The 487,587-nt window shown below is 46.6% G+C and overlaps 1 protein-coding gene across 2 annotated transcripts; it reads right to left on the bottom strand.

The window, feature by feature from the left end:
* Positions 1–3,268: 3,268 nt before the first annotated feature.
* LOC138526861 (acetyl-coenzyme A synthetase 2-like, mitochondrial) lies at positions 3,269–303,536 on the bottom strand. 2 transcript variants are annotated; one of them, XM_069637614.1, is made up of 14 exons: positions 303,080–303,536; positions 294,320–294,416; positions 289,624–289,823; positions 287,596–287,771; positions 285,671–285,823; positions 179,783–179,930; positions 93,735–93,872; positions 75,222–75,314; positions 68,785–68,897; positions 60,760–60,886; positions 49,160–49,287; positions 46,542–46,605; positions 35,826–35,947; positions 3,269–3,690 (listed from the first exon to the last, which is right to left on the bottom strand). In XM_069637614.1, the coding sequence occupies exons 1-14, from the start codon at positions 303,390–303,392 to the stop codon at positions 3,496–3,498; spliced, it is 2,067 nt and encodes a 688-aa protein (XP_069493715.1). In that variant the 5' UTR covers positions 303,393–303,536; the 3' UTR covers positions 3,269–3,495. The 2 variants fall into 2 exon arrangements, with proteins under 2 accessions (XP_069493715.1, XP_069493716.1); XM_069637615.1 differs by lacking the exons at positions 60,760–60,886; positions 68,785–68,897.
* Positions 303,537–487,587: the final 184,051 nt, after the last annotated feature.

Raw genomic sequence — 487,587 nt, 5'->3', positions numbered from 1 at the left:
TTGAGAAAGCCTCAACTGACACACGCTTAATGGGTCAGATGACAGAGAAGGTTGGTGGCAGTGCAGGGGTTGGCTCAGCCTGAGGAGTAGAGAGAGAGATGAGAGGAGAAAGCGGTCACTCCAGGGGAGAGGAGTGGTGAGAGGGTTAGAGAGGGGGAGGTCTGAGGAGATCAGAACATCCAAGGTGTGTCCTGCAGAGTGAGTCGGGCCAGAGGGAAGAATAGAGAGAGAGAGAATTGCAGAGGTTGCGAAAGAGTCCAGAGGAGGGACAGGAAGCATCCATGTGGATGTTGAGGTCTCTGAGGAGGAGGAGTTGAGTGGTCGAGGCAAGGAGGGAGGAGGAGAGGTCCGCCCACTTGGGAGAGGAAGTAGGTTACCTGACCAGGCGGTCGGTAGATAGTGGCCACAGTAAGAGAGCGGCCAGGAGAGAGAGAGAGAGAGCCTGCAGACCAGGCATTCAAAGGAGCAGACCTGCATAGGAATGCAGAAGAAGGGATCCACTTCAGGAAGATCAAGACTACACTTCTACCAGGACGGCTGGATCTGGGTGCAGAGAGGATCTTGTAGCCATCAGGGAGGAGAGTGTCAAAACTCATGACAGATCTGGCCGTGAACCATGTCTCGATAAGACCGAGAACATCAAGGTCAAGTTGTACCAGGAGACGGCAGATGTCGGAGAAATGTTTGACAGATGAACGAGAGTTGAGAGTGGCAATGTGAAGAAGGTTGCCACCCTTGAAAGACTTCTGTGGAATGATACAGGTCAGTGGTATGTCCTGCGAAAGTGTAGAAGGTGCCCGAGAGTGGGCAGAGGAGGAAGGAGGAGAAGGAAAGGTAGCCATGGAGGTGGATGAAGGTGTCAGAGGAGGGAGGCAACAGGGTTAGCTGGATAAGTAGTAGTGAAAGCCAAAGAGGTGGCAGAGGGTGGAGGCAGAGGAGCCGGAGAAGGGAAAGAAGGGACAACAGGAGAAGAAAGGAAATTGATGAGGCGCGGGAGCGTCTATCAAAAAGGAGGAGGTTGGCCTGAGGGGCTTGGACCAAGACGGTGCCATTTAGGTAAACATTAATAATGGTGTTAGAGGAGTGGAAGGGGGCCATTAATGGGAGAGGAGGAAAAAGGAGAGAGCACAGAGACCATTTGTGGAGTCCATAGGTCTGGCGAAGGAACGTTAAAGAGGATGTCAGTGAGGGTCTGTCGGAGGAAGCGCTGGTGTAGGAATCAGCGACAGGGAGGCCTGTGTTGGGGACCAGGATATCCCTTTTGAACTACTTCTTACCAGACTTAGTAAGAACAGGATAGTCAATACAGAAGCAGTTAGAGAAGATAGAGACAGAGAGCACCATAGAGGATGCAGAAGGAGGGGATAGAGGAAAAAGGAGGGTGAGGTGGAGGTGAGGGGCGGGGGAAACAAAGGTAAGGGGGAGGAAACACTAGGGACGAAGACGCACATCAATCAATTCAGGTGTTCGGAGGACTTATGGTGCTTGAGGAGACATTCTGCTCACCCATCTATCACACCCATCTATGACCTGCAAGAGAATAGATGATTTGAAAAGGGCAAAACAAGAGCTGCAAAGTTCATGTTGGGAGCAGAAGCACCAACACAGCTGGGTGACAACTTCCATGGAATCCAAATAGGCTGAATGCTGGGACTTCAGAACACAGGCATACAATACACATTGCCGAGGTGAGCACTGAGGTGCAAGTTATTCCAGCAACCGTCTCCAAAATTTACAAAGAAGGTTCTGATACAGAGAGATTATCAGAGATGGGTGATGGTGCAGCATGAAGCACTGCAGAAGTGTCTAGGAGAAACAGCAGCCAAGTCTAGGGAGTAGAACTAGGCCCATGTTATTACGTGTTAGTATTGAGGAGGAACCTGAAGAGCAGAGAGAAAAACAAGTTTTACGGGTCAGGGTGATCTTTGTTCCAAGAGGTCAAGGCATGCAAGTGATGATAACCTGAGAGCAGAGCCCAGAGCTACAAGGGACGTGTGTGAAACAGATGCTTGTTGGGACATGTAGTCTGCTGTCCTAGCACAAAGGCTTTAACTATTGCATTTTTTGGGAAACTAAAACCATGACAACTCTATAAACCCATAGAGCTAGAGAGACTGATACATGTTGGGGTATGCAATCCTTTGTCCCTGATAAATGCTTGCATCACACTATCATGGAAAGGAAAAGCCAGTTCAAGTCTAAGGAATGCTAAAAGTAAGAGAGACAGATGCATCTTGAGCCATGTTGGGCAGAGCCTCAGATAAAGAGTTGTGGGATTGAAACGCCAGAAAGTAGAACTGGGCCAAGCTGAAGAACTCTAAGAAATAGAAAGAGTGATGCATGCTCGGCACGTAGTCCCTTGACTTAGAACTAAAGGACCTTGAAAGGTTTGCAATTCAAATCATGTCAATTTGTATATGTCTAACAGTTAGTCTCTTCACTACGTATTTCCGTTAAATATTTGTCTAGTTTAACAACAGCTATTGAAAAGATCCAAAGTAAAGTTGCAGAGTGAATCTTCTTCTAAGTCTAAGAGGCATTGAATGTACACAATGTAAAGCTGATGTTAAAGTCAAATAGTTTTCTTAAGCCACAATGATTACAAAGTAACCTCTGGTAAGAACCAGATCCAGTCATGTTCAAGGAATAGTAACAAGAACTAAATGATTTGCCTCTGTAGAGGTGTATTCCGAATAAAGACTGTCGCAGGTCAACCAGAAGTAAATGCAAGCACAGTGAGATAGTGAGTAAACAATTTCTTCATTCAAGGAAGACAGCCTAACCACAAACTGTTCATTCCTGAAAACTGAACAAAGGATGACAAACGCAGACTTATGGGATGTTGGAATTGGAGGATAATCACTGTGTTGGGAGACAGGGATAGGCATGGAAGCCTCCCAAATCCCATGAAGAAAGTGCTCTAAAGTTCAGGGATAACCCAAACCACCTTGAGTCTAAAAGAAAATTATCCCTTCCTTCTTGGCTATGGGGGATATGACTGATGTCCTAAACATCTATAGTGTCATTGGTCAAGGCAGTTCAGTGATCAACGCCTAGGGACAGGTGTGCTACATCCTTCAATCAAATGTGAGATGGTGGCAACACATTCAATTGACTCTTTTTTGCTCTGTTTTGAACCATGTTTCTACCATAAGCCCTTTTTCTGGGTCCAGGTTAATTATCCTAGTTACCTGTTTTTGCCCTCACCCTGAAGTACATCCCAAATCCTGCAATGCTCTCACTGTAAGGACATCATGATGTTAACACATTTTGGCCTTATTAGATAATTTTATTTCATCTTTGAGCGAAAACTGCTTCTCAAAGATAGTGATTCATCTCTGACTCTTCAGATATTTATCCTGTCAACTGATGGGCAATGTTCTGGCTGCCACAGGAAGGTGGTAGATGTTCCATTGTCAGTGGCCACCACAGCTTTAAAGGCATTTGCCGTTACTTGTCTGAGACAGCAGCTTGCTTGGCGGGATCCTCCACTCATCAGCCCTGGTTTCTGCCTTGCCGCACAGCGTGCTCTTGCATCAGTTGCTCATGACCTTCCACAATCTCCTCCACTGCTTCATGGTCATCAAGGGTGGTCAGATCTCCCAGTTCATTTGCTTTGTTTTCAACAATTTTCCTCAAGACACGACGCATGATCTTCCCAGAGCGGGTTTTGGGCAGCCGCCTTGTGACCTGTGTAAGGAAGGTGAAGATGTGAGTGTAAGAAAGCGAACAGCACAAACATCGAAGAAAGCAGTAAGGTGCACGTGAATCTTGTGTAATAGTTACTTATTGGTGTGCTAACACCTGCAAGCAAAGAATTAACAAATCCATCCTCATAGGGTTTGCTCTATTGAATAACAAAAAATTAAGTCACAAGTGAGCAATTTGGTATCTGCATCAATCTATTACATAAAACGACTTGCACACATCTGCCCGTTCATCACGCAAAACACGGCTAAGATGATAGTGCGAGCAATAATAGGCTGTAGTTTCCTTATTGGCATTCCTCAATCCGAAATCAACCATCTACAGGTCATTCAAAATGGTGCAGTCATGGAGATTAGGGAGAGACCATGTGCCAGAAGGGAGGCGTAGTCTGCACTGGGTGCCAGTGAAGGCAACAGTCCAATTCAGAATTCTCTTGATTACTCATAATGTTCTTTAGGTCGGATGCCAGCTTACCCGAGGGAGTGCATAGTGGAGAAACAGAACTCAAGGTCTCTTAGATCAAATAACACCTATAAATTGAAAACGCGCTGCTATAAAACCAGTAACGCCCTTAAGGGAGCCTTTAGTATAGCCGCCCAATGGCATGGAACCTGCTCCCACTAGATTTAAGAGACCAAATCCACTGACATTTTCAAGAAAAAATTGAAAATGCTATTATTTTGCTAACACTCCCGGTTAAGCCTGTGTGTCCAATCGTTTGCCCATTTTGAGGACTATTTGTGCCCGAATTTGTATTGTTGTTACGTCCAATCTATTACATGCGCGTCCTTAAGCCTCTGGGTATCAGGCCGCACGGTATAAATGTGAAAGTAAAGTAAAGTAAATCAGCACCCTAGGGTGCCACCAATGAGGGGCAGCAAATGACCAATAATGGCAAGAAACATGGCCTCATTTCATGGTGAGAGGAGGGAACACTCTCACTTTGTCTTATGGAGCAACACAGTCCCGGTCACTGTGGAGCAATCCCTTTATAGATGTTTCTAGCAGAAAACTAGAATGGACGTAATGGCCTTTATTGGACGTCTTATATTGTGCATCATCACACTTTTGCTCCTTCTCCGAACCTCACCCTACCCCCAGAAATTAGATACATTGCCAACAAGCTGTCATTCAAGGCTGCCCTCAAGGTTCTCTGGGAAGTGCTCCTGTACTATTGCAGCACAATATATCACACCCTAAACACACACAGCCTCCACTCATGATCCATAGTAACTCCTTGTACATACTTCCTTCTATATTTATTTGAGGACATTTTGCCCTGCATTTGTTTTCTCTGTTCCCTGCCTGTCTGTTTCGTCCCCATTTACCATTCCACCTTCCGACCCCATCTTCAACTGGTATATTCTATTTTTGCGAACTATCTACTGTAAGGTACATTCCCTGTACCCTTTTCTTATTTACATGTTTCTGGTCGAAGCACCATGTCTTTGCAAACAAAATACAATGGGCCTCATGCCGAGTTTGCCGGTCTGGAAATAAGGGTGCCGGTAAGCTCACTGGCACCCTTGTTTCCGGACTGGTAAACTACAGGTTTACCTGCTGGAACAACCAAATAGGACCATGCCGGGCACATCGGTCATGGTAGGCAAAGCCATCACGGAAGCACCAGCACTAACAACGGTGACGGTGCTTCCGTGTCTCCACTCCCATAGAGTCTTTTGGGACTCTATGGGAATGGGGATGGGGATTAACAAAATTACCTGCGCCGGACTTCCCGGCCGCCGGACTTGTAATAGCCCGGCGGCACTAGGAAGTCAGGCGCCAGTAATTTTTTACAGGTCCGGCAGGCAACCTGTCGGTAGCACCAGCAGGGTTACCGCAGGACCCGTAATGAGGCACAATGTATTATTATCCTTAACCTGCGAAACGGTGAAGCATAGCAATACACGGCAAAGAAAATAAATGACAAACTTAAGAAAACAGAGCATTGCATGCACCTTAAGGTTTCTGGTTAGTAAGTATGTCAATTTTCAGTTCGGTCAGAGGTTCAGTACAAAGCCATCATAACATATTGACATAATTAACAATCCTGAGGGTACAATGGGCAAGGTTGTAACTCCTCGTGTAAAATACCCAAGACTGGGGTATGTCTACCTGCCTTCTCATCTTATCCAAGTGGATCTGTCTGCACCAATACGATGCAGGGATCAGGCTTTGCATGATCAAAGGGGAGTGTATTAGGAGTGACTAAAGGTACAATATTATGTAGTACCTTGCCATTCATGGTATGTTATATGGCTTTCATACTGTGCCAAGTCATCACAGTTGTAGTTTCGTAGCCCCTAAACTGATCCAGAAATTGGTGTATTGTTCCGGCCAGGGGCTTTAAGACATTAGATTGCGAAATGAAAATGAGGAGGGGAAAGGGGGTTTAGGTGCCACAGAAGAACGCGTGGCGATGAGGCAGCAAGGACAGGGATATTTTGTGATGTGTGCATGTCAGTCCTGTTAGGTGGACCATACAATTATATGAAGAAATGAAGGGTAGGTGCAAAAGCATTTGGAATACATTTGTCAGTCTAGAAATCTAATTTGAGACCGCAAACGCATTTTGGTGGCCGTGGGCCAACCGTCTCATGCACAATACGACAGAATATAGGTTTTCGAGTTTGCCAATGAACGGCCTTTTTGATGTAACAATAATCGTCAATTTGTTTTCTAACCATTGCTCATTGCTTTCTGTTCCTATTCCTTCGCAGTATATTTTCCGCTTAGACTGCTCGACTGTGGAACATTGTTGTCTGTATATGAAAAGGACAAGGCCACAGGGCCGAGAGGATAACAAGAGTTTCGCTGAAACACAAACGTAGGCAGCGCCAGGAAGAATGCCCGGCTCCCTCCTTAATGTAGCCTTGAAGCAGAGCCGCACGGCATTTAATCATTTCACAGCTGCCAGCCAGTCTCGTTATATGGTAGAATATGTTAGAATAATACAGCTAAAGGCTTGAATTATGCTTTTCTAACGGCCCTCCTTTGCTGAGCCCGCTAAGAGCATGTCGGCTCCCAGGACACGAATAGCTCCTGATAGATGGCAAGGTCTGGAATGCAACTCCCTCTGTATGTAGTTCGCTTCCAAGAACAGAAGCGCCATGTTCTATTCAATAACCGAAAGATGCCTACACACTCACAATTGCAAATTGTTACTAGAATAGATGTTTGAAGGTGTCATAGTGGTCGGAGACGTCCATCATCACACCAAGTTCAAAGAAACCCAATGAAGAGGTGTGTTATACATGTCATAGCTGATTGGCATGCATTTTGTATATATGTAACTGATGTACGTAATTCGCTCTTTTGCGTCCCTCGAGGTCTAGAGATACACATTGCGGGCGTGAGACCGAGTTGGCCAACTGAGACTTTTGCTTTGCAATAAAACCCTAGCTTTGAGAATACAACCTCCTGTCTGGCGACTCTATTGTGTGTGGTGACCCGCCTTGTTTCTATAGACGTCAGGGTCCCCTAGGGGCCCCTTTCACATTGGACTGTGTAATGGGATATTTCGTATACACTTCCTACGTATGCAGGAAAGGTTTAAATGCAATGTGGTGTCAGGCTGGCCAACCTGCAACCATCCAAAGAGCCACATTTTGAACAATATGCAGTGAAAATGTTGCCAAGAAAAATGTAGCCAATGAAAAAATCATGGTGAAAATACCTCTGTAATATCTCTGCGGTGAAAAAGTCCCCAAGCAAAAAGAAGTCAGAAAAATGTAGTTGAAAAGTATCAAAAAATGCAGTGCTGCTAGGATAAGTGTTAGGGTTGAGGAGGCTGTAGTGGCTTGTGATTGCCTGGTTTAAGTTTAGGATTAGAGTAAATATTTTGGTTGTAATTAGGCTAAGGGTTAGGGCCAGGGTGTTGTTGAGGTTCGGTTTGTGGTTAGGATAGATTAAGTGTCAAGTATGAGGGCTGTGGTTACGGTAAGGCTTGGGATAACAGAGTAAGGGGTTGGGTTATTGCTAAAGAAAGGGAGTGGGAGGTTGGAGAGGGCTGGTGATGTTGGTGTAGGGTAGGGGTAGGATAAACCTAGGGGTTGGGGTAGGGTAAGCATTAGGGTAAGTGTTAGAGTTAAGGTAAGGGTAAGGTTAGGATTAGGGTATTAATTGGTTGCATTGTTTTCCTGAACATTTTACTGCATTGTTTTACCGCAAATAGGCAGATTGTGGGTTACAGTTAGGTATGTAGAAAGGGGGTGGAGAGAGAGGTGTTAGCTAAGTGGGGTCTGCCCCTGCATTTTGCAGTAACCCATTTGGTTAAAATAAATTTGATCAAATAACATAGCACCAAGATTAGAGCAAGGGTTTGAGTTCGGGCAAGGGCTACAGAATTCGGGGTCACCTGGTGATGGGGTTGGATTTAGGGTCAATGTTCATTTTCTTTTTTTTGGTGTTTTGTATTGAGTCACATGCAAATAATATGAAGTGTTGGGTAAAGGTTCAGGGTAGAATACGGGATGTAATTAGAGCTAGCCTAAGGGTTAGGAAAGCAGGTATGGTGCTTTTGCTAAAAATTGCACTCTTAATGAATGTTCTATTTTTGTTAATTAACAACCTTGAATGTATGACTTGTGATGAAAGATTATTACACATATCGATGATTAGATTGTATTTGTTTTCTTTAGGCTCTTTTTACATATGGTATTTGTATTGTATTTTGAAAATATTAATATTGCGTAAAGTTTATTTTAAACCAAATCACAAATAAAAAAATGCAGGTAGGCCGATTGTGGAGGTTTTGTTGGAGGTTTGGGACATTGCTAGAGTTATACCCTTGCACTTTGTGTATTTAAAAATTGCTTTTTGGTGACCTTAGTACTGGCAACATTAGGCCGTGACATCAAATGGGCAGAGACTCCAATAAACAAGTTGAACACAAGTGCAAATGGGAATATGTTGCTTTTCATGACAAACTGTTTCGAGAACTATGCTTTTCGAAAATGTGTTGAAAATAGTGAATTTTAAAGCATAGTTAGTCAGGAACATTAGCCAAAACTACCAGCTGCACATCGCTATCGGCCAGTCCAAGCCTGACCAGTGCCCTGTGAACAATATGTCACAGATGAAGAGATCACACACGACCCATGTGTGCATATAAACATGGAGCCCATTGTAAGAAACCAATAAGTGGCCTGGGAGACTCTGATAGTACAGATTATGATGTCAGTGAGCATCAAGTGAGAGTCTACAAGTACCGAGTAATAAACCACAAAGTATCCTTTCCGTCTGGTATCACAAATTAATAGAACGTTAAGTGACCTATAAGGATCCTTTCACAGTGTAAATAACAAAGGGGATCCTGGGAGACTCTCTGCCAGACATGAGTCCTGGTTTACAAGAGCCTTACCCAGAGTCTTTCGCTCACGATCTTTCACAGAGAAGAAATATCCCAAACATATCAGTCTTTGTCCTGCCCTGGGCAGTCCAGCACCGAAATGCTAGGCAATTCTCCTCTGAACAAGAGTACCAACAGCAACCCCAGACACGTGTTTCGGTCTGGTTGGACCTCATCAGTAGGGTATTGCTGTGCCTCTCTAAGAATAGTGAGCAAGGGGTCCACGTCTGGATTCCCCCAGTAACTTAGGGTGAGACCCAAAGTTACTTGAAATACGCAAACAAGGGGGGTCCTGGGAGACTCTCTGCCAGACATGAGTCCTGGTTTACAAGAGCCTTACCCAGAGTCTTTAGCTCACTATCTTTCACAGAGGAGAAATATCCTAAACAAGCTACTCCTCACTGTTGACGCCCAGCAAGGCTGAAACATGTCTGGGGATGCTTGTGATCTTGTGCAGAAGGGATGTGACCTAGCAGTTTTGGCTGGACTGCCTCTTTGGGGGTAGGACCAAGTCTGATTTGCATATGGTTTTTCCCCTTCTGTAATGGCTTGGCAGACTGAAAAACGATGGTCTGGAGTGTTGCCCAGAGCTTTGCCCGTGGTTATGATTTATTCAAAACCTTCCAGCCATCACCTTTTCGTTTTGCTCCTTTCATAGTGTGCCAGGACAGAGTAAGAGGTCCTCGAGTATCCTTTCATAGTCTGCCAGCACAAATTAAGAGACCCGTAATTGCCATTCCATAGTCTGCCAGTGCAGAGTAAGAGACTACCAGTACCCTTAACCCAGAGAAAGGCTGGAAGGCAGGGGCAGGTTTGTCAGGCACAAGGAGCCCCCGCCCCTCTCTCGGAGGAAGGGATGAGCAAATCTAATTTCCACATCAGGGCTCTAAACCATCCCCAGAGGCGGGGCCCGGTAGCCAATCCCCAACCCATCTATGATACCCAAGTCCCAGTACACCTGCACATGGCTGCAAGAGGGGCCAAAGCAGTATAAAAATCTAAGGGCTCAGTCAGGAGCTGCTGCAGGTAGGAAACGATATTGGGCCTCATTCCGACCCTGCTGATACCCTGGCGGTAGAGCCACCTGGATACCGGCAAATGTAGATACCGATTCTGGCACTCGGTCTGGCGGCATTGCTGCCGGATTCCACGTGCCGGTGTGACTATGTACATTCCCATTCATGGAGTCCCACAGGACTCCATGAGGGGATGTGCCATCATTACCACACAGGCAATGCCAGTGCCAGTAATGACAGCATTATATTGCAGGTAGGGCGCCTGCCTTACCTCCAGCCTTTAGTTGGATTTAAGGCAGGCGCCCCATCAGCAAACCCGTAGTCGGCCAGGTCGGTAAAGTGCCAGTATCCAGGCATACTGGCACTTTTTTACCAGACCGTCCGGTTCAGAATGAGGCCCATTATTTGGTACTAGATGGGGATGTGAAGTGAAGGTGCTGTGGAAGGAGCTGAAGACAGCTGGAGCACAACTCCTGAAGCCTGGGGGAGGCTCGGGCAAGGAGGAGACAGGAGGTTGCAGTGGCGTCCCAGGAGGCTGTGGAAACACGGGCCCCGAATTTGGAGGGTTACGATACTCAGTGGGCTGGGAGAAGAAGGACCCAGGAGTCTGGAGATAGGAAGGCTCAGAAATTGGCAGAGATCTTGGGGAGGCGGCAAATCTTTGTATTCATGTGAGAATGGCCAATGGGGTGAAGAAGGCAAGAGAGTTGGGGAACCTTAACTATTGTGAGAAAAGGGGCCTTAAGTGGTCTAGAATGGGCCAAGAGGGGTGAAGAAGACGAGAAGGTTCATAGACAGCTGGTGTGGAAATATAGTGATGAGAGATGACTAAGGAAATAACAGAAGTTGGTCGGGCAAGCGGTGAAAGCATAAGGGGAGTGGGGAAACATCAAGAAAGTGAAAGAGGAGATGACAGAAAGAAGAGAATGAGAAACGTTGAGTAACCTCAAGGAGAGGAAAGAGGAGGTAGTAGAAAGATCTGATGAGGTGAAGTGGCGCCCTGTCAAGGGACTAGCGAAGGAGGCTGTAGAAAGAACTGAGGAGGTGAAGTTGAGGACCAGTAAAGGAGATCAAGAGAAAAGGTGGCAGAAAGGATTTGTGGAGTGGAATTTTGAGAGGGTGGAGGACCCTAAAACTACAAGAGGTCCACCTAGGAAGGCAGACAACCTAGTGCCAAGCTCTGAGGGAGCAATACCTAAGGCAAGACGCTGGGGAAGAGGGATCTGACTGTCACAGGTTGCTGAATGGAAGACCAAGATCCTAAAGCTAAAGGGATGTAGAGAGGACTATGGCGAGAACCTTGACACAGATTTAGGGCAGCCTCCTTAAAACCTGGGACTGTAACATTAGTAGTGTTGTGTGAATTTGCTGGGAGACACCAGGTCCAAATTTACTGAGAACAGGAAAAACATTTGTTGCAACACTATATTACTCCAAGAGACACCTTTTTTAAGTGATCCCGGTGTACAACTTTGCTGTGGAGAATAACCACCCTGACATATTTTCATTTAGTTTAAACCCTGCTTGGTATTTATCCCAAACCTGCACATATTTCAAAATAAAACCCTGTCCCTATTCCCTTGGCGTTTGCTGATCGATATCTGACATGGTAGATAGTACAGAATAAGAGACCATTAAGTCTCATGTGACTAACACATAGCAACATTTTAACAAGTTTATGTAGGAGTCTAAATAGCAAGAAATCCTGGAGTGCCCTGGAAACCTAGCAGCCTCTTTTTAGAGTTCACCAAGTGCCCTGTGTGCACGTCGCTTTACAGCAGTGGTATTCAAACCTTTTCATACCAAGCAACCCCCACCCCCTCGAGTAATAATATTGTGTCTGGTCCCCCTAGGGGACCCAAAGGATGTCCAGGGGGGTCCCAGGCTCTCTAGGGGACCAGACCCCTAGTTTGAAGACCTCTGCTTTAAAGACAGAGGTCGTCACATATCATGGAAGAGTCTTTGAGCAAAGATCAAGATGTTAAGTGTCCAGTACTAGTCTACCCATCAAAAAGCAAGGCAGCGCTAAGCACTGCAAATTACATGCAAATGATCGCGATGTTCGCATTTAAGTGCTTAAATCTGAAACATTAACAAGGCGTACTGTAAATCTGAAGAGATAATCCAGGCACAATTGCCGGTACCCTTACATTTTCCTCTTTATCTTGAACAAAGGAAAACAACATCTGCGAATTATGCTTTGCAGCCAGTTTTTAGTAAGGGATTCATATGGAATCCCCCTGCTGTTTAGCAAGTGCTATTTTGAGGTGGATTCCAAATGCATCTGTTTGTTTTTGGGTGCATGAAACTCTCAGTCAGACGTAAACTGAAGTGCACACACCAAAACAAAGTTGCTCTGTTTCCCTTCCCCGTCTCGTGGTCACTCGAAAATGAGATGGAGCAGGAAATGGAGGCATAAAAGCATTACATCTTGCTTTTAACCCCCCCCCACCGTTTCTCACATCACATGCTTTAAAAGCCCCCCCCCCCACCCCACACAGAAGTAGTGGTGAGACTGCAGGCATAGTGCAACGGGTCATTATGCACCTTTCTGTAGCCTACCTGAACCCAGTGAAAGGTCATTAGGTGCCTGCTAAGCAGCTTCTAGAGAGGGCTGCAAGTGGCATGTTTTAGTCATTTCCCTGGCAGCATGTCGCAAACAGTGGCACTGTGCCACAGTCGCTCAGTGGGGTGCAAGTTCATTCCTACTGCTCACGTGTGAGGATATTGTAGCCCGGGTCTGTTTTTATTTACTGGCCCGGCTGAGCACAGTATTAAAAATACTCCGAGCCAGGAATGGACTGCACCGACACCGCCCCACCGTCCCAGACCAGCTGCTCCGGTGAGTCGCCGAGCACCCTGAAAATGAGAAAGGTTAGTAATTCGGGAGATGGGCCACAATGCTGAGTTCAGATCTTTAATGAGGCACAGCACATGTGGGCGAATTCTGGTGCCCTGCAGGATTTTATATAAAATAACATGCAACCCTTGGACATATGTTTCCTTCAAATCAAGCCACACCCCAATCCATAACTCCGTCCATGTTTGATGATGTATTAACATAGGCAAGGGACGCCCATTGCTCAAACCCCTATTCATCTTAACCTTAAGGAGGCTATCGATTACTTCACCCTGGGCATCACTTGTATGACATTCCCCAACACTTTCCACATGTACTTTCCCACTGCAACACTTTAAATAACCTTGGCAGACCCAGCAACTTACCCATAGTCGCAATTGGTCAGTCCTAAACAAAGTCAGTAAATGACGGTACCTTTTAATGGTGCTGCCACTTCTGTCCTGTACCCCTGCACTCAGACCCCCCCCCACTCTGCCGCGGGTGGCTGTTACCGGGCATTGTAAGGATATTTGACGTGTTACAGTACACAGTACAGCAATACTGCACAAGTAGCACAAAATTTTTGCAGCACCACCACCACAAGGGTGCAGTGCATTGCTATATGGGTTAGCAGATTAACAAGGAAAGACAGGCTATTCAGTCAAAAACGATTTTAACATATAAGATGCAAAGCTATTTTTACAGTTAAAAGCACACGTGTTCATTTAAAAATGCACACTATTTTTCACCTGAAATGCCTATATTGCTAGAGACACATTTGAAAATTAACAGCTAACCTATTAACCATTAACCTGACTAATAAAACCTTAGTTTAATATAACCCACTAATAAAATGTGTTCTCTACTGCAGAATTAGGCATACTCTGAAAACCATTTGAATGAGTGTGCAGATTTTTTTCTCTTCTCTTCTCTGCCTGATTATCCGTGTTGTTGTGCACAGTAACGGCAGGAAGGAGGAAGTCAGATTTGCAACAATTGCAAATGTATAAGCGAAGCTATTGTTGAAGAGTAGGAGGATGAGAGATGATGGATTTCATTGGGACACGTCATAAAGAGGGCTGAGAGGAAAGTTTTAGTGGGCAGTAGCAGGGAAAAAGACAGGCAGACATCTTTCTGCACTACTGGGGAGAAGACCTGGCTGTGGGGTCCTGACTGAATGCAGATTCCTGTGTCCTGCTGCAGTCGACATTGGGGAGAGCTGAAAGAAAAACCTGTCCACTGGCTGAGGCAGTCCTATCTGAAAAAGCTGAGAATTCCAGGCAATGACCCCGGCTTGAGAAGGCAAGCGTTCCTTTTTGCTGGAGTTAATCAAAGAGAGCCACATTCACAGAGAGAAGCCTCTGAACAGATAAGGTAATTACCTAACTGGGGGAGCTGTGTGTGTGCACGGAAATATGCAGTCAGTGTAGAAAAATGAAAGTCCCGTGCGTGTCTTAATCAAGTGCTAATGTTGCAATTTAAGTTCTGTTCTCCGCCACTATAATTGCAGTGTGTCATAGAAAATGCTTTGATTGTTCCATTTTATTTCTGTAAAGAATGAGATCATGTCTAAGTGCAACTTTTATAATACAGAAAATATTTGAAAACAGACGGGTGGTTTATTTTCTATTTACCATTACAATGCCAATGATGTGGGGAGATTTTTAAACAGTGCAATGGTCATTTTAAGACAGATGTGTGTATGTCAGAATCAGTATGAATAATTGTGAGTGACTGTAGTATAACTTGTTGGAGGTACATGAGCCAACGGGAAGAGAGACTCTCTGAACATAGCTCCCTACCGTATATAAGGTAGTGGAAATTACCACAAGACTACCACATATAGCTCTCTGTCGTAAATAAGTCAGTGAGTTTGCCCATGGTGGCGCACCAACACTATCACTGGAAAATGTGGTATCCCTAGAATGCAGGTCTGAGGTCTCTCTAGTGATCACACGAAAAATCTAAGCAAAGATAAGGGATTCTGGACATTGGGGCCACAAATAAAACAAGGGAATTATGCTCACCAAAATACCACCAACCACGTATACCAAATATGCAGGTCTGGGTGCTGAAATAATGCATGTCCATTGTATTATTGTTGCACATGGCCAAATCTGAATACAAAGAGTGATTATTGCTAAGTTATTTTTCGGCGGTAATAAAATACCGTCAGGCCCCAAATCTCCACAAAATACCCAACATATTTATGGTGCGTTGGCCGGGAAAGTGATCACAGAATACCTACTGGGCGTGGCAAGCGTGTCTCACACTGCCATTTGCACATTAAAGGGAACCCATTTTATAATAGCAGTGTGCCACTAAAAACGAATGTCAGAATGTCACAAAGGGAAACCACATTCTCAGATCTAGTGCAATATTTAGAGGCAAAGTTATTTGCACATGGGAATTGGTCTTCGAACAGTACCTTAGAATGGAGTAACCGCATTCAGGGTGAGGTGCAGAAAGAAAAACTAGACAATATTTTTGCAGAAGGCAGCATAATTCAGGTCTGCCTTACAAGATTATTGAATGCAGCCGATAAAAGTGCAGAGAAAGACTGTTTAATACGGCTATGCGGCAAAATATGGTTTATTTTAAACAAGTCACTGCGAATGCAAGAGAATGATACTCAGCTAATTAACAGGTTAAAGACTGAATTAGATGGGGCAAGTAAAAATCAGGAAATGTTGAGAGCAGAATTGGATGTATGCCAAAAAGACATGCAATTAAAATGCAGAGACTTTGATACTCAGTTATCCAAAAGCAAGAAACAATTTGAAGATAGTGAGCAAGAATTGACACACTTAAAAGCCTTAGTGGATCACATTAGGCAGGATAAAGATGAGATTGTTTCAGAAATGCAGATTTTACAAAAAGAACATTGCGAAAAAGAAGGTGATCTCCAGGGTGTAGAACAAGAAATGATTAAAATGATTCAAGAAAGAGACAAAAGAAATAAAGAGTTCAATGAATGCCAAATGCAAATGTGTGACATGCAGGAGGCGATTAATAAAATGAGCGATGAAAATAATTATTTACAGAATGAAGCAACCAGACTCCTTAAAAAGTGTAAGGACTTAGAACAGCAAATGTGCATTCCCAGGTCCCAGGAGAGGCGGCAGGGTACCACATTCAATGGAGTGGAGGTGAATTCTAGCTCTGCCCAAAGAGCTAGTGCCCCAGTGACAGGGCCGGTGACTGAACTTGGTTGCAGCGCCCTTGGGGGATTTGATACTCCCATTGGGGGCAGTCACCAATCTCATACACCTGAAAACAGGATTGACTCACAAAATAGTGCAATTCCATGCATTGCAACAAGTAGCCCCATAAAAATAATGAAATCCATTAAAGCCCTGATCAAACCATTTAAAAAGGGAGGTGAATGCTGCATTGAGGATCACTTAGAAGCGGTGCATGACATTTTTAAAGCACTCCAGATACCTAAGGAACAGTACAGACAATATTTTCATTTAACTTTAGATGCCCCGACGGCCAGCATCATAAGGGGATTAAATGAACAGCAGAATATGACATGGCTGGAGTTTGAAAAAGAAATTAGGCGTCATTTTTCTCCTTTTCAGTCATTGCAGGAGGCAAAGAAAGTCGCGTACACTATTACTGCTGGACCTAATACATCACCTCGCCAATTTTTACAAGACTTAAAAAGAGCATTCTCTCGCTTTGATGTATCTTTTGACTCAAATTCCAATGAGTTTAAAACCGCATACTTCTATGGGCTACAGAAAGACATCATATCCCAATTGGTCCGTGAATTTGACCGTGACAAGTCCCTTGAATGGATTGTACATCAAAGCACCAAGCTATATGAGGTACTCTATTGTCAGGGTAGAGAAAGTGATAAAATGAAAGATACTAGGCCTAAATCTAAAGAACCCTCAGCCACAGTAATGGAAATCAGGTCAGCCAAAATGTCCCTTGAGTCTGCTCAAAGCCAAGGTAAAAATAATGTGACACCTGAACAAAGGGGTAATCAACAAAGATCGCCATTTCCTGTACCAATGTTCCAATCACATGATCCTAGTAATAGAGAGAGCTACATCAGCCCTAGATATTTAGGAGATAGACCCCGGGTAAGATACCGGTCTGATATGGCAGGTATGAACAATAACCAGAGACAAAATCAAGATCAAAGAAATGATGGTCCCTACCAGTCATTGGGGACACAGAGCAGATTTGATCCCAGCACCATGATATATGGTAATCAGGATAGGCCCCGATATGTGGATCGATTTACTGATAATGGAAATCAACATAGGGGCCAGTACCCACAATCTGAGAGACAGGACATGAGGCAAAACGTGAACTACAGTCCACGCCAGTACAATGATTCCCCACCAGGGGACTATAATCAAAGGATGGGTGCAACCCGCTCCCCTCCACAAATGAATCAAGAGTTCAGAAACCATCCCAACCGGTATCAATCACCTGAGAGGTATCAGAATAGATCCAATCAGGGGGAAAACAACCAATATCGACCTAGGCCACAGAAAGAGGATCCTAGAGAGATGGAAAGGTTCCAGTGCCTTGAGGCCCAAGTGAAAATGTTAGCTGAGCAAATAGGAAAGCTCTATACAGCGCAAAAACAACCTTCCAAAGAGGGGGCTGATGGCCATAGCAATGACCGGGGGGCTTCCGAAAAGTGACTAAGTACTCATGATAACTGCAGTGCCAAAATGACAGATTGCTCTGATATAATTTTGCATAACGACTCTGAGATGTCTAATGGATTAAAAATGAAAGTACCAGTAAATGAAATTGTGACAGAAAGTGCAAATACTTCTAAAAAAGAGGTACGGTTTAACTTAGAGCTAAATAAAACAGTAAAGATTTGCACAAATGAAAAAGAAACATTAGGAATTCCAAAAGAACAAAGGGACAGATTTAAGAAAAATGACTCATGCATGGGGAATACCAGTGAACAGGGAGTAAGTGGGGATGCCATAGCTCCTTCCCTGGGCAAGCAAAACAATGACCAAACACAGACAGAAAAAGGAAATACTCACAAGGAGGGTACAAGTCAATCACCTGAAAAATTCTTTGAGCCACATATTTTTGAAGAGGCTGAAAGGGCTGGTATTACACTAAATGATCACAAATGCACAGAATTAAAAAATGACAAATTGCTGAATGATGTTGTTACACATGTTCAGTTGGAAGGTTGTAATGTGGTCTCTGATGTTACCCAGATGGATGGGCGAACGGTGGCCACACTCCAAAAAACCTCTGAACATGGAGAAATGAATAAAATACCTCGCACAGAAATGGGTAAAAAGGAGGGAAAAATGTCTTTTCATTTACCAATGTGCTTAGCCAAAAGTGAAAAAGACCTGAGAAAGGTGAGCCCTGAAATCAGTAAGAATTCACATTTCTTATGTGTATTAGAGGAAGTTGAGGACAGATATTATGCACCCATCACTGTAGAAGAAAAATGCCACACCTTTGCTATGATTGACACTGGCGCACAGGCCACAATTATGTCCAAGGAGCTGGTAAAGAGTATCAATGAAGGGAGGCCTCCACAGAGTCAGATCACAGTGAAGGCAAATCAAGGCCCAGTGCATAACTTTAATGGGGAGGAGGTGCCCATCATAGGTGTAACTGAGGTTGACATAAAAATAGGAAAGCACAGAATGAAACAAGAGGTATTGATCACATCTATTTGTGAAATTCCATTTCTGATGGGGACAGATTGCCTGAAAAGATTGTCTCCTCTCATAGATGGGGTGAATGGAGTGCTGTGGTCCTTAACCAAAAAACCATTGAGGCCTAAGAAACTAAAATCACAAAACAGCAATATAAAAGAATGTCACACCGTTGCCAAAACAAATGATGCTGTGGAGGTATATCTCCAGAATAGCTGCATACCTAGTGTCACTGTTATATTAATGTGTCAAGACAAAGATCAGAGCGACAATGAAAAACTACCTGTACAAATCTACTTGGACCCAAGGAAAGATTGGCAGACTGCTATAGATGAGCACACATTACGTTTTTACTTAAAAGAGAATACATGCAAACAGAATATTGTTCCTAAAACAGATTCAGAAAAACACATTACCACTCTGGCAGAGATACACATGGAAGATGAGCAACCATGGGTTCACGTTGGTATAAATGATTATCTTAAAACAATAAAAGCCACTTTAGCGCTTGAACATGAAAGGAGTTTCATTAATGAGAAATTGTTGCAAAAAATTATGGAGAGGGAAGAAATCCCGAAATTTAGGATTAAAAACCAATATGTTTCTGGGTTGGACAGTCCAGACTTTGAAAACCGAATTACAGGCAGATGCATGCTTAAAATTAGCATTGGGCAGAAAACAATTTACCATAATGTATGGATAGTGAGTGGAGCACAAAATGAATTTTACATGGGCAATGACATCATGCACAGAATGTGTATGGTGTTAGATTTCCTTAATCAAAAAATATGGTCACGCCTAGGTGGGCCGGCGCCTGAATTTGAAGACAAAAGAAGGGCTTATCATTGTGCACAACTAGTTCCTTATGCAGTCGAATTACAGATGAGGAAAAATACTATTGTTCCTGCATTTACAAAACAGTTTGCAATAACACTGAAATGCAAAAATGGACAGCAGATGAAAGGCTCTGATGCATTTGTATGCCTGAATGAATCCATAAAACAGCAAGGCCTGGATTATGAATACATTCCATTGGTAGACATTGGTGAAGGAACAGTAAAAATCATGGTAAATAATAAAGGTTGTCAGGACATTCATTTAGAGGAAAACTCCCCATTAGGAATGGCCATACAAAGATCACATTATACGGCAGATTTAAATAACATGGTGATTGGGAATATTCCTGAAAAATATGTAGATGCCAAGGGCGAGTTGCCAGAACACCTGGACTCTCAGCCCAAAGGAATATTTAAAATTCATTCTGTGTATCCTTATGATTCAAATGAGACAGTGTGCTGCCATCAAGAGGATTGCATAATATTTAATTTAAATGAAAATGAAACAGGAAATCAGCCCATTGAAGTGGAAGCTGATATGCCAAAATATTTGAAAGTGGCAGCTCTACAAAAAGACACAGCCACACAGTTAGAGGAAAGCGCTGAGATTCCTTTACCAGAAGAGTTTCCAGAATTTTCCAGAATGGTAGAAGAGCAGATCTCCTTAGCGGATGCATGTGACAGCGATGAGGATCGACGCAATCTGAGGGAAATATTTATGGAGTTTAAGGATGTATTTGCAAAAGATGCTTATGATTGTGGTTTAACTGATTTACATGTGGCCACACTACCAGAAGGTTGTAGCAGAAATCCAGTGTTTGTACGCCAGTATAGACTACCGCTGGCATGTTTAGAATCATTGGCAGAGATTATTAAAAATTTGGAATCACGGGGAATAATTAGGCCCATTCATAGCACATCCAATACGCCTATTTTAGGTGTGTTAAAGCCAAATGGTCAATGGCGGCTGTGTGCAGACTTAAGAGAGTTAAATAAAAGAGTACCAGTATCTAGATGGCCACTACCATTCATTGATCAGGGCCTAGCTCAGATACATGGTTCAAATGTATTTACCACGTTAGATCTCACATCTGGATATTGGTGTGTGCCATTGGCAGAGGAGATACAACACCTATTTTCCTTTACATTTGACAGGACTCAATATGCCTGGCTTAGAGCTCCGTTCGGGTACATCAATAGTGGGAGTGAATTTGGCATATTTTTGAGAAAGGCCATGCCAGATGCAGCGGAAAGAGGAACAATAGTTTATGTGGATGATGTCTTGATAAAAAATGAAAACCTTAAAAGCCATTTTGATGAAATAAGACATGTGCTTGGCCAATTGCAGAAAGCAGGCGCCAAAGTATCTTTGCAAAAAGCACAATGGTGCAAGAAAAAAGTGAACTTTCTAGGGCATGAAGTGACTGAACATGGGCTAAATCCACAAAGGAAGAAAATAGAGGCCATACAAAGATTAAAAGATCCTAAAAATGTGAAAGGAGTAAAAAGTTTATTAGGGATGACAGGCTATAACAGAAAGTTCATTGAGAATTATGCAGAAATCACTCAACCATTGACTAAACTGCTTAAACTAAATACTCCCTGGAGATGGGAAAGAGAGCAGTCTGATGCAGTGGCTAGATTGAAGGAATGTCTTCTAAAGGCACCATGTTTAGCATACCCCATAAAGGACAGGGATTTCTTTATAGAAATAGGCTTTTCTGAACATTGTATGTCAGCAGTGTTATCACAAAAACACGATTTGAATCACAAAACCATTGCATATGCAAGTAAGGCATTTTCCCAAGTTGAAATGAAATTTAATGAATGCGAAAAGGCCCTATTAACCACTGTGTGGGCGCTACAACATTTCCGCCCCATTGTTCAGGGAGAAAAGGTGATTATTGAAACAAATCATCAACCTTTGCAATTTTTAGAGAGTAAAAGAATTAGATCAGGCAATCTAGCGCAATCCAGAATCACTTCATGGACGCTGGCATTACAAGGTTTTCCCGTAGAAGTAAGATATGGACAAAATAAAAAGAGCCCAATTGCTCAAGGGTTAGCTGACTTACATGACTGTGCAGCTGAACAAATAACAAATGAAATGGATGTGGAAGCTAGTTTACAGGAATTTGAACAATCACCACACAAAGCTTTTGATGAAAAAACATGCAAGGATTTGCCAACTGTATATGTGGATGGTTGTGCTTTTCACATTGAAAATGACAGTAATAAACAATTAGTGGCAGGAATAGGAAATGTCTGGTTGAAATGTGAAGGCGTTCCTAGTATAGGGATGAGGATTGGAGATAGGAGCAGTCAGGTGGCGGAATTGGCAGCCATCTATAAAGCAATTGCTACTGCAGTTGATAAAAAGTTCAGTGAAATTGTCCTGGTGACTGATTCTGACTATGCACGGAATAGCTTTGTGGAGTATTTGCCTGGTTGGAAAGCAAGAGGCATGGTTACATACAACAAAAAGCCACTTAAACATGGAAAAATGATACAAGCCATAGACAAATTGGTGTCAGAAAATAATTTAACAATATACTGGAGAAAAATTTGTGGGCATTTAAAAACACCAGGAGAGGATAAGGAGGGAAATGATAAGGCAGACCATCTGGCTAAGATTGGGGCTGTGATGGGAGAATTGCTACCTATTGATTATTTAATGGGTGAAATACAAATTGATGCAGTCACACGTTCTAAAGCACCAAAGGAGGTAGATCAACCGGTGGTGCAGTGGAGTCATGACACGCCAGACCAAGATTTGATTGAGGCACAAAAGAATGATCAAATTTTGGGAATCTATTATAATCATTTGATAGATCCTGAACAAAATCCTTTAACAGAAAATGATTGTATGGGAAAAGAAGAGTTGAGGGTGTTATTAAAGAACAAAACACGAATTAGATTACAGGATGGGCTCATGATTAGAGAGTCCATAACAGGGCAAATACAGTGGGTAGTACCCCTTTCATTCAGAGGACTAATGCTACACCATGCACATGATGCCATAACTGCAGGCCATAGAGGTTCACAAAAGACATTAGAAATACTAAAAGATTATGCTTACTGGCCACATATGTCCCAAGATGTGGAATTATATACTAGAGGATGTCTAGTATGCGCCCAATTTAAACCTGCTTCACCAATGCATAGAGCACCATTGATGAAAAGAGGCCTAACTCTCCCATGGTCAGATTTGCAAATAGACGTTGTAGGTCCTTTAAAAAGGTCGAGCAGGGGACACCGCTATATTTTGAGTGTGGTATGTTTGATGTCAAAGTGGGGAAGTATTTTTACCAAGCATGTTTTATTTTTGGAAAAAGGATGAAGTTAGTATTGTGCTATGTACTTAATCTGTTTATTTTCTATTTTGATTTAGACAATTAACATTATTTGGTCGGAGGTTCCGGGATCAGAGGCCACGGGAGACGATGGAGTCCTGGAGTCCCCTGGATGAAGACCAAAAGATGCCTGCCTCCAGGTGGAGGTGAAGACAAAATAACCGGAATGCCAAAAGAGATGACTACTGTGGATTCAAGATTGCCAAGATGAAAGAGTACTCGAATGAACCGAATAACATCGCTGGTCGGGACATACCAAAAGAGATAAAGCAAAAGTTCCGGCATATGAAGTTCCACGTATTTATTATTTTAATTATTTATTTTAACTTGTTATATTACTTATTTGTTTTAGTTAGTTGTTTTATTTCATTGTTTTTAATTGACTTGGAAAATTTAAACTTAAAGTAATGCCACTTCCACTGAGAAGGCAAATGTGGAACATTTTATGAACTGATGGACTCAGGTGAAATGTTGATTGCAAATTTTCATTGATGCACATGAATATTCATTTTGTTGGATTGCTATATTGTAAAAAAAAAAAAAAATAGAACAAGTTGTTTTTAGGAATTGGCTTGGATTATAGCCAAGTTCTAAAAACAAAAGGAGGGTATATGTAAGGATATTTGGCGTGTTACAGTACACAGTACAGCAATACTGCACAAGTAGCACAAAATTTTTGCAGCACCACCACCACAAGGGTGCGGTGCATTGCTATATGGGTTAGCAGATTAACAAGGAAAGACAGGCTATTCAGTCAAAAACGATTTTAACATATAAGATGCAAAGCTATTTTTACAGTTAAAAGCACACGTGTTCATTTAAAAATGCACACTATTTTTCACCTGAAATGCCTATATTGCTAGAGACACATTTGAAAATTAACAGCTAACCTATTAACCATTAACCTGACTAATAAAACCTTAGTTTAATATAACCCACTAATAAAATGTGTTCTCTACTGCAGAATTAGGCATACTCTGAAAACCATTTGAATGAGTGTGCAGATTTTTTTTTCTTCTCTTCTCTGCCTGATTATCCGTGTTGTTGTGCACAGTAACGGCAGGAAGGAGGAAGTCAGATTTGCAACAATTGCAAATGTATAAGCGAAGCTATTGTTGAAGAGTAGGAGGATGAGAGATGATGGATTTCATTGGGACACGTCATAAAGAGGGCTGAGAGGAAAGTTTTAGTGGGCAGTAGCAGGGAAAAAGACAGGCAGACATCTTTCTGCACTACTGGGGAGAAGACCTGGCTGTGGGGTCCTGACTGAATGCAGATTCCTGTGTCCTGCTGCAGTCGACATTGGGGAGAGCTGAAAGAAAAACCTGTCCACTGGCTGAGGCAGTCCTATCTGAAAAAGCTGAGAATTCCAGGCAATGACCCCGGCTTGAGAAGGCAAGCGTTCCTTTTTGCTGGAGTTAATCCAAGAGAGCCACATTCACAGAGAGAAGCCTCTGAACAGATAAGGTAATTACCTAACTGGGGGAGCTGTGTGTGTGCACGGAAATATGCAGTCAGTGTAGAAAAATGAAAGTCCCGTGCGTGTCTTAATCAAGTGCTAATGTTGGAATTTAAGTTCTGTTCTCCGCCACTATAATTGCAGTGTGTCATAGAAAATGCTTTGATTGTTCCATTTTATTTCTGTAAAGAATGAGATCATGTCTAAGTGCAGCTTTTATAATACAGAAAATATTTGAAAACAGACGGGTGGTTTATTTTCTATTTACCATTACAATGCCAATGATGTGGGGAGATTTTTAAACAGTGCAATGGTCATTTTAAGACAGATGTGTGTATGTCAGAATCAGTATGAATAATTGTGAGTGACTGTAGTATAACTTGTTGGAGGTACATGAGCCAACGGGAAGAGAGACTCTCTGAACATAGCTCCCTACCGTATATAAGGTAGTGGAAATTACCACAAGACTACCACATATAGCTCTCTGTCGTAAATAAGTCAGTGAGTTTGCCCATGGTGGCGCACCAACACTATCACTGGAAAATGTGGTATCCCTAGAATGCAGGTCTGAGGTCTCTCTAGTGATCACACGAAAAATCTAAGCAAAGATAAGGGATTCTGGACATTGGGGCCACAAATAAAACAAGGGAATTATGCTCACCAAAATACCACCAACCACGTATACCAAATATGCAGGTCTGGGTGCTGAAATAATGCATGTCCATTGTATTATTGTTGCACATGGCCAAATCTGAATACAAAGAGTGATTATTGCTAAGTTATTTTTCGGCGGTAATAAAATACCGTCAGGCCCCAAATCTCCACAAAATACCCAACAGCATCTTGCTGTGAATTCCTCATAGTTACTCATAGGGCTTGGAGAGCCCCGATTCTCCTTTTAGGGCTTAGGGAGCCCTTATCTTCCTTCATTTCCTCGGTGGTGGTGGTGGTGTTCACAATAACTGGGCTTTGGGAGCGCTTTGCTTTCCCCCATGGTGGTGCACGTAGCCACTAAAGTCCCCTGGGCTTTAAAAGCCTTTTATTCCATTTCCTACGTGGCGGTGGGTTCAGTTTGGTTGGGGCTCCGGCAGCCTGAATGTTTATCAGGGCTTATAAGCCCTTCTTGACAACGTTAGGGTTAACATTCAGTCAGTGGCCAACCGGAACACTCCGCATTGAGCCACATAGGACATAGGAGAATGTGGCCGGGGCTCCAGACAAGTCCTGCCGACACTGCTCTCCTTGTCTGGTTTTGGGGAGAGCGGACATTGCATAGGGCCCAGGCAGTGGTGGCGGCATCGCTCCAGCCGCTGCTGCCATCGGGTTTCCCTTCATCTTCACCACCGCTCCACACCCCCTGGTGCGAGTGGACTTTCGCCATGGGCGTGCTGCATTTTCACCCGGGTCCCCACGCCTAACGCAGGCACGAGACTACACTCTTCTCCAGGCTGCCCGGAACATAGCTCTTCTTTTCTTTCTGTTTTTACTGCTCTTAAACTCCTATACTTTACTTCTCTGTCTTTGCCCCTTGCACTCCTTCCTTCCACTGTCGTTTTCTAACGGTCCTGCTCTTCAGGTAAGTCCAGGCCATAGCCACAGGCAGGGGAGGTCTGTCCATTGTTCCTCAGTTCCTCAGTCTCAAGGTTCCATGTGTCCCCCATGGTGGGGAACATGGAACAGTCAGGTACGTCCATACTAAACACAAACATGTTTAATAAAGACCTCCACTCAATAAAGCTCCTGTGTCCTGTTGTTATTTCTACTTTTACACACACACATATATATATATATATATATATATATATCCCCCTAAGTGACCGACCAAGCCCATTTGTGGGCTGGGGTAACAATATTGTTGAAATATTCAAAGTTTATCGTTGCCACAGGCTGGATGCAGTATTAGTCCCAAAAGGAAACAAGAGTGTGGGAGCCCCTCTACTAAGAATGAACGTGGGACAAATACCCTGCTCTGTGGAACTCCTTCCACTCCAGAGGTCCTACAACCACGTTTTAGCTCACTGCACCCTTCACAGAGGAGAAATATCCATTTTCATATTAGTCTGGTCCCAGCCCCAATGGCTTTCCAGCACCCAAATGCTAGGCAATTCTCTAAACAAGAGTACCAACAGCAACCCCCAGACACGTGTTTCTGCCTTGTTGGGCCTCCTCAGTGAGGTGAAGCTGAGCTGCTCTAAGGCAGAGTGAGCAAGGGGTCCATGTCTGGATTACCCTGGGTTACTCTAGTGTCTAACCCCAAGTTTTACAAATTAAACACAGGTGAGGGAGCCCCTCTACTCAGAACGAACATCGGTCAAATACTCAGGAGGGTCTGCAACCACGTTTTAACTCACTACTCCCTTCACAGAGGGAAATATTCATTTGCATATCAGTATGGTCCCAAAAGACACATGCCCATAGTGGCTAATGCCTTGGCCTCCATTTTCTTGGGAACGAGGCCATGACAATGCACCTTTGTGAGTGCACCACTTCTAAGTTGTTGTTTACATTTTATGCCGGGGTAAGCATGCCGGTTTGCATCTGCTAACCTGTAATTCTCTTGATGGAGTTTGAGAGCCAATACCACCTTATTGAATGCTGTTTCTCTTTAGTGTCAACCCCCTGTTGTGTCCCACGTGGGACACCGGTACAAGGAAACTGAGAGGGTGGAAACTCCCATGGCCTTTGTAGAAAGCGTGTCAAGGACAAGTGATATATATATGGTTAGGGGGGAAAAAGTGAGTTAGTATGCAGTGAAGAGATAGTGTTGCTGTCAGATGCAACACTCATGGGGACTCAATTTGGAGTCCCTGGAGCGTAAACGGAGGAGCTAAAGACAGGCGTAATGCAGTTGCGGCTGTCTTAACGCCTCCATTCACGTTCCAGGAGATTTTTGCTTTTGAAGGAGGAGGGTGGGGGCGGAAAGGGAGTTATATTTCTGCCTCCCGTTTGCCCACAACCTTCAAAAACAACTTGGTTTCCGAGAGCATGTGATTTTCATGCTGGCGTGAAACCAATGATTTTCTATGGAAACCGCATGCTTTTTAAGCCAACAAAAAGCAGGTGGTTCCCATATGAAACTATTGTAAATGCTGCCTGCCATGCGTACATATATGGCAGGCAGCGTTTAGTACATTTGCACTGCGGAGTGCAAACAGAGAAGTGTAAAGAGGCTTTTGTCATCTCTTTACATTTCTCATTCGCACTCCTCAGTGCAAAGGACGAAAATTGCCGGGAGGGGACATGAGTTGTGGTCCAGCGACAGAGCGACGAGAGGAAGCTACAGGTGCTAGCTGCACCTCACGAAAAATATTTTTTTTATCAAACAGAGAAACAAAGACTACGAACAATAGTTCGTTTACCTGTACAAACAACTTCAAGGAGAGACTATGAACTAGTTTATCAAGGGACTCCATAAACTAGATGTCCACTATAAATCCCACACCTTCTTTACTTTACTTTCATATATTTATAATGCATATCTGGGTACCCGGTGGCTTTAAGGGCGCACCATACAAACAGGAGACAAAAACGGATACAGAGGGCCAGGCCAGCAATCATAGGGGAACGTCAAGTCCATCATCTGAATAAAAGGGTCTTTAGCTTTTTCCTGAACACGGCTGTGCAGCTCAGTTCTGGAAGATCAGCAGGAAGGGCATTCCAGGCCCCGGCAGCTACCACATAAAAAGCGCATTTGGAGGTCTGAGTCAGGGTGCATTTAGGGATTTTAAGTTGGTTGGTCTTATTAGATCGAAGTTTCTTCATGTTGGATTTGGCGATCAAGGCATCCTTCAGGCATAAAGGACTTGGGCCCACCATGCATTTATGAGTAATCACCAGAAGGCGGAATTCAGTCCTGACCTTGATAGGGAGCCAATGTAAGTTGCGTCTGGCATAAGAAACATGGTCTCTCCTACCAAGGCCAGCAATGACCCTAATTGTCGCTGTTCTGTATAATTTGTAGCCTAGAGCATTCTGATTTATTGAGTCCTACTACAATTATCAATTTTAGGGCAAATAATTGCTCTACCCACAGCCTCACAGTTGTCTCGTGATATATTAGGGCGAAGTTGGGCTAAAAGCTTCATCTAGTAGGCAGTGGATGAGACTAGGCTGCTCACTTGGGCATGCATATTCAGGTTTTGATCTAAAAAGATCCCAAGTGTTTTAATTTTAGTCTTAGTTTCAATTTCACAGCCGGCTAGCAAAAAGGACTTGTAATCGGGTCCCAATTTAACCACTCTCTTTTCCATTCATACCACCATTATTTCCGTTTTTTCCTTATTAAGCGCTAGGTCATTCTCTACCATCCACATTTAAATCAAACATATATTTTATTTATGTTTTTAACATCGGCCTCAAAATTGCCAGAAAGTGGGATGATACACTGCGTATCTTCTGCATAGTTGGTAAATCCAATACCTTGCTCCTCCTGCAAGTCAAAAAGAGGAACCGAAAAGATGTTATATAGAGGGCGGGTGACAAGCATGCCCCCTGTGGGACCCCACAGTACAATGTTATTTTGTATTTTATTGATATTTATAAAGCACTGCACAAAAGAACATCAACAGTACATAAAATCATTGTAATCAATAGTGTTCACAATAGCCGGTAGGAATCAGGCAGGAACACAATGGGTCTCATTATAAGTATGGCGGTAAGGTAACAACGGTGCCGGTAGCACTCCTGGCACCGTTGCTACCGTACCACCATACTACGTGCTCTGCTCGCGGGTGCCTGTCAGACTGCCAGGTCTGACCTGGCGGGCAGAGCGGCAGCCGCGAGCACAGCAAGTCGGATGCACCGGCACTGTTGTAAACGGTGCTGGTGCATCCGACATCCCCATTCCCATTGAGCCCTAAGAGTCTCAAATAGGATTGGGGACTACCGGTTCCGACACCTGCGAAAGGGCAATCACCGGTTGCGAGTTTGGAGGTAGCCTTGCCGGTTTTCGAAGCAAGGCTACCTCCAACGTCGTAATGAGGCCTAATTTAAAATCTTTCAAAGAAAAGGGCCGTTAGTAATAGGCCAATAATTGGCCGGTGTTCGAGGGCATAAACCTGTCTTTTTTAAAAGAGGAGTGATCCAGGCATCCTTAAAAGTATCTGGCACATGACTTTCCCAGAAGGAGGCATTAACAAATGTGGTCCCAATCAAAGTAGGAGCAGAGGCCTTGAAAGTTATTCTCCGAGGAGGGATAAATAAGACTCTGCATCACTGAAAGATGCACGTCTCCCTCAATCAACAAGCAGCTGCTGGAGTAACCTTTCCTGCTCTATGAAATCTTAGACCTCACACAAGTGTGCAGGTGAGTTGATACACAAACCGTACAAATAGGAAAACTAGACCGAAATGAGGTGGTGGTGGAAGTAACCACCCGAAATTCAAAAGGAAAACCTGGGCCTCGACAAAAGGCGGTGAGAAAGCCTACAAACACAAACGTTGGAAGGCTTAGAACAGCGAATGCAAATGTGGGAATTATCATAAGTGCAGGTCCCTCTAGCAGCATGAAGGCCCATGCCCAGCCATGAGGTAGAGAGGCAGAAAATGTGGGTAAGGCAATCACGTCACAGCACTCTGTTGGGCTGCCAGACACATACCGCACCTCGACAGCCACCAAAACAATGATGCCAAACAAGACAGTGAGTCTGTCAAATGGCCACATAGCAGGCAGCAAGAACTCCACTGACGTCACGTCTAGCAGCTGAGGCAGCAGCCAATCTACTGAGCACTGAGATTAATGTCTATGCCATGATGAACACAAATGGCAAACAGAGCATCCCTGAATTCAATTTACAGATACACAGCTGACCAGTCATTCTTTTTTGACACAGAGGCCACATGGATGCCAGAATGTTCCACTGGTTGTGGGGGGAAAACTAAGCTGTGACCTTCAAGAGCAAGAATAGACCAGTTGGAAGTGGCAGCTCGGCTTCAATGTTTCGGCAAGTTCGCCTGCGCCCTCCAGCAAAAGCGAAGAACAAAATGGAAATGTCCTTCATAGCCATGCAGCAGGGAAATGCCTTCTTTGCTTCTGAACTGCCTTACACCTAAGGAAGAGCAGGGAGGTCATTTGACCAAAATGCCAAGGGTAGCGGAAGTGACATCACACGACCCTTGACATCACAGGAAGTGATGTCATTTGACCCCGCCCCCGAAGTGATATCGCGGGTAGCGCTGGAACACGACATTTCACCCATTGACAAAACAGGAAGTGGCATCACATAGCATTATACACTACGAAAAATATAGTTACGATATCAGTATGTGATGTACATTTCATGCAAGAATGGACCGTCATATGTATCATTAAGATCAGTGTTTGTAGGCCCATATTACCAAATTACTGTGTATGCAAGCAGACATCCATGACCAAATGATAATGATGTGTTATTATATAGCACTTACGCTTAAGCGCTTTATATAGACAAAATATACACCCAATATCACCCAACCTGTGTTGGTACTCATTTATCGACCTCAGAAGGATGAAAGGCTGAGTGAGGCATTTAAGAACTGACTAAATCAGTGACTCACCCCCTGAAGTGTGCCTAAAATAAACATTTAATGAGCCTAGCAATTATTGTATAGATATCCAGAAAGACACATTATTTGGTATTCCTATTCTTTCTTATTTAGGGTCAGTGCTGAAAGTGTTAGACTTGTGGCACTCCTGTTATTTTTTTATTTTCTTCTTTTTTTTTTTTTAAGGGGCCAGAACAAGAACGCCAGCCAACCCAGAAGTAAAGAGCCACAGGCCGGGAGTTTGGATTTTTTTTTTAAGAGGTCGCAAGGGAGACCTCAGAGGTCGCAGTTGCGACCTCTGGCGACCTCTAAATGACGTCCGTGAGGAAGAGTAGACATAAAATACAATGTACAACAGGCTGCACAAACAGCCTTGAGGGTGACCAAGAAGGCCCCCCACGGATGACCTAAAAGAGAATTACCAGGGCTGTTCCGCATGCTCAGAAAACTGAAAGTCCCACCTGTAACCTGCATATAATTCACAAAGCAAAGCCTGTGGCTCATCACCAAAGAATAGTAGGGGTGCATCTCCAACACAAAGTAATGGAAGGGATTCAGACCCTACAGCAACAAGGAATCATTAAAGAGGCCACCACCCGACACCATGGGTATGGCCCCTGGTAGTAATACCAAATCCAGGAGGAAAGATCCAATTGTGTGTCAACATGAGAGTCCCCAAATACATCCATGGGCAGGGAAAGACACCCCGGAAAAAATAACATCTGGGTAATGCAGAGAAATACCCACTTGCCATGAAAAAGACTTTTAAGACAAACCCGTGTTGGCTGTTCCTGCTAACCTGATACTAGACAATAAACTGGAATACTAATCAGCTGGAGACTTTCAGATACTTTATATCTGGACTATTATCACGAACTGTATTGGCCAGGCACGGAGCGCAGGTGGTTTTTCCCCTTCGATCCCTATCCCAAGTATGCCAAGCTCTGAAAGACACTGGCCTTATGTTGAATACTGAAAGTGTGTGCTGAACAAGCAGAACCGCTAATTCTATGGCTACTACTTAGCCGCCTATATGAGGCATGACTCTGATAGAGTAGAAGCTCTCCAACAACTACCACAATCAAAGCAACAAGCTCATGTTTTCAAATGGCAGGGTACTACCCCGGGTACATGCCAAACTATGCTATGATGACAGGACCACTATGGAATGTAGCTAGGATAGATGTGCCTTTTGAATGGTCTCACAAATGGCAAACGTTATTCAACGGCATCAAACAGACCCTGGTGGTGGCAAAGGAACTTGCCTATTTTGACGCCCGGAAGGGTACAGATCTGATCGGCGACACCAGCCCAGTCAGCCAGGATATCCAAAAAACATAGCAGTATATCATAGCAGAGCATTATCCTGCACCAAAACCAACATTTCACAATCATAAAACAAATGTCTTGCTGTTGTGTGAGCTTGAGACCACTTCCATCGCCTCGTCATCACTTTGTCATGGGAAAACGGTACACTATAATCACAGACCACCAAGCCCTCCTGTCCATCTTGTGCAATCCCTGGACCAAGATGCCCTTCAGGATACAGAGGTGGGGATCAAGTTATCACATCATCCACAAATCAGACAGTGAAGAGAACCCATCTGATTACATGTCAGAATATGAATGGCCTAGCCGAGTAATAGGTCACCTTTGCTGCCAGATGAATCATGCCTTGAGCTATATCTAGCGAGATGCAGGAAGTCTCCAACAGGGACAAGACGTTCCTGGAAACCAAGATTCTGCTTAACCCTGGTAGGTGAAAGTATGCCAACATGCTAGCAACTACCTCACCAGGAGTACACCTGATGAAGCTAGAAGTCCTCAGAGCTGTAACAAACAAACTTGCTGTGATGAGCCTTATGGTCTCCTGCTTCAAGGAAAGCAATTTGTAATCCCCAAACACCTACAGCAATATGAATAGTAAACGCAGTGCATGAGGGTCACTGATAGATACTCATGACAAACAACCACGTGTGGTTTCCTGACATCGGCAAGGCGTGGAATGCACCAGAAAGCCCTACATACTGTGCCAGCTGAGGTCAGAAGGAGACGAGCCGGTACTCGTGAACCCCTCTGAACTCCCCAGAGAAGTATGGCAAAAAGATGCCACTGACTTGTACAGGCCCCTACAGGATGGGAACTATTTACTTGTGGTGATCGAAGATTCCAGATTCCTGATATTCCGAGAGGTCACTTCCACTGCACATCCAATAATGGAGGCCTAAGTAGACACACTTCTAATGAGTGGGAATACCTGAAGAAGTTAAATCCGACAACAATGGACCCCTATTCAACCGCCACAAAATCAAGAGATTAGCACATTACCTCAGGAAATGTTGAATCATGCCGCTGTGACCCCAACACAACAGGTTGGCTGAGCGGTTCATGGCCACTCTCAAAACAGTAATCTACAGGACAGAAGCATAAGACATGCCATAAATCAGCCCTCTTCTGAGTCCTCAGACACAACAGAAACCACCTGAATGACAACACAGACCAGCAGCCCTCATGCTCGGCCAAACGGCGAATCCCAGGGAAATGTTTGGTCCTCCCCCACAGGGACACTGGCATACAGGAATGAGACAAAAGCAGGAAACGGAATAGCAAACAATAATGAGGACGAAAGCGACAGGCATGCCAGGTGACCCTCCAAGTGGGAGGTGATCATCAAGCAGTGGCAGACAAAAAATGATCCCAGTTTTGAGAGGGCCCCATTGATGGTCAGAGGTTAAAAGGGATGATGGTGACAGCATCCTCAGGCGAAAGACGAGTCACCTTTAACACATCATTCTTCACGCGATTCGTTGATGGAGGAAACTAGTATTGGCATGAACATTGCAAAATGTGTAAAGAGACTCCAACAATGGGCAGTAGAAAGATGCTGAGTCCTTACACCAACAACTAAGAAAAGGAAGAAACCTAGACCCTAGCAAGAGAAATCTCCTTTGCCGCTGGAAGGAGCTTGAGCCAAGCGGGAGATCTGCCGACTAAGGGATGTTGATGGAAAAGATGTAAAGCCAGGTCACACATCAAGTGGGGGGTTGTTGTGTTCAACAGGAGACACTGACATAAGGAAACTGAGGATTACACCCTCTGTCCTCCGTAGAAAGCATGTGAAGAACATGGGATTTATAGGCAAAGGGGAAATGGAAAGGGTTAGTATGCCGGGAAGAGCTAGGTGTCCCAGACCGCTGGTGTATTGGCAAAAGAGAATAATGCCTTGACGACTCCTCTCTTGCTGTCTCATCATTCCCGCTGACAGTATACTGACCTTCCATGCCTACTAGCATCTAGTCTTCTGAACCCATCTATCTTCAGAGAATATTGTCTGAGTTACCAGCTTCCAGCACCTATTTGTACAGGGAGACTTGCCCCTTGCCCCCACCCAGCCGACAGCACTCACAGTCCACTTACTAAAGTGACACAAGGAGTTCAGGTGCTCATGTCATGTGCATCCTTCGCCTTCACGCAGTTCCAGTATACCCAGTCCAAAAGCAGCAGTTAGCAAGGGATTACATTCTGTGACTTTTTAATTGAACTTAACTGCAAATCATGTGCTATCTGGGATATCGTATGAGCTGCAAGTTAGCAAACCAGCGTAATTCAACTGACATACATGAACAGAGCAAATTCATCCCTTACGGAAGGCTTGAAGAATTGCAAAACATACCGTCTGTACTTGAGTTCGGCAGATGGGTACCTTACATTGCTTGCCCGGAAACTTCTTTGGCTGATATTATCTCAAGATGGCAACAGTGTTTTGCATGGATATGTTCAGGTGTAACGAGCTCTGTGCATCACATGGATATGACCTAAAGGTTGGGCATGTGGGTTACTTGCATGTTATCTGGTGGTTTCGGCAGGTGTATTTCCTATATGTCATCTAGGTATTGAGCGCACGTGATACCTGAATGTTAGATGGTGATTAGACAAGTGTTACATGAATATGATCTAGAAGTTGGACATTGTGTAAAACTCAAGTCTTTGGAGTTGAGGACTGGGAGTCTTCCCTAGGGGAGGAAAGCCCTGAGGGTGTGTGACCCTCTGCTCCTCATATACTCAAAGTTCCTCTTATCCAGAGTAGAACAATTCAGAAACAATGTTTTATAGCGGGTGTCCATTTCACCTAGTATTGAATTTTGGACATGTGTTTTACCAGACTATTATATGGTGAATGGACAGGTCTCTCCATTACCTAAATCACAGCCAGGAAATATTTATGCCCACTCACCTGAACACACCCTTGTGGTACTGGGATGTGATCTGGTGAATGGGCATGCATGCTACCTGAATACAATCTGGTGAGTGAATGTATTGCTTGTTTGCAATCTACTAATTGGACAAACTTGTTGCATGGTTATGCACTGGTTTTTGGACACATATGTTACCTTGATGTAATATGCTTATTAGCCACACATGTTTCTTGAATGTCATCGGCTACTTTGACGCAGCTGTTACCAGGATGTGAACTAAAAGTTGGTGATTGGACAAGCACGTCACATGGATGTGCATTAACTTGATGGGATCTGTTGTATGTACGGGATTTATAAAGCACACGCCTAGCTGAGAAGCAATAGAGCGCTCTACATTGGGGGCGCACGCATGGGGTAGAGGGCTGAGTGTTGGGGTGAATAGATGAGTTGGAATGGGTAGAGGGAGTGGGAGAAGTATAGTGGAGTATCAATCAGCAATTTGCAAGATGTTCTTTGATGAGTAGGGCTTTCAGGTCTGTCCTGAAGCGGGGGATAGAGGAGGCCACTCTTAAAACGAGTTTTTAACTTGTTGCAGAGGCCGGGTGCTTAGTAGGAAAACAGTCTGTTTCTCTTTTGCAGTTTGCAGTTGTTTCCAGTCTGCTAATGTCGTGGCTTCTGGCGAGTGTCCACAGATAGTCAATTTCCCAGCTCGCTAAAGTGGTGTTTTGGTTATAACTGCTTTGTAAGTGATGCAGCCTGTCTTTAAAATAACATATACCTATAGAAAAGCAGTCGAATTCTGTTTGAAAAAAAGTGCACAACCAAAATGAAAACTTTAAAAAGTAAGTCGTTCAAAAACACAGTATAAAGTGCTTATTACCTGGATGAAATCCGGAGCAGCATATTTGGCAATCTTCTGAGACACAAGCGCTTTCAGTTCCTGTACTAGCTGTTCCCGGGGTAGGCTGGAACTCTTCTTCAGCACAATAAACACGTAGGACGCTGAGGAAAGCAAGAAAGGGAGACTGAAGACCGATGGAATACTGCCATTGTGCTGATCTGATTTGACCCAGGTTTTAAGGATACATTGAAACTCAATCAGTCTCATCACTTAGTAGGACAGTGGGCATTAGGATTAGAGATATTGCTGTCAGGCGTACCTTCTCTGAACATGCCTTCTTTCTCCTCCCTTCCCTTCTCCCTCCTTCCTACCTTCTACCAGCCTGCTTACCTTCTTCATCTTTGCTTCCATCCTCCCATCCTGGTGTTGTTATACCCTGATTACCTTCAGATTCCTGTTTACTTTCTCCCTTCTGATCATCTTCCACTGCCTCTTAGCATCTTCACTCCTGCTACCCATCCCTCATTTGCCTTTTCTTCGCCTTTCTGTTTCTTACCCTTCAGAATATATTATTTATTTATGCACGTCTACCTTTGGCTTAATTAAAAAAAGGTGGATGAAAAACTATACAGTAAATACATTTAAACATACTAGGAAATCACATAGGAGCTCACAATGAATTTACCGTTACATAAACAAAACGTGCAACAACCTTGCTGAGGCTTTTATGCTTTTTGCTTACGTTATGCCCCATTTTTAAATATTTGCATAGTGGAGAGGAGGGCAGAACGCAACTTATGTTTCCGCCGCTCCCTTCCTCTCCGCCATACAAGACCTCCAGCATTTGCGCCGGCATGAATTTTCATGCATGCGGCGCAAATGCTAGTGATTCCTAAACAGTCCACCTGATTTTTGCAGGTGCAAAAAGCCAGCAGTCTCCAGAGGAATCCATTGTATATGCTGCCTGTCATGCATTTATAATGGATTCCTGTGGAGTCCACCGTATATATACATGCTTACATGTAAATACGTTTGATTTATTTACATGCATACATCAAACAAGACTGGGACACACCTATAGAAGCCAATCACAGCCTGGCAACATTTCCATCCAGGACGTTGCAAAGCAAGACGCATCATATGAATGACTGTGGACAAACTAAATACAAATCATGAAAAGTCCCAGTCAGAAGAATATCAAAGAGCGGCCAACAATGGTCTCTCTTGTGAAACTAGACATTGCAGTGTTGGGTAGATCCAGATTAGGAAGTTTACGAAGAGTCAAACCAATTAGGGTCCTCTGGAGAACAACAATGGCACTGTCCGTGGCATAGGGGTTCCTCCAGATACTGCTTACTAATTTGCTTGCCACGTCAGAAGAGGTAATAAACAGAGTCTTGCCTTCATGAATGATGTGTAAATTGACAAGGTACATGGTCAATAACCTAATCTGTTCAGAAGGAAGAGCTTTCCTGACCTCTAAGAATGATTTCCTTGCGGCTTGTTCCATAGTAGTACAACGTGAGAGACCAATAAGCTTATATTTTAAATCACTTCTCTTTCTAGCAAGGTGCACAATAGTATTCCTATCGCTGTAGTTTAACAGTTTGGCTGTGAAAGGCCATGGTGATGCACTTAGGATCGGCCTCGCTTCCAAAGAACTGTGCATCATCTAGACAAAAGAACAACGATGAGAGCTGTAAATCGTGAACGACTTCTTTCATCAGTGATTCCACAAAGGATTCTATGGATTCTGCTATCCCCAAAATGATGATGTTCTACCTACGGGACATTTCTTCCAAATCTTCATTTTTAGCATCAATCAGCTTAATGTTAGCCTGCATCTTTTGGGTTTCCTAGGCTGCCGATGTAGAGGAGTCCTCCACAGGAGAAATATGTTGTTCTGCCTCATTAAGCCTGTTGCTATGTCCGTCTACCCTCGTCTGAATATGTTCAACCCTATAGGCCATATTGTCAAATTTGTCTTCAATTCGATCTATGCCTGCCTTGAGCTCCAGGAACATTGTATGTATGTATTGCGATTTGTAAAGCGCAACAAAGAACTGGAGGCATCAAGGCGCTGAGGAGGAAAAGAAACAGAGAGGAGAAGGAGAACCACCTGCATTAAAACAACAGTGTTTTTAGCTGTTTGCAAAAGCTTGATAAGACTCGATTGCACCTCATGCAGAAGTGGATGGCATTCCACAAAGACGGGGCTAACACTGAAAAGGCTCTTCCTCCTACCACCTGAGTGTGTTGGAGGTGGGGAACCACCAGCAGAGACTGGTTGGATGAGCGTAAAAGTCACTTTGGTTGATACAGGGAGCTTTGCTTGGATACATTCAGCTCCAACAGAGTGAATAGCACGGTGGAAACTGCAAAAGACCTTAAAATTCAATCAAGATCTGGTGGGCAGCCAGTGAAGGCATTGAAGAAGGTCGTAGGAGTGAGACAGTCTGGGGGTGCTGAGAGCAAGCCTGGCTGCTGCATTCTGGAGGGTCTGGAGGTGTTGGAGAAGCGCCTCAGGCTGGCCAAGGTCAATGCTGTTGCAATAATCAATTGACTTTATCTCCCTCTGACTATCTCGCTCTGTGCCTCCTTGGTAGTTAAACTGCCACATGGTTGCACTTCAAGGGACCTCCCACTCCCTGTCCTTCTTGCCTACCTACTAATCCCCCAGTGTGGGAATAGAGTTGCAAAGAAAGTTTATTAAAGGTTTGAATCCCACTGCCTACATCACAGGAAAACCACTCAAGAAGCAATTGTTGGTGGGGCCCGTTGACCTGGTTGTATGTTTTGTTATGTAGCAGGGATAGTGATGCAAATTTTTGGAGACTGACTAGCCGCACTCTTATTAGGCTAGTGGAGTCAAGGAATGGCAGCCGATAGACAAGGTGTTTACTCAGCAGTGAGCCTGCAGATATTATGGAGCCAATTCAGCACTGCATCAAAGCCACCATGCCCTGGCATCCACGATGTGGGCACCACAGAAAATGTAGACCCAGCTATTCAGTATCATGCGCAGCCCACCAAGGAGGAGTCATCGTCCAGGTCCATTAAGCCAATATAGGTAGAGCCAGGAAAGCATGGCTGGAGTATGGGAGCCCCAGCCCGGTAGAAGGGTTCATCATCAGGAGTGGAGACGATAACGGTGGTTAGCCTCCACTACTCAGGGTCAGTCACTACAGTTGTCCAACAAGCCACGCAAAAGAGCAGAAAGCACACTGTAAACCACCCGTAGGGGCAGCCAAACCAGCACACATTGTAGCAGTGGGAAGATTGCTACACACTCACCTACTCCTAGAGGGGGCAACTGCTTAATCACACACAATCCACAGCCCTTGAATGCACTACCAAATACGAAAATGAACAGCCAATCCCCGAGGGCTTGGCTGCTCCAGACATTAGACTGCCACTCAGCAGGCTCCCCACTGGCACCTGTCACCGCACCAGTGGGCCTTCATGGGATCGGCCCCTTTTGAGCAGTGATGACAGGCAGGTGCAACTCTCTAACAATACACAGCCATTTTCTCATTGTTCCTTGCTGTGATGCCCAGTGCAGCAGAAGCTGTCGAGGGGCGCCAAGTGAGTGGATGTTAACGGAGGGTGCATTATATTGGTAAAATAGCATAAAAAGTGAGCGGGTGGAGGAAGAACCCTATATGAAGGCGACCATTTTGCTCTAGATGCGGGAAAACCTCCCTTCCTTCTGACTATCTTCTTGTTTTGAAAATTTCCCACATGTCTTCTGCAGAGGGATTATGAAGCCCAAACAATAGCATGTGTACAGATTTCCCCTGAAATTATTCATAACGCTCCCTGTAGAAGCTGGCAGAGTAGTGCAGGCTTCACTCTTTTTATGTCTATTAAGATAAAGCTTAATTAAGAGCATGGTGGTGCAGAAAGACTTGGTGGTAACTTGGCAGTAATTCTGTTACTTCCACGTTCCTGCCGTATTCCAGCATCGCTATACTATGAGTTTGGGAGAGAAGTGGAGGATTCACCTCCAGCTGTTAGCTGGAGGTAAATCTGCCACCTTTCCGCCAAACAAAATGGCAAAATCGGTGGAATTACCCCAATCGAGTCCTATAGACTCCAATTAATGGGGACTAACACCGCCTACCACCACTTGTAATCCGTTGGTAATTCCGCCAGACCAGGTGGCAGTAACAGTAATTCAGTTTGGTGGTATCTTGGTGGATTTACCGCCGATATACCACCGAAATTGTAATGAGGACCAAACTCTACAATCACATGTAAATAATAAAAATCAGAGATGGATATAAAAAACATAAAATGTCTCTAATGAAAGCAGTAACGCTTTAAAGCAATATGCAACAAACATTCAAAGGTAAGTAAACTTTTAGATGCTTTGTCAAAGTTTTAAAGAGTTAGACGGTTTTGTCCACAGAATTGAGCAGGACAAGATCCAGAGGCAGCTCGTGGTTGTAAGAAGCAGGAGGTAAAATATAAGGAGGTTCTTCTTAGGAGAGCTGCATGAAGGAAGTCCTCTGGATGGTGAGGATGAATGACACCGCCAAAGGAAATCCAGACCCATGCGTGATGACCAGAGGCTCTTGAAAGGAAGACTGTCGAGAGGACTTCAGGAGTCGGGCACCGGTGGTCTCGCTGTGTCAGATCTGGGGAAAAGGTCTGCAGGAAAGGCCCCCCAGTAGTAAAATAGACCACCATTGGCTAATTCTGAGGCAGGAGAACCCCAAGTTGCTGATCACGCTGCCAGAGTACATTGAGGTGTCCCAAGGTACTTGGGTACAGAGGATATGTTTTGCTTTCTATTACAAAAGACTAAGTCAAATGATTTAAGCCCCTGTGTTAATAACATTTAATGTTATAAATCGCATAGTAGACTTAAGAATAGTGTAAAGATAACCTTTTAATTTGACACTACATATAAAAACATGGTTTTATTTAGGATTTTCTTATATTTAGTATTTATTTCTGTATAATAATGTATTTTAGAATTCTGCATGTGCAAGTTGTAATGTCTGAATGAACTGAATAATCTTACATTGATTGACTGAACTGACCGAGACCCAGTGGACGTGGTGCAGAGGCTGGTTCAGTGGTTGCGGTAGAAGTTCTGAGCAACAAGGACTGCTGGCAGCCCCTCTGGCAATTAATGGCCAGGGTCAGAAATGTACATGAGGCTGGAGCACCTCAAGACGCAACACTTAAGTCAGTAGATCCAGGCACAGCAGCAGCTAGGGGACACAGTGCGGATCCTTTGGACAAGTCAGTTCAGGCTCCAGTCAACATGGCAGCACTGCCAGTAGGATGAAGGGAGATCCCTCGGAGGAAGGATGCTGTGAAAGTCTCTGAGATGGTGCAACACTTAAGGACAGCAGCTACAATGACATCCATTCTCCAGCACTGCAACAGGGGATTCCCACTTCTGTACTGGTGAATCACACACTCCAGAAGCTTCAGAGGAGCACACAAGATTGCAAAGGGTGAGCATACGACTGGCTCCATCGAATCAATGGGAGGAATTGTCTGAGAAGGGTTGCCATGGTAGGAGAGAGGCAGAGCATAGCCTTCATGAGGATCAGGATTAAGCACCAGAGCTCTCAACAAGACGTCCTCTGTGGTGGCTTAGTGGCTCACCTACTTCAAGACCAGGTCCAGTAGTGGACTACAGAATGACTTGGAGTCCCAAATTATTCACACATACGGGTGGGGGTAAGCACAGTCCTCCAATCACAACCCATGCAGCATTTAAGTTTTAGTAGCCTCCAAACCTCATACCTATTTATGTAGGCATCAGCATGGTCACACACAAGGATAATAATGTGTGTTCTTATATAGCTCTTTATGCCAGATACTTACACCTCTAAGTGCTGTGATAACAGATGTTTTATTTTGTATTTTAATGTTTTTATTCATTAACGAACACACAAAATAACCAAACAAAACAAAATACAGACAAGTTTCACCATGTTGATGTAGTAATACAGGCACATATCAATGTGGGCTTTTCCCAGGGGTGTCAGCCTTTTACATAATCACACTTCGCATTTGTTCCCTCCATTACTTGTATCCCAATTCTTCCTAGACTTATGCCTCAATAGGGTCATCCGCTTCAGGGGCATGCCAAGCTTAAATTCCCTCACTTCTTTCATGCGCGCCTCTCTGTAGCGCTCTCTGCCACACTGCAGTCTCTGCCAGTGACCATCTCTTTAAGTCTGCCCACCAGGCCTCAAGTCTGGGGCCTTTAGCTGATTTCCACGCCATGGCGATTCTGCGCTTTGCTAATATACAGATCAAGTCTTTCATTTTGGTGAGGTGGGAATTGTTTCTCACGCCCCTCAGGAACATTCCCAGCAGGCAATTCTCTGGGCGCCACAGCTGCATTTGAATGCCTCCTCATGCCACCTTCTCCGCTATTGCTCCCCCATATTTCCGGATTACGAAGCACTCCCAAAACATGTGCATTAACCCCGCTCCCACCCACATGCATCTTGGCAGGTATGGTCGCATTCTCCCACTATGAAGTTCAGCTTATGTGGGCTCATGTATGCTCTGTGGGTATTTCCCTTTGCGGACCTGACCATTGTTTCTCAATCCTTTTGACCATACCGAGGTGCCGCAGGATCTGGTCTTCATGGATACCATGTTCGCTAACTAGGGTCTGGAAGGCTATTAATTTACCATCTCTCACTAAATCTCCAACCGTGGCTATCCCTCTGTCTTCCCAATATCTTCTAAACTGCGCTAGTGACCCCTTCTGCTCTCCTATGGCCCCTATCAGGGGGGTATGTGTTCAAAAATGGTCTGGGCTGCCCAGGTGTTTCCAGGTTCTGCGCCATATCTAACTGCAGCAGCTGGGAGGGTCTCACTAGCTTAGAGTATTTTACCCATAATATTGCTTTCAAATAGCACTGCTTCAGCAGCGGCTGTAGCAGCAGGGTGTCTAATGAGGTTTCATCTCCTAGCCATCGTGCCACATGTTGCAGTTTACCTGCTAAGTAGTAATATTCGAAGTGGGTTACTTTCATCCCTACGTCAGCATAGTCCCTTTGCAGAGTGCTCAGGCTGATTCTCTTCCTCCCTCCTTCCCACAGGAATTCTCTCATCTGCGTGTCTAGCTTGCGGAAGAAGGCTACAGGTATATTGTACAGCACGTTGGTAAAGCAATATATGAGGCGGGGAGTGCAACCAACTTCAGGAGAGCCGCTCTTCCTGCGACACCGAGGTGTAGCTTCCTCCAGAATCTCAGAGTTGGACACGTTATCCATGGCCCTGTGTGTTTTTTAATCATTCGAGGCCACTGGGTCATGCCACACATTGCTACTTAAGTAGCAGAATGTTTGCTTTTGCCACCAGATGCCTAGTTGGGGCAGTTGCTGTTCATCAAGACCTCTTAGTCCTGCCAGCGGGAACAATTCACCTTAATTCCCGATAGTTTGGCAAACTCGTCTATGACATCCAGCAGGTGTGGTAAATTGTCTGCTGGATTATTTACATATAGCAGCATGTCGCCGGCATACAGGAAGACCAGATGTACCGTCCCGTCTAATGCTATCCCTGCTGCTTTCCGCACTTTCTGCACTTGCCATGCTTCAAAGATCTGTCGGCCCATTTTCACCCGGGCCGTGGGCACCGTTTAAATCAGTTTCACCCATCGCAAAAAGGTTTTACCCATCCCGAAGTGCATCAGAGAAGTCTGCAGCCATTCCCAACTGACCGAGTCAAAGGCTTTGACCGCGTCTAGCGATGCCACTGGGCACTCCACCAACAGGTGGTTCATGCTGTCCATGATATGGTGTAGCCTCTGGAGGTTTCAGGTAGTGATTTTGTCTGGGATATATCCAGTTTGGTCTGTGTGCACTATATCACCTATTACCCTCTTCGGCCTGTTTGCTAATACCGTCATCAGGATTTTGCAGTCTTGATTTATCATTGAGAGGGGCCTATATGATCCACAGTGTTGTGGTGCTGTAACTGGTTTAAGGATTGGTATGATGGTTGCCTCCCTCATGCTGCTGGGCAGTACTCCTAGTTCGAATGCCTCTGCGAAGACACTCAGCAGTTTGGGCGTGAGGGTTTCTGCGTACGCCTTGTAAAACTCCCCTGGGAGTCCATCTGGCCCTAGGGTTTTGGAGGTCGGAAGCTGTTTTATCACCTCGCTTATTTCCTCTAGCGTAAGCGGGGCATCAGCTCCGCATTTTGATCCTCCCTAAGTCTCGGCAGGTCTATTAGGGCCAATGCTTCTTCTATGTCTTCCTCCTTTCCCACCTCCTCTCCAGTGTACAGGGACTTGTATAACCCAGAGAACACCTTGTTTATCTCAACCTGGGTCCTGACTAGGTTCCCCAATGTGTCAGTGATGGTGATTCCAGCTCTTGGTTCCTCGCGCTTACAGAGCCACGTCAGCAGTCTCCCTGGTTTGTCTCCATCTGTGTGCAGGTTTTGACTATATTTCGTAAAGTTTAGGCGTCCCAGTTTTTCCCATTTTCCCCATGCATTTTTGTCTAAGCTCTACCAACAGCCCTGGTGTTCAGGATGCTCCCCCTCCTGCGCCCTCTGCCGTCGCCATCTCATTTTCGATATCTTCAAGGGCCTTCTGCTCTAAGGCCTCCCATTTTCCCTATCGCCATACCCTGTATCACTACTTTAAATGCGTCCCACACCGTGCTCAGTTTTGGAACACTGTCTGTGTTGGATAGTGAAATACTCCTCTATCTGGTCTCTCAAGTGATTGTTGAACACCTCCTCTTATAGGGCTTCCGCTGTCAGGCGCCAGGTAGGTATTCGGGGTCGCTGGGCCGTACATTGCCATACTGCTATTAGCGGAGCATGATCTGAGAGTATCCTAGCTTTATATTCTATACTTTCAAAGTCTCCAAGTGTTGTGTCTTCTGTGGACATGTAGTCTATGCATGTATGTATCGTGTGGGGGGTAGAGAAGTGCGAGTAGCCACGTTCTACTCCATGCCTTTCTCTCCATATGTCTACCAGTCTCATGTCTCGCAACAGGCCACTGAGGGTTTTGGTCAGCAGCGCCGATTTCTTATACTTGGTGTTTGATCTGTCTAACTCACAGTTAAGGGTACAATTGAAGTCTCCTCCCCACACCCATGTTGCTCCCCTATACATGGAGCCTTGATTATAGCGATCTGAAGAACACTGTTGCGTCGTGGTTTGGGGCATAAGTGTTTACAAAGCAGACTTCTCTGTTCTCCCACCATCCATGCACAGCAATCATCCTTCCCTCATCATCTTTCTTGAACCCTAAAATCTGAAAGGGGGCTGTGTGAGATATTCAGACCAGGACCCCTCTTGCATATGCCAAGAAAGGTGGCCCTTATAGTTTACCTCCCCATTTCGATAACATATGTTATAGTTATCACATATTACGGTACTCGATCAACCTCAGGAGGATAAACAGCTAAACTGACTGTGCCACCGGATTTGAACTTGCAAAGTGCAGGAGGGTATCATGTCAAGCGCTTTACTACATGAGAGCTATAAACCAAGGGATGTGAGCTGATGTGTACTCTTTTATGCTGGATCCCATTCATTTAGGGATGCTTTTGTGAGCTGAGTCAGAGCGTGCATAGGCCAAATGCTGTGTATCGTGAACAAGGACAACAAAGAAACTAGGCAGGTGAAGGCACTTAAAAAAAACTCAAGTAGCAATTTTGCTCCTTTTCAGGGAGCAAGGAGTTTCTAATATGGGGGAAAAAAAGGCTGCAGTTCAGTGCAACCAAATGGACAATACACAGCTGTCACCAGCCTGTATTACAGCCACATTTCTGGATGAAGCTCACCCAAGGACACAATGGTGCATTTTGCGAGCACACTTGTGAACACTTGTGTATAGGCGTGTTACAAATGCCATATCATATCATTCATACCCCAGCACTAGTAACTTTCTGGGTCTCCCAAAGCAGAACATAAAAAAAAGAGTTGCAGTATTCAGTGAACTTCAAGAAAAAGCCTTCCTCTTGGCAAAAACAGTTAAAGATACAAAAATGGCGAGAGAAATATCAGGGTACTCACTCAAGAAAGAAAAAACAACTTGTTGCTTTACACTTCTGAATCATACCTGCCTTTTCCCACCTTCCTGTATACTGACTGCATGTATTCTGCTCTCCTTCCTATGTTCTTCCCTCCCTCCCTCTTACCTTCCTGCCTCTTGCTTACTTCACCTTCTTTCTTACATTCGGTCTACCTGCGCATATAATGCTTTTCCTGCTCTCGCATCCTCTCCATACTACCTCTCAGCACTCATCGACTACAAGCACCACTCTAAGATACAGTGCACAGCACCTCTGCCATTAGAATGCGGCTATCCTTCACAACACAATTCGGTCTAGCTGCACACATCGTATCTCTCCTGGCCTCACATTCGCTCCAGATTACCTCTCAGCTCCCATCCACATGCCTGCTCGACATGGGTGACTAGCAAGGATTAAAATGGCTAAAATGCACACACGCATATTACAACTCTGATGAATTTCCCATACCAGGACGCCTGTTCCCCAAGGGCGTTCAACCTACTGCGCGCGTTGGGACCATACCAATGGTGAAAATTGCTATAGAAATGCACATTACATTACACCTTTCAGCCTGATGATCTACTCAATGATGCCTGCCTTATTCCGCCTCCTCCATGCATCCCTTCCAGCTTGGTTCCTCCCCACCTACTCACCTGCTACCACCGACCTACCTCCCCACTTCCCCACCTACTTACTTTCTACCATTGTGATTACCTTCTTTCCTCCTGCTTACCTTCTCCTTTCACCTCATGAGGATATCCAATTGCTGCCGACTCCGCCACTGAGCTGTGCTGGTTCTGAAAAGGAACCAGGTGAATCTGAGTCAGGGAATGGACAAGTCTGAAGCAAGAAACCATATCTATATACTGAGAGGTCCTAGCAGGTTCCTGAGCACTGCAGCTGGGTGTGAAGCTCCGAGCATTCTCCAACAACACTAGGTGAGTTTGGATCTCATGGGATCTTTGTGTCCTGCTGTTTTGAGTGTGAGTTTCTTGGCATTATGTTGCATGTGTTGATGTCACTGTGGTCCCATCAGCAAAGGGAGATTTAGGAACTATGGGAGCTACACACTTTGTAATCAGATCCCTTAATGGAGTAAATGGGGGATCCCCAAGACCTCCCCCAGTCCTCCCAATGCTGGTAAGGAAGGTCAAGAGCACAAGTGCCCACTAAAGGCGGCGGTGGAGTATCCAAAGCCGGGTTAGAAAGGTTTTCCACACACAAGCAGGCAGTGGAAGAGTGGCGGGGAGAGCAGCGCGCCTTCTATTGCAAAGTGCTGGAACAAGAGAACCAGTTACCCGTCAATGCCAGGCACATCTCTCGTTCAGGAAGCATCCATACCCTAACATGGACGGCTGATGAAACGTAACCAATGGAAAACTGCCATTACATATAGATAAGGAGAGGGGAGTTACCCAGAAAATAAGAAAGGTGGCATATGGGGCCAGGATCAATCATGGCCAGGGAAATCTAGGAAAGGGGAGCCAATCAGAGCCCTTATTTCCCCAATCAGCCAATTTACCCAGACTACACAAGATGGGAGGGGAGAGGGCAGTGTTCCCGAGGGCTGATTTTATTGCAAGAGAGAGAGAGAGAAACTGAAGGTTGGTGTGGGAGGAGGAAAAAAACAGCAAGCAAGAGAGAAAGGGAGAGGCTGGAGGAGAAGTGCAGTGTGTGAGAGAAGGAGGAGGTGGAAGAGTAAAAGCTGAAGCAAGAGATGGCAGGACTGCAAGAGGAGGAGGACAAGAGCTGGGGAATTGGACTCACAACCTCACAGTAGAGGAGCACCAGTGACCAGAAGAGGGCCAGATACAGAGAATCACAGGAGTCCTGTATGCAAATGGAAAGCACAGGATGAGGCGAGAGGCCTGTTCAAGAACTGGGGTCAGCAAATGGCAGGGAATACTAGGATGGTTTCATACTAGGATAGCAGTGAGCAGGCCATCAAAACCTCACCAAGATTCCAGTGTTCACCCAAGTGGAGGGGAAGAGAATTCTACCCATACCAACCTACATAGGGGTGGGAATACCTACCAGAGTTACCATACTGGGGACCACGAGGTCCAGAATACTCTGGGGGCATGTGGGGGAATATGTATCTGCCATTTCCAGAAACCAGAGGACAGAAGGGGAAAAACAGAGGTGATCTATCATTCCAGGAGGAGATGTGGTTAAGCAACAGATGCTGAACTATAACATCGGTCTTGAGGACCTAACCCCACCAGAACAAAAGGAGTGCAAACCTTGCTTCTTCATCAGGGCCTGGACTTTTGGACTGAGGACTATTTGTCTGACTAGACAAATTGCTGAATTGTTTGGCTGATTCTGACACGGTTTATGATCTTTGAACGTCCCTTTTTCTTAGATCTTCCAGGATTCCACCGCTTCCTGCACCTATAGAAAACAGTGAATCCCCCAGTACATGTAAGCGTCCTCTTTGGACTCTTGTGAGATACATGACAATAGGGGAGAATAAAGCTCCTTACATTACAAGACACTTTACAAGTGTGATGCTTGCATCATGTTACATGAGAGTGTGTGACGTAGAGGCTCCTATCATATTCCAGCACACTGGGGTTGTATAAGGCTTTGATCACACTACATGGCATTTGGTGACCTTTAGGTGCCTATCTTGCTACAGTGGTACAATTGTGGAGTTGCGAGAGGCTCCCAGCACACTATAGCTGGATGAACTAGAGGCTTCTATCATGTTCCAGGACATAATGTGCATGCAATGCTTCCATCATGCTACATAACACAAGGTGAATCTGAGGTTCTTATGTCACAGGGCACTAGAGGAATATGTTATTGTTATTAATGTTGTGTCTTGATATTTCTGAATCACTTATAGTCCTATGTATGACAAGCTCACTGAATTCCTATAACTTTTAAAATGATCCTAGAACACTAGCTTAAGTTGTGATCCTTGACCTTACCACATGCCACTGAATGTGAGACCCATGATCTTATTCTGTTATTGAGTCTCAGGAGGATAGCTCAGGGGCAACGTGTTCACCTTGGAAGCAATACGGCACGGAGCAACACAGGTTCGAGCCCCGGGTCTGCACTTAGAAATCTCTGGGTATTAAGCGTGTTATAAATAACTAATAATAATAATAATAATAATAATAATAATTCAATTACACTAAGTGTTAGACTCTTGGCCTTATCCAAAGACACCGAATGTGATGCCTTCACAAGTCCACGTAACGCCTTCACATGCAAGTTGAATATTCTACAGCCTTTTCCCTGTGGGGAACCATTGAGCAGAGAGATAGTATAGTATACAACCAATACCCGAATGAACCCAATAAAGCACTGAACAGCATTTGGCAGAAAAACAGTTCTTACCACTACGTCCTCAATCTCTGCTGTGCCGAGCCTATGCCCGCTCACGTTGATGACATCATCAAGACGGCCTGTGATCTGGTAATAGCCTTCATCAGAACGGTAAGCCCCATCACCGGTGAAGAAATACCCTGTGAAAAAATTACCATCAATAAGATGTGCATCAATAAATAGCACCTCCATTCAATTCTGTGCTTGAACAATTTACAACACACTATCAAACACTCCGGCAGCATACAGCAACTGTACCACAGATGGGCAAATTAAGCAATATTCTCACAAGTATGTTCCCCTCTTGATGTTCCACTGTCAGAAACCATGAAGCCTGAAGGGCCCTTTTGATCATATCATAATGTGTGTCACTCTGGTCCACTGATTTCCCTACCGCACTCACCATCTTTTCTCAGGATCTCCTACTGAGTACCACACCAAGAAATGTCTCAGTTCATAGCATGCAATATTCTTTTTAAGGTCTGAGTAAACCGCTCTCCTAAACTATTGGTCTGGGAGTGGTAGACTGACATTCGGAGGTTTTTGATATTAAGCAACTCCTTTACCTCTTTCATTAGGCAGGACATAAAGGTGGTACCTTTGTAAGGCAGGATCTCCTTCGGAAACCCCACCCTGGATAAGCAAGGTAGCACGTGTTTCAGTATCTGTTGGCTAGTGTTGGCCCAAAGGTGAAATGTCTCAGCATATTGGGTGGCATAGTCCACAATGATATGATATGACATGATGTGCCATTTATAATACGCCCAGTGTTTCTAGGCGCAACAAGACAGGGAGGGGGAACAAAATAACAATCTTACTAGGCTCAGAGTCATTCAGATTGCACAAGTGTGGGGAAGAGGGAAGGGGAGAAGTACCAGTGGGAGGGGAAGGGGGAAGTGCAGTTAACTCACCGGTGCAGCCAGCAGGTGGCTCATAAGTGCAGAGAGAAGGTACTGTAGGGTTGCAGAAACAGACCCTTAAGTGCTGGGGAGCCCGGAGGCAGTATGAGGGCAACTGAACATACAGCAGCCTAGGCACGAGTTCAGAGGGTGCCCAGGTGACCAGTACGTGGAGCAGTCAGGGGCATCAGCAAGGGAGAAGAAGCGGAAGCAAAAAGGAAGGTCTTCAGTTGCTTGCGGAACCAGAGGTGGTTCTGCTCAAGTTTTAGAGAGGCAGGGAGGCGGTTCCAGAGGGAGGCCCCAATCAAGGAGATAGATCTGCCCCCACCTCTCTGCTTGGAGAAACGTCTGACCCTCAGAGAGTTGGAGGTGGATGAGCGGAGAGCTCGAGTATGAAGATGTTTTGGAAGAGAAAGTTGGATGTAGAGCGGTCCCAGGCCTCAGAAAGCCTTGTGGACAATGTAGAGGGTCTTGAAATTGACCCTTGTAGCCAGTGGGAGCCAGTGAAGAGATTTCAGAGCTGGAGAGATACGATCGCTGGGCTTATGGCCAAGGACAAGTGTCGCAGTCCTGTTCTGGATACGTTGTAAAGGTCGAAGAGTAGAGGCAGGAAGATTTAGAAAGAGGCTGTTGCAATAGTCCAGCCTAGAGAGGGCCAGATGAGGATCAGATTTTGCAACGTCGATGTTTCCAGTGGATATACTATGTCCATCGCTATCCAAGAGAAAGGGACCTCGATAATCGGTAGGGGCTGTAGGGGGTGCCATCGAAACAGGAGTTGTTGCTGTCCTTTGGAATATGTCACACGCCAACACATAATTTCTAGCAATTCGCAAAAACACCTGGCCAATAAAATCGAGGTATCACTTGATTCTGTGTTTTATGTATCCCCTGATGAGCTGCTGTCAAGTGTGCATTGGCTAACTCTAGTACCACCCTTCTATGGCTTCGGGGAACCATTAGTTCGGTTCGGGCTGAACCATCTTTCATCAGATCACCTCTATACAACAAGCCCTTCTTGACGAAGAAGAAAGGTCTGGCTTGGTTGTGTCTGGCTTTCTCAGTAGTTACCCTACCAAAGGCCTCTGTAGGAGATGGGACATTCCTTTGTGCAAAGGCTAGTTTGGGTAGAGGTGTGACCTCCTATTTCTTCCCAGCAGGTTTCTGCTGGTGGAATGTCATCTTCTCCTAAACCCGTTGAATCCCTCTCCATTTCTCCTAACTCTGTTATTTCTTGAGGTATCGAAATAATGCTTTTTCTAGAATCCCTTGGGCTATTTCTTCCCCTCTTTGATGGTATAGGCATAATTACTGAGATTGTGTAATAGAGCTTTGATGTCTCCCCTAAAGTTAGAATCTATAACACCTGCCATTAAGTCTAAACCATATCGCCAGGATAATCCTGACTTTGAGGCTATTCTAACATAGGTACCTCTAGGTGGGGCATGTGTAATTCCCATAGGTATCAATCATCCCTCGTTGAGAAGAATCAGGATCTCTTCTGTACTTTGTAAATCGGAACCTATGGACTCTGTCGTGACTACAGTAGGGGCTCTGGCTTTAGGGCTTAGTTCAGTAAACGGCACGGGTCCCCCTCTTCTATCAGTTGGTTGACATCCTACACCTGACACCATGTATGGCAGGTTGGAAAAAGGAGTCGGTCATGCTGAGGACATGATTCAATATCTTTATTAAATTACATGTAGAATGCCTAACATTCCCTATTACTAAAGGAAATACCCTATCTATCAAAAGAAACTAAAGGTGCACTGCTCGTCAATTGTCAGGAAAACCAAAGTAACAGTGTCCTCCATTCAAACTAACTATCTGACACTACCACTATATTTAACTAACTTAAATAGACCAAAAGAGTGTCTGATCTTTGTGTGGCCCTTTCTCCTCTTCCAATAGGCTTTTAATTTACAATCTTTCTCTGTGGTACAGATATTTCTTGACATAATCTCCTTGGATAGTCTCTGAGATCAGTAGTTCTTCAAGAATAGTCTTGGGTTATGTACCTTCTCTGGTCCTATAGTTAGAATATCTTCCCTTCAGATACTTTCTCACACTCTCTTGTCATTACCTGTAGGCTCTTTCCTGTCTTTCCATTCAGGCTTTTCTGAGGTAGGTTTATCTTGACGCCTTTATAGGCATTCTTCGTCATAACTTCTCTGTTTTACAATGTCTCTTCTTTTATCATGTTCACTCAAGAGTTTTATATCCTGTCCCTCATGACATGGTTTCTAAGTCAAACTTTCTCCAGTCTTCAATTCTGAGTTAGGAAATAGTTTCCTACCCGTAACTCCATTTCTCCAGCATTGGTATCTTTCATGGATTCACATGCTTAGAATATTCTCGTCGTCGGACTGGGAACCCTTGATATATTTATAAAGACGTTTTCCATAGGAAAAAATTGACACTTCTGTGTCCTATCTATGTCGTTTTGGGCCACGTACGCCTGCCCCAATAGGACGTAGCGGTATAAATAGCCCCGCCCCCGCAGCTCCCTTCAGATTTTCACCCCCAAAGCGGCGGGCACATGTGAATCCATGAAAGATACCAATTCTGGAGGAATTGAGTTACAGGTAAGAAACTATTCCCTTCTCCAGTATTGGACCTTTCATGGATTCACATGCTTAGAATAGATTGTATAGCAGTACCCTTAATTTGGAGGTGTTTAATGCAAACCAATATCATCATAGCCACACATGCATTTAGCCATGGAAGAACTTCCAGTCATGGTACATTAACAGTAAAAACCAATTAAGATACATTGATAGAAGGAAAACACCCCTCTATGGGGCTTACCTTACTGAAACAGGTGTCGTAGGACTGCTCGTCCCATCTGCATATCCTCTGCATGTTGCTGCTCGAGGCAATAATGTTGGGTAAATGTATGCGGCACCAACCAGGATGCCGCTTGACAGATACCCCCCAGCGGGATTCCGGACAACAATGCCGCAGATGACGAAGTGGATCTCGTTGAATGGGCCTTTGGGCGCTTTTCCAGCTGCTTCCCTGCTTTCGAGTGGCAAAAAGCAATCGTCGACAATACCCAGCGGGCAAGTCCTTGCTTTGAGATCGCTTTTCCCTTTGCCGAAGGGCCATAAGCCACAAATAGTTGTCTTGTAGCTCTGAAGTGTTGAGTACGATTGAGGTAAAACTTTAGAGCTCTTTTTACATCCAATGTATGGAGAGCTTTTTCCGCGAAAGACGAGGGTGTTGCGAAGAATGTCGGCAGTACAATAGAAGAATGCTTGTGGAATATAGTTGGAACTTTTGGTATAAAATGAGGATTGGTTGCCAATACCACTTTGTCTTTGAAAAACCTAAAGTATGGCGGATCGATAACTAACGCCTGTAGTTCCGAAAGTCATCTTGCCGAAGTAATAGCCACCAAAAGGCTAATTTCCACAATAAGAATTTTAAAGATGACGATGACATAGGTTCGAAAGGCGCCTTCATTAGTCCCACCAGCACTAGGTTGAGACTCCAGTTTGAAGGAAACTTTTTGGTTGGAGGCAATGTTCGAAATGTTTTAGAAAATGTTTAACTAATCGATCATTAAACAGGTGTTGAATGTCTTTTACGAGTGAATCTCGAAATGGCCGCCAGGTGAACCTTTATCGAAGAAAAAGATAAACCCCTTTCTGCTAAGTGCAGCAAGTATGGAAGAAGCTGCTCTGCCGCAATATTCAGGGGTTCTAATCCTGGTTGATCCTTGCACCACATGCAGAATCTCCTCCACTTACATGCATACGAAGTATTCGTGGACAGAGCCTGCGCTGTTTGTAAAATTCGACGACAGTCTGATGAAATGGTCATAGCCCCAAATTCGGAGAAGTCAGAAGCCAGGCTGTCAGGCTGAGGCCGTCTGGGTCGTGATGCCAAACTGCTCCCTTGTCCTGAGATAGAAGGTTCGGAATCTTCTGGAACCTCACTGGTTGCGTTATCGACAGCTGGAGTAGGTCGGAGAACCACGACTGCCTCGCCCAGTAAGGGGCCACTAGGATCACACGACATGGGTATTTGTGAATCCATTGTAGAGTCCTTCGGATGAGCAGAAACGGAGGAAGGGATACACAAACTTGCCCGTCCACAGGAAGGAGAATGCTTCCCCCACTGAGTCGGGTTGTGGCCATCTGCTCGCATACTGTGTGCACTTCTTGTTCTCTCTCGTCGCAAAGAGATCTAGGGAAGCATGGCCCCATTATCTGAAAACTTTCGTCAGTTGCTGGTCGTTCAACTCCCATTCGTGCAGTTGATTCATTTCTCTGCTGAGAGAATCCACCTGTACATTTTTTACTCCTGGCAGGTGGTAAGCCAATATGCTTATCTTCTGTTCGAGAGCCCAATGCCATATTTCCTGAGCTTCGGTCGAGAGAGTTCTGGAACGAGTACCTCCCTGTTTCCTCAGGTAGAACATTGTCGTTGTATTGTCCGTCAATATTCTTACGACCGATCCCTTTATGCGTGGCAAAAATGATTTTAGGGCCCAACGTACCGCCCTCAACTCCAGTACATTGATATGAAGGGTCGACTCTTCCGGTGACCACTGACCTTGCACTTGCAGGGACTCCAGATGGGCTCCCCATCCAGTCAGAGATGCATCCGTCACCACCGTCATCTGAAACTCTGGTTCCTGCAGGGACAACCCTCTCGTTAGATTGTCTAAGAGCTGCCACCACCGAAGCGCTTGCAGAAGCTTGTTGCTGATAGTCAATTTGTCTGACCACAATCCCCGACTTTGGGACCATCGGTCTGCCAGAAATTCTTGTATTGGTCTCATGAAGAGACGACAATTGTTTACTAATGGGATACACGACGCCATGGCCCCTAGCAGTGACATGTATTTTCTTACCGACACACTGGTGTTGGCTTTCCACTCCTTTGCCTTATGCCAGAGTTTGTGAACTCTTTCCAAGGATGGTTTTACCACTCCTGACTGCGTCAGGAGCTCCGCACCCAAAAACACCAAGTTCCTTGAGGGAGTTAAGGAGGACTTCTCGAAGTTGATCGCAAAGCCTACCCGCTGCAGAAGTCGCATAGTGGCTTTTAGACTTGCTTGTGCTATTATCGGAGACGACCCCCTTACCAACCAATCGTCCAGATAAGGGTAAACATGATGACCTTTTCATTTTAGCCAAGCTGCTACTGGAGCCAAGCACATTGTGAACATCCTGGGAGATGACTTTAGTCCGAATGGGAGTACTTTGAACTGATAGTGGGTTCGTCCGACTACGAACCTTAGAAATCTTCTGTGTCGACGCATTGGTATATGAAAATATGCGTCTTGCAGGTCCAACAACGTCAGAAAATCCCCCGGCTGTATAGATCGGATAACCTCCTGAAGCGTAAGCATTTTGAACTTAGACTTTTGAGTGTCTTGTTGAGATCTCGGAGATCTAGAATGGGTCGCCACTTGCCGTTGGGCTTTTTGACAATGAAGTAACGGGAGTAAACTCCCTGACCTCTCTCGGCCACCGGGACCAATTCTATAGCCCCTTTTTGCAGCATAAGCACCACTTCTTGTTGTAATATTTGAAGATGGGGTTGCGCCAAAAACACAGGTGGAATGTGCGGTGGCACGTTTTTGAACCACAAAGAGTGACCCAGTTTCACTGTGTCTAACACCCAACGGTCCGATGTTATTTTCTCCCACTCGTCGACGTGGCGAGTCACTCTTTCTCCCAGGACGTCCTGAAGCTCGTCATTGTTGGGTCTTCGACTGCTCGTCTTTCGTGGACGATGAATAACCTCTTCTTCTATAAACCCGATAGTCTCTGCCTCTTCTAGTCGCCTGGGCAGCTCGCCTATAGCCTTGAGAGGAATATGATGGCCTGCTGAAACCCTGGTCCCTGGATGACACAAATCGGTAATTTCCTGATGCTCCTCTGAAGGGGCGAAAAGATCAAAAACTTCTGCCGCTCTGTAGGGCTCCAAGAGAGCGTGCTGTGTCCGAGTCTTCTTTCATGCCTTTTAAGGCCTCGTCCACCTTCTCCCCAAACAATTGCTCCCCTTCACACGGCATATCAAGCACTTTGTACTGTACCTCTGGCCTAAAGTTCGTACACTTAAGCCAGGCTTGCCTTCTCAAAACCACTCCGTTGTTTATTTGTTTGAAACCTGCTTCCGCCAGGTCTATGCTATGTTAATTGAGTGGTTTGACGCCTCTTGCCCCTCACGCACCATCAACATAGCAGATTTTCTGTGCTCATCCGGAAGATGTTCCAGGATGGGGGATAAACGGTGCCACATTTATCTGTCGTATCTCGCCATTATAGCCAGTGAGGTAGCTGCCTTCACCGTCGCCGCTCCTACGGACAACACTTTCTTGCCAAAGGCATCCTGCCTCCTGGCCTCGTTGTCCGGCGGGGGTTGTGCATTTATGCTGTGACTTCGCCTTTCTTGCAGCAGCTGCCGATACCACCGATTCCAGGGAGGGCTGCGAAGACAAACATTTTGGAGTAGACTCCGGAGCTTTAAACTTCTTTTCCAGTCTGCCTTTAACCGCAGGCTCCTGAAACAGATGGCACATGGTTCGTAACCCTTCTTGCCAGACGTGGTCTAGAATGGGGACCGAGAATACCGACTTCCTCCTCTTCCCCATATGATCAAACAAGAAGCAGTGTTTCTTTTCCTCCTCCGGGGTCAGGCCAAACTCGATACATGCTTTACCCATCATTGCGTGGAAGGCACCGATGTCATCTGGCAGTGATGGTTGCACCGGACTTCTTGGAGCTTCCACCTCAGCTTCCGATTCCCATGTCGGATCTCTTGAAGGGGACAAAATGTTTGAAAAAGACTCTCCACGTTCTGAATCGGAATCCGGTAACTCTCCTTCTTCCGGGTGTGAGCGTGGAGGACCCTTGCCAACCTGACGGGCTGTTGGTACCCTGGCCCTTGATTGCAGGGCCGGACCTGGTTCGTCGTCGGCCGGCGTAGTAGGTACCACTGCAAGTGCACCAATGTGGGGCAACTTTGCGTCCAACCGGCTCAATAGAGTCTGCAATGTGGTAACACTTCCAAGGACAACACCGCCTGGGGATTCAGTAACAACGATGTAACGGGGAGACTTCTCCCACTCGAGACCGTCAACGTATTGACACTCTGTAATCCCAGATCCGTCGGGCCTACCACCGGTTCACAATCGTCTTCTACAGATGATATTGAGAGGGCAACTTCCTGTTGTAACAGGGCCTCTGGTAAGATCGGATCGTACACCTCCGGTTACCAGCCCTCCGGAGGGGCCACCGTCGACGATGCCAACTTCTCAATCGTCGTCGTCTGCATTAACGAAGCAATTGTAGGAATAATCTGCGCTGATGGTAATGAAGGCGTCGACAACCGAAATCACGTCGACGACAGCGGTGGTTGTGGCTCAGGCACCTGAGGCGTTCCCGCCTTTGAGCTCGATTTATGCTTCGACGAATCTCGACTCGAGGATGACATGTGATGGTCTCCTGAGGAGGTCTTAAACAGATCTTTTCTATCCTTTTTTGATGAAGAAGAAGAAAAAGCTTTCCCTTTGATGACGATTCCCTCATAGAATGTTTCTCAGAGGAACGCTTCTCCGTCGAACGTGGCTTCTTCGCCGGAGGCTCTGCAGATACAGAGCGGCGGGGAGCTACCGGAGATTTTGATCTCGAGGCCAAACTATGTGTAGAGCCTACCTCCAAAGGAGGGTACGCTACTGCGCCGTCATTTAGCCACGTCACCAGACATCTATTTTGGTCTCTCAGGGTCCTCTGTGAGAAGCCTTTACAAAACTCACAACTGTCTGCAGAATGAGGAGGATGAAGACAATACAGGCAATCCATATGCCCATCCCCTCGTAAACCTTTTTCAATCCGCATGTAGCACACGGATGGAACAACGCCTTCCCAGACATTGGGAATGAAACAAAATCAACCTTGTAAAATAGCAGATACCACAAGGTGATCTCACTACTTTGGTAGACGGTTGAAATCTGAAGGGAGCCGCTGGGGCGGGGCTATTTATACCGCTACGTCCTATTGGGACAGGCGTAAGCGGCCCAAAACGATGTAGATAGGACATAGAAGTGTCGAAATTCTTTCCTATGGAAAAAGTCTTTATAAATATACCAAGGGTTCCCAGTACGACGACGGGGAATATTGTAAGCATGTGAATCCATGAAAGATCCAATGCTGGAGAAATAGAGTTTCTCTGCTCCCTCCCAGGGAACTTGTTTCCAGTGTCTGTTTGTTCCCCACCTTGGGTGCTTAAATCCCTCTTTCATAGGCTTTTCACTTCTCTTCCTAATGGATTTCTCTTGTGATATTTCATCCTGGGATGAGTTTCTATTCTGATCTAGTAACACCATCCCCCAACTGTGTTATTCATGACTTCTTTATAACTCCAATTACAATGTCTTAGCATTACTTTCTAGTCCTTATGACTGGAAAGAGTTCCCAGTTGTCGCAGTTCCCCCAATAATTCTCTCTCTGCCGGGGACGGGTGCAGGCCTTGGCTCTCGCTCGGGTGTGCTTTCTCATTCTTCTTGCTCTTCGGCTTCTCGTTCCCTCATCGGGTTACAGCTCTGCACTCGTGCTGATGGTTGGAAGCTATCCAAGCTTCTCATTCTGCTGCACTTGTCGTCACGACACCACCGGATAGGTTGTTCCTTCCTCATGATGCTTTCTTCGGATCTGCACATGCCGTTGTCTCGTACTGGCATTCTCTGCCTCATTGAAAGTCACAGGCTCCGTGACTTGCCTTCACTCCACCTCCACGAGGCGTATTGATGTCAGGGGGCTTCCCCTGCACACAAGGCTCTCCCCCTTCTCTCCTATTCATCCCAGTTAAATATCCATCTCTTTTTAAAGAGACATCTACCTTTTCTTTTACAAATGGGTTTCTTTTTGCATTGTCTTCAGCCAACGGTAAAGATGCCACATTATTCGTTCCAACAGGTAATCCTATGTATGCGGCTATGGTAGATGGTCTAGGGAGTTCCTCACAGGAACGTCGGTCCTTGTCCCCAAAGAGGGAATCTCTCCCCGTGAGGTTCCACTTGCCTCTACCCCTAGGGAGGATCGTGCATAGCAGGTTCACCTTCCTAGTCTCACACAGGGGACTCCCCCTTGGGGAGAATGGATGACTACTTGCGATTTGTCACAGCACCTAAATTTACCACAAACTGTACAGTGTATCAATGTCTCTGACTTTGTTCCTCCCATTCCATTTATGCTCACTTCCTGTCTAGCAATATTCTTCTACATTTTACTGAAAATGAACTTTCGCCTTCTGAACTTTGCGCTTCTATCCATTCCAGAAAATCCTTTTCAACCTTGCCCTCCTCACAATTGACTTTCATCCTCTGACTTTATGGCTTCTCTTCAGTCCCCGCATCACTAATAAAGCCATACTCTGACCCACCTACTTCACCTCGAATCCTACATACTTTTTTCTCTTTTTGTCCTAATGCGTTCCATTCACCTTACAGTTCATCTTTTGTCTTTAACTGCACTTCCCCCATAACCTTCATCTTCTCCTACCTTGATTCCAGTTAACACTCCTCTTTTGCCCTCATTGACAACCTTCAGTCACCTCATCATTGACTCTTACCCTCTGACCTTACTGTCCCTCCTCAGCCCCCTCACTTTTGACTCTATTGCTCTGACTAAGCTTGCCATGCTTTGTGCTTTGTTCACTTCAGACCCAAAACATGCAATGTTAAGCTTTCCACAATTCAAACATCCTTCATACTGCAACACTATGGTGGTCCCTGTGACCCCAACACAGAATTTTCCACATCTGAATCTTCATCTACATACAACATTTATCTCTATGAGGCCAGTGTTATTTCTACCTAAATACATCAGTCAAAGCACAAACCATTCCTCTAATCTCTCTTATCTGGCCCATCACTCTTAACTGTAGCCCTCTCACCACACTGTCCTTTCTTATACCCTCTCGCCATTGACTTTAACACTTCCTCACTTCTTCCATTTGGCTCACTCACCTATGACTTTCACCATTTGGACTCACTTTACCTATCAGACCACTAACCTTGGACACACAACACCTCAACAGGCTGCTTCTCTTCGAAATCCTTGGCATTAAACTGGCCTCTGTGTTCCTCTGTAGCCCTTGACTCTTGCCCTCTAACCTCACTTCTCGGTACATTTGATGCTCTATCTGTGACTTCACCGGTCCCATGTAGGCCCCTCAGTCAGGATCTGATCTTTAACTGACCCAAGAGATACATTCTATTTTCAAAAGGCAATTTGCAATTAAATTGAAACCAAAGTGTAAATTAGTGATGATTATACAAATATGACATGTTGGTCTTACACATAATTGTGTGCTTTATAGGCTCTAATACCTTTTAATGGACTAGCTACAGAAGTGCAAAGATGGCACTGTGCATTCAGATATGGCCAGTCAAACATCCTCGATTGTAGTTTTTTTTAGCTCTGGCGAAGGGGGCTGCATAGCTGTAAAGCTAATTTATGTTATACTTCCCTTATGCATACATTGTCAGTGTATACAAATATAATGTATCCCACCCTACAAGATATTCATAAACCTTTAAAGAAAGTCTTCAAAATCAACTGAATCCACTTGCATTTGAAATTGCCATATGCTGAAGAGAAAGGGAAAATGGTATTTCTGGTGAGAAGAGATAGCCTCTCACACAGGCTCTATTAGTTTACTTTTCTCCGTGAGCACAGCAGCCCCTGAAAGTACCTGGGTAGGGAGCGAGGTAGGTCTCCATGTATCTTTTGTGATCCTTGTAAATGGTGCGGGCCATCCCAGGCCAGGCATGTGAGATGCAGAGTGCCCCCGACACATTATTCTGGGTTAGGAGGTTTCCCTGGAAAGAAAGAAAAAAGAAAGAATGTAAGAAAGAGTGCGAAATTAGTGTTTTTGTTAGGAAATGATGTCTCTGCAGACAGTGCAGAGAATGTTGGAAGGATTTCTATTGGCAGGATGTCTATTGCTCTTGAGGAGGGATGTCAGAGGGCTGCATATGAAGGTTGTAAACAAATGAAGGCTGTTGAAGGTGTATGATGGATATCGCTGGATAAGGGTATAGGGAGGATGTCTATGTTGGAAGGGGTAGGAATTCTGGCTCTGGAGAAGGGCACAAAAGAGTTGTCGGTAATGGTCATGGGTCAACCACTTTGAAATGTTCTAGTCCATTCTCATCACAAACAGAAACGTCGGGCAATACCAAGGGCAATAGGGACAGATTCTGTAAAACACAAGGTTTGAGTTTATACCCGGTTGTTCACTTCCTTTACGACTGTGGTCCTCAGTCTTTCCCTCTCTTTCTTAGCACAGGATGCCAATTCAAACAGTCAATCACAGTCACTAGGATTTAATAACCTCTCAGACATTTCCTTACTAGCATCGGTCCTCCTATACTCAGCTACAGGTACCACCACCAAAGTACCATTGGGTCATATGAAGGGGGTCAGCGTCAGACACATCTGGATGAGATGGATTCCAGAGTAGTGTGACTTTCCCCTCTTTTTGATCTTTGAAATTGCCCCACTCAGCTTAGTGCTGGACTAGGGAGAACCTCCTTTCTGGTCTGAGTTTACTACTCGCCCTTGTTCTGGCCCTTTCCTCACCAGTCGATGACTGAACTAGGCATGTCTTGCTCTGGTTTCTAGTTTGTTTGTCTCTCACTCCATCTTCACCAGATTAGGAGTACCCTCTTGAATCGCGTACAAAACGACAGCCCACCCTCCTTTCAAGAACTAGCTCCCCTCCTCACATCCTCTTAGACTTCTCATACATTCTCCTGTTGTCTTTCCCCTTTTCCTCTCCATCTCCCCTCTCAACACTTTGTCCTTTTACTCGCCTACTCCTGTGATGTTTTTTCACCTCCTCTCCCTTTACTCTGAATTGATGTTCCTCCTCGTTCACTTTTTCTCTGTCTAGAGGCTTCCCTTTCACCTACTCTCCATTACTATGTCGGTGTCCAGACATTTGGTCGACCTAAAACTGGTCGAATGACATTTGGTCGACGCAATTTGGTCGAAAACCAATTGGTCGAATTTTTTTTTAAAATTATATATTTATTTTTCGGGTTTTCGTTTTTTACAAAAATGGGTTTTTAGAAAAAAAAGGGGGTTGGGGGGGACCCCCCCCCAAAAAAAAAAAAAAAGTGAAAATAAAAAAAATAAAAAATTCGACCATTTGGTTTCGACCAAATTGGTTCGACCATTTGTCTGGTCGACCAATTTATTTCGACCAAATGTCTGGTAACCACTATGTCTTTATGTTCTTCTTTCATCTTCCTTCCTTTTCTTGAATCACTGCCTCAGGAGGAAGAGAAATCATGGCACGATTCTGCTCCATCGCCAACGGGTTGGAAAGTCTGGTGAATACATTAGCCTGTACTTCCCCTGTACAGGTGCTTGATTTTAAGCCCCCCGCCCCCATGCCAGAGTTGCTTTCACAGCAACCCGAAATGCTACCATTCAGACCTGAGGGCAATGGTGCAATCACAAAGGTATTGAAAACCTCATTGTGAGAGACGTTCGCTTCCTCACAGTCGGTTTTTGTCAGTGTTGGTTAATTCAACTTTCCCACCATCTGCCATCACAGACTGACCCACCTACAAGTTGCTAGACTACCCTTCCAGTGTTGACTTACTTCGAATGTTATACATGCTCCCTTGCTCACTTCCAAAAAGGCTCCAGCTGTTTACTGTTCACCTTGATTCTGCTTCACTCCAAGTTCAAACACAAACACTAACCACAATAACCAATGGTCTTGCCACGTTCCTTTTGTGTGTGTAGTGGTGTGTGGATTGCTCATTGTGGTTATATGCAGAGACAATAAATGGGGAATTTGCCAACTTGGAATCGGGCATCCATGTCATGGAGGCCGACTGATTCCACCATGTTTTTCCTAGGTCTGTGGAAGTGGTTCTTGAATTCCCTTCAGTCCTGCCTCTGATTTCCTCATCTACCTGTGGCTCCCCCATGGGCCGGTATGATCGTAATTACATCTGTGGGGCAACTGACAGGCTACATTCACTTTGACTCTTCCTCTCCAGGGTCCTATGTTGAACCCATAGTCTGGACTTGTGGACCATGATTGTCAATTATTATGTTCTGAGTCTACATCTAGGTAGACTGAGTGAGGAGGTTGGGGATGGGTATGAGGCCGTGGGAGATTCCCCATACTGCCACTGGTGGTCCGCAAAGAGGATCAAGCAGCATTCTCTGGCACGCAGGGTCTCTTTCACCCCATTTCCTGGCCTCTCCCCTGTGCCTTTGTTAAAGTAGACACTTTCGTGATGGAGAGAAGTGGAAATTCTTAACCATTCCACGTGATTGGGTCAAGGACAGAATCCTCAGTCCAGAAGCATTGGTTTGCCAGATTGTAAGTGCAAGCTGCCTTGTAATTGACTCTGAATGGTACAGCAAGTAACCTGTGGTACCACCTGTAGCAGCCAGAGGTTTCGGGGATAAGGATGATGGTGTGCCCCCACATATTTAGTGGTGGGAGAAGCGGTGTATGGGCTTGCGATCCCCTTCACAAAATAGGTTAAGACCAGCCTGATATAGATTGACAGGGAATGGGGAAGCAGATACTGAATGGCAGGAATCTATGTGCACAGCCGGGCTACAAAACAGCAAGTAGTTTTCTTACATTAACTTTACTTTGCAATATCTGTTTTACATCAACAAAAACAAACACTCCATATGTTTTTCCAACTAGACCAGGCAGAATGGAAGAGGTTCAACATTTTCTTTCTCTCTTCAACTATGAAAGTATTTTACAGGTATGCCTGGAAACCGACACAGAGTGTCCTCTTTCACACCGTTTTGCTTTATTTACCAACCCACATAGCACCTGGGACAGCTGTGCTTTCTGTGCTCTGGACAAGCTTGGAGATAATCAAGCCGACTCCCAGAGATTTGGAAAGCGCACACTGAATTATCTGGGGATATAAGATAACAAACGTAGGATGGCCATTAGCTTAAGATCACTTTTTAGGGCCAAACAGGGTTTTTAGCCAAAATTACACTTTATTTACAATTTCTAGGACTCCTGCACTGGCCGCTCTCCTCCCAAAACACTAACCAAGCTGACCCTCAATGCATAATTGCATAAACAGTTCACTTAAAGTGCTCCTTCTAGGCTTGTTTCGCAATGTCTTTGACTTTCACAATGAAGGGCTCCCTAGTCTAGGAGCAGTTGTCAGACCACACAGTCCACCCATCACAGGTCTCACAACCAAGAGCCCTAGGCTCTTCAGCCCACACAGGTTCTTCTGTATTTGCCCCTGTGCACAGATTCACATTCACTTGGTTTCTCCTTGTCAGCCTCTTGGCTTTATGTGTAGGGTAATAGCTTCCTGGCTTCTCCTGCTTAACCTCTTCGCTTTGCCACCATGTGTCACACACCCTATGCCAGTCTTTGGCCTTCCCGCACTGCATTCATTTATAAAGTTCACTTTGTGGTGGTCTTGTTGATTCCCCAGGCTCTTTCACCTTGTTGTGCTCTTATTTAATCTGTTGCTTTCAAATCAGCATTTACATATTTAATTTTCATCAGCTGTTGCTTTGCCCCAAAGTTATCATTCAGTTTGATATTCAATATGCATGATTTAACTTTGATGCTTAATTCTTATTCAGCCCGTGGCTTCGGGTTTATTTCAATCTGTACATATAATTTTATACAGCATTCTATTTTACTTCATACAGCACTTCCTTTTTTACTTATACGTAGCGCCTAGGAACGCCTGGTTGCGAGTGACTTTCCCCTGCCCTCACCGGTCCTCGGTGTTCCTCTCCGGTTGCTATGTCGCTCTGCTTCTGCTTTGCCGGCTGGCTTGCCGGTCACTGCGAGCACCGCTCGCACTTCAGGTGTTTCTTTGCATTCGCTGGCAGCTCGGCTTCCTTTCCACGGACACTGGTGGCGTCCTTTCTTCTTTATTGTTTCTCTGCAACTCCAGCTGCATTCTCCTCACCACGGAGGCTCCCACACCTGTGCAAGTCTAGTGACCCAAATTGCCTGGGTTCCACAGGTCCTCTGGGTCTTCTACCGGTGTCTTGGCTCCCTCTCAGGTCCCACCATGGCTGCCTCCTCACGAGCAGGGTCCTCCCTGTTGGTCGTCCTCCTGTTGCTCTCTACCTCTCCTCTTAAACACCTGCAAAAACTTGACAGGTTGCAGGTGTGAGTTCTCAATTGGACGTGCCTGACTGGAGTTAGACGGACATACCTGACCTTCACAGTACTTTGCAGGCATCTTCCTTGTCCCAGTACTAGAATGGTGAAAATAGTTACTAGTGTTCATTACTCCTAGTTGCCTCTTCCTCCTCCCAGTACTGTCCTGGGAAAAATGTGGGAAAATGAGGGGAGATGTTTTACAATAGCCCATAAAGGCTGGGGGAGGATTTGGTTGATTTTCAGAAGGGAAAGGGGCATACCAAGTCTCGCCTGTGGGTACCCCACTCCCAATCCCCAAGGATCCTCCACCCAGGTGATCCTCCCTCGCTTCTCCACCCCCAGGGTCAGAGTGATGGCCTTTCCCTGGCCACATGAGAAGAGGATCCAGGGCGAGTAGGAGTGGGGCCAACCTCAGGTTTCTCACAATATGTATCATAAAGAGGGAAATGCAAGGGGAAGACCTGGCCAGGCAGCAGACAACCCAGAGGGATATGAAAAAGGGGGCTGCCGAGGGCATGGAAGATACTCCCAAGCATAGATTACTGAAAACTGGGGGAAGCTTTCAATTGGTGCAGCATGCTCACATGAAGTCAGACCACAGCACCTCCAGAGATCCCTGCAATGACAGGATGTGAACAAACAATGCAGCATACTGGAGCACTCAGGATCTGCCAGGTGGACAGGACTCCAGCAGCAGGGTGGCAGCCCTCAAGCAGGACTGACGGCAGACACCGACTGACGAGGAGTCTCTCCAGAAGGTTTTTGAGGGAAAAGCACTGCAAACCCAGGGACATAGGCTCAAAATAGTCAAAGGGACAGCCCAAGTGGATATGGCGGTGGGGGGCGTCCAGGACAGTACCCCTGCCTATAAAGGGGCAGCAACAGCAGATCTATACATACCAACTTGCAAAGAAAGAGACAACTGAATGTTACATTTTAAAACAACGGTCCTAATTTCTAAATGACACAATTAAATGACTAACTACTGAAATTACACAATGCTTTCTGTGCCCATAAAATTAAGAAAATAAATGCAGTGTCCAGAAGGTGTCTAACTGCCACCATGCAGTTAAGGCAGAAGTAGGCCGTCTCTCCCAGAGGTGGTAAGGTGGTCTGGAACCTTCCGCCTTTATAGGGAGAGTGGAAAAAACCCAAGTAACATTTTCCAACTGTCACAACTGAAAAGTCTGGAAAACATAATCTGGGGGATATGGTGAGCAGCAAAGTTGGTTAACTGGACATTTCCAGTCCATTGATATCAATTCAGTTCATTAAATAGAATTAAGGAAATAATGGCTGTCCATAGAAATCAATGCAATTTAAAAGCGAAGTTTACATCAAAGGTTTTCTTTTTAGATAAAATCAGTTTTACAGTGAATAGGGCCTCAAGTTTGGCAGTATTCCGGTGGTAAATATGATAGATTACTGCCAAAGTGAATTACTGTTACTGCCACTTGGCCCGGCGGAAATTCTGCCGGATTACAAGTGGGGTATGGCGGTGTTAGTCCCCTTTATGGAGTCTATAGGACTCTGTCAGGATTTCGCTGGATTTGCGCTGATCTGATTTTGATGATTTTTGGTGGTAAGGCAGCAGAATTACCTCTAGCATTTTGTTGGAGGTTTTGACGCGGACTCACCATCGAAGTTATAGCACTGCCACACTTGTAATGAGGCCCATAATATTCTTTCAGCCTTTTCCGATCAGCCTCATTTATCTACAAGTCAAATGCTGCAAATGGGCAGCTTTCCAAATTCCACTTCCGCAGGGTCTGGGGACCCTGGGTGGAGTCACACACCGTTATTGGGGGGCAGGGTTACACACCTTTCCTGAGCTAGGCTCTGCCCGTCCTTAGCCTCCGGAGACTTTTGTCTGAGCAGCAGGAAGCTTATGGGCCAGTGTAAGAGGGCTTGCTTTCAAATGACATGTAAGAGTTTTGCTCTGGGGACATAAATACTGTAAGTGAGCTTCTGTGGGGGGGGGGGGCGGGGATGCATATCCTGTCGTAGTAGTACATGGTATATTTTAGTTGCACACTGCACCTAAGGGTTTGCTTCTGTGGCCAAGTTACTCCCAGAACCACAGAGGAACGGTGGCACCTATGCACCTGGTTGCTCCTGTACTGCATGGCAGCCTGGGCCCCTAGATGTGCCTACATTATACAGAAGAAATGTCCCTGTCCTGAAAGGGACCTTAAGCCCTCTATTCCTGGGGACAAATTATTAACATTACGTTCTTGTGCAAAGAAATGGAGCAAATGACTACTGCGCACATTTTGCTGAATGGCATAATAAGAGAATGGAGCAAAGCAGGCTTGGTCCCAATATAAATTATCTAGACACCTTGTTACTAGTGCATACAGGAAGCAGACTGTTTTCCGTTTGCTGTGCAATGCAAAAAGACGTACAGTAAACACATTTATTGTCATGTTTCACAGCAAACATGGTACAAAAACAACCGGATTCCTTTGTACAAACTGTAAACGTGTTTAGATATTACGGAGCTGGATAAAGCCTTTTTGCCCCATTCCGTATTTTCTAGGCAGCAAACCTACATTTAAGCACCGGCGCAAATATCAGATAATCTATTCCCTCGTAGTCACAGAACTTTATGAAACCCCTACCAAAGGTGCTCACATAAATAGAGCACCTAGCCCCTCTGCCTCTGGTGGCACCAACAGTGCCCTGTACCTCTACCATTCCCAATCCTGCGAATGAACATGGGCCCCTGATAGACATGGCGGCAGCACCAGCGGTGCCCTGTACCTCTACCATTCCCAATCCTGCAAATGAACATGGGCCCCTGATAGACATGGCGGCGGCACCAGCAGTCCCCTGTACCTCTACCGTTCCCAATCCTGCGAATGAACATGGGCCCCTCTCTTCCGGCGGCACCAACGGTGCCCTGTACCTCTACCATTCCCAATCCTGCGAATGAACATGGGCCCCTCTGTTTACTGCCGCACCAGCGGTGCCCTGTACCTCTACCATTCCCAATCCTGTGAATGAACATGGGTCCCTGATAGACATGGGGGCGGCACCAGCGGTGCCCTGTACCTCTACCATTCCCAATCCTGCGAATGAACATGGGCCCCTGATAGACATGGCGGCGGCACCAGCGGTGTCTTGTACCTCTACCATTCCCAATCCTGCGAATGAACACGGGCCCCTGATAGACATGGCGGTGACACCAGCGGTGCCCTGTACCTCTACCATTCCCAATCCTGCGAATGAACACGGGCCCCTGATAGACATGCCGGTGGCACCAGCTGTGCCCTGTACCTCTACCATTCCCAATCCTGCGAATGAACACGGGCCCCTGATAGACATGGCGGTGACACCAGCGGTGCCCTGTACCGCTACCATTCCCAATCCTGCAAATGAACATGGGTCCCTGATAGACATGGCGGCGGCACCAGCGGTGCCCTGTACCTCTACCATTCCCAATCCTGCAAATGAACATAGGCCCCTGATAGACATGGCGGTGCCCTGTACCTCTACCATTCCCAATCCTGCGTGCGTATGAACATGGGCCCCTGATAGACATGGCACTGCATGGAGACCATGGTCCCCCCATACCTTGTCATCCAACAGAGCTGGGCTGATTCCAAAAAAGGGCCGCATGGCCATGCCGGGCAAGATCTCATCGCCGCGGTTGGAGGGTCGTGGGGCTATACAGATGCCCCCGGTCTCTGCAGGAAGAAAACGGAAATAGAAGTCACACATCTCTAATGTTCTGTCCTGGTCATCATTCTTATTTGCAGCGTTTTTCTCATTAATAGTCCATGTTTCTTTGACTCCCCCCTGCACAGAAGGTGCTTGAGGCATAATGACCTTTTGTTGGTATGCTCAGTGAGTGGTATGTCAGATACGGCTGCTTTTCAATGGAAGCTAAACTTGCTTGACATGAGGATGTGCAGAATATTTCCACTGCTCAAGAGTCTGTGACGCACCTGCTCTGTTTCCCGCCTCCCTTGCGGTTCCATGTCATTTCAACGCCTGTAATTACTTCGAAGTAAATTACTTCGAATTTTCACTAATGTTTTATTTTTTTATTTGGAGGTTCCCTCATAACCCCCACTTCCCCTTCATTAGTCCCCTACCAGAGGCCCTTCCCCCTCCCCCTTTTTACCCCTTAAGCCACAACTCCTTATATTTTTTGAAGTCATTTCGAAGTAATTACAGCAAAGTAATTTACTTGGAAGTGATTGGTTGCGTTGAAACCACAGTATACCCTCCTTTTCCCATTAGATTGAAGCACATCTCCCAGCCCTTAATATCCCACTCAAAGAGAAGCCGTCCCATGCTGCTGCACTCAGCGAGACCCTATTTTAACCAAAAAAGATCATTCACCAATAAGATTCAGCTCATCATCGAAGAACATTTACAAAAAACACCAATCACTACAGGGCCAAGAAAACAACACACTGTAGATGTATTCTGCACTCACCAAAGGTATTGTGTGGAAAAAGGTCGACATAGGAAGAAGCGATTCATCTTTACTTGGTTTCATGCAATCTAGACACACTATAGAAACAGGACAGAAAAGGCTAGATGGGCACTGCAAGGGCTTAATGGCTAAACACACTAACAAAAAAGACTACGGGTGAGTCACAGTTCCAATCCCACCCTCAGTGTAAACACCAGAGTTCCTCACAGTATCTCTGTCTATACGACATGTTTGTCTCTGGCCGATCGGCTTCCAGGGAGTAAGTACAAGGACATTTGCTCTCGGTTCCCTTGTGCATTGTTTGAACATAGATTTCTCTCCTATGCAGGTGCCTCCCTCTGGAATGGCCTCCCTGCCCCTCTCAAACTTGAGCCGGACCACCTGAAGTTCCGGAAGCAGCTCAAACTTTCCTCTTCTCCTCTGCTTTCACTCTCTCCCTCCCCTGCTGACCTACCTGACCGACCTGTCTGCTGTACCAACTGGTTGCTTGGCTACCCTCAGTCTCACTGGGTAGCAGGCTCTTTCTTGATCAGTCACCCTTGCACTGCCTCTGGGCCTACCACACACTTAGGGGCTGTATATATAACCCTACAGTCGCTTAATCTCCTTGCAATACCCAGAGTCGCGCTGCCCTGGCTGCACTTACTCAGAGCATTGCTGCCCTGTTTTCCCCTCCCCTCTCCTCTCCCTTGCACTCCCCCCCTCTCCCTTTCCCCTTGCACTTCTCGTTCTCACACTTGCACAATCTGAATGACACGTTTGTCTTGTCCTCCCTCTGTCTTCCCTCCCTTGTCTTGCCACGCCTAGAAACACTTGTGTACAGGTGCGTTATAAATGGCTTATCATATTTTATCCCTGGCCACAATGACACCCTGGCATCTGGCAAGGCCTCAAAACCTGATCATCCCTGAATCAAAAACAGACCCACATCACTCGAACATTTCAGACAAAACGGTGCCAGGCTGCCACTGCACACAGAAACAAAGAGGAACAGTGGCACCCAGGCACCTGAGGCTTCTGTATGGGCCCCATCTCTCTTAGCATTTAACAGAATCTATTCCTGATTTGGGCATAATTGGTCATTAGGTGGGGTTGTCCCAGAATTACTATTCTGTATTGTTTTTATTGGTATAATTGAGTCGATTAGTCAGCCTTTCATACAAATGAAAACATGCATTTAGTATGCATTTCATCACATGAAACTTGAACATATCGATTAATTAATTAGCTAATTTGTACAATCTTAATTAAAACATTAAGGCCCTTATTCGAAAAGTGTTTTCCAATGGGGGTTTGCCATTAAAAAGCACTTATGTGAATCAGGCTCTAAGTATGCATTCACATGAGCATATTAAAAGGGAATATATCAATAAATTAAGTTTCCTGCCATACGGCCTCATTATAAGTTTGAGGGTATCTTGGTGGTAAATCCATTGAGATACCACCAAACAGAATTAGTGTTACCGCCACTTTCTCCGTTGGTATTACCACTGGATTACAAGTGGTGGTGTTAGTCCTCATTTATTTGGCTTCCATAGGACTCCATCTGGCATTTCGGCAGAATTAATTACTATGGCGGTAATTCCGCCAGCAGTAATTGCACCAAAATTGGGCCAAAAGCTGGTGGATTTAACTCCAGCTCATAGCTGGAGGTTAATTCTCCAACTTTCCGCCCAACTCATAGTTGGGTGATGCAGTAATGCAGCAGTATATAGTAATACCAGTGCATTTAACATGCTCTGCTCACCTCGTAATGAGGCCCTATGGGCATCAATGTTCATATATTCATTCTCAACAGCCAACCCCATTTGTATGCCTAAGATGATAGCCACGCCCACGCCCATCACTAAGGCTTTCCACACCTCACATGCAGATTTTTGATCTACAGGATTGTATTGAGCAGGTATGTAACCCGAAAACACGTAGCAGATGCTTAGGGGCTCCGGGGTGAGAACAGACCTTGCATATTCGACACCGCCTCGCTACTGGAGGCATCTTGCCCAAGTTCCCAGCAATACCAGTCTTTGAATGGTACTACATGTAATCTCGCCTAATGCTAATACAGGGACATTGTGTCACCTACTTAGGGTAAACTCCCTGCCTGGGAGCATATGGCAAAGAATCCCCTGCCAAGGATTTTGTAGCCAGATCTGCCAAATTCTGTTCATAATCAAGTTCTTCCATTTTCATTTTTATTTTGACTTTATATGTGGTGTATCATCAAGGTTCTTAGTTACAAAAAGCTAAGTGTTTTACATTCCTTATCATGGATGCCAGTGATTGGGTTGCAACATGTTATCATTTTGGGTACCATGGCTGCCTTAACAACACTGCATAGCGCGTTGGTATTGACCCGCTGTACGTTCAGCATGCACTGCTGTACATTACCCCTAGCTGGTGTAAGAAAGAACTCCATGCCTAGGTATTCAAATGGAAGACCACTTGGTAGTCCCATCAGTGTTTCAGGTACTTACCTTCGAGTTTATTCAGGGCTTTCTAAAATTTAGGACCCGAAATCTCAAACCCATATAGCATGGTGGTCATTATTAATAGTTTATAGGTTTCAAATGGTAGCCTTACACTATTCCCACCATACATGGGGAAACTACTTTAACGGAACTGCTAGTTTGCATTGCCATAGGGGCAATGTATGCAACGTGGTCATTTCATTTTGGTTTATAATCTATGACCACTCCTAGATAAGAACAATTAGTCAACATATCTACTCGTTTGACATCTAACAACCATTGATGTTTGGAAGACTTTGGTTCATTAAGGATCATAGCCTTAGTTTTAGTCAAGTTGATGTGTAGACCATGTACCTTAGAGTACTAACAAGGCTAAAACACGTGTCTGGGGGTTGCGGTTGCGACTCTTGCTCAGAGGAGAATTGCCTAGCATTTCGGTGCTGGACTGGCCAAGTGGGTGGGACCAGAGTGATATGCAAATAGATATTTCCCCTCTGTGAAAGTTACTGTGAGTTAAAATGTGGTTGTAGACTCTCCCGAGTGGGCACCTTCCAGGAGAACAGGTTATTTGGCTCTGTTTGGTACAGGGGCTCCCAGACCTTTTTTTGTATATTTAGGGGCTTGGGGTTCTCCCTAAATTACCCTGGGCAATCCAGACTTGGACCTGCTCACTGTGCTTACAGAGGTCCAGCTCCACCTCACTGATGAGGCCCCACTAGGTCGAAACACTTGTCTGAGGGTTGCTGTTGGTACTCTTGTCCAGAGGAGAAATTCCTAGCATTTTCAGTGCTGGACTGCACTTGTGGGTGGGGCCAGACTGATCTGCAAATTATTATTTCTCCCCCGTGAAAGGTACAGTGAGCTAAAACGTGGTTGTAGGTTTAGGCCCTCCCGAGTGGGCACCTTGCCATAGAACAGGTTATTTCAAAAAAGGTAGCAGGCGCTCCTCTCCAGAAAGAACAAGGCATGATAACCTGTTCTGAGATGAGAGTTTGCAGCACATGCTTTTTGCTCACTGTACCTTTCACAGAGGGGTAATAACCATTTGAATATCAGTCTTTGTCCCGCCCACATGGGCAGTCGAGCACCGAAATGCTATGGCAATTCCTCTCTGAACAAGAGTACCAACAGCAACCCCACACATGTGTTTCAGCCTTGTTGGGCCTCATCAGTGAGGTGAAGCTGTGCCTCTCTGAGCACAGTGAGCAGGGAGTCCACGTCTGGTTGCCTCCAGGTAACTTAGGGTGACCAAACCCAAGTTCCGTGCAAATATTTCAAAAAAGGTAGCAGGCGCTCCTCTCCAGAAAGAACAAGGCATGATAACCTGTTCCGAGATGAGAGTTTGCAGCACACGCTTTTTGCTCACTGTACCTTTCTCAGAACAGGTTCTCATGCCATGTTCTTATTGGAGAGGAGCGCCTGCTACCTCTTTTTGAAGCATAGAACAGGTTATTTGGCTGTGTTTGTTCTTAGTAGAGGGGCTCCCAGACCTTTTGTGTATTTTTAGGGACTTGGGGTTTCACCCTCAATGACCCAGGGTAAACCAGATATGGACCCCTACAAGCAGCAAGCCGTTTCTTGAAAGGGCTGTCACTCCTCAGTATGTACAGCTCCTTCCTAAGCTTTTACTGAGACTCCACAACCACCTTATATCTAGGTTTAAGCTTTACTGTGTTTGCCAGTGTGACCTTGCTGAAGGACTGGCATACAATTTTAAGGGCTACAAGCTTTATAAATATTCATTGATAATGCCTAATTGGTCTTTCAGAACTACCAGGTGTCATAGCCAGGCTGTCTAAAAACAGAGAACCAAGACAAGAGCATATCTACAGTATTCTAGAATGTACCCTTGGGAGAAATTAAACTATCTCTCTCTCTCTTTCTCTCCGCAGCTGCCCCATACCATAACTATAGCAGCTGAAAGGCGCATACTAATTTTCCGGCCTCTGTTGCCATTATAGACTCTCATAAAGGTCCCTGCTCATTCAACCCAGGGAGATGCCCATTGTCATTGCCCTACCTACTGCTAGTGGCTGCAAAATGCCCACTCTATAATTCCCTGCTCCTGTCCCCAGGAAATGACCATCTGTTGATTTTGTTAGCATCCTGCCATGGGTGCATTACTGCTGCCCACCCACCTCACCTACTGGTCCCAAGTAGCGCATGCTTTTGAAGTTGCTCTGAGGTTAAAGACCAAGCATGATTTATCAGGAGACTAATTAAAAATGTGGTCGGCTTTCCGTAGATATTTGCTCTTTAAATTCATCAGTTTCCCAAATGCAGATGTGCCCATGTAATCTTCTTCTTGCCTGAGACCCACACAGCTGCCTTCACCATTCAGGGAGGGTCACCTTGTGAAATGAACTCCACTGGGGCTGTGGAGCATGGATCTGGAACAGCCAATGTAATGTCCACTGAATTTTCTTTACTTTACTAGCGATGGGGCGTGTGTACAGGACCTCACACGGCACTTCCGCTTTCGGTTATCCTTTGTACATTGACATACAGAAAGGGAAGTTGGGGAGCCAAATAGGGCCAACGCTGCGGTGTCACTGCATTCGCCTTTATTGCCATATGGCAGAATGCCCTCTGGACATGATGGCTGTATATCAATGATCTGCAGAAGATCCACACTGCTGCCCTATTCACTCAACCCCTACTATATGACACATATATACATACTGTCCAGACAACAGATCTATGTGACCACCTCGGGAAGAAAGAAAAAAATCGAGGACTTAAATGCAGATTTGTTTTCATTTAAACACATTTTGCCGCAGATATATGTGGGGGAAGATCCCCTCCAAACCCGCCCACATTTATTATTACCCTTACCCACCCTCATATATACAGCGAAATGCGGCTTTGTAAATTCTGCATTTTCGTGCACAGCATTTTCACGCTCGGTATTTTGGTACGATACCCAGACATCCACACACTAGTATCTGTGGGATTCCCACACATCCTCTGGGTTATATCCTGATGCATTCATTGCCCACAAATACACACACAACGATAGTGCCAGCTGTCTACACTATTCAGACCCTGCCTCCCCTTGCCTGTGCCTTCATGGCTAAAGAATTCCTTCAGCTTCTCACCTGTTTGCCACCATGTATCCACGATGGGGCAGCGGCCATCGCCAACCACTCGAAAGTACCACTCCCACGCCTCAGTGTTGATGGGTTCTCCCACTGGAGAGGAAAATTAAAAGGTTATTCATTTTTATAACATCAGATTTAATAGTGTGAGCAGTGTCAAAGTGAAGTCTGCTCATTGTGACCTTCAGGCTGGGGCGCGCCACCACAGACAATCTGCAATATTGGGGGGTGGTTACGATGGACAGCCCCCTTTCACCAGTCTCTTTGACCAGGAATCCAGGATAATTCAGTTACTCAATAGCTGATTGGCGCATTAGCTAAACGGACACATGCACATAAGACCAAAACACATCCTTGCTTCACACTCAAAGTACCTCAGAAAAAGGTCCCTTGTAGTTGAACCTATAAAGAAAGGACTGGAGCCTGCTGAAACTGCAAACATTTGATGTATTCCCCCAGACTAATCTAGATCCACGGTTACAGTAGTATAGCCAACAGAATAGGAACAGTTTGTACGCATCCGAGAAGATTCAAGATGTCACTGAGCACCTAGGATCCTGCTGTGGCAAAAGGAAGCTGGGTCCAGAACTCTGTCTGCAATGGCAAATATAGGAAAGGGTTCATCATATACAGATGGCCAGCACCTCACGGTATGCCCCGAGCTTCCCTGCCTAGTAAGAATCGTTCTCCTGCTGATCTAACGGAGCCCCCCATAAGGTCCAACATGTGTAGATCACCTTGCCAATGCGAGACAGACCTGTCCCTGCACTCTGTTCCCTCTTCTGAATTATCAAAGAGCCCTGAGGAATTACACAGCTGAGGATAGGACCCAGAAGGAGGGGGGAGACTGGGACGGGCAATAAACTCCTCCCAAAAAGAGCCTATAGCACCATAATGGGAACGTCAATGAGCTTATCGAAGGGTGTGTGTCGAATTTACTTCTGCCCTACAAGGATGAGTAGAAGCTAAAGCACCTACTCAGCCCTCACACTTCGACAAACCAAGAGCCAACACAACCATAACGGTAAAACAGGCACAGTTAAGAGATATACCTCCTTTGCCTTTTGTGGTAACGTGGGCCGAGGGAAGGCTATACTCTCAAGAGGGATGTGAATGTAAAACAGAAGCAACCCAAAACAGTGATGTATAACGGTCCAAAATAAAGGAATGCCCAATCAAGGTCCTATCAAATATATATACATTAATTAAACACAACATATGTAATAATGCCTGAATATAAAACACTACAAAAACACTACAAAAACTCAAAATGCAGCACTCTGGGTAATGAGACAGGGGAGAAAAGGCAACACCACAATGTTCCGAAAGGATATGTTCTTGAGTTGAGCAAAAAGGGATTAATGTGACCTAACCAGTCTCTAGGGCCCAAAAGGGCAGTTGTCAGCCAATAATACCTTTGCAGTGTCTTGGCGGTTGGACTACAACGAGCCAGCATTCTCAGCACTGTTCAATGGTTCGATTTGGTTTGAAATGTATAAGTCCCATTAGTCAAGTTGGGTGGAGATGTTGAGGCGTGTTGTCGAACTAAAGCAGGCTGCGGTTCGAAGCGGTGCTTGAGCGATGCAGATTATGGCTTTCACCATGTTCAGTTTGGTGGTCGAGGTTCATCAAGGGAATGAGCTGATGCCAGGATGTGCATACACACCTGTTCAATGCTATGCTTGAAGCAGTCAGTTCGGAGAGAACACTAGGGTCAGTTCGATCGTCGACTGGATTGGCGATGAAGAGACAAGTGGTTCAAACAGTGGTTCGAGCCATGAAAGTACAACAATATTTCCTTGTTCGAGCTGAGGCAATGATGCACTTGAGCTGGCCCAGTTGAAAACTGGTTAGAATGGGCAGAACTGTGATCTGAAATTCGGTGAGTGCAAAAGGCAGCTATGGGGGGGTTCTGTTGGTTCAAAAAGGTGTCTAACGAGCTTGAATCAAGGCTTGCAGAGGTACAACAGGAAAGGGGCAGGAATCCTTGCAGTCTTGGTCCTCAGGAGCGGTCAGTTCCACTTCAGCATCTTGGCCAAGTGTAGTCCTTTTCTTGGGCTCCCCAACACAGAGGACGCTGTCACACACCTTCAGGGATCATTCAGTATAATGAAGTCCTGGGCAGCAGTGTGTCTGACCGAGGTGCAGATCTTGAACCAACAGCAGGTCACCCCCGCCCAGGTCCCCCTGTTAGGGGACAGATCTGGACTCTAACTTGGACTACCTGTCTTTGGTTTAGGTCTACTTGATCGGAAATATTGGACCTTTTCCAATTTGACCTAATTTCTTTTGGTCGTTTTTCCACCTTAACCTATTCCCTTACCCCTCCCCATATATTTATTTAATTTAATTTGACTGAAAAAAAACTATCAATTCAGTCCGATTGAAAAGATCAAATGTTTTTCGATCAAGGATGCTAATTGCCCTGTCTTTACCTCACAACTAGAGGACGTTGGAAAGGACTGCTCTCCCAACAGGGTCCAACAACATTTTCTTCAGGTTTTGAAGTCCAGAGATGATTCAAAGAAGGAGTGGTAGACCCCTTCTTTTAAAGGGAAAAGTCTACTACATGTGATTGGTCAATGACAAGCTTTTTAAAGGGTCCAATGCCTGTCCTTGAAACAAGTAGATTGTGCCTTCTGACATCACACCCAAAGTGCTTTGTGCTACATGAGTCGAGGGGGCAGGAAGGAAGAGAGATACAGAGAGAAAGTAAGGTGGTCTACAATAACCTTATCCCTTACCTTGTCAATAGCATCAAAGGTCTGTTTGGTATGCAGCACCCTGGGGTGAGACTAATCCTTTTGTCAAGGGTGTGCCCATTGACTCCTGCTCCCAGGACAGCCTCATGTGGAGTTGCTGTCTCACTAGGGAGGGTGCTACCTGCCCTCACAAAGGAAGAAAAAGAGGCCAACCACCAAGGCTACTGTCTTGCTGAGCAGCAAAGAGAGCCTGGATGGGGGAAGATAATGAACCCTTCCACTGCTGAATTGGCTCACAGGGTTTGCAGGTGTGTGATATCAAATTGATGTGGCTTGGATAATTATAATAGATTCCAGCCACCATACCTCAAAAACAGGTATGCCTTATCTTTACAGTTAATGTGTCACCAGGATAGCATTCTCATAGTTGCATTGTTTTTGGAACAGAGGTGTCTTCTGGCCACCTTAATGAGAGGATAACGTGGCTATGCCTGGACAGTTATACCATTTCTTCTCAAACATTTGGAACTCCCTTTTGTTGACTTACGGTAATAACTACCCATGCTGAAGCTAGGGCTACATGTGCGACATCACAAGGTTGTGATCTGCAAACTGAAGAGTTTGAACAGATAGTATCTACAAATGAAGACAGCCATGTGGTGAAGAAGGCAATGGAAGCCCTCATCCTTAATGATTGAATATAGCGCTGTCACTATTTCTGTATCCACATTACTCACACTGGGTCATGACTATCACCCGGACAGGAAAGGGCAGGGGGACTGGTCTGGGGGAAGGTATTCTGGCACCAGGCAGCTGAGAAATTTGAGATCTATGTTAAAATAACGATTTCTGAAAAGCTAAAGATTCAAAATGGCAAAGCTGACTTGAACCTTGAGCTTTTGGAATTCTGTTTAGTCCCCCGCTTCGCATTTAGTGTATGCACTGGACACCCCAATCCCATATTACGAAACTAGTTGAGCAGGGGACACCCCCACTCACCTAGTTCGCTATTTTGGGCTTATAGTCATTTTCCTTCATGCCCTGCCGAATGCGCAGAAAAAGCGCATTCAGCATTTAATTTACGTTATTGTGGCGCAATAGCAAAATATGATGTACGGATATGAGCTCTATATATGTTCCCCAAAGTGCAGCCTAGGCTAGTGCATGATACTTGCAATCCAAATAAAGTTAAAATATTAGTATTAAATATGTGCCCATGTCTTCACTGGCATCTGTTTTATTGAGGGTCTCTAGATCTGAAACCGGGAGGTGCGGTACAGAGGAAAAGGCTTCTGCAGCGACAAACGTCAGGAGTGCAATTATTTTGTCAAGCTTGCAAGGATTGACTGCTCCATGTTGACCTGGTGACCGTAAAATAGAGTGTTTGCTTCGTCAGGGTGCTCTCAGAAGGATACAATCAAATATACATGCAAGCATGTAATTTCACTAGAGAATGGCAAAAGGTGGTGGCCATCTTGGATTGGCCAACAAAGGGCAACTCTGAGCTTCGTGGGCAGTGTTCATTTTCAAGTGGGACGTTTGCTGTGCAATTGAACGTCCCCCATTGCGACATACTCGGGAAAACTCTTTTCATGAAATCAAAGTACTCAAAGATATTGTTGCTGCAGAAAACCTAATTTCTGCACTGTGTTAAACAATGTGACAAGAGCAATTGTCCTGGTCTTTCATGGGTTTGTACTTCCACTGCACAAATTATCCGTTTAGAGTGCAGTAATGTGAAGATTAAACAGTGTCGGAATTGTTTTTAAGTTTGCCTAAGAAATAGCAGGCTTCATTACAAAAGGGCTCCCAGGGAACACACACTCAGTGTGTAAAGCTCCGTGGAGTGCCCCACCCCTGAGAGACCACTTTACATGAAACAAATAAAATACATTAAAAGAGGGCTCATCCGCCTCAACAAGCATGACGGACATGGAGAGTAAAGGGGTCTCTGAATGTCGTCGCCTGCCCCCGTTTGATATGTCTGGCTCCACTGGGAATGCTGGTTTTGCAGATCTGAAAACTACTTGGACGTCCAAACAGCAAGGCTACGTAGATAAATATGGGAGACGGTCATTTGTTAAACTATCTGGTTATGAGGTGAAAGGTATGATTCTTACATTTTCACCATATAGACCTAAAAGAATGCCTGGAGGAATGTTCCAAGATACAAGAAACATCGAACATGAAATACATACTTTCACTTCAGCCTGCAAGTTACTAAGGGGAGGATGGATAGCTCAGGGGCAATGCTTTTGTCTTGCAAGCAAGACACAACACAGGTAGGTTCAAATCCCGATCCCGCGCTTAGAAACCACTCGCTGGTATTAAGCGAGTTATACATGAACAATAAAATAAAAAATAAGACAATCATTGGACATGCATGCAATGAAATGACGCCAACGTTCTCCTTATCGTGCCCAGAGCTAACGCAAGGTGGAGTCTCAAGTAGTGGGAATTTCAAGGAAGATAGAACAAGCAGAACCCTCTGCAGAGACAAGAAAACAATATGAAAGGCCAAATCAGGCAGCAGTACAACGTGCTTCAGATTTGGACAGCGGTTCCCACAGATTGGTGGATGTCCGGCACTAGGCCAGAAATGTAGCAATTGTGATAAAGCGAAGTATTTCACAAATGTCTGGGGCTCGACACGTGGGGAAACCTCAGAGAAGCTTTTAAAAACAGGGAAATCAGGGTTCAAGACTCCTCTGCGTCAGCTTCAGAGGGCAACTCAGAAGAGTACATTTGTATGATCGCTCATGCAGGGCAAGGACATGGAACCTCTGGTAGGCTATCACGTGACCAAACTCGACATTGACACAGGGTTGATGCTCAACATCATGTGCATAATGGAATATGAGCGCATGAAGAACATGCCAATCCCGTCATCATCCTCTCAACCAGTGTGGAGTGAAGAAACGTTTTGACCTTGGACAAATCCCGCAACTGAACTGCGCCATGTTTTTAGATCACTTTTTATCTAGTTTTGTTTAAATTGATAAGTTAGGTTCTATCTGTTTTGTCACTTCTTGTCTTGTGTCTCATCACAACTGGGTGATTGATATTCAGCACTACAGGGTTGCATCAGCAGATTTTAGGCATGTATTTCCTTCCACAGTCTGCTTTTATTTATTGCCAACCAAAGGTCAATAATAAGAACAATGATAATAGAATCAAAGTGAAACTTTGCAGCAGTACTTCTGCGAGCTTTCACCCTACACAGCTACTAAGATAGCTCATCGGGTCCAGCACACATTGATACAATGTGTGTAATCTGGCAGTTGCAGGTTCGAATCTTGGCAAGGTCAACTCAGCCTTTCATCCTTCCAGGGTCAATAAAGGAGTACCAACTTCAGTTGGATGATAATTGCATGTAAATATGTTCTATGCACAGCGCTTTGGCAAATTCCCAGAAAGCTTAGGGAATGCCATCAGACATGTACGCGTTTGCTTTACCTGCGACATGTGTGTGTTTGGAGAGAAACTGGAGCCACATGACAATGCTGCGGATAAGGTTTGCCTGGCACTGAAGGATACAAGATGAATGCGAGTTCAACAAGACTGCACAGAAATCCTCAAGCTTAGGGATGAGGCCAGCCCCAGACGAAGTGGAAGCCATTGCAAGGTCATGTGCCCCATCAGATGCCAGTGCAACTCAGCCTTTCATGGGGATGGCTAGTGACAGTGGTGAATCATTGGTTCACCACTAAGAGAACTGATACAACTGGTGTGTGCCATTTGAGTGGTCAGAAGAAAGTGCCAGGGCACTGAAGTACACTTGGGTATTGCGTCAGCACAGCATATGTCATACTTCGGTCCTGCCCTCTGCAATAAACCTCTGTGGACACCGATCGGATCAGGCATGGAGCTACATAAGTGTAGCCCAAGCCCCAGAGAGGCCTATCCTACGCCAGCTGGAGTCTGCCGTACATAGAAGGAAGCAAAACAAAGGAGGTGATGGCTGGAAGGTTTAGAATACATCTTAACCTCTGGCATTGCTTAGTGATGACGCCCACTGAGGCCAAATCATGTCTGCGGATGATTGTGGTGTTGTGTAGAATGGATGTGACCCAGCAGTTTGGGCTGGACTGCCCCTTTAGGGGTGGGACAAAACCTGATTTGCACATGGTATTTCCCCTTCTGTGATGGATTGGCCAGTTGAAGAATGATGGTCTGGAGTGTTTTCCAGAGCAATACCAGAGGTTAGGGTTAATTCCAAACCTTTCAGCCCTCACCTATTTTGTTGTACATAGAAGGAACCCACTCTGGGCAAACTCCTGGAAAAGCTGTCCATCTCCCAGCTTAATCTTCACACTGATTCTGTTGGTTGTCTCCACGACCTACAGCCTGGCTTTAGAGATTGCAGAAGCATGGAAACTGCTCTCCTGAACATCCATGAAGACCTGTTTTCCAACCTTGACTCTAACATCCCTTCTATCCTCATCCTGCTCGATCTCTCTTCTGCCTTTGACACGGTCAACCATGCCATCTTGCACAACTGTCTCCATGATAACCTGGGTATCACTGATCAGGTGCTGGCCTGGCTGACCTCGTTCCTCTTTGATCGAAACCTTCCCAGGTCCAACTTGGGTCCTTCCTTTGCTCTATCTCACTCTCCACCTGTGGTGTTCCCCAGGGGTCTGACCTCTCTCCCTGGCTTTTCAACCAATACCTGGCACCACTTGCCCACCGCCTTGCCGCTCTCTGCTCCTACTTTCAGTGCTATGCGGATGACTCAGCTCGTTTTCAGGCTTCCTCGGCTACCTCTTCTCCGTGCCTCATCTCAGACTGTCTGTCTGCTATCCAGGAGTGGTGTGCCGCCAACGATCTCTACCTTAACGCCAGTAAGACAGAATCTCCTCATCAGCACACCTGCTCCCTCCTTTCCTGTCACTCTCTGGCCGGCCTCCCTTGGCCCTCTTCACCATCCCACCTGTGAGGCTAAAATCCTCTGGGTCATCTTCGACTCCACACTCTCCTTTTCTCCTCACATCTCCGACGTCTCTAAGTCGTCAAACTACTAACTGCACCTCCTCAGAGGTATTCTTCCTTTCCTCTCCTTCCCCCAGAAGCTTACTGTCTCCAGAGCTCTGGTTCTCTCTAGGCTGGACGACTGCAACAGCCTCTTTCTAAATCTTCCTGCTCCTTCTCTCTGTCCTCTGCAACTCATTCAGAACAAGAATGAAAGACTTGTCCATGGCCTCAAGCCCTGGGATCGTATCTCTCCAGCGCTGAAAACTCTTCATTGGCTCCCAGTGACTGCAAGGACTAAAATCAAGACCCTTTGCATTGTCCACAAAGCTTTCTGGGGCCTGGGTCCAGAATACCTTCAACTCTCCCTCCGTAAATACCTTCCCACTCGAGCTCTTCGCTCCTCCACCTCCAACTACCTCAGGGCCAGTAGCTTCTCCAAGCAATGAGTTGGGGGTTGATCTCTTTCCTTGGCTGGGGCCTCCCTCTGGAACAGCCTCTCTGACACTCTGAAACTTGAGGAAAACCATCTCCGGTTCTGGAAGCGCCTGAACACCTTCCTCTTTGCTTCTGCCTTCGGTCTTCCTCTCCCCTGCTGATCTGTCTGCTTCGGCACCATGTACTTGGTTACCCTCTGATTCAGCCCAGGTCGCTGCCCATCCAGCCACACACCCGCACTGCCTCCTGGCAACCCATGCACTTGGGTCTGTATCTGTAACCCTACAATCCCCTTACCTGCCCTTATCAGACACCCCTTGTCTGTGCTTTAAACCTTGCACTTGCCACCTTGCTGGCTGCACTACCAGTTCTTTTTATCCCTTGCTCTGCACTTTCCACTTCTCCCCTCTCCTTTGCACTTTGCCCCTTCCCTGCACTTGCGCATTCTCAATGTCACTGGGCCTAGTAAGATCGTTGTTGTTTTGTCCTCCCTTGTTCACCTCCCTTGCCTCATCGCCCTCTGACACACTTTTGTATGAGCGCGATACAAATAAAATATCATATCTCAACCGCAGGACGCGAGTTTTGCAGTAATATGGAATGTGAGCACTATTACATCGTATTTTTTTTAAACTAGTTACAATAGTGATGAACCATTAGGACTTACTCGCCATTTATTGACCTCCCAACTGCAAGATGCTTCCAGGATTGAGAGATGGGGTTTCTGATTGCAGGACAGTTCAGAAACCTGCAAAATAATTCAATTCAGATTGTTTTATGTCGCGGCATCCATTAGACATGATCCTATAGCAGAAGAATATGTCAATTTTCTTACTCAGGTTCTCCACCAGTGACTGGTGGTACTATCACAACTGGTGGAAGATACAAGCATGATATGATCCTCTGCAAAGCTTTGGATTTGTTGACACAACGGTGGAGGCATGTGGCAGGCCCCTAAACGGCGATCAATATTAGTCAGCTTTCATGTATCAATATTCACGTTTCCAATTAGTTTGGCATACATTGTCAACAGCTGTGAGTGCTATTACTCTGCTAGATGATGACATGCTTTCTTCATGGGACATTCCTGCAGTTCTAAAAGAGGCTATTGGTCCTCTGTTTTCTGGTTATGGGTTTTAGGAAATACATGGGGAAAAGTTCATAGGAAAATAAGGCCGCTGTTGCCTGAAGTGAATGGCATGATGGAAAGATTCATAAGAACCCTGAAAAGGACTGTTCACCATTGTGAGGTCAGTGGGCTTTCCCTTAATCAGATGCTGTATGCAATGTTATGCGGCTACCCAATGTCACCTCATAGCAACCCAAGGAAATGTCCCGCGGAGCTGATGTTGTGTTGCAAGATGCACACTAGGTTACTGTGCCTGTCAGTTGCTGTATCCCTTGACCATGAGGTCGTCAGTGCTCGGGATTGTGTACGTAAGTACATAAGTACAAGAGGACGGGCAATCCAGAACAAAAGCGGCAATCCGAAGGACCTAATCTACAAATATGTGATCAGGTGCTAGTTCATAAGCACAGAATCAGATACTAACTTTGATAGGTCTCCAGTGGTAGCAATCCGCGTCACATGATCCACTGTGGCATGGGTAACTCCTGATAGAACCATCACAAGGAATAGATCTAATTTCAGGACATATTGTATGGAGGACTTGACCAACGGCAGTGACATGAGAGAACCAGAGGTGTAGTAGTGCAAGACCGGGAGCATCGATAAAACCGAGTAGGAAGACAAAGACAAATTACTCTTTTTCCTCAAGGTTAATTGAACGGAAGTGAAGCACTAATGCCACGAGATGTCCTGTCCTTTCACAGTTATACTTTTGTTGCTTCTTTCTTGGCAAACCCGGATAAGATGTAGTTAAGGAAGTAATGCAAGTTCCTACCCCTAGGGAGGGCATGTGGTCCTGTGTTCCTGTACCCACATTGTTTGAACTGGGCCGTGACTGGTCACCCCACATGAATAGTCGAGGGACTGGCGAGGGAGAAGGAATTTTGTCCCCAGGCAGCAGAGAATAATGAGGTAGGAGAGAAGTTTTGTATGCATGCCCCCTATATAGAGCACAGGCTAACGCATATATACTGCAATTCAAATAAAAATCAAATATAAGTGTGGACCAAACAACTATGTCTTGCTTGGAATCTGCTTTATTGACTAGCCCCACCTCTCAGGAAATGACAAACTAGGCACACTTTATTGGATTGTGGGTAGGGTGTGGCTCAGGACAAAGAATCATAAGGTTTGTGGGTCACAGGTGGGCATGGCTAGCTGCCATGCAGTGAACAAGCAACCTCCTTGAGCGCCTGCCTGATCCGTCTGTTGATTAGCTTTTTTGTCCCTGCTCATCGATTCTCCGACCTGATTTGGGTGTCGGAACACCTTAGGACCACTATTGCCGTGGAGGTGGCATATTTTGGTGTGGTGCGTGGACTCACGGCCCGCTTGAATCTACCTGACCATGGTGCCAAGATGGCACCCGTCATACGGAGTGGTGCTGTGTAGGATTTGCCTGTGGGCTGCAGGTTGCATCCAGCGTTCTGTGCTGACAGCTGCTGGATCCTGGTTGTCCTTGTACCAGCCAGCCTGCCTTATAGAGGCAGTGCCACCGAGAGCTATGTTCCGCTGCAGAGAACATGCTGGGAGCACCCCACAAGTCGCTGGAAGGCTGACAGAGGGTCTGCAGGGAGCGTGCGCCTGCAGAGCGGTGAGGCAGAAGATGCTGCCCTGTGTCTTCGCAGCCTTGGGAGATACCTCTCTTGCCGGTATCCCAACAGCGCCGATCACACGGACGGTGCCCCCAGGAGAGCAGCGACCCGGTGCAGAGGCACTTGGGGAGGCCTGCGGCTCCTGATGCCTGTTTTTCTGCTCTACACTGTCCGCAACAATAGCAGTCTGCACACCTCGTAACTTAAACACTTGCCATAATAAAAGACACTGTAGGAGTTAAGAGAGACCGAGTGGTGGAGACTGATCGTGGTGGAAACTGCTTAGATGAAATTTGCTTTGCGGAGGTGGCAGAAGCTTCCACGGGCTATGCCATTATTGGGTGACTGGCGATAGACCGGTCTGTAGCGTGGGTCCCTAATACAGAATCCCTCCTGTGAGGTCCTGGGGACACCTGGCACACTGCGTGGGGATCCCATATTGCTTGCTTTGGGGGTCCCGAGGCTCTCTGTAGCTGTGATTAGTGTTGGCACCTTATTTCTGCACTCATACCAGGGAAACACAAATAAAGGACACTCTAAGCAGACAATGATGGAGGCCTACGGAAGCAAGAACGTGGACGGCGGAGACACCTCGACTGATGACCAACTGGCCACTGTGCCCCCCCCCCTCCCATGGATCAGCATGGAGACACCCGGATCCTGACTACAATAGCAGCATTACAGTCGGCACTTGAGCACAAGATTGACGCGGTTATAGTAGATGTTGGCTTTCTCAGGCAGGATGTCCGGACATTGGCCGACAGAGTGAACACAACAGAAACGCAGGTGCATGAGAATACTACAAATGTTGCAAGTGTGCAGACGGAGGTTTGTGAGTTGTTGGATAAGTTCAGGACCCTGAAACACCATGCCGAAGACTCAGAGGGCAGGGCCAGAAGAAACAACGTCTGGATACTGGGCCTGTCGGAGGGTATGGAAGGTGACAACCCTACGGGATAAGTTGAGACTCTGCTATCACAGGAAGTCAGTCCTGGCACTCGCTTGCAGGGCTTTCAGGCGAAGCGCGTGCATAGATCCCTTGTCAAATGGCCCCACCATGGGGCCCCTCCACAACCACTGTGGCACGCATCCTGAATTATAAGGACAGGGAGAGAATACTTGCCTTTGGCCAAGATGGTGGAACTACTGAAAGGACCTCTGCGAGACTCTCCATTTTCCCTGATTACATGTTGCAGGTTCAAAGGAAAAGAGCTACGTTTAATCCCACCAAGGAGCTTTTGCGCAAGGCGAATTTGCGTTATATACCAATATACCCTGCTAAACTTAAGGTGCTGCACAACAGTAGGGGACCTTTCTTCGAGGATATGACTGAGGCAAATGCTTGCATTGACACAAACGGCATTGCACAGCTCCCAGAGAGACAAGTTGATGCACTGTGAATGTTACTGCACAGACGACGTAGATATTCCTTAAAAGATGTTGCAAACGACACCACAGGATTTGCTAAGTGCAAGAGACAGGGGTTATTACATTCTCTAGTCCGCTGGCTATATGGGGCTGACTGACCACTGCTGCAGCTGACGTAGCCCTACTGTTACTTTTTGACACCAGTTGGAAGGTGTCTGCTGCTGCTCGTCACCTGGGAGGAGTTAGTGTGTAAGGCGTGTGGGAAAAGGTGGCTGAGCCTAAATATGCTGTATGCTGTATGCTATTTGGCTATTATGTGGTTGGGGTGCAAGTTTTCTTTTTCTTTGCCGTTTTGTATTTGTTTTTCTTTTTGGTTGGTTTGTTTGGTGCGTTTTGCCCTCGCCAGTCCTCGTGCTCCGCCTAGAGCCCCTTGTCTATCACTGCTGCATTGATGGTGATGCCCCCTACCCAGACTGTGCCCCTGGCCCATTATAGTGTTGGTAGGATACCTCAGTGGGGTCATGGCGTGGCGTCTCCCCATAAGCAATATGTAACTCATGGTTCATTTAGTTCAGGGAGTCACATGGAATGTGCCTGGTCTTAATAATTTTGTTAAAGGTAACAGAGTGTTGACCTACCTGTGCAGGAAGAAGATTGAGGCAGCTTAGTTGCAGCAAACACACCTCATTGCTGAGCGGCAAAAGGTGATGGTTGGAAAAGGGGGGGGGCGTCCTTTGGCTCTACCTACTTCGCATATGACAGGGGAGTACTCATTTGGATAGCGCCGTCAGTGCCGTTTAAGGTACTACACACAAAAAGTGATGTTGAGGGTAGGATGTTGCTGGTTCATGGATACTTGGAAAATAGGTATTATTAGTACTTGTGCCCCTTATCATGATGCCTCTGATTTTTTCCACTCATTGTATCTTAGTTTGTCTCCTTACTGCGCATGTCTGTGGCTGTGGGGCTGTGACTTCAATTGTACGCTCAGACCCTTCATTGATAGATCCAACACCAAGTATAGAAGACCAGTCCCACCTGCTAAGACCCTCAATGCTCTATCACGTCACCTCTGGCTAGCTGACGCCTGGAGGTCATTGCATGGGGACACTCGTGGTTATCTGCGTTATTCCGCACCCCACTCTGTACACACATGCATTGACTATGTTTTCATCGGCAATTAATATCTGGGTGAGTTCAGTGAGGCAGAATATAAGGCCAGGGTCTTCTCCGATCATGCGGTGCTCGTGGTCACGTGGCAAAGGTCAGCTAATACTCCACTGTTCCCTACATGGAAACTGAGAGCTGAATCACTACATGGCAAGATTTTTAGGGAATGCATTCGTGACACGATTGTGGGTAGTTTGAAACCAACGCCGGCAGTGTGGACAAATTTAGTACCCTGTGGGATGCCTTTAAAACTGTGATCCAGGCGCAGCGATAGGGAAAATGGTGGGTATCTGAAGGACATTATGCATGCTATCTCTGGGTCTGAGAGGTAAAATGAGGCTGCAGAACATAGTAATATGCATGCTGGGAGGGGGTTGCTCGGGATCTCACAGAGCTGAAACAGAAATACATGGCTGACTGGGATAGGTTGGGCACGTTTGACTATGCAAAATACACAGAGAAGCTGCACAAGGAAGGGGACAAGCCGGGAGGCTGCTGGTGTTGCTGTGCCGTCGGGAAGACAGAAGGGAAATGATACTTGCCATAGATGATTAATGTGGTGGTACTTGGCATGCTCAAAACAAGATCAATTATATCTTCTTCAGGTATTACAGCTCCCTATATTCGGCAGATGATAGCAGCTGCGATAGGGATCTTGCTGATGCATTCTCCCAGATAGAGTTACCCCATTTGGACAGTGAGGTGGCTGCTGCTCTAGATACCCCATTGACTGTGGAGGAACTGCAGTCCACCATACGGTCATTGCCCTCGTGCAAAGGTCCCCGGCGGGGATGGGGTTCCTGGGGAATTTTATAAAGAATATTTGGTAGAACTAGCACCCAGACTCCTGGACACACTGAGAGAAGTTTATGAGGTGGGTCTGCTTCCCCCCAGTTTTAGAGAATCTATAATTGTGCCCGTGCTCAAACCTAATAAACCCAAGTTGGACTGCGGCTCTTACAGACCATTGTCGATGGTTAACCAGGACTGTAAAATTCTAAGGCTCTACTCGTGAACCGGTTACAGTCTGTGATTAGCACCCTGGTACACCCAGACCAGACAGGCTATATCCCAGGGAGGAGCACCACCTGGAACATTCCTTTGCAATATCTGGGAAGTTTTGCAATGACCTGAACTCAGTCGCCCGGGAGATTTTGTGGGGCAGAAGTAGGAACAGGATAGCCTTAAGCACACTACAGAGGCCCCATGAGGATGGGGGGGGGAGGGGATAGGAGACCAGAATATCACACTTCCAACTGCATTATCTCACTGGGCAACTGCAGTTTGTAATGTGATGGCTTTCTGATGAACCATCCTTGGGTACGTTGTCACTGCAGCCCTCAGTCCAACAGTTCTTCTTGAAGGAGGTATTGTGGGTACCTGGTGTCCAGCTCCCCGGCGCTGTATCTGCTGTCACTGGGGAAGATGCTGTGGTGCAGTGTCTGGAAGCTACTGGATGTTGCAGACCCACTCTCTCCAACACATACCCCTGGCTGCGGTGCTGGCGGTGGCGGACGGGGGGGAGGGGGTGGGGGTGGCAGTGTCTTAAGAAACATTGGGAGTTTAACAGTTGACCACTGTGGGGGATCTGCTTTTGGAGGGAAGTCCGGTTGGGTTTGAGGCACTGGCAGACCAGTCCACCATATCTACGGGTCAGTTCTTAATGTATATATGGTTGATCTAAATCATAGTGAACAAGTGGCCTGAGTCTCAATGCGATATGGAAGGGGACCCAGTCTTGGCAGCTATGTACGATATGTCGGAGGATGGCGATGTGATATCCAGACTCTACGAGTTGTTCCTTAGTGCTCATTTTAGGACAGATCTAGGTGTGAGAGCCAAGTGGGAAGCAGACCTAGGCAGGGAATTCACGGATGCAGAGTGGGGGCATGTACTCCTTCATGTTAAGAAGGTTTCCAGGAATCCTAGGTTCAAACAAATACAATTGTACGTCATGCCCAGGGCATATATGACTCCTTACAGGGTTTCCTAGTTTCGGAGCACAGAGGAGCTGGGCTGTCCCAGGTGTGCACATCTGCAGGTTGATGTTATCCATATGTTCTGCTCCGGTCTGGTGATACAGGGATTTTGGTCAGAGGTCGCAGAACGGATATTCAAGGGCGGCATAGATATGAGCATGGCCTCCTGAGACCTGCTTGTTGGGGCTATTTCCACGTAAGTGAGGTGCCATACACCTTGCCAAAATGAAGGATTAGAGCTGTGTGCTGGCCAAGCATGGAATCACAATGGCTTGGAAGTCTGCAGGAGACCCTAGTGTGGATGCATGGTGGGGAGATCTCTAGAGGTGGGCAATGGCAGAGACTGCTGTATGGCACAGGGCTCTGTACAGGAGGCTGAGAGATAGCAGTGCGGATGTGGCACCTTGGAACACACTGGTACAGGCCGTATTCGATTCCCGAAGGGTACGCCCTAGGTGGACTGACCACACCGCACGACCAGACCACTGAGCACATCTCACTGGGAACTGATGAAAGTTACGGGGGAGCGGGGGTTTGGTACGGCGCGTGTTGTATATGTTTAAATGGCTTAAGGCCGGGCTCAGGAATTCCAGAAAGGGCATTGTTGAGGGGGGTTTATGCTTGTTTATATATATTGTCAGGACCTTTTTTCATGCGCTGCGTGTGCTTGCATATGCACCAAATGTGCTCGTCATATACCACCTTTGAATGCTGCCATTGCACTGCATGTGTTACTAAAATTAAAAAAAAAGGTTTGTGAGGCACATTTGAACACAACCGTTGCTTGGTAGGGGAATTATTTTAACACGAAATCCCCTATTATGGCAATGTGGTCTACAATGTAGTGTGGATCCCACTTTTTCATGATTCTTTTCTCAAGCCTTCAGAATTAGGCTGTCCGTGGTAAGCATCATTTTAAATGAAAGCCCAGGTTTTATTTGCTTCGAGAGCCGAGTTGCTATTCTTTCCAGTTCTGCAGGCATGTGGGCCTGCAGAACGGCGATGGAATCTTTTAGAGTGAGTTCACAACAACTAGTTGGAAGGTTTTGTTCCCAAGATCTTGGTACGCCTGGGAACTAGTAAAAGAGGTGTTTAGGGAGGCGATCAGATTAGGGATTGGGCAAGAGGATTTGGGACAAGGAAAAGTCAGACAACACCCTGATACTAAACATAATCAGCAGCGGAGGTTGAGGCTCAGTAAGTGAAATGTTTTGTGGCATGCCCATGTATTCAGGGAGAGGACCCATCATATGGAGGAACCAGTGGCGGTGGCAATCCTGCATGGACTAAATCCTGAAAGTGAACAAATGGTCAATATTCATGAGCATGGTGGAAGGGCCCACTGGCAGGCACTTATGTGGGGCATTGGGCCCCGAGAATGATATCATTGAGAGCCACAGTTTGTTTTTAATGATCAGAAACTGTGCAGCAGAGTAGTGTGTCACTGTTGTACATACTCAGTGCACCTCTAAGCAAGGGGCAGAGAAGCTCTTTGCATGTGCTGAGCATTATATGGCGCAAGACTAAGCCTAGAGGTCAAGCGACACAAGACAGTAATACTAGAAGTTACAGTAGTATTACTAGGACAGACTTTTCGGGGTACAGTTCGAAAGCTATGGAGGGAGGAGCCATAGGAGGTTTTAGGCAAATGATACAGCTTAGGCGGGAAAATGCAGAGCTCCAGTTGATTAATTAGCAGGTAGACCGGCAGCTGTGCTGCTGTTGAACCAGCATCCATCTGAGTGTCGCACACACATGGCCTTCCTAGTTGCAGCGTTGAGTGCCTGAGCCAGCACTAGCGTTTGACTAACTTGCCACCTTCTGCCTTTCAATATGCCACCTAGCTTGCTGATGCATTGTGGCACATGCTTTGGGTCATCTTGTTGAAGATTGCGATAGGTGGCGAGTCTCCTTCTGATGCCGTCCTTGGATTTTGCTAGAGGAACCTTTGAAAAACTCTACAATTCCTTCACATAAGACAGATCTGGAGCATTAGGTGCCTGCTAAGCGCTAGTCAAATTGGACCCAGTGGTGCAATGGATTACATGATTTGCATGCATCATGTAATGACACGCTTTTGGTTTTAATGCACAGATGTGTGCACACTGTGCAAATGAGCAGTTCAGGAAATGTGATGATCTTATTTTCGGGGATGCTCAAGGTTCATGATCTGGGCCCACTGGCATGTGCTCTAGTCTGGCCTAGGCCCAGTGTTTTGGTGGACCTTTCGGCTCCTGTGTGCTCAAGTCTTGACATCAAAGAAATATGAAAGCAGAAATAACGAAGATAAAACATCCACATGCCCCATAATGCAACAAGCACAACAATTCACCGGATACCCCATCCTCTTATCAAAGATAAAGAGGTACTCTTCCGCTGGCCCCCACTGACACCCTGCCTCAATCTGTGTATGTCATTCAATTCTCCCTGTTCAATGTTTGTGTTCAGATCCTGATGTCATCGTTTTGAAGCCCTCTGCAGAGAAATTGACTGATTGGTCAAAGCCTTGGATGCAGACCACATTCTTAAGTAAACCCAAGTCATCTCCTCTACCCTGGCTCATGTGGGTGTTGGACCTCCGAGTGCTAACTTCAAAAGTCAATGACATGGAGCTCCTTACAAGAACTCCACGCAGGAGCAATGATCTTCACGGGCATGCTCTGACCTCAGTGCTGATCCCCAGATCTACCATTGACTGCACCTTTGGTATTTACCTAGTGCAGATGCCCACTAAATGCTGCTTCTGGTATAGAAGTCCGGAATCACCAGACTCCTCACAGAAGAAATGCCAAGCTGCCCATAGAAGAGATATTTTGATTTGCAATACTTTCCAATTGTATCAACTGTATTCCAATCTGAAGGCTTGCATGATTGCATCTCTTATGGATATGCCAAACTGGGCGTGGGGGGGAGGGGTAAAGGGCTGATGTTGGCACTATGGACCGGGAAGGATAGGTCTGCTGGATAACCTCTCCATGATACACCTGAAGCAATGTGTTTGAAGATTGTGCTCTCCATAACATTCCTGAGGCCGACAATAACCTGAAAGGGTTTAATGACTAACCAATCCAAAACGTACAATATACAGGGATGTTGATAGATAACCTTCCCATAATGCAACTGAAACAACATCTTTGGCCACTGGCCTCCCTAGACCGTACCTGAACCGAGGGTTTTGATGGAGGATCGGTCGTGCCTCGTCACCCAGTCGTCTTTGTATTTCAGCAGTAGGCGGATGGCCGTAGGCGCTCCATAGAACTGGTTGATCCGCAAACGTTCCACGGTCTCCCAGTATCTGCCTAAAAGAGGAAACTAGATGAGGTCAGACTACAGTACCACGACCAGTTCATAAGACATGCTGGCGGCTTACTTTATCGGAAAGGTAGACCAATGAGTAATGTGATTATTTATGCAGGTAAAAAGTAGCACGTAAGCTATCAGGAGGTTTCATGCACGAGGCAGCGCAAGAGGGAGTCCCCTCGCCGGTTCTTCACACGTGGGCCTGTATTCCTGCCTCAAGGCAGCATACAGAATCAATAGAGAACTCTGGATCACCCACCCGGCCTTCATCCCCATCCCAATATGCAGTGCTTGGAGGTCCAAACACAAACCTTTTTTAACACGTTTTCTTTTTTGTGGGTTAGTCGTTTACCGTATGGGTTTGTTATATAAAAAAAATCGAACTAGAGGCCCCCCCCTCCTCCACTGATTGTTTTTTTGTTTGTGCTGTAATGCTTTTTTGCTAATCCTTTCTGCATTCCGTACTGAATACATGCTTTCTCCCGTGTACCGTATGCATGTCCGTGTGTGTGCAGTCGTGTGACCTGTCCATTCTACTGTAATCTTTGGGGCTGGAATATGCTGCATCCCTCCACTTGCCCCACTGGTGTCTTTGGGATCCCCCCCCCCCCATCTACCCACTCTGTACCCAGGATACCATCCACCTAATCCCCTTGACCTTGGGATAGCACTTAGGTCCACCTACCTTCACCCTGGGGTACCAGCGACCCGTCTGCAACCTCTGTCCCTGGGATGCTACCCAGCACATGCCTGCCCTCACTGCCTCGTGTATATACCAGCTACCCTCCGTCTGTTCCCTCTTTCTGGCCCCTCTTTCTTTAGTCCACCACCCACCTCCTGTCTGCCTGCTTTGTCTATAGGATATCACACACACTCTGTCTACTTCCATTGTCTCTGGGATATTACCCACTTCCTATCTGCTACCTTACTGTATTCATTGAATACCACCAGCCAACGGTCAACCCTGTCTCCCCCTGGACTATGATGCACTCCTGTCTGTCCCCGCTGACCTTGCAGAGGGCCTGATAGAGTGCTTTAGACACAGTCACTATTTTGGGTCAATGGTGACCCTTCTGTGCATTACCGTGGCTGTGAACATAGCCTGTGGGTAAAAAACACACAAAAGTTGGTAGAACACGTCCACGGCCACAAGCCATTCAGGTATGCTTGTCACTGTAACAGAAATGTTATGGGAGCAGTGAGAAAGTGGATACTGTGTAACCCCTCAGCACACTACATAAGGTGGGGTGTGCTGGTCTCACAATATAAAATGTAGAAGGGATAACAAATATCCCTCTACCCTTTAGAACATGTGTTCTGGCAAGGAGAATAAAGGACTGTAACAAAAATGTTACAGTATCAGTGAGAAAGGCGAGTATGAAACCCATCAGCACTCCACATCAGGTGCCATGTGCTGATCTCACAATGGGAAGTGTACAAAGGTTAAAGGTTTCCCTCTACCCTTGGGAACAGTAGTTCACAAAGAAAATCAGAGAACATAAAAAGGGACGCCCAAAGGGCTGCTCTGCAACACTCAACACTACACAGAAAGTGCTGCGTACTGCAATAATAGAATGTAGAGGCCCAAAAACTTATAGAAAAGTAAGATTCCAAAAATAAAGTATGGAGATACATAAAAATGGGTCCCATAGATAGAGTAAAAGAAAGGGAGTGGGGAAAAACTTTCCCTCCCACTCAGGAACATAGAGAAAGAACCCACAGTCCAGTAAAAAGTACTGGGGGTCTCACAGTGAAGGTGATTTGGCGTAAATATGAAAATCTAGCCCAACAAGGGTTTCACTGGCGAGCCTGCTTTGCTGTTCACCTGTTATGATGCCTACCTCCAAGGAGCCAGGTCCGACCCAGCAACTCCAGAGGCAGGCATCATTTCCCCCAGGGGACTGCCAGCGGGCCCAAGCTGGGGCCCTTTGGACGCAGTCCTGGCGCCTTAGGCGCCAGGCTCATGTTGGACCTCTGTCCTGGCGCCTTAGGCGCCAGGCACATAAAGCTAGACATGTGTTCAAGTGTTTTAATGTGCACTTACCTGATGCAGACCATGCTGCCACATCCAGGCCCTCTTGAGGCCTGAATAGGAACTACTTTACCTGTGGGACTACTTTCCACCCAGGTGTGGTCGGGGAAGGATACATACCTGATCGGAGGAAGGATACACACTTGGAACTTCTTCCAAAGCTATTTAAACCACACCCGATCAGCAACTCACGCTTCGCGTTGTTCTGCTCCTCGCAGCTGGACGCTCACCGTGTCAGCGCCTGCATCTGGACTTCAGCCACGCCTGTCAGCATCCTGGGTCACCTGCAAAGGGAGACAAGAGACCTACCAGCTAATCTGCACCACGGAGACATCACCGACGATCCGGAAAGGGAAGACATCATTTTTAAAAGCATTTCGTTACGATCGCTGCAGCGCTGCTTTCACTCACCTTTCCTGGGTTCCTCCATCTTCAGCACCGATCATCCGGATACACAGCCACTTCCCAGAGCCTAGAGAAAAAGACAAGAATAAGAGGTGAGAGGAGGAAGGGAATAGGAAAAGCTCAGTTTCCTTCTAAGACTTACCTGTTGGGTCATTCCCATTTCATTTCGGGTCTTGCTGCTTCCAAGCAGGACCCCGGCCCCTATGGGGAAAAAAGACAAAGACATTAGATGAGCGAATGCAAAAACATTACCTGAGCGCTCATCTAGGACTTACCAGATCTTTACTGGAACTGCACGTTTCACTTCGGGTCGGCGCCATATCTCCGGAATTCCGAACCCCGGCCCCTATGGGGAAAAGACATCAACATCAGCGCTTTGTTGCAAGAAGTCTCCAAAGGAATCTTCATTCATCACCTGAAAAAAGACAATGAACATTATTATTTAAAGCTTGAACTTTTGAACTTGCAACAGAACTTTTACAGCTCCTTACCAGTATAATCAAGCTTACCTGAACTCCCATCCAACCTCAATCCAGTGAAGTAACTGGGTTCAACGCGCCCCTGCGTCAGAAGCAGGATGGAGAGCTCGTCCTTTCAGACCCTAAGGTGAGACTTCACGGGGAATCGTGGAAGGGTATCGTGGAGGGTTGGAAGAGAGTGGGAGGCTTGAGCATAACTCAGTCAGTAGGTAATACTCCCTTTTCACGCACAGGGGAATATTCCTGCGAGCCGGAGAAGCCAGAGTAGAGGGCCCTTCCTGTCCATCTTCAGAGTCCTGCGCTTCACCATTGAAGAAGCATCAGCACTCGAAGCCAGACCTGCGCCTCCGTGGGAATCAGGTGAGCGTTACAGAACGCAAAGCCTACCCACAATTTCCCACCCGGGCGCTATGGAGACTTCCGAGACTGACCAGCTGGCCCAGCTTTTGGGGGAATTACGGGCAGAGGTGCACTCAGCCCGCCAAGAGACTAACGCTCTCAAAAGAGAACTAATCTTATCTAAGGAAAGAACTGATGACCTAGCCAAAAGGTTATTACAGGCCCAGGCAGGGCACACTCCTTTACCTAATTCCGGAGACATTTCCACATCAATGGGTTTGAGTAACCCGGTAAAAATTAATCTACCTGGACACATGCCTTTGGCCCCGCCTGAACGTTTTGCGGGGATCCCAAGAAATATGCCGTCTTTATGAACCAATGTCGTTTACACTTTCTATGCAGACCCGGAGCCTTCCCTAACGACCAGGCTAAGGTAGCCTTTATACTATCTTACCTTAGTGGCAGTGCTGCCGATTGGTCTATTCCATTGGTAAATCAGGATGATCCCATTCTCCAGAATTTTCAGGGCTTCCAGGCCAGCATGGAAAGATTGTTCGCTCGACACTCTCAAGGACAGGCCCTTGATAACGAACTGCTATCCTTACGACAAGGTAATCAGGATCTTCTGTCCTACATAGCCACCTTTAACAGACTGGTTGTGGAAACTGGATGGCCAGAAAGCAAAAGGATCACATTGTTTCATCGAGGCCTGCGCTGAGAACTTAAGGATGTTCTAGCTCAGATAGTAAACCCACCCCAGGTCTGCGCAGACTACATTGACTTGGTTGTTCAACTTGATCACAGACTTCAAAATAGAAAAGCAGATCGGTTCAAGTATGAAAACCGAGCACCGATCAAAACCCACGCTACCTCCAAGAGTACTGACGTATCTGAACCTGTGCAAATCGGTGGTGTTAAAGGACCATTAACGCAGAAAGAACGAGAGAGAAGGCGGCAAATGCAACTTTGTCTGTATTGCGGGACTTCCGGTCACTTTCTTCGAAATTGTCCAGTTAAACCACTTAAGAAGGTGGTTGGGGCTACTGATAACGAATTAGTGACACCTGATTCGGGAAACGACCTAGCCCGGCAAGCGTAGGGGTCCGCTTGCCGAGCTTGAAAACTAACTCTTTGACCTCACATTTCGTCATGCCAATGGTGCTCGTGGACCCAAAACAGCCTCAGCAGTTGCATGCTATAAAAGCATACATCGACAGTGGAGCTATTGGAAATTACATAGACCGTGAATTGGCTTCCAGGATTAAGCTTCCTCTCCGCCCGAAAGTAACCCAAGATGTCATTACTACAGTAGATGGAACCGAAATAGCCTCAGGGCCTGTAACGCAGTCCACTGTTGAAGTGACACTGGTGGGTCAGGATGGGCATCGGGAAGCAATCGTGTTTCATGTGATCAAGGCCCCACAATTTCAAGTAATTCTTGGAATTCCTTGGTTAGAAACACATAATCCCAGAATTGACTGGCGAGCAAAGAAGATAAGTTTTCCTGATTGTGAACCAACTTGTTATCCAAGAAATCCAGCTATGGGTCTAGCCACCGCAACTTCCACCCCTGTACAGCTACCGTCAGAATACCAAGAATTCCAAGACGTTTTTTCAGAAAGAACAGGCTAACACGTTACCTCCCCATCGGTCTTATGATTGCCAGATCGATCTGGTACCCAATGCTCAACTACCTTGTAGTAGGATTTATGCTCTTACGGAACCTGACAACCTGCATTTGCGTCAGTATTTAGATCAGTACCTAGCCAATGGTTTTATTCGCCCGTCCAAGTCTCCTATCTCTTCAGCTCTGTTCTTCGTACCAAAAAAAGAAGGCAACCTTAGAACGTGTATAGACTATCGCGCCCTAAATCAAATAACGATTAAGAATCGTTATCCTCTGCCCTTCATCCCTGAGCTTATCGACCAGGTGAAAGACGCTTGTGTGTACACCAAGTTAGATCTCCGAGGAGCTTATCACCTGGTGCGCATAAAAGAAGGCGACGAATGGAAGACTGCATACCGCACCAAATTTGGGCTCTTCGAATATCAGGTGATGCCCTTCGGTTTGTGCAATGCACCTGCCGCCTTTCAGTACTTTATGAATGATGTTCTTCGGGAACTTATCGATGTCTGCGTCATTGTTTACATTGACGACATCCTGGTGTACTCTTCTTCAGAATCTGATCACAGAAAACATGTTAGGGCAGTTCTTGAGAAACTGCGCCAGCACAGACTATTTGCAAAACTCGAAAAAAAAGCGTTTTTCATACCACAGAAGTTGAGTTTCTCGGATTCATCCTGACACCTCAAGGAGTCCGAATGGACTCGCGAAAGGTGGACGCCATCCTCAAATGGCCATCTCCAAGCTCGGTGAAGGGAGTTCAGAGCATGCTCGGCTTTGCCAATTTCTATCGAAGATTCATCCCGGAATTTTCCCGAACAGTCCAACCCATCACCGCTCTCCTAAAGAAAAACAAACGCTTCAAATGGACTCTTGAGGCCGAACAAGCCTTCCAGGACCTGAAAACCAAATTCACCTCTGCACCTGTATTGAAGCACCCGCACCCAGATCTCCCGTACATAGTGGAAACCGATGCTTCCAGTTCGGCCATGGGAGCTGTGCTGTCGCAAAGAGACCCAAAAACTAACCAACTACACCCAGTGGCCTTTTGGTCCAGAAAATTTTCTCCTCCTGAAATCAACTACGCAATTACTGATAAAGAGTTACTGGCCATCAAATCTGCTTTCAAGGCTTGGCGTCACTACCTTCTCGGAGCAAGACACACCATCACCGTAATTACGGACCACAGAAACTTACAGTATTTAAAGACGGCCAAAGCTCAATCTTCACGACAACTCCGATGGGCTCTATTCTTTGCGGAATTTGATTTTGTAATTACCTATCGCCCTGGCTGCACGAATGGAAAAGCAGACGCCTTATCCCGGATTGGCACGGAGGAACCTAATTCAAGCTTAGAACCTGTACCCATCATACCTGAGCAAAGAATCTTAGGTTTAACTTCATTGCAATCTATTGAGGATATCCAAACGCAAGTAAAACAACTTCTAGACTCTTCAACCTTACTGGAATGGAGTCAAAAGGGTCCTCATTACACCGTTAAGGATGACTTACCCTACTTCCAGGAGCGGTTGTTTCTGCCAAGTAAAGAATTGCAAGAACTTGTTATTGCCCATCATCATGAATCTTTAATGGAAGGACACCCTGGTATCGCTAAAACGGAGGAAAAATCAAACGCCGCTTCTGGTGGCCTTCTTGGAGAAAAGACAAAGTCTTTTGTACTGTCTTGTGGAATTTGCGCCCAAAACAAGGCTCAAAAGAAAAGGCCAGCCGGCCTACTTCAACCCTTGGATATTCCACCGGCACCATGGCACACCCTGTCAATGGACTTTATAACAGATCTGCCTCCTTGTGCTGGTTACAACACAATCCTTGTAATTGTGGGCCTATTCTCCAAAATGGCCCACTTTATCCCTTTAAAGGGTTTGCCTTCAGCTTCCACCTTGGCCAAGGAATTCCTGGAGAATATAGTTTGCATACATGGTTTCCCTTCCATTTTAGTCTCGGATCGTGGAAGTCAATTTATCTCACATTTTTGGAAGAAGTGTTGCCAACTAGAACAAATAGATGTGCGGTTATCCACCAGCCACCACCCCCAGACCAACGGACAAACCGAGAGAACCAATCAGACTCTCGAGCAATATCTTCGGTGCATGTTACACCAATCCGAGTTAAATTGGAAAGACATCCTTTGGATCGCAGAATATGCATAAAACAATTCAGTGCATTCTGGAACCGGACAAACCCCCTTTTATACTTTGTATGGTCACCATCCTCGGACCTCTGATCTAGATCCACCTCTGACCCTGGAAATGCCCGCAGTAAATCATCTGCATTTCACAATAACCCGAGCCTTCAAAGAAGCTGCAACTCATTTACAGCAAGCCGAGAAAAAGTATAAAGAAAACGCTGATTTGCACCGAAGTAAAACTCCTCCTTACCAAGTAGGAGACCAGGTATGGCTAGCAACTAAACATTTACCCCTCAAGGGCCCGCGAACCTTCAATCCCAGATTCATAGGACCTTATCCCATCAAAGCTATAATCAACCCAGTGGCCTTTAAACTGGATCTACCGTCCAACATGCGTATTCATCCAGTTTTTCATGCATCACTTTTGAAGCCAGTACAACCAGGAACCCCGATTGTCCAAGCCTCCAGATCCAGTTCAAATTGAAGGGGAATTAGAATTCGAAGTTAAAGACATTTTAGACTCCAAGGTGTTAAAGTCGAAACTCTTCTATCTTGTTGACTGGAAGGGATATGGACCTCAGGAGAGATTGTGGGAGCCTAGTAACCATGTCCACGCACCTCGATTAGTACAAAGGTTTCACCGGAGATTTCCGAACAAGCCCAAACCCCCGGAGGGAAGAACCTTGGGAGGGGCCTTGAGGGGGGGTACTGTCATGATGCCTACCTCCAAGGAGCCAGGTCCGACCCAGCAACCCCAGAGGCAGGCATCATTTCCCCCAGGGGAGTGCCAGCGGGCCCAAGCTGGGGCCCTTTGGACGCAGTCCTGGTGCCTTAGGCGCCAGGCTCATGTTGGACCTCTGTCCTGGCACCTTAGGCGCCAGGCTCATAAAGCTAGACATGTGTTCAAGTGTTTTAATGTGCACTTACCTGATGCAGACCATGCTGCCACATCCAGGCCCTCTTGAGGCCTGAATAGGAACTACTTTACCTGTGGGATTACTTCCCACCCGGGTGTGGTCGGGGAAGGATACATACCTGATCGGAGGAAGGATACACACTTGGAACTTCTTCCAAAGCTATTTAAACCACACCCGATCAGCAACTCACGCTTCGCGTTGTTCTGCTCCTCGCAGCTGGACGCTCACCGTGTCAGCGCCTGCATCTGGACTTCAGCCACGCCTGTCAGCATCCTGGGTCACCTGCAAAGGGAGACAAGAGACCTACCAGCTAATCTGCACCACGGAGACATCACCGACGATCCGGAAAGGGAAGACATCATTTTTAAAAGCATTTCGTTACGATCGCTGCAGCGCTGCTTTCACTCACCTTTCCTGGGTTCCTCCATCTTCAGCACCGATCATCCGGATACACAGCCACTTCCCAGAGCCTAGAGAAAAAGACAAGAATAAGAGGTGAGAGGAGGAAGGGAATAGGAAAAGCTCAGTTTCCTTCTAAGACTTACCTGTTGGGTCATTCCCATTTCATTTCGGGTCTTGCTGCTTCCAAGCAGGACCCCGGTCCCTATGGGGAAAAAAGACAAAGACATTAGATGAGCGAATGCAAAAACATTACCTGAGCGCTCATCTAGGACTTACCAGATCTTTACTGGAACTGCACGTTTCACTTCGGGTCGGCGCCATATCTCCGGCATTCCGAACCCCGGCCCCTATGGGGAAAAGGCATCAACATCAACGCTTTGTTGCAAGAAGTCTCCAAAGGAATCTTCATTCATCACCTGAAAAAAGACAATGAACATTATTATTTAAAGCTTGAACTTTTGAACTTGCAACAGAACCTTTACAGCGCCTTACCAGTATAATCAAGCTTACCTGAACTCCCATCCAACCTCAATCCAGTGAAGTAACTGGGTTCAACGCGCCCCTGCGTCAGAAGCAGGATGGAGAGCTCGTCCTTTCAGACCCTAAGGTGAGACTTCACGGGGAATCGTGGAAGGGTATCGTGGAGGGTTGGAAGAGAGTGGGAGGCTTGAGCATAACTCAGTCAGTAGGTAATACTCCCTTTTCACGCACAGGGGAATATTCCTGCGAGCCGGAGAAGCCAGAGTAGAGGGCCCTTCCTGTCCATCTTCAGAGTCCTGCGCTTCACCATTGAAGAAGCATCAGCACTCGAAGCCAGACCTCCGCCTCCGTGGGAATCAGGTGAGCATTACATCACCTTCACCAGTTTAGAGAAGAGGGCTTCTGAAATGGTCTTGTGTTTGTTGATCATTGTGGTTGTTGGTGTGATTTTGTTGTGAAGAATATCATCGCTCTAGTCGAGTGCAGAATCTATTGCTTGCTTTTTCCCTTCTCTCCGAAACAAATCGAGATATCGTTGCATAGTCTTTTAGATGTAGTAGGGGGTCTTTCTGCAGGAATTCTGGACTCTCATCTCCTTGAGGATTTTGAACATTTATTTCTGCAGGTTGCTTGCAGTTCTGATGCATTTGGCATCGTGTAGTTTCTTGGTGTTAAGATTGCACCTTTTTAGTGCAGGGTCTGCTGCAGTTGCGCTTTTTTATCATGCGTGCTGTAGTCTTTCTTTCATGCTTATTATAGTTTCTGGCTAGTTTTCTTCAAGGTTCATAGTTGGAGTGAACCGCCATGCTGCTTCCTTTTCTCTGATGGAGTGACATGCTTCATAGCTCTTCGGATATCCAGAGATTCGCTATTCAATATACGGAGCATCGCTGCTTTTTCTTCTGGGTGCTAGTACTCTGGTGCTGATAGGATTGGATTGGTGTCCTCTATTACTAGTTCGAGTTCCTCTAGGTTGAGGACTTGCAAGCTTCTACTGCTAATCGTGGTCTGGCCTTTGTGAGTGGGGAACGTGTGTTTTGGTGCATTGACTGGAAATGGTACCATGAGGCGTGGACAGAAGGGGATGTAGTTGTTAGGCCTTATTTTCATAAGTGTGTCTGGTTGAGTGTGTTGGCCCTTTGACCTTCTGTCTAAGGTGAAAGCTGGTCATGTGATTTGGCTGATTTTTTGTTGGTCATCTTTCAACCAAATATTGAAATCTTGATCTCTTATTAGATGTTCCGGTTCCACCCGGTGAACAGTTATGTCAGAGGGGTGTAAGATTCAAAAGCCTTTAAGTCAAAAGGCACAATTTTCTAGTTTATTGAAGTTTCTTTGGTGTGCTCCATAACATTCAATGAGTTTTCACAATGAATACCTTCATTTATTTGTATATTCTTCCTGCGGCAGGAGAAACAAACACTCAGTGAAAGGTTACACACTGAGCTCGCTTATGCTTTCTGGGCAAACTCGTTATCCCCGGTTGTTGCCTGTGTTTGAATAACCTGGAAAACAGAATATGCAAGGTTGCGGCCCAATGGCCTCCATGCTCTTCCCACCCAAGCTAATACCTTACCCCTCTCCCTAGGCAAACTAAATGACAAACCTTTTCACTATAAAAAATGCACAGCATTTCATAGTGAAATTAGTCACCACCGGTGTCGGGCTGATGTCCGCAGTCTCTTACCTCCCCCCTCCATCGGGAAGAGGCTAAAAAGTAATTAAACATGTAGTTTAAACAAAGATTATTTGGTCTCTCTGTTATTCCACATGAGAATAGTGTCCAACGACCACTGGGAAAGGCCACATGCGCACTGAAAGGTCTTGAGCAGCAGTGTGCATAGCTGTGGCAGACTTACTGAGACGTTCTGCAGATATCTCAACCAAGCACCACTCAATGGCACTGGCTTCCCTCTAGGGTCTGCAGCAAACATAACAAGGCTATCTTCTAGTAGCGGTTACTACGTTTTCTGAACAATGCAGCTGTGAAATGTACAGAATATGTTGGCCTGATATGTTGCACAACATTTACTTTGCAACTATCTCCACCTCCATGTCCCCAGCTCCCATCTCCTTTCTCTCTACTACTTAGTGCTTGGATTTCATGGTTTCAGTAGCTGTCTGAGACATGTTCCTATTGGCCGACATGCAATGCCCCTTAGTCCGGATACAATACCCTTTCACTAGACGAGCGGAATCTGGAATTGATTTCTATTTTCCCATCAGACCAGGTTGGAGTTGAAGTGCGACGAGGTGGTCCTGACAGACTAATTATATTGTATATGGTGCTAAAGGAGGAACAGTGTGAAGCTGTTACAAAAAAGTTGTGCTGCTTTGGAATTAATCAATGTTGGCAAACCATCCTAACCATGACTATTGTTGGTAGTGATGAACAGAGAACCTGTTTAAAGTTGAAGACTTCTGTGCTGGAACTTTTTGTTGACAAGTTGAAGTAGCATCGCACTGTATTGGAACTTTGTTACAAACCAGGATTTCCTTGTTTTCCATTCTTGAACTGCGGAGCAGAATCACGTTTAAACCTGGGGGAGGGGAGTTCGCCCAGGTTAAGAAGAGAGACCGTGGTTACATTGCCATATCAATCATTATTGTTTTGAGCTGCAATGTATGTCCTTGTTTATTTATTGTATGTAATTGTGTGAGGGACAGATATCCTTTTGTTAGAGTGTTCCCTTTAGTTTATTTTAGGCAGGGAAATCCTCATCAGACTAGGCATAGTGAGGCATTCCTCCAACCTTTTAATATAATACAATGGTATTTGTTAAGAAAACTTCACCAAGTGGTTCCTCTCACATTTCTGACCCCTCACAGTCTTAGATGTTCTTAGCCTTTGGGATCACATTCTCCTTTGCCTTCTAATGTCTCTTTCATTTCATGGCAGCCACATTGCGTCTAAATGTTGGTCTAACGACAGTTAAGGTGCACACGAGCACTATGTGGTCTGTTGTGACATCAGCAGAAGTTCCATCAGGCATACTCACTTTTTCTGTTTGAGGTTTTGTCATGCGATTGTAGGTGTTCACTTTGAGGGCATCGATTAACATTCCCCAATGAAGACATTGCAGGATACTGGGGTTGAAACACAGACAAAAGTACACTCACTGGCCCTAATGGCTCATTAACTGTATGCTTCTGCCCTTAGTTTGGTGTGAGCGGGTGGGAGGTTAGCGCGGCTTAAAAGAAGCTGGTGCCTTCACTGTATCCAGCAGTGTGGAAAAGGGGTGCTGCAAAAGCTTACACTTGGTCCCACAAACGCAGAAAAAGACATGGGGCTTGCCCAAAATCCATCCACAATTGCCGGGAGCTGTGTCCAAACTTTAGTTTTACAGGGAAAATGCTGACAAATTACTCACCTTTTATGCACTGCATTTAGAGCAGGTGGTACAGCAAGTCAGACCTCAGATAGTTTATCCCAATGACCGACCCCCTACCCAACTCAGCAATGCTGGTTCTTTTATATAGATGTATAGGAATGGAGCACTGAGTATATATCTTTATGAAAAAATATTTACAAATATAACTTTTTGCGATATGTTCATGGGGGCCCCGCACTATAGGTTGAAAAGCCCCACTGTTTCAGCGGCACAGGTGTTAAAAATGTACTGAATACTGTATACACAACACATTTACTATACTGGAAGCCATTACCACAAAATAATGAGATTTGGATAAAAGCACACAGAGTGAAATACCTGTTAATATGCCATTGTACAGTTTCCCCGATGCAGAAAAAGGCAGTTAAGAAAGATGCATAAATAGCGTCAACTGTCTACAGTGACAAAACCAGATCAAAAACTGGTGCCTAGTTGAGTGAAGGGTTCACACGGTTGAATGAGAGGTTCACCAGGATTGAACCCTGCTTCCCAAACGATTGTACGTACCCCAGGCAGACACTCAATCTCGAGTTCAACAACGTTAAAGGAAACGACTGGTGCCTGAATGGCTATGTGCTTCAAAGGAATGTTATGTCTCTCATCACACCCTCCTCCTACAGGGCTTCTGTTAGGTTCTGCTCCAGGTGGAAGATTGGAACAAAGGAGGCCACACGGAGGATGTGCGATCGACTCGTCTTCTTTATTCACGTTCATACAATGTACTCCCTGCCTTACTTCCAGTCACGTATTTCCTTTCTTCCCAAGTCTAGACAGAGGAACAGGACAGACCTCTCTCGCAACAACTGGAATATCACAACAACTAGAACACTACAGCTTCCATGCGTGTTGTGGAGAGACAATGCAGGAGCTTCGACCCCCGTTAATTGAAAGAAGCCACCTAGTGGTGAAAGGTTAAACAGCGTCTCTGAAGGCTGTGTATGGCTTGTATCACAACTTAACTGGTGTCAGAACCTCTGTTTAACCCTTGTAAATTCGCATCTAAAGTCGATTCAGTTTGTAGTGCATGTGTTAAAAGCAAGCAACACACAGCATGTCCTCAGGTGATGACACCACAAGCATCACACATTTGCAATACCTTTGTTTTTGTAACACAGCTAGCCTACATCTCCATTTACAATCACACAGCAATCCTCTTGCCTCTTGAACCCTGTTTATTCAACCCAAATCTGGGAACTCCTCCACATTCAGCCACACCACAACCCACACACTTTCTTACTGCACGCTCCTTTACCACAACCAGAGCTCCCCTCCCTCTGCCACGATACCACACCACATCCATGTAATGCATACTCCTGTACCACAAACAGAACTAACCTCACACCCACCCCGTGCTCTGGCCCAACCCATTAGGGCACTAAACTAGCAGTGTTAAAGGACATTTAAAACGGCAGGCAAGAGTGCCCACTGACCCATATGGTCAGGGCAGTTTCTAGCCAACTTGGTGCCCAGGGTGAAACACCAGAAAGCGCCCCCCCCGCCCCCGACTGGCACACGTCACTCCCAAACTACACCTCTGTGTCGTGCGACAAAGCCCCTTCTCAATATGAATAAATAATTGATATATAAATGAAGCTGGCTGTATTACATTGTAATGCAAGTAATTTACAGAAGGATGCTAATGTGAAAACACAGCTGTTGCTGTCCAAGTAAATGGTTTTTCTGTCACCTGTTCCTAGGGAAAGCCTTGCCTTAATGCAGTTTCAAACTGGCCATACTGACATACTGTGTAGTGACCCGCCAACCGGGGTCCGAGGGCTCACTAACCACTGGTCCTGTGTTTCAGGTATTCTGTTCGTACCCACTCACTTGCATTTTGCAAGGGACAACACTAAACAACCATATGAATTATTTTCTGATGAAAGATTATCATTCCAAGTTGGACAGTCTGTATACTATTATTGTACTCTTTCAAAATACCTCATGAGAGTGGGAAAGGGGGCAAATAGCACCTGTGAGGGTTCATGTATGCTTTGCATTAGATCACAGAGCATTTCAGGACTATAACAGTGATCAGAGATCTCTATATTAGAAACAATCTATGATAAAAGGATTGTATGTGTGAAACTCTAAATTCATAACAGATGCATGGCTTGGTGCTCACATCACTGTTCACAATACTCACCCTAACATTAAAATGTTTGTAACCATAAACCATACATACTCATTTGGACAGCTTAAGTTTTTGGATGCGAGTATAAAATGGCTGCAACATCAGCCACTGAAATGGGGTACAAGGGCTCTTTTGCTTATTGTTTCTGAAGCATTTTAGACGAGGGAGGGCTGGGTCTCAGTGTGAGCATGTCCAACCCCAAACACAGAAACAGCTTTTGGGAATTATATCTATAGACAGGACAGAATACCGTAGAAGAAAGACCCAATAAACAATGCACAGAAAGGCTACACAAAGGATTGTACCTCTTACAAACTTTAGCCTGACCAGTAATGAGCTGTTTAAGCGTTTTAAACAAAACCAACTTCTAATGCATGGCTAAGGGTCCACAATTCCTCAGCCACTAGCTCCAAACTATTACGCAGGCCTCAGGTGTTATTTCTGCAAAAACGAGCGGGCTCAGGTTTATCCAACAGAGCTGGCATTAGCATCTCTTATTAGTGCTGGCCTGCAGCTAGTGAAAATCATGGTGTGGTAGTGTAGAAAGGGCGTTTGGCCTAGTGGATGCACAGTTTGGGGCAACGTCTTTGATTGCTTTATGTGTTGAAGTGTGGGCACAGTATGGCATGCTCGTCAGAGCCACATCCAATAGCATGCTGGAACGTTTTGTGTATGACTTGGGACACATCAGGCAAAAACAGGCACATGCGCTGTTACAAATGGGAGCACCACAGAGACGCCAATCACCAACAGGGTGGTGGCTTGTGCAGCACACAAAACATTGCTGCACACATATCACTGCATTGATTTGCCATGGACTACTGTCTGCACGGTGACACACAATGAACCCTGCTTTTCTAATCAAGGTGCCAAGTGACATTGAGTTTGTCAGCTGGTGTGCACTAGGCAGTGGCTGACTTGTTTAGAAAATTAAAAGCCCTTTGATGCTGAGTGGATGCATTTAGTCCACGTCCCAAATCAGCCACTCGAATACAGGAAAATGACTGGGATACGCCCTATGTAACTAAAAAGTGATATACAAAAAAAACCTTTTGCTGTGTCAAATAAAGAGACATGAAAAAAAAGGAAATTGTTTAAAATGTTATCTGTGTGGCATTTTAATTCTCTTTGAAAAATGCCTAGGTTTGGTCAACTAACTGATATTTGTACTGGCCTTCTGAATAAAAATTCCCCATGTTCAGTTCTTAACACTAAAATGTGAAGCACATACTCTGTATGCTTATAAGCATCACTTATAAATTGCCCCACTTGAAAGACTGTCAAGACAAAGAATGAGGGGCAAAGAGTGTGCGATTCCAGAGCATCTCCCACGCTGTGTTTGGAATATGCATTCCTTTGTTTGCATATTCCGAAGGCATCTCAGTCATCCACAAGTCGGCAGAGAGCAGAAGCCGAACATCTCAGAGGAGCACCCACCGGCACAGCAGACTGCCTAATCTTTTGTCCAGCTAGCTCAGAGTCAGCTTTCTGGGTGGGCCCCTTACTGCGCCCCCCTCCTGAACTATTTATCTCTGCGCCCGAGGCCGTAGCTCGCTCCGCCCAGACCCAGAAACGGGCCTGCATATGGTGGCCCATGCCATGCGCCTTCTGTAAAATGAAGGACAGGGGTTGTGACTCACACTCACTAGAATGGTGGCTGTGCAATGGTGATCGGTTGAATAAGGTGGACACTTGTTAAACCTGACCTGCAAAAGGCATACCAAGTGCACCTTAAAGAGGTGACAGGAGCCACAAGACACAGGGCCTCATTAGGACCCTGGCGCTAAGTGTTTAACGGCGCCGTAAAAGGCTGCGGCGCCGTAAACACTTAGCGCCTTACTACGAGGTCCCTTTGCGGGACCAGACCTTAACGGCTGGTCTACACCAGCCGTTAAAGTAGGGACCCGCAAAGGGACCTTGGTGCTATGTACGGTACCGCAGTTTGCGGTACCGTACTTACCGCCTTCCCCATTTCCATAGAGCCCTATGGGGTGAAAATGGGAGTGGGGAAGGGCCATGGTTCAATGGGGAATTACCGCCCGCCAACCTTGGAATGGGGTGGTAATTCCCTATTGAACCATGGCAGACCCGTTACAACACAGGCACCAACCATGGTGCTAATAGCGCCATGGTTTAGCGCCAGTGTTGCAATGAGGGCCACACTCTTCAAACTGGGAGAAAGGTGCAAATGTGCACATGTTAAAATCGCAAACACCCATGGCCAACAGAGGGCCCTAACATCCCTTAAAGACATTTTTGTAGAACAGAACACTGCGTGCAGAGAGCCAACACTGCTGGCCCTTGCCATCTGGCATATGGTCCACCTTGACAAAGCGTGGAGAAAAATGTGTCGCCGGATTTTGTTACAATCAAAGACATTGATACTAGAGCCCATAATACTATTCAAGTTTGTATGGGAAATTTGAGGAAGCCGGAAAAAGAGGAAAATAACCTGGTAATAAGCAACAACACAGCGCTAAACAAAACATGCGGCTCTGATATCTTGCTTCTTGTCATCTATTCTCAGGCCCAACCAGATGGCTCCTTTTCCTAGCTAAGCTTGCGCGACAGCATCCCATTCGCCGTACAACCTGCTCCCCTTTGGCTCATACCTCTAGAAGGCGCCACTATTAACCAACTTAGCGGTACTCTTTTTGTTGCCCTGAAACAGTCACAGGGAACGCTGACCCTCCGAGATTTAAACCAGTGATCTGCAGGGTGCACAAAGTTCTCGGCAACAAAGGTTTACGCTATTAGGCCACCCTGCCTGCTCATATGATCTATCGGCTCATTCGTCTGGGGTTCCACCCTTCCCTTTTTGGTGACTGGAACTCTTACTGTATGCCAGCAGAGGAAGGTTTGTGCCTAGCAGCAGCTTCCAGCTCCACAACACCAGCCATTGTACCACAACCAATAGACAACTCTATTAGCAAGCACACCAAAGCAGAACACTTTCGCATCACCAGATCCTGCGCCACAGATATGATTATGATAGGTTATTTATAACGTGCTTAATACCCGGAGGTTTCTAAGCGCGGACCCGAGGATCCAACCCGTGGTGCATTGCATCATCTTGCTTCCAAGGTGAGCGTGTTGCCCCTGAGCTATCCTCCCGATGACACACATTTCTTTGACAGCCATGCTACAGTCAGCACCACAGATCCATAAGAATAAACCTGAAGATACTCCTTTGATTAAACCTGAGGACATCCCCATTAGCAACCACAGCAAAACCGAGCATCTTTCCATCACCAGTTTTTATACCTCACACACACCTCTTTACAAGCCATAAGCCAGTACAAGCACCCTTCCATTATTTCATGCTGTACTAAAACCTATGTATATCTTCATTAGTAGCCCGCCATATCTAGAAAAGGACCACCTTTCTATCACCTGCTTCTGTTTCACAACCAACACGCATGCTTTCACTAACGAACACAGCACGAGCATCCATCCAACTTTAGCTACTAAACCACAAATAAAATGCATCTTGTTTCTGTGGTATCTTGCATGCAGTGTGAATGCATCTCTTGCTGTGCGAGTGTCAGCTATCTTAGGGATGCCTGATAGCGCATGGAATGGTGGGGACTGGAGATTCCAGGAAGGACCTTGGTTGGGACCATCAGGATGGGAGCTGGGCTTGGAAGGATGCTTACCCCTGCTCTCCTGTGTGACCTATCTATGAACTGAAGCAATAAAGTACATTTCCTTTTGTACTTACTGGCTCCAGCATGGTTTCTGTGTGCTGTCTCACATACCTGTGATCCTGGATACCATAGTTAGCAACCACACCAATGTTTGTATCTACCCACCAACAACTTCTGTGCCACAAGAACAGACATTGGGCCTCATTACATGGTAGGCGGTAAGGGTTTACCGGTACCGGTAAGGGCACTGGTAACGGTAAACCCTTACCGCCTTACTACGAGTTCCCTTTGCGGGACCCTGGTTTTATCAGCCGTTAAAGTAGGGTGCCGCAAAGGGACCTTGGTGCTAATTACGGTACCGCAATTTGCGGTACCCTAATTAGCTCCTTCCCCATTCCCATTATGCCCTATAGGGGCAAAAATGGGAATGGGGTAGTGCCTTGGTGAATGGGGAATTACCGCCCCTGCTCACCTTGGAGTAGGGCGGTAATTCCGCCATCCACCAAGGCAGACACGGTAAAATCCCGGCGGCAACCATGGCGCTAATAGCACCATGGTTACCGCCTACCATGTAATGAGGCCCATTGTATTAAAAACCACATCAACTCTGCCACTCATCCAATACCAGCTGTGCATCATCCATATCTTCATTAACAAACATGCAACATGCCATTAGCACGCAGCTCTACATCAAAATTACTGTATGACAACCAAAATACATTCCTTTGCAAATTATACCACAGCTAGTAACTCCCCAAGACTGATTTATGTGACACAAAAAACACACTTCATTTGCAACTGCACTAGTACCAATACTTCAACATGAATTATTGTAACAAGTCAAAATGCTCCAGCACTAAGTCTGCCACTAGTACAGGGCCCTAATTTTCGGTGCTCCACCGCCACCGCTGTGCTTCAAATCACGGGGGTCTCTAGGGGAATCTAGCAGAAAGCTATGCGCAAACTGTCAGCGGACTAATAGTTTGAGGAGGGCAGAATTCGCAGACAGCCCAAAGGATAAGGCCACCAAAGTGCACATTCAGGAACTACCTCCCAACCGTGCCCCATTAGGACCTTTCCCTCTATCCACTCTGCAAGCAAACGGACACCGTCTGAGTCACACTCATCCCCGCCCTGGCAATTACTACAGACATCAGACATTTCATAGAAACTGCAACTAAAAGAGGATCCTAAAACGAAACTAAACAAACACAAAAAGACAACAAGCCCAAGAAACATCGGAAAAGGTATCAGGGGTGGGAAAGAGCCCTTCAGACCCAAACACAATAACACACAATAAAACACTAGAAGACTTTAAGAGAACAGAATATACCATGCCACAGAACAGGAAGACGAGAGAGAAAACTACGAGGAAGGATAAACGAAATGGAACCACACCAGGCCACCACGCCACCAAATACCAACACAGCAACAAAGCAGACACCCATAAGCGCAATAGAGAAAAGAACAAACTCATAAATAAGACAAAAACCATTATACCTAACACCATACCCCACTACAGACCACTCACAAGAGGTGCATACGATCGCCAGAAATGTTGGACACCAGCAGCATACCAGGACCACACAGGAAAAGGGCAGAAACATGCAGAAGGGGTAAAATGGGAAAAAAACACCTTCACTTCATACATCACCAGGGGACTGACAGCAACTAGATACAGAAGAGGAACCAGAAGAAGTCATAGACCCAATAAGAAACCTAGCCAATCTACTCAATGAAGAAACAGACCTAACAGAAGGCATCCCACATACTGAGGATAAGGAAGAAACTCACCAATAAGACCACACAATGACGAAAGCAAGAACAAAACAGGGCACTATAAGAAAAGAATACACTACAATCTAATCAATGCAAGATGGATGTCCAAACACGCTACAGATATCTATGATCTACTCTACGAAGGTGGAATTGACATCCTATTCGTCACAAAAACCTGGCTAGATGACAACTACAAAGTCACACTACACAGCTGCCTGCCCGACAACTCCAGATGCATACAGGTAAACAGAAAAAGAAAAAGGGGAGGACTTGCATTAGACTATAAAGAACACCGAAAAATAAAAACAGCTGACCCACTGAACATCCCAAACTGCAAATCCCTCGTCCATTACCCGACATCGGACCCACAAACAAACCCCACATTCATACTCCTCTATAGACCACCGACCTGCGACGCAACCTTCATAGACACCTTCATAGAACCCGTCACAAACATGGCCATCAAACATGATCACCTGATCATCCTCAGAGTCTTCCACATATGGTTTGAAGAAGAGAACGTCAGCTCACAGAAATCACTAACTAAGCAGCTTGAGACAATGAGACTACGATAGATGGTGAAAGGAGCAACACACATGGCAGGACATACTCTTGACACAATCTTCGCCAATAAAAAACTGAACTCAACTGCGCCACTAATACTATGGAGTGACCCCCGCCTTATACTGTTCATGATCCAACTACCATCAAAAGCATCCAAACATCCCCAAAAGTACCCCTGATCTGGAAAAGAAACTTGAATACCGTCAAAAGTAGTAACTTAGAAGAACAACTAGAATCCTCAAAACAAATGATCGCAACCTTGGACCAACTGACTTAGACAAAAAAGCAGACCTAATCCAGAAATGGATCACCAAAACAATTGACAGCATATCCCTGGAAAAAACCCTCATCCCATCCAGAAAGAAAGCAGTGGCAAGATGTTTCACGCCCCACCTCAATACAATGGAGAACAAAAACTGAAACTAGAACAAGAATGGCAGAAAAACTATGAACAAGCCAAAATAATTATTTATCTCTGAAAGCCAAAAAGAAATACTACAATGACCGGATCACAAAACCCACCAGCACTCAGAAAGAACTATTCAACATCATAAACGAGATGAGAAATCCCCCTGGATGCAATAACACACTAGTGCCTTCACAAAAATAATGCAACGATCTTGCAGATCATTTAAAAAATAAAATCACCAACATACAGTGGATCATACAAAGTAGACTAATCAACCAGAGCGTGCACCATCTCCTACCTATCCCGGGAGCACAGAACTATGTTGGCCAAATGTCAAGAGAAAAACTCCAAGGCTTGGTGAAAAAAAGCGACAAGGCAGATTCCCCAATGGATAAGCAGCCCGCACGGACATGCAGCAGTTCCATGTGATTTCATCGCCTGCTTTTACATCGCCAGGCTTTTAAACATGCACATTCCATCGAATGTGCTCATGTTTTTTTTTTTTTCGGGGTGGGGGGTCCCCCCAAAACCCTCCACCCACACTTATCTTTTACTATTGCCCACCCGCCCAAACCCTTATTTGCCCTTTCCCACCGCCCCCTAAAAAAATTGATGAGCACATACGATGTAATGTGCACATTTAAAAGCCTGGCGATGAAACAGCAGGCGATGAAACAACATCGTACACATGCAGCACAGTGAACTGGAGAATGTGTAAGCTGCTCAAGACTGCATACTTGCAGATTGAAATACTCGGAAACTCTCTGGGTGATTGAAGTACAACAGTAACGATAAATAATTGACAGTGTCGATAGCCCTGACGATGGACGGAAGTCCGAAATGCATTGGCAAATAATAATGTGACACTGAGGAGTCAGGAATAAAAAATTATATATTTGAGAAACCATATATAGAACTGTGAATCTGTGATAGAACAGAAAAATTGAAGTAAAGAAAACAAATTGATTGAAACAACAGATAACCCCGGAAAGGTTTTTTTTTGAGCAAGCACACTCGGTAAAGGAAGCTGTCCAGTCCTAAATCTCAGACTCCCCAATGGACCCATGCTCACTAAACCTCTATAAATCAATCCTTACTCAGGGTACAGCATCTGAGTGCTACCTAAACCTCTTCAACCTATCAATCTCAATAAGGAATGTACTGCAAGTGTTCAAATATGCCTACATGAAACCACTCCTCAAGGACACAACGGGCGATGAGGAAGACCTCTCAAACTACAGACCGATCTCAAAATTTCACTATACAGCAAAACTATTAGACATTTATGTCTACAAACAAGCACTGCAACACGTAGAAAATCACCAACTCTTGGACCAGGCACAAGTTGGCTTCAGACCCATGAGAGTAATGGAGATGGCCCTTCTCTCTTTAAGGGATGACCTAAAAACCAACGCAGACTCCAACACAAACTCAACAGTGATACTACTCGACCTCTCTGCAACATTCAACAGTCACCCATAACATCCTCATGAAGAGGCTGGAAGAAATAGAGATCTTTGACACAGCGCTGCTCTGGATTAAATCTTTATTATCTGAAATAACAGAAACAGAATGCATAAAAACATTCAAATCCGCACCACACAACGCCACCTGTGGAGTACCACTATCTCCACTTCTCTTCCACATCTATTTGACACCTTTAATCAGCCTCATGAAACGACACAGCTTCACCTGCTACAACTATGCAGATGATATCCAAATCATCTACAAAACTGGCGATGAACACGAGGAGAACACAACGCTAATAGATTGTCTCAACAAACTCTACCAATGGATGAACACTAACAACCTCAAACTCATCCCGGACAAAATGGAAATCATGATCACATCCAAGGAAGAAACCAGTAAATCCCATGGCCCACAGAACTCGGAACAGTGCCCACACCATCCAAAGTTGTCAAAAACCTTGGATTCTTAATGGACAACAAACTAACCCTAGAACCGCAAGTAAACGCGATAATCAAGAAATGCTTTTCCCATCTACACACGATCAAAAAGATTCTACCATTCCTCTCCCTCACGCACAAAACACTGCCCATAATCTCCCTCATCATGTCCAGGATTGACTAAGCCAACAGCTTATACCTTGGAAAGCCGGAGTATATACTGAAGAAACTGCAACGTATGCAGAACGCAGCTGCCAGACTTCTCAAACCCTCACAAAGAGACCACATCACTCCAGCGCTAAGGATGCTGCATTGGCTACCAGCTAAAAACAAATCACCTTCAAAACAATGTGCATAACACACAGAGCAATTCACTGCCTAGGAGCAGAATTCAGACAAAATAAAATCAACATCTACCAACCAACTATAACACTCAGATCCAGCGACGATATCCGACTAGAACCTAAACTGTACACAAGGAAAAAACTTGGTGATCAGAATTCTCTTGCTTAGCCGTAAAACTTTGGAACTCCCCTCCCCAGAGAAATACAAACTATGAAGGACCAGCTAAAAATCCGAAAAAACGTCCAAAAACCTGGCTCTTCAACTCTGAACGGGACAAAAAATGAATGAACAACACCCACGCACCATGTTATCAGGTAATATTATCCCCATAAATAATGTTGCCATAATCGCCAGGAAATGGCATAGGCAACATTATTTATGGGGATAATATATGGGGTAAATGGAAGCGGGGGATGTGGGTGTCCCCCGCTCCCTTTAAAATAATATGGCAGGTTCCATATAGTACTATCGCTGCAAAAACACTGCTCCATTCTTGTATGGTGACATTTTTGCGGGGATGTTATCACATGGAACCTGCACCATGAAACGAACACACGACTGAGGGGGGCTGGGGAGTAGGCCGGAGTGGAGTGCAGGGAAGAAGAGAGGAGTCTGAATGGGAAGGAGACCTAGTTGTACCCTTCCCTATAGATGGTCCAACGGGAAACAGGAGAGAGAGATGGCTCTGACTTAATTGGAACATTGATAGTGGGCCCTAGAGGTATTCCGATCACAGAACGGATGGACCACAGGGCACAGGGAACACCTCCCCCATACCCGGGGAGGAACGCATAGGGGTAGTAATTGCTGCACACCAAAATATACTAAAGGGGAAGGGATACGGGCAGTACTTAGTCTGAACACTGGGGGCAAAAGAGGTACTGACACTGAATAGCCCTATTGAGGACCCACTCTTCTGCACTCAATATAGGAGTGGTAATTGTAGCACATCAGAATGTACGACAGGGGAAGGGATATGGGCCACAGTTAATCAAAACAGAGTAGGATAGGGTACTGCCACTAATCAACCATCCTAAAAAAAAAACTCATCCTTCTGCATACACCATATAACTCTGAACACAACCATACCTCTACAGCACAACAAACCACACCATACCACTACATCACAACAATGAAACAAAGCATATATAGCCTTGCCCAATAGCACATGGCTGCTACCACCGAAAAACACACCTACGCTCAGTGAACAGTGTCAACCAAACCGAAGCTGCCAACAGCACATCACAGCTCTCTTGCTCTTTTCTCCAGCTCAGTCCTACTAACTTAGCTCCCTCCCCCCTTACTTTGCAGATCCACTGGTGTGCAATGGGGCCACGCGGGTGGCAACAGTGCGCGGTGCAAGAACATTTAACATAACAAAACCAATGCATTTATAGAATGAGTAAGCTCATCACAATCAATACACATCTACACAGGTAACCCAGTTAGTGGCCATCTCCATCACCAACTACTCCCCGGCACCTACTTAATTGTTCCATTATGACATCCCAATCAGCACATCGCTAAAACTGGCTACTATACTAGTCATCATTCATTTATATTAGCAGCTGCTTCACCACAGCCACTACATGTCCATCACCACCTGCACCTAACAACCAGTATTCATCTTAAACACCACCTAACACAAATGGCAGGGAAACTTTCATCCACACACAATCCAAACAGGAAGGTTGGTAAACATCTTTAATGGAAATCAGCAAAGCAACACAGCGAACATCAACAAGACGGGATGCCACAAACAAATCCCAGACTAACTAACTCCTCCCCAAAACACAGCAGTTCTAACATTAGTTTGTATGAGAGAGGGGTGCTTAAAAGCCCACTTTAAGGAGTAACTGGCAGTTTCAATCATAAATCTGTCAATACTCCAACTCCTGGGCAAGATGGACTCACCCAGACACACAGCTGCATGAAGCTATAATAGGAGCAGGCCAGCTTTATCTAGTTTTGACTACAGTAGAGAAGCTGTCCCATTGGGTTCGGGCAGTTATAATGTTGCAAGCTAAAACAATGGGTATAGTGAGCAGAGCATTAGCCATACGATTAGCCATACGATAAGAGAAACTTCGTGCCTGCATGCCAGACGGAAATACGTCTGAGGTGAGTGAACATCTTGCAGAATACATGGGGTACTATCTCTACATTAACTAGGTCATTCTTATTCATAGCAGAAATATATTGGTTTGATTTAAACTGCACTAATTCATTTCAACAGTAGCCGAGGTACATTGTAAGGTTAAACCATCATCACTTTACAGGTTATTCTATAGTTCATATCACCACACAAATAGCATAGATGGGCAGCACCAATTAAACTAGATTGCTCCTACAGTGCAAGTGACCACAGCACATTCTGAACATTCATTTCTCATCAAAAACATCACAACAGCAAAACTACCAACCACTGTCACTCTCCAGCACTATTAAATTACCTCAACCTGCTTAAAATTTCAATGTAACTCACGCCTAGAAACACTGGTGTACAGGCGCGTTATAAATGACTTATCATATTATACAGCTATATTACCAGAATTATATTATCAGCATTCCCCACAGCGAGAGTGCACCCCTAACACCTATGTATTACCCCAATCTGAATATATAAGCAACGCCACTAATCCACTGCCATCGTACCATGAACATGCATCTCTGATACTACTTATTTATCACAGCCAAATAGCACCACTTTGTTGCTACAACCATATTAAATCTGCAACACTACAACAAAAAACCACTGTAATTAGAATACATTTGCAACACTTCCATCTTGCAACAACCAGCATACAAGTCCCACACAACTCAGAAAATTAAATTCAGCGTATTTCAGCCAAAACACTAATGCACCTCAACAATCATACATCTATGTCAACAATAGCTTACTACAAATAACATAAACCCACAATGCTATTAATTTACCACAGATTTCACACTCTCTAATACCATCAATTGTCCACCAACAACATAAGCCTCCAATGCTGCTAACCCATTTAAAGTGGCACACATTTGTAACACCAAACACCACCAACATGCTGCAATATGCATATACCGTCAACAGATATAACACAACTCTCAGCTACCCATGCCCACCGGACATCTCCATAAAATGACTCACCCATAAAACACCAGCCCTCTACACCCAACTACTAATGAATTTATCCCTAAACATGGGAATAGTACTGAAATCTATCAAATCAGCCTACATCAAACCTCTCCTAAAAGATGAGATGGGAAGAACAGATGACTGTGCTAACTTCAGACCGATATCAAACCTACCCTACCCAGTGAAAATCCTGGAGAACCAGGTGTACAATGAACTACCAATTATGTGGAAAGCAACAGACTACTTGACCAATCCCAGGTTTGTTTCAGACCAATGAGAGGAAACAAATCAGCACTCTTTTCCATATGGGACAAGCTAAATATTAACGCAGACAACAACACCCAATCAGCCCTTATACTACTGGGCCTATCAGCTGTCTTCAATATAAACAAACACAACTTTAATCAAGAGAGTGGAATAATCTGGTATTCAAAGCTCTGTACTACAATGGCTGAAATCTTTCCTCACTGACAACCGAAAGAACCCTCCTACCACTGTTTACATCGAACACAAAAAATATCACCTGCGGTGTACCACAAGGATCAAACCTCTCCACACTCCTCTTCAACATTTATATCACCCCCCCCCCTAATGAACCTGATTCAAACCCATGGACTGACAGCCCATAAATACGCAAACGACATCCAACTGATGTTCAAGATAGCTATGAACTTCAACTCTGACAAGGCCCTCAATAAATGCCTCACTGATATAAACACCTGGATGGCAAAGAACAACCTTGAACTGAATCCAACCAAAACAGAAATAATTATCACGCCATGAGAAGACAATCTAACAAAGACATCTCTCACCTGTCCCCCGAGTATGGGAACTCAACCGGAGAAGTCAAAAGTGATAACAAATCTGAGAATTCTCATGGACAGTGGCCTCACTTTTCGGAACCACAAGTCAATGTAATAGCAATAAAAATGTTCTACCACCTCCGATTAATAAGATAGATCCTCCCTTATTTCAATTTTCCACACAGAAGTCTTGCGATCATTTCCTTGGTATTATCACAAATAGACTACGCAAATGGTACAACGTCGTTTCATAGTGGGGCGTTTTTTGGCTGGGTTTTTTACCGCAAATTTTTTTGCCAAAAAAACACATCAAATATTTTTTGGGGGGGTTAGAAAATTATATATATGGGATGTGAGTGTTTGGGAATAGATAAAAACTGAAAGGGATTGGGAGGTTGGGGGGGGACCCCCCAAAAAAATGTTATGGGTTTTTTCGTTAAAAAATGTGCAGTCAGAAAACCTGCGAAAAAACATCCTGCGATGAAATGACATGGAACCACGCAAATGGTCTATACCTAAGAATGCCTGAATGACATCCAAAATACAGCGGCAAGACTACTCCCGAGACTAAAAGGAAGAGAACACATCACGCCAGCCCTGAGAAGTTTACACTGGCTACCAGTAAAGATATGTATCACGTTCAAAGCCCTCTGCATTGGCCATAAATCACTACATAGAGAGGGAGCCGAATTCCTCCAAGCAAAAATAACCCGATACCAACCCAGAAGAGACTTAAGATCTAGCACTGACCTCTGAATAGAAACAAGACATTTCGGGAAAACAAAATCTGTAACTCGATCCAGAAGGAATTTAGAATAACAGAAGACCACCTGATTTTTAGGAAGCAGTTAAAAACTTGACTATTCAACTTGCTGAGATAAACCTAGAGATATCTATACAACAACCATTCCCACGCACAGACCACTACATGGACAAGAAAGCCCCACCTCATCTACACATTTTAAGGCCAGAATATAAAAACATGTGACAAATGCCTGCAAAAAGAAATAATTATAACACAATACCCAAAAACTGTCAAAACCCCACTAACCATCTCCCCATTTTCTCCTCAACACCACCACACCTCTCACTCACTTACCACACATGCCCAAGGGGCTAGAAAAACACCATACCACAACATGCAAACCGCATATCACTCTCAAACCAAGTTACAAACCCAATAACCTCTGACACCAAACAGACACACTGGGTGCCGCCTATCCGGGTACAAGAAGTACCAGTGCACAAAACAAAGCACACCCACAAAACCCACACACACAGATGGCAGTTGCTCCTGGTTCTGCACGCACCAATAGGTGAGCACAACATCTATCCTATCCCTCTCCCCATCACTAACCAACCCCACCTTACTTTACAGAGCCACAGAGGCCATGGAAATGGCAGTGGTGTGTGGTATAAATCAACTCCACATAACATACCATAAATAGCATACCACTTTAACACCACTCGCACGTCACAATAAGCATAAAAACCCAATGCCACTGATAAAGCCCAATCAGCATACATGTTCAACACTATCAACACACTGCAACCTGCACACAACTTTAACATCATTAAAATAGGTGTACGTATTTGTTTATTAATTGTATTTCCACGGTGAGCTAGCCAAAGTTTTCTAAAACTGCAACAAAGACACAGATACATCAGAAAGAAAATGGCAACGACAGATAACAATGACACTATTGTGGTGGTGATGGCACAGACAAGAAACATATGCTTCAGAAAAAAAGAAAAGCCTCTGAATATTTGGAGAGATGGCAAAAAGGAAATTTCAGGTGGAGGAGAGTTCCATACTTCCTGGGTATTCAGACTGAAGTAGCAGAAATGAGTAGAGACACTTGGAAAGGAAGGGGGTGACAAGGAGAACTTGGGAAAAACATCGGGGCAAAACAATTGATTAGAGAGCAAGGCACAAGAGACCCATAGCTCAGAGTAAGAGTCAGATAAAAAAGAACAGAGATGCAGGCAAGAGAACAAGAGGAATTGGATCAAAGATTTAGCAGCAGAAACAGTGATGAAATGTCAGTAAAAAGATTGACAAAGAGCAAGAAAATAGGATTTAGACAAATGAACAAATTATGAGTTAAGGGTGCACAGGACAAAAATGTCCGAAAAAGATAAATTCATGTTTTGGAACGGTTAAGGTGAAAAGAGTGGGCAGACATCAGAAAGCCGAATATGGAAATAAAGTCAATAAAACAAGCAGGTAAATCTTGGACCAAATAGGATAAAGTTACTGACATAGAAATGGGGTGGAAAGCTTCACAATAGGCTCGAAGAAGAAGAGAGATGGGCTTTGTAAACCGATAAAAGCAGGGGGTCAATCACTGAGGCTTGGGGGACACCACTAAGGGTAAAAAGGATAAAGAAAAAGAGCCAGCTCATTGTGTTGACTACAAGGGTTTAGTGATTTAAGTTGATGACCACTCAAGGGCAGACTCTAAGAAGGGCTTATAAATCAGAAACAAAAGCAAAACTGGAAAGAGATGGGAATTAGGACACTGTGGAGTGTGAGAGAAAGGAGAAGGTGGTGAAAGGGGAAAGAGTAAGAGGTATTTTAGTTTGTAGCATCAAAATTAGCGGCATAAAGAATCCTGCATAAGGCGGGATCTGATGAGACACAGGGCTGGAAGGGACACGATAGATGCTAAGGATGGAGGTTAAGGATAGAGTAGAACAGATGCTAAAGATGAGTGAGGAGCCAGAAATGTGGGTTGGGAGGCGGGCAGTTATTCAAAACATAAAATCCACAAGAAGGACCAAGGTATATGAGTGGAGAGGAAATGCAGAGATTGACACAAATGAAAATAATCCACATGAGGAAGCAAAGGGGTGGGGTGCATGAGTAAATAATGTAAGTCGAATACAAAAGTTGAGGTTGGAGGAAAATCAGGCAGTGGGGTGGGAGGGGGGCAACATGCCATTAGCACACCATAATCAATCTATATATTCTCAACAGCAGGAATACACTGAAATCTGCACCCATCTTTAGTACAATGTGCTCATCAACATATGATTAGCTCTATAAAATCACTACCTTACCACAATCAGCATCTACATTGAGCAGAAATAGTAAACTACAATCAGCACATCTTTGAAAATTATCAGCTTCACAACAAAAAGCAGTATTATCTTGCAACCTCAATGTCAGAGATCCTAGCACAACCCACACATCTTGAGCATCAACTACCAATCATTCTCATCTTCAAAACCAGCCATTTTGCCACATAAATCAACAGAGCTTTTTTATGTCTTGGGGTTGCTCTTGTTTTGGTTATCTGTAATCATACTACAGTAGAATAGATCAGTGTTCCAGCTCTTTAGCTCTCTGTGCCACATTCCATAATAGAGTGTGTTAGGATGCTAGAGTGTTTGGATTTGAAGTTGTTGGGTTGCAGTTAGCAGCAGAAGCTGTGGCTCTGTGGGCCTGAACAAAGAAGCTTGTTCAACATACCCAAGAGTCATCCTTTCAATGGCAACAAGGATGTTGGTGCTTTGAGGCCCACAGAGCACCTTCCAGTCGCTCGGAAGGAGGGACCAGGAAGACGGTGTCTACCAAGTGGAAAGATAAGTAGGCAAGGGGGGGGGTCCCAGTGGTCCCAGCGGGAGAACAAGCGCCAGGGAGCTGTTCCCCAGAAGGGAGGTGTGTGTCAGAGAAACAGAAACTGTATGCACGCAGGAAGACGGAGCGTGTGACTTTACAGGCATACAACCCAATCCGAGTAAAGGACCCTAGCGTGCGCTGTGCATGCGCACGCAAGCGATGCAAAGAAAAAAAAAACGTTACCAAGGGAAAAGTGAGTCCCAAAGAGACACACAGAGCACTGGAAGCCAAAGTACAAGAATGGCACAGCGCACATCGATTAGATAGAAATAAATCTGCAATTGACACAGCGCAAAGAGCACCAGAAATAAAATACCACACAGCCACCACAGAGTGGAATTTTTTTTCATTAAAATTAAAATAAAACACTTTCTTGCTTTGACTAACAAGAACAACGGCCATGGCCACAGCAAGAATTCCCCATTACCACCTTTCCTAGCAGAACCAAGAAACCCCCCCCCCAATAAGGTCGGAAAGGTGGAAAAGAATGCTCAACACTTACCTGTTTGCAATGGAGGGGTGGGACAAATTTGCTTCTGCAAGGAAACATGACTTACTACTACACAATTTGGTAATTCAAGGACGTTGTGTATTTGAAGGGCTGTCTGAACCTACAAGTGAAGGTTCGGGTGATTTGGATAACTTCACAAAAGCACCAACGATGTTACAAAAACACTATGAGCCTAAGAAGAATATAACATTCGAGAGGCATACATTCTTCCAAAGAGGACATGAGTTTGCAGAACCAGTGGAGAGTTAGGTGGCTGCTTTGCGCACCCTTAGTCACACTTATGAATTTGGACAATTAACAAATTCTCTAATCAGAGATCAGTTAGTGAGGTGCACAAACAATGTCAAAATGCAAGAGACATTATTGGCAAAAGCTCTGTCACTTGCACAAGCAGTTGAGCTAACCCGCAGCATTGAACAGACTGCTCACTACATGAGAGATATGAAAATTGAGCAAGGAGGAAGCAGGATTTTTGCTCTGAGAAACAGAAGAAGCAACGATGGAAGGAAGGAATTACGTTTTTTCAAATGTGCTTACATTGGACATGTGTTCTCAAGCCTATTCTGCCCAGCAAGGAATGCATCTTGCATAAAATGTAAACGCAAGGGACACTTTGCCAAGGTATGCAAGGAAGGAATAGTGAATACCATTGAACAGACACCAACCAAGTCAGAACAAGAAGTGGCACAACTGTCCTGGATGGAGAATAAGAACAGAAATGTCTGACATGTGTTTGAAATCTCAGCTTTGAATGGAGGGAAAAATGGTCCTTCACATGAGTTTCACATCAATGGGAAACCATTTATTATGAAGGTGGACAGTGCTTCCCCTTGGATAATTATCTCTGGTGAAACCTTCACGAATATTGTTGGCGGAAAAGTACAACAGTTACTGGAACATGGAATCTGACCACATGGTTATGCAGAAGTTGAAATAGGAATGTTGGGAAAATTCAATGCTGAAATAGAATATAAAGGATGTAGTTGCGCAGCAGAAGTGTTTGTAGCAGAAAGAGGATCATCCTTGTTAGAATGGGATAAACAAGCAAATTTGGATATTCGCATTCAAGCAAATGCACATTAACCAATAGCAATTGCAGAAGTTCAAGACAAATGGGAAAGCAAATTCCCAGAAGTTTTCTCAGAGGAGTTGACAGAACTCAAAGACTTAGAAAACTGCATAAAACTGAAAGCCAACGCGAATCCGGTAACACATAAAGTACGTCCTGTACCTCACCATTTGTGAGAGAAACTGAAGTAAGAACTGGACATGTTACTACAAAAGGGGCATTATTGAAAGAGTAGAAGCAACAGAGTGGTTGTTTCCAGTGATGTTGGTAGCCAAGCAAAATGCTAATTTGAGACTTGTTGGATCTCAGGGATCTAAACAAATATATTCTAGTGGATCAACATCCCCCACCAGTGATCTCGGAGGCCTTAGCACTTTTGAAGGATGCTAAGGGATTTACAGTGATCAATCATTCTGCAGCGTATCATCAGGTACCATTAGCACAATCCTGCCAAGAACTTACATTGTTTATTACACCTGAAGGAACCTTCAAGTACTGCAGGATACCCTTTAGTTTGGCTTCAGCAGCCGCTGTATTGCAGAGGATTATGGAAAAGGTCCTTGAGTGTGTAAAGAACATCATAATATTCCAGGATGGCATTTTGGTATACTCATCATCAGTGGAGGAACATGACAACAGGGTGAGAGAAGTACTACAGAAACTAAAAGAGGCAGGACTAACTGTTCAGAGAAGCAAGTGGAAAATCGGAGTGCAAACTGTAGAATATTTGGGACATAACATTTCGGCAGAAGGGATTATCCCAAAGTACAGTCTGGTTGAGGCGATCAGGTCGGCTCCAGAGCGTAGGGACAAATAATAATTGCGTTTGCTCCTGGGATTATCAGCAAACTACCACAAATTTGTTGAAAACTTTGCAATTGTGTCCATGCCTCTCAGAGTGTTACTTAAAAAGGTGTAAAGTTTGCATGGTCTAAAGAGGGTGGAGTAGCATTTGAGAAAATCAAAGATAATAGATATCTAATGTTCCTTCATTGGGAACATTTTCAACTAAAAGTATAACCTTCCTGATTGTTGATGCTAGCATTTTAGGATTAGGGGCCTCATTGACCCAAAAGGATGGAAGTGGGGAGGAACGAGTGGTAGCATTTGTTGCCTCCCGGCCTTTGAGAGGTTCAGAAGCTAATTACTCAGTTGTGGAGAGGGAAACATTAGCAGCATTCTGGGCAATACTATTTCCTTTGGGATAAAAAATGTGTGGTAAGGTCTGACCACAAACCATTAGTACAGATGATGGCCAACATGGGATGGAGTAAAGCTTCTCCAAGAATTAGGGCTACAAGAGTATGATTTCTGTATTAGTTATGTACCAGGAAAGAGAAAATCAGTAGCAGATTGCCTCACGAGGATTCCTGTACAGTCAAATGTGCAGGAAGAATGTCAGCATGTGGATGAGTCAATAGTGGCAAGCATTTTGGAAGGGGCAATATGTGAAGATGAATGGGAAAATGCAACAAAGGATGACATTGTGTTGAAATCAGTTATAGAGTGAACGGTCATTGGATGGCCCGACAGGGATGTGTTAGATAAAATGTTTGAACCTGTTCTTCGAAGTGAAAGATGAATTATCCCTGGTAGGAACTAAAATAGGGAGGGAAGTGAAATTAGTGCCTCCACAAAATATGAGGAAAAGGTTGATCGAACTGGCGCATCAAGGTCATTTAGGGGCAAATGGCACAAAAAGGAAATACGTCGGTTATTGGTGGCCAGCTATGAACAGGTTAATTGAAAGGGAAGTAAGTCACTGTGTCACTGTGTAGAGTGTGCCTTGAGTGACAAAAGCAAAGTTGTGTGGGAGTCCTTTAATTCTAGTAGAAGTACCGCCTCAACTTTGGCAACGAGTGGCGGTGGATGTAATGCGTCCCATTCAGGGTTTGGGGGAAGATGCCAAGTATTTATTGGTGATGGTAGATTATCACTCTAAATGGGTAGAGTGGACAGGTGTGAGGGAGGCCACCGCAAGTGAACTAATCAGATTCTTAGAGAATGTTTTCTTTAGAGAAGGGTTTCCTAGCACACTAGTGACAGATAATGGAGTGCAATTTACGTCTGAAATGATGAGGACATTTTTGTGTGAGTACAGTATCAAACATGTGATGACAGCTCTATATCACCCCAGGGCAAATGGCTTGGTGGAGAGGGTGAATGGGTTTAGTAAAGGAGGGATTCAATTGGCGTTAAGAGCGGCTTTACCATGGAACTTGGTACTGATACAATTGGTTTGGGATTATTGCACCACACCACATTCAGTAACAAAAATGTCTCAATTTGTTTCATTGAAATAACGTGAGCCAGGGACCAAGATATGCCAAGGTTAGATGGGGTGGCAACACCTGTGTGGCTGGATCATGAGGAAGTAATGAAAGCAATTTGAAGAGGACAACACAAATTACAAAAGAGAATTTGATGACTCACATGGGGTGACGGATCGCCAGTGGTCAGTTGGTGACATGGTTTGGGTTAAAAATCCTTGCATGGGATCAAAATGTCTAGAGAGCAAATTCTTGGGGCCAAACAAAATTGCTGCTGTAAAAGAAGGGGTGGTGATTGTTGAGGGTGGTGAGGTGTGGTCAAAAGGAAGACTGTACCCGTGCAAGAGAGTGATGGGGAGTAGTGATGAGAATTAAGTAATAGGGTCAGATAATAATGCTTCAGGACAGGAGGTTGGTGTTAGATGTCTGGTTGGAACGAGAATGAGTTCTAGGGAAAGAAGAATGCCAAATCACTTGAAAGATTTAATTCAATAGCTCATTGTTTCTGTTGTTACACTGTGGGAAAATTTCACAAATGTTAAAATCTTCAAAACTGTATCATAGGGGGGATCCACCAGGGGGCGCAGAGATGTGCTGACGCATCTCAGCTCATCTCCTCCATTGGGCACCATTTGAGGGTCTTGAGCCCCCCCCCCCCAACACCCCCGGAGTGAGGAGCAAACCATACCCCCACCTTGCCAACGATGGTGGGCACATCACCCCAAAATTTAAACTTCTGCAGTGGAGCCGCTGCAAGACCGCGGCCCGTTGAAGTTTGGAGGGAGAGGGACCCCTCCCCCCATCGGCACCGCGGCTCCACAAGAAACTACGCGGAGCCCGGGCTAGAGAGCGGCCTGTGACTAGACCGAGCGACGCTGGCTGGCGCCTTCCCCCCTGGAGGGAGGTGGTGGTGGTGGCAGGGCGCACCCTGGATGTAGCTGGACCCGCTCCCCCGGGGACAGATGCAAGCCCCCCGCAACGTCCGTAGAGGGCCCAGAGTGGTGCCGCCAGGTCCCCCGGTGCCTGGAGAAAGCCAGCGGGGAGGCCCCCCTGAACACACGCTTCCCGGAGGTAGGCCTCTCGTGTCAGAGATGTCCGGGGGGGCCTATGAGCTGGAAGGAGGCACTACAGAGATTTCGCCGCCCGTCCCCGGGCCCCCAAATAAGCCCTGAAATGGCAGCACAGACACACCAGGAAGCGGCGGACACCAGCACTGTCACCAGGGGCATGGCGGCCCTCCTGGAGGAAATCAGAGGCTTCAGGGCAGATATAGCGCTGCGACAGGACACCCTGGATAAGAAAGTTGACAAAATAGACAATAGAGTTCTAGCGCTTGAGAATAACACTGCCTCCAACGACATCTTCGAGACCCAATTCGATATTCCCCAAGGCGGAGCTCGAAAGGAGGGAAGAGAAATTTTCCTTAAAGTTGGATGACTTAGAAAACAGGGAACGTCGGTGCAACTTGCGCTTTCTAGGTTTCCCGGAGCACGAAGGTGAAACGCAAGCAGAGATTAATAAAGCCGGCAGCGCAGTGGTTGGTCTGCTGTTCGAAGGAGCCAACACGAATGTGCCCACTATCGACAGGGCCCACAGAGCGGGCGCTTCCTCCAGAGGCCCCAGGTCCATTCTTGTTCGCTTTCACTATTTTGCCGAGAAAAGTAAGATCCTCGAACTGGCTCGCAAGGCAGGCCCAGTGGAATGGGAAGGGGCCCGGATCTCAATCTACCAGGATCTGTCGGCTTTCACACTGGCAAGACGCCGACTATGCGCTCCGTTGACAAAAATGCTCCAGTCCAAGGGGGTCCGGTACAGATGGGGATACCCCTTCTCACTCTCTTTCGAGCTTGAAGGCTACAAATACGCCCTAGTGACGGAGGATGACATCCAGAGAGTGTCCAGCGAACTGTTGACCGGTCCGAACATGGAGCTGGGCGACCAGGAGGGTGAGCGAGCTCCGACAGGCCCAAAAGGGACCAGGGCCCCAAGGGAAAGACGCAGGGTTCGAGGACAAAGGAAATTCAGGAGACTGGCCCCGGCATCCCCGGGGCTTCCGGACACATGAAAGGGACTGTGGTGATTAATGAAAAAGCCTGCAATCGACTTTGTGAGTGGATGGGGGAAACAATTGTTTATACCCAAGGACGACCTTGGGGGTGGGGGGGGCTCGAGTTGTTGGTAATCAAGAGTTATTGAGCCCGGAGGGGGAGACAATGGTGGCCTGGTTGGCGATAGGATGACACCAACGACCTGCCAGGCGATCAGGGGGAGGGGGGATGAGGGGGGGAAAGTAAGGGGGTTGGGATGTTGGGGTTACAGTTATGGAATGCCAAGTTTTGGGGTCTACTACGCACCCCCAGGGCTTTCACGAGCCTCTAAAGGGGTAGACAAGCACTGTGGGAACAGGAACTGTTGCTGTTTGTTGAGGGGAGCTACGAGCTTTTACCAGTGTATTAATGGATGATTTGCTCCAATACCTGACGGTGGGTTCGCTAAATGTGCGGGGGCTCAACTCGCCCACAAAGAGATCGTTGTTGGTGCAGGAATTTGCGAGGCTCCGGCTTCACTTCTTATTTGTACAGGAAACCCACTGGGTCCGGGGCAAGGAACCAAAGCTCAGGGCTAAAACTATTGATCAGGTATTCACGGCATCCTCTCAGGCAAAGAAGCGAGGAGTAGCCTTGGTTGTAGCCCCCGGGGCCCATTTTGTGCTTAAAGCCTTGAAATCAGATCCAGAGGGACGATTTCTCATGGTTAAGGGGGAGGTGCGGGGTCGGCTGTTTACGCTGGTGGGTATCTATGCCCCGAATGAAGCACAGGACACCTTCTGGGTTGGAATGAAAGAGATAATAATATCATTCTCGGAGGGTACACTATTGGTTGGGGGAGATTTTAATATGGTTCTATGCCCCGAGAGGGATAGGAAGTCTGCTAAACCCTGCCCGAACATGCGCCTTCACGGGAGACTTGCCGTGGCCTTTAACGAAGTGAACAGGGAACTGGGCATGAGCGACGCAAGCACCTGCAAGCAGGGTCGGAACCCCGACTATACTTTTTACTCAAGGCCTCACGCAGCTTTCTCTCGTATTGACTACATTTTGGTCGAGACCTCGCTTCAGAGGGAGGTCACTGACTCAGGAGTGGAGATTGTCCCTTGGACTGACCACGACATGGTAAAGATTAGATTGGGCCTCCCCCCTGCCCCAGCAGTAGGATCCCGGTGGAGGTGTAACGACCTTCTTCTGCAGGACAAAGAGGTCCGCCAAGCCCTTCTGGTGGCCATCGAGGACTACTTTTCCCTCAACGATAACGGTGAGGTGGGGGTTAATGGAGTATGGGAGGCATTCAAAGCTACTATCAGAGGTACCCTCATAGGGATAGGATCGCGGAAAAAGAGGGAAAGAGCCCTGGAGGAGAAATCACTAAGGGAGAAGATAGAGGCAATACAACCAGGGGGGAAATTAAAAACTCAGATGTTCCCTGGGAAATGGGAGGAATTGCAGAGGTTACGAACCAAATTAGCAGACCTCCTTGTGGGACAGACGGAGAAGAAACTCTCTTTCTTAAAACAGAAATATATGGAAAAGGGGGAAAAGGCGGATAGGATACTGGCTTGGAGGCTCTGTGAGTTCAGAAACAGCAGAAGGGTCAATTCCATCCGCACCCCGGAGGGGGACTCGACAGTGTGGGATAGTAAAATCGCCGAACAATTCAGGCGATATTATGAAAGGCTGTATAGCTCGGAATACGTGGGCGACGGGAACGAGGTTGACAGCTTTCTCGACTCCCTCCCGATACCAGGCCTCCACCCCGACAAAGCTGAGTTATTGGAGCTGCCCATAACCCCACAAGAAATAATAGATACCATATCCTCGCTGAAAAGCGGAACAGCCCCGGGGGACGATGGCTACACAGTCAAGTTTTATAAAACATATAGGTCCACGCTTGCCCCATACATGGCTAAGATGTTCAATGCCGCGCTGAATCAGGGCTCCCTCCCACCCACGATGATGTCGGCTTTGATTGTAGTGCTCCCTAAGGAAGGAAAAGATCCCGCCCGATGCCAATCATATCGCTCCATCTCCCTTCTTAACACCGATGTTAAAATTCTAGCTAAACTCCTAGCAAATAGATTAGCGAAACTCCTTCCCTCCCTAGTACATGGAGATGAGGTGGGTTTTGTTACGGGGCGCCAGGGATCAGACAACATTAGGAAAACCCTCGATCTCATGCATGAAGCTTCAAGACAAGAGGCGGAAGGCTACCTTCTTTCGTTAGACTCAGAAAAGGCCTTCGACCGTGTCGAGTGGCCCTACATGGGCAGAGTTCTCTGCAAGATGGGGTTGGGAGATAACTTCTGTGGGTGGATCCCAGCACTTTACAACGGCCCTTTAGCAAGAGTATTGGTCAACGGAGGCACCTCAGAGCCGTTTTCCCTTTCCAGGGGCACCCGACAGGGATGCCCCCTCTCTCCCCTTTTATATGCCCTAGCGATGGAACCCCTGGCTATAGCAATCAGGACCCACCAAGAGATCACAGGGATACGGTGTGGCGACTGCGACTTTAAACTATCCCTGTTCGCAGATGATATCCTGGGCTACCTAACCAACCTCCGGGTCTCCCTACCACGATTATTTGATCTCATACACCACTTCGGCTCCTTCTCGGGACTGAAGATAAATACGTCCAAATCTAGCGTAATGTCCATGGGACCAGGGGAACATGAGATTGAGGGCAGCACCGAAATACTGGGGGTAAGAATAGAGCGGGAATCCACCAGGTACCTGGGCACCACCATCCCCAGAGACCTCTCCCAACTATACCATTGCAACTTCCCGGGTACCTTGGCTCAGGTTAGTAGCGACCTTCAACGATGGGCTCCCCTTACACTCTCTTGGCTGGGGCGCATGGTTACGGTAAAGATGAATATCTTGCCCCGCCTCCTCTATCTCTTCGCGGCACTCCCTGTGGTGATACCCAAGGCCTTTTTTGAGGTTCTCCAATCCCGGGTCCTCCAATTTATCTGGAATGGCAAAAGGACGAGAATCAAGACTTCCACTTTGACCCTACCAAAGTCAGAGGGTGGATTCAGTCTCCCGGACTTCAGGCTTTACTATAAAGCAGCCCAGCTCCGAGTAATGTTGGAACATATGAGGGATGACATGGGAACATATTGGACATATATTGAGGACATTCACGCCCACCCGAGAAAAGTTAGAGACCTTTTGTGGGCCCCCCCTAGGGTTCTCCCCCCACATCTTAGGACTCATCCCACCCTGGCGGCCCTCTGGGCGGTCTGGAAGCCTAACACTGCTAACAAACGACTATCCTCTTGGCCATACCCCCTGACTTCGCTTTGGGGCCCCCCTATTGATCTAGGATCCAAGGGATTCCGAGACACCCAATCTTGGTCAGACATGGGCCTGGAGAGAATCTCTCAATTGTACCGTGAGGAGGGTTTTATAGAATATGATAAACTGACCGAAGCATTGGCGGATAACCCTCCCTCAGTCTTCGAATACCTACGCTTGAAGGGGATCTTGACCCACCCTCGCTGGGCCGATCGTCTCAAACGCCTTCTCACCCCTTTCGAGACAATCCTGACCATAAGTACAACGCGGAGAGGCTCCCTATCTAGGTTCTATGGTGTTTTGATTACAGCTGACCTGGAGGGTAGGCAACCTTTCAAGGAGATCTGGGAAACCAGGCTGGGCATGCCTCTGGATGATCATACGTGGAAGGCGATTTTCAAATGCATTTTCACAGGGTCTCTGTATACGGCTGCTATGGAACATAACTTCAAAATCCTCCATTCATGGCATCGCCCCCCGGCCACCCTGTCCAAAATATTTAGGGATGTGTCCCCCTTTTGCCCCAGAGGGTGTCTCCAACGGGGCACATGGTTTCATTTGTGGTGGGAATGCCCAGTCATTCAGGTCTATTGGTCGGAACTACTCAGCTGGATCAAGGAAATCGAGGGGTTCTGCCCGACCTTACTGCCATTGGAAATCCTCCTGGGCACCCCCGCACCCGAGGCAGAACTGAATGCGTTCCCTAAGGTCATTGGGGCCATGTTGAGAGCGGGGAGGCTAGCGCTCGCCCAAAAGTGGAAAAGTGTACTGGCCCCGTCCAAAGAGGAATGGCTCTGCAAACTCAGGTCGATCTTCATATATGAAAAGCTTACCGCAATAACTAATGACACCATGACGGACTTTGTGCAAGAATGGACTGCAGTTCTTCTCCACGAGGATTGTATTTCTATGCGCCTGTAGATTGTATTTTAGGTTGCCTCCACGAGATACCTATCTCCATTCTTCCTTGAGACTGTGATTGTATCCTTCGGTTTAATTCTCAAGCTGAACCCACTGTGTCAAGTGATTTGTCTGATTGGTACTTGGCAAGTAACCATTCTCCCCAGAGCTATTACTGTTCGTGAACCCTCAAAACTTGGTGTGTTAATTGTGGGTTAGGCTGGGAGGGAGGAGGGTGGTTAAGTTAATTTTGGAAAAACTGACAACCTGTCTCTCTAATTTTCTGTGTCTTACTGATGGAATGGTCCATTTCGTCTAGCCTTATATGTATGTTGTCAATAAAACAAATTGTTAAAAAAAAAAAACTGTATCATAGGGTGCTTCATCAATATGTGCTAGTTAATCATAAACATTCAAATTATCATCATTAGGATTTTGTGGAGGGGCATATGTTATGTTCTGAGGTTGCTCTTGTCTTGGTTCTCTGTAATCATACTTAAAGTAGAATGTATCAGTGTTCCAGCTCGTTAGCTCTCTGTACCACATTCTCCATAATAGTGTGTGTTAGGATGCTAGAGTGTTTGAGTTTGAAACAGAGTTGTTGGGTTGGAGTTACCAGCACAAGCTGTGGCTATGTGGGCCTTAATAAAGAAGCTTGTTCAACATACCCAAGAGTCATTCTTTCAGCTTTCTACCCCCTCAAACAAGCATCTTTAATACTAGCAAATCCAAGCACAGCCAATGGGTGGCAGGATATTTACAGCATGTGACTGATTACTTTTCTCCGAACCTAGCCCTGACCCTCACAAGCAAAAAGGGGCAACCCAGGAGCGTGGAAAAGAAGGTGACCTGGTATGACAGGGAAGTTCAGTGCTCCCGAGTCAGTCCTCAACCCTCATGCCCTTTGGGGCTGCCCATGCCCCGGCCTGCTTTAGTAGTTTTTGGCGCTTCAGGAGACATGCAGGGATGAGAAGCAGCCCATGTCTGGTAGGCGTACGGTCCATGGAAGTTTCTCCCCTGGCACCATGTGTGGGGGAGTGAAGGATGCTCCCAGGAGCATGGTGATAAAAACGTTGTAGGGGAAAGTAGAGTGTGATTCCTGCGCAAGGGTTCACGTGGACACTCTCCATCTGCCGCATGTATTCTTCCAAAGCCCAAATTGAAGAATGTGCACTAAAACACAACAGGACTGGGGTCCTACAGAAAAGAAAAACACCTGTGATTTCTGTTTTCTCCAATGGAGGGGACCTAGGGCATAGAGTCCGGCTATGAGGCTGAAGGGAGATGAGGAAACTTCAAAGGAGAGAAAGAGGAGCCTAGATAACTCTCCAGCTTCACCGCAGCCTTGAGTAATTACCGCAAATGCACAACGTAGAGAAAAACAGTGATTCTCCACAGGAAGTTAATTAAGAAGTTAGCTGGGCTAGGCTGTAGCTGGTAAAAATGGGATGCTCTGCCAGCAAATTTGTCTAGTAAGAAAACTAAGACAGCAGGAGGGCCAGAACATCAGGCATCTACGGGAGGACTCGGGGACCTTCTCACAAAGCAGAGACCGAGAGAGAGATTCCGGGAAATCAAACATATGCTAAATCCCCCCCCCCCTCCCCAGTGAGAGGAAGAGCAAGCGAAAGACAATGGCCCTCATTACGACCCTGGTGGAAAGTGACTGACCGGAGCGCCACAGCGTAAATAGCGTTTCCGCCATTGCACGAAGGAGCAAAGTGCGGCCCATTCCGACCCATCGGGCACGAGCACCACGCCACGGCGGAAGTGCAAAGTCCGCGATGGCGGAAATGACCCCCAAACGGCCCACACCGCCGCCGTACGGCGCCCTAGGTGCAATACCGCCACCCCTCTTAGCGGTCACCGCAGTGTGCGCCTACCGGAAAGTACGGTGACCGGAAATATACGGAAACGGAAGTAAAAACATGGGCCCGGAACGGGAAACATCCCGGCGTACACCTATAAAACCACTAAAACCACACAACCACTAAAATCACTACCCTGAAACACACCCCAACCCGTCACCCACCCTAGCGAAACCAAGACAAATGGGAAAAGTAGCGAAGAAAGCGTGCGACCGCAAGCGGCAGGTCCACTTCTCCCGTGAGGAACTCACGGTGCTAACAGAGACCCTCCAGGAGAATGCTGCCGTCGTCTTCTCCACGCAAATGACCAGAACGGCACTTGCAAACAAGAAGACCATATGGGCTCTGGTGGCACAGCGGGTAAGTGCGGTGGGGACCGCACCCCGCACCCCACAGCAATGCCGCAAGCGATGGGACGACCTGCGGATACGCGTCCGCAGCATACTCTCTGCCAACCGCAACATTGCCACAGCCACCGGGGGAGGTCCTGAATCACCCATCAAGTTGACCCCCTGGGAAGAAATCTGTGCCTCCACCATCGGAATGGAGAGCATAGAGGGAGTCGGAGGGATGGAGAAAGGAGTGCAGACATCCGAAGATTCAGGTAGGTGGGCCAGATAAAACAATGCCAAATCCACACAGTCCATCCATGTGAAGTACCATGCGTCCACATAGTGCAACAGAAACACATGTCCAGGAGAACGTCCACACACATCGTCCTGATAGCGCACGTTAAAACCCACAATAAATACATAAATAATTAAAAACCCCTAATACACGCACTACACGTGCAGCAGGCACACCCAAACTGCAGGCTGCCAAACAACTGCACCCTCACTCCACACACAAATCAAAGCACCTCCAAGGACCCGACCCAAATCACCCTCAGGTACCACCCCAATGCATGTGATACAATGCCATTCCAATTCCCACAGACCCATCAATAACCCTCGCCCTCCTTTACTCCACCACAGGGTCCGATCCAAACGACGAGCTACAGGACACCCCTACCAGCACACCTGCAAAGAGGGCCAAGACCAACGGCCAGAGACCCTCCACCTCAGCTGCACGCATCAAGACACGGCAGCAGCACAAATCAGGTGGCAGCACAGAGGAGGGAACATCAACAGGCACCCCAGCAGCCAGCATGCCCACAACACCACCACCACAGGTCCCCCCAATGGATGCCACAGAAGGCACTGCCTCTGGTGGCAGCAGCACCATAGGTGACACCCCATTGATGGCAGCATGCTCGGACACAGAAAACGGGGATGCCGAAGTCAGATCCATCCATGACCTGTCCCAATCCCCCTGTCTGTCCCATCCCGTACAACATGAGGATACCATGCAGGGGCACCCACAAGACGACGACTGGCCATCCCCCACAAGCCCTGTGGCAAGGCAACATGAGGACAACAGCCCCTCTGTGACACCCCCGCAAATGGCCATGGCCCAGCAGAGGCAACAGTCCCTCGACCAGTTAATCGTACAACAGCAGCAACTGGCCACACTCCTCAAGGACCATGCCGATGAATGTGGGGGCACTAAGGCAGACATAGAAACATCAACTGAGACACTTAGGGCAGAAATGGAGAGAGGTACAGAGACGCTAAGGGCACAAATGGAGAGTAGCACCGAGAGCCTGAGAGTCCAAATGGAGAGAAGCACCGAGAGCCTGAGGGGGGAACTGCATGCGACGTCCAAAGACGTATGTGCCGAACTTGCCGCAGTGCGCCGTGTGCTCACTGAGCTCTCGCAAACCCTTAGGGACATGCATGGACGTGAGCAGGCAGACACATCATCCGTTGCAAGTTCCGTCCAGGGCAGCCCCCAACGTAGATCTGGAAGGAACCTGCGCTCCACAGGCAGGGGTGCCCCTGATACCCGCAGAGGGGGCTTGCAATAGCGACAGCCCACTGACAATGAGCATCTTTGGACACTGGTGTTCGGGGGGGAGGTAGGAGGGTGGAGGGGGTGTGTTGGGCTCACTTGGGTGGCGGGTCGATAGGGTGTTCAACATGACATCACATATGCCATAAAAAGTGCACGATCAACCAATGAGATGTGTGGACATTGATCTTAGTGTACTAGGCCATCATAGGCGTACAGTCCATATTGTGCATGTCCCAGACACACACAGTGCCACGAGTCCCGTGTCCATGTATCAGCCACCAGGCGTGAGTGCTAGAAGCATACATCAATGAGATGCTGACGAATGTCACGGGCCTCCGGTGCCTCGCAGACTCCATGAGGTGCTGCCACATCCCCACCCTCATCATGACCATCATCAGGTGCTTGCAGTTCTGCGTCAGGGGGCATGGGCACATTTCTACGTACGCACATGTTGTGGAGCATGACACATGCCATGACCATCTTTGCAACCTTCTCATGGCGGTACAGGAGTGCCCCGCCAGACCTGCTGAGGCAGCGGAAACGAGTCTTCAGTAGGCCGAATGCCTGTTCAATGACTACACGGGTACGTGAGTGGGCATGGTTGTAGTCCTCCTCATGCTGGTCCCGTGGGTTCCGGACTGGTGTGAGGAGCCATCTCTTCAGTGGATATCCAGCATCACCTGTATGTGGACGAGAAACGTATGATGTGGAATGCCATTGCTACGTACGCACACCCCCGCCCCTTCCTGCCAGGTCATTGCCAAATCACATACCCCACATAATCATGCATGTAATGAGACTCACCGAGTAGCCAGGATCTGTTCCCTGCGTGTCGCTCCATCTAGCGTGGTATTGTAGAGTTCCTCAAGACCATAGAATCATGGGTTGATCCAGGGAATCGGGCACAACAATGTGTAATGATCCTGTTGGAGTCACACACCATTTGTACATTCAGGGAATGAAATTGTTTTCGGTTGCGGTACTGGGCCTCCATGGCATGTGGGACGACCAATTCCACATGGGTGCAGTCGATGGCACCAATGCAACCCGGTATGCCGGCAAGTGCATGGAATCCCACTTTTGTGTTGGTAATTTCCTGCTCCGAGCGTGGTAGAGAGATGTAGTCGTCTGCGTGCTGCAGGAGGGCATCGAGCACTTGAAATAGTGTCCGTGAAAACAGTGGCTGAGAAATGCCATGCAACTGTCCGACTGTGTGCTGGTAGGTGCCTGTGGCCAGGAAGTGGAGTACAGACACCACCTTCAGTAGGGGTGGGATGGCGGTTGGGCTATCTATCATGCTGACAAGGTCAGCCTGTGTCATGTCCACAATGGCGGCTATGGTGTCCCGGTCCAAACGGTAGAGGGTGTGGATCTGCTCAGCAGTGAGGTCGAACGGATGTGCTCGGAGGCGTGGGATTGCGGGCTGCCTGGGTGGTGGTAGTGGCTGTGCTGGCGGCCCTTGCTGGCCCTGCCTTGGCCTCCTCCTCCTCCTGCGTCTCCTTCGTGCGGCCGGTTGCAGTTGGTGTTCGTCTTCTTCTTGGAGTTGGAGTAGTTGCAGTGCTATCAGGTCCCCCAGGGCCAACATCGCGAGTCCTGCCGGTAGCATTTCGGTGTGGTTGTGGGAGGAGACTGGCTGTGCAATTTATGTGTTTTCAGGCTGTATGGCCTCCACCTGTGGTGATTATTTCCACCTGTGCAAACTGCTCTCCCCTTTGGCCGAGCATGTCCCGCGCACAACGCTGCAAATCGGGGAATGGCATCTTGCTATTGCAATCATGTATTTGTACCCGATGGCCGTGTAACATTGGTTGACATGTTCATTCTGCTGTGGTCCCATTGTTGCACATACTATCTGTGCAGTCGCGAACAGACTTGTGAAGGGTCAGTGGAACGTAGTACTCGAGTAACGGTGGGCCCTCATGCATCACTGTACCGAGTTGCAACGACGGGCGGGGCGTCCCATTTGTGGGTGAAGGCAGTTGCCATTTTCACACACAGCCGCACTCGATGGAATAATTAGTGATTTCAAACGGCCACAGATGCCTTTTCGGCGTGATGTTGCAAATGAGGAATTCGAAGGGCGGCGCTTTCGGTTTCCAGCTAGCGGCGAGGAGATGCCCACAGGTCTGACTGCAAATATAACGTTCTATTGTTCAATGTCCTTGAGACAGGGCCCATGGCGAGGAAGCAATGATTGATATGAATAGTTTGGGATGCGCAATTGCTACGTGGGCGATGAGGCCGGACGTTCCCAAATACATGTTACTTCACTACACTGGAATTACGGGCTGGGGCACTGTGGATTTTGCAGGCTGCATAACGCACAGACTCAATGGATGTTTCTAATGTTATGTGAGTAATTATTCAGGCGTTTTGATTCCGGGATGAGGGAATGATGAATGGATGCATGGGCAGGTGATTTGATACAGAGTTTGCCATGTACAGGGCTTCTTGGGATCTATCCGCCTCCCCTACGCTATGTGATGCAGGGCTGCCATAGTGGGACCATCGTCTATCTGGCCTTGTTGAGCCCTCCCTGTCTCGACGCGCCCTCAGACACTTGTGTCCATGCACGTTAACATTCCCATCTGATGGATTCTGTTTTGACAGACGCATGCACAGGTACACTCGTTTGTGATGGTGTTTGCACCTCGATATAGATGGTTATGAGTCGCAAGTGGTTTTGGGGTGGTGATGATCCTTTGGAGTGGGCTAGCATGCATATGGCTGTGGATTTCGTGTGATCATTGAAGTGAGTTGTTGGAATGTAGTTCTGATGGCCATTCTGTTCTTTTTCTTTTCTTTTGGTTGACAGGTATCTCCTCCCCTTTTGCCACTGCCATCTGTATGCCACTCCTGCAGATGGGTTTTACTCCCGACACCTGCTGCTTCGTGTTAATCAGTGGAGCAGCATTACGATCTTATGGGACGATCGCCAATGGCCCACATGCCCTTACGCAGTACTGGTGGCTCGGAGCAACATTTCGGCCTTTCAGCTGGACTAGTGCCTCCCCATTGGGACGGCCCTGCGGTTCTGTGCGCTTCCATGTTGCCTTTTCGTACGTGAATGTGGCTCTGTGTACCATGAGGGAACAGGGCGACACACAAGTAGTGGCTGGTCATTTCTTGCGGATGCAGCCCACAATGGTGATTGGTGTTTTGGAGTTCATGGCCTGATGGCTGTATGGGCTTGGTGACTTTGATGTGCATTAAATTTCTATTCTGATTTGGCCCGTGTAGCGTTTTTCTTTGCAAGTGATGTGGCATATGCCTATTTGGGGGGCGATGTATTGTGAGGAGATCTGCATTGGGTTCCAGCTTCGGAGTTTAGTTGCGTGGTACTGTACTGGGCGCGTTTGCCTACTAAGCCCGTGAGGTCAGGGATGGGGGCTGCCAATATGACAGTTTGAATGTTGTCATGCTCAGGGGCGGGGGATTGGGTTTTGTGTAACAGATGCCGGTCAGCCAGGTGGACTGGTGGAATGATGTGATTCTCGGAATATTGCTGGTCACAGGTGCCTGTGTTTGCGTGCGTTTCTTGGTGGGGGACTGTGGTCATGTCCATTGGAATGGCTTCTGTATTCGTGCCATCTGTGCCCTGCAGCTCCCATTGGCCCCTCTTGTGTTTCTTTTGTTCGTTGCCATGCATGGGTGACTTGTACATTTCAATGGTTGCATTGTGACTTCATTGCACCTACGGGGAGTTGTACTTTGTGGGCAGGGAGCGGTGTACAGGCACTCAGTGGGGCCGTTTATGGTTGATTCGCGATGCCGTACTTCTCACCATGGCGGAATGTTACATTACGCCATGCATGATGGCGTTAGGTACATGTCCGCTAGGGTCGGAATTGGCGTACCCTTGCGCCATGGTGGTGTTTGCGGTTTCGCATGGCGCGCGCGCGCGTGCTTGGTGCAGTTAGCGTTGGCGTTCACTACGGTGTCGCTAATGGCTTCGTACTTTGCGGTGACGGGTCATAGTCGCACCGAGCGCTATTCGATGGCGGTATTGCATTTCCGCCATCGTTTTCCGATTTCCGCAAGGGTCGTAATGAGGGCCAATACCTCAATAACAATGGAGCACTTTAAGTCACACTGTTGACCTAAAAAATGACCACAAACAGTTTCTGAAAGCTGAGATGACATACTTGAAAGATAAACTTACGGGAGCCAGCCAAGAAAATGCAAGAGAATGTGGGTCCCTAGGAGCAAAAATAGTGGATTGTGAAAACTGATGTATCTGCACTCAGAGGTAGTAGTGAAATAATGCAAAGAGCTGTTTGCAACTTTGAATCTACAGTTAATCCTTTGCACGATAAATGTGCGGACACGAAGAACGCATGGAGAGAGATATACACAGTCAAGCTTTGAAGGAGGGAGGTGAAGCAAAGGGAGCAGGACATGAAGATGTGTCTCTCACACTTGTTTGCAACAATAAATTTAAAGGAGGTCACCAACCTACTATGCCAACAGCAGAAGAGATAAAGATGGATCATCCCATTTGGACTTCAGTTTCGACATGGGGACAGACTGCTGACTATTTGTTCTCTGGAAGAGGGACTCGTCCTTAAAGGTGAGAATCACCCCACCAAAAGTGAGAGAGAGAAGAGGGGATGGGGTGGTCTCTTCTAATAAGAATAAAAAAAACCCTCATCAATAATCACTGGTCGAGAGTGGACCTCGAATTCCCAACGGCAGTGGCAAGCCCCAATGGGTGAGACTCTTTGGTAAGAGGTATTCTGAGATTGGACCCTGCAAGTTGGCCGGAAAATATCACTACAAGGCAGCAACTAAATGGTAGGATGTTGCCCCTACGAGTTAAGAAAAAGTGGGAGGGGGAAATTCTATGTGGGGCAGTCCGTTGAAGTCAGCTAAATATCCAAGATGATCATGATGATGAAGATAATGTAAGGGTGGTGGTGGAAAACACTGTGAAGACTGTACATGGGACGCAAGAAGAAGGTGGCAGGAGGATGAGGGGGTGATTGAGGCTGACGGGAGCAGTCAGGATTGGCTGATGCAGGAGGCGATATGGGTCATGCAAGCACTATCATGCTTTACAGCATTGAGAGGAGATGTTCAGGGTAGGGAGAGGGAGGGGTGATGCTGTTGCTCTTGCTGTTAATGTTGAATTAATTGTGTGGTTTTTGGTTGTTAACCAGTCACAAGAAAACCAACCCAAACAGAAAAACCATGGGGATTTCTTTTAATATTGGCACAACATACTGGAAGGTAACATGGAGATTATGCTTGATTAACAGACACAGTTAGAATATTTTCTATGAATGTCAGGGGACTCCATTCTCCTCACAAGAGACTTGTTATGTCAAAGGAGCTAAAGACGAAGTAACCAGATGTAGTCATGCTGCAGGAGATCCACTTGACCCAGCCATATACTCATAGATGTGCAATGAGGGATTACTCGACCCAATTCTTTGCATGCACTCTATCAAGAGAGACTAGTGCTGCTATTCTGCATGGTCAGGGGCTGACATTGTCATTGGCTACCGTCTTGAATCAGAGAGGATTCACTCAGAAAACCTGGCCTGGGGCCCCTTCTCACGTGACTATGGAAAGGCAGATGCTTTCTGATCCTGGCGCTGGGGTGGCATTTTGTGGGAGGATCACATCAGGGAGGAGGGGTGGTGTCAGGTCAGGAAGAATGGGACACCCCCTTGCATAACATTCCCCAAGACTCCAACCTTCTATTGTAAAATAGAAACCGTCAGAAAAGCACATTTTGACATTGTGGACTTCAAGTCTCCTAACTGCCAAAGTACTGGGACAAGGAAGAGGACTGCAGCAGTACGAGACTGCAAGTTGCAGCCTATTAGGGATAATGCCCCAAACCTGAGGTGCAGGCCATAGAGAAGAGCAGTAGCAGTCTGCGGAGTAGTTTTAACACCCCCATGTGGCAGTAGAAGCAGAAGTTGGATGGGAGCCGAGCCGCAGGCACCACCGTGGTGGTGTGTGCAATGGATGCCAGTCCTGAGAGGCTCTCTTATGCTCGAGACCTTCACTGCAGAGATTGAGCAGCAGGAAGCATTGGGGTGACTGCTCTCCCCCTGAGCATCACAGCTGTATAGGATGTGCAGTGGAAAGCGCACCATTAACAGTTTTCCCCATTGTCAGACAAGCGCCAGTGGCAGGCAATCACCGGAGAGCTGTGGGAGCCAGGAGGGCTCTGCGTTGACAGACGTGGGCCGCGGAAAGCCTCAAAGGAGAGGTTGCTGGACCATGCGGGGAAACAGAAGCAGAGTCCCTGGAGGCAGCGAGGCGAATGGACGCACACGCCACAACCGGTGAGTTCACTGTTAGATTGTGACCCCGGAGTGCTCTGTAACCAAACACTGGCCAAGTTCAGGAGTCTTAACCTCAGAAATAATATAAACAAAGTAAAGTTGAAGAAGAGGAAAGTTTTTGAATACCAAACTAATGTAAAGCAGGCTGATTCTTCTGTTGCAAACCAAGATGATTTATAAAGAAGCAGGCGGCAGAAAAATAACCCAATTTTCAGACCAGAAAGGTGTGATTATAACATTGTGGATCATACTAAAATCCAACAACAAGAGAGAGCAATAAACCAAAAAGGAACTACACACCACTTTTGCCAAAAGAGAAACATACCAAGCCAAATTATAAAGAATCAGTATTGTCCAAGACAAAAGAAGGCAATTGAGAATTTCAGCGTTTGTAAAGACTGTTGCCCATATTTAAAGGAAGTCATAAAAGGAAATGGCTTAAACCCACATTGCCAAAGCCAAAGAAGCGTGAAATTGAGACAGAATCATCAAAGGGGAGAGACAAGAGTGGCAGGAAGGTTACCCTTCTGCTAAAAGGCATTCAGGAGGATTGGAGCTTAACCTGCATAACGTGAGGCAATCACACGGGCATACCAGCCAGCACCAATGTGTTTCTTGTTCTCTCAGAAATCATACTGGATTTTGATGTTGTGGATTCAGAAGTGGGGAAACAAGAGTGGGAGGAAAGTTGCCCTTATGATGGAAAGTATTCAGAAAGTGTGGAGCATAACCTGCATAGTGTGTGGCAATCACAAATGTGTAACAAACAGCACCAGTGTGGCTCTGTTTCCCTTGACGACATTCTTAAACTTGATGCTGTGGAGGAAAAGACATTGCTAACCTGTTTGAGATTAACCCTTACCACAGAAGTACTTGCAGTTAGTAGCGTATTCTGGCCTGGCTGGAGAGTATACCAGCTCAGAGAACTTTGCAGCATTTTGATCGGTTCTGGCCAGAGAGTACACCAGAGCAGAGACCTTTGTAGTAGTAGGCCTGGCAAGTAGTGGACCAGGTGAAAGCCATTGAAGCACTGTGGTGTGGTTAGAGAATCTTGAAGAAGTTGAAGAACCACTAATGTGTCTTTTGTGGATTAATCCAGAATCATCCTGACACATGAATATCACTGAAGCAAGGGTTGTGTGAACTGCTGCAAAGTTATTAAATATTGTCAAACAAGTGGTTTTGTGATCTGGTGCAGAAATATCCTGAGAAGGACCCTTTTGATGAAACTAATGAAATACAAAAAATATTCTTTGCTGATGAAAAAAAGTTGGCTCAAGATCTTTGTTGCAAAGTGAAAAGAGGAAAACTTTATTGCACACTTGTAAACTGTTGGTTGAATTCAAGAAGGACCTTTGTGTTATCAAGTTGGACCAAAAAAAGAATTGAAGTGCAACTTGTGTTATGAGACAGGATGTCCTATCTTTTTGGAACTGTTGAACAAAATGGAAGGGGAGCTGACGCAGATTATAAGGAAAACCAGATATCACGATGTGAACAAACTGTTACATTTGCTATTTTTGAACTGCCATATAGTACCTTCTAAAGTTGGTGTATGTATAAGTGTGAGGGACAGAATCCTTTTGTTAGAGTGTTTCCTTTAGTTTATATTAGGCAGGGAAATCCTCATCAGGGTAGGGATTGTGAGGTGTTCATCCAACCTTTTGAGTTAATAAAATGGCATTTTTTGAAAAACCGTCACAAAGTTGTCCACCTCACATTTCTGACCCCTCACAATACAGAATTAAGACATAAAAAGAGTCCTTAATTAATATTGATATGAAAGCTGGGGGAAGAGAATGTACACTAGTGTAGTTTTTTTGTGCCAAAACAGGGGCAGGAGACATTCATGAGGTGGTGCCTGAAACTTATTGTAGAAAATGCTAGCGGAGCAGGGATTATGGAAGGCAATGCCAATGAGTTGGGGAACCCCGGACTGGACGGATCTAAAACTAGAGTATTTATGGCGATAAGGGCTATACCTACCAGACCAAAGGCTAGACTGGAAGCTCTGGGTTTGGTAGATATCTGAAGATACAGACACCCGGATAAGAGAGATAACTTGTTTTTCCCAGCGATGCATCATGCACACTCAAGAACAGATTTGATATTTCTCTCCACTGGAACAACCATTAAAGAAACAGAGATGGATAGTATCATGTGGTTGGACCATGTCCGAGTACAGAATGATCTCTCATAGGGAGGGGAATGGAGACAAAAAGGAGTGTGGAGATCGGAAATGTACCTGATAACAGACCAACAGGAAAGGAAAAGAAAACCTTTGAAATTAATGCAAAATGAGGGAAACCATGCACTCCCCTCCATCTTGTGGGAAGCCCTGAATGTGGTTCTGAGAGGGACAATCATTGAAAAGGTGAAGACAATCAAGGTTCACTGATCTAAAATACCATTATTCTGAAATCTGGCAAAGGTCCTGAGCTATGCTCATCATATGACCCCAAAGCACCAATTAACCAGCATGCAAAGATCTATATAAGAATATTGGCCAATTGGGTGGACACAGATTTAGCAGAGTTAGTGTCCCCAGAATAGGTGTAGTTTGTCCCTGTGGGAAGCATGAGTGACAACACTAGAAGAGATTTACATTTAATTGACAAAGTTGAGCGCACCAGAATAAGAGTGGTTCTCTTAGTGCTAGAAGAAGTGACAATGTTCGACTGAGTTTTTGCGGTTCCCGGCTTTCTCCCTGGGAGCAGGTGACTATGCGCGGCATTGCGTAACTGGAAGGACACATTCCAAAATCCAACTAAACTCACGGCAATTCTGATACCTATCGCAGATGAACAGACACTGCGACACAAATCTAGGCAAGGATGTGAAATGTAAACATTGATCCAGCACGTTCAACTGAAAGAGGAGATTGAATTGCAATCAACATCGCGTAGAAATAGATATGGCTAAGAAAAAGACACCCACCGACTGTGGAGATTGCCTTATCGAAATCTCATTGTCTTGGGGCCACAGATAGCAGCAAATGGAACAAATGGGACCACTTCCATCAACAGCTGAAAGCCCAAGAATTAGGAAACACAGGCAAGGCAGACAGGCTCAGTTTAAACTGTCAAAACACACAAATGTGATCACAAATGGATTCTCTTTATGTCCTGAGGATGACTGCGGTATGAAAATCACACTGAGCACCGAGCCGAAACTCGAATCGATACTTAAATGTTTCAAGCTCCATTAGGATAACAATTTGGACAGCTTGTACGACGTTTGTGGAGAATTACTGTATCAGAAATATATAGTGATACATGCCATGATTGTAACGTTTTGGTGTATTCAATGTTAGAAAACATTACTTTACACTTCAGGTCGAATTGTGTGACCCATTTTCTTGATTAATTAATCTTTCTACGTTTTTTGCACAGTATGAATGGATTTGTATGGGAATGAATGAAGTTGGTTTGGATGAGTTAGAGTTTTTGATCATAGTAGTATGTGTGTTTTGGTAAAGAAGAGCAGAAAGTATGCTTGTTTGCTGAGAATGTGCTCTTGACACTAACAAACTGAGGTGTCCATCCCAGGCGTGGTCGAGGTTATTGGCCAATTTTCAGAGGTGTCAGGGTTTAAAGTTAGTGAGTGAATCAGAGCTATTCAATTTGTTACTGCAAGAACGTGAAAGGTCTCAATATGAGAGGGCCTGGTCGTTTCAATGGGCCTCCAAGTCACTAAAATATCTGGCAGTTTACCACACCAAAAGTGTCTCAGGAATGTATAGGGTTAATTACCCGCAGCTTCTAGAAAACTTAGGTCCGGAGCTGGGTGTATCATACCAAAATACTGAAGCTGAAAATACATAGGACGAAAATGACGACGTTTTTCACTGCAATTATATGTCAGGGTAAGGGTAATACAAAATATGAGGGGAATATGAGGGGGTCATGCGGTGGTTCTACCCCGACATATAATTGAGTGACATGTGCATGTGCAAAAATAAAATTAAAATCGACATTTTTGTTTTTGGTCACATATATTCGATCTACGCAGATGGAAGAGGGAGCACACAACATGGGTAGACAGGATAGTGACATTAAAAATAAATGCTCCTTCTAGATTGTACTATCTTTTCCAAACACTTCCAAAAACGATTTCTAACAATGAACTACTGGCCTTACAAAACTGGCCTTACAAAATTACTATTTAACTTCATTTGGCTCGGCCAGAAGGCTAATTTTAATAGGAATTTACTCCTTAGATCTCGAGAGAACAGGAGTATACCAAACGATCCAACCCATGGGTGAGCGTGCATTGCAATGTGTCGCTGATGTGACTGCCAAGTGTGCATATTGATTTTGTGTTGCCATTGTGCTTGTGGTTTAGCATTAGGCTTGTGGCAGTTCAAGGGGGATTGCAGGGTCCTAACGGCAGCATAATACTTCATTAGAATTCCCTCTAGCCCAAGGTCAGGCACACAGGACTCTTCTGGATGGAGAAATGGATATTCAGGCACCCTCAAGGGACGGCAGTGTTTTGGAGATTGCTGATGTCATGCAGGACGAGGAGGTATTTTTCTTTACAGATGGCTATATATTACCACCATCATGTTTGTATCCAATATAAAACATGTGTACTGCAATAACCTGATGGTACAGGCAAGAGGACATGCGTTAAATGTATCTTTGACATATTTGACAATTGTGCATGTCATTTGCATCTGACTGCCTGTGATTAAGTGTGCATGGGTTCTACATGTAATGTTTTGCAGATCCCTTAACTGTAGGCAGTTGACCTATGGGTTGATGGACTAATACCCATTATCCCTCTTACGTTGCAACCAATAGAATACAGCTGAGTCTTATGAAAAGATGAGTCCAGCTGTCACATAGTCACTGACATAGCAGTCATCTCTGCATCTGAACAAAATGCTCTGGCTCTCTGCATTATTTTTATAATGTTTTAAACTAGTCATCTCTGCCGGTAATTGATTAGTCAACTAATTCTAATGACTATTTGCATACAATATAATGCTATTCTTATTTTCATGTTTGCACAGACTGAGGTCTTCCGAAGGGCCTTCCACCCCACAGCACTTCAAAGTTATAAAGGCAGTGGGCGCTATACAAATATCAAATAACATAACATATGCTAGCCGTGGTATATTATTGCACCCCAACTTAGGGGGAAAGTTAATACCCCTAAATAGGTTGGAAAAATCTTCTCATGTGAGTTGAATAATAGGGGTGCCCGAATGTTCACACCATGGCATGTAGATATCTTACTAGTAACATGGTCCCTACATTGCAAGCAAACTTGGATAGTAGTTTTGGTGTATAGTTGACTTACAATATGTAATCAATATAACAGGATCCCCATTTCAGTAATTTTGCAGACAAAAGAATTCCCACTACAAAATTGAACTCCACAGTTAAGTGAAGTCAAAGAACAGGGTGTATAAGGGAGACTGTCCTTTCTTTTGGGACCCTTTTATTAACATATTTAATATGAATATGTTATGAATCGCTGAGGATCCCTAATGAAAGCCGTTTTGCAAAGAGTATTTTTTCAGAAACTTGGGGACTTCGGTGATGTTATTAGTGCTAGTTATCAAGCGATAACATTTGTTGTCAAAAACATTTTGATAACCACAATATCTTTTCCAAGAAGCCATTTTAGTCAAAAATAAGACCGTGGAACGTATTTATCAACAATGTGGTGATGATTTAGCACAGTCCTGGGGAAGACCTTGAACAGAAAAGAAAACAGATATCCTTTCTGGACTTCTGGCAAAAAAACAGGAAACTCTCACTTATAGATGAGTCTGTGCAGGAAATCTTCAATTAGAAACACGTTAGTATCATTTGAAAGTCAACACACAAAGCATGGAAAGAAAATGTACGTTTGGGCCAGTTTCTTCACCCAAGATAAAACTATAACAAATAAACAGATTTTAAATAGGAATCTTGCAACAATGATGAAAAGAAAGTGGATATTCCTAACACTTAGGGGGGTCAATACAAGTTCGGCGCCAACAGTAAATCCGGCAGGATTTTCCAAATGCCGCCAGATTTACTGTCCTCGCAATTCCCAGTTGGGGGGACATACTACTGGCGGTATTCCCATGAAATACCATCCAGAAGTATTCCAAGGAAGGTTGTCAGCTGACGTCTGTCTGTTTCTACCTCCACTCCAGAGATAGCACTATCAATTTGAAAATGCCACCAAAACATTTTTTATGTATTTGTTTAAAAATCTTTATTTTTCAGCTATTAAACCACTGAACAACCCTTTCCCAAAAACAATACATTCTCAAAACTCACAATTGACCCCTTCCCACCCTCCTTTCACTGCTGCCCCCTGAGTGCAGGTACAAAAAGTAACCACGGGGTAATCATCGGGCTAGCAGTCCCCTTATAGTTCTCCACATAGTAGAAATTTCTCTCTCTAGTCGAGTTTCGGGCCCACACTCAAATATATCACAAAAACGTTAGGCTAACCTTTCCCCTCCATTGCAAACTATCACCTTGCCTCCTAACTAACCCAGTTCCAATTCCTCAAAGTATCCTTCTCCTTCCCGTACTTTCTTAAGAAGGGCAACCATTCCCCTTCCCTGGTGGCTTTCCCCTCATGCACCGACACAGTAATATTCTGCATCAAATATATTTCTTTCGCTTTGTTCACCCGTTCCATTTCAGATGGCATGCACTCCCTTTTCCATCCAATCACCAGGCAGGCTCTAGCTGCTAATAACAGGAAGTGAACCATGTGCGAAAGAGGTTTCCATACACCCTACTCTTCCTCCAACCCAAAAAGGATCAATAATGGATCCATTTGTTTTGGAAACCATTTCACTCCCCTTATACAACCCAACACTTCCTTCTAGAATGCTTGCACCTTGTCATATGACCGCCACATATGCCAGTAAGAGGCTCTCTGACCACAACTCCACCATCACTGTGGATCCACTGCCGGCAACATTCCAGATAGCCCCACCGGGTCATACTGCCATCTGTATCGTTTTTCTTTTTTTTGTAATGTTTATTGGTTAAACACAACCTTTAACATACACAGCACATAATTAAAAAACATTTTTATCACTGTAAATCATAAAAGATATCAATCTTACACAAAAAAGAAAAAATGCCTAAAGGGAAAGAGAAGAAAAAGAAGAAAAAAGAAAGAAAAAAAAGTTAAGTTAAGAATAAGAGCAAAAGACATCATATTCAGAAATGACCCAACTTCACAGTTCAACAAGATTAAGATAATTTAATAAAAGTTGTTACTACAACCACAGTAGAAGTAGTGTGGCCCGACTAACATTCAGACCAAACTTGCTTGCCCATCCCCATTTCCAAGGCCCATCAAATTTTGTTTAAATGATTCCATCTCTGCCCCTTAACAGCAGGGCAGGCTATCATTAGGTGAGCAAGAGTTTCAGCCTCCCCAACTACCTTACAGAAACGACAATCTGATTGATCAGCTTCCAACTGGCCACGTCTGATCAGGATTTGTTTTGTTGGATACAGATTCCAACAGAAGCACAAGAAGGCGCGCCTAACCCACTTAGCTGGGTATATACCCAGAAAGGGAGGCCGGCGTGCCTTATCACTTAAGGTCTCCCTTCAAATGACTGGATCGGGGTTGAAAGCCCAAGATCCAAATGTTCGAGGGAGAAAATAACCTTCAGTCTTTTCTCTCCAGAACATTTCCAACTTGGTCCCCGATTGAATTCGATGATCGGGAACCGGTGGTACCGCAGGGGCCTTTCCTTTCCTTTTTTTTGGGATGACTGCGGGGGACCGCCCTGTAACTCCCGCTCACAGTATAGTGAGCAAGGGTACGGGGGACACCCCCGCATCCCCCAGCACCGAATGCGTGATCTGGTCAAACTTTTCGGTCGTTTGGAATTTTCAATGGCCGAAATTCAGCCAAATCATGCATTCGGTCATTTAAAATCTGACATTTTGGACGATTCCAAATGACTCCGCGACGGATATCCATACATTCTATCATTGGTATTAACCCAGTCAGGTACAAATAGGAGGTTTTTCAAGTTCAGTCACAGAACTGTTTCTCAGACAGAAGTGGATTACAATAATAGAAAACCTAATTTATCCAGGTACACTTCCCGGCAACAAGAATTATTTCCAAATCCTTAAACTATGAATCAGGCACTGGGCATAGAATTTTCCTTAACAGTGAGAGTATTTTCCACTGTGCACGTGCTAATAATGAGATAATGCCCAGTTCTTAACGAATTACAGCTATAGGGACACAATTAGGAACTTGCAGAACCCGCTGCCACACCTGGGCCTAAAGGCTTGGCAACATAGACGTCAGAGCAAGGGGGTAAATATCCATTCCATACAAAATTTTCAGGGCGTTTTTGCCCTCATAACATTTTAGAGTAGCTTTCAAGGAGAACGTGCCGCACCGGGCCTCTACCCTCAACAGTTGGTTTGTTAAGGATATAAGCCTGTGCAGTGATGGATTAGCCAAAATAAAAATCCTACATATATCAAGGATTTACCCTAGTCACTGGTTCTGCACCTTTGTGCCATCGAAAGTGCGATTTTATACGGCCCTTTGAGCATGGCAAGATCCTTGTTTTGCTAGGATTCATCTGAAAGGAGTGATTATCCATAAATAGCGCAAAGGCATTCACCAACCTCTGTAAGCCCACGGGGTACAATTAAAGAGGATGTAATCATCTGCATAAGAGAGCCAAAGGGAACTTAAATTATGTATCGCTGGCATGATTAATGCCTCTGCTTCTAGATGGTCCCCAATATCAGATAAATAGAGGTTGAACAGGCAGGGTGCGAGCACGCAACTCTGCTCGGTGCCCCTAAATGTCCAAATTAAACATGAGAGGGTACCAGAATGATTCAGACGAATTTGCATTTCAGAATGGGAGTACACACCAATGATTAGTCTCGAGACCCCGAGGGACTCCCGACTTATAAAGCTTAGACCACAAAAGTTCCCGGTTCACAGCATCAAATGCAGCTGATAAGTCAATGGAGGCGATATAGACTGAATCATATTTACCCTCCCAGGCCAGATGTTGAATAGCTTTGACTATCAGCCCATTCAGCGATATGCGACATTCTTGCAGAAACCAATTTGCCAGATTGACAGTCGCCCTACTTCTACTGCCCATGCCCCCAGATGGGACAGCAAGATCAATGCAAAGACCTTTCTGTCTGCATCAGAGCAACTGGCCTGCAATTGAGGGGTCTGGCTCTCGCACCCTTTTTATAGATTGGGATGATGCGCGTTGTTGACCACGAAACAGGAAATTTGTCTAAAGATACAATAAACCCCTGAACAAAAAAGTAAGGATCCCTGCCCAGGATTTAGGATTAGTCTTAAACACAAAGTTTGATAACTTGTTAGGACCTTGTGCCCGAGATTGACTGCTATTCCTTACAATATCTAATATACAATCAAAGTTGAATAGTTCTATATCCATCCAATCCCCCAAACCCCAAACTGGGGCGGCATGCTCCATTAGCACCCTGGGCATGCATATAAGGAGGTAAAGTGTGAAACCCAGTCATCCTCCGATACTGAGTTTATTTGTATCCCTGAGTGCAGGGGATCCATGCTATTCAATATTTGCCAGAAAGCCTGTATGTTTTTATTTCTTAAATCTAGGAAAAGGGCTTCTGTGTCCACCTGTGTTCTCCTACAGGAGGTCTGCTGCACCCAGTTTCTATATATTTGCCATCTTTGCCTAATTAGATTACACTTGGCATCTAACAGAAGGTTCCCTCGCTGGACTAAGGAACTTATGTCCCTCCTCAGTTGGTGCTTTCTGAGTACCACTTTCTCACCATATACATGTGGGTGAGCTTTTATTCGTATTGGGCTGTTCGGCCTGTCATTTCTTTGTACTAATTCATTAATGAAATGCTCAACGTTTGAGGGGGAAAACAAAACATTTCCACTCTATTGATGAGTACTCCAAGGCAATCATCAAGGAGTGGTTCACTCTAGTTGCAATGGCCTGATTCCAGCGAAGGCAGCTCCCTGTTGAGTTAGCTACAAAATCCGGTGAGGCTAGACCTTCTCGTTTCTCAGGGGACATCCTCAATATAAACACAGCCATCACTTTAGAATGATCACTGTGGGGTGGCGGATAGATATTCAAAGAGCTACATTTCCCAAACAACTAGTCCCCAGCAAAGAGATAGTCAATGGTAGAGTGAGATTTCCCATTCGACCAGGTTATACATGATGGAATATCCCCCTCCACAGAACCACTCAGTGGGTATAAACCCAGGCCTCTCATGCAGCTCAGCCATTGTTGGCCTCTAGATTGCTTTTTTGTTAAAACACCCACTTCCTCTGTGTGATCCATATTCAAGGTGGGGGCCCTACAATCAGAGTTAAGATCTCCCGCCAGAAGAATCTGGCCACCCACACAAGAATCGCACCATTCGTTAACAAAACATCTTAAATGTTCCAAAAGCATCTCCAAATCAGGAATGTTTTCGTGCCAGTATATGTTGACAAATAATGGTGCATTTTCACCATAACTTTGATTAACACATGCGTCAATAGGGCACCGAAAAAAGAGTCATCATTCAGGACAACCTTGAGATTATTCATCGATTTAACCAAGGTCAACAGTACTCCACATGGCACTCTCCGTCTGGCAGCTTGGAAAAGAACATTAAACCCGTCGAACAGAAAGCACGTTTGGAGCCAAGTCGCTTGCAAACATATAATCATTTGTGATTTCAATTTCAAACCCAGCACTGGGTTAGAGAAAAGGTGAGAGTGGCCACGCATGTTCCATGACCATAATGCAAAGGGGGTCCCTTCCCTCTCCCTGATGCCCACAGCTGGGTGGATCTTAGGTACTTGTTGCACCGATCAACCAAGACCAATCTATTGTTTCTTTGGATATCCTGATTTTTGATTTAAAGTCGTGACCTCTGCACTTAATTGTAGTTGGGGTGCCAGAGTGTTCATAACAACTCCTGTTTGTTATCACTGTATTTACACAAGTCAAAGCCAAAGACGCGAGGTGAATCCCTTTCTTGTAAGATAATGTCAGCCTCCAGCTTAGAATTAAAATAGACCACCGAGCGGTCTCGATTCAGGTCCTCTGAAGAAATACCCGCTAAGTTGGGAACCTCAGACAATAAGCAAAGGATGTTAGTACAGCTTAGGTTCACTTGTCCATTTTCTGGAATTGCACGCTCAAATAAAATACCATTCAGTGGATCCAACCTTTTTGACTCATAATAGGAAATTCTCTGGGGAGTTCAGGCCCGCCCCAAGCACCTAGGACTCACAGGACCTTGCTCCTCTTGTCTGGTCCCATTGTTACGCCTTATTTGTAAAAGGCACTTCAGCTGAAACGCCGGCCTGGATACTGGCCCCCCCAAGATCTTTGCCCACCTTCGGGCCAGAGTAGTGTCCTGTGTCTCACAGATGGATAACCTGGGGGCAGAAGTGGGGAGGGGAGGATCTCTCGGGGCCTCCCTCGGGGGCACTGGAGCTGTACCTGTATCATCATCTCCACGATCAAGATCTTTTGAATGTACAAAAAGTACGCTCTTGTCAATCATACTGATATCAGAGTCGTTAGGAGAAGATGCCTTTGCTTCTTTGTTCTGAGGCAAGAAATCTCTATCAGCCACTTTTAACAGAGCCTTTTTACCACAGGCTGTGATAATTTATTCAAAAATTGCCTTAACGCATGCGGGTTGGCTTTCTGAATCGTGGCATTTCTGATGGATCTTTATTTCTTCAGGAGGGACCCTTTGTATGGAAGTCTTATTCTTAAAGGTTGAAAGGGGCTTGCTTGTGACAGCTGGAGAAATTTGGATACAATCTTCCTCCACTTCGAGAATGGCAGGCACCACCCTACTCGCGGCCTTCTGGTCCGTTATCAATTTCTTGTAGGTGGTTGGGGGGTATATTGCCGTTCTTCACCAGGACGGGATCTTCACTTTGCGAGCCAACCTCTACTTCATCATTGAAAGGGACCCTGGTTGGGGCAATGGCTGCCTCTTCACAAACAATAATGCTGTCACCCAGTGATCTCCGCACAGTGGCTGCCTCCTGCTATTTAGGAGCCACTTTAGTTACTGCTGGCACCAGTTTTTGAGCCCGTGTTAGGAAGAATTCTCTGTTTAGGCTGAATTTCCTAACCTAGTGAGTCCCCCAGCAGCTTTGCTGGATTTTTTGGGGTTTATTTTTTTCTCCTGCCAAGAGTGAGACTCTTTTACCCTCACTCTTGGACATGACTTGAGAGTGTTTCTGTGACTTGCTATGTGCTTATGGGCTAGGGGGTAATTTTCCCCATAGGCCATCATTGGTTTTTGAATGTGTGTTACACAGCACCCTCAGTGCAGTAGCACAGGGGTGTCCTAGAGACCCCCAAACATAGACTCCACACCCTGGGACTGACTACTGTCTCCCTGGGTCTGTAAAGTTGCCATTGACTTTACTAGTCTTAACTTAGGAACTTAACCAGTACAACCCATCTTACTGTGGAAGTACTGGTAGGGGCAATTAGATTGCCCCTGGGTCTGTTGTCGAGGGGGTACTGTCCCGTCCCCCCTCGCCGAGTTCTGGCTGGTGGCAGTGGATACCACGGAAATATTCCACCGGAATATTTCCCAATGGGATTTCCCATTGTTTTTGATGCACCACTTTTTGGTGCAATGTTAAAGATACCGCCGGTTTATTTATTTAATATAAATTCACCGGTTGGGATTTTTTGCCGGAACTCGCCGCCAAAATGGCGTCTAGGTTCACTTCAGTAACCCTGAACCCGAGTCGAGCCTTTGTTCCACTTTTGGCGGGCTTCTGCACAGAAGCCCTCCAAAGTGGTGCCATTCTGTCTGGGTACCATAGGGAGTGTGGGAGGGGGTTTAGGCACCCTGGACTGAGTTGCCTTGCCAACTCATGTCGCACTCTAGTGTGATTGGCCCAAGTGGTGAGCCACCCCGCTCACCACTTAGCATGTTTGAGTGACAGCTAGGCTGTATGAATGGGGGTTTGCTGCATAAAAGCAGGGTTTTTGGGACTGGTTCTTCAGAAGTCGCCACAGGACCTAAGAAGCCGAAGAGGGAGAAGCCGAGCCGACCTGCCAAGACGACACCACCAGTGAAGCCCTGCAGAACCGTCTCACCACTTTTCCCGACGACAGAGGAGATCTCCCGCCGGAGAGTCTTCTTCCCTTAACTGGTGGGGACAACCAGTTGCTGCCTTCTTTTCACCGTCCCGAAGCATCTCGTGGCCGCCTTGCCTGTGCCAAGCACCCTGGCAACCGGGATACCATTTTTTACCTCAACCGCGAAAGAGGGGAAAAATCCTTTGTGACCGGAAAACTCCACGGCTGGCCTCATCCCTGGTAGTGCAACGACCTGCAGCTTTCCTCTACGTCGAGATCACCTCTTCCTCGGGACGACGCCGCGACTTGCACCCACTACCAGGAACGACTACCACCGCTGGAGGAATCTTTCCACTTTTAAAGGTACTGTGTTCCGCCCGGCCTCCCTTGCCACCGATTGTACGGGGTAGATTTAGCCCTCGGCTCTCGAACCTGGGTAGGTCTGGGACACCCTAACTAAACTTTTCAGAACCGTAGTAAAACCTTTTTTGCTCACCTGCAAAGACTTGTGACATTGTGTGATCTTGGGCACATTTTTCGCCTGGCTCCCTCTAAAGCGGGCCCCAAACTAATTCCCCTTGTTCCACCATTGACTGTCTTTGCTAACCTTATGTGGAAAGTGTTTTACCTTACTGCTCTCTTTATTTCTGCCTTTTCCCTCCCTTTTGATAATACTTGTTGGAGTACCATCTAACGTTAAGCGCTCACCTCTGGTTGGAAATAAGTGGGGTTAACTTAGAATTGTCCAACAAATGATTAGGGATGTACATATGAGTAATAGTAACTGCGTTTGACTTTCTTACCTTTTCTAATGTGCTAGTGTAATTTATGAGTGTACCTTTAATAAATAAGTTTATACTTTTACACCTAGCTCTGGTCAGTGTTTGTTTGTACTACTGTGCCTCTGTACCTATTGTGTATCCTCTGTATACTGCCTAACTCTTCTTGAGGGAAGTCTGACTGCTCAGCCACAGCTACCACAGTGAATCTGTGCGGTGCAGACTGCTACCAAGTGGGTTTACTGCCAACACCTGTAGTCTTAAATCTTTTGCAGTGGTCCCAGAGGGAACTGCACAGGTTTCTGCCTAACAGCCCCGCTCAGACTACTTATAGCGTGCTCTGCTGGGGGGCCCGCTGCTGAAATCTTATATGGTTCAGCGTTAACCAAACCACAAGAAAACAGAAATTATTTTGCTAAAACGTGCAGCTTGACAATTTAAACACAGGAGATTCCAATATCACCGAATTTGCTTTTGTCTCCATTTTTTAACTTTAATATATAGAAACCAGGATACATAGAACCTGGTTTATCTCTACTAAGGAATGTTCCCATGGAGGGCTCTCCTCCCTGCAGGCCGTAAATGGAACATCAGGCTGCCCAGTTGCACACAAAAACAGCAGGGAAGACAATCGATGCAAAAGTGGAGTCAAAATCTGGGCTATATAGCTGGCCAAGTGATGGCAGAGTGCCCAAAAAGCTTAAGTCTTTCATTTGATCTGTGGAGTAACAAGCCTTCCGTAGCTGACTGAGAGATGACATTGTTCTTGGGAGTGAGTGATGAATTGTCAGGAATAGACTCAGACATCTTAAGAGTCTTAGCCAGATGAGCAAAGGACAGTAAAAAAGCAGTAATCAATTTAGGATCCGCTTTACACAGTGAAGGTAGCCCCTCACCACCAGGTTGCGGGCCTAACTTCATCCACAGGCATCCTCACACACCAGGAATGGTCCTCTCCAGTACATTGTTCCAAAAACAGACTCCCTTCCGGCGAGGTGGGAAGCGGTAGATTGATGGCAGTCAACATGTCTGCATCAGTTAGTTCTATTAAGGGTGTCATTCCTTTTGAGCCGCTCTGTAAATCATACATACGTGTAGATTGTTTTAACAAGAACCCGCCAGGACCTATTACAGTCACAGTGAGCAGAAACAAAACAGAAAGTTCACCAATCCACACGCCGAAGTTCACTGCTTATTCAGAATTTTCCAGACCCGAGAGGAAATCCTCTACTCCTCGCAGCTTGTGCAGACTGCCAAGACTGCACCAGTCTGCTCCACTCCGCAGACTCCTGGCGATTTTGAAGACTCTGCCGCCAAGAAACTATGGCCAGCAAGGTAAAACCAAGGTAAACAGCAGCAGAGCACCATAGACTGCCGAGATTGCACCTCTCTACTCCACTCTGCTCTACGGACTCATGGCTTTTCTGAAGGAGACTCTGCCTCTAGGAAACTATGGCCAGCAAGGACAGACCAAGGGAAACAGCAGCACAGCACCACTGATAGCCGAGACTGCATCACTCTGCTCCACCTGTATCATAGCTTAATCCCATGCATTTTATAGTGACATGCAATCAACGTCTTATGAGCTCCCCTACACACAACCCCCCACAAAGCCTTGTCTACTTTCTTACCCATATCCTGTTCCCACTTAGTTCTGAGGTCTTCAGTATTATTCCCCTTGCCTTCACCAGTGTCCTATAAAGTGAAGAAATCATACCTCTATTTCCCCTGAATGTGTCCAAAACTGATTCCACATCTTTCAAATCTCGCTGCACCTTCTTCCATGTCTCTACCATCACAGCTCCCTTCAAATGCAAATACTGAAAAACAGAGTTTACCAATCCCTAGTGCTGCTGTATCGAGATATATTTCCCTTCAACCCACAACTGGCCCACTCTTTCCAAATCTGCTTTGTATCACTCCTGGAATCTCAACGGATTTGGCAGCTCATCTCTAATCGGTGGTACTCACAAGTGTCTCAGGGGAGATGGCAACGACGTAACACCATTCATCTTCGAACATGGTCTCCAGTTATCCCATAACAGCGCTGAGATATTTTGTTGCCCAACCAGTATTCGTATTTTATCTCTTGGAGCCCATAACCAATCTCCCACTATGACCTGTCATAACTTAAAGCTTTCTAAGAATACCCATGGCTTCGGAGAGTCTATCCTCAGCTTCAGCACCAGTACCCTCAACTGTGCAGCCCTATAATATATACCCAGGTCCGGAAGACCAACTTCTCCCATATCCTTGGGCAATATCAATCTTGCATAAGTCACCCTCTGTGTTTTTCCCTGCCAATTAAAACATAACATCCGGCCCTTTATCTCCTCAAATATTCGCTCCAGTATCACAATAATTGGCAGCATTTGGAACAGATATAGGACGCTGGGGAGGAAGTTCATCTGCAGGGCATTTATCCTCCCCATCCATGAAATATGCAGTTTACCCCAGAGGTCCATCTCTTTATACAGGGACTCCAAAACCGGAGGAACGTTTGTATCTAAAAGCCCATCCATGACAGGGTCACTCTAACCCCAAGGTATACAATATTGTGCAGGTGGAGCTCCAAGCCCATTGGCTCCACACCGCAACATCCCTCTCCGAGTTATGACGATTCACCAGGTATTGTCACTTCTCCATAAGGGGGAGCTCTTTCCCATGAGGCTAGGGAAGTGTGGTCACTACCCAATAGTTCCCCCTAGGGGTGGTTTAATGAGGGAGGACCTCCTGGGGAAGGGCTCCCCCTCTGGGGACAAGGACGATAACCTAGAGTACAGCCTGTTCAACAACGTCACACTCCAACCTTCCCTAACCCCCCCAACCCCCATTCAAACCACTTCCTTGAGAGTAGACCAATATATTAGTGTAGTACATGGGATACAGCCATAACAGAAAGAAGAGCACAGAAGACTGACTGTACTAGTACTGGTACAAGGTGGCCCAGAGGAGGCATGAAGATCAAGGTGTCAAAAGAAACAAAGGACTTTGACAATCCACCGAGGGGAGGTGGGGCAACTGGAAACAATGTATAAGAATGAACGATGTACTAAAGAACTTGTCAAGCCCAGCCGGGAGAAGCAACAGGTGTGGAAACCACCCAGAGTGGGAACTTCAAAACCTGTCAGCAGACCGGAGATACAGAAGACTGAAGGGCGCTGGTGAATCACTAGGGGAGTTCTCTGTGAGTCCAGCTGGAGTGGACCCAAGCACAAAGCAGAAGAGAACTAAGCAGTACAGCAGAGCATGGAGCTGCTGCAGTAGCAGAGGAGAGAAGTCGAGGAGCCCAGTCCACGGAAGCCCTGTGGCATACTGAAGTGCCAAAAAAGGTAACGGGAGGAATGAGAGACCCTGAGGGGCCGCAAGGGGTGGAGATAGGCAGGCTTGAACAGTTCACAGCTCGCCCAGTAGTAACAATCAAACTATTGGGAAGAGTGGCGTGAGCATCCAAGGTGAGCTTCCTCGTTGCAGTGCCAGCAATAAGCTCACTGACCAGCAGAGACGAGTCGAGGACTAGAACACTATTAAATCATGCATCTGAGGAAATCATCCTTGTTGCAGTGGTAGCAATAAGCCCACTGACCACCAGAGAAGGGTGTGTGACCCCAACATAAGTGAACTGAGCATCCTCATCACAGTGGCAGAGATAAGACCACTGACTACCAGAGAAGAGTCTAGGACCCCAACGCCAGTGAAACGGAGATCTGAGGAACTCTTTCTCGTCGCAGTGGCAGAGATGAGTCCACTGAAACCCAGAGAAGGACATGGGACTTTGCCAATAGCGTGAGAGAGTGGCAAAATAAACATTAAGTTGAAAGATATGGAAATTAACTCTCAAACACCAGGAGAAGGGATTCATTCTCCTTGTGAAGAAACTGAACCCCCTTGAATATAATCGAGATACCAGCAGAAGGGAGTCATTCCCCCTAGCTTTGTTGGTATCTATAACGGGTTGTGTGACCAATACCAGGAGAAGGGAGTCGTTCTCCTTGTCCCGAAAGTTGAGTTGTACAAAGTATTTGATGGAACCACAAGCCAGGGGAAGGGAGTCATTACCCCTGGCATCCTTTTGTAAGAGAACATTTTGGGAATACCACCCGAATACCAGGAGAAGGGAGTCCTTCTCCTGCAGAAGGAACTTTCTGCTGGATTATTCTTTAGTTGTTGTGTAAGGGATAGAAGTAGGTTGTGACACACGACAGTGGACATTGACTGACATTCTGGCAGATCCTTTAGTATTAGATTGAGGCAGGGAAACACCTTTTAGAGATAGGGATAGTGAGGTTCCTTTTTTCCCTCAAATAAATGTTTATAGCAACCACCATGGTACCTTTGTATCAGCTTCCTTCTTCAACACCATTACAGAGTCCAAATGAAATCGGAAGAGTACCAATTTACTTTTATTAATTTTAAAACACGAAAATAACCTGTACCTTGCGATAGTTTCAAACTCAGCCAGAACTGACCTACAAGGGTTCTTCAAGTGTAAAAGGATACCATCCACATACAATCCCAGTTTAAACTCCCTATCACCAACCCATAGGCCTTCCACCCTTGGGGAGACTCCAATCCTTTCCACCAGTGGTTCCAGCGTGAGGGCAAACCTCAAGGACAATAGACAACCTTGCCTCGTACCTCTATGTAAGTCAAATTATCTGGAAAGCTTCCCATTTACCGACACTCTCGCAACTGGGGCTGTGAAAAGTGCCCTTATCCCGTTGAAAATTTTGTTCCCAAATCCAAATGACTCCAGAACAGTATAAACTCCCACCTCACCTTGTCAAACGCCTTCTCAGCGTTCAAAGCGTTCAAAGCCAATAAAACCGAATTACCTCCTTCCATCTTGCCCAATCCATGAGGTTAAGTATCTTACACAACGTAGTATCCACCCCCCGTCTTCCCGGTATAAATCCCATCTGGTCTGAATGAACCATTAACAGCATAATCCTTTCAAACCGTGATTGCTATTGTCCATGTGAACATTTTGGTATCTACGTTGAGCAGCGATATTGGCCTATACGATGCACATGACTTCAGGTCCTTGCTCATCTTTTGGATGACTGCTATCAACGCTTTATCAAACGTGAGGAAAGCTTTTCCAGTAACCAATACTGAATTAAACAATTTCACTAATAACAGAGTGGTGAAAACCACAAACTTTTTATAAAACCCCACAGAGAAACCATCTCACCCTGGTGCTTTACCCGACAGCATTGTCAATATCACACTTTGAATTTCTTCTGGAGTGAAAGTGGCCTCCAAATTCTGTACCTGATTCACATTCAACTTTGGGAGGGGAGTGACATTCAGGTATGTGAACATGCACCCCCTATCCATTTCCGACTCAAGCCCACAGAGGACTGTGTAGAAGGCCGCAAAACCTTGTGGTGTTTCACCTGGTTCTCAACTGATTCCACCCTCCAGCATATCCATTTCATCCACCCATCTCTCACCCCGTTGTGCTCCAAGTCTTGCTGCCAACATGGAATCAGCCTGGTCCCTCTTCTCGTAAAACATTTGTTTCCAGAATTAACATTTCCGGAACCATCTCCCCAATCCGTAATTCATTAAGTTTGTCTCTCTTTCCCTGCACTTCTGCCAGGAGAACATCCTCTACTACTGCAGAGCTTAGGAGCCTCCCTTCCAGGGTAGCCATCTACTACGCAAAGCGTCATCCACTATCTGCCATTCTCTTTTTCTCCTCACCCCTCTTGAATCAGCGGACCCTTCACGTAGCATTAGCCGCCTCCCAAACCGTGCATATGTCCACTTCCAAAGTATCATTATACACACAATACTCCTCTATACCTTTCTGTAATTCCTCTGAGAACACCCCATCATCTTTCCAAAGGAATCATTAGATCGCCATACTGTCTGCCGCAAGTCCAACCCTCACAGGTCTGCCTTCAGGACCAACATGTCATGGTCCGACCATCCTATCAGAATTACATCACATGATGCAACTCTGCCAAGCAACTCCCTAACCACATACAAAGAATCAATACTGGTATATGTTCCGCATGTTGGAGAGAAAAAGGTATATCCTGCCGACTTCGGATGTTTCCATCTCCACACATCACCGAACCCCCGTGCTCGAACATCCCTACCAAAATATTACAACGCTGTGTTTCCTTCCTAAGGCCCTCCATTCTTAGCACCCTCCTATTCAGATCCGGGTCCGCCCACATGTGAAAATGCCCCCCTATCATCAATGGACCCGAGCCTCTTCTAATATTAAGTCAAATGCGGCTTTGTGATGAATCTGATGGACCCATCCCTGTTTTCCCGGCCGTGACCTACTCCCATGTGGCCTGACCCTGCAGGCAGTTGTATGAGGGGGGATCACATGGGGTCAGACGGCCTCCGAGGAGATATCCTAACTCCATTGGGTGAGACGCGGTATCCTTTCCCTTTACAGGATGAATCCCCCATTTGTGAGAGTCTGGTAGCCAATTGTGATGGCTTTCTTCTTTCATCCATAGAGAGTAGTGGAAAGCTTTGGTCACATTCAAAAAGCTAACTGTCACCTAACGGGCCTTGCAGAATTATGAAAGACATGTTTCCCAGCTCCACATATTCTTCTTCCAACCATGGTTTGACTTTGAAACCTATGGCAAACATTTATACAAAATTCTCAAAAAGGGACTACTGTTCCCACAATCCCTACAATAGTGGGAAGAAGAGAAGAGGAGTAATGATGATCACTTCTGACTGTCAGCAGTCTAGTCCCAAATCCTATTGGCCAGCGCCAATATGAAAAGGAGAAAAGACTCAGGAAGTGTGTGAGAGGCCCTGCCTGGAGGACCTAGCTTCAGGATTCGTGTGACTGAAGGAAAGGAACTGTGGACTACAGTTTGGGCCAGAGGAGAGGGGAACCTTTGCAGCGCAACTGCCAAAGGGGAGCTGAGAAGTGCTGGAGGAGCCAAGAGGACCAGTCTGGCCCCTGCAGAAAGAAGGAGAACCCTGAAGCATTAGCAGGGTGCCACAGTCCAAAGGGGGCTGCAGGCTTCATCACAGAAAGGGAAGCCACAGAGAGATTTTCCTGTCCAGGCTACAGCAGAGGTGGTGCAGAAGAAGACATTGGCCCCTATACCGAAGCTCACAAACGCAAAGATCATGTACCGGTGTGAGGCTGCCAAGTCAGAGGGAGAAACGCTGTGCTGGAGACAGAAGTGATGTGGAGATGATGGAGGCTGCGAGAGAGGTCCTGGGTGCTCGGCAATTCGAGTAGGAAGTGTTCTCCATTCCGGGACGTGAAGAGAAGCAATCATGTGACTGCAGAGCCGTGAAGGTAGCCAGGAGGATGTCTGCACACTTCAGTGTGGAAAGCGGGTGAAAGCGCAAACCAGACTAGATACGCTAGAGAAAACAAGTGAGTCTTCTCAAAGCCAGTTGGGACACTGGGGTGTTACGGTGACCACACCAACCACAATTTGAATGTGATACCATTGATAAAACCACATGAAGATTGTTTGATGGCAGAAAAGGCCAAGTACATTCCCCAATGAGCTATGGATGCATGAAATGCAAGTGCGGGGCAAATCTTGAACGAACCTTACCGCAAACATATATACCAAGTCAAAAGCAATGCATGCAGCATTGGTGATACAAAGGAAATGAGAAACACATGAGAAGCACTGGCAAAGCAAGACACCAGGCAAATGAAACACATGATAAGCCCTGGCAGATCAAGACACCAGGCAACTGAAAAATCAGAAGTAGTCCTGGCAGGGGAGTATACCAGGCAAGTGAAAACCACAAGTGAAGTCCTTGCAAGAGAGTAAACCAGGCAGTGGACATTACATAAAGAGTCCTGACAGGAGAGTACACCAGGAAAATGGAATTGCATATAGAGTCCTTGCAGGGGAGTACATCAGGCAGTTTGCAAAGCTTCCAGAAATACAAAAAGACAGTATTTTCTAAAAAGAAATCTGTATTAAAGAAAAACAGTTACAGAACTTGTTGCCTAAACAGGAACCTTGTGAATCAAGGAGAAACACAAAGGAACTGTTTGTAAAAGAGACTATTGCCATCCCACTTAAGAATCAAGGGGAAGGGGGGCCACCCTCTGGATCCAAGGGATTCCACCTTGGAGAACATTTTTGTAGGAGCTATTCTTACTTTCAGTTGTGAAAACTTTTTGCCAATATCAAGTTGAAGATAGTTCCTTGCACATTTTATTGTTTTATTTGTAGTGTGAGGGTCAGTATAGGAGGCTTAGGGCTCAGGACGGCTTTTCAGTTATTGACATCCTGACTCAGACAGATCCTTAGTTTTGGCTTTAGGTAGGGAAATTGCTCTTTAGAATAGGGCCAGAGGGGCATTTTCCCAACCCATTTTTATATAATAAATATCTTGGACCAAAACATGACAGCCTTGTGTCCAGCCCTCATTGCTGACCCTTCACAGCTGTCTACCCTTGATTAGGGTAGTATACAATAGCTACAAACATTCCAACCTCGCCTATCTAGTCCTTCACCATCAACACTTTATTTATTTGTTGTGCATTTATTAGGCACTTATACAGTAAGGCAATTCTGTTTCAAAGTGCCCACAGGACAACAGGGAGGGAACATGGGATTGAAAACAATGATTACAATGGACGATAATAAACACACCTATTATGCCTTGTGAATATTCAGAACATGCAAGTGCAGTGAGAAGAGGAGAAGTGGGGAAGTGCTCGAATGTCGTGCTTGTGGGTGAGCAGCAGATGAAGTGCATAGTATGATAAGTGCTATGCCATCTGGATCCGCATTGGGTAGAAAGTGCAAACCTACAGGAGTGAGGCCGAAGGGTGCCAAGGCAAGTGCTGAGAGGTAAGCAGAGGCTGAGGTGATTGGGTATGGGAGCCATGTTCCCGAAGGATACATAAGGGCCCTGGTGACAAATTACAGCAACTGAGATTAGCAGAGGAGGGACAAAGGGTAAGAGGAAAGTCTTGAGTAGCTTCTGGAATTTGAGGAAGTCCTGCTCAAGAGGAAGAGGAAAGGGAATGCTGTTCCATAAGAGAGCCAGCTGAGGAAAGTGATAGGCCTACAGCCCACTGTTTAGCGAAACGCTTCACACACAGTGAGTTGGTGCCAGAGGACCACAGAGGAAAAGTATTTAGTAAGAGAACGTTGCAGATAGCGTGGTCCCAGCCTTGTTGATGATGCAGAGGGATTTGTATTTAATCTGTGCCGCAAACAGTAGCAAGTGCAGAGTTGTTAGGGCAGGAAAGATGTGGTCCCTGGGCATAAGGCCAAGGATACGTCTTGCTGCCCTATTCTGGATTAGCTGGAAGGGTTGCAAAGTGGAAGAAGGTAGATTCAGGAGAAGGCTATTGCAGTAGCCAAGCCTAGAGAGAATTAGGGATTGGGTAACATTGAGCTTCTGATGGAAAGTGAGAAAAGTGAGAATTCATTTGAGAAGGAAGATTTGAAAGTGGGACTTGTTGGCAATGTGCTGAGTGTGAGGGAGAGGAGATGACTCCAAGGTTTCTGACTTCAGAAGAAGGAGCCAGGGGAGAGCCCATGGAGGATGGATCCTTTGGCTTTCACCGCCTGCGGGTCTGACACTCAGAGCCTTTAGTGAAATAATATTCCTACTCCCCTCTTCTTCACCTTTCCTGAAACTCAATAGGATTGCCCTATGAATGCACACAGATATGCTGTTGCTCACTTTCCAAAATCCTTGTTTCCTGAACCATTAATATGTCCAAACGCAGCCTCTGAAAATCCCAGGCCACTAGTGAGCACCTCATTTGAGAGCTCAAGCTCTTCACAATCAGTGTGCCCACCTTGAAGTGACTACCACCCTTTCCCCATTCCCAATCTATCACCAGCATTTTGAGGCCTTTGCATTTCTCCTGACTGTCCTTTCAATACCTTTTATATACAAAAAGAAAAGTCCGATATTTCATTAGGTTTGAGGTTTAGTTATAAAGCGCAAACCAGGCCCAGGGGCAACCGGGCACATAATCTTAACAGGTTACAATAACCAGTACATACCTAACATCTTTACACAAATATACAGAAAATGTACAGAGAAGTAACATTGGCAAATTGAAAATACAAGTGCAATAAGAGTGTATATACACAGAATCAGTATTAAACTAGAAGCAAGGTCAGAGTGAGGGGATTCGTAAATCATGTGAGAGCAGCCGGGTTTAAGTGGTGATCTTGAAGGTTTGGAACGACGGTTCAGTTCTAATAGGGGTAGGCAACGTGTTCCACAGTTTGGAGGCAAGGACCGGTAAACTTACACCACCCGCTTTTTGGAGTTTGAATCTGGGCAAGATGAGGCTATGAGTTTGTGCTGATCTAGTAGGTCGAGTGGAGGAGTGAAGTGTAAGGCGGGCGGAGAGGTAGGGTGGGGCGTTGTTGTTCAGACATTTGTGGGTTAAGGCTAGTGTTTTCAAGGCAATTCTTTGTTTTACCGGGAGCCATCGTAAGTCAGATCTGACGGTGGAGATATGAGATTGTCTCGGGATGTTTAAGGCTGAACTTATGGCATTATTTTGTACAGTTTGTAATTTATTGAGGTTGGATTGACTAGTCCCTAGGAAGAGAGCATTACAATAGTCGATTTTGGCCATAATGAGTGTTCTAGCGAGGGTGATGCAGTTGATGGTGTTTAGAAATGATCTACAGGCGGTGATGAGCTTACAGGTGTAAGCTGAGGCAGCCCTTACTGCATTTGTTTGTCTGTTCAAGGAAAGCGTGGAGTCGAGATAGACGCGTGTCTTTGGAAACCTTGATAACATTGCCGTCTATGGTGAAAGACTTGTAGATTTGATCTAATTTGTTAAGGCGGTGGCTTGATCCTAGTAGTAAGAGCTCGGTCTTATCGTCGTTAAGACAAAGTTTGTGATGTGCCATCCAGGCCTGGATGACCAGGTAGACATCATTCAGGGCTTTAGTGTCGGCTGTGTAGTCACCTGTGATAGGAATGAGTATCTGGGTGTCATCCGCATAGTTGGTGTAGGATACACCCAGATAGTCAAGCACATCAAAGAGTGGCTTGGTAAATACATTGTACAACGTAGGGGACACACAAGAGCCTTGAGGAACGCCACAATGAATGGGAGAGGGGTCTGCCGATGCTGTAGGTGAGAAGACCCTCATGGATCTGTTACTCAGGAATGAGTGGATCCAAGCATTAGCAGAGTCAGAGAAGTGGGCTGCAGATTTAAGATGTTGGCATAGTATTTGGTAGTTGACCAAATCGAAGGCCGCGGAGAGGTCAAGGAGAAGGAGTAGGGCTAACTTTCCATTGTCCTTTAGTGTGTCCATCTGAGTTTTCAGATCAATCAGGGCTGATTCCGTGCCATGTTTAGGACGGAATCCAGATTGTCTTAACCCTAGAAGATTGTTGGATTCGAGGTAATCTTGAATCTGCAGGTAGGCTGCACGATCCAAGATCTTAAGCAGGAACGGGACCATGGTGATTGGTCTAAAATTGGTTGGGATGTTGGGGTCAAGGGACGGTTTTTTGAGAAGTGGTATAACCCACATATCCTTTAGGTTATCTGGGACTATGCCCGTTTCAAAGAGGCATTTATGAATGCTGTGATGAAAGGGGCTAAGTCATGAGATGCTTCCTTAATGATGGGTGCCGGGCATGGGTCGCCTTGGCAATTGGATGGTTTGAGGGTGTTTATGATTCCTTGTACTTCAAGGGTGGTGAGCGGGGAGAAGGAGAAGGGTTTATGATCAAGATTGGCTTGGTGAGCATTAAGTACAGGTATGGTCCAAGGTTGGTCAGACTGTAGAGCGTTTTGTTTTTCTCTAATTTTGGTTTGGAGGGTGGCAATTTTACCCAGGAGTGCTGTCTGAATATTGGTGCACCAGGTGCTGTCTTTAGTACAGGAGTCAGGGTGGGCTGCAGGTGTCTCAAGTTCCTTAAGTATTTTGAAAAGTTCCTTGGTGTTAGACTTGGCTGACACAATACGGGTGTTGTAGGAATCTTTTTTTGCCTGGAGTAAGGCATCTTTATAGGTAAGAGCGGCAAGCAGAAGGCTGTCCTTGTGGGTGTCAGAAGGGTGGCTTTTCCAGCGTGACTCTGCCATACGTTTCTCTTTGCGTAACACTCTGAGCTGGGGAGTGAACCATGAGTTAAGGTGCGTGCATTGTTTAGGTCTCCTGAGTTTAAGTGGGGCAATGGAGTCGATGGCTGCTAGCACTGACTGGTTGTACGTGTCGGCGAGGATGGTAGGGTCCGAGCACGAGTCAGGAGCCATGTTAAGGGTGGGAAGAATAAGGGGAAGTAGTTTTGCTGTGGTTATGTTCTTTTTATTTCTGGTAAGTGTGGCAGGGGCGACAGGAGGCGAGGGTAAGGAGGCTGAATCAATACTGAAGGTGATAATATAATATGGTGATCCGACCAAATGCAAGGGGCATTTGAAAGTACGCGGATATTGCAGTTGGTGTCACTGAGCCAGTCAAGGGCGCGCCCTTTGATGTGGGTGGGTTCCTGTGTATGGTGTGAGAATCCAAGATCTGTTAGGGTGTTGGCGAGGTCGAGGGCCGTGGAATCATTGGGGTCTTGGTGGCCTAGATTAAGGTCATAGAGAATGATAGTTTGAGAGTTAGCTTTTGCTTTATCAAGTACTACAGCGGAGATGTCATCTATGAAGGTTGAAGGAGGACCAGGGCGTCTGTATATTAGATGGATGGTGACTGTTTGGTTGGCTGAAAGTTGGAGTTTGACAGAGAGTAGCTCTGCGGAATCCACCTTAATGCTCGGGATGGGTCTAAGTCCTAGAGCGTTTCTGAAGATAAATGCAGTTCCGCCGCCTCTCGAGGTACGGTCGCATCTGATGATGGAATAATCAGGGGGGATAGCCAGGGAGAGTGCAGGGCCGGAAGCGGCGTGTAGCCAGGTCTCAGAGATGGCGATGAGGTCAAGTTCCTGAGTCTTGATAAGATCAGCAGTGTCCAGAGCGTGGGCAGCAATGGACCTTGCGTTGATCAGGGCAGCCTTGATCAGGCCGACGTTGCTGATTGAAGCAAGGTTAATCTGAAGGCAATGGGGCGTAGGTGGGGTAGGTGGAGAAGGGTGTGGGCTAAGCGTCGGGGTTTTTGAATGTAAGCTCGGGTACATAGGGTGACCCTTCTTGCCCGAAAGTTTAGAGCCTAATCTTATGTTTCTTAGGGCGGTGGGACAAGGTTGGTTCGGTGTAGGTTTTTTGGCAAAATGGTCTAGCCATAGTGCCGGGGCATTAAGATAGATGCTGTGGTTTTGAGGTACAGTATTTGGATACATGTCAGTAGGTCTGTAGGTAGGGGCCATAGATGTATCATGCAAGGTATGTTGATGAGAGGTAGAACGTCCAGGTGGATACCCACACTAAAAATGGTACTTGTAATAAGGGGAGGAGAGACCTTAAGGTGGACAGGCGTGGAGACATTACCACAGTTGGATGGGAGGTGGGCACAGTGCAAATGCGCAAATGGCGGGAGCACTAGTCAAGCAACAAGTGTAGGCAGACAGTCACCTAACACTCTTCCCACATCAAGTGGAATCAATTATCAAAAAATGTTATTAATAAAGATTCAATACATTTCATAAAACAATCATAAAAATGATCATAGTACATAAAACATATACATTATATTAAAACACCACAAGTAGGATAGCAATAAACGCTGTCTATTTGAGATCATTTAAATATAGGAATGTTCTTAGCCTACAAGTCCCAGAATAACACGGGTCTGTCAGAATCCCATCCGCGACACGTTGGGTCGGATTTAGACGTGCGCGCAGCGTCGTGACGTCATTACGTGCCGTGAGCGCGTGGTGACGTCACGAAGTCACGTTAGTACGTTCTGACCCGCGATTTCAATACGAAATTGCAGAGCTCTGTAGCACAACAGGAGCAATTTGACCGTATACATCGTGAAAGAAGAAGACTTCAAAGTAAGTGGGGAAGGACCTATAGAGGTGTTAGGGGGCCATTGGTTTGACAACCAGAGATGAGAGGTGGGACTTATGAAGGGTTCTGCACGTTTTCTATCTTCAGAGTTTGACCCTGAGAGGGCAGTGGAGATGTTGCACTTACCCTTGCATTCAAGAGTCCCCCGCTGAACACTGAGATGGGGTGGACCCAGATTTCGAGTTATTTACAAGTGAGTTTTGCTTGATTCTTGACCTTTTGTGAACCACTGCACGAGTTTATTCCCCCATATGCTATGATTTGTAACAGTCTATTAACTCTGTTACACAGGGTGGCGATCATTCATCATAATCCTGTATTGAGAGAAGCCAGAAAATACTAGACGTTTGGAGTTGTCCAGATAGGTAAGCTTGATCACTATAAATTTGACCTGACATTCAAAGTTAATAGAAATGGGAATATGTAGATGTCCCAAAATATTAATTTGTCTTAATTATACATTAGCGAAGAGAAGAGGAAGCGCAAGAATTCCTGAAGAAATTGGGAATCTGCAGCAAATACCAGAACAGGCCCAAAATGTATTGATGGGAAAGAGAGGTATGTAATTAAAATCATACTAAGATACCCTTTGAGGGATGAGGGTACAGTTTTATGTCAATAGAGATTGATACTATGTTATTAGATACTAATAGGGTGTCCATTTTTTGATTAACAGGGTTCTCTCCCCAACAAAAGAAGATTTTTAATTCCAGCACAAGACAATGTCCTGAAGAATGTCCTACATGATTGTATATTAAGGACAGAAACTTGTACAAGTCGGGTTGTTGAAATACACTAACAGTAAATAGGCTAAAAGTAGTGAGGCATAGGAATCAGAGTGTGATATGTACACACATTTTGTGATCCTTAAGGAAATATTGAAACATTACTCACCCATGGTGTTCCTACTTGTGTTGTTTTAACATAATGTATATGTTTTATGTACTATGATCATTTTTATGATTGTTTTATGAAATGTATTGAATCTTTATTAATAAAATGTTGTGATAATTGATTCCACTTGATGTGGGAAGAGTGTTAGGTGACACCTAATGAAATATCGGACTTTCTTTTTGTATATAAAAAGTATATGCTCACAGAGCAAGAAGTCTGTTGATCCCTACCTGTGACTCAGAACCATTTTGAGAATAGAGAAGTGTCCTTTCAATACCACCATACCATTTAACCGCAAAACTAACCATTTTACCCTTGCCCCTCTGTACCTGCCGCCTTACCCCCTTCCCTCCACCTACACCCCAAACCCACCCCTGCTTACCTATTGAGACGCCCCAAATACTAGCCACAACCACACAAGTGAAAGGCTTGCTACTATTAACCCCAACATCTTTACTCTAGTTATAAAATCAACTTCAACTGACATACGTGCCAACTCTCATACCCCTGTAACGTGTTACCTCCCCTCTCCCCACCCATATCCAAGCCAGGTTTTGTGTAACCATCCTAAGGTCTTAGGCAAAGGTGTATTTAACCTTCTGAATTTCATGCTTCCCAGACTTTTCTCCCTCCTCCCTATGCTTCATGAACCAACTGTTTACATCCGCCTGCTAAGGGATCCTGGCTTGACGTCATCTCCTAGTAATTCTCCTTTAAGTGTGTCAGTGACCCCTCTGCTTTTTCTTTAGTTATAATATGGAAATCCTCATTCCCCATTTCAAAAGAGAAAAGGGGTATCCCCATCTATATTTCACGTCACATTCTCTCAACCACTGGGTGAATGCCCTACAGTCCCGTCGACTCGCCAGGGTGAACGCGAACAGGTCTTTAAATATAGTAATCTTTGCGCCTTCAAAAGGTAATATCCGGTAGTTTCCTGGCTCTGTCCAAAATGGCCATCATATCCTTGAAATAGTAACATTTGGCCAGGATAGAGAGCAGACCTCCCGGTGGCCCCCCTCCTCTGTGAATTCTGTCAAAGCTAAAATCGCGCTCACGCTTGCCATCACAGAGAAAGAGGGATCCCAAGATTGCCTTTCCCTTTTGTTCCAAGCCCTGGGAGTTTTCACCATCTCCTTCTTTAACACCCATGATACATATATTGCCTCTCCTTGCTCGATTTTCCAGATCGTCAACTTTCAGGGAGATGTCATATTCCTTGACTTCCAATGTATTAATCCTGGCATCCATTCTCATGTCTAACAAGTCAGCCATCAGTTAATTATTTTCTAATGCTTCAATCTCCTCCTCCACTTTCTCCACTCTGCCTCTCAGTGCATGCATTGAAGCCTGAATATTCCCATGCATGAATTTAATTCGTAGCAATATGATAGTAATATCTGCCTTGGTTGCAGCCTCATATCCAGAAGGCATTCTAATCTGTGGCATTCTGTTGTTGCCATCCCTTCCCCTCTGTTAGTACTTCTCTTGAACTTGTGAAGTTGCGCTGCAGCCCTCTTTCAAGAGCATCAGCCTCACAGATATTCTCTTCTCCTCTTTCCCCCTTTCCATCTGGCACAATGTCTTCACTTTTGCTCCCAGTTTATATGCCGTATTCCACTTAGCTTCACCCTACCAAGACAGTCAATACCTTGTATCAGGGCTGCCGACCATCTCCATGATCTAAAAACCTCCCTGTGCCTCCTATCTTGTCAAATACGGGAATCTCTGTGCCGAAGAGGATAGGGTTAAGGAGCTTGTATTTGTTTGGCTGCATCTCTCTTGGGATTCATTACATACTGCTCGGCAACCACTTCCCTCGTGGTAAGCCTCAGCCGGCCTGATAGCAGTCATGAAAAGCCTGCAGGCTCCTCTCCAGCCTCACCTCCTTTAGCAGACAACAAGCCTGCTTCTGCTGCGGGGTTCACAGACATTCTCGAAAGCCTCTCTAATCCAGCGCCGCAATTAGCACGGCGAGTGGCCTCCCTCACATCCGATAAGTGCTCTCAGCTGACAATCCTTATGAAGCCTGTGTGTCCCAGTTGATCTGTGTGGTCTGCTTCAATCCTGCGACGGTTACCAATGCACCCTCGACCGTTAACCGGTGGAGTGCTGCTAGGCTTGTCGTCACGCTGAGACGGCTCCCTCCTGGAGTTGCGGCCTGCCATCCCTGTCCTGTTTCATCGGTCTACCGACCACGTCACCCTTCCACACACCCACTACTTGCTCGTTCCACTGTTTATTGCCGAGCGTTTAACACTGCTCTTTGTCAGTTCATCATTCTCTTTTCAGGGCCATACAGAGGATTTAAATGCTCAAGCAACCATCTTGCCTGTGCCCCCTGGTGGTCTCCCATTTAGGTTTTTAACACTGTAAAAATGTAGCGCTTACAGAAAAAAGGTTTTAACATGGTGACATTGGATAGAGGTTAGAAAATGGCTATATCTGCGACCCACCCTGACACCGCCTTTGCTTGTATGCATCTAAATAGTTCCATATCCATTTTCACCATATATATGATGGTAGAAATATATACATATGAAAAACATATTCCAGTGTTTACCATTGGGTGGAAGTACGGCTGCAACACAGCCACAGATATTCTGCCAGTTAAAAAACTCTGACTTGGGAGGATTTACAGACACAGCTAGCAGAGGGGTATTGTCCACTGGTGGCATTTCATCCTGAAAATCCCCTCAACTAGTAATAACCCTTCTACAACAAAGTGCAAGGGTTTGGGTCAGAAAGGTCCCACTTATGTCCAAACTAATTTGTAAGAACAAAGGAGAAGTGTCTGCGTCACAACTTTCAGCAGACATAGCAGCTCAATCCACAAAACCTTTTAAAATAATCAGCACTTGTTAGTGAACCACGCAGAGCTAAAAGAAAAACCTATGTGTGCATTTAAAAGATAAAAAAAACTCTAAGATGTTTTGTTAAGATCCACACAAAAGAATGCACACAGCCAACATCAATCACTAGATGCTGTGACCCACCGGACGTGGCAGGCCCCACATCTTTGGGAGATCATCTTGCCCATTCAAATAAAACCTACTTAATTTAAAATTGAGAAAAAAACATGCACATACAAACATTTTTCTAACCTCAAAAAACGGAATGTAATTTACTGCATCACGTGCACTTGCAATACGATCTTTGGTGGGACGGCCATTAAAACAATGAGCGTGACTCAAAATTTACAAAATGACATTGCAAGCATACATGATGCACTTTTTGAAGGATAAACCCTCCTTGGGTGACATTAACCGGACCATACTTATCTTAGTAAAAAGTACCCTAACTCAATGAAATGTAGAAACACTACTGAATCATAAACGACGACTATGGATCCTACTTTTTAAAAGCCATATTCATGGGCTTAATGAACATGACGAATGGCCTAAATCTTAAACACTTACACCTTTATGCAATCTCTAAAATCCTCCACTTCTATTTACCTTCTAAAAAAAGACCTTCACAAAAGGGGCAAAGTGTGTCTTATTATAATTGCTTGTGCTTTTAAGCAATTGGAAACTTGTTTTAATGGCAGCTTTAAATCTGTTACCCTTATTCCTACATTGGTTTGCCAACATGGCCACCAGAACTCCACATTACCTGTCTGGTAGCTGCACCTACAGGCTGAAATTATAGAAATTAAGATTGATGCCTTCACTTTATATTATACACTGTGTCCCCCCTTCCTTACAACTTAGAATTGTTCCAAATCACCTATAGGCTGAACATATAGAAACTAAGATGGCTGCCTTCACGTTACATGTTGCATCACCACCGTGTCCAGTTCCTTACAACTTAGAGTTGCTCCAAAATCAGACAATTCCTTAACTGCCCATTTTTCACAGGTTTGTGTCCCTCCTTCAAATAGTTATCCTACAAATTATTGGAAAGATATACTAATCTTTGCCACCCTTTTCATAGGAAGAAACTATGCACTGCTGTGAACGATCCATAGAGATATTGCAGCCTCAAACGCTGAAACCTGTGTGCACTAGATCTGCCTTATAAAAAAACAACCCTAAGTTCACTCTCTGCCTGCTAACGCACACACATACCCTTCGTTGTATTTGGTTACTACAGATGTGGCTGTGCTTTTTGATTTAACCTAGAGCCCTGAAGGACCAAATATACATCCATAATGACATTAAACTTCGAACCACCTGATCAAGATTAATTCACACAAAAAAAAAATCAGATAACAAATGTTGCAACAACTCTTTTATTTGAGCATGGTTATCACACTCCATTTTACTTCACTCATTCTGTTTAAAAAAATAAAATAGGTCCTATCCTATTATATGTTGTCCTTCCTTTTACCACCTGCAAGATCCTTCCTCCTACCTATGCCACGTTAGCCCCTGTGGGGATGCGCCTCGGCCGCCTCGGCACCCGCAGGGGGTGATGGGCGCACCTGGGGTTGGGGGCAGCGGACCGGCCCCTCCTCTCGCGGCTGTCACCGCCGCACTCACCTGCCAGAAGGCGGCCCGCTGCTCGGGGACACGGCGCGTCGCTGCCGCACTCGCCTGAGCGGGGACCCGGACCCAAGGACAGGAGGGGAGCGCAGACCCTCCATGACAAGGAGGGGGGACGACCGACCCTTCAGCGTGCCACGGATCACGGCTGGAAGACGCACGGAGCCAGGGCCCGCCCATACCCGACGCGACCACGTTTTTGGTCACGTGATCGCCTCAGCAGTTCCCTGGGGCATGGATGGGATCACGCAGGGACGGCAGCCTTTATGGGAGGCGGGTCAACACGGCAACAGCCAATAAGATGTTGGCTGGTCAGGGCTGATGGCGATTGGTGGGGGCTTGATTCTGAGGTAGTCCATAAAAACCCACCAAAAGAAACTGACAGGGTTCTCTCATTTTACAGGGAAGAGAAGAGGAGGAGGAACGAAGACCAGAGTGGTGGGCCTATCCAGACACCACGGGATAGGACAAGCTTGAGGAATGCCTCACCGTATTCTGAAGGGGTCAAACACTGGTGAAGGAAACCAGAGGACAATATACTTTGTTTTGTTAAGGACCCTTATCCATTTGGAATAAATATAAATTCTGCTCTGTTCAGCAAAACCTTTTATTCAAAATAATATTTTCGAACTATCACTTCGTGAACTCCTTAAAATAATACATGGATGGTACCTTTCCAACTGATAATTAGCCTGCCTTGGGTATATTTCTTGGATGGCCTCGGATGGCCTAAAACATTTTGTTAACCCTGATGAAGACTGGGCTTAAAGCGATCACCTATTTTGTCTAGGCATGTCAGGTTGTTTAAAGTTCCAATGACTTGCTAAAAATTGTTCAACAAGCACCACACAAAATGTTTGGGTACTTCAAGTAGCCCAGATACAATAAATTTGATTTTGTTTCTAAAAACGGAATATTATTCTATAGGTGTTCTGTTTGTCTCTGTCATATACATTGGATCGGTGAAGATGGAGATACGAATGGTCGGGCTCTAGGTGGGCTCTTACTGGTCACACACAATATTCTAGGAAGCATTTAAAAGCAAGGTATACACCTTTTCATATGTTTGTACTACAAACTGCCCTATGACATTCTTACAACATTGTGTACGCCTACACATGCTATGCGCTAGTTCTGCTATATTAGAGATTAAGGTACATTTTTATAAAAGTCTGATAGCCTTGTTTCCAGGGAAACACAAGGCACCCCTTCTTTCTTTAACATGTGATCCTGATAACAGATTCATGTTGCAAAAAGCCAAGGAGGTCACCAAATCCGTATTTGTTCGTTAGTACCACCGGAATCATCTTAGAATCAATTACCTCACCACTGCCATATTCCAACTTCATCCCTAGCCATCATATCACAACAAACATAGGCACCAAACAACACATATCTCACACACATATCTCACAACTGCCCACACTCTTTAGAAATACAACTTCTCTGGCATATCATCGCCTATTCTCAAGATACATCGTCGTAAATGCATTACTGGGCCTCCTACGACAAATGTTTCCTCCCAGCATCAATAGGAATGTGCGTTTCTCTCCTTGATTATTTGCCCTACTAGACATAGATTGCCTGCAACCATGAAATTAATCTAGTTGAGATGTGAAATATGTCATCTGCTGCGCATGCATTCTGCCCAATCACTGGCTAATCATGGGATCTGCAGCCATGATCTGTACCCATACTATGATGCAGGAAGCAAAGAACCAGATGACAGGCCTTCTCGGTCTACGCCCCAAGACTCTGGAGACTCCTCCCCATCAACATCAGACTCGTCGCCCCATCTTGCTCCTCACTATTTGCTCTGGTTGCTTGTAGATCTCGTTCTGCCAATTGCCCGCCCGACCCTGTTGTAAGCACCCTGACCCCTTTTTCTCTGATTCCCCCACTGTGTTGTTCCCCCTATGATTGTAAAGCGCTCCGTTCCTCCCCAAAACTAGGTCCACGCTCAATAAATACAATAATAATAATAATAATAATAATAATAATGTGCTGCTTCTCCATACCAGGATTGGGGTACACCGGGGTGCTCTCAAATAGGATGGTTGTGGCCCCATTGCAGAGAGGACCATAGACTACGTAGCTGTGCCCAGTGATCCAGCCGATGTCTGCCACACAGCCAAACACGTCACCATCATGATAATCAAAGACGTACTGTGAGAGAAGCAGAAAAGGTTCATTGTACTGAGGCATTCTGCAAGGAGGAGCTGAGCACATATTTCAATAAGTATATTTAAGGTCAAACATAGTAATGGAACATAATCGTAAAAGTGGTTATGAGACTCAGAAAACACGACCCTAAGACAAGGCTTTCCAAATCCTCAGGACAAAATGAGTATCTACCATCCCGTAATACAAACTGGCTATGATGTGATAAATTGGTTTTCTGGAAATCTACCATGTGAGACAAGTCAGCACAGGAGAAAGTGGCAATGATCTGCTAAGCAGCGATGATGCACTTCAATAACTAAGCATGGTGTAAACTGGCAATAATGTGCAAGCTAGGTTCGAAAATTATACATATATATATATATATATATAGGTCAAAAAAGTAGACAATAATATGTAATCATCAGATTATTTGGTGCCTTACAGTTGCATGGCCACTTTTATTCTATTTTTAGTTGTCATATTAATTTTGTACATAACAGTGTGCCAAAGTAGTGGTGTTATCATGCTTAATCGCTAACATCAAGCAACAGATTTTAAAATTCATATGGCAATTAGTGTGAGATGATTATTTTGTGGGAACTTGGGACTTTACCACCTTCAAAAGGAATGCAAATTAAGGCTAAGGTTTTCCATGTGAGCGCAAGATCCAAACACATTCTTTCCATGTGCCCAAACTTACTAGATGATCCATTATCCATTTGTTCCAATCTTGTGGCAGTTGTCTGCCCGCGTAATTCATACATTTAACCTCTTAAGTGCTACGGCGAGTATGTTTGTCCTGAATTCCTTTCTGGAATCATAATAGGCTCCACCCACTCCCCCTGCCTATCGACGAGGCCCAAGCTCTTCCCTCTGTATCCATGGACACAGCAACTCACACTGCCTGCAACGGTGCACCCAGGGGCATAGGAGACAAGTAAAATCTGGAGGGGAGAGGGGACACCTTGGGGACTTTGCTTTCTTTATTTATTGTGTTTTAGTCAAAGAACTCGACTTTTCACAACATTAAAATTAAAATAGCAGTACGTATTAAATTACAAATATCACTGTATAAAACAAGAGAAAAGAAGAAAAGAAAACAGAATACAATTAAAGGATGCAGCAGCAAAGAACATGTCTTTATATGTTGCATTACTTGATTTGTCATCTGACTATGAGCTCATGGTACGAGAGAGGAAATAACAATTACTTCCAGTGGGCCACAGGTAGGACGCCAGCTCGTTGAGAGGCAGATCACCTGTAAGTGGATTCCTGCCAAATGAAGGAATTGCTGCCTTTTCTACCAACTGCAAATTGCTACTTTTTAGTGTGGGGCAAGGAGACGTGTGTCTCTCTTGGAATGGAAGGATGGCCGTTTCAAAGAAAGAGGAAATCTTGCTTATACCTCTGAGTAAGCCCTGTTATTGGACAGAGGGACCAGGTGTGTGATGTTGCTGCTTTGACTGTCCTCCGGGGGGTGGGGAGTACAGCAAACAAGGAGGATGAGCGATCGCAAGCCCACCCCCTTATAAGCACTCCCCAGGTCCACGGCCGGATGCATCAGACCCGGGGGATGCTTAGTAAGTGGGGTGTATGTGGACCCAGGGGGGTGGCCAGAGGGGCAGCCCGCTATGTCGGCTGCCCCTCTAGCGCCCCTGCGAGGGCCAGGCCAGCCTCTCACGATGAGTCTGGTCCCTCTTTTTCCATCTCATGCTGGCTTCAGAGCCTAGCCTTTCTTTGCCTTTGTTATTCTGAATGCAGAGCTGGACTATGTTCCTTTCTCGTTTAACATTTGCTGCAAAGCCTGATCCATTTGATTCTCTCATATGTTACTAGGACGGCAGAGCATGGGTCCTCTGCCCTGTCACACTATTCAAAGAGCCTCTCTGGCCTTTTTTTGCAGCTCCCTTGTCTCACTGCTTGCTTAATACATACCTCCTTGCTTGAACACTCAACATATTCTCCCTAACACAGCAATGCCAGCTGCAGTCTGTCTTAACTGCTATTTGTTCCGTGTTTTGAATTGGCCTCTTATTTCCGCTTTACTGTCTGCCGGGGGAAGGCATTTGCCAGTCACTGGCCATAAGAGGGCAACAGCTAGCCAATATTGGAAGAACATGGGCATATTATGCCAGAGGCTGGCAACTGCCTTCCTTATGCCTACACAAGAGACACAACTCTTTCCTTTGTTTCTAACAGTAATTCAGTGGATGAAGAAAGGCAAGAACACACATATTGCTTATAAATGAAGGGGATGATGTCACACTTGGTTAAGACATTTTGATCACGCCAGGAGCTCATTTCCAGCTGCAATTAAGCGATTACCTTTTAGACTTCTGGCTTTAAATAATGTTAGTATCACCTGGAAAGCACAGAGGTTGCTCAGCAGGGTTCCTGGAGCACGAGGAGTACCCTACTCGTGGGTATGGATGATTGGAGGGCATTCTTGCCCTGGTTTGGAGCCTGGCCCTTACAGCCATGATGGGGTGAGGGGCCTATTACTTTTGGTCGTACGTACCCTTTGAGGGTGGGCATACATTGCCTTCTGCTTTAGCTCACTAACAGCACTGCTTTGCAACTTTATCACACATACCTGTCAGATGGCATGTAACTCAATGCTACTAATGTTATCAGCCTCGGAAGTCTGGAATCCTTTGCCACATCATCTAGGGTACAAGGCTTGCCACCTGAGACTTATACATGTCACCCTGTGGGGAAGACACACAGAAGGAGTAGGGCACGGTGCCCTTGTGGATTTTTCACACTTCTTCCTCGGGGTGGGCACAATTCACTCCGCAGAGAAAGTGGCACATTCTGGGCACCATTCTGCCACTTTGACAATGTCTCCCAAAGAGCAAAATTGGCCATTTGAAATACCTTTGTCGAATTATTATTGCGCAATCCACACTGATGGGTTTAAGCACCTGTTTAATGTGAGATGGTAATTATGGGCATTTGCCAACACACCCAAGAAGCACAGACACCCTCTTACCAGCGACATGCCATGCTCACTCATTCTGATCACCAATTGCCATTTATCTGGGGTCAGGTTAAATGTATTTATTTATTTATTACATGTATAGCATCACGCAAAACCCACAAGCATCAAGGCGCAAAGTAAATGCATGGAGTGGACCACTTCCATTGGCGCAAGTTTTTACTTTTCCGCCACAAAATTGAAGATTTTAGTGTAAAAGGCAGGTGAAATCACATTGCTTTTCCACTGTGGAAGAGTGTAAATACCTAGCAAAATTAGCGATTATTGGCGGAATTGACAATGGCTTCCTCTGGACTCTGCCTGCTTTTACCAGGTTTAATTTCCAAGGAGATCCCAGAGGAATCCCTTTCCTTATTTCCAGCATGAGAATCCATGCTGGCAGTAAGGCTGCATTTGTCTGGTGGAGCGAGAAATACAGGGGGTCCTGGTGTGTCCACTCGGCTCCCGAACTCCACCCAGAAAATGCACGAAAATCCGGCCAATTAGAAAAGGCGACAGTAATAGTGTTTTCCACCACTTTTTCGCAACCAATTGACCTGGAAAATGCTGTCTTGCATCGGAAGCTGAATGCATTCACTCCGCATATTATCCCACCAGAAGATTAAGGCAGGTGCTGAACACAGGTGTTACATATTCCTGTGTACAATCTGCATTTGGAGCATTAACTCACTGAGCTACCTTACAAATGATATCTCTTCTGGGGCTTTACCGTCTTAACCCCTTAACTGCCATGGGTATTTCTGCCAAGGCCTTTTTGGGTGATTTTGGTATTTCGCCATTCAATCCCTTGTAACTTTTTTGTTACATAAGATATCTCGGCCAAATTTGGCCCCTTTTTTCCCCAAATATAGGCGGTCGTAACATTTTGGACTTTGCCGGGGATTGTGGGTAATAAATTCTGGGGCAATTCACGCAAGTCAGACCTCTATGGATTCCCACGGGTGTCCTCTTTTCGGAAATGCATGAGGTTCCCTGTTTTCCTTGGTGGCTTCGACACCATAGGCCCAAATCTGTATGTTGTCCACATGAGCAAAATCTGCTCTGCCGAAAGGCTTGGGGTTACCAGTGGGTTAGCCTTTTCCCTTTGCGCCCAGGTACGTAAACCCACACATGTGAGGTACCGTTTTTGTTGGGACACCTGTGGGAATGCAGGATGGTAGGATGGTAGGACATGTGTTGTTGGTGGCGTGTTTCGGTGGATGGCCAGAGTGAAATGTCTGAAAATTGTGTTTTTTTCCACCAAATTTCAGGGACATTTCCCTCTCCCCACCCACCGAAACACGCCGCCAACAACGGATGTCCTATCTTCCCGCATTCCCACAGGTGTCCCGAGGAAAACGGTACCTCATTTGTGTGGGTGGACCTACCTGGGCGCAAAGGGAAAAGGCTAACCCACTGATAACCCCAATCTAGCAATCTGCCCCCAGGGAGGGCTACATGAGATGCCCCCATCCATTTGGGGTGGGGGGAAGAGGGCAACCCCCTTTCCACTAATAACATCCATGGTGGTTCAGTGGCCCCCCACACCCATCCAAAACAAGTTATAATTTGTTTTATTTTTGTTTTGCCCCTTTCCCAGGGGCAGATGGGCACATGTGTGTGGCCATCTGCCCCCAGGGGGGGCAAAACGTACTTCACCAGGCTTGGGGGCCAGATCTGCCAATATTTGCAGTGGCCTCTCCCCCCCAACCCTAATGGATGGGGGGTATCTCATGTACCCCTTCCTAGGGGCAGAAATCTGCCCCCAGGGAGGGCTACATAAGGTGTCCACTCAAGGTGGGGGGGAGAGGGCCACCCCCTTTCAAACACAAAAAATCCTGGTGGTCTAGTGGGTCCCCCTGGTCCCCGCACCCCCATCCAAAACAAGATATAATATATTTTTTTGTTTTGCCCCTTCCCTAGGGGCAGATGGGCACATGTGTGTGGCCATCTGCCCCCAAGGGGGGCAAAACATACTGCCCCAGGCTTGGGGGGTGGCTCTGCCAATATTTGCAATGGCCTCTCCCCTCCCACCCCAAATGGATGGGGGGCATCTCATGTACCCCTTCCTAGGAGCAGAAATCTGCCCCCAGGGAGGGCTACATAGGTGCCCCCATCCACTTAGGGTTGGGGGAAGAGGGCCACCCCTTGCAAAAATCCCTTGTGGCTAGTGGCCCCACCCGCACCCACCCCCACCCAAAACTACATTTAAAAAATATAGATTTTTTTTGTTTGCCCCCTTCCCTGGGGGCAGATGATCACACATCTGCCCCCAGGGTATTGCCCCCATGCTTTGGGGTTGGGGGAGCCCTCCCCCCACTTCAAAAACAGATGCCTGTATGACACACCAAACATATTTTGGGGGGATAAATGACATTACATCCCCCCACTTACAATAGAGGGGGGGGATTTGTCCCCCCTGCCCCCCCCCATGTCCTACGCCCATGGGTGCACCATGGAACCTCACATTGTCTATGCAGATCTTCTCAGTGCTGTCCATAGTTTCCAAGATACCTCTCACTTACGGTCCAGGTGCCACAAAACAACCTCACACTTACTGCCCATTCACCAGAAACCCAGTCTCTCTCAATGTTCCCTCCTAGTTTACCCATCCCGACGTCCATTTTCCCTTGGTCAAATGGGCTGTACATGTACGGCAATCTGCTCACACTGCTGATGCAGATCCCAGAGCACCTAACATTATTTGCCCTACATCCCTCATTTTGTGCACTTGTGACCCAAGGTCCTCAGACTGTTAATCCAAGTCCCCTAAGTGTATGCAAGCAAGCAGGTGGTAGTGCTGTGCGTCTGTTTTTTTGTTTTTGTTTATTACTTATATTGCGCACCGAACTTAAATGTAACTGGGCACTTGAGACTTAGTAGTTACATAGTTACACAGATACATACATGTGTGGAATATTGCAGTGGCATACATAAAGGAGAAATTGCATCGACAAAAAAAGGAGAGACTTGGGTTACAAAGAGGTCAGAAAACAAGGGCAAATAAGGCTGGTCATAAGGACAGGACCCTGGTTACAGAGTGGTCAAGTGGACCAGACCAGGCCATAGTGCATTATCATATGATGGCTGGGAGAACAACTGGAAGTAGAAGTGCTGTGAGTATTCAGGATAAGGTAGGTAGCCTCTTACTGAGGCGGCTTGTTGTTGAGCCAATTTTTTATTTGAGATTTTAATGTGAGGAAGGAGGGTTCTTGTCTGAAATGGATGGGGAAGGAATTCCAGCATTTGGCAGCTTGTACTGGGAAGCTGGCTCCTCCCACAGCCTTTAGCTTGTACCTTGGTACCTCCAGGCTGAGTGAGTGAGTCGATCTGGTGGTGTGTGAGGGATGGCGAATACTTATTTTGTCAGACAGGTATTATGGGGCTGTGTTAGAGAGACATGTATGTGTGATAGCCAAGGTGCGTAATGTGATTATGTCCCAAATGGGGAGCCAGTTGGTGTTGTGTCGCAAAGAGTAGATTCGGCTGGATCTGGGTAAACCTAGTGCTGCTCTCAGAATTGTTCTGTAGGACTTGGAGCCGGTTTAAGTTGAGTTCTGAGGAGCCCAAGAAAAGAGCGTTGCAGTAATCTAGTTTAGACAGTGCAAGTGCTCTAGCTAGCGTTAGGCAGCTGCTGGTAGATAGTAATGATTTACAGCTGTAAATCAGTTTCTTGGTGTATGCGGTGGATGATGCTAAACTACTCACTTGTTTTTTGAGGGATAGTGTGGAGTCTAGATAGACCCCCAAAGTTTTTATTTCTTTGGATACATTAATCGCATTACCATCAATATTGAAGTTTGAATTGGGTCCATTTTGTTCAATTGTGATTAGGTAGCTACGATCATTAGCTCGGTCTTATCGTCATTAAGGCATAAGCTATTGGTGGTTATCCATGCTTGGATTTCAAGATAGATGTTGTTCAGTAGGAGAGTCTTGGTCGTAGCAACCAGTGAGAGGGATGAGGATCTGGGTTTCAACAGCATAGTTGGTGTAGATGACACTCAGATTGTCCAAAAGATCGAATAACAGCTTTGTAAATATGTTGTAGAGTGTAGGTGACTCACATGAGCCTTGAGGGACTCCACAGAGTATGGATTTTGGGTCTGCTGCGACTGATGGAGAAAAGACTCTGGTGGTCCAATTTGAGGAAAAGGAGTTGAGTGTCACCCCCACAATGATAGATTCATGGTAGCCACCATTGTCACGCCAGTTTAGATGAGTGAGGTGTAAGATATCTACTCTCTCCCATCCATGAATGCCATCCTACACTCCACAACCCAAAGGGAAGAGGTGGACTCTATCTACTCCCCGAAACCCATGGAAGCCATTCTACTTTTCACATCAAGGGAGTGGGTGGTGGAAAAGTCTACTCTCCCCCACGAATGAGAGCAATGCAGAATCCATCCCACTCTCTCCAAACCATGGCGGCCATCCTACAATACTCACCCCAGAAGGAAGAGGTGCAAGTCATCTACTCTAGCTATAGATTACATTATACTCTCACATTTTAGGAGGGATAGGTGGAAGCTTTCTTTTCTCCCCATCCATGAGATCATTGTGGAATTCATCCTACTTTCCACATGCTGGGGAGGGAGAGGTGGAAGCTATCTACCTGCCTTGACCGTGAAAGCCATACTACTCTTCACACCAAAGCAGCAAAATGTGAAAGCTATATACCCTTCCCACCCAATGAAGACCACCTACTCTCCATCCACACCTTATGGAGGGAGAGCTGGAATCCATCTACTCTCCCCTATGCATGGGAGCCATCCCAGTCTCCACACCAAGATTGTGAGTGGTGGAAGCTATCAACTATCTCCCACCTATTAGAGCAATATGGAATCCCATCCTACTCTCTAGGATCCGGAGTGAGAAGTAGAGACTATACTCTCTCTGACACCCAAGGGCGCACTGTAGAATCCAACAGACTCTCCACACTGCAGGAGGCAGAGGCATGAGCTAACCACTTTACCCGGGCCATGAGCATACTGTCAAAAACATCCTACTCTCCACATCACCGGACGCAGAGGTGTAAAATATCTATGCTCCGCCACCCTACTCTCCACACCCCAGGAGGGAGAGGTGGCAGCCATCTATTCTCAACCGCCCTTGGGAGTCCACCTACTCTCCACCACAAAGGAGGAAGAGGTGAAAGCCATCTACTCTGCCACATCTATAGAAGCCATCCTGCGGTCACATCCTGGGATAGGGAGATAGAAGCTATCAGTTCTCCCCAAAAATAGAAACAGTACTACTCTCAAAATCCCAGGAAGGAGGGCTGCAAGTCAACTACTCTACCCCCGCACATGGAAGCCATTCTACTCTGAACATGCCAGAAAGTTGAGGTGGAAACGATCTGCACCCATCACCTATTTGGAGCACTGTGGAAGCCATCTTACCCTCTACACCCCTGGAGGGAGAGGTGAAGCTATCTCTCCCACCTACAAGATTTATGTGGAAGGCATCCTACTCCCCACACCCCATGTTGGAGAGGTGTAGATTATCTACTTTACCCCACTCATGTAAGCAATCCTACTCTTAGTACCTCAGGAGGAAGATGTGGTAGCTATCTACTCTTCCCCACCCATGGAAGTCATCTGACTCTCCACACGCCAGGAGGGAAAGGTGGAAGCCAAATACTCTCCATAGCCCCAGGAAACGATCCTACTCTTCACTCTGCAGAGGGATACACTGAATCTATATACTCCCCATACCTAGTAGAGCACAGTGGAAGCCATCCCGCTCCCTACAACTTCAAAAACTGAGATGGAAGCCATCTATTCTCTGCCACCCATGAACGCACTGAACAGCCATTCCACACTCCACAAACTGAGTGGGAGTAGTGGAAGCCATCTCTCTTGGGCAATGACAAAGCCTAAAGGTGAAAAGTTCAATTTTCGCTTGCCATATTGTGTTCAATATGACGATGAAATCCAAAGCCTCACAATTGAGAGGTCTGAATCATTCAGAAATTCCACCTGATCAATATCAGTTGTGGTTATGTCTTCCAAGGTGGGTATGTCTCCAAAAATGCCCAGTGCACTCATTCTACTGAGATCATACAAGGTGAACGGTGCTGGCCTGCACTTCATGATCAAACAATGATTGTTCTGCTGGATTATTGGGTTTATAGTCATGGCTCCGTCTGAAATTAATCTCTCTTTGTGCAACGGACACTATGGGGGAGGGGTCTTGCTGTGCGTCTGAACAAGTCGCATGGTGAAGTTGTTGACAGGGCAAGGTGCGTTGCCTATGACTAATGCCCTGATCTACCAATCCTAGATGTGCCAAACTTTGTGAATTTACGGATGTGAAGCTTGTTTGCTGGGATGACAAGTGTAATTCTATTGATTTTTGAATTTCTGCCCGAATTTGTAGTAGTGATAGTTCACCCTGTACTGGTAGGACAGTTGCATTAGATTTGACTGCTTGCGTCGTGGCTATAGGAGCTGTTTGATAGCTCATGTTAGTTGTTATAGGTGCAGTCTGAAAATTAGCAGGCTTGTTCTGATCAGCAGCTATAGCCATAATCAGATCATCTAAGGGAGGGTGAGCCTGAGGAGGAGGGGCTTTTTTTTACTAGAGACCTCTATCTTGGCATGAGCCAATTCTTTGTATCTATTGGTAATGGTCCTACTGGCTTTCAGAATTTGTTTCTTAGGTATATTAATAGCATGTGGAAACTGTCTAATGCTTGTCTTGGAAAGTGTCCTCAGATTTTTCTTATTCTTGTTTTTTTAGGGTAATTTTAAAGGATGTATCTAAAGCTTTGCTTTTCTTTTTTTTCGCAAACATCCATCGGCTGAGCCGCATCATTATGTGCCTCTGATGACTCGTTAGTGATAACAGTGCTTAGAGGGGCATCTGATTGGGACATTGAAAAGCTGCTTCTACTCCAACATTTTCAATCGGACGAATAATCTGTTTGAAGGTGGGTAAAATTGTCCGCTCTAACAATAAATTGGCAGGCTCACCATGAGCGTTATTGTTGGTTCTCTCCTTATTTTGTGTTTAATTGTCAGTAATAGAGACCAGGGCTTGAGGTAAGGTAGCTTCTTTGATACGCACTGGGTTCTTTTGAAAATGGGCCATCCATTTTAATATTTGATTCATTTGTAAAGACTGTTTGGAGATCTTGGCGTCGAGTGATTCGAGTAATTTTGAGAGAAATGTGATGGCCAGGTTCCTAGTGGATAGAGTAGTTTCTAGTAGAGAAGATTCTGAAGGTGTGTGTGATTGTTTGTAAGGTAGTGTGGTGAGAGGGCAGAGAAAAGGAGCTAATTTGCGGGGAGTCGGACGGCAGAAGGATAGGGACATTGCCGAAGACTCATGGACAGAGTGACCAAACATGATTGGTGATTGTGACAAACTGTGGGTATTGGGGAGCAGCTCCATTATCATGGATACCCCCAAAGGGGAAACAGAATTGTACAGTAGGGAGTTTGAATCATTATTTGGACAAGAAATTGTCAGAATTGGAATGTCAATTTGGTCGGACAGTGAGAGTAAGCTAGTGTGGTCAGTGGCCATTTTAGAGATGTCTGCCGGCGATTGCTGAGGGTGCTGCATATGGCGAAGTATTGCAAAAACAGGCGATTACGAGTGAATCCGGTAACTGTGTGTTTTTGCTTGATTCGGTACGGCAATACAGCTTAGCAGGGGTCGATTCCACTACAATGGCGGAATTACTGACACTGCCAGGCAGTTTAGGGGCGTGAGCTGGAGGGTCGCGTGGGAGACAGAAATCCCTGATGTCTCCCGCTGGAGTTTTGTTTCTCCAGATAAGCACTTTCGGCGTCATGCGTCTCTCTACTGCAGTGAGAGCAGGAGAATGTTTATGAAGAGTGCTTTTGAGAGAATGTGACGCACTTATGATGTTTGCTCATATTGGCATGCCTTTTTTAAAGAGTATACGTGACTTTGGAAATAAAGAGGAGACAGGCACTTGTTGTTATAAAAAAAGATACTCACATAGTGAGTCAGAAGTAGGTACTGTGGGCTCATCTCAAATCAGCGTGTCTCCAATGCCAGCAGAGCCATATGCCGTTTGCTGCACAGCAAAGCAGCACTTTCCGGCACTTCTGCGGTTTCGCGAGCGTGACTGTACTTCTGGAGACGCTGTAATTGGGGGGCAGGGCTTCTAATAAAGTGTAGTAAATCACTACAAGACCAGCAATTCTCAGCAAAATAGTTCAATCAAACGTGCTCACAGAGAGCAAAGTCCTCAGCAGCAAAGCAGCACTTTCCGGCACTTCCTCGGTTGTGCGCCCGTATCTTCTTTCTCCCACCTTGAGGACGCTTGCGGAAACCATCCAAATCTACACACTCCTGCATGGGGATGTGGGTGCCAGGTATTTCTGTCCCGCCCATGGAAACCACACTACTCTCCACACAGTAGGAAGGAGTGGTGTGAAATATCTACTCCCCTCCACGCATGTGTGCATACTTTCAACAGTCCCGAAAGGAGAGGTGGACTCCATCTATTCTTCCGAACCCTTAGAAGCCACCCTACTCTGCACACCCCAGGAGGGACAGCAGGAAGATATCTACACTCCCCTACCCATGAGAGCAGTCTATTTGTAATTTAGTGATTTAGATAGCGCTTCCGCCAAAGCACTGAGCACATTTAAAACCGTACAATAAACATGATTAGGGTGATATCAGGAAATATATACTACATTAGTAGGCAGAAGAGAGAGAGCGAGAGAGAAAGGGAGAAGGAGAGAGAGAGAGCGAGAGAGAAAGAGAGAAGGAGAGAGAGAGAGCGAGAGAGAAAGAGAGAAGGAGAGAGAGAGAGAGAGAGAGAGAGAGAGAGAAAGAGAAAGAGAAAGCGAGAGAAAAAGAAAGTGAAAAAGAGAGAAAGAGAGAAAGAGAGAGAAAGAGGGAGAAAGAGGGAGAAAGAGAGAGAAAGAAAGAGAGAAAGAGAGGGAGAGAGAAAGAGAGAGGGAGAGAGAGGGTGTCCAATTCCTTTCCTTTCCCCTCCTCACCTGAATGGTAATCCTCCAATTCGTCTGTATTGAGACGCCGACGGGCGCAGAGATCTCTCCTTGAGGATGAAGAAACTTGCCTACCACGAGAGGAAGCCACAGTGAATGCTTGAAAACAAGCAGTCCTGGGACTCCTCTCCCGTAGTAGACGACAAGGGAAAAAGCCTTCTTGGCACAAAAAACCCTTGCGAGACAGGAAGTCGAGCCGAAGTCTTTCTTGAGAAGAATGATGGTCCAGCAGTAGACGAAGTGATGGGTGATTGTCACTACGGGCTGAGGTGGCGGAGCAGAGCCGCAGGCGAAGGCGACCAGAGAACGCTCTCACAACAAAGGGGAGCGCCTAAGGGCGACTCAAGTAGGAATACTCGAGCGGTCACTGTACCCAGGAGCAAGAGAGGGAGAGAGAAAGAGAGAGAGAGAGAGAGAGAGAGAGAGAGAGAGAGAGTCCGCAAGGAGCATGGGCGAGCTGCCGGAACAGAGAGAGGAGCAGACCCCAGACCAGGAAGGGAAAGCGAAAGAGAGGGAGAAAATGGCGGTAGAACAAGAGGTATCGCGAGGAGCGATAAAATGAAAAGACAGGGCGGCAAAGCCGCAAGCTGAAAACTAGCGTCTCACCCAAAAGTCAGAAGCGGAAACTACTGAGGGTTGCAACGCAATGATCGCTGGGAGAGGAAGACTTAAGTACCTCCCAGCGATCGCCAAGCTATAGGAAGACTAGACCGTGACTGCACGCAAACAACACAACGTGCTGGACACTACGGTCGGCGCCGGAGCTTCCATCGCGGAAGTAACCGCCAATCGGCTCGGCGGCGCATGACAGTATGCCCCCTTCCAGGACGAAATCCCCCAGGTTTACCTGGAAAACACTGATGGAAACCTCTCAGCAATCGGGGGGCATGGATGTTGGAGACCGGTTCCCAGGAGTCCTCCGACACCGGGTAACCCTTCCACGAGACTAGATATTCTAATCGACCTCTGTAGAACCTGGAGTCACGGATAGCTGCAACTTCGTACTCCTTAGCACCCCCAGAACCCTGAATATGAAAACGAGGAGGGAATCGTTGGTGAGGATTTTGAGTGAAGGGTTTGAGTAGAGAGGAGTGAAAAACAGGGTGAATGCGATTGAGAGGAGGAGGCAGCTTCAATTTGAAAGAAACAGGATTGATTTTAGATAGAATGGAAAAAGGTCCTAGAAAGCGAGGAGAAAGTTTGGAAGGGTGAACCCATCGAGGTAGGAACTTGGTAGAGAGCCACACCTTGTCCCCCGGTTGCCAATCGGGGCAAACCTGCCGGTGTTTGTCAGCCTGTTCCTTGTTTCGGATTCTGCTCCTTTGTAGACTGCACTTAGCCGTTTTATGCGCTTCCCCAATGGACTGGAGAACTGATTCCGTAGTGGGTGAATTGGTGGGCACCGGAATCAGAGGAAAAATGGATCGAGGATGCACTCCGTACGTGCAAAAAAAAGGAGTGAGACCTATAGCGGAATGGGTGGAATTGTTATACACAAATTCCGCTGTGGGTAATAGAGATACCCAGTTATCCTGATGTTGGTTAATATAGCATCTCAAATATTGCTCTAGGGTGGCATTCAGTCGTTCCGTCTGGCCGTTCGACTGAGGGTGAAAACCAGAAGAAAGAGCCCTTTCTATGCCGACCCTAGAGCACAATGCTTTCCAGAAGTTTGAGACGTACTGACTGCCTCTGTCGGAAATGATCTTATCTGGTAGGCCATGCAGTCTAAAGACGTCTCTAGTAAAGGTCTCCGCCATTTGAGTGGCGGTAGGTAGTCCAGGTAGCGGAGAAAAATGTGCCAACTTGGTGAAAGTGTCAATCGTCACCATGATGCATGTACAGGAATCAGACATTGGTAGATCCACAATGAAATCGGTTGATATGAGACCCCATGGGCGTGTTGGCAATTCTGCTTGAGTAAGTAAGCCTAAGGGTCTCCCAGAAGGGTATTTGGCTCTAGCACATATCGGGCAAGCCTTGACGTAGTCTTTAGTATCTCCTTTTAACTTTGGCCAGAAAAACCTTCTTGCGATGAGTTCGGTTGTGTTAAGCACTCCTCTATGACCCGCCGTCAGTGAATCATGGCACCACCGAATGATCTTCTTGCGCCAAGGACCCTCTGGAATGTACAGTCTGTTCCCAAAAAACACAAAACCTTCCCTCTCCGTATATGCCTTTCCTTGTGGTCTCGGAGATGTCGATCTTTCTGAAGTTATAGCGGTCTTAATTTCTTGAAAGAACACATTGGTAAACCCCAGGATCTTATTCCTTCTGAACATGGTCTCCCGATGATGAAGGGCACTCTCCCCGGGAATCTCTTTCCTGGACAAGGCATCTGCCACCTTATTAGAGGTGCCAGGTACATAAGTGATATGGAAGTCGTATTGGGCAAAGAAATAAGCCCATCTGGCCTGCCTAGAATTTACGCACTCCATGTTTTGTAAGACCTTGAGATTCTTATGATCGGTCCTAATGATAAAGGGATGGCGTGCTCCCATCAGTAGATGTCGCCACTCTTCACAAGCCAGTTTCATTGCGAGCAGTTCCTTCTCGAGAACGGAATAATTGAGTTGGCTGGGGGACAATGTTTTGGAGAGATATGCGACTGGATGTTCTTCAGTATTGTAGGTTTGCAATAGTACTGCCCCTATAGCCAAGGCAGATGCATCCGTTTCCACGATGAACTGTAGGTTTTGGTCTGGATGACGAAGAACCGGAGCTGAACAGAACAATCTCTTTAGATCACTAAAGGCCTGTTCAGCTTTAGGTGACCACAAGAAAGGTCCTGACTCTTTCCTCAAGAGACTTGTGATGGGAAGAACTACCTCAGAAAAGTTTGGTATGAATCTTCTGTAAAAGTTCGAGAGTCCAAGAAACCTTTGTACTTCCTTAACGTTACCAGGGGAGGACCAACCCAGTATGGCCTTAACTTTGCTTGCATCCATTGAAATACCATCCTTGGAGAGAACATATCCCAGATAGTGCACTGAGGAGGCTGCAAACACGCACTTCTCTGGTTTAACCAGAAGTTTGTATTGCTGAAGACGCTCTAGTACTTGAGACACATGAAGGATATGGGAATCCAGATCTGATGAATAAACCAAAATGTCATCCAGATAGACGATGACCGTGACCAAGAGTAAATCGGAAAATATTCGGTCCATGAACCGCTGAAAAACAGCCGGGGCATTCACCAATCCGAATGGCATAACTTTGTATTCGTAAAGGCCGAACGGGGTGCGAAACGCCGTCTTCCATTCATCACCCTTGGCAATGCGAAGCAGATGGTATGCATTACGTAAGTCCAGTTTGGTGAAAACGCAAGCCCCTTGAACAGCCTCTATGATTTCAGATATGAGGGGCATGGGGTAACGATCTTTTATGGTCACCTTATTGAGTCCTCTGTAGTCAATGCAAGGACGCAAATCGGGAGAGTCTTTTTTTTTTAATGAAAAACAAAGAGGCTCCTCCCGGAGACTTGGAGGGTTGAATAAGACCGTTTTGCAGATTAGTATCCAAATATCCCTTTAATACTTGTCTCTCAGATTGAGTTAAGGAGAACATCCGGCTGAAAGGGACCAAAGCATTTGGTTCTAGTTCCAAAGAACAATCTTCCCGTCTATGAGGAGGCAGTTTCGCCGGTATAGTTTCCTTGAAGACCTCCTGATAAGGTAAACAGAAATGTGGTAAAGCATGGATACCCACATGGTCACTTGTTAATATAGTTGCGGTCTGATGAGTGTTCAGGAATGACTTTGAGAAACAATGCTGTCTACAAAAGTGAGACAAGAAACTCAACTGGTTACTGGTCCAGTCTACCTGAGGATTGTGCTTGCGCAGCCAAGTTATTCCTAGAATGATCGGAAAATGGGCTGCTCGGATGATGTCGAACTTGAGCACCTCGGTATGTTGAAAAATGGTGACTCCTAGTTCCTCCGTGGTATGTGTGATTGGACCCGAAGAGAGGGGAGACCCGTCCACCCCTTCTACTTTTTGATCCTCCTTACGGGCTACTCTATGAAGACCCACCTTCTCAGCCCATAGAGTGTCCACAAAGTTACCAGCAGCCCCACAGTCCAAGAGGGCGAGAGCATCTAGGGATTTCCCCCGGGATTCGATACATACCGGAATCACCATTAGTCTGGAATCTTCCTGAGTGTTAGGAGTGCTAGGAGCAGATACAGAGAGAGAAACGTAGGGACGTAGGAAATTGCAAGGTGATCCTCGGAACCATGTCCCTACTGGCGCCGAGGATTTTCGTTTCCCTGTGACTTAGTCGGTACCACCGGGCACTCCTTAATTAGGTGTTGCTCTGATCCGCAATAGGCACACAGTCCTTTTTCTTTTCTCCGTCTTCGCTCAGCAAACGGAAGAGGACCTCTGGTAGCCCCAATCTGCATTGGTTCTTCGCAGGAATGGGAGGAGGAGTAGGAAGAGGACGTAGACGGAGTGAAAGCTGGTGAACCCGTTGCGAGGCGGTGCTTGCGGCGTTCAGCTCGGCGTTCCTGAAGGCGGTACTCAATCTGTAATGTGGAAGACAGCAAATCAGAGAAATTTGGTGGTCGGGAGGACCTAGCTAGCTCGTCTTTAATCTCTTCTCGAAGGCCCCTTCTGAATATGGCGTACTGGGCTTGTTCCGGCCACCCTGCTTCTGCAGCCAGAGCCTTGAATCGTGATATGTAGGTAAGAACATCTGAGGCCTCTTGTCTTACATCCAACAAATCCTCGCTGGCAGTAAATGTTAGTTCCGGTCGCTCAAATGTCTGTTTTAGTAGACCCTGGAACCCTGTAAAGTCATGAAGTATGGGGTTGGCACTGGTGACCAACGGTGTGGCCCAAGCAAGGGCATTGCCCGTCATGTTTGAGATCAAAAACCCAACTTTGGATTGATCGGTGGCAAAAGCACGAGGCCTAAAGGTAAAGTACACCACACACGCTTCCAAGAATTCTTTTATCTTCTTTGGTGAACCGTCAAACTTCCCTGAAGGGAGCGTCATGGGAGGTAGTTCGGCAGGCGGAACCTCTCGGGTAGTGGCAAGCTGTCGTAGGACTACGTTTTCAGTCTTGACGGTCTGCAACTCTTGGGATAAACCCTGAACCGCCTTCCAGAGTTCCTGGATCTGTTCCTCTGCCGACATCTTAGTTTCTGGGCGTTGCAATCTGTCCAATTCCTTTCCTTTCCCCTCCTCACCTGAATGGTAATCCTCCAATTCGTCTGTATTGAGACGCCGACGGGCGCAGAGATCTCTCCTTGAGGATGAAGAAACTTGCCTACCACGAGAGGAAGCCACAGTGAATGCTTGAAAACAAGCAGTCCTGGGACTCCTCTCCCGTAGTAGACGACAAGGGAAAAAGCCTTCTTGGCACAAAAAACCCTTGCGAGACAGGAAGTCGAGCCGAAGTCTTTCTTGAGAAGAATGATGGTCCAGCAGTAGACGAAGTGATGGGTGATTGTCACTACGGGCTGAGGTGGCGGAGCAGAGCCGCAGGCGAAGGCGACCAGAGAACGCTCTCACAACAAAGGGGAGCGCCTAAGGGCGACTCAAGTAGGAATACTCGAGCGGTCACTGTACCCAGGAGCAAGAGAGGGAGAGAGAAAGAGAGAGAGAGAGAGAGAGAGAGAGAGAGAGAGAGTCCGCAAGGAGCATGGGCGAGCTGCCGGAACAGAGAGAGGAGCAGACCCCAGACCAGGAAGGGAAAGCGAAAGAGAGGGAGAAAATGGCGGTAGAACAAGAGGTATCGCGAGGAGCGATAAAATGAAAAGACAGGGCGGCAAAGCCGCAAGCTGAAAACTAGCGTCTCACCCAAAAGTCAGAAGCGGAAACTACTGAGGGTTGCAACGCAATGATCGCTGGGAGAGGAAGACTTAAGTACCTCCCAGCGATCGCCAAGCTATAGGAAGACTAGACCGTGACTGCACGCAAACAACACAACGTGCTGGACACTACGGTCGGCGCCGGAGCTTCCATCGCGGAAGTAACCGCCAATCGGCTCGGCGGCGCATGACAGAGGGAGAAAGAAAGAGAGAAAGAGAGAAAGAGAGAGAGAGAGAGAGAGAGAGAGAGAGAGAGAGAGAGAGAGAGAGAGAGAGAGAGAGAGAGAATGATTTGAAGGGGTAGACCGTTCCAGTGCTTAGGCCCTGGGAGTGTGAAAGAGCAAAAGCGAGATGGGGCACAAGAGGGTTTTCGAAGTACAACCAGGAATCAATGTTGTGAGCCGAGAGATCCGGATTGGACATAAGCAGAGAGGAGAGAAGAAAGGTAAAATGGAGCAAGACCACGTATACACTTGAATACAATGCAGAGAAAGTGGAACAGTAAGCAAGATTCTTAGGCTAGCCAAGACAAGGAGCGTTAGGAGGGACAATAGACATATGAGGAAAAAGACAGCCAGGGTGCAAATAGAGGAGTTAAAGATAGCGGAGCAGAGTGGGGCGAGATAATAGGTAGGGAGAGCGATGAGCAGTGCAGAACAGTAGTCTAGGCAAAAAAGAAATAGTGTCGAAATGAGGAATGTTCTACAGATGACAATGACACGAGCGGGCAGTATTAGACATATGCGTGGTAAAGTAGGCTGAGGAGCCAAAATAGACCAAGACGAGGAGCCAAAATGGAAAAGGTAAGATTAAATAGGTGAAATTGGAGGGGCTGCGAAATGTTAGAAGAGGGGAAGAAAATAATCTCGGTTTTGGGAGGGTTGAGATGCAAAAAGTTAGTATGCATCCAAGGTTGGACTCTAGATAGGCAGGAAGAGATAGTAGAATCAAATGAAACGGTGAAGAAACAGAAAGAAGCAAAGAATTGTGAATCATCAGCCTAGAAAAATGGGAGGAGAGGCCAAATGACGATACAATCGAGGATAATGGAGAGTGAAAAGGGGTAAAGGATGAACTACTGACCCCTGGTCCTCAGGAGGAAGAGAGTGAGAACAAGCTAGGAAGCAATCTGAGAGTAGACGACACGCTCTGGTATTTTGGAAAGCAATGGAAGAAGAGAGATAGGGCGAACATTTGCAGGCAGGGAAGGGTCAAGGTAAGGATGTTTGAGAATAGGAAGAAGGACAGTGTGTTTACAGCCCTATGGGTAAATAGCTGAAGAAAAAGATGGATTAATAAGTGTAGCCGAAGGAAATTAGGAAAGGCTTTGGCGAAAAGACGAGTAGGTAAAGGATTAGGAGGGGGAAGCGGTAAAATGAGCACAAGAGAGAAATGAGGTAGTGCCAAGGTCAGAGAGGCGAATAAAAAGAGATGCAAGAATGGATTAAATGAAGGGGGATGTCAGGAGGTGGCAGGGTGAAGAGAGATGTTCACAGCAGGGACAATGTTATTAGTAGAGAAATTAGCAAAGTGAGAGGGTGAGATTTAAGAAGACAGCAAAGGGTCGGGGGTGCGAGGAGGCGATTGAGGATTTGAAATAAGCGCTGAGGATAGAGGGAATCAGAAACATTGCATTTATTTCTGCGATATGTGCTGAATCCTAGGATGCATTTAGATGAGATAGGAATAGAATAGAACATTTAGATGTTTTCCAATGTCGTTTAGCACGTCATAACAGTGAATGATGGGTAATAAGATCAAGGGCAAACTAAGGCACTCATCAGCAGCAGCAGTAGCCAGGAAGGGCAGGAGCCCTCCCCGCGGCCCCCCGTCGGCTTCTGGAGAAGCGCGACCTCAGAGCCAGCCATCACCACTCTTGATTTGTTCACCACTGGGTAGGCGCAAAGTAGCCACCATCAGGGTTTATCTCCATTTGCCACCCACCTTCATTTCGTATTTAGCCCTATCCGGTCACCCGACCATCTTATTTCATCCACGGCGTCCAAAATGGCGCCTCTGCACTGTTACTAGGACGCTAAGCAACCTGATGAACCTGGGTTGGCTGCAACGAAGCATATACGTAGAACACTGTCACCGGATGGCAATAGCCGGCCCTCTTTGTCCAAGGCCAGCCTGTCTGGCTCCGCAACTCACTCGGCAGTAGCAGTAGCAGTAGCCAGGAAGGGCAGGAGCCCTCCCTGCAGCCCCTTGTCGGCTTATGGAGAAGCATGAACTCCGAGCCAGCTATCACTGCTCTTGCTTTGATCACCGTTGGTTAAGCGCAAAGTAACCACCATCAGGGGTTATCTCCATTTGCCACCCACCTTCATTTCATATTTAGCCCCATCCACCCACCCGACTGTCTTATTTTGTCCATGACGTTCCAAAATGGCGCCTCTGCACTGTTACTAGGTCGCTTAGCAACCTGATCAGCCTGGGTTGGCTGCAACAAAGCATATACATAGAACGCTGTCACCGGATGGAGACAGCCGGCCCTCTTTGTCCAAGGCCAGCTGTATAAGGCCAACACCTTTCTGGACCTGTCTGGGCCAGCCGCAGGGCGCACCACACTGCCCTTCCCTTGACCTCACTGGACCGTGACTCTTCTCTGCAATCCCACACCACTGGGTAAGTGAGTGATTAATCCATCGTCACCATGAACGCCTAAAGTGCCCTGATGCATACGTGCATCACCAGACCCTATATACCCCATAAAACACTAACTTAACAATCTTCCATCTCATAACTGCCTTGAGCAAAACATCACGCATCCTCCTTAGGGCGCAATCAACCTGCAGCTCTAGTACGGCAGCATAACTAATTGGTAACTACCCACGATGATTATCGCGGCCCTAAGTAGCGCGAGTATGCTGTGCATCTGTACTTTGTAATTGCCTACGCTGTCCATCTATGCCCAAATAGCTTGCCAGTACCATTTTGCAATTCGTTTGTATCTCACAACTGCTTATGTTGGTTATCCATGCCCTAATAGCGTGCCAGTACCATTATGAAATTCACTTGCATTTTGCAACTGCTCACGTAGTTGTTCATGCCCTAATAGCTTGCCAGTGCCATTTCGCAATTTGTTTGTATCTCTCAACTGCTTACGTTGGCTATCCATGCCCTAATAGCGTGCCAGCACCATTTTGAAATTCACTTGTATTTTGCAACTACCAACAATGAGTATTTACGCCCTAATAGCACGGCAGCACGTTACTATTTATCACAAGGATCTTGCCAGTTATGCCTTGCATGACAAGCCGCCACCCAACAAACATGCTCTGTTACTTGCCGTGCCACGCCTCGCCTCTCCCAGTTTAGCCGCTCTACAATTCCATACAGCTTGATTAGCCAACCCTTAGCTAACTGCTCACTAGTTTGACCAGCCTATTTGGCAGTTCAGCCTTATCTAGCAATACCTACCTCCCTGTTCTGCTCACATAGGTCTAGTCGGGCTTATTTCGATTGCTCATCTAGGCAACCTCGTCCATTTTGGTCCTGAACTGCCCCATGGTTTACTGTGAAAGCCCAGATTTTGCGCTGTTGTGCCCCTTGCTCAACCTTCCACAAACTCAGCAACTACACTGCTCGGTCCCCTTGCTTATCATCACCTACTCCTCAACAACTGCACGCTTATATATACTGGCATATGCCTAGCTCTACTGGCCCACCCACACCACATCTATGCCTACTTCTCTTCACTATTCTCCACACACTATGCATCTTACTAATACAACACGCTGCCTACCACTTATACTCTGCATCGTCGTACAGTTCATCCTGGATGCTAAAATACCCAGCAACCACTCACCCAAGCTCACCTACACAGCCTATAACATGCCAACTCCATCCGCACCATGCATCAGATCGCATTCCCCCTTCAACTTAACTACCATCCTGCTTACATAATGTCTTTAAAACCACACAGCCCAGCAAGCCTCCACAAAATAATCCCCATCTAAACTCACCAGCCCTTTGGCTCAAACAATTCGCCATGAAACCTACACCCAATATACCCTGCAATTTGTAATACAGGAATGACAGACTAGGTACCAGATTCCTTCCAATCCCACCTCCTCCAAAGACTTCCTCCATGACCAATCCTCAGACAAGCTCTTCCCACCGAGTTGACCTACCCAACAATTTACTTACTAAACAGATCCCACTGAAGGAAACCTCCTCGTCCGCACAGAACAAGCACAATCCTGACAAAACCACCTCGCCCGCAAACAATAAACTGAGTCCTGACAAAACCTCACACCCTAATCAATGCCAGATCCCTACCAGCCAATGCACTAGATATCGCAGAATACATCACTACCAATAACCTGGACTTCTTAGTCATCACGAGACCTGCCTGCATGCTGCAGCCGGGCCCTCTCTCTCAAACTCCATACCAATTGGGCATTCCATCATCAGATGCGATAGGGACTCTCACCAAACCAAAGGGGGGGTTGCATTTATTCAAAAAACCTCCCTAAGCCTCAGGCCAGTATCTTGCCACTCTCTACCTTCGGCAGAACTACTGTCTGTCAAACTCCCAGTCTCAGCCACCCAAACACTTATTATGCATCTGATTTATAGGCCACCAGGACCAATATCTACCTTCGAGGAAGATATCGCCACCCTTCTGTCCACAAAAACTAAACTGAGATCACAGATCATTCTACTAGGTGATCTCAACCTCGGCTTCCAAGACACCAAAGATGCCAAAGCCCTAGACATTGCTAAAACCATAATTGAACTTGGCTTTACTCATCGCATTTTTGAACCCACCCACATCAAAGGCAGGACTCTTGATTGGCTAGCGGATCTTAACTGCAACATCAATATCCTAGCTAACACACCTTGCGTTTGGTCAGACCACCATTTGATCTCCTTCACTATCAAGCACAACAACCAGCGACCCAAGCTGAACCCTTCCCCACCAATACGTACTAGAAACAATAGGGACATGAGAAATTGCTCCCTCTTATACTACCTATCATCAACAACCATACCGAATCACATACAGACCCCACTGCATTAGTGGACCTGTACAACCAAACCCTCCTCAAGGCCATCAACTCCATTGCCCCCCTCAAATTGCGCAAGCCAAAACCTCCCGCACATCTTAACTCGTGGTTCACGCCACAATGCAGAGCCTTATGCAAACTAAAAAGAAATGCAGACGACCTGTGGAAAAGCCTTCCCATAGCAAAGAACAAAGATAACTTATTGATAGCTACCCTCAACTACAAAGAGGCGATCTTTCAAGCTAAAAAAGACTCATACAATAACCGGATTACCCAAGCCAACTAGAGTACAAAATAACTCTTCAACCTACTCAAAGAACTTGAATCCCCCTCAAGGCCACCCGACACCTGCACCAAAGACTTCACTTGGTGCGCCAACATTAAAAAAAAAAGCAGTCCTAGGTAAAATCACAATGCTCCAAGAAAAAAAATCGAGTCTAAAAAGTCTAGTCTCTCATTCGCCTCACCACCTAGTACATCTCTAACTTCAGCCCAAAATACCGGTAAGCCTTTTAACTTTTCCCCACTCTCAACTAAAGACGTTGAAAACATAATAACCAGGTTACTCACCGTATTGACCACCTTACTCCTAGTCCATAGTCCCCTTTCCTCCATACTTAGGGGACATTCCTCCGTCCTGTGGGACGGGACCGGAGCACTTTGAAAAAGCATAAAAATGTTGTGAACATTTTAGTCCTTCCTCTCTTTCTACGCGGGGTACGGCATGCGGCTGTAACCCTGCCCATCTTAGCTCCGCCCCGTGCATCGCCCATCAGTCCTTTTCTATTGCCAGGTCAGAGACCTTTAAGCGATAACAGAGGAACCTTATTAGAGAGGACGGCGGGTGGGCGTATGGAGGAAAGGGGACAATGGACTAGGAGTAAGGTGGTCACTACGGTGAGTAACCTGCTTATACTCCTACGACCTGTCCACTTTCCTCCATACTTATGGAAGATTCCCAAGCACTCCTTACAGGAACTACGGGTGGATGGAAAGCCCCTTACTGAAACAGTTTCTTCAGCATAGCCTGGCCAAACTGAGCATCAGATCTGGAGCTCAGGTCAAGACAATAATGTTTACAAATTGCCGATGGGGAGGCCCATGTAGCCGCTTTTGTGACGGTCTCCCAGGGGACATACTTTTGAAAGGCAACTGCAGCTGCCTTGCCCCGCACCAGGTGTGCATGAATACCTTTAGGAGGCTGCAACCCTTGGACGGTGTAAGACTCCGTAATGCAAGCAGTGATCCATCTGGAGATGGTTGCCTTAGAGGCCCGTCTACCTTGTGGATTACCAAAAGTCACCAATAGTTGAGAAGAGCTCCTAAATTCCGATGTTCTGTCTAGATAGAACTTAAGTGCCCTTCTAACATCCAAACAATGCAGAACCCTTTCTGCTTCTGAAGCAGGGTTCGGAAAGAAGACCGGGAGGGAGATTGACTGATTCAGATGGAAATAAGAGACCACCTTTGGCAGGAAAAAAGGATTTGCCCGTAGGACCACCTTATCCTTGTGGAAAACCAAGAAGGGATGCTCCACCGACAAAGCTTGGAGCTCACTCACACGCCTTGCAGAAGTAACGGCAACCAAAAAGGACACCTTCCACGAAAGGTGCTTAAGGTCCACCATGGCCATTGGTTCGAAGGGTTTATGGCACAACGCCGTAAGGCCCACATTCAGATCTCATGTCGGTACGGTTTGCGAACCAGGCGGTAAAGGCGTGACAAACCCACGAAATGCCTCCTAATCAATGGATTAGCCAGAGAGTAAGAGCATTGGTCTGCGGATAGGTAGGCGGATACCGCCGAAAGATAAGTCCTGCATGACAGAACGTGAATGCCCGACTCTGCTAGGTGGGATACGAAGGACAGCACAGTGTCAATCATAGCCGCCCTGTTTGTCTAAGGACCAATGACAGAACCTAAGCCATTTGTTCCTATACAGAGACCTGGTCGAGGGTTTCCTGGCTGCCTGAATAATGCGCATGTTATCAGCAGCCAGGTTCAGATGTTCTAAGGACCTGAACTCAGGCACCATGCCTCCAAGCTGAGCGATTGTGGAGAGGGGTGCCACAGCTGCTGGCCGCCCTGGTGAAGCAGGTCGGGAGTCACCGGTAGCCTGACCAGTGCACACACTGACAGGTGTTGAAGCTCCAAGAACCAGAACCTGGCCGGCCACCACGGGTCTATGAGCAGAAGCAAACAGTTCACCGTGTTCTTTAGCTTGCAGATCGTCCAATGAACTAGAGGCAGAGGCGGGAAAGCATAGGCCCTCATGTTGTGCCAAGGAATCTCAAGAGCATCTCCAAGAGAGGAGACTCCCAGGCCGTTCCTGGAGGCATACAGAGGAAGTTTCTTGTTTACCGCTGTCGCCAAGGAGGTCCACCTCTGGCGTGCCCCAACGCAAGAAAATCCATGAGAGAATCTCTGCCTTCAGCTCCCATTCATAGCTGACCATTGTCCGCCGACTGAGGGCATCTGCCGTAACGTTCAGCTGGCCCGGGATGTGTACTGCTACCAGCCAGAGACCATGACAAACCACCAACTCCCAAATCTGGATGGACAGGTCCACGAGCGGGGGAGACTTGGTGCCCCCTTGCTTGTTGATGTAATACATTGACACCACATTGTCCGTGCGGATAAGGACCACTTTGCTGGCAATGACCGGTCTGAACGCTTTGAGCACTAGAAAAATCGCCAGGAGCTCCAGATGATTTATATGAAGGAGCTTGTCCCGAGGCGACCAAAGGTCCGATACCTGAAGAAGATCCAACATCGCACCCCACCCCAGCAAGGAGGAGTCCGTCATGACCGTCACCATCGGGGTCGGGTCTTGAAACCCTACACCCACCGACAGGTTGCAGAGAGACGACCACCACTCCAGGTCCGCTGTCATGGAAACCGGAATCAATATCAACTTGGAGTCCGGATCCACCCCCTGGCGCCAAGAACTCTGAAGAGCCATCTGAGTCTGCCTTATCTTGAGACGAGCGAGAGGTAAGGCCAAGACACACAAGGCCATGAGGCACAGAAGCCGCTGGAACCACCAGGCCGACATGCTCTCCGACTGCGCAAAGATCTGACACGTGGCCAACAGATCCGCCATTCTGTCCCGGTCAGGCAAACTCTGCAGTCGATCGTGTTCCAGCGAAAACCCAGCAAAATCAAGTCCTGAGAGACCGTCATGGAAGATTTCCGCCAGTTCACCTACAGCCCGAGATGGAACAGGAGCTGGAAGAGAGACTGCAGATTGCACGTGGCCTTCACTGGGCAAGGGCAGTGTAAGAGCCAATCGTCCAAATACCGATACACATGCATACCCTGCAGACAAAGATGAGCTGCAATCACCAACAAGATCTTCGTAAAGACACGCCGCGCTGAGCTGAGGCCAAAAGGAAGCACTCAAAACTGGAAATGCTCCTCTCCCACAGAGAAACGGAGGTATCGCCTGTGTGGATTCCAGATCAGTATATGCATGTACGCATCTTGAAGGTCCACCACGCTGAGTCAATCGCCCATCTGTCAAGAGGACCGTATCTGGCCGGGCGTGATCATCCTAAATTTCTCTTGGGGTAGGAAAAGATTGAACTGGGAAAGGTCTAGGATGGTGCGCAGACCAGCCTGGTTGGGTTTGGGCACTGTAAACAGTCGGGAGTAGAAGCCCTCCCCTCGTTCCCCTAAGGAAACGGGCTCCACTCCTCTGAGTTCCAGCAACTTCTGAATCTCGGCTCTGAGGGAAGGTGACCCCGACTGCTGGAAAGGAGGGTTGAAGGATGGGGTAGGGGGTAGAGGTAAGCGGAAGCCCGCCCGAGCGACTGAAAAGAGCCACCGGTCTTCGGTGATGGTCTGCCATGCCTCCCAATGAGACGCAATGCATCTTCCCACCGGGGTCTCATGCGAGCGCGGAGAACCCTCATTTAGCAGGTTTTTCGGTGTTACCACCTGAACCTGAGGAGGAGGCTGAGGAATGGGAGAAAAACCGAGTCCGTTGCTGCCTCCGGTGGGAATTCCCTGAAGGGGTATCCACTCTGTGAGATTTCCTATCTAGAAACCCTCTGAAACCAGAGGAGGACCGGCTTTGTGACAACGGTATCCGAGTCCTAAAAGGGGTTTTAACCAGGACGGACAAGGGCTTAGCTGTCTGGGTGCTGTCCTTCGTTTTGGTGAGCTCCACATCCATTGAGGAATGAAAAAGCTCCTTACCGTCAAACGGCAGGTCCAACACTTTGTCCTGCACCTCTTTTGAGAACTTGGTAGCGTGCATCCAAGCCTGCCGAGAGGTATCAACTCCGAGCATAAGGCCCCAAGCCGAAGTGTCAACGTGATGAGCCGCGGTCTCCAGCAGATCCGGGGCCAAGACCCTGGCATCCGACAATCCCGCCTTAAAGTTCTCCAGCTTCTCGACCGGAATAAACTACTCTAACTCCAGACCTCTTCATATACGCCCCCGCTAACACCAGTTCTGTATTTGCGTGCCGTAGCTGCAGGGCCGAGTTAGCAAAAAATCTTCCTTCCAAGTGAGTCGAGGAGCTTATCCTCTTTCCCCAGGACCCGAGTAGCCGTCGTAGAAGAGGATGCTGCAGGCCTGGACTGTAACGTGGCCGCAGCCACCACCATGAAAGAGGGGGCGGACAAGATGCTAGAGCCACCTCTTCCGAAGAATGCAGCCTGTAGCGCGCGTCAATTTTCTTATTGACGAAAAGAGTGTGGTTTCTCCCAGACTCTACGGACCTCACCCAAAACGTCCTTCTGCAAGAACAGGCTGGTACGCTCTGAAGGAGACAAGGTGAACGCCCCCGAAAGTACAACCTCCAACAGAGCGGGTGCCTCAGGCACTGGGACATCCAATAGACACATCATGTCCAGTACCCGGTCGTGAAAGGCTCTGATAGAGCGGGGCTGGTCTTCGCTGTCTTGATTGCCCTGCGCATAATCCGACAGGTCAGGGCCCTGCTGAACCACGTCGGGCACCGCTTTGTCCACCAGGGACAACGGAGGCAAGGGCGGAAGGGTAGAGGGAGGCCCGCAGGCAAGGGCAGAACCAACAGAGGCGCAAGTGGAACCTGTGGCGCAGGCGGGCATATCTCCCTAAAAAGACCCTTGAAATACTCTCTCATGGGGTCGGTACGCATGAGTACCTGAAATTTGCTGAAAAAAGCATCCTCCAGAGAAAGCTTTAGACCCGCCGGAGAAGGCATCTCATGAGGGGGATAGTTCCAAGGACGCAGAGGGGAGGGTTGCCAAGTGGGCCCATCCGCAGAGGTGTCCACATAAATCAAAGGGTGCCTAACCCACAGGCAGCGAGATGTTGTGCGGAAGGGGCATCGGAGCGTTCCAGTTGTAAACCGGACGGAACGGATGCGCACAAGGAACCTTATGTTCACCAATCCCTACAGCTGGGGCTGATGGCGTAGTTGCAGAGGAAGCGCCCGAAATGGCCTCCGTGGTCTTGGCGGGAATGGCCACCATTTTGTCATCACCTAAGGGGAACTGCAGCACATGTGGAAGAGAGGCAGGGGTCGCCACCGGTGTATCAGGGGTCTTCATTTTAGCCTTTACACAAGGAACCTCGGCTGAGCCGGTACTATGCGGCCTGGGATGTTTCTGCGACATACCAATAGCCAAACTAGCCTTCACTAGAAGGACCTCGGCACTGCCGGTAAAGGAGGAACTACGGTTCGAAAAATCACTCCTTGTCCCCTCAACTGTTCTGGCGTCGCCACAACACCGTTCACCGATAAGGCTTTCTCAGGCCTCTCAAAACTGTTGGTTGCCTTAGCCTCTGTACGAGGGACCTCGGACCCGTGTCCGGTAGAAGCCTCTTCACGGCAGGCCCCGAACATATGTTCGGTTTCACCAAACCCAGCCGAGGCCTCGGAGCGCACCCCGGTACTTTTGAGGGAAGCTCCAAATAAGGCGGCCTCGGAGCGAGTTCCGTAGAACTAGGTCTACAAACAGCCCCCACAGGAGGGGCCTCAGGGCCTCGGATTGCAGTCTGGTGTCCACAGGCCCCTTATGGAGAGACTCAGAGAAAACTCTGGTGCACTTTTTAGGCCCAGAAGGCATCTCAGTGTGAGCCCCGGTGACAGAGCGGTCAACGCTCCTCCTGGACTGGGAAGACCCCGGGAAGCCGTCCCCCGGCCGGGGTGCCCTAAAAAGTAAAGAACTCACCGGGCGTTTTTTCTTCTCTTCAATGAACGTTAGAAAATGCGATGGGGGAGCGCGTTGGAACACCTCCCCCCACCACTCCAATCGACGTTGAAGCGCCCGGACCGAAAGAGAATCGCAATAGAAACAGGGGTCCCAACGGTGATCGGGACCCAAACACTCTAAACAAAGCGGATGGGGATCCACCCTTGCGAAGCGCCGCTGACACGAAGAACAATTCGGGAAGTCTAGCTTAAACGACATAGACCGACTACTACGCGATCGCTAGCGAGAGCCAGAGAGGAGGAAAAAAGGAAGAAATTCTTAAGCAGATGCAAGTGCATCCAGTCCCGAACGAGAGGAGAAAGGGACTGATGGCTGATTCGCGGGGTGGAGCTAAGATGGGCGGGGTTATGGCCGCTTGCCGTACCCCATGTGGAAAGAGAGGAAGGACTAAAACGTTTGCAAAATTTTGATGCTTTTTCAAAGTGCTCCGGTCCCGTTCCAGAGGACGGAGGAATGTCCCATAAGTATGGAGGAAAGGGGATGGGACGTAGGAGTATACTTAAATTAAAAACACCCAAATGCCAGGGAGACACCTGCCCTCCTACCATCATCAAGGAGGCTTACAAAGAACTAGCGCCATTTATAACATCATTAATCAATGCCTCATTCAACACTAGCATAGTCCTCAATAACCTTAAAGATGCTTTGGGTCTCTCTCTACTCAAGACACCATCATTAGACCCCAGTATCCCCACAAATTACAGGTCCATTACCACAGTCCTCTTCCTCTTGAAAATCCTGGACAGAGCAGCTTACCTGCAGATCCAGGAGCACCAAGAAACTAACAACCTCCTCGGCCGCAGGCAATCAGGCTTCTGACTAAGGCACGGAACGGAGACGGCCCTCATCGACCTGAAGACTCAAATCTATACACTCAAAAGACCATGACAAACTTGCCCTGCTCCTACTGCTGGACTGATCTGCTGCTTTCGACTTGGTTCATCACCAAGTCTTATGCAACCATCTCATCTCTGCAGCCCATTTCTCCAACAAATCCACCAGATGGGTTCAATCCTTTCTTGAAAACAGATCTATGAGGGTCTTCTCCCCCTCAGCCGAAGCAAACCAGGCTCCAGTCACATGCAGAGTTCCCCAAGGCTCATGTGTGTCACCAACTCTATACAACGTGTTTACAAAGCCCTTGTTCGACATCCTCCATCATGAGTGCCACTTACACTTACTATGTAGATGACACCCAAATACTCATCCCCATCACAGGAGACCACAAAGCTGATTCCAAAGCACTTAATGACATTTACCTTAATATTCAGGCTTGGATGGCACAACGCAGGCTCTGTCTTAACAACGATAAGATAGAGCTACTCCTCCTTGGAACACAACAGACTTAGTAAAGTAAGCTTAGCATCGACTTCGACTCATTCGTCATAGATGGTAATTCCATCATAGTATCCAAAGACGTAAAAACTCTCGCCATCTATCTAGATTGCGCTCTTACCTTAGACAGGCAAACAAATGCCATAACGTCCACAATGACGTCCACATGCAAAATACTCAATTTTATTTACGCAAATCACAACACACCCGATTTCCCCGAGGGCCAGTCTGCCAACTCGTCCTTATGTTTGGGCATACGATCAACTTCACATGATCTCAGCCTAACGGTGTTGTTCCTGGTTTTTGTTTTTTTCTGTCCTGCAAGCGTGATCCTGCGGCCATACGCACACCAAACACGCGGTTTCGTTGTGCAGACTTCTACATCATGTAACTATTCTTTTGAGAAGTAATGCCACTAGATTAGGTCAAATCAATTTGTGCCTTCTTGAGGGATTAGTCGTTGTACTATCCCTTACCCCTTATGGTACTCATTCATGTACCTTTATGGCCTGCAGATATCACAGGTTCCCATCATTACCTCTTGCCTTCTTGCAGGTAGCCATCAGCTCATGTTCAAATAATAATAGAGATCACAGAAATCATTTGCGCTGATGTTTTTGCAGTGACCACTACATCATGCTACCACCTATGCAGGAATGATATCTGCATATTGGGTAAGACAGATTTTGTCATCCTGGTAACTGTTAAAACGGTTTTGTATTTTGAACATCAACACCAGACCCAATACAGATGTAACAACAGCCTTGGTCCTTTTTTTCAACAGATCCGACTCATGCATTAGATTCACACTGTGCTTATGGCCAGGACTCATTGATATAGTCCTCTTAGTTTGCCACCACCTAACGTGGTATACCCACATCATGGTAAGGAGCCGCAGACTTTTCTCCTTTGGAGTTTCCGTTAATAGCATGCATTGACTGCCTTTTCATAATCACTAATAATTGTAGTTGAGATTCCCCCACACACTCCTCATATGCCCTCCTGTCTCATTCTGTTGACAGAGCCTGCAGGAAGCTTCCACAAGCACTTTATCCCATCCTGATGAAGGCCACCCCAAGAACAGTTGCCAATACAGTGCTTTAAGGATGAAGCACTGTCATGTTGACCATATGACTCAGAGCCCCAGTACTCCTTCCACACTGGTTTCATTTTTATTGCACTTAAGCACCATCTACTTTTTGATTATATTGTATTTCCTATGTGACCTTTTGAGTTTTTCAGGATTTGCACGTGTACATTAACCAGATAATACTTGACTCTGGCTTTGTACTAAATTTTTATTTTGTTCATTCTGTATAAACACTGAGCACCCTGCTATGATGTATAGTAAAACCTGAGTATAACCAACAAATACTGAGGCTTTCATTGTATGTTTGAGGGGAGTGTGTGTTCTAGGTGTCTCTGACCCTGTTCACTTTCGTCTTATTGAATGTTAAACCTACCTGGTAAGAACAGGGGCATAGCCAGGAGCCCAATTTAATTACTAGGTCTAAACTACAGATGCCACTCATTCATAAGGGAGCGGGAAGGCCCCATTATGTACCCTGGACACCAATGGACAGAAAAAATCTTCTTAAGGCACTCTCACCACTTTCTGGGGGAGCAGGGAAGTGGATCTATGCTTTTGAAAAGAACACAGCAGGGGCCCCACTAGTGATTTGGGATGTCAAAAGCCTTTTTGGTAACAGCAGTGGGTGATCAAGTAGGCACAGTATGGGTGAAGGCGGGGTACCCAGGAGTATCGCTGGGAATTGATGTGCATAATGGTGAGTCCTTTCACAATCTACGAGCGCCGGTATGGGATGCATTGCGGAGAACCTTCCCTGATACACCCGATTTACACTGAATAATGCGATTTACACTCAATAATGCAATACACTATCAGGGACGCGGAGGATGCTGCGCGGTATATTCTTCGGGTGCAGGAGAAGTGTCGGGCGGAGACCGGTACGGTTTGGGATCAAATCCACCTCCCCATTTCACTTTATCAAAAGTGGCCTCCCTAAGGAAGTACAGAAGGCACTTGATAAAATAGCTGGGATAGAAGCCAAGCATTGGGCAGAAATACAAAACATCATAGTGCACCATTGTAGGAGGATCAAAGAAAGCGAAAAAGAAACGGCACAGCGGAGATTGGCCAAGGAGGCAAAGTTAGTACAGAACAAGTAAGTGAAGGTTGTGGCTGTTACGGCAACGCCATCCCCGGAACAACTAGGAGGAGAAAGGGAGGTGCCTGTAGCACTGCAAGTTAGGATGGCTGCAGCATGGGCAGATAATGGACAGGAACAATGGGGCAGAGAAGAGCATTACATGGGACCCCAGTGGCAAGGAATGCCCAGTAGAGGAAGAGGAGGGTACAGAGGACAATGAGGAGGAGGAGGAGGAAATGGCAGACCATGACCAAGGGGGTAGGGGGGTGCCCCAGGACAGTGTTGGTCTTTTGGGAAGTGGGGGCATTTCGCAAGAGAATGTCGGAATAGGCCCATGGGTAATTATCAGAACAATGGAAGGTATGGAAATGAAACAGCAGTATGGACACCCCCACCTGGGCAATCGTCATGATCTGCCTGTGGGAAATAATGAAAGAGACGGCCAAGTAGAGAGCAGGCCCCCACTCGGGTATAGTACGTTCAGACATCCACCACACTGCATGCAAAGCTGCCCTACCCAACAGAACCAAATAACGCACACTCATGTAAATAGATTTGCCTCTTGTGCTAATGGTGCACAATTCCAGGGAACGTGTGTGCTCTGTGATAATGTTTTCACATGCCCAGGGACCGACACCTACCCCAACTAGGACAACCCACAGAGAGCACTTGCGTGTCCCGTACTATCAACTACCTTACGAACAGATGAGGAATCACTGGTGGGAGCAGAGATAGGGAATAAACAATTCATCTTTATGGTGAACTCAAGGGTGGAAAAATCATGTTTACGTGAAGACAATTTTCCACTTTCTGGTAAAAATCTCAAGACGCAAGGTTTTTCTGGGGCAGTGGTCAGGGTTCCATACACAGAAGAATTGGATGTCAGGATAGGGGGTAAACAGTTCGATCACCCCTATTATATCATGAAGAATCTCCCATAAACTTGTTAGGTCGAGATTTCCTACGTAAGTTAAATATGACTGTCACCTTTACTGAGAGAGGCATAGTATGTTCCACCCCGGGGATGTGCACACTCTGAGCAATGTTAGTGATACAGACATTAGCAAACGATATAACAGTGCGAGGAATTCCCATAGATGCCGACATGTTCATCTATGGACTACAAGTGTTAGCTCAAGCAGTACCTGAGCTAACACGAAAAGAATAGAAAGCACCTTTCAATTTTTTGGTCTTTCGCCCGATAGCTACATCTGAAATAATGCCAGGGACAGTGATCTCCCTCGATTTGCAGGGATTGCAAGTATCAGCCAGACGCATTGTGCCAATAGGATTAGATACCCACGGGTGTGAGTTGAGAACAGTACTGTGCCTATAGCCCAACACAATGTTGAAGTGTTTCTTGCATCTGCGCTGGAACCATGTGCTTTTAATGGCATTGCCATAATATAAAAAAAAAAAATATATATATATATATATATATATATATATATATATTTAATTATGAAACGCAATGCTCGAGTGAGAACCAGTAGTGAGATTCATATAGGCGCTGAGAATTTCGTTTGGTTGACTGTTTATGAATGCATAACATTGTAGTGATTTCCTTGGTATAAAGCTGGAGACCACCTTTAAATACATTTTCAAAAACTGCCTGTTTTTCTTGCCCAGAATTGTGGGGTGGGATTGTATATCAGGGCGCATGAAACTGATTGTGCTGCCCTATGTGAACGTATCAATTAATAAATCAAATCCAATAAATATTTCTACAGAGTATCCCTTTTTAGTTTAGGTGGAAAGCAAAGTGTTATGTGGCTTCCTGCGAAGTCAATCCCTGTGAGGCCACATACCATGACATCACCTGGGTCAAAGGTTGTGCCATACGGTTCACATTTCCCTTCCTTTAATTTTAAACGTTGGCATCCCTGTCTTTGACGGTCTTCCCTAGCATTGTTTTTCCAATCCATCTATGTGCCTGACATCTACATTCCGGTGTTCACACTCTGGCTGATTGCCCAGCATCCACGGTCTCATTTTCCCTATTCATCCACTGGGCGTGGTCCCCACTGATCTGTTGTCCATATTCAAGTTTTTACAGCCCTCACAAACCTCTCTTGAGTCGCCAGTGTGGGTTAGAGCCCATTGAAGCGCATGGACGGGTAGCACGTTTTTGAGGGTGGTGACTGAACTCATGCATGGTGAGTGACACCTGCCAAAAGCATGCCATTGGTTATTTATAGCATGCTTAATACCGATAAGTTTCTAAGCGCGGACCAGGGGATCGAACCTGTGTTGCTCCGTATCGTCTTGCTTCTAAGGCGAGCGCGTAGCCCCTGAGCTATCCTCCCGAGACATGCAAGTTAAGGGGTATTGCATTTTCTCTCCATGGCTAAACGTTACATTTTCTAAATTGGCCTCCTTTTCCTAGACCAGTTGTTCCGTACACACCATCTGTGCCCAGCCTCCACAGTCCCATCTTCCATATTTACCTAGTGCTTGGATTTCACACAGTGGTGTAGACGCAATTTCTCGACACGCTGGCCCCATAAACTAAGCTATGCATATTTAAGTAGAGTGTTTTCTTTTGCATGCTCAGTCACTAGGCATACATTAGAGCTTCTGTGGGCTATATTCATTGTATTGTAAATAACAGATGTTACTATGTATCCAACTAAATCAGGATTATGCAACATTTGGCCCTCCCGATGTTTTGGACTGCAAATCCCATCAGCCCTAGACAGCAAAGCCGATGCCGAGGATCGTGAGAATCATAGTTCAATATATCTGTAAAGTCCTGGGTTGCAGACACCTGAACGAAATGGTACTCAGTTCAGTGACTGTGCAAGGATAAAAAACAGAAAATACAGTGCATTAATTCCAACATGTGCATGCTGGGTTCGCGGATGGCTCGAGATATACATTTATGTGAACTGGGCCCAAGGGTTACACCCTATTAATTAGCCTCTCCTCACCCATCACTCTCTGTCTTGCTGTCTCTTTAGTCGCCCTCTTGTGTGGGAACCAGCACATTGCTTCCTAGTTAGGTATAACTCACATACATACACAGGGGAGCCAACTTATGAATTTCCCGGGGGGGGGGTTATATGACTGCAAATTTGCATGTGGTCGTCCACCTGGTGCAACGGCGTGCGGGGGGAGGTGGGGGCACGCGCAGCGCAGAACAGTGGAAACATTGGCTAGCATGCACTGCATATACTAAAGTCAAGTAAGAAGGAGATTTAAGCCATCGAGTTGCATTCCAGTAAGACATCACTGCCCCTACTCCACCGCTCTATAATCATCCAGGTTGTAGTAGCCCTCACTCAAAAGGCAGAGCAACACAACTAGGATAGGAGAATGAAATGCTTGCTAAACAGAAGGTACAGCTGCAAGGTGGAGTACCACCACCACCACCACCACAAAAAAGATCCCAATTCAAGGGAAACGAGAAGTAAAGACGTTTCCCGATTAAAATCTACCAAGCAAGACGTGTGTGGTGCCATAGTTCAGTAAAACATCAACAATTCAAACTTACAATAGTGCTGCTGTAGAGTGGCCAGCCACAACTGACATTTGCTAAGATGTTACCTCTGGGTAACCAGATAGAGTTAGGGATGTAGCTTAATCTTAAACCTTTCAGTGGACACATCAGATGTTCTGCTGAAGTATAATGCAATCCTCGCTGAAGTATAATGCAATCAAGTGTGGTTTCAGACTTGGGGGGGGAAGAGTGTTAACTGCTTTTAACATTGTAGTTCACCAGAAATTCTGGTAAAGTAGTGTACAATGTTAAAAAGCAGTCACCCAGGCTCACCCTGCACCCAAGTGATGTTTGGGACTGATGGAAGCACTTGCGTCTAAATGTTGTAGCCATGGTTGTCTCCATGTTTTAAAAATTCCCACTTTCCTGGTTTTCAAAATTCATTTGAAACACCCCTTATTCAAAAAATGAAGAAGTCAGTTAAAAAAGTAAACCCCACTTATGCTTAATAACGCCTTACCTTCCAAGAAATGAGCATACACCTCATTTCTCAGGGACTGCTATTAGAGGCCCTCGCAGGGCCAGTGCTATCACTAGGCAAGGTTGGGCGCTTGCCTATATGTTGGAAATGTTAGAGCTGCAAAATGCTTTTTTTAAGACCCCCACACTACTGCCTTGCCTGGTGATAGCACTGGTCCTTTTAGTTACTGTCTGCAGTAAAGCTGGCTGCAGCAGCAGACCAGGTTGCGCAGTGAAGGTTGGGACTTGGGGCCGGGTCAGGGTCACGATGGGTGAATGGGCGTGGTGGCAGCGCTGGCACCTGCGCAATGTGCATTAGCACGCCACCAAGCACCACAAGTGCCCCCTGGACCGATACGATTGTCAACTCAATGGTATGAATGCTACAGTGCAGTGCGACGACCACGACGCAGGAGTCAGGACAGGTGAGGAGGACCCCTGGACCGAGGTGCCGTGCCGACTACACTGCCAAGTAAGTAGATGTACCAGTGCGCAAACCCACGTTAAACATGCTTATTTACTTGCAAAACACACATGCTGAAAAACTGCATTGAAGGGCTATCTGGCGGCTCAAGAATGGGTTCCACATCAAGCCCCAAGCAGACTATTCAAATCAACAAAGCCATAGTCAGTGCCTGTGAGATATCTCAGCAAGATTGGGGGTGGGGGACTGGGGTGTGGTTGCTGAAGATGGCAGTGTGTCGGTGACTAGCAGTGCCGCAGCCAGCAAGACGAGGCCCAGTGCCAGGCTCAGCGCTGCCACCCGTCCCCGGGGCTCCATGGCTGGGGGCGCAGGGCATCAGGGGCTGAGAGCGGAACTACTGTGGGGGGCAGTGGACAGCATGGAGCCTATGGTCCCCCCCTGCAGACTGCAGTCCTCACTCAGTGTGGGTAGCTCTACCGCTTGCTTCCCAGGAGTGAGCGCTCCAGGTCCGCCTAAACCACAGTACTTCCATATGTTGCTCAAAGGCTCTGTCAACCTGTGGTAACATAATATTGCCTGAGCTTTGCAAAATGTCATGTCATGAGGGTCCGTCTGAAGTCTCCCAAAAAGTGTGCCCCTACTGGTCCCCATGTCCCAGTGTGTGCCCCCACTGGTCCCCTGCCCCACTGCTCCCCTTTTCACACTGTGTGCCCCCACTGGTCCCCATGTCCCACTGTGTCCCAATGTGTGCCCCCACTGGTCCCCGTGTCCCAATGTGTGCCCCCACTGGTCCCCATGTCCCAATGTGTGCCCCCACTGGTCCCTGCGTCCCAATGTTGTGCCCCCACTGGTCCCCGAGTCCCACTGTTGTGCCTCCACTGGTCCCTGTGTCCCAATGTTGTGCCCCCACCGGTCCCCATGTCCCAATGTGTGCCCCCACTGGTCCCCTGCCCCCACTGGTCCACGTGTCCCAATGTTGTGCCCCCACTGGTCCACGTGTCCCAATGTTGTGCCCCCATTGGTCCCCATGTCCCAATGTGTGCCCCCACTGGTCCCTGTGTCCCACTGTTGTGCCCCCACTGGTCCCCATGTCCCAATGTGTGCCCCCACTGGTCCCCGTGTCCCAATGTGTGCCCCCACTGGTCCCTGTGCCACAATGTGTGCCCCCACTTGTCCCATTGTCCCACTGTGTCCCAATGTGTGCCCCCACTGGTCCCCGTGTCCCAATGTGTCCCAATGTGTGCCCCCACTGGTCCCTGTGTCCCAATGTGTGCCCCCACTGGTCTCTGTGCCACAATGTGTGCCCCCACTTGTCCCATTGTCCCACTGTGTCCCAATGTGTGCCCCCACTTGTCCCATTGTCCCACTGTGTCCCAATGGGTGCCCCCACTGGTCCCCGTGTCCCAATGTTGTGTCCCCACTGGTCCTCGTGCCACAATGTGTGCCCCCACTGGTCCCCATGTCCCACTGTGTCCCAATGTGTGCCCCCACTGGTCCCAGTGTCCCACTGTTGTGCCCCCACTGGTCCCTGTGTCCCAATATTGTGCCCCCACTGGTCCCCATGTCCCATTGTGTGCCCCCACTGGTCCCCTGGCCCCACTGGTCCCTGTGTCCCAATGTGTGCCCCCACTGGACCCCTGCCCCCACTGGTCCCCGTGTCCCAATGTTGTGCATTGTTATATTGAGTGTGGGAGTGGCGAGCAGGGTGCGGTGGGAGTGGGGTGCAATGGGAGTGGGGCACAAGGTGGGGGGGGCGTATTCCTAGTGTTTCACCCTAGGCACCAAATGGGCTAGAAACTACCCTGCTGCCACCACCCATAGTGTGACAGAGGCTGGGCCTTTGTGGGGCCTCAGGCTCCATTAGGAGCCTATTCATGAAGAAAATAAAAAGCACACACCTTCTTTTGTCTTCATAAATAGGCTGTTAATGGAGCCCCAGGCCTCACAAAGGCCCGGCCGCTGTCGCCCTAAGCATGTGTGGCAGGGGCCGTGGATCGGACTGCTGCTTGTTGATGAAGCAACAGCCCGATCCTTTGGTAATGTATCCTTTTTTTTTCCAAACTGTGGATGCGCGCCCCCCCTGGGCATGACGCTGCGGCCCACAAGAGGGGCGCGCCCCACAGTATGAATACCGCTGCCCTAAGCCCTCCCCTCCAGGACCATACACCAATAGGAGTCCTAGAGGGGAGGGCTTAATCGGACATGTTCGCACTTTTACCCAGCCGGGGAGAAGTGATGCAGTATCGATGAAAAGGGCCATCGATGCTGCATCACTTCTCTCCGGCGGGGAGGGGGGGGGGGCTCAGCCCCGACTTGATTTGGCTGGGGGGGGCTCAAGCCCCAGAGCCCCATACTCGGCGCCCCTGTACATACATGCATCCATATATGCCTACTGTACATACATAACCAAAGGTTTTCTGCCTTCACTCAGACTCACCTAACACTGACATGCTGAAACTGAGTTCTCAAATCACGTTCTTTAAGTTCTGGCAGTGTTCGGATGGCGCTTTGCATTCTTGTAGAGTTTACACATACAGGCCTGCAAGTACCAGAATGCAACATGGTGCGAGATATAACGCAAAGTCCGGTTGATTTGGGACAACTAAAGACCATGGCTGCGGTTCTTTCAAGACTTAAACCCACGCCAAAAGAGCCAGTCTGATGATACATGTACATGTGTGTAGTTATTGTCTGACAAAGGCATACAGCTTGTTTTATGCCGAACGTGCATACTGTGGATAACATTTGCAGTTCCACAAAAAAGGATTTACATATTTTGTATGAATCAAACAATAATTGTGCACCCTCATCAGCTTTCAAGAGCAGGACTGTAACAAGAAGTTTGGTACACATCTGAGTCGTGTGCAGTGTTGCGCCTGCTCTGTTCACGCGCTCTGTGGCGCGCAAAGGTGCGCAGAGTGCACGGGCGCAGGCATAGCCTATGCAGACAAGGAGCTGGGGATTGATGGGGCATCATTACTGATATATATCTACATAATAAAGAGATCAGCAGCAACAAGCAGCCTTCATTATTTATCAGTAGTATGTATCTTCACACTGTGACAGGATAGCAGATTCGGCCCTTAAGCAGTAGGGTTAGTCTTTCCTCAATGGCAGCCCCTGCCTACCTCGCTGCTCTTCTCAGCCACCCTAGAACAGCTATCTATGTTTACCCACTGGGCGCTGCCTCCCCAGTCTGGTTTTTCCATGATGCTAAAAGCATTCCCGAGTGCTTGTTATCGCAGTGGAAAGAAAGGAAGCCTGAGGGAAAGTGCTGCAATGGCCCTCAGCAGAGCTATATATAGAGTGCTTGGATCTCTCCCAAGAATGGGTAGATTAACAGACTTCGCAGAAACATGTGCAGTGTAGACATGTGAGACCAGATGTCATCATCCTTCAGTAAGTGCGATCAGTGGTGCCTGGGGAATTTTTGAACTGGAGGGGCATACAAGTATGCAGGAGTGACCGGGCGCAGCAATGGGGCCTGAACCAACCCAGAGGTTAAATGGTGCATTTTACAGTGCGTTCTGTGAGAAATGTGATAAAAAGCCAGACAGTATGGAATCCTTTTTATATGGTAGCACATGAAAAAACTTTGTCCACAACATACTCCAGTGTATAAAACATGTTCATGCTGGCTGTGCCCAGATATGCCAATTCATGCTTCACCAATACATACCAGTATTACTCTAAACGGCTTCCCAGCCAGTAAAAAATGTCTTGCAACAGAAAGTATATCCGACTGGCTATATAACAAGATAGGCCAGTGTATCATGCAATCACACTTATATTCAATGTTACCCTTGATGCAAAGTACAAAAATGCCATGACACACAAAGTATATATGGCTATACCAGAGCCACGAATGTAAGTCAGTTTAGCCATGTAATAACACTCATCATGTTTGCTTTACCCTTAATGCTAAGTAAAAGGTAACACATGCCATGCTACAGTAAGAAAGTAAAGGCACATTGACACTATAGGACAAGCTAACCAGTTAATAACACATACCATGTCTGCTTTACCCTTGATGCCAAGTAAAAAATGCCATGCCACCTTAAGAAAGAAAATGCAGACTGGCACTAGTAATATAGATCAGTCTAGCCAGGTAATAACACTTATATTTGCCTTTCCCTGGATACCAACTAAAAACTAGCATGCCACACTAAGAAAGTAAATGCAGACTGACACTAGACGTGCCAGTCTGCATATCTATTCTTAATGTGGCATGGCATTTTTTTACTTGGCTTCAAGGGTAAAGCAAACATAAGTGTTATTACCTGGGTAAACTGGCCTACATTCAACGTAGGCCCGTCTATCCACGTTATAGGACTTATGCTTGCTTTATCAAGGGGAAAGCAAACACAATACTAAGGTTTGCTTTACTTGTGACGCTACTTATCTTTGCTTTACCCTTGATGTACACTTGTGCATCAAGGGAAAAGCAAACATGTGTTATTAACTGGCTAGACTGGCCTGCATTCAGTGTAGGCTGTGTAGCTTCCCAATAACACTTATCATGCGTTTGCTTTATCTTTGATACACAGTACTGTGCATCAAGGGTAAAGCAAGCATGACAAGTGAAGCATTATCACATGGCTACATTTGCCTACATTTAATGTAGGTCATTATAGCAGAATGATAAAGTTTCACTTATCACGTTTATTAAAATACCATGTTCTAAGCAGTCACCACCCCTAAATTAAGACTCCCTCTTAGTGGGACCAGTAAATTTAGGGGTGTGGGCTGAAACACACACACACACACTTTCATCTGTGCATTCACTCATAATTCATACAACTCCTTGCATGCACAGATTCAGATAAAAAAACACACCTACATACATACACATTACATTAAAAAACAGACTTACGTGCATGCACTCTCCACACACTCCTGCACAGTCAAGGGGAGGACCGGGTGGCCCTCCCCTCCTCTGCGGGACCAACGCACTCTGCCTGACAGGAAAGGAGGCAGCATGTTTACATTTCCGATCTGCACAACGTGAACATACTGATTGACAGGAGGAAAGTACTCGTCCTGTAAGGCAGCATGCCTACTGCTACCTCAATATTGACTGCCAACGGGGCCTGGCTTGCGCCGCCCCACCGGCTCTCATTACTCTGTGCTAGGTTTGTTGCAGAGCCCAAAGGGCTCTGCATATAAACAAAAAATAAATTGCCTGGGGTGGCCCCAGAAAGCAAAAGGACTTAACTCCTACCATAACTGTGTGCTTGAAATCTGCACAAAGGGGCGGGTGAGACCACTTATGAATGTCCCAGGAAGTGCTGCTGCCCAGATTTAATGGTGTTAACATTATTAGAGATGTATTTTCCCGGGGGTGCCCGAAGCACCCATGTACCCAGAAAAGGAGGTGCCTCTGCTCTCAGTTGAGTAGTAGGCGGAGGGCAACGCTGGTGCTTCCTCTCCCATTGTGGCCAATCTGAGTGCTGGTACATGCAGAATGTCTGCACAGTAATCCCTGAACTGGGATTTGCTGTTTGCGTGTCCCATGATTGGGGCCTGCAGTGGTCATGGGCAGAGGACAATTGCCCAACAGAACGGGTGAGCTGTTGCACCCTGGGTCAGAGCTGCAAAATGCTCACAAAAAAAAAAAAGACAAAATCCTTCAGAATCCAGCCTGCCTCAAAGGATAGCAGTGATGAATGGCCAGCTCCACTTCTCTGTAGATGGGGCAAGGCACACATACTCATTTCAGCAATTTTGGAGATGTGCTTTGGTGGCTCTCACACATGGGCCTCCACAGAGAGTGAAGGAGAAGAGTCTAGGCTGCAGGCGCATGTTCATATAATACAGCAGCAATGTACACATTTAAATGACAGATTCTGTGACCATGGATGGTAATGTTGGTCCCACTGTGCACCATACTATTACAACCCACAGCACCTTAATCATGACTCCTACCTGCCCAGGAAATGCCCATATATTATTTGAGTTTATCCTTGGTTTCATTCTGTAAGAATGCTTCCCCTATGTCCTGGTGAACTGCTTGATCACCAGTGAGTTCATTACAAAAAGAGTTTAATAGCACCCGGAATAACACCCATGGATGTTACTACACCGTGGTTATAGAAAGGGCTGTTGGATTGATTATGGTACTAATGTTTGGGCACAGTTGAAAAACACACAGAGAAAGAGGTAACATTCAGGCATTAATTATAAGTTGTCTACAATTGTGTGGATTGTATTTAATGAAATACTGTTGGATAAAATTGCCACCTACCCTGCTGGTATTTTAGAAAATCCATCCTCTTAAAAGTTTACCACCAGCAAAGGTGGTATTTCTGGAATTTCTCCAAGCTATTCCAATACTACCACCTCAGACAGTGGTAATGTAAAAATGTTTTTTTTTATATTTCAAAATGTTTTTTAAAATATTTCTTTCAGCCATTTTTACCATCAATGTGAAGGGAGACATGGGCCCTCATTACAAGTCAGGCGTTAAGGGGTTAACGGCGCTGTAAAGAGCGTCGGCGCCGTTAAACCCTTAACGCCTGATTCACACTATAACGCCTGCTTTTTGCAGGCGTTAAAGTCCAAGGCGCTAAGCGACCTTGGTGCTAATTACGGCACCGTAATTTACGGTGCCGTAATTAGCGCCGTCCCCATCCCCATTATGCCCTATGGGGCACAAATGGGAATGGGGAAGGGCAAATGGTGAATGGGGAATTACCGCCCCACTCACCTTGGAATGGGGCGGTAATTCCGCCATCCACCATGGCGGAATCCGGCATGGACCATGGTGCTAATAGCACCATGGTCCACCGCCTGACTTGTAATGAGGGCCCTGGAATATGTGCAGTCGTGACTCCTAACCACTACTGTACATTTTTTTATGTACAAAAGGGTACATTCTTACATGGTAAAGAGGGACAATCAACTTTTTCCCCCATTGGCATGGCCCTTTGTAAAAACCCTGTTCACTATATTGAAGGGAAGCACCTGCACTTCTCTTCTGTACATTATGAAAACGTTTTTAAAAATATGGGGCCAATTTGGATTTATTTTTTAACTCCACCTCCTAGAAGATAAAGGTGGAATACCGCAGATGGTATTTGATCAAACCCTGATTTGGGAGGACAGTACAATCAGCGGTACTTGCCAAATACATCTGATTTTACCGTTACCACCCAACTCTGAATGACCCCTTAATTCTGTGATTGTTTTTCATTTTCTTGTCCAGAATATTCTTATCGTATGTGACCAAGAAAAGACACACATGCAAATTAACAACAGATTCAGATATATAGATACAATGTCACATGAGCACAGAGCCATCCTTCCACCTATACTTTACATAGGGCCTCATTACGACCCTGGCGTTTACCATGGTGCTATTAACGCCATGGTTGACGCCGGTATTTTACCAACTCCGCCATGGTGAATGGCGGAATTACCGCCCCATTCCAAGGTTGGCGGGGTGGTAATTCCCCATTCACCAATGGCCCTTCCCCATTCCCATTTTTGCCCCCATAGGGCTCAATGGGAATGGGGAAGGTGGTAATTATGGTACCGCGAATTGCGGTACCATAATTACCTCGAATGTCCCTTTGCGGGTTCCTTACTTAACGGTAAAACCAGCCGTTAAGGTCGGGACCCGCAAAGGGACCTCGTAATTAGGTGGTAAGGGTTTAACGGCGCCGACACCTTTTACGGTGCCGTTAACCGTTTACCGCCTGGGTCGTAATGAGGCCCACATTCACAAATCCATTCAAACACATCACACCAGTCACAGAAACTGAAACAAACACACAAACACACACACACACTCCACCTTACTGAAAACCACACATGTAGTGTATAGCTTATGTTCTCTCTCCATCACCATATCCCAGGCGGATTCTGGTTGCAGTTTCCTCTGCTTCCATGAATTAGAATATGCAGCCAACTTTCCAGGGAAGTGCAATGTGGGAGCACAATAAAACCGTAGTCCCCTTGGCGTCTTTCACACTGTTTTGTCCAAGTGCCAACCTCATAGCCACAATTACTAGCAAGACTGTGACCATGGCCGTGTAGTCATGTCTGGCAGAGGCTGACTGGCAAATCACGGTGTTCTATTGTCTACATGTGAACCAGGGCAAAAGAATATGGTGAGGGGCAAGTAATGGGCTTGGTGTGATGGGCACTTAACAAGGAGTGATTGGCAAAGAATTGGTGACTGAGGAATGGTGGCGAGGGAAGGCAGTGCGTGCAAGTTAAGGGAAGGGGATTGACTTAAGGGTGAAAGGATGAAGCAAAAGGGGAACAGAGGTTTGAAATTAAATTGTAAGCAATGGGGGTGAGGGGCTTCGAGAAGGCAGTGTAAGGGAAGGACACCAGAGGGTGATGGGTAAGGGAAATAGGGTAAATTAGAGATACACATCTGGAAAGGTCAACAAATTGATAGACTGTTAATGAGATATATGCCTGACCTGCAAGCCTCTGCACCCAGTTGTGGGTCTGGCTCAACCTCTTTCCTTTATCTGACAATGTGATGTACACTTGCTTTATGAACATTGGTTTCAATTAAGACTTCTCTTACATTTTTCATGTTGCTTTGTCATGTGGCTTGGTGCTTTTAAAATACACCACAATTGTACAGGCTTAGATTATAATTATGGGGAGTTTTCATTTTAACTATAATCTTAGTCTGCATAATTGTGTGTACTCTCAGATGTGTTGGCCTCAGGTTACAGATGATTAGTACCTGGTGAGGGGCTGGGTGGTGGCCTCCCAGCCAATCAGGAGGCTCAGAATGGGGATTTAAGCACATGGTAAAACCCCAGCTCCTCGGAGCTGGAGGCCGCCATCTTCCCCCACTAGGTCCAAGGTAAGTATGCCATCCTGCTCCCCCAAGCCCCCTTCCCCCTACCCTCCACTGCCCTTTTCCACATTTAGCTCCTCCCCACCCCTGCCTCACTTACCTGGCGCCCTCTCGTCCTTCGGTGGCACCGGAAACACTACTGTTCCCGGCACATCCCTGACGCGGCAACGGCCACCAAGCAAAGGGAGAAGGGACTATGGGGATCATTAGGAGATCCCTGGTATCCCTCCAGCAAGATACCGGGCAACTACCGTATGGTCTCCACCGTCCAATATCCTGTTATTACAGGGATATTATGTGTGGCTGGTTGGGCAGACAGGGTGCCAGGTGTGGGTTTTGTGTTGTTGGCTGGGGAGGCAGGAAGCAAGGATTGGTTCTTTTGCCATGCCAGTTCATGTTTGGCTGTGAGAGTGAAGCCAGGCCCCCTGCTTCAGCAATGGCTCCACTCTACCAATGAATTCTCTATCTTCATCACCTCTTTACATTGGTCTGAAAGTAAAGGTGGGATGGAAGGAGATGTAGCCTGCTGTCAAATTGCAAACTGGTACACAATGAAACCGGAGCTCAAGTCCCAGCTTTCCCATTTCACCAATTATATCATTCTGTTGAAATAATTTTACAATGTTTGGCATGTGGCAGATTTACTGTGGTCCAAGCCTCTAAGAAAGCACAAACAGAACGGAAAGATATGTTGCATAGAAGGGCAGTAATGCCAACAATATCTACTATATATACTTGAGAATGTGTGGGGCGACAGGTTGGTATTGAATTTACTTGATCTGGAAATTGGGGCGCTGCATTGTGGCCTGGGACCACTGCACTATGGGCCAGAAAATTACACTTGCCTCCCCAGGCTAAATGTTACCAATCCTCCCATGGCAGCATGGACATCATTGGGAGTCGCTAGTTCGAAAATGCACGTGAAACATTTCAAAAATGCTTTTTTGTTTGAAGAAAACTCAGAAAAGAGGGTTTTGTGTGAGAATGCAGTGCGAGTGAATGTGAGAAGGTGTATGGGTGAGGGATTGATTATGCATGTGACTGAATTATCTGGGTAGGTGGGTGCATGCATGCATAGAGAATGCAGTGCAAGTGAATGTGAGAAGGTGTATGGGTGAGGGATTGATTATGCATGTGACTGAATTATCTGGGTAGGTAGGTGGGTGCATGCATGCCTGCATAGAGAATGCGGTGCGAGTGAATGTGAGAAGGTGTATGGGTGAGGGATTGATTATGCATGTGACTGAATTATCTGGGTAGGTGGGTTCATGCATGCATAGAGAATGCAGTGCGAGTGAATGTGAGAAGGTGTATGGGTGAGGGATTGATTATGCATGTGACTGAATTATCTGGGTAGGTGGGTGCATGCATGCATAGAGAATGCAGTGTGAGTGAATGTGAGAAGGTGTATGGGTGAGGGATTGATTATGCATGTGACTGAATTATCTGGGTAGGTGGGTGCATGCATGCATAGAGAATGCAGTGCGAGTGAATGTGAGAAGGTGTATGGGTGAGGGATTGATTATGCATGTGACTGAATTATCTGGGTAGGTGGGTGCATGCATGCATAGAGAATGCAGTGCGAGTGAATGTGAGAAGGTGTATGGGTGAGGGATTGATTATGCATGTGACTGAATTATCTGGGTAGGTGGGTGCATGCGTGCATAGAGAATGCTGTGCGAGTGAATGTGAGAAGGTGTATGGGTGAGGGATTGATTATGCATGTGACTGAATTATCTGGGTAGGTGGGTGCATGCGTGCATAGAGAATGCAGTGTGAGAGAAGGGGTATGGGTAAGTGATTGGTGGGCCAATGGCTTTGTGTGTAAATGTTCCGGGTGGATGCCCATGTGGAGACTGCAGTGTTAATGTTCTGGCATGTTGGTACAGTTCGTCTACTCATTTCTTACTGTGACATGATATTTCTTTACTGGGCAACTATGATAAAGCAAACATGATAAGTGTCCTTGCATGTCTAGACTGGCCTACATTGCAGCCAGTTTGGACATGTGTTCTTATTATGGCATTGCATCTCTAATGGCAAAGCCAACAGGCGTATGTTATGTAGGGCTCCTGGCTTAGCCAGCTTGGACATTTTCTTATATTATCATTAATGGTATTAAAGCCAACCTGAGTATGTTCTTAAATGGGAACACAGCACATATTTGTGCAGCAACCATGGACCTCACACACAACTGCTAGTGAGCAATGTGGGTGTGTGGCAGGCCGTGGCTCATTATGTTGGCCTAGTCTCCATGTGGCCTGGAGTTAAAGGGGAGGACAAGAATGAGGGTCTCTCTATCTGCGTTCCTTGCCACACTCAATATGTGAGAACTGTCTAACAAATGAAAATGCTTCAGAAAACTTCCAACAGCTGCAAATATATATAACCTGCGACACACTTTTTATCTTATTTTGTGCTTATTCCGACAGGGGATGACCGTAGCTTTGCTTGGTTCTAGCTCAGTGTCTAAGGGTTGAATTTGTTGACACCTTACTTCATTTCATGCAACAGCCACGTGTATTTGTTTCCATTGCATAGCATCATTTGGCCTTGGATGTCTGCTTACATTCACAGTCATTTGGTAATATGGGCTTATACACTCTGATATGAACACTACATATGATGATCCATTCTTGTATGAAATGTATATCATATTACAGTGATATCGTAACCATATTTTTCCTAGTGTACTGAGGAACAATGTTATGTGATGCCACTTTCTGTTTTGTCAAGGGTTGAAAGGTCATATGTCATCACTTCTCGTGATGTCACTTGGGGTGGGGTCAAATGACATCACTTCCTGTCATCAGAGGTCAATGGTCATGTGATGACACTTCCGCTACCCATGGCATTTTGGTGAAATGAAGTCCCTGCCTGGCAGTGGTGCCACCATTCTGGTTTGAATGATTTCACTTTTTGTTATGTATGTGTATTACATGTTTGACTTAATTGTATGTACAAATATTTCGTATTAAATATGTTTTTTGTTTTACACAAAATTCAATTGTTATGTGAGGTTATGACTTTGAAATATACAAATGGGTGTAGTGTTTTACATAACCAATGAGGTTATTTTGGGAATAGGACCCATATAGGACTTAACTCCTTAGGGGTTTTCATGGGCCCTCCCCTGCGTTACAGTACCCCTTTTGTTGTGTATATATATCTAGCAAGAAAGCAAGAAATATTGTTCAACAATTGCATTCGTTGGATCGTGTTTAATTTCTTACAATACACCCTGTATGTGAAGTTGAACACTTTACCGTCGTTATTTATTTCCTCACAACACAAACTTAACATTTCAAACACTGCCCCGATATTCGGTTTTGTCTTTAAAAGGAAAATGTTGGCGAGTGTATTTGCAAAGAGCTTTTGGAATTCAGGGACCCATGGTCCTGCTTCCTGCCAACGACTCATACCCTCTCTACATCAATCCACGTACACCAGGCCAAGGGAGGGGCCAGTCCCACTATTTGGGGTCAGTGGCAGTGCTGCGCCGGAAAGACACATTCGAAGTCAGACCTCCGAATTATGCGCATGGCCAACCTTGAAGACCAGCACAGTCCGGATAAGTAGGTAGCTGGGCATGGTCAGGCTGGCACAGAAAATAGGCCCGAGCCTCGTAAAAAGTAGTCCAAAATCACAATCCCAGTGTGTGTCCTTTTAGAAACTGTTTACATAATATCAGGAGGCAGACTTTGTGCAAATGTGGGTGAAATGGTGCCTTTTGTTGTGGCCTGAATGAGTACACTGGGCTAAAGTGAGGTGGACTCTTTTTTAACCTCTGCACAGGCTGCTAGATAGGGCACAGTTGCTCCACTGTGCCTGAACATGCAACAACATATATACAGGTAAGTGCGCAATTCCTTGAGGCATCAGCTGTGCAGTCTCTTCGGGCCTGATGGTCTTTGCATCTTATCAGGTAGGAGTGGCAGGATCAGTGTGCACACCACACTGTCGCGCGCTCAGAATCGCCTGCCGTCAATGGCCTCGACTCTTCATGGAGGTAGATTTGGTGTTATGCATCGCTCATGCCAAGTTTTGAAAACACCTTGGCCTCCTTTATCATGAGAATCAGCTCATCTAGATTTAGACTGCGCAAATCACTGCAAACTCGGATGTCTTCCGAGTGCTGTTTTTTTATCAGGACTACTGGCCTCAGCTATTCGGACAATTTCACAGTCTCAATCGTGCCGTCCTTTAACATTTTCTCCAATTGCCCTTGTAACGCTTCCCTCGCCTTTGCTGGTGCCGGTCTCTCTTTGAAGCTTCACCAGAACCGCATCCTTCTTTAGCACTATCTTGTGCACATCATCACATCATTCTTAATCTTCACCTGGTTATCGGAGAATAGCCGGGAAATTTCCTTCTGGACACTGATGCTCCTCCTGTCATCACTGATAGCATTTGGTCCTCCTCGCTGTTTTCTAGCCTGATCTTTAACTTGGCTTGGTCAACTCAAACCAGCACGGCCGGGCCTTTCTCCCAAAATTAGACTTTGGTCTTTGTAGCTCTTCCCTTGAACTTGACTGTGCCCAAAATGTATCCCAACAGTCTCACAGTGGCTCCTCCGAACTTCTTGGGTTTGTGCTGTGCTGTCCGCACTACCACCTTGCTCTTGCCAACCATGTCTTTATATGTCAATTGGTAGTATTGTAAGATCTGAGCCAGAGTCCGCTATCACCCTCGTCTCATTTCCGTCGACTCTGACGACGCAGTGCGGTTTCTCCCTTCAGGCCGTCCCGCTGTCCAACAGGATGATGGTTGGACACACCTCTTCATCAGATGACTCATCGCTCTTCACATCTTCACTCAGCACAGCCGCAGCCATTTCTTTACCCTGTCATTTGCAAGCTATTGCTATACGTCCAAAATTCCTGAAACTCAAACACTCTGTTCCTCGCTGGGCATTCCGTGTCATTCGCTAGGTGGCGGGTGCTGGTGCACCTATGACAATTGAGCCGTGTGTGCTTTCCCCCTTTCTTATCTTTGATCTCAGGCTGCCACTTGTCTCTCTTCCCCTTGAACTGCACCACATGCACAACCGGGACGGGGAGGCTTCCTGCCAACTCCTTGTGTCTACACAAGTTCTCCTCAAATGGCCTTATCCAGTTGCAACTCTTTCTCCACAATGAAATTGTCCAGCACTTTCCGATTGTTGGTGTGCACCATCAACATATCATAGATCCGGTCTTCAGCGGTCTCCCCAAAGGCACACAACGCCGCCAGCTCCCTCAACTTAATGATGTAGTAATTCACTGGCTCCGCACGCTACTGCTTCCCGCTGTAAAATCTGATCCTGTGCAGCACAATGTTCTCTTTGCTCGAGAACCTCTTTATGATCCTTCTTATGGCCTCTTTGTACATATCATAATTGTCGTCTTGCACGATTTCATGTTTTAACCCTGCAGAGATTCTCTGACCTTCAATGTCCAGTGTATGGAGTAGCATCACCCTCTTTCTCACAGCTGTATAGCCACCACCGCCCACTGCCTCCAAGTACATCTCAAATAACGATTCCCATTGCGGCCATGGAATGGTAGGCCTACCTGTTGATTGCAGGAACGCTGGGGGTGGCGTTGCACCTTGCTACATCTTTGCGGTAGGTTTGCGTCCTTGTCCTCATCGTCAATTATGTTGTGGCCTGAATGAGTATACTGGGCCAAATTGAGGTCTACTCTTCATTAACCTCTGTTCAGGCTGCTAGATAGAGTACAGTTACTTCACTATGCCTGAGCATGTAACAACAACATTTACAGGTAAGTGCACAAGTCCTTGATGCATCAGCTGTGCAGTCTCATTGGGCCTGATAGTCTTTGCATCTTATCACGTAGGGGTGCCGGGATCAGTGTGCACACCACACTATACCGCACTCAGAATCGCCTGCATTTCGGCAGCCGCGCATGCAGTAGCTGCCAGGTCTTGCGAGAGTCGGGCTCCCGACATTTCCTGAGACTTGGTCTCCACACCTTTTCAAGCACCATGAGCCAAACCCAATTGGACAAAAGCTGCACAGTTTGCAGAGTCATGAAACTGCCCCACATTGTCCTTTCCAGGATTGCTTACAGGCCGTTCGAGCCTGTACGCCAGGCAGTTCTAAGGGGCACCCTTCATTCTTATGTAGTATCAAAAGCATTCAGCATCAGGCTTTATGTGTTTGTGGTGAGCAGGTCTTTTCTGGACCACTGCTGGTGCAGGGTTCTGAGAATCCACCCTTAGTGGCCCTGTACAGTGCAGGACAGCCTGGGTAGCCTTGCTCTTTTCTGACTCGCCAGTATATTAGAGCAGAACAAGTAATGCAGTAAGGGTTAATCATAGTGGACTCACCCACCACAATAGAGTGAGACTAATGCTCTCTCTGGACGGACCCAAAGTCCTCGAAGGGAAAAACAAACACTTTGTGTAACCAAGGTCAATTTAATTCCCCCATTATCACTTTAGCCAGATACTGGTACAGTTCACAGCAAGACACCGTGGGAGCTCTGGAGTCCAGCATTTGACTGCACATTGCAAGTGTGTTGGCTTCTGAATGCAAGTTTTTCTTTTGGTGACCTCCAGACACCTACATTGTATAGAATGAAACAGGACTGCAGCGTTCCCACATGTGATACAAATTCACCAATTCCTTGTCTCCAGCAGAGCATTCCCTTACCAAGGATACGATCTTGAAGATTCCCTGCGCACATCCCGAGGGGTTTACAAGTTGACCAATAGTGTTCTCATCATATAAATGTTCAATCCAACCTTTCCATTCTGGGAAAAGAAAGAATGTAGGAGGCCGTGTTGGCTCCCGTATAGGGACACCTGCCATGCCTTCTGTCTCAATGACTCCTTCCAATAGCAAAACTATGCATTCAGCAAACAGAACTCCTTTGGAGTACTACAGAGTGGGAGGTGAGATCTTAAAAGACACCTTACAAAAAAGAGAATTTTCGAGTTACATGAGATGACCCCAAAGTGAGTAAACACAGTGACCAGGTGGTGGACAGAACAAGAGGAGAGTTGGGGCTCAGTGGGATATAAATACCTAGGAAACACAGTGGTTGCATGACCTCTCTAGATATCACAGGTGAGGTTACCTCGGCAGTGGTGTGCGTCTTGTTTTGGCGGCCACATCTGCAATACTGTGTCTAGTTCCGTTGGTCACATCAAGATGACTGCATTCAGCTCACAGCTTGTCCACAATGGCGTGGGTTATGTCCCTAAACAGTTGGGTTTGTAGTGCTGAATCATCGATCGCAGCTGCTGGTGAAGGTGGTTTGTGTTAGCATGGGGTGGGGCACACAGCCATGCTTATGTGGTCCACTTTTACAGGTTATTTGACTTATGGTAGAGTTTGCAATGCTATGTTGTTATATTATGTGGATTTGTGAAGCACACTCGTATGACCATCGATTTCAATGTATATTGTAGTTGTACAACTACTGACCCTTATTCATGAACAGGCATCTCTACAGGTTAAAAATAGTTGCTTTTTAGGCATTATTTTGTGCTCTCCAGGAAGAGATGCCATGGCCTAGGCAACCGGATGGAAAAGAAACGGGCCAACCATAGGATCTCTGAACAACAATGTGTCTGAATGACAGAAGCAGAAGAATAAGGCCGGAACCTAATCCTTCCAACCGAAGGGTCCGATTGTAGAGGGCTCTGTACATAATACACGGGGCATTAACATTAAAAGCTAGAATACAATGTAGCTTTGACAATCCTTGGAAGACAAAATGTCTCCTGGGTATCTTAAGAATGGGATCTCGGTCTGCATACCGCATGTACTCTGCAGCCCCTCCATATGGCAATCCAGCAGAATTACACCGCCCCCCCCCCCCATTCCTCAGCGGGCTTCGCTCTCTCTTCTTCAGAGGGTCTCCCTCGTAGCCCTATCTGCACTCTGGACTCACCTACAAGCCCCCAGCCTGACCACTCCACCCTATTACCCTTCACCTTAGTCCTCCTTACCTGCACACTGGACTGCCATAATTACCGTGCCTCCTCTTGCCGCCAACCTTTCCTGGTTGGCAATCAAGGTCATTTTACACTTTGATTTGGTGGGGTGATTATCCCCATATGAGAGAAGGAGTTAAACAGCTTGGTAAGAAGAGGCGTCAGCCTGGAAATAAATGCTTTATGAAAGGCACCATAGAAACCTTCTTGGCCTGGGACTTGGTTTCCATTGAGGAATGTAATGCAGCCTTAACCTCAAATGTTTTGTCCACCCCCCCCCCCCTTTGGGGTAGATATAGTATGAAATGCTAGAGTAGAGATGTTCAATCCTTGTCATTCCAGTGGCACAATCAACCAGAATACGGGGGCTCATCCTTCTCAGTCCAAGAACCCAACATCTGGAACCCATTTACCATACGCCGCATAGAGGATCACCTCGCCTTCCAGAAGGCTCTTGAAACCGGGCTTTTCCCTTCTGCATACTGACTGACTGAGTCCATCTCCTGGGGGAAATATTGCTCCCCTTGACAGGAACGCGGGGGGGCACCTGATGAATCAATAATGTGGTACCTAGACCCACACATACAGTATTCCAGTCAGGCCTTATATAAGCTCCACCTCGTTCTAAAAAGGTATTAGCTTTGATTCACTCCAGCGTCTAGCACTCCATCACAATGGAACATAGCTATATCCCTACCGGGGCACGGACACTCGCCCGCATACATCTGATTGACTTCACCCATCCAAACACACATCACCAGTTCCAAGAGAATGCAGCAGTCCCACAAAAAGTATTCAGTCCAGCCGTGCACATAATCAGTCTCCTTGTCTCTCCTATTCTCCTGTTAGTCTGTCAAAGCACCCATCCTCTCATCTGATTTCCATGGGCTGCTATTAGGGACCTGGCCACTCCCCATCTACCTTTGTGCTGGCTAATAATGCCACCAAAAGGGCTCGTTTTACCAATCGAGATCTCCTTTTAACACCCAGAACCGCCACTAATGAATCCAATGAGGAAAGACTTACATGTGTGATTTCACATGGCCCCAACACCTTTGATTTGAAAAAGGTGATTCGAAAATATTGGCCTATTGTAAAACTACAGCTCGTGGACGAACCCATTCCTCGGTTCGCCTTCAAAAGAACGAGGAATATTAAGGAACACCTTGTTCACTCTTCATTTACACGAATACCACCACGTACAGGTCTTTGGAACCTGCGTAAAGTTACCGGCCACTACCCCTGCGGGGCCTGCTCGGTATGCAAGTTTACCAAGAAAATCCAAACGTTTAGGATTGTGATAGACAATGGGTGCTGAACAATCAATCCAATTGCAAAAGCAGCCAAGCGGTATATTGCATTGAATGGCCATGTGGTCTGCGCTATGTCGGCCAAACCATGCGGAATGTTGGCACCCGAATATCAGAACATCGTTCTAGAATCCGATGCAAGAACACCACTTCCCCCCTGGGCACACACAATCTATCCCATCAACATTTCCCTGATGACATCTTTTGGTGGGTTCTGGACAGGATACAAACAGGTCCCAATATTCACAACAGACTTTTGGAACTAGAGAAGCGATGGATCTACAGATTGGATTCGTTGGATAATGGTCTCAACGAGCAATCTCCATTTTAAACAGGGATTGTGGGCTTTTTGACTTCTCCATAACTACACACTAGTGGTCTCGGCTCCTTCCCTCCATTTTTTCGTTTGAGACACCCCCGTGGGTTTCTTTACTTCGATAGTGGATGGGGGCGATGTCCGGCTTTCACAGACGCGGTCCACACTCCCCTCCCGCGATGTCAGTCACTTTTTACATCCAATTAGGGGTACCCGTTACACATGGGCCCCCTCTTCTTCCTTTTTTTTTTTTTTTTTGTACGAGTATAGGAACACGGTCTGATGTAGAGAGCGACGGTATTTCCTATAGGCACTTTCGCGTGTATATAGTTTAGTGCTCATAGAATACACACTTCCTTTCTAGATTTTGCGATGTGGTACTCACGAAGAACCAAGCCGTTTGTTTCCTGGTTCATCCCGGCTTCATGTCTCCCCGTGTTCCTCTTCTTTAGGGCACCTCTGAAGCCTTACTTCCGACATGTGGACGTGCCACACTTTGACTGGCTATCCACAACACACCCCCGGACCTGGCAACCCCATAGGGCCCTTGGATTGGATACCTTTCCAATCAACCAATACGGGCCCTGTTTTGCAAGCCCTCCCGAACGTGACGTCGTTGCCATAGCAACGGACGCCGTCAGCTCGCATTTTTTCAGTGCAGTCTGAAGCTGCATTTTCACGAACGCAGCTCACGGGACACGACGGCATTCACAGCCGCTCCAGTTCCCTCGAGACGACTCGGAGCTACTTCCTAACCCGCTCCCAGGTATTTCACCCTCTCCCACACATATATATATATTTTTTTCACTGCAGGTCCTCCACGGGCCTTTACGGCGATGCACTTAGCTTATAGCAGATGCGTTCTTTTCACTGCCTCATAGAGTCTCCCTTTTTCTTTCTCCACACTTCAGAGCCAGCACATCTGAACGTGCTCTTACATGATTTGAGACGCAGCTTCCATGTTATGAAAGACACGGACGCTCCCTTTGCGCGGAGCGTGCTCCCGCACTAACACTTTCTGCAGAGGATCCATTTCAAGGTAACCTCCACTTTCAGCGCATCGGGGTACCTCTTATGTATTTCCTGCCCCTCTGGCACAGGAGTGCTTACCTTTCATGATACAATAATAATTTTTTGTCGGTTTCTTTAGGTCCAGTCCCTCTTGTTTTCCCACAATTAGGGTTTGCGCTCTCTCTAAACGGCTATCTTTAGCTTATCAGCTGGTTTCGACTCACATCCCATCTTCTCATTTGAGTACATGAGGACCGATTTATCTACAGCGAGTTCTCCTGGTACCACTCTAGGTGAGCTACACCCCCTTTTATTTGATCCCCACATGATTGGATATTCCCCCTCTCCCGCCTCCCTCCGTGCCCTCATACCATGGGGCTCACCCGGGGATACATGTGGTGGGCCGGGGCCCTGGGTGGTTTAGGATCCCCTTGGAGGGACCAAGGGCCATTATTCATACTTTACCAGACAGGGATTCATCTGCAATTTGTCAGAGTACCCCCTGCATTAGAGGCTCAACCTTATATGGCCCTTAACAGTTCAGTGCATACAGGACCATGGTCTTATATTTGCACACATACATTTGAGTATTTTCCCTACACTTGAAACTCAAGTTTGTACATGTTTGTTTCATAACCTCTTTACATTGTATTTCTATTGACAGCAATTTGTTTTCTTTTTTCTTCTATACCCTCATGCACTTGTTTTCTATTTTTTTCCTTCATCTCACTATAACAGGGTCTTGCTACTCATTGCCCTGACGAAGGCGGAACAGTCTTTCAACTGTGAAGATTCCACTTTCTCCGCACTGTTACCACCGCCGAAACACACTTTCTTGATCAGAGGACATTGGAGGCTCTTAACTAACACGCCTCACCCATTTTGGGTCTCGAACCCTGCCCCTTGTGCTTTATTTGCTAAGGACACGCAGCAGTGGCATTTATTACTTTGGGTTCTGAAAACTCCCCTCTGATGCGTTGGCAGACCCAATCCCAGCTTCCTAATATTTTCAACCTGGGATTTCATTTTCAAAGGAATATGTATTCTAGGAACTCTTATTGTTGTGAAGTAATAGTGTAAGCTTAAAAACAATTTAAGAACTCCTACTTATGTCCGGCTTTGGTCCGGCATCTTCCCTTTTCTTTTTTCTTTTCTTTTTTTGCCCTTTGGCCTTGTTTGGTTAAAAGTGTCGATTTGACAGTTAATATATGGCTTCAATGATTTCACCTATTGTTATATACATGTGTATTATATGGCTTCAGCCAGTTAATATATAATTTCAATGATTTCACTTATTGTTATGTATGTGTATTATATGTTTGACTTAATTGTATGTACAAATATCTCGTATTAAATATGTTTTTTATCTTACACAAAACTCAATTGTTATGTGAGGTTATGACTTTGAAATATACAAATGGGTGTAGTGTTCTACATAACCAATGAGGTTATTTCGGGAATAGGACCCATACAGGACTTAACTCCCTATGAGCTTTCATGGGCCGTCCCCTGCGTTACCAGTACCCCTTTTGTTGTATATACAAATGTACACATGCCTTTTAGAGTCCTTCCTTCATATCCTGCATCATGGACCACAGTCCTCTGAAGAACGTTCATCCCAACAGTGCTTCGAGGCCATGGCAGTAGGCACGATACACATGCCATATAACATAACATAAGATAACAAAGGCTTCTATAAACATACTCTGAAGCCTAGCAGAGGCTTCCCCAGGTATATTGTCAGGTCCTCATAGGGCTCCAACCTGAGTTTAGCAGGCTATAAGCCTTATTTGATTTTTCATAGGAACTCTGTCATATTAGCAGCAAACCTTTTTGGCACGTAGTTAGGCCAGCCCTTGACTGGTTCAAAGGTTTTGTTAGGGCAGAGTTGTTTTAACTTTGTGCACTTGATTCTGCCAAAAAGTACTGCTCTTTTATTTCAATTACCATTCTTGTTTCAGCTGGCAAATTTATCCCAGTCATTAGCTTCAATGGTGTCACAAGGAAAATTGTTTTGGTAATAGCGGTTTACTTTTTATAACAGTTCTTTGCTGGACGGCGTCGTCTTTGATAATCTTTTCCCTGAACCTTCATGTGCCCTTTCGTGTCCCATTGGGGCAAATTCCTACATTTGAAGTCCCTGGGGCATCTGTCAGAATTTGTTAAGAGTCCATTTGTTCATCAGTCACCAATCCCATGCTGGGACAGCCAAAGAATATATGCTATATCCGTGACTATGTTTGGTGTATACTAGTAAAAGGAGTCAAATTAGAGTAATGCGCTGGATCTTACTCCATAAATCTAAGAAACCCAGGTGTCAAAATCGATTATTTTTTGGAAGACTTAGTGTACGAAGATCTTTGATGGGACCAGTCTACTGTCTTCTTCCAGACCAGGGGACAGTCCCCCTTAAATATCGCCTCATCCTTTGTGAGCATCAACAGGGCATCTACAGGGTGTTCAGAGCATCAGAGGAGGCTATGGTAATGTGAGTGGCAAAGCCCCCCCTCGAGGATACCTCTCTTCTTTGAAAGTCAAGGAGTCTGTCAAGTCGAAGGACTTATTTTTGGGAAAAGCCTGTCTTCCGAGGGGAACCCATATTATACTTTGCGCGTGAATGTAGGGAGCAAGATCAACCCCTCTAAGTAGGTCATGGGGAGAGAGGTTCTTACCCCAGGAAACTTTGGAAAAATGACTCCAAATTGGGAATTTTAAAACACATTTGCCATCCCTATATAAAAATTTAGAAGGAGATTACCATAACGAAAAGTGACATAATATTTGTTCAGAGTGAGGAATGACCACCTAGAAGCCTTCTAGTAATTCCTTTACTTCTTTGGATGTGTGGGAGGAAACAAGATGGAAGGAAAGGGGCACGGTGCAATGGAGAGAGGGTACGAGGAACAGAAATTCAGGACACCCACACAAAACAGGCCGATGGTGCAGAGGTTGATCGGCAAATCACCAGAGTTCCCTGTAGGCCAGTCCACCACTGAGCACCCCACATCTAGAATCACACATGGGACAGGCATCTCTGCTTAGAGTGGACACATGGCAGTCCAGGAACCCACTCTCCTTTACTTTACATGTCACTCTCTAGCCATGGTGCCTACCAGTCAGGTTATGCTGATGTGTGGAAGAGGGTTTTGCATAATTTTTTATTGTGTTCTCATAGATCTTTTTTCTAAATCACTGCTACGGATCATTGCCAGAGCTTCTGGGAGGTGGGTTGCGGGGGCAGATCCTCCTCCTCTGGGAGTTGAAAGATCCCATCTGGGCTCAGTCGGGAATACAGCAACGAACATTCGAAGCACAACTCTGAAGCCCCCAACATTGTTCTCGGTGGCTGCTAGCCACATCCTTGACCCGAGTGTGTGAGGTTATATTGAACAACATGGGACTCAAAGCAGAATCCCAGAGTACTCTGCACATGAGGGGTGTCCAATCAGATGAAAAAGGGGCTGCCACAATATTATGCTAATGATCGGAAGGGAAAGGCGCAACCCATGGATGCACAAGATTTCCTATTCCAAGATTAACAGGGTCTGGGCCACCAGTGGCGGCTGGTGAATTTAAGTGTAAGGGCCTAAATAGTTCTACTATATATACCATAGCAACCAAGCGTAATGAGGAGGCTAGAACCAATAAAAGGGAGGTTTCGGAGGTGGAGGGTTCTCCCCCCGAGAATTCTTTTTAAATAATGTGTTAATATATGCATTTTACATTCGAAAATGGCCACCGACAGGAGATCACCGCAAATGACTTTCTTCTGCCCCTGGATACTAATTCCAGGAATTTTCATGTGAGATACCGTCCCCGGCCATGAAGAATCAAGAGGATTGAGGTCCGTATACAGGTTGTGAATATTAGAGTCTGATTTCGGGTGCAAAGCTCGGAGGATTGGGGTGTATTCTATTAATACCGCGAGCGGACCGGCTGCGGTGAGGTGATGCCTACTGGCATGCCCCAATGCGTGGGGTAAGGAAGTGGCAACGAGCAGAGGAAGGAGCCTACTGGTCCCAGTGGAGCCAGCCCAGGAATGCCAGCAGATGATAGATGAGATCTGGAGGAGGAGCGCAAGGCCTCTCGAACTGTGAGGGGAGATCAAGGCTGCGCTCTGGAGGAGGGTGGACCCGCTGCACCGAAGGAGAGGGGAAAAGACTGGCAGGTGAGGAGTGGAGGGAAGTACAGGAGGGACAAACCGCAAGGCAGTGAGGGAGTTATAACATCCATTGCCACGATAGAAAAAGCAGAGACAGGCTTCCCCTCGGCATCGGAATTGTGTGAGCGAGTGAGCCGGGAGCAGATGCCGTCAACGTGACCTTCATGGGAAATAAAGTGGCAACTGGAGGGAGAGCATTGTGGGACAGGTGATCGTAGTGCTTTCCCTGCGGCCTGTTGACTATGGCATGGATAGGAAGGATTAATGTTCTTAAGATGGTTATTCTCCCGAAACTCTTGTACTATTTCATGATGGTACCAACGAGAGTGCTCAAGTCCTTCTTTCGAGCTATCCAAAAGGCACACAGGGAAATTCACATGGAACAATTCAAAACCTATAGTTGCACGACTTGTAATGACCATGCCAAGAAATAGGGGTGAGATGGGAGAACCAGATATCAGTACATATTACTTGGGGTCACAGACCAAGGTGATTATGGACTGCCTAAATGATGACAGGCAAAATGTGTGGAGACAAATAGATGAAGCAGTAGTGGGAGATCCCCTTGAGGGGGTGCTATGAAACCTAAGAGGGACAGACCACACAATATCTACCGCAGCACGATTGGATCTCTAGTGGGGGATTTGTGAGCTGAATTGGTAACCAGAGCAGGATTTACCTCTTATCCATCGCCATTAACTCCAATATTACACAATCCTCAATGTTCTCTGGGAGTGAGAGGGTCAAGTTTCAGAAAATGAGAAAAGGGCAGATGTATTAAGATACAGGACATGTTTGAGCGGGGTGAGATCACATCCTTAAATCAGTGCAAACTAGACTTTTCACTGGAGGAGGGGGAGAGATTCTTCTGTGATTGGTTCTAGGCAGGTGAGTTTTGCTGTGGTCTGCATTTCGCCCAATGTCTGGTCTAGCAGTTGTGGCTGTATTTGCCCCGGCTGTGTTGATGGTCTCCTGGATTGTATCCATTTTTGATCTCAGGTGGTTGGTGATGTTGCAAAGTGCTTGTGTCGGGACGGTGGAATTCTTGTAGGATGAGGTTTTTTGCTCTCTGATGATTTTGAAGAGTTCTTTCTGTGGGTCGTTTGCTGATTCTATTCTTGTGGCGTAATAGTATTTTTTTGCTTTGAGGACTGTTGATTTGTATAGCTTGAGCTGGCTTTGGTATTTTATTTCGTCTTGTCCCTCGTCTAGCTCAGGCTGCTTCCCCACTACTACGGGACCCGTCTCTCATAGTCAGGGCCCCAGGCAAAGTAGTAGGAGCTTTTGGGGAAGAGGGAGGGGGCACCAATGTAATTTGAGTCGCCCCAACTGGGTGAATATCAGTACTGACCAGGCATATCATTGCCAAGCAAAGCACCACATCCTTAACATTGCACAATACATGCATTATCTAACTCAGGTTGGCGTGGCCACACACAATCCCATAGCTCTGTGGGGACAGAGGACGAATATCAGGTGCACCATCGGTAATGGATGATTTCTTTGCTTGTTGCGTATCCTGACTGCCCAGGAGATCCATGTACTCACCACCTTCCCTGCCCCCAACACCAAAGACATCTGGCTCACCCATATCACTCAAAATTCCTCACTGATTAGGGGATGTTGGGTGTGATAGCCACATCAGTTGCGCTCAACAGATCTGATGCTGCCAATGCAGTGCTAGTGCTTTTAGACCATAAGTGCACAGATTCATCCTCTGTCAAAGATAGAACTAACTGTGCCTGTGCTATATTGATATCCATTCCGGTGGTCAGTCATAATATCGAAAATAAAATGTCGAATTACATTAAATTCGAAGAAAAAAAAATGTCAAAAAAAAGAAAATCGGATTCTTTCTTTTTTTATTTATATATTTTTGGGGGGTTCGGCATGTAAAAACAAAAAGGGGGGTTGAGGGGAACCCCTCCATTTTGAATAAAAAACTTATTAAAAAAGAAATTAGATTATTTTTTTCGATTTTATGACTTTCGACATTTTTGGAGTCGATATTATGACTATAAACCATCCATTCCACCCCCTCGGCAGGGTTTTTCCAATTATGATACCATGGCAGAGTAGGGGACCAGACTCAACGTACCCCCCACCCACCACCTCAACACGTGCTATACCATAGGCTTGGTGTGCAATGTTGTCCATAGGAGGACTTTGGACTTTGTGTACTTCCTGAATAGCCTGGCCATCCATTGCCTGCAGCAGGTAATCAAGTTTGGGGGGTGGATTACAATCAATAGCCCCATCCCAGGACTGAGCGTGACACAGGAATTACATAGGTCTTCTCCCCAACACTATCAACTGGGTTGACCACTCGAAAAACCTCTATGGGGTCAAGTGCCTGCTTGTCCACAAGGCAACGTGTCCTGCTCAAGGTCACAGAGTCTATGCTCTCAATGGGCTCATTGGTAACCTTGCTTAACTCCAAAGAATGTGGGTTTGCAGCACACTTGGACTTTGGCTTGCCACAGACCTTTGATGATGAATGGGCTGTGTTATGGCCCACAGACTCAATGGCGTCAATGTCCTCCAGTAGGTCTTTAATCTCATTAATGAGGACGTTCACGTCCTTAATGGGTTTGAACAGTTTAAACAGTCTCTTTTTCCCTTCAACCGGGGAAATTGGAGTGGCAGCTTTTCTTTTAACCATCTTGGTAAGTAGACACAAAGGTGGCAGAGCAGGCCCCAAAATAGCCCACACTAACAAGAACACTCGGTACGCAAACTCTTCCATTCAATACATGGAGTGGGTGAAAAACACACCAGTTGCCCAGCTACAATGAACGCAGTTCGGGTACATGCAAGGGAGAACAAGTCACAGGTTGCGCTACTCACCACCAGAGGTCAAAGTGGCCGGGAACTATAGGGTACGGCGTTCTTCTAACAGACATCGTTCCCTTACTTGGACACACAGTTCCTGGACAATTCCCAAAGTTCAGTCGTTTATTTCGTTCCTTGCCTTCATTGCCGCAGGTGTGCGCGATGCTTATTGGGGGTGGAGCCATTGCCGGAGGATGCACTTTCCGATTCTTGGCTGGATAGCAAAGGGGATGTGACTAGAGGTGGGGGGTCAGGATTTAAAGTGAGGCACCCCACTAGTGCCCACAGAGGTGTCGGCCATTTAAATAACATAAGACCCGAACGCCGCCTTTGTTGAGAAGCAGGCCTTTTCACAGGGTCTAGTCTGTTCCACCCAAGGGCCTGTTTTACAAAGCTCGTTTCAATGGGCTTTACTCATTAAAACACACTTTTGTAAATCAGGCCCCGAGTCTGCTTACTGGCTTGTCTTGTTTTCTTTTGCTACACGAAGACACACAATCTGCGACTGCTGCTGTCTGACTGTGCTTACTCGAGGTGGCTTTGGGCGGAAGATGTAGTGATTAGGTGAGTGGATTGATAGCGCTTAAAGTGTTAATGTAAAGAATGCCTTCTAGTAGGCTACTTGAATTGTGCCACATATCTGCACACAAAGTGCCACGATAGCACTTGGCTGCACTGCGAAAATAAAGACCCGGACTAGACAATCACAGACCAACACAAAATTTGACCAAAAAAAGACATGTGCTGTGAGAAAGGAAAAAAGGCAGCGCGCTTCGCACCCACACTAGGTGCTTGATCACACAAATATAAACACACAATGTTATATCCGCCCTGCGCCCCGCAATGCGGTGATGCAGGGCGTCTCAATAAAAGCCCCGCCCCCGTGGACGGGGGGGCAATTCCAGGCACAGTAACGAACAGAGTGTGGTGTGTCTCATTTCGCTCCTGCTGGAGCTGCGCCACTGCGGCCTACCGACAAGGCCCTGCACATTCTGTCTCCCCTCGTGCCGAGGCGCGGAGACAGGACATAACAATGGCGATGAGGGAAACGGAACCCAGCACACGTGCTCGATGCTCTACCAGCTGTTGCTGACTCACGGCGACACGCACAATTTTTGGACACCCGGGGGGGGGGGGAGCACACAAAACCCCCACCCACGGAAAAAAAAGAATAATTCTCTTCCTCTCTCCTTCTTCCATGCCAATCGAGCTGATCTTCAACACAGGCCACCGTCGGCTGGAGGGGACACACTACCTAAGGACACCCATTGCCTTCCAGGAGTCAGAGGCGCCACGACACAGCGTGGGAGGCCTTCACACTTGCTCCAGATTCGGATGTTCAAGGCTACCGCACGTGGTGAGCGTCTGGATCGACGCAGCTGCCCATCCACCACAGTTTGAGACTTTCAACCGCGGAAGGGCATAATCACTTGAGGACAGGCAATTAAGGTGAGGCGTGCATACCCCATTAAGACACAGTGAGGCCCTGCCATGGCGACCGGCACGTCCACCCCCAGGCCCGGCACGCCTTCTAGAATTGCGGCCAATCTGTCAATGTCATCACACAATCTCGCCCACATGGGAACTCCTCTGCAATGATTCAGCAGTTTATCCATTTACGGACCCATCATCAGTTGGCCCCCGGTGGCAACTATGGATCCAAAAAATTCGAAATGGTGATGGAATGCAAGGACAGAACCACTGACAGGAAGATGAGATCGCACCTGTTGGTAAACGTGGGGGACGAGGTACTACGTATCTTTAATTAACCATTGATGATGGCCAGGACATCTACCAGCAAGCGAAGGATGCCCCGACGGCTCATTTTCTCCCGCAGCTCAACCCTGATTATGAAACTTTTACATTCTGCACCACTATTCAGGGAGAACAGGAGACCTTGGATGCCTACCATACCCGACTGAGGAAGCTGGCAATATCGTGTGAGTTCACGAATGTCGATAAAGAAATCCAGAGACAGCTAATCAACGGCATCCATTCGGAGAAACTGAGAAGGATGGTACTGAGTGAGAAGGGCATCTCCCTAACACGCATTCTGGAATTGGGTCGTCAAAGAGAACTGGCACATACCAGGGCCGCCAACATGGGGGCGACTCTTCAAAAACTACAGCCTGCCCTCACGACAGCAATGGTGGCCCATGTCACCAACAGACAGCCCGCAAGGGATGAGGCTGGCGGCAACTACGCACAAGCTAGGTGGCAGCCACGGATCCTGGGACCCACGGAATGTGGATGGTGTGGTGGACTGCGACATGGACGGCGAAACTGCCCCGCGCAAGGAACAACATGTAGGGCAGGTAGCAGAAAGGACCACTATGCTAAGGTGTGCCGGTCATCGGGCGCCCCGCTGCCACCCCTGAATACTCCCCAATGGAAGAGCAGGACCAAGAAAAAGAAGCAAGCCAATGCAAGGCGAGTCGAAACGACAAACTCTTCAACTGAGGAAGAAGGGGATGACGTCACAGGGACCCAACATGAATCCGGCAGGGAACAGTGGAAAAAAGGGGGAAAAGCCTACCTGGTGTCAGCCCTGGATCAGGGACATGCGACGCAAAGAAAAAGGCTCCGGAGGCGCAAATGCCAGGTCACTCTCCAAAACCAGCAGGTATGGATGACCATTGACACGGGAGCGTCCGTAAATGTAATGCCCACAAGCACTTTCCAAACACTGCAACCACTACCAGATCTGAAAAACACAGACACTTTATTGTTTGCGTATGGCTGTAGGAAACCCCTACCGGTGGTTGGCAGATTCTGCACCACCCTCAGCCATGGCGAAAAAAGGCTACCGTCAAAAATCTACGTCGTAAATGCGGGGATCAAATGCCTTCTGAGTGGGGATCCTGACACAGCATCCCAACCTACAAAATGGGATAGGGTGTTTGAAAGGAAAGCCAATCAAGCTCCACATAGACGAGTCGGTCCAGCCAAAAGCCGTAAGACGCAGGAGAACCCTTTTCCACATGCGTGAACACGTGGAGAAAGAACTTAAAGCAGTGGAAGAAGCAGGCATAATAGAAGAGGTAACTGGGCTGACACCATGGGTTTCCCCGATGGTGGTCACAAAAAAGCCCAAACAGCCGGGAAAAGTCCGGATTTGTATAGACATGCGTCTACCGAACACTGCAATCAAGCGGGAGCGCCACATAACACCTACGCTTGACGAAATCGTGGCTGATCTCACCGGGTCACGAGTCTTCTCCAAGGTTGATCTGAAAGCAGGATACCACCAGCTCATGCTGCATAAGGACTCTCGATACATAACCACTTTGACACACCTGGTTTTACGGAGATATAAACGCCTAAGATTTGGGATCTCATCGCCTGCCGAAGTTTTCCAACAGACTTTTCAGGAGGTCATCCGGGACATACCAGGTGTCCTAAATGTGAGTGACGATATCCTGATCCACGCGCAGGACAGAGAAGAACACTTGAGGAGACTGCAGACGCTCCTGGGCAGACTAGAAGACGCTGGGTTACAGAAATATCTTTCTTTGGCTACAGGTTCAGCAGCACTGGCATCTCCCTGGACCCCCAGAAGGTTGCCGACATACAGGCTGCGAGTCCGCCGATGACACCTACCGAAGTGCACAGCTTCCTGGGGATGGCCACGTACTGTGGGAGGTTCATCCGTAACCTGGCCACTCTCTCTGAACCCCTGCGAGAACTTACCAAGCTTAACACAAAGTGGGAATGGGGGCAGGCGTGTCAGGAAGCCTTTGAAAACATCAAAGAGTCCCTGTCCATCGACACAAAGATGGCCTATTACGACACCGAACTCCCAACGGAACAATTTGTGGATGCAAGCCCTGTCGGCTTCGGGGCCATCCTCATGCAGGTCACCAAAGAAGGGGAGAAGAGGCCCATTGCATATGCGTCAAGAGCCCTCACAATGACAGAGCAGCGATACTCGCACATTGAGAAGGAAGCAATTGCCGTACTGTGGGGGTGTCGTCATTTCCACCTCTATCTCTATGGAAGAAGATTCACGGCAGTTGCAGATCACAAACCCCTGTTGCCTATCTTCAAGAAGTCCAAGTAGCCGAAGAGACCGAGGAACATATCTTCCAGGTTGTGCGGGCCATGAGGCCAAAGGCTGTCAGCATTGACGACTTTGAATTGGAAACACACGAGGACCCGTGCTGCGACCTGGTGAAGGATGCCATCATCTCAGGCGATTGGAAGTCCTTCATGAAGAACACCCACAACAGGACAGCGGAAGCAAAGGCGTTCCTCACGGGGATGTTCACCATACGACAGGACCTGTCGATCACAGAGCAAGGACTGCTACTCAGGGGAAATCGCATTGTCATCCCGTCGAGCCTCCATGACAGAATAGTGGCATTAGCCCATGAAGGCCACCAAGGAATGGCTCGGACGAAGGCACGAAACCGGCACCGAGTGTGGTTTCCACAGATAGACGAGAAGGTCGAAAGGCTAATAAACACCTGTCTACCCTGCCAGATAACCGGAGCTCCACCGGATCCAGAACCGATCCAGTCAGCGGAACGTGGCCTTGGCAGATGGGATGCGATCAGCATCGACTTTTGCACACTACAAGAAGGCCTCTACCTCCTGGTGGCCATTGACGATCACTCCCGATATCCGGAAGTCGAGGTAGTTGAATCCACGTCAGCGGAAGTGGTAATTCCCGCCATGGAGAAGATGTTCGCAACGCCTGGACTACCCACACAAATCAAGAGTGATAACGGCGCACCATTCCAAGGGGAGGAGTTCAAACAATACCTGCAGGAACTAAACATAAGGTACCATCACATCATGACAAGCTGGCCCCAGGTGAATGGGGATGTCGAACGTTTCATGAGGACACTCAACAAAGTGCTGAGGCTATCAAGAGCAAACGCCAGCCCGTGGAAGGTCGACCTCTACTGTTTTCTGCAAAACTACCGGGTCACCCCTCACAGCACGACGGGTGTCCCACCAGCCGACCTCATGTTTGGCACCGTCATAAAGTCCTCCATTCCACATCACCCCAGCAGGAGCCCGGACCGTTTTAACAAGGAGCACACCGAAAGGAGGAGAACGGGGGCCAATGCACACATGAGTGCCAAGAGGAGGTCGAAGCCATCCGACCACCAGGTGGGAGACCAGGTGGTCATGCTGCGAAATCCGACAAGGTCCAAACTGGACTCCCGCTACGATTTGTTCCCATGGACTGTCAGTGAGAAACAAGGTACCATGATAACTGTAAAGAGAGGATGCCGACAGGTGACACGAAATGCGTCGTGGTTCAAGGCAGTGCCACGCAACCTGTGGACTGATGGCGAGTGTCACCAAGAAGATAAAGATCCACAGTCGAACGAAGGAGACCCCCCTCACCTTCAGGAGGAGGTTGAAGAGGGTGACAGGACGTGGGAGCAGTGGACCAAACCGGACATGGGTGAGCCGGACATGGAAGGTGAGGCGCCCAGTGAGACAGTGGGGCCCAGCCCCAGAAGAGGGCGGTATGGCTTAAGAACTGCCACCAAGCCGCCGGCTCGGCTCAAAGACTGTGTGGTAGTCTGCCCCATTAGAACTGTAATAGGGGAGGCACCCGGGGGTTTTGTAGTCTTTAAGGGTCTGCATAATGGTATTTGATATGTTTTGTTTGAATGTTAAGTTAAAATAAAGGAGGAATGTTATATCCGCCCTGCGTCCCGCAACGCGGTGACGCAGGGTTTCTCAATAAGAGCCCCTCCCCCGCGGACGGGGGGGCAGTTCTGGGCACAGTAACAAACAGTGTGGCGTGTCTCATTTCGCTCCCGCTGGAGCTGCGCCACTGCGGCCTACCGACAAGGCCCTGCACATTCTGTCTCCCCTCGTGCCGAGGCGCGGAGACAGGACATAACACACACACACACACACTACTTTTTCCACATCATTTACACTGCTCTATATTCTTTCTATGCCTCTTATCCAGGAGCAGGCCTGAACAAGCCCCAAAGCGGTAAAATTATTTAATGAAAAGAAAATATCATCATTTTGGAAGCCATCCTCTTGTTCTTTGAGTAGCGATCTTTAATAGCTAGTCTCTCCAATTTAAAATAGTCAATCAGAATATTTATGCTTTTTTTTCTAGCCCCGCCACTTTTACACTTTCAGTGGGCCCGCCTCTGGCCACGTCCCTCCTCTGGCCACGCCCCTCCAAACTTTTTTTCATCAAATGCCATAGTTCCACTAGTACTACATTAATTTTTTACACTTCGACCACTGCTCACCACCGAAATAATCAACAGCACCTCTGCCTCCACCTGCAAGCGCCAAACACCTGCGGCAGCGGCACACAACACATCGTGCCCTTGACCAGCGCAGCGCACAACTCTGAAATCCGGCGCCCCGCCGTGGTCCCTCCTAGGTCAGCTGGGCTACTCACTCTGCACTGTCTGCAGTGCTGCGTTTGCCGGCACGGCACACACACAGTTTGAACACATTTGTATTTGACAGCATTCTGGGGAACATCTCCCTTCAATCATACAACCCACTATTCGTCCTTGACTTGGTTGTTACGGGGGAATACAGGTCCGTTGGCCCTGAGGAAGACCCTTCAGTCGAAACTAGTAAATCGTCAGTGAGTTGATGTGTCTCAGACCACTGAGTTCCGGTGGCGGTGTGCCATCTTCTGTAATTCCAGTACCCGTGGGGTGTCTAGTCAGCCTGTTCACACATTGGTGTGAATTTCTCCTCAGACTGGTTTATGATCATTAATTGGGTTCCATGGCCAGTGTGGTGAGACGCAGGGCTTTAAGTGGGCCGGGGCCTGCCGGGGCTGGGCCCCGGAAGGCTCCGAAATTTCGTTTTGAGGCGGGGCCCTGTAATCTCCCCTGGCAGCCCCGGCCACTACACGAAAAGGCATTTTTTTTTACAGCCTGAAGCGCTCGCTCATTTCCGAGAGCTTCAGGCTACAGAAAAAAATACCCTCCAGCCATAATGGTGGCGCTGCACCTGCGAGGCATCCCTTTAATCAAGAGATTCCCATCGGCCGGCGCCACCATTATGGAAAAAACGTGAGGCCGCTGAAAGCAGTTCCAGTGGCCTCACTCTTTCAGCCTTAATGGTGGTGCTGCCCCTCCCCAGCTGGCGAGGGGCAGCACCACCATTAAGGCTGAATAGGCAGGCGCTGTCCCCTGCCAGGCAAGCCTACACAAAATAAATGCAGAGATCAGCACCCTCTCCCCCATAGGGGAGAGTGTGCTAATCTCTACAAAAGGCTGCCTGGCAGGGGTGGCAGTAGCCCATTGAGCCGGGGCTCGTCAAGGGGCGTGGCCTAACGGGCCATCAAGACCTCCGCTGTTAGGCCACGCCCCCTCGATGAGCCCCGGCTCGATTTGTAGTGCCACTTAAGGCACTGGGTGAGAGGGAGGGGTTCACTTAGCAGGAACTGCAGCTGGTTTAGACACTCCCAAGGGAGTTTCGAGGTAGAGCGGTCTCCAACGGATGATTCAATACCGGAGGGTGCGATGCCGGCCCAGGCCGACCGTTGATCTCCATATACGCACTTGAACCCTTGTCTTTTCAGCGTTATGCTGAGCTGAGGACTGAACCCCTTGGACTGAGATGATCCTGTTTAGGTGCCCAAACGCGGGCTGTTTACAGCATAACCTACTTCTCTAGTGTTGCTGAAACACAATTATCCACAATAGGGTCCGCTAGCCGGCATGAGAACCGTGCAGCTCGAGACCCGCCGCAGGCAAAGTACAATTCACAGGCCTTGGTAGCATCCGCTTCAAGTATTTCAGACTGAGGCCAGCCGGCCCATAACACTGATGAAATGCAATGGTGTTAATAGTCCACAAGGTGGCGCCAAACCACGAAAATAGGGATATCGTATTGGAATGCTTCTCACATACTTGTATGTGAGAGAGAGAGACACACACACACACACAATAGGCACCGGGCCCGCTTAATTCCCAAAGGGAAAGCATTTTCCAACTCTGCACGTTAAAAGGTTAAAAGAGAATCCACTTTCACCTTCATCGCAGCGACTTTTTATACAGCTCAAACATCCATACGCAGGTTTCCTAGAATTGGGAGGATGGGTGGGAGTTATTTTAAGCAGGCGTTTTAAAGTTCTGGTATGCAGTGCTCCTAATGGAAATCACATGTATTCCGGGAACGCAGCGGCGGGCGATAGGAGGCAAAGGGTGGGCCTGATGGTGTCCAGCGGCCACTGGTGGGGTGCCCGTGTGTGTAATGCGTCCCATTTCTCAGCAGGGTGGCAGCTGCACGTGCAGTTGGGACAGTAACAGCACTTCTCGCGGCACATTTCATGGGACAGGCAGACTACTCTTTTACCTAAAAGCAGAAAATAGCAGCACTTCTTAGCAGGCCTGCCATACATCGAATGGGATCACACTGGCACTTCCTAACACTGCTACTAAACATTTTATTGGGCAATATTGCCACCTACCCTCGAGGCTGCTGTACATTTTGCCAATAGGACAGCCGATTTACTTTTAGTTGGAAAATACTGTCATGCCAGGAGCTTCTGTATGTTTAATAGCACAGCACTTCAAATAAGGCACTTCAGTTTTACTGGCACCGCACCAGCCACTTCACATTGGGCTAGCTACAGCCTCAGAGGGGCTGCTATATTTGCAATGGTGCAGCAGCGGCACTTCTCAGTGGGGCTCCTATATATGGGACGGCACAGCAACTGCTCAACCCCCCCCCCCCCCCCCGCCCACCGCAATCGGGCAGCTGTAGCTTCAATGGCACACGGCTAGCACTTCTCATGAGGGTATTTTTTTTTTTAATGGGACAGCACTTCTCACTGGGCCTTCTAGATGTGTAATGGCACCGCAACAGCACCAGCCCTTCCTATGCAGCCGCTTGATGCTTAATGGCGCACTGCCAGCCCTTCTCCTTGGGGGCTCTATAGCTAGAGGGGAACTTCTATAAATGGGGCTCACCACCAGCTTTTCTCGTTGGAATAGTTATATGATTAATGGCACAGAATCATCGCTCCCCAATTCGACTTCTAAACACCTAATGGATCAGCACCAGAAATTCTCATTTGGGCTTGTATGTGCGTTATGGCACAGTACCGGCACTTATCATGGGGCAGTTCTGTGTTTAATTGCACAGCACCAGAACCTCTCATTGCGGTGCCTCTATAGGGCTGATATAGGTTTAATGGCACACCACCAGCACTTCTGGGTTATTTACCGATTTATGTACCATGGCGTTTATATAGCGCTTTTATCTAAAGCGCTGTATGCAGATTAAAACAGTCCAATAGCAGTTGATGACAAAGCCATGAGCCAGAAACCGATTATTATGACAGAGTCAACAAGGGCCAAATTACAACAAGAATTTATTGAGCATTTGTTAGGCGCCTATACAACAAAATGGTGTTTCCAGACGCCACAGAGCAAGTGGGGAGGGAGCAATGGGAGTAAATAACAATGGCAACAGCACTAACTATACAATCGTGGTCCTACTAGGCCTTGTGACACTCGGACGTGGAAGAGCAGTGAGGAGAAGTTCAAGAGAAGGGAAGGGAAGGGAAGAGCGAGGGGGCAAGGTATGGGCAAATTCTGGTGAGAGCCCGTGAGGGAATTGCCAAGGGGTGCCAACTGGCTAAGTGCTAGGCGCAGGAATCCCAACGGTGGGATGCGCAGCCTCCAGGCAGAGTGCCCACAAGGCAGTGCTAAGAGGGTGGGGGGGGGGGAAGAGACTGGTGTCGAATGGGTGGAGGGCCTGGTAACCTGTGGGATTCATGAAGGACCAGGCCGCCAGTCTCAGTGGCAGTGAGGTGGTTAGCAGGGAAGCGAAAGAGGTAGAGAAAAGCAACGTTTTGAGAGGTTTCCGGAGCTTAAGGGGGACCGGCTCAAGTCTGAGAGGGGCAGGGAGGCTGTTCCAAAGGGAGGCACCAGCCAAGGAGAGAGACCTGCCCCCCCATTCTCCGCTTCGAGAAGCGTTTGACAAGCTGAGAGTTGAAGTTGTGCCCACACAAAAGTCAAAACTGCTGACTTTGCCACTGCTTTCTGGCCTCTATGTTGACACCGCCGCGCAGGCGCTAGACTCCCCGTAAGAACACGAGATCAGCAGCATTCAACTTGTGTTGAGGTATTTACAGCTCTTGTTTTCATGCTTAAGTTAATGATTTCTGCACTTGTGTCATTAGTCTACTGAGTTGTGCTTTTTTCATTGCAAGCGCCATGTGTAGAGACTCACCTGTTTTCTCCTCAACACCTTTCTACTCCTCCCTCAAAAGCAAGTTCGTTTAACTTCTGTGAGATGGGCCTTGGGAGCCTGTGAGGGCTGTCCTCGTGGCTGTGTATCTGAGACATCCCGACAATGTGATGGAAACTTCTCAGGGGAGCTTCTATATGTTTAATGGCAAAGCACCTCCTCTTCAGAATGGGGCTGTTATACATTTTAAAGTACAGCTGTAGCACTTCCCATTGGGGCAACTGTGTGTTTCATGGTAGATCCCCAGAACGTCTCATTAGGCACACGTACTGGCACAACACCAGCACTCTTTATTGGGGCTGCTGTATGTTTAATGACAGAGCATCAGCAATTGCCAGATGGGGTGTCAAATATTTCATGGTACATATGAATGTAGTTTCTGAAATAGGACCCGATATTCATATAGAAATATATGTACACGTGCCTGTCTGAATACAATTTCTTATAAATGGGTTTACCATTGGGCCCACACAGTTTCTGACAAGGTTTTTGTCAGTTTTAGATTCACAGTACCAGCAATTCCTTTTGAGGTGTACGTATTTATATATGTGAAGGCAGAGCACAAACAACTCTCATTGGGACTGGTATACGTTTAATGGCACAGCAGCAGCAACTCGCACTGAGGCTCACATATGTTTAAAGGCACAGTACAAGCACATCTCATTGGGCTCATATATTTTTAATGACACAGCACCAGCAATTCCCATTGGGGCAGATGTAGGTTTAATGGCACAATACCAGCACTTCTTGTTGGGGCAAATATTTGCTTAATGGGACACTACAGCACTTCTTTTGCAAGCAGATATTGTGGGGTTCAAATCCAGGCCCAGACAAAAAAGTAAACCGCATTTGGCTATGTTGGGCCTAAAAACTGCAGAGCATTGAAAACACACATAGATGACTGCCAAACTGAAAAGGCAGCATTTCATTCTCAGCTGCCACATCAAAATGCTGTTTCCAGAGAAGTAAACTTAAATGATCCCTGCATGTGATTGACAAAGCCCAAAACAAAAGGCCTACTTAAGAATACGAGTGACTGAGGCCCCGAAGCACTTGATTTCAAACCCAGAGAAAGTTAAAAAGAATCTCTATGATTTATATGGGTCAAAACAATAGATTCTTTCCAATGCTTACTCATCTCTGAAACATCTGGCTCATGAGCACAAAAAGAGAGGAGTTGTCGCCCCCTACCTACATTTGTTTCCAAATAGTTTTTTTGAACAATTTTACTGGGATTTTGTTGGAATATCCTATCAACAAAAGAGGTGATGTTAAGGAGGGGGGGAGATCTCTATGGTGGATGTACTATGCAGATTTGGCAAGGACAAGGATACAGTAGAAACCGCAAGGCATTTGGTTCTGTATTGTCGTGCTCTGGATGCACAAAGATCGGCCTATTTTAAGAAATCATTTTTTATATTGACTGGAATGATAAAGAAAATATGTGGAATAGATGCCCACTACATGAAAATACATTAGACAGGCTAGCAGTGGCTGCTTTCATAAATTCTATGCACTTATGCACTTTGTGATATAATCTTTTAGAAGCTGGTACTTTTAAACAGTACCCGTCCCGTAAGATCCCGGTTAGTTGAACCTGGATTATTAGAACCTGAAAAATAGAGAAAATTAATGTTTAAAGAAAACGGGTTTGTGAAAGTAATATATGTGTGGTTTGATATAGTAGTGAGAATTGCAATGTATACATTTGATCAAGTAATTTCACTGATGTTCTTCCAGTACCAAATGAGAATGACGTTTTTAAATGTATTTCTATGGCATTTCCTTTTAAAAATGTGTGGCGAAAACTGCATATGAGATGAAGTCAAATATTTATGCAGGCCTCATGTCTAAAGAAAGAAATTGGGACATTTAAAGTACAGATTTCTTTTCATTAGAGCTGACTTTAACACTGAGATTCAAAGCCACCCTCCCCCAATAGATGCAAGGCCTCAGCTCTGCTCTCTATATGAAAGACAATCTCTTTAAAGTTTTAAGGCCATAGAGGAGGCTGTATTCCTGCATGACAGGGGAGTTGTTGGGGTGGAGTAAACAGCCGAGTCAACAGAGAGCCAGCCCTTAATTGGTGGTTGAACTCTGAATAATTCTTGAAAATAAAAACCACATTTGTGGTCAGCTCAGAGATACTGATCACAGGCCTGTTTCCTAGGGATTTCCCATAAGCATGAATGTGGGGAAATCTTCTTTGCTTTTCAAGATAAGTAAGCAGATCATATATTAGCCCAGCCTTTGACTGTGCAAGATGAAAGAATATTGATGGATTTTATTGCAGGTTTGGGTCAACAAGGCCAGAGGCCAGACCTGCATTCAGTCATGGGAAAAGAGATGTGCTGTTTGATTGTAATAATTATATTAAATGTAATTATTTTGCCTTAGCTTCACATTGAGAACCATATATGTTGTCCATTTTCTTGAGACCTGTACGTCGCAGGAAAATAACCCAAATATCATTGAAAAGCTTATGAATAGCTCGATCTGCTGAGACTACTGCCCTGAAAATGTGACCTTGGGAATGCTATAATCTCAAACGTGATGGTAGCTTCCCAGAAAATGTCACAAAGCAGACATTTTGGAATAGAGCAGCTTATGGATGTAAAGAACTGTGTGTAAAGTGTGTAAAACTTGGTGATACTTTTATCTTTTTTGTGGAATTCACACAAAAAAAAAAAAGAAAAATCAGCATTTGAACCTGCAACATTGTACCAAGACGGGACATGTTGCATTAGGTCTGACATGGGCAGGCCGTTTTAGTCATATGTGTGTATTATATATTGATTAACTATAAATTACAAAATGTTGTCACATAGTTTTAAGAGCAAAATTGAAATATGTAGAAATTTTAATTTCAAGTGTTTGGACTTGGCCATTACAAATTTGAGCTTGGTAAACTGAAAAGGCCAATCAAAGAAAAGAGGGTCAGCCTTGAATAAGGGAATGGAAGATAGTTGTCCAATCAAAACTAACGATCAATGAGTTGGCATGTCATAATTTAGACATTTTTGTGGGAGCGGTCAAAGATCTATAAGGGAATGCACAATGGAAATCTGGAGATTGCCTGAAATGACCTGGGTTGGAACTGCTGATAAGATTGGAGAGGGGACAGAAGCTGTGATCTATGATCCAGGAGAGGAAAAATAGAGGGATTGAGCCTGGAGTTCCAAATGATCAAATGAATACCTGGGTTTGTAGGCTCGGCAGAACAGTGTCTTCCCAAAGTTAAACAGAGTGGAGCATACCTTCTACTGAAAGTGCAAAAGCAGCTCCTGAGAGAAGGGAGACTGTGCATTACATAGTGACAAAGGAAGAAAGGTTTCCACATATAAATAAAAGGTGTTTGTTTTGAAAAGTGTATTGTGTTATAATACTGCCAGCATTGCTAAGAGCGCAGTGCCAGTAACAACATTCTTATTACATGTGAGGAAGTTAAACAAGAAGAGATTGATAGGAAAGAAAAGCATTTGGGCTACAAAGTGAGGGTGGTGTGCTTTGTGATTTTGTACAAATATACATTTTCCTATTTCTGTGATAGATGTTTATTCTTTCTGTACACCGGACGGGTTCTTGGCTTATCTGTCAATGCAGTCTGCCCTTCGAGCTTTAAAATGTCACACTTATCCTGCATCTGTGTTAGCAGTTTCATCCTTCTTATGTTCTGCTTTTAATAAGAGAATGTTACTGTTTAGATACGTTTTTAGTCTACCTGAGTGCTTGGGAAGGTCAATGGTTAAGGTGTTGGTCAGCCACTGTCTTAAAATGCAGGATGTTTGTAATACGTTTACTGTTGTGATATTTTGTACTGTCCACCTTTTATGGCAGTTATGCCGAAATAAAGGAAAGAAGAAGGAAAGAAAGCAGACGATATGAATATGTAGCAGGCAGGCACAGTTTGGCGTCCAGCGATGACTCTCTACCACAAATAGGAGCAAGAGCCCTGTGGGCGGGCAGACCACCCTCACCCCAGGAATCAACACTTCATATAGAAAGATGGATAGAAGGTCTGTCAGAATGAAGACCAGTGACTCAATGTCTTGGGTTTGGGTGGGGCATCTAGAGTGTCTCTACAGTATGTCACCCTGGGGTGCTAGATTCTAGAAAATATCAGCAGGGAGTGGTTTAGGGTAGCAGTAAACCTTTCTGAGGCACAGGTCTCTGAACTCTTTATCCACCACACATTGAGAATAGGCAAGTTCTGAGACCTCTAAGCCTGAGAAAACGGTCAGTTGTGCGGTGATCAGAAACTGAGTAATCAATAGGGAAATGTCCTAGCTTAAGCTGTATGTGCCCTCCAGGTTTGTGTCCTCCAGTATCAATGTGAACAGGTTCAACTGGAGCCTTTGCCCCGTCACCCCCGACCCTGGCCAAAATTAACTTCCAATAGAACTGCTAGTGTGGGTATGACCACCAGATATGTTCTATAGTGCCCACCTGACCACAGCCCCTACAGCACAATGGAGAATACTCTGGGGAAAGCGTGGGGAAAGCGTGTGGAATCGCTAGGGGGGGAATACCATTTGAGCATTAACGTGTAAGACTTTTTATTTAATAAGGGTGCATTTGCAACATTTTGAGCCCTCGGCCAGATGCGTTTACCAGGAATCTTTGGGGATTTCCTGTTGCAGGCCTCTTTGTCAGGCTGCCATACATGCCCGTTTTTCATCTGGGTCTGACTTACCCAACAGCCTGTATATCCTAGAGATCTTGCCTTTGACCAGTCAGTCATTAATGAGTAATTCCAAACAGGTAGGATCCCTGGTGCCAGCAAAAAGTACCACTGCTGCCAAGATCCAATGTCTCAACTGAGAATGGCGTAATTGTTCTGTTCCTGGCAGAGAGAACAATGTCTTTAATTCCTCAAAGGAATGAGGGAGGCCCTGGATATTGCAGTCACGTAGGAGACCCAGGCCACCGCCAAACCAGCAGCTAAAGGCTGACAGGCATAGCCCGGGCATGAAGTCTGGCTTTCCAATTACCGGAGTGAGAGGGCCCAGGTCTGGCTTCATACCCCAGAGCTCGCGTGCAATATCCCAATAGGAAAGAAACACCAATGCCCGGCGCTGGAGGGACCACCCTGCGATCACTTCGGTCTTCCCACAAAGGGAAGCAGGGCTAATGGAAAACAGGTGCGGGATTGCTCTAATTGCAGCCAACCTGAACCAGTGGAGACGCCGTCCGTCTTCCCTAACTGTGCTATTTGGGATCCCAGGAGATAGTGCCATACATTAAGGATCCCGAGGCCCCAAGCATTGTGGATCGGAATAGCACTTTCCAGAAAATTATGGAGTGTTTGCCACCCCCACATGAAGGTGAATATTTTCCTTTGGATAGTAACCAGGGAGGATTTAGGTATCTGGATCGGGAGGCTGCTAAATAAGTATAAAATACATGAAAGTATGTTCATCTTGACCAACTGAATCCGGCCCACGCAGGAAATTGCTAAGGAGGCCATCTGTCCAGGTCAGTAGTGCGAGGTTTCAGGCGGGGCAGGATGTTGTTCTTAAAGAGATCTTTCCTCAGCAGGGTGATGTTTACTCCCAGATATTCAAGGGATGTGTGCAACCACTTCAGAGAGAATTTGTCTTCTAGACGACAGATTGCATCTGTCGGTTCAGATATGCTGAGCCCAGAGGATTTATTATAGTTTATAGTGCAGCCGGATGCCTGGCTAAGTCCTCGAGTTCCCAGATCACGGGGAGAGGATTTTCTGTTTGTCTGAGGAACAAGAGAAAATCATCGGCATATAGAGATATTTTCTGAAGGGTAGGCCCGGCGGTGATCCCATGAATGTGCGTGTTCGCCCGACAGTGCATGCCAAAGGTTCCATTGCGAGTCTGCGAACAGGAGGGAGGATAAAGGGCAACTCTTTAGGTATATCGGCCATGTAGCCTTTTCATTTATTCGGATTCTTCTGAAGGGCATGGCTAGTGTGGCCGTAATGCAGGTTCTAAAACATGGACCAAGCTCAAAGGCCAACATGATCTTCTCAAGGAAGCCCCAATCCAGCCTGTCGAACACTTAGTTTGCATCGAGCAACAGCGAAATGTTCTTTATGGAGCATGCCCAATTCGATTAGATTAAGTGCCCTCCATTTGTTGTCCTGGATAGACCGGTTTGTGATGAAAACCGATTGACCAGGGTTTATAAGGATCAGAAGGACTCATGAGTGTCTGGTGGCTCAGCTCTTCCTGAATACCTTGACTTCGGTATTCAATGCAATTTGAGGCAGTGCTCGTCTGTACTCCACAGAGAACTGGAGTGATAGTTGGGTTACTTCAGATGTGGGGACGGTCAAAACCGTGTGGCCCGAGTAAGTTTAAGTGTCCTCACGGGAGCCCGCCAAAGATTACACTCTGGGCCCCACAAAGGGGCTTCACCAGAACCACAGTGCTTCTGCTGCTGTGCCTTCGCAAGGACTGTGTGCAACACAGTGATTCAGGTGTTAGGGACCCCTGGTTGAATAGATTGCTGCAGTGCCGGGTTTCAATATGTCGCTGCAGGGAGGTGGAGTGCGTACATGACATCATCCATGGCAATTCCAGGCAGCAGTGTCCACCGATCACGAGCCAGAGTTCCCAACGCCACCGGGGGGGGGGGGGGGTATGCGGCTGCGGCCGCTAACTCTTGTGTGAGGTTTAGAGCTGGTGGTTGGCGCGGAACAGCCACGGATGAATTAGGCGCAGGGGCCCGTTCAGGTGGAAAAGGCTGGATTATTCAGACTTCCTTCCTTTATGTATTATGCCTTCCTTTGTCTCTTTACATGCATATTCCGCCCCGAGTTATGAGACTCTTTAATTTCACTGAAATAGGACAATGATTGTGCGATGTGCGCCATCTTGGAGCTGAGCAGAGAAGTTAAGAATGTGGCTTCACCATGGGGGCGCACATTGAGCCGGGCAAGCGAGGCCACAATACATTTGTTTCCGATTCATTACCTGCTGAATCATGACCCGTTAATGATTGGTTGAACATTCTCTGCTCTCACGGGTGATGGATCCGATGGCTTGTGTTACAGCACCTCTTTCCCGTGCTGCGCAGTTGCAGAGTGCTGCCTTCTTCCTGCAACCCCCTCAGTTTCAGCCCCCAGCCTGCCTCCTTTTCACCCAGCTTTCCTGCCTGGTGCTCATGGCCAGCACAGTGAGCAGGGATCTCTACTCTACCACCTCCTGGGCCCCGTGGGACCAGCACAACCAGCACAACCCATTTCTCGTGAGATCCATTGGAACAGACTGTGCAGCTGGCAAAGGTCCTATCTGGGCTTTAAGTCGGCCAGGCTCGCCCGTGCGGAGTCCAGGCAGTCTCCAAAATCTACCTTCAAGCCGAGGCTCCTTCAGTCTTCCTCTGAAACGGACCTGACAGCAATTTCATCTGTTTGCTTTTGGTATTCATAGATCAGTAGTATGCAATATGGTTAGTATAACGGCATGCCTTTAAGAAACCTAACAGACATCGTTTGTTGACGGCAGACTGTACACGATTGTTGAAGCTGTCCTAAGGAGTATATATAGATGGGCTTTTATAGGCATGTCAGTGTTAGGGGGAGCGTTGTGACAAATGAAATGAGCGCAAAGCCTAGTGAGCGTTATGCGCTCAGAAGGGTTATGTGCTTGAATTACTAGAACAGTCATATTGGTCAAATCAGTGGTCATTCTTATGTTCCCAAAATGCACTTTGATTGTATGCAAATCAGCCAGCTTCCCACATTCAGGTGCAGCATGTGCTCAGAAAGATCCTGTGTACACCAACTAGCACACTGTGCTTTGTAAAGGGGCTGTGCTGCTTCAAGGTACGGTATTTTATTTCCTCTCCGTCCCAGGTGAGCTCATACTGTCACCTCTCAACCCCATGGAAGGGCGGGAATTAAATCCACCCCCCACACTCCACCCACCACAACCTCTCGGTCAGGCAGGGCACAGCATGAGCAGCACTTAACACTTGGTTTCTTGAGGGGAGATTTTAAACAGTGATCTCTTCATAAGAGCTGGCACATTCAAGCCACCATTATTTTCTACAAGACCTTTAGTTTCAGTGAAAAGAACAGCAACCAGGGCATATTTTATGCTGAAAGAACACACAACGCACCAGTTAGCTATCCAAGTCTATGCCTTCTGCGAAGACAATTACAATATTTCACAACAAAGTTATAAAATCCCTCATTGTCATGTGGGCTTCATAGATCAAAGTGTTTTTTAAATGTGACATTTTCCGTCATATAGGAATCATGTCTTTGTCATGCAATGAACATAAACCAAGTTATCTTTCACACATTATGGTTTTCTTGTAAGCCTTGAAAGTACATTTACAAAAAACATTTAAGACAGAGGAAAATAACAGTACAATCATACTCCTTTTGGTTAACATATTTCTATAAGAAATGTATATATTTATCCGATTAAATTATGATTTGTGTACTTTTGAAGACCTCTCCATAAAACAGGACATTGCAGAATGCCAGTATCAGGGTGAGGAGGGGAAAAGGAGGAGAGAGTAAATGAGTCATGACAATTCACCGGGGTAGTTAGAAGACAGGTTGCTGGCCTGGAGGGGTTATTTTTTCCTGGGCCTGTCCTTCTGCTGATTTTGGTAACATTTGAAGTCCTGTGAAACTGCTTCCTATCACTGCCTCAACGACCTCGCTGCTAAATAGGTTCTACTTTGATCACACTAGGAGGCAATCCTGCAGTAGAAGCATGTTGTCTTGCCTGTCCCTGGACTTATCCTTGCCTTGATGTCCTTGGAAACTGTGGTCAAAGCAAGAGACGCCCAGTAGGTATGTAGCTTTCCATATGTGTTAAAAACAACCCAGGTATTGTTTGGAGATTCATTTGATAGTCAAAATAATCCTCATCTGGAATTATTTATTTATTTATAACATTTTTGGTACGCCCAGGCCCAAGGGCATCAGCATTTTGTACATGCAGACATAAGTCACACAGTAGAATGGTAGGAATTACAAGTAGGAGGAACAGTTAAGGGCGACATTATTCATACTTATTAGATAGCCAGGTTTTTACCAGTTTCTTGAAAGGGGTGGAAGACGTTTCGTTACTGATAGAAGGGGGGGGGGGAGAGTTCCGAAGTGTGGGGGCAGTATCTGCGAAGCCGACACCTCCAGCTCTGGATTTCTTGAACCTTGGAATGGAGCGCAGTGCCCTTTGAGGGGAGCGGAGAGCACGTGCATGGAGTTTCAGGGTGACGCTCTGGTTTGGGTAGCTGGGGGCTGCATTGTGGATGCAGCGGGGTTCAAGACTGCAAGAGTCAGGGTTTTGAACTCAATGGGCACTCCTGGATTAAGGTTTGGACAATATGGCCAAATATATACACCATAAAATAAAAGCAATCACAAAACTACTGCAAAAAGATCAGTTTATGCCAGTTGGCAAAATACAGTCAGGTTGTTTTGCACTTCATTCTGAAACCAAATGTGCAAAAATACCTGTGGCAAACACAATTTCGCCCAGCTCCATTTGGGAAGGTATGTATGTAAGTGCCTGATTTGCAGACTGGGGCCCAGTACTGGTTTCACCACTTAACTAAAGTGTGTGATCCTGGGCAAATATTTTTTTCTCACTATGCCACATCTGCAAGTATTAATAAGTCCTTAGAAGTGATTCAGTCACAATGGCCACTACTCCAGAAAAGCCTCACTCGTGATATTGCACTATATATGATAAAATCACTGGCTATTCATATATTGGACATCACAGCGATTTTTGTGTCTTGATTTATTCCGCTTGAGTTTCACACTGACTCCCCCGCCCCCAACCACGGCCCCTCCATCGTTTCCTCATCCTAAAAATCACGTGGTGGCTGCTCTGCGAATGAGAAGCCTGGCAACCATTCACATGCCTATAATATGCGGCCTCACTGGCTGAGCTGAACCCGGGCAAAAACCGCAGCGTTCCGGCGCCTTCCTCACACAAGGTCATCTCCTCTCAGATCACAAAGCACTCAAACGCCGAACACGTCACGAGACTTTCCAGGTGGACTCGGGCAAGTCAGGCGCGGATAAGGATCAGCGGCTTCACCTCAGCGCATGACTCCACAAACCGCGGACAAGCAAAAAGTACATGAGAACATGGCGTGGAGGAATGCGGCGGCATGGTCGAGTGAACGTCGGAGGAGTGTGGGGGTGGGGATAATAATAGGTGGTTATGGATATGTAGTTTTACGCGAGGCAGAGTGAGCACATGACTCACCCCTCGTTCGGGTAGTTCAGTGGACTGAGCGCTCGTCCTTCCAAATTAAATGTAGTAGCAGCACGTTACTCGAATGCCTAGTGTCTTTTCAGTAACCTGCCCTGTATGCATATCCGTGTTTACTAGTCTCCCTCCCTGTTGGGCTTCCAAGGGTAGTTGGAGCAGGAGCGCCAGGTTCCCCGGATGAGTAGACCCCCAAGCAGGGACGCCATCCCGGGGATGAGGAAGGGGACCGTGCGTGAGGAGGTGGCACTCCGCCCACTAGGCCAGAAGGGCCCCTCCTGGCAGAGGTGTCGAGAAGGAGGTGCCAGATCTTGTCTCCAGACCAGAGGTGTCAATTAAGAGGGAGCCGTACAGCCTCCCCAACTCCATACACCGGGTAAAAGAGGAAAGGAGAAAAATGCCCTCTCCCTCCGGGATCATGCAGGGAGCCGCCTGTAGTTCGGGGTGGTCCCATGAGTAAGAGGACACGTTGCCGGGAAGGGCCGCCATTACAGGGGGTGGTCCTGACCATCACACCCTTGTTCGGCTGCGCCCTCCATTGGCAGGCGGTAAGGGAAGGACAGCAGCATTTGTGTGGCAACCCAGCGGGACGGGCCTGTCTGTTTTGAATGGGCCAAGGGCTCCCAATTCAAATCTGGTACAGACATTGGTATAAACGCAGCCAAGCGCAGGCTTGTCAAGCCCTCCCCTCAGAAGATACAAGCTCTCCTTGTAGAAAGAAGGCAATGGGAGGCCCTTCCAGAGCGAAGGCTAGACTCTTGAAGAACATCAGAGTAGCCATGAGGGAGGACCACGCTGCTACAGGGGGCGCCAGATCCATGAAAGGGGCCAGACAGTCCTCCTCTCATTCTTCTCCTCATCTTCGTCCCAATCCTCAGATAGGAATGCAGGCGTAGAGGAAATATTCTGGACAAGAAAGCAACAGCCAGGGTCCTCCAGTATGGGGCCGAATGCATGAAATGTAAAGGGCCAACAGTGGTGGGAGAGGAGGAGCCCATGGTTCAAAGGTTTGAGGAGGAGGCTAAAAGGGGCTTCCCCCTTATCCCGGCAATCATTAAGAAGGTGTTCCATGATAAGAAGGATCTGGAGCGGCGGCTGGCTGTTCCTCGATTCATGAACAAGGTATTTCCCCTTTGTGAAGAGGCTAAACTGCCAGGATCAGGAGAGGCGGACTAACTCCTACCAAGTCTGACTGGTAGGCCTCTATGCCAGCAGAAGAGGTGCCACTTCCGGACCCAGAGGACGGGAGGGTATATGCATCCCTCAAGAGATCCATTGTGGGTGCACACACGTCCCTCAGAGCCGGGTCATTTGCTTCTTACAGATCCAATCCCTGCTGGACGACTTTCAAAGGTTATATGATGCAATGGAGGCAGGAACGGACTGCTCCATCATTGAGAGTATGCACATGCAGGCCGATCTATCTGACTTAGCATATGTCAGAGCCGTAGCACTCACAATGGGCACCACAATGGCGGCAGGTTGTCATATCCATGTGAAAGAATGTCCCTTCATTTACACTTTTAGGCAGAGAAACTCTTCAGCGACGAATTACAGGAGAAGGTGCACCACAGGGCACAAGCAGGATAAGCAAGCAGGTACCCTCAGGAGATATCCTAAGCCCCCACTCTCTCAGAGGGTCACAGGAGACTTAATACACCATTGTAGAGCTAAAGCATTCAGGGGCAAGCCAGTATTCAGAGGAAAGCAAAGGGGTCCTCCCCTGGCAAGACGCAGCGCCTCACCCCAAGCCAACTCAGTGGTCCTGCCTATGCCTCAATCCCTCATGTGGGGGCCATGTATGGACAGAAAGAATGACAGAGTGCCAGAGCCTAAGTAGTGTATAGCTGGGGTAGAGACTGGAGTTCTTGAATAAACCGTCTGGGCCCAGGACAATTGTGAATCCATGGCCCCCGGTGGCAGTGCAGAAGGAGGCCTTGCAAGCGGAGGTACAGCTATTAATCCAGAGCTGTCCAGGAAGTCCCAGCAGAACAATACATGTCCTCAAGTCATTCCTTTAATGACTTCCACTTGAAAGTACTAGAACACAAACTAGAAAGACTAAGACACCCCGCCATCACCACCAATGTCGAGGCTCTCTTATCCAACTCTGAACCAAACCATAACAGAACTGGTTGACACACACGCCCCCTTGAAACTATGTCACATCCTTTTTACATCTTCTTGCCCCTTGTACAAGGAAGAACTAACCAACTATAAGAGCACCATCTGATCACTCGAAAAATACTTGCATAAAAGGCAGAGGAACAAAGACAACCTCAAGGCCTCATGCAGTATGCACCGGCCACTCATCATTGAAACCAAAACTGCATATTTCTCTCTCATCAACTATCTCAGCTTCCCCCAACAGGATTAAAGCTCTCTTTAAGGCAGTCAAACACTGCAAAGCCACTGCCCGACCCGGTAAACCCTGAGTCTACAGAAGAATGCAACGTTATTAACACATTTTTCATCAACGTATGACAACAGATCAATATCACAATACCAGTTGCCCTCCTCTCTCGAGCCCACAACGCATCTCACAAATATGGATTATCTTTACTCCCCTCATCCCTGCCGACACCCTTAGGTCATGTAACCAATGATATACAAGGATGATGTCCTCCATGCTGCCATCCTAAAGCAGACCAAGGGGATGCCCTCAGCACTTCCTCGAAAAAGTACATGCAAGGCATTTTCCCCAATTACCCTAAAAGCAAGACTAAACTGCCCTCTTTTTTTTTTGTTTTTTTTTTTAACAAAAAAAAGGCTTGGAGCCAGACAAACTACCAACCAATCTCTAGCTTCCCACTCATTGGGAAAATAATTGAGAAGTCAGTTGCCAACTAGCTGTATGATTGAATTAACCAACACAGCTTGCTAAGTAAATACCAGTCTAGGCTCAGACCACAATATAGCACTCACACAACCATCATGCAGGAAGGTAGATATGGCCCTCAAGAGATCCTTTGCGAGATGACACTTTTAAAATCATGGACAAAGGCGACCCATGCCTCCTGCTCCTCCTCAACCTCTCTGTTACATTGGACATGTTTGTCAACCTCACACTTACCAGCCTGCTCTCGAACAGAATGAGCTTCCCAGGCACCATTCTCAACAGGTTTGCATCTTACCACTCGGACAGGTACCAAGCTGTAGAGATGGGCAACCTCAGGTCAAACTGCCGCCCATTCACATGTAGAGTCCCACAGGGCTCACACTCCCATCAGTGCTCTTGATTCTATACATGGAGCCATTGTGATCACCTCTCAGTGACCCCACCATCTCACTCCACCAGTAACCAGACGCTATCCAATTATAGGTAGTTCTCAAGGTGCTTCTCAAATTGATCAAACTTAAGAGTGGGATATTATGAAGGACCGACGAAAAATATCCTGGAATTGCTCAGCTACTCCTTTTGAAAATAGTATTTAATTAACTTCATATTTCTTGAGAATATTTTGTCCTAAGGAAGGCGTTAGAATTATTTATACACCATAACGTCACACCTCGATCCAGTCAGCAATATGATTATCATAATTTGTTCATGAGTTTGATCTGTTTTATCACTTAGCTAATGAATGTGAGGCCCATAGGTATAACGAAGGCCATGGGGCATTACCCGACTCAGTAATGCCCCAGCGGCTCGGGGCTTATTGCTTAATTAATGCCCAGTTGCCCAGAACAATGCATGAAAACTATAAGGAGGATGAAACCATAGCTAACCTTAGCAAACAGCTTCCAAGAATCAATGAACATTTAAATAATGTTACATTCCCGATACATTTAATGGCAAGTAATCCCGGCCGAGGGATTCCCAGTCGGGTAAAGCCCTGGCGAAGGCCAATCGGAATGTTTGTTACATTCCGATTGCCCCTTGCCGGGTACTAATAGTGTTTAGGGCTAAGGGATTGCAAATCTATATTGCCTCAGGATAAAATAGTGTTTCCCTGTTTAATCCCATACCATGCCATCTATGTAAGGTGCTGGCCACCAGGTCAAGGGCATTTTACATGTATTAGGATTGGGATGTGTCTTTAAAACACAGGCTGCCTGGTACCTAATTACTTGCTAGATTTTATGGCATCTTGGTTCTCCCCCATCGTGCTATTTTATGTTGGGTGGGTGGCTGGATATATTGTTGGCAAAGGACCCACAAATAGACATTGGGGTTAGGAGAGTCCTGGTATAGGCATTACCGTTTTTTTTATAATATACCAGGTCATTTTTAATACTGCTTATTAATTCATAGAGTACTTATTAGGAATCACAGTATTATATGTGTGACTTTATAGTATAGTATATATTTTTCAATATATCAGGGTTCTGTATTTTCTAGATTTATTTGTGTGGACTAATTGTACCTCTGTATCACCGTACTACCCCTTCCTGAGAGTTAAGCCTTGTCCCTCTGACCATGCTATCCATGTTTAAGGTTTTGGCTTCCCTTTCTTGTCAGGTGTTTTAGCCTTCACGTAGGGTTAGTCTTTGTAGCATTCTCAACAAAGGGTGGTTCAAAAACTGCAATAACAAGTGGTCCAAAGGCAGAGGCTAGCTCTGTCCCCCAACCATCTACAGGGAACATTGGTGGTGCTTGCTATTGAACCAAGACCAGCACTCTGCCAGCTGCACTGGAACTAGGCTCCTCACTGGAGGTGAAGGACCCCTAAAGGTGCCAGCTAAGTTCTTTGGATGGGGAGTCTAGAGAAAACCGTCTCACCTTGTCCCAGAGCCCCTGAATTGGGACTCGAAGCTGGAGAGTCCAGACCAGCTGGACTCCTGTTTTCTATGCTTCGAGCTGTCCTCAAACCAAATTAGACTGGGTTTGAAGCCTTTGACCCACACAGGGCCTGAGCAGGGCCTAAGGTGCTGCCTTTGGCACTCTCATTGGACTTCAAGCTGTTGCTTGCATCTGTTGAACAAGTTCAATGCGCATCACACCAAACCAAATTCATAACTGCTTTGGCTAGAACAGAAGCTCACCTCTGCAGAAGTCTTGAACTTCTGCATCTTCGAACAATACATCCAAGCAGCAGGATCTTTGCAGCCAACCAACCAGTGCCTCGACTCGAACCGCTGGAAGCATTGTGTCACTTGCAGACTTGACTCAGTGGTACCCATTGTCCTGAACTAGCAGAATCATCGAACCGAACCTAGTGGACTCATCGATTTGCACCGTTCTGTTGCTTGTAGAAGATTTTGCAGCTAAAATGAGGACTAAAAAATTGAATTGGAAAAATGGCCTTCCTGGTAGAGCAAGATAAGCGATATGCATAGAATCTGTTATTAGAGATTTCGTCATTTTTCTTGCTGTCACGATTAAAAGGACGCCTGTCAGAATACACATTTTTACTTGCTGCTATGTTTAGCAAGAAAGCCATTCAAAAGTACACAGAAATCTGTGCGCCCAAATTTTGTAAATATGGTGAAAGAAACTTTTAGACTGCCTTTATTTTCTAAGCCAGACTTCACATGATTACCACTATGTAGACACATATTTTCTTTCAGCCATTTTGAGAATCCAAAGGGATAAATCTGAGTCCAGAAACAACTATCCCAAATCTATTAGAGTGCATTCATTTCCCAAGGAATACAGCAGCCAATAATGTATTGAATTTATCAGAATCTATGTTAGCAGCTTTGCAAATGTAAAAGACTGACTTTGTTATGCATTTAAAGAACAAGATGAAATGGTCGGAAAAAGAAAGGCTTATAAGTATAGAAAACAGCATATTTTTTAAGTGACTGTTTTATTTAGAGTGTCAAATCAATGAATAAAATGTACAAGTACTATTATAGTTTAATTTCACTGATTAGGATTACATAGGTTTCATTTTACCCAAAAAATTGAAAATGCAGGGTAAAACTGAGACCTTGTTAAAAAGTTTGATTTCTCAACTTGCCATGTATGCTGAACAGGGAAACAGAGCCAACTGTATATTTACACTTCCTAGCCTAGCGCAGCAATTCACAATCACAACACATGAAGAGCACAAACGTTTTCAGTCCGGTTGGGACCTGTTTAGAAGATGATAGCATTTTACAGTTTATTGGCTTGAAGGCTGGTTTCAAAGATAATCCATAAAAATGTACTCCAGAATGTACTAATGGATCCAGGATTTAGTTTCAAAGTAAACCTGTCACATATTTCATATAAAGCTGCAGTATCCCCAAATGGTCAGGGGAAAAGTGTCTGAAATCTATCTGTACGGAAATACTTTCTCTGAACAAAACCTAAAGCTGAAATGTATAACATTTCTGTAGGGAGACAGAAATTTCTGATTTGGAATATACCTGGATGGCACACAAGAATGAGCATTTAGGCGATCTTCCACTACTGCCACCTGATAAAAAAGTTCTGGCCACTAGTTCAACTTAATCTACCAAATCAACCAACACCAAGAATGGCTTTGAAGAGATCAAAGAACCTCAAGGATATACTGACACACGCAAGAATGAGCAAAAACAGTACCAGATCCTCACTGTGGAACTTAAGAGAAATCAGGGGTCATCACCCATGTGGGAGCTGCACAGCGTGCAAATTCACACATAAAATGACTTCATTTCCATAGGAAGTAAGGAATGGGAATTACGTAATTTCTCCAACTGCAAATCATTCAATGTGATCTATATCATGGAATGCCCTTGCGGCTTACGATATGTGGGACAAACTTCCAGACCCATTCATAAAAGAATCAGCGAGCACAGATCGAGGATCTGATGCAAAAACCTTACAGCACCCCTTGTACCACACTTTCTTGATTGCCACCATGGTCCAGACAATCCCCTATGGTGGGTAGTGGGCAAAGTGCTCAACACCAACAACCCTGTCAACTCGCTTTATTTTAAAGAAGCCTGGTGGATGTTCAAACTTAAATCCATACACATGGGACTGAATGAGGCACATCCATCTGGCACCCTCATATGAACCAGTTACTACCCCTTGGCATCCAGCATGCCAGCATTTCTTGCTTGGGCCCTCATATAATTCCCCACCTTCACCAAGGCAGCCTGTTTCCAATAGACACCATAGGTTTTCATTATTTCTGCTGCCTCTTTAGGACCAGTGGCTTCTGACCCTCGCCCATCACACATCACACTGATGGGCGCTGGCAAAAACTAGTAAGGGAGGGCCTCCAATACCTACGTCCTAGCTAATGATCATGCCACCAGTTATTTAGAACAACAAGGCTCTCTTTAGACACCTGGGGGGCAGACAGGCATGTCTCTAACCCCCAGACCATTATGCCGCACCCCTCGCGTTGCAGCAACACACTTAGACCTGGCAGACGATGTACGGCCTGCGTCTAGCAGGGATCCTAGCCTCCCGCCCCATAGTTTCCATGTTGCTTCTCTTCCTGGTGCTCTTTTTCTGTCCCTTTATCCGTCTCCCCACCCGCTAGCCATCCAGCGCCGTAACTTACATCTTGTAAATCCAGCCTGGCAGCTTCATTCCAAGTGCGTCCCCCATTCCCATGCCTACGGCATTTACATATTGAACGATGCATCCCTTGCACACCCTGCTCATGCGCTGTACTGAAACTTCCCGTTCCCATGTGAACGGCAAGTTTACATGTAACTGCGCATGTGGGGAGATGAGCGATTGAACCTTCCCACACATGCACAGTCTCGCTACCCGCCTCAGCTTTAATTGTGTAGACAATCACGGGAGATAGACGCCTCCCATTACTTCATTCGTGCTCGGACACACTGGGAGTTTCTCTTCTCCTCGTACTGCCATACTTGTTTGGTAAGCTCCACACGAGTTTCCAGTGGTACTCCTCACACTGCTGTGGCATTAGCAAGAAGCTCCCTAGCGTTCATCTCCTAATGCGCACAGTGATTTGCTTATTTATTTTCTAGCCAAACGCCATTCCCTCATGCAAACCACAGACTTACAGTGCAGCAGACCATGACACCATTCAAAGACCAGCCAGAAATAGGCTTGCCTACTACTATCTGCTATTAAGGTACATAGTTTTAAAGAAAGCATACCTTTTTCACCACCAATGTTCCTTGTGTATATGCCCACCCTATATATGCACAACATTGCCCCCATAATCCATTCTTATATGGGCACAACTCTATTCTCTTTTCAATTTCAAGCGCTCCACCTCCAGCTTACTAAGGGGAGAACCCGAAACATCTTATCTATAGTGGAGACTACCCCACACAACCTCCACTGCTTAGCCAGAAGGTGCCCACGCTTGGTGCCACCACTGTTAAGATCAGTGAAGGACTGGAATTGAGTTTTCTTTTAAACCTTTTTACTGTGTGCAAATACTCTCATATCACTCAGGTTGCTACTAGCACTTGATAGATATCATCAGAGTATCCCCCTTTTTTAACTCTCCTCCTCCTCCTCTGCTTCTTGTAGGGGAAACCACACCTTGCTGCAGAAGGATGTCATACCTCTAAAGCCAAAACATCTACAAATTCCAGCACCAATTGGTGTCCTTATGAAATTTGGAATATGATTTATTTTCCTGACGTCGACATATTAGAAGGTCACCCTTTAGCCTGGCTCTGGCAGACCTTTGCATGGTCCTTTCTTTCCTAGATTAGCCATATTAGTTATTCCCTCTCTAGGATGCTGTAAATGAATAAAGCATAAGTGTCTGCATAGGTTACCAACATTGTAGTATTAGGTGCTCCAAGTTGGTGAATACATGTGTGCACATTTTGATACATGTCACATTGCTTTTGCACTAATTTGTCTTTCTGCATGAAGTAATGCCTACAGTGGACACCTCTCTCTGTCTACATGGTCCACAGTATTGCTCCAATATTGCATTGTTTTGCAATAATTTGTTTTCTTGCATGAAGTAATTCTTGATGTGAACCCCTTGCTTATGTTGTTCACACTTCTTTGTTGTACAAAGTAATTCTGATACGTGTACAGAGGGAACAAGCTAGGTTACCCTCGATTAACTACAGATTGACTTCTGCTCGCTACTAGTCAACGATCTAAAAATTAAATTAAGTTCAGCATACTGTAAAGCTGTCCTACATCACCAAAAATTGAGTGTATGTTTGTACTTTTGCACGATTACACATTTCGTGGCAAAAGTAACAATTACTTAATAATGTTTTTGACTACAATTGATTGAATTTGCATTGAGTTACGTTGCAATTACCAAACTACCGCAGGCAGGACACCCCTCCTTGTTCACACCCGGTGGAAAACACACAGAACTTCACAATAGAAAACTTAATTCATTTAACATAAAGGGACAATCATATTAAATGTGTAATCACTAAATAGATTGCTGCATCATAACAGAACCTTCCATTGACACGAAATGTGGATATGTCATCGATAGCAGTGTCAATCAGAATATGAAATGAAAATAAGGGGCCACTGTATTTTTAATTGCCCAGCTCGGGGATAGCTTGGATGAACTACATTAGGGTTCATCCAAGCCATCACCGAGTTTATCCACATGAAAGGTTGCACGCTTGACTGGGTAGCTCATCATAACTGTCCCATCATCATCCCAGAGATCTCCCCTATCCCTTGGTCTGATCACTTCTGCATCAAACTGAACATTGCCACCACTACTGGGTCCACCAAACCCAATACAACGCTGCCAGCAGCCTTCTCTAGAAGCTCACGCAAACTTACAAAAGAGAATCTTCTTCCACATCTCCTAGCTCCAGCTCTCCACCCTCCATTCCCCAATGATCCAAGCCTCTCCGCTAACGCCTTTAATCAGGTCATCACTTGCGCAGTTGACACCATAGTGCCTCTCACACTTAAGAAAGCGAAGAAACTAAGCATTCCAATGCTTGGTTCACCCAAGAATTTATGGAACTACGCTCAACTAAAAGAGCCTTGCTTGCAACCTGGAAGAAAAACCCCAAAGGAAACAACGAAAACAGCATTAAAAAATTGTACTAGACAATACAAAGCAGCCATCACTCAGGCTAAAGCTGCATCCTTCAATACGAGGATTAACATTGCCAAATCTGGGACCAAGGAGGTCTTTGCTATCTTCAGGGAACTTGAGACTCTTACTACCCCGCCATCCACCATCATCATGGATGAGTCTTGGTGCAACACTATTCAAAATGCCATGCTAGATAAACTGGACACTCTGCAAACTAAGATTCTAGCGCACCAAAAAGCACTATTGTCCACCATAGACACGCGTCCCCCTACTCCCCAGACCGCCATAGCTGATGAGGTACCTACATTTGACTTCTCTGACATGAGTGAAGTGGAAGACATAGCCCTTATCAAATCTATCAAACCATCCAACTGCAAAGGGGATGCATGCCCAGCACACATCATTAAGGTATGCGCCCATGCCCTAGCTCCCTTCATCACCACCTTCATTAACTCATCCTTCCACTCAGCCCAGGTACCTACCGCACTGAAGGAAGCCTGGGTCCGACCACTCCTAAAAAAACCTCCCTTGACCCAATGGTACCTGGGAATTACAGACCCATCACCACAGTCCCCTTCCTGCTAATGATTCTGGATGAAGCAGCCTACCTGCAAGTTCAAAAATTCTTGGAAGAAAATCAACTCCTAGATCTGCGTCAATCTGTTTTCAGGCTACGGCACGGCACACAAACGGCACTACTTGATCTCAAAAATCAAATCGATGATCTGAGACACGCCGGTAGGCCAGCCCTCCTTCTCCTGCTAGACCTGTCGGCAGCATTTGATTTAGTAGATCACAAAACCCTATGTCATCATCTGTTCTCCACGGCCAACTTCTCTCCGAAAGCCTGTGAATGGATATCGTCTTTCCTCAAAGTGATGAAGGTGTTTTCCGACTCTTCAAGTGCTATCCCTAGCCCAATCAAATGTGGGGTCCCTCAAGGGTCCTGCATATCACCAACTCTCTACAACCTCTTCACCAGACCACTGTTCCAACTTCGACGCCATGGGCATCTCATATACCAACCATGCAGATGACACCCAGGTGCTCCCACTGACAGGTGACTACCCCATAGATATGAATACTCTCAACCTCATCTACTCTACAATTCAGTCCTGGATGGCTGACAACTGGCTGTGTTTAAACAGTGAGAAAACAGAACTCCTGCTAATTGTGTCCATAGCTACACTGGGTAAACTGGACACTCAATACAGCTCATTTACAATAGACAACATTCCCATTACTGTATCCCAAGCTATCAAGACACTGGGTGTGTATCTTGAACCCAGCATGACCATTGACAGGCAGGTTAATGCTATCGCATCCTCAGCTGCCTATCATTCCAAACTGATCAATGCAGTTAGGCCGTTCCTGTCACAAGATAACTGCATCACCATTGCTAGGGCCATTATCGGGTCTAGGTTGGACTCCTGCAACGCCCTCTTTGCCGGTACATCCCTAAAGAATCTGGCTAAATGTCAAGTAGCTCAGAATAATGCCTTGAGGGCCGCAACTGGTATCGCTCGTAGGGATCACATCTCTGGGGTTAGAAGGCAGGTTCACTGGCTACCCATCAAAGAAAGGATCCTTTTCAAAACACTGGCTATTGCACACAAATGCATCCATGGATTAGCACCCACGTACTTAGCTCAGAGGATCAAAAAAAAAAAGAAAACACTGTCTAGACCCTACAGATCTGCATATGCCAATCGCCTCATTATCCCTCTTAAACGAAGAGTGCAAGCTGGTGGCTCCAGTTTCCCTACCTTGGCTGCAACCTACTGGAACACCCTCCCCGCCCAACTCAGAATGATCGAATCTCACACAACCTTCCGTAAAGCCTTAAAGACTAGGCTTTTTGTTTGATTCACCTCCCACCTATCGCCATCATCTGAATATTGTACTGTGTACTGTACCTTGACAAGCAACCTATTGTAAACTAAGTAACTGTATTAATCCACTGTACTGGGCCGCTATCCTGTAACCCTGAAGCAAGCCTGCATACATATTCTTTTCAGCGCCTCTATGCCCGTGGGCTGTAGCGCGCTATCCAAATACTAAAATAAAATAAAACAATTCTAAAAACATGTAAAATTGTCAAATGTGATTGCACAATGTCCATCATGGACAAAAGAATAGCAGGCATACATAAATTGAAAGTTGCACTAACAAGCAGATTGAAAACAGTGCACACTCACAAGCAAGCAAATTTAAAGTTGCATATACAGCTGTAGTCACACATACATGTATAGACTGAAAGTAACACACTCATGTTATAGTGAAAGTCACTTGTACATGTTTAGAGAAAGCTGCACCCAGGTGTATTGAAAACACAGTATGCATGTGGGTTCAGAGTAGGATAGCTAAACCACTGAGAGAAATGTCATGAGTAAGTATTTTTTCATCCGATGCCATCCTCATCTTGATACTGTAGAAAATCAAATGTTTTAAAAACACACTTGCTTTATGTTCAAATGTTATATCTGAATCACTTGTTGATATTTAGGCTGAAGCCAATGGAGAGTAGAAATGTTTAGAATATCTAATATCTTTTACAATATAATATACTTACAAGAAAGTTGTTTGACTCAAGAATGAATGCTCTGTGGACGGATAATAGCGAGATTCATATAGGCAGGTAACTTGGGTACATTTTGTTGATTATTGGTTTGGTTTTCCTATAGCTTGGTGTTGATCTCCAAGATGTAAAACTGGAGACCAAGTTGGTTGAATGTGCATTATTTTTTTAAATGCATTTCTATTTTTGACTACCTCATTGTCTGTTCTTTGTCCTGAATTGTCGGGGTGGGATTGTATAAATGAGAGCTTGAATTTAGTGTGTCACATCTGTGTGAGCCAATGTTAAAACTCAAATATTTCTACATGTTACATCGAACCACAAAGAGCTTCACTTCGAACCCCACTAGGCACTGACTTGCTGCCTGCATCAACGTTACTCGCTGTACTCAAACCCAATTCGATGGTGTTGAACCACCAAGCAAATAATAAGATAGTTTTAAGAGGCTCAGAAACCCCAGCCCACTGTTGGGACCATAGTGACTCATAAGCAACCCTTTTCAAAGTGACACTGTTGCCTCCTCCACCCTGCTACTGTACCCAGAGTGCTTTTACAGCTATACTTTACATTTTCTGTGTTCTCTCCACAGGTGTGTGTGTTTGTTAGTGTTTTCTAGATAGTTCATTGCCTATTGATTTGTTTAATTAAAGTATATATATTTTTTATAAAACCTTGATTGGAGATTCTTTTATTTTGGAGTCTTTTTACTATTGCTGTTTGGGTTGCTAGTGTTATCACATTCACATCACTCTTACGAGGAGAGCTTGCCCTCGGCCAGCGCTGCCACAAAAGGTGGAAGAGGTATATATTGTGACTGTGCCGGTTTCACCTTTGCGATTGGATCATTGTTGATTTGTAGTATGTGAGGACTGAGTAGGGGGTTTAGCCTTTAACTATACATGTACCCCTGCAGTGCATTAGTCATTTCATCCCTGCCCACAGGAGCACCTTCCCAGAGGCAATGGTGATGGCGCCAATGCTGTTGCAGTTTAGTAAGGGTCTTACTCTTCAGTCAATACATAGGTGCCAGTTAGCCTCTGTGTATTCCCCATTCACAACCCATTCCCATGGCCATAACATCCAATTCTATTCTACATATTGTAAGCCCTCTTCCTTACTTCTTAAGTTACCCAAAATGATATATACAACACTGTTTTTTATCTAGGTTTTGCTGAATGTAAACCTCCAACATAAATATATGCTAGTATTGTCACTGTACGAACGTACTCTCATGACAGCTGTGTTGCAAATAATGACATCACTGCCACTGTAAGGGCGCACTCACGATAGCGGTGCCCAACAGTGCCTGTATTGCCACTGTAAGAACACACCTGTTTAGGATTTTCCCAATAATGACAGTACTGTCATTTTGTACTACAACTTTATTTCGGGAATAAAAAAAATATACTCATAAAAAACAACAGCATAAACAGCATAATTACAAATCAAAAAATAAAATTCAAACCGTATTAAGACATAAATTAGGAAAACTTTTAAAGCAGATTTCAATAAAAAATTTCCACACAGATAAGGCATTCTTTAAGAATGACAATAGGGTCCAGGCCACACAAATTGAATTTGCCCATAATAGGTAACACAGAGCAGGTTAGTAACAGCAAAATCCCTGTCCCTGCAAAACGGGTTTCAGCGTGCGCTCTCTAATGGGTCAAAAAGCAGGACAAAACAAAACAAAAAAATAAATAAATAAAGTACCACGTCTTCTCTGGACGCATCACAAAAGATACAGGATTATTTCTCAATCCCATTTGACCAGGTCGCCACCACAGCTCTCAAATGTATACAATTAAACCATGCACTGGTAATAATACACTGCAAAGGATTCTGGGGACCACCATAAATACCTTTGGAGACATGGGCTCGCCATAATCATGTGCTTCCTATTGGTGGGCCTCATGATCTCAGATAACTCCCCTTTTTCCAGGATATGTTGAAGTACCCTCACTTTCACAGACTTTAAATCCCTAAAAGGCATAACATTTGTCATTTTAAGAACACTCTTGTGTTCGCTTTGCATATAATACCAGCACTGCAAACACGCTCTTGATGGCTTTGTCCGATAATCTGAGTCCTCCACTGTAAGAACACATTTCCATTGCTTTGACCCAAAAATGCCAGTACTGCAACTGTAAGAGCACACTCACAATGTTTTTGCCCAAAGATACCAGCACTGTCTCTGTAAGAACACACTTGTGTTGGCTTTGCACAATAATATCAGTACTACCACTGAAACGACACACTCATGTTGGATTTGCCTCTGCAATTGTAAGATCACACTCATGATGGCTTTGCCCAATAATTCCAATGCTGCCACTGTAAGAACACATTTATTTTGGCTTTTCTCACAAATTTGAGTGTTGTCACTGAAAAGACGTCCTTGTATTGGGATTCACCCAATTATGCTATTATTGTCACTGTAAGAGCAGAAACATGCCAAGAATGACCTAATGAATGGCCATTCGATCCCGCCCCATGCACAGACACCTCCATTGTGGTACAAGACATCTCCCACCTAGTCCCCCCTTCAAATACTCCATGAAAAAACAGGCATAAACAGATTCACACACACACACACAAACACACACAGACACACACACAGTCACACGGTCACAAAACACTGCAATATGCATGTTTTATTTTAAAACATACCTTCTTTTGACGAATGGCCCAACACCTCAAGTCCCTCAGATGTGCTTATCTCCGCAGAGTCTGTGAAGCCTCAGGAAGCAGCCATGGAAGTTGATCGACACTTCCCTCCCTGGGTCCCACCTATACCTTGGCTCATAGAAAGGCGCGAGCAAAGCGTTCACATAGGAGCTTGTATGGCTTCTGGTGGATCCCGTTACCTTGCTCAGTGTACTACCTGCTGATGACACATGTAGAGGGGGTTCTTTTGATCTTCCACCTTCCTTTATGGTGGAGGGGTGGTTTTCTGTGCATCCTTGATGCCATTTTGATTATGACTAATGTTTGCTATATTTATTTAGAGCAGTTGCTTGACTTCTTGAAAGAAGTTGGGGGAAGTTTTTGGTTACCAAGTACTTGCTTGGTTCATGGTCATATATACGCCCTACACAATTGGGGTGTTTCTGGTGGGGTTGACTTGTTTAAATTCTAATATGTGATTGGGAGGGGTACCGGGTGTTGGTCTGGGGTTTGTTAGTTCTTGTTGACGTTGGATTCATACTTCTGTTGTAGGGGTGGGGGTGGGTTATTGGCTATTTTGGGGGCAGAATTTTTGTGCTTGCTGTTTTTTGTCATTTTACTGTTTTTGCAATGCCATCAGGGAGGGGGGATCTTTTGTCCATCTCCTCTTGGAATGTGAATGGTCTCAACAATCCAACCAAACGGCAAACGATTTTTAACTGTTTGAATGATATGCGCTGTGATGTTTATTTCCTTCAGGAGACACATGTATTGTTAGATGAAGTTAATTTGTTCCGCAAACGGTGGATTGGGGAGTTTTTTGTCTCGTGTTTTTCTTCTAGGAGTAGAGGGGTGGCTGTTTTGATAAGGAAAAATGCCCCGATTAAAGTCTTACGTTCACACTCAGATGATGAGGGCAGGGTCATTGCACTTTTGGTGGAGGTCAGGGGGTCCAAACTGTTCTTTGTAATGTTTATGCTCCCTCAGTGGATGACGGCTCCTTTTTTGGAACAGTTGCTCAGATGCTGCAGGATTTTGGTTCACGGAATTTGATCCTGGGGGGGATTTTAATTTGGTGATGGATGATGCCAAAGATCGTAGTGGTCCCTGTGCTAATCGGAGGAGGGATCCGACGTATTCTTCTTTCCGCTCTCTTGTGTCTGAATTTGCCTTGGAGGATTGTTGGAGATTGCATAACTCTGATTTGAGGGAATATACCTATTATTCTGGCTCACATGGTTCACACTCTCGTATTGACATGTTTCTCACGGCTGGCTCTGCAACCTCGAATTTGGCAGGTTGCGAGATTGGTTGTATTGCTGTTACTGATCATGCACCGGTGTTTCTGAATGTGGGTCTGAAGTTTGATACATCCAAGTCATTTTGTTGGAGAATGAACACCTCTATTCTTCAGGACGAGGAGATTGTGGAAAAAATCAGATCCAAGGCTGAACATTTTGTGGCTGAAAGCAGAACAGAGGGGCTTAGTGTTGGGACAATCTGGGAGGCTTTTAAATGTACAATGCGGGGTCTGATCCTGGGTTTGTCCAGTAGCAGGAGAAAACATTTGGAGAAGAAAAGTTTAGATTTGGAACAACGTATTAAACAATTCTGAAATGCTTTGATGAATGATCCTGCAAATCTGGAAAATAAGAGGTCACTAAGGAATATGCCGAGAGAGTTGAATGAGATTTTGAGAGTACGATCTGAGAAAGATCTGTTCAGGTTGAAATGTTCCTATTATGAATATGGTGAGAAATGTGACTGCTGGCTTGCGTACAGATTAAGGCAACGGCAGTCGGAAAGGTGCAATCAGTTCCATTGTAACGGCGGGTGGTATGGTGACTTCTGATCCAAAACAGATTAATGAGACGTTTAAGGATTATTATGAGAAATTGTATCAGAATGAATTGGGTGTCAGTGGTGTGGATGAGTCCTTTTTGGATGGTTTGGATATACCTAGAGTGAATGATTTGGAGAAGGGCATGTTGGGTGAGAGTGTGACTGTGGATGAGATGAGGTTGGCTATCGGAAAACTGAACTCAAGCAAGTCTCCTGGTCCCGACGGTCTGCCTGCTGAGTTTTATAAAATCTTGCCAGATTCAGCGGTGGAACTTTTACGGGATATGTATGTGGAGTCTAGGGTGGGGGGTCTGCTTCCCGCTTCTACCAACCACGCCACCATTTCGGTTTTTCTTAAGAAGGATAAAGATGGCAGTTTGCCTTCAAATTATCGTCCAATCAGTTTGATTAATACGGATAACAAGATATTGGCGAAGTTGTTGGCTGTGCGCTTGCAGACTTTGCTTGTGAAACTGGTGCACACTGACCAATCAGGTTTCGTTCTTGGTCGAAGGACATCTAGTAATATTAGAAACTTGTTACTGCTGATGACGCATGCACAGGATTTGGATGATGATGTGGCCATTTTTTCTTTAGATGCGGAGAAGGCGTTTGATCGTGTGGATTGGAAGTATCTTTTTTCGGTATTGCGTGCTATGAACCTGGGGGGAAGAATTTATTTCATGGGTTGCCCTGCTTTATGCTTGTCCAACGGCCATTGTCAGGACTAATGGACAATCATCAGATTCTTTTGTGCTACAGAGGGGTACGAGACAGGGATGCCCTTTGTCCCCTCTGATCTTTGTTTTGGCAATGGAACCATTGGCGATAACCTTGAGGTGCGATGTGCAAATACAGGGATTGAACTTTCATGGTGCCGATCAGAAATTGTGGTTTTATGCAGATGATCTGCTATTATTATTGCGGAATTTGACAGTGTCCCTTCCGGCATTATTAGGTGTTCTGGATAGATTTTATGCGGTGGCAGGATTTAAGGTCAATTGGTCTAAATCCGAGGTGTTGCCGATTTCGGGATACTGTGATAAGAATTTGATTACTGGACTTGGGTTTCAGTGGTGTGAAAGGAAACTAAAATATCTGGGTATATGGCTGACACCGCTGGTAGATGAGATGGTTGTGGTGAACATGAGTGAGGTGTGTAGCGACTTGAAAACGAGCCTTTGCGATGGTCGTTACTTCGTTTGTCTCTTTGGGGCAAGGTGAACGCTCTTAAGATGAATGCGGCTCCGAAAATTAATTACATTCTGGGTATGCTCCCGGTGAAAATTGGTCAACACTATTGGAGGAAAATTGATGGTTTGTTGCAGTCCTTTTTGTGGGATAACAAGCCGCCACGGCTCAAGTTGTGGAAACTTCAATTACCTGTGGAAAAAGGGGGACTGGGAGTTCCGAACTTTAAGGCATATCACTTAGCGTTTTCCAGTCACTTCATTGTACCCTTTTTGGTTGACGCACCTGATAAATGGGCAATTGCTGAGGCGAGTTTGCTGGGCCCGCTTCCTCCTAGGGCAATTCTCACGGCTACGAACACATTGTGTAAGAAATCGCCTTTGACAGTTTTTCTGAGAGAAACATGGAGACATATACATGAATTGCTTGGATCGGTTGCTATGAAGACCACTCATGCATCCATGTGGTTGAATCCGTTGATTTCTGTTGGAGGTAGGTCTTTATTCTGGCCGGATTGGTTTTTGAGTGGGATTTACTGGATTGACGATGTCTTTGTGGACGGGGAGTGGATAGGTGAAAGAGAATTACAGACGAGATTTAACATTGACAATTTTCGAACTACGGATTTCAGAAAATTGAAGCGATGTATAGGTGATGTGGTAGAGCAAGGAGGTGCAATGGTGAATCTCTTTCTTAAGGAGAGGGAGCCAGGTGGTTGTTCAATTGCTAGCAGGATTTACAATAATATTGTGTCTTCTTATGAGGAGAACTCTGGATTGAGGGATGAGTGGGGGAGGAGAATGGAATGTGAGATTTCGCCTGAGATGTGGTCTGAAATGTGTGCGAACGTTAGGCTTTGTGCTATTAATTTGGGGGAACGGTCGAGACAAGTAAAGATACTCAATAGAGTGTTTTGGTCACCAGAATGAATGTTCAAGAGAGGGATGATTGATTCGGATGATTGCGGGTGTTGTGGAAATGGATTGGGAAGTTTGGAACATCTGCTTTGGGAGTGTGTGCGTGTGCAGGGATTTTGGCATGATGTTTGTTGTATTTGTTTGCGTGTTTTGAATTTGGATGTTGAGTTGGATTTCATGACGATGATTTTGGGGGAGGTGAGTTGCTAGAAGATCTCTCTGTTTCACGGAAAAAGTTTGTGCTCCGTGGTGCTAGTTTGGGCAAGAAACTAGTTCTGAGGGGCTGGAAAACACGGATTGCACCCATTGTGGAAGACTGGATTGAGGGAATGTCTGGGCTTGCAACCGTGGAGAGGGTGATTTATAAGCGACAAGGGAGGTTGAGATTACATGAAAAGATCTGGGATGATTTTATAAGTTTGTATTAGTTCTTTCATGGTTATTTGTATATTATATTCTGTGTGTACTTAATTGCTTTGTTTTAATTATATTAATTGATTTGCTTGTTTTTCTTTGTGTAAATCTTATAAATAAATACATTTTAAAAAAGAATGCTTGTAGGCCACCTGTCCTTGCAGACGGTAGGCACTCATTCTGTCATCCATCACAGTGCTGGTGAAATGGAGCGCCCTGCATTGCTGAATGAGTAACCATCACTGCATAACTGAAGGAGCGGTGCCTGAATGCCCGTTATGTACCAGCCACCACTGCAATGAAGCAGATGCTACTGATCCAGCCCCAGCCCGTCAGCCTATTGGGAATCACAGCCTGTTGGGAAATGCACGGAAATCCCTGAATGTCAGGAAGCCTCTACTTCTTGGGCAGAGGTCCAGAGGCATAGACAGGGTAGGGCCTTAGCGGGCAAAACCCCCCAAAAAAACCTGTAAATGCCCACTCATCAGCTCTGTGTGGGCCTTTACAGATGTTAATGTCACTGCGGAGGGCCCAACTACCTTAGCTTCAGAGCACTGAAGCCAACACGCAGAGATTGAAGCTAGGACTTTTGAGGTACGATTCTAACCCGGGACTTACAAGAAATCCAGACTTTACCGAACAACGAATGAATACTAATTGGACACATGTCAACGTGATATATGCCCTGATCTGAAAAAGGCTCATGAGAAGCCGAAACACGTGTCATCTAAAAAAGGCTCTCCTTTGGGAGATTGGATATAACTTTTTGAATCATAAAACCAAATACTTGTGGAGCAAACAAATCTATGCTTAACCACGGTGGTTCCTCCGAATCTTTTCACACACACGCGACACTCGCATACTGAATGTTAAACAGGTCACGAGGCCGAAGAAGTTGACACCCCCCAAAAAAAAACTTCTCAAACAAATTACCTTAGCTTCATGCCTCACCTGTTAGACAGTCCTGGCTACGCCTCTGAGGAGGTCTAGTCTAGTGACAAAGTTGGCAGCTGTTGTCTCAGTCTTCACCAGCTTGCGTACACTTCTGGGCAAATCACTTTGCCCTCCTGCAATTAAGGTCCGTTTTCTGCCAACATTTGGAGCACTTAGGACTGGGTTAAATGCCAGTATATATGATGGTCTTTAAGGGAGTCGCTACACCATTGCACTATTCTAGCGGTTTCCTCCTCTAATGTCAGGGCCAGGTCTAGCTCTACACCAACAAGGATCTTTTAGCTATTAAAGGGCAGTTTCCCTTTTTACATGAAATAAATAAACCACAATTAATAGGAACAGAACTGTGTCACGTTAGAAGCAGGGTAAGGGATTCTGGCTACTCCTAATAACATTGTACTAGCTTGCCATCAAAAGAAGCCAACATCACTACCCAGTAGAGGCCAAAACTAAAACAGGAACCCTGTATGATTTCCAAAATGTTATATTTCTTTTTAATTTTTATTCAAGTTGTGAAGTTTTATAGTATGCTGCTCCCACGAGCATACATATCAGAGTAGTGGTAAGGTTTGTTAGCATTATATGCAGTCTAGGAACCAGGACCGTTGCTAAGTGACAGATACACATTGGGCCTCATTCCGAGTATGGCGGTAAGGGATAGCGGCCACCGGTAACGAGACCGGTGGTGGTAGTCCCTTACCGCCATACTCCGAGTTCCCTCTGCGCCCTCGCCCTTAACGCCTGCTTTGAGCAGGTGTTAAAGTCGAGGGCGCAAAGGGGCCTGCAAGCCAATAACGGTGACCGTAATGAACGGTCACCGTTATTTGCATCTTCCCCATTCCCATTGAGCCCTATGGGGGCTCATTTGGGAATGGGGAAGAGCCTTGGTGAATGGGGAATCACCGCCCCGCCAACCTTGGAATGGGGCGGTGATTCCGCCATCCACCAAGTCGCTGCCGGTCCGGGTACGGCATCAACCAAGGCGTTAATAGCGCCATTGGTTATCGCCGTACTCGGAATGAGGCCCATTCTGTCTTAAATACAGTTAGAAAAGAAACAAGTCAAGGGCGAAATTAGGAGTAGTACTGGGCCAAGTTACTTAAGTAGCAACAGTCTCATTAGTATGTCGAAACTGACTAACTACACACTAATGGGTTGATCACTGTTCCTCTTCCAGTGGCACAACTGCCATCTTGAGAGAGTATGCTGCACACAAAGCGCTGCAGCTTGGCCAGTTACCTACACCTCCCCCCAGCATATCCCTCCACCTTGCAGCAAAGAGTGCCGAAGCGGCTTGCTCCTGACCTGACAGCGCAAGCTCTACAGTCCCGGCCAATGTATAGACTGCACATGTGGGTGCACTTGTGGCTAGAACTGTCCCGTATTACCAGGAGATATGGGGGCGCCCTGTGTGGTGGCCTAGGGTTCGGTAAACGTGTATGTAAATATGGCCGTTACTTGTGTGGTTGGGCAGGCTTGCCTGTGTGTGTCTTTGTGGTCTGATGGTTGCATCTGGTGGGAGGGGTACAGTCGGTGGTGTCCCATCTGCTGCTCTTACCTTGTGGGTGAGCGCAGTGTGCAGCAGGTACCCGGCATGGGTGTGCACCAGTCCCTTGGGTTTCCCAGTGCTCCCCGATGTGTAGAGCAGGAACAGCACGTCCTCGCTCCCCATGGCGACTGGAGCGCATGTTGTGTCCTCCTTCATCATTTCCTGTCACATGAATCAAAATGGCGGGGAGAACATGTCACACACAGCATCAAGCATTAAAAATCAAAGAGCATCTTCTTAGAGCCCCCAACACCTTATTAGCATACCCCCAAATAACTTGGAAACCCCAGACTCACTCCAACTGCAGCCAAGGAGACTTGCATGGGAGAGGTCTGATTTGGAGAATTAATGAGCGGTGCCCTCCAGGGAGATGTCTTAGGAGGAGGGCTAATGGTGCCCTCCAGAGAGAGGCCTTATGAGGAGGGCTAATGGTGCCCTCCAGAGAGAGGTATTATGAGGAGGGTTAATGGTGCCCTCCAGAGAGGTGGCTTATGAGGAGGGTGAATTGTGCCCTCCATCGAGAGCTCTTATGAGGAGGATTAATGGTGCCCTCGAGAGAGAGGTCTTATGAGGAGGGTTAATGGTGCCCTCCAGAGAGGTGGCTTATGAGGAGGGTTAATGGTGCCCTCCAGAGAGGTGGCTTATGAGGAGAGTTAATGGTGCCCTCCAGAGAGGTGGCTTATGAGGAGGGTTAATGGTGCCCTCCAGAGAGGTGGCTTATGAGGAGAGTTAATGGTGCCCTCCAGAGAGGTGGCTTATGAGGAGGGTTAAGGAGGCCTTCCCTTCAGGCAGACGTCTGAGGAAGAGAATCAATACGGGATTATGCCAAAGAGATATCTGATGAAGAGCATTAAGGGGGGCATTCTTCCAGAGAGATGTCAGATGTGGAGAATAAATGGGGTGTTCCCCCAAAGAAATTTCTCCTGTGGAGAATTAATGGGGCATTCCACTAGAGAGATGTCTGCCAAATATGAGCGGTGACGGCGTCTGTCACCCGCAGAATGTTCACATTTGGTAGACAAACGCTCAGAATAACACTAGATCAAATATTGAACTGAAACACATAAAATCCCAAGGTGTATTGATCAGAGTGATGTGTGAGAGAGGACAATATGAGCAACTATGTGACCCCGAGAAACATAATGAGCCCTGGACACCCCTAGTTTAGGCTAAAAACCCTAGCACAAGCACCCCACACACATACTATGCATGGACTCCCCAAGCAAACACTGCCTGTTTAAACACAGACAAACAAGGAGAGCAGTACTATACCTAGCACGTGACAGGAGGGTAGTGCCCCGCCCAGTCTTTGGAAGCATGGGGGATGGACCGTCCACAGCCTACCCGTGGGTAAGACGGGTATCACCATCTGCCTGCAGGGATTTGAGGGCAGTCCTGTCCCCTACAGGCGGATTTGGGGAGAGTAGGATCCAAGCCTGCGGGATTCGGGGCAGTACGAATAACTCACTGCAGTGTCTGAGGGCAACATCATCCACAGCCTGTGGGTAAAAGTGCAGTACACTGCAAAGCCGGTGGAGTGCGAGGGCAGCACAATCCCCAGGCTGTGGAGTCAATGGGCATTACAGCCTCCAGCTGGTAGAGAGCAAGGAGGGGCAGTACAATCTCCGGGCTGCAGAGTGTGAGGGCAGCACAATCCCCAGCCTGTAGAGTATTAGGGTAGTTCGGCCCTCATACTGCGGAACGTGAAAGCAACTCAATCCCTACCCAGCCTGTGGAGTGTGAAGGCAGCACAATCCCCAATCTGTGGAGTGTGAAGGCAGTACACTCCCCAGCCTGTGGACTGTGAAAGCAGAACACTTCCTGACCTGTGCTACACGGCGTATTATTCGCTTCCATAGTGTCGTGCTCGGGAGGCCCAGACCCCACTCTCCCCCACTACAAGCTAAGAGCATAAGTTGCCCCGCCAGACCTACCTCTTCCAGCGGCACATCCAACTCCGACATGGGCACCTTCAGGTCCGTCCTCATGGCCACCAGCACTCGCTTCACCGATGGGCAGAGCTTCACCGCATCGTCCACCGTCTTCTTGAGCTCCGTGATCTTCCCCCCTCGAAGGCCCTGGTTAACAGTGATCACAAGCTGCGACTCAGCTGGCGGGAGACAAAAGATGCAGGTTTCCAGCAGGTTCTCTCTATATATGGCACTTTTGTTTGCAAGATCTTTTAATTAGATTTTCATCAAAATTCAACTCCATCACATAGTTTCAAATGAATTACACTATCAAGAACTAGCACAACAATTATATCATAACAATAATACTATTAATCTAAATCTTAAATCTTATTACATTTTCACTTAAAAAATACCAAGACACTATCACCCTATGTGAATAATAGAAGAAAGCAATTACAATATCCCACACCCAAACACATACCACATCACACAACGGATAAGGGGGAGGGAGAAGAAAGGGAAAAAAAGTGTGTGTGTCCTCTCACTCTCCACTACTCCCTCCTTCCCTCTACCACTTTAATCCATCACTCATATGAGGCATTAAACGATCTCCACAATGAAAGATAATCTTCCTCCTTAGATAATCTTCCTCCTTATCTTTAAATTACATTTTTTCATATTTAGATAGGATCTGTAATTCCACCAAGCAATCCTCCAGAGTTGTATTCTTCCTAGTCTTCCATGCCCTAAGGATGGCACTCTTGATCCGTCTCTCCCACCCGCTTGTCTTCCTGTGATCCAACTTTCTCCTTGTCTAACACGTATGTTCTTCCGGTTCAGCCAGGGTTATATTGACTTTCTGGCTGTGGCTGTGCCAGTTGAGGCCCCGGGTGATGTCAATGTCTCTAGAGTCAGTAGACCCTTATTTGGCCACCTACCAGTTGAGCTGCCACAAGCTCGAGGTCCAGTAACAATATTAGCCGGGGTCAGTAAACCCTTATTTCACCACTAGAGAAACAGAACTGAGGGAGGTTGTAAGCTCCCGTCGCGTGACTTCCATGGTTGGGCCCGTGCAGCAAACGGAACAGTTAAGTCCAGGGGGAGGAAGATGGACACATGCAGGAATGTAGGACTTGCCCCACAAATGTTGAAACTCCACTTGGAGTCCCTTTAAATAAGAATCATCTTATTGGCGGTGGAAATCAGTTCTGCTTTTCTAAGGGAGACTTTCAGCCCTACTAATTTGACCCTCTAAAGGTAGTAATAATTGATCTACGAGTCTTATTATTTCTGTGGGTACGTTGTTGCATTTGCGAAGACTACGTGTGAGCTGGAATGGGGGATGGAGGAACAGCATGGCCTTGAGGCAGGGGGTGGACTAGGAACCAAAAGAGGCCCTGGAAATAATGTTCAAAGTGGCCCCACATTACACAGTGCGAGTGAACCCAACCCTTTTTCCAGAGGAACATTTGGAAATAAAATAGCTAAGCACACAAAAGAGGCCCAGCAGGAAATCTCCAGAGTTCCCTGTAGGCCAGTCTACCCCTGCCTTGAGGACTCACTCCACGACTCCTTCCCCTGTGTCTGGTTCTCGCTGCATGGCACTCTCAAGAGGTCGATCCGGCTCTCTGTAGTGTCGTGGCGGATCAGTCTCCTTGGCTAATATGCATCTTCATTCTGTTCAAAGGAACATGAGCCAGAAAAGGAGATACCTTCCTTGATGAACTAAATCAGCTGGAATGGTGAGAACGAAGCAGAAATGAAGAAAACACCCCGGATTCACAGCAAAGCACTGGCATAAGGGTGTCATACGTGCCCCTTCAATCATGGGACCTGAAGAACTCTGTGAAAAGAGTCACACTCTGGGTTGTGAGCAAAAAGAGGCTGAAACTGGCAGAATGCTTTTGACCCAGGAAAGTGCACCCCACAGATCAGACCAGATCACCTTCACTCCTGGGACCTAATGGGTGAGAGGTGTGGCACCCAGAGACTCCGCAGGGGGCACTGCCCACACCCAGGCTGCAGGGCAGCACTGGGAAGACCACTTACCGTCACGGATTCTGTCTGCCAGGGCCTCGGCGCTGAATCCGGCAAACACCACGTTGTGGATGGCACCGATTCGGGCACATGCTAGCATCGCAGCCACCGCTAGCGGGCACGAAGGCATGTAGATGGTGACTCGGTCTCCCTTCCGAATCCCATGCCGCTTCAGTGTATTTGCAAGTCTGCACGTCATCTCCAGCAACTTCCTGTCAAGACACAGTGTTTCTATTGTAGGGTGAAGACATGTATTACTGACACACACACACACACACACACACACGTTATCTACTTGCTGGCAGGCAGGAGTTCAGCCTTCAGAGGCCTGTCCCCCATTTAAAGTGGGAAGGGAGTAGGGACCGAAGGTGGGCTATGGAAGAGCTGCCGTGAAGTGCAAACATAAATATCATTAGCACATGGAGGATATTAGTGACCTCCTCTCAGCAAATCAAAATCTTCAGGCTGTAGTCAATAACTACTAATGTGGACTGTTGCTTAATTCAAGACACAGCAATGCAGTTCCCCAGAAAGGTGCTTTAACAAGACGATCCAATTTAACACACCAAAGTGAAAGCCTAAACATGGATGCATGCTCTAAAGACATGCGTTCATACTACCACATCGATATCACCTCCCCCCTCACCCTACATAATGCAGTGGTTTGTCTGCCTGCATATAGCCCTTTCTTCTCCCTCAGCCGCTACCAAACCTTCTCCCTATCACCTGACTACGGTCTTGACACCAAACCTCTGCCAAGGTGCCGTAAAACCACTATGGGGTTGAAGGGCGCAGTATAACTATTGGCCACCATTACATACAGAGAAGTCATAACTATGCGCTAATAGCTTCATAAACCTCTGGAGGGGCCATTATCGCTTGGGATAATGACCATTTCCCAACTTCTGGCCTGAGGCTAACATGGGGACGGGTCATTATTCTGCGATAATGACCCCTCACTCAGGCTATAGGGCTTTAGGTGTGCCATTGGATCAAACACATGACACACATCTCAGCATGCGTGCACTCGCTGACACAGATGCACACTCACTGCCACAGTGACAGAAAACATATTGGCACCAATGGATGGCTTCCCAGAATTCCATCATTGAGTGGCCATATCCCACAGCAGATTCCGCCACAGAGCAGCAGCACTCACCCTACACCTGCTCTTGGGAGACGTAGTGGACATAGGACTCTGCGCGGCACACCTCACTCCTAGCTACACGTGGGCATGCGTGGTGCTCGATTCCGTCCGGGCTACATATTGGCATGCATGGCAAGCGTCCAGCACAGTGTCTAGAAGTAGATGCTGCGCGGTCAGTGTAGGTGGCCCATGAGCACGCACAGGTGGCATGTGCGTCCTGACTCGTGCTTGTGCTCCTGCTGCAAAGACGATGGAGCTGCGAGTAGGTCCCCCACAAGTTCCCGCCCCCCCCTACCCCCAATGAATCAAGGGGGGAAAATGGAGGTGTGTGTGGCACTAGTGCACTGGGAGGCACCCATCCAGGTCCCAGCCCCACAACATTCCGAGCAGAGCCACATACATTGGGCATTTGGTGGCACTGGCTATCGTGTGATGTGTGTATGTGGGGGCTAGGCAGGGTACACACGTGGCACTACCTGGCAGCTGCAAGGGTACTACCTGGCCTAGAATTACACTACTTAGATGGTAGTTATGGTGCAGGGTTAAGCTGGGCATATGACGGCACCATATGGCATATCGAGGTGATGGGTACCTGTGCATATGACAATGTTCTGGAAGCAACGTGAAACTGACAAGACAGTGGCCCTCATTACGAGGTTGCCGGGAGCCAGCAAACTCACCTATCCATTACCGGTGCCCGATGTCCCAGTGTTTCCGGTTGATTACGGGTGCCGGCAATGGTGGTAAGTTCTCCATGGAATGGGCGTGCCCCTATCACCAGCACGGGTAGTAACGGTCACAGGGGCATTTCTTTGCCGGTAGGGGGTCTAAACTCCCAGCAGGCCTGGCCGGCCAGTAGTTCACTGCCCCTACCGGCAAACTTGGAGTGTGCAGTTTGGGGAAAATGCCGGATCTGGTATTACCAGCCGTTTTACCAGCATTTTTCCCGGACCAGCACACTTGTAATGAGGGCCAATATGTACTTAACTTGGACAATATACACTTGGATTTGAAATTCAGCTAGTGCCATGAAAACTATTTAGATAAGAATGTCCTTGCCAGGTTCACAAATTTAGGAGACATACTGGAATCTAGTAGGACAATATGCTCTTGACTGGCACAGTGGACGCTGGGCATTTGATGGCACTACATGGCATCTGATAGTGAGGGTGTATCTGGCTAGTGACAATTTTTGTAGGGAAATTAGAAACGTTCCTAGCACTTGGTGAAAGACGTGACTATTTAAAGGTGACAATGTAGAAAAAGGCATGGCAATACGTACCTAACTAGAGCAATGTGAAATGACCACAATCATTCTACATGGTCAATGTAGAACTGAAATGGCATGTGATAACTGTTATGGCATTTCACCAAGTCCCCAGTGTCATTGGCATGCCAGTTTTCGGGGTCAAATGAGGAAATTGACCTGACTTTATGTGCTTAGATGGGGCAATGTGAAGTTGAGTGAATGCGGCAAAACCTGGCATGCGGTGGGTGGAGAGGAAACCTCTGTGGAATGAGAGACTGACATTGCAATTATTTGTGTGAAAACATAGTAACTTTCTTGATGACATTTCTTTAAGAGGACAAAGCGAAACTGACATGGTACTTTTAAAACGGGCACAGCAATTTTCAGGAGACAATGTGAAACTTCAAGCGTAATTCAGCTTAGGAAATGTAGAAAGTAGCAGGATGTACATTACAGGGAAACATTTGAAAGTGTGAGGTAATGTGAAATTGGCATGGTACTTTTCTGGGGACAAAGTAAAAACGAACTGGCCTAACAGTATTTCCTCACCTTGGGCAACATGAAACTCCATTGGTAATGCAGAAAACAGCACTGTAATACTGACCCTAGTAGGGCAATTTTCTGTGGGCAATGTGAAACTGCTGTGGGCATTACAGAAGATGGCATTGTAATGTTGGGTAGACACTTCTATGGAGGCAGTGTTAAGTTCTCATGGTGATCTTCTGGGAGGAATATAGAAACTGGGCAGCAATGTTTGCATAACTAGGGCAATGTAAATTTCACTTACGTGAAACTGGCGGAGTGGCTTTCTGAGTTAAATGCATGCATATTTTGGCTGCACACTTGTCAGCCCTACACAATGCAAGTACACTGGCATGTGGTGGAAGCAGACTGGCATATATTCACAACTCCAATTGTATGGTATTTGGTGGTAAATTCGGATTGTGTTTCATTAAATAACACATGAACAGTGATTTCCATTATCTCTTCTGGCACACAATTTTTAATGGGTGTGATCATGTACCCTAACATAAAACTCCTGCAATTTCTACTGGAATACAAAATAGGACTGGCATGTTTCCCAGTGGGGCACTGGCACACTCCCATCAGCCCTGAGTCAGTTATATTATGTTATGTTATTTGGCTTTTATACTGCGCGAGTCACCACCTTCGTGGGCGGAGTCATTGGCAGTGGGTGAGCGAATTGGACCCCGCCCTGGATGTTAAATCCAGGAGGTAGTCTGTGGAAAGAGAGGAAGAAGGGAAAGTGAAGGAAAGAAAGGGTAAATTGGGGGAGAATAAGTGAACAAAATGGAAGAAAGTAGGGTAGGAAACTTAGGGTAAAATAACACAAAGTAAGCCTGGATGTAGGCAAGTGATTTGTAGGAAAGGAAAGTAGAATCAGGAGAAAGGGCGGCCCATCCTTAGTTGGAGGAAGGTATTTTAAGTGTGTTGAGATTGACTGGCTGCATGGTGGCCTTGAGTTGTGCGCAATGGTTACAGATAGTTTTGGTAGCTAAAATACCAGCTGGTAGTGCCAAAGGTCTCCCCTGATAAAAGTTCCTGCAGGCTGGGTAAGGCAAGGCGAATTGACTCAAGTTCCCAGAGACTGGCCATGCAACAGGAAAGTGAGAAAATGTGATAGGTTATTCATAACGCGCTTAATAGCCAGAGGTTTCTAAGCGCGGACCCGGGGATCGAACCTTGGTTTCTCCGTGTCGTGCTTCCAAGGCGAGCACGTTGCCCCTGAGCTATCCTCCCGAGACGTTTGCGGCACAAAGATGCCTCTACGCTGTATGTAGTGTTTTTATTGGGTGCACACGTTTCTGATGGGCATAGCGATGATTTGCAGATGTGCGCAAAAATGCTCTTGGGTAATATGGCAGATTTGCCCTTAGACAAAATGCAACATTTCATCCCGTTTCAGAATTCCCTGGAAATCTCAAGGCTGCGTTTCCAGTTTCTTTGGGGAGTTGTGATATAAAATGCCCCCGTTTTCCAGAATTCGTGAAATTCCCTTGGTTGGGGAAACCCCAAGGCCCTACTGCCTCCAATGAGCTACACGCACCCTCAGTGACAGGCCGATACTGTGCAATTCTTTGTAGGTACATGGACATTGATACGTGGGTACACCCTCACAGTCACATGTAGGCCCACTGTCACCGACACTTGGTTACACTCTCAGATACACGTGGCGTGGGTGTATCATTACTGACGCGTGGGCAGGCCCTCACTGAAATGTGTTGACTTTCTCTGGCGGGAACATGCGGGCGCATGCGCACGGAGACGTACGTGGATAGACGCCCACTCACCTGTATGAAATGTGCTCCTCGTGGCCCGGCTCATCCTTCTCCCAGATCAGAGCCACTTTGTCTGGGGATGCGTGAACGTGTCGGTCCAGGCAGTTGACTGTGAGGAAAGAGGAAAGAGGAGACATGTTGTTACCATCCTGGGCAGAGGTGCACCTCAGCCCTCTGGCAGTGGGCCGCAAACAAACGCCTTTGCCCTCTAGATGGAAACATGTGTCCAAGTGTCTCAAGGTGCGTGCTGCCCCTTTGACAACTGAATTCCATCCTCTCTGGGCATTCAACATGCCATTAGAGTGTCTCTTGCGAGACTGCTCAATGACCCCACTAATAGCAGATTCAAAAAGGGCATGCATACAATGTACCATCCCTCGGGTGCGAATGTCTTTTGTTGTATGAGATTGCTGCCTATGCCAAGACCCATCCCAGCTTTCCTCAGGGACGTCATGTAGAGGTCGCAACTGCGACCTCTGAGGTCTCCCTTGCGACCTCTAAAAAAAAAAAAAAAAAATTTTTTTTTTTTGTAATCCAAACTCCTGCTCTTTACTTCTGGGTTGGCTGTCGTTCTTGTTCTGGCCCCTTAAAAAAAAAAAAAAAGAAGAAAAATAAAAAAATAAAAGGAGTGACACAAGTCTAACACTTTCAGCACTGACCCTAAATAAGAAAGAATAGGAATACCAAATAATGTGTCTTTCTGGAATTCTATACAATAATTGCTAGGCTCATTAAAGGTTTATTTTAGGCACACTTCAGGGGGTGAGTCACTGATTTAGTCAGTTCTTAAATGCCTCACTCAGCCTTTCATCCTTCTGAGGTCGATAAATGAGTACCAACACAGGTTGGGTGATATTGGTTCGATATAAAGCGCTTAGGCGTAAGTGCTATATAACAACACATCATTATCATTTGGTCATGGACGTCTGCTTGCATTCACAGTAATTTGGTAATATGGGCCTACACACACTGATCTTAATGATACATATGACGGTCCATTCTTGCATGAAATGTACATCACATAGTGATATCGTAACTATATTTTTCGTAGTGTATAATGCTATGTGATGCCACTTCCTGTTTTGTCAAAGGGTGAAATGCGTTCCATCGCTACCCGCGATAGCACTTCGGGGCGGGGTCAAATGACATCACTTCCTGTGATGTTGTCAATGGTCGTGTGATGTCACTTCTGCTACCCCTGGCATTTTGGTCAAATGACGTCCCTGGCTTTCCTGCCACCAGGTCAGTGTCCACGTGAAACAGCGACTCCTCTATTTTCGGCTCGCTCTATCTAAAGCACCCGCGGCATCTGCTACCCCGCTATCAATTCCACACCCCCACTCCCCACGGCCCCAATACTAAAACATCACTTCACCCGCAAGCAACCACAGTGCCCGCTTCTGCCGCCTCCTTTCCGCGCTGTCTTCTGCCACCCCTCACTATTGTTCAACCATCACTTACCACACGTTCTTTCTACTCTCTTCTCTTCATCACCCGCGTTGAATCCAACATCTCTTGTGATGCCGTGCCATGCTTTCACGAATTCCAACACAGCTGTCATTTTCACCAGCTGAAGATCTGCATCCTAATCTACCACTGTCTCTCCACCACCGGAACATAAAGCTACCACTCCCCCATCTTTCACTGTACCTCCACCAACTCCAAACCACTAGCTTTTGTACTTCTTACCACACGTGTCTCTCCATCACCACAATATTCCTATTGCTCTCCACTTTCTTAACCTACCCCTGCACCTCCACCGCCTCAAGACCAGTTCTGCTGTTCTAGCCCACCTCTTTGCGCCCCGGTTCAGGACCATCTTGCCCTTTGACGCCAGCTGAAGACTCTACTTTTTCCAGTGTATTAATTCATCTGTGTTTTCCTTTCTTCTCCTGCATTCTGTGAACTCAGTTGTTTTGCCTAGTGCGTTGATGCCCTTTTTTTATTTGGTTGGTTCAAAATATTGAACCTTTCAAACAAATGTATTATGCTATATATATATATATATATATATATATATATATATATATATATATATAGCGCATAACATAACCAATGTACCTCCAGCGTCTAAACATACAATTATCTGTCTTCCATCATCTTACACTAGCACTGTCGCTTCACTGTTCAGATGTACAACTAGCACTCCTACATCCTAACATATCACTACACCACCTCAAAATTCCACTAGCTCTCACACATCCTAATATATCACTACACCACCGCAAGATACCAACAGCTATCCCACCTCCTAACACACCACAACACCACCTCAAGATGCCACTAACTCGCCCACATCCTAACATACCACTACTTCACCTAATGATACCACCAGCTCTCCCACATTGTAATATACCAAAACACCACCCCAAGATAGCACTAGGTCCCACCCATCCTACCATACCACTACACCACCTCAAAATACCACCAGCTCTCCCACCTCCTAACACACCACAACATCACCTCAAGATTCCACGAACTCTCCCAATCCCAAAATACCACTTCATCACCTCAAGAGGCCACTAGCTCTCACATATCCTAACATCCCACTACACCGCCTAAAGATACTACCAGCTCTCCCACATTCTAACATGCAACACCACCTCAGGATGCCACTCACTCGTCCACATCCTAACATGCCACAACACCACCTCAAGATACCACCAGCTCTCCCACCTCCTAAAATACCACAACACCACCTCAAGATGCCACTAACTCGTCCACATCCAAACATGCCACAACACCACCTCAGGATGTCACTAGCTCTCACACATCCTAACATGCCACAACACCACCTCAAGATACCACCAGCTCTCCCACCTCCTAAAATACCACAACACCACCTCAAGATACCACCAGCTCTCCCACCTCCTAAAATACCACAACACCACCTCAAAATTCCACTAGCTCTCACACATCCTAACATATCACTACACCACCTCAAAATTCCACTAGCTCTCACACATCCTAACATACCACTACACCACCTCAAAATTCCACTAGCTCTCACACATCCTAATATATCACTACACCACCGCAAGATACCAACAGCTATCCCACCTCCTAACACACCACAACACCACCTCAAGATGCCACTAACTCTCCCAATCCCAAAATACCACTGCATCACCTCAAGAGGCCACTAGCTCTCACATATCCTAACATCCCACTACACCGCCTAAAGATACTACCAGCTCTCCCACATCCTAACATACCACTACACCGCCTAAAGATACTACCAGCTCTCCCACATTCTAACATGCAACACCACCTAAGGATGCCACTAACTCATCCACAGCCTAACATGTCACAACACCACCTCAAGATACCACCAGCTCTCCCACCTCCTAACATACCACAACACCACCTCAAGATGCCACTAGCTCTCCCGCATCCTAACATACCACTACACCACCTAAAGATACCACCTTCCCTCCCACATCCTAACATACCACTACACCACCTCAAAATACCACCAGCTCTCCCACATCCTAACATACCACTACACCGCCTAAAGATACTACCAGCTCTCCCACATTCTAACATGCAACACCACCTCAGGATGCCACTAACTCGTCCACAGCCTAACATGTCACAACACCACCTCAAGATACCACCAGCTCTCCCACCTCCTAACATACCACAACACCACCTCAAGATGCCACTAGCTCTCCCGCATCCTAACATACCACTACACCACCTAAAGATACCACCTTCCCTCCCACATCCTAACATACCACTACACCACCTCAAAATACCACCAGCTCTCCCACATCCTAACATACCACTACACCACCTCAACATGCCACTAGCTCTTCCACACCCTAACATGCCACTACACTATCTCAAGATACCACGGGGTCTCCCACATCCTAACATACCACTACACCACCTCAAAATACCACCAGCTCTCACACATCCTAACATACCGAACACCACCTCAAGATGCTATTAGCTCTCCTACATCATAGCATACCACTGCACCACCCCAAGATACCACACACTCTCCCAATCCTAACATACCACTAAAACCATCTCAAGATACCACTAGCTCGAACACATACTAACATACCACAAGACCACCTCAAGATGCTACTAGCTCTCCTACATCCGAGCATACCCCTACACCACCCCACTATACCACACGCTCTACCAATCCTATCATACCACTACACCACATCAAGATACCACTAGCTCGAACACATGCTAACATACCACAGTGCTGTCAGCACCTCAAGCCATGATTATCTTGCATCCCACCATACCTATTTCTATCTCCAAAATAATTCAAGATACCACTAGTGTCTTCCCTCCATTAGTACCACTGTACCGTGGCCACCTCAAGACCCCACTAGCTCTCCTTCATCCAAATCTACCCACCACTGTACCTCTACCACCCCACGACCCCACTAGCTCTCCTCCATCCTAATCTACCTACCACTGTACCTCTACCACCCCACGACCCCACTAGCTCTCCTCCATCCTAACCTACCTACCACTGTACCTCTACCACCCCACGACCCCACTAGCTCTCCTCCATCCTAACCTACCTACCACTGTACCTCTACCACCCCAAGACCCTACTAGCTCTCCTCCATCCTAACCTACCTACCACTGTACCTCTACCACCCCAAGACCCCACTAGCTCTCCTCCATCCTAACCTACCTACCACTGTACCTCTACCACCCCACGACCCCACTAGCTCTCCTCCATCCTAACCTACCTACCACTGTACCTCTACCACCCCACGACCCCACTAGCTCTCCTCCATCCTAACCTACCTACCACTGTACCTCTACCACCCCAAGACCCTACTAGCTCTCCTCCATCCTAACCTACCTACCACTGTACCTCTACCACCCCAAGACCCTACTAGCTCTCCTCCATCCTAACCTACCTACCACTGTACCTCTACCACCCCAAGAGAGTGCTCGCTCTCCTCCATCCTAACCTACCTACCACTGTACCTCTACCACACCAAGAGACTGCTCGCTCTCCTCCATCCTAACCTACCTACCACTGTACCTCTACCACACCAAGAGACTGCTCGCTCTCCTCCATCCTAACCTACCTACCACTGTACCTCTACCACCCCAAGACCCTACTAGCTCTCCTCCATCCTAACCTACCTACCACTGTACCTCTACCACACCAAGAGACTGCTCGCTCTCCTCCATCCTAATTTACCATTGCCACCCACAGCCCAAATATGTTCACCTCAATCCTAAGCTATTATTGTACCACTAACACTTGGGTATCCACTAGCTGTCCTCCATCCTAACCTGCCACTGCCACTCCATCATCTCAAGATACCACTAGTTCACCTTCATTCTAACCTACCATTGCCACTCAACAGTCTCAAGCTACCACTAGCTCACCTTCATCCTAACCTACCACTCCACAGTCTCAGGATACCACTAGCTCACATTCATCCTAGCCTACCACTCCACAGTCTCAAGCTACCACTAGCTCATCTTCATCCTAACCTGCCACTCCACACTCTCAAGCTACCACCAGGTCACCTTCATCCTAACCTGCCACTCCACACTCTCAAGCTACCACCAGGTCACCTTCATCCTAACCTACCACTGTCACTCCACAGTCTACAGCCTCAAGATAATACTAGCTCACCTTCATCCTAACCTACCACTCCACAGTCTCAGGATACCACTAGCTCACATTCATCCTAGCCTACCACTCCACAGTCTCAAGCTACCACTAACTCACCTTCATCCTAACCTACCACTGCCACTCCACACTCTCAAGCTACCACCAGGTCACCTTCATCCTAACCTACCACTGCCACTCCACAGCCTATAGCCCCAAGATACCACTAGCTCACCTTCATCCTAACTTACCACTCGACAGTCTCAAGCTACCACTAGCTCAGCTTCATCCTAACCAGCACTGCCACTCCACACTCTCAAGCTACCACCAGGTCACCTTCATCCTAAACTACCACTGCCACTCCACACTCAAGCTACCACCAGGCCACCTTCATCCTAAACTACCACTGCCACTCCACACTCTCAAGCTACCACCAGGTCACCTTCATCCTAACCTACCACTGCCACTCCACAGCCTATAGCCTCAAGATACCACTAGCTCACCTTCATCCTAACTTACCACTCGACAGTCTCAAGCTACCACTAGCTCAGCTTCATCCTAACCAGCACTGCCACTCCACACTCTCAAGCTACCACCAGGTCACCTTCATCCTAAACTACCACTGCCACTCCACACTCTCAAGCTACCACCAGGCCACCTTCATCCTAAACTACCACTGCCACTCCACACTCTCAAGCTACCACCAGGCCACCTTCATCCTAACCTACCACTGCCTCTCCACACTCTCAAGCTACCACCAAGCCACCTTCATCCTAACCTGCCACTCCACACTCAAGCTACCACTAGTTCACCTTCATCCTAACCTACCACTGCCACTCCACAGTCTACAGACTCAAGATACCACTAGCTCACCTTCATCCTAACTTATCACTCCACAGTCTCAAGCTACCACTAGCTCAACTTCATCCTAACCAGCACTGCCACTCCACACTCTCAAGCTACCACCAGGTCACCTTCACCCTAACCTACCACTGCCACTCCACAGTCTACAGCCTCAAGCTACCACTAGCTCAGCTTCATCCTAACCAGCAGTGCCACTCCACACTCTCAGGCTACCACCAGGTCACCTTCATCCTAACCTACCACTGCCACTCCACAGTCTCAAGCTACCACTAGCTCACCTTCACCCTAACCTACCACTGCCTCTCCACACTCTCAAGCTACCACCAGTCACCTTCATCCTAACCTACCACTGCCACTCAACACTTTCAAGCTACCACCAGGTCACCTTCACCCTAACCTGCCACTCCACACTCTCAAGATACCACCAGGTCACCTTCATCCTAACCTACCACTGCCACTCCGCAGTCTACAGCCTCAAGATACCACTAGCTCACCTTCATCCTAACCAGCACTGCCACTCCACACACTCAAGATACCACCAGGTCACCTTCACCCTAACCTACCACTGCCACTCCACAGTCTCAAGCTACCACTAGCTCACCTTCACCCTAACCTGCCATTGCCACTCCAGACTCTCAAGATACCACCAGGTCACCTTCATCCTAACCTACCACTGCCTCTCCACAGTCTACAGCCTCAAGATACCACTAGCTCACCTTCATCCTAACCTAACACTCCACAGTCTCAAGCTACCACTAGCTCACCTTCATCCCAACCAGCACTGCCACTCCACAGTCTCAAGCTACCACTAGCTCACCTTAATCCTAAACTCCCACTCCACAGTCTCAAGATACCACCAGGTCATATTCATTCTAACCTACCACTGACACTCCACACTCTCAAGATACCACTAACTCACCTTCATCTTAACATATCACTGCCACTCCACAGTCTACAGCCTCAAGATACCACTAGCTCACCTTCATCCTAACCTACCACTCCACAGTCTCAAGCTACCACTAACTCACCTTCATCCTAACCAGCATTGCCACTCCACAGTCTCAAGCTACCACTAGCTCACCTTAATCCTAAACTCCCACTCCACAGTCTCAAGATACCACCAGGTCATATTCATTCTAACCTACCACTGACACTCCACACTCTCAAGATACCACTAACTCACCTTCATCTTAACCTATCACTGCCACTCCACAGTCTACAGCCTCAAGATACCACTAGCTCACCTTCATCCTAACCTACCACTCCACAGTCTCAAGCTACCACTAACTCACCTCCATCTTAACCCATCACTGGGCCTGCACCACCTCAAGAAACTGCTAACCCCCCACAAGAAACTGCTAACCCCCCACATCCTAAACTACCACTATATCTCCACAGCCTTAAGAGAACACTAGTAGATGTTGGTGGAGAACCACACTCAAACCAGGCGCTGGCTCAAGGATGTTGCTAGTACCCGTATGTACCATTGAGCTTATAAGTAAATGGATAGAGTTGTGTTGCTTGTTGAATTTAGTGCGGTTTAATTAAACACGTGCCAACGCGTGTTTCGACCCGACAGGGGCCTTTTTCAAGGTGTGTGTTTAGAGAGCGAGAAGAGTGTAGGTAGAGTGTGAGCTCCAGTATGTAGATTCTGTTTGATAAATTATTTTTCCAGTGAGAACACTGCAAAGAGATGGGCAGTTACGGCGGTCTATTGAGGAAGATCGGGTCGAAACTCGTGCCGGCACATGTGTTTAAATAAAGCATTCCATTGCCTTTTTAACTTACCACTTTCTTACCAACTCTTAAATCGGATACTGGCTCTCTACCCCACAATCAAATACTGTGTGTCTGTCACTTGAATGTACAACTTTCTCCTGTGCAATCACAATTTACCACTGACTTTCCACCCCTCCATTTTACCACAATCTCTCCACTAGCTTCATCTACTACTGTCCACCCATCGCTGTAATCTGCCACAGTGTCCATCTGCTACCTCATTCTACAATTGGTAGTTGCATCTGCTACAATGTGGTCTCCACCATTCACAAAAGTTATTATAATCCTCCCAGCGGCCCCCAGAATCCTTCCAGACCTCCCCACGGGCCTCCCCACTGCACCTTCAGGGCGCACCAACCATCTCCCAGTGTGCCCCTCTCCACTTTAAACCTGCCTCTCTCTGCCACATGGCCTTCTCGCAGTTGTTGAATGCCCCCCCTGTTCAGGTCTCTTGCTTAAAGCCAACCCAGTCTCCCCAGTTTCCACTGCTGGGATTGGCTATGAAGTGCTTCGTTCCTTACCTGACACGTTCAGCTGCCCCCCTAGGAACCACTTGGCCTGGCCACTGCTGAGGTCCCCCTCCTGCACGGCCTGGAAGGGGGTCTGCCACATTAGACGGCTCCGGGCCAGGGCCTCCCAGAATGGCCCCGTCTGCTCCACGGACATCTTGTATAGACTTTGGGGGTCCACCACCTCCGGGAAGGAGGCTGCCTCGGGCATATATGCGGTTATGGGACCCCCACTCCAGTCCCGGGTCCCCAGAGCTGACATGCGCCCCCTGAGCCTCTGAGGCAGCGCTCTGAGGCAGCGGAACCCTTGCATTGCCAAGGCCATACCTCAGCGTTCCTCAAAGTTAGGCGCGAAAGAAAGGCCTTTGCCCCACGAGCGTCAGATGCCGCTAACTCATCGCCTTTCCAGCTGTTCGCCCGTACGCAAATGAGCTGGGTGTGTACCGTGCACTCCTCTGGGATTGCTCGGCGTGTTTATCAAGTCATTCAAGCGCTGTGAGCCAATCGGAAAGCAGCATGTCACCCTACAGAAAGAACTCCGAGTTCCCCCGGGGCGGCTCAATGCTGGGTGCCACGATCCAACCTGCCCCCTGCAGGGGTGCGTGCGTGCGTGCGTGCGTGCGTGACTACAGCGCCTGGCGAGTGCAGCCATCACCCCACATGGCTACTCCTGCGGGACAGTCCCTCTCCCTCAGAGCGTTCTGCAGTGGGTAGACTGCCTCAATTTCTCAAGGCGAGTGAGGGTGCGCTCTCTCCCGCCGGCATGCACTGGAGTGTGTGCTGCCTGGGGATCCGAGGGGAGGGGGCAGCGTGCGTGGGAGGGGTATTGGCGGTGTTCTCGTGTCTCGCAGCTGTAGCTTTGGACCGGACCCCCGCGGGGAAGGTTCACGGTTGAGTTGCAGGCGGACTCAGTCTTTAAGCTGAGTGAGTACATTCGTTAGAGGGCTTGAGTGGTCTCTGGAAAAGACGGCCCCGTTTAGCAGTAGGCGTCTCTGCAGCTGCAATTTCTCGGTGAAGTCGGGCGCTCTCTTGCAGAGAGAGCATCACAGCGCTGCAGAGCGGCACGCACAGATAGGTGTGGTCTGGGGGAGGGGAGGGGGCTTCCCGGTGAGTGGAGTCAGGCAGTCTCTTGCAATGGGCCTCTTTAGGCCGTAAGACTGTTCCTCGGTAGAATTCGGTTGTCTCTTGCAGTGGGGCTCTCTTAGTTGTCTATATGTTCCTCGGTGAAGTTCGGCTGTCTCTTGTGGAAGTTACATTCTCCTAGTTGTGTGCCTCCGTCGGTTCCTCGACGGAGTCGTCGTGTTACTCGGCCAGACTGTCTCCTATTCCTGGGTGGAGTTTGACTGTCTCATTACCCCCCCCCCCCCCTTTAGCGGTCCGCTGTGTGTGCGTCTTCAGTCCACGTGCTTCGCCCCCCCCCCGCCCCCCACCCCGGGGCTGTAACCCTACGCCTCGCTGGTGTACGGCAGTTTCTGGCTGCCAGCCGGATCCCCTCCCCTGGTTCACAGAGTTTTTGGAGAGTTGCACTGATATGAACTGCACTCACAGGAGAAGAGGCGGGGGAACCTGGGGTTGGCAGGGAACCTAGTCGGCCAAGGCCCCCCTGCCTGGCACCTGTGACAGACCTGCCTACATTTCAAAATAGGCCCAGATATTGTTCTGCTCGCTGCCTGCCAAACCCAACTCTGCCCTTGTCTCACCCTAGAATTTAAAAAAAGTGTGTGTGTATGTCTCACTAATCAATGCCCCCCCTTACTCAACCCTATATCTCCCCTTCTGAAGTCCCCCACCCCCCACTCTACAAGCAGGATAGTTTCTAGCCACCGTGGTGCACTAGGGACATTACCCAGCATGGTGTGGTGGCGTGGCTTGTGCAGCACACACTTCATTGCTGCATTGACCTGCTGTCTGCCTGGTGACACACAATGACCCCTGCTTTTCTAATCAAGGTGCCAAGTCACATCTGGTGTGCACTAGGCAGTGGCTGACTTGTTCAGAAACTGAAAAGACCTTTGATGCTGAGTGGATGCATTTAGTCCTTCTCCCAAAGCAGCCACTCGAAGACTTAAGCAAGAAAATGCCAGTTACCCATACCAGGCATGCACCATGTGTAACCAAAAAGTAATACACAAATAGTTTTGGTGTATAAAATAAAAAGACATGAAAATAAAGAACATATATAGGGGCTCATTACGAGCTTGGTGGTATCTGGGCAGTAAATCTGCCTAGATACCACCAAACTGCATTACTGTTACCGCTACTTGGTCTGGTGGTAATAAAGCTGGATTACAAGTGGTGGTCGGTGGTGTTAGTCCCCATTTATTTGAGTCCATTAGACTCAGTAGGGGATTTCGGTGGAATTACTGCAGTGGTAATTTCACCAAAATTGGGTGGAAACTTGGCAGATTTACCTCCATTTCATAGCTTGGGAATTAAGTTTCCTCCCTATCTACAGTTGGGTGGTGTGTTAACGCAGCGGTATATGGTAATACCAACACATTTAACCTACAGCGCCAAACTCTTAATGAGCCCTATATTTAAAACCTTTTCTGTGTAGCACATTAATTCTCGTGGAAGAATGAATAGATTTGGTCAGCTAACTGATGCTTTGTGCTGGCCTATGAAATAAAAATGCCCCATGTTTAGTGCTGAACACTGATATGTTTCACATACCGTTTAGAAAACCATGGCTTGTTGAATGAGCCATCACTTATTAATTGCCCCCACTTTAAAGGCTGTCAGCACAAAGCGCGTGGGCCCACGGTGTGTGTCTCCAGAGCAGTACAGAATATGCGGAATGCCTTTTCCGTATTGCTCTGGAGACACACACCCTGCGCCTGCGCAGCGGTGGCTAGTTCAGAGGCAGCTGTCTGGGGCTGGGACCCTTCCTGCCACCCCATTCCCTGAGCTAATTAGCTCTGCTTCACAGGCTGTATGCGCTTTGCGAATATGACTGCAGAGCCACCTGCTGCCTTGAATTCGACACCCAAGTGCCACTTCCATCATGGCATCTTTACACAGCACTCATCCATGCTGATCTCTATCAAAACGCCCTGAACCTGTGGATTCTGTCCACAATGGATGAGAGCCACCCCCCACATAAAGACTGCACTACCTTCAGGTGGTCACATCTACCGTTCGCTGGCAATTTACCTATGAACATCCTAAGGGACCCAGCAAGATACCTTAGGAACCCCTCATAAGGCGCAGCAGGGACACTGACTGCCACCTCCAATGCTTAAACTGACATGTGTCTACGCCAGCCCAGCCAGTCCATATGATCTCTGAGACTGGGGATTCAAGGTCACACGCCGCATATACCCCTGTTTGAATTAGAGGGACCCTGTGGTTCTCTCTCCCCGAGGAAGGCTGAACACTGATACCGCCAATTCCTGCAAGCCGAAACGTGATATAGTGCTCATCACAATTACCCTCTTTCCTTTTCCATGAATGAATAGTTGTTCAACAATTTAAGAACCACTGTATATATCTGTATTTAGTCATACTCAGTGGCGTAACACAAGATGTGGGGGCCCCCTTGCGAGCCATGCTGAGGGGGCCACCCAACTCAGCAACAAATCAAGGGTCGCGCCACACTCTGGGCCAGTCTAGATTATCACCCTTGCGCAATACGCACAAACGTGCTGCTGAACGGATATGCCGCACACTGCACTAGGAGAAAGATATACATATGTTTTAATATAACATACAGCACACTGTCTGAGAAAAATTGGCTAAAAAGCCGGAGTGTTTGCAATTGTTTTGTAGGGTAACACCAATCCAATAGATGCAAGTCACCAACAGAGCACAGAAACATTAAAGCTTTGCTATTAAAAATGCCATGCCAGAATGAAAACATGTCCAACTGGCTGCACAAGGTAGAACAGTGTCGACATGTAACAACAATATAGTAAAGATTGCCAGGCCACATTTAGACATATCTAGACTGGTTGCACCAAAATGGCAGTCGAAGCAATAACACTCATCAAGAATAGAACACACATTCAAGCCTGTGTCTCTGTGGCCTCTAACAACACGGCCAAACATTTTAAAATCTGAAAAGAACTGGTCAATCCTGCTGAGGTCTTTACATCTCCTGTTCCCTCCCAGGCCCTCTGTATGGCTCTGTCATCTCACTTCTACGCTAAAACTCAGGACATCCTGTCCTCCATCTCCTCTTCCTCTTCCTCTCTCGGCCCCCCTTTGGCCATCTCTACCTCGATTCCTTCTTTCTCCTCTTTCTCTCTGACAACACCTGACGAGGTATCTAGACAAGTCCGATCTATGAAAGTGTCATCCAAACAGGTGCTCTCCTGCTCCACCAGAACCATCAAGAACCATATTGACACCCCAGCTCCAGCCTTGACCGATTTCTGTAATCACTCTTTCCCCTCTCCCGTTAATCACTCTCTTATGCGCCCAGTCCTCAAGAAGCTTTCTGCCGATCCTGCCTGCCCGGCAAACTATCGCCCAATCTCCATCACCCTTTTCCTGGGCAAACTGTTGAAAAAGCTGGCCATCTCCCAGTTTACTCTCCACACGGAATCTGTTGGTTGTCTCCATGACCATCAGTCTGGCTTCAGTGCCAGAGACATGGAAACTGCTGTCCTGAACACCTGTGAAGTTCTGCTCTCTAACCTTGATTCCAGCATTCCTTCTGTCCTCATCCTCCTTGATCTTTCCTGTGCTTTCGACACGGTCAACCACGCCATCCTGATCAATCGACTCCATGAGAACCTGAGCATCACGGATCAGGCCCTTGAGAGGCTGACCTCCTTCCTCTTGGACTGCCCCTCCCAGGTCCAACTTGGTCCCCTTCTCCCCGCTCCATCCATTCACTCTGGTTTCTCAACCTCTAAGTGGCCCCTTTGACCCTGCTGACCTCTACATTCTCCTCTAACTTTCAGTGTTATGCAGATGACACTCCGCTTTCCTTCAGGCTCCCCTCAGACTCCACTTAACTCTCGCTCATTCCCGACTGTCTATCCGCGATTCAGGATTGGTGTGTCTCCAACTCTCTCTTCCTTAATGTCAGTAAGATGGAGATCCTTCTCATTTGGACTCCTGCCCCTGCTTTCCCTCTCTCACTCTGGCCGCCCGCCTTGGGCCCTCTTCCTTCACCTTCCTGTGAGGCAAACAACACTGGTGTTATCTTAGACTCCACTCTCTTTCTCTCCTCACATCTCAGACGTTGCCAAGAAGTCCCACTACCAGCTGCTTCTCCTCAAAGGGACTCTTCCCTTCTCACTTTCCCCCAGAAGCTCACTGTCTGCAGAGCCCTGGTTCTCTCTAGGCTGGACTACTGGAACAGCCTCTTTCTCAATCTGCCTTTCTCTACTATCCAGCCCCTGCAACTAATCCAGAAAAGGACTGCAAGACTTATCATTGGCCTCAAGCACAGGGATTGTATCTCTCCAGCCCTGAAATCTCTCCACTGGCTCCCAGTTGCTGTAAGTATCAAGTTCAAGACCCTTTGCATTGTCCACAAGGCTTTCTGGGCCCGGGGCCCGCACTACATCCAACGTTCTCTTCCAAAATATCTTCCTTCTCAAGCCCTTCGCTCAGCTACCTACAACTCTCTAATGGTTAGACGCTTCTCCAGGAAGAGAGTGGGGGGTAGATTTCTCTCCTCTACAGGTGCCTCCCTCTGTAATAGCCTCCCTGCCCCTCTCAAACTTGAGCTGGACCACCCGAAGTTCTGGAAGCAGCTCAAAACTTTCCTCTTCTCTGCTTTCTCTCTCTCCCTCCCCTGCTGGCCTACCTGACCTACCTGTCTGCTGTACCGACTGGTTGCTTTGCTACCCTCAGAGTTTCACTGAGTCAAGACTCTTTCTTGATCAGTCACCCTTGCACTGCCTCTGGTCCTACCATGCACTTAGGGGCTGTAACTGTATCCCTACAGTCCCTTGTTCACCTTGCACTACCCAGAGCTGTGCTGCCCTGACAGCACTTACTCAGAGCATTGCTGCCCTGTTTTTCCCCTCCCCTCTCCCTTGCACTTCCCCCCTCCCTTTCCCCTTGCGCTTCTCGTTATCGCACTTGCACGATCTGAATGACACAAGGCCTAGCAAGATTGTTTGTCTTGTCCTCCCTCTATCTTCCATCCCTTGTCTTGTCGCGCCTAGAAACACTTGTGTGCAGGTGCGTTATAAATGACTTATATCATATCATTTGATCACAGATGCCCAGAAAAATATACAATGCTGCAGTAAGAAACAGCTGACTGGCAGCACCCAAATGGCTGTCTAGCCAGGTAATTCACTTAGCAGGACTGCTTTATCATAAATGCCCCATTAAAAAAAAGTCATACCAAACTGAGGAATGACTAGACTGGCTGCACCAAAATGCCTCTCTAGCCACTAATACCACATATCATGCCTTCCACCCCAACCTCCAAAATCAGCTCCTTGGCCCAGAATTACCTCCACGTCCCTCTTCCTTGCCCCAGAGCTTACGGTTGAGGCTCCTTGCCTCATAGGTAAGTACTGGGGTGAGGAAGAGTGGGACTAGGAGTAATGAAGATTACATGTAGCTAAATCAAGCATTACTTCCATGTACCTCTACCTCATCCCAGTACTTGTGTATGAGGCAGAGTGCCTTATACACAAGTACTGTCTCATACACACTGGGACGAGGAAGAATAGGGCTAGGAGTAATGAAGATTACCAATAAGTAATACAGGCATTAAACACAAGTATTGGTGCAACACCATTCAGTTGACTGGGGTTCAGCACCCACCCCCCCCCCTGAAATTTGGGCTAAATTGACCAGACCTGGCTGACCTTCAGAGCAGTTGCCAGACAGAAAAGGACACAGATGTTAAACGGCCCCTGGGTTTCTCTGTTAACAAGAACCCACCAATTACTAACATAAAGCAATTCACTGTTAGTACCTGCATTCAATTGCCACATTTTTTAGGCAATTGAAATCGTGATGTGGGTTTAATACTTGCATGCCAGGGGAGTGATTGGAAGGGTAGAGAGGGAACAGGAGACCACTCATTCTCACAGCAGTCCATAAGTGGGTGCTTTAAACCTTAAAGGAGAGAGTTAACGGCTTTTAACATTGAAGCTGCACTAGAATAGTCTCATAAAAAAGCATAAAGAAATTAGATGACCCAAACAAATAAGTTTGCCCCTCCCCCACCGCCCATGAAGTTGGCACCCCTCCCAACATTTGAAGGATTAGCCCCCGAAATGTAGGTTTTGTTTCCGCCCCTGAACGCAAGCACACACACCCAGCCATCCATACATTTAAGTGTGCACCCTTTCACCATACAGGCACACCCAGGCAGCCACCTGTATATTAAAGTGTGCACCCTTTCACCATACACTTGCACAGACAGCCACCTATACATTTAAGTGTGAACCCTTTCAACATACACTCACACACGCACACATCATGGGGTTGAGGGGAGCCCTAACACTTAAAAAAGAAATTGGGCCTCATTACAACTATGCCAGACTGTAAACAACGGTGCTGGTCCCCATTCCCACAGAGTCCGATAGGACTTTATGGAAATGAGGATTTACCATTTGCCGGCGCCTGACTTCCCAGACCGTCGGGGTTGTAATCCCCCGATGTTACCGGGAAGTCGGGTGCCGGTTGAATCATTACAGGTCTGGTGGCAACCTGCTGGTAGCAATGGCATGGTTGCCGCCAAACCCGTAATGAGGCCCATCGTTTCTTTTTGAAATCACTCTGACTTCATAAAGAAATTATTTCTGTTACAGAAATAATTTCTTTATAAATGCACAGGGAATTCAAAAAGAAAAAATATTTTTTTTTGCAAAAAAAAGATATATTTTTTTTCTATAAGTGGGGGCCCCTCCCAGGACATGTGCTGGCGGGGCCCCCTGCACCGCGGGGGCTGCGGGGGCCCCTGTTACGCCACTGGTCATACTGGCAAACACGTTGGCAGATTGGGATTCTAACAAAATCAGTCATGATCAGGCCTTGATCATGAATACAAACAAGACCATCACACTTGTATAACCAACGAGTCAGGATTTCAAAAATTAGGTCTCCGACACTCCAGCCTAGTAAGAGTTAGGTCTACTACTGGGTACACACATGATGATTTAATTATTCAATGTGTCTTTTTGTTGGTAAATACAACCTCTGGATGCTAATACGTAACCTTTTGATTCTTTGATTCACCAATTTATCCTTTTTTGTTATTATCAATATGTTTCCTTTGTAACAACTTGTTCACTTGTTAATAATTTTCTTTTTTCTTTTTTCATATTAATGATTTAAAAACACCTAGTACCTATAATAAATATTGACAAGTTGGAGACACATCAGTATTCTTTTCATTTCCCTTTTTGATGACTAATTTGAGCACAAGAACAAGCCTATTCGAATTGTAGGATAATTAATTTTGTAACCATACCGGTTTATTGACGTGGATTTCCCCTTTTGTTGTTTAACTACTGCTCCACAGGCAGCTGCCCGCTTCAACCGCCCCCGCCCCCCCACCCCAGGAAAAGGGTCTGCCTGCAAAAGTCTGATGCACCATCTCAAGTTTAGCCTGTCAGTTAACTCGCAGCTAGAGAAAAAATACAAACCTTCACCCTGTGGCCCCCCTGCACCCGACTCACTGGCAGTAACAATGGCCCAGAAAGGGCCAATGCATCGCTCTCAAATAGGAACCCCCCCCCCCGCCCCTGATAGAGAAAGGAGGAGTGTACATTCATTTGGTGGAAAGATTGCCACTTCAGCTGCTTCGAGGATAGGTAGAGATAATGCTACTGCACTTGTGGCCAGGTGCAACAGAGCCAAGCGGGATGAGTATAAAGCGGCTGGGGAAAGATAGACAAGCTGAACTACAGCTGATTTTCCAAAAGATCCCACGAGAGCCTAAACAAACTGCTAGCACAGTAATTAAGAAGGCCCTGGATGTAGCCAAAATAATGATCTGCCAGGTAGCAGGGACAATTATCGTCAAGCACCATACTTGGTTAACAGGACCTAGTGATCACAAAAGCCATCCTACCGGATGAACCAATGGAGAACTCGGTCAGTACCTTCTGGCCCTGCAGATCATTAGACGTCGCCCTCGAACGGGCAAAAAAAGACCATGGTACTTTGAAGACCTTCGGACAGAACCCAGGCAACACTTACCAACAGAGAGGCATCTCCACACACCGCTTAACCTTTTGGAGCCTGCCCTAGGGACAAACTTAAGGCCACTCTAGCCAAGCATCTACCAGTGGTTGGTTTGCATTGTAACAAACTCACGCCTTCACTTACTCCTGTGTGCTTTACATCAGCAGATCCAGAGGTAGAGGTCTCTAACCAGTGATCTCAAAGTGCATGCCCTGCCATGTTTTCCCAGTATGGGTAAGAATAACATTGTTCGCCGATGCATTGGAGGGGATCACATCTGAAAGTGGGTCTTAAACATATTGGGGCAGGGTTCGTGCCGCGCAAACAGGACCACTGTGCAACCTTCCACTGAGCAAAAAGAGAATGCTGCAGAAGCATTTGAAATGACTTCAAAATGAAGTCCAGCCACTACTGCAAAAGAGCGCCGTCAAAGCAGCCCCACAACCTCAGGTGAACTTGGGCATGTATTCGCTTTATTTTCTAGTTCCCAAAAAAGACAAAACAAAAAGGCTGTTTTAGACAGGAAACAAGTATATTGAACCGTAAACGGCCAAATACCACCCTTGAGAAAGTAATCCCACTTCCCCAAAAAAGCAGGATTATATGGAAATTTTGAATATGAAGATGCATACTTTCATATTCCTATGCTCCCAGGTCATCAGGCAGTGCATCCATGCCTGAAAAATATGACTGTGGGCCTCATTACGAGTTTGGAGGCAGCCATGCCCCCCAAACTTGGGTCCGGGTCCCGCACAAGGGGTCTTACTGGGCCATTCCAACCTTGGAGGGCCCGGTAATTCCCTTTCGCGGGACCGGGACCCGGTACGTCCCCATTCCCATTTGAGCCCCCATAGGGCTCAATGGGAATGTGGAGGATGGTAACAACGGTCCCGTTTATAACGGGGCCATTGCTACCATCTGGTACTGCTCGCGGGTGCCGCTCTGCACGACTGGTTTGACCAGGCATCCAGAGCGGCACCCGCGAGCATACTCGGAATGTTGCTGCAAGGTATCAACAGCGCCGGTAGCACTACCAGCGCCATTGTTGCCTTACCGCAACACTCCTAATGAGCCCCTGTGTGTCCTTATTTAGACAACTGGCTAATTAACAGGAGCAAAAGCGTCAGGTTTCTTGCAGAGCATGCAAAATACCACAAATCTTCTGCGCCAACCCGGGTTTCAATTGACAAAACCAAGTCCTACCTCACCCTGTCACAAAAAGACCAATTCTGCTGAACAAATTTAAACACAAAACTAGCGCTAGCTCACAACTCTCACAATCGTGCAAGCAATATTAGCCCATATTCTCTTTCACCAAGTCTGAAGTCAGATAACGGATAGAAATGTCATGAAACTGTTGGGCATGATGGCTTCCTGCATATTCATTGTTCCATATGCACAACTCAACATGTGCCCAGTGGAACAATGGTTTACAGACAAATGGTTACAGCTGTCTGGCAGATGGAACGATCTAGGGGCGGTATCGCAAACTGATGAACACACTTCTATGGTGGACAAAGTCAAACATGCTAAAGACCTTTCATCAATATGCAAGTACAGATAACAATTACCAATGACGCTTTACAGGTTGGTTGGGAGGCGGCCCATTGTCAAGAGCTTGCGACACAGCAGCAGGCGACTCAACACATAAGGTGACCCAACACATACATTTGTTAGACCCTGTGGCAATCAAAATAGCTCTGTGATCCTTCCAAGCACTACCTCCAAACAAAAGGGTGCTTATCAACACAGAAAATACCACTACCATGTTTTTTTTCCTTCCAAAATTAAATGTTATCACAATTTTCAAAGTCAGGGATAGTGGGATTACAAACAAAGTAAACAACTTGAATGGGCCTCTGCCCTCTTACATCTTTAACCTCCATTCCCATCATCCTTCCCTCCCCCATCCCTCACCACCTCCCACCGCTATCCAGGCTAAGCGTCCAATACAAGTACATACAATACATTCTGCACAAAGTAAGCTTATTCGACTCTATTCTCCATATGTGCCGAGAATAGGGATCCACCACTTTTCTTGCTGTCTTTAGATCCAGCCAGCAGATAATATATTCAATGGAATATATATACCTCACCCTCAGGCGCCATTCCTTTTTAGACGGCATGTTGAACCTTTTCCACTGATTTGCCATGCAGTCCCTGACTGGCACTAAGAGAGTATGAGATATATAATTCAGTTCTAGATGGTCCTCCTCCTCATCTTCCTCTCCCAATAAGACCAGAAGCAGAAAGTGGACTCTAGAGATGCCATCCAGCTCCTTTAACCAAGGCAATATTTTTGTATCTCTACACATCCCCAGCGTATATGCCAATAGTCAGCTTCAATCATAACACACTTCCAGCAGCTTGGGTTAACCTGGGTACATCCTTGCTAGTTTAGCTGAGGGGTAATGCCACCTGTGTAACAGCTTAACAGCATTCCACTTATATTGTAAAGTGACTGTGGTGTGTGACACTTTGCGGCACATATTGTTGAGGGGATTATGTAATTCTGTGGGATTTTGAATGAAGAGAAGTTGTGAATACCGGGGGTGCATTGCAAATGAAGCATATTGTTATCTATTACCAGGTGTTTTGTCTGAATTTGTGGCAGAGGGCATGTGTGATGTCATAAATTCAAGATGGCTGCCACTACAATTTATGAATCACAATTTGATCTATAACTCCTTTCAGAGTGATCCTATCTAATATTTTCTAAGGACCTTTTTTGTTCACCATAAAAAGGGAATAAAGAAGTTCTATCAAATAATTTGATCTCTTATTGTTTAAAAGTTTCTGTTTGCTGTTTATTGTTTATTTATATAGCGGGCTGACCCCTCGGGCATCAAGGCCCTGAACAAGAATTTGGTTACAATACAGAGATAGCAAACAAGTTACCAAAGTAATACAAAGCAAGTGTGTATAACACTAAAGGATGCTTATACATTATATACATATCTGTGTCAGTCAGTTGGTGGGTAGAGTCATTGGTCATGAGATAATAGCCATTGTTTGACGTTGGTTTTGAAAGACTGGAAGGAAGACCAAGCTCTGAAATTGTCCGGAAGAGAGTTCCACAGTTGTGCTGCCTTTATTGGGAAACTAGCACCGCCCGTCTTTTTGAGTTTGAAGTTGGGGATTTTCAGGCTTTTGCAGTGAGCCGTTCTAATGGGTCTTTTAGAGGTGTGTCTGGTGAATCTGTCAGGTAGGTAAGGGCCTTGTTAGAGAGACATTTGTGTGTGATGTTGAGTACTTTGAGTTTGATTCTGTCATTTATAGAAAGCCCTTTGATGGAGTGTCTTTCGTGTGAGATGTGATGGGATTTAGGCATGCTTAAGGCTGATCTTAAGGCGTTATTTGGAGTGTTTGGAGTTTTTTAGTATTATGTATGTTAGTGCCCAGGTATAATGTGTTGCAGTAGTCCAACTGGGATAGAATAAGCGCACATGCTATAGTTGTGCAATTCTCCACTGACAGGTACGGTTTGCAGGCGTATATCAGTTTGCAGGTGTAACTAGTGGCCGATGCAGTGCGTTTACTTGCTTATTAAGGTTAAGTGCTGAATCCAAGTCAAATCCTAAGGATTTTACCTCGTTAGTGACCTTGATTTTAATACCATCAATCGTGATGTGGCTGTAATGGGAGGAGAGTTTGTTTAGTCTGCTGGCTGACCCAATGATTAAGAGCTCTGTTTTTCATCATTGAGGCATAGGCCAGGTGTCACCATCCAGGTCTGTATAATAAGGTATATTTTGTTGATTAGTTCCACATCTTTGCATAATCCCCTTGAATGGGGATGAGGATCTGGGTGTCGTCCGCATAGTTAGTATATGAGAGACCCAGTTTGTCAAGTATGTCAAAGAGGTGCTTTGTAAATATATTATACAAAGTAGGGGAGACACATGAGCCTTGGGGTACGCCACAGGTGATGGGAGCCGGGTCAGCAGCTGATGGTGGTGAGAACACCCTTCTAGATCCGTTATCTAGGAAGGCATTTATCCACATGGTGGCTTCCTAGGAGAAATGTGTGGATGATTTGAGGTGGTTGCACAGGACTTTGTGGTCAACCAAATCAAATGCTGCCGACAGGTGCAGGAAGAGGAGCATGGATGCTTCTCATGTGTCTTTTCAGTCGTCAAGTTGGTTCTTCAAATCAAGGAGGGCAGTTTCGGTCCCACGCCTTGGCCTGAAACCTGATTGTCTAGTGCCTAATACATTGTTTATCTCCAAGTAGGATTGTAACTGGAGGTAGGCAGCATGGTCCAATATCTTAAGGGGTAATGTAACAGTTGTGATGGGCCTGTAATTGGTAGGGATGTTGGGGTCCAGGTTGGGTTTTTTAAATAATGGTACTACCCAGGCATCCTTAAGATTAGTGGGGACTGAGCATGATTTGAAGGATGCATTGATTAAGGTGGTGATGAATAGAGTTAGGTCTTTAGCTGCCTCTTTAATGATAGGTGCGGGACAGGTATCTCCGAGGCACTGGGAGGGCTTGAGGGATGAGATAATGTTTACTGTCTCGAGTTTGGAGATGGCTCTAAATTTAAACTGACGGTTGGGTTTAGTTTGTTTGTGATCTCTTCGAGATGGCTTCTTGGGTATCTAATGCGATCCTTTTTTGCAGTGATTTTGTCTTGGAGCATAGACATTTTGTTGCTGAGGGCGTTTTGGATGTCTGTACACCACGTTTTGTTTTTGATGCAGGGGTCATTTGGAACAATAGGAGATTCTAGTTCTCTTGGTATGTAGAATATTTCTCTAGTATTATAGTTGGCTTTTTTAATTCTTTCATTGAAGGATTCATTTTTAGTTTGGATAATTTCTCTTTTGTATCTAGCAGAGAGTGAGGTGAGCAGTTGTTTGTTCTGATCAGATTGGTTGTTTTTCCAGCAGGTTTCAGCCTTTTATTTTCTAATGTTAAAGCTTTCAGGCTGGGGGTGAACCATGAGTTCAGGTGGGCTTGGGGCTTTTCTTTGCTCTTTTTTAAAGGAGCAATGTTGTTGATGGCTGAGTTAGTGGCGTTGTTGTATAGGTCTACCAGGTCGGTAGGGTCTGATGACAGGTGGTTGTGGTTGGTAATAGGATGGAGTAGGGGCAGGAGGTTTGTCGTTATATTCTTTTTGCATCTAGTCAAGGCCTGAGTGCCCATAGGTTTGGTTGAGCTAGACGGTGTGCTATCTTGGATTGTGAATGAGATGAAGTAGTGATCTGTCCCTACACAGGGTTCAATAGAGGATATACATGTTGAACAGTTGATGTCTGCAAGCCAATCTAGCGTAGGGCCTTTAATGTGGGTAGGCTTGTTAATCCTAATTTTGAGTCCTGTTTCAGTAATAGTATTGGCAAGAATGGTGGGGTTAGGGTCGCATGTATCGTTTAGTCCTAGGTTGAAGTCTCCCATTAGGATTATTTGGGAGCCAGGTTTAGTGTTGGTAGATAAAAGGGACATAATGTCTTCTTCAAAATATCCTAATGGACCAGGTGGTCGGTCGATCAAGTGCAAGGAGACGGTGCGAGAGGGCAATAGGGCCAACTTAACTGAAAGGAGCTCAGCTGAGGTGCATGGTTTACATTCTGTCCCTCTAATGGATAGATTAATCTGGCATGTAAATGCTAGTCCACCTCCTTTGGTCGTTTCTCTGCCACGTCTGATAATGGTAAAATTAGTAGGGACGACTAGCGAGAGGGCCGGTCCTGCTGCTTTGTGGAGCCAGGTTTTGATAACTGCTAGGAAGTCGAACTGGTTGGATAAGATGATGTTGGCGATCTCCGTGGCGTGGGCAACGAGAGATCTGGCGTTAATAAGGGCGCCTTTGATTGGATAATATTTTTTTTTGGGTGGTGTTGTTCCTAGGAGCTGTGTTAAGCTGATCTAGACTAGGTTCTTTGGTGGGTGTGAGTTTAGGGTTTTGGGTGTTAGGTTTGCGTGGCCTTTTTGAGAGCTGAGTGTATGCATGTGTAGTGGTAGAGGAGGGTGCGGTGAGTCTAGATCTGAGTCTGTGGTTTCTCCACTCTGTGGGACAGGGCTGGTTAGGTTTAGGTTTGCTGGCGAATCGAAAGATCCATTGGGTGAATGTTAGTTCCGCAAATGCTGAATTTGAATCTTGAGTCTGTTCTTTTCTCATTGAAGGCATCATGACAGCAGTGGGGAAAATTGAAAAGCTTTACAGGAAAATTGTAGCTAACAATGTTTTAGAAGAAGGACAGATGAAAACCAGAACACAAATAAAATGTTTCACAGAAGAAGAGCTTGAATGTATTGTCATTATTTTTAGTAATCCCAAAAGGGTAAATTAACCACAAACTGCCTCACTGAAAGTAACAGCAGAAGACAAATTTGAGGATATTGAGAAAAATCTGAGAACCCTTCTTGAAGCACCTACAATTTTACGGAGAGCCGTACTAACTTGTGATAAATGGAAATTCATTGGAAGTTTTAAAGATGATCTCCACGCCCAAAAGCAAGAGAGTGCGCGCAGGTGGCACTATCTTCCCATCCATGGTCGCCTCTTTCTGGAACTCCCTTCCCGCTCACCTCAGGATGATCGACTACCATCTGGCCTTCCGTAAAGCCATTAAAACCAGACTATTCGTTTGATTTGTCAAGTGTAAGCCTTAGCCTATCTTTGCTTACTTAACATGCCTGTAACTAAGACTGTATCACTGTTTCACAATTAAGCTTTCTTTCATTGACTTGCAAGCGCCGCAATGCCCATGGGCTGTAAGTTGCGCTACACAAATGCAAATAAATAAAATAAAATAAAAGAAGTGAATTTGGCAGATGTTGTTCCAAAGGAAATTGTTCTTTTTTTCAAGAAGTGCTGTCAAGGACAGATGCATATGAAAAGTAATTCAGAAAAGCGAGATACCGCTGTAATGAACAGGGTTCATACATTGTCACAGATGTTTATATATAAAATGCTATCACCGTGACAAGCTTCCCACGCAAGCACTCCTATGAAATGGCAAAGCCACGAAATGCCCTTGCAAGTGGCAGTTGAGCACACAATGCACACAGCTACCCGCAGCAAATTCATCATTCAATTTATGTATAGCATGGGAGCTTCTATAGATTAGGCTAGAGCCCTTCAGTTTGAGACACAGATGGCCACATGGATGAGTATGGAGGAGCTTACATTCCTTCAGAGTTGGTCAGAGGCAGATTTGTCTATTGTGCTGCTGACAACATTGCCTTCCTTGAGGATACTATGTATGGTAAATGAACTCAGCATGATGAAGTTATGATGGTCTACTGGGAGAAGGAGGAGTCTGGTATCCTAAGCCCAATTGAAATATCAAGACCATAATCACTTCAATCACTGCAGAAGATTCCTCAGTCCTGTCTGAGGTCATGTCCTGCAAAATTCCCAAAGGCTTTAGCCCACAGAATCCTGCAAGCAGGCAAATCACTGATTGTAAAGAGAGAAATTAGGTTATTTTAGATTCCAACAGGCTTCAGGACCTACTTTGGATGATGGTGGAAGTTTTATCGTTGAGTGATTTTCAAGAATGTTTCGATGAAGAGTTGCTGGATACACATTGTAATCTCACTGAAGAAACCGAGACTGATGAATGTGAGAGAGAGTCAGAACCACTCAATGCAGTTCTGAGTTGGTCAATTTAAAATTCCATTATAAATTGTCCTCCAAATAAAGAAACTGGAATCTGTGTACTCCCACTCATAGATGCCAGCCCATCTAGAACACAAACACAGCTCACATTCATGAAAAAAAGTTGGAGAATTTAACATCTGTTGTCATCCAGAACCAAAAACAGTTGTAACATTGGACCTTGGCCTTTACAAGCCTGTTTTAAAATGAGCTATACCTAAAAATGACTTGTCATACAAGTGGGTGCTTCGACCAGGTGAGCTACATATAATAATGGCGATGCTTCGAGCTTTTGGTTCTTTCTTGGATGGTACAGGCATTGAGGCCACCTTAACTGTGCTTTATTATGCAAATGTTGTGTTGAAGATTCTATCAGGGACATGGTTAAAGAGAGCAGTTGAAGCACCGAAGTCCCTAAGGCTTGTACTTTTCAAATGGATCATCGATGAATTCTACAAAGAGCAATTTGAAATTTAGGAAAGGATGGAACCTGAGCTCAAGAAGTTACTTAAAAGTATACAACTGGATGATTCCAAAGAAACACAATCAGTCCATAATTACATTGTGACAGTTCGGACACATTTGAATGTGATGGCCAAAATGGAAGCATTTGAGGCTAAAGTAGCTCAAGAAAAACCAACACTCAGAGTTGATCTTCAGTACATTCATATGGTGGACACGCTTTTATTTATCAGATCCATCCGAACTGCAAACTGGGGTTTACACCTTGCATCATTTGAAGAGTTAAGTACTATTTTGCTCTCGATTTGATAAACTACACAAGTATGATACCATGGTACTTAGCAGAAATGAAACAGCTTGAAAGCAAACACCTGGATATGTGAAGTGAGTTTCTGAAAGGCAATTCAGTAGTAAGCAAGACAATACTTGAGGAAGGCCCCAGAGACTTATATTATTTCTTCACTCTATGTTCTCGATATCGTCCATCTTGTGCTGAATCTCTCTTTCTCTGAGTTCCAACTCCTTAATCAGAGTTCCTGTCTGGGTCTCTAGGACTTCTGTGAAGAGCTGATTACTTTCCAGGGCCTTGACCCGATCTTCCACTTTCTCCAACCTTTCCTTGAGCGCTGCCATGGATGACCATAACTCCTCCCAGAGGGCTTTAATCTCAGAACGCTATGAATTTCGGACTTGAGGGCCACCCCCACCCTGCTTCACTTCAGCCACGGCCAAGTAATCTGTGCATGACAGAATGCCCCCCCCGTGGAACACAAGAATAAGTGTCTAAAGTTGGAGGAAGGTGAGGAGGCACCAAAAGCGGGCCAGACCCGGGGAGGCAAGGAGAACAAACCCAAGTAAGAGGGATAGAAGAAGCACCCCCCCTCAGTAGGAGGAAACACAGGTGGGCCTACCGGGCGAGGAGGTGAGGGGGAGCGCCAGAGACTGCCGGAGAGGAACACCGGGAGACAGGAAGCAGATAAGAACCCGGGGGCCCAATTACAAGGTGAATAGGTGGAGGGAAGGAGTGGAAAGCAATGACGATCTATAACCCACCACAGCAAAGATCCCAGAGGAAACAATGAGAGGGGGAACAACGGAGAGGGACAAGGTCCACCAGACCCCACATATAAGGAGAACAAGAAGAGGTCAGGAATGGAAGCAACGAGAACGGCACCCCGAACACCAGGAGGGGGTGAGGGGGTAAACAAAATATAACCCACCACCCCTAGAAGTGCCCCAATGGAGGCAGAGTGAGGGGGGGACAGCGGGGAGGGGCGTGACTTACTAGTCCCCAACTACAAGGTGAACAGGTGGAGGCGAGGAGCGTAAGCAATGAGGACGGTGCCCCCCACGCCAGGAGGAGGAGATAAAGGGGAGAAACTACAACCCACCTCAGGAAGCAAACCATCTCAGGAAAGAGTTCAGCAGCAAGCAGTAAGAGAGGGGCAAGTGCGGAGAGGGGCAAGATCTACCAGACCCCCAAACAAATAAAACGCTAGAGAGACTTGCCCCCCACCCCAATGAGCCCACTACAAAGGGAGGTTAAAGTAGCAGTAGAAGGATGGGGGCAAAACCAGAACGCAGCAGCGGAGTGGGTCCTCAATAAGGAAGATCCCCCCTCAAAAGCATAAAGGGTAAGGAAATGTACATAGGGGATCTCAGAGAAACAAGGAAAGACAGCGTGAGCGGTGAAAGAAAAGGTATCATTCTCAATGAGAAAGGGGCACATCGCAAGAGGCCCCAGTGGCACCCACATGTCAAACACAAGAGCAAAAGCGGTGCTATCACCCCAACAGAGCCCCCAGGGAAGGCAAGAATGAGGTATAAAACATTTGTGATCAACAGCAAACACGACCCAAAACCAGCCCACGTCATCAAATAGAGAAGAGGGTATGATGGCAAGTAAAGAAGACATGCAGGGCTTGTTTAAAGAATTCCAAAATCAATTTATGTCATCCTGCCAAACGCAGTTCGATTTGCTGAAAGAAGATATGAAGTAATCGCTGCGGGAACTACGAACAGATGTGGCCAAACTGGAAGAGAGAATGGACACACTAGAAAAAATAGCTGAGAACATGGAAGAAGACTCACAAAAAAAACAACGAAACATTGGACCACTTAGCTCACCTGTCAGAAAACCTCGAAATCCAATGTGAGGATTTGGAAAACTGCTCAAGGCATGCTAATATACGGACACAGATCTGAAAGGCACGGTGCAACAACTATGCGCAGACATACTAGAGTGGACATGGAGGAACAAATCCAAATGGACAAAATCCATTGCGCAGGACCAAGGCGGAAAGGAGAGCCGGGTGGCCACCCGAGAGATGTGTTAGTAGCAATGACGTCCTACAACCTGAAGGAGCAAATCCTGAGGAAAGCGGGACTGGCAGGGCAAGTGAGAATCAACAGATAAGAGGTGCATTTATGCCAGGACCTAGCACAAACAGCACTCCTAAAAAGGAAATGCATGGGACCAGTGGTGCAATTTCTGGCCACAGCACAGTAGCTCACCCGAGCAGGAGCTCCTGACTTCTGCAGGAGCAGCAGGTTGCACCCCGAAGGCCAGACCATCTGAAAGGTATGCTAACACATGCCACCCATCTGAGGAAAGAATATTTAAATGGGGTACTCTTAGCGCATTAAGCGCAGTAACCCACAGCATTAATATTGTTTTTTAAAGTGCATCTGCCCAAATTGCACACATGCTACAAAAAGCCTTGCTGACCCCGTTGTCCACCACAATGCCATTGCAGCACACGAGGCGCTAGCCAGTCCAAGATGGCAGCCCGTGATGCCTGATCCTCGTGTCTTTCTCCACTCCCTCATCAGAGGCCAGCACTTCCCTGATTGGCCCCAACCGGGAAGATACTAGCCAACCCGACGCAGGGAGGTGCAAGACGGCCCTTCCTGGGAAGGCCCTGAGGGCAAGGCCAGCAACTATCCTGAGACTGTCCTGAGCTGACCAGAGCCCAGGGCCAGATCCCCCTGTTCGTGCGCCTAGAGAAAGTGATGCCTGCTGGTTACACTAATAGAGGTAACTTTTGCTATATGCTATAGCCTTTAACTGTCTAACTCTCCAACCTCAACAAACAATCTAACCAGGCAGGCCACTTGGAACATGCAGAACCTCAACATAAAACCTCCACACTCAGACATACTCTCCAGGGCTAATAAAGTGTTGTGTAATCTACTGTGATTATTGCTGTTTTTGGGAATTCTGAATCTAGGTGAAACTCTGCCCCCAGACTCACTTTACATGGTGTAATCTACTGTGATTATTGCTGTTTTTGGGAACTCTGAATCTAGGTGAAACACGGCCCCCAGACTCACTTTACATGGTGTAATCTACTGTGATTATTGCTGTTTTGGGGAACTCTGAATCTAGGTGAAACACTGCTCCCAGACTCACTTTACATTGTGTACTCTACTGTGATTATTGATGTTTTTGGGAACTCTCAATCTAGGTGAAACACTGCCCCCAGACCCACTCTACATTGTGTCATCTACTGTGATTTTTGCTGCTTTTGGGAACTTCGAATCTAGACAGACTTGGTTGCCACAATTACTGCCACATGCCTGCACACTGTCTCTTAACCCTGATTGTGATTCTCGAATCTAGGCAAACATTCTGCTGCTAAAATCACCCCAATTTGTTGTCATCTTTGATGCACCTAGTAGCCACATGCCTTTTTATTTCACTGCTGCAGTTGACTACTGCACTTTGCACACAGCTGCCCTGCCTATGAATACCACTATTTTCAACTGATAGAATATTGCATAGTAGCCTAGTAGCCACCTGCCCTTCTATCTGACTGCTGCATTTGATTACTGCATTTTGTACCTAGCTGTCCTGCTTCTGAATACCTTCTAGCTGACTGCTGCATTTGATTAATGTATTTTGTACCTAGATGCCCTGGTTCTGAATACCACTAAGGTCATCTAAGATGTACCTAGTAGCTACCTGCCCTGCCATCTGACTGCCGCGCCCCACCTACATCCAACAGAATGTACCTACCAGACATCTACTCAGCACTGCTGAGAGTCATTCTCCACCTCATCCACTCTTCCAGCTATTTTAGCCCTAGCTCTGCCCCCATAGGCACCACTTCCCCACTCATTATGCACCTCTCTACCCCATGCAGCCTCTCTGCCAGAAATGCCAAATTACGTACCAGACTACCCAAACTACATGAGCCTCGAGCCAGGGACACCATCCAGTCTAAACTGACCAACCGGACCCCGCCTATGCATACGGTCACTCCTACCAACCGCCCCACAGACATACCCAAGCATAGCCTAACTAATATTACGACTAAGCCTAAGGTTCACAACTTAACCGCCATACCTACCAGCACCAAAACTATCACCCCGCCTATAAGAGGCGCCTTAATTAATGCGGGATCTGTAGTAGCCCATGCCACAGATATAGCAGACCTCATTCTAACAGAAGAACTAGATTTCCTAGCCATCACTGAGTCAATGCCTCCATGCAGCCGCTGGCCCAGCTCTCTCGCTAGCCTTCCCTGATGACTACACTATCCTCCAAGCGGATAGAACAGAATCCAGAGGCTGAGGCCTCGCCATAATTGCCAAAACACACCTCACCATCAGACTTGACACCACAAACCACATCCCATCATGCGAACCACTCATAGCTAAGCTCCCCACTGCCAACTCCCAAACCATTACCATCCACTTATTCTACAGACCTCCTGGACCCGTAGGTTCTTTCGAGGAAGACCTCACTACCTTCCTCACCAACAACTTAAAAAATACTTCCCAGAGCCCACTCCTAAGTGATTTTAACCTAGGCCTAAAAGATCCCAAAGACACCCAGGCTACCCTCATTAACAATACTCTGTCAGAATTAGGCTTTACCCAAAGAGTGTCCACCCCTACTCACAACAAAGGGAGAACCCTTGATTGGATAGGAGACCACAACTGTGTGGCCGCCATCACTGCTAACACCCCTCAACCATAGTCCTTCCACCACCTCCTCACCTTCACACTTGAAGCCTCAAGCCCCATCACCAATAACATATTAGCCACAGCTATCCCCACGAGAAGCAAGAAAAACATCACAGTGGAAAAACTCATCCCCTCATTCTCCCAACATTGAACCGACTCTCAGCTACCTCCAACCCCCACTACCTTGTAGAAAACTACAACAATAGTAGGCGCTCAGCCTTAGACGCTAGTGCACCGCTAAAACTGAGAAAATGTAAGCCGAAAAAACACTTGAACACCTGGTTCTCTGCCCACCTAAACGCTCTCAGACTAGAGAAACGCAAAAAGGAACACGCCTGGAGACAATCCCCTACATGCATCAACAAACTGATCCTCAACAAAATAGCTTCTACCTATAAAAAAGAAATCATTATCACTAAACAAGAATCCTATAACCAGAGAATATTACAAGCCAAATCCAGCACTAAAGAACTGTTCACTATCATCAAAGAGCTGGAAACACCCGTCCTAGTCCCAGACACATTTGTGAAAGATAAACAATGGTGTCCAACATGCCCTTTCCAATAAAGTCACAGGCCTTCAAACCAAAATCAATAACAAGAAAGATTCACTAATTAACTCCACCAACACCCACCCATGCCCCACTCATCAGAACCCTATACCTAACCCACTCACCCGCTTCAGCTTCTCCAAAGTCTCTACGTTAGAAGTAGAAAAAATCATCCTCAGCCTTAAACCGTCAAATTGCCAGGGCGACCCTTGCCCTTCACAAATCATCAAAGATGCGGCAAGAGACCTTTCACCATTCATTACCAAACTCATTACCGCCTCCTTCTCATCAGGTACCATCCCCAACAACCTCAAAGAATCCTGGGTCCTCCCTCTACTCAAAACCTTCCCTAGACCCTTCTATACCCACTAACTAGAGACCCATCACTACCGTACCCTTCCTGCTCAAAATACTAGATAAGACAGCCTATCAACAAATATCAAAATCAGGCTTTAGATCCCAACATGGGACAGAAACTGCTCTCATTGATCTTAAGGCCCAAATCGACACTCTGAGAGATAATGGAAAAACTGCTTTACTGCTTCTCCTATACCTCTCTGCAGCATTCAATCTAGTTGATCACAAAATTCTATGCAACCACTTGGACTCGGCTACCCACTTCTCCCAAGAAGCCATCGGTTGGATTGAGTCGTTCTGAGCAACAGATCTATGCGCGTCTTTTCCACCTCGGCTTTCGCTGACCCCATCCCCATCACATGTGGGGTCCCTCAGGGTTCATGCATCTCCCCCACACTGTACAACATGTTCACGAAGCCCCTGTTTGATGATCTTGATGGTCTGGGTATCACCTACACTAATTACGCCGATGATACCCAGATCCTCATCCCGTTGACGGGAGATTACAATTTGGCCTTGGTGAACAAGGTGTACCTCATCATCCAGGCATGGATGGCCTCCCATAGTCTATGCCTGAATGATGAGACTGAACTCGTCATCCTCGGATCCACCCCAAATCTAAACAAACTGGACCACAACTACACTAGCTTCATCATAGACGGCAACCCCATCAAGGTAGCCAAGGAGGTGAAAACCTTAGGAATTTACCTTGACACCGCCCTCTCCTTCCATAAACAGGTTAGCTCCATGGCCTCCACCACAGCCTACACATGAGCAGCCAAACCCTTCCTATCCACTCAGAACTCATAGCTAGAGCCCTTTTACTATCTAAACTGGATTATTGTAACGCCCTTTATGTAGTAGCCAACAAACAGGTTACCAATAAAATCCAGACCCTACAAAACAATGCTCTTAGAGCAGCGCTTAGCATCCCCAAGAGAGAACACATCTCTAACATCAGGAGAACCCATAACTGGCTTACTACTACCGACAAAATCCTGCTCAAAGTAGCCTCCTTAACACACAAATACCTCAATAATGCCGCCCCCGTTACTTAGCCGACAGAATAATAAGATACACCCCTAATAGGCCCACTAGAACTAGCAATGCCAACCTGCTCACAGTTCCCAGGTTCAAACGAACCAAAACGGGCGGCAACTGCTTCCAGGTGAAAGCAGCCCAACATTGGAACTCCTTACCACCCTCCCTAAGGACACCGCAAACCTACCCACCACACTTTAGACGTAATTACATTCAGTGGTTAATGAACAATGACCAATAACTGACATTGCCTTTGTAAATGTTGTAAATATGTATACTCGTAAACTGTATTCCACTGTATCCATCGTAACTGTATTAACCTATGTACTCACTGTAAATTAATGTACAGCACTGTAACCAAGCTGAGAATAACCTTGCTGCTCCTGCGCCCTCATCATACCTTCGGGTCTAGCACGCAATATAAATGAATAAACAAACAAACAAACAAACAAACAAACAAATAAGGTACAAATGGACCTTTCCGTTCGGCCTTCTATTCACATGGGAGAGACACAATCACAGAATAACCCCAAGCGATGAAGGCAAGCGGATATTGAATATACAAAACGAGGGGGAAGAGACCACAGATGAAAGACGAAGATGAGCAACAAATTGTAGGAAACCATGGGAGTGGAAAACAGTCCCAAGGAAAGAAAAGGTGGAGGCAAAATGTAAGAAGAAGAAAAGGGGGGGGGAATGAGCAACATCTCTGGTTGGGACAGACTACGGGAAAAGAGGAGAAGTGAACATAAAAAACACTGGAAGCGGGTAAGGCTGTGTCAAGTATTATAAAAATGCGGCCCGAGGGGAGGGGGAATGAAGGGCGCATCTTGGAACATTAAGTGGGGTTTAGAACTCCCCACACAGTTACCTCTGGGGCGAAACAAGGGCCAGGTGCGACGAACATTCAGTTTGAGCACACATAGGAACCTGGACCCTCCTCAGGGAGACGTTATGGGGGGCAGTTGAAGTGGGGAGTTATGGTTGATGGGTTGGGGGAGGTGGGAGGGGAAGGGTAGAGAAGGGAGGGCACCAGAGGGAGGAACATCTTCAGGAGGAGCGAATCAAGGGAAGGAAAGAGACAAGCAAAACCAGGATGAAGGACCGTAAAATATTAACGTTCAATGTAAGGGGGCTAAATACCCCAGTAAAAAGGAGAAAAATAGAACACCATCTTAGTGGGAAAAATTAGACATACTCATGTATCAAGAAACACACATAAGAAAACAAGACAAATGGAAGTACAAAATAAAGGGTTTCTCACAAATATATCAAGCCAATGCAGGGGAGAAAAAAAGCAGGGGTGCTGATTGCACTACATGATAGGTTGGGAGCACAAGTCAAGGCCTTTGAATCAGACAAGAAAGGCAGATATATATTCCTAAAAACAGAAATAGGGGACCAGGTACTGACGCTTGCATCAGTATATGCCCCAAATACGAGACAAGATGCATACATAAGGGAAATACTATCACAACTAGAAACCTTGCTAAGGGGGAGATTATTTTGGCCGGAGACCTTAACATAGCATGGGTCCTGGGACAGGATAGGAGAGGGAATAGCACACAGGGAACTCACACCCCCTCCAAAGTACTTAGTAGGAAGATGACCACGTTGATCCTCTACGATATCTGGAGGATAAAAAGGGGGCAGGAGGAGGGGTTCACACACCACTCTCGTGCACTCAACATTGCTACCGATAGACTGCATCTGGGTCTCCACAGGACTTGTGGGGACAGTGAGAGAATAGAAATAGGATCAATCTCCCTATCAACCACGCCCCCTCATGGATTATCATGAGGTTGGGAAAAACAAAGGGGGGGGATTATGGAACTCCTATATGATCCAGTACAGAGCGAACTAATAGGGGAAGAGAGAATACAATATTTCAGAGAAAACGACTCAGAAGAGGTCTCACAAGAAACAATATTGGACGCCTTCAAGGCAGAAATGAGGGAGAATCTAATAGCTCCAATGGCAAGAAAGGAGAAGCAGAGACGGCAGTGGGAAAAAGAATTGGAGAAAAAGTTAAGAGACACACAAAAAGAAATGGTAAAGCCCCTAGCAACAAACTAAGGAAAGCACTGAGACACATACAGGGTCAACTCGATAAACTTAGGACAAGAAAGCTGTGCAAGCATTATTATATCTAAAACAGTTCCACTATGTGAAAGACAACAAACCCGACAGACACCTAGCCAGCCAATTAAGGGGAAAAAAAGGGGACGCAAACAATCATGAAACTCCGAAACAGTCAGGGGCAGGACAAGACAATAAATGAAGAAATGGGAGAAATATTTAGGGAATGCTATCAGAAACTATAACCCATCAGAGGCTCTACGAGAAGAGTATTTAAAAGGACTCCCTATTCCACAAATAACAGAGGAGGAATGGGCAGACTTGGAGGGGTAAATAAGAGTAGAAGAAGTCCAAAGGGCCATAAGGGACTTGCCAAAGAATAAAGTCCCAGGTCCAGATGGATACACAGCGATCTTCTATAAAATAAAAAGCAATATTCTGATCCAATTCTCACGAAGCTATTTAATACATTCAAAGCAAACAAAAATACTACGCCATCCATGAACGAAGCAAAGCTAATAGTGTTCCACAAACAAGGCAAAGACCCAGCAACACCAGGGTCATACAGACCAATAGCGCTAATAAACCTGGGTGCAGAACTTCACACTAAAATACTCACCAATATATTAATTCACCTCCTTCCGAAAATAACAGGACAGGACCAATCCAGCTGCATACCAACGAGGCAAACCTTCGACAATACCCGCAGAATCTGCCACCTCTTAGAAAAAACAGGAATAACACAAAACCCAGCGATCCTAGTATTGCTCGATGCAGAAAAAGCATTCGACGGGGTCGATTGGACAATGCTGTTTAAGACGATGAAACATATAGGGCGAACTACATTAGCATGATAAGAACCAACTATGCAACTCCGTCTATACGCATTACGTTCAATGGCATAGCAACAGACAAGGTCGTCTTGGGAAGGGGAACTGAACAAGGTTGCCCATTATCACCTCTCCTATACGCCATCTATTAAGAACCACTACTACTCAGGATACAAGAATCAACAAAACTGACGGGAATAGAAATGGCGGAGGAATCACATGAAATCATAGCATTCGCAGATGTTATGCTAGTCGTCCTGTCAAACCATCACTACCATCTCTAATAAAAGAACTGGAAGATTTTGGGGAGACCTCGGGACTAAAAATAAACAAAAAAAAATTGGAAATGTTGAATCTTTCAGCAGACCTGGAGATAATAAACGCAGGCCAAAGATGGCATAAAATACCTAGGTATAACCCTCACTAAAAAATTAGACCATCTATATGGGGCAAACTCCCCCAAACTACAGGAAAAAATCAGAACAAATCTGATGAAATGGAACCCGTTAATGGTAACATGGTGGGCCGAATGACGACAATAAAAATGGTGACCTTACCAAGATTAATGTAATACTTTCAAGTGCTACCAATTAGAGTCACAGGGTCGTGGTTTAGCTCCCTGAATAAAGCCATAAATGCATACATTTGGAAGTAGAAACCTTCCACGATTGCAATGGCAACACTCACGGCCCTAAGGAACAAAAGGGGGGGGTTGGCATTCCCACATTTCCTCAGATACTATGCATACTATGCATCGGCACAATTAAGGGTCATGAGAGAATGGCTAAGGGAAGATCAACATAAAATATGGGCATGACAGGACAGAGCAGTCGCAGGATCACCCCTACAGGGACTCATGTGGCTAGACAAAAAGAGGCAGCATCCTAACACAAGGATTGGTGAGATAATAGGAGTAGGATTAGACATGTGGGATGGGGCAACAGGGCGGGGAGCACTATCGACAAAACCCTCACCATTCTTCCCCGTTTGGAAATGCAGAATTCCCTCCGTGGAGGGGCCAGAACCCCAAAGTACCTTGAAAATCAGTGTTCCTCTTGTGACCAATTTTACTCTCCAAACATTTGCCCTAAATTTAATTATAATGTTCTGTTTGAGAACCTGAAACCCCTGGTAATGATAAATGCAGTCTGACTATATTTTTGAACAACTTGAACCTATGTGTCTAAGAATGTACTACTGACTACTCAATTTCCTCAACAATTTCTGTAAACAACCACTTGATGTCAAATGAAGTTAAAGGCTTTGCAAATTTCCTTTACTACAATTGCACGTGGGCTAGCAACTATTAAGTGCTGCAAACTGAGCGCTGATTTATTCAGTCAAAAAATTGATGCTGCTCACCATTTCACTTGATATGCAAATGTTGCTCATTATGCACAAAAGGTTGGGGGCCCATGAGGTCCCCTGGGACTGCACACGAACTATGAGTTGGCAAAGAAGAGGTAGGAGTCAAGCAATAAAGATCAAGTAATCTGTGGACAACGGTCCTGTCTGCAATTAGGTGATATGGTATGAATTTGTATTTTATCCATTTATTGAGGATTTGTATGGCACCTACACAGCAGAAAGTGTTTCCCGGTGCCACAAGTCAAAAGAGGGGAGGGGGACATAGGAGAAAAACAACAGTAACGGTCCTACTAGGCCTTGCGACATTCAGATAGTGCAAGTGTAGTCTCAAGAAGTGCAGGTCGGTGAAAGGATGGGACGGGGAGGTGGAAGAGGGAGACGTGCTGGGAAAGGTCGGCCCCAAGGAGCTGGGCAACTACAAGGGGGTGCCCAGGAGGGCAAGTGCCACAGGAGGCTAGGGTAAGGGAATGGTGCGAGGGGAAAGGGAGGGCCAGCCTCAGAAGGCTAATCAGGGAATGGTGCCTGAGGGCAAGTGCTGGCAGGGACTGGATGAAGGAGGGCCTGGACCCAGAGTCCCATAAGGGACACAGACATCCAGTCGTAGCGGAGGAGGAGACTGGCAGGGGAGGGGGAGATGGAAGGAGGAGGATAAAAGGAAGGTTTTAAAGATCTTCCAGAACTTAAGGAGACCCGGCTCAAGACAGAGAGGAGCAGGGAGGCCGTTCCAAAGGGAAGCTACTGCCGAAGAGTGAGATCTACCCCCACTCTCTGCTTGGAGAAACGCCTGACCTTAAGAGTTTGAGCTAGAGGACCATAGAGCTCTAGCAGAGAGGTATTTAGAGAGAGAGAGTTGAGTATAGCGACGTCCCAGGCCCCGCTGAAAAGAAAGCCCATTTGGACCTTGAAAAGGGGAGAGAAAGCAGCACACGTGTAACACGCTGACCACATTGGCCCACTGCCAACTGAATGCCAGAGGCCTACCCTGACAATGATGTACTCTTGCTTCAGACGGATGCTGGGCTCTACCACACACCAGGCCCATCAAAAAGCATCCTGCAAGAGTTAGAGTACCTGATTTGTCACTATGGGGTTCCTAGGGAACTCCAATTAGACCAAGGAACCCACTTCACTGGTGATGACATGGAAACAAGTGCACAAGAACAAGAAATCAAATGTGCCTTGCATATCAGCCGCTTGGCCACCAGCATCTGGGCTCATAGAACTATTGAATGGGCTCCTAAAGGAGCAGGTGAACAAACTCAACCCTGGGCGCGTACTGAGGTGGGGATGGGGGGAGTTCAAAGCTGTTTCAGCGGGGCTTGTTCAGTGTGAATAATCGACCAGTACACTCTCAGCAACCTCCATTCGTCAGAATGAGTGGGGAAAGCCCAGAACAGTGCACCTGCATGCTTGTATGGAAACTGGTGCCTGCCGCCAAACTTCCCCCGTAAGCAAGGAATGGAGGCATGGGAATGGACTTGTGAGATTCCACATCCATACCAAACAAGAGGGTAGCAATAGCTTTGCCCTTGTAGAAGTTTATCAGAGGGGTGATCGAAAATGTACAATAAGTGCCCAGTCATTTCTTCATTTGGCAAATAAGTTGATCCACTTTTCCCTGCAATCTTCCCTCTACTAGGGCAATATTTGGATGGGACATGATATTAAATCCAAGATATATAGCTTCTTTAGTCTGCCTTATCTCCTAACCGTGAAGAGACCAGGTGTAGCTGAATGCTTTTTTTGTTGGCAATGAGAAGTGAAATATATTTGACTTTGATGGATTTATAAGTAAATAATTTGCTTCTGCATAATTTCCTAAAGAAGTCAACAATCGTTTAATACCCTGTGGTGTATAACCCAAAAGCAAGATGTCATCCGGGTATGCTATCCATCTCATTTTTAACTTTCCAATTTTTGGACTTGTTTATCTTGACAATTGAGACAATTGAGACTGGCAAATGGAAAACTGACAGTTTGGGCAAGGAATCCAGTTGAGTCCAGGAAGCTATGAAAGATCTCACTCTATATGAGTTTGGCCACTAAAGGAATCAGCGTTATGTGGTGTGAGATTGACGCAGATTATAGGGAAGTTAAAGTAATTTTGCTCAATGCTGAACCTGCTGACAACCTTAGACAAGCATTAATGAACAGCCCAATGGCCTTGTGAGAAAGCTATGGTACCCAAGTGGTGGGGAAGGGGGACTCTCCTGACAAAACCAAGAGGGTAGCAAGAGCGTTCGGTAGTACAGAAAAGAAGGTTTGGGTGCACCACCCTGGGAGGATGCCAGAGTTCGGAGAAATGTTGAGCAAGGAGGGGGGAACTACATATGTTGAATTATTGCATGGTTCGCAGCATCCTGTTTTTGTTCCTACCATCAGGTTAACTCAATCAACGCTAAATTAGTTATGTACACAATGATGCCAACCTATAGACCTTCTATCTATGTGATGACCCGCAACATACATGAAGGAGTGAGAGGGAATTGCATATTGCTCATGGTTTGCACTGCTCCTAGCTGTGACCTGCTGAATGACCTCGTGATCAATCCATGTGACAGGCAGCCCAGAAGGATGAACTCATTTATGAGCTTAAGTTGTGAACTGGCAAGAACTGAGAAGGAATGTCACCCGGGACTTATGAAGCATACAAACACTATGGGCCTCATTCTAAGTCTAGCGGTCTGCAAATAAGGGTGTGAGTAGCAACGTAGCGGCACTCTTTCCGGACCGCAAGACTACGAGAATGCTTGCAGGGGCCGGTGCTCCTGGCAGAGCACGGGCCCCTGCAAGCATGGGTTTCACGGAAGCAGCAGCACCATTAGCAACAATGCTGGTGCTTCCGTGTCCCCACTCCCATGGAGTCCTATGGAACTCCACAGGAATGGGGACTTACAGTTCCCGCCGCCTGACATCCCGGGCCGCTGGGACTTGTATGTCCCAGTGACACCGGGATATCAAGCGGCGGTACAGCGGTACGCCTGTTACAGGGTTGCCGGAAACCCAACACCTACCGGTGGGTTTTCCGGCAACCCTGTACTGAGGCCCAATGTGTCTTATTAGAGTAAAGACTTCATTTTGCCGCTCAATGAGTTGAAATGCTTTAATTATCATTGCATGACACCCATGATTTGTGAGTACAAAACTTGGAACCTGACCTTTACTGTTACTAGAACAATGACTGTTTCCTGTAAATGCATGTAACCAATGTAGTAAATGGACCCATTATTAGATGTAGATCAGAAAGTATTCATCTTATGTCCATATCAATTATCTTGTGTTCCTCGATTGTCACTGGTTGGCATTATTATGGGAATGCACCTGTTATGATTCAGTAAATGAATGATGTTATCACTTTTTGTTTTTGTTGTTCATGAGTTTTTTTAATGTTCACTATGTGTTGTGTTTGCAGAAGAGCAATCATTTAGTCCTACTTTGTCTTATAATTAGCCTACTTGTTCGCATCCATTGGGGGGGGGGGTGTGACGGATAGGTCGTTTTGGTGTAGAATTGCATGCAAGCTCATGTGTGCTCGTCATAACAGGAATCTAATGCTTAAAAGTCACGCGTAAGGCTTTGACACACTCGATTACCATCACGGTTCATTTTCCTTCATTTGTATGGCGGTCAAGAGAGTGCGGAACGTGACTTCCGCTTCCGCTGCTTCCTTCCTCGCCGCCATGCAAGTACCACAGCATTACAGCAAATACACAGTTCATCTTGTAGGCAGGCCCAGCTTCGGCGAGAAGGGCGAAGGAAGGCATATTTCTGCCAAGTAGTGTACAGCAGGCACTTTCTTTATGTCTGTTGGACTCAGAAGGATCAGGAACTTTCAAGCTGAACATCTTATATCTATCTTCTGAGCCCAAGAGACAAAAAGAAAGTGCACATTACAATTCTCTTCCCAAACACTATGAGGCTCATTTTGGAAAGAGGTGCTTACACATAAATGTTTGTTCCAACTTTTAAAGCCATTTGTTGCCCTCCCTGCGATGAGAACAGCCTGAACCAAGTGGCCTAGCCGGTACCTAGATGTTTCGTGCAGCATTCCTACATCGTCAGAAAGGGCATCTTTCCTGCCCCGCTGGTCTCTCTGGTGCTGTTAAGGAAGTGAATTTGGACTTAGTTTAATTTTCTTTCACTGTATTGCATGCTGTCATGCCTTCATTATTCTTAGGTAAGATATTTGCCAGGCACTGCTATTAGATGCCCAGGTACTCGCACCATTTTGCAGCTGCTGCCATCAGTGGCCAGTTAATATCACTACAGCTGTGCCTGGCAAGTGCCTTTCCAAAGCCTACACCAAAGCCCAAACTGTTAGCACTGCCAATGCTTGTTTGGTGGGCTGTACCATTTCCACACTGCAGGTGGGAGCTATAGTGGAATACAGGCTCTCTCGTCTTTACTCTGATCTTCCCAGAAAAAAACGCATTCCACTGTCTACCTGCTTAGAGACCACACTTTCTTTGCTTATTCCTGAAGCAACATGACCACCAAGTTGCGCTGTTTTCCATTCCGGCCACTCCCTTCTAGTGACCTACCTAAGATTGCATCTGCTTGACTTCACACAGTCCAGGATTTTGCTGCAGCCTCTTCTGCTGTTGGTGGGAACTGATTACAACAAGCGGTCATTCCCAATCTCTGGTGTGACTCAATGCTTCTTTTCTCATTCTTCCATGGATCATTGTATTCCTTTCCCCAGTGCTCGTAGATTTCGTCCTTTCTTTTTGTTTCCTTCCTTTCTGCCTAGTCCTTAGAATGTTCTAGTCCTCTCTCAATCTCTCTCCCAATAGCCCCTTAGCTCATTATCAGCATCATTCAAGAGATATCTTTAACGCCAGGATACTCAGTTCTTTTTTCCTTAAATTTACCCTAGAGGGGTCTGGTACCGATCCTTGAGACATCCTGTTCCCTTTGGCAGTTTTTATTCAAGATGTGGCTGGCAAAATAGAGACAGGAAACCAGACAACAGGTTTTTAGGAAACACCTCAAGACAGATGTTTTTGATTGCTTCCACACCAAGTGCGTCACTGACCAGATACGCCTGTGCCCCATGAACTAAAAATACACAACAACAAAAAAACGTTATGTTGTCCTGTCTCCCTTTCTTCCTACGTGTATATGTAGCGCCCCGATACGTAAGGGTTTTGACGCTCTATAAACAAATAAATGAAATAAAATAAATAAATAGTGGCTTTAGGGAAGAGTCACCCATCATGCTTTTGAGGAAACAAGAGGCATAGCGGGTTAGTCCATTTAATCAGCCATGAAAGACATGTTGTCTGGTCTTCCCAGAATTCCTAACGGCAATTGATGCAATTCACTACATTCAGGGCCTTCATTGACAAATGCTCTAGTACCGGCAGGGATTTAAGTTTAGTCTAGAGAGGTGGCCCTGCTGGGCTCCAGACTACAGGCAGGTTCCCTTCCCCCATCCAGATGGCCTGTCGATGTCTGGTGCGGGGTAGTCCACGTGACCTGGTAGGCCTGCACTCCAGGACATTTTGGGCTCTTTGCAGAGTCGTGGATTGCTCAACAATATCCCCAAGGGAGCAAGTTTGGGGCATAGTGGTGGGGGCACAGGGAAGAGGCCTCGGGAGGGTCTGAAATGGGTGAGATAGAGAGTTGGAGGGAAAGTGGGAAACTAAACGTGAACTGCAGAGAAAGCCGAAGAAGAGTGCGTAGAACTTCAGGTTAACTTGAGGTGGAGGGACAGGTGAAACAAAACAGTGACCTGCAAGGAAAGGAATGAAAGACTGAAGAGATATAAGGGGAAGAAAGCTAGGAAGGGAACCAGAGAGTGGGAGACACCAAACCACAAGGAGAGCTAAACAAAATGTGTGAGAGAGAATGGCTGGTAAAGCGAGGGTGTCACAATCAGCCAACTGCAAGGAGAATAAAGAAAGAGTGAAGGGGTGTAAGGGAGAGACAGGTAGCAAGGGGATGGGTGTCACAGACAGCAAACAACATGGAGAGCAGAACAAAATGCAAGGATGGGGTGGAATGAAAGGTCACGAGCGACACATAGGGTGGACTGCGTGGTGAGCAGAAGGAAATGTAAGGGATAGACTAGCAGCATCCCTAGCAGGCCACCTAGACCATATCTGCTACTGAAAGTGGGGAGGCTGCAAAGCAAGGGGAAGCGAGGCAGAGAGTCCTGGCACCAGGGGTTACTATATCAATGGTTGCACAACAGGGACCTGGGCACCTAAACGTTACCAATTAAGAAGCCGGGCGAGTAGGAGGTAAGGAAGGGCCAAGGAAGGGGTAAAATCGGGATCTTGGCACCGGACCTGGGCAATTATTTGAGCTCTAGAGAGTGCCTTTGCAGTTTATGGGAAGCTCTTGAGAAAAGTTAAAGCTTCAGTGATGGCAACAAAGGCCAGTCACAAGTGCTAGTGATGATTCCAGGTCCATTAAGGGGCCACAAGGAGCCAGCAACCATGAAGTCATCAAATAAATCATCAGAAAGCTTGTATTGAGTATTACCTATAATCTTGAATCTGCAGTCTGCTAATCTGAAATCAAAAGTAGCTAATAGAAAGCAAGAGAAAACATGAGACACAAGCAAAAACTGGACACAATGAAAATACTGTTTCAGTAAACAACTAATAAGGGTTGTATGTGATATTAACGTTTGTTAAACATCGTGTTGTAGAAATGTCATTGAAACAAGCAGTGGCAATGCTAATAGTTTTGGCGTTTACTACAGTTATTTGCATTTTTAATTTATAGGTACCAGGGTGCAAGGAGGACACGGCAATGTTTCAAAGGAGGATGCAATAAGGGGTGTTGTGTGGAAGAGAACGAGAAGGAAGGAGAATAGAGCAAGGGAGGAAATGATTATGAGAGGGTGCCATCGATGATGAGCAAGAGGAAATATGAGTGAGAAAGGTTGAGAGTGTGAGGGTTATGTAGCACTAGGGGCCCTGAATTTAACAGTTAGGTTCATCATTTCAGCATGCACATGTTAGCGTGTGTTTGAGCTGCAATAGGGGCCCAGGGGGTGAAACTCATTTATGGACTCAAGAGTGTGACTCTTAGGCAGAATTAAATAGATGCCAATGCACAGAGCACATGCTTGAAAATTGCACTTTGCTTCAGGATATTTCAATGGATTGAGCTGCACTGAACATAAAACTAGCATAAATTAACATAATGTTGGGGAGGAGCTAGCGCCTTCCTGCACACCCCCCAAGCGCTTCACAATTAGGCAAAACTTCTCTAAGCACTATAACACTGAGAACGCTTTTTTCATGCAAAAATAATCACACACAGGCATGGCCAGGCACTAAATGAAGATATTTAGAATTTAAATATAAGGTGCAAATAACCATTCATTGAATACACTTGTAAATGTTATTCTGTCATTCTGTAGTTTTAAAATCTCAAAGCACAGTGAATGCAGCCTGTGCTAAAAATAGACTACAGGCATTGCCTGATGTCGGCTAGTTCTGGCAGAGCACAGGAAGTGGCTGAGCAGTTGGTTCTGTCCATCAAAAACCCATGCAGGCTAAAAAGCTCAATGTTCACAATGTAACACTATGGGAAAACAAGGTTTTAAGGAGAATCACTGAACCAGATAAAATATAAGTATATTGAGTGGAGTGTGAAGAGGATGGCGGGAAGGTGTGTTTATATATAAATGTTTATAACATAGCAAATGATGATAAACATGAGCTACAATGTATTCCTGCATAGGTAGCAGTATGCTAAGTAGTTTGTAACCTGACCATGCAAGAAGGAAGACTGCAGCATCCCTTGTAAGGCAAGAAGGACAGTTTTGGATGAGCTATGCCAGTATCCAGTAACCAAGTTGAACAGTATATAAGGCGCCTGCTTGGCATCAGTTGGAGGAGCTCGCCATGGAAGAAGGACCGAATGCTGGTCAGGGGGGCAGAGTCCTTTGCGCCCTCCATCCTCATTTTTATACAGATTACATTTGTTATCCTTGCAAAATGACTCTTGGCCTTGATTTCATAGAGGGGTGAGCGATTAATCTGGTGTGAGTGTGATTAGGGGTACCCCAATATAATTAAGGGATACCCCTGTAAGTTGGGCTACCTTTCAGGAGTGACCTCAACGTGGCCTCAGTCTTCCCCTGTACTTTGCGACGCTCTAGGCCAGTCACCAGGAAAAGAGACATGCCTATTTATAGTGATCGGTCCCCTTAATTAAAAACGCCATGTATATTGAGCGACTTTAGTAGGAGCCATTTTAAAAGAAATCCTCTCTGCTCACTGAAGCAGGACGTGGCTCCAGAAAAACAGGCTAGCTTCGTAACGGAGGAAACGACCAACGCGCATGCGAGTATACTCTTGCAAGTGATAACAACATGGGAACATGTATGTATGATATGGTGATGTGAATGATAGTATGGTGATGTGAACAACATATTTGGTGATGTGAATGACACTATGGTGATGGGAGGATGTATGAGGTCAATGAAATAGATGGAATAGGACTTTTTGGTGATGTATTATGTAATAGGACTTTCAGTGATGTATTAGAGAGTAGATTGGATAGGAGGTGGGTTATGTATTGAAACTGTCATGTATTTTTGTTTTTCTACTTTTTATAATGGAAAAAGGTAACCTCAGTTTATAAGGACTTGGAAGTAAGGGATCCTCAGCCATAATAGGTTGAGAAGGTAGTACCACGCATTATTATTTTATGACGATAAAGGCAATGGGATCCTCAGCATATAAAAAAAGGTTAGTCAGATTACAAGAACCTGAAGAAGTATCACAAGAAATAAGGGTACCAGTGCAGAAAAATAGGGCATTGGAAGTCAGGAAATGTTTTGTTTAGGTTTACGCCTGGGGCAATACGAAATGTTTGTGCTGAAAAAGACGATGGGTAGAAGGCATGGACGGTTCTGGGACAAGAAGTAGAGCAAGCAAGGGAAAATGGAGGGGAAGATCAAGCTGGTTGAAATAATAAAGAGACAGGGCAAGAAGGAGATCAAGGAGAGGAGGTGGCAAGAAACCCGTCTCTGCCACAAGAGGCAGTGAGGAGGGACAGACCAAGAAAAAGACCAGATTCAATGGTGGTAGTACAAGATTCGAAGAATACTACAAAAGGGGTAGAAAACAAAATAGATATGCACATGCCTCTTACATATAAAGGAGTAGGGATAACGAAGTATGTGCCATGGACTCAAATGGAAACAAATATTTTTATTAAAGCTCTCCCGCAGCTTATAGATGGAGCTAGAAATCAATCTATGAATGTGAAAAACAAACAGCAAGAGTAGCCTTAGCACTAAAAGATTTTAAGAGTCTACTGGTCGCCATGGCTGGGGACCAGGCTGGGGACATATGGGCATAGGCGCGGTACTCTGGGCTTAGTCTTGCAGATAATGAACATGATGGAGCAGCCTTTTTTGAGGTAAGGGCAAGCCTGTGGGATGCCCTACGAAGGATGTACCCAGATACCCCCGACTTACATTCTTTAATGCAGCGCACAATGGGTGATGATGAGGACCAAGTTAGGTTTATTGTTAAAGTTGCAGGAACTGTGGAGAGTTGAGACAGTACCATTCTTCTATTTTATTGTAAAGAGGCGACTACCAAAAGAGGTCCAGAAGGCACTAGATAAAATTGTGGGAATTGAAGCCAAAGGGTGGGCAGAGATACAAAGTATAATAGTCCAAGATTGTAAGAGAATCAAGGAGCGGAACAGGAAGACAGCCCAGAAGCGGCAAACGGACAAGGCTAATTAGTGGAAAAGAAACTAAGTAAGGTTGTCGTCCAAGCACCAGTGGCGGCACCAGCTCAGGGGGAAAGGACAGGCGGCACTCAACAAATTGGGACTGCCACAATTGTGGCATTATGGGGTAAATGAGGATAGGGACAATGGGGTGGGGGACAGTACCCCAACCCACAGTGGCAGTCTGAAGGAGCACCAAGAGGAAGAGGAGGATTTATAGGAGCAAGAGCAGGAGGCTTTGGGAGGATAGGGCCCCAGGGAGGAGGACTGGGAACATCACAGTGCTGGTATTGCAGGAAATGGGGGCATTTTGCAAGGGAGTGCCGGAACAGGCCTGGGATGAGATTTAATTATGGGTCATCACCTCCAGGGCAGGGATACCAGGGGCCTCAAGGAATGGGACAACATAAATGTGGGCGAGGGGATAAAAATCAGTTCCCTTATGGGACTGACAGGCAAGGGCAACGTGGGCAACAACTACAGCAGGGTGAGGGAACTCAATTTAACAGGATGGCAGGGGGAACAGAGGCCCCATTCCAAGGAGTTGCAATGGCTAGGCAGCCCTTTTTCATTCCCTGGAACAAATACATATTCTGATTAGGACAACCCACAGAGAGCACTCGCATGTCCAATCCTATTGATAACCGCACACCCTGAAGAGGAGCTCTTGGTGGAAGAGGAAATAGGAAACAAGCAATTTATATTTATGTTAAATTCAGGTGCAACCAAATCATGCATCTTGGAGGGGAACTTTCCATTATCAGATAAAACTATTCACACACAGGGATTCTCTGGGGCTATTTCTATGCTTCCATACACTGAGGATCTGGATATAAAAGTGGGAGGGGTGGTAGTACGAGCCCCTTTGTTATATTCAGAAAGTTCCCCTGTGAACTTGTTGGGTAGGGATCTGCTCAGTAAACTAAATATAACTAGATCATTCACAGATCAAGGGGTAGTGTGTTCCACTCCAGGGATGTGTGTAGCTTGAGCAATAGTAGTAATCAATGCAATAGCAAGGTAGTCAGTAGTAGATGGGGTTCCTGTGGTCCCAGATTTATTTTCCTATGGTATTAACGGTATTATTAAAAGCTGTGCCTCCAGTTGCGACAAAGTGTTGGCAAGTGCCTACAGATTTTATTTTCCAACACATGGTGCCACCCGAGATGATGGCAGGGACAATATTGTCATTAGATCTATAAGGACTAGTAGTATCAGACAAAAGAGTAGTCCTGATTGGAACAGACCAGGACGGGTGCGAGTGGCGCACAATAGTATGTATATAGCCGACAGTATAATTAAAGAAAATGACTGATGAGGAGTTATTTGAGGACAGTGAACAAAATGGGGAGATTATTTTGGGAATCTGCATCCCCTGTGATATCATGGTGCAGTATCGGGAGGTACAGTGACCCCTGATGGCAGTGATGACCCAGATGTTTTTATTTTTTGAGGAGGATTTGCTGTATGTGCCAGCACAATTATGGACTGTTAATCCACATGATGTTGGGTTAATGAGAGATGTGATCCTAGTACAAGATTACATTGAAGTCAGGTGCTGAGCACAATCATCCAGTATGTGGGTGATCTGTTGGTATTGTTAATGACTCCAATCAAGCATTCCCACTAAGTCAATGCCTGGTCTGGGATTGCTCAAGGGAAGCCCTTATTTATATATTTTTATGACAAGTTATAATCTGGATGAACCCTTGTATAACGCCCCTCTCTTAGAATCCCCCTGACCCCACTGAGCCAAGAAGTAGGTTTGTTTTGCAAATTGAAAATGTTTATTTGAAAAATTAAACAATAGATATATATCACACTTTATAATAAATTAATATTTGATATCACACTTATGAGTAAAATGTCGATCAACAATGGATAATGTTATACTAGCACACTTATTTTATTACTTAGGAGTTGGTACGGAAAGAACAAGGTAGCAGAGAATACTTTTATGATTTCAATGAATGCAGTGATGGAAAAGAATGCAGCACAGGAATAAACTGATATGGGTTCAACAAACAATATGTTCACTTTCCCCTTGTGGCAATTCACTCCCCCCCTTTATGCAATATAAGGAGATGGAAGTAAAGCACACAGTTCTCAGGAATACAATCAAATGTAGTTCAGTTCCCCCCTAGCAAGCTTAGATCACAGGGATGATTTTAAAACACAGGCAAAATACTTTAAATGTGGTTTGCAAAGAAGGGATAAATATGCTAAAAATGATTTTAATTCCCTATAAGAGATTCAGGGTGGGTGATAGCTACTTTAAATTAGTTCAGGATCACTTTAGCAATGCTCTATGAATGATTGTCGGGCTGCAAACAAATTTCAGCAAAGTAAAGCAAGAAGCTGGTATTTTGACTATTTAAGAAATTTGAGCCAAATCGCAGCACTTTTTAAGAGTGCGTCGAGCGCGATTACAGAAAAAGTATAATGAGTAGAAAGTCAGGTTAATTGGAAAGAATCTTAGCTTTATAATGAAAGTTAAAACTCGCTCCTAGCACAAACGGTTCAAGAGATACGGACGATTTCGTGAAGGTGGTTTTTCAAAAATTAAATAATGATTCAAAATGGCAAAATGACACTTTTACAGGTTTAAAAATCGGAGAAGGGACACACGATTCTATGATGCAGTTCTGGACAGGTTCAAATGTTTTCAATCAGATTGTTTTAAGGTAAGAGATTGGTTTTGCACAGTTCTGGCTAAGTACTCACACTATGAATTTGAAATAGGCCGTCAGGGTCTGGTCAGCAGGTTGGATTGGACTCCGGGCGGGTGGTTCTGAAGTCACAGCTCTCTGGTTCAGCTCTGCTCTGCACTTCACCGCGGTTTGGTTGGTGGTTCTCTGGTTTTGGTCTCTCTGGTTCTGATCTGGTCTGTGTCTGGATCTCTGGTCCTGCTCACAGCGATCTGGTCTGGGTCTAGTCTGCGGTTCTGGATACAGCTCTGCTTTCTGGGTGTTTCTGGCACAGGGTTCTAGGCCAGAATCCGACAGCTCAGCCCGGCTGTTTGAATAATTCGCAAATGATTTTGAGGCCTGCTGGAAAAGGATTCAGCTTGTGGATTCAGGCCTCTCTGCTACAAGTTCTGGAGTCTGGATTCAAAGTTCTGGTCTCTGGAGATTGATGGATTTGAAGTCTAGAGTCTCCCGGCAAAGCGTCCCGCAAGAAAGTGGAAAGTGAATGTCCCTGTCTGGCTTCCAGTGGCTCTTTTTTATGTCTTTTGAAAATGGGTGTGGATGCTAACTTTCTTTGCCCAACCCTCTCACGATTTAATAGGTCAAGGATTTCTCTTTGACCTGATTTGAGAAGGGAGCAGTGAGTCAGAGTGAGTCAGAGTCTTACAGTCTATTGAAGAAATGCCCCTTTGCTTTTACCTTAGAAAATCCTTTTCATAACTAAACATATTTCCCAGATACACAAGTGGTTGACATTACATGTACAGATTGCAGATGACTTAAGGTACATTCTTGTTCAACTCTGATCTTCCTAAGAGCTTGCATTCAAAAATGACAACTTATTTACGTTTTTAGTTGGTTTACCAATATCGGACGTTTACCAAAAATGGAACAAATGTACACCGCCTTTCTACACATATTCCAGTAAATTTTCATTTTTCTAGCGTGAACCCCGTGTCTGCAATCTCCATAATTCATGGGGTTTTGCCTCAGAACATGGTACAGAGTTCTAACACCTCTTAAAATGTACACAGAAAAATAACAAGAATAATGATATTAATTATATAATTTTGACAAGTCTGTACTATAAATTATCCATCTTTTTAAAATTATGCTCTGGCCCACAGGGGTGTGGTTTCCCAAAGCACATGATGGAATTTCTGGTTTGTCCACTTCCTCCAACTCAAGTTGCTCACAGATGCAGCGCCCCTCCCATTTCCTTCCAAGAGGAAGCCATTTACGACCCCCCTAATTTAACATGTGCCTGGGCCAAGGAAGGCTCATTGTTCAGTTTTCTGCAGTCCCCAGGTGCCACTCCCCTAATTCAATCAGAGAGGTGTCATCTCCTTTTGGCAAGGGCAGCAGAATGCAGCCAGGCCTGGGAACACAGCTGCTGATCATGTTTCAACTCCTGTCGGGGGTAGTTGTCAGGCAGAATTCAATCTCTTTAAGCCAGGCTTCAGCTAAATGTCACTTTGGTTCCCAGTTTTCTACATTCAAACCAAACTTGCAATTTTGACACATGCAGCTAGAACACTGACTCTAATTTCAAAACTATGACATTTAAACAATTGCAACCTATGTGACACTCAAAAGTAGGTCACTCATTTATTCTAAAAATTTCGATTTTAGTGGCTTTAAACCCAAATTCACTTAAGCTGCTGACATCCCCAGCTATTTTCATTACATACATTAGACAATTTCTTCCTTCCCGTCATTTCAGAATATAGTTTTACATTGTATCCACCTCTTAGCAAGTCTTTCTTTGGCCTGGTTTGGGTTCATTTGTTCAGTTTTACACAAGTGTCTGGTGGTTTTAAAACGCCGGCTTTCTGGTAGTGGTGAGCACCAGTATTGCACCCATTTTCAACATTAATAACAACAGATTTTGAACAGCACCATATTCCTTAGCAATGATTTCGCTTATGACGCTTCTGGCCCCTCACGCTCACACTGGTGGGTGGCAGGTCAGGCGATCATTTTGGTGTGCGCACAAACTGCGCGGGTTTCCTGGATTTTGGCGCAAATGTGGGTTTTTCCGCCATCTTGGATTTTCTAAGCCCACAGCACCAAATGTTGTACCATAATAACTTGAACGTGGGTCAAGACACCCAACAAGCCCCCCCGCCTGACTGCACTTTCATTTTGAGTCAAGGGGGAGTAGGGTGCAAAGGATGTTTTGATCCACGCACTGGGATGTCCGCATCATCTTCTTCCAATTCCGCAGATGGCACAGTTCAGCATCTTTTCCTCCATCCGGTTGGATCGATCGGTTCTCCTCGCCTGTCCTGATGGGAATATTGGGCGGTACCCCGGGCCCCTCGAATCTTTGCTCCCGGTCCCCAGGTCATCTTCCATGGTCAGTATCCAGGTTTCATCTCTCCTAAGATGATAAAGCAAAGCGGCAATACACATTCCTAGACATTTTTCCACCACTATTAATGGTGCGGCGAACATATACATTTTATACATCAGGATACATTTTGCAGTCTTATTTTAAAAACAAGATATAACAGGATACATTGGCATTTAAGAATCATAATATTTTAGAGACTGTATGTGGGATATTTTAGGGTTGGAACTGAATTACTCTGGAGCGGCCCCCTCTGGGATTGCAGAGGACTCCTCCTGTTGCTGCAGAGTGTGCCTGGGATGGCAACACTTTACAGATCGATGTGGACCCACTTGTCTTCCCCCTCTGCCAAACTGCCTTTGGGGAGGCGGATCTTGTATGCCATGGGGAAGATCTTGTCTATAATTTCAAAGGGTCCCTTCCATGTAGGCAAAAATGTTCGCTGTTTGGCCTGGTTTCTTTGGAAATTGTATAGATCGACCCGGTCTCCCACATTGTATTCTATCCGGGTGGTCTTCAAATCGTAGTGAGTTTTCATGCTATTAGCTGATCTTTCTAGATTCCGCTGAGCATAGGCAAAAGCGTGTTGGAGGTGTTTCCTCAAATTCTCCACATACTCATGAGTTGTGGAGGCATTGATCAACGTCTGCTTTTGGGTCCTGTAGAGCAAATGCTGGGGAAGCACCATCTTGCGTCCAGTCATCAACTCAAATGGTGACATTTTGGTTGCAGATGAAAGGGTAGATCTGATGGCCATTAGGACCAGAGGTAATCGGATATCCCAACTTGGCCCAGAATCTGCCACAAACTTTTTTAAGATGCTCACAATGGTTCTGTTGTATCTCTCTACTGCACCAGAAGAGGCTGGCCGGTAAGCAATATGTAGCTTCCTTTTGACCCCCAGTATCTCCCACATCTTTGTCATTACTTCACTGGTAAAATGGCTACCTCTGTCTGACTCAATCCTTTGAGGTAGACCAAAATGGGAAAAGATGTGGTTAATCATCAGGGCAGCTGCTGTTTCTGCCTTGCAGTTTGGGGCCGGGAGACATTCCACCCACAAGCATGTGACCGTCAACATGTACTTTTTTCCCCTAGATGAGCGAATCACAGGGCCTACGAAGTCGATTTGCAAATCTGACCATGGCAGTGTCATCCGCCTCTTTTGGAGAGGCGCCCGGTGTGTGAGGGATGTTGGTTGAAATTGTGCATACACAAGACACCCCTTCAAGTATTGGGCGAGGTCCTGCTCCATGTGTGGCCAGTAAGCAACCTCTCTTAAGATTTCCAGTGTTGTGTGAAACCCCCTATGACCGGCGGTGGCCGCATCATGGGCGTGACTTAACATCAGGCTTCGGAATGAGGTAGGAACCACCCACTGATCATGGCTAGCTTGGGATTTCCTTACCAACAAACCGTCTTGGATTCAGAACATTTTTGGACATTTCATCAACACTCTTAGGTCCTCTTTCCCAACGTAGTCGGTATCCGTCAGGGGAAAGTTCTCAGGGTCCTCAATATGTTGGTAAAACTTACCAATTATTGGATCCCCCTTCTGAGCCGAAATTAAATCAGCATCAGGGGTCTCCTTACTCCATTGTGCAGTTGAAAGGTCGTTGTGAGCATTTGTCTGGGACCTAGTGATAGCAGTGACCTGGATTTCCCCCAACAGGGACTCTATTTCTATTAGATCCCCTTGGATGGCCCCGGTTTTGGCCAGCTGATCAGCTAAGTCATTTCCAGTTTTGTCTGGTCCCTCTACTTAGGAATGACCCTTGATCTTTTTCCAGTAGATGGTCATCCCATTCAAGGTGACCAGATCATCAATGTTTTGGATCAACTTCCCATGATTCAAGGGTTTGTTGTTAGCACATAGCATGCCTCTGTTTTTCCAATTGACCAGGTGCTCCACGGACCCGTTCCGTACATAATCCGAATCCGTGATTATGACCAGTTCGTGGAGTTGATGTTGGACAGCAGTGATGATGGCTTGATACACAGCCATCAATTCTGCCACCTGACTACTTCGGGGACCAATTTTGTACCCAGCGGAGGGTTCTGGGGACTTCTTCACGCATGCATTCCCAACGCCGGCCACCAGTTCTTTTTCCCCGTTGTTGTCAACATGGTAAGAGCATCCGTCCACATAGACAGTGGGCATTCCCTCACACTTGTCCTCTTCAAAGACTTTGTGTGGGGAATTAAGGTATGCCTCCATGTTGTCCTTGATTTTTAGACTTTCGTCCTCGAGACAGTTTTCTCTGGCACAATCATGCAAGTCAGCCAGACCTTGCATGAGGGGACTCTTCTTGTTTTGGCCATATCTGACCTCCACAGGAAAGCCTTGCATTGACAGAATCCAGGAAGTAATTCGGAAATTACTCACATTTCCGGCCCAGATTCTGTCACTTTGGAGGTATTGCAGAGGCTGGTGTGGAGTCTCCACTATGATCTGTTCCCCCTGGATGAACGGGCGGTAATTCTTCAATGCCCACACCGTTGCCAGGAGTGCCTTCTCACAATCGTTGAATTTTTTTTCCACAGAGGATAAAGTTTTGCTCGCATAGGAGATTACTTTATTGACCTTGTCATGCTTTTGGTATAATACTGCCGTCAAGCACGTATTAGAGAACCCTGTCTCCAGGAAGAACTTCTTGTTCCTGACAGGGTAAGCTAGGCAAAGCGCTTGTGAGAGGCTTCTTTTGAGCTGTCTTACTGGCTCGGATTGTTCTGGACCCCATTCCCACTTGACCCCCCCTTCAAGGGATGAATCAGGGGTCTGGTGATCTCTGCGTAGCCCTCAATGAACTTTGTGCTGTAATTAGTCAGTCCAAGGAGGCTCCTTAGTTCCCGCAGAGTTGTGGGGTCTTTGAGTTTCTGAAGTGCTTCCACTTTCTTTTCCTGGGGACAGAGACCCTGAGGAGTAATCTCATGCCCCAAGAAATTAACACAGGTTCTACACCACTGTGCTTTCTGAAAGGAAAGTTTTGCTCCGGCGGCCCTCAACTGGGTCAGAACATAACGGATTTCCGCTATGTATTCCTCCACAGTTGAACTTTTGATGAGGACATCATCTACATAAGCCAGGTTACCCCTTGCATCCAGGTCGGCATGGCCTTGTGTAGGAAAATGTTGAACTCATTGCCGGAGTTGAGGTATCCGAAGGGAGTCCGGGTCCATGTGTACTGCTGGCCCCCGAAGGTAAAAGCCAGCTTGTATTGGTCCTCCCTACTGACAGGCACAGTCCAGTATCCATTGGTCAGGTCTATTGCAGTGAATACCTGTGACCCCTGAATCTGGGCCAGTCCTTGGTCAATCTAGGGAAGAGGCCATCGAAAATTATGGACCCATTTGTTGAGCTCCCTAAGGTCGGCACAGAGTCTCCACTGGCTGTTTGGCTTCAATATTCCCGGCACCGTATTATTGAAGGTGCTGTGGACTGGACGGGTTATTCCCCGGGACTCAAGGTTCTTAATTATTTCAGTAAGGGACTCCATGGATGCGAGAGGCAAGCGATATTGCTTCACAAACACTGGAGTCATGCCAGGGTCTGTGGGAATTGTTGTTGTGTGGATGTCGGTGCGGCCACAGTCATATAAGTCTACCGCAAAGAGATCTTGGAAATCCAAGAAAACTTGTTTCAACTTTTGCTTCTGTTCCAGAGTCATGCAGGCATCAGCTAAGTTGACTCTCTCTTCCACCATCTGCCTGAAGCCTGGAAAGACTTCTGGTTTTGCTATCTCAGCGGCCTCCTCCAGCTGGGTGGAGAAATCCCTGGTCAGAGTGCTGATTTGGACCGGAGGCTTCAGGTGGGAAAGGCAGCCCTCATGGACCTGGAAAATCACCTCATCCCCTCTGAAGTCACAAGTCACATCTTCCTTACGATAAGGGCAAGAAGTGTACACCAGGAAGTTTCCCCCATGCCGGGTAAATATCCTGTCTGGTGTTGTATTGTCATCACTGTCACTGTCAAAACAGTCCTTGGGGATTGGTTTTAACAGTTCATTTCCTAAATCAATGGAGAAATGTCGGTCATCAACCGCCATTCCAATAATGGTGCCCGCTGCTAGAGTAATACTCTTTAAGTCGCTGTTATCCACCTCTATTGGAATGGTGTCATGTTCTATGTTGACTAATGGTGTTGGGTTTACCCCTAACCCTTGCTGTTGGAGAGAAGCATTTAGATGAATATAAGCATCAGGGTTTTTCAATTTTTGTCCTCTTTTAACTTTCACTTCCAGGGAGAATTGTCGGGTCCTTTCTGGGATGGTGACTTCCTCTTTAATCTGAATTTCAACTGCATAAGGTAGCAATTGAGCTGACCTAAATGCTTTTTCTGGATCATCAAAGCCCATGGGGTTATCCGCTAATCGGGACCAAGCTTTGAAGTTTATTAGGTCCAAACTAATGGCAAAGCGATTGAGAATGTCACTGCCTAAGTAAAAGGCGGCAGTGATGTCTCGCAAGACCCAACAATTATGGACTATGTTCTTGTTGCCAATGGAGATTTTGAGCATACACCTGCTTGGCAGGAGATGTTTGGAAGTAGGTGCTTCCAGGTCCATTTCCCATTTGTCTATCAGTTTGAATGCGGGAATGGCTGGATCTTTTGGGAGTTGGTGGAACATGGCTTCGCTGATGAAGCTCTTGCCGTTGTTCACACACACTCGGGCGAGAACAGAGTCCTTCCCATCATTTAACTAAACAAGGATGAACAACTGCTCTCCAATTTGCTGAATATCAGCCAGGCTCTGAGCTGATTTCACATCTTTCTGGACTATCGGAGTGGGAATGTCTGATTGTGGATTAGTAAAGAATTTCAGAGGATTTCCTTCCAGTGTGGAATACCACCTTAAACTGGAAGGAAGGTTGGTTTTCAGAAATAGAGAGGACCCCCCATCACCAGTCTGTTGTCCTACTGCTATTACTGTCACGTCTGGAATTTGGTTGTGCTGGAAGTGAAATTCTACTTGGTCAGATTTTTGTTCAACCATGTGGCAGGTGCCGTTTAAACTAACATGGTTGACACTCTGTTTTAATTTTATTGGTCGGCTAGTCTGGGTCCAGAGGACCTTTTTTACGCAATCTATTAGGGGTGACAACCTTCTCAGGAGGTCATTCCCTAGTAAACAAGGGGTGCCCTCTGGAGTCACTACTATGACCGGGTGTTTCACCTTGTGTCGCCCAATTTTGATGTCCAAATCTGCAGTCCCCTCGACGGGAATTTCCTTCCCATCAAAGTTCTGAAGCTGTCCAGGAAGAGAGGTGAGGGGAATTTGGTACTTCTCCCCCCTACCTGAATTCAGTTCATCAAAGGTCCTTCTGGACAGAAGGGTAGCTTGAGATCTAGTGTCCACCAGCGCCGAAATTGTACAATGCCCCTCTACTTGTACCGGGGCATAGTATCTTTCCTCCTTCTCCTCAAGGGGGCACAGATAATGCACATTTTTGGACAACTGGTGGGCTAACTTTCTGGTTTTGGACATTGCGAGAGAAGAGATTTGGGCAGAATTCTGTGGAGAGTCAATGGAATCCGCAAGAAAAAGTTGGCAACTTGAAAGAGGATATTCGAGTTCCCCTGGTTCCGGTCCTGGGCCGCCCCCCCCCTTTTTGGAGGCAGTCACCAGAACGGGTTTGAACCCGGGGATTTTGATGCTGTTGGTTCTGGGATAGAATGATGGGCATCGACAGCTCAATCCCCACATCTACCCAGTCTAGATTGGAATCCCTTGGGACCCATTTTTCCTTGGGAGGAGTTCCCCCATCTCTGAAGGAGAAGATCCTTTTCCCAGGATCCTCTGAGGATCCCTCTCCCTCAGATTGTAAGACCTGTACCTCCTCCTCAAAGTGGGTCTGTTTGGGTCCTTTGTTTTTCCTACCTCCTCTCTGCTCCTTGGGTGGCAGACTTTCAGGGGTAGGAGATTGTTTTTCTGGTTCCTGGTTTTCCAGGGGCTGTTTACAAGTTGGGAAGGAAGCTTCCTCCAAGGCTTTACACCCCCCTTCCCCTTGTGCCTCCTCCCTGGGAACCGGTGGGTTATCGGGGTGCTGCCCCCGTCATTGTTCTGGAGCACCAGGCCCAGAGTTTGGGGCATTCTGCGGTGGCATGCTCATCTGAGCGTTCTGTTGAGCCCTCAGTATGTGACCCAGATCCCGGGCCATATTTTGGACCTGCCGCTCAAGTTGGGAAACCCGCTCAGGCTGATACGGGGTTCTGTTTTCTCCCCTGGGCTGATCCCGGGAAGGGTAGCTATCCCTTCTCTGGTAATACCCTGGGTTGGGAAGATTTGGGTACCCCTCCACCCTTGGCCTCCCCTCTCCCGGATTAGGTTGTCTGGGCTCAGGGAATTGGGGAAAGGAGGATGGATGGTTTTGGGGTTGGAAATTGGGTGGATACCTGGGAAAAAGTTCTGCCCAGTGTTTGGGGAATTTCTGCCCTCCTGTGGGAAGTTAGGAGGGAAGTTCCCTGGGTCAGGTGCTTGGCTGGATCCCACCCCTTGGGCTGGAGAAGTCCACACATAACCCAGGATTGGTCTGTTTCTCTTGTAGCGGGGACTTACATAGTCAGGGGAGCGAGGGAGCCCATTTGTGGGATTACCTCCTTGACTCCCTGTCTGTGACTGGCCCTAGGGCCTTCTGGGCTGTGAATTGTTTGGTGCCGGCAGGTTTTTAGGCCCCCCCATCTCCAAATCTAAAACGGGGCAACCTTTATCTCTGCCACCTTGGCAGCAGTAGGGGTGCTTTTGGTTTTGGGGTTTTTGGGCTGATTCTTATTTTCCACCGGTTTCTGCACCTCATAGATGCGGGTTGCTTGCTCAATGACCCAGTCTAAGGATCTTTTCTCGTGAAAATCTCTCACGAGCTGGGTCATTATGTATTTGGGTAAGACATGGAAAAACGTATTACAAATTCCTTACTGTCGGTGCGCACCCTTTTGGTAGTCTGCGCAAAAGCACACTTTAACTCCTGCACAAATTCTTGTGGGGCCTGATCCTCCCCACATTGCAAATTGTAGGCTGCCTTGCGAGCCTCTTGGGGATTCCGGTGAACAGAAAAATGTTTCAAGATGGCCGCCCTATATGTGGACCATCTTGAATGGTTTTGGTCCTCCAGCCCGCAAAGAAACTGGAGTATTCTGGGGAGAATGTCCATTTGACGTACTGGATGCAGCTACTGCTGTCCTTCAAATGGAAAGTCTCCATCATTTACTCAAAGAGCTCCAAGTGTTCCCAAACAGAATACCTGGAGTTCTTGTGATAAGGCATGATGACACTCCTGATTGCCTTAATCTGTTTTAAGGGTTCCTTAAGCAAGGCCCTTTTTTGCCTTATTGGCCTTTTTGGTTCGGATAACCCTGGTCCACTCATCCTCTGACTCAGAGGCACTGCTCCCAGAGGTGCCCGTCTGATCTTCCAGGTTTTCCCGGATTCTGCGACCCTGGGAATGGCTGGCAGAATGTGGGGACCGGTCTCCTGTGTCCTGGGCCGCTCAGAGGAGTCTTCAGATCCCTCCTTGCTGCCAGGACTTGATGGGTACCCCCCACTGACCTAACAGGGCAGAGGTTTTCAGGATGCCCTTAGTGGGCCTACTCTCCTGGGGTTCCCTACTAAATTGCACTGTGCTGGGGTGCCCATACCCGGATGCCCGCCCCTCCATTCCTGGGTGGTACTGGCCTATGAGCCCCATACTTTTGGCTGGATAGTAATCTGCCATCCTTGTGGCCCTGTGCTCATGTGCGCCAGGGGACATGGGGGTGGCAGAGTCCAGGGACTGGGAGAGGTGGAGGCCTCTGGTACTAGGGCTCCTGAGGTTATGCTCAGGTGGTTTCCCTTTCCCAGCGAACTTCATCTCTATCAGCCCCTGCTCCCTGTTGCAATGCAAGAACCTGGGCTTTCAATTCCTCAACCAAGGCCTTACTAGACTCTATCAGTCTCTCCTGCATGGCTACCTGTTGCTGGAGCATATCATTGTGTTGACAGAGAGTCTCATTTTCCCCCTGTGCTTCCTGATTGGTCCTGGAGCACTGGGTCAGTCTTTGCTGCAGGGTGGTTACCTCCTGTGCACCGGCCCTACTGGCCTGCTCCTTTCTTGTCAGAGCATCTTCCACCCTCCTGGTGTGCTCTAACAAGTTCTGATGCTCTTTTTGGAGGTCACCCAGTCCCTGGAGGGCCAAGCGATTTTCTTGAATTTTTCTTTTTAAGTGGCAGACTTCCTGGCCTAAGGTATCCCTTTCCTGAGTAAGAGCCTGCATCTGTGCCGCCAGGTCATCCCTCTGCCGTTGAAGGGCACCAGCTTTCTGGCGCTCTTCATCAAACTCTGCCCTGGTATCCAGGTCTTTCAAAATCAATTTATTGCTTTCCTCTTTCTCTCTGTCTAGTTGGATTTTCAGGGTGGCTACATGCTCTGTGCATGCCCTGTTGAAATTGATCTGTTGCTCCAGCTTTTTCTGGCACTGCAGTAAGGAGTCCAAACTGTCTTGGTGCTCCTTCTGCAAAGCCAGAATTCTGGTATCCTGGTCAGCCTTTTCCTGTTGCAGGATATCCATATCCTCCTTTATTTTAATGTTGTACTGTCTACTATAATTTTCTGACTCCTGGCTCCTGTGCAGCCTCTGCTCAGAAGAGTCCAGGTCAGATTGGGCCTTCTCTAATGCCATCAGTTGCCTATTTGCCAGATCTTGGCCTTCAGCACATTTGTCCTGTATGGCTCCTATATGTAAATATAAATATGCCGCTACCCTGGCAATCTTGTTGTGCTCATCCTTGGCCTTAGGGGCCATATGTAGTTCACTCAGGGCCACATGTAAGGGACCCTGATCTCTCCATATATCTGACCCTGTTTCAGTGATCTGGGGTGCGATTGCCTGCAACCAGACTGCCTGGTCCTGATGAGCCCACTCACCTCTCACAAATAGCTTATGTAAGAGGTGTTCTCTGGCTATTTTGATATCTACCAAGGTCGTCATTATGGAACTTGATTTCCTTCCTGACTTACAGACGTTTGTATTTTATTTTGCAAAACAGACCGTTTCCTTAGAATGTTCCTTTGAGGGGTGTTTTTACAGTGTAACACGGCATAGTGATCCAACAGAATTTATATATCCTGTCAGTTAGCACACTGTATTAATCTGCACAAGTGATAGATCTAATCCAGAATCCCCGGCTACAAGCCCCCACTCTGTTAATCACTCCAATCAAGCATTCCCACTAAGTCAATGCCTGGTCTGAGATTGCTCAAGGGAAGCCCTTATTTATATATTTTTATGACAAATTATAATCTGGATGATGAACCCTTGTATAACGCCCCTCTCTTAGAATCCCCCTGATCCCACTGAGCCAAGAAATAGGTTTTTTGCAAATTGAAAAGGTTTATTTGAAAAATTAAACAATAGATATATATCACACTTTATAATAATTAATATTTGATATCACACTTATGAGTATAATGTCGATCAACAATGGATAATGTTATACTAGCACACTTATTTTATTACTTAGGAGTTGGTACGGAAAGAACAAGGTAGCGGAGAATACTTTTATGATTTCAATGAATGCAGTGATGGAAAAGAATGCAGCACAGGAATAAACTGATATAGGTTCAACAAAAGCTAATATGTTCACTTTTCCCCTTGTGGCAATTCACTCCCCCCCTTTATGCAATATAAGGAGATGGAAGTAAAGCACACAGTTCTCAGGAATATAATCAAATGTAGTTCAGTTCCCCCCTGGCAAGCTTTGATCACAGGGATGATTTTAAAACACAGGCAAAATACTTTAAATGTAGTTTGCAAAGAAGGGAAAAATATGCTAAAAATGATTTTAATTCCCTATAAGAGATTCAGGGTGGGTGATAGCTACTTTAAATTAGTTCATGATCACTTCAGCAATGCTCTATGAATGATTGTCAGGTTGCAAACGAATTTCAGCAAAGGAAAGCAAGAAGCTGCTATTTTGACAAGTGACGAAATTTCAGCCAAATCGCAGATCGCGGCACTTTTTCCGAGTGCGTCGAGAGCGATTACGGAAAACGTATAATGACTAGGAAGTCGGGTTCATTGGAAAGCCTAGTATCTTAGCTTTAAAATGAAAGTTAAAACTCGCTCCTAGCACAAACGGTTCAAGAGATACGGACGATTTCGTGAAGGTGGTTTTTCAGAAATTAAATAATGATTCAAAATGGCAAAATGACACTTTTACAGGTTTAAAAATCGGAGAAGGGACACACGATTCTATGATGCAGTTCTGGACAGGTTCAAATGTTTTCAATCAGATTGTTTTAAGCTAAGAGATTGGTTTTGCACAGTTCTGGCTAAGTACTCACACTATGAATTTGAAATAGGCCGTCAGGGTCTGGTCAGCAGGTTGGATTGGACTCCGGGCGGGTGGTTCTGAAGTCACAGCTCTCTGGTTCAGCTCTGCTCTGCACTTCACCCCGGTCTGGTCGGTGGTTCTCTGGTTTTGGTCTCTCTGGTTCTGATCTGGTCTGTGTCTGGATCTCTGGTTCTGCTCACAGCGATCTGGTCTGGGTCTGGTCTGCGGTTCTGGATACAACTCTGATTTCTGGGTGTTTCTGGCACAGGGTTCTAGACCAGAATCCGACAGCTCAGCCCGGCTGTTTGAATAATTTGCAAATGATTTTGAGGCCTGCTGGAAAAGGATTCAGCTTGTGGATTCAGGCCTCTCTGCTACAAGTTCTGGAGTCTGGTGTCATGATGCCTGCCCCCGGGAAACCAGACCAGGCTCAGTAGCCCCGGAAGCAGGCATCACGCCATTTGGAGCATGCCCAAAGGCCCCAGTTAGGGGCTGTTTGGGTGTAGTCCTGGCGCCTTTGGCGCCAGGCTCATAAGGACAAAGTCAGTCCTGGCGCCATAGGCGCCAGGCTCATTAATGATAACTTACCTAAAGCAGACCATGCTGCTTACTCACCTGATGCAGACCATGCTGCATGAAGACCTAAGCCAAATGAGGCTTAGGAGGGACTATTTTAATGCAGGGACTATTTTCTTACCTGGGTGGGGCAGTGGAAGAATACTTACCTGGGACTTCTTCCAAAGCTATTTAAGCCACGCCCGGACAGCCACACGTGCTTCGCGTTATTCTGCAGTAGCAGCGTAACGCTCACCATGCCTGCAGCAGCTTCCAGTCCTCAGCCACGCCTGTCTACACTCCGGAGCTCCTGAACCCTGCAAGGGAAGCAGAAGGAAAGGTTAGAGCAAGAGTTTTATTCATACTCACCTGAATCCTGCATCTTCCCGACTTGGACCTGGAAGAAAGAATCCATTAGACGCTCTTGCCGCGCCTCCTGCAACGCCGCGCTGAACTCACCTGTTGCCATTTTCAGCATTCCTTCACGCGCATCTTCAGTTCGCGGCCGCTCTTCATCACCTATGGACAAAATAACAATAAGGTGAGCAACAGAGAGTTATCTAAGACAACAAAGGCAAATATTAAGACTTACTTGAGATCACCGGGGATACTCACCTAATCTCGGGTCGGCGCAACCTCTTCTGCATCTCTGCCGCACCCCGGCCCCTATGGGGAAACATTCCGCTACAGACTTACCCGGTTGCGGTAAACGCTTCAATCCACAGATCTTCCTCCGAATGGATGCCTGAAAAGGAAAAGACCACAGGTTAGAGCAAGCTTCCCTCTTTATTCCGAAACAGCTTTTGTAAACACTTACCTGCGCATCTCTGGTTGCCACGTGAACTCTTTACAGATCCATAAGGGCAACCTAGGGGAATTGACTGAGTGAATTCCAGACGTTTTTAACTCTTTATAACTATTACCTCTACGGAGTCAACACCGTCTGCAACTCACCAACTTCCCACACCAGTGAGGCAACTGGTCATCTACGCGCCCCTGCACTTGAAGCAGGATGGAGAGTTCATCTTTCCAGATTATCAGGTGAGAATCTAAAGGAGTCCCAAAGTAATTCATGGGGAGAAGGTGGGGTTAAGCTTAAACCTCACAGGTGGTTAATTCCCCCTTTTGCATTACAGAAGAGTATTCATACGAGCCACACGGACCAAGCTGGGTGGCTCGGTCCACTCCGTCATCTTGGAGCTCCGTGTATCACTGGAAGAAGTAACATCAGGCCGGTCCAGATCAACGCCCCCGTGGACACCAGGTGAGCGTAACAGAACGCGAAGACTACCCACAACAAGCCACCTGGGCGTTATGGAGACCTCAGAGATGGATCAATTAGCCCAATTTTTAGGGGAGCTAAGGGCTGAAGTGCATGCCGCCCACCAGGAAACTAATGCCCTTAGGAGGGAGCTGATAGTTTCGAAAGAACGAACGGATGATCTAGCCAGACAGTTATTGCAAAACCAAGCTGGGCAAACGCCACTGCCTGGCCTCGGGGCAGGTCCAGCTCCTGTGTCATCGAGCAACCCTGTTCAAATACACTTACCAGTGGCTGTTCCATTGGCTCCACCCAAACGGTTTACCGGAGACCCAAAAAGGTTTGCCGTATTCATGAATCAGTGCCGCTTACACTTCTTATGCAGACCTGCAGCCTTTCCGAATGATCAAGCCAAGGTAGCCTTTGTGCTGTCATACCTCAGCGGCAGCGCAGCAGACTGGTCCATTCCTCTAGTTAATCATGATGACCCCATTCTTCGGGATTCCCAGGGATTTCAAACAAGCATGGAAAGACTATTTGCTCGACACTCCCAGGGTCAGGCCCTGGATAACAAACTCTTATCCCTATGATAGGGGAATCAGGATCTTCTTTCCTACATTGCAACCTTTAACAGAATAATAGTGGAAACTGAATAGCCAGAAGTAAAAAGAATCACATTGTTCCATCGAGGGCTTCGAGGAGAACTCAAAGATGTCTTGGCCCAGATCGTGAACCCGCCTCAAGATTGCACCGAATATATAAATTTGGTGGTCCAACTTGATCATAGAATTCAAAATAGGAAGGCCGATAAAGCCAGGTTTGAAAAAAGAGTTTTGGTCATAACTCATACCAGCCCCAAGGGGGGGGAGAGTTCAGAACCCATGCAAATCGGAGGGGTGAGAGGACCCTTAACTCAGAAAGAAAGAGATAGAAGGCGACAAATGCAGTTATGCCTATATTGCGGGAATTCCGGTCATTTTTTGCTGAACTGCCCCATAAAACCGCCCAAAAGGGTGGTGGGGGCTGCGAATAAAAACTCTGACTCGGGAAACGATCCTGCCCAACAAGTGTAGAGGTCTGCTTGCCGACCTCGAAGAAGGACACTCAGACCTCGCATTTCACCATTCCAATGATCCTCGTAGATCCGGAACAGCCATCTCGGATGCACGCCGTAAAAGCGTACGTAGATAGCGGAGCTATGGGAAACTACGTGGACAGTGAACTGGCTTCCAGGATGAACCTGCCTCTCGCCCAGAAACCCACTCTAGATGTCATTACCACAGTTGATGGAACAGAAATTGCCTCAGGCCCCGTAACTCACTCCACCACAGAAATGACATTGCTGGTGCAGGATGGGCACCGAGAGACTTTGGTGTTTGATTTAATCAAGGCTCCGCAGTTTCAAGTAATACTGGGGATACCTTGGTTGGAAAAACATAATCCTAGTATCGATTGGCGAGAAAAGAGAATTACCTTCCCAGAATGTGCGCACACCTGTTACCCAAGAAAATCTCAGAACACGGTCCGGCTTCAGTAACTCCAGCTACCATACAACTACCTACAGAGTATCTAGAGTTTCAAGACGTCTTCCAAAAAGAACAGGCAAATACCTTGCCCCCACACAGATCATATGACTGTCAAATAGACCTCATACCAGGCGCACAACCCCCCTGCAGCAGGATCTATGCCCTTACGGAGCCCGAAAATCTTCATTTACGTCAATACCTGGACCAATACCTTGCTAACGGTTTTATTCGCCCATCTAAATCCCCAGCATCTTCTGCTTTGTTCTTCATGCCAAAAAAGGAAGGCGACCTCAGAACGTGCATAGACTATCGCGCACTGAACCAAATAACCATTAAGAATCGGTATCCGTTGCCTTTAATTCCGGAATTACTTGACCAAGTAAAAGAAGCCTGCATATATACTAAACTAGACCTCCGGGGGGCGTATCATTTGGTACGTGTCAAAGAAGGCGATGAGTGGAAAACTGCTTTTCACACGAAGTATAGATTATTTGAGTACCAAGTGATGCCTTTTGGATTAAGCAACACGCCGGCAGCCTTCCAGTTCTTCATGAACGATGTCCTCAGAGAACTTATCGATGTTTGTTTCGTCGTTTATATTGATGACATCTTAGTATACTCCTCATCAGAATCTGATCATATCAAGCACGTCCGAGCAGTGTCAGAAAAGCTACGCTAGTACAAACTATATGCCAAATTGGAGAAATGCGTTTTCCAAATCACTGAAGTGGAATTTCTAGAATTCATTTTAAACCCGGGAGGAATCAGGATGGATACACGAAAAGTGGACGCAATTCTCAAATGGCCCTCGCCAAGCTCTGTCAAAGGGGTACAGAGCATGCTTGGTTTTGCCAACTTCAACCGCAGGTTTATTCCAGACTTTTCGCAGATTGTTCATCCCATCACAGCACTCTTGAGAAAAAACAAACGCTTTATATGGACAGACGAAGCTGAAAGCGCCTTTCAAGAATTAAAGGCCAAATTCACATCTGCACCGATCCTAAAACACCCACGTCCTGAACTCCCGTACATAGTGGAGACTGATGCATCCAGTTTAGCAATGGGAGCCGTCCTTTCTCAAAAAGATCCCGAAACAAACCAGATTCACCCAGTGGCCTTTTGGTCAAAAAAGTTCTCGGCTCCTGAATTAAACTATGCCATTACTGATAAGGAGCTGTTAGCTATCAAGTCCACCTTCAAAGCTTGGCGACACTATCTACTCGGAGCCAGGCACACCATCACGGTTATCACCGATCATCGAAATTTACAATATCTAAAAACAGCCAAAGCCCAGTCTTCATGTCAACTCCGTTGGGCATTGTTTTTTGCCGAATTTGATTATGTAATAACTTATCGGCCCGGTTGTAAAAATGGGAAAGCGGATGCCTTATCCCGAATAGGAATGGGAGAGACTGAAGTGACCCTGGAACCTGTACCCATAATCCCTGACCAGAGAATTCTTGGTATAACTTCAGTACAGACACTGGAAGACATTCAAGGGATTGTCCGGCAGCTCTTTGATCCTCAAGCCTTACAAGATTGGGCCAAGAAAGGCCCAGATTTCTGCATCACCAATGAACTACCATATTACCGAGGACGTCCATTTCTGCCACAAAAAGAACTACAAGAACTAGTCATCTCTCATTATCACGATACGTTACTAGAGGGACACCCCGGTATTACAAAGACAGAATCTAAAATCAAGAAACAATTCTGGTGGCCCACCTGGCGAAAAGATATTAAGTCATTTGTCCTATCTTGTGGCATCTGCGCCCAAAACAAAAGTCAAAAAGAAAACCAGCTGGGCTATTACAGTCTATGGACATCCCACCGATTCCTTGGCACACCGTGTCATTAGACTTTATCACGGATCTACCCCCGTGTAACGGTTTCAATACTATCCTAGTAATAGTGGACCTTTTTTCTAAAATGGCCCACTTTATTCCCTTAAAAGGGATACCCTCAGCCTCAACCCTGGCCAAGGAATTCCTTGAAAACATTGTTCGTCTACACGGTTTTCCATCTGTGTTGATTTCAGACCGAGGAAGTCAATTCATCTCGCATTTCTGGAAAAAATGCTGCCAACTGGCACAAATAGATGTCAGGCTTTCCACTATCCACCACCCCCAGACTGAGGGCCAAACAGAGAGAACTAATCAGACTCTCGAACAATATTTACGCTGTATGCTACATCAGTCTGAAGGCAATTGGAAGGACACCCTATGGATCGCTGAATATGCGTACAATAATTCAGTACACTCAGGAATTGGGCACAGTCCCTTTTTTACCATATACGGACATCATCCTCGAACCTCGGATTTGGATTCACCCCAGCATTTAGAGATGCCCGTAGTAGATCATCTTCACACAGTCATTACTCAAACCTTTAAGGAAGCAACAGAACATTTACGAAAAGCCAAGGAAAAGTACAAGAAAAACGCTGATCAGCTTAGGAGAGAAGCACCACACTACCAGATAGGGGACCAAGTGTGGTTATCTACTAAGCACATTCCTCTCAAAGGAAAACAGACCTTTAATCCCAGGTATTTGGGGCCTTACTCCATCAAGGCCATTATTAACCCGGTGGCTGTCGAGTTGGAACTACCTGCTCATATGCGAATCCATCCCGTCTTCCACGTGTCTCTTTTGAAACCGGTGCAACCGGGAACTAGGCTAACCGACCCACCTGAACCTATCCTCATAGACGGAGAACCCGAATACGAAATCAAGAATATTTTGGACTCAAAAAGAGTGAGATCTAAACTCTTTTACCTAATTGACTGGAAAGGTTATGGTCCGCAGGAAAGGTCTTGGGAACCTAGTGACCACGTGCATGCACCTCGTTTGGTGAAGAGGTTCCACCGGGAATTTCCAGACAAACCACGGCCGAGGAGAGGAACGACTTTGAGAGGAGCCTTGAGGGGGAGTGCTGTCATGATGCCTGCCCCTGGGAAACCAGACCAGGCCCAGCAGCCCTGGAAGCAGGCATCACGCCATTTGGAGCATGCCCATAGGCCCCAGTTAGGGGCTGTTTGGGTGTAGTCCTGGTGCCTTTGGCACCAGGCTCATAAGGACAAAGTCAGTCCTGGCGCCATAGGCGCGAGGCTCATTAATGATAACTTACCTAAAGCAGACCATGCTGCTTACTCACCTGATGCAGACCATGCTGCATGAAGACCTAAGCCAAATGAGGCTTAGGAGGGACTATTTTAATGCAGGGACTATTTTCTTACCTGGCTGGGGCAGTGGAAGAATACTTACCTGGGACTTCTTCCAAAGCTATTTAAGCCACGCCCGGACAGCCACACATGCTTCACGTTATTCTGCAGTAGCAGCGTAACGCTCACCGCGCCTGCAGCAGCTTCCAGTTCTCAGCCACGCCTGGATACACTCCGGAGCTCCTGAACCCTGCAAGGGAAGCAGAAGGAAAGGTTAGAGCAAGAGTTTTATTCATACTCACCAGAATCCTGCATCTTCCCGACTTGGACCTGGAAGAAAGAATCCATTAGACGCTCTTGCCGCGCCTCCTGCAACACCGCGCTGAACTCACCTGTTGCCATTTTCAGCATTCCTTCATGCGCATCTTCAGTTCGCGGCCGCTCTTCATCACCTATGGACAAAATAACAATAAGGTGAGCAACAGAGAGTTATCTAAGACAACAAAGGCAAATATTAAGACTTACTTGAGATCACCGGGGATACTCACCTAATCCCGGGTCGGCGCGACCTCTTTCGCATCTCTGCCGCACCCCAGCCCCTATGGGGCAACATTCCGCTACAGACTTACCCGGTTGCGGTAAACTCTTCAATCCACGGATCTTCCTCCGAATGGATGCCTGAAAAGGAAAAGACCACAGGTTAGAGCAAGCTTCCCTCTTTATTCCGAAACAGCTTTTGTAAACACTTACCTGCGCATCTCTGGTTTCCACGTGAACTCTTTCCAGATCCATAAGGGCAACCTAGGGGAATTGGACAGAGTGAATTCCAGACGTTTTGAACTCTTTATAACTATTACCTCTACGAAGTCAACACCGTCTGCAACTCACCAACTTCCCACACCAGTGAGGCAACTGGTCATCTATGCGCCCCTGCACTTGAAGCAGAATGGAGAGTTCATCTTTCCAGATTATCAGGTGAGAATCTAAAGGAGTCCCAAAGTAATTCATGGGGAGAAGGTGGGGTTAAGCTTAAACCTCACAGGTGGTTAATTCCCCCTTTTGCATTACAGAAGAGTATTAATACGAGCCACATAGACCAAGCTGGGTGGCCCGGTCCAATCCGTCATCTCGCGCTCCGTGTATCACTGGAAGAAGTAACATCAGGTCGGTCCAGATCAACGCCCCCGTGGACACCAGGTGAGCGTAACATCTGGATTCAAAGTTCTGGTCTCTGGAGATTGATGGATTGAAATCTGGAGTCTCCCGGCAAAGCGTCCCGCAAGAAAGTGGAAAGTGAATGTCCTGTCTGGCTTCCAGTGGCTCTTTTTATGTCTTTTGAAAATGGGTGTGAATGCTAACTTTCTTTGCCCAACCCACTCACGATTTAATAGGTCAAGGATTTCTCTTTGACCTGATTTGAGAAGGGAGCAGTGAGTCAGAGTGAGTCAGAGTCTTACAGTCTATTGAAGAAATGCCCCTTTGCTTTTACCTTAGAAAATCATTTTCATAACTAAACATATTTCCCAGATACACAAGTGGTTGACATTACATGTACAGATTGCAGATGACTTAAGGTACATTCTTGTTCAACTCCGATCTTCCTAAGAGCTTGCATTCAAAAATGACAACTTATTTACGTTTTTAGTTGGTTTACCAATATCGTACATTTACCAAAAATGGCACAAATGTACACCGCCTTCCTACACATATTCCAGTAAATTTTCATTTTTCTAGCGTGAACCCCGTGTCTGCAATCTCCATAATTCATGGGGTTTTGCCTCAGAACATGGTACAGAGTTCTAACACCTCTTAAAATGTACACAGAAAAATAACAAGAATAATGATATTAATTATATAATTTTGACAAGACTGTACTATGAATTATCCATCTTTTTAAAATTATGCTCTGGCCCACAGGGGTGTGGTTTCCCAAAGCACATGGTGGAATTTCTGGTTTGTCCACTTCCTCCAACTCAAGTTGCTCACAGATGCAGCGCCCCTCCCATTTCCTTCCAAGAGGAAGCCATTTACGACCCCCCTAATTTAACATTTGCCTGGGCCAAGGAAGGCTCATTGTTCAGTTTTCTGCAGTCCCCAGGTGCCACTCCCCTAATTCAATCAGAGAGGTGTCATCTCCTTTTGGCAGGGGCAGCAGAATGCAGCCAGGCCTGGGAACAAGGCTGCTGATCAAGTTTCAACTCCTGTCGGGGGTAGTTGTCAGGCAGAATTCAATCTCTTTAAGCCAGGCTTCAGCTAAATGTCACTTTGGTTCCCAGTCAAACCAAACTTGCGATTTTGACACATGCAGCTAGAACACTGATTCTAATTTCAAAACTATGACATTTAAACAATTGCAACTTATGTGACACTCAAAAGTAGGTCACTCATTTATTCTAAACATTTCGATTTTAGTGGCTTTAAACCCAAATTCACTTAAGCTGCTGACATCCCCAGCTATTTTCAATGCATACATTAGGCAATTTCTTCCTTCCCGTCATTTCAGAATATAGTTTTACATTGTATCCACCTCTTAGCAAGTCTTTCTTTGGCCTGGTTTGGGTTCATTTGTTCAGTTTTACACAAGTGTCTTGTGGTTTTAAAACGCCGGCTTTCTGGTAGTGGTGAGCACGAGTATTGCACCCATTTTTGACATTAATAACAACAGATTTTTAACAGCACCATATTCCTTAGCAATGATTTCGCTCATGGCGCTTCTGGCCCCTCACGCTCACACTGGTGGGTGGCAGGTCAGGCGATCGTTTTGGTGTGTGCACAAAATGAGCGGTTTTCCTGGATTTTGGCGCAAATGTGGGTTTTTCCGCCATCTTGGATTTTCTAAGCCCACAGCACCAAATGTTGTAGTATAATAACTTGAACGTGGGTCAAGACACCCAACAAGCCCCCCCGCCCGACTGCACTTTCATTTCGAGTCGAGGGGGAGTTGGGTGCAAAGGATGTTTTGATCCACGCGCTGGGATGTCCGCATCATCTTCTTCCAATTCCGCAGATGGCACAGTTCAGCATCTTTTCCTCCATCCGGTTGGATCGATCGGTTCTCCTCGCCTGTCCTGATGGGAATATTGGGCGGTACCCTGGGCCCCTCGGATCTTTGCTCCCGGTCCCCAGGTCGTCTTCCGTGGTCAGCATCCAGGTTTCATCTCTCCTAGGATGATAAAGCAAAGCAGCAATACACATTCCTAGACATTTTTCCACCACTATTAATGGTGCGGCGAACATATACATTTTATACATCAGGATACATTTTGCAGTCTTATTTTAAAAACAAGATATAACAGGATACATTGGCATTTAAGAATCATAATATTTTAGAGACTGTATGTGGGATATTTTAGGGTTGGAACTGAATTACTCTGGAGCGGCCCCCTCTGGGATTGCAGAGGACTCCTCCCGTTGCTGCAGAGTGTGCCTGGGATGGCAACACTTTAGCAGATTGATGTGGACCCACTTGTCTTCCCCCTCTGCCAAACTGCCTTTGGGGAGGCGGATCTTGTATGCCATGGGGGAGATCTTGTCTCTAATTTCAAAGGGTCCCTTCCATGTAGGCAAAAATGTTTGCTGTTTGGCCTCGTTTCTTTGGAAATTGTATAGATAGACCCGGTCTCCCACATTGTATTCTATCCGGGTGGTCTTCAAATCGTAGTGAGTTTTCATGCTATCAGCTGATCTTTCTAGATTCCGCTGAGCATAGGCAAAAGCATGTTGGAGGTGTTTCCTCAAATTCTCCACATACTCATGAGTTGTGGAGGCATTGATCAACGTCTGCTCTTGGGTCCTGTAGAGCAAATGCTGGGGAAGCACCATCTTGCGTCCAGTCATCAACTCAAATGGTGACATTTTGGTTGCAGATGAAGGGGTAGATCTGATGGCCATTAGGACCAGAGGTAATCGGATATCCCAACTTGGCCCAGAATCTGCCACAAACTTTTTTAAGATTATCACAATGGTTCTGTTGTATCTCTCCACTGCACCAGAAGAGGCTGGCCGGTAAGCAATATGTAGCTTCCTTTTGACCCCCAGTATCTCCCACATCTTTGTCATTACTTCACTGGTAAAATGGCTACCTCTGTCTGACTCAATCCTTTGAGGTAGACCAAAATGGGAAAAGATGTGGTTAATCATCAGGGCAGCTGCTGTTTCTGCCTTGCAGTTTGGGGCCGGGAGACATTCCACCCACTTGGTAAACAAGCATGTGACCGTCAACATGTACTTGTTTCCCCTAGATGAGCGAATCACAGGGCCTACGAAGTCGATTTGCAAATCTGACCATGGCAGTGTCATCCCCCTCTTTTGGAGAGGCGCCCGGTGTGTGAGGGATGTTGGTTGAAATTGTGCATACACAAGACACCCCTTCAAGTATTGGGCGAGGTCCTGCTCCATGTGTGGCCAGTAAGCAACCTCTTTTAAGATTTCCAGTGTTGTGTGAAACCCCCTATGACCGGTGGTGGCCGCATCATGGGCGTGACTTAACATCAGGCTTCGGAATGAGGTAGGAACCACCCACTGATCATGGCTAGCTTGGGATTTCCTTACCAACAAACCGTCTTGGATTCGTAACATTTTTGGACATTTCATCAACACTCTTAGGTTTCTTTCCCAACGTAGTCGGTATCCGTCAGGGGAAAGTTCTCAGGGTCCTCAATGTGTTGGTAAAACTTACCAATTATTGGATCCCCCTTCTGAGCCGTAATTAAATCAGCATCAGGTGTCTCCTTACTCCATTGTGCAGTTGAAAGATCATTGTGAGCATTTGTCTGGGACCTAGTGATAGCAGTGACCTGGATTTCCCCCAACAGGGACTCTATTTCTATTAGATCCCCTTGGATGGCCCCGGTTTTGGCCAGCTGATCAGCTAAGTCATTTCCAGTTTTGTCTGGTCCCTCTACTTAGGAATGACCCTTGATCTTTTTCCAGTAGATGGTCATCCCATTCAAGGTGACCAGATCATCAATGTTTTGGATCAACTTCCCATGTTTCAAGGGTTTGTTGTTAGCACATAGCATGCCTCTGGTTTTCCAATTGACCAGGTGCTCCACGGAGCCGTTCCGTACATAATCCGAATCCGTGATTATGACCAGTTCGTGGAGTTGATGTTGGATAGCAGTGAGGATGGCTTGATACACAGCCATCAATTCTGCCACCTGACTACTTCGGGGACCAATTTTGTACCCAGTGGAGGGTTTTGGGGACTCCTTCACCCATTCATTCCCTACGCCGGCCACCAGTTCTTTTTCCCCGTTGTTGTCAACATGGTAAGAGCATCCATCCACATAAACAGTGAGTATTCCCTCACACTTGTCCTCTTCAAAGACTTTGTGTGGGGAATTAAGGTATGCCTCCATGTTGTCCTTGATTTTTAGACTTTCGTCCTCGAGACAGTTTTCTCTGGCACAATCATGCAAGTCAGCCAGACCTTGCATGAGGGGACTCTTCTTGTTTTGGCCATATCTGACCTCCACAGGAAAGCCTTGCATTGACAGAATCCAGGAAGTAATTCAGAAATTACTCACATTTCCGGGCCGGATTCTGTCACTTTGGAGGTATTGCAGAGGCTTGTGTGGAGTCTCCACTATGATCTGTTCCCCCTGGATGAACGGGCGGTAATTCTTCAATGCCCACACCGTTGCCAGGAGTGCCTTCTCACAATCGTTGAATTTTTTTTCCACAGAGGATAAAGTTTTGCTCGCATAGGAGATTACTTTATTGACCTTGTCATGCTTTTGGTATAATACTGCCGTCAAGCACGTATTAGAGAACCCTGTCTCCAGGAAGAACTTCTTGTTCCTGACAGAGTAAGCTAGGCAAAGCGCTTGTGAGAGGCTTCTTTTGAGCTGTCTTACTGGCTCGGATTGTTCTGGACCCCATTCCCACTTGACCCCCCCTTCAAGGGATGAATCAGGGGTCTGGTGATCTCTGCGTAGCCCTCAATGAACTTTCTGCTGTAATTAGTCAGTCCAAGGAGGCTCCTTAGTTCCCGCAGAGTTGTGGGGTCTTTGAGTTTCTGAAGTGCTTCCACTTTCTTTTCCTGGGGACAGAGACCCTGAGGAGTAATCTCATGCCCCAAGAGATTAACACAGGTTCTACACCACTGTGCTTTCTGAAAGGAAAGTTTTTCTCCGGCGGCCCTCAACTGGGTCGGAACATAACGGATTTCCGCTATGTATTCCTCCACAGTTGAACTTTTGATGAGGACATCATCTACATAAGCCAGGTTACCCCTTGCATCCAGGTCGGCATGGCCTTGTGTAGGAAAATGTTGAACTCATTGCCGGAGTTGAGGTATCCGAAGGGAGTCCGGGTCCATGTGTACTGCTGGCCCCCGAAGGTAAAAGCCAGCTTGTATTGGTCCTCCCTACTGACAGGCACAGTCCAGTATCCATTGGTCAGGTCTATTGCAGTGAATACCTGTGACCCCTGAATCTGGGCCAGTCCTTGGTCAATCTAGGGAAGAGGCCATCGAGAATTATGGACCCATTTGTTGAGCTCCCAAAGGTCGGCACTGTAACGCTCACCTGATTCCCGTAGAGGCGCCGGTCTTGACTGGGCGTATACCGTATCTTCAAAGGTGATGTGTAACACACGGCTGGCTCTTTGGGCTGGACCTCTGTGCACTGTATGTCTGACTCGAAGGGTAAGATGTCTGCAGATAGAAAATATGGGATTAAGGAACTGGGTTATTGAATGTCTCTCTCTTCTTCCCTTTCTCTTCTCCTGTAGAACCCCAAAGGTTAACGCTCTCACCTTAGGTAAGTGAACGCCGTGCTCTCCATCTGCCTCGGGGCAGGGTGCTGTAACCAGTTTCTTCACTGGATAAGGGGAGCAGGCCTCTTGACTTCAGAGGACTGCTGTCCGTCGTTTACTGCACGAACGGTAAGTTTCGAGTAATTCTAATGTCTTTAAAGTCTTTAGTAATGATGTTTCTTGTTTTGCAGGGTTCCGGCGATGGCGGATGACGGGCTGAAGTGAGTTGAAGATGGAGCCCGTGTGATGAATAGAAGCGCCTGGAAGCACGTAAGTAAGCGCTTGTTGCCTGCTTCACGATGCGCTCTAACTGTCTTTTTATTTTGCAGGTACAAGTTCGGAGCGGCTGCAGGGTGCCGGAATACCCACTGGGTTAGATGTGGAAAGGAGTAATGGCACGTGAGTATTAAAGTTCCCCAATGTCTTTAAACGCACCTTGTTTTGTCTTTTAGATGCGGGATGCAGCGCCGAAGGCCTCCGGAGCGTGCGAAGATTTGGTAAGCTTTTGTCTTTCAGATGCCGGAATGCAGTGCGAGGCGTTGGTGACAGCCGATGAACCAGGTAAGTGAAGAGCTGTCACTGAAGACCGTAATGCTAACCTGTTCTTTCTTGTCTTTATAGGTGTTGCTGAAGACTGGATTCAGGATGGTAAGCCTTTTTCCTTAGGCCCAGGATCAGATGCAGAAGACACGATGAGCGTTCTGCTGCAGAGGATGCAGAATAACGCAAAGCAAGATTCATCCATCGGGTGTGGTTTAAATAGCCTCTTGTAGTGCTTAGGTGTCTCCTTCCACAGCCACGCCTAGGTAAGAAAAGAGTTCCTGCTTTCCAGAAGAGTTCCAGTGTTCTGAATCTAGGGAGTGGCTCCTGCCCCACCCAACAGGAAAAGTAGTTCCAAACAGAAGAGGATCAGAGGCTCAACTGGCAGGCAAGTAAGCAGCATGGTCTGCTGCAGGTAAGTCCACCCAAACATTATGAGCCCGGCGCTTCCAGCGCTGGGACTGGGCATATTTATGAGCCTGGTGCCACTGGCGCCAGGACTGGGTCCAAAAGGTCCCAATTGGGACTGGTTGGCACTCGGAACCTGGGTTATGGATCTGCTTCCAAGGGAGCTGGAAAAACCCTGACCTTTTGGAAGCAGAGATCATGACAGTACCCCCCTCAAGGCCCCTCCCAAACCGGGCTTCTCCGGGGGTTTTGGCTTGTCAGGAAATGTTCGGTGAAATCTTTTGATTAGGCGAGGAGCGTGGACATATTCAGCAGGTTCCCAGGATCTCTCTTGGGGGCCGTAGCCTTTCCAGTCAATTAGGTAAAATAGTTTAGATTTGGAGATCTTGGAGTCCAGAATGCTTTTGACTTCAAACTCGAGTTCTCCATCAACTAGGATAGGTTTTGGAGATTTAGTTAGTCGGGTCTGAGGTTGCACGGGTTTTAATAGAGAGACGCGGAAGACCGGATGTATCTTCATGTGCGGGGGCAAGTCCAACTTGACCGCTACTGGGTTTACTATGGTAGTGATGGAATAGGGACCAAGGTATCTTGGGTTGAATGTGCGTGGCCCTTTTAGAGGTAGATATTTGGTGGATAACCAGACTTGATCCCCTACTTGATATTGAGGGGCTTCCTTCCGATGTTGATCTGCTCCTTTCTTGTATTGTTCTTTAGCCCTTTGAAGGTGGGAAACAGCTTCTTTAAAGGCTTGGGTGATTGGAGAATGCAGGTAGTCTACTGCTGGTGTTTCAAGATCTTGGAGGGGATCCAACTCCGAGGTTCGAGGGTGACTGCCGTACAAAAGAAAAAACGGGGTTTTCCCAGTTCCCGAATGGACAGAGTTATTGTAGGCATATTCGGCTATCCAAAGGATGTCTTTCCAGGTTTTTTCAGTTTGTTGCAGCATGCAGCGTAAATACTGTTCCAGAGTTTGATTGGTCCGCTCGGTTTGTCCGTCGGTCTGAGGGTGGTGACTTGTCGATAGTCTCACATTAATTTGAGCCGACCGACAGCAACTTCGCCAAAAATGAGAAATAAATTGACTAGCTCGATCCGAAATTAGAACCGAAGGAAAACCGTGCAGTCGGACGACGTTTTCGAGAAATTCTCGGGCCAGAGTTGCTGCTGTTGGCAAGCCTTTGAGCGGAATGAAATGCGCCATCTTGGAGAATAAGTCCACGATTACTAGAATCGTATTGTATCCGGAGCATGGAGGTAGATCGGTGATGAAGTCCATAGAAAGCGTATGCCAAGGGCGAGGTGGGATGTCAATAGGGCGTAAGAGGCCTGCTGGTCTTTTCTTTTGACTCTTGTTTTGGGCGCATACTCCACAGGACATTATAAAGTCTCTGATATCTTTTTTCCAAGACGGCCACCAGAAGTAGCGCTTGATCTTTTCTGAGGTCTTGGCCATACCGGGATGTCCTTCCATTAAAGAATCGTGATAACAAGAGATTATTTTTTTCTGTAAATCTGTGCTGGGTAGGTATAATCGTTCTTGGAAATACAATAAGTTGTCCTTTACTGCAAAGTCCTTTCCCTGTAGATGCCAATTCTGTATGTCTGCTGGAGTTACAAGTTGCCTGGCTTTATCCTTAACTTCCTCTATGGATTCTGTGGCGATTACACCCAGAATTCTTTGTTCGGGAATGATTGGTACAGGTTTAGGGTTGATCAAGTGTTCTTCCACTCCCATCCGAGAAAGGGCATCAGCTTTACCGTTCTTTGTACCAGGTCGATAGGTAATTATGAAGTCAAACTCGGCAAAGAATAATGCCCAACGGAGTTGTCTAGAGGATTGGGCTTTTGCGGTTTTCAAATATTGCAGGTTTCGGTGATCCGTAATCACAGTAACGGTGTGTCGGGCCCCCAGCAGATAATGCCGCCAAGCCTTAAAGGCAGACTTGATAGCCAGAAGTTCCTTGTCAGTAATCGTGTAATTGATTTCAGGAGGCGAGAATTTGCGGGACCAAAATGCCACGGGATGCAACTGATTGGTTACCGGGTCCTTTTGTGATAGAACTGCCCCCATGGCAAGGCTTGAAGCATCAGTTTCCACGATGTAGGGGAGTTCGGGGCAACGGTGTTTTAAGATTGGTGCAGAGATAAATTTAGTCTTCAAATCCTGGAAAGCTTGTTCCGCCTCGGTAGACCATTCAAAACGTTTGTTTTTCTTTAACAAGGCAGTGATGGGCTGGACTATTCGAGAGAATTCGGGGATAAACCTGCGGTAAAAGTTAGCGAAGCCTAACATGCTTTGCACACCTTTTACGGAGGATGGTGATGGCCATTTGAGAACTGCATCGACCTTCTTTGAATCCATACGCACTCCGCCAGGTGATAATATGAATCCCAAGAATTCAACTTCAGTCACGTTGAAAACACATTTTTCCAACTTAGCGAAAAGTTTGTGTTGACGCAATCTTTCGAGGACCATTTTCACGTGTTTCCGATGTTCAGATTCCGATGAAGGATAAACAAGGATGTCGTCAATGTAAACAACAACACACACATCTATGAGCTCTCTGAGGACATCGTTCATAAAATATTGAAAGGCGGCCGGGGCATTGCAAAGTCCGAAGGGCATGACCTGATATTCAAATAGCCCATACTTGGTGCGGAAGGCCGTCTTCCATTCATCGCCCTCTTTTACTCGTACCAAGTGGTAAGCTCCTCTAAGATCCAGCTTTGTATATATGCATGCTTTTCTGACTTGGTCCAGGAGTTCAGGGATCAAAGGTAACGGATATCTATTCTTAACGGTGATCTGGTTCAGGGAGCGATAATCTATACAAGTTCTAAGGTCTCCTTCCTTTTTTGGAACGAAGAACAAATCTGAAGAAGCAGGGGACTTGGAAGGACGAATAAACCCATTTGCCAGGTATTGATCCAGGTATTGTCGAAGGTGAAGGTTCTCAGGCTCGGTGAGGGCATAAATTCTACTACAAGGAGGAGTAGATCCAGGTATCAGGTCTATCTGGCAGTCATAAGACCTATGAGGAGGTAGAGAGTTAGCCTGATCCTTCCGGAAAACATCTTGGTATTCTAGGTATTCGGGAGTTAACTGGGGAGTCTCTGAAGAAATTGCTGCCAGTGCAACACCAGGTGGAGGGTGACAAGTAGAGACACATTCTGGAAACTGGACCGTTCTTGCTCGCCAATCGATCAGAGGATTGTGTTTCTCTAACCAAGGTATTCCTAGAATAATCTGAAACTGAGGGGCCTTGATCACATCGAACACGATCTTCTCATGGTGTCCATCTTGACTTACTAGCGTCACCTCTTGAGTGGTATGCGTTACTGGCCCGGAGGCTATCTCCGTACCATCCACCGTAGTAATGACGTCCTTTACAGCCTTGGGACAAAGAGTTAGATTCATCCTCAAAACCATTTCATGATCCACATAATTGCCGATGGCACCGCTGTCGACGTAAGTTTCAATTGCATGTAATCGATCCGGATTATCAGGGCTAATGAGGACCATAGGTATCACGAAATGCGAGGTCACGGAACTGGTTTTCACGCTCGGCAAGAGGACCTCTATTCTTGTCGGGCGAGGTCGTTTCCCTGCTCAGAGTTTGTAACTTTGGTAACTGCAGCTCCTACTGCCTTCTTGGCAGGTTTCACCGGACAGTCTCGAAGAAAGTGCCCTGAGTTTCCGCAATAGAGGCATAATTGCAACTGTTTTCTCCTTTCCCGCTCCTTTTGTGTTAGAGGACCTTTCAGACCCCCTATTTGCATGGGTTCCCGGGAGTCTACTCCTTTGGAAGGAGTTGGCGGTTTGGAAAATACTCGAGCATCAAACTTGGAACTATCGGCCTTCCTGTTCTGTAGTCTGTGATCTATTTGAACGACTAAGTCTATATAGTCCGAACAATCTTGTGGGGGATTCACTACTTGGGCTAACACATCTTTGAGCTCTCCACGTAGACCTCTATAAAACAGCGTAATCCTTTTGTCCTCAGGCCATTGAGTTTCCACTATCAGTCTGTTGAAAGACGCAATATAAGCCAAAAGGTCTTGATTACCTTGTCGCAACGAAAGAAGCTCATTGTCCAAGGCCTGCCCCTGTGAATGTCTTGCGAACAGTTTTTCCATACTGAGCTGAAAAGCTTGAAAATCATGGAGGACCGGATCATCTTGATTTACTGGAGGGATCGACCAGTCTGCCGCATTGCCACTAAGGTACGAAAGCACGAAAGCTACTTTAGCTTGATCAGTTGGAAAGGCTGATGGCCGGCATAAGAAATGCAACCGGCACTGATTGATAAATACTGCAAACCTCTTTGGGTCACCAGAAAATCGTTCGGGCGGAGCCAGAGGTACATTCCCAGGTAGGTTGATCTGCACTGGATTCATACAGGATGTAGAAGGAAGATTACCCCCAGATGCGGGTAACGGGGTCTGTCCGGCTTGTGACTGTAGCAATTGTCTAGCGAGATCATCTGTTCGCTCCTTGGAAATAATCAGTTCCCTTCTTAGAGTGTTCGTTTCCTGATGGGCTGCATGCACTTCTGCCCTTAGTTCCCCAAGTAACTGGGCTAGCTGGTCGGTATCCGAGGTTTCCATAGCGCCTGGACGGGAGTTTTGTGGTAGGCTTTGCGTTCTGTAACGCTCACCTGATTCCCGTAGAGGCGCCGGTCTTGACTGGGCGTATACCGTATCTTCAAAGGTGATGTGTAACACACGGCTGGCTCTTTGGGCTGGACCTCTGTGCACTGTATGTCTGACTCGAAGGGTAAGATGTCTGCAGATAGAAAATATGGGATTAAGGAACTGGGTTATTGAATGTCTCTCTCTTCTTCCCTTTCTCTTCTCCTGTAGAACCCCAAAGGTTAACGCTCTCACCTTAGGTAAGTGAACGCCGTGCTCTCCATCTGCCTCGGGGCAGGGTGCTGTAACCAGTTTCTTCACTGGATAAGGGGAGCAGGCCTCTTGACTTCAGAGGACTGCTGTCCGTCGTTTACTGCACGAACGGTAAGTTTCGAGTAATTCTAATGTCTTTAAAGTCTTTAGTAATGATGTTTCTTGTTTTGCAGGGTTCCGGCGATGGCGGATGACGGGCTGAAGTGAGTTGAAGATGGAGCCCGTGTGATGAATAGAAGCGCCTGGAAGCACGTAAGTAAGCGCTTGTTGCCTGCTTCACGATGCGCTCTAACTGTCTTTTTATTTTGCAGGTACAAGTTCGGAGCGGCTGCAGGGTGCCGGAATACCCACTGGGTTAGATGTGGAAAGGAGTAATGGCACGTGAGTATTAAAGTTCCCCAATGTCTTTAAACGCACCTTGTTTTGTCTTTCAGATGCGGGATGCAGCGCCAAAGGCCTCCTGAGCGTGCGAAGAGTTGGTAAGCTTTTGTCTTTCAGATGCCGGAATGCAGTGTGAAGACCTCCGGAGCGCACGAAGAGTAGGTAAGCCTTTGTCTTTCAGATGCCGGAATGCAGCGTGAGGCGTTGGTGACAGCCGATGGACCAGGTAAGTGAAGAGCTGTCATGAAGACCGTAATGCTAACCTGTTCTTTCTTGTCTTTATAGGTGTTGCTGAAGACTGGATTCAGGATGGTAAGCCTTTTTCCTTAGGCCCAGGATCAGATGCAGAAGACACGATGAGCGTTCTGCTGCAGAGGATGCAGAATAACGCAAAGCAAGATTCATCCATCGGGTGTGGTTTAAATAGCCTCCTGTAGTGCTTAGGTGTCTCCTTCCACAGCCACGCCTAGGTAAGAAAAGAGTTCCTGCTTTCCAGAAGAGTTCCAGTGTTCTGAATATAGGGAGTGGCTCCTGCCCCACCCAACAGGAAAAGTAGTTCCAAACAGAAGAGGATCAGAGGCTCAACTGGCAGGCAAGTAAGCAGCATGGTCTGCTGCAGGTAAGTCCACCCAAGCATTATGAGCCCGGCGCTTCCAGCGCTGGGACTGGGCATATTTATGAGCCTGGTGCCACTGGCGCCAGGACTGGGTCCAAAAGGTCCCAATTGGGACTGGTTGGCACTGCGGAACCTGGGTTATGGATCTGCTTCCAAGGGAGTTGGGAAAACCCTGACCTTTTGGAAGCAGAGATCATGACAGGCACAGAGTCTCCATTGGCTGTTTGGATTCAATATTCCCAGCACCGGATTATTGAAGGTGCTGTGGACTGGACGGGTTATTCCCCGGGACTCAAGGTTCTTAATTATTTAAGTAAGGGACTCCATGGATGCGAGAGGAAAGCGATATTGCTTCACAAACACTGGAGTCATGCCAGGGTCTGTGGGAATTGTTGTTGTGTGGATGTTGGTGCGGCCACAGTCATGGCAGGATCTTTTGGGAGTTGGCAGAACATGGCTTCGCTGATGAAGCTCTTGCCGTTGTTCACACACACTCGGGAGAGAACAGAGTCCTTCCCATCATTTAACTGAACAGGGATGAACAACTGCTCTCCAATTTGCTGAATATCAGCCAGGCTCTGAGCTGATTTCACATCTTTCTGGACTATCGGAGTGGGAATGTCTGATTGTGGATTAGTAAAGAATTTCAGAGTATTTCCTTCCAGTGTGGAATACCACCTTAAACTGGAAGGAAGATTGGTTTTCAGAAATAGAGAGGACCCCCCATCACCAGTCTGTTGTCCTACTGCTATTACTGTCACGTCTGGAATTTGGTTGTTCTGGAAGTGAAATTCTACTTGGTCAGATTTTTGTTCAACCATGTGGCAAGTGCCGTTTAAACTAACATGGTTGACACTCTGTTTTAATTTTATTGGTCGGCTAGTCTGGGTCCAGAGGACCTTGTTTACGCAATCTATTAGGGGTGACAACCTTCTCAGGAGGTCATTCCCTAGTAAACAAGGGGTGCCCTCTGGAGTCACTACTATGACCGGGTGTTTCACCTTGTGTCGCCCAATTTTGATGTCCAAATCTGCAGTCCCCTCGACGGGAATTTCCTTCCCATCAAAGTTCTGAATCTGTCCAGGAAGAGAGGTGAGGGGAATTTGGTACTTCTCCCCCCTACTTGAATTCAGTTCATCAAAGGTCCTTCTGGACAGAAGGGTAGCTTGAGATCCAGTGTCCACCAGCGCCGAAATTGTACCCTGCCCCTGTACTTGTACCGGGGCATAGTATCTTCCCTCCTTCTCCTCAAGGGGGCACAGATAATGCACATTTTTGGACAACTGGTGGGCTAACTTTCTGGGTTTGGACATTGCGAGAGAAGAGATTTGGGCAGAATTCTGTGGAGAGTCATGGGAATCTGCAAGAAAAAGTTGGCAACTTGAAAGAGGATATTCGAGTTCCCCTGGTTCCGGTCCTGGGATGCCCCCCCTTTTTGGAGGCAGTCACCAGAACGGGTTTGAACCCGGGGATTTTGATGCTGTTGGTTCTGGGATAGAATGATGGGCGGCGACAGCTCAATCCCCACAACTACCCAGTCTAGGTTGGAATCCCTTGGGACCCATTTTTCCTTGGGAGGAGTTCCCCCATCTCTTAAGGAGAAGATCCTTTCCCCAGGATCCCTCTTCCCCTTGTGCCTCCTCCCTGGGAACCGGTGGGTTATCGGGGTGCTGCCCCCGTCATTGTTCTGGAGCACCAGGCCCAGAGTTTGGGGCATTCTGCGGTGGCATGCTCATCTGAGCGTTCTGTTGAGCCCTCAGTATTTGACCCAGATCCCGGGCCAGGTGCTTGGCTGGATCCCCCCCTTGGGCTGGAGGAGTCCACACATAACCCAGGATTGGTCTGTTTCTCTTGTAGCGGGGACTTACATAGTCAGGGAAGCGAGGGAGCCCATTTGTGGGATTACCTCCTTGACTCCCTGTCTGTGACTGGCCCGAGGGCCTTCCTGGCTGTGAATTGTTCAGTGCAGGCAGGTTTTTAGGCCCCCCCATTTCCAAATCTAAAACGGGGCAACCTTTATCTCTACCACCTTGGCAGCAGCAGGGGTGCTGTTGGTTTTGGGGTTTTTGGGCTGATTCTTATTTTCCACCGGTTTCTGCACCTCATAGATGCGGGTTGCTTGCTCAATGACCCAGTCTAAGGATCTTTTCTCGTGAAAATCTCTCACGAGCTGGGTCATTATGTATTTGGGTAAGGCACGGAAAAACTTATTACAAATTCCTTACTGTCGGTGCGCACCCTTTTGGTAGTCTGCGCAAAAGCACACTTTAACTCCTGCACAAATTCTTGTGGGGCCTGATCCTCCCCACATTGCAAATTGTAGGCTGCCTTGCAAGCCTCTTGGGGATTCCGGTGAACAGAAAAATGTTTCAAGATGGCCGCCCTATAGGTGGACCATCTTGAATGGTTTTGGTCCTCCAGCCCGCAAAGAAACTGGAGTATTCTGGGGAGAATGTCCATTTGACGTACTGGATGCAGCTACTGCTGTCCTTCAAATGGAAAGTCTCCATCATTTACTGAAAGAGCTCCAAGTGTTCCCAAACAGAATACCTGGATTTCTTGTGATAAGGCGTGATGACACTCCTGATTGCCTTAATCTGTTTTAAGAGGTCCTTAGGCAAGGCCCTTTTTGCCTTATTGGCCTTTTTGGTTCGGGTAACCCTGGTCCACTCATCCTCTGACTCAGAGGCACTGCTCCCAGAGGTGCCCGTCTGATCTTCCAGGTTTTCCCGGATTCTGCGAGCCTGGGAATGGCTGGCAGAATGTGGGGACCTGGTCTCCTGTGTCCTGGGCCGCTCAGAGGAGTCTTCAGATCCCTCCTTGCTGCCAGGATTTGATGGGTACCCCCCACTGATCTAACTGGGCAGAGGTTTTCAGGATGCCCTTAGTGGGCCTACTCTCCTGGGGTTCCCTACTAAATTGCACTGTGCTGGGGTGCCCATACCCGGATGCCCGCCCCTCCATTCCTGGGTGGTACAGGCCTATGAGCCCCATACTTTTGGCTGGATAGTAATCTGCCATCCTTGTGGCCCTGTGCTCATGTGCGCCAGGGGACATGGGGGTCGCAGAGTCCAGGGACTGGGAGAGGTGGAGGCCTCTGGTACTAGGGCTCCTGAGGTTATGCTCAGGTGGTTTTCCTTTCTCAGTGAACTTCATCTCTATCAGCCCCTGCTCCCTGTTGCAATGCAAGAGCCTGGGCTTTCAATTCCTCAACCAAGGCCTTACTAGACTCTATCAGTCTCTCCTGCATGGCTACCTGTTGCTGGAGCCTATCATTGTGTTGACAGAGTGTCTAATTTTCCCGCTGTGCTTCCTGATTGGTCCTGGAGCACTGGGTCAGTCTTTGCTGCAGGGTGGGTACCCCCTGGGCACCGTCCCTACTGGCCTGCTCCTTTCTTGTCAGAGCATCTTCCACCCTCCTGGTGTGCTCTAACAAGTTCAGATGCTCTTTTTGGAGGTCACCCAGTCCCTGGAGGGCCACGTGATTTTCTTGATTTTTTCTTTTTAAGTGGCAGACTTCCTGGCCTAAGGTATCCCTTTCCTGAGTAAGAGCCTGCATCTGTGCCGCCAGGTCATCCCTCTGCCGTTGAAGGGCACCAGCTTTCTGGCGCTCTTCATCAAACTCTGCCCGGGTATCCAGGTCTTTCAAAATCAATTTATTGCTTTCCTCTTTCTCTCTGTCTAGTTGGATTTTCAGGGTGGATACCTGCTCTGTGCATGCCATGTTGAAATTGATCTGTTGCTCCAGCTTTTTCTGGCACTGCAGTAAGGAGTCCAAACTGTCTTGGTGCTCCTTCTGCAAAGCCAGCATTCTGGTATCCTGGTCAGCCTTTTCCTGTTGCAGGATATCCATATCCTCCTTTATTTTAATGATGTACTGTCTACTATAATTTTCTGACTCCTGGCTCAGAAGAGTCCAGGTCAGATTGGGCCTTCTCTAATGCCATCAGTTGCCTATTTGCCAGATCTTGGCCTTCAGCACATTTGTCCTGTATGGCTCCCATATGTAAATATAAATATGCCGCTACCCTGGCAATCTTGTTGTGCTCATCCTTGGCCTTAGGGGCCAAGTGTAGTTCACTCAGGGCCACATGTAAGGGACCCTGATCTCTCCATATATATGACCCTGTTTCAGTGATCTGGGGTGGGATTGCCTGCAACCAGACTGCCTGGTCCTGATGAGCCCACTCACCTCTCACAAATAGCTTATGTAAGAGGTGTTCTCTGGCTATTTTGATATCTACCAAGGTCGTCGTTCTGGAACTTGATTTCCTTCCTGACTTACAGACGTTTGTATTTTATTTTGCAAAACAGACCGTTTCCTTAGAATGTTCGTTTGAGGGGTGTTTTTACAGTGTAACACGGCATGGTGATCCAACAGAATTTATATATCCTGTCAGTTAGCACATTTTATTAATCTGCACAAGTGATAGATCTAATCCAGAATCCCCGGCTACGAGCCCCCACTCTGTTAATGACTCCAATCAAGCATTCCCACTAAGTCAATGCCTGGTCTGGGATTGCTCAAGGGAAGCCCTTATTTACATATTTTTATGACAAATTATAATCTGGATGATAAACCCTTGTATAACGCCCCTCTCTTAGAATCCCCCTGACCCCACTGAGCCAAGAAATAGGTTTTTTTGCAAATTGAAAAGGTTTATTTGAAAAATTAAACAATAGATATATATCACACTTTATAATAATTAATATTTGATATCACACTTATGAGTATAATGTCGATCAACAATGGATAATGTTATACTAGCACACTTATTTTATTACTTAGGAGTTGGTACAGAAAGAACAAGGTAGCGGAGAATACTGTTATGATTTCAATGAATGCAGTGATGGAAAAGAATGCAGCACAGGAATAAACTGATATGGGTTCAACAAAAGCTAATATGTTCACTTTTCCCCTTGTGGCAATTCACTCCCCCCCTTTATGCAATATAAGGAGATGGAAGTAAAGCACACAGTTCTCAGGAATACAATCAAATGTAGTTCAGTTCCCCCCTAGCAAGCTTAGATCACAGCGATGATTTTAAACCACAGGCAAAATACTTTAAATGTGGTTTGCAAAGAAGGGAGAAATATGCTAAAAATGATTTTAATTCCCTATAAGAGATTCAGCGTGTGTGATAGCTACTTTAAATTAGTTCATGATCACTTCAGCAATGCTCTATGAATGATTGTCAGGTTGCAAACGAATTTCAGCAAAGGAAAGCAAGAAGCTGCTATTTTGACAAGTGAAGAAATTTGAGCCAAATTGCAAATCGCAGCACTTTTTCTGAGTGCGTCGAGCGCGATTACGGAAAAAGTATAATGAGTAGAAAGTCGGATTCATTGGAAAGCCTAGAATCTTAGCTTTAAAATTAAAGTTAAAACTCGCTCCTAGCACAAGCGGTTCAAGAGATACGGACGATTTCGTGAAGGTGGTTTTTCAGAAATTAAATAATGATTCAAAATGGCAAAATGACACTTTTACAGGTTTAAAAATCGGAGAAGGGACACATGATTCTATGATGCAGTTCTGGACAGGTTCAAATGTTTTCAATCAGATTGTTTTAAGCTAAGAGATTGGTTTTGCACAGTTCTGGCTAAGTACTCACACTATGAATTTGAAATAGGCCGTCAGGGTCTGGTCAGCAGGTTGGACTGGACTCCGGGCGGGTGGTTCTGAAGTCACAGCTCTCTGGTTCAGCTCTGCTCTGCACTTCACCGTGGTCTGGTCGGTGGTTCTCTGGTTTTGGTCTCTCTGGTTCTGATCTGGTCTGTGTCTGGATCTCTGGTTCTGCTCACAGCGATCTGGTCTGGGTCTGGTCTGCGGTTCTGGATACAGCTCTGCTTTCTGGGTGTTTCTGGCACAGGGTTCTAAGCCAGAATCCGACAGCTCAGCCCGGCTGTTTGAATAATTTGCAAATGATTTTGAGGCCTGCTGGAAAAGGATTCAGCTTGTGGATTCAGGCCACTCTGCTACAAGTTCTGGAGTCTGGATTCAAAGTTCTGGTCTCTGGAGATTGATGGATTGGAAGTCTGGAGTCTCCCGGCAAAGCGTCCCGCAAGAAAGTGAAAAGTGAATGTCCCTGTCTGGCTTCCAGTGGCTCTTTTTATGTCTTTTGAAAATGGGTGTGGATGCTAACTTTCTTTGCCCAACCCTCTCACAATTTAATAGGTCAAGGATTTCTCTTTGACCTGATTTGAGAAGGGAGCAGTGAGTCAGAGTGAGTCAGAGTCTTACAGTCTATTGAAGAAATGCCCCTTTGCTTTTACCTTAGAAAATCCTTTTCATAACTAAACATATTTCCCAGATACACAAGTGGTTGACATTACATGTACAGATTGCAGATGACTTAAGGAACATTCTTGTTCAACTCTGATCCTCCTAAGAGCTTGCATTCAAAAATGACAACTTACTTACGTTTTCAGTTGTTTTACCATTATCGGACGTTTACCAAAAATGGCACAAATGTACACCGCCTTCCTACACATATTCCAGTAAATTTTCATTTTTCTAGCGTGAACCCCATGTCTGCAATCTCCATAATTCATGGGGTTTTGCCTCAGAACATGGTACAGAGTTCTAACACCTCTTAAAATGTGCACAGAAAAATAACAAGAATAATGATATTAATTATATAATTTTGACAAGTCCGTACTATGAATTATCCATCTTTTTAAAATTATGCTCTGGCCCAGAGGGGTGTGGTTTCCCAAAGCACATGGTGGAATTTCTGGTTTGTCCACGTCCTCCAACTCAAGTTGCTCACAGATGCAGCGCCCCTCCCATTTCCTTACAAGAGGAAGCCATTTACGACCCCCCTAATTTAACATTTGCCTGGGCCAAGGAAGGCTCATTGTTCAGTTTTCTGCAGTCCCCAGGTGCCACTACCCTAATTCAATCAGAGAGGTGTCATCTCCTTTTGGCAGGGGCAGCAGAATGCAGCCAGGCCTGGGAACACAGCTGCTGATCAAGTTTCAACTCCTGTCGGGGGTAGTTGTCAGGCAGAATTCAATCTCTTTAAGCCAGGCTTCAGCTAAATGTCACTTTGGTTCCCAGTTTTCTACATTCAAACCAAACTTGCAATTTTGACACATGCAGCTAGAAAACTGATTCTAATTTCAAAACTATGACATTTAAACAATTGCAACCTATGTGACACTCAAAAGTAGGTCACTCATTTATTCTAAAAATTTTGATTTTAGTGGCTTTAAACCCAAATTCACTTGAGCTGCTGACATCCCCAGCTATTTTCAATACATACATTAGACAATTACTTTCTTCCCGTCATTTCAGAATATAGTTTTACATTGTATCCACCTCTTAGCAAGTCTTTCTTTGGCCTGGTTTGGGTTCATTTGTTCAGTTTTACACAAGTGTCTGATGGTTTTAAAACGCCGGCTTTCTGGTAGTGGTGAGCACCAGTATCGCACCCATTTTCGACATTAATAACAACAGATTTTGAACAGCACCATATTCCTTAGCAATGATTTCGCTCATGGCGCTTCTGGCCCCTCACGCTCACACTGGTGGGTGGCAGGTCAGGCGATCGTTTTGGTGTGTGCACAAAATGTGCGGTTTTCCTGGATTTTGGTGCAAATGTGGGTTTTTCCACCACCTTGGATTTTCTAAGCCCACAGCACCAAATGTTGTAGCATAATAACTTGAACGTGGGTCAAGACACCCAACAAGCCCCCCCGCCCGACTGCACTTTCATTTCGAGTCGAGGGGGAGTCGGGTGCAAAGGATGTTTTGATCCACGCGCTGGGATGTCCGCATCATCTTCTTCCAATTCCGCAGATGGCACAGTTCAGCATCTTTTCCTCCATCCTGTTGGATCGATCGGTTCTCCTCGCCTGTCCTGATGGGAATATTGGGCGGTACCCCGGGCCCCTCGGATCTTTGCTCCCGTTCCCCAGGTCGTCTTCCGTGGTCAGTATCCAGGTTTCATCTCTCCTAGGATGATAAAGCAAAGCGGCATACTCATTCCTAGACATTTTTCCACCACTATTAATGGTGCGGCGAACATATACATTTTATACATCAGGATACATTTTGCAGTCTTATTTTAAAAACAAGATATAACAGGATACATTGGCATTTAAGAATCCATAATATTTTAGAGACTGTATGTGGGATATTTTAGGGTTGGAACTGAATTACTCTGGAGCGGCCCCCTCTGGGATTGCAGAGGACTCCTCCCGTTGCTGCAGAGTGTGCCTGGGATGGCAACACTTTAGCAGATTGATGTGGACCCACTTGTCTTCCCCCTCTGCCAAACTGCCTTTGGGGAGGCAGATCTTGTATTCCATGGGGGAGATCTTGTCTATAATTTCAAAGAGTCCCTTCCCTGTATGCAAAAATGTTCGCTGTTTGGCCTGGTTTCTTTGGAAATTGTATAGATAGACCCGGTCTCCCACATTGTATTCTATCCGGGTGGTCTTCAAATCGTAGTGAGTTTTCATGCTATCAGCTGATCTTTCTAGATTCCGCTGAGCATAGGCAAAAGCGTGTTGGAGGTGTTTCCTCAAATTTTCCACATTCTCATGAGTTGTGGAGGCATTGATCAACGTCTGCTCTTGGGTCCTGTAGAGCAAATGCTGGGGAAGCACCATCTTGCGTCCAGTCATCAACTCAAATGGTGACATTTTGGTTGCAGATGAAGGGGTAGATCTGATGGCCATTAGGACCAGAGGTAATCGGATATCCCAACTTGGCCCAGAATCTGCCACAAACTTTTTTAAGATGCTCACAATGGTTCTGTTGTATCTCTCCACTGCACCAGAAGAGGCTGGCCGGTAAGCAATATGTAGCTTCATTTTGACCCCCAGTATCTCCAACATCTTTGTCATTACTTCACTGGTAAAATGGCTACCTCTGTCTGACTCAATCCTTTGAGGTAGACGAAAATGGGAAAAGATGTGGTTAATCATCAGGGCAGCTGCTGTTTCTGCCTTGCAGTTTGGGGCCGGGAGACATTCCACCCACTTGGTAAACAAGCATGTGACCGTCAACATGTACTTGTTTCCCCTAAATGAGCGAATCACAGGGCCTATGAAGTCGATTTGCAAATCTGACCATGGCAGTGTCATCCCCCTCTTTTGGAGAGGCGCCCGGTGTGTGAGGGATGTTGGCTGAAATTGTGCACACACAAGACACCCCTTCAAGTATTGGTCGAGGTCTTGCCCCATGTGTGGCCAGTATACAACCTCTCTTAAGATTTCCAGTGTTGTGTGAAACCCCCTATGACCGGCAGTGGCCGCATCATGGGCGTGACTTAACATCAGGCTTCGGAATGAGGTAGGAACCACCCACTGATCATGGCTAGCTTGGGATTTCCTTACCAACAAACCGTCTTGGTTCGGAACATTTTTGGACATTTCATCAACACTCTTAGGTCCTCTTTCCCAACGTAGTCGGTATCCGTCAGGGGAAAGTTCTCAGGGTCCTCAATGTGTTGGTAAAACTTACCAATTATTGGATCCCCCTTCTGAGCCGTAATTGAATCAGCATCAGGGGTCTCCTTACTCCATTGTGCAGTTGAAAGATTGTTGTGAGCATTTGTCTGGGACCTAGTGATAGCAGTGACCTGGATTTCCCCCAACAGGGACTCTATTTCTATTAGATCCCCTTGGATGGCCCCGGTTTTGGCCAGCTGATCAGCTAAGTCATTTCCAGTTTTGTCTGGTCCCTCTACTTAGGAATGACCCTTGAACTTTTTCCAGTAGATGGTCATCCCATTCAAGGTGACCAGATCATCAATGTTTTGGATCAACTTCCCATGTTTCAAGGGTTTGTTGTTAGCACATAGCATGCCTCTGGTTTTCCAATTGACCAGGTGCTCCACGGACCCGTTCCGTACATAATCCAAATCCGTGATTATGACCAGTTCGTGGAGTTGATGTTGGACAGCAGTGAAGATGGCTTGATACACAGCCATCAATTCTGCCACCTGACTACTTCGGGGACCATTTTTGTACCCAGCGGAGGGCTCTGGGGACTCCTTCACCCATGCATTCCCTACGCCGGCCACCAGTTCTTTTTCCCCGTTGTTGTCAACATGGTAAGAGCATCCATCCACATAGACAGTGGGCATTCCCTCACACTTTTCCTCTTCAAAGACTTTGTGTGGGGAATTAAGGTATGCCTCCATGTTGTCCTTGATTTTTAGACTTTCGTCCTCGAGACAGTTTTCTCTGGCACAATCATGCAAGTCAGCCAGACCTTGCATGAGGGGACTCTTCTTGTTTTGGCCATATCTGACCTCCACAGGAAAGCCTTGCATTGACAGAATCCAGGAAGTAATTCGGAAATTACTCACATTTCCGGCCCGGATTCTGTCACTTTGGAGGTATTGCAGAGGCTGGTGTGGAGTCTCCACTATGATCTGTTCCCCCTGGATGAACGGGCGGTAATTCTTCAATGCCCTCACCGTTGCCAGGAGTGCCTTCTCACAATCGTTGAATTTATTTTCCACAGAGGATAAAGTTTTGCTAGCATAGGAGATTACTTTATTGACCTTGTCATGCTTTTGGTATAATACTGCCATCAAGCACGTATTAGAGAACCCTGTCTCCAGGAAGAACTTCTTGTTCCTGACAGGGTAAGCTAGGCAAAGCGCTTGTGAGAGGCTTCTTTTGAGCTGTCTTACTGGCTCGGATTGTTCTGGACCCATTCCCACTTGACCCTCCCTTCAAGGGATGAATCAGGGGTCTGGTGATCTCTGCATAGCCCTCAATGAACTTTCTGCTGTAATTAGTCAGTCGAAGGAGGCTCCTTAGTTCCCGCAGAGTTGCAGGGTCTTTGAGTTTCTGAAGTGCTTCCACTTTCTTTTCCTGGGGACAGAGACCGTGAGGAGTAATCTCATGCCCCAAGAAATTAACACGGGTTCTACACCACTGTGCTTTCTGAAAGGAAAGTTTTGCTCCGGCGGCCCTCAACTGGGTCAGAACATAACGGATTTCCGCTATGTATTCCTCCACAGTTGAACTTTTGATGAGGACATCATCTACATAAACCCGGTTACCCCTTGCATCCAGGTCGGCATGGCCTTGTGTAGGAAAATGTTGAACTCATTGCCAGAGTTGAGGTATCCGAAGGGAGTCTGGGTCCATGTGTACTGCTGGCCCCCGAAGGTAAAAGCCAGCTTGTATTGGTCCTCCCTACTGACAGGCACAGTCCAGTATCCATTGGTCAGGTCTATTGCAGTGAATACCTGTGACCCCTGAATCTGGGCCAGCCCTTGGTCAATGTAGGGAAGAGGCCATCGAGAATTATGGACCCATTTTTTGAGCTCCCTAAGGTCGGCACAGAGTCTTCACTGGCTGTTTGGCTTCAATATTCCCAGCACAGGATTATTGAAGGTGCTGTGGACTGGACGGGTTATTCCCCGGGACTCAAGGTTCTTAATTATTTCAGTAAGGGATTCCATGGATGCGAGAGGCAAGCGATATTGCTTCACAAACACTGGAGTCATGCCAGGGTCTGTGGAAATTGTTGTTGTGTGGATGTCGGTGCGGCCACAGTCATATAAGTCTACTGCAAAGAGATCTTGGAAATCCAAGAAAACTTGTTTCAACTTTTGCTTCTGTTCCAGAGTCATGCAGGCATCAGCTAGGTTGACTCTCTCTTCCACCATCTGCCTGAAGCCCGGAAAGACTTCTGGTTTTGCTATCTCAGTGGCCTCCTCCAGCTGGGTGGAGAAGTCCCTGGTCAGAGTGCTGATTTGGACCGGAGGCTTCAGGTGGGAAAGGCAGTCCTCATGGACCTGGAAAATCACCTCATCCCCTCTGAAGTCACAAGTCACATCTTCCTTACCATAAGGGCAAGAAGTGTACACCAGGAAGTTCCCCCCATGCCGGGTAAAGATCCTGTCTGGTGTTGTATTGTCATCACTGTCACTGTCAAAACAGTCCTTGGGTATTGGTCCTAACAGTTAATTTCCTAAATCAATGGAGAAATGTCAGTCATTAACCGCCATTCCAATAATGGTGCCCGCTGCTAGAGTAATACTCTTTAAGTCGCTGTTATCCACCTCTATTGGAATGGTGTCATGTTCTATGTTGACTAATGGTGTTGGGTTTACCCCTAACCCTTGCTGTTGGAGAGAAGCATTTAGATGAATATAAGCATCCGGGTTTTTCAATTTTTGTCCTCTTTTAACTTGCACTTCCAGGGAGAATTGTCGGGTCCTTTCTGGGATGGTGACTTCCTCTTTAATCTGAATTTCAACTGCATAAGGTAGCAATTGAGCTGACCTAAATGCTTTTTCTGGATCATCAAAGCCCATGGGATTATCCGCTAATCGGGACCAAGCTTTGAAGTTTATTAGGTCCAAACTAATGGCAAAGCGATTGAGAATGTCACTGCCTAAGTAAAAGGCGGCAGTGACGTCTCGCAAGACCCAACAATTATGGACTATGCTCTTGTTGCCAATGGAGATTTTGAGCGTACACCTGCTTGGCAGGAGATGTTTGGAAGTAGGTGCTTCCAGGTCCATTTCCCATTTGTCTATCAGTTTGAATGCGGGAATGGCTGGATCTTTTGGGAGTTGGCGGAACATGGCTTTGCTGATGAAGCTCTTACCGTTGTTCACACACACTCGGGCGGGAACAGAGTCCTTCCCATCATTTAACTGAACAGGGATGAGCAACTGTTCTCCAATTTGCTGAATATCAGCCAGGCTCTGAGCTGATTTCACATCTTTCTGGACTATCGGAGTGGGAATGTCTGATTGTGGATTAGTAAAGAATTTAAGAGTATTTCCTTCCAGTGTGGAATACCACCTTAAACTGGAAGGAAGGTTGGTTTTCAGAAATAGAGAGGCCCCCCCATCACCAGTCTGTTGTCCTACTGCTATTACTGTCACGTCTGGAATTTGGTTGTTCTGGAAGTGAAATTCTACTTGGTCAGATTTTTGTTCAACCATGTGGCAGGTGCTGTTTAAACTAACATGGTTGACACTCTGTTTTAATTTTATTGGTCGGCTAGTCTGGGTCCAGAGGACCTTGTTTACGCAATCTATTAGGGGTGACAACCTTCTCAGGAGGTCATTCCCTAGTAAACAAGGGGTGCCCTCTGGAGTCACTACTATGACCGGGTGTTTCACCTTGTGTCGCCCAATTTTGATGTCCAAATCTGCAGTCCCCTCGACGGGAATTTCCTTCCCGTCAAAGTTCTGAAGCTGTCCAGGAAGAGAGGTGAGGGGAATTTGGTACTTCTCCCCCTTACCTGAATTCAGTTCATCAAAGGTCCTTCTGGACAGAAGGGTAGCTTGAGATCCAGTGTCCACCAGTACCTGTACTTGTACCGGGGCATAGTATCTTCCCTCCTTCTCCTCAAGGGGGCACAGATAATGCACATTTTTAGACAACTGGTGGGCTAACTTTCTGGTTTTGGACAGTGCGAGAGAAGAGATTTGGGCAGAATTCTGTGGAGAGTCATGGGAATCTGCAAGAAACAGTTGGCAACTTGAAAGAGGATATTCGAGTTCCCCTGGTTCCGGTCCTGGGCGCCCCCCCTTTTTGGAGGCAGTCACCAGAACGGGTTTGAACCCGGGGATTATGATGCTGTCGGTTCAGGGATAGAATGATTTGCGGCGACAGCTCAATCCCCACATCTACCCAGTCTAGGTTGGAATCCCTTGGGACCCATTTTTCCTTGGGAGGAGTTCCCCCATCTCTGAAGGGGAAGATCCTTTTCCCAGGATCCTCTGAGGATCCCTCTCCCTCAAATTGGAAGACCTGTACCTCCTCCTCAAAGTGGGTCTGTTTGGGTCCTTTGTTTTTCCTACCTCCTCTCTGCTTCTTGGGTGGCAGACTTTCAGGGGTAGGAGGTTTTGTTTCCGGTTCCTGGTTTTCCAGGGGCTGTTTACAAGTTGGGAAGGAAGCTTCCTCCAAGGCTTTACACCCCCTTCCCCTTGTGCCTCCTCCCTGGGAAACGGTGGGTTATCGGGGTGCTGCCCCATCATTGTTCTGGAGCACCAGGCCCAGAGTTTGGGTCATTCTGCGGTGGCATGCTCATCTGAGGGTTCTGTTGAGCCCTCAGTATGTGACCCAGATCCCGGGCCATATTTTGGACCTGGCGCTCAAGTTGGGAAACCCGCTCAGGCTGATACGGGGTTCTGTTTTCTCCCCTGGGCTGATCCCGGGAAGGGCAGCTATCCCTTCTCTGGTAATACCCTGGGTTGGGAAGATTTGGGTACCCCTCCACCCTTGGTCTCCCCTCTCCCGGATTAGGTTGTCTGGGCTCAGGGAATTGGGGAAAGGAGGATGGATGATTTTGGGGTTGGAAATTGGGTGGATACCTGGGAAAAAAGTTCTGGCCAGTGTTTGGGGAATTTCTGCCCTCCTGTGGGAAGTTAGGAGGTAAGTTCCCTGGGTCAGGTGCTTGGCTGGATCCCCCCCCCTTGGGCTGGAGGAGTCCTCACATAATCCAGGATTGGTCTGTTTCTCTTGTAGCGGGGACTTACATAGTCAGGGGAGCAAGGGACCCCATTTGTGGGATTACCTCCTTGACTCCCTGTCTGTGACTGCCCGAGGGCCTTCTGGGCTCTGAATTGTTCAGTGCAGGCAGGTTTTTAGGCCCCCCATCTCCAAATCTAAAACAGGGCAACCTTTATCTCTGCCACCTTAGCAGCAGCAGGGGTGCTGTTGGTTTTGGGGTTTTTGGGCTGATTCTTATTTTCCACCGGTTTCTGCACCTCATAGATGCGGGTTGCTTGCTCAATGACCCAGTCTAAGGATCTTTTCTCATGAAAATCTCTCACGAGCTGGGTCATTATGTATTTGGGTAAGGCATGGGAAAACGTATTACAAATTCCTTACTGTCGGTGCGCACCCTTTTGGTAGTCTGCGCAAAAGCACCCTTTAACTCCTGCACAAATTCTTGTGGGGCCTGATCCTCCCCACATTGCAAATTGTAGGCTGCCTTGCGAGCCTCTTGGGGATTCCGGTGAACAGAAAAATGTTTCAAGATGGCCACCCTATATGTGGACCATCTTGAATGGTTTTGGTCCTCCAGCCCGCAAAAAAACTGGAGTATTCTGGGGAGAATGTCCATTTGATGTACTGGATGCAGCTACTGCTGTCCTTGAAATGGAAAGTCTCCATCATTTACTCAAAGAGCTCCAAGTGTTCCCAAACAGAATACCTGGAGTTCTTGTGATAAGGCATGATGACTCTCCTGATTGCCTTAATCTGTTTTAAGGGGTCCTTAAGCAAGGCCCATTTTGCCTTATTGGCCTTTTTGGTTCGGGTAACCCTGGTCCACTCATCCTCTGACTCAGAGGCACTGCTCCCAGAGGTGCCCGTCTAATCTTCCAGGTTTTCCCGGATTCTGCAAGCCTGAGAATGGCTGGCAGAATGTGGGGACCTGGTCTCCTGTGTCCTGGGCCGCTCAGAGGAGTCTTCAGATTCCTCCTTGCTGCCAGGATTTGATGGGTACCCCTCACTGATCTAACTGGGCAGAGGTTTTCAGGATGCCCTTAGTGGGCCTACTCTCCTGGGGTTCCCTACTAAATTGCACTGTGCTGGGGTGCCCATACCCGGGTGCCCGCCCCTCCATTCCTGGGTGGTACTGGCCTATGAGCCCCATACTTTTGGCTGGATAGTAATCTGCCATCCTTGTGGCCCTGTGCTCATGTGCGCCAGGGGACATGGGGGTGGCAGAGTCCAGGGACTAGGAGAGGTGGAGGCCTCTGGTACTAGGGCTCCTGAGGTTATGCTCAGGTGGTTTCCCTTTCCCAGCGAACTTCATCTCTATCAGCCCCTGCTCCCTGTTGCAATGCAAGAGCCTGGGCTTTCAGTTCCTCAGCCAAGGCCTTACTAGACTCTATCAGTCTCTCCTGCATGGCTACCTGTTGCTGGAGCTTATCATTGTGTTGACAGAGAGTCTCATTTCCCCCCTGTGCTTCCTGATTGGTCCTGGAGCACTGGGTCAGTCTTTGCTGCAGGGTGGCTACCTCCTGGGCACCGTCCCTACTGGCCTGCTCCTTTCTTGTCAGAGCATCTTCCACCCTCCTGGTGTGCTCTAACAAGTTCTGATGCTCTTTTTGGAGGTCACCCAGTCCCTGGAAAGCCAAGTGATTTTCTTGAATTTTTCTTTTTAAGTGGCAGACTTCCTGGCCTAAGGTAACCCTTTCCTGAGTAAGAACCTGTATCTGTGCCGCCAGGTAGTCCCTCTGCCGTTGAAGGGCACCAGCTTTCTGGCGCTCTTCATCAAACTCTGCCCAGGTATCCAGGTCTTTCAAAATCAATGTATTGCTTTCCTCTTTCTCTCTGTCTAGTTGGATTTGCAGGGTGGCTACCTGCTCTGTGCATGCCCTGTTGAAATTGATCTGTTGCTCCAGCTTTTTCTGGCACTGCAGTAAGGAGTCCAAACTGTCTTGGTGCTCCTTCTGCAAAGCCAGAATTCTGGTATCCTGGTCAGCCTTTTCCTGTTGCAGGATATCCATATCCTCCTTTATTTTATTGATGTACTGTCTATTATGATTTTCTGACTCCTGGCTCCTGTGCAGCCTCTGCTCAGAAGAGTCCATGTCAGATTGGGCCTTCTCTAATGCCACCAGTTGCCTATTTGCCAGATCTTGGCCTTTAACACATTTGTCCTGTATGGCTCCCATATGTAAATATAAATATGCCGCTACCCTGGCAATCTTGTTGTGCTCATCCTTGGCCTTAGGGGCCATATGTAGTTCACTCAGGGCCACATGTAAGGGACCCTGATCTCTCCATATATCTGACCCTGTTTCAGTGATCTGGGGTGCGATTGCCTGCAACCAGACTGCCTGGTCCTGATGAGCCCACTCACCTCTCACAAATAGCTTATGTAAGAGGTGTTCTCTGGCTATTTTGATATCTACCAAGGTCGTCATTCTGGAAATTGATTTCCTTCCTGACTTACAGACGTTTGTATTTTATTTTGCAAAACAGACCGTTTCCTTAGAATGTTCCTTTGAAGGGTGTTTTTACAGTGTAACACGGCGTGGTGATCCAACAGAATTTATATATCCTGTCAGTTAGCACATTGTATTAATCTACACAAGTGATAGATCTAATCCAGAATCCCCGGCTACGAGCCCCCACTCTGTTATTGACTCCAATCAAGCATTCCCACTAAGTCAATGCCTGGTCTGGGATTGCTCAAGGGAAGCCCTTATTTACATATTTGTATGACAAATTATAATCTGGATGATAAACCCTCGTATAACGCCCCTCTCTTAGAATCCCCCTGACCCTACTGAGCCAAGAAATAGGTTTTTTTGCAAATTGAAAAGGTTTATTTGAAAAATTAAACAATAGATATATATCACACTTTATAATAATTAATATTTGATATCACACTTATGAGTATAATGTCGATCAACAATGGATAATGTTATACTAGCACACTTATTTTATTACTTAGGAGTTGGTACGGAAAGAACAAGGTAGCGGAGAATACTTTTATGATTTCAATGAATGCAGTGATGGAAAAGAATGCAGCACAGGCATAAACTGATATGGGTTCAACAAAAGCTAATATGTTCACTTTTCCCCTTGTGGCAATTCACTCCCCCCTTTATGCAATATAAGGAGATGGAAGTAAAGCACACAGTTCGCAGGAATACAATCAAATGTAGTTCAGTTCCCCCCTAGCAAGCTTAGATCACAGGGATGATTTTAAAACACAGGCAAAATACTTTAAATGTGGTTTGCAAAGAAGGGAAAAATATGCTAAAAATGATTTTAATTCCCTATAAGAGATTCAGGATGGGTGATGGCTACTTTAAATTAGTTCATGATCACTTTAGCAATGCTCTATGAATGATTGTCAGGTTGCAAACGAATTTCAGCAAAGGAAAGCAAGAAGCTGCTATTTTGACAAGTGAAGAAATTTGAGCCAAATCGCAAATCGCGGCACTTTTTCCGAGTGCGTTGAGCGCGATTACGGAAAAAGTATAATGAGTAGAAAGTCGGGTTCATTGGAAAGCCTAGAAGCTTAGCCTTATAATGAAAGTTAAAACTCGCTCCTAGCACAAATGGTTCAAGAGATATGGACGATTTCATGAAGGGTGTTTTTTAGAAATTAAATAATGATTCAAAATGGCAAAATGACACTTTTACAGGTTTAAAAATCGGAGAAGGGACACACGATTCTATGATGCAGTTCTGGACAGGTTCAAATGTTTTCAATCAGATTGTTTTAAGCTAAGAGATTGGTTTTGCACAGTTCTGGCTAAGTACTCACAGTATGAATTTGAAATAGGCCATCAGGGTCTAGTCAGCAGGTTGGACTGGACTCCGGGCGGGTGGTTTTGAAGTCACAGCTGTCTGGTTCAGCTCTGCTCTGCACTTCACCGCGGTCTGGTCAGTGGTTCTCTGGTTTTGGTCTCTCTGGTTCTGATCTGGTCTGTGTCTGGATCTCTGGTTCTGCTCACAGCGATCTCGTCTGGGTCTGGTCTGCGGTTCTGGATACAGCTCTGCTTTCTGGGTGTTTCTGGCACAGGGTTCTAGGCCAGAATCCGAAACCTCAGCCCAGCTGTTTGAATAATTTGCAAATGATTTTGAGGCCTGCTGGAAAAGGATTCAGCTTGTGGATTCAGGCCTCTCTGCTACAAGTTCTGGAGTCTGGATTCAAAGTTCTGGTCTCTGGAGATTTATGGATTTGAAGTCTGGAGTCTCCCGGCAAAGCGTCCCGCAAGAAAGTGGAAAGTGAATGTCCCTGTCTGGCTTCCAGTGGCTCTTTTTATGTCTTTTGAAAATGGGTGTGAATGCTAACTTTCTTTGCCCAACCCACTCACGATTTGATAGGTCAAGGATTTCTCTTTGACCTGATTTGAGAAGGGAGCAGTGAGTCAGAGTGAGTCAGAGTCTTACAGACTATTGAAGAAACGCCCCTTTGCTTTTACCTTAGAAAATCCTTTTCATAACTAAACATATTTCCCAGATACACAAGTGGTTGACATTACATGTACAGATTGCAGATGACTTAAGGTACATTCTTGTTCAACTCTGATCTTCCTAAGAGCTTGCATTCAAAAATGACAACTTACTTACGTTTTTAGTTGGTTTACCAATATCGGACATTTACCAAAAATGGCACAAATGTACACCGCCTTTCTACACATATTCCAGTAAATTTTCATTTTTCTAGCGTGAACCCCGTGTCTGCAATCTCCATAATTCATGGGGTTTTGCCTCAGAACATGGTACAGAGTTCTAACACCTCTTAAAATGTGCACAGAAAACCACAAGAATAATCATATTAAATATATACTTTTCACAAGTCCGTACTATGAATTATCCATCTTTTTAAAATTATGCTCTGGCCCACAGGGGTGTGGTTTCCCAAAGCACATGGTGGAATTTCTGGTTTGTCCACTTCCTCCAACTCAAGTTGCTCACAGATGCAGCACCCTCCCATTTCCTTCCAAGAGGAAGCCATTTACGACCCCCCTAATTTAACATTTGCCTGGGCCAAGGAAGGCTCATTGTTCAGTTTCCTGCAGTTCCCCAGGTGCCACTCCCCTAATTCAATCAGAGAGGTGTCATCTCCTTTTGGCAGGGGCAGCAGAATGCAGTCAGGCATGGGAACACAGCTGCTGATCAAGTTTCAACTCCTGTCGGGGGTAGTTGTCAGGCAGAATTCAATCTCTTTAAGCCAGGCTTCAGCTAAATGTCACTTTGGTTCCCAGTTTTCTACATTCAAACCAAACTTGCAATTTTTACACATGCAGCTAGAACACTGATTCTAATTTCAAAACTATGACATTTAAACAATTGCAACCTATCTGACACTCAAAAGTAGGTCACGCATTTATTCTAAACATTGCGATTTTTGTGGCTTTAAACCCAAATTCACTTAAGCTGCTGACATCCCCATCTATTTTCAATACATACATTAGTCAATTATTCCTTCCTGTCATTTCAGAATATAGTTTTACATTGTATCCACCTCTTAGCAAGTCTTTCTTTGGCCTGGTTTGGGTTCATTTGTTCAGTTTTACACAAGTGTCTGGTGGTTTTAAATCGCCGGCTTTCTGGTAGTGGTGAGCACCAGTATTGCACCCATTTTCGACATTAATAACAACAGATTTTGAACAGCACCGTATTCCTTAGCACTGATTTCGCTCATGGCGCTTCTGGCCCCTCACGCTCACACTGGTGGGTGGCAGGTCAGGCGATCGTTTTGGTGTGCGCACAAACTGCGCGGTTTTCCTGGATTTTGGCGCAAATGTGGGTTTTTCCGCCATCTTGGATTTTCTAAGCCCACAGCACCAAATGTTGTAGCATAATAACTTGAACGTGGGTCAAAACACCCAACAGTATGTAGTGAAAAGGAGGGATTCTGTTGCATTATTGCAATTGCTGGCTCACAAAGGGTACATGACAGATATAAAGAAGCTATAATACAGCCAACAGGAAGTGCAACTCAATTTTGCATTGGGGAAACAATATTACCAGATAGGGCGGCGGCAGTACACCCCACCCCTAGGCCAAGTACTGTGAAGGAAATTTTGCAGTTTTTTGGGCTTATGTAATTATTGTAGGGGATGGATCCTAGACTACACAGTCTACACAAGGCCACTGTTACAAAGTCTCAGGGGAAGACAGAGGACTTAAAAGTACATTGGAATGGGCTGACAAAATGACTAGACAATTTGAGGACTTAAAATAAGCTATTTGCACGGCCCCTGTTTTAGCAATTCCGGATTATATACAGGAGTTTTATTTATGTTCCCACTCTGATGAACGGCTCATGCATTGATGGAAGGAGAGATACTATATGTTGATGGGTCATAAATAATTGACCAGGTAACGGGACGGAGGCACACAGGGGCAGTAGGTGGGCACGGTAAAGGGGCGAGTAATAGTGACCAACCCTGTAGAAAGTGAGACCACAGTTCCATACACAGCATTGCCCATACTACAACTGGACCTGGGGAACTGATCAGCCCCAGGTTTAAAGGTCCATATGAGGTGATGTTTTGTACTCCTCTCGCCGTTCTTATGAAGGAGTTAGAGGAGCATCTCTCGGATGTCGGAAGAGCACCTGAGACAAGGCAAAGTTTAGTACGGGCATAGCACACGTCTGTTTTTTTCTTTTTTCTTTCTTTTTTCATTTTTTCTTTTTTATCTTTTTTCAATTCTTTTTTATTTTTTCAATTTTTTGAAGGTCCAAAACCTGGTCGGTCCTAGTGGGAAAAGGGTCTCTCTCTCCCTCCCTACCTCCCCCTCTCCCTTTCTCTCTCCCTTCTCTCCCTTCTCTCCTCCCTCTTCTCCCTCTCTCTCTTTCTCTCGCTCTCTTTCTCTCCCCTTCTCTCTTTCTCTCTCCCTCTCTTGCTTTCTCTTTCTCTTTCTCTCTTTCTTTCTCTCTCTATCCCTCTTCCTCTCTTTTTCTTTCTCTCTCTCTCTCTCTCTCTCTCTCTCTTTTTCTCTGTCTCTCTTTCTTTCTCTCTCTCTCTCTCTCTCTTTCTCTTTCTCTCTCGCTCACTTTTTGCTGGCCATCCATACAAGTTTTCTTAGAAAAATGAAAAGGGAAATATGAATGACGTATGATTTGTATAAGGGGATGGGCTTTGACACTATTTCTGACATCCAGCATTTAGAAACATTGAATAGCTGGTATTCTGATATGCACATTGCAGGACGGAAAATAATCAATGAAAACTGTGAAATGTGTGCACTTATTTCGCACACATCAGGGGCTCCTAAGGTTTTAGTTTCACATCCAGCCCCAATTACAGAGGCACAGTGCCTGCTACAACTTGCACTATAGGGGATAAAGGGCACATTCCAGGCACACAGCGTGCAGTTGAGGAGCATTGATCTAGACCCAGCGTTATGCAATGGCAACACAAAATACTGCCAGTGTCTACAAGGACCATATTTTTCCTTGGGAGGTTACTCAAATGACAATGACAAATGGCAGGGCACCACAGTGATGTGCCAGGCAGATGGACTAATCGAGTATAGTGGAGAAGCAATATCCCAAATAGAGACTATGTGTGTGCAAATATGGTCCCAACACATCACAAGGCTGACACGGATTGCAACAATGAAGAAGCCAGTGCGAGTACATAGAACCATAGACTCAATGAAGGAACAGTTCCTGGTGGTGCAAACACACAGTGCAACCACACTCTTGTGATCTCTGATATGATGAAAGGTACAGTAGCGGTGATGGATTACTACTGGGTTTGTGGCAAACAAGCCTACTTGCACCTCCCACTCTCATGGAGGGGCAAGCGTTCACTGGCCACCCTGCACTCAGTGCTACTAGTAATCCTGGAAGAACACCTGAAGGGAGAAGAAATGCCTGTCGAGGTGCCAACAGCCACTCTAGCACCTAAAGAAGCAGAAAGAAGCTTGCAGATCACACAAGAATTTGGTATTCTGCCAGAAAAAGGACGATTTCAATGGCGTGGAAGAAAGAAGAGCTCAAGCTGTCTCAAAGACTCTTCCACACAGCACTTTTTAGCTCAGCAGAGACTTTCTTTTTTCATCTTTTTTGGCTCCTGGGGTAAAAGCAGTCTGCACTTTTATACCCCCAGAGGATTCTGAGAATGGGTCACTATTCCATGTCATCGAGGAGGTGCACAATCTAGGTGTTCAAATGAAGAAAGAAGGTGGAGTTCGGAACACAGATTGGCTATCGCTTGCCTTTGATTGGGGCTTGTCATAGCTCGGGGCAGAAGTAAAACTACTGGTCAAAAAAAGGGGTACCTGTATTAACGTCCCTAGTCCTACAGGTTATAGAATCAGAAACAGGAAAAAGATTGGACTAGTAGACAAAAAGGATGGCGGAATATGGGAAAAGTTTTTTTTTTTGTATCAACTTGGTTTGTATTTCCAAGACTTTCATTTTATTCAAAAAACCAATTTAAATCAAATATTAAAACAAGCCGATATTTGTATGAGAAAATTGGTTGTTTGTCCTTTATTAATTGGATATGTTCATAGATGCAACAGATATATGACTGTTTCTTTATGTGTAGACCATTTTTTGAAAAAAACAATCATGACAGGGTGTTGAAGAGAGTATGAATGTGAATGATTGAAAATGAATGAGCCACAATGTTTTATTGAAATTGGGTTTAATATTTGTTTTAAATTGTTTTTTTGAATAAAATGAAAGTCTTGGAAATACAAACCAAGTTGATACAAAAAACCTTTTCCCGTATTCCGCCATCCTTTTTGTCTACTAGTCCAATCTTTTTCCTGTTTCTGAGTAAAACTGCTGGTGCCTGTGATGGCGTTCTTCTTGGTTCTCTTCTGCACGTGCCAATTGGGTCTCTGATGTTCTGTTCATAAAATCCCGAATAGTGCAAAGATGATGGTATCAATTGGGGGATCTAAAACACCTTGCCATACAATAAACAGCGAAACTCAAACTAATATTTCTGGGATTGTAGATATGTCGGGTGGGGATGAGTTAGTTACTGTAGAAATAACAAAAGGGGGAATGTTGGGGAGGAGCTAGCGCCTTGTCTAGCGCCTTTCTGCACCCCCCCAAGCACTTTACAATTAGGCAAAACTTCTCTAAGCACCGTAGCAAAGAGAAAGCTTTTTTCATGCAAAAATAATCACACACAGGCATGGCCAGGCACTAAATGAAGATAGTTAGAATTTAAATATAAGGTGCAAATAACCATTAGTTGAATACGCTTGTAAATGTTATTCTGTCATTCTATGTAGTTTTAAAATCACAAAGCATGGTGAACGCAGCCTGTGCTAAAAATAGACTACAGGTATTGCCTGGTGTTGGCTAGCTCTAGTAGAGCACACCAAGTGGCTGAGCAGCTGTTTCTGTCCATCAAAAACCCATGCGGGCTACAAAGCTCAATGTACACAATGTAACAGTATTGGAAAACAAGGTTTTAAGGAGAATTACTGGACCAGATAAACTATAAGTATATTGAGTGGATTGTGGAGAGGATGGCGCTAAATTGTGTTTATATATAAATGTTTATAATATAGCAAATGATGATAAACAGGAGCTGCAATGTATTCCTGCATTGTCAGCAGTATGCTAAGTAGTTTGTAACCTGGCCATGCAAGAATGAAGACTGCAAGGTCCCTTGTAAGGCAAGAAGGACAGTTTTGGATGAGCTATGCCAATATCCAGTAACCAGGTTGAACAGTATAAAAGGCACTTGCTTGACATCAGGCTGGAGGAGCCGGCCACGGAAGAAGGACAGAATGCTGGTTGGTGGGCAGAATCTTAGCGCCCCATCCTCATTTTTGTACAGATTACATTTGTTAGCCTTGCAAGAGGACCCTTTGCCTTAATTCCCTAGAGGGGCAAACTATTAATCTGGTGCGAGTGTTATTAGGGGTACCCCAATATAATTAACGGGTACCCCTGTAAATTGGTCTACCTTTCAATACTAACCCAACCCCAGTTAACATGTAACTGAATCCCTTAATAACATTTAATGCAAATTAGTCCATGATGAAATAAGCTGAATGCAGATTGGGAAAATGCATGATGCTCTGTAAATGGGAAATTAAATGTGCAGGCTGAATCTGCGCTGGCGAGAAACTAAAAAAATGTGAAGATCTGTTCTACTGAAAACATGGCATTGTATTAGAGCAGGAAGCACAGGAGAAAGGTATCTTTTGATCTCCAGCAATGAAATCACATGCAATTTCAGTGAAATGATCTGCTCAAGGGGAGGTGTTTTTTTTTCCTTGAGTGACAAGGGGATTTGATAAAAAGAGTTTTGAGAGGGAGGGAGGGAGTAGCTTGGATTCATCTTCGGGCACTGGGAGACGAAATAATAGAAGGCTGGCTAGAGACGGAATTCAGCACTGGCAGGGTGCCTGATGCTGAAGCGGTCCTTTTCTGGGTTGAGCTTGGGCAAGGCAGGCAGAAAGATTGGGGAAGATCTGCATGCCAAACTGAATCAGAAATACCGCCAACATATGAGGTAAATATGAATTTAAGAGAGGAGCTGCTATTTTGAATGAGATTAGGAAGTACAGAGTAGGTCACTTCATTGTAGGTGCTGTCTATTTTTAACATGCATGTAATCCTGTGTTTATGTTTTGCAAAGTCTAATTGTTTTTTTAAAAAGTGCATTTCTCTTGCCAAGTTCCACAATGCCAAGGAAAGTTGGCAAGACGTGGCGCTGATAAAGCGCTAATAGCTATTGCACTGTGAAATACAATGTGGGCAGCATAAGTGTCATTCTGTGTAAATTGCATATATCTATTTTACGATAAAAAAACAGATTCTAAAGTAACTTTTAGTTTCTTTATATTGATTCCGCAGTCAGTGGGGGTCATTCCGAGTAGGGCGCAAAGGGATACCGGGCACCGTTAAGGACATTGGTGCCGGTAAACCCTTTGCGCCCTAGTACGAGGTCCCTTTGCGGCCCCGTCCTTAACGCCTGCTTTTACCAGGCGTTATGGACGGGATCCGCAAAGGGACTTCAGAGCTAATAACGGTACCGTAATATACGGTACCATTATTAGCACCCTCCCCATTCCCATTGAGCCCTATGGGGGCTCCAATGGGAATGGGGATTGACATTTTCAATGGGGATTTACCGGTCCTGCAAAGGTCAGGCTAGACCGGTAAGTCCCCATTGAGCGAGGGCGGACACAGTACCGGTAATGGTGCTAGTCATGGCGCTAATAGCGCCATGACTAGTACCAACCTCAGAATGAGGGCCAGTCCCTTTTATTTGGTATACACAACGAGATAGGTGAGCAGTACGAAATATCTCAAAGTTAAGTAGCTGCTGTGTGCTGTTTATTTAGAGAGATTGAATGAATGTGCAATATTTCAATTGCATGCTTTACAATTGTTGAAACTCAGCCAAAAGGGCGTAGTGTGGTATTGTACATAAGGTACCACAAGGGGGCATGATCCATTCATCCAGAGTGTATCAAGTCCAGTATTTTGTTTGTTGTTAGTGACCCTGGTCAAAACAATTATTAGGCAGGATCTGAAATTAGTCTCAGCACTATAAAAATACCCCAACGAGTTACCACAATTTATTAACAAGAATTATAAAATACTACCATAAAAGAAATACCACGAAGTAAAATATATAACCCCAAAATATATCCAACAGTAAGAAATAAAGCAAGAGTGTGAGAGGAAGGATGAGAGGGAGTAGAGGATAGGGGTGAGGTGGGTGAGTGGGTTGTAGAGAAAGGTGGGTGGGTGGAGAATTTGTAATCACTGCTGCTGGGACCGAGGCCACAGCAAAGCAAATTAGAATGACCTAAATGTGATTGTAGAAGTGCAGAAATATGGGCCGAGTGTTAAAGTAAAAATATGTAATAAAAGTCAAGCATGATTAGGCCATTTAGATTTATTTTCCTCTAACAGACTTGCATGGGAAAGAGCAGAGCAAGTTTAAGAATAAAGATCAAGCTTCAGGATTGTGTGAGCAATTCACATCTGACATGTAACAACGTGTGACAGTACTCCTGATTGGGAGAAAATACGTGAAACAATGCACTATTCGATCACATCTGCATATTACAACTGGAATTAACACTTAGTGCGTTGACAGTTGTATGCCACAGCAATTGTCATGCCAACTACAAAGACTGTTTCTTGGCACCCCTTTCTTGTCTGTAGCAATGTGTTGGTGATATTTTGATGACTTACGCCACCAAAAAGCACCAAAACCAAAAATGAATGACTGGGGGGCTGTGCGGACCATTTGCCACTCCTTATGTTATAGATTCCTACATCACTTTCTGGCTATTCTTTATAATTACATTACATTTCGTTTAGTAGCTGTGCCATGCTTACACAAAAACCTGTTATTTCGGGTGCTAAAGTAGCTCAACTCAATGGTACTCATTTTATCCATCTTTAAGCATGAAAGGCTGGACATTTCAACCTCTGACCAGACAGCTTGCACACGTTTTTCTGCAGGAGGCACATTAACCTGCAGAACTAAAATTATAGTGTATTTGTATTATTTATTTGATGATAACCCACCACCCGCACGTATAATGAACAAAGCGATGGTATCACGTGACCTAAACAAGTGATGCACAAAGTGCCAATCTGGCAGCTATACAAATGAGTCTGCTATCGTGTTTGGAAATATTTGACTGTGCCTGGCGATTAATGCCTGCATCCCAGAACTGTTCCCGAACAGAGCCCTAAGCAATGGCCCCACCCACCAGTTCCTTGTTTACCACGTGCGAATGACACCAGTTGATTCTCCTGTGCTAGCCACCGACTCTGTGATTGCCGGGCTGTGCAAAGGCAGGCTCCTGCAGCAAGGAAAGGGAAGGGAAGGGAAGGGAAGGGATGCTGGCAGAAGTCGTGGAAGATGTCATTGGTTAGCTGGCCGTCCATCACCTGGCCAGCCTGGTGCATGCTTCCTACAGAGGCAGAGAGAGGAGGGGGAGACAATAGGAAATAGCATGGCGTGGCACTGCGCTTCCAGCATCTCTGTCCACTTTCCAGTACTTCTATCCTTCTGCGCTCCTGCACCCTTAAGGTGGGGCTGACATGGCTCATTGAAGTAAGAAACCCCCAGTGATCGAAGTGTACAAAAAGAAGCAGTGGGACTATGTTGCCTGACCCCGCTCCCCACAACCAGCATTACCACACCCCGTCCCACGCGCAATCCAAACCCCCAAACAAACACACCTGCTATTTAAGGGAATGTTCAGTGGAGTGCACTGAATTGCAAGTTTCAACTTCTTCCTACACTTTTAATTTCAAACGAAACCATTCCGGAACAGTTTCTATTTAAAATGAAAGTATAGGAACAGTACACTTTTTTTTTTTAAAGTAGAGAAGCACCGCTCCCAACTGCTCCTGCCCACTTCGACCACTGGAGACCCCATCCTGCTCCGGCACCGGTGCTGCTGCCGACAGAGAAGACGTTCTAGTAACAGAGCCGCGCACTCTGTTTTACGCCATTAAAGTCAATTTTTCCTGTGAATATTGACAACCATAAAGCCACCGGGTTACAGGACTCGCCACTCTACTCTACTCTACTCTACCGGACCCCAGTTCTAATAGTCACTGTCTGAACACATTCGGCAACTTTCATGAAGTGTAACTTACATAGCAGCGTTCTTGCATCAATTTTAATCTGTCATAAAACATCAAGAAATGTGATATGTTTGGTAGTTTGTACTACAGGAAAGAAAGGAAAAAAGAAAGAATTAATGAAAGAAAGAAGAAATAACTAAAGAAAGAAACAAACAAAGTAAGGATGGACGAAGGGCGGGAGGGAATGAAACTAGGGAGGGAGGTAGGGAGGAAGGGGGAAAGGAAATGGTACAACAAATGACTATATGACACAGAGGGAGCCAACCCGAAACAGCCTCAAAGGGAGAGATTAGGTACCAGCCTGGAAGACAAGAAAAAGAAAGTGCCTGCTCAGGAAAAGATCCAGAAGTATGCAAGACAAGGCAGGCTGGGGTGCAGCTGCCAAGTGAAGCAACCCAACAGCGCCCGCCTGGCAGGGTGACTAAGGCTGGTGTGTCGGTTATGCTTCCAGTTTGAGGGTTGCAGATGGAACTGGCACAGCTGATGCCTCCCGCAGAGGCACCCCTGGTACTGGAAGGATTGGTGACCACCCTCTAGGTAAGCAACCTGAAGTCGACGCAGCACAGAGCATTAACCTTTCATACTTGTGGAGGTTGAAGTAGTGACGTTGGGATCATCGACATCCAATAGTTTACTCCTATTAGTAGATCAAGTCCTACGATACGTGAATTTAAAAATACTGGATGTTTCCTGACTGTTAGTGATTCTTTCTAGCGGCTGGTTGACCCCAGCACAATGCTTGGCCCCAAGTAAGCGCTGTTGACTGTCACAAGAGTAAACGTCACAACGTTTGCCTCTGCATTTGACACAGTCAACCACTCCATCCTCATAAAATGGCTCCATGATACCCTAATTATCTCGGAGTGGGCAATGGACTGGCTGACCTCCTTCCTCAGTGACCGTCCATCCCAGGTTATTCTGGGCTCTTTCTCCTCTCCCACCTCTGTCTCCACCTGCGGCGTTCCCCGGGGCTCCAACCTTTCTCCCTGGTGCTTTCTACTTGCACACCTCATTTCCACCTTCTCCCCAAACTTCCAGTCTTACGCAGATAACACACAACTCTTCTTCAAACTTCCCTCTGATCTTCTTCTTACTTCCTCCATCATTCCTGACTGCCTATCTGCCTTCCAGTCCTGGTGTACTTCCAATGATTTCTACCTCAAGGCCAGCAAGACTGAGATTCTTCCTATTGGGACTCTTGCTCCTTTTTTCTGTCCCTCATTCTGGCCATTTTCTATGGGCTCTCCCCCTTCTTCTGAAGCCAGAAACCTTGGAGTCATCTTCGACTCCTCTCTCTCCTTCATCCCTCACATTCAGGACCTTGCCAAGAAGTCCCACTTTCAATTCCACCTCCTCAAAGTAATTCTTCCTTTCCTCCCTTTCCCCCAGAAGCTCAGTGTCTCTAGAGCCCTGCTTCTCTCTAGGCTAGACTACTGCAATAGCCTTTTCCTTAATCTACCCTCTTCTTCTCTACGGCCCCTGAAGCTAATCCAGAATAGGGCTACCTCAAGCCTAGGAACCGCATCTCTCCAACCCTAAAAACTCTCAATTGGTTCCCGGTTGCGGCGAGGATCAAATTCAAATCCATCTGTATAACCCACAAGGCCATTTGGGGCTGGGGCCACCCTATCTACAACATGCTCTCACTGAATACCCTCCCTCCAGATCTTTACGCTCCTCCGGCACTAACTCTCTCGGGCGATTTGTGCGCCATTCTGCCAGCAAATCCCCATTTGTTAAACAGGGATTTGCAGGCAGAATGGCGCACACATCCCTGTTTTTCGGTGCACACATTCCATGAATCAGCCCCTCTGTGTGTTAGCGCTTCGCTAAGCAGCGAGCTGATGGCCAATCTCTTTCCTCAGCAAGCTCCCTCCTATGGAACAGCCTCCCCCTTCCTCCTCGTCTTGAGCCCGATCTCCTCAAATTCCGGAAGCTCAAAACCTTCCTATTTGCCACCTCCGTCCCTTCCTTCCTACTCTGCTAAATCCCACATCCCACAGTTGCTGAGATTGGTGACCAGAGCCCTTACGTGTCCTCCCGGGTCCTGTCCTCCCACACCCGATCGCCTACAGACTCCAACCCTCCCAGCACTTTGCCTTGGCCGATGTCACCACAGGTCTGCACTCAATTATTGATAGCTGTCCACTCCGCCTAAGCACTTTCAGCTGCTCACTTCCCAGCACTTCCCTCGTGATACACCTAGCACTTACCAACCCACTCCCTCATTCCTTCTCTCTCTCTGCGCTTCTGAATGCTCACAAGGCCTAGTAGGGCCGCCTCTATCTTTCATTGTTATATTTGTTTTTCATTCCCATGGTCCCTCCCTGTTGTCCTGTGGGCGCTTTGAAACACAATTTACTTGATGTATAAGCACATTTACAAGTACACAATAAAATAAATAACACGATAGTGAGACTGATTCACAGGTTTCCTTGGAGATAGTTTTGCACACAGCAGGATTTTCCTCAACACACATGCATGGCCTTTGATCACGCCCCCATTTTACGCTACAAAGTTAGTAACCAGACTAACCTATACAAAGCTAGCACCCGCATACATGATGGTTTGTAAACCGTGACAACTTAAAAAAAGCCCTCCCCTAGACACACAGCGATATAGACCCCTCAATGGCCCATAAACCCTCATACAACTCCTCTCCCCTCCATGCACCACGACGGAGACCCAGAGATACTTACAGTCGGGTGTCCTCAGGAGGGACTCCGAGCTCCTCCACCCGGATCCCTCAGGCCAGAAAAGCAGCGTCACAAACAGTTGGGGTTGCAGCCAACCCCCCCTCAGAGCCCTCCCCCCGGGCAGAAGCAGGCAGTGAAGCAACAGCAGACAGGACAGGGAGTGGACGCCATGTTCCCCCAGTCCAGGCAACTGCCCAGCTCCAAGAGACATCTCTCACCCGCTGGTGCCTGCCATGGCCCCGTGACAACTTAAAAAAAGCCCTCCTCTAGACACACAGCGATATAGACCCCTCAATGGCCCATAAACCCTCATACAAATCCTCTCCCCTCCATGCACCACTACGGAGACCCAGAGATACTTACAGTCGGGTGTCCTCGGGAGGGACTCTGAGCTCCTCCACCCGGGTCCCTCAGGCCAGAAAAGCAGCGTCACGAACAGTTGGGGTTGCAGCCACCCCACCCTTAGAGCCCTCCCCCCGGGCTGAAGCAGGCAGTGAAGCAACAGCAGACAGGACAGGGAGTGGACACCATGTTCCCCCAGTCCAGGCAACTGCCCAGCTCCAAGACACATCTATCACCTGCTGGTGCCTGCCATGGCCCCTTGCTCTGCAGCCCCCCAGACCTGCATCCCTCTGCCCCCAGTGCCCCTATGTGTCTGGTCAGCCCTCTCGGCTTCTTCCCTCGTTAACCTTCGAAGTCGAGTTTTCCCATCTCTGTCTTGAAAAGATATCACTCTGCCACGAAAGTCACACGTACACGTGGCATGTGACAGTACTCCTGATTGGGAGAAAATACATTAAACAAGCCACTATTGGATTACATCCGTGTAGTACAACACAAATGAACACTTAGTGCATTGGTAATTGTATGGCAAAGCATTTCTTGTTGTCATGCCAAACACACATACTGCTTCTTGGCTCCCCTTTACAGGGCTGTCACGAGGGTGGTGCAGGGGGGGCAAACTGCCCCGGGCCTCGCGCTTCCTTGGGGCCTCGCGGCCCCCTCTCTTAAGTGGAAGGCAGCACAGTCTCCCATGTCCTTTATTCACACGGGGGACTGTGCTGCCGCTGCAATGATTTTGCTGTTTCTTGTGAAGCCGTTTGGCTCCGCAACAAACAGCAAAATAATGGGAGGCAGCAGGGCTCAGAAGTGAGCTCTGCTGCCTCCCGTCATTCAGCTGAAAACGTGGACATGGACGTTGCTCAGCGTGACCACACTCACTGACAGGAGAGGAGTGCCCTCTTGTCAGTCAGTGTGTTCACGTTGCTCAGCGTGACCACGCTGACAGGAGAGGAGTTCTCTCTTGTCAGTCAGTGTGTTCATTTTGCTCAGCGTGACCACGCTGACTGATGGGAGAGGAGTTCTCTCTTGTCAGTCAGTGTGTTCCCTCTTGTCAGTCAGTGTGTTCACGTTGCTCAGCGTGACCACGCTGACAGGAGAGGAGTTCTCTCTTGTCAGTCAGTGTGTTCACTTTGCTCAGCGTGACCACGCTGACTGATGGGAGAGGAGTTCTCTCTTGTCAGTCAGTGTGTTCACGTTGCTCAGCGTGACCACGCTGACTGACTGGAGAGAAGTTCTCTCTTGTCAGTCAGTGTGTTCACGTTGCTCAGCGTGACCACGCTGACTGATGGGAGAGGAGTTCTCTCTTGTCAGTCAGTATGTTCACGGTCCTCAGCGTGACCACGCTGACAGGAGAGGAGTTCTCTCTTGTCAGTCAGTGTGTTCACATTGCTCAGCGTGACCACGCTGACTGATGGGAGAGGAGTTCTCTCTTGTCAGTCAGTGTGTTCACGTTTCGCAGCGTGACCACGCTGACCGATGGGAGAGGAATTCTCGCTTGTTAGTCAGTGTGTTCATGTTGCTCAGCATGACCGTGCTGACTGACAGGAGAGGAGTTCTCTCTTGTCAGTCGGTGTGTTCACGTTGCTCAGCGTGACCACTCTGACTGATGTGAGAGGAGTTCTCTCTTGTCAGTGTGTTCACGTTGCTCAGCATGACCACGCTGACTGACAGGAGAGGACAGCTCTCCTGTCAGTCAGTGTGTTCACGTTGCTCAGCACGACCACACTGACTGATAGGAGAGGACTCCTCTCCTGTCAGCCAGTGTGTTCATGTTGTCAGCGTGATCATGCTGACTGATGGGGAGGAGTTCTCTGTTGTCAGGCAGCCTGTCTCCGCGTCGGCTGCGTGGATGCTTTTCAAGGGTGCATGGAGGTAAGGTAAGTGTTTTTTATTTTAAATTAAAAGTGTATATGTTTATTTAAATTAAATTAGTATGTATATGTTTATGTATGAATGCATGCATGCATGTTGGTGTTTGTGTCAATGCTGTGTTTGGTTTTATGTATACATGCTTGTATGGAGTTGTGTAACTGCTGGATGAATGCATGAGTGAAAGTGTTTTTTGTGAGTGTGTGTTTTCAGCACCACCCCTAAATGTAGCCGCCCTGGGGGTCACTTCATTAAGGGGTGAGTTCCTGGCACCAGAGGTGCACCTAGGCTAAAATGCCAGGGAGGAAAGGGGACTAACACTTCAAATGTTGGGAGAGGCGCTAACGTCAGAGCCTGTGAGGAAGGGGCAAACTTCCTTGTGTGGGGGCACCTAACATCTTTCCACATTTCAAGTGAGACTTTTCTGGTGAAGCTTCAATGTTACAAGCAGCTATCTCTTGTCTTCATTTCTGAAACGTCACACTTAAGGACTGCTGTGAGAATGAGATATCTCGTGTCACCATTTCCCTTCTAACCACTCCCCCAGCATGCAAGTGCTAACCCCACATCACAATTTCAATTACCTAAAAATGTATGGATATGAATGCAGGTGCTAACAGTGAAATGACTTCTCATGGCCATGCTAATCCCTATGGCAATTTTCACCCAGTTCCTGCCCTGCCCACACAAAACACCTCCTCACTGGAACTCTTTGAGCTAGCTTTAAACATGCCTTGCCATCAAACGTTGCCCTCAATGTGCCTGCAAGTGTTTCCTCAAAGGAGTCTTCTGAGAATTCATGACTTCATTGGAGTTGTAAACATGTAACTGGTGTAATAAAAATGTCTTAATCAGGTCTGCCTTTGGCCACTCAATTTAAAAACACCCTGCATGTCTTTCACTGAAGTTCTTTTAAAAATAAGCATTGGCAAAGCCAACAGTTTTGGCTTGTGTATAAGTATTAGGCATTTACCAGGCACTGCTATTAGCTGCTCAGGCACTCAAACCATTTTGCACTGGCACTATCAATGGCCAGCTAATACCAATACAGAAGTGCCTTTCCCATGCCTACACGAATGCCCAAACTGTTAGCATTGCCAGTGCTCTTGTTGCTTTACCCTTGATGCACAGGACTATGCATCAAGGTTAAAGCAAACATACTACTTGGCTCAATTGGCCCACATTGAATGTAGGCCAATCTAGCCAGTAATAACACTTATGGTACGTAGTCAGCCTGGATATACTTTCTGTGGCATGGCATTTTTACTGGCTGGGAGTCCGTACATGGTAATAGTGGCATATATTGATGCAGTCTGCATGGACATAATTAGAACAACCAGCATGAATATATTTTTATACTAGCATATCTCGCGTGGAAAGGCGGCATGAAATGTATTGGAAAATGTTCCTATGCATAATTTGGGATTTGCAACTATTGGGAATTTCCATGTGCTTCCATACAAAACCAATTGCAAACTGTATGGATTTCTATCCAATTTTGCAAAGAAAGTGCTGTAAAATACATACTTTTAACCCAATGTTTCAAACATTTTCTTGGGAGTGAGAACCCCCCTCAAGCAACCCTTGTTTGGTTTGGGCTCCCTCACTGTGCTCTGTTGATCCTGCCTAATTGGCACAAACATTTAAGCCTCTTAACTTCAGAAATGTACCAGCCTCTACTGTACCTCATTTGTCACTGTGTATGATGTGTGTTTTAATGCACACACGGGGGCAAGGTGCTTCTCAATGATATGATATGATATGGCATTTATAACATGCCTGTACACAAGTGTTTCTAGGCGCGACAAGGCAAGGAGGGAGAAACAAAAGAGCAGCACAAAACACAGATCTTACTAAGCCTTGTGTCATTCAGATCGCGCAAGAGCAGGGAAGGGGGAGGGGAGACGTGCCGAGGGTGGGGTAGGATGCAGAAGTGCAGTAACAAAGGAGAAACAAGAGTGCAGCCAACGGGTGCAGAATAAGTGCAAGAGAGGGGACTGTAGGGTTACAGATACAGACCACAAGTGCAGGGGAGCCAAGAGGCAGTGCGGGATTGCAACAGGACAGGCAGGGACCTGGGCCCGAATTCAGAGCTTGACCAGGTGACCAGTGCATGGATCAGGCAGGTGATAAGCAAGGGAGAGGAAGAGAGAAGGCAGAAGCAAAGAGACAGGTCTTGAGGTGCTTCCGGAACTAGAGATGGTTCTACTCAAGTTTCAGCGAGGCAGGGAAGCTGTTTCCAGAGGGAGGCCTCAGCCGAAGAAAGATCTGCCCTCAACTCTTTGCTTGGAAAAGTGACTGACCTAAGAGAATTGGAGGTGGCGCAGTGGAGAGCTCATGCCATCTTATATATATTTATGCATACGATACAAAAGTTAGTCTGGCATAAACCTTTCTTCAGTAGAGAAATCTAACTTTGCTGTAGCTGATTTGGAGTTGTAGTAATGAACCATATTTGGGATCCTGCACACAAACTCAAGGGAAGATTTCTCGAGTCTCCTGTTTGCGGATGTGCCGCCGCTGGCTGAGTGCAAAAAATTGTAAGGGGGCCTCACCAAATGTTTTGCCCCGGGCCTCACCACATCTTCTGACAGCCCTGCCCCTTTTTTACCTGTAGCAATGTGTTGGCGATAAAGCTCCAAAACCAAAAATAAGCTGCGATATTGGCATGTTTAAAAATATCGCTCTTAAAACATTGTTGCAAATCATTGATGCACTGGAAGCTGGGAAATCACATATGGGTTATTTTTTCAAGCACTTAAGTGAAAGGGGACAGAGCAATGTCATACAGTGATTAACCAAGCAGTGAAATAGAAAGCCATGTGGGAGTGTGCCACTCACTGCTTAAGCTTAAGCAGGAGGTAAGAATCTGTCAAGTCTGCTTTAGGAAGAGTGATGTACGATCACCGAAACACTTTACTGCCACAGTTCCAGACTAGCTTACTTGAAAAACTGAATTTCAGGCCAGTGAAATAAAGCGCGCGCACCGCGCTTTAAAATATGAAGTAATTCGATAATAACCAGACCCTTTCAGGGGGACAGGCCTCCCCTCTTAGTCCTCCCCTCTTGACCGCGATATTCTTTATTAAACAGAATGTAGATCGACATTATGTGCCTCTATTATTACATTTCTATTATTACATTCCTGCATTCTTTTTTCTCTCTGTTGCTGTGAATAACTTTGTAGGGAGCGATTATGTCACTTGCTGCCTTAATAAGCGTAACTGGTTTGCCAGTCAGTTGGCCAGTTTGGCTAGCTTGCCAGTAGCCCTTCATTAACCACTCTAATTTACCATTCTGATAGGATGGTCTGCTAGTTCCCCAGTGGTAACCCCTAGTCCTTAGGAGATAACACTAGGACAAGCAGACACAAATCTAGAACCAGGGGGGTTGGCATTGAGAAGGAGAGATCAGTAACCAGTACGCAAAGCATCTGGTCCTCAAAAGAGGATGAGCTGCCCGAGCAGTGTCCAATCAGAAGGGTGACGGAGCCGAACAAAGCAAGTTTAATGACTGTGATATTGTCCTCAATGGCAGGAATGCAATATGCCATTGGCATGCCAAAGGGAGCCACAAGAAAACCCTTTGGAAAAATGTTGCAAAGAAGGGACACTGATGTCATAGGACACCATTTATAGCATTGGCCAATGGTGCAGGGCAAAAGGCTAAGCAAGCAATTAAAACTAACGCCAGGAAACCGGCTCAAAGGAAGAGGTGGATATTATGAGAACTTTAGGACAGGATGTAGGGACAGGAGGCCTGGAGCAACCAACTCCAGCAAAGGGAGAACCTGACGATGCTGTAAAGCTTGCATAGGCAGCAGGGGATGTGCTAATGGATCATGCGGTAGAATTGCGGCGGCCCCTCAACCATAACTAGTTGCCGACCCTTCATTGATATATCCCATAAAGGTTATCAAATAGAAATCCTAACTATGTTAGGCCACCTCTTGTGAAGTGGAATATAAAGCTGAGGTCCCATTCTAACAGCTCCACCAATGTCCTGCTAGAGATCAAGTCAGCCCAAAGGAATCTACAAGAAGATCACTCCGCCTGCTCCACCAATGTCCTGCTAGAGATCAAGTCAGCCCAAAGAAATCTACAAGAAGATCACTCCACCTGCTCCACCAATGTCCTGCTAGAGATCAAGTCAGCCCAAAGGAATCTACAAGAAGATCACTCCACCTGCTCCTGTCTGGTATTGGCAGTAGATGGAGCACCCAAGATCCAAGGCGAAATGTGTGATGGGGAGAAATCATTGCGGAACATGTTGGACAATGGCTCCCTGCAAAGCAAATTACTAACCAAAGCTACCAAGCAAATGTCAGCAGGAGGGAAGAGTGAAAAAACCAACACACAGGCAGACACAATCGTCGAAAAAGTTGTAGGGAGCGTCATTCAAGAAAACAGTGCACAAAAGCAAACTGAAAAACACCACACAGGACACACAAATGGACTAGGTTATGGGAAAAGGGGGCCCCTTCGAATACCCAGGTTAGGCTGTAACCAGGAAGTTCAACTGCATGGATGCTATGAGTAGAAATGACCAAAACACTTGTCAGTTTTATTTTGCCAATTTTCCAAAGGGGATCGAGTGCAAGGAAAGGAAGGGTCACCTGGAACACGCAATAAACGACTTAGAAAAACCAGGACTCAAAATTCCTGGCTTGAAAAAAGGAGGAACAAAGAAAAGATTCAGAGATCAACTCAAGACTAGATCAGATTCCTTCTGAAACTACTATCTCTAGGAAAAATAATGATGAACAGATGGCGTAAAAGAAGTTGATCAAGCAGCCACCCTGGATCTCCTTCAGGAGGAGTTGCCAATAGCAAGGACTGCAGAAGCATTAGGAAATACACTGGAGGCTGTACAAGCATGTGAGAGCTGCAAAGCACAAAGGAAGATGTGTGTATTCGCCCAGGGAAGTGTGCTTTATGCGGCTATGATTGCGGGTAAGATTTGACTGTTGTAGGAGGAGTTAACATCAGGGAGTTTTACCTGTGAGTCACAGTACCCACTATCAGCGGACAGACTCATCTCTGAGTCAAGGAAACCAACAGCAGCAGTGAGTCTCATCTCGCAGTGAGGGTACACACTAGCAGAGTGAGTCTAATCTCTCAGTGAGGGTACATACTAGCAGCCGGGACTCTCATCCCTGAGAGAGGGTACCTAGTAGCACCAGTGAGCCTCAGCTGTGAGTGAGGCTAAACACTACTTGTGGTGAGTCTTCCCTCTGAGATAAGGAACCCAACAGCAGCAGTGATACTCATCTCTGAGTGAGGGTACCTAGTAGCACCAGTGAGCCGCAGCTCTGAGTGAGGGTATACACTAGCTGTGGTGAGCCTTCCCTCTGAGATAAGTAACCCACCAGCAGCAGTGATACTCATCTCTGAGTAAGGGTACCTAGTAGCACCAGTGAGCCGCCGCTCTGAGTGAGGGTATACACTAGCTGTGGTGAGCCTTCCCTCTGAGATAAGAAACCCACCAGCAGCAGTGATACTCATCTCTGAGTGAGGGTACCTAGTAGCACCAGTGAGCCGCAGCTCTGAGTGAGGGTATACACTAGCTGTGGTGAGCCTTCCCTCTGAGATAAGTAACCCACCAGCAGCAGTGATACTCATCTCTGAGTAAGGGTACCTAGTAGCACCAGTGAGCCGCCGCTCTGAGTGAGGGTATACACTAGCTGTGGTGAGCCTTCCCTCTGAGATAAGAAACCCACCAGCAGCAGTGATACTCATCTCTGAGTGAGGGTACCTAGTAGCACCAGTGAGCCTCAGCTCTGAGTGAGGGTACACACTAGCTGTGGTGAGTCTCAGTTATGATTCTCGCGCCTAGAAACACTAGTGTACAGGCGTGTTATAAATTGATTTATTTATTTATATAGCGCTTTATACCATATCATATCATATCTACCCAGCAGCATGACAGCTTTAACCCTGAGTGATGGAACTCACTAGACTACACCCCAGCTCTGTCAGGTTACACACTAGCAGTGGTAAGCCTCAGGTTTGAGCAATTAATTTAGGGCCCCTCAGATATACGACACTAAAAGGCACTCACAGTGCTACTGGAGTGCACACGCAAGACTTAATCTCAGCTGCACTGAGGCTTGTGACTGTCAAGGGCATTGCCAACTAGGTGGTATCTTATCGGCTGAGCAAGCAAGCGGCTGGTTCAACTGCTCCTTGGCAGCCGAGCCTGTCCTTTCTCACAGTGCGTGGCTCCCAGGGTCACAGGCTCACAACCGCTTCTCTGTATCGTTCAGCGCCGATCGCTCTTTGTATCCTTCCGCGCTTCTCTCTACTGGGCCGCAGAGCACTACACTATCCGACCTTTCTGGAAGTGGTACGAGTAGAACCTGCGACTTTGGTATCAGTGACTTTATTTAAGGGCTGCGTCAAGTATCCCACGCTGACAGGGCTACAACATGTGCAGGCCATGCCATGCGCACCCAATTGTGCGCAGTAAAGATCTGTTTCTGATTAAATAGGGCAGCGCTGGGCAGGGGCCGGCTGACATGACAAATATGCCCGGGCATAAAAATAAAAAGCGGCCCACTACCCAAAAGAAAGGGCCCACATTTGTTAACTGCGAGCTAATCCTCATGCCTTCTAAATCCTATCGAGTGACTAACAATGTTGGAATGCAAGGTACGTTGAGATTACATGAGTTACACATGATTGCACATGTTGGTAAAATGTAGAAACCTGAATACAAGCCCAGTCCCCCATTTACACGCGTAACCACATTCTTGAAGCAGCTCAATGTATATAGCAAGAAATAATTATCTCTGAATATGTGGATTGCAAGATCTGACGGTATGATCGGTTTTATAGGTTCGATGTGATATTTCGCTTTTTGAAAGCCACATAAAAAAAGACCCATTTATTTCGCCCTTCAAAAAGCACAACACCCATCACAGAGGCAAGCCATTCCCCTGCCTGCCCGAACCCCTCCAGCAATGGTGGCTTTTCTTATGATTCGGGGGTTTCACTCCAAATCCACTCTTTCCTCCCTGTTCCTTTGCCCCCACCGCCTCCCTTCAACCTAAGCACAACCATGCAAACGGTTATATTTACCCCTGCCCCTCACCCTACTCCATCACAAATATTCCCCCTTCTCTCTCACACACACACACACAGACACACATACTGACACACACACCTCTCTCTCATCTGAGCTCCCTTGACTCATCTTCTGGGCTCCACCGTTCCTGTCAGATCCTGCACGCACTTGTGTGTGGCTGGGGTGTGACAGTTTGGTTTAGAAAGACCGCACGGAACGGTCTCCGAGAGTTCTTTCTAAATTGTTTTTTTTGGGGGTAAAATTAAAGAGTAATTTTCACTCTGTACCGTTTTATAGTGTTGACTTGCAATGTAGATCACACTTTTTATGATAAATCAACCTAACAATATATATATTTTAAATACTGATAGAAGCAACTTACTTAAAGAGTATGACTGAAGCTTTGCTTTTCCATTTTAAGTACCATAATGCATAGTGATGACACTATATATATATTATGAGTTTGAAGGTAACTGAAAAAAGAGGCAATACAATTACCTTGTTTTTCAGCACATCTAATTAAGAGTTGCAAACCCATAAGGAGATAATACATCCAACATATATATAGAGGTATTACCTCAAAATACATTGATTAATAACTTCCAGAGCTCTTTCCTCTAGAGGTAATTCCTCCATGCTCCAATGAAGACCTATGGGACTTCAGAATGGAAACTAACCAAAACTCTAAATAAGATGAACCAGTTACCACTGGTGGTAAATGTTAAATGTTAAAGGTATTTGTACCGTGCACCGTCACCACCGGAGTGGTCCCCTGGCGCTCTGGCGGATCTGAAAAGCAGGGTGTGAAAAAAAGGGGTATTTGGGGGTTAGTAGAGTGTGGTGGGAATAGGAAAGTGAGAGTTGTGATGTCCTGTTGGCAGCTTCAGTTCAGTTTAAACCATTTGCTGAGCTTAAGTGCGTTTTTTTGGTCAGTGCGAAATTCCCATGTGCTGTTGTGCCGGATTATGTGTTGTTTGTCTGTTGTTGCAATGTGGTGAAGTATGGGTGGACTGCTGTGCAGAGAAGTAGTGGTTGTGTGAGTATCTATATGAGAAGTATTTGTGGAAATCTAGGGGTTTAGAGTTGGGTTAGCAGGTTTTTCGGGTTTTCCTTAGCACTTTGTCTTTGCGTTTCTGCACTCAACATCTATGATTATCCTGTGTGTTTTGGTACTGATGTTTGTCCGTCTAGTTGGCAGGCATGTTGAGGAGTGGCTGTTTCTTTCTGTATTACTCTAGTGGTATATGCACCTGGCTGGTCTAGGCGTGTTCCCCCGCCCTGGGCCGGTGATGTTTATTTTAGAGGTGCTGATCCCTTCCTGCCCGTCCCATGTGAGGTCCTTACCTATCTAAGCTTTTCTCTGTGGACTATCGGTTTGTGGACATCGGTGGTCGGTGCATCCTCCCCTCGCCCTCCGTTAAGGGAGGATTAAGTTAGGGTTATGGATTCCTCCCTGGGAATCTTGTTTCCCGCTGGGTCTATGCTTCCTAGTCGTTTCCTTCTGGTTCTGGAGCAAAGAGCCAGGTTTTGGGTAGTGTTCTGAATTCCAGATGATCCCTTGTGTTGCGTATGTCTTTTGCTAGGTCATTCCAGGTTATTGCTGCCAGGTGAGAGAAAGATGATCCTCCAAATGTTCTTTTATTATATGGTTTTGGTTCTAGGTGGATGTCATTCCTTGATCTGAGTGGTCTTGTCGGATGGTAGACGGTTATATTCTTATTTAGGAATTCTGCTCCTTGGCCGTGGACTACTCTGTGCATTATGCACATCGCTTTGAACTTTATTCACTGTTTTATTGGTAGCCAGTGTAGCAGTTTCAGCGCTGGGGTAATGTGTTCTCTTTGTGGTAGTTTGAGCAGGAGTCTGGCCGCAGTGTTTGTGGATGCGCTGAAATTTCTTTAGTAGCCATTCTGGTATTCCTAGGTAAAGGCTGTTGGCGTAGTCTACTCTGGGCATGATGAGTGCGATGATGGTGAGTTTTTTGTGGGTGAAGGAGAGGAATGGTAGGATCCTTTTTACCGCGTGTAGGAGGAAGAAACAGTTCTTGATTACAGCGTTTACTTGTGGCTCAAGAGTTAGTTCCTTGTCCATCAATTCTCCCAGGTCCTTTACTATCATCGAAGGAGTCAGTGCTGTTCCAAGTTCCATCGGCCATGGGATGTAGTGATAGTTGTCTACGCTTTTGGATATGATCATTATTTCGGTTTTGCCCGGGTTGAGTTTGAGGCTGTTATTGTTCATCCAGCCATAGCGTTTTTGTAGGTAATCTTCCAGAGTTTTGTTTTCTCCTGTGTATCTTGTACTTTGTAGACAATTTGTGTGTTGTCAGCGTAGTTGTAGCATGTGAGGCTATGTCTTTTAATGAGCTTGATTATTAGAGCTAAGTATATGTTAAAAAAGCAGTGGGTAAAAAGAGGATCCTTGCGGTACTCCACAATTGGATTTCCTTGGAGTGGATTTGAACGGTTTGTACCATATGGTTTCTGTTCTGTTTGTTAGGAACTATTTGATCCATAGTAAGGTTAGGTCGGAGATTCATATTTCTGTTTGGAGGAATTAACATTATTAATACCTTCCAACTTGTAATGAGTTCCTGCTCTTGCTTTTACTATTGTGCTTCCAATGTGTTGAAAGAAATATGAAACTGTGATAAAGTCACCTGCGTATGGTCATTATTTGACAGGCCTACAGCTGTATAAAATAAAGTGAACAGTATAACATTGTGAGGGAGCATGAGGACAGTGGTGAGGTTCACATAATACTTACATTTTACACAGACCCAGCTGTTATTTTGATCCTATGATTGACATCCACATGAAAACCTAGCAGTATGAAGCTGTGTGTGATATGTTAGAACATTCTTACCTTTGCAGCCCACAATTTATTAATAAAGGAGGAACAAGGTCACACACATCGTACTAGGAGAGAACGGGATTAGTCGATCACACTACAAAACCATGCATTCTCCTTTGCACAGAGAGCCCCTCTTACTCCCTTCATTAGGAACTGTGCCACAGGTACAAGGTGGAGTGAGTCCTCAGGAACAGAGACGCTTTTTAGAGAAAGCCCCATCCCTTCAGCCCCTGGGCTATTTACCTTTGCATGTCTAGCAAACACCAACCCACACCCTAGATTCCACAAATGCCTTGGTTATATTAAGTTGACTGTGGGCTATAGCAGAAACATCACTGAAGCCCCTAGAGAAACATTCATGTAGAGTAGGCCTTAGAAAAACTCACTCCTTAAAATTCTTACCTCTGACCTATATGATGTGTGGTGCAAAGAAAACTCTTGCAGAGAAAATCCTCCATGAAGAACTTGAGGTCCTGAAACATTGAGTCCCGAGATAGTCTTCAAAGGGCAATACAGAAATTATGTTTGCACTTAAACGAATGAAGTTTAACCCTGGCAGCTAGATTCCCAAGGGGACAAATTCCCACCAAGAAAATTATAGATTTGTCCACTTTCAGCTGGAGCAATTAGCAGACCTGCCCTAATGAGGTACTCCCAGAAAATAAGTTGCATGGAGTATCATTTCATGGGCGTTCCAGAAATTAAGCCAGAACAATGGCTCTGTCACCACCTGCTTCACCAAACCTCACCAATGTTGTGTTGACCACCCCAGCCCCTGTGATTGGTTAAGTCCTGTCTCTGTGATTGGACTTGCCTTTTACATTAGTGGTTTATACATTGCTAATTACAGCGCATTTGAGTAATTATTGGGAGGCTTTGAAGCTGGCGTATTTTGTTTTTCAAATTAACCTAATTAGATTTTTCTTTTCTTGTAGATTTTCAACACCATGTTGTTCCTCCCGATTAGGTTCAGAAGAGGTTCTGTACACTCATCCTGCTATTAAGCCAAAAACAAGCAACCTGAAATTATTAAAGGTAGGCACAGTGAGGCTGTAACCTTAAGTTTATTACGGACAAAACCCTGGCGTCCTGCAGCGCACATACCCAGCAACAACTGACACAGAACGTGGAACCTTGGACATAGGAAAACAGTCCAAGGTACCTTTACAACACTTCATTACAACACTTCTTCCGCTCTTGGAAAAACAGAAAGCTAATAAAAACAGGAAAGAAGAAAAAATGCAAAGAAGAAAAGAGCAATGAAAGAGAACAAGAGAAAGGAATGCACAGAATAATGTAGAACTTCCCAATGCTCTTGTAAGGATTTGGAAGAGCCATAAAGAAAACTTATCACACTAAAATGCAATGAACAGGATGCCTGAGCTGCATGGACATACACAACTCAACCGTAATCACTCCACACCCAATCACACAAAAATGCAACTTCCATCAAACACCAACACCACCATTCCTAGACCCAGCCCCACTCCTAGACCCCCACTGCACATAACATATAATCCTTGAACTTGATGGGTGGAAGTCTCAATCTTGTGGGACAAACCCATGCCCTCATTGGGCTGGGAGCCATCTTGACCTGGAATTATGCTCTCACTGGATTGCACTCTTCCTTGATCAGGTGAACTAGCCTTTGGGACCCTTCTCTCAGGCCCATTAATGTCCCCACCTCCTCTCCTTTCCTCCTCCGTGCACAAGACACTAAATGGAACATCACACTATCATCACCAACCACTGGGCTGGACTCAGCCCCCACTTTGAGTACCACAATCCTCCTTTTACTCCACTGGAACCATTATCCAGTACCACATACCCTGTACCAACTTTGACCACAGACGGGGCTCCATGTATACACTGGCCCCCTTTGGCACAAACCGGGGATTTCTCACCCGAACATGATCGCCCACTGAAACAACAAGGAGCCTCCTCCCAAACTGCCCCTCCCTCACCTTCTCCTGTTGTAAACACCCCCTTTCCAAAACCTCAACCATGTGCACAACAGAGCGAACACCGCCACCCAATGCCGCAACCCTCAGCTTGGAACCAGGTTTCCTACCCTGCATGAGTTCAAATGGAGAATAACCGGTAACAATTGACGATGTATGCCTTTATGCTGACAGCGCTTCAGACAACACTTAGTTCCAGCACAACCCGTTAGCCACCCAGGGACATCATTTAGAGGTCGCCAGAGGTTGCGACCTCTGTGGTCTCCCTTGCGACCTCTAAAAAAAAAAAAAACTAATCCAAACTCCCGGCCTGTGGCTCTTTACTTCTGGGTTGGCTGGCGTTGTTGTTCAGGCCCCTTAAAAAAAAAAAGAAGAAAAATAAAAAAATAAGAAAAGGAGTGACACAAGTCTAACACTTTCAGCACTGATCCTAAATAAGAAAGAATAGGAATACCAACTAATGTGTCTTTCTGGAATTCTATACAATAATTGCTAGGCTCATTAAATTTTTATTTTAGGCGCACTTCAGGGGGTGAGTCACTGATTTAGTCAGTTCTTAAATGCCTCACTCAGCCTTTCATCCTTCTGAGGTCGATAAATGAGTACCAACACAGGTTGGGTGATATTGGGTGTATATTTTGTCTATATAAAGCGCTTAAGCGTAAGTGCTATATAACAACACATCATTATCATTTGGTCATGGACGTCTGCTTGCATACACAGTAATTTGGTAATATGGGCCTACACACACTGATCTTAATGATACATATGACGATCCATTCTTGCATGAAATGTACATCACATAGTGATATCGTAACTATATTTTTCGTAGTGTATAATGCTATGTGATGCCACTTCCTGTTTTCTCAACGGGTGAAATGTGTTCCATCACTACCCGCGATATCACTTCGGGGGCGGGGTCAAATAACATCACTTCCTGTGATGTCGTCAAGGGTCGTGTGATGTCACTTCCGCTACCCCTGGCATTTTGGTCAAATGACGTCCCTGTAGCCACCACCAACTGTATCGCTCCCATGGCAAAACGGTCCATCCTCTCCACTAAACCATTCGCAGATGGATTATACAGTGCAGTCTTGTGGTGCTCTATTCCCAACTTCCCCATGAACTCTTGCATGCAACATGATACAAATTGCACCCCGTTATCAGTAACAATGCTGGCTGGCACCCGTTCTCTGTCAAAAACCTTGCTCAAGAAAGAAACGATCTTCCCAGCTGTGACCAATACCAAAGCTGCGCCTTCCACCCAACGTGAGGTATAATCAACCAACACATCCATGGGGCCCACAATATCAATGGCTAACTTTGACCACACATTCTCAGGGATCTCTATGGGTACATGGGCTGCGCCCTCAGTATCTTACTCTTGTCTCTCACAGCACACACTGCGCAATCTTTCCCAACCAATTCGACGTCCTCATCCATCCCCAGCCACAATTACGAACCCCTCAGCCTTCTCTTCATCAATGACCTTCATGTGCCAAATTTGACAACTTGGTTCTCAAAATGGACTGGGGAACCAATCTCTCTCCTCTGGCAATTCCCCACGGCCTTTCTGACAATTTGCACATGCTTGTAGCTCTTTCCTATTAGCCTGCAATTAAATCTAGATACTCCACCCCTTAGGTCTTCTCTAATCTTCGTCAACTCTGGATCAACGGCACATTCCTTGTCCCACTCACTTTTGTCTACAGCAGGAAACCCACTGGCCACCTTTGTACTCTCCACAAAATCCTCCTGTACTCTTCACCCTCGCCAACCAAACTAGGCAACCACGACAAACAATCTGCCATGGCATTTTTAGCTCCCAGAATATATTCAACCTTGAAGTTGAATCCCTACAAGTCGGCCATCCATCTAGCAATCCTAGGAGAAACGGACGACATCCCCTTCGTCGTCAACACAAATGTGAGAGGCTTGTGGTCCATCTGGATCACATAAGGGATGCCCCAGAGGAACGTCCTGAAATGATTTGATGCCCACACTGCAGCCAAAGTTTCACCCTCTATGACGGCAAAAACGCTTTTCCACATCCCTTAGCACCCTAGCAGCAAATGCTATGGGGCGTCCTACCCCATTCTCACATTGTTCTAGCACTGCCCCCAAACCCACATCACTGGCATACACAGTCAGCATGGTCCTATTGCAGGGATTAAATGAACTCAGGGATGGGGCATGATCCACGTCGCTCTTTAATTCCTCAAACTCTTTCTGGCAACCCTCCGTCCACTCAAATCGGACACTTTTTTTAACCTGGGTATCACCGATCAGGCTCTGGCCTGGCTGACCTCTTTCCTCTCTGATCGACCATCCCAGGTCATACTGGGGTCCTTCCTATCATCTATCTCCCTTACTACCTGTGGTGTTCCCCAGGGGTCTAACCTCTCGCCCTGGCTTTTCAACTAATACCTGGCAACTCTTGCCCACTGCATTGCCATTTTCTGCTCAAATTTCCAGTGCTACGCTGATGACACTCAACTCATTTTCAAGCTGCCCTCGGCCACCTCATCTCCCTCTCTCATCTCTGATTGCCTTACAGCCATTCAAGATTGATGTTCCGCCAATGATCTTTGTCTGAATGCCAGCAAGACTGAGATCCTCCTCATCAGAACGCCTTCTCCATCCTTTCCCCTCACTCTTTAGCCGGCTTCCCTTGGCCCTCCTCCTACCCCTACCTGCAAGGCTATGAACTTTGGGGTCATCTTTGATTCCACACTTTCCTTCTCTGCCAACATCTCTGATGTCTCTAAAAAGTCAAACTTCCTACTGCACCTCCTCAGAGGTACTCTGCCCTTCCTCTCCTTCCCCCAGAAGCTCACTGTCTCCCAAGCTCTGGTTCTCTCTAGGTTGGACTATTGTAACATGTAACAGCCTCTTTCTAAACCTACCTACCTCTACTCTCCGGCCTCTGCAACTAATCCAGAACAGGACTATGAGACTTGTCCTTGGCCTCAAGCCCTGAGGTTGCATCTCTTCAGCTCTGAAATCTCTCCGTTGGCTCCCAGTGGATACAAGGATTCAATTCAAAACCCTCTGCATTGTCCACAAAGCTTTCTGGGTCCAAAATACCTTCAGCTATCCCTCTGCAACTACCTCCCCTCTCCATCTCTTTGCTCATCTACCTCTAACTCTCTCAGGGTCAGTCGTTTCTCAAAAAAACAAGCTGAGGGTAAATCTCTGTCTTTGGCTGGGGCCTCCCTACCACTCTAAAACTTGAGGAGAACCATCTCCAGTTACCTCATGACCTTCCTCTTTGCTTCTGCCTTCGCCTCCCCCTGTCCTCTGCTGCTCTTTTCTCTTTTCACACCGTGCACCAGGCCACCCTTTGTCCTCCGGGCCCAGGATCCTGCTCACCCTGCCACCCTCCCACATTGCCTCTGGGCCGAACCTTGCACTGTGGTCTGTATCTTTACCCATACAGTCCCCACTTTTTCTTCCTACACTTATCTGACCTACCCTGTCTGCTGCCCTATACTCAGCACTTGCCACTTGCTGGCTGCACTACCACATTTGTTGTTTTTATTATTTATTTATTATTATTTATTCTGTTCTCCTGTATCTCTGCACTTTCCACTTCTCCCCCTTCCTTGCACTTTTCCCCCTCCTCCTCCCCCATGCTCTTGCGTGTTCTCAATGTCACTGGGTCTAGTAAGATCATTGTTTTGTTCTCCCCTGTTCCCCTCCCTTGCCCTTTCACACTCTGAAACACTTGTGTATAAGCGCGATAGAAATAAAATATCAATTCAAAATTCAATTCAACAGTGCCTGCATGTTCACCGTTTTCTCTGCATACAAGGGAATGAACGAAACGTAATCCTCAGTCATCCATAGAAATGATTGTAAAGACTGGAGGGGGGTGTCTGTACTTCTGCTCTCTATATGGCAGAGAAGAGGCACAGAGGACCCCAGCCAAGATTCTCTATGATTGGTAACGTAGTCGAGCAATCAAGGCCTAGCTTCTCAGGAGGTGATGCGAGCTGGTTCTTAAGTACAGTGTAGTCCCCAAGCACCCACGAAGGACTGTCCACACACTGTATCGGTTAAAAAACAGTCTTTATATAATTAATATTCAAAGTCATATACACGATCACAATAACTCACTTTGTGCTCCGAAAATCAACAATGGTAAATATGTACAGTTCTAAAGTGGTACCACTAACGTTACTCGATCTTATTAAAGTGCATACAGTCAGAATGACACACAGATCAAAATAAAGAGGAAACCAGCAGTAGAGAGAGGAAGGAAAGCAAGATGGTTGAGCAATAGGCAGAATACTGGTAACTACCGTTAAACACAGTTCTGTGTGGAGATCCCCCCACCTGGGCAACCTGTAGAAGAAAGATACAAGCCCAGTCCATATATTGTTCACCCTTAGACTTCCCAATAGTTCTGCAACCCCAAAGTACTTTGGTGTTGTAGCGTTCCGGGTTGGGGAAATTGACAACCCTTCTTGAGTGTCCTCCCTTTCAGGCAGGAGTCACGGGTCATCGAACGTCCGACGAAGAACAGGTCGAGCTACGACAGTGAAGTGGCCACGTCGGTCCTAGCGGTGCTCATTGACGGGGAAGCGTAAACGTCCTGCCAGGAAGAGGCGTGTGGGGCACCTCGGTGTCGATAGTGCTGGACCGCAAATAGTTGAAGAACTTGCAAGGTGGCCCAGCAAGGGTGTTGAGTCGTCGGCGTCTCTGTGGTCTTTGGGTGGCGAGAAACCCACCGGTGGATGTTCCTCGGCGCGTCGACGGTCAGGCCTACACCAGCAGGATGCAGCGGCGACGATGCGGACGAGAGCGTCTTTGGATCAATGAAGTTCTTAGGCAAAAGGAGCACAGCGGCTCCGGTCGGCGACGGCCGTCGGCGACAGTGGCGGACAACAGTCCGGGCGCTTCTCCTTGGAGTTCTGCAGCAATCCCCGTATCGGGTCGGCAGCCTGTCGAAGGTCTGTCTACCAGGGAGCTTAGGCAAAGATCAGCTGTGCACGATGGTCCCTCGTAGCTCGGGAAGAGGGCGCCTTATCAGGTCCTCTCTGGGTCAGTTCTTGAAGCACAGCAGCTTTCAGATTGCAAAGGAGAGCAACAGCAATTCTTCTCGTCCAGCAGGGCTCATGGTTAAGCTTCACTCCAGTTACTCGTTGTAGTGGACTTCAGCTTCTGAACACGACTCCTAGCAGTGAGAGGTCCCCAGATATACTGTTGATCTCCCATTCATTCCGCTGGGCCGCACTCAAGCATCCAATCACGACTACGGGCATTCATGCAGGCAGGCAGCCAATCAGGCACACAAGGTATTCAGGCCATTCACTTCTCTCCAGACACTCACAACAAGTTATGTGTATTGGGACAAGTACCGAGCCATTCAACACTCCAAGCTGCATTCATACCGGTTTCGGGCAGGGCTGTCTCAACCATTGTGTCAAACACCAGATACTAGACAGTCACAACATAGAATGTATATTCGTCACACACTCCATTCACCCAGGTCCCACCCACAGGCGTACCCACAACATATGGTCATTGAGAAGGCTCCAGCCAGTCTGGTCGGCACTTCCCCACACTACCATATACGGAACTTCCACCCAACAGCCAGTCAGGGGGAAGGGACAGAGGCAGGGCTTCCCGGGACTTCGGGAAGATCAGGGTAACAGGTGATGGAAGGCAAGAGGCCAGGGGGGCCATTTTGCCTCCATCAGGAATCTACCGATTCCAATGACAGGGCCTGGGCATCCCAAAATGGAGGACGCTCAGGGCACCAGTCATTTCAGCACGGAGCTGCCACCAGCCCGTACCCTGCTCTGTGGGGCACACACAGTTGCCCAAAAACATACACTAGGGGCACAGGGTTGTACCCCTACTCATGGGTGCCATATGGGTATCCCATGGGTCTGTTCACCAAACCAAAAGAGAGAGAGCTGCACCGCCAGGAGTCCCACACGAACTCCTGCGTGGAAAACACGACAGAACACACGATAAAAAGCAGTAAAGGACAAGGATACGGAGGCCCTGTCCCTTCGATGCATTTCCAGCATCACAATGATCTATGCTGCTCCTTGTTCACAGGCGGAGTTGCCTCTCTCATCACCCTTACCAGCTCCTCCTTGCTGCTTATTCCCTTCCCATCCAGGGTGTGACCCAGGTACGTCATACTTGTATGCCCACATGGCACTTTGACCACTTCATGGTCATCCCACACTTCTTCAAAACACACAACAGCTCATTCACTCTGTCATCATGTTCCTTGTGATCATTACCCAACACAAATATGTCATCCTGGAAGTACTCAATACCGCGCACACCCTCAAACAACTTCTACATGAGCCTCTGGAAAACGGTGAATGCCAATGCCAACCCAAAGGGCATGTGACAGAAGTGATACACCCCAAAAGGGGTGCAAAAGATGTCAAGGCATGTGACTCTTCATGCAGATCAATCTGGTGGTAAGCAGAAGATAGATCAAATATGGATAAACATGTAGCACTCCTTACGGAAGCCAGGAGTTTGTTAATGTTGGGCAGGGGATGGCGGTCGACCCATATGGTTGCGTTGAGTTCTGTTAGGTCAACACACATTCTTAGATTACCATCTGCCTTGTGCACCAATAACACTGGTGACAACCATTCGGAGCATTCAATCTCTTCTATTGTGCTTACCTCCTTAAGTTTTTTGAGTTCACTTCTCAATCCATCCCTGGCCATCACAGGCACCTTCCTTATTTTGTGAGCCTTGGACATGGCACCTCTCTTTAGCACAATTTTGTGTGAGGAACCCTTAAGCCTTCCCAACCTCTCCAAGAATACAGTGGCAAAGCCTCCTTAAAATACTCAGCGGTTATGATCCCCTTGGTGAGTGCTCCTTTACTACCCTCTACGCACAACACAGGAATAGGTTTCCCAGGATGTAGTTCTATCTGTAAAGCTGCTTGCTCGTCCCAACATAGGACTGTGTCTCTCTTGTGTGCAACATAAAGTTTCCCCTCCACTGTGGGCCCCCTGCACTGAACCTTGGCCCACTCGTACCCCAGCACCTTTATGGGTACGCGACCATAAGCATACAGACTTATGTTAGAAGGGATTAAGGAGGACACTTCCCTACCATAGCTTTTGACGTATATAGCTCGGGACTTATCTTGTTGTATGGCGACCATGAGTCTACAAGTATTTGCAGTTGGATGCCATTGACTGTCAGGGTGGCCCATGGCTCTTTCTTCTGAGCACTCACACACTCAACAGAACTTCTTTGCACAAACCCTCACACAACCCTGCTTCACACACTCCATCGCTGACATATCCAACCACACTATCAGAGCCTCCCTTGGGATCCAGCATCCTCACAGTCTGTCTATTCTCAGCAAGTGTTTGGCACATGCTTGCAAAGTGTCCCCTTCCCTTGCACTGCATAGACTCCACATTCCACACTGGACATTCCTTAGTTCCTGTGGCGTGTCCCCTCCAACCGCATCTCCTGCACACTTCTTTCATTTTGAACGTCGCCTTGTTATCTCTATTGCACACGTTCTCTCCTCTGACAGATCTTCCTTTCCCTTCTCCAACACCCTTCTTGGTCATCACGGCGTGCACACCAGTAGCTTAATTTTCCCTTTCAGTCACTTCCTGCACGCTCACTCATGACTCCTCAATTGCCCTCGCGATCTCAATCACTTTTTCCAGTGGAGGGTCCTTCTCAATCCATAGTCTCTCCCTCACTTTAGTGTTACTTGTCCTCATCATCACCTGATCTCTTATGTATTCTTCCGAAATGCTTGTAAACTTGCAGGTGGAGATGAGTGTATGTAAAGCAGTGATGTAAGTGTCTATCCCCTCACCTACTCCTTGAGCCCTCGAAAAGAAATGGTAACTTTCCAACACCACATTTGACCTCTTTCCAAAACACCCTTCGAGCTTACTGAGCACTGATTTGTAAACACTCACCACACTTTCTCCGTCGCTGGCCCCAGGAACACGCATGTCCTCTCCTGGTAGGTGTCTGAATACGCGCAGACCTTCAGTCCCCAAGCAATTCAACAGTGCTGCTTCTGTTGCATCATTGGTGTACTTGTCACCCCCTGTGGCCCTCGGGTACACCTTAAAGCGGTCCCATGCTATGCCGGGTTCACCCGGTCTGGGCAAAAATGAAGGTACAGGGACTGGTTCCAAGACCTCCTTGCACTCTTCCTACAATTGGCTGGTTCTGCCAGTCCTGTTGAAGTGGTGCAGCTTCCCTGCTGTTTGGGTTCTGCTGACACTGCAATTACACCGAGCTTGCGCCAGACATCTGACTGGTTTTGCCAGTCCCTGTTGGAGCGCTACTTCCCTGTTGATTGGGTACTGCTGTCATAGTGTATTGCTGCTACTGCACTGCGCTCCACTAATCTCCAAAGACTGACTTTGGCAAGATTGGCTACAGGGACCACACACTGGTGCAAGGACTTGCACCCATTACTGGTGCAAACACTGGTTTCCGTTACTCCTGGAAGGTCTGGTCCCAACGTAACATAACCCGTGCATCCGTCCATTTGGACCCATTACATAGAAACTGCTCATTCCACTCCCCCCCCCCAGAAATGTGTAGAATGAGTCTTGTTTTTGTTTTTTGGCATAAAAAGGCCGCAGATTTATTTTCCACAACATCATAAAAACCACACTGCACACATTAGTGGAAATAATTCTGAAGATGCGGCGACTGCTCCATGTCCAACCATCTGCTTCCCGCTTTCTTTCGCAAAGTCCAGTAAAGGCCCAACTCTCCCAACCCCTTCCGCCTGAGCCTCGCCTGCCCATGCAGGTGTTCCTGGGCGGGGAGGGTGCCGTTTCCTTGGGGGAAGCTGAGCCCTTGTTGTTCTCCCAGACGCCCCTGCCGCTTAGGCTCCCAAGGGGCGCTGGTCTGAGAAGAGCGAAGACCTTTCCGGCTTTCTCCTGGCTCATCCAGAGTCTGTCTCTTGTGTTTGGTCGCCCAAACACTGCCACGCCACAGGTGGTTTACCACCCACCGTGGCTCCCCCCTTTCCTCTCTCACATTTCCAGGATTTTGGGGCATAGATTGCAGTAAAAAAGATCCATCCCCATTGGTGACCAGTGCACCCCGTCTTTGAGATAATACTCTGGTGACTTCAAGTTGATCAGGCCGTGTCTGATCTGCCCAAATCCTCTGCCCCTGCAGAATTTGGCCATTGCGCAATTCAACTTCTGCCTGGATCTCTCCACGGCTGCGTGATTGTTCGCGCCCCTCCACTCTTGTCTTTGTATTATCTCCGACCAAATGTTTTCCGTCTCTCCTAGTTGTCCTGCCAGCTCCTGTAATGAGAACATAATTTCCCGCATTAGAGCCCCCCTCCCCAGGCTTGTCAAATAATTTCCCCCCAGGTGTATTACCAATACATCCGGCTTCTGCTGCTTCCCCAGTAATTTGCGCATCTGCCCCTGCAGCTGCACCCATTTAATTCCTGACACCCCGTGCCACTCCATCCTGAACTCGCCAGCCGTCAACTCCTCCTGTTCCGCCGTCCAGCTCGCCCCTGCCCTAGACATAAATGAGTTTCCTCACACCCAGACCGCTCGCTTTCTCCTCCGTGTTGGTGCTAATGGAATGAGAAGGCAGCAGGTCAACTTTACAGTTTTTCTGGTCTAATGTATCTCTTAAAACACCCAGACTTCCATCTCCCAATCTGTGTGATTTCTCCTGCCCGTAGGCCCCGCCCTTCTCTCAGACCACCAGCTCACGGTTCTACCATAGCTTTGAGGCCAACTGCCTCCCAATTACTGCAACCATCTCCTTAGTAGACACAATTCTCGCAACCATCTCCTTAGTAGAGCCAATTCTCCCAACCCTCCGTGCCTGTGAACCGCCTGCCCCTGCAGGTGTTCTTGGGCTGAGAGAGCACTGTTTGCTCGAGGGAAGCAGAGCCCTAGTTGCGACTCGCAGACGAGGCACTGGTCCGATTCTGCCCCTTGCATTGTCTGCTTGGGACTCCGCCTTTAACAGGGCGAGCCTGCTCTGGAGAACCCATCTGCCCCCGCCACCTTTCCTTCAAGCATTGGCCTGATCTCGGACCACCGGCCATTGGGTTTTCCCAGCTGTGAGATCAACTCGTTTGTCAAATTTTGCCCTTAATGAGTTCCACTCCACGTCTTATTAGGCTAGCTCTCCCCCACCACCTTGTTGCTTCGCTTGCCCTTGCAGTTGGTACCTTGCTTGGGGGAGTGCCGTTACTCAACGGGTGAAGTTGAGCTTCATTCCTTCGTTACAGTTAACCCCAACTTTGCCTTCACTTCCCTCTCGCATCAGCCCCTTCCATATTACATCCGGCTAAACTCGGCCAACCACCAGACTCCTATGCCTGCGCTCCCTCGCAGCTCTTGTGCTGGAGGAGCGCCCTTCTACCGGGGGAAGCCGTCCTTTAATCCCTTCTTTACCGGCCCCAATGGGCTGCCAAGAGAAGCTCTTGTTAATATTTCCCTTCGTCGTGTCTGCCATCCACCAAATGCACCCTCCTCACTGTTATTTGTAGATGCTCCCGGAAGGATGAAAGGCTGGGTTTATCCGGTAATCTAAAAACCCAGAGCCCAATGCCAACCCTGTACCCCAATGCATTGCTTACTACCTCATTTTAGCTAAAGACGCCTTTCCTACTTCCCCTTGTAATCTGTTATCGCCTGCCTCTTGGCCCCCAGTCATATTTTCCACAACCTAGCCACCCACTGGGTCAGCCGCCATGCACGAGTTAACTTTTTCCCCGATCCAGCGTGCTACCACGCTATTCAAAGCTGTACTCTTAGTGTGCACAGGTGTACTTCACCCACACTACACCCCCACGCCAACCCTGGCATCATATTCCTTGCTTTATCACTCCTTACAAGGCATCGCTCTCCCAGTTGCGGAACTCGACTAAGAGCCTTACTTACCCAACGTTAGCTGTCGCCCCTTCACCGCTGCAACACACCCCTTTCGTGCGAGTGTCTCGATATCACATCCCCTTACTTCCATCCTATGTATCCTAGCAGATCTTTTTAGCCATTTCCCCAAGGCGCCCTTATCACATTTTCCGATAATCCCAGTTTTGAGCCCCCTGCGGGGGAAAAATGTCTCTCTCAGCCATCGCTCCTGCGCTCTATTTACTCCACCATTAAACCCGACATTCTTCCCATTATAAACTCCTTGACCGAGTCAATTTCGCTCCCCCTTTTTGTCAGCGTTGTGACTGGGTGAACTGCCTTTCTTCCGGCTAGCGGGATCCCCCTTTCCAGAGGCCTTAGCTTGTATCAACCCCTGGCACCTTTAACAAAATCCCCCAAGTGAATAATAAACATGACCAAATCCCTGATCTATTCGCTAGGAGCTTAACCAATCCATCCATAATGCAAAATTGCCCAGGCTAAGCTGCCCCCCTTATTTCGTTGGTTGTTTATCACACGCTTAATACCCAGAGGCTTCAAAGAGCGGACGCAGTGTTTGAACCTATATTGCTCTGTGTCGTTTCACTGCCACAGCGGGCTTGATGTCCCCGATTGCCATTGCCCGTTACATGCAACTACAAACCCTTCTGTCTGTAAGTCTGGCGCACGCCATATTAGTCCACTCCTTTAAACACCGACCCTCTTCTCACCATAGTGCTTTACCCATACCTAGCGCATCCCCCCCCCCCGCATAAGAACCTGCTGTTGACTTCTGGCTGTGGCCAATTGTCCAATTGCTTTCCTTTAGCCTCAGTCGCTTCCCATTTACAACCGACCCCAGCCCTCGCAGAAGTATATTCCTTCTGTTTTACGATACACTGTGACCCCGTGCCACCTTGACAAAGATTTTACTTGTACGCCAGCGACCCCGGCACCCCCCAAAACGCCCATACACATACAGTTGCAAGCAATAAACTTAACCAGTTACCACACAATTGAACTATGCTTCGTAATCTACTGCGCGGCTGGCTAATGTGGGGGGAAGGGGCACCCCTTCAAGCAAAAGTGTGCCTAGCAACACTTGTCCGTACACGTGTTCCAACTGCCATAACCAAACATAACATGAGGCGTGAACTAAAAAGCTTTTCCTTCTCAAAAAGGCGCCTGCGTTGTTAATCCCGTGCTCCTTGCTAGTTAGTGCCTGTCACCAATCCTTTGTTTTCTTTGTGCGTGCATCGCATCATACTATATAACAGTGTGTTGATGGTTCCCCGATGGGTAGCCCAGCTGTTGTTGCGCCGGCAGTGCGACAAGGTAGATTACAATTAGTTATGAAACCCCCTCACAAAGTCTTAAACCAACCCCCCTGCCGCCGTACATTGAAGCAAATAGCCCCACCCCATACGCAGCAGTTCGCCTTGCAACACTTGTAGGGGAGTTATAACTGCCCTTTCGCCACATAACGTATGGCGTGACAAATAAGCATGGTCCAACAAAACATTGCGCTAACAAGCCCTTGTTTCCACTAGCATTGACCGGCATAGCCACCTGAGCTTCCTTAATAGCTCCTCACCCAACACGTGCATATCCTATGGTTACCCCAGTACGCCAGGCAACGGGAGGCGTACCATACGTCCGCGGGGGGGGGGGAGCAAACCTGCACTAAACGTGGGTAGCGCTGCCCTCGAGAACCCCTTAACCAAACCTTCCTCCTCGTGCTGTTCACCCTGGAGTCACCCCATCCCGTGGGAATAATATGCCCGGCCCGATACCTGTTTGCTCGCATTGACCTCTCCTGCACCCATTCCCTTAACAGGCCTCTCTGTTGGCGTGCGGTCACAACACTCAACACCATAATAGGCAGCCACCCTTCTTATCCCCTCTTCAAAACTGAAGACTGTGCGTATTTACCAATACTCTGTCATGCACATTTCCCAATACTTTCCCTGCACACGTGGCCAACAATGGTGCACTGCACAGTACCACTCAAACGAGGGCAACCTGAATAACTTGCTTGTCAGCCCCATTTACTGTTGTAAGCTATGACCTTTCCTACCAGCCCAGCCTAGCACTTTGGGGCTGCAATCTGCCCTGTTGACGTGTGCGCCTGGGCAGGAAGGGAAATATATACCGGGCGGCTGTAAGAATGTTAGTAGGTTACCATGGTTACATCTTCGTGTATGATTCCAGAATGTTGATGGAATCATACACGAAGATGTGACTTGACTGAGAAAGCCCGTTTCGGGGGCTCCGCCGATTAAACTAGAAAATAAGCTAATGTTACCGGTGTTACTCGTATAATTATCATAAACCTATTCACTACAATTGGCGACGAGGATGCTGATCAGTGGAGGGAGCCCCCGGACAGGAGAAAGAGAGGAAGTGAAAGTATATGGCGTGAGAGTCGGTTGAGTGTGAGCTGCGGTGCCGGAGGATACATTCGTAACGAAGAAGGGGTGAGCGGCATTATGGAAAAGTAATATTGCATCAAGGAAGTAGAAAATCACCTTACAAGGGAAAACGAGGGCAGCGTGAGAGGTGTGGACCAACTGCCGCTGGAGGTTAGAGTAAAGGACCCTCGTGCGTGAGTTGCGTGCGGCCATTTTGGACACAATAAAGTGAGTTTTCGTATGATCGCGATTTCGGCGATCAGCTGTTCTGATACAGTTACAATGTATCAAAGAAGATAAACTAACGGAGAATAATCCAACGATTACAGTGTGCACGGCGTTACTGATTGAGTTCGTTTTTTTTGCTGTAAAACAGGAAGTTCGGCAAAATAAAAAAAATAAAAAAGTGGTAAAGAACAAATAAAAAAAAAAACAAAGAAGTATACTAATGAACTTCAGAAGGTACTACCTATGAGTAGGACATTACATACTATTCATCATCAAGCTTTAGCCATGCAAAACACGGCTGCTCCTATAAAATTCTTGTCGGCTCCTGGTAATCCAACATGCCCTTGGGAGCAGTGGCAGGACAACTTTCATGTGTATTTGAGAGCGATTGGTGGGGCAAAATTCAATGATGATCAGAAGGAAGCAACTTTGTTACACTGCATTGGTACAGAAGCTTTGAGGATATTTAGATTGTTACCTGATCTAGAACAAGATGAAGAAACATGGGGTGAAGCGTCAAGTGGGTCAAGAAAGTATGATATAGCAGTTGCTAAATTGAACAAACATTTTGGTAATAAGTCCAACATTGTTTTGGAAAGATACAGATTTTTCACAAGAAAACAGGGCAAAGAGGAAAGTATTGATTCATATGTAGCTGCATTGAGAGGACTAATGGCCACATGTGCCTTCACTGGAGTCACGGATGAATATTTGAGGGATCAGATAGTGTTGCATGTGGCTGACCCGCGCATTCAGCAACGACTATGGCAGGCGAAAAATCCCACATTAGAGAAGACGGTGGAGATAGCCAGGTCGATGGAAATGGGTGAAAAATGTATGAGAGAGGTTCAAAGTAAACCAGAATTCACGGGAATTAAGTCAGTCCAAGGGATAGATGATGATCAGCTAAACAATCAAGAAGAAAAACTGGTTGCCATGGTCAAGAGAATGGTCAGGTCAGAGGCATCTGGTGTTTACAGACAAGATGGAGGAGGTGCAGTCAAGCAAAATAATAGGTGTACATATTGTGGATGGAGCAAACATGAAAATATGGAAAAGGAGTGTCCAGCGTTCTCTGCAGAGTGTTTTAGGTGTGGGCATACTGGACATTTTGGAAAAATGTGTCGCACCAACAGAGGAAGAAGCAGATTTAATGGCAGATTTGGTAGGAATACTGGTCGATTTGTTAGAAGCAGAGGTGTAACTACCATGGGCGTGAGAGCAGTCGAGGAGAGTGCTGCTTCCAGTAATTTGGTAGCAATAACAGATCGGGCAGAGGATAGAGTCCAGATACTTACTGTTACACCAAGAGATGGTGGAGTAGGATCTTGGGTTCCTATGGATATTGATGGTGTAACGTTACAAGTGATGGTGGATACAGGTTCCCCTTATACTATGGTTGATGTACAGACGTATGTAAATGTTTTGAAGAAGAAGATGGAAGAATTACAGATGACAAACACCAGAGCAACAGGTTATGGAAAGACACCTATCAATATTATAGGTTGTGTTTGGGTGAAATTGAAATTTGAAGGACGCAAGACATACTGCAGATTGTATGTGGCGGAGGATGGCTTTTCAATAGTAGGATGGTGGGAGCAAGCTGCATTGAATATCAAAATTCATCCAGGAGAAAGTGTACCCATCCTGTGCATTTCTGAAAAGGTGTGTGACAATGCAGAGAGTTTGGCAAAAACGTTTCCAAATGTCTTTAATGACAAGATTGGTTTGCTTAAAGGATTTGAGCATCGCATTATTCTCAAACGAGGTGTGACACCAGTTGTACATAAAGTGAGAAGTATACCCATCGGCACCAGAGATGCATTAAAGACTGAGTTAGAGAAACTATGCAAACAAGATGTCATTGAACCAATTGAAAGCTCGGAGTGGTTATCGCCTATTGTATTGGTTAGAAAAACAGATGGATCCATCAGAATGTGTGTTGATTTAAGAGATTTAAATGCAAACATATGGATTGATCGACATCCTTTACCAAATATTGGGGAAATGTTATCCACCATGAGTCCAGCGAAATTTTTCACGACTTTGGATTTGTCGTCGGCCTACCATCAGGTTGTACTTGAGGAAGGATCGAGACATTTGACATCTTTTGTGACGCCGTTGGGAGCTTTTAGGTACAAGAGAATGCCGTTTGGGTTAGCTTCGGCTGCTGCAGTGTTCCAGAGGTTAATGCATCATCTTTTTGAAGGTCTACAAGGAGTGTATTATTTCCAGGACGATATTTTGGTGTCAGGAAATTCTCAAGAGGAGCATGATGCAAAATTGTTAGCTGTGCTGCAAGTGTTACAGCAGAAGGGAATGACACTCAAGATTGAAAAGTGTAAGATAAAACAAAATGAAGTGACATATTTGGGGCATTGAATAAGTGATAAGGGCATCATGCCTAAAAAATCTTTGGTGGACACCATTCTTAAAATTGCAGAACCAAATAATAAAGACCAGTTGAGGAGTTTTTTGGGTCTCACAGAATATTATTCCAAATTTATTGATCACTACTCCGATAACACTGAAAACATGCGGAAGTTAATGTGCAAAGGAATGAAATATGTTTGGTCAGAAGAATGTAAAAAGGAGTTTGAAAAGATAAAGACTATGATTAATAAAGCACCAGCTTTGAAATTGTTTGACTCGAGTGCCAGAACAAGAATAGCAGTGGATGCAAGCAATGTGGGGTTAGGTGGTATGTTGGAACAAGTTCAAAATGGAGAAGTGGTTCCCATAGCGTTTGCATCAAGGACATTAAGAGGTGCTGAGAGAAGTTATTCGACAATAGAAAAAGAAGCACTTGGAGTAAAGTGGATATTAGAACATTTTAAGAGTCTTATTTGGGGAATTCCTGTAGATGTAAGAACAGATCATAAGCCTCTTGTTCATGTATTGAACGCAAAAAATTCCCACATGATGTCTCCACGCATAAGGAGATGGACTTTGATTATTATGCAATTCAATGTGACCATAAAGTACACTCCGGGAAAGAGTAATGTGGTTGCGGACTGTTTCTCTAGATTGCCATGTGAGGATGATGTAGATAACGGTGGAGATGAACAAGTGTTCAGAGAAGAACAGAGCATGGATTGTATTGTAGCTCAGGTGCATCCTAGTTTTTCAAAAAAAGATTGGATGGAAGCAATGGACAATGATATTGAACAAGAGATGTTGAGAAAGGCTATTGAAGCTGGTTGGAGAGAAACTGGTGATAAGTTGAGTCACTGGGAAAGATTTAAGGATGAATTGTCCAGTGATGAGGTATGTGTGTATAGAGGAGATCGTATAATACCACCGACAGTTTTAAGAAAAAGGATCATGGACATTGCGCATGAGGGCCATGTGGGTAGAATGTTGACGAAAAGAAGAGTACGAGAGGCTTATTGGTGGCCCAACATGTGGAGTGATATGGAAGCCTTGGTTAAAAATTGTACTGCTTGTGCTGTAAGCGACAAAAGCAAATCTGTACGAGTGACTCCATTACAACCTGTGGACATTCCTGTTACTGTTTGGACTAAATTGGCTATTGATATAGCTGGTCCATATGAATCTTTGGAGTGTCAGAAGATCTATCTAATGGTATTGGTTGATTATACATCCAAGTGGGTGGAATGTGGCATAGCAGAGGAGTCAGTATCTGCTGTTAAAGTAGTGAAATTTTTGGATGAGATTTTCAATAGAGAAGGAGACCCGCAAGAAATTGTGTCAGATAATGGAGCCCAGTTCATGTCGTCAGAGGTTCAAGGATTTTTAAGGGACAGATCCATTAAACACAATACTACAGTGTTGTAATGGGCTAATGGGTAATGGGCTGGTAGAAAGAATGAATCGTTTCATTAAAGGTATATTGCAGTTAGCGTTGGCAAATGGGTTACCATGGAAGGAGACACTTAAGGAAGCTCTCACAACATATAAGGTCACACCACATTCAATTACCGAGGAGGTGCCATTTACTTTAATGAGAGGGAGACTGTTCACTAATAGGTTGAGGCCAGCCTGGATGATGAGCAATGAGAGTAAAAAAATTAACATGGATGACATTGTTGACAAAGTAAGAAGGAAACAAGAGAAATATAAAAGTTATTATGACAAGCAGAGAAACGTTCAAGAGAGTAAAGTCAGGAAAGGTGATATGGTTAGAGTGAGGGAACCAACACGTGTGATGAAAGGAGAGCCTAAGTTTCGTGCTCCACAGAAAGTTATGGAGTGCTCAAGAAAGTCTGTGATATTGGAAGATGGCAAGAAATGGTCATGTGATGATATTGTGGTGGCAAAGGGGAAGGAAGTGATGAGATATGAAGAAGATGGTCTTGTTGCAGAAAAAGGAAAGTTGCAAGGGAAGGAAGCGCAGGAAGGTTCAATTGAAGAGATAAATGACAGTGTTCAGTCTGGATCTAAATGTAGAAAAAGAGTATGGAATTACAGACAGGACTATGTATATTATTGAAGAGTTCAACTTAGTGATAGTTTCAAGACTGGCTGATACGTGAGAAAGAAAAACATGGAAGAAACTGTATTCTTTTTTTTTTTTGGTTATTAATATACAGTGTGATGTTTAAAATATATGGTTTAGTGTTTTAGTTAACTTTGACAGATAATTTTTGTTTGATTACAATTTGTATTTTTATTGTTTAGAAAGGGAGATGTAAGAATGTTAGTAGGTTACCATGGTTACATCTTCGTGTATGATTCCAGAATGTTGATGGAATCATACACGAAGATGTGGCTTGACTGAGAAAGCCCGTTTCGGGGGCTCCTCCGATTAAACTAGAAAATAAGCTAATGTTACCGGTGTTACTCGTATAATTATCATAAACCTATTCACTACAGCGGCTGAACACTGTTCACATGATGGTGCGTTGAGAGTTATATAGTGCAGACAGCGGCATACACCAACGGGTGGGGTGGGAACCAAAAGAGGCCCTTGAAATAATGTTCAAAGTGGCCCCATTTTATACATGTAAAAGCCCAACCCTTTTCTTATGATAACATTTGAAAATGAACTAGGTTACCACAAAAAGGCGGTTCAGGGTGCAGAGGCCAACCAGGAAATCTGCAGAGTTATATACAGCTAGTCCACCCAGTACACAAAATGCAGTCAAACCCACAGAGTCTCCCGCACGTGAACACCTCTTCTCCCGATATTACTATCATAGGATACAGTTATGGACCACGATACATTCGGTCCGTCCACTAGCGTCCGTCCACGGTAGCAGCCCTCCGGAAACCCCTTGTGCATAAAGGCTATATAGACAAACGATCCCATTTAATCCAATACGATCCCGTGTCTAATTCCCCACCCTTGACCTGGAAGGATAATGAGGCGTGAACAGCAGCATTAATGCATTCAAAAAAGAACCGGAGCCCCCATTACAAGAATGCAGTACACCAGCTCCCTTCCTGGACTCTTGGATTTGTATTCCCAGCAAGGATCACGGGGAACCAACCGGGGAACCAACCGCCACAAACAATGCCGCCAAGAAACACGGAAACATCCGAATCTCGTGCAGTTCCACTGCACAAGACAGCGGGCACACTGACTTCGACTAAGCACAGCAAAAACCACCCGTCGCAGGCCAGCAGGCAGGCAACCAGCATCCCTTCCAATCCCCATTCACTCCATGGCCCCTCTGCTGACCCATCCCCGCATCAACCGCGTGTGCGTGTTGTCGTAATGCTAGCAGTAGCAGGCTGTTTAACTTTACCAAAGGGAGTGTGTGTTTTGGAAGAGCGTTGGCTGGACAGAGCGTGTGTACGGCTTTTAGTTACTTGTAAACCAGCCATGAAAAGCAGGAGCTAGCTGTGTGCACAGCAATAACCCGGTAAGTGTATGTCAGTCTTCTGAGGTCAGGCTCCCCACCACACCATCTGGTCATTTTCTGGGCACTGGGAAGCATATTCCACATACCCTCTGCCCAGGGATACCCTGTGCCGGCACAACATGCACCATTCCCTTCCCAAAAAGGCGAGCACTCGCGCTCGTTGTAACAGCCTAGCAAAACCAGCTCCAGATGCAAAACCAGCTCCAGATGCAAAACCAGCTCCAGATGTAACCTATCCGCATGCCTCCCCCATCGATCCTTACTCACTAAAACTATTTTTGTTGCACGACGCCCCTAGGCAGAATAAGTGGAGGGAGGGATGGGTGCTAATCAGGAGGCCCTATTGGCCCAACCCGCCAAGGAACAAGCCTATTCCTTGCCCCTCCCCCACACTTACCTCCGACCGCACATTCCTTCCTGCCTTCCATGCTCCTTCTTCGCTGGCACAACAACCCGTCCTTCGCTGGAACACCTCCTATAACTGGAACACACCACCAACATCACAGCAGTACACAAACCAGGAGCAACAAAATCCTCTTCGTGGTCCTTGCGGGCGGGCGTCCTTCTGCCAAGGCTGGACGGAAGCTGCCTGCAGTCCCGCGCGCTTGTTCTTCTTCTTGCTGATAGATTTTTATCCATCAGCGGTGATTTTTGGATACCGAGGCTTGAGCCTCATTACTCCATCTTCTCAGGTTGAGTGTGTAGGCGTGGGTTTGTATTCTTCTTGGTCTGTGTGGTCTTGTCACAGTAGAGCTGGTTTCACAGGGCCTTCGCAGTGATGGGCTGCGGGTAGCGGTCGAAGGGGTTTGCAGTGGTGGCAGTGAGTCTTCTGATCAGAGGGTTCGGGTTCTGATCCAGTCCTTGGCAGAAGTTCTTACTCAGCTTTGCTAGATGTTCATCCAACATCTCGATGTCCAGGTCTCTGTGAAGGTCTGCTATCCTTGTGAAGATTGGAGCTCCAGACGATATCCGCAGGGCCTTGTTCTGGACTATCTGAAGACTCTTCTGGTGTCGCTCATGGCAGGTCATCCATGCTGGGGAGGCATACGTCAGGGTTGGTCTGATGATCCCCTTGTAGACGTTGATCTTTGTCCGGAGGGGCATGGACATGCTCTTCAGAAGTGGGTACAGCGCTGCCATCTTTCCTGTTGCCTTCTGCTGAGTATTCTCGATGTGGCTTTCCCAGTTGAGTTTGCTGTCCAGGGTCACACCGAGGTAGCGGCTGCTGCTCTCCCATTTGATGGTCTCCCCGTTGAGGCTGATGTGTGGGTGCTCCTTGATCTTCTTTCTGGTGAACAGCGTTGCAGTTGTCTTGCTGGTGTTGAGTTCTATCCGCCAGTCGCTGTACCACTTCGCGATCGTATCCAATGAAGCTTGCAGGTCCTTCGACCACTTCCTTTCCTGCAGTAAGGAGCCCGCCCGCTATAAAGGGGGTAACTCCGCCCTCTTCCATTGTAGCCCTTCGCGGGCTTTCATGCTTTCTGCCGCGCTTTCCGCCGGTGCCTCCCCTTCGACCTGAGGGGGAAGGGGGAGGATAGGAGGAGGACACTGCCCGGGTTATCGGGGTGCCTCCTCCTTTGGTTTTGTTCGTCGTCACTGGCAGATACAGGATTCTGCTACTGTATCCTTGATGACGGAGTAGCGTGTGCTCACACACTAGGGCCTTTCCTCTAGCTGTTCCTGCAGCGTAGCTGTGTTGTGCTGAGCTGCGGGACAACAGTGGCTGCTAAGGGGTTCCTTTTCTATTCCCCTTGTTCCCTTGGCACTGGGGAAGCAGCAGGGGCTCTCCTATGCTGTATGCAGGGTGGGGGGCTCTCCACCATTGCGCCCCGCACTGCGCTCACTCGCCTCTGCCCCCTCTGCCACTGCGCTTGGGTGGGGGGGTTGCAGCACTCACCTTGTGCTCGTGAGTCAAAACGGAGCCTCCCCTCCTCCTTCCTTCCTCCTCTTCAGTCCACAGAGGGACGCCGGCCCTCTGGCGCTCTCTCACTCCGGAGGGCACACCGTTGGGGGATTGGATGGCTGCAGGCTCACGCTGTGGGTTGGAAACCCGCTGCTGCACGCGCGGTTCTTCCAGCTGGGATCCGTCGACGTCTGGATCCACGTCGCCAGTGAAATGATTAAAGGTAGGCATGGTGAGGGTGTAACCTTATGTTTATTATGGAAGAAACACCAGCATCCTGCAACTCACATCCCCAGCAACAACTGACATGGAACGTGGAACCATGGACATAGGAACACAGTCCAAGGTTCCATTACAACCCTTTGAAGCCAGGTAGCCTCTTTTGTGTGAAATACAGATGGCAAATGGGGCTTAAATCAATGGTAATGCTTTCCACAAAGTCTGCCCTTTTTCTTTTACTCATAGCGCTTTGTCTTGGAGCTGAAGTAGTGCCAGCTAGCCTGAGTACCAAATAAAAACAAGAAAAACAAAAAGCACTCATTTTCTAAACTAGACGAACATCAAACATGTTTAAGGCCACTTTTAAACTAAGGAACCTTTGCTCGTGGTGATGGCCAAGGAGTCTGGGAAGTGGTTAAACACAGCTTGCATGGAATAGCACTCACTTGTCTTATCAAGTACTTACAAACCTTTTCACAGGACACGCATTGTTGCATATCACATGAAGCCCAGCTGAAGTTAGAGATGTGTTGGCTATCGCGCAGAAGGGGAGAAACAGGGAACAGAAACATGAATGGGCCACTAAAAAATAAGGCTTGAAGATGTGCAGTTTAGTTTTGCTCCATGAGGTGTTGTATCTCAGTAATTACCCGGTGAACTGGGAGTTTTAAATGCAAATCCCGGTTGCTCCTACTGACCAGCTCCCATGATGTTGGGCAGATCTCTTTATATTCCTGTGCCTCCATGCCCCCCTCCCCCCCGCCCTGTCATGCATTGAGAATTTGAGAAACAGGTTAAGCCCCTATATAAAGTGTTTTATAAAAAGGCCATGTTTGTATGCACATAATAACGCCTTAAACAGAGCAGTAAAGCCACATTCACAAGGAAAGTAGCAGTTGCACATCCTTGTTGTAGGTATCTGTACAGCTTTACAGCAACAGGACACATGTACTTCCATGCCAGGGCAGTTAGCGTGCCCTTCAACCCTCATCTCAGCCCTACCTCATGTGGGAACCCTGACCTGGACAGATGTTGGATGGTCTGCTTTTTAAGGATGCCAGCCATGATGGGACTACTGCGTACACTTAGGAAGCGTCCTCCTTGCTTGTAGTTTACTGATGCCACTGAGATGCTCACCTAAATCCCTTCTGAAGGCCTGATCACGAGTTGGGCGCTAGCCCTTAAATGCGATGGTAACGGGGGTACCGCTGCATTTAAGGATCCGCTCCAATCTAGAGTCTGGCATGTTTACCCCAGGCTCAGAGCTGGGGGTAAACACGCCGGAAATTTGCCTATTTTCCAATTACCGCCAGCAGTATTACCATGCAGTAATTGCTCTGAAAATTCCCCATTGGGTCCAAAGGGGAAATGGGAATTTACAGTTAGCGCCCAACCCGTGATCCGGCGGTAATACCGCCGGACTGGTGGGCGCTAACACTAATAAAGTTGGGCGGTATCCCAACCGCGATACCACCCAGCTCGTGTTCAGGCCATTAGACAAGCATTTCCAGTGATTCATATAAGGAAATCCACAAAAGACACAATTCAAATGAAGTACTCGCCCATCTGACTTGAGGAAAACCACTAAGACATCCGGGTCGTAAGACAATTCGTTCTGCTTTTGCCGAATAAATTCAGGGTTTTCAAAGGCATGCTCTTCGACGAGGCTTTCAGGCCAGGTCCATAAAGGCTGCAGGGGCCCGGGGAAGGGAGAGCAGGCCGCGTTACCACATCAGTCCGAAAAGTAAAGTGCAGGGGCACCCAGCAGCTCATCTTCCCAACCACCGCCTTGTGATTGCTGAGCCACGGTTGCTCGCCTGACTCCTGACACTAAACTAATTACGCACACCGGGAAAAAAAAGAATGACGTCATAGCGTCCTCAGCTGTGCATAACAATGAGTCAGTACACTACAGTGCTCCTATGAGTGATTCTTTTTCCCCATGTGTAGCCGATGAATGCAAGCTAGCTACATCGCACTTAAATTATGTGAAGCATGCATCCAGCATGATATAAAAAACGGCCACACATAGCCAGAAAACCCAGCCCACATTAATACAAACCTTTACCGGGCATTGGCCGAAGGAAGGCGCGATGGGCCAATCCAACCTTGGCACTGGCCTCTTTTCTCAACTGCCTTTCTGGCTGTTTTTTCCGAACCAGAGAGCGAAAATATCACCTATGCGATCTACATATAACCCTGAAACCAGTATATGTTATGTTACGTCATGTGGCATTTGTTTATCAGAATAACTCGCCTTTTCCTGGCCTCCAGGTGATAGTAGTTGCCTGGGGTACTTGTTAACTGGAGAATTTGTCAGAGTGATATAAAGGTGACGACGAGAGCGCCACCAAAATGGAGGAGGCACCCCCGATAACCCGGGCAGTGTCTCCCACACGTCCTCCCCCCTCTCTGGAGAAGGGGGAGTCGCCGGGCACAGCACGGCAAAAGGAGGAAAAGCCAGCAAATCTGGCAAGCGCGGCAAAGCGCTAGCAAAGCCCGCGAAAGGGCAGACAAAGGAAAGTGGGAGGAGTCTCCCCCTTTATAACAAGTGGGATCTGCAAAGGAAGCAGCATCCAGACTCGTCACAGAGGACTCGCACCCGGAAGATTCGCGAAGGAGTTTTTCGTTGATCCAGACTCGTCGCAGAGGACTCGCACCCGGAAGATTCGTGAAGGAGTTTTTCGTTCAGCATCCAGACTCGTCGCAGAGGACTCGCACCCGGAAGATTCGCGAAGTCATTGAGGACTGCGGTGAGAAGAAGCAAGGCTAGCAGGAGGAGATTCCCGGGACACCTAGCAGCTGGGAGCAGCACTACGGCGAGGGCGAGAAGCTGGGGAGCACTCATCCAAAGGCAGGCGTGAGCAGACAGTCACGGCGAAGGACAGCACGACGGGTCTTTCGACAGCGACGGGGTCAGCACGGCGTGAGAACAGAAACGGTCGGTGCTGTGGAAGAAGCGGCCGCCACTCGGGCTGATCAACCCTCGTTGGGGGAAGGTGAGCGGAGCTCGAGCGGAGCTCATTGTGAGAAGGAGACGCACAGCAGCCAACTCGCGGACTGGAGCAGCGACGTACAAAGGAGATGAGCGGTGCACGGCGGTGATGGCGTGCAGGGCTGCTCACATTCTCAAGCGCAGCGAGCGGGCCGGGAGTGCACGTTTACTTGGACACTGTGTGCTCGTTGTGTTTTGATGCTCACGGAGGTCGCGGTGCACAAGGGCACGCACTAACTTTGGGACAATTGGGCTGTTGTTGCCCTGCAAACAGAGCGGAGGCGGAAGGGGGGTCATCAAGGAAACGGTTGAACGTTTCAGGCACTAACCACTTAGATATTCAAAGCAGAGACGGTAGGACAGCACGAGAGCCAGAGCGCACGCTAGGGAGAGCACGTGTGCGCAAAGGGCTGCTTCCCACAAACATACTTTACCAGGCGGCCAGACAAGAGAAGAGAGCCGCGCTGCCTCAGCTTTGAACAACTCAGGCAGCAACAAGCATGGACATGGAAGCTTTCATCGCAATGGCCAAACTGGTGGTGGCCAAACATGGGAGCAATTGGATGGAGTCACTGGTTTGTCAGCCAGAAGAGGAGCAGCCAGGTACAAGTGAGTGCCCGGAGTCACCGCTGATGTTCCAAAATGAGGAAGACATTCAAGAACTTGAAGGAGAAGGACAAGAGGAGGGAGAAGAGGAGCCACCTGGAAAAAGGAGGCGAGTGATGACCCAAAGGGCTTTGGCAAGCAAGGAACAGGCAGCCAGAAACAAGAAAGCCAAAGTGACTGGGGCGAAAGGTAAGGGAAGGACACAGGAGGTTGTGGCCGTACCGGTGCCTGAACCTGTGGAAGCACCAAGGAAGCAGGTAACACCCAGCAGGCCTGTAACCAGACCAGTGGCTGCGAGAGAGGAAGGTCCCACGTCCATGGAGGCGGTAAAAAGTATGGTGATGCAATGTATGCAAGCCTGGGGGAGTAGGGCTAATGGTCAAGTGTTAAGCGGGAATATCAATGCATTTAACCAGTTGGGAAATGGGGCGGCTGTATTACAGCAAGATGGTGTGGCAACGGGGACGGGGCTGGGCGCCTGGGGGGGTACCAGCAACCAGGGGACCCTTCTAATGGGGGGGTTCCAGGGCCAGGGAACCAAGGGCGGGGAGTCTGGCCAGCACCGGCGTGTCTCTCTACCATTGGGTTGCCAGGGCTACGGAGCCAAGGGCTGGGTTTGTGGCCTATACCAGCAGCGGCAAATGCTGGAGTACAGCAGCCGGGTACAGGGGGTGGCATGGTGGTGAATAATAGTACTGGAGGCCCCATTGCCACGCAGGTGGTGCAGATGCAACTGGCACGGTTTCAGTGGTTGGCGGGGGCCCGGGGATTCAGTTGGGTTTAGCTGCAGGGGGGGCAGTGCAGCCCGCCACATGGTGGGGGCAGGGTATGGCTAACACAGGGGTACCTCCGGGGCCTAGTCCAGAGGTCAACCAAGATGGAGTGTGGGGTACAATGACACAATATGGGAGGACAATGCCAGGGTTTGCACCGGTTAGGGTGGCTGTTAATTCCTTATCTTGACACATACCATTGTCAATCAAGGAAAGGGTATGGAGGAAGGAATTCATAGACATTTTGGAACTGGTGGGGATGGAGCCTCTGGGAAACGGGTTAAAGGAACTGTCAGAAAAAGGAAAGGAAAAGCGGGACAAGGAAACACCCAAGGCAGAGGCTACCATGCACAACTGGTTGGAAGCGTTTTTAGTTTACACTTCGATAATGTTGGAGAAATACCCGCAGGATGCCTTAGCAATGCTAGCCTATTGTGAAGGGTGGCTGCAGTATGATCGGGCATTCCGGTTAAAGATGCAAGTATGGCCAGCCCTATCTTGGGATGAAATGTATGTGGGTGGTATTGTGGATAAATTGGTACTCACAGGAGAAGGGAGCGAGAAAGCCACAGTGGAAAAGCCCCAAACCTGGAGGGGTGGGGGGGTTCACCTGGCGTGGGAGGGTGTCTTTTCGTGGGCACTCCTCCTGGAACAGCAGAGGCAGCTACCAGGGGGAGCAAGCGGAATGCTGGAGGGTCAATTCAGAGCAAGGTTGCCCATTTGGTCAATCCTGTAAATTTAGGCACGCCCGCGGAAGCGGTGGCAAAGAGCGCAGCACCACCTCCAGCGAGGGGAAGCACAGGAGCAGCCCGAAAGGGAAAGACAAGGTCAAAAAAGAATGATGGGGAGATAAGTAGTTTTGAACCGGCCCTCAAAAGAAGATGTAATGGTTTGATTAAAATCGGGTTGCCAACCCCGATCAATTTGCAAGCAATTACTCTGTGGTTAAATGTCTATCATAACTTGTGTGATGCCAGAATGCTGTGGGAAGGTTTCAGGTGGGGGTTCAAGATCCCATGCGCAGGGCTAAAAAAGGGCGTTGAGGCGCGCAACCTGCGCTCGGCACTAGGGATGCCTGAAATGGTGGCTCAGAAGGTGGCCAAGGAGGTGCTCTTGGGCAGGGTGGCAGGGCCTTTCAGGCAACCACCAATGCCAAACTTGGTGGTATCTCCACTGGGCTTGGTGCCCAAAAAAGAAGAGGGGCAGTACCGCTTGATCCATCATCTCTCCTTTCCCGAAGGGGATTCAGTCAATGACGGGATTAGTGAAGAAAGGGCCAGGGTGCAGTATACTTCCTTTGAGGATGCTGTGGAGATGGTTAAAGCGGCTGGGAAGGTAGCCCTTATGGGAAAGTCTGACATTGAGGCAGCGTTTCGGTTACTACCCATTCATGCTGAAAGCCAACACTTGTTGGGTTTTAAAGTGGGGAATCTTTACTACTATGACAAGTGTCTACCAATGGGCTGCGCCATCTCCTGTTCCTCTTTTGAAGCGTTTAGCTCTTTTCTGGAGTTCACAGTGAAGCGGGATTGCCCCGCAGAGTCAGTGGTACATTACCTCGACGATTTCCTGTTTATCGGGAAGGAGGGGTCTGCAGAGTGTAAAAACCTTATGGGCTCATTTGAGAGGTTGATGGAGGAAATGGGGGTCCCACTGGCAAAAGAGAAAACGGTGGGCCCAGTCACTTGCCTTACCTTTCTGGGAATTGAGATTGACTCTGTGAAAGGGGAATGCAGGTTACCACAGGACAAAGTGGTGAAACTGAAGGGGATTATCAAGGAGCTAAGGGGGAAGAAGAAGGCGACCTTGAGGGAACTCCAGGTCCTGGCAGGCTCCCTCAATTTCGCAGGGAAAGTCATCCCGGTGGGCAAGACTTTCGCCAGGAGTGTGGAGCTGAAAGTAGTAGGTGTGCAGCACGCAAGCCAGCACGTTAGGCTCGGGGCGGAGGTGCGGGGGGACCTGGATATGTGGGTCTCTTTTTTGGACGATTTTAATGGGGTGTTAATATGGCGTAACACAGATGGCGGTGAGGGCAGGCGCAAATTGTTTACAGACTCATCAGGAGCATTGGGGTTCGGGGCAATCCTGCACAACAAGTGGTGTGGGGTGGCATGGCCAAAGGAATGGCAGATGAAAGGTGTCACTAAGGACATCACGCTCTTGGCACTCTTCCCCATTGTGGTAGCTTTTAAACTATGGGGGGAGCAATTGGCAAACAGTAGAATCATGCTCTGGTCGGACAATTTAGCGGTGGTCCAAATCATTAACCAAGGTTCCGCCAGTGGCAACAGGGTTTTGCGTCTGTTGAGGGAGCTACAGCGATGCATGTTGGCAAGAAATATAGAGGTGCAAGCCAGGTACATTCCCGGGGTACTGAACACAGCGGCTGATGCTCTCTCTCGTTTACAGTGGGGAAAATGCCGAGAGAGTTGCCCGGGAGCGGAGAAGGTGATGTCCCCATTCAAGGCTTAGTGGAGGGACATGATTGGGGTAATCTGAGTACCCTCATCCAGACGGCTCTTGCACCTGGCACTACAAGAAGATATAAGGCCTGCTGGGAACGCTACCTGAATTTCAAACGAGAGGTACTGGGTGGGTACTGTTAGGAAAGATTTCGTAATTGTAGGGAATTTTCCTTCCATGTGGCAACCCCTAAACTTTTTGCTATTGTTTTTAACCTTGTTCTTGACTTTGCCAGAGAAGTACAGCCTTCTGCCGCACTTCTCTGGGCTTTCGCTCCTTTTCTTATGGGGAAACTGACATGCCCTTAAGACAGTCAGTACCGGGGAACGCTGTTTCCCGTAGTTTCTTTTATCATGTTGCGGCTTTAGTGCAACATGACACAAGAGGGCACTGTAAGCTAAGTTACAGCTCTCTTGGGTCTCTAGCCTTCTACAGGCCCTAGATACTCTTTTAGGATGGTATTTGATCGGTGCAAGTCATTCAGGGACTGGAATGGTGGCAGCGATCGTTTTGTTTATTTTGAGCTCCTTTTGGCGTTCTGAGCACGTTTTTGCACTGAACCCAAAATGGTGGCCTGGCTCTCCAAAATGGCCAGACCACGAGGCTCCTTTGTCCTGTCCACTGACCGTCTTGCTCCCTTCACCTTCCCCAGGTCGGGCGACCCGGGGCCTTCCTTATTTGGGCATGTACTTTCCCGCGAAACGTGGTTGCTTTCGCGGGCTTCTACATGTCGTTTGTGTGCCTCCAGGGTGTGGGCTGGGATGTCTGGTCCCAATACACATCCTGGGTGCCAGAGAGTCTAGGGTGGTGTGAATGCCTGGGACCACCGTGGTCCGTGATTGGTCCACGTATGGTGTGTGTGTTGATGAGCGGATCTCCCATTGGCTCCCCTCCGTTTTGGCGCGAAGGGAACCGTGGATAAGAGGGAGCTGGAAACACCACTACCTTGTCGATCTCCTGAGTTCTCACGAACGAAGGAATACAGGAGCCAAGTATCCTGCAACCAAGAGGCTGGACCGAGGAATCGCTGGTGACCCGCTGAAGGAATCCTTCTTTGCACTGCTGTCGTCCTGTGAAGCCCTTTCCTCCTTGGATCGAACCAGAAGGCCTGTACTGGTGCTTCGACCTTTGGAATAGCAGGAACAGCTATTCCCGGCGACTTCATCATCTCCTGCCAAGTAAGCCTTCGGAAGTGTCTCTGGGCCATCCAGTTGACTGACCAGCTTACAAGGGAGTCCTGCTCTGTAACCGCCGCCAGGTTGTGTTGTATTTCGAGTCCTGGTCACTCTCCCACGCTTCGTACGCTTGGCGTTCCCAAGTCTGAAGGGAGGAGTGTACATTTGGCTTGAATACACACGGCCGCTCCGTTGTCCTGCTGCGGCAACAAAACTGTGCTGGTTTCGTCGATTGGGACGTCTTTTTGCTCTACACGACTACGAGGCGTTCCCTGCTCTTCTGAACCTGCCAGCTGCTGAAACTAACGTGGAGGAGCCTGGGTCTGCTTGCTTCGGGGACCGGTGAGTAGTTTAGCTAGGATCTGGTCGCCCTCCTGCAGTATCCCATTGCTTTTCCCTGCTGTGTAAAAACAGCACCCTTTTGGCCGTACTCGCGCTCTGCTTCTGCCCGCTGTGGAGGCTGCGCTTGAGTTGCGGAACCTGTTCTCCTTCTGCTGTGCACTAACCCGAACTGCCTGACTTCCTCCGAAGAGCTTCCCCTTTTGCCCGTTGGCACCGGCGTGGCAGGTACTTTGAGCACAAGGCTCCACTCTTCGCAGGGCTCGGACTGCCATCTAGTTAGGTGCCTCTGAAGGCGAACTGAGTCTAAAGCGTTATCGCACTGCCTGTTTTCCTTTCCTTTCAGGTGGACTACATATTTCGTGCTTTAAACGCTTGCGACTGTGTATTTGTATATATATTGTGTTGATATGGTATGTGTTGGTTTAATATTGTGATATTGTGATTTTCTCGCTACGGTCATTATTTTAAAGGCCTTAAAATAAATGTGTATCTATTTTTGATATAACAACTGTTTGGAGTAGTTTGTAAGCGCTCTTGCTTTGTGTGCTCATTGCGGGCTTTCAGTCACCCTCACCCCTCTTGAGACCTAGTCTTGACCGCCGCGATCGCTACCTTGTTTGGTCTGGCTTGTCCAGAGGTTACCCTGTTCCAAGTAATTAGGTTGGCCTTCTGAACTTCTGCGCCACCAGGACAGAGTTCAGAAATCCGTTTTAACAAATTGGTGTACAGCGGTGGGATACGACTGAAGGTATCCAGTGTTGCGCTCGAACTAAGGCATTTCAGGTTATTCCAAACAGTACACGTAGTGAATTGTTGTAATATAACTTTAAAAAGGCCATAGTCCTATCAAACAGTATGGAAGCAATTACCTTGTTAACTTTAAATGCTTCCAAATCAGAAACGCTGAAAAAGATGTGTGCGGAGAGAGGTGTTTCCTCTCAAGGCACGAAATTGGAAATGATCCAGAGAATCGTGGCGTGGCAAGAAGCGCAGCTTGACGCTATAACTTCCGAGGACAGTGCAGAAGGTGGTGGGGCTGCTCTCACTGGTAGAACCGACGGTTCTGCCGCTGCACTGATCCATCGCGACCACGAGGACAGGGAGGATGTAATGTCTAATGTTTCCTCTGCCAGTGCTGATGGGGAGGCTATGCTTGAATTCAAGAAGCAAGAGCTGCGGTTTAGGCAGCAGGAGCTTGAATTCAGCATAGCCAAACTAAAAATCGAACAGGCAGAAAAACAGAAAGACAGGGATCACCAGTTGGAACTGGCCAAGCTTCAGGTTGCAAATGGATCCAAGGGTCCTAGACATGGGTCTGGGGCTTCCTCTCATCCACGGTTTCCGAAAGATCTGCTCAGTGTGTATGAAGAAAGGAATGACATTAGGGACTGGCTGAATGCGTTTGAGTATGCATGCGAGGTTCAAGAAGTTGACAATGCTGATAAGAATGCGTGGTTGCTCAGTAGACTGCCCCATTCTGGCTGCAGTGCCATTATGGAAATGTCGAAGGCTGAGCGGGCTGATTTCGCAATGTTAAAGCAAACTCTCATTTTAAAGTTTGGGAAGACTCCGGCCCAATATTTAAAGCGTTTTCGAGAGTATAAGAAAAAGGAAGGTGGTACTTGGGTATCTTATGTCGCTGAATCCTTGAAAAACTTAACTGGCTGGGTCGAAGGTTATAAGGTTTCTACCTTCGAAGGCATGATCAATCTGGTCATGCTGGAACACCTTTTTGCTTCTTCTTCCCCAGAGCTTAAGCAGCATTTGGCCGATTCGAAGGAGATAGATCCTAAGAAGCTGGCCATTGCAGCAGACTTATGGGTGTCACATCGAGTGTCCCATAAGGACAAAACTCATCCTGGTAAGCAGGAGGAAGGGAAAAAGTCCAAAGATATGGAGGGTGGGGAATCTGCTAAATCTTCTTCCCATAATGGCCACAAAAAGAAAAACAAGGGTAAGACACAAGAGAACTCACAGGGTAGTGGAGGTCAGCCTCCGAAACAGAACTCTGGTTACAATAAGCCTCCCTACGTAAACAGACCCACTGGGGCTTGTTTTTCTTGTGGAGCAACTGACCATGTGAAGGGGGATCCCCGGTGTAAGGTTAGACCTTTGGGGGTCCACTCCGCTAATCTGGCCTTCTCCTCCTACGAGGAAGAAGAGATTACAGGAGCATCCTTCTCCTCAGACTCATTTCCCAGCGGAATAGAGGCTGAGGTAGTTTTAGTGTCCCTGGCTTCCTGGGAGCCTAAAGTCGCAGAGGCTTATGCTAGGATTCCGGATAATACCAAGCACTACTTTAAAGACAGTGTGCTGATCAATGGAGTGGATACTCCAGCTCTTAGGGATAGTGGGTGCAGTCGAACTGTAGTGGATTCTACCTTGGTAGACTCAGAGGAAGTTGCCAGAGCTACTCTGATGCCCACTAAGTTGGCTGACGGCCCCCTCTGTATGTTTCCCGTGATCCCTGTAAATCTTACTTTAAATGGTACAGCAGTCAGGATTCCAGTGAGCATTCAGAGAAACGTCCCGGGAAAGGTCTTGTTAGGTAATGATCTCAGAGCTTTAGGGCTCGTAGGAGACACTGCCGAAAGACCCTACACACGGTCTCAAGCACGGGCAGCATTGGCCAAGCCCAATACGCCGCCCCAGCCGAAGGGGAAACCCAAGGCGAAAGGAGTCTACAAGTCAAGACGAGGGAAAGAGAATATTCCCCCGAGCTCGCCTACCACTGCGGTGGAGGAAGTTGGTCAATCGCCCGGGCCTGACGAGGAGGTGGCGATGCCTGAAGTATTCGACCCCAACGATCATCCTGAACTAAAAGACTTGTTAGTTGAAGGAGGTCCTGATAGGGACGAATTCAGTAAAGGCCAACGTGAGTGCCCATCTCTGGAAGGCCTAAGGAGACAGGCCTGCTCCCAGCTTGAGGGTGAACCTCCTGGGAAGCATAGGATTTATTGGGAAGGTGGACTCCTGTATAGTGAGCCCACAGAGTCTACAGAAGGAGACCATAGGAGGTTGGTGGTTCCCCTTGCTGTTAGGCCCTTCCTCCTGCAGTTGGCGCATGAAGTTCCCCTTGCTGGTCACCTTGGCATGAAGAGGACCAAGCAAAGGTTATCCATGCACTTTTACTGGCCCAAGATGGGGGTGCAAGTAGAAAGTCACTGCAGGAGTTGTGCCTCCTGCCAGTTGTCTGGTAAGGTTGGCGCGACAATCCAAGCTCCGTTGGTACCGCTCCCAGTTGTGGGGGTACCATTTGAAAGGGTAGGGATCGACATCGTTGGTCCCCTTGACCCACAAACATCCTCGGGCAATAGGTTTATCCTGGTGCTGGTCGACCATGCAACCAGGTATCCTGAGGCCATCCCATTGAAAACTGTAACTGCCAAGTCAGTTGCAAAAGCTTTACTCGGCATATTTACTAGGGTTGGCTTCCCTAAAGAAGTTGTGTCAGATCGTGGCAGCAACTTTATGTCGAAGTATATGCAGGCTATGTGGAAAGAATGTGGGGTCACCTACAAGTTCTCTTCTGCATACCACCCCCAGACCAATGGTCTGGTGGAACGTTTCAACAGAACGTTAAAGAGCATGATTGGGGCTCTGGAGGAGCCCCAGAGAAGAAAATGGGATCTTCTTTTACCATGCCTACTGTTTGCCTACCGAGAGGTACCACAGGAGGGTGTTGGCTTCAGCCCCTTCGAACTTCTGTTCGGTCATCCCGTACGGGGACCCTTAGCCATCGTCAAAGAGGGATGGGAGATGCCCACTCCCCCTGTTACTACCAATGTAGTTGACTATGTGCTAGGGCTCAGAAAACGGATGGTACTTCTGATGGGCTTGGCTAGTGATAAATTGAAGGCAGGGCAAGCGCTGGTGAAACATTGGTACGACCAGAAAGCTTCCCTCATCAACTTTACACCTGGTCAGCAAGTCCTGATCATGAATCCAATAAGGCCTCGAGCTTTACAGGACAAATGGTCAGGCCCTTACACAGTGGTGGAGCCCCTGGGTGAGGTGAACTATTTAGTGGACCTTGGAAGGCCTGGACAGGCTCCAAAAGTGTTCCACGTGAATAGGCTGAAGGCTTTCGTCCCAAGAGTCGAAATCGCAGCACTGCTACTGGCTTCAGATGTTGAGGAAGAGGAGTCAGAACCTCTCCCCGACCTGTTCCAAAGCTGTCCTTCAGATAGCTCCGTTGAGGGTGTCCGAGTGGCCCCTCACCTGACTTCTGATCAGCAGGCTGAGGTGAAAAGTTTGCTTAGGCAGTTTTCCCGCCTGTTTTCACAGTCCCCTGGTTTGACACCTTGGTGCAAACATAACATTGACACAGGAGACAGTGTACCTACCAAAAGTAGGGGATACAGGATGTCAGATAAAGTACGGTCTTATATTAAGACCGAGGTCAACAAGATGTTAGACCTTGGGGTGATTGAACCCTCTAGTAGTCCTTGGTCCAGTCCTGTGGTTTTGGTTCCAAAAGCAGGCACTTCTGAATTGAGGTTCTGCGTGGATTACAGGGCTCTGAATGCTGTCACCAAGACAGATGCACACCCCTTGCCTCGAACAGATGAGCTGGTGGATACTTTGGGTGCCTCCAAGTACCTCAGCACGTTTGACCTCACTGCTGGCTATTGGCAAATAGCTTTAGCAGAACATGCCAAGGAGAAGACAGCATTTTCTACTCCAGACTGCCTTTACCAATTCCGGGTAATGCCGTTCGGGTTGAAGAATGCACCTGCCACTTTCCAGAGGCTTGTGAATCATGTGTTGAATGGGTTGGACGAATTCTGTCTTGCATATCTAGACGATATAGCAGTTTTCAGTGCCACCTGGGAAGACCATGTGAAACACCTCAGGATTGTGCTCCAGGCTCTTCAGAAAGCCCACTTGACCATAAAGGCTAGTAAATGCCAGATTGGACAAGGCTCAGTGGTTTACCTTGGACATGAAGTAGGTGGAGGGAGGATACAGCCCCTACCCAGTAAAGTACAAGCAGTACAAGACTGGCCTACCCCCACTACGCAAACCCAAGTGAGAGCCTTCTTAGGACTCACGGGGTATTATCGCAATTTTGTGGCAGACTATGGCACCATAGCTGCTCCTCTGACTGCCCTCACAACTCCGAAGAAACCCAAGAAGGTAACTTGGACCGACGAGTGTGAGAAGGCCTTCAATGGCTTAAAAGACTCCTTGTGCCAGGCCCCTGTCCTTAGGGCCCCGGATTATCAAAGACCTTTTATCGTGCAGACGGATGCCTCTGACACTGGGATAGGAGCTGTACTATCACAAGTAGATGAGAAGGGTAAGGAACACCCTATCGGTTTTATTAGTCGCCAGCTTAAGGACAGAGAGCTCAGATGGTCCACGGTAGAGAAAGAATGTTTCTCTGTTGTGTGGGCCCTAAGGAAGCTGAGGCCCTACCTCTATGGGACCCACTTCACTGTGCAGACTGACCATAAGCCGTTAAAGTGGCTAATGAACATGAAGGGGGAGAATCCAAAGTTGCTTAGGTGGTCCATAAGTCTACAAGGCTTCGACTTCACTATTGAGCATAGGCCAGGTGTCCAACATAGCAATGCTGATGGGTTGTCCAGAATGTTTAACCGACCTGAACAAGAGACTCATCCAGGGGTGGATTAGTTCCCCCTGTCCATAGTCTGGGAGGGGCGAGTGTTAGGAAAGATTTCGTAATTGTAGGGAATTTTCCTTCCATGTGGCAACCCCTAAACTTTTTGCTATTGTTTTTAACCTTGTTCTTGACTTTGCCAGAGAAGTACAGCCTTCTGCCGCACTTCTCTGGGCTTTCGCTCCTTTTCTTATGGGGAAACTGACATGCCCTTAAGACAGTCAGTACCGGGGAACGCTGTTTCCCGTAGTTTCTTTTATCATGTTGCGGCTTTAGTGCAACATGACACAAGAGGGCACTGTAAGCTAAGTTACAGCTCTCTTGGGTCTCTAGCCTTCTACAGGCCCTAGATACTCTTTTAGGATGGTATTTGATCGGTGCAAGTCATTCAGGGACTGGAATGGTGGCAGCGATCGTTTTGTTTATTTTGAGCTCCTTTTGGCGTTCTGAGCACGTTTTTGCACTGAACCCAAAATGGTGGCCTGGCTCTCCAAAATGGCCAGACCACGAGGCTCCTTTGTCCTGTCCACTGACCGTCTTGCTCCCTTCACCTTCCCCAGGTCGGGCGACCCGGGGCCTTCCTTATTTGGGCATGTACTTTCCCGCGAAACGTGGTTGCTTTCGCGGGCTTCTACATGTCGTTTGTGTGCCTCCAGGGTGTGGGCTGGGATGTCTGGTCCCAATACACATCCTGGGTGCCAGAGAGTCTAGGGTGGTGTGAATGTCTGGGACCACCGTGGTCCGTGATTGGTCCACGTATGGTGTGTGTGTTGATGAGCGGATCTCCCATTGGCTCCCCTCCGTTTTGGCGCGAAGGGAACCGTGGATAAGAGGGAGCTGGAAACACCACTACCTTGTCGATCTCCTGAGTTCTCACGAACGAAGGAATACAGGAGCCAAGTATCCTGCAACCAAGAGGCTGGACCGAGGAATCGCTGGTGACCCGCTGAAGGAATCCTCCTTTGCACTGCTGTCGTCCTGTGAAGCCCTTTCCTCCTTGGATCGAACCAGAAGGCCTGTACTGGTGCTTCGACCTTTGGAATAGCAGGAACAGCTATTCCCGGCGACTTCATCATCTCCTGCCAAGTAAGCCTTCGGAAGTGTCTCTGGGCCATCCAGTTGACTGACCAGCTTACAAGGGAGTCCTGCTCTGTAACCGCCGCCAGGTTGTGTTGTATTTCGAGTCCTGGTCACTCTCCCACGCTTCGTACGCTTGGCGTTCCCAAGTCTGAAGGGAGGAGTGTACATTTGGCTTGAATACACACGGCCGCTCCGTTGTCCTGCTGCGGCAACAAAACTGTGCTGGTTTCGTCGATTGGGACGTCTTTTTGCTCTACACGACTACGAGGCGTTCCCTGCTCTTCTGAACCTGCCAGCTGCTGAAACTAACGTGGAGAAGCCTGGGTCTGCTTGCTTCGGGGACCGGTGAGTAGTTTAGCTAGGATCTGGTCGCCCTCCTGCAGTATCCCATTGCTTTTCCCTGCTGTGTAAAAACAGCACCCTTTTGGCCGTACTCGCGCTCTGCTTCTGCCCGCTGTGGAGGCTGCGCTTGAGTTGCGGAACCTGTTCTCCTGCTGCTGTGCACTAACCCGAACTGCCTGACTTCCTCCGAAGAGCTTCCCCTTTTGCCCGTTGGCACCGGCGTGGCAGGTACTTTGAGCACAAGGCTCCACTCTTCGCAGGGCTCGGACTGCCATCTAGTTAGGTGCCTCTGAAGGCGAACTGAGTCTAAAGCGTTATCGCACTGCCTGTTTTCCTTTCCTTTCAGGTGGACTACATATTTCGTGCTTTAAACGCTTGCGACTGTGTATTTGTATATATATTGTGTTGATATGGTATGTGTTGGTTTAATATTGTGATATTGTGATTTTCTCGCTACGGTCATTATTTTAAAGGCCTTAAAATAAATGTGTATCTATTTTTGATATAACAACTGTTTGGAGTAGTTTGTAAGCGCTCTTGCTTTGTGTGCTCATTGCGGGCTTTCAGTCACCCTCACCCCTCTTGAGACCTAGTCTTGACCGCCGCGATCGCTACCTTGATTGGTCTGGCTTGTCCAGAGGTTACCCTGTTCCAAGTAATTAGGTTGGCCTTCTGAAATTCTGCGCCACCAGGACAGAGTTCAGAAATCCGTCTTAACAAATTGGTGTACAGCGGTGGGATACGACTGAAGGTATCCAGTGTTGCGCTCGAACTAAGGCATTTCAGGTTATTCCAAACAGTACACGTAGTGAATTGTTGTAATATAACTTTAAAAAGGCCATAGTCCTATCAAACAGTATGGAAGCAAATACCTTGTTAACTTTAAATGCTTCCAAATCAGAAACGCTGAAAAAGATGTGTGCGGAGAGAGGTGTTTCCTCTCAAGGCACGAAATTGGAAATGATCCAGAGAATCGTGGCGTGGCAAGAAGCGCAGCTTGACGCTATAACTTCCGAGGACAGTGCAGAAGGTGGTGGGGCTGCTCTCACTGGTAGAACCGACGGTTCTGCCGCTGCACTGATCCATCGCGACCACGAGGACAGGGAGGATGTAATGTCTAATGTTTCCTCTGCCAGTGCTGATGGGGAGGCTATGCTTGAATTCAAGAAGCAAGAGCTGCGGTTTAGGCAGCAGGAGCTTGAATTCAGCATAGCCAAACTAAAAATAGAACAGGCAGAAAAACAGAAAGACAGGGATCACCAGTTGGAACTGGCCAAGCTTCAGGTTGCAAATGGATCCAAGGGTCCTAGACATGGGTCTGGGGCTTCCTCTCATCCACGGTTTCCGAAAGATCTGCTCAGTGTGTATGAAGAAAGGAATGACATTAGGGACTGGCTGAATGCGTTTGAGTATGCATGCGAGGTTCAAGAAGTTGACAATGCTGATAAGATTGCGTGGTTGCTCAGTAGACTGCCCCATTCTGGCTGCAGTGCCATTATGGAAATGTCGAAGGCTGAGCGGGCTGATTTCGCAATGTTAAAGCAAACTTTCATTTTAAAGTTTGGGAAGACTCCGGCCCAATATTTAAAGCGTTTTCGAGAGTATAAGAAAAAGGAAGGTGGTACTTGGGTATCTTATGTCGCTGAATCCTTGAAAAACTTAACTGGCTGGGTAGAAGGTTATAAGGTTTCTACCTTCGAAGGCATGATCAATCTGGTCATGCTGGAACACATTTTTGCTTCTTCTTCCCCGGAGCTTAAGCAGCATTTGGCCGATTCGAAGGAGATAGATCCTAAGAAGCTGGCCATTGCAGCAGACTTATGGGTGTCACATCGAGTGTCCCATAAGGACAAAACTCATCCTGGTAAGCAGGAGGAAGGGAAAAAGTCCAAAGATATGGAGGGTGGGGAATCTGCTAAATCTTCTTCCCATAAGGGCCACAAAAAGAAAAACAAGGGTAAGACACAAGAGAACTCACAGGGTAGTGGAGGTCAGCCTCCGAAACAGAACTCTGGTTACAATAAGCCTCCCTACGTAAACAGACCCACTGGGGCTTGTTTTTCTTGTGGAGCAACTGACCATGTGAAGGGGGATCCCCGGTGTAAGGTTAGAACTTTGGGGGTCCACTCCGCTAATCTGGCCTTCTCCTCCTACGAGGAAGAAGAGATTACAGGAGCATCCTTCTCCTCAGACTCATTTCCCAGCGGAATAGAGGCTGAGGTAGTTTTAGTGTCCCTGGGTTCCTGGGAGCCTAAAGTCGCAGAGGCTTATGCTAGGATTCCGGATAATACCAAGCACTACTTTAAAGACAGTGTGCTGATCAATGGAGTGGATACTCCAGCTCTTAGGGATAGTGGGTGTAGTCGAACTGTAGTGGATTCTACCTTGGTAGACTCAGAGGAAGTTGCCAGAGCTACTCTGATGCCCACTAAGTTGGCTGACGGCCCCCTCCGTATGTTTCCCGTGATCCCTGTAAATCTTACTTTAAATGGTACAGCAGTCAGGATTCCAGTGAGCATTCAGAGAAACGTCCCGGGAAAGGTCTTGTTAGGTAATGATCTCAGAGCTTTAGGGCTCGTAGGAGACACTGCCGAAAGACCCTACACACGGTCTCAAGCACGGGCAGCATTGGCCAAGCCCAATACGCCGCCCCAGCCGAAGGGGAAACCCAAGGCGAAAGGAGTCTACAAGTCAAGACGAGGGAAAGAGAATATTCCCCCGAGCTCGCCTACCACTGCGGTGGAGGAAGTTGGTCAATCGCCCGGGCCTGACGAGGAGGTGGCGATGCCTGAAGTATTCGACCCCAACGATCATCCTGAACTAAAAGACTTGTTAGTTGAAGGAGGTCCGGATAGGGACGAATTCAGTAAAGGCCAACGTGAGTGCCCATCTCTGGAAGCCCTAAGGAGACAGGCCTGCTCCCAGCTTGAGGGTGAACCTCCTGGGAAGCATAGGATTTATTGGGAAGGTGGACTCCTGTATAGTGAGCCCACAGAGTCTACAGAAGGAGACCATAGGAGGTTGGTGGTTCCCCTTGCTGTTAGGCCCTTCCTCCTGCAGTTGGCGCATGAAGTTCCCCTTGCTGGTCACCTTGGCATGAAGAGGACCAAGCAAAGGTTATCCATGCACTTCTACTGGCCCAAGATGGGGGTGCAAGTAGAAAGTCACTGCAGGAGTTGTGCCTCCTGCCAGTTGTCTGGTAAGGTTGGCGCGACAATCCAAGCTCCGTTGGTACCGCTCCCAGTTGTGGGGGTACCATTTGAAAGGGTAGGGATCGACATCGTTGGTCCCCTTGACCCACAAACATCCTCGGGCAATAGGTTTATCCTGGTGCTGGTCGACCATGCAACCAGGTATCCTGAGGCCATCCCATTGAAAACTGTAACTGCCAAGTCAGTTGCAAAAGCTTTACTCGGCATATTTACTAGGGCTGGCTTCCCTAAAGAAGTTGTGTCAGATCGTGGCAGCAACTTTATGTCGAAGTATATGCAGGCTATGTGGAAAGAATGTGGGGTCACCTACAAGTTCTCTTCTGCATACCACCCCCAGACCAATGGTCTGGTGGAACGTTTCAACAGAACGTTAAAGAGCATGATTGGGGCTCTGGAGGAGCCCCAGAGAAGAAAATGGGATCTTCTTTTACCATGCCTACTGTTTGCCTACCGAGAGGTACCACAGGAGGGTGTTGGCTTCAGCCCCTTCGAACTTCTGTTCGGTCATCCCGTACGGGGACCCTTAGCCATCGTCAAAGAGGGATGGGAGATGCCCACTCCCCCTGTTACTACCAATGTAGTTGACTATGTGCTAGGGCTCAGAAAACGGATGGTACTTCTGATGGGCTTGGCTAGTGATAAATTGGAGGCAGGGCAAGCGCTGGTGAAACATTGGTACGACCAGAAAGCTTCCCTCATCAACTTTACACCTGGTCAGCAAGTCCTGATCATGAATCCAATAAGGCCTCGAGCTTTACAGGACAAATGGTCAGGCCCTTACACAGTGGTGGAGCCCCTGGGTGAGGTGAACTATTTAGTGGACCTTGGAAGGCCTGGACAGGCTCCAAAAGTGTTCCACGTGAATAGGCTGAAGGCTTTCGTCCCAAGAGTCGAAATCGCAGCACTGCTACTGGCTTCAGATGTTGAGGAAGAGGAGTCAGAACCTCTCCCCGACCTGTTCCAAAGCGGTCCTTCAGATAGCTCCGTTGAGGGTGTCCGAGTGGCCCCTCACCTGACTTCTGATCAGCAGGCTGAGGTGAAAAGTTTGCTTAGGCAGTTTTCCCGCCTGTTTTCACAGTCCCCTGGTTTGACACCTTGGTGCAAACATAACATTGACACAGGAGACAGTGTACCTACCAAAAGTAGGGGATACAGGATGTCAGATAAAGTACGGTCTTATATTAAGACCGAGGTCAACAAGATGTTAGACCTTGGGGTGATTGAACCCTCTAGTAGTCCTTGGTCCAGTCCTGTGGTTTTGGTTCCAAAAGCAGGCACTTCTGAATTGAGGTTCTGCGTGGATTACAGGGCTCTGAATGCTGTCACCAAGACAGATGCACACCCCTTGCCTCGAACAGATGAGCTGGTGGATACTTTGGGTGCCTCCAAGTACCTCAGCACGTTTGACCTCACTGCTGGCTATTGGCAAATAGCTTTAGCAGAACATGCCAAGGAGAAGACAGCATTTTCTACTCCAGACTGCCTTTACCAATTCCGGGTAATGCCGTTCGGGTTGAAGAATGCACCTGCCACTTTCCAGAGGCTTGTGAATCATGTGTTGAATGGGTTGGACGAATTCTGTCTTGCATATCTAGACGATATAGCAGTTTTCAGTGCCACCTGGGAAGACCATGTGAAACACCTCAGGATTGTGCTCCAGGCTCTTCAGAAAGCCCACTTGACCATAAAGGCTAGTAAATGCCAGATTGGACAAGGCTCAGTGGTTTACCTTGGACATGAAGTAGGTGGAGGGATGTTACAGCCTCTACCCAGTAAAGTACAAGCAGTACAAGACTTGCCTACCCCCACTACGCAAACCCAAGTGAGAGCCTTCTTAGGACTCACGGGGTATTATCGCAATTTTGTGGCAGACTATGGCACCATAGCTGCTCCTCTGACTGCCCTCACAACTCCGAAGAAACCCAAGAAGGTAACTTGGACCGACGAGTGTGAGAAGGCCTTCAATGGCTTAAAAGACTCCTTGTGCCAGGCCCCTGTCCTTAGGGCCCCGGATTATCAAAGACCTTTTATCGTGCAGACGGATGCCTCTGACACTGGGATAGGAGCTGTACTATCACAAGTAGATGAGAAGGGTAAGGAACACCCTATCGGTTTTATTAGTCGCCAGCTTAAGGACAGAGAGCTCAGATGGTCCACGGTAGAGAAAGAATGTTTCTCTGTTGTGTGGGCCCTAAGGAAGCTGAGGCCCTACCTCTATGGGACCCACTTCACTGTGCAGACTGACCATAAGCCGTTAAAGTGGCTAATGAACATGAAGGGGGAGAATCCAAAGTTGCTTAGGTGGTCCATAAGTCTACAAGGCTTCGACTTCACTATTGAGCATAGGCCAGGTGTCCAACATAGCAATGCTGATGGGTTGTCCAGAATGTTTAACCGACCTGAACAAGAGACTCATCCAGGGGTGGATTAGTTCCCCCTGTCCATAGTCTGGGAGGGGCGAGTGTTAGGAAAGATTTCGTAATTGTAGGGAATTTTCCTTCCATGTGGCAACCCCTAAACTTTTTGCTATTGTTTTTAACCTTGTTCTTGACTTTGCCAGAGAAGTACAGCCTTCTGCCGCACTTCTCTGGGCTTTCGCTCCTTTTCTTATGGGGAAACTGACATGCCCTTAAGACAGTCAGTACCGGGGAACGCTGTTTCCCGTAGTTTCTTTTATCATGTTGCGGCTTTAGTGCAACATGACACAAGAGGGCACTGTAAGCTAAGTTACAGCTCTCTTGGGTCTCTAGCCTTCTACAGGTCCTAGATACTCTTTTAGGATGGTATTTGATTGGTGCAAGTCATTCAGGGACTGGAATGGTGGCAGCGATCGTTTTGTTTATTTTGAGCTCCTTTTGGCGTTCTGAGCACGTTTTTGCACTGAACCCAAAATGGTGGCCTGGCTCTCCAAAATGGCCAGACCACGAGGCTCCTTTGTCCTGTCCACTGACCGTCTTGCTCCCTTCACCTTCCCCAGGTCGGGCGACCCGGGGCCTTCCTTATTTGGGCATGTACTTTCCCGCGAAACGTGGTTGCTTTCGCGGGCTTCTACATGTCGTTTGTGTGCCTCCAGGGTGTGGGCTGGGATGTCTGGTCCCAATACACATCCTGGGTGCCAGAGAGTCTAGGGTGGTGTGAATGCCTGGGACCACCGTGGTCCGTGATTGGTCCACGTATGGTGTGTGTGTTGATGAGCGGATCTCCCATTGGCTCCCCTCCGTTTTGGCGCGAAGGGAACCGTGGATAAGAGGGAGCTGGAAACACCACTACCTTGTTGATCTCCTGAGTTCTCACGAACGAAGGAATACAGGAGCCAAGTATCCTGCAACCAAGAGGCTGGACCGAGGAATCGCTGGTGACCCGCTGAAGGAATCCTCCTTTGCACTGCTGTCGTCCTGTGAAGCCCTTTCCTCCTTGGATCGAACCAGAAGGCCTGTACTGGTGCTTCGACCTTTGGAATAGCAGGAACAGCTATTCCCGGCGACTTCATCATCTCCTGCCAAGTAAGCCTTCGGAAGTGTCTCTGGGCCATCCAGTTGACTGACCAGCTTACAAGGGAGTCCTGCTCTGTAACCGCCGCCAGGTTGTGTTGTATTTCGAGTCCTGGTCACTCTCCCACGCTTGGCGTTCCCAAGTCTGAAGGGAGGAGTGTACATTTGGCTTGAATACACACGGCCGCTCCGTTGTCCTGCTGCGGCAACAAAACTGTGCTGGTTTCGTCGATTGGGACGTCTTTTTGCTCTACACGACTACGAGGCGTTCCCTGCTCTTCTGAACCTGCCAGCTGCTGAAACTAACGTGGAGAAGCCTGGGTCTGCTTGCTTCGGGGACCGGTGAGTAGTTTAGCTAGGATCTGGTCGCCCTCCTGCAGTATCCCATTGCTTTTCCCTGCTGTGTAAAAACAGCACCCTTTTGGCTGTACTCGCGCTCTGCTTCTGCCCGCTGTGGAGGCTGCGCTTGAGTTGCGGAACCTGTTCTCCTGCTGCTGTGCACTAACCCGAACTGCCTGACTTCCTCCGAAGAGCTTCCCCTTTTGCCCGTTGGCACCGGCGTGGCAGGTACTTTGAGCACAAGGCTCCACTCTTCGCAGGGCTCGGACTGCCATCTAGTTAGGTGCCTCTGAAGGCGAACTGAGCCTAAAGCGTTATCGCACTGCCTGTTTTCCTTTCCTTTCAGGTGGACTACATATTTCGTGCTTTAAACGCTTGCAACTGTGTATTTGTATATATATTGTGTTGATATGGTATGTGTTGGTTTAATATTGTGATATTGTGATTTTCTCGCTACGGTCATTATTTTAAAGGCCTTAAAATAAATGTGTATCTATTTTTGATATAACAACTGTTTGGAGTAGTTTGTAAGCGCTCTTGCTTTGTGTGCTCATTGCGGGCTTTCAGTCACCCTCACCCCTCTTGAGACCTAGTCTTGACCGCCGCGATCGCTACCTTGATTGGTCTGGCTTGTCCAGAGGTTACCCTGTTCCAAGTAATTAGGTTGGCCTTCTGAACTTCTGCGCCACCAGGACAGAGTTCAGAAATCCGTCTTAACAGGTACCAGCAGGAATCGCCAGTAAGGGCCTTTGTGGGCTGGGGCTGGCGGGAAGGGAGATCCAGGTCTTGGATGGCTCACCATCTTTCGGCTATCGCCCACTTCTGTAAACTAAACGGGGAGAGTGACCCTACTAAAGAGCACTATATTTGTATGGCGATGAAAGGATGGGCTAAGCAAGGAACATCTAAAGGGGATGTAAGGAGGCCCATTGATGTGGTCAAGCTACAGAAGGTGGTGGTGTATCTGGGTCAAGTTTGCCATGGGGATTACGAAGCAGCATTATTTAGAGCTGCCTTTACCTTAGCCTTCTTTGGGGCGTTCAGGGTAGGGGAACTGGTACCAGAGAACAAAGGTGCGAAGGGGACAAGGTTTATACAAATACAGGATGTACAATGTTCAGAGCAACAGGTGACCTTATGGTTGAAAAGCTCAAAGACTGACCAGGAAGGCAAAGGGTGCACAATATCATTGCAGCTCATTCCAGGGAGCGTGATATGTCCAGTCCAAGCAGTGTCAGGTTATCTCAAACAAAGACCCCCATCGGGCAAGGAAGCCCCACTACTCATCCACCAGGATGGCTCAGCACTAAGTCGCTTTCAGTTTAAGAGGGTGATGGAGTTGGCTTTAGAGGGAATCAGGGAGACAGTAGGGGTCTTTGGGACACATTCCTTTCGGATAGGAGCAGCCACCTCAGCGGCGGCAATGGGCATGGGTGAAGTGGTGATCAAGCAGATTGGGAGGTGGAGATCTGGTTGTTTCAGAAGATATATCAAGCCTGAAAAAATTTGAGGTTTCAGCGTTTTTCTCCTTCTTTTTCACCAGCGCCTGCCCGGAGAAGGAAGAGATCTGTTTGGGTGGTAGGACACTCTTTTGTGTCTAGAGCTGGGGCAAGCTGGACAGAGGAGCAAGAGAAACTGACGGCAGGCGAATTCAGGATAGGTTGGCACAGGGTGCCGGGAATGAAATGGGCTCAATTGCACAGGCAGGTGCACAATTTGCTGAGAAACGGAGAAAAACCAGAGATATTGGTTATTCATTTAGGGGGCAATTATCTCACAAACTTGGGGAGAGGGGCTTTGATGCGTGAAAAATTGTCTTCATTACAGATACTAGCGGGTCAATTGGGGGAAACAGAAGTTGTTTGGTCTGAAATCATTCCGAGGCCGGTATGGCGAGGAGCAGAGAAGCACGCAGCTGTGGAAGGATCCAGGAGAAAACTGAACTGCGCAATGGCGAAGTTCTGCAAAGGCAGGGGCTTTGGGCAGATTAGGCATGGCCTGATCAACATGAAATCCCCAGAGTACTTCCACAAGGATGGGGTGCATTTGGCCCCTCTGGGCATGGAACTGTTATTTTGGAATATCTGCACAAAACTATTGGAGCTATAGGAGGAAGGGGGAGCCACGGTGGGCGGTAACCCACTCGTGGCGTGGCGGTGTTTGGCCGGACAAACACATGAGACAGACTCCAGAGGAGCCAGGAGAAAGCAAGAAGAGTCTTCGCTCTTCTGAGACCCAGCACCCCTTGGGAGCCTAAGCGGCAGGGGCGTTGGGGAGGAACAACTAAGGCTCAGCTTCCCCCAAGGAAACGGCACTCTCCCCACCCAGGAGCACCTGCAGGGGCAGGAGAGGCTCGGACGCAAAGGTGAGGAGAGTTGGGCCTACTCGGAACATTTGGGGAAGGAAAGGGGGAAGCGGTCATTTTTTGGACACGGAGCAGTCGCCGCATCTTATGAGTCATTTTCCACAAATGTGTGCAGTGTGATTTTTGTTTGGTGTTCTTGTGGAATAAATCTGCGGCTCTTTATGCCAAAAAACAAACAGGTCTCATTTTACACTTTTCTGGGGGGAAAAGGAAATGAGCTTTGGGTATGTTGGTTACCAATGGACAGATGCCAGGGTTATGAAGGTGACGACGAGAGTGCCACCAAAATGGAGGAGGCACCCCCGATAACCCCGGCAGTGTCTCCCACACGTCCTCCCCCCTCTCTGGAGAAAGGGGAGGCGCCGGGCACAGCGCCGCAAAAGGAGGAAAAGCCCACGAATCTGGCAAGTGCAGCAAAGCACTAGCAAAGCCCGCGAAAGGGCAGACAAAGGAAAGTGGGAGGGGTCTCCCCCTTTATAACAAGTGGGATCTGCAAAGGAAGCAGCATCCAGACTCGTCACAGAGGACTCGCACCCGGAAGATTCGCGAAGGAGTTTTTCGTTCCCACCCACCAACCCTACGAACAAGACAAGCAGACATGCCTGGTCGTCGACGTCGCAGGACGACAAGGTGATGTGGCGGTGTTTGGCTGGACAAACACATGAGACAGACTCCGGAGGAGCCAGGAGAAAGCAAGAAGGGTCTTCGCTCTTCTTAGACCCAGCACCCCTTGGGAGCCTACGCGGCAGGGGCATTGGGGAGGAACAACTAAGGCTCAGCTTCCCCCAAGGAAACGGCACTCTCCCCGCCCAGGAGCACCTGCAGGGGCAGGAGAGGCTCGGACGCAAAGGTGGGGAGAGTTGGGCCTACTCGGAACATTTGGGGAAGGAAAGGGGGAAGCAGTCATTTTTGGACACGGAGCAGTCGCCGCATCTTATGAGTCATTTTCCACAAATGTGTGCAGTGTGATTTTTGTTTGGTGTTCTTGTGGAATAAATCTGCGGCTCTTTATGCTAAAAAACAAACAGGTCTCATTTTACACTTTTCTGGGGGAAAAGGAAATGAGCTTTGGGTATGTTGGTTACCAATGGACAGATGCCAGGGTTATGATATGAATGGTTATTTATAGCGCGTTTAATACCCAGAGGTTTCTAAGCACGGACCCAGGGATTGAACCTGTGTTGCTTCGTGTCATCATGCTTCCAAGGCGAGCACATTGCCCCTGGGCTATTCTCCCCAGAGTGACGTCTGCTTGCTGTTGATTCCCTTCTGGTTTGGTCCTCGTATGATGGTTCGCGGGTGCAAAGTTTCTGTTGTAATTTGCATTGGTGTGTGTGTGTGTGGCGGAATGGCGTGAGCTCACATGGAATGCTGGAGTGTTGGCGGGGTCTGTGTTCTGTGGGTTCTGACAGTGACAGTTAGAGTTGTGCTGGCTGGGATGGATGCTCCATTATATGTCCTATGTAACTACTAAGGGGCTCACAGTCATGGAATACACTTGCCAATGAATGTACCTCCTGACTCCAGCGTGGCGTGTGAGAGAAGAAACACATTACTTCAGTTTCCCAACACCCAAGGATGTTTTCGCTTCTGGGAGGGGAGTGGGTTTGCGGCTGTGTGTGTGTGTGTGTGTGTGTGTCAGGGACGTCATTTAGGGGTCACCAGAGGTCGCAATTGCAACCTCTGAGGTCTCCCTTGCGACCTCTGTGGTCTCCCTTGCGACCTCTAAAAAAAACACTCCAAAAAAAACCTGTTTTTAAAAAAAACGTATTTGTTTTAATGCAAGCTCCTGGGCTGTGGCCAGCACCATGTGGCTCTTTACTTCTGGAGGGGCTGACTTTCTTGTTCAGGCCCCTTAAAAAAAAGAAGAAAAATAAGAACAGGAGAGCCACAAGTCTAACACTTTCAGCACTAACCCTAAATAAGAAAGAATAGGAATACCAAATACCAGATAATGTGTCTTTCTGGAATTCTATACAATAATTGCTAGACTCATTAAAGATCACTGATTTAGTCTGTTCTTAAATGCCTCAACTCAGCCTTTCATCCTTCTGAGGTCGATAAATGAGTACCAACACAGGTTGGGTGATATTGGGTGTATATTTTTTCTATATAAAGCGCTTAGGCGTAAGTGCTATATAATAACACATCATCATTTGTCATGGATGTCTGCTTGCATTCACAGTAATTTGTTAATATGGGCCTATAGACACTGATCTTAATGATACATATGGCGATACATTCTTGTATGAAATGTACATCACATTATGGTGATAGCTTAACCATTTTTTTCGTAGTGTACAATCCTATGCGATGCCACTTCCTGTTTTGTCAACGGGTGAAAGGTCGTGTTCCATTGCTTCCCGCGATATCACTTCAGGGTGGGGTCAAATTACATCACTTCCTGTGATGTCATCAGGGGGGTCAAGGGTCGTGTGATGTCACTTCCGCTACTCCTGGCATTTTGGTGAAATGACGTCCATGGTGTGTGTGTGTGGTGCCTTTGATGTAAATAGGGCGGATGTGACAGAGATGCTTGAGCCTCTACGGTTTGTGTGACGTTTTCTAAGAATGCTTGCCTCAAGGAGTTGTGCACGTTCAGTGGCGGAGCCAGCCTCAACATTCTGGGGAGGCTGGATGATAGTTTTGAAAGCTGGACATGAGTTCGGCCATTACCCTTTGGGCTGTCAACTCACCTCCTTCCTATGAGTCATCGAGACTCAATAGCTGCTACAGCTGCCCTTGGCCCATCAGATCAGAGGATATTTAGGTCACAAAGAGATGCCAATCGTTGGGGGCATGGGGCTGGTAAAAGCTGAGCCCAGCAGTTAAGCCTTCAGCTTCAACATATGGGCAGGCGTTTGTCTTCGGTCACATTAATGTCTGTGAACATCTAAATACTCTGCTCTCCCAGATGAGAAGTTTGGCGGGCTCTTGCCTTGCAGTCCTTTGTCATGGAGCCCTTGGCTGGGTGTCACAGCAAAGTGTTGCCTTCTGTCTGAAAGGGAGAGGGCTCAGCCCTCCCCTGTCAGGGACTGGCACCGCCCATGTGCATATTGTGTGTGTAGTTTGGATAAGAGCATTTGCTGCTGTTTTGCTTGTGAGTAAGCTTTTATTGTAGGCAGTCTTGAAAATGTCCTATTCTGCTGTCAGGTGACCCCTATATCTTGAATGTACAGTCTTCCCTGGTACACATGCCGACAATGTGTGTGAAGAGCGGTGTCCATACCGCCTTGTGGTTTGTCTTTTGTCAAACGATCCAAATTGCGCCTGTGAAAAGGTATTCGGTGCGATTCCAGAGTCCCATGCACGTGCCGAAAGGGTTGGGTTGGATAGCTTCATTTTCATGGATTCGAAGTGGCAGGAGTTCTAGGTCTAGGGGCCCAGCTGGGGTGATGTGTATTGACTTTCCTGTAGACTGTGAAGGAAGCGGTTCTGGCATCGCCATGCCGGACTGGCATGTGAGAGGAATTATTTGCTTACACTTGTCTGCGATACAAGAGGTAGAAACAAAGGCACTTATGTCTCTTCAACAGGCACTTCAACCAAATACAAGTCATGGTGTAAAAAGACACATTGCTATCTGGATTCGAATCTCACCATGACCAGACAGCTGGACGCAATATCCTCAGCAGCTGCCTACCACTCAAAATTTATCACAGCCGCCAGACCTTTCCAAGCGCAACAAAACTCCCTCGCCATCGCCAGAGCAATCATTGGATCTTGCCTCGACTACTGCAAGGCGCTCCTTCTAGGCATGTCAGCAAAGAACATCAGGAAACTCCAAACAGTGCAAAACAATGCCCTGAGAGCAGCCCCAGGCATCTCCAGAAGAGAGCAGATCTCTGCCAAGAGGACATCTGTCCATTTGCTTCCCGTTAAGGAACGCATCCTCTTTAAAACTTTGGCACTTACTCACAAATGTCTCCATGATACCGCACCACGATACCTCTCTCAGAGATTCTCAGCGCCCCCCTGGAACAGACTCAACAGAGCCAGCTACACCAACCGTCTCACCATTCCCATAAGACTCAAAGCTCGGGTAGGCGGCTCAATCTTCCCGGTGATCACAACCACAAACTGGAACCTGCTCCCTCCCATAATCAGAAGTATTGAATCCCACACTGCCTTCAGAAAAGCAATCAAAACAAGACTATTTGTATAACTCCTATCCATGGTCTCATGCTAAGCACCTGCTACCTGTAACCCATGCATTTCCGTGTACTTGTTGCTTGTTGTAACTAAGACACTTTCTTGAAACAGCGCCTCAATGCCTCTGGGCTGCTAGGCGCTTTACAAATACAAAATAAATAAATAAAAATAAATATTGTTCTAGTAAAAACAATGTTAAAAGTTATCATTCAACTGTATTGAAATTTCATTTGAGGATTAGTAATTGGTCTGAACAGTACTAGTCCTTCATGATAAAAGCCATTGCGATTCTTCCTGTGTTGCTCCCACTGCTGAGTCATAGTAACTTTCATTGCACTTTTTACATGCACTGTATCTTACACATTTTTGGCATAATTTATTTAACTGATTATTTTACACATTTTATCGCATTATTGTGCAAATTACATTCAATAAAAATAATCTTTAAAAAAGGTAAAGCGGCAAATCCGGGCGCGTTTGTTTTGGTGATATGTGACCTTGTTATTTCCCATGTAACGTAACGTAACGAGTCGGTCTTCATTCCCTCATGCAACTCTGCTATCAATAAGAATCTGAGATTGCTTTTTTCTATGAGCGGCACAAGATAATATAATTTAAATATTTTAATGATTGCTGCCTGGAATTGTGTAATTGCCCCTCTTGAAGTCTCTGTGGGCCCCCCACACGCCCTCTGGTCCCTCGTGATGTCTCTCTATGCCCTCCACCTCTTCTCTGGTCCCCCGTGATGTCTCTGCGTGCCCCCCCTCTGGGTACCTTGTGATGTCTCTCTGTGCCCCCCCTTCTTACCTCTCTTGATGCCCTCCCCTCCTGCTTTCCCTGCTCTCTTCTCCCGCCTCCCCTTCCCCTTATCCCTTCTTCCACCCCCCTACCATTCATTGCATGAGTTGTCTTGATTCACTAAGGGTTCACCATCAATTACTTTTGCCAATGCTTGGATTTGACTTTTGGACAATTTGACCCTTGGTGCTTCACCCCTTCAACTCTCATGCTGGACCTCCCCTGGATCTCGTACTCAGGTTGGCCCTAAATCATGCTGTGCCCATCGTCACCGTGAATCCGTGCCTGCTTTTTTCTGTTCCCTTGCAACATTATGTGGTTTTACTGACCTCTGCAACTGTATTTTCTCTCCCCTCTGCTTCTTTGCTCTTTTTCTCCGTTGTTATTCTCTGTTCTCTTCTCCTCTCCTTTCCCCCCTTCTCCCTCTCTCCCTTACTTTTTTTTCTATGCAATTACTCTATCAGAATTGTCCCTGGACCTAGTATGATAGTAACAAATGTTTGTCTCCCCCCCTTTACTTGTCATTCCCCCCTTCCCCTCGAGCACTACCTGAAATGTCATCAGGCCTAATACGATAGTCGCTTGTTTTGTTCCTATGCTTCCTTTCTCCCCCCTCTCCCTTACCTCTCGTAATTCTCCGGCTCTACCAGAAATGTCATCAGGCCTAGTACGATAGTCGCCTGTCTGTTCCCATTTCCTTCTTTTCTGTGTCTTAGGGCTTGCACTATCTGAAATGTCGGCAGGCCGAGTGCGATACTTAATTTCACATTCTTTTTGTTCATGGCCTGCAACAAATGTTTTTATATTTTCCCTTGTTCCCTCCCATGTCGTGAAGCGCTTTGAAACACATTGTGTATAGGTGCTATATAAATAAACTATCCTATTATATCAATTGATCTTAATGTTATGCTAGGCTAAGCTATGTGGGAAATCCCATATATTCTGTTCCAAATCACCAGTCAACTCCACGCTAGATGCCCAAAGTTGCCTTTCAAAATCCACTATTAACAATATACTAGGTGGAGAATTTTTCAGAGCGCGTCGGAATTGCAGTAATGACATTGACTTCTCAAAGTATTTATGATATTTTGGCTTAAAGATTCCTTGTGAGGTGATATGAACAGGATACTATTTCTTTTGTATTTAATTGTATCTTTGACAATTTAAAAAAAAATTCCAGGATATCCTTAAATTGCAGTTGCAGCGAGGGTTTTGCACCTCCACTATCTTTTTGTTTAATTGAATTAAAATCCAATGATTATGATTTCACAGTGAAGTAATGAACTTCATTCTCAGTTCGCTCCAGTGTGGGGTTTAGCACATATTTCCTGTTCCAAACGGATACTCTGGAGGATCCGAGCTACCGCTATGAGAAGGGATGTTCTGTCCCCATTTATCATTCTGGGCTACCAAGCTTCCTCCTCATGGATGAGCATGTCCTGCAGGTGATGTCTCAGGTACATAGCTCTTGATTTGGCTGTGCCGGGCACGACAACAAGAGGTGTCTGATTGTTTCTCTCTTATCCTTATTTTTGCAATACCGACAGGAGTTGAAAGTCGATAGGCCCCGAATTGCCAAGATCTTGTTAGTTTTTAGAACATTCAGCTGTGCTTTCAGGAAAGTGGAGCGCAGTGTTCTGTTGGGAAATTTGCCAAGTGTTTCATGACTTGATTTAATTTTTGTGTATTCGGTGATAAATGCACAGTTAATTTATTCTTTGATGCAGTTTCCAGAGATTGTGTCCAATCCCATAGTTTGAGTTTCTGCTGTACTTTGGACGGATTGTGCTCCAGCTCTTCCTCTGAGCTTCCGACTGCATCTAGGAGGGTTTTGATCTTGGTTGCCCAGTCGGTTAGCATCAAGTTTTTTACCTCCTTCCGTTTCCTTCTTGATGATTGCAAGTATTTTTGGGCTAGGAGCTCGCTGTATCTTCCCATAAAACAACAAGCCGTTCCTGTCAATGGTTGCCTTTAGTGACACCAGGCTTAGTTCTCTTCTTATACAGGCTATTGGCGTGGAAGCTGGTAGTTTCAGAACTTTACGCCAGAAGAGACCTTCTAGTTTGTTCCAAATTCTTTCAGGGATGTCTGCCATCGCTTCCACTCTGTAATAGATGGCCAGAGTTACCTTTGCTTTGTAAAAGTTGATTACGGGAATGAGAGAGAAACCCCCACATTTTTTGTCAATTGCCATTGTGTGAGTCTAGAATCTTCATCTTGGTGTATAGTGTCATCTGCATTGAAGTTTCTACTGGGCTCCTGTTGATTGTAATATCCAGATATTTAAAATGTTGTACTATCTCGAGGCTCTCTCCCTCTAGGTACCAATGATGTTTTTCAGTTTTTTTTTTAAATGTTTTTTCCAGGATCATGGTTTTGGTTTTCTCTGGGTTCATTTCCAGAACATGATACTATCAGGAAAGCATCTCTGAAATATAAATCAGTTGACCGAGCTACCATGTTACATCCGACTGTCAAAAAAACAACAAAATCAGCTAAAAGCATTGATATAATCACTAAATTTTCACTGGATGGGCATCTCTTGTACAAACATGTTGATAAACATTGGAATCTCTTGATTCTGGATAAGGATTTACGTCCTTTTCTGGCCGACAAACCTAAGTTTGTATTTACCAAGGCCCAGACCATTAGGAACAAACTGTGCCTGTCTTTTTTGGGTACAGGTACCATAGGTCAATCCCAAGGAAGTGAATGATTACGAACTGACAAGGACTTTCACAGGTGCGCCACATGCCGCATGTCTGAGCATGCACATGGGGACTGTATTGAATATACAGATCTTAATGGGACCAAGGTTACCATTAAGGATTTAATTAACTGTTGGACTTCCTTTGTTGTCTATGCACTGATCTGCGTGTGTAAAAAACTATACGTAGGCAGCACTATCAGGCAGCTATGTGTCAGAATAAGGGAACACCTGGCCAGCCTGAGTAGTAGCCAGGATCAGAAAGTCCCACTCGCTGTGCATTGGCAACAAAATCACCAATTTGAAGTGGGCTAATGAAAGCGAAAGAGGGGTGGAGACCCTCAAAACTAAGACAAATGGAATCTAAATGTATCTGCTACTTACGCTGTACTAAAGTAGGTCTAAATACAGACCATGAGATTAATGTCTTTTTGTAACTTTGCTAAGGGATGAGGAGCAGCGACTTACTAAGGCCCTGTTTTCAACACAAGAGGCATTATTACTGAAGATACTTGTGTTTAAAAGTTTGCAGATATAAGATATTAGCCATGTGAGGTCTATCAGGACTTATATATATGTGGAGTGACCCACACCATGTGTCAATTATCTGTGGATGTTACACCCTTGGGTATGATGAGTGAGTGAATAGTGTTTGAGTAGCGCACACAACTTTTCTTTCATGGCCACTTTACCCTCATCACACGAGCTACACAATGTACACAATAACTCAACTCTGAGTAATGATCCATTTTAATACATTGATCGGATATGATCAGGGAATATTAATTTATCCAACAAAAGGAGACAGTTTTTCCTATACATGACATATGGGGGCACAGCATTGTCGGCCACTATATTGGTATTCCTGGTGAACCAGTTCACTTATGATATGATATGATATGATATGATAGGTTATTTATAACGTGCTTAATACCCAGAGGTTTCTAAGCGTGGGCCCGGGGATAAAACCTGTGTTGCTCCGTGTCGTCTTGCTTCCAAGGCGAGCATGTTACCGCTGAGCTATCCTCCCAGGACAACACTATCGGTAACACTGTATGGTATTAGTCCAATAATCAATACAATATTAGACCACATTGAGGAGACAGACCACCTTTTGAGGTCAAGTGACAACAGGTGACATAACTCACTAAGACGAGTCATGGTCCAGCTCACCCTTCAGTAGATCAGATCCCATAACTTTGAGCTTTTAACTTTACCCACTGAGGGGCACTATCTGTAAAATCAACATTTAAAACCTGGTGCACCACAATTAGTACAAACCTTTACAGGGATTTCCTGCATCTATGCTTATTAGTGAGCATCAGCTGTATGGCATCACACGCACGGCTGGTTCTTTCCAAAACAATGAATATAGCTGCAGCGTATCCAGATACGTGCACAACAGTAGGGCTATATCCCTTGGACTTGGAACTTTTTGGCAATCAAGGTAAGCTATATACGGCATATATAGTGTGGCCTGGTATAATACCAGTACAATGTTAACATGGGCTGTTCTACCTGGGGAGAGTCATGGGATAATGTTGCCCTTAATTTTGGTCAAATTCAGGCAAATCTGTAGCCATTGGAATTTGACCTTGGGATTTAACCCAGCATATTTATCAACTGCCAGAGACTAACTAACAAGAGGCATTCTTACATCTGACAAGTGCACCAGCCACTGGTAAGGCTCAAAACTGAATTGTATCATGCACATCACACTTGACATTAGGAGCTCCATAGATCACTGCAATTATTGTCAACCACAGACAACTCTTTTGGGACTTTATCCCCACACAAATAGAAACCACCTGTTGTTCACAGAATTACTCCTTCCAATTTTAACGTCTAATACTGGTAAGACTTGTATTAACTCTAACCACTGATCTGATACCATGTGCAGACTGGCACAAGCTTTACAGTGCTCTAAGTTAATGCTTAATCATCTTCATTTGTCAGGTGATCAGACCTAATACTGAAAACTGAGGGTGAGTCTTTTCCAATTTCCCTTCACATCGACACATTCAGGGTGATTATGTAGAGTATGGTGACTGACCATTTGGGCACGGAGGATTCACCAAATCCACTTTGGGGATGGTTTGTTATACTTCACACTAATACGGATAGCAATACCTTAATTTAACATTTGCCTGGACTTACCTGGTGACCAGCACGCACATTTTATTGATAAAAACTCGAAAATAATTAACTCATGGGATCAATTCACTAAGTGGCCATGAATAGTTAAGGTGGAGTTTACACCCACTTTTTACAACAAATAACGTAACAAGTTAGACTACTTGTGGATAACTAAGTTAATGGGCCTCATTACGAGTTGGCTGGTAAAAGAAAGCTAATTACGGCATGCCGGTGCTACCGTGTCCATGTAGCACTGCTGCCGGAATCTACGGTAGATTCCGAGCCAGCATGCATGCGCACACCAGCATGCCGGTAACGGCCCTCAAACCCCTGATAGCGGTATCATCGATGCTGCAGTCACCGACTACGGCACCAATGAGGCCATAAACACTGGTATCGGCAATACCGGCACCGGAGACAACATCACCTCGCCGCAACGGGAAATCCACTGATGGCCATCTTTACAATCAGAATCCATTGCAATCCTCGACTGATAGGAGTGGAACTGAACTGCAAAGTGCCCAGCTACACTGAGGACCATGTCAGGGACACAAGGAACCATCCGACGCCGTAAACCCTGCCTCAGTGAGGCAGAGCTTAACATGCTTGCGGACACTCTGGTGAAGCAGACTTGAGAAGTCCAGCACAGATCCAGAAGAAGGCAATAGGCAAGAAGGCAAAGGCTTAACAAGCTGCTTACTAAGGTGCTGTTTGGCTGTCGCTGCTGGAGAACGCTGGTCTTGTGCTCGACTGCTGAATCCTCACGGACTTGAAAGGAATGTGAAACAAACTCACTACTGGTATGGATGGACTTGTGTGACCAAGAACTGGATGGTTTTATGCTATTTATTGTTAGCAATTGCTAACATTTGTTTACTGCCTTTTTAGGAGCCCGCCTCTGTGCCTGCCCACTTTTCCCAGGATTCCCCCTACAATACCCAGGCTCCAGCGCTTCAGCGCACGCTTCACTCGCAGCTTAACAAGCTGCTTACTAAGGTGCTGGTTGGCTGTTTGTTGCTTGCGCGCAGCCGCAGCCCCTATTTTAAGATCTTTCACCTTTCTGCCCAAGTGTAAATCCTGTACACTTTTGAGCCACGAATTGCTTTTTTTCTTTTTCCCTATCTTCACTAATTGTGCTTCCATTTGTAAGTATTATTTGTCTAAGTATATTTTTCTGTTCACTTGTCTTTTTATTTGCGATAACCTTGTTGTAAGGAGATATGTACACACTAAAAAGTGCAATAGGCTGACTCCGTGTCACGGTCACAGTGAACCTTACAAGCGAAAACAAATGGGTAGCACGCAAAAGAGACGTAACTCTGCTCGAGTCTTGAATTCTAGCAATCATACGCCGAAAAGCCTTCCCTGCTCGGCTGGCATAAAACACTTTTTTTTTTAATCAGTCTAAACCCCTATGTTATGATTTCACCGGTAAAACAGTTAACCCCTGTTTTAAATTCACCACGAGTGCACAAGGTCCGGACGCAAAACACTTTTTGGGAATCTCAGATAACACCCTTATTAAAGAAGGTGAAATCCCACCTCTAAAAGAATTCCAGCCTATGCCTGCAATATGTCAAGCTAATGGAATTTCAGGGTCTAACATGAACACAAATGCAAAGCTGGACACACAACCGCTCTGCCAGAGCTTTGCTGCGCCAGAGGATGTCGGGGGGCCTCCGTACCACAAGCTTCCTATGTACCCCTTGAGGCTCCCCCGAATGGGAATTGCCATGACACACCGGACCCACGGCCGGCTGTAATTAACCTAAGTTCGAACTCATCTTTCTTGGAAGGGGAAGAGAGACAAAATTCCCCGTTGTGTCCCAGGTAACCCGGATAGACCTCCCAATGAACCAAAACTGTCTCCAGATATTTCTACGACCATCCTGATTGAGACTACGTTACATGCCATGAATTTGGCTATCTCTTCCCTTTTCAAGTTATTTGAAACACTAGACCGAAAACTGCAGGTACATGATAAAAAGATTGAGAAACTATTGCAATGGCAAGCCACTCTTAGACATAGGCCCTCATTACAACCCTGGCATTGGACCATGGTGCTAATAGCACCATGGTCCATGCCGGTAACTTACCGACTCTGCCATTCCGAGGTTGGCGGGGCGGTAATTCCCCATGCCGCCATGGCCCTTCCCCATTCCCATTTTTGCCCCATAGGGCTCAATGGGAATGGGGAAGGCGCTAAGCACAAATTGCGGCACCGTACTTAGCACCAAGGTCCCTTTGCGGGTTGCTTTTTAACGCCTGCAAAAAGCAGGCGTTAAAATCGCCAACCCGCAAAGGGACCTCGTAATCAGGCGTTAAGGGGTTAACGGCGCTGCCACCTTTTACGGCGCTGTTAACCCCTTAACGCCAGGGTTGTAATGAGAGCCATAGTATGGAAATGAACAGTCGAAAAAAGCAAAAACAAAGGCCTGCTAGTATGCCCACTTTCGATACTTTGTCTCCCGGTCCTGCTATAAATCCACAATGCACAAAAGTTAAATCGCTACCTGCCTTCCTGAATGTAATTTACGATAATTTTTCGTTGCCTCAAAACATGGAAAAACCCAACAAAAAGGCCCTGACTGATTCTGTAGCCTTTGGGGCCGCTATGTAATTTCAAACAAGCGTTTAATATTTTCTCGCTTAATGGTCCCAAGCTGCAAGAAATGGCAATTAAATCAAAAAGACCCGACGCAGAAAAGAACGAAAAACAGTAAAGCCCTTGCCAAGACCGCAACATCAGCGACCAAAGCTTTTATTAAAGCACTGTCCTTGCCCAGGAAGAACACAACCATGGCAACAGAAGCAGTACAAAAAAATATAGTGATTTGGCTAATGCCAAGAAAGTAAGCAACCTCCTTACTACACCCCAAATAGCAGCCTATGCTTCTTTAAATGCTCTGGTGGAGGTGGCTGAATGGGATAAAGAGGTGGACTTACAACCCATGCTCCCCTCTTTACCCAAGGACCCGGCCAATGCGCCCATACAGGTAAAAGTGGGGGACACTCATTCGGTGTTCCCCCCTTTCTCTGACGAATTGGTTTCAGATAAGAACATCGAAGCCAGACATAATGAAATTAGAAAAGAGATTGATCATTATATGTCTCTGCATAGACCTTTGAAAGCCCTAGCCGAGGTCCCTTTCAGTGCTATCTCACAGGACAAAAGCCATTTAATACTCCAAATGGACAAGGACCGTGAGGCTCAGATACCATCTCTGCCCCAGGCCCCTGAGCTGCCCCTTGTGAAGATAATCACTGAACCCTTAAAGATCAGCAATATCACTCATAATTCTTCTGTAACCCAGAAACATACTTTTGGTGCAATTGAACCCCCAATAGAACAATAAAAAAATCAATAGAAACTGCGGTGGAATGATATATGACAGCTCTGAAAAAAATGCAGTATTGCATACTAAGCCTGAGGCCGATCCACCTACCACTCAATTACAAACAAATGATCCGCGGAGATATCCATTAGGACCCGTCGCAAGGATTGAGACGCAAATACAACAACACAATTATTCGCTGGGAATAATCCCGCAACGATCAAACATGCCCCACTTCCTACCAGCAAAGGGCTTGAAAATGCTACCCAAACTCCCTCTTCACTCATTAATAATTCGGTGTAGGGATAGACCATATCCGAAGTATGATCTAAATCGTACTAGTATACTTGCTATACTAGCCGAAATTCCCTCTTTAGATGATCTTCAATCATCAGATATTGACCTGGTGGAATTTATTCTTGACAAAGATCTTTCCATAGCACGGATTTGGGTGTCCTCTCGAGTTGTGTTAAACACACTGTAGCATGCTAAAAGAGAAATATATGAATTAGGTTTTGAGTTACTTATTGATGAGTCAACCCAAGTAGCTAACCCTGTCCCTCAAAACCATCAAACACAAACATATGTATCAAACCAGAGGCAGGTACAACTCGCTCAGCCAATCACACAAAATTACCCATTCCACGTCCCAATGTGCCTCGCAGCAGTCGTAACTAATCTCCAAACATCCCTTATCATCTATGTCACTGATAAGTTGGAATACCAGAGGCCACATGCATTTACTGAGGAATGGAACTAATGAGTTGACTCAGCATGATATCATTGTATTCCAAGAGACTTGGTTTATGGAGCAACCTGTATGGGACAACTTTGATATTGTCTTTAATCCTGCAATACGATCTGTGAAAGGTCGACCCATGTCTGGGCTATTAATGGTCTTAAAAAAGAGCTCAGAAATTGTTCAAGAACATCAGTCTGCTCCAAATCGATATATTCAATTGATCATAATCAAAATAAGAGAACATAGATATGCGATAATAAACATATATTGGAACCCTGTTGCAATGTCCACCAACGCATTTCTTAAGGATTTGGAAGTTTTGTGGACCGAGATTATTAAACTCCCCATTTACCCTCATGTTATATTGGCGGGAGATTTAAATTTGCATTGCTTGGATTCTCTCCTTAAGCGTATAGGTAGCAGACTGATCTCTTGGAACTCTTTCATCGAATCAAAAAATTTGATTATGTTAAACGGCTCTTGTCCGAGTGACACTCCACTGCAGAACACATGGAAAAGAGGTCGCTCTGGTGCCATTATTAATTTCATATATTTGAAACGTATGTCATTTCTAGATGTGAACCTGTTCTGTGTGATCCCTTCCAAGGATAGTGACCATAACATTTTGAATTTGACAAAGCAAACCAGGGCCCAATTGAAAAAAAAGGAGACATACAATACCTACCAACCCTTGTCTTTAAATAATGGAATGAATAGATTACACTGGTAATCTAGTCCAATTTGCCAGGGTATTACAAATGTCAACTGTATATGATGTTAGCTCAGGTAACAATAAGTCACTCGAGTATAGCGAATTATTACACACATTTGGTACTACAAACAAGGTGAAGGCAATCCACTTTCCATTACATGCTTTCGACCTGGAAGTACAGAGACAAAAGTCCTGGTTTAGATGTTAAAACAAGGTTGTTTTGACTCTTCCTATTCAAGTGAAATGGCAAGCCCTTAAGTCACTGAAAACAAGACATAAAAATTGGATGAAGGCCCACCGAGATAACCTATATCAAAAAGATGGTGAATGTATGATCCAAAAAATTGGAACTAAAAATTCTGCTCAAATATGGGCGCTAATTAACAAGACCAATGCTAAGTCTCAGATTTCTCTACAAATCAACGATGTCTCGGAGGTCCAATGGATCAAGCATTATACAAAATGATATGCTTGTCCGGATGATTCAAGTCTGCTGCACAGCCAGGTTTATCAAGGAGCTTTTAGTTTAAAATTTTCAGTAGCAGACATTTTATTTTATATTAATAAATGCAGCTGTTCTCGTGCTCCTGGCCCAGACGGGATTTCGAATTACATGATGAAGCAAGCCTCGGAAGTATGGGCAAAGATTCTATACCAACTATACTCCTTAATTATGGCTACTCAAAAATTACCTACATCTGGGTCTCTTTCTATTATCATCCCGGTGTTCAAAAAGGGTAACAGACAAAATCCCTCAAATTACAGACCTATTGCCCTTCTTGATACACCGGGGAAGATTTTTGCATGTCTAATTCTTCAAGACCTGCTGGCATGGATTGAAAATCTGGTAATGCTGATGCATTTCAAACCGGCTTTGTCGCAGGCAAGGGCACAGCAATAAACATCACAGCTATCAACTCTATTAAAGCCACGTGTGAACACCAAAATCAACCCTTGTATTTAGCATTTGTTGATTTTAGAGAGGCTTTTGACTCGATTGACAGACAACTTTTAATTAACAAACTAATTAAAATGGGCTCCCTAGCTCACTAATTAAATTGATTGTACTTCTACACTCAAACACTGCAATCCAGAAAAGAATCTTGTTAGCCTGGCAATTAACCCCTAAAATACTGACAGCACGGGGGCTGAAACAAGTCTGTATTTTGGCGGCCACCATTTTCAATTTGTTTATTTTAGACATGGGCAAGAACTTCATTGAAATCAACTCAGATGCTCCGAAATTAGGGCCTCATCAAATTGCATGGATTTTATATGCGGATGATCTTATTCTAATTTCCAAAATGCCGTCAGGTTTGCAACGGTTGATAAAATGTCTTTCGCATTATGTTCAAGAAAACCACATGTCAATTCATTTATCTAAAACGCAGATCATGCAATGTGGTAATAAAAAAGGTTGCCCTCTGAAAATGTCCGCTTGGACTTTCGGGAAGAGCTTATTTCCATCACTCCACAATAAAAATATTTAGGAGTGATCATTAATAATCTGAAGCTCGACATTCCGTATGTCCATGACATAAAACAAAAATTGCAAACATTAATTTGTCAAGCTAAAGTTCTTTTATACAAATTTGGCAAATTTACATGCTCTCCGGTCCTTCAATATTATGCCCAAAAAGTTTTACCAATACTCACATATGGCTCTGAAACCAAATATCCAAGGGAGCATGTGTTTTGGGATCGAGTGGAGGGAAAATGTTGGCGTGCAGTGTTTGGATTGCCGAATTCTACACCTGGGCCCCTGATATGTTATGAGTTAGGAGCACTTTCTATGTTTGTGTTTTATGCTTGGAAAATATGTTCGTTAATGAGGAAATATTTGTTGTTTATATATAAATTGTTCTGATTAATCTCACATATTGCCATGTACATGTTGAAATCTACTCACCCCTTCCCAACTAAGTGGAGAAGTGTTGTCACTAATCTCTTAGTAGATGCAGACATTACAATTGACTTGCTAATAACAAATCGTACTCGTGCTCAGAAAAAATGATATCAGCATGATTGGATTTGTACCTTAGATCATTGCTCACATTATAAAGATTATAGCAGGCACCTCTTTGGATTGAAAAAAATGAGAACTACAGCCTCCTACTTACTTAAATTCCCTTCATCTCACTTTAGAAGTTATTATCTCCGTTGTAGACTCCACCTATGGCACACTAGAGAAATGTTATGTAGAAGAGGACCATTAAAGAAACAAGAGAACATTTGTCGGTTCTGCCAATTGCCAGAATATGAGGAAAATTATAATATGCTAACTATAGATGTACTCTGGCTCGGAATATTTTCCTCATCTCGGCAAGCCATTCGTAAAGCGATTGTACAATTTCTGTTAGAATTAAATCTAGAGACAACAGAATTGACACACTAACGTAGCTAAATTCGAAGGAATCGTACAATGATTCAAATTCCAAAATCAGTTTGTTCTCTGTGCACAGGTTGCACATTGTTGGTTTTATGAATTTGGAAACTTCAAAACATTTGAGAATCAGAAATTTTAGAAGCTGTGTACATATATGAATTGTGTTCAAATTTTAAAGATTTTAAAATGTAAAAGGTTTCTTCTTTTGTGCGAATTGATGTGATGAAATGATGAAATGTCTGATGTAATGTCTATAACATTGCTGTTGCTGTTTATTAAGTGTTAAATTGAAAGGTTGATTCATCAACCAAACAATTAAAAAATAAAGAAGGCAATATGGACAGAAGTGGCCTCAAAAGTGTCTGCGGTGGGTACAACACCCAGGACTGTGAAAGACTGCTGCAAAAGGTGGGACGACTTGCGTCTCCACGTCCGGAACCTCCTTGCAGCCGAGCGCAGCCAGGTGCAAGCCACAGGAGGCGGTGCACCTTACCCAATCAAATTCCAGCCATGGGAAGAAACATGTTGCACAGTCATAAACATGAAAAGCATCGAGGGGGCCAGAGATGCGGAGGCCGTAGCATCATCGTATGGAGATGCCGCTGAGTGACCATGACTTAGATCCTAAATCACACAAATGTCCCCCCAATGTCAATGGTGTTTTCCGAATGATAAATCAGTGCCACCAGATACCTGTTGCCTTGCCACACACCGACAGCCCCATAGCATGAAAACAAGTCCCTGCCAAGAAGACTGGCAACAAACCCTACAGACACACCCTCTGTAATGCACACACAACAACCATCAGCATGCACACACATACATCACTGTCCACAACCTGCCCTCAGTGCCATACCAACACATTGTCAAATCCACCCACTGCAAGACGCATGCATCATTGCCACCATTCGCCCACATTTCACCCCCACTATGTCCCTTCCCGCAGACTCAACATCAACGCAGCAACGTACACAAGTCGACCACATCCCATCACCGTGAAACTGCACATGTCCCCGAGCCATGGCTGCATGGCCACAACACCCATGCCAGAACACACCAGCACCCCAGCCAACAGACACTGCACCATCCATGTCCACACTGCAAAATGTCCCCACACTGCCCCCCCACACTCATGTGTGCCCCATGCCTTTTCCTACACTGTGAGCATGACAATGCACATGAACATGAATGTACCAGCTTTGATGCATGTCACATGGGTTCACACACATCAATAATGGGCTGCTGCACTGTCCCCCACAGGCACCTCATCAGGAAGCGAGGGCGAGCTAGCCACAACACCCACCTCCACTGCAGCACGTGGCTGGAGCACCAAATCTACCACCAGCAGCCAGGAGCCATGCACCAGTGGCACTAGACCAGAGTGTAGCTCAACATCGACGCTCATCCCCCACGCCAACACCATACGCCTGCCAGCCAGCAGCAGCAGAGCAAGTCCAATGCACCCGCAGACAAACATCCCCGCAAACCGACTGCAGGAGTGTCCAAGCTGGCATGTCAGCAGAAAACACCCGTTCACAAGTCAGCACATCACCATGCCGATCCAGTGTCACCAGTCATGAGCCTGCCCGAAGACCCACAATCCCCTGTCCTGAGCATGGCCGAACATCTGGATTCATCCACACCCAGCCATCTGCGCCACCCAGGGAGTCCAATGGAAGACGCAGGAGCACGCAGCACCGTTGAGGCCACTGGGTCAGGCACACAGGGCAATGTGCCCCAGGATGAAGAGCCTGTGTTCAGTCCACCAGGCCCCCACACCCCACCACCCTTGCCACTGCCCGGACTGCGCCACATTTGTGACATTAAGGGCCGCCTCAGCTGAACGGAGGAGCGGCAGGAGGCTATGCATGCCCTGCTCAGCCGCTACCTCACTGAGGAAGAGCTGACACGGCAGAAGATGCTAGACAACACCTGCAACACTGCGCACATGGTTGGCAGGGCAACTGAGGCCGTATATCAACTGGCAAGGCGTGTGCGTGAGGGCAATGAAGTGATGTCCACAATGGTGGAGTCAATAAACAGGCTTGCGACTGCAATAGCTGAGCAACGGCACATCATTACACCATCGGCCCAATCCGCCAGCGCAACGCCAAGCAGCTCCACCCAAGGAAGCCCTGTGCTCCGATCACAGAGACTGACTCAGTTGCAGGGGCCTCAACCCCATGCACCAAAAAGGGGCCACCAAAAGTCCACGGTCACCAGTGCATGTGTGGAAGTAGTCATTGGGAAAAGGATGTGGGTGTCAAGGTGGAGGTGGCAGTGGACGTGGGGGTGGTGTTTGAGGGGTAGGGGAGTTTGGATATGGGTTACTGGGTGAGGGTGTGTTGGGGCATTGTGTGTGGGGATGTGGGGGGGCGGTAGTTTGGCCCCTCAGGGGGATAGATCTGTACACTTTCGACAACTATATTCTGTACATAGTTCACAAACCTTCAATACACCTGGTGAACCAACAAATCAATTCTCTGGACATTCATTCTTGAGTGTGTCCCAATTTAATCATGAGCAGTGTCCAGCCCCCAGTGCGTCCAGTCCCCCAGTGCCAGACTCCATTGCCTCCAACGGTGCTGATTGGGTGCACCAGTGGCAGGTTTCAACACAGCAGATTGCTATTAACAGCTGCCCCGCGATGCCACTGTTAACGGCATCATGGTACCCGTTCTTACCGGCATCTGGATGCAGGTAAGTGCATTTCCGGGAACCTTGTAATGTGCACGTCCTTACGGCATGCCGGTGTCACTGGCATGGCTGCCGCGTGCCCCCACCCATTCCGGGAAGGTGCTACCCAGTGACAACGGGTCCCTGCAGATGCCGGTAGCACCAGCATCATGGGTCGCAATGCACTGGTCCGGTAAACGATGCCGGTATTCCCTTATCAGTATCGTTACTACCAG

The sequence above is a fragment of the Ambystoma mexicanum genome, chromosome 14 (assembly GCF_040938575.1).
Source record: "Ambystoma mexicanum isolate Mex_15411 chromosome 14, UKY_AmexF1_1, whole genome shotgun sequence".
In the NCBI taxonomy this organism is placed as follows: domain Eukaryota; kingdom Metazoa; phylum Chordata; class Amphibia; order Caudata; family Ambystomatidae; genus Ambystoma; species Ambystoma mexicanum.
This window is presented reverse-complemented; position numbering and strand designations above follow the sequence as displayed.

Bases quoted from the DNA above. Each gene is read 5' to 3' on its own strand.
- LOC138526861 (XM_069637614.1), bottom strand. From the start codon at position 303,392: ATGGCCTTGGCAATGCAAGGGTTCCGCTGCCTCAGAGCGCTGCCTCAG. The intron at 68,898-75,221 runs GTGAGAAGCTGA...TTCTTCCTGCAG, and splicing joins GGATACATGGTGGCAAACAG to AGACCGGGGGCATCTGTATA. The intron at 60,887-68,784 runs GTATGGGGGGAC...CTTTCTTTCCAG, and splicing joins CAGCTCTGTTGGATGACAAG to GGAAACCTCCTAACCCAGAA.